The 561,099-nt window shown below is 32.5% G+C and overlaps 79 protein-coding genes, 2 non-coding genes and 1 pseudogene across 124 annotated transcripts; 42 read left to right on the top strand and 40 right to left on the bottom strand.

Moving 5' to 3' along the window:
• Positions 1-10,890: 10,890 nt before the first annotated feature.
• LOC127259890 (uncharacterized) lies at positions 10,891-14,517 on the top strand. Of its 3 annotated transcripts, XM_051287505.1 has the most exons (8): positions 10,891-11,153; positions 11,246-11,336; positions 11,764-12,522; positions 12,602-12,664; positions 12,740-12,927; positions 13,029-13,120; positions 13,222-13,335; positions 14,415-14,517. In XM_051287505.1, exons 1-7 carry the CDS (start codon positions 11,088-11,090, stop codon positions 13,301-13,303), a joined length of 1,341 nt encoding a protein of 446 aa, XP_051143462.1. In that variant the 5' UTR covers positions 10,891-11,087; the 3' UTR covers positions 13,304-13,335; positions 14,415-14,517. The 3 variants fall into 3 exon arrangements, with proteins under 3 accessions (XP_051143462.1, XP_051143463.1, XP_051143461.1); XM_051287506.1 differs by lacking the exon at positions 14,415-14,517 and having other exon boundaries at positions 11,773-12,522; positions 13,222-13,659; XM_051287504.1 differs by lacking the exon at positions 14,415-14,517 and having other exon boundaries at positions 13,222-13,659.
• A 3,305-nt stretch (positions 14,518-17,822) lies between these two features.
• LOC127259700 (probable LRR receptor-like serine/threonine-protein kinase IRK) lies at positions 17,823-23,433 on the bottom strand. Its single transcript, XM_051287231.1, has 3 exons — positions 21,164-23,433; positions 18,984-20,794; positions 17,823-18,231 (listed from the first exon to the last, which is right to left on the bottom strand). Exons 1-2 carry the CDS (start codon positions 22,624-22,626, stop codon positions 19,339-19,341), a joined length of 2,919 nt encoding a protein of 972 aa, XP_051143188.1. The 5' UTR covers positions 22,627-23,433; the 3' UTR covers positions 17,823-18,231; positions 18,984-19,338.
• Positions 23,434-31,493: 8,060 nt separating this feature from the next.
• On the bottom strand, positions 31,494-31,565 carry TRNAH-GUG (transfer RNA histidin (anticodon GUG)). Its single transcript has one exon. It is a non-coding gene; the product is annotated as a tRNA-His (tRNA).
• A 965-nt stretch (positions 31,566-32,530) lies between these two features.
• Positions 32,531-35,423, top strand: LOC127259644 (glycerol-3-phosphate dehydrogenase [NAD(+)] 2, chloroplastic). The gene is made up of 9 exons (XM_051287117.1): positions 32,531-32,910; positions 33,554-33,690; positions 33,849-33,954; positions 34,081-34,282; positions 34,368-34,455; positions 34,547-34,694; positions 34,839-34,988; positions 35,054-35,203; positions 35,279-35,423. The coding sequence occupies exons 1-9, from the start codon at positions 32,554-32,556 to the stop codon at positions 35,291-35,293; spliced, it is 1,353 nt and encodes a 450-aa protein (XP_051143074.1). The 5' UTR covers positions 32,531-32,553; the 3' UTR covers positions 35,294-35,423.
• A 42-nt stretch (positions 35,424-35,465) lies between these two features.
• LOC127259643 (uncharacterized) lies at positions 35,466-40,342 on the bottom strand. The gene is made up of 6 exons (XM_051287115.1): positions 40,169-40,342; positions 39,730-40,092; positions 37,221-38,154; positions 36,582-36,677; positions 36,118-36,254; positions 35,466-35,974 (listed from the first exon to the last, which is right to left on the bottom strand). The coding sequence occupies exons 2-6, from the start codon at positions 39,990-39,992 to the stop codon at positions 35,800-35,802; spliced, it is 1,605 nt and encodes a 534-aa protein (XP_051143072.1). The 5' UTR covers positions 39,993-40,092; positions 40,169-40,342; the 3' UTR covers positions 35,466-35,799.
• An 801-nt stretch (positions 40,343-41,143) lies between these two features.
• On the bottom strand, positions 41,144-55,035 carry LOC127259878 (uncharacterized). Of its 2 annotated transcripts, none has more exons than XM_051287488.1 (21): positions 54,751-55,035; positions 52,507-52,605; positions 51,542-51,693; positions 51,106-51,178; positions 49,580-49,702; positions 48,625-48,733; positions 47,818-47,897; positions 47,565-47,646; positions 46,549-46,688; positions 46,364-46,474; positions 46,146-46,262; positions 45,940-46,029; positions 45,136-45,189; positions 44,926-45,000; positions 44,767-44,842; positions 44,471-44,570; positions 43,838-43,907; positions 43,178-43,251; positions 42,661-42,767; positions 41,901-42,155; positions 41,144-41,735 (listed from the first exon to the last, which is right to left on the bottom strand). In XM_051287488.1, exons 1-21 carry the CDS (start codon positions 54,874-54,876, stop codon positions 41,449-41,451), a joined length of 2,400 nt encoding a protein of 799 aa, XP_051143445.1. In that variant the 5' UTR covers positions 54,877-55,035; the 3' UTR covers positions 41,144-41,448. The 2 variants fall into 2 exon arrangements, with proteins under 2 accessions (XP_051143445.1, XP_051143446.1); XM_051287489.1 differs by having other exon boundaries at positions 51,542-51,688; positions 54,751-54,891.
• A 3,906-nt stretch (positions 55,036-58,941) lies between these two features.
• Positions 58,942-65,601, top strand: LOC127259993 (WRKY transcription factor 55). Its single transcript, XM_051287613.1, has 3 exons — positions 58,942-59,372; positions 60,636-60,767; positions 65,157-65,601. The coding sequence occupies exons 1-3, from the start codon at positions 58,984-58,986 to the stop codon at positions 65,599-65,601; spliced, it is 966 nt and encodes a 321-aa protein (XP_051143570.1). The 5' UTR covers positions 58,942-58,983.
• A 5,579-nt stretch (positions 65,602-71,180) lies between these two features.
• LOC127260198 (WRKY DNA-binding transcription factor 70-like) lies at positions 71,181-73,396 on the bottom strand. Its single transcript, XM_051287909.1, has 3 exons — positions 72,970-73,396; positions 72,123-72,224; positions 71,181-71,891 (listed from the first exon to the last, which is right to left on the bottom strand). Exons 1-3 carry the CDS (start codon positions 73,287-73,289, stop codon positions 71,363-71,365), a joined length of 951 nt encoding a protein of 316 aa, XP_051143866.1. The 5' UTR covers positions 73,290-73,396; the 3' UTR covers positions 71,181-71,362.
• An 8,976-nt stretch (positions 73,397-82,372) lies between these two features.
• On the top strand, positions 82,373-87,692 carry LOC127260030 (rhodanese-like domain-containing protein 7). Of its 2 annotated transcripts, XM_051287668.1 has the most exons (7): positions 82,373-82,783; positions 83,316-83,567; positions 83,669-83,767; positions 84,208-84,453; positions 84,550-84,915; positions 85,869-86,100; positions 87,269-87,692. In XM_051287668.1, the coding sequence occupies exons 1-6, from the start codon at positions 82,409-82,411 to the stop codon at positions 85,932-85,934; spliced, it is 1,404 nt and encodes a 467-aa protein (XP_051143625.1). In that variant the 5' UTR covers positions 82,373-82,408; the 3' UTR covers positions 85,935-86,100; positions 87,269-87,692. The 2 variants fall into 2 exon arrangements, with proteins under 2 accessions (XP_051143625.1, XP_051143626.1); XM_051287669.1 differs by lacking the exons at positions 85,869-86,100; positions 87,269-87,692 and having other exon boundaries at positions 84,550-85,028.
• Positions 87,693-88,330: 638 nt separating this feature from the next.
• Positions 88,331-100,114, bottom strand: LOC127260028 (uncharacterized). 3 transcript variants are annotated; one of them, XM_051287664.1, is made up of 20 exons: positions 99,729-100,114; positions 98,778-99,589; positions 98,476-98,682; positions 98,206-98,267; positions 97,410-97,908; positions 96,553-96,753; positions 95,694-95,949; positions 95,210-95,450; positions 94,924-95,093; positions 94,308-94,826; positions 93,815-93,969; positions 92,639-92,855; positions 92,349-92,555; positions 91,923-92,039; positions 91,365-91,607; positions 91,041-91,227; positions 90,175-90,371; positions 89,926-90,077; positions 89,567-89,840; positions 88,332-89,130 (listed from the first exon to the last, which is right to left on the bottom strand). In XM_051287664.1, exons 2-20 carry the CDS (start codon positions 99,578-99,580, stop codon positions 88,861-88,863), a joined length of 4,977 nt encoding a protein of 1,658 aa, XP_051143621.1. In that variant the 5' UTR covers positions 99,581-99,589; positions 99,729-100,114; the 3' UTR covers positions 88,332-88,860. The 3 variants fall into 3 exon arrangements, with proteins under 3 accessions (XP_051143622.1, XP_051143621.1, XP_051143623.1); XM_051287666.1 differs by lacking the exon at positions 99,729-100,114 and having other exon boundaries at positions 88,333-89,130; positions 98,778-99,214; positions 99,315-99,440; XM_051287665.1 differs by having other exon boundaries at positions 88,331-89,130; positions 98,778-100,114.
• A 209-nt stretch (positions 100,115-100,323) lies between these two features.
• On the bottom strand, positions 100,324-103,569 carry LOC127260029 (protein ENHANCED DISEASE RESISTANCE 4-like). The gene is made up of 3 exons (XM_051287667.1): positions 103,106-103,569; positions 102,690-102,834; positions 100,324-102,598 (listed from the first exon to the last, which is right to left on the bottom strand). The coding sequence occupies exons 2-3, from the start codon at positions 102,808-102,810 to the stop codon at positions 100,566-100,568; spliced, it is 2,154 nt and encodes a 717-aa protein (XP_051143624.1). The 5' UTR covers positions 102,811-102,834; positions 103,106-103,569; the 3' UTR covers positions 100,324-100,565.
• A 14,665-nt stretch (positions 103,570-118,234) lies between these two features.
• On the top strand, positions 118,235-121,397 carry LOC127260080 (uncharacterized). The gene is made up of 8 exons (XM_051287741.1): positions 118,235-119,130; positions 119,559-119,635; positions 119,722-119,890; positions 120,108-120,196; positions 120,288-120,452; positions 120,542-120,619; positions 120,702-120,805; positions 121,002-121,397. Exons 1-8 carry the CDS (start codon positions 118,581-118,583, stop codon positions 121,105-121,107), a joined length of 1,338 nt encoding a protein of 445 aa, XP_051143698.1. The 5' UTR covers positions 118,235-118,580; the 3' UTR covers positions 121,108-121,397.
• Positions 121,398-137,553: 16,156 nt separating this feature from the next.
• On the top strand, positions 137,554-146,462 carry LOC127259640 (uncharacterized). Of its 3 annotated transcripts, none has more exons than XM_051287112.1 (7): positions 137,554-137,830; positions 140,397-140,477; positions 143,673-144,162; positions 144,335-144,674; positions 144,745-144,843; positions 144,933-145,053; positions 145,142-145,556. In XM_051287112.1, the coding sequence occupies exons 2-7, from the start codon at positions 140,429-140,431 to the stop codon at positions 145,354-145,356; spliced, it is 1,314 nt and encodes a 437-aa protein (XP_051143069.1). In that variant the 5' UTR covers positions 137,554-137,830; positions 140,397-140,428; the 3' UTR covers positions 145,357-145,556. The 3 variants fall into 3 exon arrangements, with proteins under 3 accessions (XP_051143069.1, XP_051143068.1, XP_051143067.1); XM_051287111.1 differs by lacking the exons at positions 137,554-137,830; positions 140,397-140,477 and adding exons at positions 142,671-143,174; positions 146,312-146,462 and having other exon boundaries at positions 145,142-145,357; XM_051287110.1 differs by lacking the exons at positions 137,554-137,830; positions 140,397-140,477 and adding an exon at positions 142,676-143,174.
• On the bottom strand, positions 144,319-146,929 carry LOC127259641 (uncharacterized N-acetyltransferase ycf52). Its single transcript, XM_051287113.1, has 6 exons — positions 146,456-146,929; positions 146,260-146,318; positions 146,120-146,176; positions 145,830-145,982; positions 145,178-145,345; positions 144,319-144,465 (listed from the first exon to the last, which is right to left on the bottom strand). The coding sequence occupies exons 1-4, from the start codon at positions 146,927-146,929 to the stop codon at positions 145,853-145,855; spliced, it is 720 nt and encodes a 239-aa protein (XP_051143070.1). The 3' UTR covers positions 144,319-144,465; positions 145,178-145,345; positions 145,830-145,852.
• Positions 146,930-150,007: 3,078 nt separating this feature from the next.
• Positions 150,008-154,314, top strand: LOC127259892 (uncharacterized). Of its 3 annotated transcripts, none has more exons than XM_051287509.1 (9): positions 150,008-150,279; positions 150,447-150,672; positions 152,105-152,252; positions 152,351-152,501; positions 152,579-152,704; positions 152,796-152,876; positions 153,095-153,296; positions 153,377-153,647; positions 153,748-154,314. In XM_051287509.1, the coding sequence occupies exons 2-9, from the start codon at positions 150,475-150,477 to the stop codon at positions 154,011-154,013; spliced, it is 1,443 nt and encodes a 480-aa protein (XP_051143466.1). In that variant the 5' UTR covers positions 150,008-150,279; positions 150,447-150,474; the 3' UTR covers positions 154,014-154,314. The 3 variants fall into 3 exon arrangements, with proteins under 3 accessions (XP_051143466.1, XP_051143465.1, XP_051143467.1); XM_051287508.1 differs by having other exon boundaries at positions 150,008-150,328; XM_051287510.1 differs by having other exon boundaries at positions 150,009-150,328; positions 153,104-153,296.
• A 4,809-nt stretch (positions 154,315-159,123) lies between these two features.
• Positions 159,124-164,091, top strand: LOC127259935 (uncharacterized; annotated as a pseudogene).
• Positions 164,092-165,316: 1,225 nt separating this feature from the next.
• Positions 165,317-165,967, top strand: LOC127259496 (dirigent protein 22-like). The gene has a single exon (XM_051286862.1). The coding sequence runs from the start codon at positions 165,317-165,319 to the stop codon at positions 165,965-165,967; it is 651 nt and encodes a 216-aa protein (XP_051142819.1).
• Positions 165,968-167,268: 1,301 nt separating this feature from the next.
• LOC127259939 (dirigent protein 21-like) lies at positions 167,269-168,026 on the top strand. The gene has a single exon (XM_051287557.1). It carries the CDS (start codon positions 167,304-167,306, stop codon positions 167,892-167,894), a length of 591 nt encoding a protein of 196 aa, XP_051143514.1. The 5' UTR covers positions 167,269-167,303; the 3' UTR covers positions 167,895-168,026.
• A 514-nt stretch (positions 168,027-168,540) lies between these two features.
• Positions 168,541-171,000, bottom strand: LOC127259938 (ATP synthase subunit delta', mitochondrial). The gene is made up of 2 exons (XM_051287556.1): positions 170,674-171,000; positions 168,541-169,169 (listed from the first exon to the last, which is right to left on the bottom strand). Exons 1-2 carry the CDS (start codon positions 170,938-170,940, stop codon positions 168,825-168,827), a joined length of 612 nt encoding a protein of 203 aa, XP_051143513.1. The 5' UTR covers positions 170,941-171,000; the 3' UTR covers positions 168,541-168,824.
• A 161-nt stretch (positions 171,001-171,161) lies between these two features.
• On the top strand, positions 171,162-173,430 carry LOC127259936 (pentatricopeptide repeat-containing protein At1g02060, chloroplastic). Its single transcript, XM_051287554.1, has one exon. It carries the CDS (start codon positions 171,235-171,237, stop codon positions 173,389-173,391), a length of 2,157 nt encoding a protein of 718 aa, XP_051143511.1. The 5' UTR covers positions 171,162-171,234; the 3' UTR covers positions 173,392-173,430.
• Positions 173,431-173,560: 130 nt separating this feature from the next.
• On the bottom strand, positions 173,561-175,751 carry LOC127259937 (superoxide dismutase [Fe], chloroplastic-like). Its single transcript, XM_051287555.1, has 9 exons — positions 175,511-175,751; positions 175,376-175,419; positions 175,069-175,143; positions 174,662-174,850; positions 174,297-174,468; positions 174,073-174,191; positions 173,934-173,960; positions 173,807-173,830; positions 173,561-173,713 (listed from the first exon to the last, which is right to left on the bottom strand). The coding sequence occupies exons 1-9, from the start codon at positions 175,575-175,577 to the stop codon at positions 173,615-173,617; spliced, it is 816 nt and encodes a 271-aa protein (XP_051143512.1). The 5' UTR covers positions 175,578-175,751; the 3' UTR covers positions 173,561-173,614.
• Positions 175,752-178,951: 3,200 nt separating this feature from the next.
• LOC127259495 (uncharacterized) lies at positions 178,952-179,846 on the top strand. Its single transcript, XM_051286861.1, has 2 exons — positions 178,952-179,254; positions 179,343-179,846. The coding sequence occupies exons 1-2, from the start codon at positions 178,952-178,954 to the stop codon at positions 179,844-179,846; spliced, it is 807 nt and encodes a 268-aa protein (XP_051142818.1).
• Positions 179,847-181,598: 1,752 nt separating this feature from the next.
• LOC127259494 (uncharacterized) lies at positions 181,599-182,417 on the top strand. The gene has a single exon (XM_051286860.1). The coding sequence runs from the start codon at positions 181,599-181,601 to the stop codon at positions 182,415-182,417; it is 819 nt and encodes a 272-aa protein (XP_051142817.1).
• Positions 182,418-182,439: 22 nt separating this feature from the next.
• LOC127259517 (probable pterin-4-alpha-carbinolamine dehydratase, chloroplastic) lies at positions 182,440-183,509 on the bottom strand. The gene is made up of 3 exons (XM_051286895.1): positions 183,021-183,509; positions 182,713-182,908; positions 182,440-182,635 (listed from the first exon to the last, which is right to left on the bottom strand). The coding sequence occupies exons 1-3, from the start codon at positions 183,492-183,494 to the stop codon at positions 182,544-182,546; spliced, it is 762 nt and encodes a 253-aa protein (XP_051142852.1). The 5' UTR covers positions 183,495-183,509; the 3' UTR covers positions 182,440-182,543.
• Positions 183,510-184,646: 1,137 nt separating this feature from the next.
• LOC127259493 (uncharacterized) lies at positions 184,647-185,616 on the top strand. Its single transcript, XM_051286859.1, has 2 exons — positions 184,647-185,393; positions 185,478-185,616. The coding sequence occupies exons 1-2, from the start codon at positions 184,647-184,649 to the stop codon at positions 185,583-185,585; spliced, it is 855 nt and encodes a 284-aa protein (XP_051142816.1). The 3' UTR covers positions 185,586-185,616.
• A 35-nt stretch (positions 185,617-185,651) lies between these two features.
• On the bottom strand, positions 185,652-188,653 carry LOC127259514 (metacaspase-1). The gene is made up of 5 exons (XM_051286890.1): positions 188,143-188,653; positions 186,550-186,880; positions 186,320-186,440; positions 186,017-186,226; positions 185,652-185,919 (listed from the first exon to the last, which is right to left on the bottom strand). The coding sequence occupies exons 1-5, from the start codon at positions 188,540-188,542 to the stop codon at positions 185,860-185,862; spliced, it is 1,122 nt and encodes a 373-aa protein (XP_051142847.1). The 5' UTR covers positions 188,543-188,653; the 3' UTR covers positions 185,652-185,859.
• Positions 188,654-192,594: 3,941 nt separating this feature from the next.
• LOC127259492 (pectinesterase 1-like) lies at positions 192,595-193,934 on the bottom strand. Its single transcript, XM_051286858.1, has 4 exons — positions 193,446-193,934; positions 193,158-193,364; positions 192,842-193,083; positions 192,595-192,772 (listed from the first exon to the last, which is right to left on the bottom strand). Exons 1-4 carry the CDS (start codon positions 193,932-193,934, stop codon positions 192,595-192,597), a joined length of 1,116 nt encoding a protein of 371 aa, XP_051142815.1.
• Positions 193,935-196,623: 2,689 nt separating this feature from the next.
• Positions 196,624-197,963, top strand: LOC127259491 (pectinesterase 1-like). The gene is made up of 4 exons (XM_051286856.1): positions 196,624-197,112; positions 197,194-197,400; positions 197,475-197,716; positions 197,786-197,963. Exons 1-4 carry the CDS (start codon positions 196,624-196,626, stop codon positions 197,961-197,963), a joined length of 1,116 nt encoding a protein of 371 aa, XP_051142813.1.
• Positions 197,964-204,005: 6,042 nt separating this feature from the next.
• Positions 204,006-206,471, top strand: LOC127259490 (histone-lysine N-methyltransferase, H3 lysine-9 specific SUVH5-like). The gene has a single exon (XM_051286855.1). It carries the CDS (start codon positions 204,006-204,008, stop codon positions 206,469-206,471), a length of 2,466 nt encoding a protein of 821 aa, XP_051142812.1.
• Positions 206,472-211,336: 4,865 nt separating this feature from the next.
• LOC127259489 (histone-lysine N-methyltransferase, H3 lysine-9 specific SUVH5-like) lies at positions 211,337-213,823 on the top strand. The gene has a single exon (XM_051286854.1). The coding sequence runs from the start codon at positions 211,337-211,339 to the stop codon at positions 213,821-213,823; it is 2,487 nt and encodes an 828-aa protein (XP_051142811.1).
• A 1,022-nt stretch (positions 213,824-214,845) lies between these two features.
• LOC127259516 (histidine biosynthesis bifunctional protein hisIE, chloroplastic-like) lies at positions 214,846-223,461 on the bottom strand. 3 transcript variants are annotated; one of them, XM_051286893.1, is made up of 6 exons: positions 223,248-223,461; positions 218,475-218,686; positions 216,878-217,123; positions 216,696-216,791; positions 216,443-216,594; positions 214,846-216,270 (listed from the first exon to the last, which is right to left on the bottom strand). In XM_051286893.1, exons 2-6 carry the CDS (start codon positions 218,625-218,627, stop codon positions 216,063-216,065), a joined length of 855 nt encoding a protein of 284 aa, XP_051142850.1. In that variant the 5' UTR covers positions 218,628-218,686; positions 223,248-223,461; the 3' UTR covers positions 214,846-216,062. The 3 variants fall into 3 exon arrangements, with proteins under 3 accessions (XP_051142850.1, XP_051142849.1, XP_051142851.1); XM_051286892.1 differs by having other exon boundaries at positions 218,475-218,627; XM_051286894.1 differs by lacking the exon at positions 223,248-223,461 and having other exon boundaries at positions 216,878-217,103; positions 218,475-218,620.
• Positions 219,174-221,651, bottom strand: LOC127259487 (histone-lysine N-methyltransferase, H3 lysine-9 specific SUVH5-like). Its single transcript, XM_051286852.1, has 4 exons — positions 221,586-221,651; positions 221,399-221,512; positions 221,091-221,284; positions 219,174-221,047 (listed from the first exon to the last, which is right to left on the bottom strand). The coding sequence occupies exons 1-4, from the start codon at positions 221,649-221,651 to the stop codon at positions 219,649-219,651; spliced, it is 1,773 nt and encodes a 590-aa protein (XP_051142809.1). The 3' UTR covers positions 219,174-219,648.
• Positions 223,462-224,261: 800 nt separating the features above from the next.
• Positions 224,262-225,754, bottom strand: LOC127259519 (stellacyanin-like). Its single transcript, XM_051286898.1, has 2 exons — positions 225,346-225,754; positions 224,262-224,679 (listed from the first exon to the last, which is right to left on the bottom strand). Exons 1-2 carry the CDS (start codon positions 225,509-225,511, stop codon positions 224,300-224,302), a joined length of 546 nt encoding a protein of 181 aa, XP_051142855.1. The 5' UTR covers positions 225,512-225,754; the 3' UTR covers positions 224,262-224,299.
• A 123-nt stretch (positions 225,755-225,877) lies between these two features.
• LOC127259521 (protein mago nashi homolog) lies at positions 225,878-228,647 on the bottom strand. Its single transcript, XM_051286900.1, has 3 exons — positions 228,261-228,647; positions 227,990-228,166; positions 225,878-226,177 (listed from the first exon to the last, which is right to left on the bottom strand). Exons 1-3 carry the CDS (start codon positions 228,477-228,479, stop codon positions 226,118-226,120), a joined length of 456 nt encoding a protein of 151 aa, XP_051142857.1. The 5' UTR covers positions 228,480-228,647; the 3' UTR covers positions 225,878-226,117.
• A 2,120-nt stretch (positions 228,648-230,767) lies between these two features.
• On the top strand, positions 230,768-232,511 carry LOC127259515 (flavanone 3-dioxygenase 3-like). Its single transcript, XM_051286891.1, has 3 exons — positions 230,768-231,357; positions 231,463-231,707; positions 231,777-232,511. Exons 1-3 carry the CDS (start codon positions 231,133-231,135, stop codon positions 232,348-232,350), a joined length of 1,044 nt encoding a protein of 347 aa, XP_051142848.1. The 5' UTR covers positions 230,768-231,132; the 3' UTR covers positions 232,351-232,511.
• Positions 232,512-232,660: 149 nt separating this feature from the next.
• Positions 232,661-233,832, top strand: LOC127259522 (uncharacterized). Its single transcript, XM_051286901.1, has 2 exons — positions 232,661-233,088; positions 233,395-233,832. The coding sequence occupies exons 1-2, from the start codon at positions 232,836-232,838 to the stop codon at positions 233,565-233,567; spliced, it is 426 nt and encodes a 141-aa protein (XP_051142858.1). The 5' UTR covers positions 232,661-232,835; the 3' UTR covers positions 233,568-233,832.
• A 919-nt stretch (positions 233,833-234,751) lies between these two features.
• LOC127259518 (ras-related protein RABD2a) lies at positions 234,752-238,439 on the top strand. Its single transcript, XM_051286897.1, has 8 exons — positions 234,752-234,940; positions 235,819-235,891; positions 236,239-236,286; positions 236,363-236,410; positions 237,438-237,509; positions 237,584-237,739; positions 237,815-237,918; positions 238,001-238,439. Exons 1-8 carry the CDS (start codon positions 234,927-234,929, stop codon positions 238,092-238,094), a joined length of 609 nt encoding a protein of 202 aa, XP_051142854.1. The 5' UTR covers positions 234,752-234,926; the 3' UTR covers positions 238,095-238,439.
• Positions 238,440-239,109: 670 nt separating this feature from the next.
• LOC127259520 (transcription factor MYBS2-like) lies at positions 239,110-240,530 on the bottom strand. Its single transcript, XM_051286899.1, has 2 exons — positions 240,230-240,530; positions 239,110-239,422 (listed from the first exon to the last, which is right to left on the bottom strand). The coding sequence occupies exons 1-2, from the start codon at positions 240,486-240,488 to the stop codon at positions 239,220-239,222; spliced, it is 462 nt and encodes a 153-aa protein (XP_051142856.1). The 5' UTR covers positions 240,489-240,530; the 3' UTR covers positions 239,110-239,219.
• A 5,257-nt stretch (positions 240,531-245,787) lies between these two features.
• LOC127260098 (transcription factor MYBS2-like) lies at positions 245,788-246,991 on the bottom strand. Its single transcript, XM_051287775.1, has 2 exons — positions 246,779-246,991; positions 245,788-246,070 (listed from the first exon to the last, which is right to left on the bottom strand). The coding sequence occupies exons 1-2, from the start codon at positions 246,987-246,989 to the stop codon at positions 245,862-245,864; spliced, it is 420 nt and encodes a 139-aa protein (XP_051143732.1). The 5' UTR covers positions 246,990-246,991; the 3' UTR covers positions 245,788-245,861.
• A 4,425-nt stretch (positions 246,992-251,416) lies between these two features.
• LOC127260200 (oleosin L-like) lies at positions 251,417-252,096 on the bottom strand. Its single transcript, XM_051287911.1, has one exon. The coding sequence runs from the start codon at positions 252,039-252,041 to the stop codon at positions 251,613-251,615; it is 429 nt and encodes a 142-aa protein (XP_051143868.1). The 5' UTR covers positions 252,042-252,096; the 3' UTR covers positions 251,417-251,612.
• A 3,532-nt stretch (positions 252,097-255,628) lies between these two features.
• Positions 255,629-257,992, bottom strand: LOC127259865 (probable aminotransferase ACS12). The gene is made up of 4 exons (XM_051287476.1): positions 257,452-257,992; positions 257,223-257,357; positions 256,714-256,874; positions 255,629-256,543 (listed from the first exon to the last, which is right to left on the bottom strand). Exons 1-4 carry the CDS (start codon positions 257,872-257,874, stop codon positions 255,688-255,690), a joined length of 1,575 nt encoding a protein of 524 aa, XP_051143433.1. The 5' UTR covers positions 257,875-257,992; the 3' UTR covers positions 255,629-255,687.
• Positions 257,993-260,448: 2,456 nt separating this feature from the next.
• LOC127259779 (uncharacterized) lies at positions 260,449-261,625 on the bottom strand. The gene is made up of 2 exons (XM_051287366.1): positions 261,299-261,625; positions 260,449-260,779 (listed from the first exon to the last, which is right to left on the bottom strand). The coding sequence occupies exons 1-2, from the start codon at positions 261,510-261,512 to the stop codon at positions 260,646-260,648; spliced, it is 348 nt and encodes a 115-aa protein (XP_051143323.1). The 5' UTR covers positions 261,513-261,625; the 3' UTR covers positions 260,449-260,645.
• A 2,443-nt stretch (positions 261,626-264,068) lies between these two features.
• Positions 264,069-266,510, top strand: LOC127259601 (putative kinase-like protein TMKL1). The gene is made up of 2 exons (XM_051287027.1): positions 264,069-264,944; positions 265,569-266,510. The coding sequence occupies exons 1-2, from the start codon at positions 264,452-264,454 to the stop codon at positions 266,159-266,161; spliced, it is 1,086 nt and encodes a 361-aa protein (XP_051142984.1). The 5' UTR covers positions 264,069-264,451; the 3' UTR covers positions 266,162-266,510.
• A 252-nt stretch (positions 266,511-266,762) lies between these two features.
• LOC127259600 (U-box domain-containing protein 35-like) lies at positions 266,763-271,111 on the bottom strand. 4 transcript variants are annotated; one of them, XM_051287024.1, is made up of 11 exons: positions 270,891-271,111; positions 270,723-270,780; positions 270,253-270,601; positions 269,558-269,679; positions 269,352-269,473; positions 269,061-269,266; positions 268,697-268,968; positions 268,512-268,613; positions 268,007-268,435; positions 267,177-267,926; positions 266,763-267,099 (listed from the first exon to the last, which is right to left on the bottom strand). In XM_051287024.1, the coding sequence occupies exons 3-11, from the start codon at positions 270,455-270,457 to the stop codon at positions 266,899-266,901; spliced, it is 2,409 nt and encodes an 802-aa protein (XP_051142981.1). In that variant the 5' UTR covers positions 270,458-270,601; positions 270,723-270,780; positions 270,891-271,111; the 3' UTR covers positions 266,763-266,898. The 4 variants fall into 4 exon arrangements, with proteins under 4 accessions (XP_051142981.1, XP_051142980.1, XP_051142979.1 ...); XM_051287023.1 differs by having other exon boundaries at positions 270,253-270,507; XM_051287022.1 differs by having other exon boundaries at positions 270,253-270,493.
• A 3,441-nt stretch (positions 271,112-274,552) lies between these two features.
• On the bottom strand, positions 274,553-279,910 carry LOC127259990 (ceramide kinase). The gene is made up of 12 exons (XM_051287610.1): positions 279,427-279,910; positions 278,302-278,463; positions 278,038-278,205; positions 277,830-277,922; positions 277,673-277,765; positions 277,350-277,575; positions 277,171-277,255; positions 276,927-277,076; positions 276,613-276,714; positions 276,112-276,486; positions 275,932-275,998; positions 274,553-275,096 (listed from the first exon to the last, which is right to left on the bottom strand). Exons 1-12 carry the CDS (start codon positions 279,601-279,603, stop codon positions 274,959-274,961), a joined length of 1,836 nt encoding a protein of 611 aa, XP_051143567.1. The 5' UTR covers positions 279,604-279,910; the 3' UTR covers positions 274,553-274,958.
• A 1,367-nt stretch (positions 279,911-281,277) lies between these two features.
• LOC127259406 (hexose carrier protein HEX6-like) lies at positions 281,278-329,713 on the bottom strand. Of its 2 annotated transcripts, XM_051286725.1 has the most exons (4): positions 329,699-329,713; positions 286,576-286,696; positions 285,837-286,159; positions 281,278-282,622 (listed from the first exon to the last, which is right to left on the bottom strand). In XM_051286725.1, the coding sequence occupies exons 2-4, from the start codon at positions 286,682-286,684 to the stop codon at positions 281,528-281,530; spliced, it is 1,527 nt and encodes a 508-aa protein (XP_051142682.1). In that variant the 5' UTR covers positions 286,685-286,696; positions 329,699-329,713; the 3' UTR covers positions 281,278-281,527. The 2 variants fall into 2 exon arrangements, with proteins under 2 accessions (XP_051142682.1, XP_051142681.1); XM_051286724.1 differs by lacking the exon at positions 329,699-329,713 and having other exon boundaries at positions 286,576-286,758.
• On the top strand, positions 301,103-305,241 carry LOC127259404 (hexose carrier protein HEX6-like). Its single transcript, XM_051286722.1, has 3 exons — positions 301,103-301,321; positions 301,438-301,763; positions 303,981-305,241. The coding sequence occupies exons 1-3, from the start codon at positions 301,123-301,125 to the stop codon at positions 305,079-305,081; spliced, it is 1,626 nt and encodes a 541-aa protein (XP_051142679.1). The 5' UTR covers positions 301,103-301,122; the 3' UTR covers positions 305,082-305,241.
• LOC127259405 (hexose carrier protein HEX6-like) lies at positions 312,021-314,158 on the top strand. Its single transcript, XM_051286723.1, has 3 exons — positions 312,021-312,241; positions 312,362-312,687; positions 312,776-314,158. The coding sequence occupies exons 1-3, from the start codon at positions 312,106-312,108 to the stop codon at positions 313,865-313,867; spliced, it is 1,554 nt and encodes a 517-aa protein (XP_051142680.1). The 5' UTR covers positions 312,021-312,105; the 3' UTR covers positions 313,868-314,158.
• A 13,309-nt stretch (positions 329,714-343,022) lies between the features above and the next one.
• LOC127260169 (hexose carrier protein HEX6-like) lies at positions 343,023-345,311 on the bottom strand. The gene is made up of 3 exons (XM_051287866.1): positions 345,128-345,311; positions 344,533-344,855; positions 343,023-344,151 (listed from the first exon to the last, which is right to left on the bottom strand). The coding sequence occupies exons 1-3, from the start codon at positions 345,255-345,257 to the stop codon at positions 343,087-343,089; spliced, it is 1,518 nt and encodes a 505-aa protein (XP_051143823.1). The 5' UTR covers positions 345,258-345,311; the 3' UTR covers positions 343,023-343,086.
• Positions 345,312-353,281: 7,970 nt separating this feature from the next.
• Positions 353,282-356,730, top strand: LOC127259485 (protein DYAD). Its single transcript, XM_051286850.1, has 9 exons — positions 353,282-353,455; positions 353,553-353,966; positions 354,027-354,376; positions 354,513-354,896; positions 354,986-355,045; positions 355,153-355,294; positions 355,385-355,438; positions 355,796-356,452; positions 356,530-356,730. The coding sequence occupies exons 1-9, from the start codon at positions 353,282-353,284 to the stop codon at positions 356,728-356,730; spliced, it is 2,436 nt and encodes an 811-aa protein (XP_051142807.1).
• Positions 356,731-356,984: 254 nt separating this feature from the next.
• LOC127259260 (8-amino-7-oxononanoate synthase) lies at positions 356,985-360,046 on the bottom strand. Its single transcript, XM_051286466.1, has 11 exons — positions 359,740-360,046; positions 359,322-359,474; positions 359,076-359,179; positions 358,442-358,677; positions 358,310-358,351; positions 358,152-358,239; positions 357,935-358,068; positions 357,756-357,844; positions 357,532-357,682; positions 357,392-357,460; positions 356,985-357,276 (listed from the first exon to the last, which is right to left on the bottom strand). Exons 1-11 carry the CDS (start codon positions 359,981-359,983, stop codon positions 357,162-357,164), a joined length of 1,425 nt encoding a protein of 474 aa, XP_051142423.1. The 5' UTR covers positions 359,984-360,046; the 3' UTR covers positions 356,985-357,161.
• Positions 360,047-360,257: 211 nt separating this feature from the next.
• LOC127259285 (uncharacterized) lies at positions 360,258-363,765 on the top strand. Of its 3 annotated transcripts, none has more exons than XM_051286503.1 (10): positions 360,258-360,276; positions 360,390-360,499; positions 360,601-360,656; positions 360,738-360,786; positions 361,971-362,010; positions 362,192-362,310; positions 362,403-362,463; positions 362,961-363,043; positions 363,131-363,304; positions 363,382-363,765. In XM_051286503.1, the coding sequence occupies exons 2-10, from the start codon at positions 360,470-360,472 to the stop codon at positions 363,547-363,549; spliced, it is 780 nt and encodes a 259-aa protein (XP_051142460.1). In that variant the 5' UTR covers positions 360,258-360,276; positions 360,390-360,469; the 3' UTR covers positions 363,550-363,765. The 3 variants fall into 3 exon arrangements, with proteins under 3 accessions (XP_051142460.1, XP_051142459.1, XP_051142461.1); XM_051286502.1 differs by having other exon boundaries at positions 360,269-360,288; XM_051286504.1 differs by lacking the exon at positions 360,258-360,276 and having other exon boundaries at positions 360,295-360,499; positions 362,195-362,310.
• Positions 363,766-364,987: 1,222 nt separating this feature from the next.
• LOC127260123 (structural maintenance of chromosomes protein 6B) lies at positions 364,988-377,467 on the top strand. The gene is made up of 28 exons (XM_051287801.1): positions 364,988-365,263; positions 365,371-365,476; positions 366,295-366,428; positions 367,009-367,064; positions 368,799-368,885; positions 369,094-369,414; positions 369,782-369,901; positions 370,363-370,497; positions 370,916-370,992; positions 371,097-371,172; positions 371,501-371,575; positions 371,820-371,924; positions 372,275-372,444; positions 372,549-372,651; positions 372,955-373,067; positions 373,566-373,770; positions 374,163-374,294; positions 374,455-374,569; positions 374,655-374,740; positions 374,824-374,919; positions 375,194-375,330; positions 375,415-375,517; positions 375,900-375,979; positions 376,067-376,145; positions 376,282-376,339; positions 376,611-376,708; positions 376,902-376,996; positions 377,157-377,467. Exons 1-28 carry the CDS (start codon positions 365,104-365,106, stop codon positions 377,212-377,214), a joined length of 3,180 nt encoding a protein of 1,059 aa, XP_051143758.1. The 5' UTR covers positions 364,988-365,103; the 3' UTR covers positions 377,215-377,467.
• Positions 377,468-378,207: 740 nt separating this feature from the next.
• LOC127259802 (F-box protein At5g51370-like) lies at positions 378,208-380,976 on the top strand. Its single transcript, XM_051287413.1, has 2 exons — positions 378,208-379,669; positions 380,531-380,976. Exons 1-2 carry the CDS (start codon positions 378,426-378,428, stop codon positions 380,823-380,825), a joined length of 1,539 nt encoding a protein of 512 aa, XP_051143370.1. The 5' UTR covers positions 378,208-378,425; the 3' UTR covers positions 380,826-380,976.
• Positions 380,977-382,316: 1,340 nt separating this feature from the next.
• On the top strand, positions 382,317-388,524 carry LOC127260068 (uncharacterized). 8 transcript variants are annotated; one of them, XM_051287727.1, is made up of 16 exons: positions 382,317-382,577; positions 382,691-382,774; positions 382,854-382,927; positions 383,033-383,066; positions 383,886-383,944; positions 384,100-384,214; positions 384,336-384,373; positions 384,573-384,670; positions 384,959-385,014; positions 386,056-386,323; positions 386,437-386,552; positions 386,996-387,049; positions 387,253-387,318; positions 387,539-387,613; positions 387,702-387,764; positions 388,243-388,524. In XM_051287727.1, exons 1-16 carry the CDS (start codon positions 382,431-382,433, stop codon positions 388,279-388,281), a joined length of 1,386 nt encoding a protein of 461 aa, XP_051143684.1. In that variant the 5' UTR covers positions 382,317-382,430; the 3' UTR covers positions 388,282-388,524. The 8 variants fall into 8 exon arrangements, 5 of the variants coding, with proteins under 5 accessions (XP_051143684.1, XP_051143682.1, XP_051143683.1 ...); XM_051287725.1 differs by having other exon boundaries at positions 388,233-388,524; XR_007840627.1 differs by having other exon boundaries at positions 382,318-382,577; positions 387,702-387,855.
• Positions 388,522-389,865, bottom strand: LOC127260070 (NADPH-dependent aldo-keto reductase, chloroplastic). Its single transcript, XM_051287730.1, has 4 exons — positions 389,709-389,865; positions 389,382-389,557; positions 388,857-389,280; positions 388,522-388,778 (listed from the first exon to the last, which is right to left on the bottom strand). The coding sequence occupies exons 1-4, from the start codon at positions 389,826-389,828 to the stop codon at positions 388,551-388,553; spliced, it is 948 nt and encodes a 315-aa protein (XP_051143687.1). The 5' UTR covers positions 389,829-389,865; the 3' UTR covers positions 388,522-388,550.
• A 5,183-nt stretch (positions 389,866-395,048) lies between these two features.
• LOC127259702 (structural maintenance of chromosomes protein 2-1-like) lies at positions 395,049-401,727 on the bottom strand. Its single transcript, XM_051287234.1, has 20 exons — positions 401,255-401,727; positions 400,178-400,858; positions 399,915-400,058; positions 399,546-399,836; positions 399,274-399,459; positions 399,017-399,181; positions 398,872-398,931; positions 398,524-398,586; positions 398,277-398,368; positions 398,064-398,160; positions 397,821-397,937; positions 397,506-397,724; positions 396,881-397,021; positions 396,622-396,789; positions 396,371-396,555; positions 396,167-396,260; positions 396,003-396,091; positions 395,696-395,921; positions 395,526-395,600; positions 395,049-395,441 (listed from the first exon to the last, which is right to left on the bottom strand). Exons 1-20 carry the CDS (start codon positions 401,570-401,572, stop codon positions 395,334-395,336), a joined length of 3,519 nt encoding a protein of 1,172 aa, XP_051143191.1. The 5' UTR covers positions 401,573-401,727; the 3' UTR covers positions 395,049-395,333.
• A 628-nt stretch (positions 401,728-402,355) lies between these two features.
• On the bottom strand, positions 402,356-405,239 carry LOC127259705 (cell number regulator 6-like). 2 transcript variants are annotated; one of them, XM_051287240.1, is made up of 5 exons: positions 405,002-405,239; positions 404,754-404,876; positions 403,970-404,084; positions 402,856-403,124; positions 402,356-402,766 (listed from the first exon to the last, which is right to left on the bottom strand). In XM_051287240.1, exons 2-5 carry the CDS (start codon positions 404,862-404,864, stop codon positions 402,539-402,541), a joined length of 723 nt encoding a protein of 240 aa, XP_051143197.1. In that variant the 5' UTR covers positions 404,865-404,876; positions 405,002-405,239; the 3' UTR covers positions 402,356-402,538. The 2 variants fall into 2 exon arrangements, with proteins under 2 accessions (XP_051143197.1, XP_051143196.1); XM_051287239.1 differs by having other exon boundaries at positions 404,998-405,238.
• Positions 405,240-406,934: 1,695 nt separating this feature from the next.
• LOC127259703 (receptor-like serine/threonine-protein kinase ALE2) lies at positions 406,935-412,206 on the top strand. 3 transcript variants are annotated; one of them, XM_051287236.1, is made up of 9 exons: positions 406,935-407,435; positions 408,084-408,188; positions 408,256-408,357; positions 408,607-408,975; positions 409,053-409,319; positions 409,699-410,088; positions 410,172-410,412; positions 410,952-411,655; positions 411,966-412,206. In XM_051287236.1, the coding sequence occupies exons 1-8, from the start codon at positions 407,384-407,386 to the stop codon at positions 411,652-411,654; spliced, it is 2,229 nt and encodes a 742-aa protein (XP_051143193.1). In that variant the 5' UTR covers positions 406,935-407,383; the 3' UTR covers position 411,655; positions 411,966-412,206. The 3 variants fall into 3 exon arrangements, with proteins under 3 accessions (XP_051143193.1, XP_051143194.1, XP_051143192.1); XM_051287237.1 differs by lacking the exon at positions 411,966-412,206 and having other exon boundaries at positions 408,262-408,357; positions 410,952-411,876; XM_051287235.1 differs by lacking the exon at positions 411,966-412,206 and having other exon boundaries at positions 410,952-411,876.
• A 699-nt stretch (positions 412,207-412,905) lies between these two features.
• Positions 412,906-423,322, top strand: LOC127259701 (myosin-6-like). Its single transcript, XM_051287232.1, has 38 exons — positions 412,906-413,385; positions 414,017-414,145; positions 414,304-414,447; positions 414,520-414,665; positions 414,764-414,920; positions 415,234-415,292; positions 415,379-415,538; positions 415,633-415,782; positions 415,858-415,994; positions 416,080-416,226; positions 416,323-416,424; positions 416,774-416,831; positions 416,912-417,013; positions 417,331-417,368; positions 417,459-417,585; positions 417,677-417,847; positions 417,929-418,060; positions 418,149-418,258; positions 418,336-418,396; positions 418,556-418,733; positions 418,817-419,022; positions 419,096-419,215; positions 419,339-419,437; positions 419,526-419,738; positions 419,828-419,967; positions 420,065-420,209; positions 420,302-420,379; positions 420,473-420,643; positions 420,789-420,935; positions 421,049-421,240; positions 421,652-421,780; positions 421,860-421,930; positions 422,047-422,146; positions 422,245-422,301; positions 422,388-422,444; positions 422,533-422,613; positions 422,705-422,787; positions 422,918-423,322. Exons 1-38 carry the CDS (start codon positions 413,383-413,385, stop codon positions 423,030-423,032), a joined length of 4,515 nt encoding a protein of 1,504 aa, XP_051143189.1. The 5' UTR covers positions 412,906-413,382; the 3' UTR covers positions 423,033-423,322.
• Positions 423,323-425,306: 1,984 nt separating this feature from the next.
• Positions 425,307-427,993, top strand: LOC127259704 (probable indole-3-pyruvate monooxygenase YUCCA9). The gene is made up of 3 exons (XM_051287238.1): positions 425,307-426,089; positions 426,787-427,158; positions 427,460-427,993. The coding sequence occupies exons 1-3, from the start codon at positions 425,436-425,438 to the stop codon at positions 427,682-427,684; spliced, it is 1,251 nt and encodes a 416-aa protein (XP_051143195.1). The 5' UTR covers positions 425,307-425,435; the 3' UTR covers positions 427,685-427,993.
• A 3,397-nt stretch (positions 427,994-431,390) lies between these two features.
• Positions 431,391-434,041, top strand: LOC127259254 (glutaredoxin-C5, chloroplastic-like). 2 transcript variants are annotated; one of them, XM_051286451.1, is made up of 6 exons: positions 431,392-431,658; positions 431,732-432,004; positions 432,091-432,164; positions 433,235-433,309; positions 433,540-433,566; positions 433,672-434,041. In XM_051286451.1, the coding sequence occupies exons 2-6, from the start codon at positions 431,910-431,912 to the stop codon at positions 433,746-433,748; spliced, it is 348 nt and encodes a 115-aa protein (XP_051142408.1). In that variant the 5' UTR covers positions 431,392-431,658; positions 431,732-431,909; the 3' UTR covers positions 433,749-434,041. The 2 variants fall into 2 exon arrangements, with proteins under 2 accessions (XP_051142407.1, XP_051142408.1); XM_051286450.1 differs by having other exon boundaries at positions 431,391-432,004.
• A 6,166-nt stretch (positions 434,042-440,207) lies between these two features.
• LOC127259488 (CLIP-associated protein-like) lies at positions 440,208-449,892 on the top strand. The gene is made up of 21 exons (XM_051286853.1): positions 440,208-440,714; positions 442,231-442,386; positions 442,524-442,586; positions 443,023-443,091; positions 443,259-443,424; positions 443,862-444,023; positions 444,204-444,301; positions 444,709-444,783; positions 444,861-444,929; positions 445,008-445,093; positions 445,173-445,290; positions 445,449-445,547; positions 445,632-445,974; positions 446,176-447,917; positions 448,033-448,131; positions 448,494-448,598; positions 448,687-448,761; positions 448,849-448,917; positions 448,995-449,063; positions 449,186-449,287; positions 449,392-449,892. Exons 1-21 carry the CDS (start codon positions 440,382-440,384, stop codon positions 449,548-449,550), a joined length of 4,257 nt encoding a protein of 1,418 aa, XP_051142810.1. The 5' UTR covers positions 440,208-440,381; the 3' UTR covers positions 449,551-449,892.
• A 5,819-nt stretch (positions 449,893-455,711) lies between these two features.
• On the top strand, positions 455,712-459,666 carry LOC127259590 (transcription factor PIF1). Of its 4 annotated transcripts, none has more exons than XR_007840517.1 (10): positions 455,712-456,325; positions 456,444-456,571; positions 456,677-457,424; positions 458,039-458,137; positions 458,240-458,305; positions 458,442-458,507; positions 458,703-459,041; positions 459,146-459,215; positions 459,329-459,400; positions 459,485-459,666. XR_007840517.1 is itself a non-coding variant. In XM_051287005.1 (9 exons), the coding sequence occupies exons 2-9, from the start codon at positions 456,483-456,485 to the stop codon at positions 459,334-459,336; spliced, it is 1,485 nt and encodes a 494-aa protein (XP_051142962.1). In that variant the 5' UTR covers positions 455,713-456,325; positions 456,444-456,482; the 3' UTR covers positions 459,337-459,666. The 4 variants fall into 4 exon arrangements, 2 of the variants coding, with proteins under 2 accessions (XP_051142962.1, XP_051142961.1); XR_007840516.1 differs by having other exon boundaries at positions 459,146-459,218; XM_051287005.1 differs by having other exon boundaries at positions 455,713-456,325; positions 459,329-459,666.
• Positions 459,667-460,094: 428 nt separating this feature from the next.
• LOC127259589 (sterol 3-beta-glucosyltransferase UGT80A2-like) lies at positions 460,095-466,182 on the bottom strand. 4 transcript variants are annotated; one of them, XM_051287000.1, is made up of 15 exons: positions 466,035-466,182; positions 465,709-465,927; positions 465,359-465,522; positions 464,863-465,102; positions 464,529-464,640; positions 463,878-464,048; positions 463,089-463,152; positions 462,882-462,939; positions 462,606-462,783; positions 462,280-462,410; positions 461,590-461,692; positions 461,409-461,485; positions 460,919-460,966; positions 460,674-460,823; positions 460,095-460,521 (listed from the first exon to the last, which is right to left on the bottom strand). In XM_051287000.1, the coding sequence occupies exons 1-15, from the start codon at positions 466,117-466,119 to the stop codon at positions 460,354-460,356; spliced, it is 1,968 nt and encodes a 655-aa protein (XP_051142957.1). In that variant the 5' UTR covers positions 466,120-466,182; the 3' UTR covers positions 460,095-460,353. The 4 variants fall into 4 exon arrangements, with proteins under 4 accessions (XP_051142957.1, XP_051142958.1, XP_051142959.1 ...); XM_051287001.1 differs by lacking the exon at positions 466,035-466,182 and having other exon boundaries at positions 465,359-465,575; positions 465,709-465,847; XM_051287002.1 differs by lacking the exons at positions 465,709-465,927; positions 466,035-466,182 and having other exon boundaries at positions 464,863-465,085; positions 465,359-465,516.
• Positions 466,183-467,185: 1,003 nt separating this feature from the next.
• LOC127259588 (uncharacterized) lies at positions 467,186-474,083 on the bottom strand. 3 transcript variants are annotated; one of them, XM_051286996.1, is made up of 10 exons: positions 473,937-474,083; positions 473,651-473,750; positions 470,411-473,537; positions 470,245-470,328; positions 469,689-469,841; positions 469,428-469,591; positions 469,205-469,352; positions 468,352-468,474; positions 467,994-468,081; positions 467,186-467,811 (listed from the first exon to the last, which is right to left on the bottom strand). In XM_051286996.1, exons 3-10 carry the CDS (start codon positions 473,300-473,302, stop codon positions 467,609-467,611), a joined length of 3,855 nt encoding a protein of 1,284 aa, XP_051142953.1. In that variant the 5' UTR covers positions 473,303-473,537; positions 473,651-473,750; positions 473,937-474,083; the 3' UTR covers positions 467,186-467,608. The 3 variants fall into 3 exon arrangements, with proteins under 3 accessions (XP_051142953.1, XP_051142955.1, XP_051142954.1); XM_051286998.1 differs by having other exon boundaries at positions 470,411-473,528; XM_051286997.1 differs by having other exon boundaries at positions 470,411-473,750.
• A 1,311-nt stretch (positions 474,084-475,394) lies between these two features.
• On the top strand, positions 475,395-478,391 carry LOC127259591 (uncharacterized). Its single transcript, XM_051287006.1, has 8 exons — positions 475,395-475,617; positions 476,712-476,792; positions 476,886-476,974; positions 477,100-477,174; positions 477,357-477,466; positions 477,552-477,638; positions 477,745-477,873; positions 477,995-478,391. The coding sequence occupies exons 1-8, from the start codon at positions 475,495-475,497 to the stop codon at positions 478,120-478,122; spliced, it is 822 nt and encodes a 273-aa protein (XP_051142963.1). The 5' UTR covers positions 475,395-475,494; the 3' UTR covers positions 478,123-478,391.
• Positions 478,392-479,440: 1,049 nt separating this feature from the next.
• Positions 479,441-482,753, bottom strand: LOC127259592 (vesicle-associated membrane protein 721-like). Its single transcript, XM_051287007.1, has 5 exons — positions 482,463-482,753; positions 481,348-481,489; positions 481,125-481,245; positions 480,764-480,826; positions 479,441-479,856 (listed from the first exon to the last, which is right to left on the bottom strand). Exons 1-5 carry the CDS (start codon positions 482,650-482,652, stop codon positions 479,710-479,712), a joined length of 663 nt encoding a protein of 220 aa, XP_051142964.1. The 5' UTR covers positions 482,653-482,753; the 3' UTR covers positions 479,441-479,709.
• A 166-nt stretch (positions 482,754-482,919) lies between these two features.
• On the bottom strand, positions 482,920-483,004 carry TRNAM-CAU (transfer RNA methionine (anticodon CAU)). Its single transcript is given in 2 exon segments — positions 482,920-482,955; positions 482,967-483,004. It is a non-coding gene; the product is annotated as a tRNA-Met (tRNA).
• A 4,565-nt stretch (positions 483,005-487,569) lies between these two features.
• Positions 487,570-490,518, bottom strand: LOC127259525 (uncharacterized). The gene is made up of 5 exons (XM_051286903.1): positions 490,195-490,518; positions 490,006-490,109; positions 489,186-489,283; positions 488,047-488,205; positions 487,570-487,982 (listed from the first exon to the last, which is right to left on the bottom strand). Exons 1-4 carry the CDS (start codon positions 490,403-490,405, stop codon positions 488,073-488,075), a joined length of 546 nt encoding a protein of 181 aa, XP_051142860.1. The 5' UTR covers positions 490,406-490,518; the 3' UTR covers positions 487,570-487,982; positions 488,047-488,072.
• Positions 490,519-490,529: 11 nt separating this feature from the next.
• On the top strand, positions 490,530-498,437 carry LOC127259523 (RING-H2 finger protein ATL57-like). 3 transcript variants are annotated; one of them, XR_007840509.1, is made up of 3 exons: positions 490,530-490,656; positions 490,998-491,126; positions 498,144-498,437. XR_007840509.1 is itself a non-coding variant. In XM_051286902.1 (2 exons), the coding sequence occupies exon 1, from the start codon at positions 495,423-495,425 to the stop codon at positions 496,338-496,340; it is 918 nt and encodes a 305-aa protein (XP_051142859.1). In that variant the 5' UTR covers positions 494,832-495,422; the 3' UTR covers positions 496,341-496,390; positions 498,144-498,437. The 3 variants fall into 3 exon arrangements, 1 of the variants encoding a protein (XP_051142859.1); XR_007840510.1 differs by lacking the exons at positions 490,998-491,126; positions 498,144-498,437 and adding an exon at positions 490,754-490,991 and having other exon boundaries at positions 490,555-490,656; XM_051286902.1 differs by lacking the exons at positions 490,530-490,656; positions 490,998-491,126 and adding an exon at positions 494,832-496,390.
• Positions 498,438-500,477: 2,040 nt separating this feature from the next.
• Positions 500,478-504,036, top strand: LOC127260017 (zinc finger CCCH domain-containing protein 44-like). The gene is made up of 3 exons (XM_051287649.1): positions 500,478-500,840; positions 501,250-501,310; positions 503,124-504,036. Exons 1-3 carry the CDS (start codon positions 500,759-500,761, stop codon positions 503,893-503,895), a joined length of 915 nt encoding a protein of 304 aa, XP_051143606.1. The 5' UTR covers positions 500,478-500,758; the 3' UTR covers positions 503,896-504,036.
• Positions 504,037-504,775: 739 nt separating this feature from the next.
• Positions 504,776-508,292, top strand: LOC127259912 (uncharacterized). Its single transcript, XM_051287528.1, has 8 exons — positions 504,776-505,191; positions 505,311-505,420; positions 505,503-505,559; positions 505,650-505,949; positions 506,207-506,454; positions 506,913-507,216; positions 507,331-507,607; positions 507,729-508,292. The coding sequence occupies exons 1-8, from the start codon at positions 504,811-504,813 to the stop codon at positions 507,981-507,983; spliced, it is 1,932 nt and encodes a 643-aa protein (XP_051143485.1). The 5' UTR covers positions 504,776-504,810; the 3' UTR covers positions 507,984-508,292.
• Positions 508,293-509,279: 987 nt separating this feature from the next.
• Positions 509,280-513,835, top strand: LOC127259279 (uncharacterized). Of its 3 annotated transcripts, XM_051286491.1 has the most exons (13): positions 509,281-509,713; positions 509,848-509,988; positions 510,670-510,718; positions 510,940-510,957; positions 511,036-511,151; positions 511,395-511,508; positions 511,687-511,737; positions 511,858-511,946; positions 512,054-512,114; positions 512,395-512,472; positions 512,553-512,663; positions 512,762-512,910; positions 513,689-513,835. In XM_051286491.1, the coding sequence occupies exons 1-12, from the start codon at positions 509,594-509,596 to the stop codon at positions 512,888-512,890; spliced, it is 1,077 nt and encodes a 358-aa protein (XP_051142448.1). In that variant the 5' UTR covers positions 509,281-509,593; the 3' UTR covers positions 512,891-512,910; positions 513,689-513,835. The 3 variants fall into 3 exon arrangements, with proteins under 3 accessions (XP_051142449.1, XP_051142448.1, XP_051142447.1); XM_051286490.1 differs by lacking the exon at positions 513,689-513,835 and having other exon boundaries at positions 512,762-513,130; XM_051286492.1 differs by lacking the exons at positions 511,395-511,508; positions 513,689-513,835 and having other exon boundaries at positions 509,280-509,713; positions 512,762-513,130.
• Positions 513,836-513,894: 59 nt separating this feature from the next.
• On the top strand, positions 513,895-516,990 carry LOC127259277 (ETHYLENE INSENSITIVE 3-like 3 protein). Its single transcript, XM_051286487.1, has 3 exons — positions 513,895-514,038; positions 514,496-516,497; positions 516,601-516,990. Exons 1-2 carry the CDS (start codon positions 514,004-514,006, stop codon positions 516,468-516,470), a joined length of 2,010 nt encoding a protein of 669 aa, XP_051142444.1. The 5' UTR covers positions 513,895-514,003; the 3' UTR covers positions 516,471-516,497; positions 516,601-516,990.
• A 4,321-nt stretch (positions 516,991-521,311) lies between these two features.
• Positions 521,312-523,257, bottom strand: LOC127259484 (histone H3.2-like; the record flags this gene model as incomplete). Its single annotated transcript, XM_051286848.1, has 2 exons — positions 521,312-521,985; positions 522,813-523,257. Coding segments are annotated over 2 exons (690 nt in total), but the record flags the coding sequence as incomplete, so codon positions are not given.
• LOC127259278 (uncharacterized) lies at positions 523,147-526,595 on the bottom strand. Of its 2 annotated transcripts, XM_051286489.1 has the most exons (7): positions 525,852-526,595; positions 525,344-525,520; positions 525,118-525,261; positions 524,464-524,583; positions 524,280-524,366; positions 524,162-524,195; positions 523,976-524,089 (listed from the first exon to the last, which is right to left on the bottom strand). In XM_051286489.1, exons 1-6 carry the CDS (start codon positions 526,233-526,235, stop codon positions 524,163-524,165), a joined length of 945 nt encoding a protein of 314 aa, XP_051142446.1. In that variant the 5' UTR covers positions 526,236-526,595; the 3' UTR covers positions 523,976-524,089; position 524,162. The 2 variants fall into 2 exon arrangements, with proteins under 2 accessions (XP_051142445.1, XP_051142446.1); XM_051286488.1 differs by lacking the exon at positions 524,162-524,195 and having other exon boundaries at positions 523,147-524,089.
• A 762-nt stretch (positions 526,596-527,357) lies between these two features.
• LOC127259222 (zinc finger A20 and AN1 domain-containing stress-associated protein 5-like) lies at positions 527,358-528,203 on the bottom strand. The gene has a single exon (XM_051286395.1). It carries the CDS (start codon positions 528,033-528,035, stop codon positions 527,604-527,606), a length of 432 nt encoding a protein of 143 aa, XP_051142352.1. The 5' UTR covers positions 528,036-528,203; the 3' UTR covers positions 527,358-527,603.
• Positions 528,204-530,310: 2,107 nt separating this feature from the next.
• Positions 530,311-532,207, bottom strand: LOC127260128 (zinc finger A20 and AN1 domain-containing stress-associated protein 8-like). 2 transcript variants are annotated; one of them, XM_051287808.1, is made up of 2 exons: positions 531,984-532,207; positions 530,311-531,125 (listed from the first exon to the last, which is right to left on the bottom strand). In XM_051287808.1, the coding sequence occupies exon 2, from the start codon at positions 531,102-531,104 to the stop codon at positions 530,589-530,591; it is 516 nt and encodes a 171-aa protein (XP_051143765.1). In that variant the 5' UTR covers positions 531,105-531,125; positions 531,984-532,207; the 3' UTR covers positions 530,311-530,588. The 2 variants fall into 2 exon arrangements, with proteins under 2 accessions (XP_051143765.1, XP_051143766.1); XM_051287809.1 differs by having other exon boundaries at positions 530,311-531,120.
• A 928-nt stretch (positions 532,208-533,135) lies between these two features.
• LOC127259347 (ADP,ATP carrier protein, mitochondrial) lies at positions 533,136-536,061 on the top strand. The gene is made up of 4 exons (XM_051286625.1): positions 533,136-533,303; positions 534,337-534,843; positions 535,039-535,410; positions 535,517-536,061. The coding sequence occupies exons 2-4, from the start codon at positions 534,358-534,360 to the stop codon at positions 535,811-535,813; spliced, it is 1,155 nt and encodes a 384-aa protein (XP_051142582.1). The 5' UTR covers positions 533,136-533,303; positions 534,337-534,357; the 3' UTR covers positions 535,814-536,061.
• A 1,151-nt stretch (positions 536,062-537,212) lies between these two features.
• Positions 537,213-541,003, bottom strand: LOC127259346 (uncharacterized). Its single transcript, XM_051286624.1, has 6 exons — positions 540,832-541,003; positions 540,583-540,722; positions 539,476-539,828; positions 539,203-539,299; positions 538,832-539,119; positions 537,213-538,460 (listed from the first exon to the last, which is right to left on the bottom strand). The coding sequence occupies exons 1-6, from the start codon at positions 540,974-540,976 to the stop codon at positions 537,492-537,494; spliced, it is 1,992 nt and encodes a 663-aa protein (XP_051142581.1). The 5' UTR covers positions 540,977-541,003; the 3' UTR covers positions 537,213-537,491.
• A 12,395-nt stretch (positions 541,004-553,398) lies between these two features.
• LOC127259297 (5-epi-aristolochene synthase-like) lies at positions 553,399-557,343 on the top strand. Its single transcript, XM_051286528.1, has 6 exons — positions 553,399-553,727; positions 554,508-554,993; positions 555,539-555,938; positions 556,016-556,243; positions 556,331-556,739; positions 556,810-557,343. The coding sequence occupies exons 1-6, from the start codon at positions 553,637-553,639 to the stop codon at positions 557,134-557,136; spliced, it is 1,941 nt and encodes a 646-aa protein (XP_051142485.1). The 5' UTR covers positions 553,399-553,636; the 3' UTR covers positions 557,137-557,343.
• The last annotated feature ends 3,756 nt before the right edge of the window (positions 557,344-561,099 follow it).

Here is a 561,099-nt window from a genome sequence, read left to right as displayed (position 1 = left end):
AGTGCTACCCGACCAATCCAGAGACTAACTGGTCGCCGGACCGAACGATTTATTGGTCGCCCCATCAAGCGACCAACATCTGATTTCCCCATACGATTCAATGGTCGCCCCAACCAGGCGACCGCCATCGGGTCTCTTGCCCGACCACGTATCGTCCGTCTCATTCTTCTTCGCCCGACTTCACTTGGTCCGAACTTCGTATCACGTCCTGACCTCAATGCCCGACCTGCTTCTTAGCCCGACATCATTTGGGCCGACCTCCGCATCAGCCGCCCTCCGTCTTTGACCAACTTTAATTGGTCCGACCATGGACCAACCAAATGTGGTCCCGACCACGGACCAACCGACCGGCTCTATTTGCCTTATCTCTTTAGAAGGACAGACTGTCCTCTGGACAGATCTCCGCATCTGTCCGTACCTCTTCCTTGCCCGACCTTTCTCTTGACCAACCTTCGCGTCTGCCCGACTTCGTCTTTCACCCGATCTACGGTTTACCCGACTTGGGTACACCTTTTTTCAGACTCCGCCCGACCTTTCTTCCTTCCCGATCCTTGCATCTGTCCGATTGCACCCGACTTCTGGGTCATTTAACTTATATCCAGACCCGTCCAGAATCCCACTGCCATTATTTATTATTATTATTTTTTTGTGCGTAACAACATGCCTCCTCCTCAAGGCTCCTAAGCGTCACTTCCAGTGATGTTTAGGAGTTAGTAGGCCGTCATCCGAGGCCACATCAACCTCGGATCCGACCTTCATCTTTCAATGCTACGTTGGACCCGACCTCCATTTATTGCAGTCTGGCGGTTGCCTGCGCGTCGGTCGATTTTGCACTACCATCTCTTCAGCATCTCCCCCCTGACGGAAGTCATGATTATTTTCTGTAAAAAAGGATTCTAACCTTCTTGCCGTGGATGCTAAACTGGCCAGATCTTGAAAGTCGTGGGCTGTCAGGGCCTCGCGAAGTCTGGTATGCATGTTCCTGACCACCAAATTGGTCATTTCGCTTTCATTGATCATCGTAGGACATCGTCCCTTCATCAATCGCATCCTCTCTATGAATTGGTAGCCGGTCTCTTCCGGCATCTGCGTGATCTCCAGAAGGTCTGTCAGTGAGACTGTCGGCAGAGGATTAAAGAACCTTGCATGAAAATCTGCCTCTAAATCTTCCCAAGTTTGCAACTGTCCAGGCGGCAGACTGGCATACCAAGAAAAAGTTGTTCTTGTGAGCGACAACCCAAACAATTGTAACTTGTGAAACGGATTGTTGCCTACTTCTCCCAATTGAGCCGTGAAGCGACCCACATGCTCAATGGTAGAGGCTCCGTCTTCTCCCGAAAAAGAATAGAAGTCTGGTGGCCTATAATTTCTCGGGAGAGGATGATCGTTAATGATCCTTTCTGGAAATGGCCTCTGGTAAACCGGCCAACCGGCCTGTTCACCGTTTGCGGATTCATTCCGAAATGCACCCGCAGAACTTGAGCAATATCCTCCGGATCTACTCTGGGTGGAATATGGTCGAACACTGGAATGTGATCGTGAGTCTGACCTCCCAATCTTTCTTCTCTGGAGAAGGCTGGTTCGGCTGGGATGGGATTATGAGTCTGTCCCCCCAACCTATCTTCCCTTACGATATTCGGCTGCACATTTTCAACCATTGGTCCCAAAGGAACATTATCAGGGAACATTAGAGGAGTCTTCCCCCTATCTGTTCGGTTGACAGTTGTGGCACTTGGAAATGTACTATCAACATATGATGGTTCTGCAAACGTTGATCCTGAGAAAGTCGCCTGAAAACGAGAAGGTGACACGGCTGGAAGCATGTTTGGATACAGGGTGAATCTGGAGAATGCCTGATCCAACATGTTTTGCATTAGATTTTGTTGTTCACGCAACATGTTCTGCATAAACACAGTTTGCTGATTGTTCATTTGTTGAACATAAGACAACCAATCGGTAGGTGGTGGGGAAATCTCCCTTGGATTTGGCATGACTGGTGGTGAAATATTCTCTCCCACTGGTGCTGATGATGATTGAGGTTGTGTGCCTGCCATATTGATCTTTCTGATGATTCGGCCAGACCTCAGTTGTATGGCATTTTGTGTTGATGTAGGATCAGCAATCTTGTCTTACTCCCACTGTGGTCGCCAATTTGTTGATGTATTTTTTCAACAAAAATAAAGTAAAATTCAAAGATATAGAAAATATCCTTAAACTTGATTAATTAGTGCCTGAGATTAGGAATCTCTAAACACTGTATGGTACAGAAAATAAATTGGAAAATAAAAGACTGAAATTTAAAGTGGTGATCCCCAAATCTGACTTTGCTTTGTTGAAGTTGATTGAAGATGCCTTTTCAGAATAAATCTGAATCCTTAAATAGCCTTTGAAGAAAACGGTTTGAACCGCCGTCTGATCGGTTACAGCAACCGCTGTCAACCGACCATCAAATTCTCCTCAATTGACACGTGTTACAACTTCCTTCAACCTCCCCAAACCTCTCACGCCTTAAACCGTCCCAGAAATGCCATTCGCCCGACCTAAGTGCTACCCGACCAATCCAGAGACTAACTGGTCGCCGGACCGAACGATTTATTGGTCGCCCCATCAAGCGACCAACATCTGATTTCCCCATACGATTCAATGGTCGCCCCAACCAGGCGACCGCCATCGGGTCTCTTGCCCGACCACGTATCGTCCGTCTCATTCTTCTTCGCCCGACTTCACTTGGTCCGAACTTCGTATCACGTCCTGACCTCAATGCCCGACCTGCTTCTTCGCCCGACATCATTTGGGCCGACCTCCGCATCAGCCGCCCTCCGTCTTTGACCGACTTTAATTGGTCCGACCATGGACCAACCAAATGTGGTCCCGACCACGGACCAACCGACCGGCTCTATTTGCCTTATCTCTTTAGAAGGACAGACTGTCCTCTGGACAGATCTCTGCATCTGTCCGTACCTCTTCCTTGCCCGACCTTTCTCTTGACCAACCTTCGCGTCTGCCCGACTTCGTCTTTCACCCGATCTACGGTTTACCCGACTTGGGTACACCTTTTTTCAGACTCCGCCCGACCTTTCTTCCTTCCCGATCCTTGCATCTGTCCGATTGCACCCGACTTCTGGGTCATTTAACTTATATCCAGACTCGTCCAGAATCCCACTGCCATTATTTATTATTATTATTTTTTTGTGCGTAACAAAATGGGATGGTTTTTTTAAAAAAATATATTACTCAACAAATAAATATCATTATATATTAAAAAAAAAAACTAAAAAATTCAATAAAAGTCAAACAATTCAAACCGCTTAAAATTATAATACTAAAAAAATAAATATTTTTAACTTTTGAACATTTTTAAAAATATATAATAAAAAATTAAAAATTTAATATGATGTTTAAAATATGTATTGAATATGATAATTTAAATATATATATATACATATATATATATTAGTGATAAATTACGTTAAAAACTTTTAAAAATATATTGGTAAAAATATTTTAATGTATACTTGTAGATGTACATTAAATATGTAATAAATGTGACATTTGTACAAATGTATTAAACGATATTCATTGAGTGTTCCGCCATGTGAGGAGCACATGCAAGGCCGAAAAATATGGAATTTGTTTGAATTTGGTATTTGGTTGTGTTTGTTTTGGGGTTTAGATTTTGAGTTGGAATTTGAATGGTAAAAATTTTGAATTTGAATAGTTGTACGATGCTGTTGAATGTAAAATTGATTTTCAATATAATATATAAAATAAAAAATAGGTGTTTGATTTGATGTTTTTAGGGGAAAAAAATAAAATGAATAATGTATTTGAGGGAAAATTCCCCAAACAAACACACGAAGAAAGTTTCGCATTGAATTGAATTTTAACACTTAAAAAATAAGAGTACACTATAGCAAGATTTTTTAAGAAGTTCATCTAAAAATTAGATCTATTCTCAACAATGGAAGGAATTCTAAATTAAAATTTTATTTCCTCAATCTTGTTTGTTTTTCAGTTGAGTTAAAATACATTTTTCCTCTCGTGAACGATGATAAACCACTCTAGCATTGTGGGGCTTGGGCTTGAATTAGATGAAAAGTTTGATTATAATTAGGAGGTGGATGATGGTTGATTTAATAATTAATCATGTTATTAAATATTTAAATAAGTAGTCCTATATATATAACTATAGCAAAGGGTGTGACCTTACACTTCAAATTTCTGGCTTTTTTAAGTTTATAAATTATTTTTTTTATTTATAAATTTTTTTAGGAGAAAAAAGTACAGGTAGTTTTTGTCTTAAAATTAGCGTTTAACAGTTTTATCATAATGGACAGTGAGTGGTTTTATATTTAAATTTTTAAAACAAATAAAAAGATCACCGGAGACAAATTTGCAATGAAAAAATAAAAAAAAAAAGAAGATCACAATATATACAAATCTACACTGCTTAAGAACAAGATCACAGTAAATATATCTCATTTGTTTTTCCTCTCTAATCTCTTATTTTTTTATTTTTATTTTTTTTACTCACTAAAGATACTGCCGCCGTCATCACCGATCAATTTTATATTATTTGAGTTTTTATCTCTAATCTCTTTTTTTTTTTCTATTCACTAAATTATTTTTTCCTCGTTATTTTTTTATGCAATATAGATTTTGTATATGGTGAATTTCTAAAGAGAATATGAGATCCACCAGTGCCAGAAGATACTGTCGGGGTCTTCACCAATCACTTTTATCTCTTTGTTTTTTTTTTTTTTTTTTTGTTCACTAAATTATTTTTTGGCAAAATAGTATAAAATTCCCCGTGGTTTCACAAAGTTGCTGAAAACCTCCCTGGTTTTAAAACTCCAAAAAACCTACTTGTGGTTTGTAAAACATTGTACACTCGCCCTTCCCCTCTAAATTCTACTAACAGACGTTAAATTCTATCATAATGACTGTTATACTCTTTTCTCTCTCTTACTTTTTTTTCTTCCCTTTTCTCCCACGCGCCCACTCCCATCTTTTCTTTCTTCCTTTCTCTTCTTATTTTTATGTGATTTTCTTTCAGAAGATTTGTGAAAAAATCGTCGGCGGAAGTATTAACCCGTTGTCTGTTTGCCGAGGAAGGAAGTTGCTGAGAATCGCCACCGCTACCGGTCGCCGGAATGGGCTGAAGTTGTTTGCCAGTCAGTCAATTTGTGGAAAATATTTTTCTTTCTTATGGGTCTTAATTGTTTAAGTTCCTTCTTCTCCTTTCCCAATTTTTCTTCACACTCCCATAGTCACACCAGATTCTTTCTCTTATTTCTTTTCCCCAATTTTCTTTCTCAATTCTTCTTCACCCGCAGCCGCACGCACCAGGTATTTTTTCCGCAATTTTTTCCTTTCTTCTTCTTCTTCCCAATATTTTTTTTCCTTCTTCTACTTCTTCTTCCCTAATTCTTCTTCAGGCAGCCAGCTGCACCAAGTTCTTCTCCAATTATGAATTATTTGCTCCTAAAATTTAACCTAAAAAATATCTGCAAGAATGGAGAAAGAAACATAAATTAACACTGTTTCTCTGCACATTAGATATAAATATGAGAGAAGATTGAAAAATCACAATTCTCTATTGATTTTACTAAGTTATGTGTGCCTTCACTTTTTTGTGAATATCGGTTGAGAACGTGATCTATTCGTTTCAATTTTTTTTATTCTTTGAATTGAATATATTATAAAAAGAAGACATTGGGGAAGAACTAAGCTGTATTGAATTTTAGGTGAGAGAAAAATGCATATAATAAAGTCATAGGGTCATTTTAGTAACTTCACGTACAAAATTATCATTTTCTGGACCAAAATTCGCATTTAAGGCGCGTAACATACACTCTCCGTTAAGTTCTAACGGAGGAGGGTTTTTCTGCAACGTTTTACAAACCACAAGTAGGTTTTTTGGAGTTTTAAAACCAATGGGGTTTTCAACAACTTTGTGAAACCACGGGGGATTTTATGCTATTTTGCCTTATTTTTTTGGCTATTTTTTATACAGTATAGATTTCGTATATGGTGAACGTCGCCGTCGTTTTTCTGTCTAATCTCTTACTTCTTTTATTCTTCTTTTTCTATTCACTAAATTATTTTTTTTTTGGCTATTTTTTGCCGTCGATTTCACCAATCAATATTATATTTATTTGAGTTTTTATTTTTCTCTAATCTCTTAGTTTTTTTTTTTTTTCTATTTACTAAATTATATTTTCTTAACTATTTTTTTATGTAGATGCTTTCAATTGTAGTTATAAATATTGATAGTTTGATATTATAATTTTATTTTATCTATATCTTTATAAGAGCTTTTATTTTTAGTATCTACTTTGAATAGATAATTTACTATGTATTTTTATAGTTAATATGATCAATTTTTCTTTTGCAAGTTTTTTTAGATAAATTATTAACAATAAAATTATAATTATAAAATAATTTATTTTTATGTATTTTTAATTAAAATATATATATATTTTTATTTATTTCAAATATTTATAAAATTAAATAAAAATAATATAACAATTAAATTTTTTTTATAATAATCTCTTGCATAGCACGGGTTTAAATGCTAGTTGTTATCTATGTAATATAATTATCTAATTAATTACTTATCAGCACATGTGTTGAATTTTTTTAGGGAAAAAATCAATTTTGGTCATAATATAACCAAAATTTAGGAATTTTGTCCCAATATAAAATACTTATTAATTTTAGTCTCATTATATATAATTTCAATCAATTTTGGTCCATGTTGAAACGTGACTTGGATTTAGCGGTCTACCCGACCTGAAACCAAAGCGAAATGGTTGTTTCAATTGGCAGGGTTCCTTTTTGGTTTATCCTAATTAATAACAAATAGGCTTAGGGTGTAGAGTGTTTTGAGGTGCTTATAAATAGATAGCAATGGTTCCTAGTCGTATGACATGACTGTAACTCTCTCTGAATCAGTATAATAAAATCTCTCTGGTTCCTGCCCGTGGACGTAGGTTGACACATCGTCACTGAACCACGTAAAACATCTGTGTTCTTTATTTGTTTTTTTTTTCTCATTTTCTCATAACAATCTCATTATAAACAATTTCAATCAATTTTGGTCTCACGTCAACAATTTCCGTTAGTTTTTTTACGGTGGGACCAAAATTGATTGAAACTGTTTATAATGAGACCAAAATTAATTGAAATGGTTTATAATTAGACTAAAATTGATGAGTTTTTTATATTTGGACCAAAAGTGATAAATTTTGATTATATTGGGACCAAAATTAATTTTTTTTCCCAATTTTTTAATTCAGCACTCGGTTATAATTACTTGAAGATAATGATGTCCACACATCTGAAAGTACAAATTCTGTAGAACTGTGTTGAATTTGATTTGGCGGATGGAACGGTCGCAAACACCCAGCGTCACGATCAAGTTGGCTAAGGGCAAATTTACCAAGGTGTTAATATACTTAGACTCTACTTTTGGGCTAATAATTGAGTTTTGGGACTTTGTCATCGAGTGAAGCCTTGATTCACTTTCATCACTTCGAAATTGGTTCATGTAAACCCTTTTTGATCTGAGGAGTTTCGAGAGGAAGATAACAATGCACATAGTTTATTCACTTATATTAATAAGCAAAACTTAAGTATGTGTTTGATTCTTGGGGAGGAAAGAAAGTCTTATCTTAAAATGCAAATAAACGAAAAATGGAATAGGCGAAACGGGAGAAGATAAAATGTTATAAACCCAATACAAAAATTTGATTACATATTATTTCACGAAACATCCCTTGAACCCTCTCTTTGCAGCACAAGTGGCATATTTATTTGTAATTTTGTTTTTAGTTTTACACCATTCAATTTATTTTTATTACAAAACTTACCTCCAATATCTATAATTTATACATATTAATATTAAAAATCATATTTAATAATTTTTTTTATCTATAGATAAAAGAGTAAAAAAAATAAAAAAAAATGATAACATATCATCGTAAAAAGTGATCGAGTTGATGCAGTATATTGGTTGACACCGTATGATCGTCATGATCATCGATTTGAATCTTTTCAACACATTTTTGGTCGAACCTACCACAGAAAACTTAGTGCGGCTTTTTTTATGACATATATTGTAAACTATTACGTTTAATCCATTTATTTGTTCAATACAAATTCGAAAAGTAACTAATATAATTTTCATGTTTGAAAGGATAGTCACATTACATAGTAATTGATAGGGCAACAATGACTTCTTGTGACCTAACATGTGACTTAAATTTTAGGGTCCCCCAATTACATATATATTGTCCTAAGACAATACAATACAACACAAAGACAAGACGAGAGGTTTGTATGTATGTATGTTGGGTTGTTCCTTGGAGGAAATAAATGTGTTGCTTTTCTATTTATTATCAATTACTACTTCACTACAAAATTGTACATTTCAATTATTTAAATGTCTACAATAGTTTGTAAATAAATATTTAATAGTATAATATTATATACAATTATATTTTATTTTTATAACGTAGGAATCCGCAGCTGCTACTCGATAAGTGGGTAAATAAGCAAGTCACACTAAACGAACCATGTGTGGCAGATGAACCGGAAGACATTGGCGGTTTTAATCCATTACCTCATAGTCACAAGTTCACTCTCTACGGCACCAGACCATCCCTCAAGAGACTACAATAATATATATATATATATATATGGATAATCCATTTTTTTCTTTGTCTCATTACCGGATGTTTTTATCATTTTAATACAACAACTGGAGGTTGTATTAAAATAGTTTTGTAAGTAAATTTTTTTTTGCACATTTAGTCATCCGGCGCCAGAAATGTCTACGTGGCATGCTGGATGACACGTGTTCGCCAGATTATTGCCGCCTGACGGGGACTAAAAGTGCAAAAATTTCTCAGTTACGGAACTATTTTAAAACATCCTATAATTAAGATATTAAAATAATAAATAGGTCCAATTACGAAAAAAAAAAAATAGTTTATTCTATATACACTTGTGTATTTGGTTTATAGATTTGGAAAGGAAAATATAATGAATAATATGAATCTAATCTGAAAGTACGTTCTTTTAGAATTTTATTATATCTCTTAGTGTACTTTTTAATTTTAATTGCAGTTACTTTGAAAATGACAATCAGTTTATAGTAAAAAATTAAAATTAAAATCGAAAACTTAGAGCCAAAGTTTCTTGGTGTGTTTGTTTGGGGGTTTCGATTTTGAGTTGGGATTTAAATAGTAAAAATTTTGAATTTGAATAGTTGTATGATGTAAGGGGTGAGAATTTGAATTTTTTCATTCAGTACCCAATCCCTCCCGTTATATAAGGGGTGAGGATTGCATGCTGAATAAAAAAATTTAGTACCCATGCTGAGCACTTAAAATTTGATAATGAAAAATTATGTTAATTATTTTAATTAATCATATAAATTAAAATAATTAATTTTAAGTGCTCAGCATGGGTGCTGAATTTTTCATTTAGCACCCAATCCCTCTCGTTTTATAAGGGAAGAGGATTGGGTGCTGAATTGAGCACTTAAAATTTGATGATGTAGAATTGTGTTAATTATTTTAATTAATCATATAAATTAATATAATTAATTTTAAGTGCTCAGCATGGGTGCTGAATTTTTTCATTCAGCACCCAATCCCTCCCGTTATATAAGGGGTGAGGATTGCGGGTTGAATGAAAAAATTTAGCACTCATGCTGAACACTTAAAATTTGATGATGAAGAATTATGTTAATTATTTTAATTAATCATATAAATTAAAATAATTAATTTTAAGTGCTCAGCATGGGTATATGTTATCAGTGATAACCTAGTATGATTTGTATTCTCGGCGAACCTATTTTGCAAGGTATTAGATCAGTTATGGGTTTATCCATGCGAATTCCTGCCTCATAAAAAGAAATCAAAATTCCAAATTTAACAAAAAATACACATGATTTTCAAAAATATGAATATATTATATAATATTTATTATTTTTATATTTTTATGCATATCTCACAGAAAAGAACATACCAATTTTCTTTTCGGAAATATCTTAATGAGTCAATGCTGCATTATTTGTTTTCTTTATTTGTTTGAATAAGTATTAAATTTGGTTATTATTTAAATTTTGATAGTAACTAATATTAAGTAGGTTATATAATGTATTTTAATTATTATAATTTCTATATAAAAAAATTGTTTCTTAAAAAAAAAAGAAAAAGAAAAGAAAAAAACTACAGCTGGTTTTAAAGCCTCAACTTTTTAGGGATCATTAGAAACAATACTGATTTTGAAAAAGTTATAAATTCTCATTCGTGAAAATTGAGAGATAGAAACATGATCATTTATTTTCCTCGATGGAGAAAACTATCAATAGATGAAATTTACAAAAAGTCTCAGTCTATTTCAAAAATAAATATTTATTTATTTTTTTAATAAAATTTTTTAAAAAATTATATTTTAATAATAATTGGTGATAATTTCATTAATTTACACAGTAAAAATAATAAAATGGTATTTAACAAATGAACGAATTATTATAAATGATTGAAAAATTAGAATGTGTTTCTTTTATCTTCAAATTTAAAATTTTACTATTTAAACTCATTTTTTAAAATAAAGATATTTTTTTATTACAAAACATTTTATTATAAATTATTTTAATGTAAAATTTAAATCAAAATTTTCCAAATCAAATAAAAAAATATCCAGTAAAAATAAAATAAAATAGTGGTCCACTATATAATTAAGAAGAACCTCCAAATCTTCCCAAAACCCCACTTTTTATTTATATTTTTATTTTATTAAAAATGCTGATCGGGGCGGGGCGCTTCATGCGCCCGTTGCGGATGCCCTAACGCGCTCCTCCTGCGATTCAAATTTGTATTCCTTTGTTCAAATCTGCGATTCAAATTCTTCCTTATTCAAACTTCCGCCATTGACTCCTCTAATTGTCTTTTTGTTCTAAACCAGTTCTTTTCTTTCACAAGGTTGATTGGATATAGAGTTTTGTACGCAGTCTTAGAGCTCGCAATTTTGCGTCGAATCTCCGCGCTTTTTTTTTTTTTAAATTAGCGTCAATGGGCGGTGACAATGAAGGTTGTGTTGAGAATCAATTCTTCATTGGACTTAGATCTGAATCGAAGGTTCCGTTTTTGAGCTTTTGAAATAATTACTTATTTTTGTTATGAATGTCGAAGTTTCGTTTCATGTTTTTTTTTTTTTTTTCGTGATGCAGAAAAGAGGAATATCAGATGTGGAAGAAACATCCGACTGCACTAAAGAGAGAGTGAAAACTCGCGACCTTGAATCAGTTTTTCGATCCGAGGGTACAATTTTTTTACCTCTTCCTGAAATTTCACTGTTTCATCTGATTTTTTATAAAATTGCATATGTTTCGAAGATGACGGTTTGTAAGATTAAGGTTTAACTTTGTATCTTTGAATTATTCGAAAATTTCTAACTACATTATGGATGTTTTCTTTTGTACTTTTACTCTTGTTTTGTATTCTGTGCGAAAATAGTACTTTGATACCGATTGTTTTGAAAGGAAAATTGATGTTTGAATGGTGAAAAACCAAAAATAAGAAAACTCTGATGAACAAACACTACATCTTAGTTGGATAAATATGTTTGTTAAGAAGTTCTTCAATTTTGCTTGTAAGGAACATTCTTAGAATTCTTTCGAAAATAAGTAGAATAGTATCGAAAATTGTCATTAAGAGGATAGCATTTTAAAATTTGAATCTGTTGTAGCTGAAACAGAACGACGAGGCTGCAGTGTGGCGCATTCCGATGATTCGGGAGTGCTCGATCTCAACGTAGACAGTGTCAAGAAAGCCAAGGGGCTGAATTTGGATCTAAACGCCGAAGATACATCCAGTTCAATCAACGATCCGTTCGATCCTGAATATTCGAAATGTGGAAAAGAGTCTATGAGAGTTTGGAAAGGTTTGAAACAGAACAACTACATGTCTACGCCGTATAGAGCTGTTCCTGCGCCGGTGCCTAAGCCGCGCGTTCGTAAGAAATCGAACAACGATTTGACGACGAAGAGGAAGATAGAGCTTGCGAAGAAAGAACAGGTCGACAGATTCGCGCGAGTCGCTGCTCCGAGCGGTTTGCTCAACGGGCTGAATCCCGGAATCATTAACCATGTGAGGAACAGCAAGCAAGTCCACGCGATCATCGAAGCTTTAGTGAGGTCCGAGCGAAATGAAAATCAAGTTTTTGGAAGCAAGAAAATGAATTCGATTGAAGAACAGGGGAATGCGCATGGTAATAATCAGACGAGCAATAATCCCGTGTTCTCGAAATCGGTTTGTACAAGTGAGGCTGTAACGGGAGGCGAGGTCGCGTTTCGAAGATTGCCGACGCGATGGAGCACGAGATACGTCGATGATGATAAGCTCGCGCTAAAACTTTCGTCGTCGGTAGCTGATGCGTCGGACGATACTTGTTTGTCGAACGATGGATCGACCGACCTCGGATCGGTGACTTCACTCTCTGTCAAAGGTTCGAGAAATATACTTGTGTATATATATACATATAAAAAAAAATAAGTATTTGATTTGATATTTTATAAAAATTTCAGCGGCCAATGTAGCGTCGCAATGGCTGGAACTTCTGAGTCAAGACATACAAGGCTGTCTTGCAGGTGACGAGCTTTCGTTGTGTCTGAAAGTATTTCATCTTTTTGCGATACTTACATTTTGTCATTCTTTTCTTGCAGCGCTACGAAGGAGTAAGAAGAGAGTTCGAGATGTTATTATAACAGAACTGCCCCTTCTAATTTCGAGGGAATTTCCGGAGAAGGATTCTTGTACAGTAAAACAATCGAATGCTGAAGCTCATCACGTTCGATGGCGAATGATCTTCGCGCAGATGGACAAAGCACTTTCCGAAGAAGAGAGTTATCTGGTAAGAAGTCTTCTCTGCAGTCTTACAATATCGATGATATAGAAAACACGGCGCGCGCTGCTGTCTGAAATTTTACTGATTTTTCGACAAATCTGGATCAGGAAAATTGGCTGAGCCAAGTGAAGGAAATGCAGGTGCATTGTGAGAAGGGATTATACATAAGCAGTTTGCATAATTCGACAGCCCCAATCAGGTTTAGGATAAATTTCTGTGTGTTCTTTTTTCGCCGATATATGTTGTCTGAAAATGAGTCGGGAAATCAAGACAGCCTTTGTTGCATGCTTTGTTGCACAGATCGACAGATGACACAGCCGTGAGGGCTGCAGCTGCGTCCATATATTCGACTTGTAACTTCTTGTTGTCGAAGCCGAGATAGAGCTGAGCCAAGTCGAGCCAAGCTGAGCTGAGGTATGGTGCAGCCAGCCGATCAATCGATTGGCTGTTCTTACATATTCTTGACTAGTGATTAATTTATTGCAGTGACTTTAGAGGTAAAAAAAGACAGATTTATGACATTACATTAGTTGTAGTGTCTCCGGCATGAGAGCTGATTGATTGTTGTTAGAGAAAACAGTTTTAGCAATTTTCTTTTAAGTTTATTGGCCTAACCTAATTGATTGTAAAATTAGGTTCCGCAAGATAAGTCACATTAACTGAATTATATGTGTTTGGTTTTTGCTGTTTAGTATTATGATTTTAAAGTAACAATTTACTATTAAACATTGTGTAAATTTTTAATAAGAATATATATTGCTTTCTCTGTACTTATGTATCTACCTGTTTGTTAGAGTATGAAAATTAAAAAAGATACTAATTTTGCACCATCTTTTGTGTCTTGTGCATGATAGATATGAAATTTTACAAGGTAGAATGAAAATTTCATAGGATTACAAAATTTGAAATAAAGTAAATGAGTGTAAAAAATAAGTTGGTCATCGATGACAATTGTATAAATAGATAAAAATTTATAAAAGAAAGATACTCTCGATGCATGAATTCTTTAATCGTACTTTAAATTTTATATTTTTTAATTTTTACTATATTAATTAGCTATTTTAATGTTAATATTTTGTATTACATAATAATTATGTTTATTTAAGCTTTCTTGATTATTTAATAATTATAATCTTTTTAAATTTTTATATCTACAATAAATAGAATAATTCACGTGGGAGGGATGTAATATTGTTTTACTAAATATGATATGATCATATTTTTTTGGTAGACAAATTGAAATGGTAAAATAAAGACATTTTTACAAGAAAGAATGAGTGATTTTTTATTAGTACTGTAATTAAGATTTGAATTTATAGATTAACTAACCAATTTGCAATTAAGTTGGTGCAAAACAAACACTCTTCGATGTTATATGCATTTAGGTAACAAATATTGTCTCTTCGAACAATCATTTAAAGTCTTGTTCAAAAGTTGATATTGTTTTAGATAAATTTATACATATTTAATATAATATCACATCAAATTTACAGATGATGGTACCAACCATAGGGCCACCCGATGCTGCAGAGACATTTGCTCGATTGATAGCTTAAGCCTTAGCTATTCAAAATATTGTTTCTCAACACATCTTGCTGAAAGCACTATAACTAACAACTAACTAGTGGTGATCAATCACACTTGACACCGTCTTCAACACTTTTCACGATCAAGTGCAATAATAGCCAAAGGAAAAACTCATTTTCTTACAAGCAAGTAGGCAAAACCAAATCCGGCTTCTCTTGTGTATGATGTTTGGATTGTAATTTCATCTCAATTAGTTTACGAGGAGCTTTCATTTTCATCTCAATAGCAAACAATTTGTGGGCAAGCTTGAAAGAAAAAATTTGAATAGTCTAATGTCTCACTCATATTTCAACTTAAGTAGTCACTCAGCTCTTTTGAATAAGATAATTATTTTTCTTTTACAATCCATGTAACTAAATTATAAGAGTTACGAGAGAAATGACTGACTGTTGATCCCAACGTAGAGTATATATGTGAAAACATATGTAATTGGTGACTTAAACACAATGCTATTGGGCAAGATGAATAGTGATTTAATGACCTCTCTCAATTATACATATAATGTAGCAAGAGGCTAAATATGACATATGGAATCTCTGTCAACTATGAGTAAATTCTATTTAGTATTGAAAAACAACGGGAAATTCATATTTCACTTGAACATAATTCTATAGGGAATGCGAAGGACATTAGCCATAAACGGTTTGACAAGTGAAATTAAGTACTTCCTCCGTCCCATAATAAAGTATCCATTTTTCCATTTTAGTTTGTCCCATAACAAAGTATTCATTTCTTTTTTTAGTAATTGTACTATCTACCTAACGTTAAAAATACCCTTACAACTTACAATATATTACACAAATGTCATTAATTTTAATCATTTCTATTTTATTCTTACTACATCCGCATATAATACTAATATTTCTAAAACTACGTGCAAAAAGCAAAGAGATATCTAATTATGAGACAGATGAAGTATTTAAATATTGCATGAGACACAACAAAAAACTTACTTGTAACTCAACAGTTTTTAAATTGATAGAAAAAACAAAAAAATAGTGTCAAGAAGAAGAAATGTGATGTTGCTGCTAGTGTGGATAAGAAAGAGCCAGCAAAGTCGTAGGTTCATAGGTTCAAACACCTGACGTCTCAGGTCATCTGTTAGTTCGACTAATGTGAGTTACTTGTCGGACCTGGTTTGCAGAGTATTAAATTTGATTGGGGGTTTACTCAATGCGCACTTTCGGGTAGCGACTGCGGGTTCCCATGTTATTAAAAAAAAAAAAAAAAAAGAGAGAGAGAGCCAGCAAATATCCGAGGTAAAGATTCTGAGCTTATTATTTTATTTTTTTTATTGGGATTATCTTTTATTTATTTTTTCTCTTAATTATAATATAAAATTTGAGATTTTCTATTTATTTACTTCACATTATACTATTAACAGTAGAATTGCAATATCATTTAATGATCCTGATTATACTCTTCAATATTTTTTGTAAAGTATTTTTAAGATTACAAACTAGTATTTCTTATTATATAAATTGTTCACTATGTCTATCAAACATATAGTTAATTGTTTACTATGTCTATCAAACATATAGTTATATTGGTTGATTGTGAATATAGTATGGATATTTTTAAAAGTATGAGTAAGGGTTAATGAGGTGCGAGAAAATTTTTGATAAATTGAGTGTGTAAGTAGTTATGACATTTTTATTTATAAATATAACGTGTAAAAATATAAATTAAAGAGTGTGTAAAAATAATTTACTATAAATAAAAAATAAATATCTTTTATAGGAAAAGGAAAAAAACAAATAAACAAACATCAATTTTGTGCAACCGATGGAATAGTATTTTCCAATAAAAAATAAAAGATGGAAAAAAATATACGGTCCAAAAATCCGACTTAAATGACACCAATAATTTGTACCTGAGCCTTAAAATTAGGCACAAAAAATTGGACTGGGCCAGGCCTGTTTGGCTATAAACCATGTCAGGTCTCAGATTGTGAAAATTGATTGTACTAGTCCAACCCAAAAATAAATAAATATAAATATGTTATAAATATATATTAATAAATACTGATATATTAAAATTAAGATTTAATTATATTTAATATTCAAAATTCAAAATTCCTATATATATATATATATATATTTAGAAGATTGGAAGAAAACTATTAATAAGAATTTTTTATTTATATTTATATTTTTAATTATCAATACACATACGATTTATTCTATTTGTATTTATTTATATTTATATAATTTAGTTTTAATAAAAAAATCATACAAAATATAGCTATATAAATACAAAACAAAACTTTAATAAGCTATAATTAAATATATAAAAAAAATTAGGTCAACTTGACCGCCACAGTTTGAAACAAGACCATATCCAAGCTTGGGTTTCACTTTCAGCACACAAAATCAAATATGGCCCAGTCAAAAGCAATTTCTCGGCCCAGATGAAGCCCAATTAATGGCAAAGATCAAACCCAAGTTTGAATTTAGCCATACAGGCCCAATCTTGAAAGGCCCAATACTGAGTGAAATTGGAATTGACAAGAACAAATTAATTGTACGTACAAATCTTTTTTTCTAAATGGGATTGATTATTCTTTTTCTATCAAAAGTAAAAAGTTCAAATCTTGAAAGAAAATGTGATGTCAATCTCAATACAGACCATCATTTATGGGCTCTCCTCTTCAAAACCCCACCCTACCCCACCCCACTCCAAGAAAGTGCTTCTTCCACTATAGCTTTTTAGGCAGGCCATTGTAATTTGTAAACCAACACAACACACATGCAGAGAGTTATTCCAGTTCCATGGAAAGCAAAAAACACAGCTAATAATAAAAAGAAAAAGGAACCAAATGTAGTGGGAAAGTGAGCTCACAAATCAACCTATCATAATCCTAAGACAACCTTTCTCTTGCTTTTTGAGTGCTGCTTAATGTTCCTCTGGTTAATCCTTTTTCCATTTTCAATATATTGTTTTGAGTTTCTTAATTCATTGGTTGATGTGATCATCATTCCCCATCACTAATTTAAAATCATAATAATAATGATACGAACTAAAAAAAGGTATCCTAATGAGTATGCTTCTATACTAATGGCATTCTTAAAAGAAAAGTGATGAAACAGCTCGAGAACAATAAGGATTGGAAATAAGTGATTCTCAACTAGTGGGCAATCTATTTTTTGAAGTTAAAATATTTTTATATTTAATATTAAAAATGAGGGTCTAATCAAATCCACTCTAGTTGTGCATAATAATGATTTCTTCAAACTAACAATTAAAACATAAATAAGGGCTAAGCTACAAAGGCACACCAAATATTTGGTACATGATATGATTTATTTCAAGAAAGGAACCATTCTATTCAGGCATCATTTCTGTACATCATGCAAGAATCAAATTTGACAACAAAATAAGTGTGTTTTTTAAATTAGTGGATTTTCTGCTGACAAGTGCAACAGAGTGACATGATTGTATTGGCCAACCATGGCTGCACTGCACCACAGCATATTCAAATATGGTTGATAAAGCTAACCTATATAGTATATGGAAAAGCACAAATAAATTAAACCAAGCTACAATTAATATACCATGTGCAAGGGTGATGCATGGAAATGCCAATTAGTGTTTTATTTATTTTATTGGCCTTTAATTGTGCCTTAATTGCATCTGTGTTGGTGACACAATGACTGACTGACAGCTCATTGTGCTTAGCTTTTCACATGCTCCTTAGTATCTTCCACACAAATGATCAAAACCCTACATCATAAATGCCCTCTGATTATTGGTATAATTTATTGCATGCCAAGAAAAAATAAGTAATAGAAAAAAAAGGATACTTTAATAAATTTTGTGGGGTCTTTTTTAGTATTATTATTGTGATGGATAGTTTCTATAATCTCCAAGCAAGAACTACAAAAGAGGGGACAAATGGATGGAATGAATCTTCAGAGATGAGTGTAAGACTGGGAGTAAACAACAAAAGGATACTATACACTAATGGAACAAAAATAGTCAAGAGTTGCAGAGAGATATGCATACAACAAACAGAAGAGTTTCAACCAAGAAAAAGACAGCAAGAAGCAGAAATGGAACCATGTGAATTTCAGCAAATAGGTAAGAAAGGAACAAAAAATGCATTTAAACAAATAGTGTGGTTATGTTATGAGAGAAGATGAAACCTAAAGACATGGGGGGCAGCCACATAATTCAAAGGGATTAAAAGATTAATATCCTGATTAATTAGTATAGATTAATCACACTGACTGACAGCTTCCATCTTCTGCCATTACTGTCTTTTTTTGCTTTATGGGCCTTTTTTTATTCCCACTACTTTCACTTTCTTTCTTTTATTATATACACAACTCAGATTACTTGCTTGGAAGTGGGAACCAAGAATCTTGAAAAACCCCTCAAGACAGAGACTAGCAAGTTCACTTTTTTGACTTAACCTAATAGTAATAATGTATTTGATCCATGAAAGATAGCATATCCATATTCTATGTTCTTACCTAAATAGTAAATACCAAGTTTGCCCCCATTCCAAATAGCAGTAAGTAATAGGAGGCAAGAATCAGCATTTGATGTTAAGAACAAGGTCCTGAATTAAGCCGGTGAAAAAGAATCCAGAAACCAAGTGTGACATGACATGGAGAAGAACTAAACTGCATAAACTTAACAACTAGTGCACCAAAAATCACGTTATGAAAAACACAAAAGGAAGGAAAACAGGAAACTGAGAGAGACAAAGAATTCAAAAGAGCCTAAATGTGACTTCTCCTTACATAGAAGTAATGAAATCAGTTACCGGATTCTTGTTCGCCGGATCAGCCATTGCTACTGCAAGATCCAAGTTCCTAATGGTGGTTAACTGGAATCTCCCAATTCGTCTTGGCTTTCAGAAGGGCATCGTATCAGCTCCAATATGTTAATTACTTCCGCCATGTCGGGCCTGCTTGAAGGCACCTGGGATGTGCAGATCAAGCCTAGTTTCATCATTGGAATTGCCTCCTCGGCAGGGAATTTTCCTTGCAGCTGACTATCAACGCAGTCTTCAACTTTTCCTTCTTCGAGTGCTCCCCGAACCATGTCGCAGAGAACCACAACATCATCCTCCATGTACTCAACAGGCCTCTTCCCAGTGACTATCTCCAAGACCAAGACACCAAAGCCATAAACATCGCATTTCTCAGTTATCTTGACTGTTTTGCATGCAAATTCAGGTGCCATGTAACCAAGAGCACTCTGAATCTTGCTGCTCAGCACATACCTATCCAACATCGGCAGCAGCCTAGCTAAACCATAATCAGCAACTTTAGGTTCACCAGAGCCGTCAAGCAATATATTGCTTGATTTCAAGTTGTAGTGAATCACATTCATTTGGTGTAAATGAGCTAAGCCTTTTGCAGCCCCAACGACAATATTAAATCTTTCATTCCAAGACAGATAGGTTCCATCAGATCCCTCATGAAGATGCTTGTACAAATTTCCACCTGAAACGAATTCGTAAATGAGAAGCTGCAATGAGGGGGTCCAGTAATATCCATCAAGTGCCACAAGATTGGCATGACGAACTTTTGCCAATTTTTTTACTTCCCTTTCAAAATCTTCCTGGGACTTGACTAGGCTAGATACAGTTAGCTTCTTAATGGCAACAAACCGTCCGTCTCTCAGCATAGTCCGATAGACAGCACCAAATCCCCCACATCCAAGTTCACAATCTTTATTGAGAAGGGCATGTGCACCAGTGCTAAAATCGGCATCACCTGAAAACATGACAAGCTTCCCAGAGTTCCCATCTGTAGATGGTGAGTGGCTGAAGTCATCACCGCCAGAAAAAGCGAGAGCCACAGCGGATCGAGAAGAGGCAGACCGTACGCGAAGATTGAGCACGGTGATAGCTATTACACCAATGACAATAGCAGCAGCAGCACCGATAGCAATCAGGGCAGAGATACTGAGGATTCTCTTCCCACGACCAAATGCTTCAGGTGCAGTTCCCGGCACAGTATCAGTAGTGTTTGGATTAAGAACAATTGGTTTGGGAAGAACTGTGGGGCAACTTCTATTGACTGCAGCCCCGCAAAGAGAGGGATTATCTGATACAGACGATGGATCAATGGTGTTGAAAAAGCTACCAGCAGGGAGTTCACCTTCTATCTGGTTGTGTGAAATATTGAATGACTTGAGGCTTACAAGATTCGCAAGCTGCTTAGGTAGGGCTCCTGTCAGTTTGTTGAAAGAGAAATCGACGCTTTGTAGGTTAGGGAGTTTTCCGAGGGAGGACGGGATGGGACCAGTTATTTCATTATGACTGAGGTACCTGCCAGATTCAATCAAAGAGAGAGAGAGAATACCCGGTCAGAATTCGACTTGACAAATATCATGCAAGTTTCCATACAATCAGTTTGCCGCATCCAAACATTTATGACACAAGAGGAAGAAATACTCACACTCAATCTCATAACTCACTTACATTGTAGCAACCAACCAGTCAGTTTATTTCATGGAGAACATCATTAGAAATGCAAAAAGTTAGAAACCTACGCTAGTCAAGCGTAACATGAAAGGCAAGTATCTTTCATTAAACAGTAAATTGAAATACCCAAACCAACTATACGATTAATCAACAAGATCTCAAAGAAAATAAATTTATGGCATATGAAATTTCAAAAACAAGCAAATAGCTTACAAGAATCTAAGTGAAGCACAGTTTCCAATCGATAGAGGAATGCTGCCAGCCAAAGAGTTCTTTTGCAGCCTCAGTTCATCGAGGGATGTGAGTCCTTCAATGTCTGAAGGAATACTTCCATTCAGCCGATTTTCACTCAAGTCGAGAATATTTAAAAATTTCAAGTGTCCAATACTAGGAGGAATGCTGCCAACAAAAGAGTTCATAGCCAGACTCAGAAACCGCAAGCTGCCAAAAGCTCCAACGGCATTTGGAATTGCACCAGATAGCTTATTCTGGGAAATATCCAAAATCACAAGGTTTTTCTGAGAGCTCACTGTTGATGAGGCTAAAGCATCGTCAATGCTACCACTTAATCCATTCCCAGAAAACAAGACTTGCTGTAAACCAAGTCTGAACACCCAAGAAGGAATATTTCCTGTTAGAGAATTATGACTAATGTCAACAGCCATTAGATTCAGGCAGTTGCTCATAGATTCAGGCAAGTTTCCCGTGAGCCCATTCTTGGATGTATTGAGAATCCTCAACGACTGAAGCTTCCCCAAGGAATCTGGGAGTTGACCTGTGAAATTGTTATCAGAAAGATCAAGAGTCTTAAGGCTTCTCATGTCACCAATCCACGTGGGCACCCCAGACGTGAACCAGTTTCCACCTAAACATAGATCATTGCACAAAGAAAGCCTCTGCATTGTGCTTGGAATCTCACCAGAAAGCAAATTTTGACTCATATCAATTGATCTCAGCAACAAACAATTACCAATTCCATCAGGAACCTCACCAGTAAACTTATTGTTTCTCAAACTGATTACCCTCAAATTGTTCAAAACTTCAATACCCTTTGGAATTGCACCATCTAACATATTATCAGACAAATCAAGTGATCTAATCCCAGTCATCGACCAAATTCCCAAGGGCAATGGACCAGAGAACTGATTACCAGAGAAATTAAGGGAAGTAAGAGTGGAGCACGAACCTAGACTCTCCGGAATTGGGCCTGAAAACTTGTTTCTAGCCAAGGAAATAGATCTCAACGCTCCACATTGGGAAAAGAAATCACTTGGAATTGACCCAGATAAGGCATTCTCACTCAAGTCAAGAACTCTTAGATCAGGCAGCTGACCAAGGCTGAGGCTTAAACTTCCCGTCAGATTATTTTTGGCAAATGAAAGCTTCTGCAGAAACTGCAATCGAAGAAGACCTCTGCCTAGTTTCCCTGAAAGGCCAAAGCCATCAAGAGTAAGGTCTGTTACTCGATTGGATCTAGGGTTGCATTTCACCCCTACCCAACCGTCACACGGACTGTCATCATCTTCGTTCCATGAACTCAATTTCCCATCAGGGTCACGAACATCGGCTTTGAACACGATCAAACCCAGAATATCATCATTCAAAGAAGGGCTCAAGGATTTCACCAAGAATGGAGACAAACAAATGAACAAGAAAACAGCAAGTACACTTCTCATTTTCAGGATATCAGTAAAATGCAGACGAACTAAGACATTAAATGGTTTTAAACGAATCCAACAGAGATTTCCCCTCCTGATAATAGACACCAAAATAAACCCACCAAACAAGCTTCCCTAATTTTGAGAGGAAACACAATGAAGTCCAAGAACTGAAGAATGGCGAGCAAAAGACTAACAATTCCTAAATCCTTCCTCCAAAAGTCTGCAGAAACACAACACACACATAATGTTTGCTTAAATACGACGCCACGACTTTTTTGCTCGTAACGGCTAGAAATTGCGACCAGGAAACGGCCACCAGCAAAAACCACAGAAAAAAACCACTATAGAAAAACCCTAGCAGTCTACCACACCCAATCCGGCAACCACATTAGCAAACGACGCCGGCTAAACACCCACCAACACAATGCACAGCGGCATTCTTCAAAGTCGAAAGCACAACTCGAGGGAAAACGAAAAAAAGAAAAAGGCCAAATTTCCGGAAAGAGCAGACGATTAAAGCGATTAAAGCAAGGAAAACGCAGAGTAAGAATCTGAAAAACAAAACAGTCGCTTCACGAGCTCAAATGCGACAAACAGGATTCACAAGAATCGCTTCCCCGAAACGAGCCTACCCGAAGAAACGAGCGCTGCAGAACAATCCGGCGTGAAATGCGGGAAGTGACGAAGATTCCGGCGACCGGGAGTCGGTGCAGAACATTTAATGCGCCTTCACACTCACTCCCAATACTTTAATTCCAACGGAGAGAGAGAGAGAGAGAGAGAAAGAGACAGAGAAAGAGAAAAAAGAGAGAGAAGAGACGACGGACATTTATCAACGGGAAAAAGAGGGGGAACGAAGAAAAGGGAGAGAGGGTTTTGTTTGGGTGTGGCCGGTTCTAACATAACACGACACGTGTCTTACTCTCATAGGATCTCACAAATCCGACGTGTCAGACAGTTGTCGCCGGGGGCGCACGGGACTTGCTTCTCCACAAATTTGGACATGAAATGGTTTTTTATACATTGTATTTTTAAATAATTTTGTATATATATTATCCCATAATTTATTTAATAGCAGTTTTAGGAAAAATTATTAGAATGGTAATGGTAAATCATTGGGTATAAGAAAAATAGGAAAGTAATTAAGAAATACTTTTATATATATATAGAAATAAATGAAAGTAGGTGGGGTGGGTGGTGACAGACAGGCAGGCAGTGTGTAATAAATCACAGCGGGTTGCCTTTAAAGCTTTTGCCTCACTCAACTCGCCAATTCATTCTAATTAAAGGCACCCCCACCCCACCCCCGCCATAAATGCATTTCATCTGCTTGTTTGGATTTTTTTATTTCTAGCATGTATATTTCTTTAGCAAAATTACTATTTCAACTTTGTAATTTTTTTTTAAAAAAAATACTATTTTCGTCGGATAAATATAATCTTAATTGAATTTGATATGAAATTTAAAAAATATTGATATTATATTAGTAGTTAGTAAAAAATATGAATAAAATTTTTTTTGCTTTTGCATGGTGTATCAGAGTAAAAAGTAATGACAACTGTATAATAAAAATAAAAAAAATAGGGATACTTTTATAGTGTCATGATTATTTACGGAAATAAGACTATTATTTTGGGACGGACAAAAATGGTAAACAAGATTATTGTATTGGGACGGAGGGAATACTTCTCTAATGGTCACATTTACGTTTTGCATCATTGTACTTAATATTAAAAAAAAACTTTATATTTGAATAATTTGTTTTACATATGTTTTCTATACTAGTTAAAGTATTTTTGTAATTTTTTAATAATTTGTTAAAGTATTTGAATAATTTGTTAATTTCTACTATTTTTTATATAATAATTGATATTCAAAGAACAACACATACAAAATAAATGAAACCCTTAGAGTTGGACAAAAGTAATATATTTTTTCTTTTAACAAAACATTTCATCAAACATTACTTTTATATTAAATTCAAATTCAATTTTTTCCAAACTCATCAAAAAAAACACATCATTATATTATTTATTCAAGCATTTAAATTTATAGTTATTTTTTTATAGTAAAAAGATTTCACTTTTTTTTTAACTATAAAAAAAATTCAATTTTTATTATTATTTTTTTTAAAATTCGTACTCGGTGAAATGAATGTGATTTTAGAGAACGGAAAGGGTACAATATTTAAATAGAGAGACTAAAAGATAATAGTAATATTTTAATATAAAAAAATAAATAGAAAAAATAAAATAAAAATATTATTAAAATTTATTAAAATGTTAGTAATATACTAATATAAAAAAGAGTGATAAATTAATTATTATTTATTAAAATAAAATAAAAGGTAAACTGTTTTTTTGTCCCATAACTAGACCCTTTTATCGTTTTAGTCTCGTAAGTGGAGCATGTCGCAAACTAGTCCCATAAATGAAAAATTTTCGCTATTTTAGTCCTCCGGCGCCGGAGATGCCCGCGTGGCTCGTCGGAGAGATGACGTTTCCACCCTGACGGACATGTGAATTTTAATTTTTTTTTTATTTTTAAAATTTTTTTAAAACTTATTTTTAATTTATTTTAAATTTTATTTTTGTTTTTTCTATTTTTTTTATTTGATCCAATTTTAAAAAAATTGAAAAAATTAAAAGAAATGAAAAAAAAAAAAGTTCACGTGTCCGCCAGGTGTCGCTGACCTAGTGGGACACCTGGCGGACACGTCACCTCCGGCGAGCCACGCGGGCGTCTCCAGCACCGGATGACTAAAACAGCGAAAATTTTTTACTTATGAGACTAGTTTACGACATGCTCCACTTACAGGATTAAAATGATAAATAGGTCCAGTTACGGGATTAAAAAAATAATTTACCTATAAAAAAAAAATAAAACTGTAAATATATATAATTATTTATTATATATGAATTATGTATAACTTTAATGGATAAGTAAAAAATGTGCAATAATTTTTTGTATTTATTACTTTGTTACTATGTATGTTAAAGATTATTAGTACTTCATTTGCCCTATAACAAATTTAATAATTGTTACTATGTATGTCTTATAATAAATAATATATTTTTATATTTGGTAAAGTTTACTAATTTAATATATATTTAACAAATATAAATAAATTTAATTAATTATTTTCTCTCAATAAACAAATATTTTTATCAATAATTAAAACTCTCATTCTTTTATAAAATTATTTTATATTAATCATAAATAAATAAATATACTTTTTTATTTATTTGTATTATATAAATATTTTTATAATCTATTATAAAAATCTTATAAATGAAATGTAGGAAGTAAATTTATGTTATATATAATTTTATTATCATAATATCATAATTGAATGTAATATAGGAGAATAATAAAATATTTTAATATATTTCTAATTATTTACGTTATAATTAAATCATTAAATCATTAATCAAATATTCTTTTATTTCAAAAATATTAATAAAATTAAACTTTAAACCATGTTTTTAACTGATAATCTAACATAGGATCATCATAAAACATCAAAATCCAATCAAATGCATCCTAATATTCCCGCTACAATATTCAGGTGAAACAATGATATATTAATATTGGCGTGTTCATCCAAAAATATATATATATATTTGAAAAATAGTAATTCCTATCTTTTAAGTAGGTTTAATTATTGTTTTTTTTTAATTCAATTTTTTTTTAAAAAAAAAATTGGCACGTGAGATAAGGTAGACACACCGTTGTCATTGTGTCACCTGCCGAAGACAGTGCGAGTATCATATGACAATTTTTCGACACTAATTTGACAATAAATTAAAAAAAAATATTTGGGCCAATCGGAAAAATTGAAAAAAAATAAAAATAAAAATAAAACACACTTGATTATAAAGCTGTTAATGATTCGAGCTGACTCGAGTCAAATTTTAAGTGTTCGTTAACGTTCGCGAACAAAGCTCATGTTCGTTCGTTAAGCTTTCAAACTCGTTCGTAGTGTTCGAGCTCAGCTAATTAATAATTTTTGTTGTTTGAGCTCGTGTTCAACTTGATTAAGTTCGTTCGAGCTCGTTTGTCTTATTTTTTTAAAATTATATATAAATTATAAAAGAAATTTTAAAATTATTTTATTTATATATTTTAAATTAATATTTTATTTATTTATAAATTATAATTATATATATAATATTTATAATAAATATATTATTTCAACGAACGTTCGTGAACAAAGCTCGGGCTCGTTTGATAACTAGACGAGCCTGTTTTTGTTGTTCGGCTCGACTCGTTAACGTTCGCGAACGAGCTTTAATCGAGCCGAGTTCACGAACGACTCGATTCGTTTAACAGCTCTACTTGATGAGAACATTTCTTATTTGAATTGATCGAACAATTCCCTTTGAAGAATTTTAAGAGACTTGCGACCGAATCGGAGCTTTTGCCAAAATATTTCTCAAGCCCGTCGGCATTGCCATTGAAGTCCACCTTACCGGGATTTATTTTGCACCCGAATCTCCGGTCCAATCTCCAGCAATTAAGTGTCGTCATCTATGACGCAATGGAGCTTTCTTCCGGTAAGGAGGCGCATCACTGCCCAATATTTATTTATTTTAGCTTATGATTTTTTTCGTCATTTTGTTGGTTTTTATTTGTATTTGTAATTTGTGACATCACATGATTCTCTTTGTCATTGTCCCTTTAAATGTACTTTGTAATATCACAGTTTTACAACAGTCGAAGTGAGTTTTTTTTTTTTTTTTTTTATATTATTATTGTATGGAAGTAATAATTTTCAAATACCAACTCTTCAATATGTAGGGAGAGAAGGGTATGCTCTTACATGCGGTGGAGACAATGATTTTTGGGTTGAATTTTTCTATTTTTAGAGATGGGGTGTTTATGATCATTGTCGATGATGAAATACTTAGATAGTGTGCAATAGAACATGTAGGAAGACAATGTGATGATTTTGTTATATTTGTCCGAGCAAAAGATGATCTAGATGGTTGTAATTACTATTTTTTTTTATGGTAATAATAAATATGTAATTAGTCCTGCAATAGGTCATAGTCACGATGCTTTGTTTGCGGATTATGGAGATGACTTTTTTTAGGGGAGCTTTGATGAGGCTGATGTAGAATTGAAAACGATGAAAAAACCAATATTAGGTGTAAAAAAAAAAAAGATGATAAAGGGATATGAGACGGGATGAGAAAGTCAAACTAGACGAACATGTATGACAGGAGACCTGAGGCGTTGGGGATTTGAATACAAGTCCAATCTCTACGCCACCAGGTTATCTCTAATCCCGTATGTTGCTTTTTTTAGCAGAACAAGATAAACTTGGGGACTTGATTTACAATTTTGGTTAAGATGGATATGAAAATTGAGAATAAAAAAAATTTATTTTATGTCTGAAATAAAATGTGTACAAATAATTTTATATAGGATTTGTAGTCATTAAAAATATTATTTATTGTCGAAATATTGTTATGTTTTCTATATAATATATTACAAATTGATATTAAATAATTATGCAGCAAATTTTAATAGATTTCGACATGAATTTAGTTTTTAAATAAATATATGATTATACTCCCTTCGTCCCATGTATTATGGGCCTATTATTGTAGATACGAGAATTTAGGTAAAGTGTGATTAGTAAGTAATTAAGAAGTGTATTAGTAAAAATAATTATCGTATAATAAAAATAATTGTGAATTAAGATTAAGATAACTAAATAGTTTAGTAAAGATTAAAAAAATTATAAAATTTAAAATTTAAAATGAGATTAAAGTGTATAATTATATTTTCAAAAAAGAAATGAACAAATTATGTATGACGGACGAAAATAAAAAGGACAAATTATGTGGGAGGGAGTATGTTTTAATAAAATAAAATTAAATCCAAATCAATATTATATATTTTGGTACAAAAAAAAAAAAATTCATTTTAGAGATATAAAATTATAGGTGCGTGCTTCCATAAAATATAAAAATAAAAAATTATTTACGAATAATATTATAATAAAGTACAATATATACATAATATATATTCTATTTACTCAATAAGTGAATAATTTAATATAAAATATATTTTTTTATACTAAAGATACATATATTGTGTAAATAATATATTTATTAATTATTTATTAATTATATAGTAAATTTTAAAATCTAGACGGTTTTAGTAAAATGGAGGAAGTATATTATTTTATATTTTATTTCAATGCAACAGTGTTGTTTGCTATTTTTGTCTATTTCAATATAATAATTTTGTTTATTAATTTTGTTCATTTCAAAACAATAGTTTTATTTTCATAAATACTCGTCTTATCATAAAATTATTCATATTTTTTTCATTATTATTATACAAATGTCACTGTTTTTTATCTTAATACACTCATACGAGCAAAAAAATTTTTTTACATATACTTTCTACAAACTATCAATATATCAATATTCCTAAGATATAGTTTTGAACGAGAGAGTATATTAAAAAAATCTAATAATAAAAATTACGATATAGACATAGAAAACGCATCCAAACACATCGTAGCTTTCGAGAGCGGGCAGCTTGTGGTAGGTCTACGTGGTCCACCATCCCTGCTCCGTCCAATCTTATAAGTCAAAGTTGGGGTCTCAATTCTGAACCAAAATTATATATAATTAAAAAAGAAGAAGAAATTATTCGACTTAATAATAATTTTCAGATTAAAAATACAGTATTTTAAGTTTTTTTTTTTTTTTTTTATAATCATAGTAATAATAATAATAATAAATCAAGTCAATTAAATATAGAACAAAATTAATTAAATTATTTTTCGATTTTATTTAATATAAAATATAAAAATCAGGTCAACAAATAATGTAATATTCTAACTCACTTGGATTTTGACATGATTGATATAATCTTAATTAATAATTTATGGCTGTGTTTGTCTGCCAATTTCGATTTTGAATTGAGATTTGAATAGTAAAACATTAGAATTTGAATAGTTGTATGATGCGATATAATTATGTATTAATATGATGTTTTGAATGTAAAATTAATTTTTAGTATAATATAAAAAACGAAAAATAGGTGTTTTGATTTGATATTTTTTAGAAGAAAAATTTATGTGAATAATAAAAATTCATACAATCCTTCAAACAAACACACCCTATGTGTACTCGTCAAATTTTACATTTGATTTTACTATTTTATTTTTTTCAATAACATCAAATTAAATATTTATTTTTTATTTATTATATTAAACTAAAATTTAATTTTATATTTAAAATATTATATAAATATATATATTTATATTAGATTAAATAATTATTTTAATTCAAAATTTATATTCAAAACAAAAAAATTTAAAATCAAAATCCTACAAATAAAGACACTTTCAAAACGATATAACTAATGTGTATCCCAATGCACAATCTTAATAACTATTTATATTTTAAATTATATTTCCTCTCTTATCTAAATATATGTTAACTTTATTACTCAATTTCAATAAAACACTTCAATATTGGAGAATACAATTACATTACATATCAAGTATCTAATTAAATGATTCGTCAGTCCCACCTATCATGTTTATATTGTCCCATCTATCATGTTTACATTGTCGTTTCTGTCCGTCTCATATTTCATGTCATTTTCATTTTTTGGAAAATAATTATACACTTTAATCTCATTTTAAATTTTTTAATCTTTTTAAAATTTTAATTAAACTAATTTAATTATCTTAACATTAATCTATAATTATTTATATTATAGGATAATTATTTTCACTAATATATTCTTAATTATCTACTAATTATACTTATCGTAAATTCATATATTTACAGTGATCCAGACATCCAATGTGAGACAGATAAAATATATCATGTTTTTATTATTCCGCCAAACTTAGTTGTTTGGTTCTCTGTAGGTACGAATTCTAGACCTGACTATAATTAGTAAAATAATTATATTAAAATTATAATAATTAATTTATTTAATTAAGATTTAAAAATATAAATTATGAAATTTAGAATTCGATTAAAGTGTATGATTTTGTTTTTTATTTCCAAAAAATAAAAGTAACAATTACCAAATTATTTCATTAAAAGTAATAATATATTAATACCAAAATACCCTCAATTTTTACTTAAAGTACGAATATACTATTACATACACAATTACTTTATACATAAAGACAAAGAATAAAAATGTCAAAATCTTTTACAAACTTCTTTATTAACTAATAAAATATTATTATTTCTTAATCTACTGCAATCCCCCAAAACATCCCTTTAAAATGACAGAGGAGTATTAGTTTTGAATAAAAAAAAAATGTTTTGCATAATTTAATTTAACACATAAATGTTTCACATAATAGATAAAATACAAAAGATTTTGTATATTTTTATTAAGACGTAATAATAAATAACATACAAAGAGTGTGTTTACTTGTGAGGTTTTGATTTTGAATAGTAAAATTTTTAATTAAAATAGTTGTTTGATGTGATATAAATATGTATTGATGTAATGTTTTGAATGTAAAATTAGATTTTAGTTTAATAAAATAAATAAAAATTTAGTATTTGATTTGATATTTTTAAAGAAAAAAAAAAGTTAAAATAATAAAATCAGAAAAAAAATTTTACAAGTAATCACACCCAAAGTATTTTGCATATTTTTATTATAATGCAAAAAAATGATATAATTTAACCTAAAAATTAAAATAAAAAACTTGATGTTTTTTTTAATAAATAATTAACCATTATATTTTAAAAATTCACAAAAAGAAGAAAAAGAGCAACCTCAAGTCAAAAATAAAAATTATTAGATGCTCAAACTGCAAACTACACATCCAAAGACAAAATCCAGGTAATCCAACGGCAGGAAAATTGTAAAAATTAAAATGTGGCTGCTGGGATTCGAGCCCAGGTCTCCACGGCCACAACGTGGAATTCTTACCACTAAACTACAGCCACTGTTTATGTCATATAATTCAATTAAATTATAAATAGAAAATAAAATCAAACTGAGTTTCATATGCACGTGGTTATTTGATTTTATTGATTTATTTGATTTGGACAATAAAAATTGTTCTGTTCATAATAAGCATTTACATAAAAAAAAAAAAAAAAAAACAAATACTGCATTTATCTCAAATTAATTTATTCATTTTATCAATTTGGTTCATTCAAAATTAATTCTACTTTAAAATAATTAAAAGAATATTACAGTTTACATATTATTATAAAATGTTATTACCGTAATTTATCTAATTTTAAATATAACTATTTATATTTCTTATCTCTTATATTTATAAAATGCTAATATTATAATCGAATCAGAATTTAGCTAAAGCATCACGGTAAATAGTAGCTGCAAATTTCCAAATTATCAAAAATATTGAAAAAAAATACTTATATTAAAAAATAGTTTAAAAAGTGGTAATTTTAACTATTCAAATTTTATGTTCAAAATATTATATATTTAAAGAAAATACTCACGTCTCGTTGGAAGGGTGACGTTTGTTTTTTGCAAGTAGATTTTTAAATATTAATATTATATTGAATTGTAGTAAAAAGGATAAAAATATCCTATTAGTACGGTGTAATATAAAAATAGTAGTATTTGTGTAATATTTGTAAATTGAAAAGGTATTTATTATATTAACTAGCTAGTACAAATTAAGAAATGATAACTTTTTCGTTGGACAAGAAAGTATCAAAAATTCCAAATTCAATATAAAAAAAAAAATCCACAAATTGACACACACCTACAATTAATATTTATAAGAATAAATAAAATGCAATATACAGGTCAGATAATAGAAACATAAAATAGTCTGATCTCCTGACACGTGTCCGGATGTTATTGGACAAAGTTCACCAGTAATAAAATGTTAATTTTTATCTATTTCATTTATTTTTATTCTTTTTCCGTTTCAGCGAGCTTGAAGAAGGTTCGGCCATGGCCGCTTCGCTGTTGGAGGCGCCGTTTTCCGGCAATCACTCGTCGTTCGGAGCTAATCACTTCTCCTTTAAACTTCAAACTACGAAGCCTGTTAACTATTTCATCCCTCCGGTACGTTCTCCAACTTCCGCATATCCTATATGGCTATGCGCCGCCGGAGATATTGGAGACCAAATACCACGGCAGCTGCATTCTCCGCCGAGTACGGAGAAGAGTTCTGAAGAATTTAGCGTTGCAATTGAGAGAATCATAGACCGGAGGAAGGCGGTGCGCGTGGCTTGGGAAAAGCTGGTCCGGTGGTCTCGTTCGTGGCGGTCCAGGGCAAAGACTGACGTTCTCGAACGCACTAAGAAGGTCTCCGATTCTCTCGCATTACTTTTCCTCGTTAATTGCTTCTCGCTTCTTCAATATTGATTCACAACAAGTAATGTTGTCGATTGAGCCACAAATTCGATTAATCCTTTCTTCATTTCAAAGCTACTGTTAATTTCCTTCAAATTTCACTTGCCGCTTTAATTATATTCTCTATAATGTTGTTGCAAGTCAATCCATGAATGCACTTAATCATTTTGATAATTAGGTCATGAATCATACGGATCTTATTGTCATTATCTAATTTGAAGTTCGTCATGTTTGGGGATCCAATATATATGTATATAGATGGATTTGAACAAAGTTTAGCATATTTTCAGTATCATTAAATCTGAAATTCGATTAATCGTGTCTTCATTTCAAAACTACAGTTAATTTCCTTCAAATTTCACTAGCCGCTTTAATTATCTTCTCTATAATGCTGTTGCAAGTCAATCCATGAATGCACTTAATCATTTTGATAATTAGGTATCATGTTTGGGGATCCAATGGATACCAAGGTAGATAGATAGAGAGATGGATTTGAACAAAATTTACCATGTTTTCAGTATCACTAAATCTGCTTTCATAGCAAAGCAGCATTTTCTGGCTTGTTATTGAAGAAATCCACTGTATGTGTACTTAGGTTGCACTACTTGGAGGTGGATCTTTTGGCACAGCTATGGCGGCTCATGTCGCCAGTAGAAAATCACAGCTAGAAGTTACTGTCCTCGTTCGCGATCCTAAAATCTGTCAATCAATCAACGAAAGCCATTTCAATTGGTAAATCAAATAGCATTTTCTTTTCAATCCATTTTGTCATCTAACATCAAGATACATAGTCATGTTGAAGCTACATTGATCTTGAAGTAGAATCCTTATTATTACAACTTTTTGTGCATCTTCTCTAACCAAACATCTATGTTTTCAATTTATTCCAGTAAGTATTTTCCAGAACAAAAGCTTCCGGAAAATGTCATTGCAACAACAGATCCTAAAGTTGCTCTACAAGGTGCAGACTTCTGCTTCCATGCTGTGCCAGTGCAGGTGCCAAATTGCTTTACCTTAGCCATATTGTACATTGATTTTGTTATTCAATATAATGGTACACCTTAAACTACAACTCAATTTCGTCCCTAACCCTATCGCCCTTAACGACTAAATTTGTTGCAGTTCAGTGCTTCATTCCTCGAGGGCATCGCTGAACATGTTGATTCAAGCTTGCCCTTCATTTCTCTGAGCAAAGGTCTGGAGCTTAATACATTGAGAACCATGTCTCAGATAATCCCCCGAGCGCTAAAGAATCCTCGCCAGCCGTACGTTGTTCTGTCTGGACCTTCATTTGCACTGGAGCTGATGAACAAATTGCCAACAGGTCATTCTGCAACACCTAAATACAGAGACTGCCCCTGATTATATAACTTCCAAATTAACTCGAATACTGCTTCTTATATGTGCAGCAATGGTGGTGGCATCTAAAGACAAAAAATTGGCCAATGCTGTCCAGCAACTTCTTGCCTCTAGGAACATGAGAATCAGCACATCAAGGTTGTACTTATAGAGGAGATACAGCCTTGTCCTTTGCATCTATTTTTAATAATCAGTTAGATTTTAATTTATTTTTTATTATGTGCTACAGTGATGTTACAGGGGTTGAAATTGCAGGTGCTCTCAAGAATGTACTTGCCATAGCTGCTGGAATTGTGGAAGGCCTAAATCTTGGAAATAATTCCATGGCAGCTCTTGTTGCCCAAGGTTGCTCTGAAATAAGATGGCTGGCCACAAAGGTGAGTTTTTACCTCATAGAAATAGTATAGGTTAGGTTTAACATGTGCTGAAATCGACAGTAGTATTATATTTTTATTTATTTATATTATATTAATATAAACAATGTGTTGTTTGTCGTTTAACAATTGTTTTATCGTAATCAGATGGGTGCCAAATCAACGACATTGACGGGGCTGTCCGGAACAGGGGACATAATGCTCACTTGTTTCGTGAACCTTTCAAGAAACCGAACAGTCGGGGTTCGTCTGGGATCTGGAGAAAAACTCGACAACATTCTCGATTCCATGAACCAGGTGTGTCTACATTATATTTTATACTTGGCGCCAAAATCAACATAATGAAGTTGCGCGGCGTTCAGGTGGCCGAGGGGGTGTCCACTGCCGGTGCGGTGATCGCACTGGCACAGAAATACAAGGTTAAAATGCCGGTCTTGACTGCAGTTGCTCGGATCATCGACAACGAACTTACCCCAACAAAAGCTGTAAATGAACTAATGAATCTCCCACAGGTTCGATTTCATCGCACCATCGAAACTCTCTTTTCCTGACATCTACAACTATAAACACTAAATGCTATTCTGTAGGTTGAAGAAGTTTAGCAAGCAATACCTCTTATCATACGACGAAAGCTGTGTCGCAAAACGGGTACATTCTCCCACCTGAAATTCTTCGTAATTTCAGTTCCTTCCGCGCTTAGATTTTGAGTTGATTTAGATTACAATACCTACGACATAAAAACATAGTCGTTGGCTAGGTTAGTAGACGAGACCTGTTAGCGAACAGGGGAATAGATAATCAATCCCCCGAATAGCAGATGTTATTCTCATCGGGAATTAGCTCGAAACGAATTCCCTTCAGGACAAAATATACAAAACATTCAAGAGCTAAGCAAGATTTGTTCATTATGTTGACCATAAAGTTTAAAAGACACCATAACGGCACGAGAAACTGTCGAAACAGTTCACCGTAGCCAAGTAGGCTCTAACGCCAAGGCAGAGTTGATTTTTCTGCTCCAGGATCGTACGATATACGATTTCTGTTAGTTTAGATTCTAAGTAGAGTAGGAGAGGCGAAAACTTAGGTATATGCGCAAGATGCACGTATATCATTCTCTTTTGTCCTCTTCGAGATCTTCCGTCAGCCCAAACACATGATCGGATGCAAGTGATGCTTTCCGGTCTTTCCTTTCCACTTTCGACGCCAAGTCCCCGGCCACTAACACTCCTGTCCCCGTAAGGGATATGCCCTCTTCTTCGTCCTCTCCAGTTTCATAAGCATACCTAGCCGATCGGACACAATATTCAAGTCAATTGGAACATGGACAAATACATACTTCATATGCTATGTAGTTGACAAGACTTATTGAAACAAACTAGTTTCGAGAATGGAAGAAAAGAGAAGAATTGAGTAGTCTAGAAGTTACCTGGTGGGGTTATGTGAAGGAGCTAAGAGAATGCATATAACCACCAACAACATGAAGGCGAGCAAAGTCCAGAAAGCCGGTATGATCCAGGCTCTTCGCCACAGCTCGCTTAGGGGATCGCTGGCATTGAAGTATAACTAAACAAGCAAAATATAGAGTCGTCATGAGTTTATTAAACTGATACCGTAGAATAAGTAGGATCAAAATATATTAATAGATGCTACGAAAGAATGAAGAGTAACATATAATTTAAAATTTCGGAAATGCATTCTGTTGCGGCCTAATCATATTATATACGCGTGTGTGAGTGCACGAGTGTGCTTTGTCATATTGTTCCATCCTTTTTCAAATTCTACCACTTTTTTAGTTGGTGCCGTTCGAGATTCTACTAAGTAAGAAGTTGTTGATTAAGCGGTATTTTACATATGGAGATGCCATTTCGTTAAGCAAAGGCAAGAAAGTACCTCGTAGCCGATCCAAGCAACTGAGAGTAGCACCGACACAGCCAAAGTATTGGTGAACTTTCGGTAGAGCTCAAGTTTGGCCATGCTTCTTCGTATCTGCACGTGGATGAAAAATCAAGGGTATTTTCTTCCCGCATAAAACTTCGGATCCAAACTACTATTCAAACCAAAATAAAAAACTGTTCACCAAATAAACACACCCGAAAGCTTTCCATAGTTATATCAAGAAGATAATTTGGGAACAAACACACCGGATATTTTATAGTTTTTTTTTTTTTCAACTAGGATAGGAGAATTCTCAAGGTTCCACACCAAGAAAATGAACTAAGATACATACAAATAAAAGAAAGTCCATACAGAAAAACAATGAACCACAAAATTACGTATGCACGCCCATTCATGTATATAATAATAATAGTAGAAACCTTTGGGAGTAGGAGACATTGAAAACGACAGAAATCCCTTGAGGAATTACGACCCTATTGGCAAATTCGATCAATCCTCAACAATTTATAGGACTTCAAAACCTTTTAAATATCCATTCACATATATAACTAACTACATATATATATATATATATTTATAAAATGAAATAAGATAAAAGATCGGTGTACAAAAAGAAGGGTATCGAGAAATTACCTGAAGCTTCTCCAGAGTCTTGGATAACGACGAGAAAATCCAAACAATAAAGCAGGCATCCAAAAGGGCAACCGGTAGAACCAAAAATAGCCTCGTTTTTCCTGCAAAGTCATTAATATTCCCCAAATGCTCGACAAGCTCCAGAGCTTCTGAAGCCACAAAATATACAACCCCGAGAAGAATTACTTTTGAGGTTATCCCTCCAAGGGTGGGCCGCATTACACCATAACCCATCGAAACCACGAGGATAAGAAGACGAGAAACCGTCTTCTTTATAGCAGTGAAGGTAACCGCCCACAACGTAATATTGATCGGCCTGCTCCCCGTGGCATTGAGATTTGCATACTCAAAGTACCAGAGAGCCATTTCGCACATTCCCAGAGAAATCACGGCCGTAATTTGGTAGTGAAGCTGAATTATATCTTTCCAGTGCTGTACGAACCGTAGAAACCATAGAAGACCGAGAATAAGGTACGCCAGAGACATCAAGCCGTAAAATGTCATCATTGGCGACATCTTCCCTGGTAGATAACCGTCCGGATTTCTCCAGACAGTTCTTCCGCTGATGGTCGTGCCCTTCAGCTCCGGGTCGCAGAGCACGAAATAGAGATAGTACATTCCGGTTTTGTTTATTTCAATAGTTTGAAGTGACATAGTCGCCACTTCGCTGTCCCCCTCGAACGGTGTCTCTACCCTTCTCGGCCACCCGGGGTTGTTGGGATCTTCGTTGATGATGACCTTACCCACCTTGCAGAAACCCTCCTTGGCGAGGTCGGGGTTGCAGCATATTGCGTTGAAGTTTTGATAAACATGCCCGATTTTGTTACTGTCTTTGACCTCGAATATTATGGCCTCGACCACTCCTGTACTTTGATGCATTTTGTTCTGCCTCACAGCAATATCTTTTGGTCTCCTAAATACGACAGACTCGAACCTACACAAAAAAACAGACCATACAGAGGAATAGTTACTCATTTTTTAACCATAGAAGATTGGAATAAATTTTGATTTCCTAAATACGATGGACTCAAACCTAAAAGAAAAACGGCCATACAGAGCAATAGTTGCGCATTTTTTAACCATAGAAGATTTGAATAAATTTTAATCTCCTAAATACGATGGACTCAAACCTAAAAGAAAAACGGCCATACAGAGCAATAGTTGCGCATTTTTTAACCATAGAAGATTTGAATAAATTTTAATCTCCTAAATACGATGGACTCAAACCTACAAGAAAAACAGCCATACAGAGCAATAGTTACTCATTTTTTAACCATAGAAGATTGAATAAATTTTGATCTACTAAATACGATGGACTAACCTACAAGAAAAACGGCCATACAGAGCAATAGTTACGCATTTTTTAACCACGTAAACAGAACTTATAGTGCAATAGTTACGTCATTTTCACCACAGAAGATTTAAATAAATTCCTTAAAGCCCATGAAATGCTTAAAAACTGATTTTATGGTGCAGTGATTTCATTACTCTAAGTGAATGTTGTAAAAATCCTCACTCACTTAGTCGAATACCTAATATATGTAGCCAAAATGTACATGTAAATGTGTTTCAGAAATCTGAGATGCATCATTACCGAATATAGATTTCTTATGTATTTTCACACTCACAGTCACACATCTGTCGTTTCAATTTAAATAACAGCAAGAAAGAGATTCCCTCGGCTACCTCTCCTAATAGTCGAATTTCTTGGTGTTAAATCGGTAAAAGATATATTCGGCTATTAGCTAAAAGTACCTAATAAATACAATTCTGATTCACTAAAGGAACTTCTGCATGACATCAATGAATACAGAATCCATAAATTCTAGTCGAATCAAATGCATTGATTTCAAAATAACTACTCAAAAGAATCTAAGCTATGTGACTAATACAAAAAAATTCTCGAAACAAAAATGAATCGTCCATTGAATGCAGCAAAAGCTTCGAAGCAGAAAAAAACTGCAGAAGGACAACCAAAAACCACAGCACAAATTGTCGTTTTGCTCGGGTTTCAACACCAAAACTAAATATCCCCTGCACATGTATATGATCGTATTCTTATATCAGCCGCTCCCGTCACTTAATTCACTCTCCTTATTCGCTATGCGACAGAGTTACACTTATTGAACATCTCTAATATCCCATCAAAAGTCCTCAATTCACTTCATTTCCAATCCTCATTTTAAAACCATAACTATTTTCACACAGAATTCAAATTGGTGAATGTACATTTGTTGAATTCAATCATTTACAGAACAAAACAAAAAGCTCATCACATACAAACCCAAAATGAACTTTTAACCCCTTTTATAGGAACATCTAAAACAAGAATTTTCAAGAAATGGAAATTTTACATCACTATTGTAAAATTACCTTTCCACAGAAACAACAAATCAAATAACCAAATCTTCAGAAAGAGAAATTGAACATAGATTCAAACAGATGATCGATGAGAATCAAAAATAAAAAAAAAACCCTAAGAACGAGATAACAGCGAATTCGAATTCACCTGATGAAGGATTTTCCATTGAGCGGTTTGCTGTTGTCGTCGCTCGCCGGAGTCTTCGCAGGTTCGAGAATCTTCGAAGCGTAGAGGCCTTCGCTACCGCCATGGAAGAACAGAGAATTGATGCGTGGAATGAAGCCTTCGTTCTTGTACTCGTGGATCGAAGCTTTCACGCCATTTTCCCCCGACGAGAACACCACCAGCAACACCGCGACGAAAATGGTTAGGCTTTTCCGATCACATTCGATCGCTCCTCCAAACAGCATCTCCCTTTCTCCAACTCTGGATCACCAAAATTTGTGAATGTACATGAACAAATCGGTCCTCGAACGCCGAATTCGGTCGAAACGGAAGGAAGACAAAGATCTGCGCGGAGCAACAATTGGTTGGATTTCTTCGTAAGTTACATAGAATTGGCCCTCTCGTCGTAGTGTGTACTTACTGGTGGCTGGCTGGCTACCTTAAGCAACGGCCATCAAATTGTTGATGTTAATGATCGATGTGTGTTCCCAAATCTTGATTGTAGTTTTTCTAATTAGGGTTTAATTTGATGCCATAGGACTATTAACCCTAATTGCTTCAAGCTCACATCACTTTAGCAAATGTAGAAATTCGACTATACGAAAATGATAATGTGTGTATATATTTTTATCAAATTGGGATTTTGTCCTAATGCAAAACTGAATTCTGTAATTGGCATCTTCAGATGGAACAAGTTCCATTAATTTGATGAATTTAAAATTTAATTTTATGTTTTCTTCACTTGCAACTAATATTATAAATATTAACTTATATGTGTGTCTGTTTTTTTGGGTTGGATATTTGAATAGTAAAATATTAAATTTAAATAATTGTTTGATATTATATAAATCGATATACTAAATATAAGTGTATTAATGTAAAAAGTAATATAATAATAATAAAAAAAGTAAAAGTAATTTATAATAATATGGTTAACTTAAGACAGACAAAAATAAATTATTATATTGAGATAGAGAGTAGTATAATATTAAAAAAAATTATTTAATTTAATATATTTTTAACTTTTTTTATAAAAATAAATATTGACAATATAAAAAAATAATATTTTATATCGAACATAAAAATATATTAAAAATTTGTCTATGAAAAAAGAAGTTTAGGCAAACAAACCTATAAGTTTTCACTTAAAAAAACATATTTTGATCACTTTGGCTATTGGTTCAAATTAGCATATAATCAAATATATTTTATAAAGAAAATAACATGTATTAATATAATATATAACATATAACCATCTATAAAAATAAAAATTTGATTTTTACACTGTTATATATACTTCTGTTATTAAAATACTAATACTAATATTATTTTCTTTAACAAAATATAGACATTAATCGCACTCCCAACAACTATTTTTATCTAGAAAACATCAAAATTAAGACACCAAACAAAAAAATCAACATACTCGGAGTGTAAGGAGTCGGCAAAATTACAAAACTCTTTTCTTCTTGTTCTTCCTTTCAAATACAAAAGAATGATTAATTTTTAAGAAGTAAAAACACACACATATATATATATATAAATACGTATATATATATTTTCTCTCTAGATAGAGAACACACAACACAAAATTATCAAGAGGCACAAAACTATTCCAACACAACTTTTGAATAATTAATGATATGAGGAAGAGAGAGAGAGACTGACATACACTGCAGCAAAATATCGAGTTCCTTCGTCTCATGATGTTCTGTTTATCCTTTGAGCACCCAATCTTGGGGCCGCGGATTTGGTTCCTCGGCCTCGTCCACCCAAAACAGGCCTGTGCCCGGTTGTTGTCGGTGGAGGAGCTGCAATGGAAGCCCAGAGATCATCGTCTGCTGCGCCACTAGATTTCAGATTCAAAGACTTGGATGAAGATTTCCGAGCAGGAGCAGCTACTGCGCCCCAGGGATCATCATCATCATCATCCACTGCCTGGCTGGATTTTGCACTCGAGGGTCTTGAAATAGATTTCGGAAAAGGATCTGCAACCACATCAAATAAATCATCATCATCGTCATCTATAACTTGTCTTTAGTGTGAATTGGAAGCACGAACCAATTATTTCGGATATTAGAGGAAATTGTATCGTCCCATCACGGCAAATTTTAGGAACCGGTGATTGAGTGATGAATCAATGTTAGTGTTACCTTGTGGTTTTGGAGTTGAGACGGGACGCTTTTGAGCTGCTTGAATATTTGCAAGAGCAGCAGGCGTTGCTGCTTCCTCTAGCGGCTCCATGTCATCCCAACCATCTTTGTCACTCTCCAGCTCTCCGTGAATGCCGTTGTCGAGATCTCCCCATCCATCAGTTGACGAAGGCGATGGTGGTGCAGGATGGTCCCTGAGATCAGCCAAATCTGTTCGAGAATTTACATGGGCTAGCGTTGTATCTGTGCTGTCCACTGCAACATCAAAATAGGGGAAATATCAGTAGGACTGAAAAGGCCTGAACAAATGATCTAAGAAAATAGTATTTGTTAAATTGATGTCCAGCAAGTAGGATTGGACACAGTCCAGTTATTCGCAAATGCCAAGGTACTTGGTATTCGAACCGAAATTTTCGATTAATTGCAGTATTGGCAAAAAACTCGAACCAAATAGAATCTAAAAACAAATACATTATAAATAAATGAAATTCCAATTAATTAACTAAACCGAATATAATATAATTAATAATATAAATATATTTTATTTGGTTAACCTAAAAAATATAAAAAATCAAAACCGAACTGAACCGCATAATCATCAAATACGGAGTAGTTGTATTCGAACCAAATTTGCTCAGTTAATCAAAAATTCAGTTCGGTTCAACGGTTTGACGGTTTGATTTGGATTTTTTGTCCACCCTAGCCTGCAAGTGCAAAAATCTACAGGAAAGACAAAGACATATGGAGGAGAGAAGAATACCGGTGCTGGCATAGATCGAAGATGCAGGAGGTTCGCTTGTGCTTGACGAGGTGACATTACTCTGTTCGGAATGTTTACCTTTCAAAGTCAACGAACTCATTGCCCATCTGCATAATGATCATGAAAGTGTCAAGAGAATTATATTCACCGATAAGTACACATGTCCCTATTTGGTTTGAAGGCAAAAGTTCTACTCTCCATTAAGTGCAATTTGTACAGGTTTAAGAAGCTGCCTGGAAGCTGGGCGAAAAGGAAACAAATGGGTGGCGGTTTCCAAAAGGCAGTTAGCAGTAACATCATGTTTGCTTCTAATCACCGATCATTTAACCAATATCAGAGTACCACTAAAGCGAAGAACAAACTTAAGTACTAAAGAGTTTCACTCTAGATGATTTATAAGGGTGTAAAAAGTCATCAAGCAGTAGCTGAAATGCAAAATGAGAATGCATTTATTACCTAACACCACTCCAAATTTTTGGTACTCAAAAGGGAAAATTCAAGTTTACAGTCCACATACCCTAATAAACTTGTATTTCCAGGTATAGATGAGAATCCTGTATTGGCTACATCTGTGGCATACCCGGTGGTTGTCTATAAAGAAGCAGATAAGATTGTCAATCTCAAATAGAAACATATGATAAAAGACGGAGAGGAAACAGTCACGTCAAAGTACCCTGCAGTACTGTCAGAAGTACTTAAGATAACAAAATACAAGGTGATCATGCACCCAATAAAGGGAAAACAAAATAATACAGGATTTAACGAAATGCAGATGGTGGTCCTTTCAAGATACTCCATCAAAAGGTAGAAAGCCAAAATACAGGATATTAACAAAAAGACACAGGGATAGATAAATTAAATGTGATTATTACAGAAATCTGCTGGAAGAGTTTTGAAAAGACATTCTTGGTTTACCCCTGAAAATGTTCGTCTGAATAATCCTAATGTAGACTTAATGTAAAACAACAAAATATCTCATGGCTCATGGATCAGATTAAATAGGTGGACATCATACATCAACAAAATTACACTGTTGAAAATTTTGTGGATAGCATACACAATATAAATTGGTTCATGATCAAACAAACTATTTTAAGAAAATGAAACACGAATGTAGCATATGCCAACGCCAAGCATGCTATTTCCAGTTTAAAGAGAAAAAGGATTATTCACATACCTTATCATTGTAATGTCTCACTAATTGCAAAAATTGTTCAACAGCTTGGAATGCTTTTGATCGAACATCACTGCACAAAATAGAGTGATTGAATGACCTAAAATGAAATGCCTAACAGAGCTAATTCCTGCTGAATGAAACAGGTAATAAACGTACAGATAGAGATGAAGGAAGTAGATATACGGTATATGGTGGAGATGATTACTGGGATAAGACACTACTAAGGTAAAGAAAGAGAAAGAAGAATGCCTCATATGTCAGCCTGACTAAGCCACACAATATCAAGCATTTATTATGGACGGCAGCCATAATTTTGACAGATATAATAAAATTATAAGCATTTTGATGTAAAAATTCTGAAAGCAATACGATTACAAATTACGATCACATATATATATATATATATATTTAAGAGTTATAAAATGAAAACAACCATTTTGAACAAATTTGGAAGACCTGTAATAGTAGGTTATGTTACTTTTATCATCTATTCATAGTGTACGAAGAGCAACTATGGTATTTGCATGCACACATTAACTTTCAGCAGGCCATATCAGCAAAAGTGAATAGTCTACATAAAGTATGGTATAATGGTATATTAGATGACCATCAATTAAAAGAAGAAAAAAGTACCTGTCAGGATCAATTGTCAGGACAACAACATTTGGTAAAATTCGAGTGGCAATCTCAGTGGCATCATAGTAAGAACTAGTAGCAGACAATGCCATAAGACCTAAACAAAACAAAAGTAAGCAGCATTATTGGACAGTAGGAAGTGTGGGTAAGGAAGAAGCTTGATTGCTTGAAGTTACAGAATGACTAATTCTTGAAGAAATTTTTTAGTAGAGAGTAGCCCCAGCAAAAGAATATACACCTCAAAGAGTTCTCTTGATAAAAGGATAAAAAGCAATACGATAAGTAACTATTACCTGCGCCTCGGGCAGGAGAGAATGTATCTCGCAGAGCACGGACTGTGAATGCATTTATGAGAACTCTTTTCCTTGTCTGTAGCAGTAATTTCTTAATATCAATATCACCACAGAATATTTACTCTAATACAAATTGGACAGATAAAATTTTGAACTGACCCCTTCATTTAAGTGACCAGCAATATTACCAAGCAATATTGTAGTATTTGTGCGAATTGCTGGTTCTTCATCAACCTTGACATAGAATTGGAGTAGGCATTAGAAACCTTCTGAACACTATAGTTGTAGTATAGGAATAGAGGTGAATTTTGGAGAAATCACAGCAAATTCAATCTATAACTTTTTGCCAAATGCAAATTAACTGCATACCTGAAGCTTTGAAAGGAATTTCAGAAGTGACCCTGATAGAGTTCGCTGAGAGAGCTGCACCAAAATTATACATCAATAAACTTTAAACAGCAAGTATAATAAAAATTAATGAAGAACAAAACTAGACCTATTTTTTAGGGTATCATCTACAATATCATGCATCACACATTTCTGATTTATTCAGAGTCTGATTTCATTGCCATATAGAGACTGTATATTCAAATGCATAATCAATTACGGTATATGTAAGCCCCTGAGCCTCACACAGCAAGCCAGGGGCCTTTGTGATTGAAAACTACACATAAAAATCAAACTAGATGCCTAAGTCCTTTTACATATGCTTTGTCCTTACTCATACCCATCTGGACACTTCTTAGATCCACCCATCTTGAAACTACTCCAAATCAAACAAGCTTAAATTGAAGTTGTTACGGGAGGGATCTCAAGAAGGAAGTGCTTTATTGATACTCAATAGTCAGTCATATCAATCATTTTCTTAAGTGTCCCCTAAGTATTACAATACAATAGATACACCAAGCATTTGATCTAGCATAACTTTATAGATTGATAGCGTGAAATAATTAATATAGTGCTAAACAAAGTATGTCAACTGTTAGGGCCAGATAGTAAGGCACCAATTAATAAGGAATACAGGGAAGCATAGCATTTATAACATTCTAAACTGTGGCAAGAAACATCATTTCACTTAAACCAACCTACCAGTAGATAACTTGAGCACCATAACCGAATTTGAAATCAAGTACTCAAAAAATATCAAAGTTCAATATTAAAGGGTGAAATTACCTTAGGAGCCAGGATTAGCATAGATTTCAAAGTCAGCTCCCGTAGAGAAGCAGACATGTCGGAAAACCCATTAGCAACATGAGGGTAAACCTAGTACACAACAGTAAATTTATTTAATTTCCTAATATTCAATTTAACATGTTGGATACTAGCTAAATCATTATACTGGGCATAGAGAATCAACTAATAATGACTCTATATCATACTTGCTCGTCTACAATTTGTGTAGGTAATGCCTCGCCATACTGATCAATGTGCTGAAGAAGAGCAACACGGATAGCTCGATCATTGGATGTAAAAAGTTTGACAATTGTTGGCAATACCTAAAAAAGAAAAAGTATACTATATTATATTCATTACCAAATTGTACAGCATTACTGACCAACATGATACCAAAAGTAGGATACATTTAAACAACACTAACCTTAAGAGAATACTCTTCTGGTGATAGCCAAGACCCCATTTTCAACAATGCAGTCAAAGCAGGTGCAGAGGCTGAACCAAATTCTAAGGAAGACGCTAATAATGGAAGCAGCTGAAATAGAACCCTAAATTTAAGTAGAAACAAGGGAAAGACTCCAGCATAAAACATTGGACATTCAGACATACCTTCTTCAGAACTATCTGGCGAGGAAGCTGTTCGGCAAGGTTTGGAAGCTTACGGAAAAAAGTATCCTTTTCCACACTGTCCTTCAAATTAAGAATTTCCATAAAGTGTATGGTCTCTACCAACTTATTCTGAAAATATTCTGTCATTGCACCAGAAACAAATTTTAGCCCATCAAATTATTCTGAAATTTATTCATAAAACATGTAGTGAAATTCTTTCATAGCCAACTGTGAGAAAAAAAAAATAAAAAATATAAATCAATTAGGAATGATATTCCTTAATGAATAAATAGACCAGAAAAAGGAGAAGTGGAGTCTCGGCTGTTGCTTGGATTAGGCGTGCATTAGTTTGTTTTACCTGTCTTTAGTTATGTTTTAAGTGAGCTTAGATTTTGTTATGTTTTGGATTATTCTTGGACGGACATAAGTTATTTTGGGTTTAATTTATTTTACCAAGTAGAATTTAGTAGAGATATTTAAAGAGGAGTTATAATTTAGCCCAGAGGCTATTGGCAAACAGTAGATATTGTTTGATTTATCTTATTCATTTTGTTCTATTAATTGGTCCAACTTGTTGGATTCCAATCTCATTGTCCAACAGGAGAGCGACTAGATAAACTCGAGGCTAATCAATACGAGATGAGGGAGAATATGAAGACATCTAACATCCAACTGACAAATCTTGGAGATGAATTCCAAAAAGTGATTTTGAAACCCTCTTGATCGCAGCAATCGGCAACAAGCCATTGTGAAGGTTAGCGCTACAGTGGTACACCACATTTCTTTTTCCCCCAGAGAACAAAAGGGTTAAATCCTATTTTACTTTTTTATCTAGGCACAAATAAAAGAGCAAGCACTGTCATAGGACTTAGCCCTAAACTAGTGCACCCACAAACAAAACAACATGAATATGAAAATTATAGAGAAATAATATACCACCATGTGCAGACTGTACATAAATCATAGTTATGTAGACCACACAGAATATCAAACCTATTTCAGAAATCAGGACTGACCACTATTCTCCAGAAGCTTTGATGGATTCAACCTGCGAGAAGGCATAGAGCTTAAGAGACGCTGATAATCTTGAAGTAAAGACTGCGAGACAAGAAAAAAATTCATCAAATCAAACAGAAATAAAGAAACTGCTTTGTTAAAAGCATCACACACATGCGCATATATTAGATGCATCCAGTAGTAAACTAAATTTCTAACCGGGATTTGAAGCAAAACCTGAGACAAGTTGTACAAAAGAATAAACATTCTCACCTTAGGTATGCCAGCAGTATTTCGCAATTCCTCTGTTCTACTCAATTTCATGCCAGAGAAGATTTCATAAATTAGGCAGCCTACCAATTGCCACAAGAAAAAGAATGAACAGAAATTCAGAAAGAATATAAAACAGGACTGTATTAAGGTAAATAATGTTAAGCTTACAAGGGAAAAAATAAAAATAAAAAATAAATAAAAGAAAGCAACCAGACAACCAAAAGAAAACCATGAAAATAACAGAAAGAGAAGAAAAAATAGCTCCAGAATATTAAACAGATTTGTCACAAGTTCAGAGAGGCTGGGGAAAAAGAAGTAGAAAGGGACAATTCAAAATCTGAGTAAGATAATTCAAGAAAGGCGAGGTAGTGCAATCAAGGCAGAGACAAAGCACTTGCTACACTACAAATGAAAATTACAAAGTAACTTGTGCAGAAAATTCATTTGGCTTCGGCATTGGTTAGGATTGCTGAAAAACATAACCTACAAGGAAGCCTTACATTTTATATTATACAGCATGCTTCTTGACGGGAAAAGAGAATAATATAACCAATAAAATATATGAGAATCCACTAGCAGTCAAGTCACCATGTATTATTCAATAAGAATTCAGCAATGCAGGACTGTCTTCAAATTACGTTTCTCATAAATGAATATATAGCACATAATATAACATTTCATCACAACCCTTGGTCCAGAAAGATTATCCAGCTTCAACAATCAGCCTATCAGAATCTCATAAATCATCAGATACACCCAAATCATTGGAATAGACAATGCTTATTGAAGTCTGAAAAACATACTTACCCAAGCCCCAAGAATCGATGGCCCAAGGTGGAGACTTTCTGATAACTGACCAGTCAGATTTAGACATCTCCATCGGTTTGTATTGTGAACCAATAAGCCACTCATATTGCTGTATTGAACATCATAACGATGAAAAATATTAAATACAGACCTACTAACTCGATAAAGGGCAGCACAAGTACCAGTAACTTATATTCCATAAAAGAACTAGATGAAAAGAGGGTCTAGAGTAGCTTATCTTGGACAGGTATTTTGTTAGATTGTAACTTTCATCAGGAAGAAAGTTTTATCTAGATGTATAGACACCGAATATGTGCCCTCAAATGATCAGGTTGCAAGCATATTGACAAACAGATAAAGGCGCTTAGAGGTCCTACATCTGAGTTCATACGTAATAAGCTTGGATCGTATGATTTATACGCTCGAACTTGAGGGGAAGGGGGGGGGGGTGTTAGTTAGCTCGTTGTTTATGATTGCTTTACATCTGAGTTCATACTTATATATAGTGTTTTGTAACTTGATTTTTTCTAGAGAGAATACAATAAACTTCTACATATTTTAATGGTGTATTTTCCTTTTTCGATTAAGAAAACCTCAAGAGATTAACTAAGAACCTGGATTCTGTTTTAAAAATATGAGAAGATTAGGTAGAGAAGGGAGAACATAGAGTTTCAGATTTTCTAATTTTAAATATTTTGATAAAAAGATCCAAAACAAACATCTCGACATGTAGGTTCATGCTTTCCTTTATAGAAAGGATCTTCACTTCATAAAAATACTAATGGCCAATTCAATTATTGTAAGGAAGAAGGAAACAAAAGAATAGCAAGTTCTTCATGTCAATTTTGAAATCTAACCAACATTATTAAATTTTCTTCCATATGCAGAGAAAATTTAATTAGTCTGACAATCCAATGAAAAGAAAATTCAGAAGATGGCCTAGCCAAGAACTCACAAGCATCGGTCCAGTTGAAGCTTCATTATTACCATCAAACTCAGATAAAACATCAAATGCGTGGAGTTTCCAGTCCAAGGTTTGAGTTACAACAACACTAGCCATACAAACATTACCATGAACCTGCATTAATCAACATAGAAAATATCATTGTCATCTGTGTTGAATCAGGAATTGAAAGATCTGAGTGCCACCAAAATATTTTCTCATTAGCGTAAAGACAGCAGGTTCAGTAGGAGTTGAGGCAATTAAGTTAATATCCTCTAGAGATAAATTTATGAAGCAAATATTTATTCAAAAGAAATTTAAACGGAGGGAAGAGATATACAGGGCTTTCTTTGTACAGGATACTCTCCCTGTCCTAAGCATAACAACCGATTCCTATTTTCAACTTTTAGATTATTCTAAACACTAACCTAAGGCATTTCATTTACTTAGAACATACTAATTAAATCCAATGAGCTTACCCTAGTATTATTTTTCATAACAATCGCACCCTTTTAAAAATAGCCATATTGTTAAGTCAGATGGCAGGAAACCACCAGAAGAGACATCCAAAGGCAATGATGGCGGTGGGAAACAGTTGCAGCAATAGTAGTGTCTTTCACCAATGATAGCAGGGTGAAGTAGTGGCAGTAAGGCTCTTATTCAAGGGTGGGGGCCAGTGGTGCCAGCATTCCTGCTGGCAAGTGGTGGTCAGATCTGATTGCAGTAGCAGAAGGGCATGTTCTCTTTCTTGGATCTTCCGCGGAGTCTTTGTGGTATGTGAACCATTTGACCCTGCCAATGGGGTGGGCAGATCTGGGCAGCATCACCAGCAGATCTGTGCAAGGGTTAATCCTCTTGTAAGGTGTGCAGAATTCATGGGGACAGGTGATCGGTTCCACCTTTGATTAGAAGGTTGAAGCGGGTGTTGGCCGGGGAATTGAGAAGGTTTGTGGTTAGGAAACAGACAGATGTGGCAAGGGGTTCAGTGCAGGCATACAAGTTTGTCCAATTTACTTAAAGGCTAGGCAGCTAATGGGGCAGTCAGGCAAGATGGTGCGGGATTAGTTACAGATGCAGAGGCAATCCGGGGGGGGAGTGGACAGGGCAGAGGCAAAATTGCTCAGAGGGCCACCAATATAGTGTCAAACATCTTGTTGATCCACTCACATGTCACCTAAAAGTTGAACTATTATACAGCAGATGCAGATCCAACAAACAGAAATCCTACATACATGGACCAGTATTCCTATAGGACAAGAGGAAATTCTTGTACATGGATCCAGCAAGTAGCAAAGCAAATATTTATATGAAAGTAATTAAGAGAAATGAAAGTTATACAAGAATTTCCTCTTGTCCTAAGGAATACTGGGATAGTATTCTATCCCAAGCGTAAAGGCTGATTCATAATTTCAAATTTGGAATAACGGTAACCATACATTTATAACAAACAAGTTAACACTAACAGAGCTTAGCCCTGATATTATTTTACCTAACAGGCAATGTCGTGGATAACTTGACAATTAGAGTTAGATGCATACCAATTTACAATCATTATTCAAGAAGCTCACAGCTTTAGCTATTCGGTGCAGTCCCCATGCGTAATATTCATCCCTAACAAAAGAAACAAATGAAAGTTATGGTCCAGCTCTAGAAAACAAGATATGATCCACGTTAGATCCCACAGAGTATATAACTTTCATTTATATATGTGGTGACTTCATGTGGAACATGATCTACAGCACAAATAAAAAAAAAATGTTACTTAAAGTCACTAATTACAACTCTTAAGATGGAGGAACAATGATGAAAACTCATCCAACTTACTATAGAGTGCTGGAAATATTATTAGCATACAAACCCAATAATAGCACCATATGCATAAATGATATACATTGTAAAAGTGAGAAATAGAAAAGTAAGACAACAACACACTCAAAGCTTGAATTCAAAAATCATGAGACTCAGTAATTGCACCTTTGGCCGCCTTCCAAACCCAGTTCCTTAATCTTTTCAGAAAGTGGCATGACTGGTTCAGTGACTACGTAGATGGTAACCTTCGTACTAGAACCATCCAAAGTTTCTGCCTCTGTACTATGCAGAAATGACAAAATATTCGGATGCCTGACCTGATAGAAGATGAACATAACTTTCAACATAGTAGAGAATAGTTACAATCAAAACCAATGTTTCAATGGGCTTTATTACAACTACAAGAAAAGAGGTATGATGTGGAAAAGAAGATGAGAAAACTGAACAATAATATGTGCTATACTAGAAACAGCAGTTAGGAATTAGCATTGCCTTCTCTTTCACAGAGGTACTTTAATTCTAGCTCAATCCCTCAGCAGTTAAGAAAACGGCAAAGGAAATGAAAATTCACAATCACTACCATAAAGAGAGGTAAATACTAATTCTTCATGTATATTAGCCATTACGAAAATCATTGTGTTATATGTCAAAGGGCCAAATTGCAACACATTATTCAGTTGTAGTCAATTTGAATGTGTTTATGGACTATCATATAGCTAAGAGAAAAGCTAGAGCAAATTCAGCTTCACATGCTTCAATTCCACCTGTATGTAAGTATGTCCTTGTTTATCTTTCAGGCACTTGGGGAGAGATCATAAGCTTGGAACATTTTTTTCCATAACGCACATCCTCTACTAGCAACATAATTTCTTCTTTGAGGATTCATATGAGTAGCAATAACATGTGTGATATGTCAATGTACCCACGGTTGATAGTGGTGCATGATGTACCATTGTTCACGAGCCATGATGCACAGTGAGATGTGCACCTTGTTGAAGCAAGGTACAAACAATATAATAGATACAACAAATTCATATCTTATTAATTTTCAGAAAAAATTCAAAACAACTCCAATAATGATCAGTACCACTAAACGTCCATCATTCACACTGTTTCCATCAAAAGCTCACCGTTCGAAGGCGTTTGACACCATTACGACCAGCCACTAAATGCCCATCATTTGCATTGTTTCCTGAAAGAGAAAATATAGAGACAGGAGACCCATCTTCCTGTTGAATTTGAAAGAAAAGACCAAGATTAGAGATTTTATCCATGAAAGTTGACAGTAAAACTGTGTTAATTCAAATAGACCAAGATAATCCAAACAAGAAAAATGTTCTTAGACTTCCAAACAAAAAAGAGTGTAAAATATACACCACCAGAGCAACATTATTAACCATGTTTACAGCATGGGATGCAAAATCAAACTCCTATATGAAGCAAAAGAATATTGATAATATAAAAAGAACGTGAAATTTGTTCAACCTATCAATCATCCTTGTTCACTTTTTCTTTTTTCTGATTCTCATGTCAATCTGTTATCTTCTCAGATTTAATTTTGCCTTTGTCTCAAATAAGCACAATTCATAGTGTAATAGGCCAATATACCCAATGGTGAAAATTACATGGCAAAATATTCCACTCAAATAACTTTTATGTTTGGTTCGATGTGAATTGCAAACATTGTTGCATTTATGGTAACTTTTTTTTTTCTAATCCAAAAAACATCATATCATAGTATTTAATTTTCATTCCAAATGGGACATCAAATGCCTATTTATATCACATGAAACTCATTTAAATTAAATTTTTTACCATTCTCGAAACACAACCAAACCAACTCCTTGGCTTAACTCTGATAGCATCTTGAAAATTGTCCAGGTTAGTATGCTCTAAAATCAGTAAACCTCTAATAATTTTCAATTATCTGATTAGTCATGCTAAAATACAAAGTGCACAGTGGCACGAACTTCACACGTCAGGCATCTTGCCATCAAAACCTGCCAGGCTTCTTCAGGTAAGTAAAATAATTACTAAACAATGCATAAGAACATTAGATAACTATAAATAAAGACACTTGATCTGCCTTTTTTTTTTCAGAGCGTAACTACAGAAAATTCCATTAATGAAAAAAAAGAAGAGTACAACAATACATAGTATCAGTAAGACCAACAAAGCAATCCAGAGAAACTAAACGAAAATTTTTGAACTTCTAGATAATATTAGAAAGATTTTACTGGTAAGCACGTGCTGCAAAACCTATCAATCTGGCAGGATTGATTAGTGATGCAGCCAACTACAAACAACAACCAGTTGAATCCATACTGCAACAGTACCAACAGAATCTATTTATACAATTCAGGTACATGCACCATCATGATTGGGACTACAGATGAAAATATTACAAACAAACCATCAACGTGGAACCCATGCAGGTGATGGCGTCCCCAATATGTTTCAGACAAGAGAATCATTTCCTTCATATCTTCCAAATTTTGGTTTTAAGACCAGTGATGTAATAGAAACATAAATTGGCTAGAATTAGTTTGAAAATTAATATTGCCTCCTCTATTCAAAATTTCTCCCTTTTCAACTCTTTTGTTTTTATTAATGTAGCTCTCTTTTGTCCCATAATGTGATATCACCATAGCGGCTAAATTACATTATCATGCGTACAGGCTCAAAATTCATGAAGAATTTCATTTTATTTTTTCTTCTCTTTATTAGACTCTATTCACCAAACCACTTTTCTGGATCACCATATATATGTTGACCATTTAAGTTATCTTTAATAATTTCAATACATAATTACATTGAACTATATTCATGGTCTTACAGTTCTACAATTTGCACACTTCCTATTTGCATAAGAACTGCATTTTCTGCATCGAGCGTACAGAAAAAAATGAGTAAAAAAATCACTCAACTCAGCAATGCCTTCTAGTAGCAAAAATTGCATTAGGAACTAGAAGTGAAATACAATGCAAATACGGAAAGAAAACGTAAAATGCTGCAATAAACAGTGTTATAGGAGCTCTTTCAGTTCCTACAAACCAAGAATTGATTCTATATTAGGAATTTTGTCCCTTCCAATATAAGATAAAGCAGAGTACAGAAATCTCCACCACAACTAAATGCATTTGAGATTTCACAACACTACATCTTACACAGGCATCATATTCCGCAATTTTAATTCAATCTTTTTCATCGTTTCCAATTCCACCACACCAAAATATCTATTCCCTCGCAATAAAGAACACAGCAAACACCCCAATCAGCAAAAACAGCAAATACAATACAGTCAAAACCAATCTAATTGAACACAACTCCAACAACTACAGACAATGCAAGCGAAGTACGAATGGAGGGATAACCTTGGAGGTTCCGCGGTAGTGCACCCAGGAACCCCATGCTGAGGAGTACGGCTCCCCAATATTATACGGCAGATCCTTGAGGCCTGTACCGGATCCGCCAACCACCTCCTTCAAGAATCTCAGCATATTCGATCACGGCCCGGCCCGAACAAGGATTGGGGGAGGAAAATTCGATCTGGCCTGAATGAACTGGTGATTTCCCGGAAGGGAAGGGACCGTCCGCCGTGCCGTGGGGTGTACTGATAGCCTACGAAACAGCGGATTGATTTCTATTATTGTGTTATTTTAATTTTTAAATAAAATGTAATTAGATTTAGATCCTTAATTCTATGTGAAGGTGCACTGTAGTTTCCGGCTAAGGCCATCATCAATTCACTCATTTTATTTACCCAGCTTTAATTTAAAAAATGCAGTTACATTTTTAATCCATAATTCTATTTTTATTAAAAAAATTATTTTTCAAATATTCTATCTTTTATATTTATAATTAATATTATTTATAAAAAAATAAAATATATAATATAAAAAATACAATATATATATATACAAATCCAACCCCTACACCACCAAGCCATTCCTTGTGGAGCTATTGTATAGTGATTATTGGTTATTGATGGTGTGGTTATATATATATATACACATATGAATGTCTCACTTGCAGTGGTTGTTTTCGTCAGTTAAACTTGAGTTTGGTGAATTTTAAAATTTAAAATTCTAATAATATATTTATAAAGGAAAGTAAATTTAAAATTAGTATTATAATATTTTTTTATTTTTTTTCTATTACATTTGATATAATAATTAATATTTAAATATTAATTTGCAAAACATATATGGGTAGATTTCAACGACATTTAGATTTTGGTAATAACGGAGGCATCGTCATATGGGGAATATTTAAGCGAGAGCTTAAAGAACTTTTGTACCAGTCGATGCCGAGGAGAAGGCGTGGAGCAAGATCCGTCGATTGGAGCATCAAGATGGTCATCTAAAAGAATATGTCGAAAAATTTGCTAACTTGTTGTTGAAGGCGTCAAGCATGTCGAAAGAAATGGCCCTTGTCAATTTTCTGAAGGGCTTGAAGCCATGGGTGAGGGTGAGGATCAAGGAGAAGATCCTGTCGGGTGCCAACGAAGCAATGAAGTACGCACGACAGCTGATTGAAATGGAACAATAGAAGTCGAACAGGAGACATGATCCCGAAGAAATCCTCCTCGAAATTCCTCAACCTGGTGATGTCGAGATTGCTAAAGGTTTGGCCAGGGGCGGATGTACGTGGGTCAAGGGGGCCTCCAGTCCCCCCTCCCCTCAGCCCACTCCACCTCCTTATAATTTTTAATTTTTAATTTATAATATATAATATAAAAAATAATAAATAAATTAAAAAATTGTAAAAAATTGATAGAATATTTATGTGAAAATTTAAATTTTGAATAATAAAAAAATTATATCATAATAATTTTTTAATAATATAAATATAGATATGAACAAAAAAGTAATAAATAATAATTAAAAAAAATCTTCAAAATTTTTTTAACCAAATACATAGGAAATGATATTTTTAACAGTTTTTTTAATAAATATTTTTTATTATTTATCAATTTCATATAATACAAAATTCATCAATGTAGATTGATATTTTGCAAGATTTTTTCGAAATATGATAACTTCATTATAAAATTATTGGATAACAAATAGATGATGATCATTTCAAAATTTTAAAAATTAACCCCTCTTTCACCCTGGTCTGGTTCCGCCTCTAGGTTTGGCTAAGGCGAAGGCCGAGGGGATGAGGAAGACAGTGCCGATGTATGACGGATGCTTTATTTGCGAGAATAAAGATTATTACGCGCGAGATTGTCCTATGCGAGGATGTCTGTAAACTATGTGCGCGATGGGAAGAGTCTTGACGACTCTTTGTTAATAATTGAGCCAGGTCGAACTCAGGGCATTCAATATAGTAAAAATGAAGAGTGTTATTTTATGTATTTAAGGTGTATTCTTCGATATTTTTGTTTTGAATTTTTTTTAAAAAAAAATTAAAATAGTAGTTTTAAGAGAAGATAAAAAAAATTAAAACAGAAATAAAAATCCAAGAAAACACATTATAAATTGTCTTTTTGTTTGTAAAGTATTAAATATAATGAAAAACACATTATACATTGGATTTGTTTTTTATTTTATTTAGATAACGATAATTTATAAAAATTTGTTGCATCGTAGAAAAAGTGCAATCAAGTTTAAAGTTAAACGAAACCTAGGATTGCATCCAAATACCACAAATTGAAGGAGTCAAATTGGAACAAAGGAGGACAATTAGCAAGAAGGTTCGAATCCTCACTAACCATGCACTTTCCATAATTATAATAATAATAATAATAATAATAATTAGATTGCTCTATTTTATTAATTGATTTGATTTTTGTGAACCAAAAATCACTCTCTCAAATAATAATAATAATAATAATAATAATAACAACTGATGTATAGATGCATGCCCAGAAAGTTCCAAGAAAGCAAAATATACCTAAATCACAATCAAATTCCAGAATCCATTTCAGCTGGTCCAATCTTGAATCCACCCCACCAAGTCCATCATTCTACCCCAACTCCCACACCAAAAAAAAAATTAAAATTTAATAATAATTATATAATAATAACAATAACGACAACATAAATCTCTTCTAGTTTGAAGTGATTTAAACTTTAAACTAATAGACACCATTCTTATGATTTTGATTTGCTTTTGTTTTTCATTTGATTAGTTTTTGCTTAAATAATAAGTTTATGTGATATTATATATATATATAAAACATCACACGTTTTTATTACACAAGAAACATAATGTGTGTAATAAGAACGTAAGATGTTTTGTTTATAATTATAAATATGTTTTATAAAAGGATGTCATGCTTTAAAATTAATAATTTATTATATTAATATATACAATGTGTTGTATACAGTAATAATTTATGCTGTTAGACAACACATGTTGTTGCAGCTATATAAATTTATTGAAAATGGTATAATTTTAGCTTAAAACCAACAAATAAACAATTTATTGTTGGTTTGAAACCAACAACAAATCCAAAAACAGTTTGAATTTGTTCATTTTGCATTTTTTTATGAATATATTTTTGTGTTAGATATAAAAAATTGTATTTTTAATATAAATACTTTGTATTGAATTACTAACTTTTACGAATAGATAAAATATATATTTTATATTTGTAATTTAAGTAAAAATTAATGATATTTTGTATTAATTTATGATTATTTTTTATAAGATAAGAAATAAATACTTTGAAATGAGACAGACGAAATAGTGAAAATGGTAAAAATGGTATTTTAAATTGGAACGAACAAAAATAGTATTATATATAATGTGTTAATGTGTATATATTATATACTCTATCCGTCTCTTAACCATCTATTTCTTTTTTAGTAACTGTACTAACATTAAAATATTCTTATAACTTACAATATATTACACAAATGTCATTACATTTATATTTATTTTAGTCTTTTTCTACTTTATTCATATCACACCCTAATATAATACTAATATTCCTAAAATTTATAGAATAATATTTATAAGGGATAAAACAAACCCTTTATTCCTCGTATTATTAGCACCAATCATACATTTTCAGTCAAAAAACATCGCATCAAATACATTTTTTTTTCTCATAAAATATCAAATCAAATATATATATATATATATATATATTTTCAAACTTTCAAATTTTCAAAAACCCCTTATCTAATCAAACCCTAATATAGTACTACTAGTAAAATTATAAATTTACTGAGTCTATATGTTTACCGGAGAAGAGGAAAATGGCAGTGGTCAAAATTCAATGAGATGCGGTGTGCCAAGTCTTGTGGTGGACTTCCCATTCCCATTCCCTTGTAATAATAATGAATGAAAATCGATCTCTTCTTCTTACATCAAAAATTAATTAACACATACATACATACATATACATATACAGTGACCAATGACTTAGTCAAATAAAATATTTCGAAAACTTCCTTCTTCCACTCAACGTGTTCAACATATCATACTTTCCCTAAAATCCCTACTTTGAACATCACCATCACCATTCCTTAATCATCACTAATTCCGAAATATATATATACACGTATACATACACATATGTTTGTTGTGCCTTAACAAGAAGACATTATTAAACTTATTATTGATTAACAATCAGGTAACAGTTAGTTAATATGGATGATAACCAGCAACTGGTCTACATGCTCTACCATGGCTGCACCCTCGCCAAGGACCTCGAAAACCGTCTCCGGACGACTCCGAATCCCGACGGCATCGCCGACGCCCTCGTCGCGTCCTGCGACGAGATCTTGGCCGTGTTCGCCAGCTGTAAGGAGAGGCTGCAGCGCCGCGTTCACGAGCATTGGGTTCAAGACTTGTTTAAAAGCCCGGCCCCCGGTGTGACCCGGCCGGGGAAGTCGAAAGGCTTGTTGCAAGAAGGGTTCCTGCCGTCGCCCCAATTGGGGTTGATGGTCGGCGGCGGTAGCAGCGAGACGGCGCATGGGGTGGCGATATTGGACGCACCGGATTCTACCAGAACTGCTGCACCGAGGCCGAGAAGGAGGTAAGAAATTGAAACACAATTAAGGATATATATATTATATATAATTTTTTTTTTTTTCATCTTTTTAGAATTAAAACATATATAATTTTTTGTGTAAAATATCATATTGAACTTATTGTTATACCAAAAAGCACAACAAATAGCTCGTCTAGCTACGTAAATTACGTCATTAGCAGTCGAATCAGCACCGTGTTGTCTCTGTTTTCGAATATTGGCTTTATCATATTTTTTTATCCAAAGATTCAAAAATTCTTAAAGAAAGATAAAATCAATATAAAGGCAAATTTTTACAAATAGGTTTTTCTAATGAGAAATTAAGAATAGACGCATTTACTCATAGAAAATGGCATCAATCTCCCATTGTGTATTGGTACTTATCGAGTATAGAATAAATCTGCTTCTCGTTGTTTCTACGATTAGAATTCTTCCATTATTACGAACAGAAGTTAATAAAGATAGTATAATAATATATATATATATATATAAATAAATTTATAACAAACATGTAAAATAGAATTGATAAATCATAATCTGCACCCTAATGGAAATATTCGTCGTTATTGCTAATAATTAATGTTGCAGCATTAGTTATTCTGCATGATATATTATTGTTATTATTATTTATTGGAAAATATATCAAGTTTAATAAGCTCGAAATTTGATTATATTTTAGTCGTGAAATTAAAAATCTTGCAACTTCGAAATGAATTTGGGTCATCTTTTGCTTCCATAAATTTAGAGTACATGAATTTTAATTTTTTTTAAAAATATATTTTTAACTTATCTTTATATTATGATCCATTTTTTAAATTTCAAGTCCATTCCTTAATGTTATGCCATTTTAAATACAGTCTTAATTTTAAGAATTACATTATTTTAAATCGTATTTTTATATTTTCAAACAATGGTGTAACAAAATTCTAAACCCTAATAAAGTTTTTTTTTTTTTTTTTAAATTTCTTATCTCAAATGTTTTGCTACCAAATGCCAAAAATATGTAACTCCAAAATTTGTTTAAGGGTTCGTATATAATTTAATAGCAATAAAATGAAATATGATATATATTAAAATATAATATCATAGCTCAATTATAAAGGCATGCACATACGTACTATTAGATTAAGCATATAGATTGAATTAAATGAACAATATAATACATATTATCTATTATTATTTAATATATATATATATATATGTAAGACTATATATACTTCAAATCCATAATTATGCTTAATTAACTAAAATTTTCGATTCATCGTATAGAAACAACAACGACGAAAAAGAAGTGAAGCTAATCCCAGCCCCTCAAATGGGAAATTTGGATCTTCCACCCGACGATGGTCACACATGGCGAAAATACGGACAAAAGGAGATTCTAGGATCGATATATCCGAGGTATGTAACTTTATTTTTATAAAATATAGCTATCTTCACTTTTTTTTCTAATTTTTTATTTTGCAATCTTTACTACTCCCTCCGTCTCGTAACAAAGTATTCATTTTATCATTTTAGTCCGTCTCATAACAAAGTATCTATTTACTTTTTTTTAATAACTGTACTATCTACCTAACATTACAAATAACCTTACAACTTATAATATATTACACAAATGTCATTACTTTTATATCACACATTCTAATAAGGTTATTTTAGTCATTTCTACTTTATTCCTACTATATCCCAATATAATACTAATATTTCTAAAACTACGTGCAAAAAGTAAATGAATATTTACTTATGGGACGGAGGGGGTGTATTTTATAAAACTTTTTTAACTTATAAAACATCACATTTAATTTACCTTTTAAATAATAATAAAAAAGAACAAATAAACACATTGTCATTCTTAACATTAATGAATACATTATTATATATTTCATTCGAAATCTTGTTAGATACAATGGAATAATAGTGCATTGCAAAATTAAGCACATATTTGATATCTCGTATTTTGTATATATATATATATATATATATCTTGTTTTGTTATGGTTTGAAATTGATTTAAAATAAAGTATTTAGTTTATATTTTAGGTTTTGATATTAGATTTAACGATAGCAAATAATATATCTTTATCGAAAATTGTACAAAATGAATAATATTTTTCAGTCATTTGAAATCACAAAAAAATACAATACTTTGACATGGAACCAGGGGTTGGTTTGTTTTGTGTTTTGATTTGATTTGAATATTTTATTATTTTTTTGTTTTTAATATGAAATATCGAAAATTATGTAGGTAATATAAAAATAATAAATATACGTAATATAATAATTTTTTGGAAAAAAATATATCAGATTTTTTACAAAAATAACACACCCATTTATTCTATATTTTTTATTATTGATTTTCTTATTGAATTCTACCTACCTACGATATAGGAGTATATAATAATAATAATAATAATAATAATAATAATAATAATAATAATAATAATCAATTTAAAGTGGTCTACATAAAATTAAATTAAATGGCTAAGTCCAAATAATAATAATAATACTAATAAATTAATAATCAATTTACAGTGGTCTCCATAAAATTAAATTAAATGGCTAAGTCCAATTAATGACCGGAAAGTGTCAATGGCATGGTGTGGTCTTTCTAGACCACGTTGAATTCAAAGCCCAAAGTCGGGTTTCAAACAAACGCGATTTTTCTATAATTAGGTGTAGTTGTACGAAAAAGCGTGTTTGAACTTTCAATTTCAATTTCAATCATAAGGAGAATGATGAAGAAAGAAGACTATTTAAGGTTTTTGAAACAACGGTATAACTTGACCTTCTATTTCCATAGTGACTCACTAATGTTTATTATAATTAAATTTAGTTATTATATTATTTTTATTTAATTTTATAAATATTCAAAATAAATCAAAATATCTGTATATAAATATATTTAATTAAAAAAATATATATGTAAAATAATTATATAATCTAATATATTTATATTTTACTATTTTAGTGGTTGTATTTTTTTATGAAGTGTTTTATAAAACTGAAAATTACTCTTTAAACCCTAATATGAGAAAAAATCATATAAAAAGATGTAAAATTTCAATTTATATTCAATTTTATACAAATTCTAAATTATTTTTTCGAGGTGATCCACATAATCTATCAAACATTATTTATAATAAATATTTTGCATAAAATCACTTAAATATAATAAAAAATTAATAAATTAATATACAATAGATATATAAATCATAGTATCAAACTATCAATATTAATAACTACAAAAATCTATAATTACAACTTTCAAAAATAATTATCTAATTTTAAATTTGAAATAAACGAAAAAATATAAATTATATGTAAAAATATTTTTTGTTTAGAAAAATTATGTAAAATAAAATTATCCTACCAAATTAGCATTTATAGTTGAAGTTTGCAATTGAAAATATCAACAACAATTATCCAATTTTTTTTTTTATTTGAAATTAAATTATATATAAAATTACTATAGTTTTTTTTATTGAAAAATAACCACTTAAAAAATTTAAAAATTAACTAAAATTATTTTAAATGGTCCAAATATATAATTAAATATATTATACATGATATATAAAAATAAACAGAAAAAAAAATTATATAAAATTACAAAAAAAAATAATTTTTTTATAGTTTTATAATAAATTATATCAAGCTGATTTCATTAATAACATCAAAATTATAATTTTAAACCAATTTAAAATAAATACATAAATATATATATAAAATCATTCAAAAATTTTTAATTAATATATCTTCCTAACAAATATAAAACTATCTAAAAAATATCTAAAAATATCTAAAATTTGTCCGTAGATAACAACCTTTGCACAATATTATAAGGTGTGTTTGTTTGAAGGATTTTGGTGGATTTCCACTATTCATCCAATTTTTTTCCCCCAAAAACATCAAATCAAACACCTATTTTTCATTTTTTATATTATACTAAAAATCAATTTTACATTCAAAACATCACATCAAACCCTATTTATATCACATCATACAACTATTCAAATTCAAAATTTTTACTATTCAAATTCCAACTCAAAATCCAAACCTCCAAACAAACACAAATTATAATTTTATCATATTCATATTTTTAAATTTTTTCCTTTTTTTGTAATGGACAAAAAATAACAAGAAAAAATCAATTAAATACAACCATATGAAAGATAAATTATTAAAAAAGAAATAATTTTATAATTATTTATTTAAAAAAAATTATTCACATTGAAATTATCTTCAAATTGCAACTGAGTGCTCCTATGAATAATTTTCAATGTCTATGTTGCACTCTTTATCCGAAAAAAATAGAATTAACTTCATGAATACAAAATTGTTAGATAGCAAAGGACAAAAACAAAAAATTGAAATTATAGTAAAAGTTTGAAGACAGTTTAGAAGCAAATGTAATCTAAACAAACAAAATACTAAATAAATAAATTATAACAGATAAATCGAATTCAAAATTTCAACTCAAATGAATAACTTCGTCTATCCAAAAGTAGCATTCTCCAACTACGGTAGTAAATTTCATAATTCTATATATATAAAAATAAATAAATAAATAAAAGAAAAGATAATTAAAACGAATGAGAATAAAATAGAAAAATAAAAAATAAAAAATGAATGAAAAAAAATCAATTTCAAAAATAGATTAAAAAAAGGAAATGCTATATATATTAACAAAAAATTCAAATTTTCACTAACTCACTTAAAGAAAACTGAATAAAACTCTATGTTACTAATCTACTTAAAAATAACTATGAAAACTGTAAAAAATTTAAAAATTAAAAATTAAAAAAAAAAACTTCAAAATTTTGTCAAATACCCTAGTGCTATAGTTATATATATAGGATAGGATTACAATTATATATATATATATATGTGTGTTTTTCTAAATAAAATTATTAAAAAATATTTACACTTTCTTATCTACTAAAAATATATACTCTCTAAATCATACAAATTCATTTCTCACCTTTTTTTTTTTTTTTGTCATCAAAATTTATTTTTATTTTTTTAGTAAATTTTTTATTTACCAAAAAAATTAAAAAAAAAAATTATTTTTATCTATTTTATTAAAAATTTATACCCGGTCAAATAAATACATAATTAGACGAAGGAGTACTATTTTATTATTCTTTATTATGGAACGAAAAACACACCCAAAACCCGTGTCCAAATTTTTATTTTATTGGAACTCGTGTCCAAAATTTAAACACGTATTTTGGTGACGAAAAGATTATTGATTAATAAAATTTGAGTACATATTTTAAAATTGATAAAATGTTAAGTATTTGAATTGATATTTTGTATAAATTTAAAGTACTAATATTTTAATTAAAAAATAAATATTTGATAATGTATTTTTTTAATAAGCTATTTCTGTGAATAATAATTATCAAATTGTGGTATTCTTAATTTACATTTGCTCTTTCACTTTTATATAATTTTCATTAAAAAGTCATATTTTTAATAAAAATATATTTTCTTTCATAAAATATTTAAAAATAATAAAATTTACATTATCCTAACAACATTAAGTTTTTTTTTAAAAAAAAATCAAGTATTTATATTTTTATAATAAATTAAATCAATGATACCATCTTTTTTCCATGCACGAGCTTGAATCATTGGTTCATACATAATTACAAAGATCAAATAAACAATAATAATAATAATAATAATAATAATAATAATAATAATAATAATAATAATAATAAAATTCCACATTTATTATTATTATTTTTTTTTAAAAAAAAAAACTAAATTAATACGTGGACCCTGCAGGAGCTACTACAGGTGCACGCACCAGAAATTCTACGGGTGCCCGGCCAAGAAGCTGGTCCAGCGACTGGACCAGGACCCGCGCACCTTCAAGGTCACGTATCGCGGGTCCCACACGTGCCACATGTCCGCCACCGCCCCTTCCGCCGGCGTTCCGGCGGCGGATTCACTTCCGCCGCCGATGTCCACCTCCGCCGCCTCCCTAATGCAGGCGGCGTCGATCCCGCTCAACTTCCCTGCACCTCCGACCACCCACTGGCTCTCGATGCAGAACGTCGCCGATCTCGGCGGCGCCGGAGGTCCTGGACCCTCCGCCTCGAGGGCGGCGGCGGAGATGCCAGTGGCGGACATGGCGGACGTGATGTTCAACTCCGGGAGCAGCAGCAGCAATAGCATGGACCTCATATTTTCCTCTGAAAAGTGGGATTACGAAGAAAAAAAAGATTAATTAATTAATTAATCATGTATTAAGATTTAATCAAAAGCCATAATTAACCTCAATTTAATTTGTGTAGGAACACTATTAAAAAAAAAAAAATCTTTTTAAAAGTATAAGTTGATCTTGAATTGTGAAACTTTTTGTAACTTTTTTGTCCTTTTATTTTATTAATTCAGTTCACATATTGGATGTGTTCTTTTTGTATTTTCATTTTTGTTGTATTTTAGGTGAAATGGTTCCAATTTAATATTAATAAAGATAAATTTACTTTTATATCTTTATTAATAGTGTGTAACATTATTAAAAATAAATAAATACTTTATTTTGAAACAGATAAAAAAAAAAAAAACTTTATTACATATTGGAAGTAATATAAAAAATAACTGTATTTTAATTGAACTGGTATCAATATATATTAAAAATTGTATTTTAATTGAACTGGTATCAATATATATTAAAAATTTTGAAAATGAATATTGAAAACTAATGGAACTTTTGTGAATTATATTGGGTTTCTTCATATATTGGTTTTAATTTTAGGATTTTTAATAAATATTATTAAAAAATACTATATATTTCACATATTAACACAATATAATACTCCCTCCGTCCCAAAAGAATTGTCTTGTTTTTCCATTTTCGTTCGTCTCAAAACAATAGTCCTGTTTCCTTATTTAGTAATCGTGGTCCCCACTTTATAATAAAATTATTCGTACTTTTTAAAACTACCCCTGATTATTACTCTAATCTATTTTTTAAAATCCTTTAAAAAGTAAGGACATTTTTATCTTAATTTCCAACGCTTCTTCTAGGAGGAGTATATATTATTTATTTTTTTAAAAAAATAAACAGTCCAATATAAAATATTATTTTATATTTTGAAAGTAATTCCGTAAAAAAATATAAAATTCAGCAAACCCAGAATCTATGGCTGGATTCCCATCGAGTGAGTGATTAATTTATTTGCAAAGAAGACAAGTACGTAGCTATGCTCTTGGCATCATGTTTATTTGTCATTTTCTTAGATTTAATTTTGCCTAAAGCCTCACCTACCACCACATTATTATTATTATTACTCAGAAGGGCTCGTGTGTATAATTAGAGTCTGCACTATTCTTCTTTATATTTAAAAACAGCATGAAACTCCGTCTTGTTTTAATAAAATATTGCATTTTTGGAAGTTTTGATAATATTTCTTCCGTTCAATTAGAAAGTACTTTCTCCGTCCTATAACTAGATATCTATTTATTTTTTATACATATTTTTAAAAATATTAGTATTATATTGGGATGTAGTATGAATAAAGTAAAAATGACTAAAATAATGTGTGATATAAAGACAATGACATTTGTGTAATATATTGTAAGTTGTAAGTGTATTTGTAATGTTAGGTAGATAGTACAATTACTAAAAAAAAATGAAATAGATATTTTGTTATAAGACGGACTAAAATGAAAAATAGATACTTTGCTATGGGACGGGGGGAGTATATATATTTTTATTTTGAGAAGTCCAATTACAAAGTAAACATTTCATTAAATACTTCGTTTTTTTTTCTACAAATACATTTACTTTACATCACATCATTATTTTTATACGAAAAAATAAGGACAAAAATATTATTATACTATTTTTAACTATCCACTATAATTAAAATACTGTTATTTCTTAAACACCGCGCCAAAAATAAATATTTACTTTATATATGAGTCTTTATTCTGTCTTGGACTGTTAATTTTGCACATTAGATGATTATTGACGTTGGAAAAACAAAATAAATTATTTTCATTTGGAAAACTAAACACTTATTTTGTGTTTGTGTGGGAGATTTTATAAAATTTTTACAATTTTTTTTTTTAAAAAAAAAACTAAAAATATTATATTCAACATCTATTTGTCCACGTTGCCGTTTCTATCCGTCCCACGTACCATGTCACTTTCCATTTTTGGAAAATGATTACACTTTAAACTCATTTTAAACTTTTTAATTTTTCTTTTTAAAAATTTTAATTAAACTAATTAGTTATCTTAATATTAATTTATAATTATTTATATTATAAGATAATTATTTTCACTAATACATTCTTAATTATCTATTAATTACACCATCCTAAAATACCGTGTCTACAATGTAGCAGATACGGTACGTGGAACGGAGATAGTATTACTTTGTTTGTACTTTGCAAGAACATAAATGTCAAACTATTTTATTATTTATTAATTCATTATAAAAAAAAAAAAAAAAAACAAATGACCCCTTAAAAATGAGACAGAAAAAATATTATGTATAAAATAATAATATAATTTTTTAGGGACATAAAACTGGTAGAAAATAGAAAAGAAATTAAAATTATATATATAAACAAATAATTGAAAGTAAAAACACACCTTTTTCAGAAAAAAAAAAAAAAAAAAAAAAAGAAAACTATGTATAAAAACAAAGAAGCACTACATTCATTGTATAAATGCTCTTTCAATTTTATTTCCGAATCCACCTTCAGACCACTAAATCTTGTTTTAGTGGATATCCCTCACATATATTATAATCTCTGTGTCCGGCTCTAAATGTTTCATTTACTTTTATGTGTATACTTTTGAATATTAATGATTATATCAAAACGTAATGCAAATTAAAAAAAAAAATTGCAGATATATTTTCATTAGTGTCTTATAATATTAATAGAAACACATTTGTATTAAAAAAAAATTATACAAATATAAAGATATTTTTAATATTAAGTACAATGACATAAAAAATATGTAATGTGCTCTATGTGTGGACAAGTTGTAGAGGTCATTAGCTTCAATTAAGTTTACATTTACATATATTATCTTTCTCTATAAATCTATGCAGTGTGAACATAATAGCAATAATAATTAGGAATGTGGACAAACATTTCCCATCACTGTCGAATGTTTATATTTATTATTTATTACTGCCCTCGCTCACAATCTATTGATCTATTTTTCTATTTGAAACATTTAACAATTATTATTTTATTTTTTTTTAAATACAAATTTTACATTTTTATCCTATATTCATTTATTATTTTTAATTTATACCATACAATTAAGAATAAATTTATCAATTTATGACAAAAAGGCAATCACCTAAAAAACCGTGTAAATATAGTTTAGGACAATATAAATTAGACAGAGGAGTATTATATTTTTAAAATAAATCATTATTGAAATACATGTAAAAACTTATTTTGAATATAATATTTTTTTAAAAAATGAATTTGAGTAATAAAACTAGAAAAAAAAATTATAAAACAAACCTAATTAAATCTATTTTTAAACTATTGGAATATATGTATATAATAATAATAATTATTATTATTATTAATTATTATTATTATTATTATCATTATCATTATTTAAACTAAGTCATAAATTATCATTTTTACGGGTTTGTATGTATATCTTTATATATATATATATATTATATATATTCAAGTGGGATTATGAATAAATGGAGTGTGAACATATATATATATATATATTATATTAATTCCAATAGTTGGTATACCAAATTAAATATATATATATATATTTTATGTATTCTGAGTAAATTTTTGATCAAATTCAATAATTTACAAGTTAGATTTAAAAGGCAAATCACACTGGACAAACAAGGTGAACTATTGTAATAAAAGTGCTATAAGTTAGAAATTTTATTATATATGAACTAAAAATTAAGTCAATGACCATTTTGATTAGGGACTAATGTTTTAAATAGTAGTATAATTTAATAAATTAATTACAATAGTTATAATATTATTTTATTATTTTTTAATTGTATCCAACTTATATAAATATATTTGTCAATAATTTATTTTAAAATAAAATATAAAAAATAAAAAATACAAGTTCTCAATTTATTTTAAATACGTTCCTGCACTTTCCGACAGCTGGACTCATATAATAATTCTACACATAGCGTTGACCAAGTTATGTTTGTTTCACAATTGAAGTGTAAATTGATATTATAATCTTAGCTTTATTTCTTTTTTTACTATTGTTATTTCGACTATTTTTTTAAAACTTATTTACTAAACTTAAAATGTCATATTCTAGTCTTAATATTGGTTGTGACACAAATATAGTACTCCTTCCGTCCCAAACATTCTGCAATATTTTTTTTTTTATCTTAAACATTCTGTAACATTTCCAAAATAGGAAATAATTAATCTCTACTTCACACTTTATCCCCTCACATCGTCCAAATAAAAAATAAAATATATATTTCTCTCTCCATTACATCACCTAATTTCTAAATTATCCTACTTAATACTACTGACCTAAAAACCTGTGCCAAAAATAAATATTGCCCTTTGTTTAGGACGGAGGGATATTAAACTATATGCAATTTCTATTGACTGTTTATTCATAATTTTTAGTGTGTATGTATTTTATTTTTGAAAAAAAAAAGTAGGAAACTAATACAGAAACAAAAGAAGCAGCAAAATAATAATAATAATAATAATAATAATGTGAAAGAGGGAAATGAAAAAATAATAATAAAAAATTAGATGCAACACTTTTTAATTTAAAGTAAATAAAAATAATATTTAATAAAATTATTTAAAATAATAGTAATAAAATAAGTATAATGATATTTTTAGAGCAAATAGAATATAGAAGGAAATTAAAAAGTAAAATAATGAATATTTAGGTAATTTTATATAGCTATAAGCTTTGTTTACCTTACCAATTTGTACTCAGCGTTATTTGTATTTTAAAAAATATTAGATCAAATATATTTTATTAATATAATATTAAATCAGATATTTATTTTTTACTTTTATATAATAATAATAATAATAATAATAATAATATAAAGAGTTGTATGTATGGATAACATGGGTACCGAAGAATCTGAGCGGGTGTACTGGTCCAATTCATTGCATCAGTCCCCACTTTATATAATACTATTGTCAATCATACACACATCAAGTGGCATTTAATGATTTTTTTATTTTATTTTTTTACGTGAGAATCCAAATGAACAATAATGTGTGACAAAAAAAAATTCGTAGACGTGGTCGAGAATTTAAATATATGACCTCATAATTACAAATTTATATGAATATTATTTTTTAAATATAATATTAAAATATTTAATATAATATTTTGTAAGAAAAAATAAAGACTAAATGATAAAGAAGTGAATTTGAAGATGAATTCAAAAATTCAGCAAATGTGTTGATGTGTTAATTTCATAGTTAATTATGTCACTAAATATTTAATTATTAATTATATAATATAATTATACAATTAAGTGTTGAATTAAAATAATTCAGTACTTGATCCACTTTCAAAAATAATACCTTCTCACTCTCATAGATATGGAAATTTTTTTTAAAAAAAGTATAATTAGTAAGTAGCGAAAAAAACAATATTAGTAAAAATAATTATAAATTAAAATTAAAATAATTAAATAATTTAATTTAATTTAATTAAAAAATTATAAATTATGAAATTTAAAATGCGATTAAAACGTATTATTATATTTTTTAAAAAATTAATTTAATAACTGTGGAAAGAAAAAATAAATAATGAATAGTTCGTAACCAAAAGCAAAATATAAAGAGACAGAACCTTTATTATTACAGAAACAACTCCATGTACACGAGACAACCCTAGAAATCGAATCAAACCCTCATCTCCAATACATATATATATAAATATATATGTATATATACACTAATACATATGTATATATGTAATCTCTCTCCCTCTCTCTCTCTCTATATATATATATATATCATCCAATTATGTCATCGCCATCAAAGTATATGAAACTGCTGTACAAATCTCCAATAGGATCGACCTCGCCATATTCAATCCCACACAAGCTCGTCGAATTGCCGGAGCAGCTCGGCCACTCCGGCGGGTAATCCTCCGGCGCCGGCAGCTCCGAGATCTCCCGCCACGGATAGTCATTGTCGTCGTCGTGAATCGATCTCATTTCGTCGGAGAAGCTGCAGGCAGGCTCTAATAATTCTTTCGATTTTTCTTCGACGACGAAAACGTCGGATCGACAGCTGTCCAGACTAGAATCTTCCTCGGCTTGGAAACTAATGAGCTTGCCGTAACGAGGACGAGGATTATTTATAATGTCCAATGGATTAATGAAATCGTCGGATATTGATGAAACCCTAATTTGGCTGCTGCAGGTGTGGTGATTGAAATATGTTGTTTTGTATGTGATAGGGTTTTCCTCTGTTATCTGCACTTGCTTGATTGCCTTGCACCCACCCTCCTCGTACTTGTGGGTACACCTGTAATAGCACCTGGTACAACCACCCAATGCACCCAATTAATTAACCAACATATCATCACCATATATATATATAAATATTTATATAAAAAATTATAAAAATATTTTTTATGTTAAGTACACTGACACAAAAGGTAACCACAGAGGTTGACGGGTGGAGTAATATTTTATTTTATTTTATATTTGATAAGATTTAAAAAATATATATATTTAATTTATGTAGGTGTATGAGTATGTATATTACCTTGGATATTTTGAGTTCAAGATTATTTTTTGGCCATATTTTCTCCAGGCGTATCCATCTTCTGTAGTTGGGGATTCCTTAACCCATGATTCCGAGCTCTTTCTGCACAACAATACATACATGTTTATTTTGCAATATTAAATTTGCGTGTATATATAATCAATAGCCAAATATATAACACAAAGAAAAAAAAAAATTATATATATATATATATATAATTTGGTTGCAAGTGGTTGAAGAGATGATAATTTATAGTAATTCATTACCGAAGGCTTTAAGTTATTGATTTTTAAGTTACAATAAATTAGGTTATTAGTTAATTAATTAGTTCTGATTGCAAATTTGTACCTGCCTGCATAAAGGTAAAAAAGGCTAAAGAAAACCCTTTTCTACTTTGTTTTTATGCTTCAACTTGCTTTCCTACACACACACAGATATATATATATAGATTTAGAGAGAGAGAGAGAGAGAGAGAGAGAGAGAGAGAGATCTAGAGAGAGGGTGTTTGTGTGTGGATAAATTGAATCTCCTCCACAACTGATGCTCAGTAGTTCTGTATATTTACTTTGATTTGCAAATGCATGTATGCGTTCAATCCACAAATAATAATAATAATAATAATAATAATATTCGTATATTAAGTACACAAACTTCTTTATTTTATTTTATTCATAAATTTGTTGAGAGATTTTAAGGAAGATCTAATGGAATCGATCATCAAATTCAAAACAATCAGAAGAATTCAAATCACATTAATTAATTAAATTTCACAGAAACAATTATACAGTACGTAAATATACGTATACATACATAATGTGTATATATAGAGAGAGAGAGAGAGACTGACCGCCGCTTGTAGCAGCCCCTTCGATCTTTGACCGCAAGCTTCTTCCGCTTGCCGTCCTCCGCCGGGGAGGAGGAGGAGGAGGAGGAGCCGCCGGAGTCAACGGCGGCGAGGTGCGCCGCGTCGTCGGAGCAGGAGTTGAGCTCAGAGAGAACGGAATTGAACGAATTGAGGATCTGAACGGAGAGTTCCTTGGCGGAAATGAGTCGGCTAGGGTTTTGAATTAGGGTTTTCAGGCGGACGGCGATATCCTTCCCCTTCCGAAGCTCGGCAATCACTCTCCGCCTCTTTCCATGGGGAATTCCGCCGCCGAAGGCTGCCATTCCGTCGCGCTGGTGGTGGTGGAATCCGGCCAGCCGGCGAGATCTGAGCAGAGAGGATTTTCGCTGTTGTTCCCTTTTTATTAGGGAATTTAAGAATGGAAGTGAGGAAAGAGAGAGGTAATTGTGTTGGGAAAATGTGACCAGGGGATGGGTTAAGACGGGAGTGCGACGACGTCATGCGTATGACGTCATTCAGTGGCGTTAGGGATGTTGGGATGTCGAGGTGTCGGGAGCGGATGGACTCTTTAGATCTTGGCCGTTGATTTATTGTCTTAGAGAGATGGGCGGTGCGGATCTTCTGGGACTGGAAATGGTTCTTGGAGTTTCTGGGAAGCTGTGGTCCTGATTTCTAGACGTGCATTCCAAGTTGATTTATTTATTGGTTTTCTACGGAATAAATACAGGTTGCGTTTGAATATAATTTAAACTTGTTCTTTTTTTTCTTTTTTTTTTCTTTTTTAATTTAAACATTTTAGTTTTCGATATATTTTTTTTATGTGATTTATAAAAATTTATATCAATAATATAAAAAATACGAGTAATATTTAATATTAAATATTAACTTTTTATAAAAGAATAAAATATATATACTCTCTCCATTCCGTGATAAGAATATTTTTTTTTTTACATAAATTTTTTAATATTAATATTATATTAGTTTGTAATACGAAATGCATAAATAATCTAATTAATATTATATAATATAAAAATAATGATATTTATATGATATATTATAAGTTGTAACGGTATTTATAATATTAAATATGTAATATCATTACTAAATTAAAAATTATATTTTTGTTTTAAAACGGATAAAAATAAAAAATAATACATTTCTATGAGACCGAGAGAGCAATTCAACATACCCATGTTACTATCACCAAAAATATATATATATATTTTATAATAGCAAAAATTGTATCTTAAATTTTTATAAAAATTTTTATTTTTTATTTTTTTATATTTGAATAAAAATATTAAAATCAGCACTTTCACTAATTAATAAAATTTTATTTTTTAAAAATTTATTATAAAAAAGTAAATATATACATGTGATTTGAACATAAAAAAATATATATTAAGAATTGTATCAAAATAATTGATTAGGAAACAAATTCATAAATTTTATATAAAAAATAAATAAATAAAATATAAATATTTATTTATAATTAACATAAATTAATCTACAAATAAATAAAAAGGTACCAATATATATGAATATATTTGTTTATTGAAAAATAAAATAAAAATATAAAATTTTGAATATATTTTATATGATGAAATATTTTAAAAAATAAATAAATAATAAATTGAGAATATAGTACTCCTTCCGTCTCAAACACTTTGCAATATTTTCTTTTTTATTTGTCCCAAACTCATTACAATATTTCTAAATTTAGAAATAATTAATACTCTCTCCGTCCCAAACACTGCACAACATTTTCTTTTTGATATGTCCCAAACACATTGCAATATTTCCAAAATAGAAAATAATTAATTATACCTAATCTCTATCCCACACTTTATCCCCTCACATTATCCAAATAAAAAAATAAAATATATATTTTTCTCTCCATCACATCATCTAATTTCTAAATTATTATACTTAATACTATCCATCTAAAAACTCGTGCCAAAAATAAATGTTGCACCTTGTTTGGGACGGAGGAAGTAATATTTATATACATATATTAATATACATTTCACTTTATCTCATTACATCACTCAAATAAAAAAATAAATAATCATTTCTCTCCTCAATCACATAACTTAATATCCAAATTATCTCAAATTACCATACTTAATACTCCATACCTAAATTTCCGTGCCAAACACAAATGTTGCACGATGTTTGGAAATGAGGAGTACCAACTATAGGTCGAGAAGCCAACTCTAATATTTATAGAATAAAAATTTTATGCAACATTTATTTTTGTTTTTATTTTTTTTAAAAAAAAGTATCAACATATTTATACTTTGTAAAGCAACTTGCAAATTTTGGTACCAAACAGGTGCACAATTACAATATTCTAATGTGTGCATGTGACCCTATCGCGGAGTCTCATAAATGCCCCATCTACATATTTTTTTTAATTTATGACCTCTATAAATTATAAAATATTTACCCCATCTCTATATTATTATTATTATTATAAATTGTAAAATATATTATCATTTCATATATATATATATATATATAATATGGAGTATTCAAATATTCATTTTTAAAACACATTTTTATTTGATATTTACAATACAAAGATAGTTTAATTTATAAATTATTTATCAAATACAAAACACTCCTGTGTTGTGTTTGATATTATTCAAAATTTTCCCTACTTTTATATAAATATTTTATACATTCATATTTCATACGTTTATTTAAATATTTAAGTACTCCACATTTTAGTATTTTTTAACTCTCTACATATATTGGCTCTGTTCACTTAGCGTTTTTTAATAAATTGATTTTGAGTGTGTGGTATGAAAAACTGTATTTAAAATATAAAATATATTATTTTAAATTAAATATTTGATTTTATTTTTTATTTTTTACTTTTTGTAATAAGTGTTAAATTTATTTTTTGTGTATAATATAGATAATTATGTAATAAATACAAAATATTAATTTTGGGGAATCGCAATTTCAAAAACTGCTGGACGAAGAGACTCACTATTTTTATAAATCAGATATTAGTTAAAAAGAAAAATTAACTCAACTTTCAATTTAAAATTTAACCGGTAACTAAACGTTTATATTTTCTTATTGTATTTTTTATTTTTTACATAGAATTTAATAATATTACCTTTTATTTTTTACTTAGAATTTAATAATATTACCTTATTTGTCACTGAAATTTATGTTTTTTTTTTTTTCATAAAAATAAGTTATTTGAAAAAGAATCAAACTATCTTTCGTACTTTTATTTTTTTAAATATTAAAAAGCAAAAGTTAACAAAAATATGGGTTTGTCCATTTTTTATTTTTCGATAGATATAAGAAATTGTATCGATAATATAAAAATAATATTTTGTATTGAATTGTTAATTTTTTTAATGGATAAATGATATCTTATATATTGTATTAATATATGTGTATACTATTATATTTTCTAATAGTACCTACGTCTGACTCTAAGGGTCATATTTATTTATTTTTTTTGATTTTTTTAATATTAATTATTATATCAAAATCTAATACAAATCAAAGAAAAATGACAAAAATACTTTTATTAGTGTCTTTTAATATTAATATAATAATATTTGTCCAAAAATTTTACAAATATAAAAAAAAAAATTAATGTTAAATACAAGGGATGACAATTCGGGTGACCTGGTTTTTTCGTGTTGCCCCCGTCCAACCTGACCCGATTACAAACTGTGTTGGACTAACACGACCCGGTATTTTTCTCTTAAAATGTTAAATCATTTTGTTTATTTTTTTTTTAGGTTTAAATTAATTTAGAATAAAATATAGAATTGACCCACAGCCAAACTTATATAAACCAATAATTTAATGTTCAAGCCATGCTTTAATTTTTGTTTTTATTTCAAACATTAATATATATATATATAAATTTATTAAAATTTAAATATTGATTGTAAAAATTAGGTCGAGCCAAGCTCGGCCCGACTTTCATGAGCCCGGACATGGCCTGAAAAAATTCGAGCCTATTTTTTGAGACTCAAGCACGATTTTTTCATGTCGTGCTCGGATTATACTTTTCAGAATGTGATTATTTTTGTCACGTTTAAATACAATAATGCAAAAAGTAAATACAATTCTTAAAAACGGACAGCGAAAATAATATTTATAAAGAATGGTTTCATTATAAAAAAAACTACCTGAACAAACTCATAATATACTCACGATAAAACTCATGATAAAAAATTGATAAAAAAAAATCAGCATGGTAATGCTTTATCCAAATAATGGGTTAACATTAAATATTGTCTATACCAAAATTTTATTTATATTATTTGGTATTCGTGTGTTTGTTTTTACAAAATAGTTTTAAAAATATTTTTATATATGTAGCATAAAAATTTGTATACGTAGTATTAAAATAATAAATATATATAATATATTAATTTTTTTTTAAAGAAACACTTCACTTCATTTTCAAAAAGAACACGCTTACCCAATATAACAAATTAATTATAAAAATTATTTAATTGTAAAAATATCTGATTTATAATCTAGGGAGATTCCGTTGGAGTTGGACTGTCCTTTTAGAACTTAGCATATGCACTGGTTATTTTATTCGGAGCATTATTTTTTAAATACAATTTAATTTAATCATATAAATTGGTGGGTTTGTCAACTCAATCAAGTTTTTTTTTTTTAAATAGTTTATTTTTTAATATATATAACATTTATATATATATATATATATTTATAAAATCAATACTTTAATAAAAATATATTATTTTTGATAGGATAAACTGTTTTTTTAAGTCCCATAATTGGACCCTTTATTATTTTAGTCCCGTAAGTGGAGCATGTCGCAAACTAGTCCCATAAGTGAATTTTTCGTTGTTTTAGTCCTCCGGCACCGGAGACACCCGCGTGGCTCGCCGGAGGTGACGTGTCCGCCAGGTGTCCCGCCAGGTCAGCGACACCTGGCGGACACGTGGATTTATTTATTTATTTTCAATTTTTTTTAAAAAATTAAATCAAATTAAAAATTTAAAATATATAAATAAAATTTAAAATAAATTTAAAATAAGTTTTAAAAAAAATTAAAAATAAAAAATAAATAAAAAAATCCAGGTGGCGCTGACCTGGCGTACGCGTCACTTCCGGCGAGCCATGCGGGCGTCTCCGGCACCGGAGGACTAAAACAGCGAAAATTTTTGACTTATGGGACTAATTTGCGACAGGCTCCACTTACGAGACTAAAATGATAAGGGATCCAGTTACGGGACTAAAAAACAGTTTACCATTTTTTATAATATCGACACGATGCAAAATAGAGTGAATTTGTTGTTTCTATAAAAATTTTCCAAAAAATTAATATGTTACACACATTTATTATTTTTATTTTATCTACATAACTTTTTATACTTCCATGAAAAATATATCTCAAACCAAATATTAAACAATCAAACCCATACTTTCCCCAAGAAACCTATTTATTTACTTTTTTCTAAAAAAAATCTATATTATGAATTTATTCATTCAACCTATTTTTAAATAATACAATTCCTTATAAATATTATTAAAAAATATATAATATATAAATTTTAATATAATATATTTTTTATTTATTTAAAAAATGAATAATTTAATATAAAATATTTATTTTTATTCACCCAAAAATATGTTAAGTAAATAAACACATATTGTATTTTTTAAAAAAATATTAATTAACGAATTTTGTTTTTTGTGTGTGCAAGAACTTACTCGTACTAATTTTTTTTTGTATAAAAATAATTAAATAAAAAAATAAAGAAAAATTTGTATAATTTGATATTTGGATAAATCCAAATTCATTTGGGGCCCAAAATAATATTCAGTTATTAAAATGAATGGTTAAATTTGACCCAAAAAAAGGTATCTTTGACTGAATTAAAATAATATTGAGTTGCAAATAATTATATGTGCAAGTGTCTTACTAGTTTGACCAGAGTATGCTTGAATTTTTTTATTTTTTCAATATAAATAAATTCTTGATTTTTTAATTGAATAAAATAATACTCTCTCCGTCCCACATATTTTGTTCATATTGCCGTTTTTGTTCGTCCTAAGTTCCATGTAACTTTTCTTTTTTGAAAAATAATTACACGCTTTAATCTCATTTTAAATTTTTTAATTCATTTTTTTATTAATTTTAATTAAACTAATTAGTTATGTTAATCTTAATTTATAATTATTTATATTATAGAATAATTATTTCACTAATATATTCTTAATTATCTATTAATTACATCACTCATAAAATACCGTGTCTACAGTGTAGCAGACACGGTATATGGAACGGAGGGAGTACTTCCTTTGTTTAATGTATCCGGTATTTTCTTTCTTTCTTTTTTTTTTTTTTTGAGTTGTTTCAGTAATATTTTCTTAAATAGGAAATATTAACTTCATAATACATTGTATTCCCTCCATCCAATTTTTATTGTTTCAAAATATATTTGTACGGTTTTTTAGGTGATTGTCTTTTGTTATGAATTGACAAATTTGTTATTAATTGTATGATAGAGATTAAAAGTAATAAATAAATGAAGGATAAAAATTTAAAATTTGTGTTTAAAAATGAAATAGGACAATAGTTGTTCGACGTCCCAAATAAGAAAGTAGGACATTAGTTTTTCGACAGATAAAGTATATTACTCCCTCCATCCCATTTAAAAGGTTACCATTCTATTTTTTTACATCCCAAAATAAAGTTACCATTTCATAATTTAATAATTGTACTGTCTACCTAACATAATAAATATCATTTCAACTTACATTATATTACATAAATGTCATTACTTTTATATTACACCATACTAATAGAAGTATTTTTGTCTTTTTTACTACAATCCAATATAATACTAATATTAAAAAATTTATATGCAAAAAACAAATATAACTCTTCCAATGGAACAAAGGGAGTATATCATTACATTATCCAAATAGAAAAATAATAATAATAATAATAAATACATATTTCTCTCATTTCCAAATTATAATATTTAACACTATTTATCTAAATTCTTAAGTTGAAAACTAAATATATCACCTTATATAGGATGGAGGAAATATTTTATATTTTATAAGAAAAAAAATAATACTACTATTTTTTCTTGAAAATTATATTTGTTAGATAAAGTATTTTTACCATTTATATTATAAAATATTATATTAAAATACCTATAGTGGAATAATTATGTTAAATTTTTATTGTCCGTTATATAATTTATTTATAATAAAAAAAATTTATTCGCTAACAATATTATTATTTTTATTTTAATAAATTATAATTAATTTATTACTATTTTTTCTATTTACTCCTAATATTCTATTAACTTATTAATAATTTTTTTTGTAATACCTTCCACTTTATTTTTTTTACTTATTGAAATTACTTTAAATGCTATCATTTATCAGTCTTCATCGTATTCGTATAATGTTGGATAAAGGGCTTGGACGAAGAAAGTATAATTTAAACTAACACTTAAAATTAAACCTAAACGTGATTAGATAATAATTTTGAATGTTTTAGAATTTTGGAAATAATTAAAAATTATATTTAATGTGATATTTTATAATATATATCTGATTTAATATTTTTTTAAATAATTTACTACTCCCTCCTTCCAACATATTTAGTTACACTTCATTTTTAATTTATAAAAAAAGTGTAACTAAATATGACAGACGGATGAAATATTAAACTATCAAAATTATGTATTCTATTCGTCTCGCATAAAGTATTCATTCTTTTCATTTTTGTCTCTTTTAGATATTTTTTTTTATTTTTATTTTAAAAATAATTAATCACTTTAATTACATTTTCTAAATTTCATCATTTATATATTTTTTTAATTTTGATTAACTTATTTAATTATGTTAACTTCAATTCTAATTTATATTATAAAATAAGTAATTTTAATAATATACTTTTAAATTATTTTAGTAATTATATTTTTCTTAAATTTTCAAATTGTGTATATACAGTAATATAGATATTTTTATTGGAACGAAGAAAGTAATATATATGTAAATAAAATTTGTATTTTATATGCACAAAATTTTAAGTATTTGTGTTCGTTTATTAATATTCCCGAACAAAGTTCATATTTGTTCGTTAAGCGCTCAAGCTCATTTGTATTGTTTGAACTCAATTTGTTAAGAAATTTTATTATTCGAGCTTGTGTTTGTATTCGATTCGAATAAGCTTGTTCAAATTTGCTCGAGCTAATTTGAATAAGTATGATATTTTATTTTTTAAATTCATATATATATTATTTTTCAATTAATAAATTTATATATTTATTTTTACCAGAATGGTTGAAAACAAGACTTAGGCTTGTTCAATAACAAAATAAATTTATTTATATTGCTCGACTCAACTCATTTATATTTATAAATGATCTTAAATCGAATTGAATCAAATTCATGAACATTTGATTTGCTTAATAGCTTTAATCACATCTATAAGTAATTTTGGGCATAATTCACCTCCCACTTACAATTATTAGGTTATATTTTGTGGGTTTTAGCACAGATTTTTAGTATTCAAATTATTTTTTCTTCAAAAATATCATATCAAATCATTTTTATTTTTATTTTATATACTATAAATTTATTTTACATTCAAAATATAGCATCAACCTCTATTTATATCATATTAAACAGCTATTTAAATTCAATTTTTTATTATTTAAATATCCAAATTTAAAAACTAAAATCTACCGACAAACACACCCTTTGATTTTTCACAGTATACTCTACTAGGAGGATCAAATGTCATAAAATACGTCATTATTTCATTTGTTTGACCATTTGCCAATGTTGAAACAAAATGCATCCGTGGTCTAAATTATCTATAAAAAATTTAATATTTTTTTTTCGTATTTCGACTCAAATATATATTTATTTGTTTAATATAATTGATATTGTATACTATGGTTATTATATATAATATAATAACATCAATATATAAAAACTAATCTACATTTAAAAAAAAATAAATCATTTTATCATTTTAATTTATTTATTTAAATATATATTTTTTAAATAAAAATATTTTCATTTAGATTTTGTAACTAAATATTAATTTTGTACAAAAATATACTATATTTTATGTATATTTTAATTTAACATAAAATACTATACATAATAAATAAAATATTGAATATTTTATGCCATTTTCCAAAAACCAAATGAATTCGGGTGTATTTTTTCGAGAGATTGAATTTTAAATATATTATTCATCTCATCTTTTTTTTTTAAAATATTAAATAAAATACTTATTTTTTATTTTTTATATTATATAAAAAATTAATTTATATTTAAAATATCACAACAAATTAATATATATATATATATATATATATTTTTTTTTGACTAAAACAAATGTATAGCCCATTTTAACAAAGAAGAAAAGAACGTGTGTAACGAAGGAATGGTTTCTATGCAGGCCAGCCCTCTTCCTCTTCTCTGCCGCAGGTTACGGACGCTATCCTCTCCTACCTGCCCGCGTAACCCTAGCCCCTTCGTCGCCGCCGTTCTGCGTCCTATTATGACCAAGCCCGCCGCGGAACTCCCCTCCTCAAATTCCTCCAAGTTCCCCCTTTTTGCGGACTCCTCGCCGTCCAATTTAAGCTCCCGAGATCTTTCACTCTGCAGGTGCTTCGCTGCCAGCGGCGCCATTGATGGCATTGGATCAGATTCTAACAATTTGGAGTGTACGTTGGTGGTTGTTTCGTTTTACAAGTTCGCTGATTTTCCGGACCACGCTGATTTGCGGAAACCCTTGAAAGAGCTTTGCGAGCGGCTGGTAGATTCTCTGCTTCACTTTTTCTTTGTAGAAATTTGTTTTTTCATTTATCTTATCCAATACTGTCGTTGGATTTGATTTGATTTGATTGGTTTGTGTCTTTGAGAAGGAAGTGATGGGCGATTGAACTAATTTCGGATTGATTGTCTTAGTGTGGTGCTTAGTAAACGAGAAAAGGAGCTCCCTAGTATAATTTTTGTATCGATTTTTAAGAAATGTTAGGTAAATTTCCAATTTGATTTACAGAGCATCGAAAATTAGATATGTCTCAGAATTTTGAATCTTGTTTGTGCCAAGGCCTTTCAATTGGGCATTTTGCTTTAGCTTGTTGTGGTTTATAGAACAGTCACTACTTACTGTGAAAAATTGATCTGCTGTTGAGGTTGAATAGCTTAGTGTCCTTAGAGATGTATTGTCGAATGTTCGTCGAATCCAATGACTTTCGATCATAATATGCTGATTCATTCTCTGTTGTGTGCATTTTTGAGTTTCTTGTGATGTGATTCATGACTCACTGAGCTGATGCCCTCAGCGTGTTTCAGGGGGGATTATTCTTGCTCGAGAAGGAATAAATGGAAGTATATGTGGAACCCGTGATTGTGTGGAAGAAGTGCTCTCTTTTATACAAGCGGATGACCGGTTAAAAGGGCTCAGACGGATTGAGTCGCCAGTTAGTCCCGAGGAAGAAGCTATTCATCATGGACATATGAGTGGCTCTCCTCTATCTGCAGGTGAAGATGCACCATTCCGATGGGATCATGTGAGGGTCAAGTTGAAAAAGGAGGTAACCTTGCTGTAGAGAGAAGTCAGTCGAATGTTATACCTTCGTTCAATTTAGAATTTTGATTCAAAAATGCTGTGCGTCTGTTGGAAATTTGTTTGCAGATAGTGACACTAGGGATGCCCTCGGTGTCGCCAATCGAAAGAGTTGGGAAGTATGTCAGTCCCAAGGAATGGAATGAATTGATCAGCGATCCAGATACGGTAATAGTTTCATCTCAATTCTGCTAGTAAAAATAATGCTGTATTATTTGAAAACTGTAATAGATGTTTTGCTTGCAACTTTGTCGTTTTCCATTAAGAGAACCTCTTAAGATGCCGCCTAGGATTAATTCTTAGGCTACTTATCGATGACTATAGAAACCATACACATTAATTAAGATACAAAACAGGCTGAAATAATCTGTCCTTTCAATTTGTTCATTAGCACGATATGATAACTTTTTCGATTTCTTGAATGCATATGCTAAAGACCATTGTTTGTTTACTTTATATAAAATGTTCTTTAGGGTGTGTTATTTTGGAGATTGGATTTTGGGTTGAGATTTGAATAGTAAAAATTTTGAATATGAATAGCATCGGGTTTTTGAAAACCAACACTGCATGTATTGAAGGAATTTCTTTCGTAATTTATTTTCCTTCAGGTTGTGGTAGATGTACGAAATGACTACGAAACCAGAATCGGGAAATTTAAGGGAGCAGTCGATCCATGTACAACAGCATTCCGGGAGTTCCCATCATGGGTGGATGACCAATTCAAACTCAATGAGCCCCCCGAAGATCAACAAACCGAAAAGGAAAACAAGACCCCCCGAGTGGCAATGTATTGTACCGGCGGAATCAGGTGTGAGAAAGCTACAAGCTTTCTCTTAAACAAAGGCTTCAAAGAAGTGAGATTTCGACCCACACGCCACCATTGATCTTTTTCCATAACCGTGCTACTCTTCATCGATTCTTAACTTGGTTTAATCGATATCATCCGGCAGGTTTATCATCTTCAAGGTGGGATATTGAAATACCTCGAAGAAGTTCCCAAGGGGGAAAGCCTTTGGGAGGGGGAGTGCTTTGTGTTCGACAAGAGAGTCTCGGTCGAGCACGGGCTCGTTCAGGGGACTTACAAGCTTTGCTACGGATGCAAGAAACCCGTCAGCGACGCGGACATGGAATTGCCGGAATTTGAGTATGGAGTGTCTTGTCCGTATTGCTACTCCACAAAATCGGAAGAAGAGAAAGAGCGGGCAAGAGCCCGGCAAGAACAGTTTGAGCGATGGGGCGTCATCGGCGGCCCCGATAAAGGCCGGAAGCCGACGAAAGCGCCGGAAAATGAACGTCCGGTTGTAGCTGCCAAGCAGGTACCCAGCTGAGTACGTACTGCCCTTTTCCGGCGTTTTTTTTTTTCACTGAATTTGTATTATCTGAGAAATAAATTTATTTTTTTTGTGGCAGCTGAGTTTCGATGGCTTGAGTTTCTTTATTGCTTTTTTTTTTTTTTTTTTTTTAGTTTCTTTATTGCTTATCGATACTGAGATTCGCAAAATATGATATATACTGTTATAATTATAAATTTAAATTAAAATATCATTTCAAATTATTGAATTTTCACTCAAATAAATAGGGGTGGACAAAAAAATCAAACTGAAATGAGAAATTTAGTTAAGCTAGCAAAATTAGGTTAGAATACAAATACTTTATATATGATATTTGGTCAGTTCGATTTGATTTTGATTTTTGATTTTTTTGTTGATCGAATTGAATATATTTATATTATTATATTTTAAAATTTATATTAATAATTATATTTGGTTCGATCTCAATGCGAATATTTGAAATATTTGGAAATATTTTTATTTAATTAAAATTATTTTTTTTATATATATATTTTTTTAATTTCGATTCATTTAAATTATTTACAAATATTTTCGGTTAATCAAAATTTTTGATTCAGATACAATTAATACGAATATATTTATATTATTATATTTTAAAATTTATATTAATAATTATATTTGGTTCGATCTCAATTCGAATATTTGAAATATTTTTATATAATTAATTTTTTTATATATATATTTTTAATTTCAATTCGGTTTGAATTATTTGCAAATATTTCCGATTAACGATTTCAGATATTTATTCAACGATTTGAATATCAAATATCTACATATTTGCAAATAATCCAACCGTTTCACCTCCGAATAAACTAACTAGTTTGATGACCTCCAACCGTCGGTTTAAAACCGGTTAGACATGTCTATACGAGGGTAAAACGGTAAAATAATATAGTCCTTTATTATTCTATATGAAGCGGAAGGGCAGAAAAGCAAGCGTTTGTTGTCGCCGTTCCCATTTTGACTACCGCGTTGATTCCTAAATCGATCAATCTAGGGTTTACTTCTCCATCGATAATGGCCGTTCCCGCCGGAACATCGGGTCTCTTCAAGTTTCTACGCCCTGGCATCCGTCTTCAGCCAACGGACGTACAGGCCGCCGCTCTCTGGGGGGTCGCCGCCGGCTCCAGTGCTCTCTATCTCATCCAGGTAGCTGAAATTCGCATGTATTTATTATTTATTTATTTATTTATTAATCTGGATCTGTAATTGGTAGTGCTTGATTTTGAGTAATGTTATGGTATCTGTTATCCATGTAGAGCTTGATATTTGTCATTTTTTTATTTGTCATGTTTTCAAAAAATCGGAATGGATCTTGTTTTGCATTCGCCATGCAGATTCTTCTTCGGGATCCAATGAGATTCTCTCTTATGATTCTGAATTATACGATATTACGCACATAGGTAGCATGAAATATTCCTGTGTAGCACGGGAGTAGAAGAAACCTTCTTTTGGTAAATCGAGATCTATTGTTTAACCTACTAGAACCTGTTCTACTCAGGCTAAGCTAGGAAAAACTTCATTGTTTTGCAGTTTATGTTAAAAAGCTTAAACTGATTCAAATTTTTTATTGAGACATAGTAGGAAATGCAATAGGAGTGCAAGCCCAATGTCATTTGAAATTATGAGTGAAGATGATATAATAGGTTCATGTCAAGGATCTTGTCCTTTGTTGTTCATTGAGGGACATTTTCTGTTTTTTTGCTCTACCTTGCACAAATTTATATGTTGCTACCTTTGGGAACACTTCTTCGACCACAATTGCTGAAACTTGATACCAAGAATGATCAAATGTATAATTTGATTCTTTTGATTGCTTTAGTCCTTATTTTAACATATCTGGTCTCCTACTATTTATGTTTGCAATGCATTACTAGAGTTTAGATGGTCAAATGTTTTTTAAGGTGTTCAATATGATGTGTTTCTTATGCACCTAGGTTGTTGTGACTTGTATTTGCATTGTATCAAAGGCTTATTGTTTCCAACCATTGTTCCAGCAATTTTAAGTTTAAGCATTACTGATATTTCTAGAATTTTCGATGATTTGCAATAATATATCAAAGTAAGATGCTGATTAAATCTAAGATACGTAACTTTCCAGCTTGCCTGATTTAAACCGAGATTCTCAAGTTTGGAATTTCAGTTGTATGGGAGTGTAGTTTACTTCTTGCTTGCATCTTCTATGCATATCACACTGAGTATTGATATTTGTGTGGAAACTGATAGCTGAAAATTAATGGTTCGTTCTTATTGGCAGTGATTATTCTTTGGCAGTATAATCTGTTTTAAATCTGGTTTTCTTTGTTGTTGGATGCAGCCTTTTGATTGGCTGAAAAAGACCCTCTTTGAAAAATCTGAACCCGAAGAGAAGTGAAAGGAGATGCAAATCTTGCTGGTAATTTATTTACCCTTTCATGTAGCCAGTGTTCAACTCTTCAGCTGGATCATTGAATAAGAATTTTATTTTCCTTCAATCATTCTTGAAAGTTGCACGTATTGCTGCTGTATCTACTCAATAAAATCTGGAAACAAGTTCGTTTTTACCTTTCCCCTTTTTTCCTTTCCCAATATTTGCTAGCGCTTGCAGTTTTGAATACATTTTCTATGTGAAGTGCTGTAGTCATAGCATAAAGTAATTTACAGCACTTGAAGATCTCTATTTCTACATTTTAATATTTGTATCTGGAATCATATCATGTTTCCGAATAGAGAATCCTATCATTTCTTCCAGAATTTTACTACACTAGTGTTGGTTAGCAATTGGGGTTCATTGATTTGCATATAATGGATAAAATATTGTGATTTATGATTATTCCGGACATGAACAATTATCTAGGGAGTGTTGGTGATGGTATTTGCTCATCTGGCCGTTTCTTGAACTTGTCTTTGCTGATTTCACTATTATTGTTTCTCTAGTATTGCTCTCTGCTCCCTTTAATAGATCATGAATTTCATAATTTCCATGTTGAATGGTTATTATATAAAGGGTGTATTCGTCCAATAATTTTTTGATAATATAGTGTTTTTATGAATATTTATAATTGATTGTGACATAAAGTAAGGGTGTTTCAGAAAGTATATCAATTAGTTAATGAAGGGAAAATTTTTTGATAGATTTGAGTGGATAAGTAGTTGTGCTATTTTTTTAAAAAAATAAATGTACTGTTGAAAAACATTAATTAAAGAGTGTGGAAAAACTATTTGCTATAAATCAGACGGCACTATTTACGGCCATTATTTATTTAATCCTCAAATCAAAGAATTTATGGCCATTATTTATTTATTTGAATGACGTGGGAATCTGCAGCGGCCATTATTTATTTAATCCTCAAACCAAAGAATTTACGGTCATTATTTATTTATTTATTTGAATGACATGGAAATCTGTAGCCGTTATCCGAAAGTGCGCACTGGATAAATCTCCAGCTGAACTTAATACCATGTTGGGCAGGTGACTTGAGGCGTCGGGGTTTGAAATAACAATCATATCCTTAGATGGATGCTACAATCCAGTCTAAATAGCAATAGTGCTATTAATATTATCAATATATCAACAGATATAATTTCAATTAATTAATTAGCAACTGAGTTTACATTGAAACATAAAACCTCGTCAATAACCACAATTATAACCACAATTTAAATCACTTGAAAGTAGTTTATATATATACAAACACATATAATAATATTCTAGAAAAAATAAAATGTACAGAACTATCCAAATTAGCCCCTAAATCCTAATGGCTAAAAACATAACATACAATATGAATGAAGAATGATGTCTTGTGTCTTCTTCTTCTTCTTCTTCTCCTTCCATTGGCAACTTGGAAACTTCCATAGCCACCATTCACGAAACCTTAATCAGCCAATGGATTGCTAACAACTGTCCATCTCCGTCGTCCCGTTCTGCTAGCTCCCGTCGACGTTGATTTCCCGTTCCGTTAATCTTCGCTGAGCAGCGATCGCCGCTGCAACAGAAGGCGGCAGATCCCTCAGGCTTCCTCCGGCAGGATCATGGTCATCCTCAGCAGCTGCCGGTGGGCCGACTCTGAATAAGGACTCAACATCGTGGAGTGTCAAGCACGGCTGATCTTGGTTCTTCCGGTTCCCGCTGATGAACGAGCTCGTGTCCCGGCTCTTGTTCATTTTATATATGCTTTCTTCGACCGTGTCCTTCACCTGCCGATCAATCCACAATACCGAGCATGAGCTTATATGAGTCGAACCCGAGACATTATCCAAATTTATTCTCATTTTTATTTTCTTTTTTGTTATTATAGTTTAAATTTACTTTCGTTTTCCTTTTTTCTAAAAAAAAGATGCTTGTTCCGTTGTGTAAATTTATGTCAATTTGATAGGACTCGAATTTTAAGAAAAATAAGTAAAAATAGAAATTTTTTCCTTTTATGGTAAAGAAAAGGTCGAAAAAATTGTATTTTTAATTAAAAAATAAAACGAGAATAAATTTGGATGACAAAATAATAATAATAAGTTTGAATGACAGAGGGAATATCAATTTTTCTATTATTTTTACTATAAAATGAAAGTTTTTATTTTTACTCTCGTGCCCGATCAAATAAGAATAAAATTCGACGACGGAAGAAGTACTACTTACTATGAAACGATGAACCAGCGTCTTCTGCTCCTGCCCGATCCGGTGCACCCTCCCGACTGCCTGCGCTTCGGCCGCCGGATTCAGCAGCGGCTCGAGTAGAATCACGTGCTGTGCTTCGAGAAGATTCAGCCCGTTCGCTCCATGTTGTATTAAGAGGAGCAGCACTCGAGGCGTGGAATTCGATTCCGGTTTATCTCCGGGGTCGGGATCCCTCTTTCGATCTTTACAGTTGCTCTTCTGCCCCTTGAATTGGCTTATGGCAATTTGCGATTTCCTACGGATGAAAAAATCATTGATCTTCGCACTTTCATGTAATAGTCTACGGCATTAAACCGATATTTTTTTTTCCAAGAAAGTACCTTCCGCCTTTCATCCTGACATAGCTTATGCCGTTGGCAGCGAAGGCGTGCTGTAAGACATCAAGAACGTCGTTCCAGCTTGAGAAAACGAGAATTTTCGACTTGGGATCGGTCGAGCTGATCCATAGAATTCTTCTTGTAACAGCTTCGATCTTTTTTTGATATGGAATCGCAATAAGGCTCCAGTGTCCAGGAGAAACAAAAATGAAAACGAATGCAAGAATTAATGAAAGAATCGGGTGTGTTTACCTTTGTACTATAAGAACCGTGAACGGTCATTGAAGCTTCAGTTTTGTCGTGAGCTCCGTAGGAATCGTTTTGTCTGTCATCGGCTAGCGCAATGTTTCTGAAATCACTGGCTCGCCGGCATGTCGGGCATAAGATCCTATGGCTATCGTGAAGCTTTCCGGGCGGAATCAACCTCCTTTCCGTCATTGCAAATAAACCTGCAACAATCTCATCGCATGTATTTCAAAAATATAAACATAATACTTTTAAGGATCTCATTTACTTTTTTGCGTATTGATTTTTAAATATTAATTCAAAACATAAATACAAATTAAAAAAAATATATTTACAAAATACAAAAAATAAATATGACCTCAGAAGCAGACCTAGGGAGTACAATAAATAATATGACAACTACAATTTATGTCAATATAATATATAGCATAGGTCAATAGTCGATGCACACTAATATTGATCTCAGCATATATATTTCTATACAGCAGAGTTTATAATATAATCGGACATGTATGTACTGTATTATTTGAAAACATATGTTGTCTGCCAGTAGTTCATGTATTGAACGGGATAATGATTTGTTCCAATCATCACGATAACCGGTCTCCTATAAGCACTATTAGACGTGCACAAGAACCAAATAACACAACAAACGCCGTTCTTACTACTACGATAATACTACAAGAACTCAAATCGTATATGAATTTTCGACTGTCATCAGCAAGCAATCAAAATGTTTCCTAAAAAAAATAAGATCTTAAAATGTGTAAGACATTTAAAATAAGTTCTAGCTTGAAAACCGAAGAGCAAGGTATAGCTTCATTAACAATATGCATCGAACAATAAAATGCCGAGGACTGAAGAAAACTTACATTTACAGCAAGTGACATGTCCGCACTGAAAAACCATTTTCTGATTGCCGATTTGCTCCTGACAAACAGGGCACGACACTGTATCGAGTCCGGATAAACCTCTGTTTGCAGATACAACTGACTCTTCGGATACAGCCAAAGTGTCGAAGCCGTCTGATTTCAGTTTTTGATTGGACTGCACCAAACCCTGCCAAAAGATACATAAGCAGCTGGTCGACAATTGACTTTTTCATTATATTGTACTTCCGGAAAATATGTATATCTGCAGATATATATGCACGCCGAATAATAACCAAAGCTTAGATTAAATTTATGTTAAACCACCTTCAAATAGCGAAGCTGTCCCTTTATACGCGATAATGAATCCAAAGCCAGAAACTTCTCGCTAGAATTTTCGACATCAGCGATATCCAACTCTTCTGGACTCAAAGCATCGACAGATGTATCATCCTCGTCTTCTCTAAGGCGCAATCTTGACGTTGCCATCTTAATTTCATCATGAGCACGTAAAACTTGCGCTTGAGCAATTGCCAGAGACCTTGCCAGGCTGTACTCTTTGCGCATTGCCTATGCAACAGATTTTAGGAAGATTAGACACACAAAAAAGATTCCTTCCCGAACTAAAATCAGTTGTCTGCACTGCAAGAAAACAATTGATATCCGAAAACGACAGACATTCTGAAAAAAATGTTCTCTCTAAATTGGAGCATGTACGGACACTGTGTCTTGTGCAGCTTAAGCATCGAACTGTTTTGTCATAAATGCACCGAATTAAAATTTCTGGCGTCGATCTAACTCCCAATTACAGCACCATGAAGATGATAAAATAGCATGAAATAAGGGCATCATGCAAGTGCAGGAAAAACAAAGTGCCTGACATACTTCAAGAAGGTCGAGATGCTTTCTGGCAGCCAAAATCGTGTCCTTTTCAAGAAGCCCTCTGGAGTTGCTTCTGATTATTGTCAGCACTATCTCCAAATCAGACGGCGACTTTGAGACCTGAAAGACAATTTCATAAGAGTTTGCTGAACATATTTGTTACATTTCCACAATGATGAAATTAAGGCTCAGCGTCGAACTTTTGTTTAATTTTCATGTCCGTACATTGCATCGTGGGAATACATTCAAAAGGAGTGAAAGAAGAATGTTCATGCTTTTGAATAAACCTCCATAAGATGCATATATATATATATATATAAACTTCATTCAGCAGCATCACTACAAGCGGATAATAAAGCAAAACTTTCTAATAATATTCGACAAATCACTCAAATATAAGAACAGTAAACAAGGTTTTAAAAATGGTACCGTCACTTTCTCCCCTGCGTCCCTCTTCTTTCCGTCATCTTTGTCATCAGAAGCTGATGCACTCGAATTTTTGTCCCCTCGTGATAGATTCCAATAGAACTGATTCAGTGCAGATTTCCTCTTTTGCAGGTTCACCGCCTCTTCTACAGAAGTAATCATCTCTCCATTGTTGCTTTTGTTAAGACGAAAGAGCCTAGCTTCGTAAACCTGATAGAAGAGTTTTTTCTCAAGAAATTTCCACGATGCATGAACCACATATTTGTTGGCTAAAAGAAACTACAGATTCAAACCTGAAATATTTCGTCCAACTCACAATGGGTGCATGCAGGACCGTCAAAATTAGAATTGCAGTTTTTGCAATATCTAACGAGCATGATATCCTCCTCCCTTGGATTTTCCATTGTCTGATCAATTTCCATAAGTCTATCAAGTAGAGTTTTTCTTGAATCTTGCAGAGCATCCAATCCAGTTTGAACGTAGTACTTCAGCATCGTGATAGTCCTAAAGCTGAATGATTACAGCATAAGATATAGATATTGTTATCAAATTCAATCTGCAGTGAAGCTAGAAAGGTCTAACAATCAAAATTTTTACATTAAAACAAAACAATTTAATCAACTAAACATATAAAACCAGTGCAATACTTTGTTTAGTTTTATGCCCAAGACGAACGAGAGATTTTGTTCTGATGTGCTGTTAGACAAGTCGCGTGTACACAAGAATTTGTAAAATAGTGTAACACTGGTAAATTAATGATTAGAGTTGCTAAATATGGTGATATTCTGAAGTCAAGCAATAAGCAAATACATATAGGAATTGGTGGTGAAGTCGTAACTAACAGAATGCAGGATAACACAACACGAAAAGGATAGTACAAATCTAAATCAATCCACTTCCTTAACATTTTGCTTATTTTGAACCTTCTTGAGAAACAGTGAAGTGGCCTACTTTGGAAAATTTGTAGAAATATCAAAAAGGCATTTCTTAGTCTCATAACCATGAAAAATATCTAGATAACTATACATATAAAAACAACCTATAGCTAGATACTAATCTAGATGAGGAAAGAACTCAACAGGAAGGTCAAGAATGAATATACAAACAAAAGAAAAGAATAAAAATAAAAATAAAAAAATTCACAGCTTTCCATAGGAGAGTCGAAGCTAGAAAATGCAGAGTGCATATGCGTGTGTGCTTTTTTCTAATCATTCTCTACCTCTTTAAATTTTTGTTAACTAAGATTTAGTTTGAAATAGCGGCTGAAATTTATCTAATGAAGCCTTTTAAATTTGAAAACAAATAATTGGTTTCTTTAACATCCTTTTAGAGCACTATCCCAAATGACCACCAACGTCAGTAGCATGCCCTTCAGCTTCGCATCAGCCCCAAAACACTAGCACGCAGCTTCTTATCACTAACCTGGCAATAAAAGTAATCCAAAACAGGATGGAAAAATTATCACTCACTTGGCAGGAATTCTCGATTTCTTATTCAGATTCCCAGAAAGAGCTTCTCCAATTTTCTGTATTAGCAAACTAGATGAATCCTTATCTTGCTCAATGTGATGGAGGGCATCCAACCACCAAGTGGCATTCTGATTTTTCCTTCTTATATCACAGACCTTCAAAGTGGGAGGGAGAAAGGGAATCTATCAGTGATGTGATAAACGAATAGTATGTAGAACATAAATCCCCTAACTAAGGAACTTAAAATGAACCTTGAAACAAAATTTATTTAGCATGAAATACTACTGTATGTATGGATGCAGAACAATTCTCCCGAGGGTCTATTGTAGATATTTTCTCAACTACATCATTTATGAGAAAATAGCTACAACAGATACTAAAAACTGAAAATATGCCATGTTCACTGCAATATCACATTCAGCAAAAACAGTATGCAGTTACACGTAGAATGATATTTTTAAGCATTATTTAAAATAGCTTGGAACTCATAGACCTGGTCAAATGATTTTCTGAACTCTTGTTGAGCTGCAGATAACTTCGTAGTAAATACTGACAAAAACTTCTGCTTAAGATCTTCACATGCCAACCTCAGGCTTTCGATATATCTTAAGCATGCCGAAGAATTAGGTGAATTATTAGAAGGTGGTATATCCACGCTGGGAGCATCCCCAATTATATCTCCACTTTTCATAGCATGATTGTCACTTCCATCCATATCACGAGCTTCCGGGAGTATTTTCTCATCAGAGCTTCCAGAAACAAACTTACATTGAAAACTCCTCTCTGTGCTTGGCAATGCTTCAGCAAGGTTATGATGAATGTGGATGTTTAACAGAGGATCTAAGCGAAAGTCATCAGAGTGCTCTTCGACTAAATTCAGTGCCTCTTTATACATCATGGCAGCTTGAGGGAAGTCTTGTTTTATAATAGCTATCCCTGCAAGTCCATTCAAAGCAACAACTAATTTCCTGAGGGCATCCTCACCTTCTATCTTTGTCTTGCCAATTAGAACCTGCAGAGAAATTATTTTCATTAAAAGACAACAGTAAATATTATATTGGGCAAAGCCCTTGGTCGAAATGATAAATTTGTACTCACACTAAACCCACCGACAATATCTCCTCCATTGTCATGGGAGATTTCTGCAGTGAACGTAGACCAGAACTTCCCACTTGAGGATGACAACAGGCTTGACGAAGTTTTAGGAGTGAGTTGAACAGCTTTGCAGCCTCCACATTGGTGATATAAGGTTCGAATGAAGTATCAGATATCTTGGAATCTGGTTAAGATATCAAAATCCGAATTATTCGAAACATGGAAGGATGGAACATTGATTTTACAGCATTTAGCTAACAAGTTCATGAAATATGTGATAGAATATAAGGTTACTGAAACCTGCTGCATCTTTTCTTTGGATGTTATCCTTGAAGTTTTTTATTACTTCCCGGGCGTCATCCACACAAGTTTCATGCTGCCTCTGGTAGAAGTGTTGTTCAATGGGTGAGAGAGAAAGCCAAGAGACACATTCCTCCTGAGGAGGAAGCTGTAGTTCATCCCAAATATGCCCCTTTGACGAGCGCCACATAAGTTGTTTAAAAAAATTATGCGTGAAAGCCACAGCCCCCGCATCTCCCTTCTACAAGTGGACAAATAAAAAGTGACAGCGTGAAATCACCACTTTGCAACAGTCATAACACTACAGCTACAAGAAACAATCATTGAAATCCAAAATATTTGGAGAAGTTGGCGCACGATAATGCTGCACTCTATTTCATGGAAAGTGCATCACATAGTGTGGATTTACTTGGCATGATTAGGAATCATTTAAATCAACATCAACACTACGCTATGGTGAATTGACATTCCTATATCTCCATACCTCATATGGGTTTGAAATAACATCAGACCACCATCTAAAGACATCAAAAGGACTTGCTTGAAGAAATTTCAAAAGTCCGTAGAGGTCATCAAGCTTTCGCTGTATGGGAGTCCCTGTTATACACCAACGATGTTTTGCATGCAGACGTAAAGCCAATTCTGTTGCTGCAGCAGCATTCCCTTCCACCATTTGAGCTTCATCCAAGCATAGCCTCCACCATAAAACTCTGGTTAGAAGAGTTGGGACTACTGGGTATCTGTAATACAAACACAGTTAACATTGGAGCAATGATGATGCTGAATACTGAAGCCCACGAACTTGACTAGAGGAATGAGTGGTTAATTTCAGTCATAAAAGATCAAGAAGAAGAAATGTTATTGAAAGACTTGGGATGGTTTTGTGAAAACGTTGGATCGGGTGATCCTAGAAAAGTGCTTATTTCCTGAAGTAAATGTATATATAACGATTACTCAATCAATATCCCCTTGAATAGCTCCAACAAACAAAGCAACTGCAGATAAATGAACTGTTTTTGGGAGGGAAAAAATGAAGAAGAAAACTAGTAAAGAAAGCAAACCAATTGTCAGTTGTCTTACTGTCCCAGATCTCGTGACTTGTACTAGATTAAATGGCTTCTCTTGATGTGAAATTAAAGAATCATCTATCTTATTACCCTATTGAAATGCTTCTCTTTTTCCCTTCAACAGAAACTATCATTGAAGAAGTGCATCACAGCGATCAAATTGAATGATAGAATATATACATATATATGGTGCAACACATTTTCGTAAGGATACAGTTAATGGAGAAACTATATTTACCCAAGAGAAAAGTCCTTGAGGATGCAGAAGAATATTACCTCTTTCTGTATCTCATAAAGCGTCGATCCCCTTCATGCCTTTCAGAATCATGAGGCAAATCCTCTTTAAGCACTTCGTAAGTCGTCAAGACAATATCAGCACTAAGAAGTTCATTGATATCAACGACAGGTTCGTCAGAAAATGAAGTGTGTCTAACCCCTCCATAAATGCAGATTCTCAAAGAGCCAGGATTTGTGTGACTGGTAAGACAACAGAAGACAATTGGGTAGAAAATAACCAAATAGGAAACTCATTCTAGAAAGAATAACCAAAGTAACTAATATATTCAGTATAGGTCATTTATGTTTCATCTGAATTATCGAGTTGTACTAGAACGGGAGACACATTAGGACATGGTATGAAGTATAAGTGAAAGAACAAATCATTGACTCTCTTTCATACAAAATAATGAGTGTGCATATTATGATATTAATACAAGCAGTCAGAATTTATCAAGGGAAGGAAGATCAAATACAATCAACAAGAAAATGCCAATTCAATCCAATCATATATCTGATTTCATATATGTGCATACAGAAAAATATCTATTTGACAAGTAATCATTTCAAAATTTGCGCTTATGAAATGATATTAGAATTTTGGGCACTACAAACTCAATGTAAATCAAGGTGTAGGTTCAGTGCTCTTAACTAGATTGAGGCATTAGCAGATGTGAATTCAAATCCATAGAATATGATTGGGACTTCAATGCACTTCAAAACCTTCAATTTGGGGCATATAGTGTGTATTGAGATGGATTGATAATTCATGAACTATGGACTACCGTGAAACTTTTTCTAAATCCAAATACAGCATAAATATATTCTCAGGGGAACAATGCCAAATAAAATTTTACCGGAGAATTTCGGAATGCCACTGGAGCAATATGGGAGTTGGGCAAATGATAAGTGTTGCACCTGTAGCAATCGGTGCTTCTGTTGCCTGCATCAGAGCTAAGCATGTTTGACATATATACTCTCCATCCATCTCAACTACCTCTGTATCTCTCTTTCTTTTTCTTGTTTTCCTTGAGTTCCCAACCGACGGATCCTTCAAGCTTCCCCCTCCAGTGGCTTCCCCTGATTTTGAAGATTTTCTTTTTGCAGAATAACCAACACAGTCTGCATGTTGCCAAGCATCGCAAAAGTCACACTGCACCCACAGACCTTTATATCTGTAGCTTTCATTAACAGCACCACATACGCACTCCACCCGCTCCCTTTTGAGTCTTCTCAAGCTGTTGTTTTGAAAGCTTTGCACTGACTTATCAGAACCAGCAGCCACTTTAGGAGATGGCATCCGATGAGAGAATACACATGATAGCAGTTCTATGGTTTTCCCCAGGCCCATTTCATCTATATATATTGTAATCATCAATTCAAAAGAAGCAGCCACAGAGATAGATAATGTTGACTTCCAACAGGATACAAAGGTTTAGTAGAATTGAAACACACTGGCATATAATTCAGTTGCATATTTTAAATCACAATGTAAAACCAAAACAAAATTAAGGGGGTGATCCTTTTGGTGTAGTGTAACATTTCTTAGCAACAAATCAAATATTTGTGAATTCAAAATAGGGTTACACAATATTGAAGTGAATATGTATGACGACATAATTGAAATAATTGAACTTAAGAATAATAACGTACCGGCAAGAATTCCGCCAAAAACATATGATGAGCAACTACTGGGACGCAATGAAACATTTCCACTGGAGCATCACAATGTGAAATTTCTCTATCAGATGTGTTATTCCGATAAATAATTACAGAAATGGAAAGATTCACATTTTTGTCAGGCACATCGCGAAAAATCCAAAAGAAACCACACAGTTAGCTTTTAAGCTTACGATAATAAGTGAATTTCTAAATCACATTCTGACTTAGATGATAGCAGAAAACACTGAAGAGAAAACATACCTAAAAGGATTGTAAAAAACTCGTCTAGAGGAGTCGATCAAATCTAGAGGCATACACAGAGGAGAAGCAATCTGATTTGTTTCATATCCTGTTAAATGATCAAGATCACCTTTCTCCCGTTGTACCATCCAGTAAGCTGCACGGCGCTGATATGGCCGCAGTTGAGGAAGCAAATCAGGAAGATAATCGTCCAGCATTGGTGCCTCCCTGTTGTAAAAAGTCGATAGCACGAGTCTCAATAAAAGCAATCACAGAATCCAAAGCACTATAAGTGGAAAGTTCGATCTTCCATGAATACTCACTTGGATGGCTTAATAGCTTCATAAAAGCTCGAAACATCAAATCTCGCTTGTTTACTCAATGCAGAGGAATCGTCATCTGCTACAACAGGAACATCAGCATCCATCTTTTTCGCATCATAACATCCATATCTAGCTTCTGAAGTCAGAACTTCAGGCCGCAGCCATGCCATAACATTCATCATACTTCTTTTCCACAGCTGCCTCGTATTCTCGAGTAATGACTCGGATTCATCAAACACACTTTCCATAATCTCCACTCTGATACGAATGGATGGCATGGAGTGCGATAACTCAATTCCTAAGATCGGCCTAACACTCAAGTGCTTCAAACTACATAAATGAACCAGACCGGTGAGTCCTTCGCCCGGTCCATCAACAACTCCAGACACCATCACTACATCCCTATCCCTTTCCTCTACTGTCTTCTTCATCACAAACTGCAAACATGTATTGTTCTCAGACAAAACCGGCCAATGCCCTAATTTCATTCGATCAAGATGCCCGTTTACATCATTTAACTCAAACCTCAAACAATACCTCGAATCATTGTAAAATTCCTCAGTCAGCTTATATCCATCGAACTCCTGGCTCACATTCAAGTTCATCAAAACAATTTCTGATACATCGCTATGCTCCTTCCCTAGCCAGCTAGATTTGTCAATTTGGACAAAATATGGTTCCTCTGTCTTGCCAATCCCATCCTTTTCAGGATCTCCATCTTTGCTGTTAGATTCCACTTCAGAAGAACAGCGCTCAATTACTCTCCCTGACCTACGCGGCCGATATTGCTTCTTTCTCGCCATCACTACACACTATCCAACCACCAGGTTTCAGTTCAGCAGGAAATTCAGAGAATTGTGATTCCAATTCATAAATGTTTACGCATATCTTTAATTAATGTGCTTCTAGAACCGAATGCGGGAATTGTGAACCGAAGAAATCGGGATTTACCTCGACTGTAACCTGATAAGGGTTTGTTAATTCATATTCCCATTCACAGCGGCGCAGAAGTGACGAGACAATCACCGCGGCCACTTTCCGACGCAGCGTGCAATCCCTCCGCCTTCTACACAAGTTTGAGAAATTATGCCTCTGCGATTTGCTGCCGATTTATACGTTTTTCAAGGCCATCTACCCGCAGGTTGGTCGCTAAATCCGTGTGGGCCGCAATTTTTAGTTTCCCCTAAATTCTAAAACTTCTTTTTGGGTGTTATATATAGCCTCTGATTTGGACCAGTTGACCCATTGGAATTTACTCTTCTCCGACGTTCACACCCGCCGGAGGAGGCCGCCGTTGCCGGCCTGATCATCGGAGTCGGTGCTCAGATTTTCGCAGTTCAGTCTCTCTTTAAATTGTAAAATACCCCCAAAGCTCAAAATTTTATCATCGATTTATGGCATTTTTAATGACGACAACTGGTGATTGTAAATAAAGAATCTTGAAATGATAATCACATTGGATATTAAACAAAGCATTCAGTGCTGAAGTTTTTGCAAGATTGGTGATTGATGAGCAGTGCAGAATCTTCTGTTGATTTGGGAAGAGTGATTGAGCAGTGAAGAATTTATTCAAAAACCAAATTGAAAAAAAAAAAACTGATACAAACAAAAGTATATCTACGCTCTAAGTTGTAAGAATTAAGACAGCAAATGTAGAAACATTCGTGTGCATCTATCCATGACCAAATGTAGAAATTTGAAGACGACATTAGAAGGGAATCTGCAGCTGTTCATGTCCGGTTTTTCAGTTATCCTCTTAGAGATGACCGTTGCTTTTGTCTTTCTGGTTCACTTGTTCATCACATGGCTCGGCGACGAATATCCCATTAGCTGATGAAGCGGGGAGTTTGACATCGGGAGCACCTCTTCAATCTCCGACGTCCGAGAAGGCCCGACGATTTCGACAGCTTTCGTCCCTACCGCCACGCTCCGATCCTCCGTCGCAACAGATTTCATCTTTCGATTATCAACAGGCGTTATCGAAGAACTCGTCGAAGACATCCTCCCATTGTAAGGACTTCTCCTGACTTGTTTACCCGTAGACGAAACAACCGAAACCTCGCCTTCTGTCGAGCAGCTTCTCCCCTGCGATCGCTCGTTGTCAGAATACGACGAAGCTTCGACCTGTTGGTAAGAACTCGAATGAGACATCTGTTCGAGGTTTCTCGATTCAGCAGCATTGTCGATGTAGTTATCGACGACACTCGGAGGAGGTGCAGACACATTCTTCGGAACGTACGGGACCAATCGAGTCCCTTTCACGAGCGAAAACTTCAGAATCTTCCTACAAGCATTGCACTTCATCTGTCGACATTTTCTCTCGAACAGAAGAAAGTCGTCGGGAACCTGCAACAATTCGAAACAACGGTAACAAGCGACGAACGGAGCGCCACCGGCTACAGGCAGGAGATGTTTCTTCGCCACATTGTACTTCTCTTTAAACCGCAGCCGTTTGATCTCATTCGATCTATGAATGCCCGAATTCGCCGTTTCCCCGCCCCAAAGCGAAAGTTCGGAGCTCGTGTAGTGCTGCGGGCTCGACAAACTCGCGACGACGTTACGATCGCAGCACCTGTTTCGACAGGGCAGCTGCGCCGAGTAGAGCCAGTCTTGCGGATGGCAATGCAAGCACGAGCAGCCGTGTCGGTGTCTGTAATGCACAGCTTCGCCCGAAAACGCCGGTCTCGATACGCTGCACCTGTCGCCACAGCCCTGTCGATGATCGTGCCGTAAGTGATGGTTGAGACCCGAATACGTTTCCCATAAATATTCGTAGGGCAACGGACTAAACTTTTCCTCGATAGCTCCCGCCGGAAACCTTCGATGAACTTTCGGGAAATGTATCCTGTTGAGCTGATCCTTCAGCTCGTGTACTCTTCTCAAAAGGTTCATTTTTTCCGCTTCTGAGTACGAATTTTTCTCCGACGAATTGAAACCGGGTCGAGGCGGGAGTGAACTGCGCCGACAACCGGAAATGCCGCCTTGCATCGCTCGATGTAAAGAATTTGTTGCACAATAATTCCTCTCCGGTTCACGGCTCGCCGGACGAACTCTAGACGGAACATGTCGCCGGATTTGATCATCAGTTCCATCGTACGAAGACTCGCTCCCGTCGTAGGCATAATACCCGTTGAGCGGCGAATCATTCGCTGCGGATTCGTATTTGAACTTGGGGTCGGAGCTACGGTCAGCAACTGACGAACTCCCCGCCGTGTCGATGGAGCTGATTCTTCCATAATTACGATCCGGAGGCTCTTCGTCGTCGGGGCAGGTAAGGTAATACGAATCAAGGCTTTCGTTCAGCGATCTTTGCGACAAAACGACAGCGTTATCGGAATTTCGATTCGCATTCTTTGCGTCCCTCTCGACATTCGGCTTGTCGTCTTCCATGACAACAAGCTCGGAATCATTGTTTTGTGGCGATTCGATTTCCTCCTCATCTTCGAGCTCCGGAAGATTCTGAATTTCGTCGTCATGTTCTGCCGGCGAATGTGTCAGCTCGCCGGAGCTCGGGACTTCATTGGACCCAAATCGGCTTGACTCAATACTCTCGTCGCCGGACTTGCTGACGTGTCCTCCCGAATTATCGACAATGGACGAACCATCCTGTTTCGAAGATTCTGGAACTTCGACAGAGATGTCCTCCTTAATCCCGTCGTCATTACAACCTATGCTGCATTGATCCGGCGAAGATTCCACCGACGGCGGCCTGGTCGAGCCGTCATTCGACGTTGCAGCGCTGTCCTGTTGGGTTCTCGCCGTGGAATAAGCTTCTTGCGCCGGCGATTCGCCGGCGGTCGTCTCCCTTTTTCGATTCTTGGCTGCACATTGAGGGATTCTTTTTTGTAAGAAAACATGGTACGGAATCGAATTGTTTTATTGAATTGGATCGAAACTGGATAGTGTTCTTACCTTGGAGGACAGTGCCGCAGCCGCCGCACCGATACAGGGAAACTTCCGGCAGCTCCGCGAGAACTTCCCGGCAGCCGGGGCATCGGACGAGTCGAACTGCGGTGCTCGATTGAGTGGCCATGTCTGAATCGGAATTGACCTAATTCTGTACAGTACAGAGACATATATGAATAGCATCAGAGCTGAAGAAAGAATTTCTAATTTAATTCACAAATACGAAATTGGTTGTATTGGATGGATCTTTGGAGCTTAAAATCATAAGAAAAATGAAACAAAACAGAAGAAGATGCAGAAATCAAACAATATAAATATATATATATATATAAATTGTTGCATAGTGTGAGATCCAAAGGGAACAGAAGAACTGCAGATCCAACAAAGGAGGAATCTCAATCACAGAATGCAAAAACCCTTACCTTAAACAAATCGAAATCCGAAGAATTCCTCAGAAACCCATTTTCGCAAACCCCCAAATTCAAGGGGAGAGAGAGAGAGAGAGAGAGAGAGAGAGGGAGCAGATGTTTTCTAAAAAAAAAAAGAAATGAAGTATGGAAGGTGTTAAGAAATGGGGAAACAAAAAGGGTTGTATGAACATGGGTTCCGTTTTACACCAAGAAAAGAAAGACAACCCACCTTCTAGACTTTGTCCTTTCTCTCTCCTAACTTCTATCTGTCTGGTTTCTCTCTCTCTATGTATATGTGGTCAGTCAGTGGTAATGATGCAAAAAAGTCTTCCTGCCGTGTTTAAGAAGCTTATTCCAATTCTTGAAGTGGAATTCTTGGGTCGTGCCCTCTGTGACTCCACCCCACAATTTCTCTAATTTCTAATTTCGAATATTGTTTGTTGACTCTGTATCCTTCTTCTTCTCCTTCTCCGCGTTGATTTCATATGTATTCGGATCGGATCGGATCGGGTCGAGACACGGTTAACTTAACCATTTTGGGGTATTTATTTCCATGGCGCCTCTCCAACGTGGTCCCGGACCTCCACAAAAGTCTGATCTCATCTGGACTCACAAAGTCAAAGCATCTATTTGTGTATATATAAAGAATGATGATTTTTATTATTTAATTTTGTGAGTGTGGTGGGTGTGTGGGTTGTTGAGATGCAGACAGACAGCAAAGCTTGCTCGAATTCGATCGGATCAAATGAAGGAGGTATGTGCGTGTAATGTATTGTCAGTTTTTTTTTTTTACCTAATCCATAGGGAATTTGGAAGGTGCCGAACGATTATAAAAATAAAATAAATAATACTCCTTCTCTTCCTTCATAAACTATTATTTACTTTTTTATTTGGGATATTTAATAATTATTGTTTTATTTTTTTTTAAATATAAATTTTATATTTTTATTCTCCATTTATTTATTACTTTTAATGTCTCCCATACAATTAAGGACAAATTTGTTAATTTATAATAAAAAAAACAATCTTAACCAATTGTATAAATATACTCTAGACAATAGAAATTGGACAGAAAAACTAATACAGTGCAACATCAGTTTTATGGAGTACTAATATAGCTAGGTTGTGTTGTATGTGTAATTTGTCAAATTGGATTAACTGTTGAATTAATGAATTCTCCTTTTTTGAATTTCATCAACATCATTAATTAATTAAATTATTTATTTAATTAAAATAAATAAATTTAAATTAGCTGTGGAAATTTATAGGGTCTGTTTCTTTGGGTTGTTTGCACAGTTTTTTTCCCGAGCGCTTCTCCCCCTTCCCTCGACATTAGCTGTAGAAATGGCAGCAAAAAGCTGCCACTTTATTTATTTTTTTAATTATTTTTTAAAATATTATATTTATTTAATATTTATAATAATTATACGGTAAAAAAATATATACAATATATATATTATTTTGTAGATAATAAGATTTTTTATAATACAAATAAATAAAAATTTAAATATATATATATATGTTGAGTATAATATAATTCATAATCAAATCATACAATATAAATTTTGTCAATTAAATTTAATATATATTTATATTATTTTATTCATTATCCATCAAATCAATACACGTCAAAACTTCCAAAATCCCAACCAAACTCAAATACATAAGAAACGACAAAATTCAAACACATCCCAAAATTCAAATAAAAACCAAATTCAAACCCCCTAAAGAAACACACCCTATATCAGTTTATATTGAATTTTTTACTATATCAACATTTGATCCGAAGGCAAAATGCGTGTATACATGTATCACAAACAAACAACTCAAAAAGATCTATTCAAAAATTTTACTTTTATCTTTCTTATAAATTAAATAAATATTTTTATTTATATTTAATTTTATGTATTTTTTATAAAATTAATTTATGTTAATTATAAATATATTTTTAATTTATTTGTATTATATGAAATTTTATTTTCTATAAAATTTATATTACATATATTTTTTAGAGATAATTTTTTTTAATATTTAAATACATATTCTAATTTTATATATATAATTAAATTTATTTCAAAATTACAAATATTATTAATCATATAAAAATAATAAAATAATATACTAATTCATTATTATTAATTAATAATTAATTAAATACTATTACAATAACCGTGTCCACTGCAAAAAATGTGAATTATGCCAGAAGGAACTGAGAATATATAATACTAGTATAACTTTATTTATTCACCGAAAAATTAATATTTCAATCCAAAATTATTATTTTTATGTTATTAATATATTTTGTCGTACTTAAAAATAAGAAAAATATTGCATAAAACTCTCTCTCCGTTAGTACTTAACGGCGATTGAAATTCACGTATTCAAATACATTATAGTACAATAATAGTAACGTATATTGTATTGTTCGGTTGTGCTCACCTTAACACGTAAAGTACTAACGGTCGTGCTTTTTTTTTATAAACAGTTGCACTTCGAGTGCGTGAATTGCAAGCGCCGTTAAATTTTAATAAAGATAGTTGATTATGCAATATTTTGGAAATCACGAATAGATAATATGGAATTTTAGAACTATAGGAGTTTTTAGTAAATTCTGAAAATTACATGAGATTTATAATTCTTCCGTCCCAAATATAATGCAACATTTGTTTCCGAAATAAAAATTTAGGTGGATAATATAAAATAGAATAATTTGGAGAATTAAGTAATACTCGCTCCGTCCCACATAATTTATCCATATTATTTATTTTCGTTTGTCCCACGTTATTTGTTCATTTCTTTTTGTGAAAATATGATTATCCACTTTAATCACATTTTAAGTTTTAATTTTTATAATTTTTTAAATCTTAATTAAATTATTTATTTATCTTAATTTTAATTTATAATTATTTTTACTAAATAATAATTATTTATACTAATATACTTATTAATACCTACTAATTATATTTTAATTCTCGTATATACTGTAATACATCCAAAATATATGGAACGGACGGAGTATGATAAAGAGAGAAGAATGTATATATTTTAATGATGTTATGGGACGAAGTTTGAAGTATGAATTGCATATATTTTAATTATTTTTTATTTTAAAAATATTGTAAATTTTATCTACGTATGATTCGAGCGTTGCCGGAGGGCCCTACCAGAAAACCTTCAAAAAAAGTGCCACGTGTCGATCGCGGGCGAGTGGATCACAGCTCATACATACAGCTGAGCTGATGGTGGTTTGGCTTATAAACATTTTAATAAATGCTGGTCTGGGCCCCACCTCACTGTTGGCGGCTCGCCGAGCCATTACGATCTTCCGGCCCACATCAATCAATGCGCTAGCCGCCCAAGCCTGCAGGAGCCGCTGAGTAGTGTCGGCATCGGCTCATGATAACTGCATCCAATTGTTATTGAACACGTGGCGGAATGACGCATTCCGCCACGTCACTGTGACGTTGGTTGCAAGCATTTATGCCGTGCTTATCCCTAATCCATTATCTAAGATTTTCCAACCGTTCATTTTGTATATATACCTCCTACCTAAGTTCAGAATTATTCATTTATTTCACGGAATTTAATAAATACTTAATAAAATTAGATACTTCTGTCATTATTGAAATAATTGTTCAAATATTCGAACGTCAATTTTAGTAAAAAGTATATAATAATTGTTTTTATTTTATTTTTTATTAAAAAAAACACGAAAATATTTTTTTCGATAATTCAAAATATATACTCTTTTCTTCTACCAATAAAAGTTACATTAATTTTGTATGTTCACCTAATAATTTTAGATTTAACGATTTCTATAAATGTTAGTTAAAAAATATAATATACATATATTAATACAATATATATAATATAAATTTTATTTAATTATTAAAAAATCAAAGATTCAATATAAAAAAATATTTTTATATTACAACACAAATTGTAATTTTGACTTAGATAGCAATTGGATATAACTTTTACATAAAAACAAATGTTAGGACTGAGTTCAACACTAGTATAATGTTGTCCGGGTCACGAGGTAAGTCCACCACCACAATCAATGCCCAATGCCACCCAATCCACTTTACCATCTAACCAGACTCTTCGCTTTGGGCTAAATCTGCACGGATTTGTTTTTCCTGATACTAGTGGAGTTCACTTGGACTTATAAGGTGTGTAATTTTCTTCACAACTTCCAATGTGACACTTGAATAATAATAATAAAAGAATTGCGTGTTTGATTTGTACTTTGTAGAATTTTCTTATATATATATAAGTGAAATTATTTATAAGATAATTGTTACGCACAAATAATAATAATAATAATCATAATAATAATAATAATAATAATAGCTGGATTTTAAAGGAAGTTAAAACACGAAGTCGGGCGGAAAAGAAGAAAATCTGCACTCAGGTCGGTTGGTCCGGTCGGTTGTTCCGTAGTCGGATAAGCAGGTCGGTTGGTCCACGGTTGGTTGGTCTGCGGTCGGATAGGCAGGTCGGAAGGTCTGTAGTTAGATGAGATGATTTGCAATCATTTGGTTCGCAGTCGGTTGGTCCGCCATCGGTTAAGTCGGCCAATACGGAGTTTGGACCAAGCAAAGGTCTGTTAATCAGTTGCCTAATTAAGTGAACAGTAGTTCGGTCGCTTGGTTGGAGAGACCATTGAATCGTCTGGAGAAATCAGATGTTGGTCGCTTGTTGGGGCGACCATTGAATTGTCTGTAGAGATCAGATGCTGGTTGCTTGATGGGGCGACCAATAAATCGTTTGGTCTAGTGACCAGTTAGTCTCTGGAATGGTCGGTCGACCTAGTTGAGTTCTGGAACTGGTGGCAGCGTTTGGCGGGACGGTTAAAGACACGTGTCAATAAAAGAGAAATTAGTGGACGGTTGCTGTAACCAACCAGGCGACGGTTCTGAAACGTTTTCTTGAAGGAATATTTAAGGATGTGGATTTTTTATCTTCAATTATCTTCAATCGACATCAAATTCAAGAGAATTGTTTTTTGGGATCACCACTTTATTTTCATTTTTCAGTATGTAGTTTTATTTTTCTATTTTATTTATGTATCCTACAGTGTTTAGAGATTCCTAATATCAGGCACTAATTATATCAAATTCGAAAGTAATTTCCTATTTTCAAATTTTACTTTTTATTGTTGAAAAAATACATCAGCAATAATATTTTATGAAAAATAGTTGAATAAAAGAAAATTACAAAAAAAATGTGAAGCATACTAGAATTTATCATAAATTAAAGTTAAGATAAGATTTACCGCGTTGAAATAAGTGAGAAGATGAAGCAAATAAATCCAACTTGATTCAATTAGTATAATAGCATTCATATCAATAAATTAAGTAAAGATATTGTGTTCTTCAAATCTATATAGGCAAAAATTCTAAGATTCTTCTATTGTTATTTTTTTTAAATGAGATATGAAATAGTAATTGTTGTCGCATCTAGATTTAAAATCACAACATTAATATATTATATCTTATTATTAATTAACATAATTACTCAAATAATAATTAAACAAATTTTTGTACATAGAAGTCCACACTTATTAAATTCATTTTAAGCTCAACAAATTTATAAATAGATCACGTTTAAGATTTAATCCGATAGCTCTAATAATTTACATTTAATCAAATAATTTAATCTTTAATTCAGCAAAACAAAATAATAATAAAACTTTAAAATCGAAAAGAATAATAGTATAAAAGAAAACGTATTAAACACATGTATGAATTTCTAAGTGTAAATTTAAGTTTAACTAGTCTTTAATAATATAATATTACTATAATTTATTGCAACTTGAAATTTTCATAAGGGACAAAGATTTCCTTTTCATCCATCTAGAACTAATGAAATAAATTTTCCTTCGAGCAGGATTTCAAACTTCTGACCAATTAAATGTATTATTATTATTATTATTATTATTATTATTATTATTATTATTATTATTATTATTATTATTATCTGCCTTATTGAAATTTATTTATTTATTTATTTTTTTTAAAAAAAAAATCGATGTCAAGTTTTTAATCTATTAGGTAATAAGTTTTTAATCTATTGGGTAATAATAGTCTATTTTTTATAAAATTATACTTGACATATGCATGCGAAGTTAATGCTTATTTGAACGGGATACAAATTCAATAAATATAATATTATACCCACTCCTCCGTTTTGAACTATAGTCTTAACTGAGTAAGGTACGATATTTAAGAAATATTGATATTATATCGGTAGTTGATAAAAAGTACAGATAAAAGACTTTTTGCCCCTATGAGTGTATTAGTATAAAAAGTAGTGGCAATTATGTAATAAAAATGACAAAGTAGGGGTAATTTTATGGTGATATGGTTATTTATGAAAATAAAATTATTGTTTTGGAACGAAAAAAAATGATAAGCTAGACTATTGTATTGGGACGGAGGGAGTATTAGTTAATCGTTATATAAAATAAAGATATTTCAAGTTATATGAAATAAAATTTTTAAAATATATATGTATATATATATACTAAAACATTATAGCATTTGTTTGATTTTGACTATAAAACAAAATTGATATTATTCAATCCATATTAAACTACTACTTAACAAAAACTTAAATAAAAAATCCAATATTAAACCAAAACCAAACACACCATAAAACCATATTTTAAACTTATATTAGTAATAAGTTTGTGTGATTGTATTTTCACTATTTATCTTAAATAATTTGTTTTTTTTTTTAAATATCAAATTATATTTATTTCCAATATATAATATTCAAAATTTTAAAATAAAATAAATTAAATTTTAATTTCCACGTTTTTAATTGAATCATTCATTTTTAATTTAATTAATAATTATTTTTGCAAAAAAAAAAAAATATACCCTCCGTCCCTGCTAATATGTGACATTTAAATTAGGCACAAAATTTCAAATATTGTATAATTAGTGAGTAATTAAAAAATATATTAGCCACGGATCGTACGTGTCAGCAGCAACGAAGATACATCAACTCATAAAACATAAAAACAAGCGAACTTTTTGCACATAGAATCCTATTTTTAGAACATAAAAAAATAGTGTTTGAAAATGATAATAGACGTATTTAAATGACAAAAAATTAGAGTGTATTCTTTTAGTTTTTTTTTTTTATCCCATAAACATACATTAGGGTGCGTTTGTTTGGAAATTTGAATTTTGAGTTGGGATTTGTATAGTAAAATTTTTAAATTGAAATAGTTATATGAGATGATATAAATAAGTGTTGATATGATGTTTCGAATATAAAAATAATTTTTAGCATAAAATAAAAAAAAATAAAAAATACATATTTGATATGATGTTTTTTAAGAAAAAAAATTTAGATGAATACGGGGGAAAATCTAAATCCCCCGAACAAACACACCGTAAGAAGTTTTAGACAAACTCATTATAATTGAGGGTGTGTTTCTTTAGGTGCGTTTGAGGAAATTTGGGTTTAAGTTTAATTTTTACTCACTTCGTCCGATAAAAATAATATTATTTTTTATTTCTGTCCGTCCCAAAATAAGAGTATCATTTTCTAATTTAGTAACTATACTATATACCTAATATAATAAATATTATTACAATTTACAATATATTACACAAATGTCATCACTTTTATAACACATCATACTAATAGGGGCATTTTCATCTTTTTTACTACAAACTAATACAATGCTAATATTTAAAAATTTATGTGCAAAAAGAAAACGGTGCTCAAGTATTTGATTTTAAAATGGGTTTAAGTTTTTGTGTTTGTGTTTGAGTTTGGGAAGTTTTGATATCTATTGATTTGATGAGTAATTAATATTTATTTCGTCCCACCTATCATGTCCAGATTGATAATTAATATTTTGAACATTAAATAAAATATTACTCCATACGTCCCACATACCGTGTCTGCTACACTGTAGACACGGTATTTTATGAGGGGTGTAATTAGTAGATAATTAAGAATATAATAGTGAAAATAATTATCTTATAATATAAATAATTATAAATTAATATTAAGATAACTAATTAGTTTAATTAAAATTTTTTAAAAAATAAATTAAAAAGTTTAAAATGAGATTAAAGTGTGTAATCATTTTCCAAAAAAAAAAGTGACATGGTACGTGGGACGAACAGAAACGGCAACGTGGACATGGTATGTGGGACAGTGGGAGTATTTTTTAATTTTTTTATATATTTATTAATATATCTAAATTAAAAATATTGTTTATAAACTGGGCTGGATTAGACACCGTCCGACTTACATGGGCTCAAACATGGCCCAGTTCTCAAATGTACCAAGGGTGTGTTTGTTTGGGGGATTTGATTTATACTATTCATTCAATTTTTTTCTCCCAAAAACATCAAATCAAACACCTATTTTTCATTTTTTATATTATACTAAAAATCAATTTTACATTCAAAACATCACATCAACGCCTATCTATATCACATCATACAACTATTCAAATTCAAAATTTTTACTATTCAAATCTCAACTCAAAATCCAAACACCCAAACAAACACACCCTTGAATAACATCAATAATATCTATTGGGCCTATAGATGCACACATATTATCAGTCCATTTTTCCTCTCTAATTTGTTGGTTTTGTGTATATATATTATTTAACATACGTTTTGGAATTTCTTTTGATTTTTTTTGGTTTTTTTAGATTTAAATTGGTTTGGAATAAAATTTCAAAATGATGTTTCGATGTCCTCTCTTCCAACTTAATATATCAATTTTATTATTTTTGTTTGTTTCATTCAAAATTATTTATTTATTATTATCACAAAAGTAATTCATATACAAATATCAAAATACTTTGACTTTTATAAAAATATTAATTTCTTTTTGTACTCCCTTCGTTCCAGATACTGTGTCTGCTATACTGTAGACACGGTATTTTAGGAGATGTGTAATTAGTAGATAATTAAGAATGTATTAAATGAAAATAATTATCCTATAATATAAATAATTATAAATTAATATTAAAATAACTAATTAGTTTAATTACAATTTAAAAAAAATAAAAATTTAAAAAAAAATTAAAGTGTGTAATCATTTTCCAAAAAAAAGAAAGTGACATGGTATGTGGGACGGACAGAAACAGCAACGTGGACATAGTATTTGAGACGGAGGGAGTACTTGCAAGGACAAAAATATCAATATCATATTTGCTTTCCAAATAAAAATCTTACATGTACTAACCAATAAATACTACTCCTTTCGTTCCAAAAAATTGTCCAGTTTACTGTAGACACGAGAATTTAGAAAAAATATACTTTATAAGTAATTAAGAAATAAAATATATTAGTATAATAATTATAAATTAATATTAAGATGATTACATAATTTAATTAATATTAAAAATTTATAAATTATAATATTTAAAATATGATTTGTATTATTTTTTAAAAATAAAAATAATAAATTATGTGAGACAAATAAAAATAAAAAAAATATATAAATATTTTATATGAAAAATGCGGGAGTATTACTTTTCATAAAAGAAAAATGTTTAACTTGAATCTGAATAGAGGGGGATATGATGTCAAATATTCTATTAAAATTAAATTAAAAGTATATATTGAAGTATGTTCAAGAATTATACTATAATAAAAATACATTGGATATTTGTTTGTAAAATGTTTTGATTTGAACTATATATATATATTTTTTTATGAAATATAGAGAATTATATAAATAATATAAAATAATATTTTATATTGAATATTATTTTTTATATAATAATAAAAAAATATATATATATTATTCAATAACAAATTATACAATATTTTGAAAGTTCTAATAAATTTTGAGAATAATAAAGCTATATTCTTTTAGCATTAAAAGGTTTTCTTATTATTAATTAATAAAAAAAAGGTAAAATTGTTATTGAAAATTGTGATGTTTGAATGAATTATTTTTTTTTTTATATAAAAAAAATATAGCAATAAAATAGATGTATTAAAAAAAATAATATTATATATATTATTTTTATATTTAATATAAAAAAATATCTCTTTAAAATAATTTTTTATAAGTTATGTAAAAATTGAAAGAACAAACTATATATATATATACAAAAAGATATTTCATATAATATTTTTTTTAAAAATTGACATTTGATGTAGTATTTCTATTTTAAAAGTATTATTAATGGATAGTATAATCATATATACGTAAAAATAGTATACTATTTTAAATCAAATCCGTCGTATTTCTTTATTATTATTATTATTATTATTATTAATTCTTCCATTTTGGATATAATGGAGACACAAAAATTCAAGTGTAATATAATTAGTAAACATTAAAAATATATTAGTAAATTTAATTATAAAATAATACAAATAATTATATATTAAAATTACGATAACTAATTAATTTAATTAAAATTTTAAACAATCATAAATTATAAAATTTAAAATGTAATTAAAACGTGTAATTATTTTCTATAAAAAATGAAATGAAACATGGAACAAACAGAAACAAAAAAATACTTCATCCGTCTCAATATAATAGTCTTGTTTACTATTTTTGTCAGTCACAAAACAATAGCCTCATTTTCATAAATAGTCATATCACTATAAAATTATCTCTATTTTTTCATTATTATTACACAATTGCCACTATTTTTTACACTAAATATATTTATAAGGGCAAAAAGACCATTTATTCTTATTTTTTACCAACTACCAATATAATATCAATATTATTTAAATTCTATGTCAAATACAATAATAATATATTTTTGGGACGGAGAAAGTATGATATTATATTTATGACGAATGAGTATTATTTATTATACTGGTGTTTTAACTTTTTCCTAACGAAATCCATTTAACTCAAAATAGTTCTGTGATGGCCTTTCTATGACTCCTCTTTTTTGACATCCCAATAATTTTGTTTAATTTGCATTTAAATTTGAATTTTGATATAAACTTATCTTTTATGTGATATTTTATTTAGAGTATAATACTCATTCTGTCCCAATATAATAGTCTTGTTTACCATTTTTGTTCGTACTAAAACAATAGTTTCATTTCCATAAATACACATATCACCATAACATTACCGCTACTTTTTCATTATTATTACACAAATGCCACTACTTTTTATACTAATACTCTCACAATAGCAAAAAAAAAAATTTACTCATTTTTTATCAACTATCAATATAATATCAATATTCATTAAATTTCGTGTCCAACTTAAATAAGACTAAAATTAATTTTAGGACAGATGAAGTATATATTTTTATAATGAATAGGGTAGATTTTGATTTAATTACAGACTTCTAATTTAAATACCAAGAAGATCACATTTATAATTGGACCATGCAGTGAAACTCTTCTCAAGTATTTTTTTTTTCCACATTATTTCTCTTTTCTCTTTCTCTCTCTTACATTTCTTTCTTTTCTTTTTCAATGTAATCTATTTTATAAGTCACCTTAAATGATATGATAGATTTTAAAAACAAAAAAATAAAAAAAAAAAATTTAAATTTTGACATGTCAACTATAGAGACGTTTTTAGGTAAGAAGTCCCGTGGATTTAATTACAAGAGTATGCTAACTATTTTATATCAATTCACTTTAAAATTAATAAGAATTTAACACAAGAGTCTAATTACAATATATTGTCTTAAACAAAATATGACATCATGACTTTATTTACTTTTATTTACTTTTAACCCTCCTCTCCCTCTAAAAAATTTACTACTATATGTTACGAGAAAAAGAAAAAGAAAGCAAATAAAGAACACAGAGGTTTTACGTGGTTGGGTGACGGTGTGTCAACCTACGTCCACGGGCAGGAACCGGAGAGATTTTATTGTACTGATTCAGAGATTTACAATTATGTCATCCGACTAATAACTATAGCCGTCTATTTATAAGCACCCCAAAACATCCTAAATCCTAAGCCTATTAGTTATTAATTAGGATAAGCTCAAAAGGAACCCTGCCAATTAAAACAGCCATTTCGCTTTAATTTCGAGTCGGATAGACTGCTAAATCTAAGTCACGTTTCAACACTGTATAAATTTTACAGTATATATATTTATAAAAATATACTATTGCTTTCTCCGAAAAAAAAACATACTCCCTCCGTCCCATTGAAAAGTTATTATTTTCTATTTTCGTCTGTCCCAAAACAAGATTATTGTTTCCTAATTTAGTAATTGTACTACCTACTTAACATAATAAATGTCCTTTCAACTTACAATATATTACACAAATGCCATTACTTTTATATTACACCATACTAATAGGGGTATTTTTGTCTTTTTCACTACAATCCAATATAATACTAATATTCAAAAATCTACATGCAAAAAGCAAACGTCACCCTTCCAACGGGACGTAAGGAGTATATAAATTACTAATAGTATCTAAAATCTATGTATGTGGCAAGTAAGATTTAAAGACGGCAGTATTTGAATCCATAATATCATGGTTACAAGTCTACCCCATACTACCATATGTTCTCGCGGTCACAAGTCCACCTTCACACTACCTCGTCATTCTTTACGAAATTATACAAATGTCATTATTTTTTACACAAATATAATTCAAATAAACAAAAAAAAATACGTGACTATACCAATGTCATTATTTTTAAACAAGTATATTCATACAAAATAAATAAATATTCATAATTTATATGAGCTACAAATATAACATCAATATTACTTAACTTTTATATCCAAAATAAATTTATTTATTCTTTTGGAACGGAAGGATTATTCATATATTTTTTATTTTTTATTTTTTTGTAAAACCAACCCAATGATATATGAGCAAGCATGAAATGAAAACAAATAGAAATTATCATATCCCACCCCAAGAATGTTTCAAATTTCAACTGGGTCAGGTCAATGCTGTCATTAATATTATATGGTTAAATTATTACAATACGCCCACTTGACTTTGGGTTGTCTTGTTTTTGTAATCCCTAAGTTTAATTTTTATTATTATTGTTTTATGTAAAATAATATTTAAATTTAATGTACTATAAAGAAATCGAATATATTTCTATTAAGAATTACCAAAATTATCTAGTAAAAATAATAATAATTATACGCTCTTTTGATTTACCCAAAAAAAGTCAACGGATTTAGCCAACCTCAATTATTATTATTTTTTTCTAGAAATAAAATCAAGCAATATCTGGTCAAGATTCCCTATTCAAACATATTTTAAACATATATATAATCGACCATTTCTTAAAATTTTTTTTTTATTATTAATTTTTATGGAGTTAGCGACCTAATCCATTTATAAACTTGTAGTCCTCTCCTCTCATAGGCACTCCGTGGAGCCCAACTCCCTAACGGATCTACCACCGTTAGTTTTGCACATCAACGGTCAGGATTCGCAGGATGGTGCTCTCATGTCTATTTGGTATTGTAAGTTGTTTGTTTGTTTGTTTATTTTTTGCCAGTTGGTTGGAGAAAATAATAATTTTTAAAAAAATAATAAAACAAAATAAATTATTATGGATAATTGGAAAACACGCTTTTGTGGGCTCCACCTCGAATCGGGTGATTATTATTTTGGTATAATTCGATCTTATTTAAAAAATTTATGTATTATGTATGTTTCTTCTTAAGGGGGTGTTTGTTTTGGGAAATTGGATTTTAAATTTATTATTTATTTTATTTTATTTTTTCAAAAATATCAAATCAAACATCTATTTTTTATTTTTTATATTATATCAAAAATTAATTTTACATTTAAAACATCACATCAACACCTATTTATATCACATCATATAACTATTCAAATTCAAAATTTTACTATTCAAATCTCAACTCAAAATCCAAACCCCCAAACAAACACATCCTAAATAGTCATGTTTATATGGGTATGTTTCTTTAGATGAGTTTGAAAAAAAAATTGATTTTAATTTTGTATTAAAATAATGTATAATATGATGTTCTGTGAGAAGAAAAATAATTTTTTTTAGAAAAAAAGCAAAGCCTAAATAATAAAAATCGGGAGTTTGAGGTAAAAGAAACATACCTATATATTTGATTTTGGCTTCATAAATTCTAGAAGAATTTCCCTCATTATTAAAAATTAGGTGTACGTTATTTTACACAAAATTTTTCAAACAATTTTCCAATATCAATATAATACTTTCATTTTTAAAAAATATTTTTACACTAATATAATATAATATTAATAATTCTTAATTCTCGTACTCATTTTAAATGTTTCTATTATTTTAAAATAGAGAAAGTACTAAGTTTTGGTTTAGATTATTTTAAATGTGACAATAACTATTTAGGTTTTATATAGTTTTTTATAAAAAGTATTCACTTTGTCTCGATTAAAGGTATTTTTTTTATGACTTTTGTTTGTTCTATTAAAAGTATCAAATATTTTATTATAGCAAAAATAATCATAATTAATACTCCTACTAAAATATTTTAATTTTTACATAAATTACGAATATACAATTATAAATATACATAGAGTACAAAAAAAATTAAAATCTTCTTAAACAATTTAACTAACAAAAAAATATTATTATTTTTAATTTACTCCAAAATAATAATTAAATTAATGATATAAAAAAAATATTAAAATGATAGTTTCAAAATATACTACTCTATCAGTTTTTAATTATATGTCCAAACATGTGGATACATATTTTGAGAATGAATAATAATTGATATATATATATATATATATTCTTTTATAATAATAAATCAATTTTCTTCTCAAATATATGGATACATATTTTGACAATGTATAAAAAGTTATTTTTACATTTTATAATTAAAAAGTAAAAAAAAAAAAACAATATAATCTTGTACTAAAAATAAAAATAATTTTTTTAACATCCAATATAAATTTGAACGACATGAAAAACATTAAATATTAAAAATTGATTAAAAAAAAAAAAGAAGAGAAAGACAATACACAATACACAGATAGTGCAATAATACAAAGAAGAGAAATATATTTTTGTGAAAAGCAAAGTCGCTAAAACCTATATGAAGTATTTACAGAAAAGCAGAAATGCGACTTTAGGTCATTAATGAAAAGAAACGAGGCGTTAGTCACACGTTTTATATTGTTCTGTAGTTGGGCAAAAATGTATTACTATTATTATTGGTGAACGGAAAAAAGGAGCAGCAGTTCCTTTATTACCGTTGAATAATGAATGGGATTGATTGTGTTCTGAATCTTCCTTCCTCTGATTACCCATTATTGCCTCCCTCTCTCGTCTTCTCCCCCAGATGATTCTTCCACTGCTTCAATCCTCCCTTTTGCAGAATCCTTAGCCAGTCGTCGATTGGTGCGATTTCTGCGTGTTATAGGTCCGACTGTTGTTGATACTACTTCATTCTGAGTGTGCTGACTTCGTGTTCGTCAAGGAATCTGCTACCGGGGGTTTGATTTGAGGGGTTTGGGAGGTTTTTTGTTCGAATCTGGGGTTTTGGTTCTTTATGGAGACGTCGAGTTCTGACACTTCGAGTTTGGATTCTTCTGCGCCTTCGTCGCCAAGCAATGGGGTGGGAGCAGCCAGAATCCTGCAGTTGCGTGCCATACGGTTCTTGCAGTCTCCAATTTCGTCGTTACTTGAGTATTCTGGTCTGTTCCGTGTGGGGCAGGGCGGTTATTCGTACTCGGAAGCCCGGCCGCTCAATCCCGATGGTTCGAGTTCTAATTCCAGTGTTAGTGGTCAAAACCCTAGCGATTCAGGGCGTGGTGATGGTGTTGATGAAATTGGAAATACTAATTCGGCTAGTGGTAGAAATAATGGCGAGGTTTCGATTCGGATTATGGGGGAGGAGGATAGGGTTAGGGTTGGGAATAATGTTGGGAGTGGCGTGAATGGCGATGCGCCTGATGATGTTAATGGCAGCACTAGCAGCGACGGAAGGGAAACGTCATCGCATCAGAGATACGATATACAGCAGGCTGCGCGGTGGATTGAGCAGATTCTTCCATTTTCGCTGCTGTTGCTTGTTGTATTTATTCGTCAGCACTTGCAAGGTATCTGTGTGGTATTTTTGTTGGATTTTGATTGCTTTTAATTTGTGATTCTTTGTTCAAAGCATGATCGTGATGTCTGTTGAGTTTTTTTTCGTTGAAGATGAACTTCAGGCATTTGGTTGAATTTGTCGTGTTGATCTCCTTTTATCTAAACATTAAGCTAACTCGATCGACATTTCTATACAATCGGGAGGTTTTCTTTGATTGCTTTTATTTGTCATTCTTTAATCAATGGATAATGGTGAAACTGTCTGAGGTTTTTTCGTTGAAGATAAACTTCAGGCATTTGGCTAAATTTGTCATGTTGATCTCCTTTAATCGAAACACTAAGCAAACTTGAACGACATTTCTATAAATTTGAAATGTTTCTTTGTGTTGTCTTATGAGTTATAACAATTCTGTATTGCCATCTTCAAATTGGTGTTCAGGATTTGTTGTTATCATTTATTCCACCGCGATCTTGTTCAAATCCAACGACATTCTTCGGAAGCAAACTGCTCTCAAGGTGCCGTTCTGTTCCATTGTCTTCAGTTTTCATGAAAAGGGCAAAAAAGCAAAACTAATAAGGTCTAAGAAAATGGCTGTTTGCAGGGAGAAAGGAAGACTTCTGTATTAGTTGGATATTCTCTTTTATTCGTGCTGCATATATTCGGCATCTATTGGTGGCATCATAGCGATGATCTTGTATTTCCACTTCTCATGGTTCCTCCGAAGGCAATTCCACCGTTTTGGCATGCAATATTTATCGTCTTGGTAAATGGTATGGATTCGACCATTTTATCACTTTTGTTCGTTGGTCCTATTTTTAGAAAAGAAAATAGATTTTGCAATCGAATTATTTATAGTTTGGACATCTGTAACCAATGGATGGATTGTATTGGCATAATAATGCTTCGCAAACTGTAGCAGCAGATCACTGCGACAGTGAATTAGGATTTTTAGATTTTAGATTCAGCATTGTAATTTTGATTATGCAGATACATTGGCGCGGCAAGCAGCAATGATCCTGAAGTTGGTTTTGTTAATGTATTATAAGAATGGCAGAGGGCACAATTTTCGTCGACAGGTAACATAATTCTTGATCTTTTTTACATGATCTACCCATGTTAAACTTTAATGACTTGTAATCGAACATTGGTAATTTTTTTATTGTTCAGGGTCAGATGTTGACTCTGGTTGAGTATGCCCTGCTTCTGTACCGCGCGCTTCTACCAACGCCAGTATGGTATCGATTCTTCTTGAACAAAGAATACGGAAGTCTTTTTTCATCACTGACGACAGGATTGTATTTAACATTCAAATTAACATCAATTGTCGAGAAGGTACGCCTACTAACAGCTTACCTTTTTACCTCCATTCAATCTGTAAAATCAAGTATGACAAAAACTGACGAATATCTTGGGTTCTTCAGGTCCGATCACTTTTCGCTGCCTTGAAGGCTCTATCCAGAAAGGATGTGAATTACGGGTCTTATGCAACATCAGAGCAGGTCCCATATTTCTCACCATACCTAGCATTTTAATTCTTCAACCATTAGAATGATCGAGCGATCAATTGATTCAACTCTTTAGGTAAATGCTGCCGGAGATCTTTGCGCTATTTGCCAGGAGAAGATGCACTCGCCGATTATATTGCGCTGCAAGCATATTTTCTGCGAAGATTGTGTGTCTGAATGGTTCGTTTTCATCTTAATTGACACATTTCGCTATCCTAGTCGATTTGTGATGCTAATTTTTGCTGAATTCAGCTCTTAAATGAAGTTTCATGTTAAGTTTTGCCCCTTGCGACGTTTTGTTAGCTATAAATTTTCGAATAGCTTCTTTTATCTCTAATTCGAACTCAATGATCTGATGCTCGACAATTTTATTCAGGTTCGAGAGAGAGAGAACTTGCCCGTTATGCCGGGCTTTGGTGAGGCCTCCGGATCTTCAATCGTATGCAGACGGATCTACGAGTCTTCTCTTCCAGCTGTTTTAGTCGTCAAGCTGATGCTCGGCTGCGGTAGGATCATCATCGATCATCTCCCGAAACTAACTCGGACAATCATCCGACGGCGAGGATTCATGGTCATACATACACAAGGTACTTGAATGAATATGGCGTGTCGATTATTGTGAAAATTTTTACATGAATTGAAGAGAGTAAGGAATGGCCATATAGTATCTCTTTTGTCTACATGAATTGAAGATTGAAGATAAGCTACAATCTGTATGTATTTGAATATATATATATATATCTCAATATATAATATTCTCCCTCTTTCTATACTATCAAAATTTCCCTTTTTTAATTTTTTATTTTTTAAATTTCTCGTAAGAGATGACTTGGATGTAGGGGTTAGATTTGCGATCGTGTAGCGACTACGGTTTTTACGACATCTCGAAAAAAAAAAAATTCCTCTTTTTTATTTTGGGGGTAAGTAACCGTCCCGTGAGTGTTCATGTCTTCAAATTTAGGATGTCTTTTTAAATTTTATTTACCCCACAAAGTTCGTCTAATAAAATTTTATTTTGCCTGAGCGCACTAAATATGTAGCATTTTGTGAGTTATTCCGTCTATAAAAAAAATGATAATAATCAATGTTTTTGTCTCTGATATGATTAAATTACTTTTACTGTGCTTAAAAATTTATAATAATTGTTTGTGTATATGAGTTTGTTTTATTGTGGTTTTGTTCAAAAAATTTACCATTGTGTCAGTTCTTAATAAAAACACTTTATATTATTTTTTTAAAAAATATTAATATATTATTTAAATTTAAATTTCAATAACATGAATCATAATTTTGTTGTGTTTTATTTGTTTGATTTGTTTAAATAATATTTCGATAAGATTGCTATTCAAATATTATTAATTTTGATTGTATTTATTTGTTGGGTTTTAGTTTTGAATAGAATTGAAATAATTGTATAAGATGATATAAATATATTGACGTGACGATTAAAATGTAAAATTAAATTTTAGTTTAATATAATAAATAAAAATTAGGTATTTTATTTGATATTTTTTCATTGTTGATATTTTTTTTTGGTATGTTTAAAATATCATGCAATATGCTTAAAATATGAAATGATTAATTATACTTAATTTATATTTTATATTCTATTTTATCATATTATTCAAATAAAAAATAATAATAATATATATATATTTTTCCATTACATCGTCTAAATTTAATTATTTTATTTAATACTATTAATTTAAAAAGTTAAAATAGTAAAATTTGGTTTACTAATGGAGACCATAATTTTGTTGGGCTTACTAATGTAGACAATAACTTTGTTGTGCTTCGAGCTCTTATATTTATTTTTTTATAACGTGGGAATTTGTTGTGTCTATTTAAAAGTATGCATTGGGTAAATTTTCGGTCGAACATAATATTCTATAAATTAGGCCCGACAAAACAAATTATACTAGGCGGCAGATGGACTAGAGGTGATGGAGTTTGAACCCTTATTTCAAGCTCTTGTTAATATTATGAAAATTGAGTTTGGTTGATTGTAGTTTAAGATTAATATTTTAATTTAAATAATATTTTATAAATAAATAGATATTTTTTTTATTAAAAATAAAAATATATAATTTGAATTTGAAACACAAATTAAACACATGTGTTGCATTGTTAATTGTATACTACCTCTGTCCGGCTCTAAGGTCTCATTTATATTTTTTTTTGTTAATTTTTGAATATTAATTATTATATCAAAATATAGTACAAATTATGAAAAAATTAAAAAAAATACTTCTAATGTCTTATAATACTAATAGAATGACATTTGTACGAAAAAATTATACAGAAATAATGATATTTTCAATGTCATGTACAATAACCCTTGAAAGGAGACGGAGGGAGTATTTTTTAGGACACGTTTGGTTGGTTGTCTAGCTGTGTTTTAAAATATTTTTGTTAGAAGTTATTTTAAAATAATAGCAAAAATTTTAAATAAAAAAAAAATATGTAATACTGATATAATTTTAGTTCTGTTGTATTAAAATAATTCTATATGTAATTTGTTGGGGCTAATTGGAATTTTTGTTATTGAAATATTGCTATGTAAGCTGATGTAACAGTTAACCTATATAACCACATGACAATTATGGTTGTTATCTATACTGTTTATTTATTTTTATAATAAATAAATGATTTAGATTAGTAGGGGTATGATTGTATGTAACACCAATTTTTTTGTATATTTATATAAAAAATCTAAACTTGCATTAATATTTTAGTATTAGAAATTATTCATATGATACCATATCAATGCATATTAAATATTCATTCTGACCATCTTAACTGACATACTTTTATTTTTATTTGTTTTATACTAATATGATTTTTTTTATTTAGGGTAAAACTTACTTAAATCAAAACACAATTAATAAATATAAATTATTTTAATTAACTATATAATATCTAACATTATATGTAATGTAAAATTTATTTAAAATTTGTTTATTTTTATTTCTCTTCAAAAAATAAATATTGTTATTTATATTTAAAATTTCAATATTATTAATTAAATAAAAAATAATATTATAATTCATTATTATTAACTAGTTAAATATTATTATCTTAAATATCGTATGAATGATAAAAAGATTCAATTAAACCATAAAGAAACACAAGTATAAGATTATTTTAATATATTTTTTCAATTAAAGAATCAAAATAATAAAAGATGGGCAAAGATATTCATCTCTGTTTTTAACTATTTATTTAATAAATGTAGTTGAAAATAAAGTAAAAGTGAAAAAAATTTCAAAAAATAAATACAGTGTTTGATTTATTATTATTATTATTACATTCCTTGTCAATTCACTTGTATAGGGTTTAAATAACACTGGTTTCAATTAATGAAGTAAAATTATTTGATTTTATATTGTATTTTGTTTGATATTAATTTGAATTTAAAATTAATTAATATTTTTTATAAAATAATATTATATTCTTTATCAAAAATATATTAAAAAAAAAAAGCGATGATTTAAGTTTGAAAAAGAAAACACTTTAAGTTGTATAATTATTGAAAGTAATATTTTATATAAAAAATTATTATTATGTTTTTATAAAAATTTTACATATTGAATTTTAGCAAAAAATTAAAATAAAATTATATTTGCATAATATTTTAGATAAATATATATATATATTTTTTGTTATAAATTGACAATTTTATTATTTTGGTAAGTTAGAGAATAGAGATAACATACTCAAATAAAAATGATATAAATGAACGATAAAAATAAATCTTTTGTATAAGAAATGAAATAAGATAATAATTATTGGATATTCCAAATATGAAATTAGGATATTAATTTGTAAAAAGAAAATATATATACTCCATTCATTTAATTTCAAAGCATTATTTTTATTATTTTTTTCCGTCCCATAAATATTTATTTTTTATTTTAGAAAAAATAATTATATACTAATATTAAATATCTTTTAATTTTTATTTAAATTACAAATTTACCATTATATATACAATTATTTTATATTAAAAAATTTAAAAGACAAAAATGTCAAAACCTCTTAAATCACTTAGACTAATAAAATATTACTATTATTTTAATTTCCTACAAAATCCCAAAAAATTTCTTTTGAATGAACAAAAAAATATATATTATATTATATTTTATTTATTAAAAAAATAAAAAAGTCAATACAAAACATTAATTTTATAGTATTACAAACACAATTATATATTTACATACAAAGTAAAGATTCATTTTTTTTTTTTATGATATTAATAAATAATAGTAATTTAATTATAATAGATAGTTAAAAATACTGTAATGATATTTTTATTTTTATTTTTTTAATATAAAAATAATAATATGATTTAAAATAAAAATATTTATAAAAAAATAAGATATTTAATAAAACATTTTCTTTGCAATTAGATATTTTAAAATAAAAATATATATAATAAAAATATATATACTTTTTAATCTGCTCTAAATATAAAAAATATATTCATATAATAAAATAAAATGAAGACACAAAAAAGTCGCAAAATTAGTTCTTTTGACTTGAATAACCATAAGAAAAAAATAATAATAAATAAAAAAATAGCGACAATGTCGGTGGGGGGAGTGGATAGTTGGTAGTGAAGGCCAAAACGGTAAATTTACATAGAGATTGAGAGCAATAAGCAAAGCGATCAAGTTGGGGGCATAATCGTAATCCTACATTACATACTGCAACACAGAACAGTACCCTGCCTGCCTGCCTGCCAACACGTAACGACACGCCCGACGGCCGACGCGGCAGCGCCACTCCACTACTCCGCCGTCCTCAGCCCGACTCTGCTCTGCTGCCTGCTTCATTCCCACTAATCCACAACCGTCAAGAAATCACATCAATGGCGCCCACCGACTCTCAAACCCCGCTTCCTCTTTTTTTTGGTAGTTCCCACTCTCAAAATCAACAGATCTTCGCCTGTCCCAGTCCTTGTCCGCTCCTCTCCTGGGACGCCATCAATGACTGGTCAAACCTCTTCTCTCTCTCTCTAAATAATTGGTGGAACGCGTTAAGAATTCTGCTGCATTTAACTGTAATTTTGCCCCTAGTTCAGATAGATTTTCACTTTTAATTTTGGGGTTTCTGCAGGCGCAGGGGGAATTAGGAATTGGGGGCATCGATGTAATGGGGAAAGAAAGAAACAGCGGTACACACATAGCCATGTGGGTGTGTGTGTGTGTGTGTGTGTGGAGGTGGTTGGAGTCGCTATCTCTTCTCTGATTCTCATGAGGAAAGTGACCCGACGACGTCTCTTCTTTCTACCTCCCTCGGATTTATTTACTTCGTTAATTCATTCATTGCTTCTCTACTCACTTTCCTCCCTTTTCTGCGTTTTTTTCATCTCTAATTCTATGCATATTATAATCTTAATTATATTTTTTTTATATACATGATTAGATGATCGCATCTGCCAATTTTAATGAGCTGTTCTTGCTCGCACATCAATGGTGGAATTAGGGTTTCTAGTTCCTGCGCAAAATCCATCCCCTCTCCTCTATTTTATTGCAAAAAACACATAATCGGATAACCATTACTGATTATTTCTAATTTCCCCTTTTTCTCACCCCAAACATATATATCTATAGATTCATATGTATATATATATTATCCCTCTGTCATCTGTTCTTATATCAGCAGCTTTATGGGTTTCTTTTTCGGAAAAAGAAAATAATACAAGGACACCTTTTTTTTTTTTTTAAAACAAAAAATCTGCCTGACTGAATTCATTCTTTATGATTATGGCAACATAAATTCCCTTTCCCTCTGTGCATTCAAGATTTAATTTATGCTGGATTTCGATTTCGTTCTGATTCTGGGCTGCGATGTAGTATTATATTCTTCTCAATCAAGATTAATAGTATTTGTGCTAGGGTTTCATTACAACCTAGATTTCTCCATCTCGGTAAATGATAGCGCCACGTATTTGTTTCTTATCGCAATATTTCGTGGCAGCCTTTCGAGATTTTTTGCCAGTTTGATCGGAACCGTGTTGTCCGGAAGGGAATAATCGACTAAATTAAGTTTCGTACTTGGATAATTGATCTTTTCTGTCGGTTCCTAATTATTCGTTAAAATTTCAGGGCTTTCTTCAAAAAATTCTACAGATCGATGCAGGATGCTTCTTGTTCTTGCCTTTAGGTTCACTAATCTCCCCAGGAAGGTAATCCGCCATACTTACTAACCATTACAACATTTGCAACAGTTATGTGTACCTACTCTTTAAGGTTTGAATTTGGGTTTGAAGTTTAGTAAAAATTTGAATTGAAATTTGATAGTGATATAAATAAATGTGGAAATATTTGAAATAGCCTTGGATGATGTGTGATATAAATAGATGTTCGAGTGTGATATGATCTTTTGAACTATTTTCTTTTTTTTTTCTGTTTGTTTATTTATATTAAATGTAAAATGAGTGTTTTATCCTATGATTTTGATGAATAGTACTTAGACCAAAGCAAAACCTCAAATAAACAGACATGTAATGTTTTCCCTTGGAGATTTTTGAATTAGTATTGCTCAATTATTTGATATATGTATATATAAAGTATGTTGTGATTTAATATTTATCAATCGGCAATGTTGTTTTAATCTCACATGCTGATTGATTCTCCGAGAAAATATTGGATTCTCGACGGTTTGTTAGCTTTTATAATATAATTAGTATCATTATGTGTGTTGTTTCTGACTTGATCCTAAAAGATTATGTCAAAATCTTCTTCCTTTTTCTTTTTTCTTTTTTTTTTTTCCTGAAAATAAAAGAAGATTTGAGTGGATTGAATTTGGGGTTATCTGATTAATGGGAAACAAGAACAATTTATATTTCAATTGTTTACATTGCAATTGCATTGAGGAAATGGTGTAAACGAGCTTCCTTCAGCCCATCATGGATGAGAAATGGAGCTGAATTACCTGCCGACTCATTCATTCAACCACACTATAGAATTCAATGAGTCGATACTATTTTGATTGAGTGAATGAAGCGGGAGGTAGTTTCTTGTTCCTCTCCATCTATGCTTGGACTGAAGGGAGCTCCTTTACATGAAAGGGTCTGTTCGGTTTGTGTTTTCTGTTTGCACACTAATTTGATTTAATATTTTTTTAGAGTAAATATCATATTTTTCTTGGGTACGGTAGGGGTTACATAGCAACGAAATAGAAAAAAAAAAAAAAGTTTGTTAAAAGAACAAAGTTTTTATTTTTTGAATAAATAGGTGGTGGTGGAATTGGAATACAAAATCTCTTCTTGACTCTGATACTATGTTAGAATGCTACATTTAAAACTTTAAACTTGTGTGTCCTATAGGCTATACATACATGTATATATATTATCTTCTATATCTAAATACTCCGAGATGCTTATTCATTGAGTTAATCTGCAAGAACTTTTAGCTTGTTGTTTCATCTTTCGTCTCATTAGATTTTTGTCATGCCAAATCATGCTGGTATAGTTCTTTTTTCTTGTTAATTGTTGTCAAATGATCATGACTGTTGATGAGCTTTGTTATTTCGTAAGTTTGGTTAGTTCGACAAAAATAACACAGAAAGCACCAATCGAGGTTCAACTTCAATAATTTGCACAGTTTCATTTACTAAGCTTCACATGTTTATTGATATTTCTTTCACCATCACCAAAGTGCGGAATCGGCCTCAGTATCCTCCCTGAATCAATTCGACTACGGTATGTGCATTTTTACCTCTTTATATTAAATTAACTGCAGTTTAGGACACAAATTAACTGGTGATGTCTTAAGATTACTATGAAAGCTTGGTTTGTTGGTTGATGCCCTGTTTTAGGAAATGGTGACTGCATTTTATTTATTTATATATTTATTTATTTGGTTGGTTTGATTAGTTAAAGAACCCTCACCCTGATACATCTGGTACTATTTTATAAAAACATATCTGGATAAATCTATGTGATGATTTTAGGTTGGTTATGGATGAAATGATTTTGCATGGTAGGGTGAAGTGGTCCCTGTGGTTTTTCTTTTCTTGCATTATAAAAATGATGGTCATAAAGGGGGCATTTAGAATCTTGTGCAGTACCTTTGGCAATAATCAATCCTCTCTTATTTTGGTGGTCCTTTCCTCATCAAGATTTCTTGTTAAATTTAGTATCAATATTTATTTATGTGCATGGACCACCTATATTCTTGATGTAATGTGTAATGTAGCCCTAAATTTTAGGGTTTCCATTGCCATTTGGGGATTTAGGGTTCTTTTTTTGTTTTGGTTGGTGGTGTTCTATCCTTCTAATTTGTGGGTGCTTTAGGTTTTGATGAATGTGATGACACAAGTTGTCATTGTCATCATTTGTGTGTGTGTGTGTATATATATATATATATATTCGATAATGAAAACTTGTAGCAGCTATTTTTCGATTGCACATCTCTCGTAAATTCTCGGAAAGTAAACTTTTCAGTCGGGTTATATTGTAGCGAATAAGTAACTTATTTTGATTTAGGTTTTGTTAAAATGTTTCTTGAAACTGCAAAGATAATGTTATTTTTGGTATTCTCTTCTTTTATGAATTGTGTCAAAGATAAATTTGTGTTAATACAAATTTTTTAGTAATTATACGATGATTTTGGTTTATTTGAAGATGATTTTAAAATGATTTTTTTTTTTTTTCCTTTTCCTTCTGTTGCATTCTCTTTTTCTTTATATATAATTACTAGTATTTTGCTATGTAAATATATTTTTTGTGTTAAATCGATAATATATTATGTTAAGCATTGTTCATGACTCCGTTTTAGGCTATGTTCTAAGGTGATTATATTCACCATCTTATTTAAACTGTTTAAGATATATATATATATAATTTAATTAAAATATTTTTTTATAATTAAAAACTATCAAATTTTAATATTTTAAAAACTAATTCCTAAATAATAGTAGTGATAAATAAATATTTTTTAATAATCGTAATTGTATATAGCTTCAAAATTTTTAATAAAAAATTTAAACTAATTTTAATTTATAATTTTAAAAATAAAATAAAGATATTTAAAAGAAAAAAGTGTAATACTAATGCTATCAATAATATATTACAGTTATTTTTTTATATTTTAACTATAAATTTTTTAATCATCCCTTAATAATAAAATTATTGGGATGTATTTGTTTTGTCTCTTAAGTGAGGTATGTGAAATTATGTAGGTAATATAAAAATAGAAAGTATGTAATATATTAATTTTTGAAGGATAAACATTGAAATTTTTTTATGTTTCATGATATAACTCTTTTTTATAAAATATATATTTAATTTTTTTTAAAATTATAAATATAAATCAAAATTACTGTAAAGAAACTACGAAATTTTTAAAATATATATAATTACGATTATTAAAGTATATTAGTATATTATTGTTGTTGTTATTTTGTAATTATTTTTAAAATTATTAAATGATTTAAATTGTATTTGGTATAATATTTTGTAATAAAAATAATTTATTTTATTGAAAATGGTGTGAATTTTAGTATTATTGATTTGTGTTTAAAAAACAAATTTAACCTACCCTAAAAAAGTTGATGATTTTATTTATATTTTAAAATAATTATAAAAACATTTTAGTTAAATTTATGTATATATAAAAAGGAAGACGATGAATATGACCATATGTTAGAACATGATGGTCTTGTTTAAACACCGTCATATTACATGGCCTTGTTCAAATAGGTGTTTAGGAATTGAGTTTATGTTAATTAGGATTTTAAATTGTTATTTCTGTGATGTAATTTATAGTATTTTAATTGTATTGATTTTTTTTACTTATCAGATGTAATAATTATAATAATTTTATTTGTTATTTTAATGTAATGGTGTGTTTTTTTTTTTTTTTTTTTTTTTTTTGTAAAATTTTCAATATTTATACTATTAATTTTTTTTTTAAAAAATATCAAATTAATATTTTTTTATAATATATTTTTATTTAAATAGTTGTTTGATATAATATTTTGAATTTAAATTAATTTTAATAGTATAATGTAAAAAAATAGAGATTTCATGTAATATATTTTTTTTTTTTAAATGAGAAATAGTGAATTTTTTTTGAGAAAAATCCAACAAATCACAAGTTTTTAATGTATATTTTAAATAATTACACCAAATAAATTGTTCAAATACAAAAATTATTTACCTCAAAATTAATTAATATTTATTTTATCTATAAAATATTAAATAAATAAAAATAGTTTTGCTTCATTACAATTATCATATTAACTAAAATTAAAGAATAATTAATTTATAATATATATTTTTAATAAATTTGTTCAAAAGAAAGTAGCATAAATAATATTTTGTATAATAATTTATATTCTCTCTGCTCGGCTTAAATCTAATTATTTGTTTTTTTATATAAATTTGAGTATATTAGTATTTTATAGACAATAGCAATAAAAAATAAAATGATAATTTTACTTTCAAGACCTGTTATTTTTTAATGACATTGTTTTTAATATTGTGTAAAATACAGATATAATTTATTAAAGTAAAAAGTACCATTATTATAAAAATGAAATAAAATTATATATTGAAATTGGATATATTTAAATGATAAAATAATTACATGGCGGAGGAAGAAAATATATTTTTGTTTAACCGCCAGAAATTTTATAATAAATATATAGAAAAAGTCTCATCCTAAATAAATAGAATTGTATTATATTGGGTCACAAGGCCCAGTTAGTAGGCCCAGTAGAGTATAGCAGCCTTAGTAATTTGTACTACAGTACTATTTTATTTTTACAGGGGCAATTTATTTTATTAATTCCGTTGATAAAATAATTGTGTTCACGTGACAGAAACTTTTTACACACGCTCCCGTGAATGTTACTCAAAAAAATATAGTATGTTCGTCCCATAATCAGGTATAAATTTATTTTTTCATATAATTTTAAAGATATTAGTATTATATTGAGATGTAGGAAGAATAAAGTGAAAATGATTTAAATAACCTTATTAGTATGGTGTGATATAAAGATAATAATACTTGTATAATATATTGTAAGTTGTAAGGGTATTTGTAATGTTAGGTAAATAGTACAGTTATTAAAAAAATGGATAATTTATTATGAGACGAACTAAAATGAAAAAATTGATACTTTGTTATGGGACAGAGGGAGTATAATACATACATAATAGTTCTACTGTTCAACGTGGTTTGGGTAATGTATTTTTTCAACAATAAAAAGTAAAATCCAAAAATAGGAAAATACCTTCGAATTTGATATAATTAGTGCCTGAGATTAGTAATCTCTGAACACTGTAGAATACATGAATAAAATATGAAAAATAAAATTAAAGACTGAAAAATAAAGTGGTGATCCCCAAAGGCAATTCTTTTGAATTTGATGTCGATTGAAGATGATTGAAGATAAAAAAATCCGCATCCTTAAATATTCATTCAAGAAAATGTTTCAAAACCGTCGCCGGCAACTGCCATCAACCGCCCACAATGAAACGTTTTGAAAAGTCGTATGGGCGGTTACGGCAACCGTCCACAAGGTCCTTCTCTGTCGACACGTGTCTTACACCGTCTCGCCAAACGCTTCTACTAATTCGAGAACTTAACTGGCCAGACCGACCATTCCAGAGACTAACTGGTCACTAGACCAAACGACTTATTGGTCGCCCCATCAAACGACCAACATCTGATCTCTCCAGACGATTCAATGGTCGCCCCAACCAAGCGACTTGTTGGTCCGACCGCATACCTTCCGACTTGTTGTTCCAGCCGCAAACCTTCCAACCTGTAGACCATCCGACCTGCAGACTTTCCGACATATGGATCATTCGACCTGCTAACCAAACGACCTGCCCATCCGACCGTGGACCTTCCGATCTGTCTATCCGACCGAAGACCAACTGACCTGCTTATCCGACTGCGGACCAACCGACCGAGGACCAATCGACTTGCCTATCCGACCGCGGACCTTCCGACCTGCCGATCCGACCGAGGACCAACCGACCTGCCTATCCGACCGCGGACCTTCCGATCTGCCGATCCGACCGAGGACCAACCGACCTGAGCGCAAATTTTTCTCCTTTTCCACCCGACTTCGTGTCTAACTTTCTTTAAAATCCTGCTATCCTTATTTTTATTATTATATTATTTTTTTGTGCGTAACAACTTGCCTCCTTCGCAAGACTCCTAAACGTCATTTCTCATGATGTTTAGGAGTTAGCAGGCCGTCATCCGAGGCCACGTCAGCCTCAGATCCGACCTCCATATTTCGATGCTACGTTGGACCCGTCCTCCATTTATCGCGGACTGGTGCTGGCCTCCACGTTGGTCGATCTTGCACTACAATTTCTTCAGCACCTCTCCCTGACAGAAGTCGTGATCGTTTTCTCTGAAAAAAGATTCTAACCTCCCTGCCTTGGATGCTAAACTGACCAGATCTTGAACGTCGTGGGCCGTTAAAGCCTCCCGCAGTTGTGTATGCATATTTCGGACCACCAAATTGGTCATCTCGCTCTCCTCAATGATTGTCGGGCAACATCCCTTTATTAATCGCATCCGCTCTATGAATTGGTAGGCGGTCTCCTCCGGCATTTGCCTGATCTCCAGAAGGTCTGTTAGTGAGATTGTTGGAAGAGCAATAAAGAACCTTGCATGAAAGGTCGCTTTCAAACCTTCCCATGTTTGTATTTGTCCAGGTGGTAGATCGACAAACTACGAAAAAGCTGTTCTGGTAAGAGACAAACCAAATAGTTGCAGTTTATAAAAAAGATTATTACCGACCTCTCCTAACTGTACTGTGAACCGACCAACATGCTCTATGGTGGAGGATCCGTCTTCTCCTGAGAAAACATGAAAGTCTGGCGGTCGATAATTTCTCGGGAGAGGATACTCATTGATGATTCTTTTTGGAAATGACCTTTGATATGCCGGTCGGTTCACCGTTTGCGGGTTCATTCCGAAATACACCTGCAACACTTGAGCGATATCCTCTGAATCTATCCTGGGTGGAAAATCTTCCCTACAGAAGGCTGGCTCGGTTGGGATGAGATTATGAATCTGATCTCCCAATCTTTCTTTTCTGGGGACGGTTGGCTCGTCTGGGATGGGATTATGAGCCTGTCCTCCCAATCTCTCTTCCCTTACGATATTCGGCTGAGTATTATCAACTATTGGTCCTAAAGGAACATTATCTGGGAAAGTTAGAGGAGTCTTCCCCATATCTGTTCGGTTGAAAGTTGTGACGCTTGGAAACGTACTATCAACGTATGTTGGCCCTGCAAACGTTGATCCTGCAAAGGTTGCCTGAAAGCGAGAAGGTGACAAGACTGGAGGCATGTTTGAATGTAGGGTGAATCTGGAGAACGCCTGATCCAACATGTTCTGCATTAGATTTTGTTGTTCACGCAACATGTTCTGCATAACCAAAGTTTGCTGATTGTTCAATTGTTGAACATAAGACAACCAATCGGTAGGTGGTTGGGGAATCTCACCTGAATTTGGCATGACAAGTGGTGAAATATTTTCTCCCACCGGTGCTGATGTTGATTGAGGTTGTGAGCCTGCCATATTGATTTTTCTGATGATTCGGCCAGACCTCAGTCGTATGAAATTCTCTGTTGACGTAGGATCAGCAATCTTGCCTTTCTCCCACTGTGGTCGCCAAATTGTTGATGTATTTTTTCAACAATAAAATTAAAATCCGAAAATAGAAAAATATCTTCGAATTTGATATAATTAGTGCCTGGATATTAGTAATCTCTGAACACTGTAGAATACATAAATAAAATAGGAAAAATAAAACTAATGATTGGAAAATAAAGTGGTGATCCCTAAAGGCAATTTTTTTGAATTTGTTTTCGATTGAAGATGATTGAAGATAAAAAAATCCGCATCGTTAAATATTCCTTCAAGAAAATGTTTCAGAACCGTCGCCAACAACCGCCGTCAACCGCCCACAATGAAACGTTTTGAAACGTCGTCTGGGCGGTTACGGCAACCGTCCACAAGGTCATCCTCTGTCGACACGTGTCTTACACCGTCTCGCCAAACGCTTCTACTAATTCCAGAACTTAACTGGCCCGACCGACCATTTCAGAGACTAACTGGTCACTAGACCAAACGACTTATTGGTCGCCCCATCAAGCGACCAACATCTGATCTCTCCAGACGATTCAATGGTCGCCCCAACCAAGCGACTTGTTGGTCCGCCGCAGACCTTCCGACTTGTTGTTCCAGCCGCAAACCTTCCGACCTGTAGACCATCCGACCTGCAGACTTTCCGACCTATGGATCATCCGACCCGCTAACCAAACGACCTGCCAATCCGACCGCGGATCTTTCAATCTGTCTATCCGACCGAGGACCAACCGACCTGCTTATCCGACTGCAGCCCAACCGACCGAGGACCAACCGATCTGCCTATCCGACCGCGGACCTTCCGACCTGCCGATTCGACCAAGGACCAACCGACCTGAGCGCAAATTTTTTTCGTTTTCCACCTGACTTCGTGTCTAACTTTTTTTAAGATCTTGCTATCTTTATTTTTATTATTATTATTATTGTTTTTGTGCGTAACAATTATTTTATTATTTTAAAAATAAAATTAATATATGTGATTAAAAATATTATATATTTAAATATTTTAAATATTATATTTGAATAAATATATAATATTAATATTAATATTATTTTGTAAAAAATAAAATTTTATATGACATAATTAAATAAATAATATTTTTATTTATCTATGATTTACCTTAACCACATTTTTTAAAACAAAAAAATAGAGAATTGCAAATATAAATAAATATATTTGCTTATTGAGAAAAAAATATATAAATAAAAAAATTTTGAGTAAAATTGAAGAAATAAATAAAAATAAAAAGGTTTTGACTTTTGAGTGTGAAAGAAAAAATAGATAGAAATAAAAAGATTTGAATGAGTTATAGATAGTAAAATATTACAAATTTAATTAAATTAATTTATAACTATTAGGTATATTTAATATTGATAAATTTATTAAAAACATAAATGAGTCAACAGTTAAAAAGCATACATAAATGAAAAATATGTCCATTATCTATCAGGGACAAAAAATATACTTTGTCCGTCCCATAAATATAGTCTTAATTGGGTTGAATACGAGATTTAAGAAATATTGATATTATATTAGTAGTTGATAAAAAAGTATGGATAAAAGACTTTTTTGCCTTTGTGGGTGTATTAGTGTAAAAAGTAGTGGCTATTGTGTAGTAAAAATGAAAAAGTAGAGTTAGTTTGGTAATATAATTATTTATAGAAAAATAAGACTATTGTTTTGTGACAAACATAGATAATAAATAAAATTATTGTATTGAGACGGAGAGTATATTATATCAATTTATAAAAAATCAATAATTTAATATAAATATTACTGTATTTTTATATTATATATCTACTGTTAAAAGAACGCTTAAACCTAAAAATAGAATGTGAACATGTTAAATTTTTATTTATTTATTGTGAATATATATATATATATTTATATATATAAATTCCACCATAATTAAAATGGCCGCAGTATGTAACTGATTGAGTAGATGACATAAAAAATATACATGAAAATTTGGTCAAACATTTAAAAATTATTTTATCTTGTATACAACTGGGCCACTGGACATGTAAAAACTAAGTATTATTATAAAGTAAAAGGAATATTTTTACACGTTATGAACACAAATTGAAGAATTATTTTTCTTGGTTATTACTCCCTCCGTCCCAGATACCATGTCTATGTTGTCGTTTCTGTCCGTCCCACATACCATGTCACTTTATTTTTTTTTAAATGATTACACACTTTAATCTCATTTTAATTTTTTTTTTTAATTTTATTTTTTTTAATTTATATTAAACTAATTAGTTATCTAATCTTAATTTATAATTATTTATATTATACGATAATTATTTTCACTAATATATTCTTAATTATCTACTAATTACACCCCTCCTAAAATACCGTGTCTACAGTGTAGCAGAGACACGGTATCTGGGACGGAGGGAGTAATTTATTTCGCATGTGAGAAGTAATTTTGATTTTTTATAAGATTTTTTTACTCGTTTAATATATATATTTTAAAATTATCAAATCAAATAATTATTTTTTATTTTAAAATTATATAGTAAAAATCAATTTTATATTCAAGACTATCACGTCAAATAACTATTAAAACTCAAATTTTTACTATTCAAAAATCCAAATCTACAGACAAATAAGTCTTTGTTTGAAAATTTGGGTCTTAAATTGGCTGTTTGAACTGTATATTTTTAAATCTAAACTTCGGTGTGATACCGCTATTTATTAATATGATATTTTAAATATAACATTATTTTTTAATATAATATAAAAAATAAAAACTGTATATATAATTTGATATTTTTAGAAGCAAAAAATTTAGAAATACTATAAATATTGTAGAACACCCCAAACAAATACAACCTTAAGGTGTGGTTTTCTTTAACATTTGGATTTTATATCACATTACCTTAGGCTGTTGTTTTTATTTAAGATTTGGATTTTCGTATTAGGTGGAAAGTCACGTCGATTTATCTCACATTACTTATCGTTGGATTTTATTTATTTTTTCAATTATCAAATTAAATATTTAAATTTTTTCTCATTTAATATATTATACAAATATTCAAATATTTATTTAAAAATCATATAAAATATTATTTCAAGTTCAAGTTCTTAGTATTCATGAACACCACGTCCAAAATCAAACCATAGAGAAAAAATATAATACTCTTATCAAATTGCTACTTTTGCAAGATAACTCCCTCTCCCTCCTTCCCCCCTCCCCCCCTCTCTCTCTCTCTCTATATATATATATTTATTTATTTAAATAAAATATCTTAAATTAATAATATATATAGTTATATATATATATGTGTATATAACATCAAAACTATTAAATGAATGAAGCCACAACATCCTTTGTCTGAGATGAAACATAAAGAGATGAGGAGAAATTCTTCCGTAACCAATCTTCTCATCAAAGTTTGGTGAGTAATTATTTATCCGATCGGTTTGATTTTTAGAGGGGCTATCAATCTTTGTGTGTTATACGATCTCAACGGTGGAGATTGAATTTTAACGGCTGATTTTAAAGTTATTGAATCAAGAATGGAGTTTGCCAAGATCGATATCGAGCGAACACACCATCGTTGACAGGTTTGATCACATTTAAATTAAATCTTTTAGTTATTTTGAAAATTTTTTGTGATGGGATTTGAGGTTTTATAGGTTTTTCATACTCTAGATTTGTAGTTTGTAGGATTGATTGCTTCTTCTTCCCATAAATGATTGCACTCATAATTCAAGAATCTTGTAATTTGATTCATTGTGTTCTTTGTGTTTTTTGATTCTTGCCTTTGCAATCACACTTGATATTCCTCTCTCTCTAGACATATATAGATATATATATATATATTGTCTTTTTTTTTTTCAAAATTTTAAAATGTAGCTGTTGAATGTGATTCTCATCTTTTTCTATGATTCTTTGTTAGTTTTTGGAGGAATTTATTCAAATTTCTATTCATCAATTATTTTTCAATAAAATAATTTCTCATAAATATTATTAAAAAAATACAAATATATACACACATCAATATAATATGTATATCATCTACTCATAAAAAGTAGACTATTCAATACAAAAATATTTTTTTATATTACAAACACAATTCTCGTACCACACACAAAAAATCATTTTATGCTGAATGAACTGAATTTTCTTTCCTATTGTTTGAATTTAGTTTAAATTTGATTTTTTTTTTCACTTTTGTTTTTAAGTATTCTTCGTGTCATCTAAATATATACTCCCTCCGTCCCATATAATATGTGTGTATTACTATAGACACGAGAATTTAGGTAAAGTATAATTAGTAAGTAACTAGGAAGTGTATCAGTAAAAATAATTATTATTTAGTAAAAATAATTATAGATTAATATTAAGATAACAAAATAGTTTAATTAAGATTAAAAAAAATTAAATTTTAAATTTTAAAATATGATTAAAATGTATAATTAATTTTCCAAAAAAGGAAAGGACAAATTACGTGGGACGGACGAAAATAGAAAATAGAAACAATTATGTGGAACGGAGTGAGTATTTATTTTTTCTTGTTATCTAAAAATATTAACCTACAAGTTTATTTTCTTAAGTAAAAAAAATTTATATTATATTATTTCTATTTTTACTATAAAAATTAAAAAGTAAAATAATAATACTAAAAAGTACACACCATATTAAAATTCATATCCAAAATTTTTGAGCCTATATATATATTTTTTTATAACAAAATAATATTATTTTAATATAATATTATGTAAAAAATAGTAATATTTTCGTATAAAACATCGTATAAACTAAATAGTAATAATAATTTTTATTTGGGCCAAAGCCGAATAAATTCATTATGAATCTTGAAGTTTGAAATTAACATGACTAGACATACCTAAAACTTGATAATGAAAATGTATTGTTCTAAAAAGTATTGCCTTAAAAATAATCAAGAGTGATATTCACCCAATATTATATATAAAAATAAAATAAAATAATATTATAGAAAAAAAAAAAAAAAAAAAAACTGTTTAAACTTAGAGATAACCATATTTTGTTATAAGAAAATTTTAAAATGTCAAATTATTTTATATAAATAAGTTTTTTATTTAGTAGTTTTAATTAGGAATATATATATATATGAATAATAGGAGATTGAAATCAAATACTCCCTATGTCCTATAACAAAGTATCTATTTTTTTTTTTATTAACTATACTATCTATCTAACATTATAAATACTCTTACAATTTACAATATATTACACAAATGTCACTATCTTTATATCACACAATACTAATAAGATTATTTTAGTCATTTCTACTTTATTCTCACTATATATCTCAATATAATATTAATATTTTTAAAATTATGTGAAAAAACAAACGGACGTATAGTTATAAGATGGAGGGAGTATTGAAAACCTTTTTATCATTTCCTGCTATATATATATATATATATATACATAATAGTTACACACCATTTTTGAATATTGATATTTGGCACATTGAAATTCAAAATTGTTTTTTAATCGTAACCAAAGCAAAGTCAAACTTTGATCTGTTTGCATGCTACGTACATATATAGCCCACATTTTTATTATGAAAATTAAATTTAAAAGTGTGTTTGTGTTTTTCAATGTGTTTTTCAAAGTATTTTGTAAATTTTAAAGAATACCGAAAATTGTAAAATGTGAGAAAATAGAAAATTAAATACTTCCGTGTGTTTGTTCGGGGGTTTGAAATTTGAGTTGAGATTTGAATAGTAAAAATTCTGAATTTGAATAGTTGTACGATGTGATATAAATAGGTGTTGATGTGATGTTTTGAATATAAAATTGATTTTTAGTATAATATAAAAAAATAAAAAATAGGTGTTTGATTTGATATTTTTGAAAAAAAAAAAAAAGAGATAGAATAATGAAAATCTAATCCAATCCCCTTAATAAAAATTTAAATTAATTTTAAATTACAACCAAATAAACTAATTAAACAGATGCGATATATCAACTTGAAAACTATATCAATATATATATATATAAAGGTAATTCTTAAGCTATTTCATAGTGTGATTAAATAATCAATAATGGCATTCTATTAATTTGTTAGACCTGTGGGTTATATATATATATGATTGTTTGATAATAATATATTTACATATCTGAAATTTTGTGCAGGATTATAATAATAATAATAATATAATTCATAAATGGGAGCAACCTCTTTCATGTGGAGTTTTTTCGCAGCTTTCTCCCAAGGTACCTTCTTTATTATTATTATTATTATTATTATTATCATCATCATTTATTTGTATAGTGTGTTTAATTGGTGATTTATTTTATTTAAATAATAGTTTTTTTTTTTTTTTTTTTATGTAATACTCCCTCGGTCCCATATACCATGTCCATTTTGCCGTTTCTGTTCGTTTCACATATCATGTTACTTTCATTTTTTGGAAAATAATTATACATTTTAATCTCATTTTAAACTTTTTAATTTTATTTTTTTAAATTTTAGTTAAACTAATTAGTTATTTTAATCTTAATTTATAATTATTTATATTATAGGATAATTATTTTTACTAATACATTTCTAATTATCTACTAATTACATATCTCCTACAACACCGTATCTATAATGTACCAGACAGTGTATGTGGGACGGAGGGAGTATTTTATAAGAATAAATAATACTAATGTACTTTGTTAGGAAATATTCCGGTGTGGCTTTTTAGGATAGTTTGAAAAAAAATTGAGTTTAAGTTTAATTTTTATTTGAATTTAAAGATAGGTTGGATATTATGTGTTTCTTTTAGGTTTAGTTTTAATTTTGAAAATTTTGATATATATTGATTTGATAGCTAATAAATACAATAATATATATATTAAATTTAAAATTTTAAAATTAATAATGATATAATTTAATTATAAATGTATATTGTATCAATATATATTTCTACATATATTATTTATTTGTATTAAAAAAAATTATTTTTTATAAAATAATATATATTATATATATTTTATTAAATTATAATATAAATAAATATTAAATAATTATAATTAGAGAATCCTGTGCACCGTGGTGCAGGGAACACTCGAACTTTAAAAAAAATATTTGAGAAAACTACATGTTAGACCGAAGTAAATTGGATGAGTTCGATGTCAATATCCAAATCTATAGTCTCGTGTGAGCTCATCTTCAATCCTTCACTCTATTTTTTAATATTTATTTATATTATAATTTAATAAAATTAGATTTTTATATTACTTTTCAACAGTAAAATTATATAATGCAGTGGATTGGAGATGATCTGAAGAACCACACCTGAAAATTGTAGAATAACCAAAGTGAATATAATTGTCAATAAAGCAGTTTTCTATTAATTTTTCTTTCAAATTTTATGCTATTAGTTCAGTTCATCTAAAAATACTGAGGGAATATATTCAAACACATAATATTTACAAATAGCATAAGATTTGAAAAAAAAAAAAACTAATAAAAACACGTTATATTTAAACATAAAATATTATTTTTTACTTTCTCATTCCAGCTAGAAAGTATACATATTTTTATTTTGGAACGTCCAATTACAAAGTAAACATTTCATTAAATACCTCACTTTTTTCCACAAATACTCTTACTTTAAATCACGTTATTACTTTTACACCAAAAAATAAGCGCAAAAAATGTCATTTTATTACTTTTAACTACCCACTAAAATTAAAATACTATTATTTCTTAAACACCGCGCCAAAAGTAAATGTTTAGTTTGTGTGTGGACGGAGAGAGTATATTACTAACTCAATTTTCTATACATACACAAAAAAAATAAAATAAAATTAATTCATCTAAAAATATTGTGTTTTCAACTAATATTTTTTTATTATTATTTCTTGTTATTACATAATACCAAAAATTTTCAATAAAAATGTATTTTAATATTTATTTTCACTTCTATCACCACAAATAAATTATTATTTTAAATATAAAATAAAAACATAAAATACAAATACAAATACATTTGTTATTTTAGTACAAAACTTTTAATATACTTTTTTTTAAAATTACTCCCTCCGTCCCATATAACATGGAAGTATTACCGTAGACACAGGAATTTAGGTAAAATATAATTAGTAAGTAATTAAGAAGTGTATTAGTAAAAATAATTATTATTTAGTAAAAATAATTATAGATTAAGATTAAGACAAGTAATAGTTTAATTAAAATTAAAAAAATTATAAAATTTAAAATGCGATTAAAGTGCATAATTAAATTTCTAAAAATAGAAAATACAAGTTATGTGGGACCGACGAAAATAAAAAATATGGACAAATTATGTGGGACGGAGGGAGTAATATATTATACAAACTCATTATTTTTATATAATCTATTTAATTTTATATATTTCACATTAAATTAGGACTTTATTTATCGATTATTGAAATGCGACTTTAGTAATGAAAACACGGACGAAGAAAGAACATAAGGGAAAGTCGTGTTTAGCCTCCGGCAATTCCAACGACTCATGTTTTCGGGAAGTCACGACTGTAGTCTTTACAGTCCAATGATTTGCTGAAAACTGCGAGGTTGTTAACGCCATAACTGCGGAGCATTTCCAGTGAGCTCATTCCATTGATTATCCAGGCAATTCTGCCGTTTTTGCCCGGGAATTTGCCGAATCTGCGTGTGTTTTGGAGTGGTGAGGTTTTTATAAATGAGTATTTGTGTTTGCCATGGCAATCGACTCCTATTTGTTCCCGTCGTACTTCCGAAACCACTTGTATTTTCGCAAAATCGAAATCTTGTAGCTCAATTGAGCGTTGAGGATGCCGCGAAACGGAATCCGTCTCGGTTTTCTGGTTCAATTTTTTCTGTTGAACGCTCTGGGAAACATGAATTTCTAGTTAGAGCTGCTGCTTCTTCTCCTTCTGCTCCCCTCGATGGAGACTCTGGTAATGCTTTTACGGCTTCGCAAGAGCACGAGGTCTTTGTTTTGTATGTGAGCTTTGTTATATATATATATATATATATTGTATTGCTTTTAGCTCTCTGCATTTGATGCAGATTATTGTGAGTTTTTGCTTGTGAGGAAGTTTAGTGGTTTTGTTGATTGATGATTGCAAGGCTGAATTTGATCTCTTATAATTATTGATCAGTGCTGAATAATTGGACAGGTTGAACAATTAGTTCATCAGATTTCGATTTCATATGTGGTTACTTGGTGTGATTCATTTCATGTAGTTCTTCGTTAACTAGTAGCTAAGTTGAATTTAGCACACATACATCAGTTCATTATCTGTTTGCTTCGATGCATAGTTAGCTAACTGTAGACTATCGAAAACAAAACTGAGAAGTCATATCATTGTTGTTTTCTTTTTAAATTTACTGCTAGAAAGCCTTAAGACTATCGAATATCTTATTTGTGGATGTTTGTTTACCTGGAATTCTAGAGGAGCTACAGGGAGCTAGGCCGGAGACAAAAACTAAAAGAATAGCCGGCACAGATCAGGAAGAAATTGAAGATCCGGTCCTTCTATCCGATCCCGATAGTTGTTTTTGTGAGTTCAATGGGGTGAAAATCCACCACAAGATTTTCGACTCAGAATCATCAGCTCTGGATAGTGTGAAACAAGGATCAGCATCAAAATGCACTGAGCCTACCAAAAGGATCAATTATCCTATGATTCTATTACATGGCTTTGGAGCCTCTCTCTTTTCGTGGCACCGAGTGATGAAACCCTTAGCTCGGATCACTGGCTCAAAAGTTCTTGCATTTGATAGACCAGCCTTTGGATTGACATCAAGGGTAGATGCAATCAACCATTCATTTGATGGTAAAAAGGACTCCAGACCCTTGAATCCATACTCGATGCCGTTCTCTATACAGGCTACGCATTACTTCATCAACACCTTAGCTGCTGAAAAGGCTATCCTCGTGGGGTATGTTTCTGTTCTTGTCGTAATCTTAAATTTCCCGCGTGTCTTTTCTTCTGTAAATTAACGATCGTTAGTAGTTTCATATTCAACCTTTTATGGCATATATTGTAATTGTGCTTGTACCAAATAGCATATCTATAAGAATGTAAATACTAATACCAATGAAGATTTTCAGACACTCAGCTGGTGCCCTTGTAGCAGTAAATGCGTATTTCCACGCCCCCGAACGTGTAGCAGCTCTGATCCTTGTTTGCCCTGCAATTTTCGCTCCGTTTCCTTGGCAGAAAACTGTCAAAAAGGAGCAAACTGGAGGCAACAGTGAGATACAAGAGAATGATTCATATTCAACTACCAGTGGGAATCTGTTTTCCATATTATGCAGCCTATTGTTAAAGATGGTTAAGTATGTCGCACAGGCTATAGTAAATACGGTGAAAGGCATGGCTAATGTGATCGATTCCCTTTACAAGAAAGTTTTATCCAATATCCTGCGGTCTGCAATTGGTGTTACACTGGTATGATTCTTATTCTGTAATAGACTTGAATTGGTAGTATTATAACAGACTTTGATGTGGTTTGATTCAGATAAGGATGTTCATTGATAGATGTGGCGTGTCCATCATTCGCTCTGCGTGGTACAATTCTAACCAGTTTTCAGATTATATATTACAAGGCTACACCAAGGCAAGCTCTTGATTATGCTTTTCTCTGAGATGCTCGAAAGCTATTCGTTCTCTAAAGTGTAACAAAGTTCGGTTATTCACAATTTGCAGCCGCTAAAAATCAAGGGCTGGGACAAGGCTCTATTGGAATTCACAGTGGCTACACTAACAGATTCTGACTCTCAAGCAAAACCATCTATAACAGAACGTCTGAACGAAATTTCTTGCCCGGGTAAAACATTTTTATCATAGATCACTAGCATTGTGTTTTAAGGTGCAGGCTTTGGTTTTGATAACTGTTGTTTGCTTAATGAGCACAGTTTTGATTGTAACTGGTGATACCGATCGAATAGTACCTGCTTGGAACTCTCAAAGACTTTCGCAAGCCATTCCGGGATCTTCCTTTGTAGAAATCAAGAAATGTGGCCACTTGCCCCAGGAAGAAAAGCCTGAAGAGTTCTTGTCGAGTATTGATAAATTCTTGCGAGCAGCGTTTGGTGTCTCGGAAGAGCCACTCCTCCAACCTGCAACTTAAGGTTCATTTCACTTCATGTAATGTTATTATTTGTGATAAAACACATGCTGATTAGGTTATCAGAATCGAATGAGTTAAAAGGGCTCTTGTATGCCGGCTAGAACTAACAACTTCATTTGCTTAACGATGTAAATTCCCGGCATGATGTAACATGGCTTGTTCCCAATTTATACAGATTTTTTGCTATGAAGAATACACAACATGCCTCCTGCTTTTTACAAGTTTGTCAAAACTAGAATATTTAAATCCAATTCCGAAAGTAGAAAGTAACAATCCTTGAGGAGGAACTGTAAATACAAAGTATGAACTGATAGCACATTATAGTAGTCAAAACAACGTATACTATAACTAATCTCAGCGCACAATGTAAATTAACACAGCACACATATCAACTAGAACATACAGCGCATGCTAACAATCTATACAACATGTGCCGTAATATGTTTATGTACTGTGTAGTGTCTTAAGCTTACATATTTTCCCTTAGAGGGGGAGCTTATAGTTGCTTCTTATTAGCACGTATCATCTTCTCGTCCTCGGGACAACCTTTCACAGAGCGCGTATACATCATTGTTATGGATCCCATACCATCATTGTCCTCAAATCCGCATTTACTAAAAAATAACCTGTAAACAACATGACAGTGGCGTAGCGATTCAATGATCATATACCGACAATATCTATGTATTAATGGATCATTTGACTACTGTAGAAGTGCTTATATAGTATTGCATTGACAGATAGGAAATTTGGAAAGAATTACCGTTGTTTCTCAGTGCAGAGTGCCGAAATGTCATATATGTCTCTGTGAGTGAGAATTCTGCAATAGAATGTTTCGAAACACCCTTGAATTTGTGTATTTGAACCAATTCATTGTTAGATAATGGATTTCTTCCAGCATACCTTAGAATTCTGTTCACAATTTTCTTGCCAATTCCTCTTCCTTGTAATGCAGGATGAACCTGCAAAAAAAATTGCGACACAGTGAGATCAATTCAAATTCTCCACGAACTTCAATTTCCGAAGAATTGATTGAATAGCAAAGCTTCAGATTCAATGAGGTCTATAGCGAAGACTAAGCAGGGTTGTGTGGATTGACTATGACATCGTAGATCGAAGCAGTCAATCCTAAATCAGAAACCGCTCGGCCGAAGCCTATGAGCCATCCGTTTTCTGGATTCACAGGCGTTACTCTTCTTATCCAATCTCCACCGATGCCGACGGAATTTCCTGATTTCGATGCTGTAGAAGGTTGGGGAGCTAGGAACTCAGGCTTGGTGAACACCGAAACGACGACGGAGCTGTGAGAAAGTGCAGTTTGGAGCTTGAGAATGTCGACCGGATCCACCCTGCCGTCGGAATCGACGGTAGGGTAACGGTGGCAGGAGTGATTGCAGATGGCGTAGAGGTCTCGGAGGTGGTGCAGATTCACGTGCTTTACGTTCGTGGATATGAATAACGGCGGCGCAATGGTTGTAGGTTTGATTTGAGCGGCGATTTTGGACAGCGACGGCACGGAGCGGCGGAATTCGTAGGGAATGTAACTCCCGCCGACGGCGGTCGCAACTGCCATTTTCCTTCCCTTTCCTTTCAAGGTTAGGCTGTTTCAGACTTTCAGTTTTAAATAACAATCATTGTTTTAGAGGTTTTTTTTAATTAAGACTGTCCTCAGTGCCATAAGTACGGGTTCATTTTATATATTTGTCTATTTTAAAATAAAATATTATTTTCTAAGCTGATAGGCCTACAATCCATACTAACTCGCAAATAAGCGAGATGTTTGCGGGTTAATTCGAAATAAGCGGGATGTTTGCGGGTTAATCCGAGGCGAGGTGGATCAAAATTTTATCAGCTCAATCTAATTTATCAGTGGATGGCAAGCTAAGCGGGCTAGTTTACTGCTTTTTTAAAAATATTAAAATAATATTAATGTTATAAATATTTTCGTAATTAATATTTAAAAATAATGAAAAAATAGTTTTATTATAGAATTTAAATAATAAATATTTTAAAATAAATAGCAAATATAAAAATTTTCAATTTTAAATATTATTAGTTGGTGTATTTAAAAAAATTAATAATAAGAAATACTTCATTTTAAAAATAAATCATAAGTAATTTTATAAATTTGTAAAATTATGAAATTATAAAATAGAAGACGAAAAAAACAAATTATGAAAAATCTAAACAAACAACAGTGACATGGATAACAGAAGAAAAACGTGTACAATATTGATAATTTATTTAAGCTAATGATAATATAAATTTTATCTTATTCGTCTTAACTTAAAAAAAAAAAAAAATCAGTAGATTAAAAATAATCATATATTATTTATTAAAGTGTACAAGATGATTTTGATATTTTTTTGTACGTTATTCATAAATTAATGGTATATATGTAATTTACATAAAATTAAAATATATTATGATATTAATATTTGATTAGTTTTATATAATTTTTTAGTGTGATCAAAAAATACTTTTTAGTTAGTCATGTGAGTACTAATTATTATATTTAATTGGCCCGCGGGCTAACCCGCCCCACTGCGGGCTAACCCACCCTCAACCCGCAGCCCACACGAGTTGGCTCATTTAGATCCGCATTTTAACATGTTTAAGAAATTACAACCTAATCCTCCTTAAAAGTAAGGCGAGACGGGCCACACCGACGAGCTCAATCCATTTTGACGGCTCAAATAATAAATATACTTCAACTTACAATATTTTATATAAATATTATTACATTTATATTATACAATATTAATAAAGATAATTTCATTTTTTTTTTTACTTACAACTCAATATAATATTAATATTAAAAATTCTATGTGAAAAAGTAAACACTGTTTTTTATATGGGACGGAGTGAGTATTATACTTCACACTCGTTATGTCATGTGTGATCACAATTGATAAAAGAAGTTTTGAGAGGATGTATGTATTTATACTATATGTTATATAATTAATTAAATTATTTTATATTCGTTGACGACAATATTTTATGAATTTATAGACATTACACGGTATTACTACATATGCGCACACAACAGTTATGTAACACATCACATATTAACAAACAACACATATATTTATTATACAAAACATATGCTATGTATAATAAAATTGTATGTTGTTTGTCTGTAATATGGTTAATGATCATTATCATATTAAGAGAGTATATTATTATAAAATAAAAGTAATGTTAATAAATATTTATTTTCTATTTTAGAGAAAATAATTATATTAATACTAAATAGTCTTTAATTTTTATTTAAGTTACACGTACAATTACTTTGTGCGAAAAGTCAAATGGTAAAAATGTCAACATTTTTTTTTTATAAAAAATAACAAATTGTGTGAGATAGACGAAAATATAAATAGTAGACAAATTAAATGAGACTTGATATTTTTAGTTTTTTAATTATTTATTACACTATCATTATTAAATATATCAATATGATTTTAAAATTTGTATTTACTTATTTTAACTTAATATTTAATTTAATTGATTATTACATTTATTATGCTAATTATTATTTTTTTTATATAAAAATCATAATAATATTATCATGATATTCTAAAAGTGTGTTTACTTTGAATGATTATATTATACTACCTCGATTATTTCAATGGATTATATAATCAATGAACTAATTTATATAAATTTTACTTTACGTGATTAAAGATTAGATAAAATTATAATATGTTATTTTGTTTAATTATATGGTATAATTATTTTTTCTTATCCAAAATACTCTTAATAATATTGTTATAAATTATTGTAATATAATTTATTATATATATTTTTTCTTTCTAATTATAGCAATATACGTATATAACAATATTGAAATTTCATTGAAATATTGTCACGGCATAATATATATAATTTGATATATTTATTATTTATTAAATATATTTAATCTTGTACTCAAAATTATATATTAAATTTTAATAACATATTATATAGCATTTTTATCACTTTATATTATTGATTAAAAATTTATAATATATATAACTTATATTTCAAATAAAATCAAAATATATTAAACAAAAAAAGATTATTATTATATTTATATAAATGTTTCTAAGTGTTTAAAAAAAAGAGTAATTTAAATAATTTAGTTAGTAGATTGTACTAATAATCTTATAATTGTAATTGTGATTGTAATATCTAACTAACATAATAAATATCATTCCAATTTACACTATATTACACAAATATAATTATTTTTATATTACACAGTATTTTCATCTTTTACTACCATTTATTACAATATTAATATTAAAAAATTTCGGTGAAAAAAAAAAGGAAATGACAAACACCGGAACGGAGGGAGTATATCAATTAAATTACTATTATGCCGAAAAAAATGTATGGATACATATAAAATTTAATCAATACATCAATTAAACTATTATGCTGAAAAATTATTATTGAAAATAATATAAAAATAAAAGGAAAAAAAAAACTCAAATAAAATCCAATATTATTAGTATAAATTTACTCCTATATTTTGTTAAAATTATGATTATAAGTTGATATAAAAAGAAAATTTCAGGCCACCAAATCATTTATTTATTTGTTTAAAATGTAGTTTGGAAAATATTGAAAGAAACAGTAATCAGATTATAAGAGCAGCAATAAATTGGAAGGCCAAAACGACCATAGAGACAGCGTTCGTGATTTGCTTTGTTTGTGGATAGGAAATTATAACTCTCTCAGCTGCTGCTGCCTTGTCGATTGTATCGATTTTGAACTCCAAAATCCATCTCAGACTTCGACCTGAACCCACATTCAAATCCAACAACTTTTTTCCCTCTTCCTTCTCCCTCCCCGGGAGGAATTGAGTGATTGATTTTAGTTGTGGGAACGAATTTGTGTGTGAGCAGGCGTAAAAGAAGAAACCCTGGAGAAGAAGTGTGGGTTGGTGTTCGAATTTACTCAGCGATTGAAGATCATTGCTAATTTTTGGGTTTGTGGGTGTTTGGATTTTGGGTTCTATTGGCCTGTTTGTGATGGGTAGAATTCAGGGGAAGAGTTACTCCTTTTGGCGTGTTATATATCATGTATTTGTGTGATTTTGTGTTTAGGGTTTGGATTTGAGGTTCGGAATCGGATATGGATGGGCGGCGAATATCGGCGAGTCCGAGGCCATGCTGCGGGCGACGAGTGGTGGCGAAGAAGCGGCCCCGCGGCGGGATGGATGGGTTTGTCAACAGCGTGAAGAAGCTTCAGCGAAGGGAGATATCCTCCAAGCGCGACCGCGCTTTCAGCATGAGCGATGCTCAGGAGCGCTTTCGCAACATTCATCTGCAGGTTCGTCTTTCAAATTTGAACCCTTTTTGTTGAATTGTTTGTGGATTTGGACAATTGAGATGGTTAGGGTTTTGTTTGCTTCTGATGATAATTAGGGCTTGATGATTAAATGTTCACTAACTCAGGAATTTGATCCCGTTTTGGCTTAAGCTTTGAGATTTGTGTGGAGCTTGGAAGTGTAGATCGATTTTGAAACTTATGAGCATCCCTAGGGTTTGAGTTTACAGTGATTGGAGAAGATGAAGGTTGCTATTGAAATGTTTGTATGTTAGCTTGATTTCAGAAATCAAATTTGGAGCATCCTCCAGTTAATAAATCGTTTTTTTTTTTTTTTTTTTTTGTGGCTGTCTGTCGGTGTTGTGTTTGATCAGGAAGCTGAGATTCATTTGTTAGCTATGGTGGGTTAGATTCCTCTGTTTTACTTTTCCAAATGGTGATTGAATCATGTTATAGCTTGAAGTATAGATCTTGTGGATTTCGATACAGTTAAAAAAAAAGTAACAGTTGTGTAGTTGCATCTTTTGCAGAATTTTGAATGCCATTTTTGTCGATTTTTTAGCAGAAAAGGCTTCTCAAATTGATTAGGAATTTGATTTCATGAAGGATTAAACGATCTTTTGTCTGTTTCTGCTTTTATTTCGGTTTCTGCATTTAAGGGCAAATCTTTTTGACAGTCTTCTTTATTTTTTTCTTATCCGCTATATTGATTGAGACATGGTATATCGACATATGCCTAACCATAATGAAGCTTGTGGGTGCCAGCTTGATATGGGTTATAACCTTTTAACGCCACAGTTTTTAGGCACGGCCATTTTTGGAAAAAAGAAAACAGAACTGTTAAATTAGGAAGACATATGGTTGTTTTAATTCATTAATGTCGCACCAATTTTAGAGGTGTATGCGGTTGGGTTTAATTGCATACATCAGTGGCGATATTAAAAAGTTAATCCTTATGTTCTTACTCCTGTTTATAAGTTTTACTATGAGAGCAGCTATAGATAGCTCAAGTTTTTTTCAAGAACCTTGTTTAGAAAGATATTAAAATGCTTTTATAGCCATTTACACACGTGTACAAAGTTATTGGAGTTCACGGTTTTTTTTTATTTTTTATTTTTTTTTATTTTAATCGTTTATTTCTAACTGCTTGAATGAGAATTTGATCGATATCCACACTTATATTGGTGTGTGGTTTTCCGCAGGGTTTGGGTGTCTCTGTAACTGTGTATCTATTATTTGTATCCACTGCTCGGTATATAATGAAGCTTCTTAAATTTCTTGTTGTGAAGCCTCCTTTTTGGATTACTAAGTCGACTTATTTGGTTTTTTTGCTTAAGGAAAAATCAGCTTCGGGCCTTTTGGCTATCAAAAAGATCCAATATTTGTGATGACTGTTTGTTTTTGTTTTTCTAGCTCATGTTTATCTTCGGTGCAGGAGGAATATGATACGCATGATCCGAAGGGGTATGCTTATTTGTCATTGCCATTTCTTAAGAAGAGATCCAAAATTATTGAGATAGTCGCTGCCCGTGATATTGTCTTTGCCCTTGCACAATCTGGTGTATGTGCAGCATTTAGCCGAGGTGCAGCAATGCTAAGTGGAAATTGATCATTTTCCTTTTTTTAACCATTGATTCATGGTTGGAAGTAGCCTTTCATATAATTAATTTTCTATATGCAGATACTAACTCGAGGATATGCTTCTTGAATATTTGCCCTGATGAAGTCATTCGAAGTTTATTTTACAACAAGAATAATGATTCGCTCATTACAGTTTCAGTATATGCATCGGACAATTTTAGTTCCTTAAAATGCAGAACGACAAGGATTGAGTATGGAAATTCTGTCTGTTATGTCAATATGGTTTCTTAATGCTCGTGTATCTCATTTCCAAACTAAACCTTTTTAGATACATAAGGAGGGGTCAACCTGATGCGGGCTTCCCCTTGTTCGAGTCTGAATCGTTGAAGTGGCCTGGTTTTGTGGAATTCGACGATGTTAATGGGAAGGTTCTTACTTATTCGGCGCAAGATAGGTAAATAAGAACTTTTTCTGCATAATCTATTTCTGATGCTCAGAATTTGATCGTGTTTGCTGATTTTCCTTGTTCCCCGATTTCTTTTCAGCATATACAAGGTCTTCGACTTGAAAAACTATACAATGTTGTATTCAATTTCAGACACGAATGTTCAAGAAATCAAAATCAGGTGTGTTACATTTTAAGAAATGTGTTGAAATAAAAAATGGTCGCTGTCTCTTTATATTGTGAATAATATTAGATGTGTTGAAATCGATCGGTTTGAACTAAAAGCTTCATAGGCATTTCTAGAATTTCTAGCATTAGGATATGGATATGCCCTTTTGTATTTTGCTCGTTAACGACATTTAAATATTAATTTCAGTTGCCTGATTTAGCTTTGGTAAGTGGTAACAGCCCAGGAATTATGCTACTGATATTTACGAAAACACAAGGCGGCGTTCCTTTAAAGATACTTTCGATCGAGGACGGGACTGTTTTGAAATCTTTCCACCACCTTCTTCACCGAAACAAGAAGGTGGATTTCATCGAACAGTTCAACGAGAAGCTTCTTGTCAAGCAAGAGAACGAGAATCTCCAAATTGTCGACGTAAGTCCTCTTTTTTTTTTTTTAGCATTTCCACGATGCTCATTCGTTACATTTACAATCTGTGCAACTGTCTTTTTTAGGTCCGCAACGACGACATAACAGAAGTGAGTCGAACCGAATTCATGACCCCTTCGGCGTTCATATTCCTGTACGAAAACCAACTGTTTCTGACATTCAGAAACCGAACCGTCGCCGTCTGGAACTTCCGAGGGGAGCTCGTGACATCGTTCGAGGACCATCTTCTATGGCATCCCGACTGCAACACCAACAACATATACATCACGAGCGATCAGGACCTCATCATCTCTTACTGCAAGGCTGATACTGACGAGCCGTTATCCGACGCAAACGGTAAGCCTCTTTGGAGACATTATACTTCTATTATCTGAACTGAATCGACAAAACTACAGAGTCTGACAACGGCGCTGTTTTTTACGATCTCCTTTTTCAGCCGGATCGATCAACATCAGCAATATCTTGACGGGGAAGTGCCTGGCGAAGATAAAAGTGAGCAACAGCGTACCCCTGAACGAGTGCAACTGCGGGGCGAGCTGTGGCGGCAGAAAGTGCAACTCGAGGAAGCGAATCTGGGCTTCGAGAATCAGGAGCACAGTGGCTGAGGCACTGGAGGACATCACTGCGCTCTTCTACGATGAAGACCGTAATGAAATCTATACGGGGAATCGGTATGGCCTTGTCCATGTCTGGTCCAGCTAAAGGTACCTTTCCTTTACCCACCCACCCCACCCCTTGGGATGAAAAACAAACAATTGAATGAACGAACTTGTGAAGCGGGAGGTTGTTAGATTTGGCATTGGCTTTTTTCGCCATTGTCGTCGTTGGATAGCTTCGGAGAACACAATGGGGGTGAGAGGATGGTTGGTTGGTGTAGAGATTTAGGAGAAGAAGAAGACCTTTGTTTGTTTGTTTGTATGTTGTTTGTTTCTATACATTTGAGAGTCCTGTGTTTGTTTGTTTTGTTTGTTATGTCGAGAAGAATGAATATTTGTTATTTACAGTTCTTCTTGCATTGTTGCCTGCATCATCATCATCATCAACTCTCTCTCTGTCTGTGTGTGTCCATGATCATCAGGGTCTGATTGATTTTTTTAATATATATATATATATATATTTATATAGTTGAGAGAGATTATTATGGCTGAAAATGGGATCCAAAGGTGAGAGAAAGCAGAATTTGTGAATGATGGATATGGATATGGTCCCTCCCAGTCCCTACCTTCTTCCTTATTGTCGTCAACATGTAATAATAATGGAGTAATATTTAGCAGTGTGTCTCTGAATTATTGATTGATTGGTTTTGTGTCGTCGTGTTTGTTTTGGGACACTGAAATTGAAACCAATTTTTTTTTTTTTTTTTAAATTTTATGACGTGGGAACCCGCAGTCGTGATCTTTACTCAAATTCAAATATACGTGTCCGAAAATGGCAGGTTGGACCTGAAGGGTCGGGGGTTTAAAGCCATGACCTTACGTCCCTACACCACCAGACCATCCCTTACGGGACAAAAGAGTATTATATTTTATTCTGTAAGGTGTTGTCAATTCAGTGCTAATTTTTAGTGTAAGTTCAATGATCTTTGAAAAATTTCTAAAATACTAATGAACCTTTGTAAATATAAAAGATTGTAAAATTAAATAATAGGAGTATACTTTTTATATGTAATTACCAATATTTAAAAAGTCGATAACACTATTTAATTACCCTTTTAGATAATTGATTGTTTAATCCATTATCATTATTTTATTATAATCGTTGTTGTCTCCATTCTCTATCATGATGATACTTGAATCTTTTAATTGCTCAAATTATCTATCTTTAATTATTATTACATTATTTGGTTTATATGTACTTACTTTATTTATCAACGGGGACTTTGAAAAAATGAATTATATTGAATATTATTTTTTTTAAAAAAATATATATATATATAGGGCTTGTTGTTTAGTGTTTTGTTTTCAATTTTTTATTTTTTATTTTTATGTGAAATTTTAAAAGTTATATTATAATATAAAAATATAATATTTATATTGAACGGTGATTTTTCGTGAAAAATAAAATATATATATTAAAAATCAACCATATATTATATTAATTTACTAACTACTGAAACCTTAATTATATATAAATAATTCAATCATATGCTTATTAATGTTACTTTACACTTTTGTATTTTATTTAATATTAATTAATGATTTGCCTTTCCAAATACTTTTTTTTTTTTTCACTTTCCAAATACTTTTGTATAATTAAATTGATGACATTGATTATTAACATTAATCTAAATATTTTATCATTGTTATATTTTAAATAAACACCAAAATCTATTTTCTATTATAATAAAGCTAATCCACTCGTAAATATTAAAATATCTTTTCTAACTTAATTAAAAATATGTTATCAACACGTCCAACATGAGATGACCTGGTGGTGTAGATGTTGGACTTGTGACTGTGAACGTAATTGTATATGTAATGATATAATAATAATTTAATTAAAAGTTAATATATTTTTGTATTAATGTATGATTACTTCTATTAAAATATAAAAATAATATTTTTGAGCTATATATAAAAATAAAATAAAATGTTGTATATATAAAAAAAATACTATATACCATTTTGATATTTTAGTATTTAGTCGATAATTTAATATATTAATAATAAAATTATTATTTTTAATATTTTCTTAAATTATAAAATAATTTTAATTTCAGTATGAAACGGTATATATCGATACTGTACGAGTAATTCGATATACTCCCTCCGTTTCATTGAAAGGTTACCATTTTCCATTTTCGTCCGTTCCAAAACAAGATTACTATTTCCTAATTAAGTAATTGTACTACCTACTTCACATAATAAATACCCTTTCAACTTACAATATATTACACAAATGTCGTTACTTTTATATTACACCATACTAATAGGAGTATTTTTGTCTTTTTTTTACTACAATCCAATATAATACTAATATTCAAAAATCTACGCGCAAAAAGCAAACACCACCCTTGTTGCGGGACGGAGGGAGTATTGATTTTTTGATACAGAATTGACATTTTTTAAAACATATCCGAAGAATTCAGTACTGGTATGGTCCGATAATTTCAGTAAATAGCACCAAATCATTGTTAATTAGAATAATTATTTGATGTATTAAATTTGAAATTGATTTTTAATGTAATAATAATAAAATAAAATAAAAAAAAAAACTTTACATTCTATATTTTTAGAGACAAAATTTAGTAAATAATAAATTCGAATTGAAAATTATGGCCTAAAATTTCTATTCAATCCATGTGTCACTTAAACGACCCTATCTTATGTAACACGTTTTTTATTAACTTATTTATCAATCAAAGTGGCGCTTATCTAAAGGCCAGTAGTTGTTTTACCTTTTTTATTTTTTATATAATCAAAAGTTATTTTTTTATTTAATATAAAAAATAATACTTTATTCGTCCCAAAACTATAGTATTAATATGAGTTGTATTTGACATGAGATTTGAGAAATATTGATATTATATTGGCAGTGGATAAAAAATACGAGTAAAAAAGTACGAGTAAAAGACTTTTTTGCCCTGATGAATGTATTAGTATAAAAAGTAGTGGCAACTGTGTAATAATAATGAAAAAGTTAAGGATAGTTTTACAGTGATATATGATTATTTATGGAAATGAGACTATTGTTTTAAAATAAACAAAAATGATAAACATGACTATTTGTATTAAAACGGAGGGATAAATACTGTACTATTTTATCTTTTTATTATTTTCAAATCTTAAGATTAAATTCAGATCCAACCCTTGAAACATACACAAATTTATGTTTATGTACTTCCCGTATAATTATAAAATTCAGGTCAAATTCAAAATCAAACTATTAATAAATTTTAAATTATCTATATTTTGAAAATTCAAAATATAGCTTACTTTACATTACTTTTTACTACTTTCAATTATTTTTTTTATTTTTCTTATTATAAAAAAACAAAAATACACATCACAATAAAATTTGCGTCCAAATAAAATCAGTTTATTTGTTTTTATATATATTTTTGGTAAACTAGATAATACATATATAGTATTTTTAGTAAAAATGCACGAAATATTTTATATATTTTATTTAATATTTGCGTGTTAAATTAAAATATGCAAAATATCTTAAATAGTATCTTTTAAATAAAATAAATAAATAATAGTATCTTTTAAATAAAATAAAATAAATAAATAGATAATCGATCAATTTTTTATTTTTATAATTTTGATAAATATAAGATATCAATTTGTCTTAAAAAATAAAATAAAAAATCAATCAATTGTCATTTATTTATTTTATTAAAAAAATGACTAGTTAATATATTTATCTATTTGAATTATCTAAAACTTGCATAAATAAATTTATATTTACACTCACATATCAGTTTTGAATTAATAAAATATTTTGTGCATACTTTAATTTACCATAAGGATCAACAAATAAAAAACTAGTTATTTTAGTGCATTTTTACTAAATTACAATAATTTAATTTATCTTATATATATATATTATTATTCACAAGCAATAATATAATTTTGATTTAACCAAAATTTTCTGAAAACAGTAAATGAAAACAACATGAGGAAAGAATTCGCCAAACGGTGTAACTGTTGAGTGGATGTGCAGAGTAACAATCACCGAATTGCAGAACCGTTAAACCAAATTGAATCGAATTGATTTTTCGGTTAATCGAACAAATTCGGTTCGAATACAAATATTGCATATTTGATATTTGTTCGGTTCGGTTTCGGTTTTTGATATTTTTTTTCGGTTCGGTTAACCGAACCGAATATATTTATATATTTATGTTATTATATTTTAAAATATATATTAATAATTATATTCGATTCAGTTTCAATTCGGTTACGGTTCGGATATTTGAAAAATTTGCAAATATTTTGATTTAATTAGAATTTTAATTATTTTTTAATATATTATTTTTTAATTTCGGTTTGATTTGAATCGAATTATATGCAAATATTTTCGGTTAACAGAAATTTTTGGTTCGAATACGATTCACGATTTCAGATATTTATTCGGTTCGATTCGGTTATCAAATACTTGCATATTTACAAATATTCAAACTATGTCCATCCCTAACTAAGACATTCCAAAAATCCAATCTTCATCGAAACCCTCTCACGTCTTTTTTATACTAAAATTTAGGCTACCTTTTATAAAATAAACATAATGAAAAAATTAAATATTTAATATAACATTTTATATTAAAAAATATATAATATTCACTCGGTTCCATACACGTTTGATTTTGGATAATATAATGAAAAAGAAAAATGTATTGATGATTTTGGATAATAAAATGAAAAAGAAAAATGTATTGATGTAATAGAATAAAGTGTAAAGTAGAAATTAAATAGATTTAATTATTTTTTATTTTAAAAATATTGTAAACAAATAAAAAAAAAATGTTATAAGGTATTTATATATATTTTAAAAATTGATATTGATAAATAATAATTGATGTATTTTTGTATAAAGATTTTTGGGTTTGTATTTTTGTTTTGATATAATTATGTTAATGTAAATAAATATAAATTTAAGATATTTATAGTACTTGGATTGAACTTATTAAAAAATTTATATTTTATGTTTATAAAAATGAAAATGATATAATAAATAAATTTTGAATGAATTAGAGAGAACATTATTTAATGAAAAAAATTAGTAATATTAATAAATACTAATATAAACATGACACATCTATCTCTGGTCTGTAATTGAGAGAAATAAATACATAGTAATAAAAGTCGAGTTATATGTGCGTGTGCTTTTAGTCTCTGCTTTGCCGAGGTGTTGTAGTGTACAGTTGCTCTCCACACACTCAAGCACCTCCCTTTATTTTCTCTCTCTACGCGCTTCTGCTCTCTACAGCTCAGACCTCAGCTACAGTTTACGTGAGTGCTCTTCATCTCTGTCGCGAATCTGTTGATTTTAAGCTTTAGATTAATAGCTGTTTGTGTGCTGGGTCGCTCTGTGTTGGTGAGATGTAAAATCTGGGGTGGGTTGAAATGCTGCTCAGATTGAAGATAGTTTTTTGTTGATTCGTCTGTTTTTAGCTTGTCGGTGGATTTGCTACTGATTTTCTCCACCTTTGGAAGCTAGATCTGATTTTGGAAGTTTTTATTTTAGGATATTCTGGGCACAATCAAATTGAATTTGCTGATTGAGGTTTCGATATATGTGGGTGTTCTAATCTTAGTTTCTGTTGAATCTTAGGTCCATTCTCGAGCAAAATCGTGTTTAGTTTGCAAAATGTTGGATTAGATTCGGATTATTCTCTATATTGAGTTTAGTTTTCTCACATTATCGTTGTTCTTGCTTTTCTGTTTGCTAAATCTGAAGGGGATTCTGAATTATACTTGCAAATAAGGCTATTGTTCTGATTCTACTGCCTGTTTTTGGACGAGTAGTAGTGTCTGGAGATTGTTATTGAAGATGGAAGTAGCAGTTGATGACAATGCTCCTCTTGATTACATCGAGTTCGACGTTTTTCCAAGCGAAAACAGGTTGTATTTCATGCTGAATTAAGCTTGTCCCTATATGCAATGCATTTACTGTATTGCCTCTGTGTTATTCTCTATTGTATGTTTATATTTCCATCGCTTGAATTGAAAATTTTCAATGTTCTGGGCTCAGTTGAATTCCTAAAATTTTCTTCTGTTCTGTTACCAGTGTTTAAAAACTTTGCTTGTCATTGCACTTAGATCTTGGTGATTTGTTGTTTATTAATTCGATTGTTTTGGTGCTTCGAAAGGTATGATGCCATTGTGTATTGTGCAAACAAGAAAGAGAAAGTGGCATCTGGTCTTTTGGAGTATCTGTCACTACATTCAGCTGAAATCAAAGACTTACAGTCCAAGGGATCTGATGCCGAGTATAGAATCTTCCCTTCGGAAATGGCAAATGACAACAAATGGTTTACAAAAGCTACATTGAAAAGGTTTTTGTACATTCTGCATTCTTGTATTTGTTGGGGATCACATTTTGCTCTTAATTACCCGAAGTATGTTCAGGTTTCTGCATATAATTGGTTTGACAAACATACATGAGGTCACCGATTCCTTAAGAACCGAGATATCTCAGCTGGAGGAAGCCCGAAGATTTCACCTTTCTCTAAATCCGAAGGTAATGTTCGTTATGTTCCAACTCAAAATTTTTGTTTCATCTGATTTCTACGGCTAATATAACAGCTTCCGTAATTTCCGAACTCTCAATTATCTCAATGTATTTTCTACAGGCTGATGGCACTGATGCTTCCAAGTAATGTTTCTCCCTCGACTATTTTTAACTGTTTAAAACAGCATATATATCCGTGCTTTAGATATGGCTGGTTTCTTACAGGAACGAGCTGCTGCGAGCCATGGACTCTAGGCTTGGTGTATTGAGAGAAGAATTAACGGCTGCCCTCGACCAAGCTGCTGGTTTTAGATATTCCCCGGTGGAGGTGACCGATATAGAGAAATTGTTTCAGCACATTGAATCGGATTCCTTTAGGTAACATTGATGCATGTCTCGTACAAAAGTATCATGATGAATTTTCACTTCCGTTATAGTCGTAATTAGTTGTATACATTGGTTCCAGCGAAACACTGCACAAGCATATAGAACTTAGACAAGAAAGTGATGATTCTTTGTCGAAAGAGGGGAAAACACAGACCAGTGAATCGTTTTCTTCTGAGACACCAGTAAGATATGGCGTATCACCAGCAAAACTTGCTCAAATAGAGAGGACAGAAAGTGATGAGTGCTCTCTCTCTAGTGAGGACGAGCTGCCATCCACAGAAAGAAGTCGAACTCTTATAAGATCTGCCTCGCCTCGGAGATCAGCATCTCCGATGCGGAGGGTGCAGATTGGACGGTCAGGATCGCGACGAGCTACTGCAATAACAATCAAGAGTTTGAGTTTCGTTCCAGCCAGAGAGAGGTCATTTCTGCCAAAAGATCCTGATGCAAGTGACAGTGATGAAGAAGGATCTCGGCGACCACCTAGACAATCCGAGAGTAATGTTAGGATCAGCGTACAAGACGCAATAAATCTTTTCGAGAGCAAACAAAGGGATCAAAAGCCATCTGATATCCAGAAGACAAGGTCCACATTGAATGCAGCATCGGTTGGAGCAGCGACCAAATCTGTGTTACGAAGATGGAGCAGCAGCGTGGGTGAGAAGTCTTCCCATTGTCTGAATGATGCTTCCCCGGAGGATTCAGCAGCCGAGATTCAGAATACAATAGAAAATACCGAAGCTGAGTGCCAGCCTGATGCTACATCAGAAGAATGTCCTACTGAGCCCCGTAGATCTGATGCCAAATCGAATTCACCCGAAGAACAACGAGACTTCAGTCCAGAAGTGCAAGAGCAGACTCTTCTGATCGAATCAGCTGAAGCAAATGAGAAATTAGCCGCCTCAGCTGAAGCAAATGAGAAATTAGCCGCCTCAGCTGAGTGGAGCCGGAGAAAGGAAGCAGAGTTAAGTGAGCTACTGCTGAAGATGATGGAGACTAAGCCAGTTAAAAGGCAGGCTGCCGCGCCATCTACCAACAAAAGACAAAGCTTGCCATCGGAGCAGAGAGGCATTTCCTATAATCAGTACAAAGAGAAAAGAGATGAGAAGCTTCGGGGAGAAGCTGCAAGGAAAGGAGCAGTGAAAGACAAACAGTTCAAAGCAGGGCAAAAGGTTCTCGATGCGAAGAAGTCACAACCAGCCCCAGAAAAGACAAATGATGCCGGCAAGAAACAAAATGTGAAAAGGGTGCAGAAACCACAAAAGGGTGTAGCTGAACCAGCAAATCCAAAATCCGAAAGCCCAAAGCTTGGTGTTGTCAAGAAAGCCTCTCCAAAACCGGCTTCTTTGCCTGCCACAAGGAAATCTTGGCCATCAATGTCGTCACCCAGAGTTCCAGGGTCATCACCTGCTACAGCCCCTCCTGAACCGTCTCGTACTGGTGCAGTGCCGGCTCGTAGAAGATCACAACCAACACAACCAGTTGCTCGGTCCAGCACTAAAGAAGAGAAACCTCAGTCAATGAGATCAAATACAATTGATACCAAGAACCGGTTGGCTAATACGGCTGAGAAAAAGCAGCAATCTGTGACGAAGCCTAAGAAGACTACAACCAGAAACAAAGTTCATTCTGGCTCCGAAGAAATTGCTTCTGCAGCGAAAACAGGATTAAATAGCAAGGCTGCCAAGAAGAGCAGTGTAGTTCCGCTGGAATCAAAGCCTTTCCTCCGGAAAGGTTCCAGAACTATCTCCAACGTAAATTCATCAGTGAAGAAAAAATTGCCTTCCTCAGGTCAGGAGCTGTTGAGGACATCTGAAGATCTATCTAAAGATGCAGGAATTGTCGAAGTTTCTAACTCTTCTGATCGGGTGGTTCAGAATGACGAGAGGGAAGTCGGAGAAGCGCACACAGCTGAGGAATGCAACACTGTAGTAAGAAGCCCCGAGGATCCTGAAGTCGAGGAGAAATGTATTCAGGTTGATTGCCCAAATGATGGTAGTTTTGACATGGCAGTGGAGCCTGAATTAAAAGGTGAGGATGAAGTGGAATCCGCCATCTCACCTACAGCTTGGATCGAAATAGAGGAGCAAGATCAGCCGGTCGCCTCCGGAGACCATAATCGCCAAATGGTTGGTTCTCCGGCGTATGCAGCCCCGGCTGGAGTCTCGAATCTTCGGGTTCGCCATTCTCTGTCACAAATGCTTCTCGAAGAGAGCAATGAACCGGATGTCGTCGACTGGGGTAATGCCGAAAATCCTCCCCAAATCGTCTATCATAAAGATGCCCCTAAAGGGTTGAAGAGGCTACTGAAATTCGCCCGTAAGACCAAGACTGATGCAAGTTCAGTCGGCTGGTCGAGCCCGTCTGTCTTTTCCGAAGGAGAGGATGATCCCGAGGATTCTAAGGTTTCCACTAAGCGAAGTGGCGAGAATTTACTGAGGAAAGCGACCCTGCATTCGAAGAACAATGGGCACCAGAAGCATTCCAAAGACTACGAACATTCTGGTACAACTCCTGTGCTAAAGTGTATATAGTTTCCTTGAATATGCTGATTTAATCGCACGACACATTGTCTTGTTCGATGAGTTTGCACTATTTCTTTTTGTTTCAGCTCAAGCAAGTGCAGGCAACTTCGATTCACCAAGTTTATTCCAGCAGATGCACGAAAGCCATGTCTCGGCTTCGGTGACCACAACAAAAGGTAAACTGCATTACACACCAAAATCCTTTCCTTTCCATTCTTTCGTTTAAACTGCGTATTAATGTCATCTAGGATTCGACCCTTTCTTTCAGCTTCAAGGTCATTCTTCTCTCTTTCAGCATTTAAAGGCAACAGCAAGTAGACGAGGGATGTGCTGGATTTGGAACGATGGCTGCCCCCACCTGTACACATACATAGCTTGCGACGGTGCATTTTGTTCGAAGCTTCTGCCAGGTACTTTTTCGGTTTTTTTTTTTTTTTTTTTTCATGCTTCTTACTGACTGTACTGCAGCAGACAGGGGGGTGGATAGTATAATGGAATCTGTAGAAATAGTCTGATTGTTAACAGGGTAGAATGTTTTAGCAATGGCTGCTGCCTATTTGATCAGTTTGGTCGATTGTTTTCTTGTTGTGTTCTTCTGTTTGTACTCGAAGCATGTAACTGCTCTCGATTGTTGGTGCATTCTTCGTCCTGTCTCATTGCTTAGTATAGTGTATTATGTTATGCTGGAAGATTTTGTGCTTGGTTTAGGTTTGAAATATGAGTTTTTTTTTTTTTTTTATTTAAATAGTACTTTGCCGTGAGAAAATTAATTTATTTTTATGTCGAATTGTCATAGATGAATAGTGAGTGAGCCGTTACAGGTTTTGTAGGAAACAAGCAAAATTGATGTTGGCGTTGAATATTGTCCCATGTTGGTTAATACGTGGGAACTCCTTACTATATAAGAGAAGACCACTCCACTTATCACCAATTGGTTCTTTCGTAATTGTTGGAAAGATCAAATGAGCTTTCACTCAACACGGAGACATATATTATAGCTAAGAAATAAAGCCTAATACATACAATTAATTATTAGTATTAAAACTATTATTGTTATGTAATAAGATTATCCCATGGATCACTTGTCCACAAATAAATCATATTTTATATCCCTACATACATAGTGTGTTATTTAATTATACATACACACACACTGAGTGTATGGGACAAGGAGGTGAATACTACTCTCCTTACAACCAATTGGTTTTAAGTTGGAATTTCGGATTCCCATCGTAACAGGCTAGTACATATGGAACCGTGGTTATAAAGGGGATAGGACATGACATTATTATGCACTTTCTCCGTTCCAAACACCGTGCAACATTTTCTTTTTATATGTCCCAGACACTCTGCAATATTTTCAAAACAGGAAATAATTAATTATACGTAATCTCTAATCCACACTTTATCTCCCTCACATTATCCAAATAAAAAAATAAAATATATATTTCTCTCTATCACATCACCTATTTTTAACCGCCTATTAGTGCCAAAAATAAATGTTGTATTTCGGAGGGAGGGAGTATATTGATGTGCCGCAGTTACTTGACAAAACTAATTAATCTAATCACCTACACCCCTTGCCTTGCTTTGCGCGTGCATATATATAAATTAATTAATATAATAGCTCCCAACTTATTATTTTGTTTTATTTATGTTTTTTTGTATAACATTCACTGTACATTTTGTTTTTTCTCGTCATAAAAGATATTTTGTTATACAATACACTATATATATTTTTGACTATAAAAAAAAAAAAACCAATTACTAAAATTCACATGAAAATTGTGTCCAAAGGTGCGAATATATTTTTACGAGTACAATTGTGTTATAAACCATCACCTATAAATACCACTCTACATTGCATCAAATGAATATACAATCCACAAATAATTAAATAAAATTACAGCAGCAATGGCGAAAAAAGTAGACACCATTACTTATCACATAACAGTAGTTTCTTCAATCATCTTCATCCTATCCTTCTTACGGCAAACCTCCGCCGCAACCCTGCCGGAAATCACCCAAAAATACGACCGCCACTTCGCCGCCGTCATCAACCACCGGAAAACCACTCTCACCAAGCTCCAGGTCTACATCCAGGCCTACTTCGCCGGCGCCGCCGAGAACCAGACGGTCTTCCAGGTGACGGAGGCCGAGATCTCCCCCGCATCGCCGGCGAGCTTCGGGCAGGTCCTGGTGATCGACAACCCGCTGACGGCGGCGCCGGATCCCCTGTCGGAATCCCTCGGCAGCTACCAGGGGATGAACGGCTTCTCCGACCTCCGACAGACGGCGGCGAACATGAACATGAATATGATCTTCCCCGGCGAGAAGTACGGCGGGAGCACCATCACCATATTCGGGAGGCAGCCGATCGACGAGGAGGTTAGGGTTTTGACGGTGGTCGCCGGCACCGGAGTTTTCAGGTTCGCCGAGGGGATAGCGCTGGCGTCGACTGTTTCGGTGGATAATGTTACAAAAGTTGGGATATATACGTACGTCTTGTATGTCGTTACTCCGGCGCCGGCGGGTGTGATGGAGTCGACGACGGCGTCGTTTTGATGTGTACGGTCAGGGTCGGTGCGTGCGTGTGCCGGGCACGTGATGTGTTAATCTTGTTGGGAATTAATAAGGTTGTGTTGTGAGTTGTGAGAGTGAGTGTATTCATGTTTGGCTGTAAGAATTGTTCGCAGATTTTGAAGAGTTTGTTTATTACCAGTGGTTTAAATTGATTTTAAATAAATTATTTTTGTTTAATAATGTTTTAATATTATATTTTATTACTCCAATATATATATATATATATTTTTATTAAGAATGATTAAATTGAACAGTCATGTTTTTATTTAAAATAAAAAATAAACACTCTAATAAATGTTTTGTTATGATACAATTATCCCGAATTTCTGAAAGAAAAACATACGAAGCATCAAAAACAATAAATAATAATAATAATAATAATAATAATAATAATAATCAATCTGGACTTGTTCATTTAATTATGCTCTAATACCCACACGGATATAGACCCGTTTTTATTTTTTATTTTTGTTTTGTATCTAGATAAATATTACTCCATTAAAAATGGACTGTACATACATAATTATATACAAAATATAATATATAAGTCAATTTACTATTTTTACAAATTTTTGTATTATCACACAAAAGTATTTCTTTTCAAGAGCAATTTATATATAAATATTAATATAGCTTTTAACTTTTACTAAATTATTTGCTTCTTTTATATTTATATGCGCAAGAATGTCAAAATTATTTTTCACGTATTCACTAATTAATAACATATTTTTTTTCTTAATTTATTATAAATAAAAATTTATTTTGAATCGAAATCGAGATAATAATTCATTTAATTTTGTTCACTCTATTATTAATTAAGGCTCTGATTAGATATAACTTCTAAGTTTTGAAAGTAAATACTCTCTTTATTCAAACTTAATGTATTTTTTTTTATAATAGATTAAAAAATAATACTCCTTTCTTTCAATTTAAAAGATATATATTTATTTTTGGTGTAAATTTTTAAAAATAATACAGTACTAGTTTTAATTGCAATTAATATGTTAAAAATAGTGTAAAAATAAATTTATAAAAAAGTAATAAAAAAAATAGAATATTTATATGGTCTGAAAAACACAAAAAAAACATAAATAAGTAATGCAGGTGCCCTGGCCCTGCGACACACGAGCTCACTATGAGACAAACATCTCTAAATCTAATTCATCCTCCCTTGCTTTCCACGCCTCTATCTAACTAATTTGAATCAATTTTCTTGAACAAAAATAAATAAATAAATAAAAACAAAAACAAACGCATCCTCTATAAATAACAGAGTAAGAGTTATGGTTAAAGCTGAAGAATCCAAGTACAAACTGCAATGGCGAAATCAATCCTCCCTAAAGTCGCCATTTTCTCAGTCTTCACAATCACAGCAATTCTGGTGGCGACGGCAACCGCCGGCCGCCAAGAAGAAAGCCCGATAAGGCTGCCGGAGAAGAAGTTCTCGAAGCTCCAATTCTACGTCCACGACTACGTGAGCGGTCCGAACCAGTCCGTCTACGACGTGGCCGAGTCGACCGTCACGGGGAGCTCCGGCACCTGGTTCGGCCGGGTTCAGGTGGCGGACCACCTCCTGACGGTCGGACCGGAGCCGGAGTCGGAGAGAGTGGGTCGCGTCCAGGGGATACACGTGAACGCGGACCTCCACGTGGCGGCGATTGGAGTGAACTGGAACTTCCACTTCGACGACGGCGAGGGAAGCACGGTGACGGTGGTGGGGAGGCTGGTGGCGTTCGCAGCGGAGGGGGAGCTGTCGATCGTCGGCGGGACGGGTAAGTATCTGATGGCGCGTGGGGTGGCGCTGAAGAGGACGCTGAAAATGGATCCGGCGACGTACAACAGTGTGATGCAGTACACTTTGTATGTCTACTCGTCGTCGCCGGCGGCGTTGGGCCGCCGCCGGGACTGATCTGATCAGATCCGGTCGCCGGCGGGGGGTGTTTTAGGGTTTTTGTGTTGATTAATGAATAAGCTCTTTGAGGCAATTAATTAATTGATGGAGTTTTATTGTATCGTTAATTCGTTTCAATCTATTTTACTATTTCCTCGCTCCACTCAAAAATTTATTATATATTTTTCATATTTATATTTCATTTTCTTCCAACAAATATTCGTTTATAGATTACAAATGGATCATCTGTCGACAAAGGAATCATGAACCCTTTACAATTATATAAAGGTATTATAATTCTTACACAAAAAATTGTACATTAAGAAAATAAAATTACAACAAAACAAACAAGCTCAAGCAAAAGCTTGACAGACTTCCCAGTCATTCTATTGACAATTGATAGGAAATAATATAGTACTATATATTTAAATAGATTTTACAAATCTAATAACATCAAAACAATTTATTTGAATTTCAACAAATTTCAAAGTTAGCCCTTCATTTCTTATTAAATTCTTCATTTGCTAGATCAACCTAACGAGCCAAACAAAATTTATCCAACAATGTATAAGCAATTAGGGTTCTAACATTTCACATTAAAAATAAATCAACACACACACACATATATATATATATATATAAGATGAGGTTATTAGTATAAAAATAAATGCTCCAAAGTTGAATTTTCATACAAAAACATGTAGAAGAAAGCTTATGTTTTCCAAGAGACATTGATTTTGCACCTAACCACAACATCGTCGACAAAAAGTGTTGGACATAATATTTATTTGAGAAATCCTTTTCGCAAGAGGACAGGATTCTCTCAGATATTCATTCGAAACAAACTGATAATCATCTTCAGCAAAAGGAATCAACTCATGCAGCAAGATTAATAAAAAAGAAAAAAGCATTAAGAGATTGAAGACTCCCCTTTATTAGGCTGCAAATTTACCCCGCAAGAGCAGCAGTAAGTGCGCTGTGTACATCTACACCAATTTGTGCTTCGGCTTTCTCCTGATCAGTTGTTGCCGAGCTGAGCTTCTGTTGGAAATCTGCAAGGCCTTTCTGGGCCAGAGCTGGGTCGATATGGTCCAGTGGTGTTGCCTCGATAGCTACTATGTCAGCAATGGAGTTTGCATGGACAAAAGCAAACCCGCTGCTAATGAAGTATTTGGTCACATCGTTGCCATCATGGACAGATAAAACCCCAGGTTTTAGCTCGGCAATTGTGGCTACGTGGCCAGGCAAAACACCCATTTGACCAGTAGTTGCAGGGACTATGACCATATCAACCTGAGACAATATAAATGCATATGCATTGATCATTATTAGAAGGGTCAGTGGAATTAGAAACATTTCATGTTTCCATGGTCCACTCAAACTGCATAGGTTTTGGTTCACCGTGACAAACAATTAATCAATCCTCACATCGCCAAAACACTCACCATTCATGATAGTATTCATGAGATTGAAGCTAAAATTAAGACATAGAAAAGGTACACATGAAATTCAGGACTGTAGTTACTTGGGTGAGGGGGGGGGGGGGGGTGTGTTCAATCTTGTTAAATGCTTTCCCAATGTAATCTGAACTTCTTGGTAAAAATAATGTACCTAATATCATTCAAATCTAACAATTAAGCTACCCAAACAAATAAATACCTTATAAATGAATCTTCTCCACCATAAACACAAGTAATTTTTGTTAACAACCACTATCAACGGTTGGTACTTTAAAATTTTGGAATGTGTAAGATAATTTGAGAGCTGAACAATAACGTAACAATTAGGTTAAGTTGCTTACATGTCAAATGCTTAGATACATTTCTATGACCAAGAACAGTTAAATACTTTGTTTGACTAAAAATGAAACAAAGTTTTCAGATAATATAATGCAGGTGTTTCTCAGTGCTTAGGTAAAATGGCCTTTACACTATGTACCTTAAGATGCTCAGAGAACCTTACAAGGCGTGATTTTGAAGTCTTTAGGCTTCGAAACAATTCCATTAATACGTTCCTACCCATTAGGAATAAAACCTCATCCCTAGGCAAACGAATTTATTATTACGAAAACAACAGAAATTCTAGCATGCAGTAAGGCATCGCACTTGGTGATAATAAATGTATAAATTAAAGATCAATATCAGGAAAATCAATTCAAGAGCAAAAACTCTCCTTCGGGAAAGGAATGCAACTTCACCTCAAATCTAATACATGATAAAGCCCAAAGAAATGGCGTTAAAATGTAGATCTTTTTTTTTTTAAAAGTAACACTATTTATTGTATCGATGAAGAACAGAACAATCACGAATCCCTAATTTTACAAAAAATAAAAAAAAAAGTTTTACTACTGATAACGAATACTTATAAAATCTTAGAAATGCAAATGAGGAAGAATTCTATTTGATGAATAAAATGCAGGAAAGAAAAAAAGTAACAGGGTAATCGGAGAATAGCCATGAGATAAGTCCTAAAATCCGATTCAATTGCGAAGGCATATTCCTAAGACAGCACTTATGTGCGACTATACACAACTCTCATCATACAATTATCCAAAATACAGTGATAATTACCAAAAAACCGGTAAACCTAATTCCATAGAATCAAATTGTCAAAACAAATTCATCTCAAAACACAGAGGCATCCTCGAGCAGCTAACACCAATCAAACAATTAACGTAATTCCTTTAATTAATCACTATAAATCCGGTACGAATCTAAAATGATAACGAAAGAGCATCCTGTATCAACAAGATCGAAAAATTACCGAATGAAATAACCTTATGCACCAGAAAATTTACCTCTTTTGCAGACAAAGCAGACTCATAAGGAAGAACAAGATTCACAGTAAGCTTCGAGGGAATAGTGGATGGCGTCGGAGGCCGGGGAGCCATGTAAGCCGAAGGTGTTTTCGGAGGGTCCATATTGGGCATCGCTTTCTTCCAAGTTTCAATGAATTTCGAATCCCCGATCTCCTCCGCAGGGAGATCAGTGGACAATTGGCGGCTCCACCTCGTGGAGGCGGCAGAAGCTCGGCTGAGGAGGAATCGTGCACCGTGTCGCAACATTTTCACAATCGATGGTTAGCTCCGCCTGAGTGTTTGGGGAAAATGAAAGATCTGAGACGGCGACAATGAGACTATATTTCCTCCTTAATGGGCCTCCCTAATTTGGGCCTTCCCAGGCCCAAAAATACTGAGCCTTAACAAAACGTCTAAATCGCATTTCACAGTAAATCACGCCTTTTTTCTTCAAATTAAACGTCAGATTTGGAAAAACGATTTATAAAGCCAATACTGCACCGGACCAGCGACGGCGCTCGGCGGAACTCCGGCGGCGTAACAGAACTTCCGTCGCCATCCATGGCTCCGGCGATCTCTTCTCCTCTCCGAAACACGAAATTGCCGCCAAATTTCAGATTACCGACAAAACTCAGCCACGTATTCTCCAATCCACCGGCAGCAACCGCCACCGCCGCTGTCGCTACGACGGAAGAGGACGTCGATTCTGCAAATCAGAAATCCAAAAAATCACAGAAAGCTCAAGCCATGGCTAGACTCATCAACGCGCAGCCTTGGTCATCTCAATTGGAGGCTCGACTCTCCTTCCAAACTCCAATTTCCCAAACAACCTTCTTCCAAACTCTCCGCCGCATAAAAACTCCATTGAAAGCCCTCCGTTTCTTCAACTGGACACGAGATTCGGGTTTTATCCACAACCATCACTCTTACTTCATGATGTTGGAAATTCTGGGGAAGGCACGAAACCTAAACACTGCTCGAAATTTCCTGCTGTCCATACCCAAAAAATCCGACTTCACTGTCCCCCTGACTGACAAATTCTTCAACACCTTAATCCGTAGCTATGGCGACGCAGGGCTTTTCCAGGAATCGATTAAGGTGTTCAAGGCCATGAAATCGATGGGGATTTCACCTTCCGTTGTTACATTCAACAGTTTGTTTACAATTCTGTTTAGAAGGGGAAAGGTAGGAATGGTCTATGAGGTGTTCGACGAAATGCTCAGGACGTTTGGAGTGAAGCCTGATTTGTACACTTTCAGCATTTTGATCAGAGGGTTCTGCAAGAACTCCATGGTTGATGAAGCCTTTAGAATGTTCAAAGAAATGGAGAGTTTCGACTGCCGGCCGGACGTCGTAACGTACAGCACCATCGTTGACGGATTGTGCCAAGCCGGGAAGGCGAATATAGCCCGGAATGTGGTGGCCGCAATGCGAAATAAGGGCGACGCTTTGAGGCCGAATGTCGTCACTTACACTACTTTGATTCGAGGGTATTGCGAGCGCCGCGAGATCGACGAGGCGATTGATGTGTTCAGTGAGATGATTGGCGACGGGATCAAGCCGAATGGGATTACGATTAACACGATTATAAAAGGACTTTGCGAAACCCGAAGATTGGATACGATGAAGGAGATTTTGAATGAATGCGAGGGAGGATTTGTTCCCGACGCTTGCACATTCAACACGGTGATGAATGCGCATTGCGACAACGGGAATCTGGACGAGGCGTTGAAGGGTTTCAAGAAGATGAAGGAGCTTAGTGTCAAACGGGACTCGGCGACATATAGTGTTCTGATCCGCGCTTTGTGTAAGAACGGGAGGTTCGACGAGGCGGAGCAGCTGCTTGACGAGCTGTTCGAGGAGGAAATTCTGTTGCGCGACGGCGATCGCACTCCTCTCGTGGCGGCGTACAATCCAATTTTCGAGTACTTATGCGCGAATAGGAAAACAAAGAAAGCCGAGAGAGTGTTCCGGCAGTTAATGAAGCGAGGGACACAGGATCCCAACGCCTTCGAAACTCTGATCTCGGGGCATTGCAGAGAAGGAACATTCGAGCGCGGCTATAACCTCTTGGTCCTGATGCTGCGGAGATACTTTACACCTCATGTTACGATCTACGAGTCTTTAATCGCGGGCCTCTTACAGATGCACGAAGCAGGCCTAGCGTTCGACGCTCTGCTGAAAATGGTGAAAAGCTCGTATCGACCGAGAACATCTCTATTCCACCGTGTTCTCATGTCGCTCATCGAAAAGGGCTCTCCTCGAGAATCGATGGGCTTGATGATGTTGTTGCTGGAGAAGGAGATTCGACCAAACATGAATCTCTCAACCGACACTGTTCGACTGCTATTCAGAAGCGGGTTGCGCGACAAGGCGTTTCAGCTCGTCACAAGTCTTTATAAGCAGGGTTACATTGTGAATATGAGCGAACTGATTCCCATCCTTTGCCGGGAGGGGAAGTCATCGGAGGCATGTGGGCTGGTGATGATCAGTTTAGCGAATCGCCAGGAGATCGACACGGGAATCTACGACATGGTTTTAAGCAGCCTTTGCAAGTCACACAAGTTAGAAGAAGCATTTAAGCTCTACTATGAGCTCTTGGAGAGAGGAATTCGACAGCCTTTGACTTGCTTGGAGCAGCTGAGGAATGCACTTGAAGCTCAAGGAAAGGCGAAGGAAGCCGAGTTTGTTCGTAATCGAATTCTAAACTTCTCATAGTTCTGGAGGCCATCTTGTGTGTTGTTTTCTGTAGAGATTTTTACAACAGAAATTGACAAGGGAATTGCGTTATTGAATCATAATTACGAATACAAAATCGATGCTGGTAGAAAATTCTTACGAATACGAAGAATGTTAAGCGCACTTAGAGTAGGAACTCTTTGATTACCGGCACTAGTGTCTGAAATTTTTGATCTAGTATTGGCGCAATGTACCTACTGGGCTAGGTGGGTTGAGCCTTAGCAGCTTCGAGCCGAGAGCTTGCTTTATCCCAGGAGATGAGGTTTTCAAAGAAGGTAGCTATATAGTCCGGGCGACGATTCTGGATTAAATGACATGGGAAATCTGGTGATAATTAGCTAACAATGTAGAATAGAGAAGCATGCCGAAAAGCTTAATATGGAAGCAGGCGAACCTGGAAGTCGAGGTAGTAAGCGTGCTGTAGGAACAGGCATAAAATGTTAGAAGACAATTTCATGTGATCACAATGAAATTATCATTAGGAATGAGAGGAGGAGAAGGCCGGGGATTCATTTTCTTACCTCCCAAACATCTATAGTCATCAGCGGCTGCAACAATTGACGATGCGAAACAGTTAAAAGGGAATCGAGATTTGTTGTAACAAGAAAGAAGCTTCATAGGACCACAAATAAGGAAAACACATAAATCGAATGTACTCACAGAATAGCCCCAGACAAGAGGGTTTATGGCATTTGGGCTCTTCAACAATGCAAGCTTTTGGTCATCCTCGGATGGGCGGGGATTCACAGCGTTTCCTACATTAAGCTTATTGGTTTTGTCTGCACAAAAAGACAGCGCCGCTATCACCTGGTCTTATCTTCATCTCTAAACAGTTACACTGTGCGTGGCTAATAAAATCGAAGGTATGTAGTTGCATTGCTTACAGACGAGCCACGCCCAACCAGAACCGAATTGCGTTGCTGCAGCTGCCTTGAATTCACTGATGAACGCATCGAATGAGCCGAAGTCTCTATTGATCAATTCCAGGAGTTCGCCTGATGGTTGGCCTCCTCCGTCTGGTTTCATGGATTCCCAGAAGAAGTCGTGATTCCACACCTAGGTAACAGAAGAAAGCAGCTTTGTTCATCGTTTCCTTGCAAGCGAGTGAGGTAGAAAGCGAATGACAGATTCGTTGGAGATGAGTATCAACAGACAAGTTTTAAATTATAACAAGTGACAATCGACTCTTTGAAAACTGAGAAAATACACAAATCACATATCGAGAATTGGAAAGTCTTCTCGAGAATACCTGTGCAGCATTGTTGAAGGGAGGGAGGAAATCACCCTTGTTATAGGTAGCAAGAATGATTTCCTCTAATGACTTTGTATCAAGTTCCGTATCAACTATTTGCTTGTTGAGGTTATCGACATAAGCTCGGTGATGCTTCCCCCAATGGAATTCAAAAGTTTGACGACTCATATGAGGTTCTAAAGCATCCTAAATACTCAGCAGAGGCAAGTTACCGACAATGTAGAGAAATCATATACACAATTTACCATAAGAATTGATAATCCTAACAGGAAACAGATCCTACTGATTCAACCATTGTCTTGTAATTGCATTAGCTTACTACTGAAAATCAACACATTCATCATTAATATCATCATCTCCGCATATCAATGAACTCATGCAGCAAATGTGAAAGGCAGTCTTACAAGTGGATAAGGGGGAGGCTTTAGATCGATTTTTGCTGTAATTACACCTCTTGAAGCTTTCTTAGCTTTCCTATTCTGTAACATAAAAAATAACCTGATTGAATTATTATACTATGAAGAAGAAGGCAAATACTGAATTGTGCTAATTCTGAACTCCGTGATGAAAAGGTGTGTCGATTACAGCTCTGTTTGGTCGTTTTGTCGAACACCTCAACAGCACTCAACCAAAACGGATCAATATACATATATATTTATATACTTGAAGAAATACCGATAAGGTGAACATATATTATACGCAGATTCTCACATCAAATTTTCTCCAGTTTAAGCCTCGAGTTGTTCCAGAAAATCCTGCAACAAAATTATACATTTCACGAAGAGGAATTCCAATCCAAAACGCTTTTAATGAGTAATTTGCTGCAGTACACGACGGAAAAAACACCTTGAGAGGAGGAGAAGAAGCCACATTTCAACGGAGTGGAAAACGCCACCGGAGCAGACGCCGCCATGGATACGCAGTCACCAGCCGGGAATCTAGCACGAGGGAAACACGTGATCCTCTGTACGCTTGAGTCGTGTGTCTTTGGCAAGTCTATTCAATTTATACTACTATTAGTTAGCAGAAATTTCTACTTTGACCCCTAAACTATATGCCGCTGTTGATTCTACTCCTGAAATTATCAAATAGGACTCGCAATGTTAATAGAGTGAGGGCAAAGGCCAAAGTGTAATATTTCGTGGGGTTGTTGAGGGGGTTAAAGTGATAAAAAGATATAAAAGGAGGGGTAAATTGAATATGATGAAAATATTAAAATATGGGTTATGTAGTTGGATGTTTGTACTGCGAGCATAACAATTTGTACTGCACTAAACAGTGTAGTACGATAATGTTTGGACAAATTGTGAACACAAACGAAATGATATTTGCATAAAATGTGTTACAGATCGTATGGGATGAGGTTTTATTTATTTATTTATTTTGAGCCTACATCTTAAAAAAAATATATATTGATGTAATTTTTTAACAATAAAAATAGAAAGTAAAATTCAAAAATAGAAATTATCTTCGAATTTGATAAAATAAATGTATGAGATTAAGAATTTCTAAATACAGTACAATATATAAGCAAACTAGAAAAATAAATACTTGAAAAGTAAATGATGATCCCCAAAAGCAATTCACTTGAATTTGTCTATTGAAGATGGTTTTTCAGAACATACTCAAATCCTTAAATAACCCTTTAAAGAAACAGTTTGAACCGTCGTCTAGTCAGTTATAGCAACCGCTATCAACCGCCCACTAATTCCTCACGTGTCTTAACCGTCTCGCCAACCGCTCCTGCCAATCACAGGACTTAACTGCCTCGACCGACCGCCTCTGAACACCTTTTCAAACGGATTATAAATCACCATCCGACTGAGAAATCGTCTGGACCATCCACTAATTGAACCTACCGAATAACCCAACGATTGACCAACCGACCAATCCAGATACTAAATGGTCGCTAGACCAAATAACTCATAGGTCGCCCAATCAAGCGACCACCATCTGGTCCGTTCAATCGGCTGAACAACCATTCGTCAAGACGATTCATTGGTCGCTCCAATCAGACGACCACCATCAAGTCCTTTTAATCGGTTGAACAACCATTCATCCAGACGATTCATTGGTCGCCCAATCAAGCGACCACCATCTAGTTCCTTCACTCGGCTGAACAACTATTCGTTTAGACGATTCATTGGTCGGCCAATCAAGCGACTGAAATACTGTCTGATCAAATGACCGGCCAATCGATCAGGCTATTAACAGACCGCCTAATTAAACGACCAACTAATAGACCTTTCTTTTGACCGACCTCCATATCGGCCGTCTCACCCTTCTTCGCCCGACTTCCTCTTGCGACCGACCTCCGTATCGGCCGTCTCATCCTTCTTCTCCCGACTTCCTCTTTCGACCCTATCTTGTCCGACCTCCGTGCCCGACCTTATCTTGTCCGACCTCCGTGTCTGACCTTATCTTGTCCAACCTCCGTGCCCAACCTTATCTTGTCCGACCTCCGTGCCCGACTTTATCTTGTCCGACCTCCTTGTCTGCCGAATCACCTTTCCTTGCCCGACTTCTTTTTTTTGACGGACTTCCGTATTAGGCCCATTGGACTATACATCAATCTAATTTATAAGTCCAATACATTATTATTATTATTATATTTGTACTCAACAATATCCATTCATATGTTATGTGTGCGCTGATTATAGAAATTAACAAGATGTCTATTTTAATAGTAAAAATTTTGAATTATAATAGTTGTATAATGTCATATAAATAGGCGTTGATACGATGTTTTGAATGTAAAATTAAATTTTTTAGAATAATATAGAAAAATAAAAAATAGATGTTTGATTTAATATTTTTGGGGAAAAAAAATTTGATGAATTAGTAGAATTTATGTAAAATCCAACAAACGAAAATAACCATTGTGTTGTGGTTTTTAATTTGTTGGATTTTCCAATCTTATCCAATCATTCAAATCCTTCGGATTTATGCTCATTTCTTGCTAGATTTTCATCAGGTCTTCCTAAACTGCTTCTCGACCTCTTTGCATTTACAAATACAAGGGTTTGTTTAATTTTGATATGAAATTGAACTTTTTATTTGAATTTTTGATCTTGATGTATTGTTTTGAAAAAAAAGAAGACATTTTTATAAAAAAATCATATGGATTAAATAAAGTTGAAATATAAATCAGACACACAAGTTTGCTATGAAACTTATATTATTATTTTTAATTATGCTAATTTTTTATTACATCCGATGTTTAGATTTTGCTGCGGTTTAAAAATAAAAGAATAAATCTGTTCATTGGTATATAAAAAATAGAATTTCACTTTCAGTTCTTTTAATACTATTTTTCAAAGATAATAATTGTTGATATATATTTAGAAACAATATATTATATTTATGATAATTATCTTATTTAAGAAATTTGTAGGATTTTTGTCTTATTTAAATAGTTTATATATCACTATAACTATAAATATGTACGTAATCTTATGATTGAATAGAGAATTTCACTTTCACATTCTAACATAAAAAAATAAAAAATAAAATATGTACGATAATCTTATTTTTTATATTTTTTTTTGAGTCCTGTTTCCAACTCTAACGGTATTGAGAGTTCTGCTTCTGACTCTGATCCAGTGGATGGCATCAATCTTGGCGAATTCAGATTTATACGTGGAAGATCTCGGCTGTATCTTTTTCGGTCACTTCTGATAAATTCAAGTTTGTTCGATCATATCTTGAATTTGAAAAGAAGTGTTAACAATAATAATAAATACAAAATATTTTATAAAAAATAAAGAAGTCAAAATACTCATTATAATAAATAAAAAATTAAATATTCAATTTAAAATAACATATTTTATATTTTTAATATAATTTTCTATATCACACACCAAAAATTATTTTATTAAAAGAAATGCTGCGAACACTGTTAAGTGTTATGAACATTTTTGAGTTGTATTGAATTTTAAAAATTTATGAAAAATAATTATTAAATGCCACATTTTATTCAGAAAAATATGAATTAAATATAATATTTTGAGTCATAAACTTTTCTTTAATTGCTGCATTGCTATTATTTTAGATTTAAAAAAATCCCACATATATAAATATAATGGATTTTGAATAATTAAAATTCAAATAATAACTGTAAGTAACGAACCAAATTGATTGATCGACATGACGATTCTCCCAAACAAAGAAGAAGAAGAAAAAGAACCTCCTCCAATGGCTGCCACCGTTTCCTTCTCTATTTATTCACTCCTCCTCCGCCGCCATTCTCCATCTCCGCCACACCTGTAACCTTCTTCACCAGCAACAATGGCAGACAACAACAGTCAAAGTCAGAATAAGCAGGAGGAAGTTCCTTCTGCAGATGCACAAAACTCGCCGCCGGCGATAATGGAGGAAACTAATAATAATAATAAGCAGAAGGAAGTTGCTACGGAAGACGTAGAACCTCCGGCCGGCGGCGCAACCAGTGACAGGCCGTCGCAGGTGCAGCAAATACTGAACAGGGCGGCGCCGTACGTGCAGCCGTTCTCGTTTACGTCACTCCTGACGTCAGCCATGGCGGAGTCTGCCTCCGACGAGCGAAATCTCGAGGAGATGATCTCACTCCACGTAACGCCGTTATAACGCCGTCAAATGTCGCCGGCGATGCTTATGAAGAAATTAACTGACGGTGTTTAATTAATTTTGAATTGTGCAGGAAGAGAAGCTGAGGGAGGAAGCCGCCGCCGCCGCCGCCGCGGCGCCGCCGCAGGAGGCGGGAAGCAGCAGCAGCCCCCGCACGGCGGAGGAGAGGGCGGCGAAGAGGCTGAAGGAGAAGGAGGAGGAGCTGTCGGAAGTTATGGCGAAGAAGGCGGAGCTGGAGAGTCAGGCGGAGGAGATGATGGCGGAGGCGGGGAGGCTGGCGGCGAGGATGAGGTACATTGAGCAGGAATTGTTGTACCTTAGAGGGGAGGCGCAGCCGGCGGCGGAGGCGGAGGCGCTGGCGTGGCGGGAGGCCGATGCGATGATGAGGTGGCTGCGTACGGACTGCTGGATTTGCAACCAGGGTAGGGTGGCGACGGTGGTGCTGCTGCCGTGCTACCACGTGGCGGTCTGTACGGACTGTGAACCGGCGGCGAAGTCCTGCCCGGTTTGCGGCGCGGCGAAAGTCCGCGGCGTTGAAATTAATCGCGGGAGCAGCAGTCAGCGCCCTCACCAATAAATTAATTAATTAGGGTCTATTAGATTATTAGTTAATTAAATATTGATCTGTTTATGGTAATGATATTATGTAATAATATGGAACAATAAATTAATAGAGTTGATCGATTACTCACTACAAAAAAATTAGTATATTTGTAACGGAATTTCGTTCATAAAGCTCACATAGCTAACGTAATTCCATCTCTAATTCCGTCTCTAATATCATTAGTAACAGAAAAAGTGAATTTAGTAACCAAAAAATCTCATTACAAAATTGATAATTTCTTGTAGTGACTGTGACTGCACAATGTTGTCACATTTATGTGTGTTTTAATTTTGTGTAAAATAATAAATAGGTGAAATAGAAATGAAAATTCGATCTGTTTTCATTCTTTAACAGCAAAAAGAAGAATAAAGTGAACTCACTCTCACGTTATCAATCAACATTTCTACATATACACTGAGGATTGAAGATCTTTTTCTTTCTTTTAATCAAATTTATATTTTACTATAAAATAAAATATTTTTCATAATTTTATGTTGGATAATATTATTGGTTAGACGATAAAATAACATATATAATAAATCATCTGTAGAAGCATTAGGATCGGCAATTCAAATGGTCTCTTATGAAGTCTCTATTGATTTTATTCTTATTATATCATCGCTAAGCACTTTTTCTAACCCCATCGACGTGTTTTTAAAACATAATTTATTCATGCAGTAATAAAATACAAATGAATCTGTCTTAGAAAATAAAAACTGAAATATAAAAAATGTTTGGGATGACAGTTTTGGTGGATATTACTTTACCATACTAGACAAAAAAAATGAAACCAAATTTGGATTGTGACCACCCAATAATTGGCAATCGTAAAATGAAACGATTCTCAAAAGAAAACTTAAACAAAAGTTTAAAATTCAGATAATCTCCTAGTTTATTAATATTTGGACTTCCGATTCCTTTTTTTACTATATAATATATAATCATAGAAATTCTTTAAATATATATATATATATATATATATATATAATGATTTTTATCGAATACAATACATTCAAATGAAACGAAAAGTCAAAAGAAATAATGAAAACAAACTCCAAAATAATATACAAGATCTCATCTAATATTATTTCATTATCATCCAAGTTTATTTTTATATTTCTTTTGGACTTGATATAAAAATTATTCTAATTTTCTTTTAGTAAAAAAATTATATTGTTTTCTATAGTTTTTTATTATAAAAAATAAAATGTACATAAATAAATGATGAGAGGATATTCTATATATGTTAAATATTTTGCATAGTATCTCCCCAATTTCTTAAATTCAAGCTCCCTATATATATTTTATTTTCCGAACATAGGACTATGGATCTTGTATTACAAATTAATTTTTCTACTATTTAGTTATATTCTCCAATAAAATATCAAGTAACCTTTTTCTATTTAAACAAAAAATAATAATAAAAAAAAATCAAAATCAAACTTAAATTCAAAATCAAACACAAACCAAACAAATCTTTAACCCTATTATTTGTTAAGTTTTTGGATTAACCGTTGCATATATATTTAATTAAAAGACACAGATTCGTTTTTAGCAGTTGAGTTATAAATCGTTGTGTTATAAATTAATTTAAATCTTAAAAATCAACTAATTGGATCGACACGACGATTCTCCCCAAAACAGGCATCTGTTGATACTAACCAGAGAACCCTTTCCCTCTCTATTTATTCACTCCTCCGCCGCCGGCAACCTCCACCGCCGGCAATGAACCACCACACCACCATCACCCATAACAATCAAATTCATCAGCGTAAACAGAAGCAAGTTGCAGAAGACTCGCCGCCACCGGCGATGGCAGAGACTAACAACAATAACTATAATCTGAAGGAAGTTGCTACCGACGACTCCCCGGCCACCGCCGGCGACTCCAGTGTCAGGCCGCCGCCGCAGCAAATACCAAACATCGCTGCGCCGTCGCCGCTCTCCTTCACTGCCTTCTTGATCTCCGGCATTGAAGCCGACCGGAATTTCGAGCAATTGTTTATATATCATGTAACACTAATTCAACACAATCAAACGTCGCCTTCGACTAAAGTCGAAAAACTGACGAAGAACATTCACGGTTTCATGCAGGAAGAGAGGCTAATGCAGGAAGCGGGAATCGCGGCCGCGGCCAAAAGGCTGAAGGAGAAAGAAATCGAATTATCGTACAACAGGGCGAGGGCAAAGAAGGCGGAGGTGGAGAGGAAGGCGGAGGAGCTCCTAACAGAGGCGACGAAGCTGGCGGCGAAGAAGGTGTACTTAGAGAAGGAAATGTTGCACCTCAGGGCGGATTTGCAACAAGCTGCAGCCGCCCGGCGGCAGGCAGAGGCGGCGGCGCGGGAGCAAGCAGAGTCGTTGAAACGGAGGGTGAGGATCGACTGCCGGAGGTGTAATCGGGTGGGAGTGGCAACGCTGCAGGTGATGCCGTGCTGCCACATTTCCGTCTGCCGGCAGTGCGAACCGACGACGAGGTTTTGCCCGATTTGCCGGACGTGGAAAACCGGCGCCGTTGAAGCTCCTCTGTATAGCCCCGACGACTAATTTCCGAAATTGCTACTAGATATGATGTAAAAATAATAATAATAACAATGAACTATTACTGCACACTTGTTCTCTTTCAATCAAACGAAAAAACTTAAATTACCTTAGGAATGATTTTTTCTTCATCTAAGCCCAAACTCTCAATCTAGGTTGAAGATCTGATACTTTTATGGTATCAATCTTTGCAGCAACGATGAAGTCATTGATACTCAACCCGCCTGCATCATCATCAACATTAATTAAATTCCAGCAAAACATCCATAGATTTTAAGCTTAAGCTTGAACTTAAACTTACCAATGGCAGAAGTCCACAATTCAGCTGTAACTTGATTGGATTCATCTTCCAAACGAACTGTGGGAAGATGACCAGTTGATTCAACACACTTGTTTATCCGATTGATTAGCTCTTCCCCACATTTGACATCTCTCACTTTCCACAAACCCTTCAGCTTCAAACACCCTTCTTCATCCACAAGTCTCCAACCAACAACCTTTAACCAACAACAATTTTCACAAAATCAATCAATCATAAGAAGATGGAAATTAAATTAATAGGAATCACACATCAATCATAAAAAATTAAAAATTAAAAATTTAAAATACCTTGAGCAATAGCTTTTTAGCTTCATCCTCCGACAATGGCTGCTGAATCTCAGAAACGGGAACGCAGTCTCGTTGCGCCAACGACAAGGCCGAAGAAGTCGGAATCAAAATCTTGTGCTCGGTGTCGACGTTTCCCTGTACTTTCTCAGCAAAATTGCTCTCCAATTCGGCTGGGAAAGGGTCCCGAGCTCCAAAATCGCCGAGCAAATCAGGGGCCGAAGCTCGAACTTTCACCAAATTACGAGACCGGATGAAGGGCAACAAGTTGTTTCTAGGCTTCTTCTTCTGTATCAGAGGAGCTTTAGAGAGAGACATAAGGGAACAAGACGAAACGTGTGGCGCCAACGCCATGGTTGCAGGGAGGAGGAAACACCAAAGCTGCTGTGAGTTTGAGCCTTCCTGTATGGGTATGGCTGTGGATGGATAAACCGGTTCTGTTATATCGATTTTAACGAACGGTTCAGAGCCACCCATTGCTTTTCGATGGATGAATCCTGGCCGTTGATGAGTACAGTGGCTTTTGGGCCTGAGAACTTAATGACTAGATATAGAATTAGTGCATAATAAGAATCTGAATCTTGTGAGTGAATCTGAATTAAACGCAGAAATGTGTAGTTAGTGCTAGAGGTGAGGTTTACCTATTTTGTTTTGGAATAAAACGGAATATATTGTTAAAGTAAAAGTAGAATCTTGATAATTAATATCTTGTCACGTTTATATTTACTATACTAGTAAAAATGAAAAAAATATACTCTCATTTACTCATTTATCTTAAGAATTTTTTTATATACATCTTCGTCGGTAGTATATTATTTATGTTAACATAATTAATAATATATGATATAACTACATACTAACATATGCTAAAATTAATTTGAAATAATTATATAAATACATTTACATTTTCATTTCCGTGTGTTCCACTTGTCATTTTTATTTTATTAAAAAGAATTATATAATTATACACTTTAATTTTATTTTAAATTATTAAATTTATAATTTTTTTAAATTTTAATTAGACTAATAAATTATTTTAATCTTGATATATAATTATTTTTATTATATAATTATTTACTAATATACTTTTAATTATTTACTAATTATATTGTACAAAATTTTGGTCTCTATAGTCGAGCAAAGAGGACATGATATTGGATTCGGAGAAAGTACTTAATGCGTTAGTATTAAATAAAAATAAAAACACACTATGTTTGTCTATTTTATATGTTCTTATTTGCATTGTTGATAGCTTTTGATAAGTTATACACATACCGACTAAAATTATACTCTTATTAAATTTTTCCAAATGTATATAGGTGATTGAATTGCATAATTTATTTGTAAACCTTTGCTTGTTTACTTGTATTTCTTAAAATTGTTTCTACTTAGATTAAATTTATTTTAAAAATTACTACTATGAAAATTTAATTTTTTATTTAAAATATTTTTAAGACACCAAATAATTAATTCAAGTTAAATTTGAAATTCAAGATATTACCTTTTCGAAAATGTGTTCTTCGTCTTCTCCACCAGGCACCAACCAACGTAGCGTTTCGCTAAGGATCGGCTGGATTGATCGGCCATAAATCATTCTCCCCTGGTCAATTCTTCCACTTCGATGTGTAAATGGCGGACGGTAATGATAGGAACGATCTTACCATGGATATTCCGTCATTCTCATCTCCATCAACGCCGTCTCCGTCGATTCCGCTCCAGGTATGCGGCTCTCTCACCGGCGACACCGTTCAAGTCCAAGGCGACACCGGCGAGCTGCAATTCTCCGTCCAATTCAACATCCATAGAAAGGACCACCGTTCGTCCGCCACCGTCAACAACTTTTCGAAGACAAACATTCCCGTAGTTGAAAGCGCACGCGATTCCTCCGACACCTTCAACCAACTTCCAAACACGAACATTCCAGAACCTGAAAACGCCGGTGGCGCCGTCGAATCCGCGCCGTGTTCTTCGCACCGGACTCCACCTTGTACTCGCGAGACCTTGATTTACAACGACGAAGCAATTTCTGAGAACGAAGAAACTTCACAGGTAAACAAGGTGATTACGAGGCTGCGGAGCGGCGCTTTGACTCCGGTGAGGTACTATCCAGCCAGGCAGCAGCGCAGCGCTTCCGCTAGCACGTCGGAGAAGAGGAGAGCGAGAGCGGAGACGAAACGAAAGGCAGCTGAGAGCACAGGCAGAAGTCATGACGTGTTCGCCAAAATGCTCCGGCGCCGGAGCCTGCCTGTACGGCCGTGCAACGCCTACGCGTACTTCCTGATCGGCAACTGGCGCGCAGTTGAGCGCGCCTCATTTGAAGAAACAAGCCGGCGATTGAGCAACAAGTGGATCAGACTCACCAAAGATAAGAAGAAGGTACGGAGCACTTACAGAGAATTTCTTCAACTGAGTTGCAGGATTGAAATTCTTCTTCACACAGACTCGATTGCATTCTGGCAGGAGTACGAAGACATGGCGTCGAAGGACAATGAACGGTACAGGAAACAATGCATGCTGCTGAAGAACGCTATCGAACAAGAGCAAAACACATCTTCCAGAGCTTGCTAAGATATGTGTTATGAAATACATACATTCATGGGGTTTTTATATGAAATATTTACATACTAACAGAAGTAGAAGAATAGCACGCTTTCTATTCCATATTTCCGTTCATAGGCAAACCAACTGAATACGTACGACGACGCGATAGATAATAAATACACAGACATGTCAAGACTTTATAAGCATAAAAACTAAACAAGCTTCAACGAAAGACTAAAACTACGAAAAAAGAAACAAGGCCAAAGTAGTTTGAATTTTTCGTACTCTGACGGCACGCAACTCACAGTGAAAACGGCTTTGTATAGACATCAAATATTTCATTGGATGTAAGCTGTGGTTCCTGCAAAGCAAATGAAAACATTACCGAGTGAAAAGATATATCACAATTCGAATCCTTATCTTATTAATATACGACACTATTTGGATGAAATTGATACCTGTTTCAGACCAGCACCGGAAGTGCTACCACCCGTCAAAAGCATGGTGATAAGTGTGGTCACGGCGCCCCCTCCGATGTCTGCATCAGTCCTGCGGATGGTAGACCTCATTGCATTCAGAACACTTCCGTAGGTTGTTCCTTGTCCTCTTTCTATTGCTTGAATGAAAGCATAGGTCATGGCACCTGTTGAAGTAACCTGGGACAGAGCCTGTTCCATGTTTAAGCAATTACGCCGGTTAGAAATGGATTAATGCAACAATTTGCTCAATCAGGAAATATGGTGCCAAGGTGCAAAAATTACAGCTGTATCAGCAGAAGTTTGATGATCGTCACAGCCACTGAAGGATATCGCCTCTCCCCCATTTGTGCCTTTCCATGCCCCGGATCGAGGACGATGATCCTCCCATATATATCGCCCAGTTCTGCATAGACACGTAATAAAATCAAACATTAAAGCATCATGCATATCAAGGCTTATTATCTGCAGGACTTGATCCAAATCAAATGCTTAATTTTTAAAATGAATCAAACCTGTCCATTCTGCAAAGATATGGCAAATCAAGCACTGTGCCACTGTGGCAGGCATCTACAAGGGCGTGAAGCTTGACTCCCCTGGGAAGAGGCCTGACTAGTGTTCCGTTAATTTCATCATCGACAATCATTCCCTGTGTCTCAAAATCTAGAGGACATATTGTCTCATCATATCCATCAACTTCATCTCCTGAGTAGCTCCTCTGCTGTGAACCGTGTCCGGAATAGTGAAAAAGCAGCGAGTCGCCTGGCTGGCAGCCTTGCAAAAGCCAAAACATAGCCATCCTAATGTTCTGCTTGGTTGGGATTCTGTATGGATCAGTTTCTTCTTCTGTAAAGACACTTCCACAGAAGGATTTAATTATAATGAGGAACTTATTAAACATAGCTTAATTGCATTAAAATATGCTTCTTTCTATACAGAACCAAAATCCTTGCACCTTCTCCAAACAAACATATTTTCTTCATAGAGATTCACAGCATAAAGTAAGTTGGAGTTGAAAGAAATTAATACACTCTTCATTCAAGACTAAGAATTTTTGTTTATTGTCATTGTCGATGCAATGTGCATATCTTCTCTGTTGTTAGATTCTTTTTACCCTTTCAACTGTAACTCATACAACTGAAGTGAAAACTACCATAAGATTCCTTACTTTTTGGCCTAAACTTAAGGACCTCATCTTAAATTTGCTATCAAAAGTTAAATCAATTCGGCATATTCACTCCCTCAGGGTGGATAATTATCAAAACTTAAATCCCCCCGACATCGACATGTAATCAAATCTAGTAACAATTTTCAATCATTTCTGGTTTCTTCTGAATCTTTCTAAGGATGTCATCCATTTTTTAGATCTCAATAATCCATGATTTGAAGACAGCACATCAGATAATTTCATTTACTATAAAAGCAAAGATTCCCTATGTTCTGACTATCACAAACAGGCAAATATACATTTTCAACATAAGACACGTGAATGGTAATTAGAAGAGCCTTTAGAATCCAGGAAAGTTCAGGATGAATATGATTTGTGCATTAGGAAAACAAGTTGCTTCCAACCAATAACTTTTCTTTAGCTTAAACAATTCAACAAACCTTCCAATAATGTTACTCGTTGAAAAATTCAACATAGACAACTGTAGCTACTGCTTACAGAAACTATTGGTGCTTATTTTCTGCTAAAAAGTTGGGGAAGACAGCAACGATAAACCAAAAGGTTTGGGGCTTTCCACCAATATGAATCAGAGAAAAAGACACAAAGAAGAGCAAGGAACAAACGAGTTCAATCAAACGGAATTAAAATCATACTTCAAGCTCTCAAAATTCAATTAAGACTTCATACAATGTTAGAGATGAATTAACATATATCCTTTCTTCATATATTAAGAATCACCACACACTATTTGCATTCCAACAACTCCGAAATCATTCCTAGTTACTCCTTGATCAATTCATAAACCCAACTTGTACATCTAAAAAATTTAATTATAATCCAGATCACGATCCGTCAGAAAGAAATCAAATCCGGAAATTAAAAATTAGTAATGGAAATTTAAAAAATCAATCTACGGAAGGAATCGAAGAGAATCAATTACCAGTGAGCATGAGAATTGAAGACTCGGGGAACTTAAACCGATTGATTAGCATATACTTCATACACTTTGCATCATTAATGCATCCTTTCAGCTCATGCCTCGAGTACCTATACGAGATCCCCACAATCACCGCCTTCTTCCGCCCGTGTGGCGATGGCGGAGGTCCTGGAGGCGCGTGATTGTACGGCGAAGGAGGCTGCTGCTGCGGAGGGTAATATCCGTTGGCGGAGGACGAACTAGATGGCTGGTAGGGCTGTGGCGCAGGGGCAGGCGGCGGCGGTCCGTGTCGGGGATCCGCTACTCGCGTAACCGCCTGGCAAATAGCGCAGCGGATGGAGGTGGCGCCGGGCGGCAGCTGGAGAGGCGTCCGGCAGTTGGAGCAGTTTACTAGCATCAACATTTCACCGGCGATCGGACGGATCGATTGCGAATCGACGGAGATTTAAATGCGAAGACAAAGTCTATTGCATCAATTAGACGATAAGGAAATGAAGTTAATGACTAATACGATGCATACGCGCATATATACATATATGTATGTATATATATATATACACATAAATTTATTAAGAAGTAGAAGCTTCCTATTGGTTAGGTTTTTAAGTCTACTTTAAATACAAAAAAATAAATTAATATAAATATCTACTAATATTAGGGTGTCTTCGTTTGGAGATTGGATTTTAAATTTACTGTTCTTTCTCATATATTTTTTTCTAAAAAAATATCAAATCAAACATCTATTTTTTATTTTTATATTATACTACAATTAATTTTACATTCAAAATATCACATCAACACCTATTTATATCACATTATACAACTATTCAAATTCAAAATTTTTATTATTCAAATCTTAACTCAAAATTCAAACCCCACCCTTGATATATAGGTTTGTTAAGATTGTTCTTCGAATCAAAATTTTTAATTTATACATACGATTTTTAATGTTTTTTTTTTTATATATAAATATTACTTTATTTGTCATTGAATTCTATATTCATACAAAAATGATTGTATAATTTTGTATTTGAAAAAATAAAATGTTTTTTTATATTCATACATCCCTAAAATACAATTGAAACAAAAAATTAATTTAAAAACTCAAATCAATACAAATTAAAGGAAATATATGGTTTTTGTGTATATATATATATATATAATATCAAAATAAAATATTAAGAGTATCTTTAAATATTAATTATTATATTAATATGTAGCCAAATAAAAAAAATGATAAAAATATCTCTATTAATCTCTTATAATACAAATACAGTGACATTTATGAAATACATTATACAAATATAATAATATTTTTAACGATAAGTATAATGACGGAAAAGACAAATATTATCCTTTTTATAAGACGAAGATGTACTAGTTTTGCTAATATTACTTTGAGTATAACTTATATGTATCTTAACATGTTTTTTGCATCATACTTTCTAAAATTTTATCATTTTATATATTTATTAAATAGTTTTGTTCAAAACGTCTAATGTTTTATTCTCACAAAAGACTACTGCCTTCGTTTTAAAGTAATAGTCTCATTTTGTCATTTTCGTCCGTTCTTAAATAATAGTCTCATTTTTATTTTTAGTAACTAGTTTTTCACTTTTTTACAAAACTATCTCTATTTTTTCATAATAATTATTTAAAATAGAGACTTTTTTAATCTTTTAAAAATACTTTTACACATACTATTAGTATAATACTATTATTCTTTAATTCTCGTGTCCATCTCGAATGTCCGGACGGAGGGAGTATAAATTTATAAGTCAAAAATATTCCAATCGATTATTTTCAATAAAAATTGTATCGTTAATATATATTTAAAAAACATATATTACATTCGTCCTACAATGGGTGTCGTGGTCACTGTATACACCGGAATTTAGGATAAGTATAATTAGTAGATAATTAAGAATATATTAGTAAAAATAATTAATTTATAATATAAATTATTATAAATTAAGATTAAGATAACTAATTAGTTTAATTTAAATTTTAAATTAGAAAATTTAAAAGAAAATTAAAATGGGTAATCATTTTCCAAAAAATGAAAGTAACATGAGATGTGAGACGAACAAAAACGGCAGCATGAACATGTAAGTGGGACGAAGGGAGTATTATTTAAGAACTTCGACGAATAAATTGAACATGATTTAGAAAACAAAACTATATTTGACAAACCAAATATACATGGCCGCCACAATTTAGAAACCTTGGAAGAAAAAATGTACAGGTTTGGAGCCAAACTCATATAAACATTGTATATAAATAATATTGAGGACCACTTGTAATGACAAATAAATATTAAACATGTCAAAATCAAGTTACAAAAAGAAAATAACATTTTACAATTTTAAGTTTCTATTTCTATCTTTTATAAAAATATATATTTTTTTTAACTTTTGTCATTTATATAAATGTGATTTTTATTTTTTTATTTTTTGTATATTTTGTATAAAATCAAATACATGATACATAGTTAAAGTTATTTATTAATATATAATTTTAAAAATATTAAAAATGAGCATGCTTGTATTGAAAATAATAAAATTGTATACTACATTACACATACTTATTATTTTTATATTATCTATAAAAAAATTTATACTTTACATAAAAATATTTCTTCACATTATTTCACAAAACAGACGTACCATCATTTTTCTTAATACCTATATGATTCTAAAAAAGAACACTAACAAATACATATATACTACTATCTTCGTCCGACTCTAATAATCACATTTACTCTTTACGTGTTGAAATTTGAATATTAATTATTATATCAAAATATAGTACAAATTAATGAAAAATGACAAAAATCGTCAGTGTACTTAATATGAAAAATGTCATTCTATTAATATTATAAGACACTAATAGAAGTATTATTGTCATTTTTTCTTAATTTATATTATATTTTGATAAATAAATAATATTTAAATATCAACACGTAAAAAAATAAATGTATCCCATAAAGCTGAACGTAGGTAATATAATATATATAATATATATATATATATATACTACATTCACTTAAAAAATTAATGATTCAATATCAACTATTCATCTGCTCACTTTATAAATATAATATACATTTATTTTTTGTACGAAATTTACTAAATATTATATTTTAATAATAATTGATGATAGTTTTCTATATCAAAACTAATTTATGCAATGGATTTATACTTATTAAAAAAATTGATACTTTTTGTTTGAACATAAAAAAAAAATAACAAAATATATATTTATCAAGTGAATTTTAAAAATATTATTTTTATATTAATAATACGAAAGATACAAGATACATACATTAAAAAACACAAAAGTAAATACACATTATATGTTCAGCATACATTTTTTTATTATTAAATGTGGCCTTATGAGCCAATAATATTTTAAAGTATATATTCTTGAAAAGAAATATATTTATAGATAATTATGAAGTAGATCTAAAATAAATAATATACTCTCTATAAATCATTTAGATTGGTTATTAACATTCAAATCATTTCACTCCCACACTCAAACGAAAAGGTAACAATCATTTATAAATTTCGTGACACAATCAAAAGCCCAAAAATGTTCCCAATCTCTCCACAATATTCAACAAAGGTATATACAAAGAAAAATAAATAAATAAATAAATAAATAAAAAGGTTTTCCCCAAATTTCAAATGATTCCCTCATTAAGTGCATATATTTTGGGGAATTTTAATACACATTAACTTTATTAAATATATAATATATTCCAAATTCCACTCAACGTGGCATGTAACTAAATCCACTATGTAGAATAAAATTTCATTTTAGTTATCTGCTAATATTATGCTTTTAATTTTATATTGTTTTTGATAGAAGATATATTAATTTTTATCATAATTTTTTTAAAAAAGAAAAATTAATAATAGATTTAAGTTTTCAAGTACTAACAATAAAAATTCATAATAAATTCTTAAATACTAAAATAATGCAAATCTAAGTATTTAATGTAATACTTATTTCATAGAGAATAAACTTATATCATCTCATTTGATACTTTTTACATAATAATAAATACTTTGTATTTTAATAGTTGGTGATATTTTTTATACTTGAAAGATTATTTTAGGAATTCATTTCCACAATACTAGATCATTTTTTACGGGACACTAAATTTCATTTTCTTAATTGATTCAATAGTTTTTTTAGCAAACTATAGAATATTAAGAATAAAACAATTATTACAAGCTTGATATTATATAATAAGGGAATCCGATGGATCAAGCGGGCAAGTGATATCGATCATATGTATCTCTTCCATGCTAACTAAGGAACATATTTCTACATATCCAATGTGTGTATATATACATACAACAAATGAAGAAACTTCCTATGAATATATATATACATATATATATATATAGTTTCAAGTCTAATTAGATATATGTGTATGTATGTATATTAACGGGCGGCGGGCAGCTGTACGGTGGCGGGAGGGAGGAGCCAGGTGGCGGCCTCAATGTAAGAGAGGCTGAGGAACTGGTTGCAGTCCGATTCGGTCATCTTCTTACAGAATGTGACGCGGCTGTTGAGGGCCGCGCCGGGGCCTCTGTTGTTGAATTCTCCGAAGTACACAGTTCTGCGTGTCATTAATTAGTTAATTAATCAATCGACCAATTAATATATATATATACATATAGGGACGGACCCGTTAGTTTCGGGCTGTCTGTTGTTGGACCATCCCTCGGGGATGACGACGTCGCTCATGTCGCAGAAGGCGAATATGACGCGAGAGTAGTCGAACCAGGACCTGCCCAGGTAGGCCGTGCCCCCGCTGCCCGTGATGGAGCAGTGGGCGAACACGTACCCGCTGCCTTCGTCGGGCTTCGACCGAGAGTGCGCCGTGATGATCGCCATTTTGTCCCCTGGGATCACGTGGATCTCCGAATTCTGCAAATTCAATGATTGAATCAGAATCGATTAATTAATTAATTAACTACGAATAGGAATAGGAGGGATTTAACCAGGTAGAGCGATTGGCCGGCGCCGAATATGAAATCGACGGTGCCCTCGATGTAGCAGTCCTTGAAGAAATGCCTGCCCTTGTCGTCGAGGAGGGTGTCCTGAAATCCATGGAATCTACAATTGTAGAAGGAGGCGTAGTCCCCCGATATATCCATCGCCACCGCCTGCGCATCCTTCATCTTCCCGTCGGGCCTCGGGGCCGTGTTCTTCATTCAAACCAATCAAAAATCAAGAAACTACAAAAATGGCCGACCATATATATACATAGATTTAGGGTTTGTACGTACGACGACTTTGATATTGACGGCGCTGAAGTAGTCCGATTCGACGATCAAGGTGCCGCTGTCGGTGGTGCCGTACTTGAGGGCGGTGCCGTCGTATATCAAGGTGGGCATGTTGATGGGGTCGCCGTGGAGCGTGACGAAGGGCTTGAGCCGGTCGATCTTGACCTTCTCGGTGTAGTTGCCGGGGCCGATGCAGACGATTACCCGATTCTGGTTGTTGGTGGGGATGCTGTTAATGGCCTCGGTCAGGGTCTTGAACTGCCCCGTCCCGTCCGCCCTGACCGTGATGATCTTCGCGCGCTTCTCGGCGCTCGCCACCATCGTGTGGAGGGCCACTTTGCGCGTGCTGAACATCCCAACCTCTTTCGCGAACCACGCCGCCAATTGCGCCTTGTCGGACGGAATCAGGACCGTCGACCGCGCCGCCGGAAGGAAAACCAGAACCGCCATTAGCAGCGCCATGTGGTAAGAAGAAGAAGAAGAAGAAGACATCTTTAATTTTCTACTCTATCGATTTTTCTATATCTATATTTTATTTCCTATTATTTATACTTTATTATTATTATTATTTATTCAAGTTCTAGCTACTTATTATTGACTATGGTTCACGACAGACAGATAAATGATATATATATATATATATGAATATGGAATGCAGGAGGGAGGGATGGAGCGCGGTTATAGAAAAGGAGTGGTATTTACAGATATGCCTAAGATTAGCTTTTCATACTTTTATTGAAAATACTATTACATTAAAGCCGGTCAAATTTAAATTAATTCAATTCGGTTGAGTTATATTGAATTGTTAATTTTTTTTTTTTGAATAAATACAATATATATATATATATATTATGTTAATATATGTGTATATTGTATTTTTTATAATAATCTTTAGGAATAGTGTCACACAAAAATATTAAGTAAACAAATCTATGCATGAATTAAAAATAAAATATCATATTTATCCAAACAAGTTCGAACGAGCCCAAACAAGCTTATCTGAGCTGAATACAAGCTCAAACAATAATATTGTTTAACGAATCAAATTCAAACAATACAAATAAATTCGAATGCTTAACAAACAGACAAAAATTTCGTTCGGAAACATTATCAAACAAATACAAATACTTACAAAACAATTTGTTTGATTCTGCTCGTTAACAACTTAGTATTTACATACATATTACTATGGAAAAAAAAAGACATAGGATAACAAGAACAATGACTATCAGCACTTTGGCCTGCCGGAAACTATCAGCATTTTACATTAGAAGACATCACCAAATTATAAAAACAAAAACAAAGAAAACACAAACAACCAACAAACATTATGCTGATCATTCACCTCCTTGATCATAGGACATGTTTTGTAGTCCTTTCACTTGATATCCTATGTTGTTCCTTCACAGGACATTCGTGCAAATAAGATAACAACAAGAATATGAAACTGAAATTTTTTTTTCTTTGTTAGAATATGAAATTGATTTTTTTTTTTTAAAAAATAATAAACTAAAATTCTTTATTTCAATTATAAGAATTTGTACATATTTATAATGACGTACAAATCATCTGAATAATGCAAAAATCTTATAAATCTCTTAAATAAGATAACTATTATAAATATAATATATATATTTTAAATATAATTTAATACTGTCAAAGGTTGAGAGGACGAGTAGAGAAACTATGGCAAACAATGGCTTGTGGACGGGGCGGCTTTCACAAGTTTCATGTCATCGGCATCGAGGGATGAACTAGTTTAGGGTATTAGTAACGGAAATAACATTGGAATTTTGAGGTTATAATCAATTTGGATCTTTCATGTGTAAATTGATGTTTTTCTGTATCAATCTTGTATTTTCGCAATCGAATCGCAATCATAATAATTGAAATTTGGTTCAATTAAATTGAATTACAAATAAGATTTATATATATAAATATATTTTGCCACCTATGGCCGGAAAATGAGCCACTAGGTGTTCACTTTAGCTCGAGTATGAACACATCAACTTCAATGTGGCAACATAGTAGCACGTATCACTACGTGTAATTTTTTGTTGCCGGAAGACAAGAATAAGAACGGTGATTTAATTATTGTCATTAAATCAAATATCTTGCAAATAATGTTTAAAAGTGATAAAAAGGCCTTAATTATAGATCACGTTACAATTTTGCAAAAAAAGAAAACACTATCTTTTAAACACAAGGTGAAAAGATTGGCTATTGGGATTCAAACAATGTTTGGTACCTAAAATTTTATTCGCATAAATATATCCTCTAATAGGTGGTATAATAAATTTGTATGTATATATATTTTAGTGATGTCGGAATTCGAAGTTGCTATTTTTTAAATATGTACTAATCAAATGTAATAGTTTGTAAACTATGTTAGACAAATCTTGTATAACAGATGATATAAAAAAAAAGTATTGAATGTAACATGTGTATACAGTTTATTGAATATATATGAAAGTTTGGCAAGATTCAATAATTTTTTAAATATCAACTAAACTAATTTGAAAATTACATTATTTCAAAAAAATTAATTCGTTAATATTTAGATGGTTGTTAAGTTTTGACAATATTTTTCTTTTTTATTTGTCTCAAACATCTTTCAACATTTATAAAATAAAAAATAATTAAATATATTTAATTTCTACTTTATTTTTATTCCATTACATCACTTTAATAAATATACATTTTTTTCTTTTATCCTATCACTTAATTTCCAAATACTCTTATGTAAAATTACACATCTAAATTTTCACGTCGGAAACAAATGCGTGGGATAGAAATAGTTTATTTTTTATTGAAAATTGTCTCCGAAATACTTTAATATATATATTTTTTCATACTCAACCATATAATGGAGAGGGAGTACGTATGTATAGGCAATACTACTTCCATAACGACTACCACAAATTTCACCACTAAAATTTCCTATTTTTCACTATCTCTACGCTCCATCAGATCTCTTCATTTCCCAAATTTCAACCCTTCTCTCTATAAGTATACACACAGATCGCGTGTTGAATCATAGTCAATAATTATTATTAGAATTGGAATAAAGAAAATAAAAACAATAAGAAATAAAACATAAATATAGAAGAAATAAGAATAGAAATAGAAAAATAGATACATAATACTGAAAAAATAAAAAAATTAAAAAAATTAAAGAAAGATGTCTTCTTCTTCTTCTTCTTCTTACCACATGGCGCTGCTAATGGCGGTTCTGGTTTTCCTTCCGGCGGCGCGGTCGACGGTCCTGATTCCGTCCGACAAGGCGCAATTGGCGGCGTGGTTCGCGAAAGAGGTTGGGATGTTCAGCACGCGCAAAGTGGCCCTCCACACGATGGTGGCGAGCGCCGAGAAGCGCGCGAAGATCATCACGGTCAGGGCGGACGGGACGGGGCAGTTCAAGACCCTGACCGAGGCCATTAACAGCATCCCCACCAACAACCAGAATCGGGTAATCGTCTGCATCGGCCCCGGCAACTACACCGAGAAGGTCAAGATCGACCGGCTCAAGCCCTTCGTCACGCTCCACGGCGACCCCATCAACATGCCCACCTTGATATACGACGGCACCGCCCTCAAGTACGGCACCACCGACAGCGGCACCTTGATCGTCGAATCGGACTACTTCAGCGCCGTCAATATCAAAGTCGTCGTACGTACAAACCCTAAATCTATGTATATATATGGTCGGCCATTTTTGTAGTTTCTTGATTTTTGATTGGTTTGAATGAAGAACACGGCCCCGAGGCCCGACGGGAAGATGAAGGATGCGCAGGCGGTGGCGATGGATATATCGGGGGACTACGCCTCCTTCTACAATTGTAGATTCCATGGATTTCAGGACACCCTCCTCGACGACAAGGGCAGGCATTTCTTCAAGGACTGCTACATCGAGGGCACCGTCGATTTCATATTCGGCGCCGGCCAATCGCTCTACCTGGTTAAATCCCTCCTATTCCTATTCGTAGTTAATTAATTAATTAATCGATTCTGATTCAATCATTGAATTTGCAGAATTCGGAGATCCACGTGATCCCAGGGGACAAAATGGCGATCATCACGGCGCACTCTCGGTCGAAGCCCGACGAAGGCAGCGGGTACGTGTTCGCCCACTGCTCCATCACGGGCAGCGGGGGCACGGCCTACCTGGGCAGGTCCTGGTTCGACTACTCTCGCGTCATATTCGCCTTCTGCGACATGAGCGACGTCGTCATCCCCGAGGGATGGTCCAACAACAGACAGCCCGAAACTAACGGGTCCGTCCCTATATGTATATATATATATTAATTGGTCGATTGATTAATTAACTAATTAATGACACGCAGAACTGTGTACTTCGGAGAATTCAACAACAGAGGCCCCGGCGCGGCCCTCAACAGCCGCGTCACATTCTGTAAGAAGATGACCGAATCGGACTGCAACCAGTTCCTCAGCCTCTCTTACATTGAGGCCGCCACCTGGCTCCTCCCTCCCGCCACCGTACAGCTGCCCGCCGCCCGTTAATCTGCACTAGGACTAGTACTATTACTCATATGTATAGTGTTCTTTAATTGTAATATATATAATGTGTAGATAGATAGATCCCATACGTGTAGCTTTTAGGTTTAAAGTTTTTGATACATATATTATATATATATGAATGATCATGTATGTATATATATATATATATGTGATGTTTCTTAATGAATGAGTTTGTAATTTTGGTATGAATTTATGATCATCCACATTTGGATTGAATTTCATTGTTTATTTACTTTTTTTTGATAAATTAAAAACTTATATATCAGGTTTGTTAGCCCACCAATTTATTGTTGATACAATTCTTAATAATACTCTGCCGATTAAAAAAAAAAAAAACGTTATTTGAAATTTTGTAGTAAATTAAAAAATAATAATATTTTATTGATCGTGTAAAAGATTTTGATATTTTTATTTTTGTTTTTACTTTATATATAAAATTGTATTTATAATGATATTTTTGTAATTTAGGTAAAAAAAATTTAAAAAGATAGAAAATGAATACTTTTGAGCGACAGTAAAAAAAAAATACTTGGATGAAGTACAAAATACTATATATATACATGCATTTACATCATATAAATAATATATATTATTTTATATAAAATTCAATTTAAAATATTATTTTTATATTATCGATGCAATTCTCTATATCTCACTTAAAAAAAAAAAATTTAAACTAAAATACAAACTAAACAAACTCACGCTCAATCTCTAATATTAGGTTAATCACCAGACCCACCTTTAATGAGACGGGTTTGAGTTTGAAAAAATCATTCCGGGTAAATTGTGGATTTTATATTTTAAATCTTTTTTTTTTCATTAAAGTTAAAAGTTTTAATTTTGAAAATTTATGTAATGGTTTTTTTTTTTAATATGCGAGTTTTTATTTTAAATTATAATTATTGAAACATAATTTTTTTTATACAATTGCATATGAAATCTAAAAAACAGATGATTCTTTACCCTCCACATTTAGGATATAGACACAAATATTCCTTGAGAACACTAAGTGACTATTGAACCAATTATTTGCATAACTATTACAAGAACTTTTGTAAAAAGAAAAAGAAATAAATAAAAAAAGAACTTTTGTAAAAAGAAAAAAAATAAAAAATGGAAGGTCGATATCCGACGGACTTTCATCAAGGTAGCTAAAAATATTCGTGGAAGTAACTAATTTCAATCGCATATGTTTAGCCAAGATTAATCAAGATATAAGTTTGCTATGATGGTTATTTCTAAATATGCATTTAGTTCTATTAGAAAATTGATTAATCCTTTTCGTAATAGGTTTAATTCCTCTTTCTGGTAAACTCCCGGACGAGTCTAATACTCTGCAAACTAGGCTCGACAGACAAGTCACATTAGACGAATCATGTATGGCAGGCGACCTGAGGTGTATTAATGTATTTTATTTATTTTTTTTTTGAGGTATTAATGTATGTTCATTGCTTGGAGTGAAGCTAAAAGTGAGTATTTATTTTTATTATTTTAATTTATATTATATAATATATATTAATTACTTGCAAGTGTCGACAATTGAACACAATTTATCCTCTTATAATGCTGGATAAAAATGAAGATTTTAAAGCTGAAAGGTGTTAAATTGATATATATTATTTTTTGGATTATATATATGCATTTTAATACTTATGTTACACGTATTGTTTTATAAACTAATACTCCATTGTTGATTTTTTTTTTTGAAATTTAACTTCTTTTTTTTTTTTTTTTTATGTTCTATGTTTATTTTTTATTATAATGTTATATTGTAAATAAATTTTTATATATTTTAAGTAAAAAAAATTGTTAGGTTGGTCCCAAACTTTTTTTAATATTATTTTTAATAATATGGAAATCCGCAGTCGCTATCTTCGGTTGCGCTCTGGCTCTGAGTAAACCCTCAATCAAATATAATAGTATGCAAATTAGATCCAATAAAACAAGTTACACTAGACAAACAATATGTGACAAACTGCTAGTCCTGAACCTTTTTATTATTATTATTATTTTTATAACGTAAAACCTGCGGCACTACCCTTGGATACACTCTCGATAAATCTTTGGCCGAACATAATAATTTGCAAATTGGTCAAACAATAGCCCCAAACCTTATTGGTTCAAGACAGGGTGAGACAGGTTTTGAGACTTGCAGAAAATAAAAATACTCATTTAGGACTATACATTTGTGATGGTTAGATATCATTACATGATGTGATTATTAAAATATCTAGGGTGTGTTTCTTTTATAGAGGTTTGCGGAAATTTGAGTTTGGGTTTGATCTTTATTTAAATTTTAGGATGAATTTTAATTTTGATGTTTCTTTTGTGTTTAGGTTTGATTGAGGTTTGAGGAGTTTTGATGTGTACTGATTTGATGAATAATAAATAAAATAATATAAATGTGTATTAAATTTATATTGTATAATGTTGGGATATGAAGCCTGATTATATCCTAAAATCTAGGGATATGATTTGGATATTATATTTTAGATTTTAGAGATATAATTTGGATATTATTGTCAAAGGCTTATGCTATAAATATCCATGTATTCTCACTTTAACATGTGCCTGCGTACTTGATAGTAAAATTCCTGGCTTGGCAGCGCCCCCAGACGTAGATCATCGTGATCGAACTGGGTTACCAAATTCTTGTGTTCTTTTGTCTTTGTTGTCTCATCTTGATTTCCTGGAAATTTCCGTAACAAGTGGTATCAGAGCCTAGTTCGTTGATAGGGTGGATTGAGAGGAATCGGGCGTTGGATCGTTGTGGGAATCCCTTGTGACCTGCGGAGGTGCCTTGTGTCGAAAGTCTCCTGGCGGTGTTGGGTCGGTCCCGACTGGTAGGTCAGGCAGCGAGTCCCTTTGTGATAGGCGGTGCAAGGTTGGTAGGGAAGGATAAGGGTTTCGGCAAACGCAGCGGAATATCCGATGTGCTCTCATATCAAGTGAACCTTAGGTTTGTTTGTGGGAGTCAAGATTGGTGATCGTCGTGTTGTCAAGGTATTCGATGGTATGAACTTCGATTTCTGAAATATGCAGATAGAAGATTACATGTATGGTAAAGATCTAGATGCGGTATTGAAGGAGAAATTCGAAGACATGGATGAAGCCGAATACAAGAAGATCGACAGGAAGACGATGAGTGCGGTTCGACTAACCCTTTAGGAGAATGTCTCAATTTAGATTTGAGGCAAAAGGAAAGGGTGAAAATCAAGAATGGTCAAAGTTGAAGCCGAAGAATAAGGACAAGGAAGATGCAAGTCGGGTGGTATATTGGAACTGCAAGGGGCACTTGAAACGACAGTGCAGGGCGCCGGAGAAGGATCAGGGTTCAGCAAACGCAACGGAGGAGATATCCGATGCGCTGATTCTGAGCGTCAGCAGTCCAATGGAGTCATGGATTTTGGTCGAGCGTCATTCCACTCATGCAGTGATTCGAGAATCATGAAATCCTATACCACAGGTAATTTTGGTGTTGTCTATTTTGGAGATAGATGAGACACTGAAATTTGTAGGTAAAGGAATGATTCGAATCAGAACAATATGAAGCCTGATTATATCCTAAAATCTAGGGATATGATTTGGATATTATATTTTAGATTTTAGAGATATAATTTGGATATTATTGTCAAAGGCTTATGCTATAAATATCCATGTATTCTCACTTTAACATGTGCCTGCGTACTTGATAGTAAAATTCCTGACTTGGCAGCGCCCCTAGACGTAGATCATCGTGATCGAACTGGGTTACCAAATTCTTGTGTTCTTTTGTCTTTATTGTCTTCCGTAACATATAATTTGGTTTTGAATTTATATTATACCTAATATATATATTTAAATTTTTATTTACTCGTATTATAAAAAATTTTATTCTCTACAAAACGACATATATATATTGTATACATTTTTTTACCCTATAATTATTATAAATATTAAATAAATATAATATTTGAAAAAAAAAATTATATTAAAAAAAAAAACAATGCAGCTTTTGCTGCCATTTGAAGCAAATGTCGTGCTTGGGAAAACTTGGTTTGGAAGCAGTAGGTCCTAAATATATATAATAAAATATATATTGACGTATATTATATTTTGGATTTCACCCGTTTGGAAGGGTGTACGCGCAAGAAATAGGCCAATTGCGCGGCTCCGTTTGTTTTTTACACGTAAATTTTTTAATATTAGTATAATATTAGATTGTAGTAAAAAAGACAAAAATACTCTGTTAGTATCGTTTAATATAAAAGTAATAATATTTGTGTAATATATTGTAAGTTGAAAGGGTATTTATTATGTTAAGTAGGTAGTACAATTATTAAATTAGGAAATAGTAAGTATGAACGAAAATGAAAAATAGTAACTTTTAAATAAGACGGAGAGAGTATATTAATTTAAATCGATTTGAAAATTCAAAATATATATGAAAAAAAATAATAATAATTATAACCAATTTGAAAATTTAAACTAAAATTTAAATTTCAGTTTAAATGGAATTAAATGTTGGAATTTCAGATATTTTATTCACCCCTAAATTTAGCTATATATCTACCCATTCTTCATGTGAGGTTTCTTCGTGAATCTTTTCATCTCTCTTCCCAGCTGATTTTAGTGGTTGTTGCTGTTTGGAATGTTGGTCTGAGCTGTCATGGAGGCCATGGTTATCCACCGAAGGATGTTGGAGCCAAAGCCTTATTGCCACCGCCACCGGAGAAGACACCGGATATTGTCGCCAGAATTGGATGATGCCAGAAAAAGAATTGATACCGATCTCTTCACCGCATTGAAACACCTCAAATTTGAAATGTCTAAACTTATTAGAGATGATGAAAGAGAATCGAGGCTAAGCTTGAGAGCCAAGTTTCAAGGACCGACATAAAGCAAATGTCTAGTTCAAAGCATTGCTAAATGACGGGATACAAATAATTATATTTACCATTTAATTTGTTTATTTCTCATTTACTGGAATTCGATTTTGGAAAAAAAATCAAAATAAAAAAATAATAATTATAAATATTCAATTTCTAAAATGAAATAGTACTTGTTAGCCTTTGATTTCTTGAATTCTCATAAAACTAAAATTCCAACATACTAATCCCATCTATGTACTGATTAACTAAATCAAACCAAATTCTAAAAATAAATGAGTAATTAATTCAAAGAAAATGTAATTAAATACAAAAAATCTATACGTTCATTAATATATAAAAGGATAAATAAATAAACTTTAGAAACACACATATATATATATATTGATAATATATAACTGTGTATAAATAAAAATTATTGGGATATCATATCATATAGGACTGATTCAAGAATTTGAATATAAATAGGCCTCCCTCTCACCCCAAGTTTTACTACTCATAAAATACATACATACAATACAATCAACAGATTCTTGGTTCAACCAGGTTTGCTTTCTAACGTCTTCTTCCTCATTCTCCATTGTTTCTCTCTCAATTAATCTCCAAATTTCACGTAAATCTGGGCTTTGTAAACTTGGATTACTTGACTTTACTGCTGTTCTTGGTCGACTAGGGATTATTGGTTTCGATTTTGGTAGATGATATGTGCCCTTTCTTGGTGTATCTTGTTATGGGTTTTGGGTGATTTGATGCGTTCTGCATTCAAATTTTGTAAATCAAAAACAAGAATTTGGATGTAATATTTCTTAGGGGGAAAGATATTTTCATAGTGCGGAATATACTTATAAAATCTATTATAAGAAAACATGAAATCTAATTTGAAAAAATCTTTAAAAATACTTGGGTTATGTTATTCAATACTAATTTTATACAAGTTCTAAAGAATCTTTAGTTATTAATCGTTACATGCAATTTTATTTAATTCTCTTCTAAAAATTATTTGTTTTCCATAAACTTAAAAAATATACTGTATATTAATATTTGATTTATATCACTAATAAACTGATAAGAAGAAATGACCTGGTAAATCAACACCATACCATACTAAGACTGAACCTTTTCTTTGTCGGTTTCAGTTTTGATTTCAACTGTTCCCATGGAGTCAAGGAAGCATGGGTCTGAAAGCAAGAGTTGTAGCACTCCAGGATCCCCTCCTAAGTTCAAGCGCCAGAAGGTTGAAGCAGTTCGAGAATTCCCGGAAAACTGTGGAACCCGGAAGGGGTTAGAAGGTCTGCACAAGAGCGTTGTGACCAACCCTGCCACCGAAGCTACTGAAGGAGAAGACGGGAACAACACATTGAATGTGGCTGCCATATCGGCTGTGCCATTCCGAAGTGTTCCTGCGATTAGTGTGCAAAGGCACTCTGAAAACATAAATCCTGCAAGAAATGATGGTGATGGATTGAAGTTGGCTAATGGCAATGAGATTGGTGCCAAAAATAAGTTCCGGGAGGATCATCTTCAAATTCTGGAACATCTTGATGCCAGGATAGCGGATGCTAAAGAATTTATAAGTTTGTTTGACATGAAGTACGGGGAATCTGAAGAACTCGAAAGAAGTCCCTCAAACAGTTCTTGGAAGCTGGAAAAAGGTAATTCCAGCAATGAAACAAAGCCGGCAGTGGTGAAGACTCTGAATGGAGTAGAAGCAGGGGGAGACATAAATGTTGCTGCTGAATGCAACACAACACCGAGCTTAGAAAGTAGTCTTTCGCGAAAAATGGTGGAAGTTGAGGCTAGGTTCCCTCGGGGAAAACAAGTAGAGAAAGCTTCGACACTGGGAAACATATCAGAAAATAAGGTGAAGAAGGTTATGGCACGGAGCTCGGCTATGTTAGAATCTATAAAAGTTGAATTTACGAAGGGAGAATCATCCGGAACTAAACTTGATAAGCAACATCCTGAGAATGGTTTAATATCTTCAGATCAAAGTGTCTATTTAGGAGATGATGGGCAAGATAAGTCATTGGCCAAGTTCACAAGAGGTGCCAAGACTACTAAAAGTTACTCCAATATTCATGCGTCTAAAAGCACCATGAAGCGGGAAGAGCTAATTAATCTAACTCCTGTGAAGCATGATGATCCTCAAGGATACGCAGTGAAGAATGTTCTAAAGTTGTTCGAAGAGACGTACAATCGGCTGCTGGAAAAGAAATCCAAGGAAAGAAAACAAGGGAAAAAATGTAAGCATACTCACGACGATGCAGCCAAATATCTGAAAGAACAGGGAATGTGCTTGTCTCACGAGAAACCTTTTGGTCATATACCCGGTGTGGAAGTTGGTGATGTGTTCATATTCAGGGCAGAACTTGCGGTCATTGGCCTTCATTGCCACTTGATGGAGGGCATAGATTACATTGCGCTTGACGGGAAAATCTATGCTACAAGTATTGTGAATTCGGGGCGCTATACAAATGAGGTTAAATCAAGTGATGTTTTGGTGTACTCAGGGCAAGGTGGGAATCCACAGTTCACTCATAATGTTGTTGATCAAAAGCCTGAGAGGGGCAATCTAGCGCTGATAAATAGCACGGAAGTTGGATATCCCATACGAGTCACTACTAAAAGAGACAAGTGGAAAGAACTGAAGGCTCTGGGTATGAGGCAGAAGGACAATACCATATATATTTACGATGGACTATACACTATACATAGATGGTGGCAAGAGAGGGATGGATATGGCAAGAATGTGTTCAAATTTGAATTACATAGAATACTAAACCAACCGAGAACACGTCAAGGCAAAGCCAAATCAATGAAACAAGTGATGCAAAATGAAGTTTGCGTTATAGATGATATATCGTACGGGAAAGAGAAGTTGCCAATATGTGCAAGGAATGGTGTGGATAATGATCGGCCACGATTTTTCACTTACATAACCAACATTATGCATTCCTCTTGGTACAAATGCATTCAGCCTATTGGTTGTGACTGTGTTGGTGGCTGCTCGGATTCTCATCCATGCCCTTGTCTTTCCAAAAATGGAGGTGAAATCCCATTCAACAAGAACGGTATGATTGTCAAAGCTAGGCCAATTGTGCATGAGTGTGGCCCGTCTTGCAAATGCCCCCCTACTTGTATGAATAGAGTCACCCAACATGGTTCTAAATATCGATTCGAGGTATTTAAGACCAAAACTCGAGGTTGGGGGTTGAGGTCAAAAAGTTTCATATCATCCGGAAGTTTTATATGCGAATACGTTGGGGAATTGCTACGAGACAAGGAAGCTGAACGAAGAATTGGTAATGATGAATATCTATTTGATATTGGTGTTGGTCGCGGTGAAGATGGATTCACTATTGATGGTGCCAAGTTTGGGAATGTCGCGAGATTTATCAACCACAGTTGTTCCCCTAACTTGTACGCTCAAGATGTTCTTTATGATCACGTTGACAAGAGAATGCCACATATTATGTTCTTTGCATCCAAGAACATCCCTCCTCTAACAGAACTTTGTTATGATTACAATTATAAGCAGGACTCGGTTTGTGATCATAACGGAAAGATCAAGGCAAAAGATTGCCTTTGCGGCTCAAGACAATGCACCGGAAGGATGTATTAGAAGTCATAGTTTTCTACCTTAGTTCTTGTGGTTCTCTAAGGATTACCAAAATCCTTGAAGTGCATCATCATGAAGCTTTCAAAGAGGGAGACCAAAAGGGATGCACTAAAATGTAACTATACTTTTTGTGAGATGCACTTTTGTATCAGCTTGGACCCAAAATGGTTCAGCTGTTGTATCAATGACCTACAGCTGTTACCATCATATCGGAATGCTATAAACATTGCTTGGGGCCTTTAAGAACTATCACAAGCATGAATAGGAATACATAAGTTTGTTCATTCTTTTCTGCACAATTGGATTTTACATTGGAACATGTAAGAGTAGAAGTGCAAAGGCAAGTTGAGTTCTTGTAGAAATTATCACAACCAAAATGTGGTTTTGGTCCAGAACCATTAGGGCCAGCCTAATTCTAAGTATTCAGTGCCTAGTTGGAAGCTTAAACCATTTAGATGTAAAAACAAATAGGGTCTCTAAGAATCCATTGTCAGATCAAGCATGATCAAAATGAGATTTATTATATTCTGATTGATCAGAATGATATGCTAGATGTCATAAATGCCTTGCACAAATCAGAATAGGAATACATCATGGTGGGTATAAAAATTAAGTTTATGTAACAACAGAATGCTGCTGCAAGTGAATTCAAATCATATCAATCCAACAGGAAAATGCAGGGAAATTGAAACAAATTATCAACATGAATGAATTGAAACGAACCCAATTTCACAATTGTAGAACAATTGAACCAAAAGACCTAAACCCTAATTTGAGAAAAGAGAGAATCAAAAGCTAACCTGAATGTACCCGACTTCCGCATCGGTAACTTTCGGCACCTCAGAAACAGCCACCCGCTGTCCCGCACCTGGACAGAGGCCGTAACTCAATTAATAATAAAAACTATAGTTTGAATTATTTTTGCACCAAAATTACAGTAAATCGTAAATTTTTTGTACTGCTCTCTCATCCATTTTTAAAGTATACATTTACTTTCCATGTAAATTTTAAAAATCAATCTATCAAACAAAATAAAATTAGGTAATTGATAGAAAGAAAATAAACGAAAAGATAACTTTATTTTTGGAGAGAAAATTTGTATAACAAAGGTACAAGGGAAAGACAATATTTATAGGTTTTTTCTATTCAAAACTAATTAGAAAAGAAACTTTCTTAATTATAACTTCAAAGAAAAATAAATAACTATAATTAAAAATCTACCATAATTAAGACTTCGCAAATTAAGAAATCTTTAACTACAGTGTTATTATATTTTAGAAAATCATAAATATGATACTTTCTTTTATCCTATTAATTTATATAATTTGGTGGTTACAAAAACTAAAAATAATAACATTTTAATATTAATACGAAATAGGTAAAAAATAGAATGAATTTATTATTAAAAGATTTGATAGAAAAAATAATAGAAGTGTTATCCTTAAAAAAAAATATATTATTTGTACTTATGAAAATAAGCGGAAGAAAAAACAACACAATTCTTCAATCCAAGCGAATGCCCAAATCCAAGTTGACGAGCACAGGCGAAATAATACTTCCTCCGTCCAATTTCTATTGTCCTAAAGTATATTTGCACGATTATTTAGGTGATTGTCTTTTTGTAATGAATAGATAAATTTGCCCATAATGTATGATAAAGATTAAAAATAATAAATGAATTAAAGGTAAAAATGTAATATTTGTGTTTAAAAAAAGAAAATAGTTCGACGCCCCAAATAGGAAAGTAGGATATTAGTTTGTAGAAAGAGGGAGTATATGAAGTAAAATAATTTTTGAATAATAATAAGATACGAAGAAAATAAAATTAGATTAGATTGAATTAGAGATAGTATATATATATATATATATATATGGGTTTAGCAGTTTGTAAGAGGGCATAAGCATAGATCATATTTTACTTTCAATTTCATGCCTTTCCTATTTCTTTCATTGCTTTCCTTTTCCTTTTTCTTTTCTTTCTGTACCGTTGCTTCTTATTTCTTTTATTTATTTTTTATTTTTTGCTTTCTTTTATTTCTTACTTTCTTTTCCTTTTTTATTTATTTATTTATTATTATTTTTGCGATAACAGTTCAACATCTTTTCCATAGGAAGTTGGAGAACTCACCCGATTTTCGATCGACAACAAGAGTAACTAGAAAAAATAGTAACAAATTGATTATTATTTGTTAAATTAAAGGTAATAATATCGTAGGTAGTAAAATCTATTGTTTATTATACATAGATTGTGTATAAATTTAGCTGACAGATTAAAAAAGATAGAATAACATAGTTTTGACGGACAAAAAGAGTAATACAAATAATTATATTTTACCATTTAATTCGTCTATTTTTCGTTTACCAAAATTCGATTAAAAAAAAAAAATCAAATCAAATATTCAGTTTCTAAAAATAAATACTTATTAACCTTTGATTTCTTGAATTCCCTTGAAACTAAAATTCCAACATATTACAATCCCTGTAGGCCTGTACTCATCAACTAAATCAAAACAAAATTTAAAAACAAATAAATAAATTATTCAAAGAAAATATAATCAAATACAAAATATATACACATTCACTAATATATAAAAGGATAAATAAATTTAGAAATATATATATATATATATATTAGTAATTCAAACTTTCAAATTATATATAATATCATCAAATTGATAATAATATATAAAAGGGTATAGATAAAATTTAATTGTGAAAGTGAATCCCTAATCTGTTGGGATATGATATGATTAGGATGAACTGATTCAAGAATTTGAATCCCTATCTATAAATAGGCCTCCCTCCCTCCCTCTCTCTCGTATTTAATTTTCTTGACACCCAAGAAATCTTACAACTTATTAATCAAGAAAGAGATTCTTGGTTCAACCCAGGTTTGATTTCTAATGTCCTTCTTCCTCATTATGTTTCTTTCGTAATTTCATTACTTTCGCATTCCACTTTCCTTTTCTTTCTTTTTTTTTTTTTTGGTGCTTGTGTTTATGTTTTGGTTGCGACCATGAGTGTGGATAGTTCGATGGATCGATCCGGGGGTTTGGTTTGGATTTATGAATGATAAAAATTTTGAATTTGAATAGTTGTTTGATGTCATATAGAGATGATTAAAATGAATTTGTAGTATAATATAAAAAAAAATATAATTATTTATTTGATATTTGTTAAGGAAAATAAAATATGAATAATAAAAGTCTCTGTTAAGACCCACAAAATAACACAACCTAAGAGTAGTTATTATTGATTTCGATATTGATAGATGGAAGATGTGCCCTTTTTTCTTGGTATGGAACGATGTTTCTTTTTATTTCTTGGATTATCTTATGTATGTGGTTTGGGTGATTCGATGTGTTTTGTATGTAATTTTGTAAATCGAAACCAAGAATTTAGATGTTATATTTTTTGGAGAGGTGGAATTAAATCACTATAAAATGTATTATCAAAATATGAGGATATTTAATTTGAAATAATCTTTAAAAATACTGAAATATTTCATTCATATTTTTAAAAATCTTTTAAATATACTTTAGAGGTATATTCAATTATGATTTTGAATTATTATGTTGAATTTTTAAAATCCAGATGTATTCGATCTAAATTTTTAAAGATGTTTTAAAATTTGTAGGAAGCAAATTTGAACTTACAGTTACTTGGCAATAGGAGATTATTCCTATCCATATTTATTTTTATTTCATTGTCATTTTACATTAAAATTATTAACTTAATAATAAATATACACTCATAATAAAATTATGCTAAAATTTTTGTATTTTTATTTAATTATTTGAATTTTTTTATCTATGAATGTGTTTCATATAAATTTCATACCAATTATATAAATCAATAAAAATTATTCTACAATGTTATGAAATCGGTATAAATACCTAAAACAGTAAACAATCTAAATAAGCTATAAAAATCCATTTAAATCAATATCAAACTTTGAGTAGATTATGTGGATTAATCCAAACTTCTTAAAATTCAATAAAGTCTAAAATGAATACACACACTCGTACTGTATACTAATTTTAAAGTAGTTCTAAAAAAATCTTTAGTTATTCAACCTTACATGGAATTTTGTGTGTTAACATAATAATTGTCATCTTTAAATTTTTATATATTAGAAATAATACAAAAAATATATTTGAATTATTTTGCGTAGCAATTGACACCTATACAAATTTATATATCATAAATAATAACAAAATTTATTTACATTTATAATAACAAATTAGAACTGTTTAAATAGTTTGAATTGCAATTTACTGTTTGAAATTGTTGTTTTGATTTGTTGAAGTGTCAAATTGAGATTTGAACTTTTTAAATTGCGGTTTAAAATTGTCGATTTTGATTTTTCAAAAGGTAAAGTAGAATTGAACCTTTTTAAGTCATGATTTTGGTTTGTATTTGTCAATTTTGTTTTTGATTTGGACAATTCCTATTCAAAAACCATATGTTCCAATTTGCACTGCCGATTTATATATATATATATATATATATACACATATATGTTAGAAATATATGTTTTTGGTAACAAATTATATACATAATAATTTATTTTTTTTTTTTTTTTGAAATCTATGAAGATTCATACAAATCCATGTAATTTTAAAAATACAAACAAATTAAATAAAATCTCAATTTAGTATAGCCCCCAAAATACATATCTGGGTATGGGAATCCCACACATGTCTTTTCCCCTCATGGAAGGGTTCTATGTTTGATTCTAAAGTTGGAGTTGCAGTTCTTTAGAATGACTTACTGTTATTCTGTTTAGATTTGTGTTGAGTTTTATTTATTTATTTTTTGATGGCCATAGGAGGAAGTAAATCTTGTACTCAAGTATCACGACCTTAATGGCCGGATCAAATGTTCTCATGGAGTCAAGGAAGCATAGGTCTGGAAGCGGGAGTTGTAGCACTCCAAGATCCCCTCCTAAGTTCAAACGCCGGAAGGTTGAAGCAGTTCGAGATTTCCCGGCAAATTGTGGAACTCGTAAGGAGTTAGAAGGTCTGCACAAGAGCTTTGTGACCAACACTGCCACCAAAGCTACTGGAGGAGAAGACGGGAACAACACATTGAATGTGGCTGCCATATCGGCTGTGCCATTGAAAAGTGTTCCTGTGATCAGTGTGCAAAGTCACTCGGAAACCATAAATCCTGCACGAAATGATGGTGAGGGATTGAATTTGGCTAATGGCAATGAGATTGGTGCCCAAAATACGTTTGGGGAGGATCAACTTCAAATTCTGGAACGTCTTGATGCCAGGATAGCGGATGCTAAAGAATTTATAAGTTTGTTTGACATGAAGTACAGGAAATCTGAAGAACTTGAAAGAAGTCCCTCAAACAGTTCTTGGAAGCTGGAAAAAGGTCATTCCAGCAATGAAACAAAGCTGGCAGTGGTGAAGACTCTGAATCGAGTAGAAGCAAGGGGAGACATAAATGTTGCTGCTGAATGCAATACAACACCGAGCTTAGAAAGCAGTCTTTTGCGAAAAATGGTGGAAGTTGAGGCTAGGTTCCCCCGGGGAAAACAAGTAGAGAAAGCTTTGACACTAGGATACATACCAGAAAATGAGGTGGAGAAAGTTAAGGCACGGAGCTCAGCTATGTTAGAACCTAAAGGAGTCGAATTATCGAAGGGAGAATCATCTGGAACTGAACATGATAAGCAACATCCTGAGAATGGTTTGATATCTTCAGCTCAAAGTTTCTCTTTAGGAGATGATAGCCAAGACAAGTCATTGGCCAAGTTCACAAGAGGTGTCAAGAATACTAAAAGTTATTCCAACATTCATGTGTCTAAAAGCACCATGAAGCAGGAAGAACTAATTAATCTAACTCCTGTGAAGCATGATGATCCTCAAGGATACGCAGTGAAGAATGTTCTAAAGTTGTTCGAAGAGACGTACAATCAGCTGTTGGAGAAGAAATCTGAGGAAAGAAAAGAAGGAAAAAAATGTAAGCATACTCACAAAGATGCAGCCAAATATCTGAAAGATCAGGGAATGTGTTTTTCTCCTAACAAACCTTTTGGTCATATACCCGGGGTGGAAGTTGGTGATGTGTTCATATTCAGGGCAGAACTTGCGGTCATTGGCCTTCATTGCCACTTGATGGAGGGCATAGATTACATTGCGCTTGACGGGAAAATCTATGCTACAAGTATTGTGAATTCGGGGCGCTATACAAATGAGGTCAAATCAAGAGATGTTTTGGTGTACTCAGGGCAAGGCGGGAATCCGCATTTCAGTCATAATCTTGTTGATCAAAAACCTGAGAGGGGCAATCTAGCGTTGATAAATAGCATGGAAGTTGGATATCCCATACGAGTCACTACTAAAAGAGACAAGTGGAAAGAATTGAAGGCTTTGGGTATGAAGAAGACGGACAATACCATATATATTTACGATGGAGTATACACTATACATAGATGGTGGCAAGAGAGGGATGGATATGGCAAGAATGTGTTCAAATTTGAATTACATAGAATACTAAACCAACCGAGAACTCATCAAGGCAAAGCGAAATCAATGAAACAAGTGATGCCAAATGAAGTTTGTGTTATAAATGATATATCGTACGGGAAAGAGAAGTTTCCAATATGTGCAAGGAATGGTGTGGATAATGATCGGCCACGATCTTACACTTACATAACCAACATTATGTATTCCTCTTGGTACAAATGCATTCAACCTATTGGTTGTGATTGTGTTGGTGGTTGCTCGGATTCTCATCCATGCACTTGTGTTTCCAAAAATGGAGGTGAAATCCCGTTCAACAAGAACGGTATGATTGTCAAAGCTAGGCCTATCGTGCATGAGTGTGGCCCATCTTGCAAATGCCCTCCTACTTGTATGAATAGAGTCACCCAACATGGTCCTAAATATCAATTCGAGGTATTTAAGACCAAAACTCGAGGTTGGGGTGTGAGGTCAAAAAGTTTCATATCATCCGGAAGATTTATATGCGAATACATTGGGGAATTGCTACGAGACAAGGAAGCCGAACAAAGAATTGGTAATGATGAATATCTATTTGATATTGGAGTTGGTTGCGGTGATGATGGATTTACTATTGATGGTGCCAAGTTTGGGAATGTCGGGAGATTTATCAACCACAGTTGCTCCCCTAACTTGTACGCTCAAGATGTTCTTTATGATCACGGTGACAAGCGAATGCCACATATTATGTTCTTTGCATCGAAGAACATCCTTCCTCTAACGGAACTTTGCTATGATTACAATTATAAGATAGGTTCGGTTTGTGATCATAATGGAAAGATCAAGGCGAAAGATTGCCATTGCGGTTCAAGACAATGCACCGGAAGGATGTATTAGAAGACATAGTTCAACCTTCAGTTCTTGTGGTTCTCTAAGGATTACCAAAATCCTTGAAGTGCATCTTCATGAAGCTTTCACTAAAATGTTACTATACTTTTACTTAGTTACTTAGTATATATACCCTGTTGAGGGCTAAACCTTGGAGCCAAAATGGTTCGCTTCCTTTTGAACATTTTGAAGTGTTCATTACAGCTTTTGAGGATTTGTTATATTGTTTGTGAGATGTATCAGCTTGGATCCAAAATGGTTCATCTTTCGATTGTATGTCTAGGAGAGTGCCTTTTATCCTTGTTTTCCATATAACTATTCTCACTAACAAATATTTTTGCCTCATGACTATCTTTTACTTTATCTATCAAGGAGTGCCTTCGATCCTTGCCTCCACTAGTTAATATGATGTTACAAAATGTTCGATCACGAAAACACATACTTGGATACTATCAACTTCGATGACCTACAGCTGTTACTACTACTACTATAGTACTATGTTTTCTAGGGGTCCCCTTACCCATCGATCATCATATTGGATCGCTGTAAACATTGGATGGGGCTTTTAAGAACTATCACAAGCATGAATTTGAATACATGAAGTTTGCTTGTGTTTTCTGAACAATTAGATTTTATAATGGAACATGTAAGAGTAAAAGTACAAAGGCAAGGTGAATGCATGTAGAAATTGTCACAACCAAAATGTGGTTTTGGTCCGCAACCATTAGGGCCAACCTAAATCTAGTATTCAGTGCCTAGTTGAAAGCTTAATAGCATTTAGATATAATAACAAATAGGGTCTCTAAGAATTCATTGTCAGATCAAACAAAAGATTAAGAACAAAATGAGATTTATCCTAATCTAATTGGTCAGAATGACATGCTAGATATCATAAATGCCTCGTACTGAATCAAGAGAGGAGTGTATCATGGGCTAATTTGCACAAACTTCTCGTTCATATGGTGGATCTAAAAATTAAGTTTATGTAACAACAAAATGATTTTCATGCTGCAAGTGAATAAAAGTCATCAGATCAAAACTTGCAACAAATTGCTAGGGATATCGATTCAACCAAAATCGAAAGCAAAGCTATCGATCCAACAGAAAAATGCCAGGAAATCGAAACGAATTATCACATGAAAGAAACAACTGGAAAATATAGGCTTGAATTGAAACGAACCCGATTCCACGATTGTAGAACAATTGAACCAAGAGACCTAAACCCTAATTCCCAAATTTGAGAGAATAAAAAGGAATCAAAAAGCCAACCTAAATGTACTTCCGTATCGGTAACTCTGGGCACCTCTGGAATGCCAACTCGGCTCCCGATAAACAGCCCACCCGCCGTCCGGCAACTGGACCGAGGCCGTAGAACATCGCCGCCCAGTCCAAACTTGGCGATGCAATGACGGGAAAGGTAGCGAGAGAAATTGGAGTGATTGGGAACGAGAATTTAGGGAAGGAAAGGAAAATCTGAAGGAAGAGGCTTCTGATTTCAGGAGCATATCTTCAGTCCTGTCAAATCCAAGATCATACTTACATACTATGTTCTTTTATCTTGTGTTTTTTGCTTACATTTTTTCTTATATAAGCATCTTTTTACCGACTCCAGGGTACTCCATAATAATAATAATAATACTGTGCCTTCATAAAAGTCTACAACAATTCAATATTCTTGAATTTGGCCTCAAAGATTCGGTGTACACTGTAATGACAAATAGCATTGCACCATAAATAAAGTCAAATATTACTGATATTACAATCGACTAATATAATAAAGTCAAATATTACTGATATTACAATCAACTAATATAATTTACTTTCATCATATTTGCATTTATTATAAAAATTTATTTAGACCAAGTGATATGATGTTAATATGTGACAAATCATATTACTAAGCAATCATGCTTCCGAGAGTTGTAAGTATTTACATATATATATATATATATATATATGGAATGTGTTCCTCCATAAGTTTTTCCATATGTTTGTTGGTTAGGACCATATAAGATATATAATTTATCCAATAACAAATAACCTTTTGTATCTTGCAGATGATTTATTTGAATAAGGTAATTAATTAATCTATCATCAATCATCTATTCTCATCGATCATTCAAAATCATCATATGTAATTTGATCATTCATTCTTCAATTAATTCTTTAATTCATTGATACCTTCGACGTTGCGGTGGTTTCCCCGGTATATTACGTGATGTTCACCACTCTTAACAATCATCTGGCATTAATTTACCTTCGATTTACGGCTATGCTTTTCTTCAACGCCTGATTGCGAAAACCTGTGTCTCAGAATTTCAATAGCATCTTCAACTTTAACTCCTCTCCGAGCCAGTAAAACCATAGCATGATACAGCACATCAGCCATCTCCGAGGCAGTCCTCGACTGGTCCTCATTCTCCTCTAGTGTCCGGCACAGCTCATCTGCCTCTTCCCTATAGAGATACGCCAAAGTTTACGCGCAGTAAGTTATGAATATTTAGATAAAACAGTTCATTACTCTTCTAAAAAATGCCAAATTTACATCTATAATAACAAGCTTCGAATATGGCAATAGCCAAAAGCTCAATTTGAAAAGGTAGCATGTATTTATGGAGTAAGGCGAACCTAATTTTTGAGCAGAGTAACTTGTCATCAAGCAATAAGCGTTTCGTCCAGGATGGCTTGGCATCCGTGCTTTCCGTCAATTCTTCTTTGCGTTTGGAAATTGTACGTTCTAGTGAGTACAGAGTCGTCAATGCAAGTTTACTTTCACCGACCTAGCAAGAAGAAACAAGACTCTCATATACTTTTTGCGAGGACAGGAAGCTTCGGTTTTGAATGATGAGTTGATGGGAGAATTAAGGAACCTTTATGATACCTGCGGGTTGTTTAGGACATCGTTGACCGAGGTGTAGTAGCACGTCTGCTCTCCAGTGTGACAAGTCGGGCCATCTGGCTTCCCAAGATAAATGATCTGAAACGTGTACACATTTGTTGTTCTACGTAAGTATGAGAAAGTTACATCAACCATTGATCTACGAAGGAAGGTTTAATACTTACAGAATCACGATCACAATCAAGAAAGATATCGCAAATATTGATGAAATTAGATGAGGTTTCTCCCTTGGTCCACAAAGTTGATCGTGACCTGCTATAGAATGTTGCCTTTCTCGAGGAAATGGTTCTCAAAAGAGCCTCTCTATTGACGAAACCTTGCATTAGCACATCTCCTGTATCAACATTTTGGGCTATTGCCACAGCCAAGCCTTTGTCGTCCCATTTGATACTATCCAAGAGGGGATTAGCCTGTATTAATTGGTTATATGACAGGAACTCAATAAATCCATAATTTGCACCATGTTACTACGCCATTCATGTCCCCAAAGGATCGTGCTTCATGCCAAGAAATACATCATGCCATAATAGAGGAACATTTTGAACAGAAGCCAAATATGGTTTTTAGACCAAATTGATATTTTCACAGGTTTCTACGTAAACGAAATTCCATGGTCGTTGAAGTTATGCAATTATAATGATAACACCGAGTACTTTGTCACCTTGAACAGAATGTGCATAGAACTTCTTAGAACGTGGTGCTTAGATGTAGCTCAAGTAATCATCAAGATTAGGGCTTTGTTTTACATATATTTTGAAATCACTTTTAGTCCTATTCATCAACAATAAACTTTTAAAAAACAAAATGTCACATCAAATACCGATTTTCATTTACATTATTACATCAAAAACTTATTTTCTATACAAAACATCACATCCAATACTTATTTACGTCACATCAAAAGCCTATTTTAAATCTAACATTCTAACATCCTCAAAACTCCGAAACACTTTCAAAATATATCTGAACTCATCGATTACTGAGGAGCAACAAACACTTCATTTGCTATCGCAAACACTCAACAATCTCCCCAACCAGACAAGCTGTAAACACCTGCCTTTTGAAATGTGAAATAAAGTGCCAATGACAGATAATAATTGAAATAAACACCTCCAAAAAACACCAAATCTCTAAAGCTTTTTATTCCACTAAAGTAATCATAGTATAATAATTGAACATTTCCAACATAAGCCATTTATGGTGTTTAAGTAAAGAGTGTGACTATTTTCACAGGTTTCAACACAAATGATACTGCTTATCCGGATAAAGTTTATGCAATCATAATGATAACACCAAGGGAGCTTGTCAACTTGAAGAAAAGGTGCACGGAATGGAACTTCTTAAAATGTGATACTTAGATGTAGCTCAAGTAATCATCAAGATTAGATTACTGAGGGACTACAAGTATTCATTTATTATCCCAGACACTCAACGGTCTCCGCAACCAGACCAACGGTAGACACCTGCCTTGTCTGGTTTAACATCTCAAAAGCACTAAGACGAAGGACCCAAACAAAAAAAAAAGGAACTAAATAACTAAACACAACCCAATCCTTGAAGCTTTTATTTCTACTGAAGCAATCAAACCATCAAAAATATTCAACAATCTATTTGAATAATTTAATTTTCTACATTGCTTCAGTGGAGCCAAATTTCTGAGCATAGATAATTCAAACATAAAAACGAAGCAAGAACTTGGAGCAATTGTAAAAAGAACTAGGGCATTATCAATTAAAATAGAAACAGGGGTAAAGATATTACCTTAGTCTCTAAATGCAAACTTAAATCCGAGGCCTTCAGGCAAGCTTGTATAGGAGAGACATGGCACCCTATTCTCAAAGGCGAGCTAACACTGCCGCATTTTGACGAAAGCTTGCGAAACGGCGCCCAGTGATTACTATACGGAGTTGTCATCTATTATCACCCATATGAAAACAATGAATATTCAGAATGAAAACAGGAAATCCTCCCTTCTGCAATTGCATCCACAGCGACCAAAAAATAAAAGAAAAACTTAAAAATCAATAGTGCAAAATCAATATATAGAGTTTGAAGAGATTGCCAGTAAATTTGAACAATTACATTAGAAAATTAGAATAACGAAAAACCTTAATTCCACAACATTATTTACAACTCATGGATCGGGCAAACTCATCAAGAAGTACCAAAATCAAAAGGAAAGCTAAATTACAATTCAAGACTATGAATTACTTGTTCGTTGGCTAGCTCATTCACTTCATGATCAACGCTTGCATTCCATTGTCAAGAATTGTTGCGGGCAGCAGCAACTGTGTTATATCATGGACAGACAAAAACAATCTATTTTGTACTCAATTTTTTCCATTTTAACTTTTACTCTTTTTTGCCTTCTTTTTTCTCAATTAATATCCATATATTTTGATTAAAGGTTTTCTTATTTTTTTTTCAATTTATTTTAATTTTCGTCTTATTTTAATTTTAATTATCAATTTATTTTTATTTTTAGTTTTTTATATTTTAAACCATTGTGTGCAAGATATTTTTCTTGAATAGGATGATATTCCATCACAGTTTCAACCGGCTCATACGAGGATTGTGATGGATTGAAGTTGGCTAATGGCAATGAGATTGGTGCCAAAAATAAGTTCCGGGAGCATCAACTTAAATTTTGGGACATCTTGATGCCAGGATGGCGGATGCTAAAGAATTTATAGATCTGTTTGACATAAAGTACGGGAAATATGAAGAACTCAAAAGAAGAGATCAAGTTCTCTCACACAGTTCTTGTAAGTTGGAAAAGGGTAATTACAGCAATGAAACAAAGCTTGCAGCGCTGAAAACTCTGAATCGTGTAGAAGCAGGGGGAAACATGATTGTTGCTGCTGAATGCAAGATGCACTTCAAGTATTTTGGTAATCCTCAGAGAACCACAAGAACTAAGGTTGAACTATGACTTCTAATACATCCTATCGGTGCGTTGTCTTGAACCGCAATGGCAATCTTTCGCCTTGATCTTTCCGTTATGTTCACAAACCGAGTCCTTATTATTGTAATCATAACAAAGTTCCATTAGAGGAGGGATGTTCTTGGATGCAAAGAACATATTATGTGGCATTCTCTTGTCACCGTGATCATAAAGAACATCTTGAGCGTACAAGTTAGGGGAGCAACTGTGGTTGATAAATCTCGCGACATTCCCAAACTTGACACCATCAACAGTAAATCCATCATCACCGCGACCAACACCAATATCAAATAGATATTCATCATTACCAATTCTTCGTTCAGCTTCCTTGTCTTGTAGCAATTCCCCAACGTATTCACATATAGAACTTCCGGCTGATATGAAGCTTTTTGACCTCAAACCCCAACCTCGAGTTTTGGTCTTAAATACCTCGAACCGATATCTAAGGCCATGTTGGGTGACTCTATTCATACAAGTAGGGGGGCATGTGCAAGACGGGCCACACTCATGCACAATAGGTCTAGCTTTGACAATCATATTGTTCTTGTTGAATGGGATTTCACCTCCATTTTTGGAAACACAAGTGCATGGATGAGAATCCGAGCAGCCACCAACACAATCACAACCAATAGGCTGAATGCATTTGTACCAAGAGGAATACATAATGTTGGTTATGTAAGTGAAAGATCGTGGCCGATCATTATCCACACCATTCCTTGCGCATATTGGCAACTTCTTTTTCCCGTACGATATATCATTTATAATGCAAACTTCATTTGGCATCACTTGTTTCATTGATTTCGCTTTGCCTTGGCGAGTTCTCGGTTGGTTTAGTATTCTATGTAATGCAAATTTGAACACTTTCTTGCCATATTGATCCCTCTGTTGCCAACATCTATGTATAGTGTATAGTCCATCATGAACATATATGGTATTGTCCTTCTTCCTCATACCCAAAACCTTCAATTCTTTCCACTTGTCTCTTTTAGTAGTGAGTAGTATGGGATATCCAATTTCCATGCTATTTATCAGCGCTAGATTGCCCTTCTCAGGTTTTTGATAAACAAGTTTATGAGTGAAATGTGGATTCCCACCTTGCCCTGAGTACACCAAAACATCACTTGATTTAACCTCATTTGTATAGCACCCCGAATTCACAATACTTGTAGCGTAGATTTTCCCATCGAGCGCAATGTAATCTATGCCCTCCATCAAGTGGCAATGAAGGCCAACGACCACAAGTTCTGCCCTGAATATGAACACATCACCAACTTCTACACCAGGTATATGACCAAAAGGTTTCTCGTGAGACAAGCACATTCCCTGTTCTTTCAGATATTTGGCTGCATCTTTGTGAGTATGCTTACATTTTTTTTCCTTCTTTTCTTGCCTTCAATTTCTTTTCCAGCAGCTGATTGTGCGTCTCTTCGAACAGCTTTAGAACATTCTTCACTGCGTATCCTTGAGGATCATCACGCTTCACAGGAGTTAGATTAATTAGTTCTTCCCGCTTCTTGGTGCATTTAAACACATGAATATTGGAATAACTTTTAGTAGTCTTTGAACCTTTCGTGAACTTGGCCAATGACTTGTCTTGCCTATCATCTCCTAAAGAGAAACTTTTGACCTAAAGATTTTAAACCATTCTCAGGATGTTGCTTATCACATTTAGTTGCAGATGATTCTCCCTCCTTAATTCGACTCCTATCAATTCGAACATGGCCGAGCTCCATGCCCTAACCTTCTTCACCTTATTTTCTAATATGTTTCCCAGTGTTGAAGCTTTATCTCCTTGTTTTGCCCGGGTACCTGGCTTCAACTTCCACCATTTTTCGCAAAAGACTTCTTTATGAAGCTTTCAAAGATGGAGACCAAAAGGTGTGCATTAAAATGCTACTTAGTTTCACTTAGTCACTTAGTATATATACCTTGTTGAGGGCTAAACCTTGGAGCCAAAATGGTTCGCTTCCTTTTGAACATCTTGAAGTGTTCATTACAGCTTTAAGGATTTCTTGTATTGTTTGTGAGATGCACTTTTGTATCAGCTTGGACCCAAAATGGCTCAGCTTTCGATCTTATGTCTTGGGGAGTGCCTTTGATCCTTGGTTTTTAAATAACTATTCTTACTAACAAATCTTTTTGCCTCATCACTATTTTCTACTATGTCTCGAGGATTGCATTCGATCCTTGCCTCACAATATGCTTTATTTCAGTTTTCCCCCATTGCCCTTTAAAACTCATTTCCCTTTAATTCAATTAGTTGGTTTGACTAGTTGGATATATTAGCTATTTTTATTACAGTATTTTTTGTACATTCCCCGCATTAAGGCCTACTCGACGAAAGGAGACAACCCCGAAACTTCAATATTCCTTTGACATTACCAAGTCTTTCCACATGAAGAAGGGCTAACCATAAAGAACAAATCATTTTGTTTGGTTGTAGTTCTAAATTGATTTGAAATGGAAATAATATTTTGATGTGATGTTATATGAGAGAAAATAGTGTATGTCTATTAAAAATGGTATATGTTAATTACTAATTAATTTGTTATTTCCTTAAGCTTGTAATTTAAGTAACTTTATTCTACTTTATTCATTATTAATATACTTGTTGTGTCCGACATAAAAAGCTACTTTGTGCCCTTTATGCAGTTAGTTACAAAGATGCATATTACCCAAAAAAAAAACAATCCTACCAATCGCGTATGCATTAGATGCCAATTAACCCTGAGTTGACATGGTACAAAATGTTTCAATCACGAGAGCATTCACTTGGATACTATCAACATCAATGACCGACAGCTGTTACAACTACCACTAGTATGTTTTCTAGGGAGCCTTACCCATCATATTGGATCGCTATAAACATTGGATGGGGCCTTTAACAACTATCACAATCATGAATTGGAATACATGAAGTTTGCTCTTGTTTTCTGAACAATTAGATTTTATAGTGGAACATGTAAGAGTAGAAGTACAAAGGCAAGGTGAATGCTTGTAGAAATTGTTACAACCAAAATGTGGTTTTGGTCTGCAACCATTAGGGCCAATCTAAATCTAGTATTCAGTGCCTAGTTGAAAGCTTAATCCCATTTAGATGTAATAACAAATAGGGTCTCTAAGAATCCATTGTCAGATCAAGCAAAAGATTAAGATCAAAATGAGATTTATCATATTCTAATTGGTCAGAATGATATGCTAGATGTCATAAATGCCTAGTACCGAATCAAATAGGAATATATCTTGCGCTAATTTGCATAAAATATTGGCTATTCCTATGGTGGATCTAAAAAAATTAAGTTTATGTAAAAACAGAATGATGCTGCAAGTGAATGCAAATCAGATTAAAACAAGCAATCAAATTGCAAGGGATATCGGTTCAACCAAAACTGAAAGCAATGGCTATCAATCCAACAGGAAAATGCAAGGAAATTGAAACAAATTATCATATGAAAGAGACAAGTTGAAAGTAAGGGCATGAATTGAACGAACCCGACTCCACCATTGTAAACAATTGGACCAAAAGACCTAAACCCCAATTCCCAAATTTGAGAGGAAAAAAAGAGAGAGAGAGAGAATCAATAGCTAACCTGAATGTACCCGATTTCCGTATCGGTAACTCTCGGCACCTCTGGAATGCCAACTCGACTACCCAGAAACAGCCCACCCGCCGTCCGGCACCTGAAACAAACCGACCGCCGCCCAGTCCAAACCTGGCGATCCAAAGACAGGAAAGGTAGCGAGAGGGAACGGAGAATTTAGGGATGGAAAGGATTGGGAACTGAGAATTTAAAGGTAGCCTTCCTTAATTAAGAAAATGTAATGATATATATATATATATATATATATCTATATATATATATTAAATTAAATTAGTAATAATATAATTTGAGTATTAATTTGTATTAATTATAAATAGATATTTTCTTTTTATTAATTTATTTGTATTATATAAAATGCTAGAGGACGAAATTTAGGTTGGCGTTCTCGTGAATTTTATCACACATTTTTATTGTACATTATATTATAAATTTATTTCAAATTTAAAATATCACATAAATATATATTTATATCATTTTAAATAATTATATTCAATTTTTTACTATTAAAAATCTAAACCCAAAATTTCAAACCCACAAACACACCATTACAATATTTTTGTAAATATGTAAAATATATTTTATCAACAAAATAAAAAAAAAAAAAAGACAAGATAATATTCTATTCGTCCCAAAACAATAATTCGATTTTGTCATTTTTATCCGTTACAAAATAATAGTCTCATTTTCATTTTTAATAACTACCTTTTCAACTTTTTATAAAACTATCTTTATTTTTAACAATAATCAGAGCATTTTGATTTTTTTAAAATATTTTTACATTTATTATCAATATAATATTATTATTCTTTAATTTTCGTGTCCATCTTAAATATCCGTAGTGTTTTTAAAACAAATGAAGTAATATAGTTAAGGATATTTATCATTTTAAGCTATTTAAAAAGTTTTCATTCCATTATTTGCTCTACTTTTTTATTTATTAATTTGTTAATAAATTTTCTATAATATCTTCATTTTCACTCTAAAACTTTGCAAGACAAAGAGATAAATAATTAGGGAAAAAGATATATTGCATATTGTATTCACATCAGCATCGACGAGGCCACAAACGCCCCGAACATCACACGGACCAGACTGTCCGTACTAACACGGCCGGAAGCAGCAGAATTTTCAGGGCCATTGGCTTTGGAGGTTCCCGGCGGCGGGAGACCGCCGCCAGGCTGAGCCTCTGGAGCGCCAGCTGGCGACTCGACCAGACTCCCTCGGACAACATTAACATGAAGCTTCATTCCCGCCAGACAGTGCAGTCGATTGCCGCAGACAAAGTAACGGTCACCCGGTCCCGTCAGGGCAACCGTCGTGTTCCCGTTATTGCTCGATAGCAGTGCATCGGTCACGTTGCATCCCTTGTATTTCTCCTCCGTAACCTCGCTCACCGAATGGTATTGAGAATATTGGAACACTAGCAAGGAAAATACAGAAGGATCAGGCGCATGTCGAAACCCTGAAGAATTCTGAAAACACAATCAAGGTTCTATCTAGAGCATCGATTCATATCATATTGAATATTTTAAACAGGTTAAATAACTCAATCCTAATCCGCCTCTTTCGTGTTAACCCGTATTCATAATTAAGTCAAAATCCTGTATTCAAATTCAATTATTTTTTGTCATGTTGTTTTGTTATGTTGTTTTTGTTAGTTCTAGGGTAATATCTCCAATAAATTAAGTTGAATTATTTAAAATTGAACTTAAATTTTAAATTATACTCTTTCTGTCGGCGTCTAAGGGTTATATTTACCTTTTACGTTTTTTATCTAATAATTAATATTCAAATATCGCAACAAAAAGTAAATAAAACCCTAAGAGCTAGACAGAAATAGTATTTTGCGTATATTAATATTATATAAAAGGATTGTCGTGTCAGATTCGAGTTGAGAGCCTCAACCCTAACATGAACGCAAACCGTTTATTATCGTGCCAATTTTTTGTCAACCCATATACATAATCGGGTTGAAATCTTGACTCAAATTTAATTATTTCGTATCGAATTGTCATTTCGTATTAGTTTTTGTCGACTCTAGTTTTGTCGTCCAATGGAAAGTAAAATCCTTTGAGATGGAACTTACAGAGGGTGTCGCCGACAGAGAATGTCTTGTCCTTGGACCAAGAATCGAGATCGGTGCTGATGTCCCAGCCGGAATTGTCGCCTACTGTGTGAACTGTTGCCCTGCAAAGATAAGCACAGGACAACACCAAAAATGCAGACAGCAATACATAAACTAGATTTGCCATTTTCGGACTGGCAGCAAACAGGCAAAGTTCATGGCCCTTATATCCCCAAGAATCGATATGGATGTTTCGAGCTGTTGGTTGTAATTAGATCGCCAAACGTTAAAAAAGTTATCAAAGAAAGACAGGGCAGTTGTCTCTCTCTCTAGATATATAAATCTATCTTTCTCCCTCTATATATATATATATATATATATAACAAGTTTGGCAGGGAGTTGAGCAGAAGTAACCCAATAATTTGACTTTAGAAACTAGTCTGCCAACAAAATCTGTTTTGCTTCTATTTGAAACCGAAATCACGGGGTATTCACAACAGTACTTAAATCAAAATTCAAATCTAACATTCAAGTTTCAACCCAAAACCAAACAAACAAGGACAATCATAATTCAATTTCAAACAGTATATATCTGAACTTCGGGATGTCAAACAATAGGATCGCATGTGTCATTTGAAACACAACATAACCAGGGTATCGACAAAAGTACAGTAGTAGCATCACTATTCAGAACATTCTGAATTAAAACACCAGAAAATGATCAATAAAAGAAAGATGCATGAAAGCAATGATATCAGACTGCTCATCTTTCTATAGCACAGAGATCCAATCTTCATATGGGTTTGATCTTGAAGTGCAGCGAGATCAGAGAGAAAACAAGGCATTTCAGATCCTGCATCAACAAAATACATGGCTAGCTTATTTTTGCAAAATATGAGAAAAAAAAAAATCCTCATATTTGGAAGCAGCACAAAGAAAAAACATCATAAATCGAATATATGAGAGGGAGGCAATTTTCATAGGAGTTGAATGTAAGTCTGCTTTTCAGGGTGTAAGTATTTATGTAGGAACTATGTATTGCACGGTACAATTAGCTCGATTCAAGTACAATGTGGCAGTACAAGAAAATTCAGATTATATAACATGACAATAAATACCTAGTCGTAACCCCTAACATTATCATGGTGAGAAACTTGCAGTATTGCACAAGAACGTGTGAAAATCCCATTATTTGTGCATCATCTTTATTTGATTGTAACCGATGGAAAACACAAATCAAAATTTGCAACAAACCCATAATCCTCCAAAGCTTACCTCTTTCTATTATATACAGGCAAACATTCAATCTAAATTACTCAACCATTGGGGTTTTTGAAAGGTTTTACTATTCCAAAAAGTTTTTCCCCCAAAAACATATCAAATACCTATTTTTTATTTATTATATTAGATTTTAGTGTAAAAAAATCACATCAAACAACTATTTCAATTCAAAATTGTACTATTTAAAACCTAAAGCCAAAACCCACAAACAAACACACCTTTAAATACTACCCATCCCGTCTCCCTACACATCATGTGATCATTACACAGTTATGTAGTTATCATAGCCTACAAGATTGTAATAAGTGCATAATAAAAAATAAATCTGCGAATACATACATACATATATATATACATATTTCTTTTCCCTTAAAAAATGTAACTGGCAACCGAATATGATCTTAAGAAAACTAGACAGCCACACTGCTCAAAGAAATCTTCGTCCTTGTCTAGTTATTAATGATGAACCCTCAATTACATATTTAGTCTTCTATATATTTCTTCATTTTCTCACAGTACCAGAACAATCTCGAAGCTTCTAGTCATAGAGCATGTCTCAGCACTCAATAGGTAAAACAAAGCCTCAAATATTTCCATATCCTTCATAGCATATGAATATCTTATATAATTTTACATTTTATCTCCTACAATCACACATTCAAGAGACTGTCTCCAATCACTTCTAGCAAAACTAATCGACAACCATAATAGTTACATTGAAGGGCATAAGATAACATTATAAATTTATAATTCCACAATGAGGCTCATTGAGATTCCAAGCATAAGTTTATTCCTTCCAAGCAGATTGGATTTAAGTCTGAATGGTTTCGATTACACACAAAAACATATATATACACACATATCCTGACATTCCAATACCAATTTAACATTCAAGAGACTGTCTCCTATCACTTCTAGCAAAACTAATCGACAACCACAATCAGGCTCATTGAGATTCCAAGCATAAATTTATTCCATCCAAGCAGATTGGATTCAAGACTGAATGGTTTCAATTACACAAAAAAACATTTATACACACACATATCCTAATATTCCAATACCAATTTAACATTCAAGAGACTGTCTCCTATCACTTCTAGCAAAACTAATCGACAACCATAATAGTTACATTGAAGGGGATAAAATAACATTACAAATTTATAATTCCACAATCAGGCTCATTGAGATTTCAAGCATAAGTTCTTTCCTTCCAAACAGATTGAATTCAAGTCTGAATAGTTTCGATTGCACACAAAAACATATATATACACACATATCCTGACATTTCAATACAAATTTAACATCAATCACATTCCCTACCAAAGAAAAACTTTTACTATACAAGATGTTGATGTAACAGGGAAAATAATAATCAAAGACATACCTGAACAAGATAATAAAAGATTCTCAAACCCTCGGGGTCTTTGCTAGTCTGAACATCCATAAGAGAGCCAATCTTCGATGTAGTGAAGGAAATGTGTTCGTTCCCCATCACAATCTCCAGCTCCTGCCTTCCGACCCGGTCGGGTTCCGGCCAGTTGTTATCATCTTCCTTCATTATCTGCAACGCAAAAAGCCCTAATAAACTCTTCCCGTACAAAACGCGAACCCTAACTGTACAAAAATGGAGGATAACAATCAAAGACAACGCTTGCCTCAGAATCGGCGACAATTCGACGGCACTCCTTGAGGACAGCGGGGGTGAGATAGACCTCCTTCCGAATCATGGTGTCGTTCTTGTAATTCGAATTGTTCGCGTATCTTAGCTTCCCGTCGGGTCGGAACTCGAATTCCAAGAACTCGTGGCCGAACTTCCCCTTGTGCCCCACGTAGTACCGCAGGTAGAACTCGTCAACGTTCTCTCCGTCCGCCATGGCCAATGCTGCAAGGACAAATCAATTCAATTCCCCTATTTGTCCCTAAGACGTGTAGTTGGGAGATGGAGAAGAGGAAGGAGGGTATCGATGAAGACGAAGAGGAGATCGATGAAGATGAAACGCGGACGAAGACGAAGGCGGCGCAGAGAAGGGCTTTGGATTAGGGCTTTTTATATAATTATTTATTTACTTATATATAAATTTTAAAATATTCTTTTAGAGCATTTTGTACATGTCATTTTAAAGTATTATTTTTATATTTGAAAAAAAATTAATAATTATATACTTAATACCAAATTTTTTTTAAAAATTTTATTTAAATTATAAATATATGAATAAAAATGTCAAAAATTATACACATTTCTATTAGTTAATATTATTATTTTTTAATCGTTTAAAGCTACTTTACTAAGTTCATATAACAAAATATATTTTCCAAAATAATAATATTATTTTCTCATTTTCGTCCGTCTTAAAACAATAGCCTTACTTTTTAGTAACCAACTCCCTGTTTTATTTTACAAAATTATCTCAATTTTTTAATAATAATTACATAAAATAAGTATTTGATTTTTTAAAATCACTTTTACACCCAGTGTCAATAATATTACTTAATTTTTCCCTATGACTATTCTTTTGAGACGTAATAAAATATTTGATATACTCTTCAGTAGCATATATTATGCGTCATATTTATTTATAAAAAGTTATCAATTGAATACCAAATACTTTAGCCTTTCATTTAAGTTGGATAATTTTTAAAAATATAAATATTATATTTCTTTCGTTCGTCTTTAAAGTAAAATTTATTTTTGTGTAATTGCATTGAATATTAAAAATATTTTTATATTTATATAATATTTTTTTACAAAAGTTTTTCTCTATTAATATTATAAGACAATAATAGAGTATTTTTGAATTTTTTAAATTTATATTACGTTTTAAATTTATATTTAATATTTAAATATCAATTCGAAAAAATATAAATATTATATTTCCTTCACTCGTCTTTAAAGTAATTTTTTTTTGTGTAGTTATACTTAATATTAAAAATATATTTATATTTATATAATATTTTTTTTACAAAAGTTCTTTTATTAATATTATAAGACAATAATTGAATGTTTTTTAATTTTTTTAATTTGTATTATATTTTAATATAATAATTAATATTAAAATATTAATATTAAAAAAAAAAACAACAACAACGTTAGATTCTAACATCAAATATAAATATATATTGTAAATTCATATTTCATATATGAAGTTCAATAATATCATATATTATATTAATATAAATATTATACAATTAATCTATATTTTATATTCCCTCTGTCCATTGAAATGTTACAATTTTCTATTTTCGTCTGTCCAAAAACAATTATCATTTTAGTAATTGTATTATCTACCAAGCATGATAAATACTCTTTCAACTTACACATTACTTTTATATTACACCAGTATATTGTTATTTTTTTTACTATAATTCAATATAATACTAATATTTAAAAATTTATCTGAAAAAATAAATATCACAATTTCAATGTGACGGAGGGAGTATATTAAGAGTCAATATTTAAGCTTTGAGAATTAGCATTTACATATTGTCTTCCCATCATTTTAAATATAAAATTTTATATTCAAACTTTTATAAAAATTAAAATCAAATTATAAAAAGCACACTAGTCAATAGTAAAAAAAACTTTGCAGTGCCAAATTTTTTTTAATACATAATAATTTAAAACTAAATTTTTACTTTTATTTTTTTTAAAAAAAAACCAATTATAATTTCGATTTATTTTTCTCAAAATATATCTTAATATTTTGAATATTTAAACTATTTTTTTAATATTTAAATAGAATATTTATAATTATAATATTTTCATTAAAATAATTAAAGCCAAACACCCTCGTCCCTACTAGCTACGCCACTGCTCACGCAATGCCCGACTGACTATAAGTAAAGCATGTCAATCTGGATAACATTAAAAACAACTTACTACAATTACAAACAACAACTAAATCAAAAAAAAAAAAAAAAAAAAAAAAAAAAAAAAAAAAAACAACTAAATCGATCGATCCATCAATGGAAGTTGGAAATTAAGAAATGACAACGATGATGACGATGATCATAATCAACCAGTAGTAGTACACTACTGTGTGTCATACTTAGCCAATCCTCTTGCACCAACTCCCCCTTTTCGGAATCCCCGATAAAAGGTTCGATTTGTCGGATACCATCGTCGAATGAATCTGGACCAGGTCGAAGAACCCGTGTGGCCAGAAACATTGCAACTGCGTATTATCGATCAGTAATGCCAAGTTGCCGTTTATTTAATCCATTCGTCGTCAGCACGCCGAAACTTCCCACTCGCACACTTGTTCTCGCTTTCGGACACTATATACATGTTCGGACACACATTCTATATATAGTAGCCTCAAGATCGTTCATGAATCTGAAGAAGATTAATATATATATGTATGTGTATATATATATAATTCTTAATTTGTCATGTTTTTTTTGTAGATACAAGAATGTAGTGTAAATTTTGCTCACTACACACCCTCGTGCATTGAACTTGCAGCGTATAAATACAGAGCCTCCTCTGTTGCCAATGTTCATTCTAATATTTTCTTTAAAGCGAGAATCATGGATGTGTCTGAATTTAAACATTTGAATAGGAATAACGATGTTTCGGAGGTGTCCAAGGTGCCTTTGGATGTGTCTGAATTTAAACATTTGGATAAGAATAATGATGTTTCGGAGGTGTCCAAGGTGCCTTTGATTGACTTCAAGGGAATGTGTCATCCTGTGCGTAGAACTGTTATTGTTGAAGAGATTGTGCGTGCTTGCACCAGTAATGGCTTCTTTCAAGTAAGTTAAAATTTTAAGTTAATGATGTTGATTGTTACAATGTATGTTATTTTAAACTGCATACTCAAAGAGTAGCGGCTGTTGTATATAAAAAAAAAAAAATAGGTGATCAACCATGGCGTCCCGCAGGGGACGCTGGACGGGGCGTTGTCTGTGGCGGCGAGCTTCTTCGAGCTACCGTACAACGACAAAGCGAAGTTCATGTCGAGCGACGTCCACAATCCGGTCCGGTTCGGGACAACCCTCGGAATCGACCGGCGGGTCCCTTTCCGGCGAGTCTTCCTCAAGCACTACGCCCACCCCCTCCGGGATTGGGTCGGGCTCTGGCCCGACACCCCCTCTGATTACAGGTATCTTCACATTTATACTCATAGAATCAGAAAAAAAAAATCGTCATTTTTTATTCGACGGCTATATAGGGAGAAAATGGGCGAATACGTCGTCGAAGTTCAAAAGCTAGCTCGGACGATAATGGCGGCGCTAACGGAAGGCCTCGGGCTCGGGGGCTCGTATCTGAGCACCGAGCTCGACGACGGGATGCAAGTGATGGCCATTAATTGCTACCCGCCGTGCCCGCAGCCGGCGCTGGGTCTGCCGCCGCACTCTGACTACAGCTGTCTGACGATCGTCCTGCAGGACTCGTCGGGGCTGCAAATCCTCGACTCATCAGACATGTCGTGGAAGACAGTCCCGATGATCCCCGGCGCCCTCCAGGTGAACGTCGGGGATCACCTCGAGGTCGTCAGCAACGGGCGCTACAAAAGCGTCGCCCATAAGGTCACCATTAATAGCGATGACTCGCCGCGCCTTTCGCTCGCCAGCCTCCACAGCCTCGGCATGGACGTAAAAGTCGAGGCTGCCCGGGAACTGGTCGACGCTGAAAATCCCGAAAAGTATCGGCGGAGCAGTTTCCGCGACTTCTTGAACTTCATTTCGGAGAACGACATCGGCGAAGGCTGTAGCTTTCTCAACACGCTTAAAATTCGCATGTAGTCGACGTTTTTTGCTCGGCCGGATTCACTGTTTCAGACAGTGAAGACAGCGGCGACTTATCGTTTTCGATCTTGGTCGTTGTTTTCGAAAGGGCCTGTCTTGATCGGGTCCGGTTCATGTACGAGGGGGATTGCTAATTATCTATGTATCTGTTATGACAAATCTTTATCTTTATCTTATCCAAAGCTGCGAAAAAAGGGGAAAGAAAACAGCTAAATATAGAAACCTTTTAACATGTGTAAGAACAACCTTAAAAACAGCTAATCTCTGGCTCTCCCAACGCCTCTATTTATATCAACGCTTAGCGTATATGCAACGGGAGCATCTAAATTCACGACACGTACTCGTCGCAATCGATCCGCATCGATCCCTCAACATCGTCTTGTCGTCGTGTTTATTAGGCCTTGACATAAAAACTTGATCACAATCCTACAATTGAAGTTCTAACAAGCCTTGTCCCTGTTGTCTTTCTTGAGTTATCGAAAATGCATCGTTCAGCCAGCACGAGCCGCGTAATAGATGACCATTACAGTTACTACACGATGTCCCCGTCATCAAAAGTCCCGACAGCCTTAAGAGCTCTGTCGGGGGAGTCTTTCGAGCTCCCCTCGTACGAGCCCCAATCCGATCCAGCCAAGAAGGAAAAAGCGCGCGCCAAATTCGCCGAGAAGGCTGTCCATTTGATTCCTCTAGTTCTTCTCCTTTGCGGATTTATTCTATGGCTCTTCTCCAATCCAAGTAAAAACAAAAAAACCTCCTTACACGAAACAACTTTTCAACGTACAGCTGAAATTAAATCATGTGCTATATAAGTTATTATCATATGTTCTCAGTAATTTATGTTATATAAACATGGATCTTAAGCTGAGATTAATTATAGCATATGTGGAAAGAATTATTACTATATGCGCTGATTAAGGCTAAGCAGATTCTAATCAGCACCCTAACTGGCCCTATATATATATATACATTATGTTCGTGTCTGAATTGTGCTCAACAACAATGGGGGCGACGAATCCGATAATCTTGTATCTGTGCATGCAGATATTAGCGCCGGAGGCGACGTGGCAATAGGAGAGAAGGTTAAGGGAATGGCGATCGACGGTGATCTGGACAGCCACGGCCATCGCCATCTGCCGGCGCATATGGGCGATATCGACAAGGAGAAGCTTGGAGATGCTGTAATAACAGCCAAGTTTCCTCGGATTAGATCGTGATTTTGGGATGGATTATCAGTAGAAGCAGCAAGAGCAGTAGTTTTTATTGCAATTAAGAAATGGATTTATTTCATTTGGCAAACTTGTTCTTGCAGAGGTCTTTTTTTGTGTGTAGTAATACGATGGAAATAGAGACATGAGGTAAAATAGGTAAGAAAACTATGGGAAATGTGTGTTTTGATGTATGTTTGTGTTTAAATTTTAGGTTAGAACAAAGTATATTATGTATCTTTGTACCTTCTGTAAATCCCACACTTCTAATAGTTATTGTCGAACATAATACCCTGCAAACCAGGCCCGACGGAAAAGTCACACTAGGCGAACTATGGGAGGTAGGTGACTTGAGGCGTTGGGGATTTGAACCCATGACGTCACGGTGACTTAATTTTTTATTTTTATCATATTATACATTAGTTAGAGGAGAAAATCTAACAGCAGACTAATGAAATTCTGGCCAAAAGTTGGAACTTAATTTTTATAACTTGAGTAGGAAATTTCAAGCTATTATACTGAAAAATTAATAAAAGTATCAATTTTTAATGAATTTTAAAAAAATTTATGCGTGATTGAAATGAATTATTGCATTGTGGGTGACTTTTTTGGTGACATGGTCATCGATTGAGGACTTAAACCTGATCTCATGGTCATGGTTCACGGCACGTTGTAAATATTTTTAAAAATATTAAACTTTGATAATTTTTTATATATTTAAAATAATTTAAAATATTTTAATTGAATTAAAATATATTTATTAAACAAATTTAAATATAGTCATAATTAAATATCCGCCTCTTAACCAAATACAATTGTATTGACTGTTTATAAAGTTTATTTTTAGTCATCCAAATAAGGTCGTATTCAATCTAATACGACTTTATTTAGTTCGTGACAAAAATTGATAAAATTTTCAATAAAATTAAAACTAATTATTATAATTCATAATGTGATCAAAACAACTTTTTTCCTAAATTAAATTATCATATAATGTATATCTAATTCATTTTGGTTGAGCTTCCATATCCTTGCCGATCTGATGTACAATTTATTGCCATCTCTATCTGTGAGATGATAATGGCAAACATTTTTATGGGTACAAAGTGTAATTAGTAAAAGTTGGAGGGCGTCTGCCGCAATCGTGCGCTGTCGGTACCCTGCCTATAAATCACACGCAGCGGCATTTTCAGCCATTATTTCATCTCCCGATTGTATTTATATTTCTCGTTGATTTCTCACGCCAAACCTCCAAACTCCGATCCGGTCAACCCCTCCGGCGTTGTTCCTTCTTGCGAGCGTCCGTCGTCCTTCGGAAGGAGAGTATCCCCGCCCCGCCCTCAGTTCGTCGAATCACTGCCTGCAATCATGAATCCGGAATAGTATATTTCTTATCACTTTTGAGATTTATTACGGCATATGGAGTGGCTGGGCATGATTTTTGTTGTGTTAATTGCATTTTGTTGTGTGTGATATTGGATTTGATTAGATCCAATTAGGATTGGACTGGAATCTGTGTGATTATTCAATTTCGTTCAGTTTTCGGCTGGATGATTTTAGATCCGAGGAATTTTCCCTTTTTAGAGCCAAAATCGTTCCTTTTATTTAGTGACGAGGATCCTTTTTTGTGAATTTGATTATAATTCGTATATATGCATATTTTTCATGCGCCGCCTGAATAGTTAAATCTATAGAATTTGAATAATCCATTTCTTATTCAAGAAATCTGTTTTTGATGAGGGTTAGTGTTCGGGGTTTGATCACTTGAACCACTAATTTTCGTGAGAACTGCACCTTATTAGGCTGCTTTTGTTTTTCGGCTCTACTTAATGTCTAGCTTACTAGTTTCTGTTATGAGTATATATCCATTTAATGAATTGTGTTCGATAAGTTATTACTATATATACACAGACAGATAAACAGACATTACCTGAGATGGTCGAGCTAATTGCAAATTGAGTTTAAAGCCTTCTAAGTTATTAGTATGGAAAACTATATTTAACTACCATTCCTTCTTTTGTACTGGTAATAATCACGACCTTGTTGTTATGAACTAAAGAAAATTGCCTCCTGGAAAAGTAAGTATTACCTTCTATCACACCAGATGCATCATCTCCTCGTCTCAGGCCTAGGTTCAAAACAGTATTGTGATCCTGCAGAATGTTAGGGTGGAGATTAATTCCATGTGCTTTAGCTATCTTGAGTGATATAATTTGACCTAGCTGATAACTTATTTTTGTATGTACTGTATATTTTTCAGTGACTACTTGTTCAAGCTGCTTCTGATTGGAGATTCGGGTGTTGGCAAGTCATGTCTTCTTCTCAGATTTGCTGTAAGTTTTTCATGTAAAAAGATAATGGATATCGGCTGTGTTAGTCGTCGTTGTTTAGCTGGTTCATCCTCTATCAATATAATCATATCTGATAGTATTGAATTTTTGTTTATTTATGTTTTGGTAAAGCAATTGTTAGTATTTAGGTGCCTTGCCACTAAAATAAAAATACAGTAGCAATATTCATTCTTCTCAATTCACACTAGTTGCCTAAGCAGTTAAAGAGGATGAATCATAATTAGTATACTTACTCTTGGTAAATAATTCATTGTCCATTTTGTCTTCAATATGTAATTTAATGTTGAATTTGTGAAGTTACTGACCTTGCTTCTGATAATTGCTTACAGGATGATTCATACATAGATAGTTACATCAGCACAATTGGTGTTGACTTTGTAAGGGCCTGATCTAATTGAATGGCAACATTTCCTACCGCAACCACTGTTCTAATGATCTTTTTAATGTAAACAGAAAATTCGAACTGTGGAACAGGATGGAAAAACTATAAAGCTTCAGATTGTAAGTTCCTTAGCTTGATACTACATATTCTTTGGGAGTTCTAATTGTACCATGTTATCCTGTGGAATCATTGTTGCCATTTTGTGATCTTTTACCTGTTGGTATTTTGGAGATAAACTTAACACTCCCTCTCTTAACTAAGGGTGTGTTTGTTTGGGGATTTGGATTTTGAGTTGGGATTTAAATAGTAAAAATTTTGAATTTGAATAGTTGTATGATGTGATATAAATAGGTGTTGATGTGATGTTTTGAATGTAAAATTGATTTTTAGTATAATATAAAAAATAAAAAATAGGTGTTTGATTTGATGTTTTTGGGGGAAAAAAATTGGATGAATAGTGTATTTAAAATCCAATCTCCCAAACAAACACACTCTAAATATATTCCTGTTTTCTCTCTCTCTTTTTTTTGTTCAAATATATATATATATATATACACATTTTCTATTTATAACAAAAAAAATTTATACACCCTTTCGTTTATTCTTCAACATTACGCTTACTTACAAATAAGCACAATCATTTATACAGAGTTTATCCAAATTTTCTCTCACTTCATTAATTCATTTACATACTTCTCAAAATATTCATATTTTGTCTCAATCAATCAATATTACTATATTCATTAAAACTCGAAGCAGCTCAAGCGAGAATATATTTTGTGGAGGGAGGGAGTATGTTATAAACTTTTGAAGGACATTTGTGCATGCCCTAGATAAAGCTTCTGGGGTTAATTTTTACACCTTTAAAAATTGGGGAGACCAATAGATGTGTTGATTCTGGTAAAGAATCTTTTATTTTTTGACAGAAATGTGTTCGACTAATTTCTTGTATTGTATTTCCGTCCTTTTTTTCATGTCGTGTGACTTATTAATATGATTCTTGATGTTCGTTTGGCTTGTTTTCAGTTTAGTCACTATTGGTTTGAGTCTGTCTAGTTTTTGGCATGCTTGGTTTGTTTGCCCCAATGGTTATATCTGATGAAATGTACTTGTTTCATGTTTCTTATTTCCTTTCTTTACTTGCAGTGGGACACTGCAGGACAAGAACGTTTCAGGACCATAACTAGCAGTTACTACCGTGGCGCACATGGCATTATAGTCAGTTTCCTTCCTTTTGTGCCTCTTGAATATTCCAAATACATGGTCAACTTCAACTTCTTGTGTCCTGGCAGATCGTATATGATGTAACCGATCAAGAGAGCTTCAACAATGTGAAGCAATGGTTAAATGAAATTGATCGTTATGCGAGCGAAAGCGTGAACAAGCTTCTAGTGGGAAACAAGAGTGATCTTGCTGAGAATAGAGCTGTGCCATATGAAACCGCAAAGGTAGAAATTTTCTAATCCACAGGTTAAAAAAAAAAGAAAATTACACATCATGAACGCATTTTACTGCAAAAACAGGCATTTGCTGATGAAATTGGCATTCCTTTCATGGAGACCAGTGCGAAAAATGCCACAAACGTCGAACAGGCTTTCATGGCCATGTCAGCTGATATTAAGAAAAGGTTCACCTTTGTCTTCTTGAGTTAGCTTCTTATGTCTTTTGTATTTATTACTAATACATAGATTTTCTCGACTAAAATGCAGAATGGCTAGTCAGCCTGCTTCAAGTAATGCGAAGCCACCAACTGTGCAGATTCGCGGACAACCTGTTGCCCAGAAGAGTGGCTGCTGCTCTTAGCTGTCGACTGCCATCAGTTCTGTGAGTTAAGGTGTCTTCTCTTCCACCATACACACACTCTGGTGAAGCATTCTACGTCAACGTCTTTTTTATATTAGCCCAATTCTTTCTACTACATTTGATCCTCTCTTCTAAGTTTGGTGTACAAATTACAACAGACTGACTGCTTATCCAAGTAGTGTTTGGTTGTTATTTTGCCTTTTATCTTCTGTGTTCCTTAGTGCTTGTCAAAAAAAAAAAAGAAAGAAAAGGAAAACGTTACACATTTTGTGGAAAAAGGGAATCATGTCGTGTGCTTTGTTTAAATTGGTATATTTTTGGAATAAATTGGTTTACTTTTGATTCTGTTTTGAGTTTGAGATGGAAGTTTTGTTATTTATGAACCTTCTCTTTGGTTAGGACTGCAGAAAGTGGTTTTCCAGAGTTCTTAATATAAGTTTAATAAATTATTATTTCCCATGAGCACCCCCACTTTTGTTATTTATTTATTTATTTTTTAATTATATGTATATTATATAAAATTTTATTGTTTGTATAATGATATATATTTGTTTAAATATTATTTTCAAATAAATAATATAATATTTATGTTTAGAATTATTAATTTTTTATAAGTAGATATTTATATGTTATGTATTGTGTTAATGTATGTATATTATATTTTTTTAGTAATATTTAAAAAAAAAAATTATTTTATCCAAAAATGTTTAGTGAACAAAAAGAGTTTCGATAACATTTTATTTTCAAATACAATTATTAGGTATAACAACCAGAACAAATTTTTTTCCTATTCAACAAAATAATAATAATAATAATAATAATGGTGATGGAGTATTAACAAAACCACTTTACAATGATAATAATGTTGTTTTTTTTGCTGGCTACTAGTTAGACCACCGTCCGTAATATATATATATATATATATATATTTTCAATTCAACAATAAAAGAATACGTATATATTTATAATTATATTAAATTATCATAATTTTTTATATTTAATATAAAAATGCATCTATTCAAAAAAATAAGGTGTGAATAAAGCTAAATTCCCGATACAAATGCTTGAAATATGGAATCAGACATATACTTGAAATTACATTTGGAATATCCGATACCAAATGTTTCATTTATTGCTAACAACATCGAATACACTGTGTCTTTTCTTATTAGTTTTCGCCAACCAAATGAAGTATTTTTGAGCGTGACTTGCTACTTGAGCTGCGCTTCTTGATGGCACATACTTCGCCGATATCTCCTTCCAAGAACCCTTTCCTAGCTTTTCAAGACCCTCCAAGAATGATCTATGCTCGTCGTTCAACCATAGCTCTAAAAAGTGCGACAATAATGCATATAATTTATTTTAGTAAGTTCAAATTAATGTAACCTTGTTCATCAAATGAATTAGTATAACTCGCTAAACGATGCTTTCTTCTATATCATTTTTTTTTTTTTTTTTTTGATATCGAATTAGAACAATCGAAATTATTACTAGCTAAGAAATATTATCCGCATTTGAAATCCGTTTAGTGATAATTTGATTGTCGCGCAATGCTACAAATATTTGATGATCAAATTTGAATGTTTGTAAAGCTTTAGAGATTAATGTTAATGGTGAACTTAATTAATTGACTCCATAATAAAACAGTTAGTAAAAAATTATAATAAAATGCAAATAGTACAAACAATAGAGTTAGGTATCATGTTTTTTAATTGTAATTGTTTACTTTTAAAGTGTTGTCTATTAATTTCATTAAATGTGTATTTGAGTCAACTTAATATTTATTGTTCCAACTAAGCCTTAAATCGACATCGTTTAACTAATCAATAATGTTTTCAGTTTCATATAACAAATCTGCTAATTTATAACCAAAAAAAAAAATAAAAATAAAAATAAAAATCATTAGTAACGGAAACAATCTATCCAGTAATATCGGAGTGTATATTTTTATTTTTAACTTGTTTTGTATAGTTATTTTTTTTTTGAAAAAAAAAATGGTAAAATAGTAAGTTTTCGTTTAGAAAATAAACGTTGGATTTATATATTTTGGAGAAAAAATAAGATAGCGAAAATAAAAATATAAAATAACACAATCTATCAATCGAATTCAATTTCAAAATAAAGAAAGCACAAACCTTTCTTCTTTTTGCGACGCAATTTGAAAGAGTCGTGAAGTGTCGCGTTCCTTGAATTTTCATGCCTTCTAGAAGCTTCCAAACTTCGAAGATTCGGAGTTTTCTTAGTCTTGGATTCGACATCATCGCTTTCTAACGTGCATATTCGGACACCAAATAAAGTGATTCCGGTCATTGCAGAAGACATATCAACACCGTGATGGCCGGATTGGGAAGGCTTTGGTAAGTCCTCTCCGGCCATATTCGCCAATAAATACATAAGTATTTGATATGAAATCGAAGATTTATATGTAATAATAAACTTATTTTTTCGACTATCGCCCTCTATATATATATATATATATACACACACATTTTGTTGATAGAGATAGCAAAGGAGTCAAATGTATTAAAAACATTTACAACATGACACCAAATTTACTTTAATGATAGGGGATACATTTACTTTAAATGTGCTTACATATTGAACTTTTATTTAGGGTTAAAGTTCAGATTTTTTGTTCTGATTTTTGTCAAATTCAAATCGATACAAAAATTCAATTTTTTTTTTTTTTTTTTTTTTTTTAAATCAATCTGATCTGAACCAAAAATTTGAAATCCGAATCAAACCGAAAAATTCGAACAAATCTGAAATTCTAATTTTTTTTTATTATCTTTTTAAATGTCAAATTTTATTATAGATTTTTATAATTGTTTTATAATATTAAATATAGATAATAAATAGAAATAAGTATATTAAAATATAACTAATAATTTTGAGTTTTTATTTTTATTAAAACATTAAATATATTATAAAAAAACTACATGAAAATATTATATTTCGTTTCGAGTTGGTTAAATTTTTAGTATACTGATCTGAACCGAAAACCAAAATTTATAAAAATTTTAATCCAAACCGATCTGAAAAATCCGAATCAAATTTTAAATTTCGGTTTGGTTCGAATCGAATTTTTAGATTTGAATATTTTGCTCACTTCTACTTTTATTATCTCTTATTAATATTGGAATATATATTTAATAAATTTAATATATATGATTTAAATAATTTAGAATATATATTTAAATATTTTAAAAATTATATCTTAATAAAAAATATATACAATATGAATATTATTTCTACAGAGGATAAAATTTCCTATAATATAAGTAAATAAAAAATACCATTAATTTTTTTTATAGTTAACATAAACTACTTGTATAAAAGACGTAAAGTTTTAAATGTACATTAAATATTTATTTTTTGAGAAGAGATAAAAAATAAAAAGGGTTTTGAGTGAGTCTACATATGTATGATATTATATGTTATATAGTTAATTAAGTTGATTTATATTTGTTAAGTATGTTTCGATTTAATAAATTTACCCAAAATAATGTATCAATTGTTATGGATGGACAAAATTGAAAGAAGTGTCAATTAAGATGGAGTGGAGAGAGTATTTTTATCAAAATTCATATAATGCAACAATTTTATTTGTAATTATCATTTAATTTTACAATTCTTCTAAAATATTTTCTAACTAATATCTATTATACATCTATTATCTCACAAAAAGAATTTAAAATATGCATTACTAACTTTTTTGTAGAAAAAATATACTCCTTTCGTCCCGGTGCAAGGTTGCTATTTGCTTTTTGTACGTATATTTTTTAATATTAGTATTATAATGAATTGTAGTGTAAAAGACGAAAATACCCTATTAGTATTGTGCAATATAAAAGTAATGACATTTGTATAATATAGTATAAGTTAAAAGGGTATTTATTATGTTAGGTAAGTAATACAATTACTAAACTAGGAAATGATAACTTTGTTTTGGGACGAATCAAAATAAAAAATGACAACCTTTTAATGGAACAGAGGAAGTACATCTTTTAATCAAAATACAACTATCATTTTTTTTTTAAGTATATATAGATTTTTTATTCATTACAGATACTCTCACATTTATACTTACTTACGTCAATACATTTATACATCACTAGAAATAAAATAGTACTCCCTCCGTCCTGCTACGGATGACTCAATTTCTTTTTTGGTACGTCCCACAAAAGATGATTCATTTCCATTTTTAATAAGTTTATCAATCTTAAATATACTTAACTCACTCAAAACCCCTTTATTTCTATATCTCTCTTCAATTAACAAATATTTTTATCTACATTTAAAACTCCTCATTTTTTTATAAAACTAATTTATGGTGATGATAAATAAATAATATATATTTTTATTGTCTACAAAATAATATTAAAAAAATACTTAAAATACCAACAACACTACATATATACAAAATAATAAAATATTATCTTAACTTATTATTAATAACTTAATAACTTACACTACCTAAAAATACCGTATCCCTAACAAAATACTCAATCTTTCGCGGATGGAGTATTTATATAACAAAGCTATTAGAAAACCGTCATTTAAATACAATATTCATTAAACTTTATACAAAATAAATGTATATTTTTTAAGTGGAGGAATGAAGTAGAAATTATAATAGTACGAAGGCTACTACTATCATTAAAAATTTTAAAATATATATATAAATATTCAATACATGTTTAATTCAAAATACAATGTGAAATCGTTGTTTTTTTTATCTTTTTATTTTTTATTTTGATAACGTGGGAATCCGCGGCCGCAACCCGAAAATGCGCATTAGGTAAACCCCCGACCGAACCTAACTCATTTTGCCAGCTTAATTAACATCCTCTGAAACCACATTTGATAAACCAAATTTTGTTAAATTTTTAAACACCTTACTACTAAAATAAATGCATTGCAACAACCTACTAAAATTAACTAAAATTTTATTCAACCAAGATAATTAATGCAACCAAAATATGAATAAATTGAACTGTCTTTAAATATTCAAAAATAAAAGTGTAAATAAAATTTTTTTTTTTTTTAATTATGGAGAATATTCAAAAATACTGTGTTTGTTTTTAGGTGCTGTGTTTAAATGGGAGTACTATTTTTATTTTTTATTTTTAACATTTATAATATTTTTCATACATGTAAATTATTATTAAAAAAATGAAAAAGATTTTGACATCTTCATTATTTTAAATTAGAAAAGTTGGACTTCTCCCTTTTTTATCAATACCATAACCATATATATTATACAAATAAATGTAAGGATATAGTATATAATATGTGTTACTCCATCCGTCCCAAAAATACAGTTTTATTGTATTTGACACAAGATTTAAAAAATATTAATATTATATTGGTGGTTAGTGAAAAGTATGGATAAATAACTTTTTTGCCCTTATGAATATATTAGTGTAAAAAGTAGTGATAATTGTGTAATAATAATAAAAAAGTAGGGATAGTTTTACGGTGATGTAATTATTTATTGAAATAAGACTATTGTTTTGGGATGAACAAAAATGATAAATAAGACTATTGTATTTAGATGGAGTGAGTATATTTTAATATTATCTATCTATGTCCGATTATAAGGATCATATTTATTTTTTACGTGTTGATTTTTTAATATTAATTATTATATGTAAACGTAGTACAAATAAAGGGAAAAAACAAAAATACTTCAATTAGTGTCTTATAATACTATTGTAATAATATTTATACAAAAAATTATACAAGTATAAGAATATTTTTAATATTAAATACAACGACACATGATGTAAATGTAAACCTTATTGACGGAGGGATGATGTATTATTATATCTTTTAAAAAAATTCGAATATTTAATCAGATTTTAGGTATAAATTTTCAATACAAATATCTAACCCGATTTTTTATTGGGTACCCGATATCCAATTTTTATATTTTTTAAAAATACTGACCCAGTTAAACCGAACCCGACCGGAACTACCTGACTTGAACACCACCCTACCTATATATTGTAATGTACTCTCTTGAAATTTTGCGTTTCAATTTTTAAAAAATATATATTTTATTGATATTATATAAAATTTTATAATAATACCACATATATATATATGAATATATATTTTATTAAAATATAATATCCAAAATATTTTCATATATGTATTTTAAAGTATTTTTTAATGAAATAGTAAGTATATAACACCGTATTCTAAGCACCATCTACAAATCTCATTCCAAATGAAGTTAATGTATAACATACAATAGATACATATAATAATAAAAGTCAATAAAAACATACAAAATATTATTCTTTGTTTATTTATAAAATTTTGGTAAATTTTCACTATGCATAAAAAAGATTCTCCATGAAAATATTAAATAATATAAATTTTTTTATATTAGATAAAAATTAATTTTATATTCAAAATATTATACCAATATTTAATCATATTAAGTTAAACAACTATTTCACATAATACTTTCATAATTTCTTATATCTTAAAATAGAACACCTAGAATTAGAAGTATTAAATAAACACATGACTTATATATATACTTTGGTATTTATTTTCATTTTATTGCAATAACACATTAATCCATGTCGAAAATATAACAATCATATTATTCATATAGGTATGCATTATAACTTCTCTCTGTCCATGTTAAATGTATTTATTTTACTATTTTAGTTTGTCTATAATATATTTATTATTTTTTTAAAAATTGTATTTTTTTTAATAAAAAATATTTTATACACTTTACACAATATTATTAAAAATATAAATGAGTTGGTAAACATATTTATCATTCTATTGTACTATTACCTATAAACTACTACTAATATTCTAAAATTTACGTAAAAAAAATTAAACAGTTACATTCGTGGCCGGACGAATGGAGTATTTGGTTTGTTCTTTTGTGATTTCAAACTAAAATTAATACTCCTTCCGTCCCATAATAAAATATCCATTTTTTTATTTTAGTCCGTCCCATAACAAAATGTCAATTTCCTTTTTTCTTTTTTTTTTTTATTAGTAATTATACTATCTACCTAACATTACAAATACCCTTACAACTTACAATATATTACACAAATGTCATTACCTTTATATCACACATATTAATAATGTTATTTTAGTCATTTCTATTTTATTCCTACTATATTTCAATATAATACTCCCTCCGTCCAATTTCTATTGTCCTAAAGTATATTTGCACGATTTTTTAGGTGATTGTTTTTTTTTTGTTATAAATTGACAAATTTGCCCTTCATTATATGGTAGAGATTAAAAGTAAAAATGAATAAATGATAAAAATGTAAAATTTATGTTAAAAAAGAAAATAAGACAATAGTTATTGGACATCACAAATAGAAAAGTAGGACATTAGTTTGTGGACGGAGGGAATATTAATATTTCTAAAACTACGTGCAAAAAATAAATGGATATTTATTTTTGGGACGGAAGGAGTACTATATATTATGTACTTTGTTTAATAAAAATACATTATTTTTTTCTTACAAAATATCACATTATTTAAACAAAAACTTTAATCAACACGTCGTTTCAAATCAATTTCAAACTACAACTAAATAATATATAATTCAAAACATACATATATCACACACATATTTATAACACTAATGCTTTAATTAGAAATTAATCGAACCAAAACATAATTTTTATTAGGAGTAATTCTCGATAAATATTGTCAAAATATAGAGTTCTGACCCTCCAATTTCATGTCGATAAGCAATTTCAAACATGTCCTCACACACCTTCGCTAACAATGTCGAAAATACTGCGCCTTTGCTTATTAACTCTCCCCAACCAAATGAAGTATTTTTGCGCATGGCTAGCTACTTGGGTAGCACTTCTTGATGGCACATACTTTGCCGCTATTCCTTTCCAACGACCCTTTCCGAGCTTTTCCAACCCCTCCAAGAATGCCCTGTGCTCATCCTCGGACCATGATTTTGCTATCACATGAAAATAATAAAATCACGATGTAAGGGTTTTGTCTTCATCAAAAGAATGTATAAAATTATCATAAAGTTGAATAATTATTTAGAGAACAATTTAATTTCCATGAATATAAATAATTTCTTAAATAAAAATTGTTTTGCTTATGTCTTTGAAATTTGAATCTCTTTGTAAAATTTTTAAAAAATAGGGTTTTAATATTTTTTTTTTGAAAATTTTACGGTTTTTTAATAAAAACAACCTATTTCTTCTCATAAAACTTCCCAACAAAAATATTAGTCAAGTAAACATTCAAAACCCAAAATATAAATCCAATAGCCAACTCAATCATGTTTTTTAATTTCAATTATATCGAATCAACACGAATCCAAATTTACTTCAAGAAGAACACGAGATTTATAATGAAGAACCATGATTATTACACAAATCTATTTAAAAAAATAACTCCATTTATTGGATTATAAATTTCACATAAATATCATGTACAAATACTTAGAAAAATGAATTCTAAAATAAAGAAAGATATGTATTTTAGTATAAATATATAGGATATCATATATATTAAAAAAAAAGTGCAAATTAATTTCTATTCCATCTTTGTAAACAAATATAAAGTTTCCATGCTATCATTTTGATAGATTGCAATAAAATTTTACATAAATTACTTTATGCATTTATTCTAAAAGAATGAATTAAAATAACACCTTTGTTCCTTTCACGGGGAAAAATTGGATTTGCAACGCCGTTATTGTTATTGATGCATTGGTGTATCCCTGAGTTTTGGAGACTTTGAGTGTCATTGGTAACGTACTTATCAGCGTCATCTACTACCGCACAAATTGAGAAGCCGAACAATTTGATTTTGGCCACCTTAGGCACCTCGGAAGACTTGCCGCGTAAACCCTCATTAGCCATCTTCGTCTATAGCAAAAAAAAAAAAAAAAAAAAAAAAAAAAAATCGAAGAATTTTTATGGCGGTCGATTTCTCCAACAGAAGTTTGCCGATAGGGATGCCAGACGGGACTTTAAATACACGAAGAGTGCGTCCAAATCGACAGTAGTTAATTTAAAATTGAATTTTTTTTTATTTAATTTTTTTAAATAGTATATTTATTATATGATGTTTTGTAAAATAAAAAATTATATTTTTATTGAGAATCGGTCATTTGTCTTGTTTTAAAATTGTTATACATTCGTTTGTATTTTTTTTCCCTAAAAAATTTATATACTATCTTGGTCTCACTTGAAAGTACCTTTTTAGAATTTTATAATAAATTAAAAAATAATATCCCCTCCGTCTGACTTTAAGAATCTTATTTACCTTTTGCGTCATTGTAGTTAACAATTAAAATATTTTTATATTTGTATAATTTTTTGCACAGATGTCATTATAATAGTATTATAAGGTACTAATAGAATTATATATGTTATTTTTCTCTTGATTTGTAGCACGTTTTCATATAATAATTAATATTCAAAGATCAATAAGCAAAAAGTAAATGAGACCCAGTTGGACGAATGTAGTAGTATTTTAGTTGTCAATGAAAGTATGTAAGAAATTTGATATTTTTATCCTTTAACTTTATGCATAAATTATTATTGTTTGTAATTTAAGTAAAAAATTAAGAATATTTTAGTATTAGTGTAATTATTTTACTAAAATAAAAAAACAAGAAGATAATTTTGAACAATAAAGACAAGAAAATAGCAAAAATAGTATTTGAAATTGAGACGAATGAAATTTATATCCTTTTATATATAATATTCTTATTAATTTTTATTTTTTTTATAAAAATATAATATTTCCTCGGTTTCTAATTTTTTGCTCGTTTAGTTGGGTACGAACATTATTAAATAATAATATTTTAATATAAAAATGAGATAAATAAAAATAAATAAAAATATTAAAAATTAGTAGGATAAATAAAAAAAAATGACAAATTAATTATTATTTATTAAAAAATAAATAAAATTATAAATGAACAAAAAATATTTATTATAATAAATTATATATAAATTTAACAAACTATTAAAAGAAAAAGGATGACATAATTAGTTTGGTAGGAGAGATTATTTAATACTACTATACATATATTTATTTAATTAAATAGTTGACTCAAGTGTAATTGGTACCAAAAGGAGAAGATGGCGGATGAGATTTAAGATATTTAATGAAACACCAAAACAACGTTTGTTGCCTTTATTAATGTTGTGTTGCCACAATAAAGAAGTAGGTGAGTTTTATGTATTAAATATAACTACATGTACTGTATTTCAAATATTTTATATTATTTTAAATTTTAAATATATTATTTACTCTGTCTCGTAACAAAGTATCCATTTCCGTTTTTAATAACTATACTATCTATCTAACATTACAAATACCCTTACAACTTACAATATATTACACAAATGTCATTACCTTTATATCACACCATACTAAAAAGGTTATTTTAATCATTTTTATTTTATTCCTACTATGTCCCAATATAATACTAATATTTCTAAAACTACGTGCAAAAAGCAAATGAATATTTAATTCCAGAACGAAGGGAGTATTTATTTATGCATTCTTTTTATGTTTATTTTATTTTTTTAATGAATATATATTTTTTTAATGCATAATTTATATGTTATTGCATAACTTTTATATAAATATTATTATTATTATTATTATTTTACGAATAGAGAGAATATATATTATCTATAATTATACTCCTCCCTTTTATTTTAAAGAGCATTTGCATTTTTATACTCCCACTGTCTCAATCACCCTGTAACATTTTTAAAATAGAAAATAATTAATCATATTTAATCTCTATCCCACATTTTATCCTGACGTCATCCAAATACAAAAATAAAATATACATTTTACTCTCTGTCACATCACGTAATTTCTAAATTATCCTATTTAATACTACCCACCTAAAAACTCGTGTCAAACGCAAATATTGCACCTTGTTTGAGACGGAGAAAGTAGTAAATAAAAAAAATAATATTTTATTAGTTAATAAAAGTGTATAAGATAGTTTGTCATTTTTACTCTTATAAAATATAAATAAAATATTTGGTATTTGTATATAAAATATTTTTACCCTTTTGAGTAGGATAAATAAAATTGATAAAAAAAATACTTTCAATTTAGATGAAAAATATATATTATATCTTTTTAATAATTTTCAAACATAAAGTAAAAATAAAATAAATCTTATAAACTTTGAAATCAAATAACGATTAGATAATCAACACACGGTACCAATAAAAACAATGCATATTATGTTTGATAAAATTGTGTGGTTGTTATATTTTTTTATTACATTATACTGAAATTAGATATAGATTGTATTATATTTGATAATAATATCTGATAATAACATGTGTTGTCCGTTTCATGTATTAACATAATACGATTGTAATCCCGTAAGGGAAGACCTAGTGGTGTGAGGATAGATTCATGACCGTGAGATTATGAATTTAAGCCCTCAACGTCTCCAGGTCACATATCACACATGATTCGTTTAGTGTAATTTATTTTATCAAATATAATTTACATGATATTAGGTTCAACTTGAGATTTACTCTGTCTTCACTTTGGTAGCGGCTGTGAGTTTCCCAAGTGTAACAACATAATTTATAGTTGATTTTAACACAATTTATAATAAAATAATAACTAAATTACTTTGGGCTCTACTCATTATACGAATTAACATTTTTAAGTAATGCTTCCTTAAATTATTGGATGAATATTTATAGTCTGCTTTTTTTGGATAAATTATGTTTTTTATTTTTTATTTTTTATTTACAACAAAGTCCATCTTCCCAGCACGTAGAGAGCATTATAATCATTTGATCCTCATGACTCATGCATCGCGTAATAAACAATAAAACGGATGGACTCCAGTAAGGGCTATGATGTGTGAATCAACTTGTGACAGTAAAAAATGGGCTAATGACAATAATAAAAAAAAAGGGCTGATAGTATGAAAATAAATTTGTGATCATAAAATTATGAATTCAAACTCCTGGTCGCTTCTTCATTTCCAAGTCACTTGTCATAGTCATACTTAACTTGTCGGACTTATGAGGTGAACTCGAGACCGTAAAAATTATAGTCATACTTAGCTTGTCGGACTTCTGAGGTGAATTCGTGACCGTAAAAATTATAGGCATACTTAGCTTGTCGGACTTCTGAGATGAACTCGTGACCGTAAAAATTATAGTCATACTTAGCTTTCGGACTTCTGAGGTGAACTCGTGACCGTAAAAATTATAGTCATATTTAGCTTGTCGGACTTCTGAGGTGAACTCGTGACCATAAAATTATATAATTTAGAATAAACCCGTGACAGTAAAAATGGTGTAAAAATAGACTCGTAACCGTGAAAATCTTATGTTCAATTTTTGATAATGTGAGGATGAATCCGTAACATAGATTCATATGACCGTAAAATTATATGTTTAAACCCCGAAATTTGACATTACCTGACTTATTTTTTTCAAGAATTTGTCAAATACATAATTCCCCCTCACATGACTTATTTTTTGAAAGCAAACAATCTCGCGCATGTCCACGTAGACTAGACATGAAAATTTAAAAAATATATAATTAATAAATAATTAAAAATATATTAATAAAATAATTATAAATTAAAGCAACTAATTAAAATTTAAAATAAAATAAAATTATATAATTTTTTTTTAAAAAAAAGTGAAAAAATAAATGAAATGAGTAAAGTAAAAACGTAGACATGTCAGGGGCAGGAGAGAATACTTTTTTTAGTGTCCAAATTTATATTTATTTATTTTTAAACTGTCACCAAAAGTTTCTCAAAAAATTATATTTATTTATTTTTAAGTTAGTCACCAAAAGTTTCTCAATTTTCTTTCTAATGAAAAAAATATTACTTTTTTTATATTAATATCAAAATAAAAATTATTAGTAAGACATTTTTATTAAAGCGTCATTTCCAAATAATTGAATACTAATTTACATATTATAGCTGCCCAGTATAACAAAGCCTTTCGTTTTTTTTTTTTTCTTTATAGCAGAAAAACCCGCAATCGCTACCCGAAAACACACACGGATTGATAAATCTCTGATCAAATCTAATACCCTGCACAACCAAACGAAAAAATCACACTAGACGAAGAGGCGGAGATTTGAACGATGACAAGTCCAAACTCTACACCACCGAAGCCTTTTGTATTCAATCTTTTATTAAATACTTTGGCGATTCGTGATAATTTATGTAAAATTTCTCACGAAGTACCATGTAAATGTAAAAATCTGAATACTCTGTTGCATGCATCATATTCCGATGATAACTTTCGAATAAAGAAGATAATAAAATTTACTATTTTATTTCCATTTCCATAACTTCTTATTCAATTCCGACATCGATCATAACATCAAAACCACAAATATACATATATATATATATAATACTACATACATATACATACATACGTGTATGTATATTTAAAGCCAGAGAGTACAGATAGAAAGGCTATGAAGAAGAAGCATAATTAATTAATTAATTAAGTGCCTGGAATGTTCTGCTCTGCCCTCTCCTTCATCTCACGCGCCTTCGTCGCAAGTTTCGTACGCGCCGTCTCCAGCTGATCCGCCCCCGGCGGATGTTTCCCAGTCAGGTACCTGTAAATCCACGACATCACGCCCACCGCCGCCGCGCCGAACCCGCCGGACGCCACGAACCCCGCGCAGAGCAGGAACAACGCTCCCGCCGCCGGCACCAGCACCGGGCTGAAGATCACCAGCAGCGGCGTCGCTATTGTCAGCGCGATCACCGTCCCCGCCAGAGTAAGCCCCGACAGGACCAGCAGCGAACCGCCGGCGGTCACCGCCGTCGCCGCCTTTACCACCTGGTGGCTCACCGGCTGCTGCTGCTGCTGGGGGTACGAGTATGGTCTTCCCGACTGTTGGTACTGACCGTAGTGCTCCGCCATTTTCGTTCGATTTTGGGAATTTTTGAGGGGTGTTGATTTTGAAATTAGAGTTTAGGTGAAAATTGGCGATAAATAGAGGAGGGAGGAGAGAGGACACGTGGCGAGGGTCAGGTGTGACGTGTCGGAGAGGTGGGCATGCAAAGGCCGCATGGAGTTGAGAACCGATGGTTTTAGACACGTGTATTTACGTCGTGTCTGAATATGAAGTCACGGCTCGGCGTAGGGGTGATGATTGATTAGGGTCGGTAAAAAGGATATTGAAATACCGCATGTATCATAAGTTTTAGCATTACTATATATCGATTCAAATACTAATTTAGACACGGTTTTGTTTATTATTTTTCTTATTTTAAAATAATAATTTTATATTTATAAATAATTATATTATTATAAAATTATTTTATTTTTATTATATAATTATCATTCGCTTTTATACTAATACATTTACAATAGCAAGAGTTTTTTATTTATATTTTCTATCCACTACTAATATAATATTTATCCAATCCAACTAAGACTACAGTTATAGTTATAAGATGGATGTAGTATATTATTTGGATATATACTGATAATATAGAATTTTTATTACAATATGCAAAATGTACTGTGTTGATTTGTACACAAAATATAAAAATAGCATATATTTTTATTACGGGAAGGATTACTGTGAGCAGTGTGTTGGTTTTTCAAAACAACACATGCAAAATATAGAAATAACACATGTTTTTATTACATACAATAAATATTGTTTGTAATAAAAATGTGATGTGTAAAATCATATTAGATCTTGTTAGTTTATGAATTGTGTTTGTATTATATTAATATAAATAATATATTCTCACTAATAGAACTATATGTTGTTTATTGTTATATTGAGTATTGTTTGTTACATTCAGCATTATAACCGTAGTTTTTTATTATACACAACATATTATCTGTGTAATAAAAATATGTATTGTTTGCCTATAATTACAACATATATTGTTTAAAAGTATGTCAATAATAATATCATATATTGACATATTGTTTATTCACACAGTGCTGAATTTTAATTTCAGTAATTTCAACACTGTTACATACGGTGTAATATAATTTTTGTTTAAATAAAAAATAAAATCAATAGAACATTTCAACCGAACAAATAGCCAGAATTAGGGTTTTTTTTCTTTTTGAAAACCCGCAGCTACTGCCCAAAATACGTACCGAGTAAACCCTCGAACCTAATAGTAGGTTATCCGAGGCGTCAGAAAGTTTAAACCTATGACTTCATGGTCACACGTCCAACTCCTGCACCACAAGACCATCCCCTTACAAGACGACGGGCGTAGAGTTTGTTCACATGGAGAAGCGACGAGTCAATGAGTTAACAAAAGCCTTGCCACCAATAAAACTTGCAACGAGCCAACAAACAAGCATTCCAGTTGCCTGTGGTGTAACAAAAATAATTGAGCTGATTTGACAACACAAGCCAAAGAACAAAGGCATAATATTGCGATGCTTTCGGGGAAACGAAAACACAAGGTGTGGATGGACGAAACAATTAAGTCATGAGTGCCAAAATATCAATGAAGCTTAAACAGCAGTGAAGACACAAAACCAGCTAATAATGGACCCCATCATATAACAATATGGAGCTGAGTGTTTTTGGAGGCAAAAAACACAAAATGGATTCAAACATCAAATAAGGACTGAACTTCTAGAAGGTAAAAGCACAACAGCAATCCGATAAAGCCGGCATTTCTTTTAAATACACCTACTTGCACCCTTTGAAATTTGAAGACACACTGGAAGATAACATTATAAATTTGAAGACACACTGGAAGATAACATTATAGCAAGGTAAAACCTTAACGTAGCTCATATTTTCTTCTGAATTGAATGGATTGTCATTTGACAGCTTCGCATATACTATGCATAAAATAGATTGCCAATAAAACATATGAGCTAGAAACATGGTTTTGACTGTCATATTTACCATTTTAAGATGATGCCCAACCGGAAAAGGAGGTCTGAATGCATCTGTAACAAGATGACACAAAATAGAGACCTGTCTGAATGAACCTGTAACAAAATACATTCAAAGATCAAAGTTTAGAAGATCAATCGTTATATTGGACGACCAATTTACTTCATTGCTGATGCTCGTGGAGTCGGGTTTTATTCAATTCTTCAAAAGTGTAACATTTTCTAAAGAGATGATTTCAAACATCTGATAGACAAAGTGCTTAGGAAGAATCCAAATAGTAAGTTCAAAGGGGATGCTTTGGTCCAGAACGTCTCGTTAAAGGAACACAAGAAAAGTTCATAATGGATCACATTCATACAGACAAGAAGCTCAATGAAATCAAAATAAACCGAAAATTGGAAGGACATATCAATATAATGAAGCAAAGTTAAGCTAAGCACCAATCCTCCATTCTTCCGATACTCAGAATATATCTACCAATTGATAACAAACCAAACCATAATCACAATGGCAAATGTCTGTACTTTTCCAAATTATAATAGTATAAATTCCCAGCTATGACTCTCTCATTGGGAATCAATCAAAGACTGCAAGATATGTACCTTGAATGCGACGCTTTCTTCGATCCTTCTTGTTTTAAGACTGCCGTCGTTACCACTAAACGACGAAGCCAGGAGCGAATATGAAATGGAATCCTAAGCCAATCTTCCGAGACCCTAAAAACAATCTTAAATAAAGTAAACACATTATCAAGGCAAAAGGCATTATGATTTCACTCAAGACATTCCATGTTTGGTTAAGACAAGAATCCAATGACAGAAAGATAATATACAAAGACGCATAGTGTGAAGGATCACCCAGGGAGCCACCTTGACAAAGTGTCCACACTTGCACCAACTTACGTGCAAAAATCATGGTGTCTTGCAAGAAAAGCTGGCTATCCTACTCCGGGATTTCAACAAACCAAATGACATATCATGACACACAGGAACACAGAGAGACAGTCCATTCTTATAGGGATACAAACCTGGGATGCGCAAGAAAGACTGTAAACTGAGCACAACAGGAACAAATAACACTAGCTTCACAACATCAGCACATATACAGAAAGTGAAGCACCAGTAATGATGGCAAAAACGATGCCCTAGCCCTGCAAACATCAAAGTCTAGTGAGCTTGGTTGCACAGAAATGTACTAAGTTCAGAAAGCAGATAACAAATGTACAAGGGAATGGCCACGGCCAACACTCATAACTGCTGACAATGATACGCCAAAGGCGTTGCTCATGAAAATGCATAACAAACATTGATAATTAATAATCCATTCATAGCCCATTCTTTGCCTCAGGTTCGTTCACAAGTAAATGTCTAAACACAAGAAAATTGAACAACTATCCTTTTACAAAACATCATTTGCAACACTTGGAACTTATTTACCTTACGGAACATGTATCTTTTGCGTGGAAGCGCTTTGTGACAAATGCCTTGCCTCACTCTGTCTCTCGAACTGGCAATGGCATCTGCACATCGCCTGTAAGGTGGTAGAGACAATTGATCTAAAACTAAGTTACAGAAAAAAATCTACATGTAAGAATTGAACTCTCAAACAGAAAGCTCCCACATTTCAACCATGGTAAAATATCTAGCCAATAAGGATCGATAAACACAAGTTTGAAATGTATTATACAGATGGTTTAAAACTTTTGACAACTCTACGTATTCGTTCTATGACTACAGGAATGTCCTTTTCACTTAAGGTTGTAAAACAGAATCTGAACCATCCGGGTTCAATACAATGACAGGCTGAACCGGGAGTAACATTAATCTTGGCTTCATTTAATAGCTTATCCCATAACTCAAGCTCCCTTTTATCACTGTACGTACTCATTAGGCTGCTCATATTGACCCAGCAATATAACCCCCCACTGCTTTTTGCACATTCCAAACCAAGTTCTCTCAATCCTGCAACAAATAAATCATACATCATGCGTAGTCTCTGTCGGTTTATCTTGATGTAGTCTAGTGTGAACTGTTTATCTGAAAGCATTGATATGAGAAGCTGCTGGGTGGGTGTTGAAACGGAAGAAAATCTAGTCAATTTCCTTGCTGCAGCCAACACATTTTCATTATATGTATATATAGCCCCAACTCTAAATCCAGGAATGGAGAAATCTTTAGACAATCCGTATATAATGTGAACCCTATCTTTGTCGATGTCCTCTAGGTCAACTATCTCTGCCATGCTTACAAATTCTTCATCCCCGTATGTCGATCCTGCAAAGATTTCATCTGATATGATGTGGATGTTCCTTGTTTTGGCAAAATCTAGGAGATCATACATCATGTCCCGATTCAGTATGTTCCCGACAGGGTTAGATGGATTAGATATGAGAATCCCACGGACTTTTTGACCCCTTTTCCTTGCCTGATTAAATGCTTGTTCCAGAGCCAGCTTATTTAAGGTAAAGTTATCACAATGTCGACAATGAACAGGGATTAGCTCAACACCAGCTCTCCATTTTATATCTCTATCAAATCTGCATTAATTCATTAGCGTTATTATTATTCATATTATTAATATAGAAACTAGAAAATAGCATAAGAGCCATACATAACAAAAGAGGGAGTTAAAAAGTTTTGCATACAACACACTGCATACAATAGAGAATATTGCTATAATGAATGAAATTACAAAAATTTATGGTACCCGGGGTAGTATGGTGCAGGGACAAGGAAAGCGTTTCCTTGATCAGCCAGGCAAAAACTAAGTATCTCAACAGCAGGAGTTGCACCGGAAGTCAATACCAACCTTGAAGGATCAAAGGGTACTGTTCTTCCCATTACTTCAGTCATGAAATCAGCCATTGCCTGTGACATTAGTATGAAGCATATTATATTATGAAATTGCACCGCAGAAAATCAAAAATGAAAATTCAGCCAGCCCTCAACAAAGTACTAGGAATATTCCCGCTATCCAATTCAAGAATATTTCCAAGCCTTAGCAAAGCCATGGCATAACCTAAATCACTACTTCGAAAAATTTAACATTTAAGAGCATTGCATTAGAATATGAAATGAGAACAATATATTCATCATCTCCTCAACTTTACAAGTATTATCTTCATATTTGTATTCTCGCAGCCAAAGTGAGACACCAATTCTCAGGTAAAACCAGAAATCAACTAAAATTATCAAGGAAATGATCAGCCTCATTACCACTTTGAACGCCATTAATCCATCCATAGGCTGGTAGGCAGCAAGCCTGGTGAGCCCTAGAGCATCGGAGCCTACTCCTAACATCGAACCAGTCAAATTTCTCGAAAGCCATGCTTCAATTATATCCAACGACAACTTCAAAGCAGAATCAACAAATTCAAATTAGTGCTCATTTAAAAAATTCACAACGAACCAAAAAGCAATTAGCAAATCACGCAGCCTCACTCACCCTATTCTCCGCTAACCCGAGCTGGATTACGCCCTCCGGATTCGCAGCTTCATCGTAGGGATCCTCTCGCAACCGATCGAGCCCAATGTAGTACGGCGAGTCATTCGGCTTCGCGACGGGGCTAGCCCGGGCCGACACGTGAGCCCGCACCGTGGAGCCACGCGCCAACAAATTAGCACGCGAAGACGAACGCTGCAAATCGGGGAGGTTCGCCGCCGACGCCGAGCGCTGCCGGGGCTGCGAACGGTGTCGTTTCAGGTAAAACTGCAGGAAATAGAAGAGCGCGCAAGGAATCAGCGAGCCGAGGATCAGGCCGCCCCTGCCTTGAACTACCCCCTGCAAAGGCACTATGAGTCTCATGCCGGTTCTGCTCGGGGTTCGATTCGGTGATTCCTTCCGCTCAGGACTCTGGCTTCGGGTCATGTGAGTCACCGGACGCGACGGCGGCGATTAGGATCGGCGTCGGAGGCGGCGGCGGAGGTTGCGAGAAGGCGTGTGAAGTCTGAGGTGGGGATTTTTTCGGTGAGCCAAAAGATGGGGATTCTGCTTCTGGTTTTGGAATCTTTTGCTCCCCAGGTGAAATGACGGGAATGCCCTTCACCTTTGTCTGTGACGTATTTTGGGGCAAGGGTACGATGGACATTGCACTGTACACTTTGTTTGGTTTACTCAAACAACTACGTAATAGGAACGTTTTTTTGTTTTTTTTTTTTAATTTAAATTATTGAATTTTGTTTAGTTGGAAATGCTTTAGAGTGTTTTGTGGACTCGTACGGCTTAGATATGATCGATCGTAAAAGACAAAATTCAATTTCCATTTATAAGAAATTTTTATATTATTTAATAAAGTGTTTAGATAAATATATTTTTTACAATATATTTGTTTATCTTACCATTTTTTACTATACAATTTTTATTGTGAGTGTGTGGTGTGAGAAGAGTGCTTATGAAAAGTACGTTTTATTTATTAGTATTATTATTATTATATATATTATACAAAATTATAAAAATATCCGTATATGTATCATATTTATTACATTGAAAAAAGGCGATATGTTGCGATGTCAGTACCCACCCTAACGGCTAATTATTTCATACTATCAGATGCCAATTTGTGGGTGGTAGGTGACCATGCCTTGTTTGGTTCCAAGTGTTTAAGTATTAGTAGAATTTACTAAAAAAGAATTACTCCATCAGTCCGCAACGTTTACTTTTAATGCGGTATTTAAAAAATAATAGTACTCTCTCCGTTCCATAATAAAATATCTATTTTTCTATTTTAGTCCGTCTCGTAACAAAATATATATTTTCTTTTTAATAACTGTACCTAACATTACAAATACCCTTACAACTTACAATATATTATACAAATGTTATTCCCTTTATATCACACATACTAATAAAGTTATTTTCATCATTTCGACTTTATTCCTACTATATCTAAATATAATATTAATATTTTTAAAACTACGTGCAAAAAACAAATGAATATTTAGTTATGGAACGGTGGGAGTATTTTAATTACAATGAGTAATTAAAATTAGTGTAATGACATTTTTGCCCTTTTTTTTGTGTAAAAGTAATGATGTGATGTAAAATAAAGGTATTTGTGAAAAAAAAAAATAAGGTAATTAATAAATATTTACTTTGTAACTGAACGTCCCAAAATAAAAATATGTATACTTTTTAGCTGGACGGAGTGTATAATTTTATTAAATCACTAGATAAGTGAGTTTGGCAAACTTATGGTTTGTTTAGATAGGTTTTTATTTTTGTTTTTGTTTTTTTTTTTTTTAAGTTTGGAAAAAATAAAAAGTTAAGTATTTGATTTGATATTTTGTGAAAAAAAAAATACATTTGATGTAATATTTTTTGGAAAATAAATAGTATCAAATAAGTAAAAATGTGTTGTATAAATAGAGTCTTAATCTTTTTATAATTTTACCATGTTTAAATGTGGGGTGCAGTTACTGTTTATATTTTATGAAGTATGACATATTAACATATCCTTTATACTAAAATCAATACTACTTCTCCGTCCTAATACAATACTCAATACTCTTGTTTATCATTTTTGTCTGTCCCAAAATAATAGTCTTATTTCTATAAATAACAATATCACCATAAAACTATCCCTACTTTTTCATTTTTATTACACAATTGCCACTATTTTTTACACTAATACACTCACAAGGGCAAAAAAAAAAAAAAGTCTTTTATCCATACTTTTTATCAACTACCAATATAATATTAATATTCCTTAAATCTCGTACTCAATCCCAATTAAGACTATAGTTCTGAAACGAAGAGAGTATATGATAACTTTAAATTATTACTTCCTCTGTCCCAATACAATAGTTTTATTTACCATTTTTGTCCGTCTCAAAACAATAGTCTCATTTTCATAAATAACCATATCACCGTAAAACTATCCCTACTTTTTCATTATTATTACACAATTGTCACTACTTTTTACACTAATATACTCACAAGGGCAAAAAAGTCATTTAACCTTACTTTTTACCCACTACCAAATTTAATTCAAAACATAAAACCAACTCCAAAACCCACAGATTTATTTCTAAGAAATTCTATCCTTATTTTACTATTTCAACTTTCTTTTCCCTCCAAAAACATTAATTCAAACACTCAATTTTTATTTATTTTATTAAACTAAAATCTAATTTTATATTCAAAACAGCACATCAATACATATTTATATCACATCAAACAACTATTTCAATTCAAAACTTTGCAACTCAAAATCAAAACCTCACAAGTAACACACACCCGATTCCTTTATAAACTTTCAATATTCACTCGATTTTTCGGATGTAGAAAGATGCCAAACCCCTTGCACACTTGAACTAACAAATAAAGTGCACTATTATTTCTTAATTTACTACAAAAACTCCAAAAAGCCTCTTTGAAAAGGGACTGAGAAAGTACTATTTTGTTTAATATATAATGCGACAAAATCACTTAAAGATGGCAAAACGCAACCAATAAAGCATATAAAGATAGCTTAAGAATTCTATCCAAGTGTGTCATCATGTTTTGTTACAACCCGATCTAAACTAGGATCTCAAAGTTCCAATCTTTGAATTTCAATAACCAAAATTTGATTGATATGGAAAGACCACAAGATGTCATGTAAACAGAGCAATGAAGAGAAATAGTCTTTACCAATTAAACTATACATTGTGCTTCTTTCTGATTTTACCTTTGCCATGACCCTTCCTTCGGGCGATCTTGATCTTCTTTTTCATCTTCTTACCCATGGGCTTCAACAATCTTGCATGCTGACTGCCATCAGCCATCTCCACATCTGCTCACCAGCAAAATCGACATTGATTTTACAAACAGCTTGGAAAATTAAAAATATGCATTTGGCATCATATTATAGTTAAGTTTCTCATGTATATGTTAGTCATTTTCCTCGAAAACTCTCGAATGTATCAGTACTTCTGGAAATATCCTCTCTATCTCTAACCAAAGCATTGGAAATCAAATCATAACACAATTACATTCAGATCATAGACCACATATTATACACAATCAATGTAAGATTTTTACATTTGATCCTAGTTGTTTACTTCCATAATCTCATTGCTATGTTATACGATAAATGCCTAAAGAGGAACAAATCAATTTAACATATTTCTGTTCATGAATTTTCCGGAACTAAATTACTCCTCAAAATCCTACAAATTCCTAATGGAAATAAGTAAATCAACCGTATAAATTTCTGTTATTCAACACAGGAATCATATAAACAATCTCCACACTGTGCACGAACCAAAACTCAGGCAGAAAGTGAAACCAAAAGAGAAATTATAAACCATACCCATGCCGTCGGTTTTAGGCAAAGAACCAGCAGCCTCATCGGCGGTCTCCATGGCGGCGAAGGGGCTGGGCTTGACTGGAAGTTTAGGGGCGGCGAGAGCGGCCTCCAGGGCGGTTTGCTTGGCCGCCTCTTTCTTCTCGTAAATTGGCTCAACCATTTCTCTCCTTATCGCCCTCAACCTCTTCTCCCGCTTTGATCTCATTGATTTCGCCATGGCTCGTCAATATCTTCTCCTTCAATTCGATAACTACAAGGAAGAAGGATTCGCCGACCACAGAGCTTCGCTAGGGTTCTTAATTAGGGTTTTGAAATCGGGTCTGGTTTCTGGTTCTACTACTAATAATAAAAATATTAAAAAATACTCTTAAAAAGGGCTTTATTAATATTGGGCTAATGTTATTTGGGCTTTCATTTCAAACCCAGTTTATTTGGGCCTAAGGTTTGAGTTTATTTGAATTGGGTCTCAATTTAAATCTAACACTGTTACATTTATACGATTTTTAATAAAAATATAAAAGTACTTTTTTTGTGGATTTAAATTTTTTAATAATAAAATATCGAATTTAAATAATTGTTTGATAATATTATAAATTTAAAATAAATTTATAGTATGATATTAAAAAAAAAATTATTTAATTTAATCAAATTTTTTTAAAAAAATAAATAATGAAAATTTCGGTAAATTTCACAAAAAATACAATCATCGTATTTTTGTTTTAATAACCAAAATTATACTAGATTATTTAAATAAAAAATTCAAACGCAAACTAAATTCAAATTTTGTATCTTTTTAAGTTTAAAAAATGTTTAATGTTTATTTTATTTATTTTTATATTATTACAGTTTTTCAACACAAAAAATATATATATATATATATATAAGTGTCGGTCACACGAGCTGATGTAACATCACTGAATCTTAATGCCTTGCTTCCATAAGCTTTTTTTTTTTTTTGTTTGGAAGTCACGTCCATTTTGGTAGATACTATAAAAAGGATTTATTTATTTATTATTTTCGGTAATCTTTTAATATAAATGAATTTAGTAATTTACGAAGAAAAAAAAATGTATTTCTATATGGAATTAAAGATTAAATATTAAAAACATTAAAAAAATTATTTCATCCGTCCCAATATAAGAGTCTTGTTTACCATTTTTGTACGTCCAAAAATAATAGTCTCATTTTCATAAATAACTATATCACCGTAAGGCTATCCCTACTTTTTCATTATTATTATTATACAATAGTCACTACTTTGTACACTAATATACTCACAAGGGAATTTTTTCCTTTCTTTCTACTGACTACTAATATAATATCAATATTTCTTAAATCTCATGTCTAACACAACAAGAATATACTTTTGGGACGGAATGAGTATTTGTCAACCAAACAAATTCAAATAAAGTACCGTTCAACCAAAAAGAAGTTATCATTGTCTCTTAAGATTGATATTTGAATATTAATTATTATATTAATATATAGTATAAATAAAAAAAAATGACAAAAATATATTTATTACAATATTTATTGATTAAATTATTCAAATATAAGTAATATTTTTAATATCTAAGTAAATGACACAAAAGATAAATGACAATCTTACACTGAACGGAAAAATATATTTTTAGTTTGAGTTTTTTTTTTTTTTTTAAAACATTAGATATAATATTTTGTGATTAGAAAAATACATTTTTATAAATACTTGTAATGGTCCTATAGTAAATAAACTGAAATTAAATTTCAAAATGACATATCTAAAATATTTTATAATACTACATTAAAGACTTTTAGTTCACATACAAAATATTAAAATTATTTTCATTTTCAAACTATCAAAAAAAAAAAAAAAAAAAAAAACTACAACACAATACATTAATTTCAACATGCTTTAAATAATTTATACTTAGAGTCAAACTAAAATCAAACCGAATTAATTAAGAAAATTCAAATACATACCCAATTTTCTTTTTTTAAAAAAATAAAAATATAAAAGTTTCCAACGGGAATGATATAAAAAAATAAAAATAAAATACTAGTAATAATTTGATAAAAAAAAAAAGTATTTCAAGCAACAATATACTTCTTCTGTCATCCAAATTTATTTTTATTTATTTTTTCATTCAAATTTATTTTTGTTTTTTTTTACTTAAAAAAGTAAAAAAATTTATTTCTCCATATTTTTCTTAAAATTCGTATCCGATCAAATGAGCACACGATTGGACGTTCTATGACGGAGGAAGTACTTGTTATTCAATTTAGTTGCTCTATATATCTAACTTCCAACTGCAATAGGTTCACTGTCCCTCTCAAATTTAATGCCTTCCTAAACTATAATTGAATTTTTTTATTTATTTATAGGATAGAACACAAATATTAATATTGCATTGATGCCATCTATCTGCATTCATTCAGAATTTCACCAATTAATTTTGCATGTGTCACAAAATAAATTCCCCAAATTATACAATCCACATTTATTTAATTTATATTTAATAAGTAATTAGGCCAGAAATGGATCACAAATAAGAATAAAATCAAACATATATTCTACATTTTATTTGATTGTCTCAATTAGGTTCCCATTTTTATTTTTATATATATTTTTTAATATTATATATTAAATAAATAAATAAATGCTTCTAATTTGTCGTCACTTATTTAAATTTAAATCGATAACGTCAAAATTAAAAATAAATAAAATTTTACAATATTTTAAATTTAGAAATTGCAATAAAAAAATAAGACTATTTTAACCCCAAAACTTCTCTCTCCAACCAACGGAACAGTCTGTCTTCTCTGCACGTCTTTCTCTCTCTATCCTCTCTCTCTCTCTCTCTCTCTCTCACAGAGACACACAGTCGGATTTGTCTGCAAATTGATTTGCAAACTGATCGGCATTCCCCAAGCAATCAGTTAATTGGTGTATTGTATTCATCAATTTCGAGAACACAGAAGGTGCCGTTCCATTAGCAGTGAGAGAGCTCCATTTTCAGATTCTGCTTCTCCATTTTCGGAGGAAGATCTGTTGCTGGCAATTTCTGTTTCAATTTTGAGCTGCTTCTCTACTATCGGATTTTTCAGCTTCAATCGTTGAAGGAAACGACGAGATCGCGATACATCGATAATTCCTTTGTTTTTGATGCGAGAGAGATGGAGCACAAGCACAAGCTCATACTGGTCATATGTTTGCCATCAATATCAACCCTACTACTTCTATTGCTGTTAGCCTTTTGCCTCGTGCGGAGGATGAGGGCGGAAGGTTCTAGAGACGCCGAAACTGCATTCCAGTGCAAGGAAAGAGATTTGGCGGCAAACGCGTCGGAGGATTTGATCTGGTTCCGAGGCGGTGAACATCTTACGGCGCAGGAAATCCTGGATGCTCCTGGTGAAGTGATTGGGAAATCCAGCTATGGAACGCTTTACAGAGCCTGTTTGGTCAAATCAAATTCGCTCACATTGCTTAGATTCCTTAGGCCTACCTGCACACTGAGGGTTAAGGAGGTCCTGCCAATTGCAGAGTTTTTGGGTTCTGTTAGGCACCCAAATTTGGTGCCTCTTAATGCATTTTATGCAGGCTCGAGAGGGGAGAAGCTTATGGTTCATCCATTTTATGCTGCTGGAAATTTGGCTCAGTTCATCAGAGGTAAATAAGGCTCTTATAATTTTACTTGTTATTGCTATCAAATTTAATCTCATAGTAGAAGAAATGGATTGGCTCTTATGAGTTTACTTGTTATTGCTATCAAATTTAATCTTATTGTCATTGTGGAAGAAATGGATTCAACTTAGTGAACAGCTGATATGATTCTGTGTAGAGTTGAATGATCTTAATTCAAATTGTTCTTTATTCTGAAGTACAGACAGATTGGTATAATCTTGAAAGTGTTGTTGGTTTAAATTCCATCATGCTTCAATGAATTTCTTGGTTTAGTTTAAGTGTTGATCTTTCGACGGCTGTTCCCCGAAAAGTTTCAATTGATCTCTTGCTTGCAATGGAATTCTTAATATCTTTTTGTCAGCGATCCGAATTTAATGTTTCTACTTTGATGGATAGTTGATCTCTTTAATGCTGCCATTGTGATGCTGTACATTGAACTTTCATTAATGTTATATACAGCATTATTGTAATTTTCCGGGAAGTATTGAATCTATTGGTACGTCGTAAATAAATTGCCTTACACCGTTGCATTGAGTGATGTCTTTTTTCACCTTTCTTGTTGGTTTTCGAAGATATCTAAGCTTCCATTCATGGCGTGTTCATTGGCAGATGATAATGGTGCTGCTCGGAAATGGCCGATCATATGCAGGATTTCCACCGGCATTGCCAGAGGACTTTTCCATCTACACACATCAAATGAGAAGCCCATTATCCATGGCAACCTTAAGTCGAAAAACATACTCCTGGATCATCATTGCAACCCATATGTGTCGGATTTTGGGCTGCATCTTCTTCTGAGTCCTGCTGCAGGGCAACAAATGCTCGAAAGGTCTGCATCCGAGGGGTATAAAGCTCCGGAATTGATTAAGCTGAAAGATGCCTGTGAAGCTAGTGATATTTACAGCTTAGGAGTAATCCTTCTAGAGTTGCTGACCGGAAAACCAGCGATCGATGAAAACCCTACGCCTGATCAAGATTTTTATCTGCCGAGTGTCTTGAGAAGTGCGATTATTGATGATCGAATCTCTGACTTGTATCATCCCAACATCCTTCAGAACCTAAGCAATGATCAGAGGGTAGTCACTGAAGATGGGATTCTCAAATATTTTCAACTGGCAATGGCTTGTTGCTCTCCCTCCCGACCCCTTCGACCTGACATTAAGCAAATTCTCGACAAGCTTGAGGAAATCGGGAAGTGTTGAAACCCTGGCCCCTAAGGTTATGTTTCGACTTCTTTGCAGTTCTTGTCGTGGACTAACATACATTCTCCCGCGATGAATGTTTTGGCCGAGAATTTATCTTCATGACCCTTGGCAGCATCAGAAAGAGACTCCGATTGACTTGCAGACGAAGGTTTAACAACAAAATAGTCGCGAAAGATGATCATATGCAGATATTTTTTTTGATGTGAAGAAATTAGAGTGATCGGACTTTTGAATTTGTTGTTTATTGAATGAGATAATGAATAGCATTGTTGTTAGGAAACTCGTCGTCGTCGACAGAATTTGAAACGTATTATTAGTGTTAATTACAGAGTCATTGGCAGCTCTAGATCTTCAGTGCGTGAGGATGCTTTGCTAAATCACCCCGGAATTATTTTCGCGACCATCGCGGAAGAATGAAGATTAGAACATCAAAGGTATCCATTCATTTTCAACTATTTTATTTCGCAGCTTCGGTATTCATAGATTTGAGCAAATTTATAGGATCGCATGAAGAGAAAGAGCCCGACATTTTCTACATTTTTGTTTACTGGCATTAGATTGTTTCTGGTAGTTTAGCTCGATATCGAGACTAGGACTTCGGAAGAATGCTTATAGAAAAGACTAATTTAGAACAAATTCGGAAAAACATATCATCTCACACAAGAAAGGTAGGTTCTATACAGTTGGAATGATCTAAGACATAAAATTTCTACAGACAAATGTTGTCGAATATATCAGAATCGAGCTTCGGCTTCATACTTACCCGACTTCCATTCCATGATTGCAGAAAGAAGCGTGTAGTTCGGAACCAAGTACTTGTGCGGCAACGGCGATTCTGTCATCGGAGACGTATCGTTCGCCTCGAGCCACGACTCGATCCCCTTCCGGTCGTACGTGTAGCCATCCCCAGCAACGCACGGATCCTCCATTACGCCCTGCAACACGTAAGCTCTACTTATTTTCGATTCATAAGACAAATCATCGACTCATTTACGCGATAAAAAAAAGTTACCTTGAGAATAGGGCACAAGAAGTGTTTCGGAGGCGGGGGCATAGCCTCAGCAGCCGAGTCCCGAGCTTCCTCGGCGAAGTCTTTCATCCTCTCCAACAATGGAAAGACTTGTTCCTCTAACTCAGGCCTATCGATTCTCCTAAGTTCAGTGCACTGCAGCGCAACGAGTGCTAATTCTCTGGTTTCCTCGACAGGCCAAGCGCCGGCCTCGGGATCCAGCACCTCCGCGAAACGCCCCTTGCTTATCGCTACTTCGACTTTATGAGCTAGCGCGATCGCCTGCTTCCCCGTCAGCAGTTGCAGAACAACCATCCCGAAGGCATAGACATCAGACTTGGGAGAAACAACTCCGGTTCTTTGATACTCGGGATCGATGTAGTACATTGTGCCCACCGGCGCGGTGTCCTTGTACGCGGCGGATAACGAAAGAGCGTCCCTGTTCACCATTGTCGAGAGCCCAACGTCCCCTATTTTGCTCACGTAGTTTCGATCGAGGAGTATGTTCGCCGGCTTCAGGTCGCGGTGTATGATTGCTCTCGGCTTTGTGCTGTGCAGGAACACGAGGGCCGATGCTACTTCCCAGGCGATCCGGAAACGATCGTGCCATAACAGCGGTCGCCTGGGTTTCTTCATCAGTATGTCTTCGAGGCTGCCGTTCTCCATGAACTCGTACACGAGGCAGCTCCGCTCCGGGCAGGCGCCGAGAAGAATCATCAAGTGAGGGTGTCGAATTCGGCTCAATATCTCCAACTGTGAAAACGACGATTTCGAACACGAAACAGAGCTTAAGAACATCGAATCAATGCTATTATCAGAGAGAATGGACGTACCTCTTGCTGAAATTGCTTATCTCTGGTAGCTTCCGTCGAGTGAAGAACCTTCACGGCCGCGGTCGTGTGCAGAAAGCTGCATTTATACACGGCGCCATACGCGCCCATCCCGATTTTGAGATCGTCGGAGAAGGATGAAGTCGCGGACTCGATTTCTTCCCACGTGAATTGTCGATACAGATTGAAGCCGCCGGTCAAGGTAGATTCGAGCTTCTCCTTCTCTTTGGTTTCGTGTAACGCTCTTATCTCCGCTTCTTTCCTTTCTGCAGCTTCTCTCTCGACGCAGTCCTTGATGAGCTCGGCTTCTCTTATCGCAGCTTCGTATCTTTCTTTAACCTTTCGCGCAAACTCTTTCGCTTCTTCTTCCTTGATACTTATCTGTTTTAGATTAGCGTCCTCTTGTAGACGACGTTTCTGAAGTTCGCTTAACTGGCAGAGCAGAAGGTGTTTTAGTCGAAAGAACTCGTCGTATACGTGCAAATGAACATTAGATGCGAAAACGAACCTTCCTAGAAGCATCGGTGGCCTCGGTTTGAGCCATGGCGTACATTCCTCGAATATGTCTCAGCTCAGTCCTCAATCGTTCGACCTCAAAGTCGACGTTCACCTGCATAAACGAATGCTGTCGTCGAGACTCGAGCTAAATAAACCAAAATCAATACGAAGTCGTATGATCTTCGACTAGATTACCTGATTCTCGGAAGAGATATCCGATGTCGAGGCTTGATCCCACAACAAACTATCTCTTGCTGCTAAGCTCGCGAGGCTCGGGGCCATGGTAGTCCCGTCAATTGCATTGAAGCCACTGATAGGTAAGTCTTTCAAAGGGACAACTCCGCCCGAAGGCATTCGTTTATGAAGAAGCGACTGATTTATCGCGGAGAGAGCTTGGAAGCGCTGCGCCGGCAGCGAAGACGAACGATAATTAGAATAGGATCCTACCGAGCCCTGATCCGTCCAATCTGAAGACACAAGAAGGGAAATGAGTTATTACAGTTTTTTTTTTTTTTTTTTACGACGAGGAAACGAACACTTATTACATAAGATACGAGACCTGTTCGCGAGCTCAAACTATTGTTTGTGTAATTATCGGTGGACGTGCTGCTCGTCTCGCTGGCGTCGTCTTCTTCTTCTTCAATGAATCTTTCGTTTGGTTCTGAATTTGCAGGACGTATCGACGACAGCTTCCCCTTAGAAACAGCGTACACAGTACAAAACATCGGACAGCCTTCCGTTATCATCGATGACAGCTTTGGCGTCCTTAACATGATAACTTTTGATCGCTAAAATGCAATACATTTGATACACGAAGAACACAGCGTGATTAATATGTTTTGTAAATTACCTGGAGAAGATATTACGGGAGGAAGTCGCGATGACAAGTTTAGCGATCTTATTTCGCTGTATATCCCCAGCTATAGCTTCTACGACGTCGTCTGATTCGATCTGCACGATTTCTACTTGCACCTGCGAGAAGGTAGAGCTGATAAGAACCTCACGAGACGACGAAAAATATAATCTTCCAAGAAATCCATCGGTATAATATCTAACCTTTCTTTGGGAACACATTTTTTTGTAGGGAAGAAGCTTTTCCTTCGCTTGCCACTCGAGTTCCTTTCGAAATGCCTTCACCACATCTTCCCGAACTTGCGAAACGGGAATAAAGTTACCCACTGGAACGACCAAAACAGCATGTAACATATCCAACAAATCTAAAAAATGCCTCAAAATTTCAACTTAAAAGTTGTTAGATGATATAAATGACCGACTAACCTAAACGTTTTAGCTGTTAGGATACGATATCATTTAATTATTTATCTACAAACATGGGTCAACCAACAAGAGTAATTTCATCGATTAAAGTCATGAGTTCATCGCCGAAAGCCCAATTCAACCAAGTCGAGGATCAAACCATCCTAACAATGTACTAACACAAAGATCATTCGATGCTTTTTTTTCTTTCTAAACACACACAAATGATTTCTTCACAGCATCATCATTCACAAATACATAAGTTTTTCATTCATTACTGAAAGGCCAATCCAATCAAGTCGAGGAGCATCGAGTATCAAACCATCTGATCAATGTGCTAAACCAATTTTCAAACACAAGAAACACAAAGATCGATGATTTCTTTTTTCTAAACACACAAATAACTTCTTCACAGCATCATCATCATTCAACAAACATATCTTAACTAAATCTAAATCAATCCATGCCATGAAAAACTGTAGCAAACAACTTACTAGGAGTCGGAATTCGCGAAATCACCGGGCGAACATGCAGTATCTTGAAGTAGACTTGTCCTTCAGGAACAAACTTCTCCAAAGCCCACTTGACAACATATTTGCTCTTACTGCTTCCACTTATTGCCAGAGCTACTACAGACTCTGCTAATGCTGCATTATTCACATCGAATCCTTCCATTTTCCTAATCTCCTTTTCCCCCATTTTTGCAGCTAATCTCAAACTCAACGATCCGCCAAACTTCAAATCCAAAACTAAAAACTCAGATTCAATAAATCGTGAAGATGGTAACAAACTTCATAGACTCTGTTTGTACACGTTTTCCATATCCAGATAACTTCCAAAATACTTCACCAAATCAAATGTAAAATTTAAATCACAACAGAGCCTGACTTTCAGATAAACCCTAAATCGAAAAACTCAACAAATCTAACACATAAAAAGCAACACGAAACGCTGCAATTCTCACCAAATTGAAGAACCACAATCCTTTCGCTTCCTCTAACGCGAAATTTCCCCGAATCCACCTGAATTTCACGAACGGAGCTCAGAACCGTCGCGTAAATTACGAAGGAAATACAAAACACGACAAATTCATTTTGCCAACAGAATTCAAAAATAGAGAGTGGTTGGTTACCAGTTTTTATGATACACATGGCCACAAATTATATCGCGCCAGCTCGCGCAACAAAGGCTGCCGTAGAACAGTAGGACATCCACCACCCCCACCGACCTCCGCCGCGATCAGGATTCAATTACCGCTGCATTTATGACAATGATGCATCAAAATTGAAGATCCACAGCAGCAGCAGCAGCAGCGCTGGCGAAAAGTCTGGCGTTGAATGTATGTGAAAAGGAATTGGCAGTATCCGTTCACTTGCTCTTTATTTATTTATTATTATTTTTTTTTATTTGTCACTTTCATTTTGGGCGTGTTTGTTTGGATTTAAATTTTCAGATGAGTTGAGATTTAAATAATAAACATTTTAAATTAAAATACTTCGTTCTGAAATAAATAAATATTGATATAATATTTTAAATTTAAAATTATTTTTTAAAATAATATTAAAAATAAAAAATAAATATTTAATTTGATATTCGTAAAAAAAAAAATTAAATCAACATTAGAATTTTATCAAAATCCTTTAAACTAATACACCCAAATATATTTATTTATTTCTGCGTTGTATGAATAGAATTTTTCAACTATTTGGCTGACGTGGCAATGCCGTGGTCAAAAGTAAACATATTGGGGACCACTCGAAGTTAATTTTTTAGTGACGAATAGTTTGTTTGGATTATATTATTATATTTTGAATATCTTTGGATGTTTTCTGGTATATTACATTTAAATATTTTCCTGAAATATAATTTTAATTAATAATGTTTTTTTAAATATAGTAAATTATATTTATTAATAAAATATTACAAATAAAAATAGAAAAATATGAGCGAACTTACTATTTATTACTCCCTCCATTAGGGTAAAGTATTTATTTATTTATTTATTTATTTATTGTATTTTATCGTCGTATTCATGTTTCAAATTTCGGAGTGTTAGAGAGATCATGTAAATTTTGATTCTATTAGAGAAGAGTGTTTGTTTGGGGTATAGATTTTGAATTGGGATTTGAATAGTAAAAATTTTCAATTTAAATAGTTGTACGATGTGATATAAACAGATGTTGATGATTTGAACGTAAAAGTGATTTTTAGTATAATATAAAAAATAAAAAATAGGTGTTTGATGATATTTTTTTAGAAAAAAAATGGAATGAATAATATATTTAAAATCCAATTTAAAAAAAAACACACCCCTAGGGGCTGATATAATTAATAATTAATTATTTAATGTGATTATACAATTAATTAAGTATTTAATACCATTACATGATATAATTAATAATTATTTATTTAATACCATGATTAAGGGCTGAATTAAAATATGGTGTTAAATTTTTTAATTCAACATTTGATCCTCCTCCTTTGAAATTTATGATAGAGTTGAATTTTTGTATTTTACTTCCTCCGTCTCCACATAATTTATTCATATTTTTTATTTTCGTCTCTTCTATAAAATTATTTTTTTCTTTCTTTTGAAAATATAATTATACACTTTAATCGCATTTTAAATTTTATAACTTTTTTAATCTTAATTAAACTATTTAGTTATCTCAATCTTAATCTATAACTATTTTTACTATACAATAATTATTTTCACTAACATACTTCTTAATTACTTACTAATTATATTTTACTTAAATTCCAGTGCCTACAATAATGAGCTCATATTACATGGTACGGAGGGAGTATCAGGTTTGTAGATTTGATTTTGGTTTAGAAAATTTTGATGTATATTAATTTGATAATTAATAGATATAATAATATAAATATGCATTAAATTAAATTATAAAATTAATAATAATATAATTTAAATATTAATTTATACTTCCTCCATCATGCAAATGTGTGTTCATTTGACCGGATACAAGTTTTAATAAAAGTGAGTAATAATGGTTATTTTTTCCTTTTATAATAAAAAATACAGTATAAAAATATAATAATTTTTTATTTAAAAAGAAAACAAGAATATTTTTCAATGACAACTAAAAAGAAAAGTGAACATAGATTTGAAGGATGGAGAAAGTATTAATCATAATAATTATTTATATTAGTATATTAAATTTTATTGAGCTCAATTGAGCTACCCCAAAGTCGAGCTCGAGCTCAGTTTGTTAATAGATAAAATAATTTTCAAACTCAAGCTCTAGTCGAGCTGCTAATGGATCAAACTTGGCTCGCGAACTATTCTTCCAAACCCATAAAATTAATCCTATTTCTTTTAGCTATTATACTAACTTAATTCAATTTTATTTGAACATACCTAACATTTAATAATTTATAGTAGTATTAAGATTTTGATTATATTTTATTAAATTACTAATACATATATATTAAGATTTATTTGGTAATTAGATTTGGATTTTAAATTATAATTTTTATTTTTAATGTCATATAAATAAATATTGATAAAATATTTTGAATGTTAATAGTTGTTTATGTTATATAAAAATAAAAATAAATATTTAATTTGATATTTTGATAAGAAAAAAAAAAAAAACTTTATATGCCAGCAAAAATTAGCCAATTTGGAGTTGGTGCAGAAATTAGGAAAAATAAATTGTTGGGGTGCAAACCAAGTCCCATGTTGGAAATGGTGAATAAAATTATACATTCTTATAAGTTCCAAGTAAACTCTACTGGTATGAGACCCAAAGCGGACAGTCCCAACAGTGTATTTTATATTACAGGTTTGTTACTTTTTTTATTATTTTAAATAAAATAATAATTAAATTTTATACTATTATAAAAGAATTACTAAATTTTTACTGAAAATGATAAAACAATATAATAAAAAATAAAAAAAAAAAGTAACAAAGAAAAAAAACCTAATCAAATGTCAAAAATAATAAAGCATGGAAGACACCTATATAAATATTTCAAAAAAAAAAATTATATTCAAACAACAATATATAATACAAATAAATCAAGACCCTCATGAATTTTTCGAGGGCCTAATTTGCAGGGTATTACGTTCGGCTGGAAATTTACCCAGTACTCACTTTTGGATAGCTCTGCGGGTTCCACGTCATTAAAAAAAATGCAAACCCATGGCTCTTTATATATATATATATTATTTATAAAAGTTTAGTATATTTTTATTGTATTTAGTTTGTTTTTGTATTAATGCCTAAATAGTGACTAGATGTAATGTTTTTTGATAAAAAAAATTGTATATTTTTTAAAACCACAACAATTATTTAGTAAAAAACGAAAAAAAAAATCAAAGAAAATGGAAGAAACACACCAACAACCTTCAAATTTGTACCATTATATAGTGTTAATTTATAAAATATTATAATATATAATATACACACGGAAATAACAATTGATAACAAATTAATAAAATTAGAAAAATAAAAAATTGTGTAACAAAGTGAAACAAGCAAGGAAGGAATATTACAGAGCGATCAGCGATAGCAACATTTGTGTGTATATCCAATTCGGAGATGTCGATGTTAGAGACTGTTAGTATTAATTAATTGACTCAGTCTAAGTCGTCGTGCCTTAGGCAGCCACGGGCCCCCCTGTCACAATTCCCACCCCCACCCCATTAATATTCAATGTAATGCTACCCAATTACGAATAATAATAAAAGATTTTATTTATTTTTTTAAGAAAAGACCTGTGGAATAAAATCTGACTACTGGCAAAATCAGATTCCAAACAAACAAAACGCACGTGAAAATTGGGTTTTATTGGGCCCAATCTGGGCTTCAGAAAATCGGCCCAATATTTAAGAACAAGCTACTAAAATTTCTTCCAGACTAAAAATACATACATATTACATACGACAAATACATATAAAACAGGAAATCCGTCGAACAAATTTGCAAGATCAGCTGTTCAACATTCCACGGCACATACTATAAACAGGTGTAATTAAAAGCTTACGCATTTGTAGTTCGCCGGCCGTCTCCGGGGCGGCGACAAGATCGACGATTTTCGGCCACAACAACAACCACATTTATTACCTGTTTCGAACCCGGCCATAAAATACATGTAAGAGGAGAATCGAATTACGTACAGTTAGTTCCCGAATCGTATGTTTACGACTACATTGTCGGATCGAGCTGTTTTGCTACTACTCCTGGGGACCCGTTGCGAACACACTGACGAGGCCACGGAAAACTTGCGCCGATAGCCGATGGGCTCGGAAAAGCTCGCCATCCACATTCCACACGCCTTCCTCTCCAATCGACATGAATGTGAACGCAGGTGTCTGCGCAACAAGTAGAGCTGTTAAACAAGCCGAGCAAGCTCGACTCGAACTTGTTAACGGTATAAGCTCGCCTCGTTAAGAATTCGAACTAAAATAGTGGCTCGAGCTCAAGCTTGGCTCAAATTCGAGCTTGAACTCGACTCGAACTCGAGCTCCGCATAAATTTTATACATATTCTATATAATTTTTAATATATAAATTAAATATATTAAATTTTATTCATATTTTTTTATAATAAAATATTCAAATTTTATTAATAAATATAAATTTTTATATAAAAATTATATATACTATAACGAGCTCAACAGAGCTACTCGCAAGCCGAGCTCAAGTTTGGCTCGTTTATAAAAAAGAATAATTTTCGAGCCCGAGCTCGGCTCGTTTATCTCTATACGAGCCGAGTCAAACTTGGCTTGCAAGCTACTCGATTCGTTTAACCGCTCTAGCAACAAGCAATACATATATATAGGGCATAGATCAACTACTAATTTAATCAAGTCAACATAGTACTGATTTGACCGGATCAACATATGCTAACCAATATATATTTATACCTATCTCAATATATTTATAATACAACATATATTATATTATAACTTCGCATATGCTATTTATAATACGATATATGCTGAAATATGTATAAACATATGTTAGTCACCACTGTATCACTACTATAGCATATGTTAATTCGGTCAAATCATTACCATGCTGACTTGGCCGAATTAGCACAGGATTTGCAGCCATATATATATATATATATATATACACATACATATTTAAGTATCGATCAATATGCATAAAAGGAGGGATAAATATTCGAAAACAGCGATACGACCTTATGGTGTTCGACAAAGTTGAAGTCGAGGGGGTCCCCGCCTCTCCTCGCGAGCTGAATAAGGTGCCTGCACGGGCAATTGCATCGAGATAATGAGAAAAAGTTTAGAAGCACCCACGAGATTGACGTCGATGTCGAATACAAATCTATTTATAAATCACAAGGATAGAGAGGTATTACCATAAATAAAATGGATGAGGGCAGTCTTTAACTAATATCAAGTGCAAGTACCCGTCGGAGAGATGAGCATCGGCGACAAGGCCATCGGGCGCCTTTTCATTCCGGCAAGATATTACGGCAGCGCCGACGCTCAGGAAACGCCCTTTTGTCCTAGACCATTTCCGTCCTTGCAAATTCCCCGCCGTGCTTGGGGTTCCAACCGCTGCTGTCCTGTCGGACTTTGCACTACACACCTCACAGTTAGCTCGACAGCTCACACGATCGGGTTTTCTTGGAAGGCACCATCTGCTGGTTATCTGCTCATCGATGTCAAGGCCCGAGCTACTTTGACCCATCGATTCGGATTCCAGATAATTCACCTCTGCCTCGTACGACCTTGATTGTATGTTAAAGAAAACAAAAACGAAAACGAACTCTTTTTAAAAAGATAAAAAAATATGTGGACAACTTCCGAAAGATCTATTCCAATCAATCTACTAATGAAGGCAACTAATTGCGTACTTGTGTTTAAGGAAAACCTTCGTCCCGGCATAGTCGTATCGCTTAGGTCCCATCCAACGATACTTCTCACTTTCTGTAATGACATCTCCATAGAAACCATACCTGAGAAATACGTTGAGATCGATGATAAAAGCAAACAACAAAAAATAAGACAAGTTTCCACGAAAAAGAGAATAAAACATAACTGGCTACAGACGATTGTCGTGGAAAATTTTAAAAGACAGCACAAAATCTTCACAATTTTATTCAACAGGGTTTCGACGCCAAATGAATAATGTAAATCATGAGCTCATTGACTATAGGCATAAAAATACCCAGCAAAAGAGGCTGCATAGCGTACAGAGGATTCTTCTTTCGATCCTCGTTTCTTTCTCCATCGTACAAGTTGAGCGATATCAAGCTGCACCTTTTTCCCAAGGATGATATGCAAAGCTGACGTTACTGGGTCTCGAGCTCCGGTCGTACTGTAAAAAATTTATAAGTGTAAGAAGTTACGCCAACAAAAATATATACACAGCCATGGCAAGAATGGTTCAAAGATGGAAATGGTGAAGATACCAAATTGCAATTGCATCGGTAGATCCGGCTGGGATAATGCCAAATCGAAACTTCTCATTTGGGAAAGAAAACTCGAGACCTTCTTCTGCATTAAACAAAAGCGAAATAATTAAATACGAAGCAGAAACACAATGTAGGTAGAAACTTCGACTAAAATCCACAATCATCCATGAACATACCAGAAATAGGAGATTTTGGATCAATGTTCTCAGAGCCCGTGAGAAGTGGAGATTCATCTTCATTATGATTCTGAGATTCCAGATTGCTTCTCTCACCATCCTTAGGTGAAGCATTTTTGTCACGTTCAACCGAGTGCATCGGATTCTCAGGAGCCGGCGGGTACGGAGCTTTATGCCTCGACAAGAGAATACCATTAAGAATTTCACTGAAGAATCCATCGCCGCCCTTGTAAAACAAAATTAACAAAACAATCATAAACACAGGGAAAAAGAGAATCGGCATTTATAGCAAGAACCTTAAGATGCAAAAGGATACAACTTACTACAGCTATGACGCCATCGTACGATGCAAGATCCCTATTTGTAATCGAAGTCAATGTATCACGAGCATGTCCAGCCCTCTCCGTTACTATTACCTGTCGGTAGAAATATGTGAAACCGATTCCGAATTTTCTATATTCAAATACTAAACAAATTTACCTTCGTATTGACTTTGGACTGAGTAAACAACGGAGCAACCGATTCCCATACTTTGCATCCGTGTCCTTTCCCACTCTTTGGGTGAACAAAAACCTAAATAATGACAAAGTTAAGCCGAAAGAGAAAATGAGAAATCGACAAAAGACAACTCTTCTGCAAACCATCATTCTCGCATTAAGTCATGATGCAGTGAACTTCTAGAACATACCAGAAGGTTCTTGGGCCGTTCAGCTCCTTCACTGAGAGCAGAATTAATCCGATTAACCCAAGTCTTGCAAGTCTCCAAGTCCTTATGACCGAAAGTGTATACTGATGGGATCCAAAGGGATGATTGGCTCTTTGATTTCCCGACAGCATGCACTGTAAACCGATACATCTACAGAAGAAAATTACAAACACTGGTTCAAAAAATCATAAGTCGTACAACAAAACATTACGGGTTTTGGAGGTAAACTGAGTTGAAGTGTATGACCTCATAAGAATGTGCTAAAAGAGACCGATCGCCACTGCCAATAGAAGACTCGTGTATCAAACCCCATCCAATGAAGTTAACAGCAGAGATGTCGGAAAAATTGACCTCCGCATCACTATTTGCTACAAGTTTCAATCCCAAGCAATGCACCCTTTCTTCTCCCTGATACGGCAGCAATGAAAATTCCAGAGCTAATATCTATGTAGGCGAGTGTATACGACTTGCGAAAATGATTGAACATATGATAAACAATGTATCATATTCAACATATCCAAACTTCAATAAGGTGCTGATTATTGTTGGGGATTTACATTCTAATCGACTAATATAGTTTGAAATTTATGCAAAGGTGAGAGATGATATCCGAAACTATTACAATCTTCGCTAATCATAAATTCTATGCATAGGTGAGGAGCCTGTCCCATTGTTTTTTCTTTCTTTCTTCCTTTCACACTCACATTTGCATTACATCCATTCCATCGAATGAACTTAACTTAAATCTAGTACCTCAAATCGAACAAATCGAAGTAAAATTCTAGAAAAGGCATTTTAGTTTGGATGAACATTCTTCTCCAAATCAAATGTAAGAATTCGAATCCCCATATAACTTGTCTAAATATCAAAGTTCATTAAAACCTAAAGAGAATACACACAATATCATCTCTATCATTGAACTCTAAATGCATCTAACAAGCCCAAAAGGCAAAAACCGAACAAACTTAAAGCAAATGGTTTACTTTATCCTGTTAACTTTGCAAAAGCAGTTACAAACTTATGATTCCTTAATTTTCATACTACACTCAGACACATGAAACTAATTAAATTCTGACATTTTTCAATGTGCAAACGATCACTTTCATAATGCAATGAAGTTTAAGAAGCAGAATACAATCTAAACGAGTCCAAAGCTAAAATTTCTTCAATAAAGGGACAGATTATAGAAACTATTTCCATCTCAACTAATTTCACAAACCAGAAAGAAAAACTCGTTAACTTTCCATAACCTAAAATTTAGAGAATATCTCAATAACAAAAAGGGGATCCAATTAGCCCTAATTAAGAAAAACAACTACGAGGCTACATATTGAATAATCACTTTGAATGGATTCAAAAGGAATTACTTACATTAGGGAAAGAGTCAACCAATCTCCAAGACAAACCGTGCGAATTGTGCGTGAGAACAACCTCTCCAACGCGATCGAGGACAAAATTGCAGCTGAAAACAGAGCCCTTGTGCCTGTCGGAAAATGGTGAATTTGGTGCAGCATGATCGCGCATCGCTCCATTCTCGATCCTATCCATCCTAATTCCTAATTGTGCGATGAATCCAAACCCTAAATTTCATCAAGGTCGATCGGACGCCATTTCTGAATCAGATCGAGTTGCCCAGCATTTCTTCTTTTCTATTTTCTTTCTATCAAAATTAATCAAACCATCGGAGACGCCATTGTGGAATTAGAGCAGACGTTTTGGATGGAAATCGGAGGTTTTGGAGGTCGGATTTCGCTCAAGATAGATTTTTTTTCCTAAATCATTTTATCCATTGGTCTTCGCGAATTATTCAGCCGTTTTCCCTGATTTTTTTCCGTGTCATCAAATAACTCGAAATACCTCTCGACGATTTAGGGTGCCTATGGGAATTCGCGGATTTTTCTCTGTTTGGAATTATTTTTTATTAATATTTAAATTATAATATATACTCTATATAGTATTTAAATATGAACTTAATTTTTTTTTATATAAATAGAAAATTAATATATTAAAACAATTTTATCTAATAAAATAATTAAATTAATAAATAATTGATCAGTTTTATATTTTATAATTTTATATATATATATAAATTTCCACAATAAAAAAATACTTATTTTTCAATCAAATTTTTTTGTTCCAAGTATAAACATACTCTATTTCTGCGACCCATAGAAATACAGTGTGTTACCATTAGAAATATGAAATTTATTACGAAAAAAGTTAAGTACGATCTACAAGAACTATATTGGGTGAGTCTTTTTATACAAAATTTTTCAACATGTTTGAAAAACAAAAAAAAAAAAAAAAAAATTAATGCTTTCTCTGCCCGAAATTATTATATCTTTTATTTTTTGTATATTTTATTCAAAATTATATATTTTTATTTCTTATTTTAATAAAACTAATTATATACTAATACTAAAATATTTTTAATTTTTATTTAAATTAAAAATATAACATTAACCATACATAAAGTTAAATAATAAAATTGTCAAAATTTGTATATATTTTTACTGACCAATAAATAACTATTATTTTTTAATTTACTACAAAATCTAAAACAAATATTTGAATTGAATCGAAAGAAGTATATTATCCATTAATTATTTTTACATTATCCAGGTGCAAAAATAAAACTCTCCAATCTCCAATACAACTACATAAATCTAGTTTTGTTTCTCCAATCAAGCATCATTTCTAACACCATTTATGGTGTTAGCTACAGTATAATACCAAAAAAGCACTGTAGCAATGTCATTTTTTTGTATTAGTGTAAATTTCTTTTAATTTTTTTTTTATATTAACTCTTTGATTTATTTTTTATTTTTTAATATTTTTAAAAAATAATACTCCTTTAGTCCTGAAATTAAGTATTTATTTTCTTTTTACACGTAGTTTTAAAAATATTAGTATTATATTGGAATATAGTATGAATAAAGTGGAAGTAACTAAAATAATCTAATTTATTAGTATATGTGATATAAAGGTAATGACATTTGTGTAATATATTGTAAGTTGTAAGGATATTTGTAATGTTAGATAAAAAGTACAGTTACTAAAAAAGAAAATGAATACTTTGTTAAGAGGAACTAAAATGGAAAAATAGATACTTTGTTATGGGACGGATGAAATATTAATTGTAGATATAAAAAGTGGCTTAAAATAAGATATAAAATAAAATATTTGAAAAATATTCGTTTGGAGTAAAAAAAAAATTGAGAGTTAAAATAAAAGTATTATAACAATAGCATTTTTAAAGTTAAAACTACATAAATAAAATTCATGGTCGAAAATAGCCTAAATTAATTATACATTTTTTTTATTATACAAACGCCGCATACAACGAGATCAAACTTAAAACCCAATGACACACTTCATTAACAAATTATCCACATTATTAAATTAATAATTAAAGCAAAATATCAAACATCCATAATTAATTACCACCATTAACCCACGCACCGACAACGAATCAGAACCCTTCAACATCACCACCGCCGGCGGCGGCGGCGGCGCCGGCGTCTTCAACCACAAACCTCCGCCAGAACCAGTGCTCCCGCCAAATCCTCTCCATCTTCTCGATCGGCACGTCCTTCGTCTCCGGCAAGAACATGTACACAAACGCCGTCATCACCGCCACCCACGCCGCGAAAAAAAAGAATATTCCGGCCTTCATGTGGCAGAGCATCGCCAGAAACGTCTGCGCCGACGCGAAAGTGAACACGAACCCCGTCGCCACGCTGATGCTCTGCGCCGCCGACCGGACTTCCAACGGGAATATCTCGCTGGTCACCAGCCACGCCAGCGGGCCCCACGAGATCCCGAACCCCGCCACGTAGACGGCCACGAGGACCAGCACCGCCACGCCGTACCCGCGGCTCAGCGCGCCGGCGTCCCCGAGCTTAGCCGCCATCACGGCTCCGACCGCCACGTGCGTCACGAGCATCAGGACCCCGCCGGCGTGGAACAGCGCCCGCCGCCCGACCCGGTCGACCATCGCCAGCGAGATCAGGGTCGTCGGACTCCCGACGAGGGAGATAATCACCCCCGCCAGGAGCGAGTCGCTCACGCCGGAGCCGACGGCGCTGAACAGCTGCGGGATGTAGAACGCGACGGCGTTGATCCCGTTGAGCTGCTGGAAGAACGGAATTGCGACGGACATGACAAGCTGCGGTCGGTATTTACGTTCGAGGATTGTACGGAACGGGTTTTTGGTCAGGGATTTGGAGGCGCGGCCGGCGGCGGCGAGGTCGTCGAGCTCGGCTTGGACGTCGTCGGAGCCGCGGATTTTTTGGAGCATTTTTTTGGCGGTTTCGTGGTCGCAGCCGCGCTGGAGGAGGCTGTTGGGGGTTTCCGGCAGGAATAGGCCGCCGGCGGTGAGGATCAGGGCCGGCGCCGCGGCGGCGGCCAGCGAGAGGCGCCAGCCCCAGCCGGCGAGGATCTTCTCGGTGGCATAGTTGACGACGAAAGCCAACAAGCCGCCGATGTTGATGCACATTTGGAAGCCGGAGTTGAATGCTCCTCTGTATTTCGGCGGCGCCATTTCCGACAGGTAGAGAGGAGCCGACTGCAAAAAGTTTTTGTCTTTAGGGTTTGTTCGATTATGTTACCGCCCTCCATGCAATTCAATTTCATTGATTTTATATTTTTTATTTTATTTTTAAATTATATTGTTTTATAAGTTTCTCTAAAAATAAAATATACTAATATTTAGATTTTAAGGTGGTGTTATTATGTGGCTTTTAAATACGTTTTTACTATTCAAATTCTTTTTTTCTTATAATATATTACCTCATATAATTTTTATTCTTATTTTTTATATTAGAGTACAAATTTATTTTAAATTTAAAATATCACGTGTCAGACAATTATTCAAATTCATCTTTTTACTATTTAAAAATTCAAATCCAAAAATAAACACACCCTAAAACACGGTGTTCAAATAACTATTTTACTTAAATATATATATATATATATATATCAAAACACAGACAATGAATAAAGATATACTATCTTGCATTTAGACTAACAAAAATGACTAGTATTTATCTTATGATCAAGGGAGCAATAGAAATTATATCACCCAAATAACATTACAGGTCCTCGAAAGTAATAATAATTTATCCATCCGCTCAAATTTATTTTTATTTTTAGTTTGTTAGCTAAATTTACTTTTTTACTAACTGTGGTAAAATAAACAAATCACCCTTTAACTTTTATACTACGTTCGTCCGACTCCAAAAGTCACATTTATTTTTTTGCGTGATGATTTTTTAATATTAATTATTATATAAAAATATAATACAAATTTAAAAAAAATTAAATAATTATTTATATTAATGCCTTATAATAATATTATAATGATATTTATGTAAAAAAAATATATAAATAAAATAATATTTTTAATGTCAACAAGTCTTTACAATAAATATTACTATTATTTTTATTATATTATTTCATTTATTTTTTAATTTCTAATTAAAATTTCAAAAATATCGACATTTATTCTTTTATTTTTATTATTTTTTAATAAAATATTATTATTATTATTTTAATTTCTATGTTGGACACAAATGAGCGCAGTTTAACAGTAATAAATCTACTGTTTCTAAAACACAAACCAATCACAACTAGGGTTTGTTTCTTTACCCAAAATTCTTCGACCCATTTTTTCAAAAAAAATAAAAATATAATATATATATATATTCATTATTTTTATATTATCTTTACAATTTTCAGTACCTTACCTTAAAAAAATAAATAAATAAATAAATAATTCAAAGCAATGCATAAAACAAATTAACACACCCTTGAGTTTTCCTATGGTCACTGTGTTTTAATTTTAAGTAATACTAGCTCATCTAAAAAACATTTGTTATCATGTTACATACAATTTATAAAATAAATTGAAAATAAATAAAAAATAATAATAGTATTTTAATTATAGTGGGTAGTTAAAAGTAATGTAATTATATTTTTGCTCTTGTTTTTTTTTTTTTTTTTTTATAAAAGTAATTATGTAATGTAAAGTAAGGGTATTTGTAAAAAAAAAAAATGAAGTTTTAATGAAATATTTACTTTGTAATTGGACGTCCCAAAATAAAAATATGTATATTTTCTAACTGGACGAAGGAAGTATTATTTTTTATATTATCATCGCACTTTTCATGTCTTAAATAAATAATAAAAATAAAAAAACCCTAAAGTAAAATAAATAAATAAATAAACCCCTGTATTTAAAATATTATATTCAACAGCTTCATATATATATATATAGTATATGAATTTTAATACTTTCTATCTCAATATAATAGTCTTGTTTACCATTTTTGTCCGTCTCAAAACAATAGTCTCGTTTCCATAAATAATCATATCACCATAAAATTATTCATACTTTTTCATTATTATTACACCATTGTCACTGTTTTTTACACCAATATGTTCACAAGGGACTAAAAGTCATTTATCCATATTTTTTATCAACCACCAATATAATATTAATATTTTTTAAATCTCGTGTCCAATACAATAAGTATATAGTTTTGGGACGGATGAGTTATATTCAACAACTTGATTAATAGACTCTGCTGATTTAAAATTAAATTATTAAAAGTAGCTGCTTGTCTTATTCATTATCCTCATCTCCTAAAAAAGCCAAATATGATACAAAAGTGCAAAATTATGTAATTATATATTATCTCATAAATGAATTAATGGTATGCTTACTCAGTTTGCAAAAGAAATTTAGAGCCGTGACATTATGAACCAAACTACCTACAATTCAATTAACTAAAAAAAAAAAATAATAATAATAATAATAATAATAATAAAAACAATAAGTACAAATATGTATAGTTCTAAAAAGATAAAAAAATATAAGTTTTGGTTTTGTGATACAATTCCCAATATATAAAAAATATATTCTATAACAAAAAATATTACTTTTTATATTAACAATATAATTCCTTATAATTTATATGTATATATATAATATTTCAACTTAAAACACTAAACAAACAAATAATCTATTTACTTCAAGATTTTTTAGATAAAAAAAAAATAATGTACAATTTGTAAGATTCATAACATATACTCTCTTCATTCCATAACAAAGTATCTATTTTTTTCCATTTTATTCTGTCCCACAACAAAGTATTCATTTTCTTTTTTAGTAACTGTACTATCTACCTAACATTACAAATACCCTTACAACTTACAATATATTACACAAATGTCATTACATTTATATCACACATACTAATAAGGTTATTTTAGTCATTTTTACTTTATTCCTACTATATCCCAATATAATACTAATATTTCAAAAACTACGTACAAAAAGCAAACGGATATTTAGTTTCGGGACGGAGGGAGTATATATATATATTTCATCTTAACAAAATATCATGTCCAACCAACTACTTAAATAAATAAAAAATTACAAAATAAATACATATAAACACATTTTTTAGTGAAAATATTGAATGATCAATATAAATTATGTCATAATTCAATAAAAAAAATGTTAAAATCATGTTTTTTTTAACTAAAGGAAGGTAAATTTATACAAAATATTTTTCACATGTACTATACTCTCTTGTATATAATCAATATATCAATTTTCTAAATATTATTTATCTTTCATTTACAATTACTCTTATTTTCTTTATAATTTAACCCTTATCTTTTAAAATACATTGTAATCAATATATTTTCACAAGTAATTTAACAAACATAAAATACTAATATTTTTTAATTTGCGCACTATTTAAACAATATACCTGATTAATAAAACCAATGGCGAATCCTTGAAGAATACGTCCAATCATCAACATGTACAAATTGTACGCCGCGCTACCCAAGCAAGCGCCGATAATAAATGAAACTCCTCCGATGAGGAGTGAAGCCTTACGCCCGAGCGCCTTAGTCACCGGAGAAGCCAAGAACGAGGAAATTAAGCCCGAAATAAAGATGGATGATCCGAACAACGTTAAAATTTGGCTATCGAATTTGCAGTAGTTGCTTGTCGTCACATCTTCTTCCATGTTCGCATAAATTCTCGGGAAGAACTTCTTCAGAAATGGCTTCATCGTCATAACTCCGCCTCAAAAAAAAAAAAAAAAATTGTAAGTTTAGCTTCAAATCTTGAAACCCTAATTCTCAACTATATAATTTGATAGCTTTTCATGCATGCAAAATTTTAATATTTACTACTATCATTTTAATATTTTGTTAAATATATTTACTATATATGCAATCTCTATTATCTTTTATTAATTTTTTATTTAGAAAATATTATATATAACTTCTATTTAAACACAAATCAAACAAACCCTAAATTTCAAATAACGAAGGAATTAATTATTTCATGCCTAACCAATATGTATGTATATATTGTGATGGTCTCTGCAAATTGATTTATTTCTATTTTTTTAAAATTAATTAAGAGAAAGGGAATTTATATTAAATTATACATAAATATATATTTATAAATTATTAATTAATTAAATTAAGATTTACCAGTGACAGTCGAAGCATAGCCAAATATCATTCCACCAAATGCTGCAACAATTGAAGACAGCAACACAAACCATGTAATTTTTCCATTATAATATTCCCCAGCAGCCATCAAAATTTTATTATTATTATTTTTTTTCTGTATGATCACTTCAATGCACCAAATAAATAGGAATATTCATTGAGGAAGAAGATATATATATATATATATATATGTATACACATAATAGTAGAAATATTACATAATAATGGTGAAGCCAAAAAATACTTTGATATAAAAAAATTAGTGGCGGTATATGTTTACTTTAACTTTAATAATAACTTCTTCTTTTTTAATGGATCAATCAACACAAATATGTCGACAATTTTTAGTGTACTTTAAAAAAAAAAAAAATTAAATATTTCTTCCTTTTCTGATGTAACAAATCAATTTTTTATTATATATATATATATATATAAATCTTGTTTTATTGATTGATGAAGAAAAAAAAAAAACAGCTTTACTATTAAATCTTTATGTAAAGGAAAAACCAACGACTTTAATTATATGTACCTTTTTTAACCTGAAACAATTATGTGTCCATTTACAAACCTTTCAATATGATAACGACAAGAAAAAGAAAATATATTCCTAAATAGTATAGGAAAGTGTTTTTACTTGTGAGGTTTTAGTTTTGGGTTTTGATTTTGAATAGTAAAATTTTGAATTGAAATAGTTGTTTGATGTGATATAAATATGTATTGATGTGACGAATGTAAAAGTAAATTTCAGTGTAATAAAATAAATAAAAATTGGGTGTTTGATTTGATATTTTTGGAGGAAAAAAAAATAAATTTGAATAGTAAAATCAGGTGTAAAACTTAACAAGTAAACACATCCTATGGGGTTTTTATAGTATTGACATATTCATTATTTTAGTTTTGTTATTGAAGTTTGTATAAAAATCTTCTTATCGGTGAATTTTTTAGTACAATTGGTTCTTCGGCGTTGGAGATTTACATGTGACACCCGTATGCTGGAGCACACGTATCAGCCAAGTAGGCACCAGTTGATGGACACGTGATTTTTTTTATTTTTTTTGCTGATTGTTTTTTTTAAAAAATAAAAATTAAGCAAAAAAAAAAATTCATGTGCCCGCTAAGTAGTGCTTACCTGACGGACATATGTGCTCCGTCGTGTTAAGCGAGTGTCACGTGCACATTTCCAGTGCCTGGATCAATTGTGCAAAAAAATATATATTTTTTCAAAACAATTTATATATATAAATGTTTCAATTATAAAATTAAAATTGTTAAGGAAATTCCCAATAAATCAAAATGAGATAACAAAGACGAAAAAACACAAGAATTTGGTAATCCAGTTAGATCACGATCACTACCACAAAAATGATAATTTGTCTCGAATGATTGTCTCGGATTAAAACCCCGAGAAAATCTTGTGTCTCGGAACCTTTATTCGAGACAAATTAGCGTCTCAACAATGATCCAAGATATTATTGGGACAATTTGTCTCAATCATAACCTCCAAAATTATTTTGTGACAATATATTCTTGCATATTTGTCTCAAAATACCACTGAGAGTAGAAAATATCTCGAAATAAGTCACAAATATATTTCGAAAGTTTAAATTGTCTCGAAATAAGTTGTAAAAAGTATTATGAGTATATGGATTGTTAGAAATTATCCTGAAATAAGCTATGCAAATAATTCCGAGGGTTGAATTATCTCGAAATAAGTCGCGAAAAATATTTCGAGAGTATAAATTGTCTCAAAATGTGTCATAAAAATAATCCGAAAGTAAACGTTATCTCAAAATGAGGCACGAAATAAATTCTGAGGGTATAATTATCTCGAAAAAGTCACGAGAAATATTTCAAGAGTATGAATTTTCTCGAAATGTGTCAGAAAAATAATCCGAGAATAAATGTTATCTAAAAATGAGTCACGAAATAAATTATGAGGGTAAAAATTATCTCAAAATAAATTACACAAATATTCCGAGAGTTTGAATTGTCTCGATATAAGTCATGAAAAATATTCTGAGAATATGAGTTATCTCGAAATAAGTCATGAAAAATACTCCAAAAATATGAATTGTCTCGAATCAAGTCGCACACTATGTTTTGAAAATTGAATTGTCTTGAAATAAATTACATAAAATATTTTGACAATTTGAATTGTCTCAAAATAATTTTTTTTTAAACGATAAATAATCTCAACACGACTCACAAATTATATTCCGAATGTGGTCCCAAAAGATATTTTAGTCCCGTAAGTGGAGCATGTCGCAAATTAATCCTATAAGTGAAAAAATTTCTTTGTTTTAATCCTCCAGCGTTGGAGACGTCCGCGTTGCTCGCTGGAGGCTACGTGTCTGCTAGGTCAGCGACACTTGGCAGACACGTGGATTTTATTATTTTTTATTTCATTTTTTTCATTTTTTTAAAATTTATTATTAATTTTATTTGTCTTTTTTAATTTTTTTTATTTGATTCAATTGAAAAAAAAAAAATTAAAAAATAAAATAAAATTCACGTGTCCGCGAGGTGTCACTGACCTGGCGGGACACCTGGCGTACATGTGGCTTCCGGCGAGCCACGCGGGCGTCTCCAGCGCCGAAGAACTAAAACAACGAAAATTTTTCACTTATGGGACTAGTTTAGACAGACTTCACTTACGGAACTAAAATGATAAGGGGTCCAGTTACGACTTAAAAAATAGTTGACCCTAAAAATAAATTATGTTCTATTTAATTAACTAAAATAATTAAGCTTACAAAGTTTATAATATTTATGTATAACTTAATATATATATAAAATCGAATTGAAGAATAAATATCAAACTTATATATCAAATTTAACTTAAAATATAGTCAATTATTTATATTAATAATATACTATTAGAAACAATAAATACTATAAATTATTATCAATTAAATCCATTTATCTATAATAAAAAAAAAAAAACCAAAATATAATAAAAACACAAATAAATATAAAAATAAAAATATAATAATTGTGAGCTGGATTTTTCCCACTAATTTATTTTTAAATTTTACTCCACCCTTCCACTTTCTCTCACCCACATTCATATTTACTCACCCTACTTAATTTTCATCTGCAATAGCAATAAATTTATTTATATGTCCGCATTTCTTTTTTAAGTGAATTAGATATGCTCTTTCAATTTGAATTTGATAATTTGTTTAGGTGGGTGCTATTTTTACGAATATTTGTTTGAAGTATTCAATTAGCTTTCCTAATTAGTTAGATATTCATGTTTATCTTATTTGGATATGAATTTGTATAATTTTATTGTAACTTTTTTAATTCATACTTCTAAGAACATAATTGGTTGGAAATAGGCTTTTTTTTTTTTTTTTTTTGTAAACGATTCTGATAAAGCTTGAATGGATTTGAATGCATTATTGCTGATTTGAGGATACATATTCATCAATTTGTGTTCTTGCATTTGTTTGCTTTCTTTCACTACTATGTGTGTCAAGATAAGGGTGAATGCTCCCTACCTTAGTGGATGTTTGCTTCACAATTACTGAGAATTCTCGAAACTGATCCGAATGATGCAAAGATCGAAAACTGGTAATATGATCCATCTGTTTGTGTCTAATGTTCTAAACTGGAATTTCACATTGTAATATTCCGATGTTCATGATTCTTTGTGGCTATCTGTTGTTGTTATTTACTCAGCATCGGAGGATCTTCGCGAAGAGGACATAACCATGAAGAAAAATCAGGCTGAAAAGGTTCATGATTTTGCCAAGTAATTAAGTTCGAGTGCACTAGCATTAATTACCCAAATCAAATGGTGAAGGTGATGATAACCGGCTAATTTTATTATATTGAAAAAAATGTGTAAATTATTTAGAAGTGATGTTATGAGGATTTGTATATAATTTTCTTATTGATCAGTGTATGTATATAGATTAAAAAATTGTTTTCCAAATATTTAATGTGCCCTAATTTGAGACAATATTTATAATATTGATATGCACTAATTTTGGTGGAAATATCACGAGGAATAAACTAATCAAAATAATTAATTTATTTCGGCATTAAATTGTGCAAAGTATAATTTCGGATATTGCTATAATTATTTTGAGATTTAATATAATATTTTTATTCATATATTATCATGATTGTTCGATACTACAACACATAGTGTCGAAAATTATCACAAATATTTAAGATAAAATATAGTCTAAAAAATTATTACGGTCATTCGAGACAAAATATATTCTAAAAAATTATTACAAACATTCAAGATAAAATATAGTATCGAAAATTTTCAGGGCTATTCGAGACAAAATATAGTCTCGAAAATTTCCACGGACATTCAAGACAAACTATAGTCACAAAAATTATCACAAATATTTGAAACAAAATATAGTTTTAGAAATTATCACGGCGGTTTAAGACAAAATATAGTAACGAAGTTCGCAAGTATTTTCGAGGTAATTTATTGTCACGACATTCTCTCGAATAATCTAATGAGACTATTTGTCTCGTCATTCCATGACTTTCCAAATTGTCACGATCAAACCGCCACGGAAAAAATTTCAAGATAATTTCCGAGATTATTTAATTAATTGTCTCGTAACTATATAGATTCCGAGACAATTTTTCAAAGACAATTCAGTACTTTTCTAGTAGTGGATGATCTACGTGTGGGGCGCTGCCAAGCCAGGAATTTTACTATAAACTACGCAGACACATGTTAAAGTGATAGTACATGGATATTTACATGCTAAGCCTATGCCAATAATATCTAAATCATATCCCTAAAAATCTAGAATATAATATTTAAATTATATCCCTAAATTTTATGATATAATCAGATTTCATATCCAAAAAATGATCATTTACGAAATTTGAAAAACATTTATATTAATAATATAACATAAATAAGAAAATAAAATAATTAAAAAGAAAAAGAGAAAAAGGAGGGATTTGAATAGGCGACAACTCGGCAACAGTAGTACTGTACTTATAATGGAAAGACGAAGTGTGGAAATCATTTATGGTTGCCTACTATTTTTGGAACTTTATGAATCAGAGTTCAGGCGTTTTGGCAATTAACTGATAGTTGTTAGCTGATTCAATTAACTGGTTTGACTAGCTGATTTGATTAGTTGTTTGTATTAAAATGTTTGATAAAACAACTGTTTGATATTAGCTGTTTATACGTAAAAATGACAATTGAGGACATTTATATTTTATTCTTGTTTCTAATATATTTAATTATATTCTTTTGAGTTTAGTATGTTTAAAATTTTTTGTTATTAGTTATTGAAAATTGTAAAAATATTATAAAAGTATTTATTTTTATTACAGTTAAATTTAAAAAATAATATATTTGTATTAAAATACATAAATAGTTTTTTTTTTATTGAAAATGATGTAAAATATAAAATAATAAATTTTTCGTGTATATATTTATTATGTTAGTTATCGATTAGTTCATTATATTTATAATTTTCAATAAATTTAATTTATTTTTAGTATAAAATTTATATAATATAATTTTAATAAAAAAATAAATTATTAATATTTATATTTTTTATTTTATGTTGATTTTAATAAATTTATATATTTTACAATTAAAATAATTTTTATATAAAAAATAATTATTTTAAAATTATAAAAGTAAAACTATAACACAATAAAATATTCTAATTTTTAAGGGCATATAAGGAATAAAATTTTTTTTTTACAGAAAAAGCTATTTCAAAAGGCGGGGTAAGTTAGCTTTTCATAAATTAGTTTTTTTGGTCCAAAAAGCTATTCCAAAAAGCTAATTTACTAAACACCTAAATTGACTTTTGACTGATCAAACAGCTAAAATAGCTAAAAGCTTTTCAAAAAGTTATTTGCCAAACATCCCTAAAAAAATAATGTTGTAAGTGAAGTTTCTTTAGCATGATTCAATACCTCAAATATAAATAAAAAAAACACATAAAATATAAATAAACATTAATATAAATTTCATGTTAATATAATAAAGGTAAAATAGTGAAACATATACCCAAACTTATTTAGTTTAATATTTTAATTTCAAAAATAAAATAATTACTTCATTCGCCCCCACTAAAATTATTTTTTATCATTTTATTGACGGCAATCCAACGAATACATGTTTTTTATAGTAAAAATAATATATTAATATTAAAATATTTTAAATATTTATATAAATTACAAATTATAATTACATATAAAATTAATTTATATATAAAGTATAAATAACAAAATATCAAATATTTTATTCACTTTAATTGACCAATAAAATATAATTTTTTTTAAAAAATTTATTGCTCCCTCCATCTTAGATGTAATATCACGGGACACAAAAATTTTAAATAATAATAATTAGTAAATAATTAAAATATATTAGTAAAATTAATTATAAGTATAATATAAATAATTATATATTAAATTAAAAATATGATTAAAGTGTATAATTTTTTTTTTAAATTAAAAAATGATATAAGATGTGAGACAAATGAAGTACAAAAAAAATTAGCAAAACTACACAAAATTTACATGTGGTTTCAATAATTGCATTAAACTCCTTCACAGTTTTATAAACTTTGCGTTTGACCCTCTTGATCTTTTTTATTTAACAATATTTGACCAATACGTACTCAAACTGTGAATGAATTTCAAAATTTTTATTTTTAAATCCTTGAAATTATAAATACATTTATTCATCTTATATTTGATCTCATTGAACAATTAAAAAATTAAAATTAGAAAAAATAACTGTTATCGAGTATATTTATTGTTTTTTAAGGTAAATATATATATATATATATACATATAAATGAATATATTTATAAATTGAGAGGTTTATAAATAAAAATTCTCAAACTTATGCGCAGTTTTTGGCTTTGGATGCATACGTTTAAGAAACTATGAGGAGTCTGAACCTTTGATTCATACGAACAAAGTATTATATCCGTCCAGTCAAAAAGTATACAATTATTTTTTACATATTTTATTTAACATTAAAAATGTCTTTACATTTGTATATACTAACAAAAGTATTTGTTTTTTTTTATTACGTTTTGATATCATAATTAATATTCAAATATCAATAAAAAAAATACTCATATACTTTCTGCTAAATCAAAAAAATATTAAAGTGTCATCTAAAAACGTTGAGTGAACACACCGGTAATGTTTTTGTTTATTATTTTATTTTAATTTTTTTATATAAAAAATTATGATAAATTGTATCGATAATATAATAATAGTATATTAATATTATTTTTATTGAAGTAATAAAATATATAATTTATACATATTTGATATAATATTAATGTAAAAATTACTCATTAAATAAAATTATAGTATTTCCTCAGTCACTCCAATTATATAATTTTTATTTTGAATTCTCCAATTACAAGATAAAATGGTAAATTGTTTTTTGAGTCTTGTATCTAACTTTTTTTTATCATTTTAGGACTTTAAGTGAATTTTGTCCGAAAATAGTCCTGTAAGTAAAAATTTTTCGCTAAAATGGTCCTCCGGTGCCGGATTCGCCACGCTGTTAGCCATTGCTGACGTGGCTAACATGTCATTACCACGTAGATGTCACGTCGAAGGACTATTTTAGCGAAAATTTTTTACATACAAGACTATTTTGAGACAAAATTTATTTAAATATTTTAAAATTGATAAAGGATATAATATACGAGATTAAAAAAATTGTTTACCAAAATATTTTTTAAAAAAAACAAATAATTCACGTGGCATCTACGTGGCAATGACATGTCATCCGCGTCAACGCCACGTCGGCAACGCCAGACCAGCGTAGCGATGCCGGCACCGAAGGACCATTTTAGCAAAAAAATATTTTACTTATAAAACTATTTTAAGACATGGTCCATTTATAATTCTAAAATAATAAAGGGTGTCAAATATGAAACTAAAAAAAATAGTTTACCATTTTTGGAATACTCTACTTATTTTCAACAAATGTCCATACTTTACTTTCACATCATTATTTTACACCAAAAAATTGTAGTCAATTATTTTTTTACAACTTTTAATTACCCATTTCTAATTAAAATAATATTATTATTTAAATTTTGTGTAAAAAATAAATATATTACATTTTCGGCCTGCCCGAACAGGCCTACTACTCAAAATTAATGGGTTCGGGTCAAACAGTATTGGATCGGTCTGATCATATGAGCATACCTTGATTGTACTATTTTAGTGTTTAGAAATATTTAAAAGTTTTATTAATAATTATATAAAACTGTATGAGTGTAATTAAAATGTTTATTTTATTGTTCTTTAAACTTGGTATGAAAAAAATATTTTTATTAAACGTCGTACATGTATAAAAAATAAAAATTATACATATATTTAATTTTTATTTTTATTTTTTATTTATTTTGATGACAAAATATATTTTAAATATTAGTAAAATTTCTTTTTTTCTTTTGACCGCATATGAGATAACCGTCGCGTGAAATTTTTAATTTATATGTTATACTTGAATTAAAATTTAAAATTATATATGAGATACGAAATTTAAACTCGAGTATATAAATTTTTTAATTATCGTAAAATTATTATATATAGTTTATAGTTATAGAATTTTAAAATGAATTGTAAAGTACAAATAATTTAATATTAGATTGTAATTTAATTGTTAATTAATACTCCTATATTATACTTAAATTGAAATTTTAAAATATAAATAATTAAATTTAAAATATATATTTTTTATACTTAATTTAAAATCTTAAAATATAATTAATAAAATTTAAAATAAATAATTTTTTTATAGAAAATGCAATTATATCTTTGTTTATTCTTTTTAACAATTTAAAATCACTTTCAATTATATTACATTCAAATAATATTTTTTTAAAAACAGTTACTGTATAATAATTCATCAAAATACAAAATCGAACAATTTCTGGTTTTTACTTCTATTTCCATTTGTTGGTAAGTTAATTCAAATGTAAGGATGTCAAATGGGGCGGGTTCGGGTCTAAAAAATTTAGTTCAGGGCGGGTTCGGGTCTAAAAAATTTAGTTCAGGGCGGGTTATGGATTTTGAGTTTTAGACCCGTCCCACCCCGAATCCAAACCCGAACCTGGATTTTTTAATAATTATTATAATTTACTTATATTTTTATACAATATAAATTTATTATTTATTTATTTAAAAAAAATAAATAAAAATAGAATTTTAATTCTAAATTAAATTTATCTCGCATTCGTTTCTCTTACAAATTCTCTTTATAGTCAGGATTGCTGCTGACCGCCATCATTACCGATTATCGTCAATACTTGATTTTTCTTATTTTTAAAACTATAATTTTTTTCAACTTTGACGTATACTTCTTTTAGTATTAAATTTTTTTTTAAAAAAAATTATTTTATTCTTTTTTTAACAAAAAAAAAAAAAAGGAAAAACGAGTTTGTTGGGTTGGCCGTGAAACGGGTCCTAGAGTTGGGTTAAATCGGGGCGGGGCGGATCTTAAGCCCTAATATTTTCTAGCCAGACGGATCTCAGGGCGTGCAAAATCTGTTCCGAGTCCGCCCCATTAACATATATATTCAAATGGGCTTTTAGATTACCCCATCAATTATTAATTAATTCATATTATTATTATTATTATTATCCATAAATATTATTAAAAATATATTATATATATACACATTAATACTATATATAAATATTTTATTTGTTTATACAAATTCAACAATTTATGGCAAAATAAATTTTGTTTAGATTAAAAAAAATAAATTTATCCAAAAACACAATGAACACACTCACAATTGTTTATATAAAATATTATATCTAATAATTATTTTATTTTAAATAAAAACAATAGTATTAATAATTTGATAATAGGTTGAGAGAGGGGGGATGAATGCACAATAGAGGATATTGTTTTAAATAGCTTGCTGAAAATTGTTCTTGAACGCACATGGCCCACATCAATATTCTCGAAGTTTTTATATTAATTAATAAAAATTAGTATTACCTTTTTCTTTTCTTTTTTTAATATTACATTTATATACTTTATGTTATTAAATATTAAATTATTATTTTAGAAAAATAAATAAATAAAACTTTCAAAAGATTGTGATCACTAAATCAAAAAATTTACATATGCATTTCAAATCTACTTACAAAAATTATCAATGCAAGATCAAATATTATTTCTAAATTATCAAAAAAAAAAATTTATGTTTGACATAAAAAATAAAAAAAAAAAATCAAATTAAAAGTAATAAGCAAACACACCCTTAAAAAAAATAAATAAATAAATTCTATAAAAAGAGCCATAATAATAATAATAATAATTGGCTGATGCGGTAATTATACAAGTTTTGGAGCATCTTCTACATTTATACTATAATTTCAATTTAATATTTTATTTTTTAAATAACCTCCCTATTTACATTTTTATTATTATGACAAATATCTTTAAATTTATTTATATTAAATTAAAATACAAGAGAAAATTCTTTATGTAAGAAAATTGCTTATCAGTTGTAATTTTAATATAATATATATATTTTTTAAACTCCACATTAAAGTAATTAAATATATATATATATATCTTTCTAAGTATATGGGAAGAGTATTAAATAGATATTTATATCATAAAATTAAAATAATCAAACCCATTATTTAACAACAAATACTGATATTGATACTATATCGGATGCAGAATGATCTTCTCATTTGAAAAGTTCGAATTATTAAAAAAATATAATTATTAATTATTTAATCCGTAAGCGGAAATTCCCAACGAAAATGTTTTTTAGTTTTAAATAGCATTTCCTCCATCAATATTCATTCATCAACATCCTACAATTTTTCCTAACTCTATATGTGCCACCTAGAACATCACTAAGCAATAGAAAAGACTCGTGGACATTCGTGTCGGGTTGAATACTTTGAACAGGTTAAATTGTTCAATCCTAACTCGACTCATTTATTATCATTTCGGGTTCGAATTGACTTGTGTTGACCCGTATACATAACTAAGACAAAATTCTTGATTCAAATTAAATTATTTTTTGTCGTATTATCGTGTTATGTTAGTTTTTATTAGTTTGAGCGTAAATTAGGTTGAATTATCTAAAATTGAACTTAATTTAAATTAATTTATGAGAAAATTATAAAATTATGATTATTTTACATATATAATAAATATATCAATCAATATTAATATATTATAATCGGGTTGTCGTGTCGGGTTCGAATTGAGAGCCTCAACTCTAACTCAACTCGTTTATTATCGTGTTGGGTTCGTGTCAGCCCGTATACATAATCGAATTAAAATCTTTTACCAAAACCCAATTATTTTGCATCGGATAATCGTGTCAGGTCAGTTTTTGTCGATCGTAATCATGATGTCTGTGGTTGAAGTGTTACATAAAGTAAGACCCTTCTTCAATTAGATATGTAAAATAATTTTCCAATTTTGATTCATTATTGATATATGTATGGCCCAAATATTGAGAGTTTTCACTGCTTTGAACCAACATATAGATTTGTCTATCTGAAATAAATTTGTCGGCCTAATGCGACATGCATCATAATAGAATATTGATTGGTGTATATTCAACTTTGAATTTTTTTTATTTTTTAGTTTTTATTTTATTTTATTTTATTTTATTTACTAAATCAGAATAATCGTACATTCCATAATATAAATGAGTAAAATATAGGAGACATAATATAATTTATATTTCCACGATCTTCAATAATATTTGCTACCATAATATACAAATACATTTATTTGATTCTATCATTATATTTAAATAGAAGATAAAAATATGGGCTTCAATAGTTATTACTGTTGGAAAAAATTAATCCGACCTGAATCTGATCCGAAATAATTGAGTTTGGTTAACATTTTTGATCCAATTAATAATTAGATCAAACTCGTTTAATCCATTTAATTAACTGAGTCAGATTTAGGTCCAAAATTTCTACTTGAAAACAACCGGTCAAACTTATTTAATTAATATTATTTGAAATTGAAATTTTTATTTTTTAGATTTTACCGATTCAATTCAAATATTCATGGTCAATTTATAGAAAAATAAAATAAAATTTAAGCTACAATGCTACAAAATTAGGATTAAACAAAACATTAAGTTGGGTACGTTACGTAGTATTTGTTAATTCGACTTTTGAATATCGGTTACATAATATGAATAAATAATTTTTGCTCTAATATGTATGCATATACTATGCATTTGAAAATCTTATTAGTAGAAATTGTAATTTTATAATTTTTAAAATTCTAGACTTAACCAAGTTATACAGGCCATATTCTCCAATTAATAAAAAATCATGTTAAGGTTGCAAATATCAACCAATTTTATTAAATAGGTCAGGTTCACATAAAAAAATTTCTAACCCATTATAGCTAGACCTAGCAATGGGTCGAGTCGTATCGGGTTGAATACTTTAAATGGGTTAAATCGCTTAACCCTAACCCGGCTCGTTTATTATTGTGTCGGGTTCGTGTTGACCCGTTTATTATCGTGTCGGGTTTGTGTTGGATTCGTGTTGACCCGTATACGTAATTAGGTCAAATTCTTTGATTTGAATCCAATTATTTTTGTAGAATTTTCGTGTTATGTTAGTTTTTGTCTGCTCTAATTTAATGTATATAGTGAATTAGTTTAGATTATTTAAAATTGAACTTAATTTAAATTAATACGTGGATTAATTATCAAATTAGAATTATTTTACATATATAATAAATATATAAATTAATATTGATATATTATAATCGGGTTGTCGGGTCGGGTTCGAGTTGAGAGTCTCAACTCTAATCCGACCCGTTTATTATTGTGTTTGATTCATGTCAACTCGTATACATAATCGAGTCAAAATTTTTGTTCCAAATCCAATTATTTCGTATCGGATTATTGTATCGAGTCAGTTTTTACCGACTCTAAATTTATAACTGACCGTAACCCGATTCGTTTGTCAGCGGTAATACTAATAGAGAAGTTTTTAAAGGATAGACATAAATAGAAGATAGAACTTTGCAATGGTTGTGTGAATAAAGGGATGGTAGAACCACCATCTATATTATACACACAATTTTGTTGGCTGAAATTGGCACTTTGTATGACGATTTTTGTCACATAAACAAAAATGGTCGCACCTTAGATCATCTTCTGCCAAATCGCTAAACATGGTACCCAAGCACTACCATGTTGGCATGGGAGTTGCCATGTCGGAAAATATCGCCACATTGTATGACAATTTTGACTAACATACCAACAACGGATGCCATGTTGGCAGATACGCTTAAGAACAACTACAATAATCACACAAAAAAAACTTCAATATGTGTCCAAATTTAAAATAAGGAAAACGGCAAAAAAAAAAAAAAAATTGTTCTGTATGTAAGTCTAATTATTATTTTTGAATATATATATATTTTTTTTTACTTTCATAATTTAGGATATTATATGTACTCCGTGCATTATATTTGTTTTTCGGTGTCGAAAAAATACACGTGACCGTCATGTGCCCCTTCGTGGCATAGCCGACGCACATACATGGACGCCGTTATTGTGTTGTTTTGGTCGTCGGACATGTGATGTAAACTTATTGTTTTTTTACTTTCGCAATTTAAGACATTATGTGTATTTCGAGTATTATTTTGTCATTCGGTGCCGAAAAAATAATTTGTTCTAAGTTTTTTTTTTTTTTTTTTCAAATTAGTCCAATTGGTTATTTGTAATTTAGTCCAATTGAGTCAAATTAAAATTTAAAAAAATATATATAATTTTATTTTTTAAAACACGTCACCTATCTAATGACCCTAGAACAAATTACTTTTTTTTGGAACCAATGGTCAAAAATAATAATTAAAATACACATAATATCCTAAATTGCGAAAAAAAAAAAAAAAAAAGCTGGGCGACAAAACAGCAACAGCAACATCTACTATGCGCGGGTCATGCCACAAAGGCATATGTGACGGTCATGTGCATATTTTCCATATCGAAAGATAAAAATAATATCTGAAATATACATAATATCTCAAATTGCAAAATAAAGAAAAATATTCGAAAATGATAATAATTTTGTATACATATGTAGTACTTTTTGCAATTTTCCCTTTTAAATTGATCAAAATAAAAATAGTACAATAGTAAATAAAATAATTAATAGTATATTTTTAAAAAATAAAACGAAAATAAGAACGAATGCATCGACGGTGCCTCGACTACACGCTCTGAATTGTATGTATTTTTTATCTAGAAGCCATCTAAAAGGCACCTACTGGCTACTGTATATGCTCTAATCTCCACGATACGTGTATTAACAATATATATATATATATTTTCTTAAAGTAATTTTAGTAATAATAGTAAAATAATTGAGCCCATCATTTGATGCCACCTACCATTTTCTAACGTAATATTTTAAATAAATTTATATATTTAATACGATTTTAAAAAAATAAAAAGAAAAATAATTTTCCCGAGCCCCAACCCAAAAAACTGACTTTATACATTTATGCCTGCTCCATTTGGAGATATTTCGTGTTCGTCCCTCCGTACTCCATCCCCAAATCTCAAAATCAAATCATCCATGGCCGCCGACGATACCGACGCTGCTCCACGATACCACACCAGAATCACATGCCTCGTGCTGCTCTCCTGCCTCATGGCGGCCACCGGCGGCCTCCTCTTCGGCTACGACACCGGCGTCACTGGTTGGTTAATTTCTGATTAATTTCCCCCAAATTTAGAAACCGGATTAGGGCTACGAATTGGTCGAGCGATTGGTAGAATTATGAACTGGCGTTTTGTATTTCTGTTGTGTGTGAAGGTGGAGTGACGTCAATGGACGCTTTTCTGAAGAAATTCTTCCCGACGATTTACGCGAGGATGGAAGAGGAATCGGATACCACCAGCAACTACTGCAAATTCGATAGCTTCCTTCTGACGTCCTTCACGGCGTCGATATACGTGTCCGGATTTGTGGCCTCTTTTGTGGCTTCACGCGTGACGCCGATGTACGGGCGGAAGGCGTCGATCCTGGTCGGCGGAATCGCCTTCGTCGCCGGAGCTGTACTTGGAGGAGCCGCCGAGAATATGTTTATGCTGCTTTCCGGTCGGCTCCTGCTCGGCGTCGGAATCGGCTTTGCCAATCAGGTTAGTCCAACAGTGGGTGAGCTTAAATTTTGATTTTGAGACTTAAAAATTAATAGGATAAGATCATTTATTTATTTATTTATTTACGGGAGTAACACAACAAAATTGAAATTAAAATTTAATTAAACAAAATGTAAGTATTTGTTGGTGTTTTTTAATTATGTGTTTTTTCAGGTTTTGTTTGAAAAATATTGTTTTGAATTTTATATTAAAATAATACTCCATCCGTCCATTAAAATTAGCACATTTAGGTCTGGCAAAAATTTAAAAAAAATTAATAATTTATTGAAAAAGTCATAAGTAATTGAAGGTATTTTTGAAAAATTAGTTATGATCGTAATAAAATTAATAATATTTGTTATAAATAAGTGTTGAATGTAGGATAATAATTTAATGTTGATTTTGTCAAAATTAGTAATGAGATTAATTTAACGGACAGACTGAAAAGAAAAGTGATAATAAATTTGGCGAACGGATGGGGTATATGATAAAATATTTTGTAAGTGAAAAACAAAAATTGTACTACTTCCGTTCGATTATAAGAGTCTCATTTTTTGTTTGGGTATTAATTATTGAATATTAATTATTATATCAAAATATAGTGCAAATTAAGAAAAAAATTATAAAATACTTCAATTAGTGTCTTATATATTAATAGAATGATATTTGCAAAAAAATAAAAAAATAATTACAAATATAATAATATTTTCAACATTAATTACGGTAAATGTGAACTTAAAGTGTGAGAGTATGATTTTTTTAGAAAAAAACAGAATTTAATTTTTGGGAAAACTTAGAATAGAAATTCTTCTGGTTAAGTTTGAAAAAATTTGGTTTAATTTTAATATTAAAAAAACAGTGTTAGATAATAAAATTTAGAAAAATTAATAATAATAATAATAATAATAATAAAATAGATCCAATATTGTATATATTTTTATTTAATAGTAGTAGTATTATTTATTGTGAGGAAAAACAATAGAAAAAATGCAAGAAATTAACAATTCGTCGTATCAGTATATATTGTTTTAAAATTGATTTATGATATATTAAAAAGTACACAGACGAAGTAATAAATAAATAAAAGTATACAATCTTTCCTTGTTTTAATAATGTATCGTATAGATTTTGCAGTAAATTAATAAATAATGTTCTCTTTGTCTATTTAATAAGATTATGTTTATATTTTACACATCATTGTTTTTAATATGCATAAATTTTTATACAAATATAACTATATTTGTATTATAAAATATTAATAGATGTATTTTTGTATTTTTCTTTAATTATATTACGTATTGATATAATAATTAATATTTACAAATTAATATGTCAAAAAGCAAATATAAATTTTTTAAGTGGACGAAAAAATTAATATTCTATTAGGTAATTGAAGTGTGTAAAATGAATTTGATATTTTTATCTTTTGTATTTATGTACATGCTGAGATAATATATTTGTAATTTATGTAAAAATTAAAAATATTTTAATATTAATATGTCATTATTTTTACAATATTAAAAAAATTCTCTTTAGATATGGTATAAAAAAATAATAAAAAGTAACATAATAAAAATTTAAGAGATGTTATGATGGTGATAGGTGAAAATCAATTATTGATGTGATTTAGTTTTAGATAAAATATTGTATTTTTTTATTAGAAAAGGCGACAGATGAATAATATTAATTTTTGTTTGAAATATTAAAAGAATAAACATAGTTTGATAGTAGTATATATTGAATTTATTATTATTATTTTATGATATTAGAATTCTCAGTCGCTATTCTTTCGATGAATTTTGGATAAATTTACAATCGAATTTAATCATATTAAACAAATCATGTATAAAATCGAAAAAGTTTGGACTTTGCTACCATTATATTACACTAATACAAATTTTGTTTTCTTACTTTATATTGCTGTGCTACCTGCTTGTATTCAAACTGTTGTCACACCAGTTGAATATTTTTTATCAGCCTATTATTTTCAAAAATAATATTAAACATATTTTTATATAAAATATAATATTAAAAACTATTTTGATTTATAAATATAAAAATAAGTAAATATTTTTGGGGAACAGATTATATTAGCATAAATTTCTCCTTTTTTATAGTTTCTAAATTATTTTTCAATTTTCTGAGTAACATAACACCACTATTTTACAGTTTTCTCTTTACTTTTTTATTTTTGATTCCTCTATGTATGTTTGGCAGTCAGTTCCGCTGTACCTCTCAGAAATGGCGCCACCAAAATACAGAGGCGCTTTAAACATAAGCTTCCAAGTCTTCGTATCTTTCGGCTGCGGCGTAGCCTTCTTGATCAACTGCGCCACCGTCACCGCCGCCGGAGACTGGGGGTGGCGGATATCGCTCGCCACCGCCACATTCCCGGCCCTAATCCTAGCCGTCGGAGCGATATTCCTGCCGGAGACGCCGAACAGCCTAATCCACCGCGGCCGCGACATTGACGAAGTCGAAACGCTACTACGAAAAATCCGCGGCGCCGACGACGTCCGGGCGGAATTATCCGATCTCGTTGCGGCCAGCCGGAACGCCGCCGCCGTGAAACGGCCGTTCAAGAGAATACTCGAGCGGCGATACCGTCCGCACCTCGTGATGTCGGTGGCGATCCCGTTTTTCCAGCAGATGACGGGGATCAACGTGATCACGTTCTACGCGCCGATTCTCTTCCGCACGATCGGGTACGGCGAGAGCGCCGCGCTGGTCGCGACGGTCATGATCTCGGTGATCGGGACGAGCATGACCGCGCTGTCGTGCCTGATCGTCGACCGGCTGGGGCGGCGGACGATATTCCACATCGGCGGCATTACGATGCTCGTCACGCAGGTCGCGATCGGGGCGATCATGGCAGCCGAGTTAGGGGACTACGGCGAGCCGAGCCGGGGCTCGACGACGGTTATTCTCGTCTTGATTTACGCGTACGTCGCGAGCTTCGGGTTCTCGTGGGGCCCGCTCGGGTGGCTCGTGTCGAGCGAGATTTACCCGCTCGAGATTCGGTCGGCGGCGCAGAGCATATCGGTCGGTACGAATTTCTTCATGAGCTTCGTCGTCGGGCAGACGTTTCTCGCGATGTTGTGCCGGCTTAAGGCGGCGACGTTCTTTTTTTACGGCGGGTGGGTGGCGGTGATGACGGTGTTCGTGTGGCAGCTGTTGCCGGAGACGAAGAATATTCCGATCGAGAAGATGAATGCGGTGTGGAAGAAACATAGTGTGTGGGGGAGGTTTGTGAACGATGGCGGCTGCGAGGAAAGCAGCGAAGAAGACGGCCGTATTGAAGAGCCGCTTCTTCGCTAAAAGATGGTAGAGTTATATATACCCTACCACGAATACAAGATTTGTAATTTGATATAAATGTATTTAGAATCGATTTATGTGTGTATAATTAGTATATTGTTAATAATGGAATTAGAGGTTATTAAATAAAATTGATAAGTTCAAATTGATTAATATAAATATTTGTTGTTATTATTGTAATAATTAAAAGAAAAAAAAAGAAGTCACAAATAATCAGACAAGTAATTCATTTAATACCATCGTGTTTAATCCGACTCAACTGTCCGATCAGCATTGATAATCGCGATATTAGTATAGTCTTTTCAAATTACAACATGTTAGATAGTTTTTTAAGTTTTTTTTTTTTTTTTTTTTTTTTAAGATTAATTTTGATAAAAAAATTTGAATGGGACCAAAAATAAAAAATTTAAATTTGAATGCGGCTACAAATTATTTTTGCTCTTTCGTTTGGGCTATTTCCGTTACAAGATTCAGATACATTCTCATGATTTAAGTTTTTATTTAGATATTTTTTCATTTGGGCTATTTATGTATTTTTGTAATGTCAAAATAGAGTAGGTAAAAAATAAATTAATAGATTATACACCCTTCATTTCAACTCATTTTTATATTTTAGGTGAAGTGTATTAGTAAAAATAATTATAAATTAAAATTAAGTTAACTAAATAATTTAATGAAAAATAAAAAATATAAATTATAAATTTTTAAAATTTAATTAAAATGTATAATTATATATATATTTTTTAAAAAGACAATTTATATGGAATGGAGGGATATGAAAAGAATGAAAAAATAAAATGAAAGAGAGGGAGTAATAAATTTATTAAATAGTTCAAAAAAAATGAGATAAAAAAAAAATATGACAATTTATTTTATTACTATTTGTTAAAGTGAGATTGAAAGTAATAAAATTGTAGATTGAAAGTTGGTTATTAAATAAATTATGCATAATTTTAGTAAATAATAAAAAAAAAAAAATGAATAGTGACATCATTATCTCGGGCGAAAAAATTAGTATTTTCATGTAATCTTTTTTTAAAAAAAAAATACTATATTTTTATTGAAATGTGTCCTTAATAAATAATACTCTGATTAATTTTAATTTAGAATTAAAAAATACAAAATTATTATTTTCTCTGTCTCGGCTATAGTGTCTCATTTACTCTAGACACAACAATTTAAGATGAGTATAATTAATAAATAATTAATAATTTATTAGTTAAAATAATTATTGTATAATAAAAATAATTTTAAATTAAAATTAATATAACTAATTAATGTAATTAGAATTTTAAAAATTATAAATTATAAATTTTAAAATAAAATTAAAACGTATAATTATTTTTTAAAAAAAAAATAAAAATAACATAATAAATGAGACGTAAGAAATATTATTATATCTCATGCATTGCCCAAATAATATATTACTCCCTCCGTCCCGTTGCAAGGTTGCCATTGATTTTTTGCATTTTGATCTTTGGATATTAATTATTATATTAAGACGTAGTACAAAACGAGAAAAAAAAAACAATAATATGTTTATTAGTCTCTTATAATACCAATACAATAACACTTTTACGGTAAATTATTCAAATATAAAAATATTTGTAATGTCAAATATAATGACGCAAAAAGAAAATGACAACTTTACTTCGGGACAGAGTATCATACGTCAATATAAAAATATAGTACTATATATAAATAGAACAACGTGGAGCCTCATTAGTCACTACTGTACATTTAATTATTTTAATTATAAAAACAATGACTGCAAAGTTTTATTTTAAAAAATAAAGTTGTCTAATAATAATTAAATAAATAGTGTGGGGTATTAACTACTACTTATAGTAAACAATAATTAATAAAATAGTACCTCCGTCCTAGATACCGTGTATATTATATTATACATAAGGTATTTTAGGAGGAGTATAATTAGTAGATAATTAAGAATGTATTAATAAAAATAATTATCCTATAATATAAATAATTATAAATTAAGATTAAGATAACTAATTAATTTAATTAAAATTTAAAAATTTAAAATGAGATTAAAGTGTATAATCATTTTCCAAAAAATGAAAGTAACATAGTACGTGAGACGGACAGAAACGACAACGTGGAGATGATATTTAGGACGGAGAGAATAATATTTAACATAATCAATAAATGCACCATTAATAAATAATTAATATATGTAATATTGCCAGAGTAAAACAGATTTAATCACTTATTTAGATCTGTTGTCTGACAATCAGAAAATTCATATCTAAATTAAAAATACTTTGGAATGACAATTTATGATCTCTAAAAATAATTTGCCATTTCAGAGAAATATATATATAATATTATTTTTTATAAAATTATTAAAAAATATTTATTTTAATTTTAATTTTTTAATACATCACTTTAAATTTTTAAAAATAAATTTCCGTCAAGTAGCGCTTATTTGACGGATACATGTCATTCGGCATGCCACACTTGCATCTTCGGCATCGTAGGACCCAATATGTTAAAAAAAAATTATTTAGAGTGTGTTTGTTTGGGGGTTTAGATTTTGAATTGAAATTTGAATAGTTGTATGATGTGATATAAATAAGTGTTTGATGTGATATTTTGAATATAAAATTAATTTTTAGTAAAACATAAAAAAATAAAAAATATGTATTTAATTTGATGTTTTTGGGGAAAAAATGAAATAAATAATGTATTTAAAATATAATCTTCCAAACAAACACACCCTAAACTGGACTATTTTAATACAGACTCAGTTACAAAATTAAAATTATAGAATAAAATTAATGATGAAACTACAAAAAATAATTTACCCTAAAACAATATAAGACAATATTAATAGATGGACATAAGAGTATAAAAATTAGGAAGTCAGACACATTTATGATATATATTTAAAATAAATGGGCAATAAATATTATGAAAAATATAGTATAGATTTAAATTTATTTCTTTGATAATTTTTTTCTTTTAACTCTCAAATTTTATATCTTTTATTATATATGTTATTCAATTTAATATTAATATTAATTTTTTAAAAAAATTTAGTATCATAAATTTTAATTTATAAATGTAGTTACAAAATATAATAACGTTATTATATTGCGTATTTCACACTTAAAAATATTTATTTTTTATTAGAGTAAAAATAATCATATAATAACACCGAAATATTTTAAATTTTTACATAAATTACAAATATACCATCAAATAAATAATTAAATTATACTCTTTTCGTCCGTTTCTAAGGTCTCATTTACCTTTTGTGATATTATACTTAACATTAAAAATATCCTTACATTTGTATAATTTTTTTTACAAATGTCCTTCTATTAGTATTATAAGACACTAATGAGAGTATTTCTTTTCAAATTTTTCTTAATTTGTATTACGTTTTTATATAACAATTAATATTCAAAGATCTAACACGTAAAAAGTAAATGAAATCCTTAGAGCCGGACGAAAGTAGTATATAAAGTATAAGAAGCAAAAATTCAAAACCATTTACATACTTTCACTGGTTAATAAAATATCATTATTTTTTGATCTACTACAAAAATTCAAAATGATTTATTGGAGTGGGATGGACATAGAGATGTTAAAAAAGCTGTGCCAGCTCGAGTATTGGTTGTTAACGATACATGCTCGGATCGACTCTTTATAAATTCAAACTAAAATAGTGATTCAAACTTGACCCGTTAAGATCAAATTCAAGTTTGAGCTCGGCTCCTAAAGGTTGAACTCGAGCTCAAATTTGAGTTTAATTTGAATTTTATACATATTTTATATATTTTTAATATCTAGATTAAATCTATCTAATTTTATTTATAATTTATTACGAAAAAATATTCAAAATTTACTAATAAATATAATTTTATATAAAATTTATATATATTATACTCCCCCGTCCCGAAACTATAGTTTTGGTTGTGTTGGGCACGAGGGTGAAAAGTATAGGTAAAAGACATTTTTGCCCTTGTGAGTGTATTAGTGTAAAAGGTACTGACAATTGTGTAATAATAATGAAATATTAAAGAGTAGTTATACAGTGATATGATTATAGAAATAAGACTATTATTTTGGGACGGACAAAAATAGTAAATAAGACTGTTGTATTGGGACGGAGGGAATATTAATATATAAATAACATAAATACATTATCACATACGAGCTCAATTAAATTATTTATGAACCGAGCTAAAGTTTATCTTTATAAACAAATCAAATTGAGCTATTAATGAGCCAATCAAAACTATTACTATTGAATCTCTACATAATTTTAATATATATATAATTCGGGCATGGTTCAGCTGATTTGATTGGATCAACGCATATCATATACGTGAGCAACATATATTTATATATATTTTAAACATATTTATAATATAATATATATTGTACTATATATAAATATATATTGATCATCTTATAACATATATTGATCCAATCAAATCAATACAAAATCAGCAACTATATAAATCTGTACTTAAAAATCAAATAAGTATCTTAGATTTAAATAAAAAGTTAAAGTCAAATTAAATCAAGTAAAAAAAAAAATATATATTTTTATATTAATATATTATTATTTTTATTAATATTTATATCTAACTTTCTAAGTAAATAATAAAAGTACTAATATTATTCTTTCAAATAAATAAAAGCACTAAAAAAGCATCAACCACGTGGAAAGTCTGAAATTGGTTTGTCACTATGCATTATGATTGAGCTGCTACAGAGTAATATTAAATTCCATTTAATCAGAACCGTACCATTTTTATAATAATACTTTTATTTAAAATTTCAAGGCTATGATTTAAATGTGACTATTATTAGTGGTGGACAAAAAAAATCGAACTGAACTGAACCGAATTGAATATTTGGTTGATCGAACAAATTCGATTCGAATACAAATATTGCATATTTGATATTTGCTCGATTTGGTTCGATTTCGATTTTGATATTTTTTAGATTTGATTAATCGAACTGAATATATTTATTTATTTATGTTATTATATTTTAAATTTTATATTAAAAATTATATTCGGTTCAATCACGGTTCGGATATTTGAAATATTTGTAAATAATTTGATTTAATTAGAATTTAAATTATTTTTTAAGATATTATTTTTTAATTTCAATTCAATTCGAATTATTTGCAAATATTGCAAATATTTTCAGTTAACCGAAAATTCGATTAACCGAAATTTTTGGTTCGGATACAGTTGAATATTTGTTCGATTCGATTCGAATATCAAATATCTGCATATTTGCAAATATCCAAACTGTGCCCACCCCTAACTATTATTACTCATATTTACTATCAATACCCAATTTTGGAGTGATATATTAGTAAATAATTAATAAATATAATTATATTACATATAAATTGTTATAAATTAAAATTCAATTTTAAAAAATAAAAAATAATTAAAATAATAATTTATTTTTTAAAATAAAAGAAGTCAGAAGAAAGGCAAATTAACACAAGAAGAAAGAGCATTCTAAAAGGTTGTTTTTTTTCTTTAAAGCAGAAAAAAGTGTAGACAGAACTTAACCACCACATTATATTATTTAAATATTTTAAAAATATTACTCTTTCCGTCTTTTAATAATTTATCTATTTATTTATTTTGATGTATCTCATAATAAAATATATATTTTTTTTTAGTAATTGTTGTAACTGTCTAACATTACAAATACCATTCCGATTTACAATATATTACACAAATGTCATAACCTTTGTATCATATAATACTAATAGGGTTAATTTAATCTTTTTACATTTATTTCTACTCTATCCCAATATAATACTAATATTTTTAAAACTCTATGTAAAAAATATAGATATGGGACGGAGGGAGTATTATTTTTATAGAATTCTTTTGCCGAAATAAAAATGCATTAGTTCGTAACGACAATATTTTTTATTTTTATTTTTTAAATAAAAATAGGACAACAGTGCAAAAAAAAAAGAAGAAAAGATACACACTTTCAGTGTATCCATTTACATTTTTACTATTAATGTCACGTTTCACATGTTACTTTATGTATACATAATTATATAATAAATATAACTCTTATATAGGTTTTGTTCACATTGAGTTTTTAGGTTCATATATCATATATTTTTATAAATATTATTTGAAATATATGATATACAAATGTTAACCCAATATATTAAATATATATTTTTTCCTTTAATTCAAATGAATTCATTTTTTTTTAATAAAAGTACTTTTTATTTTAATAAAAAATAACATTTCACTTTAGACAATATTATAAACAATATCACAAAAATAACAAAATTTAAGGGCAATATTATTATTATTTTTATCTTTTTCTATTATTATTTATAAAATACTACTTTAATATACTCCATTCCACCTACAAAAGTTAAATGAAATATAAGACAAAATATATTTTATCTGCTCACAGAAATTAATTTTTAATATTAAATATTATATTTATATTATCGATATAATTATGATATTTTATATAAATTTAAATTCATTTAAAACTTAGGGTTTCTTTATTCCGCCAAAAATACTAGATTCGTATTATTTGCATTTTACCTTTTTGAAAAAATATATATATTTTTTTTGATAAAATATCTTATTATACTTTATACATTATTTTAATGCTAAAAGTAAACCAAAATTTTGTCAAACTCAAAAATAAATAATAATAAATGAAAAAAAAATACACCCGGAATGAAAGAATCATATATTCATTTTTTTTAAAAAAAATATAATATTTTTAAAAAATATATTTTTTTGAAAAGAGCCATGTGCCATTAATATTTTATGTATTTTATTAAAATTAATTTTTATATAAAACAAGTCAGATATCTTTTAAATCAAAATAATTTTCTTAAACATTTATATTAATTTATATTTATATATATCGCACATTGTTTTCGTGCCACACTTTATTTCTTATTACCACCATTCCTCGCCCATTAACCCCATTGACCATATCTGTTTCATCTTCTTCCTCCTTCAACCCCTCTTCTATGGCTGCCGCCGTCGTCGTCGCCGGATCCGACGCCTCCCTTGAGTACCCCGGCCGAATCACGTGGCTTGTCGTCCTCTCCTGCCTCATGGCCGCCACCGGCGGCCTCCTCTTTGGCTACGATACCGGCGTCACCGGTCAGATCTCTCTCTCTCTCTCTCTCTATATATATATATATATACGTATCTATACACACACACATAGGTGTACGTGCGTGTGCGTGTGCGTGTGGCGTTTAATTTGATTTCCCGGCGCAGGCGGAGTGACGTCGATGGAGGCTTTCCTGAAGAAATTCTTCCCGGAGATTTACACCAGGATGGCGGAGGAGGCCGACACCACCAGCAACTACTGCCAGTTCGACAGCCTCCTGCTGACGTCATTCACGGCGTCGATATACCTCTCCGGCCTCGTCGCCAGCTTCTTCGCCGGCCGCGTCACGCCGGCGTACGGACGGCGAGCCTCAATCATCATCGGCGGCGTAGCCTTTCTCGCCGGCGCCGCTGTCGGCGGCGCCGCCGACAACCTACTCATGCTCCTCTCCGGCCGCCTTCTCCTCGGCGTCGGCATCGGCTTCACCAATCAGGTCCGTCCGCCGGCGATTCATTTAATTATTATTTTTATTACTATTACCCCGCACGTGCCTGATCTGAACCCCCCACGTGCGCCGGCAGTCGGTCCCTCTGTACCTATCGGAAATGGCGCCGCCGCAGTACAGAGGCGCTTTCAACTACAGCTTCCAATTCTGCGTGTCCTTCGGAAGCGCCGCTGCTTTTCTGATCAATTGCGCCACCAACACGGTGGCCGGAGATTTAGGCTGGCGGATCTCCCTCGCTGCCGCAGCATTTCCGGCGCTGATCCTAACCATCGGCGCGATTTTCCTATCGGAGACGCCCAACAACCTCATCCAACGGGGGGCGGACGTTGGGCGCGCCGAAACCCTCTTGCGCCGAATCCGCGGCACCGACGATGTGCGCGCGGAATTAGACGATCTCGTCGCGGCAAGCCGCAACACGGCCGCGATTAAACGGCCGTGGAAGCGAATTTTTAAACGGAAGTATCGGCCGCAGCTCGTGATGTCTGTAGCGATACCGTTTTTTCAACAGATGACAGGGATCAACGTGATCACGTTCTACTCACCGATACTCTTCCGCACGATCGGATATGGCGAGAGCGCGTCTCTCGTCTCGACGGTGATGATCTCTGTTGTCGGGGTGACCGTGATGATCGTCTCGTCCCTAATCGTCGACAAATTTGGCCGGCGGATAATTTTCAAAATCGGAGGGATCGCGATGTTCGCCACGCAAGTATCGATCGGCGCCGTAATGGCGGCGAAATTAGGGGATCACGGCGAGTTGAGCCGGGGGTATAGCGCGGTTCTTCTCGTGTTAATTTACGTATACGTCGCCGGGTTCGGGTTCTCGTGGGGCCCGCTCGGGTGGCTCGTGTCGAGCGAGATTTTCCCGCTCGAGATACGGTCGGCGGCGCAAAGCATATCGGTGGCGGTGAATTTCTTCACGAGTTTCCTCGTCGGGCAAACGTTTCTCGCGATGTTGTGTCGGATGAAGGCCGGGACGTTTTTCTTCTACGCCGCGTGGGTCGCTGTTATGACGGCGTTCGTGTGGTTGTTTTTACCGGAGACGAAGAATATTCCGATCGAGAAGATGGAGATGGTGTGGAAGAAGCATCCGATCTGGAAGCGAGTGGTTTGCGACGGCCGCGACGGAAAAGACGACGGAGAAATAGAAGATCCATTTCTCCGGTGAAAGAGGTTTGTTGTGAACTCATGGGAACGTTATTAATTGAATTTATTTTCATGTAAATTTGATGTTATATTTATATGTAATTTTATTTAAAAAAATAAATTAATTAATTGTTACACAATTAGATAGGTACAATTTTTTTTTTTACCATTTTTGTAACATTGTTTTGTTAAGTCACGGAGTTCACTAATGTGGACGTCCGAATCTTGTCTGGATTTGTTGTAATTGACGTCGACCGTTATACACGACGTCTGTTCTCAACCTGGAATTTCAAATGCTTTATTTACTTGCGAATTTATTTTATTTTATTGTTTGTATCTTATCTTATTATATTCAGTAACTTTTTATTTAAAAAATAATAAAAACGTTTAATGAGAAGAACTGTAAAATAATCTTGATGTAATGTGCGTTGTTTGGGTTTTTTTTATATATTTTTTTAGTTGAAGATTTGTTCATTTTGTGTTTTGGAGGGATGTATATTTTATATTAGGCATAGAAAATTATTTTATTAATATAAAAAATAATATTGCGTTGAATTATTAATTTTTTAAAAATAAATAAAATATTTTTTAGGAATAAATAAAATATATATAATATATATTGTCTAATATGTGTATATATATTGTTATTTTTAATAATATTATTTATTGAGAATCGTACTGGTATACGATACAATATACTGTAAATTTTACTTATATGAGAGAGCTTCGTACTGATATCGCATCGAATTATTTAGTATACTGGAAATTACTATATAAAAGTTTTCATAGTAATACCGTTTTGACTTTTCAAAGCAATATTAATGATTACTTTTTTTTTAACATAAAAAATTGATATTTTGAAGTGGAATAAAAGAATATTTTGAATTGAAACAGACAAAATATAACTCCATTCACATGTTTTGTTGATATATAATTATGTTAGTCTAAAATTTGACTATTAATTATATGTTATCTTTGAAAAATGAATGTATTGAATTCATAATTTGGTGTTGTCTACTTTGTTTGCATATCTATGTTTACTATGTGTTTAATATATATTTCTGTGCAATAATTATGTGGTAAGTTGCATGCATAAAGACGATTATGTTAATATGTTCTTTACTGTTGTTTAAGCTATTTAAAGTAACCATGATGGTCGCTTAGAAACGAGAGGAAGATTGTTCACCTTAATTAAGATCTGGACCGACCTGAACCTGAACTAGTTTTGTTTGATCCTGACCCGATTCAATCTTAAAGTCACCCAATTCTTGACTTAGATCAATTCTTCTATGCTTCTCGCGCCCATATCGACGCCATGAAGATTATTTGTTCCTTCCTCTGTGGTCTTGTTCAAATAGATTCTTTCGGATTCTTTGTTCTTAGGTTGATAAGGTATGGTTATTCCTGATCTTGTGAGTTTTTATCTAATTTATTGATTGTTTTTATTTTCACAGTTTTATGTAAAATTATATTAATTCTTTATATAAAATATTATATTAAAATTTTCGAATGAATACATATTTTTTGTTAAGTACAAAAAATCGTACTAGTAATATAAAAATAATATTTTGTTTTAAATTATATATTTTTTAAGAATGAATAAAGTATATATATATATTATAAATTTATAATATTTATGAAAAATCGTACCATCGAAAATTTTTAGAGTGAACAAACTAAAACAAATCTTGTTTATTTGATTTTTCCAAAGAATCATTTTAGTTTTTTGCTATTCAATATACATGGTCTTTGACAAAAATTTACTCTATTAGTCTCGACTAATTATTCTATTTTATTTGGACATAAAAACTAATAAACTGTAGCAGGTGTAAAAAAGAGGATTGAGGGACATCAATTCCTCCAAACCCAAAATTTATTTAATTTTTTACTATAAAAATATTTTTATAATATAATTATCCTAATTTACCTTCAAAATAATAGAGTTATAATTTTATTATGTCTTTATTTATTTTTTTTCATCCATTACTACTGTAACAAAATAAATTTAAAAAATATAGTATCAAATTAATAAAAGTATATAGATCGACGGTCATCCCCAAAATTTGAGAGTTGGTTCTGCCATTGGTAACAAATAATTTTATTTTAATATAAAAATATAATAAGTAAAATATAAAATGAGAATATTATATTAAATTTATTAAATAATTGATAAAAAAATGATTCGATGATTAAAAAACATTATAAATTAATTATTATTTATTAAAATAATAATAAATAATAATATTGTTTATAAAATAATATTTAATTTTAAAATTTAAATTCAAAATTCAAATTCAGAGTAAAATAAATAGAAACGTCACTCAACCCTACGTATTTATATCAACAACCTTACCCTACGCATTCATATTATATTTTTCTTATTCATATTTATTTATTTAAAGTATTGTGTCGTGTGCTAAATTTCGTGATGTCTGATATTCCAAGTGGCCAACAACCGTTGGATGTGTTTCGTAATATTATTATTATTATTTTAAATAAAATTATTATTTAACATAATATATTTTTAAAAATAATTACTCAAGATATATATATTATTGATTTTACTTTTCAATTTTTATTTTTTATTTTTCATAAACCAAACATCCAGATTCCTTTAATTTGGTTTGGAAAAAATTGTTTTAAATTTATATTTAAATAATATTTGGTGAGATTTTTTTTTTTTTTTAAGAAAAAAAAATACTCCTTCCATTCCAAAGTATTTATTTTTTTTTTATATTTGTCTGTCCGATAACAGAATATCTATTCATCCTTTTTTTTTTTAAAGTAAACTTACTATCTACCTAATATTAAAAATATACTTACAACTTCCAATATATTATACAAATACCATTACATTTATATCTGTTACGTATGAAAATTATAATTAGGTTAAAAAACCCAAGTTACAAGAAGCACATGGGCCAATGATTGGGTTGGTTGGATTGATCGAGGGGTAATGTGAGAAAATTTGGTGAAATAGAGATGTTTCTAAGTTCCGCAGGTCGGAAAGTCCGCAAGACGGAAGGTCCGCAAGTCGGAAGGTCCACAGGTCGGAAAGTCAGCAAGACGGAAGGTCCGCAGGTCGGAAGGTCCACAGGTCGGAAAGTCCGTAGGTCGGAAAATCCACAAGACGGAAGGTCCGCAGGTCGAGTGGTCCACAGGACGGATGGTCCGCAAGTCGGAATCGCAGGTCGGGTGGTCCGCAGGTTGGAAAGTCTGCGGGTCGGTTGGTCTATAAGTCGGGAGGTTTGCGGCTGGACCAAACAAGTTGGATGGTCTATTAGTCGGGAGGTATGCGGCTGGACCAACAAGTCGGATGGTCTGCAAATCGGGAGGTATGCGGCTGGACCAAACAAGTCGGGTGGTCTGCAAGTCGGGAGGTTTGCAGTCGGACCAACAAGGTGGAACTTTGCGGTCGGGCCAAAAGGGCGGAAGGTCTGCGGTCGGTTTAGAGAGTTGGATACTGTTGCTAGAGAGCGAGAATGACACTTCGGTCGGTTGAGGGCACGTGTCAGCAGGAGAAGGCTTAGCAGACGGTTGAAAAAGAAGCGTTGTAACCGTTCGGACGACGGTTTTCAGTACCTTTTCTCAAGGAATATTTAAGGATTTGGATTTTTCTAGAAAAGGCATCTTCAATCATCTTCAAACGACATCTTCAAACGACGACAAAGTCAAGAGATTCGGGGATCACCACTTTAAATTTCCAGTATTTTAATTTCCAGTTTATTTTCTGTGTACCGTACAGTGTTTAGTGATTTCTAATCTCAGACACTAATTAATCAAATTTGAGGATATTACCGTATCTTTGAATCTTACTTTTTGTTTGTTGAAAAAATACATCAACAATATCACATAATACTAATAAGGTTATTTTAATCATTTTTACTTTATTCCTACTATATCTCAATATAATACTAATATTTTTAAAACTCCATGCAAAAAATAAATTGATACATAATTATAGGACTGACGGAGTATATATTACAAAAAAATAAATTTTAAATAATAAAATTTTAAAAATACCAGAGTAAAAAACACACATGAGGTTTGTTTTGGGTTGATTTAGTTTTGATTTTTTTTTGTTTTAAAATCTTATTTTAATTTTTTATGAAAATATTATATAATCACTTCGCTTCAAAGAATTACATTTACTTTTTTGCGTCATATATTAGTATTATAAAATACTAATTGAAGTATTTTTGTAATTTCTTTTAATTTGTATTATATTTTGATATAATAATTAATATTCAAATATGAATATGCAAAAAGTAAATGAAATTTTTAAAGCCGAACAAAGATAATATTTTTTATGTTTATTATGCAAACTAAAATAGAAAAATTAATTTAAATTACAGACCAAATACGTACAGCTTTTGTTTATTTGTTTTTTTCATAAATATATGTAGCTAGGTTTGTTTTTTTATAATTTGAAATTAAAATCAATACAATTTATTTAATATAAATATATTATTTTTTCTTAAAATATCATATTAAAAAATATTATTAAATAAAATTTTAAATCAACACTTAGTTTTAAATCAACCTCCAACCATAAACAAAACAAAGCTTTAATATTCAAATAAAATTTTGTGAAATAAACAGTATTTGATCAATAATTGTGGTACATATATTATTATATTCATATTTTTTGTTGACGTGTCGTGTTGTACTCAACAATTATTGAGCATGGGATTTGTATTTATTTTATTTTATTATTTGTTTTATTCATTTTGGCTGATTATATCTATAAATAGATATTAATTTTATTATATTAATAAAAAATTTCAAGTTTTTGTAAATTAATTTTAACATATATAAGATTATAAGGTTTTGAGGTTTGCAGTGTTTTGGGCTTGTGGTCGTTAAGTTTTGGATTTGGATTTAAATTTTGAATATTAAAATTTTAAATTAAAATAATTATTTAATTTGATATAAATATATATTGACGTAATATTTTAAATATAAATTTATACTTTAATATAATATAATAAATAAAAATATGTATTAATTTAATAATTTTTATAGAAAAATTGAAATACTAAAATTCAACTCAAAATCCCGCAAACAAAAATTGAATTATAAAATTTATTTGATACATTATTAAATAAAAATATACCATATAATGTTTGGCTCAATTATATAATACCTTTTATATTATAGTAAAAATATATAAAATATTTTATATTTTATTTATTGCAGAAACTCTCTAGTATTTAATAAAAATATATACTCTTTCTTCGTTTCAGTACAATAGTTTTATTTATCATTTTTGTCCGTTCCAAAACAATAATCTTATTTCTATAAATAATCATATCACCGTAAACTATCCATATTTTTTATTTTTATTACACAATTGCACTGGTTTTTACACTAATACACTCACAAGGGCAAAAAAATATCTTATCTATACTTTTTACCAACTACCAATATAATATCAATATTCTTTAAATCTCGTGTCGAACCCAATTAAGACTATAGTTTTGGAACGGAAAGAGTACAAAATACCATTTTCATCCAAAGATATGTTGACTGTAAACATACATCTGATTATACATGTTTAACACAAATAATAATATTTTTTATTTGTATAAAATTTACACAATTAAATATACATTTACAACTAAACATTATATTCGAACGAAAAGAATGTTTTATATATACTTTAATTTTAAAAAAAATAGAATTTTATACAATAAATAAAATATGAAATAACTGAATTATTATTATTTTTTTAAAAAAAAAACAATGAAAATTGAAAATGAGAAAACAACCAAACAATAAAAATATGGCCAAAGCCCATTAGAACATTACGGCCCAAATACTATTAATAGCTATTGGTCTCTTTACTTTCCTCGGCCCATTTGTGAAAGGAATAGTAATTTTTATGGATAAACTTGCATCTTTATTGATTAATAATTTATTTATTAATTCACAAGTGGTTATTTTATTTATTTGACTTAATTCAAATTTTTATTCAAATCCCACTTTGATCAAGGGCCTTTGAATACGACGTTTGGAGTCTATGCAATAATTCAATAAATAAACATTGAATAAAATAAAATAAAATAATATAGTGGGTAACAAGTACTTCTCAAATAATAAGAGTGGTCGAGATCGTATAATTAATTTTAGTATGATGTGACAATTAAATAGATATGAATTTTTATTTATTTATTTTTAAGATGGAATATACTCGCCATTTTGATGTTTTTTAAGTAAATTAAAAAATTATTAATATTTTATTGAGTTTGTTTGGAAGTTTGGATTTTGAGTTGTGATTTAAACGGTAAGCATTTTGAATTGGAATAATTGTATGATTGTGATATAAATAAATATTGATGTGATATATTGAATATAAAATTAATTATTTTTTTATATTATAAAAAATAATAAATAAATATTTAATTTGATATTTTTGAAAAAAAAAATTAGTGTGAATAGTGGAAATATTTCAAGATGTTCTAATGGTGTGTTTGTTCTGGGGTTTGAATTTTGAGTTGAGATTTGAATAGTATAAATTTTGAATTGGAATAGTTATATGATATAATATAAATAGATGTTGAGGCGGTATGTAAAATTAATTTTTAGTATAATATAAAAATTAAAAAATAATTTTTTGATTTGATTTTTTTGGACAAAAAAAAAATTGATGAATAATGAAAATCTAGGAAAATTCTCCAAACAAATTTTTTTGTCCACTTCTAGAATCATTCTTTTGGGCGGTCGTGGAACTGGGCCGGTCGAATCGATGGGCCAGGGAGCTGTTGGATCAGGAATTGCTTGCTTTATATTGGGTCGGCACTATACTGTTATATTTTGGTGGATTATAGTAATTTAATAAATATTACTCCCTCAAACTTATTATTATTTATCCGTTTGCTTTTGACATTTGTGTAATATATTGTAAGTTGTAAGAGTATTTGTAACGTTAAGTAAATAACACAGTTACGGACGAAGAGAGTATTTTCTTCCTCATCCAATTGTGTGTTCATTTAAGATGTTACGAATTTTAAAAAAATTAGATAAAAATAAAAATTTACTTTCTATGATTAAAAAAATAGAAAAAATGATATTTTTTTTTTTTTAAAAAAAGAAGATGAAAATAAATTTATATGACCAAAAAAAAAGTGATAATAAATTTAGATAAGAGGAGTATATTTTAACGGTAGTTGAGATATTTTTGTACATAAGGACTATTTTACTTTTATGAGAGTAATTGTAATATGTAAAAAGGTAATTCTTACGAAGAAGAAAAGCTAAATATTTTTATTTGGATAATAGAATACAGACTAAATTGCACAAAATTTATCTGTAATTTTATAAAATTGCGTCAAAAATTTTCTATACTTCTAAAATTGCATCCAACTCTCTCGTGTTTCATAATCTCTATTTTAAAAATCATTATAAATATAATTAAATATAGAGTCTTCAATTGATCATTAATATTCCCAAATACTAATCATTACAGAGTTGATTCTTGAAATAGGATCATATATTCAAATTCGAAGCAATATTTTTAGTAGTGTAATTTAAAATGGTATGAGATTCTTTGGAATAGTTATATTACTGTACACTTTATATTTAAATAAATTTACATTTATAGTGCCATAGTGGTTGTCATTGTATTTTTTTACTTTTTTTTTTTTTTTCAATTAACATTTTTGTTTAAATATTAATTTTATGTATTTCTCATTTCCCGTGACAGATTACTCATTTTTCGTGGTATGACTATTTTATATTTTTAGTAAATTTATTTATTTTAAATGTATTACATCCTAATTGATACAATTTTTTTTTTGTCTGATTTGTGACCGTGTATATCTTTATATTTTGGGTAAAATCTACTAATATCAAAACACACTTAATAAATATTCTCTTTCTCCCGCATGATTTATTTTCTTTTTTTGTATGTTACACGTAAGATGACTTATTTATATTATTAGTAAATTTATTCATTTTAAACATATTTAACAAATATAAATCAATTTAATTAAATTTCTAATTTTTTACCCATGAAACTCACCCAAAACTCATTTATTTTTATACATCTTTTCAATAAACAAATATTTTTATCTATATTTAAAACTCTTCATTTTTTTATAAGATTAATTTTAAGTTAATTATAAATAAATAAATAAATATTTTATTTATTTGTATTATTTTCTCTCCGAAGCTTTTACTGGATGGTTTAGCGGTGTGGGAAGTGAACTTATAACCTACCTGCGGGGACTTTTGAATTAAGACGAAAGAAGTATAAAATTTTATTATCTACAAAATTTTATCAATAATAGTATATATTTTATTGAGATATAATGTTAAAAATATTTAAAATACCAACGATATCGTATCTCTAACCAAACGGTCATCTGACGCGGAATGGAAGGAATATAAATTAATTTAATTAGATACATAAAATATAAAATTATATATCATATAGGACTCACCCAGAATATTTTTATTTTTATCTATTTCCTAAAAAAACAAAACTTTTTATCTATATTTTAAAACTTCATATCCTTAACAAAATTTTAAAAATTAATTATATTAATTATAAATAAATAAATATATTTTTTATTATAAAAAATTTTATTATCTATAAACTAATATTCATATTGAATATATTTTTTAATTCAAAATATTTTTAAAATATTTAAATATATATTCTAAATTTTTTTAAATATATATATTAAATTTAATTTAAAATTATCAGTATTATTAATTTCATAAAAAATAATAAAATATATTATTAATTAATTAACTATTATTATCTTTAATACTATGTCATTAATAAAAAGATCCATTAAATTGGAACGAATGGAGAATTTAGTTATTATTTGAATATTTATTTATTATAATTATCTTTACCATTATCATATAATATTATTAAATATCATTTTCTTTAATCAATAATTGAATCTCCATAAATATATAAAACTGTTTTTTGCAATGTTCTTGTTTGTACAATAAAATATTTATTTTCTTATCTTTGCATCTGCTTCAATTAAAACAACTTTACAGACCAAAATGAGTTTTATTTATTTATTTATTATTATTATTATTTTTCCAAGCCCAGGCCCAATGGGCTTTGGCGGTGCAGGAATGATTCACTTGACAACTACATCTGTGTATATGTTCAGAGTTTGAATTTATGAGTTTTAGATTTGAATGATGAAAAATTTGAATGATAAAAAATTTGATGCTATATAAATAAATATTAATATAATATTTAGAATATAAATTTAAATTTTATTATGAACAAATAGTGTTATTAATTTTAGGGAAATAGTATTTTACAATTTTTATGTTAATTATTGAAAATTACGAAATTGTTATTAAGATATACTCTCTCAGTTTCAAAAGAGTTGTCTTGTTTTTTTTATTTTTGTCTGTTCTAAAAAAATTGTTTCGTTTCCTTATTTAGTAATTGTGGTCTCCACTTTATAACAAAATTATTCCTACTTTTTCAAACTACTCTTAATTATTGCTCAACTTACTTTTTTTAAAAAAGCAAGGATATTTTAATATTTTACATTCTACTTTATATCTACTTTTAATTAAATACTATAATTATTTAATTCCCGTGCAACAACCAATAAGACCCTCTTTCGGGACGAAGATAGTATATTTTTTTTTATATATTTATATAGAAATAATATTTTTTTTGGAACCTGGCATAATGTTTTATATAATATTTTATGAAAGTGAACAAACTATATATATTTCAATATAGAATTGAGTATGTTTAATTTAATATTTTTTTTCCTAAATTTTAACTATTCAATTCTCATAAATTTTTAATAAAAAAATATTTATATTTTTTATAAATAAGATATTATACTAAAATATTATTTAAACAAAATTATATGCAGATTTTTTATTATTATTATTTTTTAATACACAAGTATCTCAAAAAGAGTTTGAAAATAAAAATTGCATTGGTGTATGAATTTGACATGCTCTCTCTTTTCTTTTTCTTTTTTTTTTTTTTTTAAAGTTTGATTATTTTATGCAACTCATATTACAATTATATATTAGTATTTTTTTTTTAAAATTTTTATAAAGTACTCCATCTGACTCAAAGTAGAATCTTTATTTTTCATTTTAGTTTATTAATTCAAAATTTCTCTCTCTCTTTTTTTTTTTTTTTTTTTTTTTTTTAAATAAAAGCAACTCTCAACTAATATCAAAATATTTTTGTTTTTTTATTTTTTATATTATTTTCAAAGATAAAATAGATATTATATTAATTTATTATATTATATATCTATAAAATACTTCTTTAATCTGTATGTAAAAGTTAAAATGAAAAATTTACCAGTGAATGGAGAAAGTACCATATTACATTCTTCGAACTATAAAATTTTAGAAAATAAAAAAAAGGAAAAAGAAAAACCCCTCCAATAAACACATGTATTTTAGTTTGATCATAGAAATTAATTGTCTAATAGTTACTGTGTTTGTTTAGTGACATTGTTTGAAGAGATATTTTTCATGTAAATTATAAAAATTACGTAATTAATATAAAAATAATAAATGCACGTAATATATTAACTTTTTCTTTGAAAAATATGTTTTTAGAGAATTGTGAAACTGAATTATTAAATTAAATAGTAGTATAAGAAACTTCTTATTTATGTCTATAATATAATGTCATATTGTAATACTTCAAGGATGAAATCATTAAAATAAATAAATAAATAAAATTTATAGAATTAACAAGATATTTTGAAAATTAATGAATTATAAATATTAATTAATTCAATTTTATAAATATGAAATTATATATAAGCATAAAATTACAAGATAAAGCATCTTATTCTCTTTAAATGTATGTCACTATATATATATATATATATACAGAAGACTCGTGAACAATAATTGATCATATAAATGATCTGGTTCCACGATAATTATACCCATCTATTTTTATCACATACTTTGTTACATATTACTATAATTACTGTACTTATCTTATTTGAGATATTCATAAATTCTTAACTTAATTAAATAATACTCATACACGATACAATAAATATGAATAATTTTCTACAATTAAAATAAAAAAAAATTTAATTTTATATTTCAACATACATCATTTCAGTGCCTGCTCGAGGGTCTGGATTTTGAGTTGGAATTTAAATAATAAAAAATTAGAATTAATTTTTAGTATAATATAAAATAACAAAATTGATAAGAATTGGGAAAATCTCACAAAATCCTTCAAAATACCACTTTAGAAAAAAATGACAACAAAAAGATATCACTATGTGTTTATTCAACAACATTTTTTGATATGTTTTTTTTTTTTAATTATAAAAATGGAAAATAATAATTTATTTATTTATTTAATTCCATTCAATAAAATATAATTTAGGGATAATATATTTCAATCTTCTCCCTCGTATTATGAATATTTTGCAAATATATCTCAAGAATCTCTTAAAAATCTCCATATGAACAATAATATATTATGAAATCTTTTCATTTCAAACATTTACCAAAAATTTTCAAAGTGAAACTATTTATTGATATTGATTTGAAAAATTCAGCACCTATAATATATATAAACAACACTTATTTTTATTACACACAACATATGTTGTATTAGATAAAGGTACTTGGTGTTTGTTCAGAATTATATATGTACTGTATAAGAGTAGGTCATATGATGAAATCAACTATTGTGTGTTGTATGCAACTATAGCATATATTGTTAGTTCCTGTGCTATATTTATATTATACTAATATAAAAGATGTACTGCCAAAAGTAATATGGTGTGTTATTTGTTATAAGATCGTGTGTGTTGTTAAACACAATGCTGTAAAATTCAACACTGTAACTATCGCCTTATAATTTATATTTCTAAGTCTCCTAAATAAATTGATATACTTATACACATTCAAAACTCTAAGTTTTATAATACTCATCTATGTTAATAATTTCTATAAATATATTTTTATTTGTATTATAGAAATACTTACCAATATATAAAATATAAATTAGATATATAGCTCATTACTTGGCGGACACGTCATCTCCGGCGAGCCACGCGGACGTCTCCGGCGCCGGAGGACTAAAACAACGAAAATTTTTTATTTATGGGACTAGTTTGCGACAGGCTCCACTAATATGACTAAAATGATAAGGGAGTTCAGTTACGGAACTAAAAAAATAGTTTACCATGTGATATATTAAGACACCATATGTTTTTATCAATTGTAGATATATTATATTTATATTATATTAACATATATTTATATTATCATTTTTTATATCATATGCTCTTTGTTTATATTTTGTATGATGTCGGGTATTGTACTGAGTCAGAACAGTAACTAAAATGTACTACTTAGTAGTATATTATTAAGTACTTACTTAATTAGCATAATTATATAAATACTTATTTTATTCTTCAAATTTATATCGATTTTCTATTTTTACTGTCCATATAAAATATACACTTTTTATTTAATAAAAAATAATTTATATTTTAATTTATACACTTCAATACAATTATTTACAAAGATGCCATCACTACCTCACATTTAATTTATCAATTTTTTTTCTTATTTTATTAATTCATTCATATACTTTCCAAAGTAATTTTATTTTATATCGTAATAAATTAATACAATACTATATTTATTAAAAAATTTATTCGCTCAAATGAGCACAAAAAGAGTACTTGTTTATATTAAATATTTCACCCGTTTCACCGAAAATATCATTTTTATTTCGTATATTCAAAATATTTAGTTTTATTATAATAAAAATAGTTATATATAATATCAAAATACTTTTAATTTTATATAAATCACAAATATATTATTACATGTACAATTAATATATATATAAATACAAAAATTTTATAATTCTTTTATACACTTCTACTAATCGATAAAATATTAATATTATCAAAAAAATTCGAAACAATACATTAAATTGGAACCATGAAAATATAATAATTTTACTGTCTATATTAAAATTAAAAATTAATTTACAAAATACTTAAATACATATTTTAATTATATTAATTGCATTGTAATAATAACTAAATAAATATCATCCAACCAAAATTTGAACTTTGTCATTTTTCAACCAAAAAGAATTAATTGTTTAGTGTAAAGAGAAAGAAAGCAATGGTGCCTAATTAACCGACACTAATTCTACTGAATAAAGATATTCACACTAACCTACTCCCAAAGTAATTTTAAGTTTTAATAAAATTAAAAAATATTTAATATATTATATAAATTTTATCATAGGATAAACAGTTTTTTTAATCCCGTAACTGGATCCCTTATCATTTTAGTCTCGTAAGTGGAGTCTGTCGCAAACTAGTTCCATAAGTGAAAATTTTTCGCAGTTTTAGTCATCCGGCGCCGGAGACGCCCGCGTGGCTCGCCGGAGGTGACGACCTGGCGGACACGTGGATTATTATTTTTTTAATTTATTTTTAATTTTATATATTTATTTTTTATTTGATCCAATTAAAAAAAATAAAAAAATTAAAAAAAAAATTCACGTGTCCGCCGGCGGACACGTCACCTTCGGCGAGCCACGCGGGCATCTTTGGCGCCGGAGGATTAAAACAGCAAAAAATTTTCACTTATAAGACTAGTTTGCGACAGGCTCCACTTACGAGACTAAAATGATAAGGGGTCCAGTTACGGGACTAAAAAAACAGTTTATCCTTTATTATATTAGAAAACAAATAATATGCAATTTATAAGTTTATATATATCAAATACTCCCTCCGTCCACTTACAGTGTTTACATTTACTTTTGACGCGGTGTTTAAAAAATAATAGTATTTTAATTATAGTGAGTAGTTAAAAGTAGTGTAATGACATTTTTACCTTTACTTTCTTTTTTTTTTTTTATGTAGAAGTAACGATGTGATGTAAAGTAAGGATATTTGTGGAAAAAAATAGGATATCTAATGAAATGTTAACTTTGTAATTGAACATCCCAAAATAGAAATATATAAACATTGTAAGTGGACGGATTGAGTATTATTTAAAATATAAATAATCAATAAATGATCATTTATTTTACTTGCACTAGTTGTTTCAGACACCATAAATAAGAATATATTAATTTGTAATTAATTATAATCAGTAAGTTCACCCGCAGTAGAATAATTTTTCATAAATATTATTAAAAGAATATAAATATATTCATATTAATATAATATATATTATCCAATCATAAAATAACAACTATTCTAACATAAAATATTATTTTCAAATTAGGGTAAACATTTTATTTATTTATTCATAACATGTTTAAGCAAATTTGTTCCAATTCTGACTTTTCAACGTTATAATAAAGCAAACTCGATCTTAAAGAATTTAATAATACCATAAATAACTATTTAAAAATTATTATTATTATTTATTTATGTAGAAATAAATATATATATATATATATATATCGAAGTAGGCAGATGAAGCAAATCTCAAAATATGCTAAATAGCATAGGGATTGTTTGGTTGTGGTTTAAATTGTTTTAAAATGAAGTTTTGATTTGAATTTTTTAGAACAATAGTTTAATGTGAAATTTTAGATATAAAAAAATTAATATATTTTTATTAAAAATAATATAAGGTGAATGTTGGGTGCAAACCCAAGTCCCACGTCGAAAGTTGCGAAGAAAATTCGACACCTTATAAGTTCCAAGTGAACTCCGCTAGTACGAGGCCTTTTGGAGAATATCCAAAAACAAATTCGTACGGGTTCAGCCCAAAGCGGACAATATCATACTTAGTGTTGAGTTGACCCAGTCGCAACGAGTGAATATTGTGATTTATGTTTGAAATTGTAATAAAAAATAAAATAAAATCCGAATGATTGAAAAATCTAAAACATATCTTAAAAGGTTTCACATTCTCTAATGAATATTGTGATTTATGTTTGAAATTGTAATAAAAAATAAAATAAAATCCGAATGATTGAAAAATCTAAAACATATCTTAAAAGGTTTCACATTCTCACATCTCTTACTACAACCACAAATTAATTATAAGTTATTTAATGGAAAGAGAACAATTTATAATGCCTAAACTACCCTAAGACGACTGAATAAAGGTATTTGTCACATTAACTAAGCCAATCCCAGCTAATTACAATTAACAATGTGATTAATAAAATATACTATTTGATATTTATTATATTATAAATCAAAATTAAAAAGAATTTCATATATATATATATATATATATTGCTTTCCATCTCATATGTTCCATTGGTAAATGAATAGAGAAATATTCCATCTAATTTAACAATAGCAACATTAGGGTGTGCCTCCTTTTGATTTGTTCTTGTTATGATGTTTTTTTATTTGAATAAATTATTTTTTTTTAAAAGGTAAAATTGCTTATAACTTCATTGTGGTTTCAAAATTCAGCGTAAAATCTCCATGTACTTTAAAAATTGCATGGTATTCCCTTATACTTTAAAAAACGTTGCATGAAACCCCACCACCATGAAACTTTCCTCGTGTGATAAGAAGATGATTTCCTATCTATATGCTTTGCATGGCAGGGGGTTTTATGCAATATTTTTGAAAGTATAAGTGAGTGTCATGCAATTTTTTAAAATAAAATGGGGATATATGCTGAGTTTCGAAACCACAAAGTGGTTTCATGCAATATTTTTTAAAGTATAAGGGGACGTCATGCAATTTTTAAAGTAGAGGGTGAATTTACGCTGAGTTTCGAAACCACGAGAGAGTTATGGACAATTTTGCCTTTTTTACAAAATAAAAAATATATATATACATATACATATATATATATATAGCTGACCTAACTATTACTTTAAATCTCTAATAATGAAAATTGCAATTTTTTATTTTATTTTTTTGGTAGAAATGATCATCCGGCAATGAAAACAATACGGTGTCAAACGGTCTGGTTCATCAATACTGATTTTACGTTTATTTGTGTAATATGTCAATTTCGATGACAGATGATTATCTCTGTAGAAAAAAAGAAAAAGAGAAAAAAAAAGTTCTGAGATAATTTTTCTACTGGATTACCAGAGCCCTAAAGTGATAATGAGTAGATGCGAAACTAAAAAAGGAAAAAAGAAAAAAAAAAACAAAACTGTTTACTTTTTTTATTTTGATATTTCTTTAGATAAAATTTGTTCCCGAAAAAAATATACTCATAAGTAGAATATAAATTTTAGTAATAAATACGGAGTATAATCTATTATATAAAAATGTGTTCACTTTCTTTTCTAAATCAACATATTTTTACGTTACGAATATAGTATTATATTTAATTGGCATTGACATAGAATAGAGATATTTTGAAAATTATATTGATGAATTAATAATATGAAAAACAATATTAAATAAAATGAGTGTGTAAATGATTCCGACATATTTATAAAATTAGTGTTGAGATTAATAATAGTCTAAAAAAATATTTGCTATAACTAATATATATATATATAGATATATTTGTTGACAAAAAAAATTATAAATTTAGCGGACAAAAAGACTACTATTTAACATCCAATTTTATTTATTTATTAAAAAAATGAAAAGAAATTTATATTCCTAAAGTAATGTTTTTTATTAATAAATAAGTAATACTCCAAATATATTTCAGCTATCTGACTACAAATGTGCCGTAGAACTCGTAGCTGTCAAATGTATTAGATCTCATCAGAGCTCTAAAATTAAATATTTTAGCGGTTATTCAACTGTACGTTCATTTGATTGGATATAAATTTTTAAAAAATTAAATAAAAATAATTTTTTTATAAAAAAAAACAAAGTAGAAAAATAGCATATTATTATTATTATTAGAAATAAAAATAAATTTAAATTTAAATAACAATCAATAAAAATTAAAATAAATTTAGATGAGAAATGAAATATGATCGAACGAAAATAAGTAAACTGCACCCACAAAATAAAAAACACTCAATCTAAGAATTAATATTCATTTGAAAATAAAATATAAAAATATCACATTTTACAAGACCCAACCTCTATAAAAAAAAAATTAAATTCAACACTCAAAACGTTACTAACAAGCGAAGCCATTATTTTTATCTAATAATAATATTATACTCCCGCTGGAATAAATGAACCATTTATTTCCGGCATGTGATTTAAATAATATAAATTAATAAGTTGTTTAATAATTAAATTATAATATTATTTTATATATGAAGAGTATTGTTACTATTTTAAAAATATGAAATAACATATATGATTAAAAAAAATTTAGAATATGTGTTTAAAATATTTTTAGTATTATATATCAATAAAATATATACAAAATGAATATTATTTTATATATAATAAAAAATTATAAATACAAATAAATAATATAATATATCTATTTATTTATAATTAATTTAAAATAGTATTATGAAAAAATGAAAATTTTTAAATATAAATAAAAATATTTATTTATTACGAAGATATATAAAAGTAAAGATATTTTAAGTGAATTCTATATTTAAGAGTTTAAAATTTTAATTAAATTAATTTATTTTTTGTTAAGTATATTTAAAATAAATAAATTTACTCGTGTTACGATGTATTTTAAGGACATACTCTCCATAAAATATGTTGGTCAAAAAAATACAAATTGTTATTAAAAATGCGGAACGGATCTAAACTTTTATTAAGAAAATCGAACAAAACTTTAACTCGTTTTGGCTAGGCTCAGCCCCTAACCACTCGAAGCACAACATATACACATACACACTCGAATCGCGACTAACACAAGCACACCGGCCACAACACCACGACTCACAACCACAAAACCCCCACAGAAAAGTAGAAGGCATACAGGAAACAGAAACCACAAGCCTACAGTTGAACGAGCCCCTTTCGGCTACGAACAACACAAACAGGGGGAAACCAGTGCCAAAGGAACTCCACAGAAACAGGAGGAAAGGCACTACACAACAACCGCCGTGAACCACCGTCGGACAGGAGAGCGAAAGAAAGGTCGAGAGAGAGAGAGGCTAGAGAGGGTGAGCTTCTAGAGAGAGAGTGAGTAATGTATCGAAAAAATAATGGCGCCTCTCTCACCCCAGGTATATATATATATATACAGGTAAGATCGGATGGACGGATAGGATCAAAACCCTAGATCGGACGGCCAGGGGCGTGGCTTTAAAAAGACGCGGATCCTAGTCGGGTCGGATCAGGACGTGGGTCAAGGTCGGGAGGCATAAGGTCAGACAGTCGGTATGTATTCGGATGGTCCAAGTCGGGACGAAGTCGGGACGATCCAAGCCAGGACGAAGTCGGGTTGATCCAAGCCAGGACGAAGTCGGGCGGACGGACGAAGTCGGGCGGACGGACGAAGTCGGGACGATCCAAGCCAGGACGAAGTCGGGTTGATCCAAGCCAGGACGAAGTCGTGCGGACGGTCCAAGTCGGACTAAGTCGGGATGTAGTCGAGCGGTCGGTGAAGTCGGGACCGGTTGCTAAGTCGGGACGAAACCGGGCGGTCAGTGAAGTCGGGACATGGGCCAGGCCCGAATGTGCTCGGGCTGCGAAACGAGTGTGTATTTGTGTATCTATTTTTGGGGTGGACCATAAGGACAAAAAATCCAACAAATCCTCCACCTGACTTTTGGTCCGAATGGTCGGGGAACATCATCGCCCTTTTTATTTTATTTCATTTTATATTACCTTATACCTGCAACAAAGATACATAATGTTAGTGAAAGAACATTAAATTAGCCTACCAACTACACTAAGTAGTATAAGGCTAATCAAAAGTATCACAATGTATATATCTCATACAAGATACGAATTTACTTGCAGGCAAAACCTTAGTACCCATATCAGCTGGGTTATATTCAGATGGGATCTTCTCTAATTTTACTATATCTTTAGATACTATATCACGAATGAAATGAAAACGTACATCAATGTGTTTAGTTCTATCATGAAACACAGGATTTTTACACAATTGAATTCCGGACTGGCTATCCGAAAAAACAGTAACAGTATGTTGCAAATAACCAATTTCAGTAGTTAAACCCTTTAACCACAAAGCTTCCTTTAAAGCTTCAGTTATTGCTACATACTCAGATTCAGTTGTAGATAAAGCAACAATATGTTGCAATTGTGATTTCCAGCTAACACTAGTTCCACACAAGGTAAAAATATATGAAGTAGTACTTTTCCTAGTGTCTCTATCATTAGCATAATTTGAATCTACAAAACCCTCTAACTGTATATTTTTAGTATATTTACCAAACACTAAACCAACATTGATTGTACCAGATAAGTATCTAAACACCCCCTTTAAAGCATGCCAATGTTCTAAACCAGGATTCGACATATACCTACTTAAACAACTAATTACATAGGCTAAATCAGGCCTAGTGCTAACCATTAAGTACATTATGGAACCTATTGCATTAGAGTATGGCACATGCTTCATATATTCACAATCAGACTCAGATTTTGGACACTGGTCCCTACTTAACACAAAATTAGAAGCCATTGGAACAGATACAGATTTTGCATCACACATGGAAAATTTTTTTAATAATTTTCGAAATATAGGAGGATTGATTTAAAAACAGTTTGAAATTTTTTCTATCTCTAATAATTGTCATGCCTAATATCACCTTGGCATCTCCCAACAATTTCATGTCAAAATTATCACACAAACACTTAATCACATTATCAATCAGCTTTATACATGGACTTAGAATCAACATATCATCCACATAAATGAGAAGAAAAATAGGTTGGTTTTTAACAGTTTTAAAATATAAACAATAATCAAATTTGCTTTTAGTAAACTCAAGATTTTTCATACAATTATCAAATTTGATATTCCATTGTCTAGGTGACTGTTTTAAACCATACAAAGACTTGTTTAACAAACAAACATGATTATTTTTATTTTTATCAATAAAACCTTCAGGTTGTTTCATATAAATCTTCTCATCTAATTCACCATGTAAAAAAGCAGTTTTAACATCTAATTGCTTTAATTCCCAATCATAAAAGGCAACTAAAGCTAACATGATTCTAACAGTGGTAAATTTGACAACAGGGGCAAAAATTTCATTATAATCTATTCCCTCCTTTTGAGTAAAACCTTTGGCTACTAATCTTGCTTTAAACCTAATTCCACTATCTTCTTGTTTAACCTTATAAATCCATTTACAATCAACAAGAGAACAATTAGGTGGTTTAGGGACTAGACTCCAAGTTTTATTATTATATAAAGAATCCATTTCTTCTTTCATAGCTTTTAACCAATCTATTTTATTTTCAGAATTTATGGCCTCCCTAAAGGTCTTAGGTTCACTACCATCTAAATTCTCAAACACACTAAAAGCTAATGAAGTTAAATCAAAATCACCAAACCTACTAGGTAATCTAGGGACTCTCCTATCCCTATCTCTAGTTAATTGATAATTCTCTAGTTCATTTTGATCATTTCTATCAAAATCAGAATTATTATTATTCTCAACAAAATTATCAATCTCAGGCACATTCATTTCAGAATTATTTTCAGGAGTAATTTCATTATGAATATCAGATAGATTATCATTATTTTCATCATTTCTAATATCAACAGAATTATGCTCCACCTCGTTTGGTGTACTAATTGAATCTACATTTTCAACATTTGATTCAGATTTATCCCTCACAGATTTTTCAACATTTAAGCATGGCATTTCATTTTCATTAAACACAACATCTCTACTAATAATGGCCTTAAAACCGGGCCTAGATCTTAACCAAAGTCTATACCCCTTTACTCCCTCCGGGTACCCTAGAAAAACACACTTTTCAACTCTAGGATCTAATTTGTCATTATTAGTACGTATAAAGGCAGAACACCCAAAAACCCTAATGTTCGAAAAATCAACATTTTTACCGGTCCACTTAAATTCAGGACACAAACCATTTAATGGAATCGAAGGTGATCTATTTATTATGTAAGCTGCCGTAATAACAGCTTCACCCCAAAATTTCTTGGATAAACCGGAAGAAGCCAAAAGGCTTCGAACTCTCTCTAAGAGAGTTCGGTTCATCCTCTCAGCCACCCCATTTTGTTGGGGTGTGTAGGGGACAGTTTTATGCTTTTTAATACCATTTTCTTGACAAAATATATCAAACCAAGAATTACAGAATTCTAAGCCATTATCAGTCCTAAGACATTTTATTTTCTTTTCAGTTTGATTTTCAATTTTAACTTTCCAATTTTTGAAAGTTTCAAACACATCAGATTTGTTTTTTAACAGAAAAACCCATACTTTTCTTGAAAAATCGTCTATAATGGACAAAAAATACCTAGACCCTCCTTGTGTGGGCTCACTTGCTGGGCCCCACACATCAGCATGTAAATAGTCTAAAATTTGTTTTGAAAAATTTCGGTTATTATTATTAGGGGGTTGGGGAAATTGCACTTTGTGGTGTTTACCATAAACACAGTTATCACAGAAAGCAACAGGTTCAAATTTTACATTTCCAAAACAGCCAGTTTTATGTAAAATTTCTAGACCTCTATTACTTAAGTGTCCTAGTCGTTTATGCCACAATTCACTATTCTCTAAAACAGAATTTACAGAATTTACAGGCACATTTATTGGTTCAGCGCAAGTAACATACAGATTATTACGTTTTTCAGCTTTAAACACGACTAAGGACCCCTTAGTAATTTTCATGCAATTACTCCCCCATTTACCCTCTAATTCTAAATCAGACAAAGCAGCACAAGATAACAAGTTATTTGATAAACCAGGAACATGCCTCACATTATTTAGTTTCAATACAAAACCAATGTTAAATTTTAAATTTACACTTCCTATTCCAAGAACATTGGATACACTGTTGTCAGCCATGGAAACAGTGCAGTTTTCTAAGGTTTTGTATTCACTAAAAATTGATTTTAAAGGAGTCATATGATAAGTACAACCAGAATCTATAAGCCATTCATTTGCACAAATATTCACATTTGAACAGTCGGTCTTAACAGCAAAAACATCATCACACATTTTATCAAGCAATGTCATATTGGCTACTTCACTAGTTTGCTGCTTTTGACTATTGTTACTGCTATTATTACTGTTATTTTTATTTCTTCTAGGGCATTCACGTATAAAATGATTTGGGTCACCACAATTAAAACATCTTCTACCCCCTTTATTAGGAGTTTTAGATCTGTTTTTATTTCTACTTTTAGATCTATTTTTATTATTATTATTTTGGTTTTTGTTACTACCAAAATTATTTTTCTTATTTGATCTAAAAGGTGACCTACCCCTAGCATACATAACTTCACCCTTACTTGACTTGTGAGTTTGTAAATCTAATTCTTTAGATTTTAAACCATTAATAACTACATCTAATGAAATAAAATCTCGCCCATATTTAATAGCTGATTTTACATCAGAGTATGAGTTAGGTATGGCATTCAATAAAACTATAGCACTATAATCATCAATGTTTTTATCACCAGTAAGTTTAATATCTTGTATTAGTTTAGAAAAAACATCCAGATTTTCTTCAATTGATTTTGATAAATCAAGTTTAAAACTGAAAAATTTTTCTAACAAATACATTCTACTTGGTAATGATGTTTGAGTGTATAGTTCATCCAATTTGTTCCATAATGCCAAAGCAGATTCTTGTTTGCCTACTTTTCTAATTACATGATCAGCCAAATGTAAGATTATAGTAGATGAAGCAATTTCATCCAATTCAGCCCTCCTCTCAAGAGGAACTTGAATCGAATGATCAGGCTCCACTGCTTTAATCAACCTTTGAGTTACTAAAATACTTCTCATTTTTTGTTTCCAAATTGCAAAATCCATTTTTCCATCAAAAGGTTGAATACTAAAACCAGAGTGACTCGCCATTTTATTTATATTGAAAAACAGATTTTAATTTCAGACAGATATTACTTAAGTGTTCAGAAAATTATTTTCTAATTTTCACACAAAACAGAAACAAAAAATTGGCAACAGATCACACAGACGAGCAGGAAAAATAATCACAAGATATAACCTAACTATTACAATATACACTCGTGACTATTCAACCGAGGTACTCGAGAATCACTCACTGATGTGAGGATCAGAGTTTAGTAACCTGGTTTCACAATAGCCTTTTACAGATGATTTCGGCGAGAAATTAAATGCAGTAATTAACCATTCACCAAAGCAATAAACCATACACAAAGCAGTAAACCATACACAAAGCAGTAATTGTAAAAGATGGGTTTTAGAGATTACCCTTGAAGCACAGCAACAAAAAATTAATATTCCTACAAAAATAGGAACAGAGAACAACACAAAACGGCCTATTCTCCTTTTTGGAGAATAAGGGTTAGCAATGGTTAATCTCAAGAAACAAAAAAATACTATAAATTTGTTTCTCTTCTAACTAAAAGTTAGAATCACTGAAAAACTAACACCAAAACAGTGTTCTCCACAGATCCGACACAACAATGCAAAAAACAGACTGGCTTACAGATTTTATCACTAATTTTCAACCGAGAAAAGTTTGAATATTAAAGAACTTTTTTTCTTTTAAAAAAAAACTCTTAATATTTTCGAAAAAACTTTTGAGTTAGACTCCACAGTAAAGAGATCCAAACGAATTTTAACAGATCTAAAACCACACAGAGGCAACTATCCTGACTTATACTTTGTTTAACAAAGAAAGTTTGAAAAACAAAACCGTTTTTTAAAAATACAACGGTTTAGTAACAAACTAACTGAAACTTAGCCCAACTAACACAGACTATACAGATCTGAAGCGATTAAGACTATCTATTCACAGATCTCACTCGACCGAGGCTAAAAAGCACAGATCGACTGTTATCTTGGCCGGTTTCAAACAGATCTAAAAGGAAAAGAACCGAACACTGAAAAATAAGTCCGATTCAACCAGATCCTTTCAGATCTACACTATTTACACCAAAACTAACTAAAATCGAGAAGGACAAACGATTTTCTAAAACGAAAAAAGGCACACAAAGCTCTGATACCACTTGTTATTAAAAATGCGGAACGGATCTAAACTTTTATTAAGAAAATCGAACAAAACTTTAACTCGTTTTGGCTAGGCTCAGCCCCTAACCACTCGAAGCACAACATATACACATACACACTCGAATCGCGACTAACACAAGCACACCGGCCACAACACCACGACTCACAACCACAAAACCCCCACAGAAAAGTAAAAGGCATACAGGAAACAGAAACCACAAGCCTACAGTTGAACGAGCCCCTTTCGGCTACGAACAACACAAACAGGGGGAAACCAGTGCCAAAGGAACTCCACAGAAACAGGAGGAAAGGCACTACACAACAACCGCCGTGAACCACCGTCGGACAGGAGAGCGAAAGAAAGGTCGAGAGAGAGAGAGGCTAGAGAGGGTGAGCTTCTAGAGAGAGAGTGAGTAATGTATCGAAAAAATAATGGCGCCTCTCTCACCCCAGGTATATATATATATACAGGTAAGATCGGATGGACGGATAGGATCAAAACCCTAGATCGGACGGCCAGGGGCGTGGCTTTAAAAAGACGCGGATCCTAGTCGGGTCGGATCAGGACGTGGGTCAAGGTCGGGAGGCATAAGGTCAGACAGTCGGTATGTATTCGGATGGTCCAAGTCGGGACGAAGTCGGGACGATCCAAGCCAGGACGAAGTCGGGTTGATCCAAGCCAGGACGAAGTCGGGCGGACGGACGAAGTCGGGCGGACGGACGAAGTCGGGACGATCCAAGCCAGGACGAAGTCGGGTTGATCCAAGCCAGGACGAAGTCGTGCGGACGGTCCAAGTCGGACTAAGTCGGGATGTAGTCGAGCGGTCGGTGAAGTCGGGACCGGTTGCTAAGTCGGGACGAAACCGGGCGGTCAGTGAAGTCGGGACATGGGCCAGGCCCGAATGTGCTCGGGCTGCGAAACGAGTGTGTATTTGTGTATCTATTTTTGGGGTGGACCATAAGGACAAAAAATCCAACACAAATGAAACACGATTCTCCCTTAATATTTTTAATTATTGAAATCTCATTATTGCTCTGAAAATCAAATAAATAAATAAATCAATGGTCTATATATCAATAATTCAATAGTGGACTTTATGCTTATGTAAAGATAAATTAAATTAATAAGAGTGATCAACCTATGCTACAGTACTATATGTAATGAATATATATGTGTGACTAATGTGATTTAAAACATTTATTTAATTATTTAAGTCTCAAAGTGTGACTGCCTTTTTCATGAAATAGAGAATAATTTGATTATTAAATGAGAAAATAATCGATTTGAATTAGTTACTATTTTATTTTAATCAATTTGAGTTTTAAATTGATAAATTATAAGTGGATTTGACACTACACAATATAGTAGCGTGAGAGATTGATACTTTAAGGATGCGTTTGTTTGAGGGTTTAGATTTTGGATTGAAATTTGAATAATAAAAAATAAATTTGAATTTGAATAGTTGTATTATGTGGTATAAATATGTATTGATGTAATGTTTTGAATTTAAAATTGATTTTTAATATAATATAAAAAATAAAAAATATGTGTTTGATTTGATATTTTTTAAGGGGAAATTTTATGTGAAGGATTTGTGTGGATTTCTATAATTTTAAAGGATTTGTTTAAAGGAATGTTTGGGAATCGCCTTTTTGCTTTCTATAATTTTAAAATTTTTTACGCCTTTTGACCTTACATCCAAACAACTTCACCACATTCACACGTGTGTAATCCCATTAAATAGATTGATATACTATTTAACTAATGTTTGTGTTATGCAATTTTTCAACAATAAAAAGTAAAATTCGAAAATAGAGAAATATCTTCGAATTTGATAGATGAGTGCCTGAGATTAGGGATCTCTAAACACTGTAGAATACATAAAATAAAAAAATAAAATAAGAAAAATAAAATAAAAGACTTGAAAATAAAAGTGATGATCTCCAAATCTGACTTTGCTTTGTTGAAGTTTATTGAAGATACCTTTTTTTGAACAGCACCGGATCCTTAAATAACCCTGTTGAAGAAACGGTTCAAACCGCTATCTGGTCGGTTACCATAACCGTTGTTAACCGCCCCAAAAGTTCTCTTCTGTTGACACGTGTGTCAACCGTCTTACTACGTCCGACCTTAAAAAACCGTTCGCCAGTTGCAACTTCCTCAAACCGTTCGCCAGTTGCAACTTCCTCCAACCGCCCCAGAATTGCTCTCTCACCCGACCTGCACATGCTACTTCACTGCCCGACCTCATTACGCCCGACCTTATCTTGTTTCATCTCCACACCAGACCTTACCATACCCGACTTTCAAATTCGGCCTGTTTGCGCCCGACCTTTAAGCTTGGCCCAACCAGGTCCGACCTCATTGTCCGACCTTATCGCACCCGACCTTACTTGGTCCGAATTCTGCAACAACCGACTGTGGTCCCGACCACAGAGCAACCAACTGTGGTCCCGACCACGGATCAACCGACCTCGATCCCGACTGCAGACCAACCACCTGTGGTCCCGACCACAGAGCAACCGACTGTGGTCCTGACCACGGACCAACCGACCTCGGTCCTGACTGCAGACCAACCAACTGTGGTCCCGACCACAGAGCAACCAACCGGCTCTATTTGCCTTATCTCCTTAGATGGACAGACTGTCCTCTTGACAGACCGTCTGTCCATACTTCTTACTTGCACGACCTTCCTCTTGACAGACCTCCCCGTCTCTCTGACTTCTTTTTCCCGACTTCTGGGCCGTTTGGCTTATATCCAGACCCATCCAGAATCCTACTGCCATTATTTATTATTATTATTATTATTATTATTATTATTATTATTATTTGTGCTCAACAGTTTAATTTTAATTTTTTATAATATATTTTTTTTAAAATAATAATAATAATAATATTATTATTATTATTATTATTCCAAGTAAATAAATTCAAAATGTTATGATTATTTGAATTTGCATTTTAACTTAAATAACTAATACTCCTTTCATAGGATCAAAAAGTAATTATGCAATTTTGGCGTGTACTTTAATAAATATTAATCCCTCCGTCCTATGTAATATGAATATATTACTTTAAACACGTGAATTTAGATAAAGTATAATTAGTAAGTAATTAAGAAGTGTATTAGTAAAAATAATTATAAATTAAGATTAAGATAAGTAAATAGTTTAATTAAAATTAAGAAAATTATAAAATTTAAAATTTAAAATACGATTAAAGTACATAATTATATTTCCAAAAATAGAAAAGACAAGTTATGTGGGACGGACGAAAATAGAAAATAGGGACAAATTATGTGGGACAAAGGAGTATATTTTAATAATAATTAGTGATATGTTTTTATGTAAAAAGTTATTTTGCTTTGGAGGTTTAAATTAATGTAATAATATTAATATATATATATATATATATATATTGAACAAACAAATACTTTGTATTAAGACTAAGGAAAATAATAAAACGACCTTTTAAGTGGAATGATGCGTAAATACATATAGTACTACCGTATCCTATTTTTTTGTTATTCTTTCTTATTTAGGATGTAATTTTTTGCAAATTTTTCTACCATGTAAATTTTCTCTTTTATTATTTTAATTGAAATTAATAAAAAATTTATTTTTATTTTTAAAAATAATAATAAAGTAATAGTTAAAAATATATCAAACTTATAGCACTATATGCATGTTGTACAATCTTTTTGGGCATTAGTTAAAATTATACATAGAAATTTTTTATAATAATTTTTTTTTTTATTTAAAATTTAGGTTGTGTTTAGATATGTTTTGAAAATATTTAAAATTTAGAAATTTTGAGAGCAGTAAAAAATAAAAAAAAAAATTAATATAATATTCTAATTGAATAATAAATACTTATTTTAGAATATATTACTGATAAATGATATCATACATATATTATAAAGATTTTCTTTTTAAAATAATCATATTTAAAATAGTGATTGCAAGCTTCTTATTTTTTATTTTTATATTACAGGTTTTATTATTATTATTATTATTATTATTATTATTATTTTAGATGAAATATGCTTTTATTGAAAAGCTACAAAATAGAATTCTTTACAATTGCAAAATTGTTTTTCTTAATTCTCTTTACATAGATTTTTAAAAAAATTAACACTATTCAATATATATATATATATTATATCAAATATTGGTTTATAAAAATTACACAAAATGTTTATTTTTTTATTATTATTTTTATGAAACTCAATTTTCTAAAATTTTTAGAGTTTTGAAGTTTGTATGAAAATAATAATAATAATAAAAAAATTAATACTATTTTATAAACATAAATATTTTAATAAATAAACAATAATATCATAATCTCAAACTAATATATGTGATACTTAGGAGTTGGATCGGTGTTAGATTAATTTTATAGATGAGCCGAAGCTGGCTATTCGAGATTAAATAAAAATTAAATTGATTGATTAATTATTCATGTAATTAATATTCAATTTATTTTTTATTTTTTATTTTCTTTTACGAAAGTCATCTTTTAAATTATGCCTATGTGAAAACAAAAAGATGATATATAGGACAGTCTACAATTCTGATACCTCATATTCCAGGATAAGGCGTAACATATATCATGCCACCATTATATATAATTATCAATTGGTATTGGTGCTACTTCTGATTATTCATTGGAATCCAATTCCAACTGAAAACGACAATTCATCAATTTTCAAAGCACTTGTTTGTTTGTTTATTGCTTGAAATTAATTTGAATTTTTGTTTAAATAATATTTTAATGTGATATTTTGTAAGAAAAAATAATACTACCCCCGTTCACCGCGTCATTGTTTTTAACATTAAAAATATCCTTATATTTGTATAATTAATGTTTTGTATAAATATCGTTACATTAGTGTTATAAGACACCAATAAATAGTATCGATTTTGATTTGAAATACTAAAAAAGACATTCCGATTGATTTGAAATTGTCTAAAATGAATAGTATTAATTTTGATTTAAATATTATAATTATATTCAAAAAATTTCTAAAACTTTTCGATACATGGTAATTCTTTTAAAAAAATAACACACAACTCAATTTGGCTAAAACAACGACGGACAACACTCGATTCAACAACAAAAGCTTAAACAAATTTGGAAGACAGAAACACAACAATTCTTCCATTTTTAACACATTATTCTTCCAACCAAACACGTCGTCAAATCGAATTTCCTTCGTAAAAACTGCCTAAACTTTACCATTTTCTTCGTCACTTCCGACGAATCGCTTCCAAAAAAAATGTTCCCGCCAAATCCGTTCCATCTTTTCTATCGGAATCCCTTTGGTCTCCGGGAGCATAAAGTACACAAAAACCGACATCACGAACACCCACACTGCAAAAAAGAAAAAAATCCCCGACTTCAAGTGGCACAACATCGCCAAAAACAATTGCGCGATGATGAATGTCATCGAGAGGTTCACGGCCACGACGATGCTCTGGCCCGCGGACCGGACCTCCAACGGGAATATCTCGCTCGGCACGACCCAGCCCAACGGGCCCCAGGAAAGCCCAAAGCCCAAAATGTAGATACAAATTAAAACCAAGACTGCCATCGCGTACCCCTTCTCCATCACATTATGATCGCCTAATTTTCCGGCCATTATGCCGCCGATGAGAATCAATGAGACGAACATTTGCACCCCTCCGACGTGGAATAGGGGCCGTCGCCCCACCCGGTCCACCAACACCACCGTGATCAGCGTGAAAGTCGACCCGACCAATCCGATCACAGTCGTCGACAAGAGCGAGGATTGCTCGCCCGACCCGAGGGTCAGGAACAATATCGGCGCGTAAAACGACGTCACGTTTATGCCAGTGATCTGCTGGAAAAACGGCATCGCCACTGACATCACGAGCTGCGGACGGTACTTCCGCCGCATTAGGTTCTTGAAGGGATGCTTGACGGCCTTCGAGGCCTGGCTCGCCTCGACGAGGTCGTCGAGCTCGGCTTGGACGTCATCCGTGCCGCGGATCCGCTCCAACGTCTTCCTCGCCTTCTCCGGATTGTTGTCGTGGTGGATGATGCTGTTGGGCGTGTCCGGCAAGAACATCGCCCCGATGCCGAGGAATGCGCCGGGCACAAACGCCATCGCCACCGAAATACGCCAACCCCATCCGGCGCGGATTTTTTCCGTGCCGTAGTTGATCATCGTGGCGGCGTTGTAGCCGATGCTGACGCATACTTGGAACGCCACGTTGAACGCTCCCCTGTACTTCGACGGCGCCATTTCTGACAAGTAGAGAGGCACGGACTGCAAAAATATTATGCTAAAATTAGTCACTATTTGTTTAGTCATAAACTAAATTTATGTCTATTTTATTTATTCGTAATTTTATTATCCTTATTTTAATAAAAATAAGCAATTTGTCATTTTTTTTCTTTAATCTATCACCTTTTTACTAATTCTTTAATGAATTTCTATAATACTTTCGATTTACTTTTCACTAAAGTTATATACTATTATTTTTAAATTTTACTAGCTGATTGGTATTTCTATAATACTTTTAATTTACTTTTTACTAAAATTAAAATACTATTATTTTTAAATTTTACTAGGTGATTGGTATTTCTATAATATTTTAAATTTATTTTTTACTAAAATTAAAATATTATTATTTTTTAATTTTACTACCTGATTGGTAAAACCGAGGCCGACGCCGAGCAAAATACGGCCGAGGAGGAGCATGTAAATATTGACGGAGACGCCGCCGATGGCGGCGCCGGCCATGTAAGCGAAGCCACCGACGACGATGGAGACCTTCCGGCCGTAGTCGCGGGTGACGACGGCGGCGAGGAAGGAGGAGATGAGGCCGGAGATGTAGAGGGAGGAAGTGAAAGATGTAAGAAGTTGGCTATCGAATTTGCAATAGTTACTTATGTTTGTGTCCTCTTTCATCTTCTTGTAAACTCCTCCGAAGAATTTCTTCAAAAATGGCTCCATCGAACTCACTCCACCTTCATCAACATAATCGTTTCTTACAATTAATCATCGAATCAAATACTACAAAAGTAATTAAGCTGTGGATTTTACTGCATGTTTTTACTATTAGATTCTTTTTTTTAAAAAAAAAATTTATTTTACATTAAAAATATCACATCACCTCTATTTATACAGCATCAAATAACTATACAAATTTAACTTTTTGCTATTAAAAAATTAAAATCCAAAAACTAAAACCCACAAAAATGTTTTTTATTTATTTATTTTTTATTGTAGAATTTGGAACCTGTGACGCCGACGTCGTAGCCGAAAATGATGCCACCGGAGGCCGCGATAATGCAGGAAAGAAGGAGGTAGAGAGTGACCCTGCCGGCGTAATCCCGGCCGTCGGATTTGATGGCGACGGCGACCGCCATGGGATTATTATGTAATTATTGTTATTATGATGGGGTTAATTGTAATTTTGGGGGTGTTGTAAGAAAAGGGGTTGTGGAGAAGGTTGAATTTATAGGGGAAGAATAATGTTGATGGTGTGGGGCGGGGTGGGTGGGGTGGGGTAGCAGAGTTCTATGGTAATTCAAAGTGGGAAATGGGAATATAGCACATGTTCTTCTCTAAACCTTTTTTTAATTTAATTAGTATTATTCTTTTTGTGTCTTATTATTATTATTATTATTATTATATTCTCTCCTTCCGAGTTAAAGTGTTCATGTTACTTTAGACACGAAAATTTAAATAAAATATAATTAGTAAATAATTAGTACGTGTATTAGTAAAAACAATTATTATATAATAAAAATATTATAAAGTAAAACTAAAATGACTAAATAGTTTTAAAAAATTATAAATTATAAAATTTAAAATGTAATTAGAGCGTACAGTTGTATTTTCAAAAAAAAATGACAAATTATACGAGACAAACAAATTTTGATATATTTTTTTTTGTTATTATTATTATTATATAAAACACAATCTATATATTTATACAAAATATATACTACATAATATATATTCCATCAACTTAAAAAATAGCAATTCAATACAATTATTTTTACATCCTTATAATTCAATATATTTATTATAATAACACTCAATAAATTTGTAAAATCAAACATAAGTAATAAAAGTATTTTTTTATTTTTTCATCAATACAATAATTTTTATATATTAAATATTACTATTGTTTTTAAAATTTTATATAACAAGCAAACGTGGATTTGTTTGGAGATTTGAATCTTGAATATTTGAATAATAAAAATTTTGAATTTAAATATTTATATAATTTAATATAAATATATATTGTATAGTATTTTGAATGTAATATTAATTTTTAATATAATATAAAAATAAAAAATAAATATTTAATTTAAAAAAAGTATGCCAACCGAACACACGCGCGTATGTGTATATATTTAAGTACACAACTTAGAAGTGTATTTCTTTAAAAATATATATATATTTTTTCGTAAAATATTTTATCAAATACTCCAAAGTTGTATGTGGAGTATAAAATTTTATTAGTGAAAAAAAAAATAAAAAATTGATATGTATATTTTTTAAAAATTAAATAATAGAGAGATGGTAATTATGAATTACTCCCTCAATCCAATTTTCTATTGTCCTAAAGTATATTTGCACGATTTTTTAGATGATTGTCTTTTTATTATGAATGGACAAATTTGTCCTTAATTATATGGTAGATATTAAAAGTAATAAATAATGAAGGGTAAAAATGTAAAATGTCATTTAAAAAAAAAAATAAGACAATAGTTGTTGGACGTCCCAAATAAAAAAATAGGACACTAATTTGTTAACGGACTATCCGTTAAAACTTATTTTAAGAAATTTGGTGACACGTGTACGTTTTTGACCGACCGACCTACTTTCAACTCAAAGTATCTCACCATTACCGTAATTGATCAGCCCACTAACCTTAGTCAATCATATTTCAATCATTGCATTATTTTTTAGAGGATATATTTGACTATTTGATTTAATTAATAAATTGCATAATTTAATAGAATAAATGTTTGATATTGATTATTTATATATAAATAACTATTGATAGTATTTATATTTTATTTTATAAAATATTTAATTTTTTTTTTTGTTTCGAATAGAATTTCTGTTTTTAATTATTAAAATTATAAAAATATTATAAAATATTTATTTTTATTAATTTTCTCTATATTTAATTTATTACATACTTTATAATATGAAAAAATATGCACGAAATTCTCATTTCGTCTTTAATTAATTGAACGGTTAATCTACACCTGTTTGTCTGTGTATTACAAAAGAGGACAAAGAAAAATACTAAAAATGTAAATACTTTTGTAGGTGTGAATAATTTGTTTGAAACAAACTATTTGTCATTTTTAATTATTAATGTTAAAGAAAAATATCAAAAATTTAATTTTATCATCAAAAGTTGAAGAATATTTATGTCTTTCTATAAAATATTTAAATGTACTCATTTTATAATGCACGCACAAAAAATATGTTGATTGAATGTTCTGTTAATTATAAACGAAATGAGAATTTTTATATTTTTTATACTTTTTTTTATTCCAATTTAAACTATTATTTTTTACCATTTTCGTTTGTGTCACTTCAAGATATCACATTCTATTTTAGAATAATCTAATACTAACGTACTCTTAATTTTTACTTTAATTACAAACATACAATTACATATACAATTACTTTATATATAAAGTCAAAAGGTAAAAATAAAAAAATATAAAAATAAAAAATAAAAAACTCTTACACATTTTTACTATCTAATAAAATAATATTATCTTTTAATTTAATATAGAACTCCAAAAGACATCGATGAATGGAAATAGAGGGAGTATTATCATTGTTATATATATATATATATGCAATAAACTAAATATAAGAAATTTTGTTCGAAAAACATAAATATGTAAATATAAATGAATATAGAGTTTGTTCGGGATTTTTGGGTGGAACGACCTCATAATATTTAATTTGAAAAAATATAATATATACATTAAAATAATATATAATGTATATTATCCACTCAACAAATTAATTATTCAATAAAATATTATATTATAAATATAATTTGAAATACGTCAATAACAAAACACAAAATGAACAAATCCAATGCGGTAGTGTTTTTATTTTATTTTATTAGTTTTTTCGAATGTTAGTTTCATTTTTTTTTTAATTTAAATAATAATTTGAATAATTTTATAAAATATAAATAATATATTTTTATAAAGGCTCATACTTAATTTTCAAGCATAAAACATCACATTTAAAAATTATTTTATTAAAAGAATAAAAATAAAACACAGTGAACCAATTTCTGTTTAAAAATTATTTTCTTGAATCAGTAAATAAATTCAGCAAGGATTCATCCTTATCATATCAAGAATCCAATTTCTGTTTAATTAATATCATAAAGGATTTGTTTGGTTTTAATTTGAAACTTGAATTTTAATTTTAATTTAAATAATATTGTAATATTATATTTTATATATATATATAAAAATGTATTTTTATTGAATATTATATTACTAAATAATGATGATTTGATTTTGAAATTATGTCAAATCTCCTATACTTCTAAAACTGCATCAAATATCCTCGTATTTTCATTAACTTTGCGTATAACTCTCTTGGTGGTCCTTATTTAACGCTATTTGACCTAAATGCGCCCAAATTGCGAATAAATTTTAGAATCTTAATTTATAAACATCTAAAATTTAACATATGTTCATTTTTTATTATATTTACCCTAAAAAAATAATAAATATACTAAAAAATAATTTTTTTTTTCAGGTTTTAAAAATTTATTTTTACTGTATTTTTATATTAAATATAAGAAAAATAAATATATTTGTAATTTAATGGGTATAGAAATTTAAATTCTAAAATTTATTCGCAGTTTGGGCGCATTTAGGTCAAATACCGTTAAATAAAGACCGTTGAGGGGATTAGACGCAGAGTTTATGAAACTACGAGGAAGTTTGACGCAATTTTAGAAGTATAAAAAATTTTGCGCAATTTCGTGAAATCATATCTGGATTTTGTGCAATTTAATCTAAAATAAATAATCATGTTTGTTTTTATTTTATGCTCTTTATCTTTTAAGTATTTTGAATCTTTCTGATGAAGTTTCTTTCTATCTATCTATCTATATATATATATATATATATATATATAAATGAAATTAACTATATCCAATTGTAGGAAAGCTTCTCTTTACCCTTTATTCATCCGTCACCTTCTTACAAATATAATACTTCCTCCCTTTTTTTAATCGTAATTTTAAAAATATTAGTATTATATTGGGATATAATAGAAATAAAGTAAAAATGATTAAAATAATATTGTTAGTATGTGTGATATAAATGTATGATATTTGTAATGTTAGGTAGATAGTTACTAAAAAAAAAAGAAATAGATACTTTGTTATAGAACGGACTAAAATAAAAAAATAAATACTTTATTATGAAATGGAGAGAGTACTTATAATATAATAATAAGTATATTAGGGTCTGTTTTTTTCTTTTTTCTTTTTTTTAAAAAAATTACTATTTGAATTTTATATTCTCCAAAATATCTATATCTATATATATATATCTATTTAATAAATTATTGTATTAAATATTATCTAAATAAAAAATTTATTTAAAAAACACATGCACACTGAAACACACCACTTGTATTCTCTATCTCTTTCTTTGTATGTATCCATAACCTCATTTCTAATAAATGTAATTTAATTAAAAAATATTCCATTATATATATATATAATGCATTTTATGTTAAATATATTTTTAATTGGAGAATTTTGATTGAATTTATTAGAGTTAATTTTGATTTTAAAGAAACATTAGGTAGTAAACAAATTATATCCTATTAATTAATTATATTCTCGTCCCAAAATTATAGTTTTAATTGGGTTGGGCACGAGATTTAAAAAATATTGATATTACATTGGTAGTTGGTAAAAAGTATATATAAAAGAATTTTTTTTGTTCTTGTGAGTGTATTAGTGTAAAAAACAGTGGCAAATGTGTAATAAAAATAAAAAAATATGAGTATTTTTTTGGTGATATAATTATTTATGGAAATAATACTATTATTTTGGGATGGACAAAAATAGTAAACAAGACTATTGTACTGGGACGGAGGGAGTATTATGTTAATACTTATTTTTCTCTACTTATATATATATATATATATATTTGGTAGAATTATATGTATTTATTAAATTGGAAAATAAGGTCAATAAAGTTGAAAGTAATTGAGTGTATGTTTTATGTGTTTTGTTTTTGAGTTTTGACCTGTATGTGTTTGATTGTGGACTTTATATTTGGATTTGGATTTGGATGTTTGAATATTTGTTTAAGCGTGATATAAATAAATATTGATTTAATATTTTAAATATAAAATTATTTTTTAATATAATATAAAATATAATTGTTTGATTTGTTATTTTTAAAATGAAAAAAGTAAAATGAATAGTTAAAATATTGTGAAAATTCTACAAATAAACACAATTTATGTTATATATAAAACATAATTAATATTAAAAAATAATAATTTATATTGAATTATTAATTTTTTTATTTTTATTTTTATGAATTGATAGAATATATATATACATATTATATACTTTATATGAGTGTAGTTATTGTTATTTTAGTAATATTCATTGAAAATATTGTCATAAAAAATATTGAGTGATATATTCATTTATTCAAATAAGCCAGGCTACTTACGATGCGTTTGTTTGCTCGGTTATATTTTTAATAGTAAGATTCTAAAATAAAATAGTAATTGTTTAATATGATATAAATATATTGATAGTAATATTTAAATGTAAAATTATTTTTTTAAATAATATAAAAGAAATTTAAAAAAACATATGCTTGACCTAAATATTTTTGAGAAAAAAAAATTATAAATATTGTAAAATCCTATGATCAAACATGGCCATAAAGTTATGGGCCTTTATTAACAGATGCAGAAAAGCCCAGGCCCAAATATATTTGTAGATTTTTTTTCCCTTTGTGTTTTGAACTTTACTTAGTAAATACTTCTTCCGTCCCACGTCTCATGTCCATCTTTCCATTTCCACCCGTCTCATTTTTTTTGTCACTTTTGTTTTTGGAAAAGAGTTATATATTTTAATCTTATTTTTAAAAAATATAATTTATAATTTTTTTAATTTTAATTATAATAATCCGTTATATTAATCTTAATCTATAATTATTTTTATTATATGATAATTATTTTCATTAATACATTTTCAATTATTTACTAATTATACTCCTCCTAAATTATCGTGTCTACAGTAGAGCGGACAAAATATCCGGGACGGAGGGAGTATTTAATTCTATAGTAATACAACAACAATAATTCCGGAGCTACTTGTTAATCAGTACTAATTTGATTAAATTAATATATTAACTTGAAGTAATAATATTTCATTACAAGACAAATAACATATATTCAACACGTAACCATTTTCAAACAAACAAAAAACATCAAAATAATTTCAAAATATATCTAAGCAAATACAAAGTAATTAACCTACAATATACATACATATATATATATAGACATGACATTTGCTTTTTATTTTAGATTATACTCCCTCTGTTCACAAATTAATATCGTCCAACAACTATTATCCTATTTCCTTTTTTAAATACAAATTTTACATTTTTACCCTTCATTCATTTATTACTTTTAATCTCTGTCATACAATTAAGAACAAATTTGTCAATTTATAAAAAAAAAAAAAAAAATCACCTAAAAAAACAGTGCAAATATACTTTAGAATAATAGAAATTGGACGGAGGAAGTATTATTCATTTTATACAAATTGATCTTAGATCATTCACATGTCTTTCTTTCAAAAATAAATAAATAAACAAAAGACTATATATTGTTGGGATTGATAAATTCAAATTCAAAATTTACCACACACGAAATTATAATTTGTTCCTTTGCATAGGAACAAAGTAAAATCATATGAAAATTAGAAATTGCAATTTGGTTCAATAAATAAACAAAATTTTATTGAGAGATGAAATAGTTAAATATATATATATATATAATATGTTAAGGGTATGAGATCTACCCACTAGAAAGAAAATGTATGATTAATTACTTCTTCTTTTTAATTTTTTTTTTATCAATTTTTTATTAAGTAATCCTATAAAAAAATATTTTTTCTAAAATATTACAGTCAATTACTATTTATATTAAAAAATCAAAACTAGAGTTCGAAATCAAACTAATACAAAATGAAACCATATGTATGTATATATATATATATATAAATAGATATAAGATGGAGGCAAGTTTACCCTTTTCCTGGAAACCCTAATTTCTTGCTTGATTCTTCAGCAAATCTGAATTCTCTCTCCGATCCTGCATTGTTGCATCAAGCAAACTCCAGTGTTTGCTCTAATTTCTTCCACAATTGAAGTTCTACGTGGTTCAATTTTGGTCCTGCATGATTTCAGATTGTGGGTGACATATGGAAACCTGCTACGGAAATTCAATACAGGTTGTAAGTTGTAACACACACTCACTCTCTCTCTCTCTCTCTCTCTCTTCCTGCTGTCAATTCTGACGCATGGTTTTGCATCAGAAACCGCTTTTCCGTCTGTTATTTTTGTCTCGAGCAGTTAGATAATGGTACAATTATTTCACGCGCCATTAGGCTACATTTCTTGGTTGCCAAAAAGAAATGGCGAAATCACTAACCTGATATACACATCCCCACGCGGGCGGCAGCTTCATTCTGTTTGATTTGTGCGTGTCTTTGCTCGCAAGACGCATGCATATATGATCATGGTGGAGCATAAACCCTATATATCATGATATATATATAGAGAGTATTCGTGCATCGTACGTACTTGTTTGTGGGGAATTTGGGAGACTCAGAAACCCTAGCTATTATGAGGTTTTGACATACTGTATATATATATATTTGTGTTTGTGCTGCGAGACATAGATGCAGATGCATTTAATGCTATATACGCATTAGTATGAACCCTAGTTCTGCGAATACATGAACAATCAGTTCGTGTTTGAGCATAAATAGCATCTCTTGCATATTCCGAAAAAGAAGGCAAAAAGGTACCGATCTTTTGATGCAGGTAACAGAGCAGTGCTACCAAAAAGGGGCGGAGCAAGACAGCAGCACCGCTCCGGCGTCTCCGCCACTTATAGGCCCACTGACCAACGCCGTACCACTTCCTCTTTCATCTCACCACCGCAGTACTCTCTTGCTTGAAGGTACCATATATATATATATATACATATATCATACATACGTGCTTTCACCCTCACGTATTCCCACCTTGTTTTCTGCTCACCACAACTGCAAGTTATCAATTCCAAGCTATCGTAGAAGAAGTTAGTTTTCTACTGATCTGAAAAAATGTGCGCCGAAACTGATGATCTCTCGTTTTCCTATCAAGATGCAGCGGACAACGATGGAGATAATAGATCCGCCATTGAAGACAAAATCAAATCTGGTTTTCTCTACGAGATCGATCATATACAGCTACCCCCAAGAACCCCAGTCCAACTCAAGTCAATCCGAGTTGCTATGGTAAGAAATGTGCACCGATTAATCAAGATAGTCGACATAACTTGTGGTTCAAGCTATTTTATACTATATTGCTTTAATCAGTGATTCTGGATTTTAGGTTTGCGAGAAAACGGAGACGAATGTATCAGTAAGGTATCCAAGCATGGAATCACTAAGAGCATTTTTCAACTACAGCACAAGGGAAACACACCCAGCTTTGGACAAGAAGTTCGTGATGGCGCCGGAGCTCGCAGCTAAAGTTCTTGTAAGAATGGTTCCAGCGGAGGTATTCTCTGAGAAGAAGAGCCAAGAAGTCTTCTGGCTGATTAGCTGTTCAGCTTTTTCGGATAAGGTTAATGTTGCAGATAACAAGGGTAAGTGTTTATCAGAGCTGAAGGGGAGTGGGATGCTAAGGTGGGGTGTGAGAAGGCAGGTGAAGTATCTTGGTAGGCATAATAAGGAGGGTGAGGATGATTGTGTACATGGCCACAACTCTTTTTCAAGTTTGGTTAATAAAGCTGAGGATACTCATGTTAATCATGGAGGTTCTGATATTAGTGGGCTGAATGCTACTGGTAATAATGGAAACGAGAATAATAATGAGAAGGATGAGGGTGGAGAAGATGATGAGTGGAATGAGGAAGATGATGATCAGGAGAATGAGGGAGGGGAAGAGGAGGAAGAAGAAGAGGAGGAAGAAGAGGAAGGAGAGGAAGAATCAGAAGAAGAGGATGGAAATAAGTCTAAAAAAGGTAACAAGAATTTGAAACGAAAGAGATACACATTTAGAAACAAGGGTGTGAAGAAGCCAAAGAATGAAAAAGTTGAGATCAAGAAAAAGCCTAAGCAGAAGAAGTATTCAGTCAAGAAGAACAAGGGAAAATCAAGATTCAAGGAAGCACTTGTATTAAGAGATCCAAAAGATCGTTGGTCTGCTGAAAGGTATACATACATACATACATACATATATAATTATATAAATACACACAAGAAAATTTTATTAAATTAATTAGTTGTTAATAGCTTTAGTTTTCATTGCTTGTTGTTGAGATAATTGAGCATGTATTAATTCATACAGGTACAAGCTTGCTGAGGAGAATCTTTTGAGGGTAATGAAAGCTAAAAATGCGACGGCCAAGAAACCGATTCTAAGGCCTCAATTGAGATCAGAAGCAAGGAAAAGTATTGGTGACACAGGGCTACTTGATCATCTTCTTAAGCATATGGCTGGGAAGCTTGCACCTGGTGGGGAAGAGAGGTTTAGGCGGCGGCACAACCCGGATGGAGCAATGGAGTATTGGCTAGAGAGTGCTGATCTTGTGAACATCAGGAGGGAAGCTGGGGTCACTGACCCTTACTGGGTACCCCCACCTGGTTGGAAACCTGGAGATCCTCCAACTCAGGATCCTAATTGTGCTAAAGAATTGAAGCTTTTAAAGGATGACATTTCCAAAATAAAAAGGTGTGTACATAAGAGATTTGGTATATTTGGGATTTGTTATATACAAGTGTAACAATTCTTGTGATAATGTTGATTTGTTTTGTGACTAGGGATTTGGAGCTGTTGGTAACAAAGGTGGAGTTGGAAGAAAACATTAGGAAATTAAGGAGGTGATTTATATACAAGGATACAGAATTTGACCTTTTTATTGTCTTCATGTTAGAAATAAATTGTTATAAATATTATTTTACGTGAGGACTATTTCATGCACATGCAGTGAACTTGAAAATTTTGCATCCAAAAGGAGGAAAGAAATGAATCAAGAAATGGAGTCAGCATCTAACCAATCTGCTCAGCAGGTGGCTGCTTCATTGATGAAGCCCCAAAAGAGTGATTTTGACAATGCACCAGTTTCACTGGTAGTTATTTCAAACACATTAAATAATATTTCAGTTATTTGATCACTCACACAGTGCTATAAACTGTTATTATCACCACTCTTCTTCCAGGAAGACTGCAAGAAACAATTGATGGGCATAGCAGATTGTTTGAAACAAATAGAGGTACCAACAATTGCCGTTAGTTCTCATTAAAAGCTCGGGTGCATGCATGATTATGTTTTGAATTAAATGAACTTGCATAGATTTGTCACAATTTTGAGACACTAAAATAGGAAAGATGAAATCACCATGTTGTTGACTTATTAAATCTGTCTATTTGTGGATCCTAGATATAAGATTCAAATCTCCATTTCCCAATATAATATACATTTGCCCTAGCAATGATAATAAACATATTTGACTGTGGGAGTGTACTGACGATGATCTCTTTCAATTTTAATGAGCATTAATAGTACTATGTGTTATATTATATATATATAACTGAAATGCATAACATGAATATATCAAAAACTGGAACAGGAAAAGAGGGGAAAGGCAAGACCCAAATTAGAAGAAAGAGCAACAAAAGAGGACTACACATTAATGGTGGCAACAGAGACACAAGTAAAAAGCAAAGAACAACAGCAGGTACAAACATTAATGGCGGCAAGGGAAGAACCATTATTCATACCTGGCAAAGATCAGACCACCACCACTGCCCAAACTGAAGCACCACCTCCAAAAGCAGCAGCAGAAACCAAAAAGATCATGGCCACAGCACCATCACCACCAGCAACAGCTGAGGAAAAAGCAGCCAAGATACAAAGGCTGAAGAGTGGGTTCAGAATCTGTAAACCCCAGGGGACTTTCCTCTGGCCTAACATGGTCAAAGACAACAACAACAACAGCAGCAACAACTCAAGTTCTGGCAAGATCATGTCCCCCCAAGTTCTTGTCCAAGTTGAAGTCCCAACCCCACCCTCAGTTTCTTCCTCCACTGCTTTAGCTCCACCCCAGCTGCCTTACAACAACCACCACCCTGCCTCCATTGTCAAGCCACTGGCTGAGAAACGCCCAGTTACAGTCTCCATACCTAAAGTCCAAAATGACATGGATGGCCCAAGTCATTGTACAACTACCAACTCAATGAATCTGATCACTACCACCACAATCAATCCCAATGCTGTGGCTCTGGTGGTGAGTATGAATAATGTGGATTGGCTTTAAAAATTCAAAAGGGTTCTTGTAATGTTTGCTGTTTGTGTGCACTGCAGACCAATTTGTCACCTCCTGCAAATACAGAGCCATGGCAGAACTCAACTAACAGGCCAAGAAATGGAGCAGCAGACAATGATCCAAAGGAATGCAACACATGCTGCGGATCCTCAGAAACAAACTTGTCTTCTGAAGTTGGTAACTGGCTGGCACTATCTTCTTTCAAATCTTCTTCTGCTGATGAATCTAACCATGGTTGAATATCTTCATGCTGAATCAGTAGTGGTATCTAAATAGTTGTGACTTTGGTAATTTGCATGGGTTTTTAGTAGGACAAAACTATTAGGCCTTGAATGAATCTAATCAATGCCTGACTTGTCCTGATCCTGAACACCATTGACATCATGCAATGTAGTAAAGTATAGTTAACTATGATGGAAGCCTTAAACTAGGTGTTTTGAGGAATGCCCATGTCTTGAAATTATGAGTAGATGATGATCATAGACATTGGATATGGATATGGATATTATCTTTTAATTTCTCTACTTCCCCACTTAAATAGAAATGATTGGTTGTAATGACATATGATCCAATCTCTCCTATCTATGAGAAATATGTACTCTTACTAGTACTAAGTTTCAATTTGCCACTTGATCACACATAAAGTAAGAAGAACTGATAATAGAGAAAGCTAAAGCTTAGAATAACAGGTTGTGCTGTCCTGAAAATTGATGCATTGTGACAGTGCATCTTTGAGCTTTATCAAATCATCCTTTGTATGTGCTGCACTCAGAGTTACCCTCAACCTGAAAGCAGCATAACCCATAAAAAAAAAAAAAAAAAAAAAACCATAAAAGATTAATCCTTCCCTTTTACGGCAAATATCGTATGGATATTCCAAGAGAGCAAAAGTTCGACAACCTGCAGGAGTTGGGGGGTACCGTAGGAGGTCTTATTGCAGTTATATGAAACCCTGATCTTAAAAGATGCCTGTTTAAACAATGAAGATATGAGTTTAGTAAACAATGTAATGATCGGGAGAGAAAAAGTGGGTGACTAACCGGCTAGCTTGAAGGGCTTTGTCCTCGCTCCCGACAACAAGCGAAATGATGTGGCTTTCGACAGGGATGCCAGTTAAGGCATGGAATTCTTGCATCCGTTGGGAAAGAGCTTCCCTACGCCACGACTCTTTCTTCGCCACAACTACGGCAGCTGCATAGACGAGCCAATGTCAGGAAACGTAAGGGAAAAACATTGGAAGTATAGAGAATTCCGAAAATCGAACCATATGATGCAGCGGCGACAGGCACTGGAGTTGAAGTTGAAAATATAAAAGCCCGGCCCCGGGATTGAATTAGTAGCTTCCATTTCTTGCTGTCGTTCACACAAATCAGAAAGGCGAAAATTTATGTCATGTTCGGTAATTCGGCGTATGATCCAATGATATCAGTTGAGTGAATTTGCCTGCATGCAATGAAACCGCCATGGCAACCCGCCGCTTTACTCAATGTTCCGATACAGATGTCGACATCCTTTTCGCAGTCGAACTTTTCCGCGGCACCTCCGCCGTTTCTTCCACAGACAAAAGTTGCATGAGCCTAAAGATTATGTAAAAAAGAAACGAAGCAAGATGAGTTCTATATGCAGTATATTTAGGAAAAATGGTTTAACGGAAACTCACATCATCGATTACAAACAGAAACCCGTGTTTCTTACGGAGCTTTGCAAGTCCGGTCATGGGTGCAAAGTCGCCGTCCATGCTGAACAGGCTGGCAAAATAGATCGATGTCAACAAAAATTGAGCCGTAAGAACGATTGAAATTTAGTATAGCGGCGAACCTGTCGGTTATTACAACTTTTTTCCTCATCGTGCAGCTTGACCTGTTAAAAGTTCAAACAAACAGTGCAAGGATCAATATATAGTAGGGAAAATATCGAGTCAACAAAATGTATAGCAAATAAGTAGCCTACAGCAGTTCATCGAGATGACGCATATCACAGTGCCTATAGATGAAAGTTACGGCATTTCCTTGTCTCTCAGCAAGACGGATGCCGTCAATTATTGAAGCATGGTTCAAGGCATCGGAAAATATGGCGACTTTGTCGTCTTTTGAACGCTTTCCAAGAGATATGAGGGAAGCAATATTTCCAATTGTTGTCATAAAGGCCATGTTTGCTGAAAAACCTGTCGGACAAAGAAGGCATTCCTAACATTTAATGTTAGAATGATGACGATTCAGTTTGATAAATAAGATTCGAGTAAGGTAAAACATATTTTTTTCTAAATAATTTAGATCAATCCAGAAAACATAACATAATGAAATTAAGAGTTTATTTTACATTGGGGCAAAAATGTATGTCCAATTACTTTCTTTAAACTAGAGAAATTAAATTCGTCGCAGATGAAAAGGTAAAAGCATTAGTCTTCGGCTCTGTTCTCTTTTGAGTGTTTTTTTTTTTTTTGTTCTCCAATTCCGAATAAAAACAAACCAATTTTCAATGTAAAATATCTCATGCAAAAAAAATTTCACCCAAAAATCAAAAAACACAAACACACGAAAAAACACCAAAAGAATTAGTGAATTATCTATAATAGAAGTGATACCTCCTTCCTTTTCAACTCAGCCAACGACGATTCCAGTAACCTATGGAAACTTGTGTACCCACAGATCAAAGCAGAGCCTCTCAAACCCATGCCGTGCTCGAGAGCTGTCTGCAAAATCAATACATAGTGAGTGTATTCATATATATATATATATATGTATGTATGTATGTATGTATGTATGTATGTATATTCTCTATAGGTATGTATATTTCACTAAAATCTTTGAAAGTTAAAAGCCAACTAAACATGCCTTGCTAGCTGCATTGCTGACCGTTGGATGTGAACTCAGTCCTAAGTAATCATTTCCAGAGAAGATGATCAACTTCCTCAGCTTTCCATCCTCTGAATCTGCTTCACCATCACTTCTTCCATTATTAAACATGGCATCATTGTCATCACCTGAAAATTGCCAAAACATGTCATCAAACAACGATGATTGACTTTCCAATGTCTTCCTTATTTTTTTTCTGCAAATTAGGGCTAATCCTCATAGCAGGTAGTTAAACAAACAAGCATAAAAAGACACATTATCAAAGGATCATGATCCAATTCCTCAATCAAAGCCTCTCAATATCATTATCAACCCTAATTCCTACAAGATCAAACCTTCTTCACTATTTCACTACTTAACTCCAACACTATCAATACAGTGAATCGAGCGTACCTGAACTGGGGACATCGTCCAGCCATCTTTGGAATGTGCACTCAGAAATGTTAGCTTCAACAGATGCCCTATCCCATCCGTTCGGACCGTCAAATAATTGAAACGAATCCCCGACTGAGGCGGATTGATCGGAAACTCCACTGCCGAGATGGATTGGCCTGAGGGAACGCAATAGCTTGAGCAATTCGAGCTTCGACAGCGCTTTCTCTACCAATTCGTCCCACTGGCTACCATTTTCCTCCATTGTCTCGAACAATGGGAAGAATTTTAGCAGACGGAGGAGGCGTCACGCATACTTGCAGAGCTCTCAGTTGTGAATCCTACTCCAATAGGAGATCCTTAAACCCCGGACCAAATGAATCTGCACCGTTCATTTCTGAACCCCACCATCCGACGGTGTAGATCTTTTCGGTGTTGTGGTCCAGGACTTTTTATAATTATTTTAGAATTCCAATGTCTTTAAATTTATATATTTTTAAGAGTAGGTTAAAGTTCTTCTCTGGTTCAGTGGTGGAATCAGTTCTGAGTTCTAATCGGGTTAGGTTTGGGGTTCGAACCCTAATTTTGTCTCTTTTCTTTTCTTTTCTGTTTTTACTTCGTCTTCTTCGTGATCTTCTTGAATTCCGGAAGCTATCTGCTGCAATTTTCAGGCTGGATGTTCTTGAGCTTTGCTGGATTTCATCTTGCGCGCGTCGAGCAGCGTTAATTTGAGGGTGATTTTGCGGATTCTATGGATCCAGATCCGCCTGCTCCGAGGAAGGTTCGCATTTGATATTTGGTTTGCTTTGCCGCCATTTCATTTTCATTTCGGTCGGAGTCGCTAATTTTCCGATTTCTCTGTCGAATTTCCGGATTTCTCAGAGGAGATTCCAGCCGAAACCCCCTCCCGCAAATCGGAAGCCTACCGTGACCTTAGTGTACTCGCTGGAAACTCGATTGCTCGTTTATTGCGTTGTGTGCATAACTTATTAACTTCCGGAATTGACGTAAATTTGCAGTGGTCGTGATGCTGGGGATGGTGCCGGCGGAGAAACTCCACAGTCGCTCGTACGTCTCTCTCTCTCTCTCTCTCTCTCTCTCTCTCTCTCTCTCACTCACTCACTCACTCACTCACATACACACGCGCGCGCACAACGCATACAGTAAGTGAGAATTTGTGTGTATGTATATATATATTATATATCGACAGATGCGAGTTTGGGATCTGTGATTTACAGGAACTTGTTTGTTTGCCTTTTTCGTTTCCTTATCTTGAAGAGGCAGAATTGGAATTTAGAAGTTTGGGCTTGTTAGCATGTTCCTTTACATGTTTCACTCTCTAATAGGTCCTTTAACTTTTTATTTAATGGTGGATAGTTTTATTTTTTTTTATTATTCTAACTAGTAGTAATATTCTTGGACCATGTTGCCTGATTTATAATCACAAGTGATATTTAATTATTGGTGTCTTCTATTTTTATTTTTTTTTAATATAATGATTTCTTGATTTGTTTTGTGTGTTTCTTTTTGATTGGATTTGAATTTTATTTTTTATTTAAATTTGATATTAAAATAATATATAATGAAATGAAAGTTTTTTTATAAAAAAAATAGAATTGAAATAGTAGAAAAAATAGGGTTTGATATTTAAAGAAACACCACTACATGGCCTCGTTTAATTTGAACAAAATAATAATGGCTCCGTTCAAGCAGCTTTTTTTTTTTTTTTTTTTGGATCAAATGATTTTGGTGCAGGGTAAGGAGAGAATTGTGTATATAACTTTAGATTGAATAATTGACTTTTTTTTTTTTTAAAAAAAAAAAAATGTAAATATTATCTCCGTCCAGCTTCAAAATCTCATTTACTTTTTGTTGATATTATTATATCAAATGTATTAAAAAAAAATTGCAAAATACTACATTAGTGTTTTATAATAAATTATAAGTTAAGTACAATGAAAAAAGTAAAAGATAAATGTGATCTTAAAAGATAAAGATGGAACATACATTAGATAGGATATTTTCTAAAAGAAATTGAAATATTGATATATATATATATATAATTAAAAAGGTTCCTGCTGGATAGAAGTTTTTTATATTTCAGAAATTTGTTTGTGTTCTAAGACTATATAATTAATTATGCAATTTATTATAAATTTGAATTTTTAGATAAGAAGATCATAGGTCATTTTCTTAAGCATATCATATAGGATGTTTCAGCTGTCTTACAATAGAGTTTTTTGAATGTGTAGGAGACTCTAATGAGGAGAAGATCAGTACTGGAGAAGAAGTGTAATCTCTTCACTCCATTTCTATTGTTTCTATACAAATATAATCATTACCGAAAAATCGAAAACCTCGAGCATCGATCCACTATCATACTTCGCTCGTAATTAAAGGCTATAATTCGATGCTACATTGGGTAGGAAGAATTTGTGCATTGTGTTAATCATTGTGTTAATCATTCGATCAGCAGACGCGAAGAAGAATGCAGCCAAGCCTGAAGAACCCGCCCTCGACAGCACCAAAAGCCCGGATGTTTCGATGGCAGATCCTTCCGGAAGTAAAAAGAAAGAATACAAGGAGCCTTGGGTAATAACATATGGCTTTCTTCCTTGTGTCGTCTCATAGTCGAAGAAAATGCCGCAGCTTGATCATTGTTTATGCTTTTTTCACCTTTGCAGGATTACAATGGGAATTATCCGGTAACCTTGCCGTGGAGGATTCCTCCTGCCGGAGATCCAGGTACTACTCGTGTCGTAGAAATTGTTGGAAAATAGTTTTTTTTTACGAAGTCTGAGATATGGTTGGCGAAATTCGAAAACACAAATCAGAGAGTATCTGGGGAAAAGATTTTTCGAGGTCTAGGGTGTGTTTGTTTGGAGGTTTAAATTTTGAATTGAAATTTGAATAGTAAAAATTTTGAATTTGAATTGTTGTATGATGCGATATAAATAGACGTTGATTTGAATGTATAATTGATTTTTAGAATAATATAAAAAATAAAAAATAAATGTTTGATGCGATATTGAGGAGAATATATATATATAGTTTTTTAATTCACTTTGGGGAATATTCACTTCAAGGAAACCGCTAGGATTTAAGCTGGGATTTGATTTCACATCTATCTGATTTTTTGTTTTCGAATTTCGCCCATCTCACAATTCGCTAAAACTATTTTCCAACAGAAATGAAATCAAATAGATGAGATATTGGATACATATCAACCCCTGTTCTTGCAGAAATTCTCGACGAAGAGGAATTCGGCGAACCTAAGGAATACGACGAAACTGCTATCCCCGACGCAGTTGAACTCGGTTTGACGGTTCGTCTACTATTCTCTATCCAAGAATCGTCTTTACCGGATGCTATAAATTATAATTCACCTTCAGTAAATTCTTCCTCTTTACAGGACCAAGAAAATCAACCAAAGATGTTCTTCTTCCAATTTCCTCCCCAACTTCCAAATTATAATTCACCTTCCAGCAATGAGTCGGGGAAATCCGAACCCGGAGGGTACATGGGGAAAATGCTGGTGCACAAAAGCGGCGCCGTGAAATTGAAGTTGGGAGACGTTGTGTTCGATGTGAGCCGTAGTTTCGAAAACGGTACACCCGATCCGAGCTCGTTTTGTAATAATCGGGTTGTTGTTGTGGGCTGCAGGTTGGTCCCGGTATGGACCGTTCGTGTGCCGAGAACGTCGTTGCTGTGGACTTCGACGGCGGGGAGATGTGTGAGGTCGGGGTGCTGGAGAAACACGCCGTCGTTTCGGCCGATATCGATCGATTGCTGGAGGAAGAAGAATTGAAAATGAGGAGAAGAGGAAAGTAGGTATGTTATGGCTGGCTTACATCTTGCACATATGTTGGATATATGATATCTGGAAAATTAACCAAGTAACTAAGTAGCATTCAGTGATTGAGATCATTGTTAAGTAAGTAAGCCTAGTTATGGGAGAATTTAACGTTTAGGTTGTAGAAAAGGAACAAGAACTTGATGTTTTGATGAATATAAGACTGTTTGCTATATGACATGTTGGCTGTCATTTTTTACTCACTTCTTTCCGATTCAAGGCACATTTTATTTTTTAATAAATTAAAAAATAATACTCCATAAATACAATATTAATTGAGTTGGACACGAGATTTAATAAATATTGATATTATATTGATAGTCGGTAAAAAATATGAATAAAATACTTTTTTAACTTGTGAGTATAATAGTCTAAAAAGTAACGATAATGTTTTGGGACGGACAAAAATGATATTATGTGTATTAGTTTAAAAAATAGTGACAATATCTTGGGACGGACAAAAATGATATTATTGTATTAGGATGGAGTGGGTAATACTTTATTGACCGATAAAAGTGTGTAAGATATTTTTATGATGAAAATAGTATATTCTATTATAAAATATTTTTGATATTTTTGTTGATGAAAATAGTATATATATATATCTATATTGAGTTGGAACAGAGGCAATAGTATTTTATTTTAAATTTTTTTTATAACGTGGTATAGTAATATTTTATTTTATTTTATAACGTGGAATCCACAACAGCTATTTATCTTGTGTGCATTCAGTAAATTTTCAATCGAATCTAATAGCATACAAATTAAGTCTGATAAGTATTGCTAGACAAATCATATATATATCATATTTTGCCGATGAGTTATTATTATTATTATTTTTTTATGTATAGGTGCATTGTAAACTCATCATATCATAAGATTGAATTGACTGAATTTGAACTCCATTCTTAGGCTTCAACCCTACCTTTCGGGTGATCAAAATTGTTCATTCAAAATTTATTCACAGAGATTCATACTCTCATTTCTTTGTTGTTCATCAATATGATATATGTAAAAAATCTATTTATTCCCAAAATTATATACAAAATACATTCAAGATTCTGTTTTACAATTTTTTGCAAATAAATGTTCTCCAAGTGTCAAAGTGAACATGTTAAGAGAGTGACCATCTATAAACAATTTTAAGAAAATATATTTATCAAGAAAATACAAAGAACACACCCATTATATACATTATTCTTTTATAATATTTATCGATATTTGTGTATATAACATAAAGGCAAAAACCGTCCTGGGAACCAATCCAAAATAATTCGATCCATGGGCCGAATTGGGCTAACTTGTTATTTATTTGGCCCGACTGGGGAACTTGAACCAATTTATGTTTTTTTTTTTTTAAATGGTGAGGCGCTTGATTGGTGGTGGGTATATATTAAGGTTCTTTAACACAGGAAAACGTAGCCTCAGCAAGAGTAGGTTCCCGCCATTAGGAGTGGCGTAGTGTGAACGGGGGATCCGACTCCGACTCTAAAACCCCAAAAAGGCTGTCTTTACTGGTGGCGACTATACCGATGGAGGATCCCATTCCCGGCGCCGTCCCCGCCAGCCAGCCCACCCGCCACCTCCAGGCCGGGATAATCTCCAGAGTCCGTGTAGAAAATTTCATGTGCCATAGCAATCTGGAAATCGAGCTAGGAGATTGGGTTAATTTCATCACCGGTCAGAATGGAAGTAGGTTTTCTCGCTCTAATATGTTGCCTCTTCCTTCTGGACTAGGTTATGTTGTAATTTTGTTTTAGTTTTGAGTTTTGTTGGGGATTTATTTTATTGTTTCGAAGGTGGGAAGAGCGCCATACTAACGGCGCTCTGCGTCGCATTCGGGAGTCGAGCTCGTGGAACGCAGAGGGCGAATACGATTAAGGATTTTATCAAGACGGGCTGCAGGTTTTTTGCTTTTTTTGCTAGAATTTGATGATTCTTCTTGCGTGGTGATTTTATCTAAGTTTAATTTTTATTTTATTTTTATTGCAGATAGTTTTAATTTTTTAATTGCTTAGAATAACAAGTAGCACTTCAATGGGACACAGAAAAGCAGATGTTACTGATAAATTCAATCTTATTGGTTATAAATACCCTCTTTCGATGACCCCATACTGTCCAAGCAACATGTATAAGCTTATTGCACATGTTCATTTCTTGACTTGTGGTATTTAAAGGTGTGTTTGTTTGTGGATTTGGATTTTTGGGTTTGGATTTTTGAATAGTAAAAAATTGAATTTGAATAGGTGTTTGATGTGATATAAATAGATATTGATGTGATATTTTGAATGTTATAGTATAATATAAGAAAAGAAAAATAATTGTTTGATTTGATATTTTTGGAGTGAATAAAGAATCTGAATAGGTAAAACCCACAAAAGAATACAACCTAAGTGTCAAATGGAATAAGTTTTCACAAGCCTACATTTTCAGATTTCTACACTAATGTTTTTGTTTTCCGGTCCAATGTTGTGTGCATACATATACAGCTTTCTTGTTTTAGCTGATGTTTAGGACAGGAAATGAACCACACGATTGCTCAGTTTATTTGAATCGAAAGTTAAACAACTGATCATTTGCATGGGTTTAATTTTCTGGTCATGCATATTTTACTTGCCATTATACTAGATATAAAATTGTTATTTTGAAAGTTACACTATGCTTGTTTTTTTTTTTTACCTCCAATTATCCAGCTAATATCACCTATCTTTGCTCATGTGTAGCTACACACTAGTTCAAGTTGAGATCAAAAATCAAGGGGAGGATGCTTTCAGACCAGAAATATATGGAGACAAAATAATGGTGGAGCGCAGAATTTCGGAAGCATCTAGTTCCATCACATTGAAAAATAGTCAAGGTCTTTAAGCTGATTTAATCGCAAATGCTTCATTATGTATTATCCGAAAAGCAATAATATTTTTATTTTTAATACATTATATTAGCATTAAATCATATTTTTTACACAAGAATATTTTGACCAGGAAATCAGGTGTTCTTCTTTTGGTCCCTAATTATCCCATAATTAAATTATGCTTTAAGTTTGCAATGTCATGAAGTTTCTTTTCGTAGCAACAAATATAATAGTGCAACTGCATATATATTGGTGCAAGGGATACTCACAACTCTCAGCTGGTTGTCTTTTAATAAATATTTAGATCGCAATTGTTGTATATTTTTCAATTTGAAATTTAGAATAATCTAGTTAGAATTAGAGAGGGAATTTGCTAACTTTTTCAGCAGTGATTTGTTTGATTTCAATTTATCAATCTTCAGAATACAACAAAATCATGTCTCACCTTCCAAAGTTGGTTGGACTTGTCTGGGAAGTTTTTCTCTATAAATTTAGTGGTCAACAAATTAAATGAAATACATTTAATGTTGAGATGTTCTTCCCTTTTTAACACATAACTTCTGATTTCTTGCTAATTGATATCCAGGTAAAAGGGTAGGTACCAAGAGAGAGGATCTGCGTGAGATCATCGAATACTTTAATGTAAGTATTTTTAGCCCAGAGAAATAGACTTAGCACTTCCTTGTGAAATGCTCTATGGATACCCCCCCTTGTTATGTTTGATCCTTGGTTGGACATTGAATTGACTTTGTTTATGTCACCCAATCAAAAATTCAAGCATTACTTCGTGGAGAAAACTAGTTTTATTTGATTTCTTTATTTTGTAGTGCCAAAGTATGGCAAACTGGTCAAAAGATATTCATGGTACATACAAGGCAATTGTTTTTGTAACTGGTGTGTATGTTATATTTAGTGATATTTTTTCATAAACAATGTATAGCTTTGTGATGAAATTAATTTTCCTTGATACCATTCTTCTATTATTAGTGAAGTTTTGTGACTTATAAATCTTACGTATTTTGTGTTTGCTATATTCTCGAAGTTGTATTTTTTCTTTTTGAAAGAAAAAGATGTATGTAATAAGAATCCATAATATGGTGTACTAAGGGATGCTATAGAGAACATATAGCAACACAATAATCTAACATAGAAAAGACAAGGCGTTGAGCGATAAAAGGGTTAAGACTCAATAGTGCTAAGAAAGGGAATCTTAGATCATAGCAACAAAATCCACTCCGATAGAGGCTCCATGTTCTGCTAGGAAGACAATATCTGGATGTTTGGAGATTATATTTATGATCTTAAGTTGAGCTTCCCCGGGGGTACCAACCAAGTGAATTTGTTGAGTCACTTTTAGGAAGGAGACCAACCTGCCCTTGAAAAAGGTAGTCACGAAAGGGGGGATGATTGAGAAGATTCTTGCTTCATTTAATCTGCAATACTAATTGATTTCAACGTCATGAAAATAACATGACCAGAATGATCCTTGATCTCACCCCAAACCAAGGGAATTTGTTCTAGAAGGTGTATGCATTGCTAAGGATTATAATGAGTTTAGTTTTATGGGGAGGGTGATAAAATGGCAGTTTGATGTGAAAAAAACATGGCAAGGTTGTTTCATGTAGAAGCCTAATAAGATACTTGGGCAAGAAACTTTATTTACACTTTGCTGTGAAATTCATAGCTTTGGAGAGTCATGACACATGAGAGTTGGCATTCTTTTTTCTTCTTTTTTTTTTTTTTTTTTTTTTTTTGTTTTCTTTCTTCTTCTTCTTCTTTTTTTTCTTCTCTCATCTCTTTCCTTATATGTCACTGACAACCACCTTGGGACATTAAGGGTGTATTTCTTTAAGGTTTGGATTTGGGTTTGTGGTTTTTAAATAGTAAAAAATTGAATTAAAATATTGTTTGATGTGAATTAAATAGGTGTTTGGTGTGATGAAAAACTGATTTTTTGTGGAATATATTAAATGAAAAACAGGTGTTTAATTGATGTTTTTGGGGAGAAATTTTTTTTTGAGTAGTGCAAGGCCAAAACAATACCTTAAAGGAGCAAACCGTAAGTTTTTACAAGATGAAAGTTCTTTCAATCAGAGTTCTTTGTAAAGCCATAAGCTTTGGATAAAGGCTATTTTGAGCAAAATAGTCTGTGTAGTGACTCCACTTTAATATCTCCAGTAGCTTTCTTATACTCTGCACACTAATTTGACCAATAATAACCATTCTATTGGCCTCTAATTTGGTGGTGATAAATTATCCTTTGTGCATTTGTGCGAGATATTTGTAGAACTGTGTTTCAAACTTTCTCTACTGTGCTAATGATTTGTTTTTCGTTTTTGTGTTTTAAATACTCAGTCTGGTGCTTTTTCTATGTAGATTGATGTAGAAAATCCATGTGTGATAATGAGCCAAGACAAAAGCAGAGAATTTTTGCATTCAGGCAATGCTAAAGATAAGTTCAAGGTAACTATTTCACTTTTTCATTTTCGCTTCATAATTCAAGGTAGTTGAAAACTCAATTTCTTTTGCTTGTCACGTTATTGTTTTTTGTTCCCTTTCTTTCCCCCAGTTATGAATCATTCATGTGATCTTTATTTAAGTTATTACCCTTGATTGAAAGGTTATTTTGTATCACTTCCATTTTACACAGCAAGTAACACTGTATCTGCAGTTCTTTTTCAAGGCAACTCTACTTCAACAAGTTGATGATTTGTTGAAAGGTATTGAGAAGCAACTAAATGAAGCAACTGCCCTGGTTGACCATTTCGAAGAGTCGCTTCGACCAATACTGAAAGAACTTGATGACTTGCAAGAGAAAATCAAAAGCATGGAATTTATGGAGGAGATGACTCAGCAGGTGCAGTCGTTGAGGAAGAAGCTAGCTTGGTCTTGGGTATATGATACTGAGAGACAACTTGAAGAACAGCATAAATTGATTGAAAAACTGAAAGGAAGGATACCCAGCTGTCAGGCAATGATTGATAAACATCACGTATGTTGCTTAATATGGGTTCCATTCGGTTTTAATCTCTTTCATTTCTATGTTTGTATTTCCAGTACGTGAAAGAATTTTGCGAAGCATATTATTGTTTTGCTTAAAATCACTTAAACATGAAAATTATCCAAGAGCAAAGTGAAGTAAGTTTTATAATTACTTTTTAGTTCACATAATTCAATCTTATTCTTAAAGTTTACCTTTTGCCTAACTTTTAGCTGCGAGCACATGATTAGGCAAAGAGGTGTTATCAGTGCACCCAGTGTGCCAGTTCAATTTGTGCTAAACTTTCTTTATTAACCACACACAGAATGATTGCATGGATTTTACTGACTGGGTTAACTCGGAACTTCTTTGTTTGCAGCATAAGATAGAAGAATTGAGTGATCTATTGGCCAAGAAGAAAAGCCAGATATCAATTATGATTGAAAAAACTTCTGAAGTGAGAAGAATGAAGGAGGAGTTGCAGCAAAGTCTTTCCATGGTATGAAACTTGCTGGACATTTTGCATGTCTGTGCTCTATATTAACTTTTCATCTGTACTGAATGCCTGTTCTGGAGAATTGATTAGCCTAATGAGCAAAACTCAGGGTCTTTTTATTTGATTATTATTATTATTATTATTTTCAGTTTTTTACTATTCAATCTTCCGATTTATCTCCAAAAAGATCACATCCAACCAATATTTTACCTCAAAAACATCAAAAGCAAAAAATACAAACATACGGACAAACCCTTAGATTGTATTTTCTGCTTGTTCTTCATTTTTGTTCCCATTTCTCTGCCTAATGAAAAACCTTTGTCAATTGTTGGTGCGTACAGATAGATCTTCTTCAACCTTTTTTAACCTTTTCAAGTTAAATTTGTGCGAACTTGTTTTCCTCTCCTGCTATCTTATGTTTCTGTCTGTTCTTAATATCCTTTTGCCTGACTTTCTTGATCCAGATTATGAAGGAAAAGACTGAACTAGAAGAGGAGAAAGACCGGAGGACTAGGCAAATCCAGAGAAATGTTCAACAACTGAAAGCTCTCGATCAGCAAATTCATGATCTCCATGAGCAGTATATGAAAAATACACAGGCAATCACCTATTTGACACTTCACTTTTATTCACTAGATTTTGCAGTACATATTCTTCTCTTTCTTTGCTGGTTTCGTGAAGCCTCTGAGATATTTCACTTGTTTGAATTTTTAATCAATTGTAGATTTTTGCACCCTATGCACACGCCTTTGATCTCTCCTAGATTAAGTTATTTAATTCATTGTCTGTCACAAAATTTTAGTCATCTTGTTAAGCATTTCAGTTTATCTGTGTCCGAAAAGATAAATATGATTTGTGCTTAAGACTAATACCTGCCACTTGTGTATTTAGATTAGCTTCATTTTATATATTTTCCAGATTGATTGTCATTCATGAAAGCTAGTAAATGACTAAATGTATGGTTTATTTAGTTACTTTTCCTGGCATCAACAATATGTCTCTCATGATTGGCCATAGGCTGAAGAAGATGAGATAGAGGAAAGGCTACAGAGGCTCCAAGCTGAGGTAGATAATGCTGATGCTAACTGTCAGAGGTATCATATCATAATTTTACTGGTTCATGAGATGTGTGCTTTTAAGTTTCTTGTAAATTTTGAGTCAAATGATATTTTGGTTTGAATGAAATTGTAATTTTCAGATTGAAAGAGGAGGAGGATGAAGCAATGCAAAAAGTTGCTATAGTACAGAATCAATTAAAAGAAATTGTCAATCAGGTGTGGCTGATGTATCATAGTATGTAGTTGTGTTGGTTGTGTAATGACAGATGTATATTTTGTGCATCACTACTTATGTGCTTTTCATCCACACGAGCAAAACTATAAAATGATTATAAAAAAAGGGCAGTGATGAAGATTCGATTTCAAATTATGTGCTTCAATTTTTTCTTTTGCCTCATGGTTCATGCTTTTACTAAACAAATTTCTTCTGGATTATGCTTAAGGTCATCTTTTACAATTTATCTTCCTTTTCTAAAACCATTTCTGCTTAATCTTGCATTTTTTATTGTGACTAACTTTGTGTTGATGATAATAATTATTTCAGATAGAAGACTTTGAGAAGAGACATCGTGAAGTATCTTCTCATATTCGTGAGCTCCAGATGCATCAAAGCAATAAGGTCCAAGGGATATTATTTTAAATATTCTCATTCATTTTGTTCTCTTGCTTGCTCCACCGAAAATCTGTTTTTGCTTCCAACACATGCCAATATATATTGTGGAAATGTTCTAGTTTTTGTATTATATAAACTAATTCTGGACACAACACCAGCCAAATGAAATAGCTCTTGATGTTGTATGATCCCTTGCATTTTGTGCACTCTTTACATCATGCTCTGAGATATGCTTGTTACTTGTTTGAAGGTGACTGCATTTGGAGGAAGTCGGGTGACAGCTCTTTTACAGTCCATTGAACGGAATCAACATAGATTTCAAATTCCACCTATTGGTCCCATAGGTGCTCACGTGGTAAAATATTTAAGTTCACCGGTTTGAAATATTTTTGCTTAATCTTTTGAGATCTCTATGTATCACTCTTGGATATTTTAGTCAGGTTTGGGTAAACTGAATCATATTAACGAACAATAAATTTATGTCAAAAAAGTTTTCAACCTATTCGTCAGGGCCCAAAGATTGTTCTTTCTTGGTCTTATAATTCAAATTACCCAAGAGTTCTAGAGCTTGAATCAGACATTAACAAGATATCACTTCTGGTTGTGTGGAATGATCATTTTTGTTTTGCATGCACAAGCGGCTTTTTTATACTTCTACACTGCTTTCTAACATGCTCCAAGCCTTTGTTGTACAATTGATTGCAGAAACTACATAATGGGGACATGTGGTCTATAGCTGTTGAAACTGCAGTTGGCAGGACACTTAATGCTTTCATTGTCACAGATCATAAAGATTCCCGTATTTTAAAAGCATGTGCTCGTGAAGCAAACTATAACCACTTGCAGATTATCATGTATGACTTCTCAAGACCTAGGTAAGTGGTTTGATGGATGCATATGAAGTGAAATAAAATTTCCCAGTATGTGTCCCTTTTTAAATGAGAGAACCTTTTCTAACAATTTTTCATTTTTCTGGTAGAATTAAAATACCAAGTCACATGCTTCCCCAGACTAATCATCCCACTGTATTATCTGTTATGGATTCTGATAACCCAACGGTGCTGAATGTTTTGGTTGATGTGGTAAAGTTCGCAGTTTCTTACTATTCTCTTTATTTAGCTATACCGTTATTGTTTTTGAGTTTTATGTATTAGTGAATTAAGAATTCAGTCTGATTTATACTCTAAGCTTGTGCAATTTGTATTCTAACCTCTACGACATTTCTCACTCTCACCTATAGTCATGTTGAAATACAACAGATATGAACATGGGATAGCAATATTGACTCTGGAAACTTCATCTTACTGATTTTAAATTAGATGTTTTATACCAATGTATTTCCTTCAGTATTATGTTTTCAACTCTATTGACCTGATCTCTTGTAGGCTGGTGCTGAGAGGCAAGTTCTTGTTAAAGACTATGACGTTGGTAAAACAGTTGCCTTTGATCAGAGGATACCAAACATGAGGGAGGTTTACACATCTGATGGGTACAAAATGTAAGATGAAAGCTAAATAGAAGCAGGAGCTGAGCCCCCAGTTCTTCTTTTTCTTTTTTTTTTCGTCTTCTGAAACTATCAATTTAAAATACATCCACTTTTGGGTCCAGGAACTTTTCTGCTTTATTGATCTTATGTTTAAGAACATGTTTGACAGAAATTCAAGTAAAATTTTTCATGTGGCAACTTTTGCTTTATTCTGAAGCTCTTCTCTCTCTGTCATAGTTGATAACAACAATGAATTTTAAATATCCAAGTTGCATGAAAGACCGACTTCAAATATCAATTCTTAGTGTGTGTGCCATGTTCTGCTGTTTCTGTTGAATCTTATTATGTGTTTGCTTGGGTGATGATGAGTTTGCATTATTCCCTCTACTTGTTTTCCTGCCCTTTTGCATACCAATATGTCATGTCTCTGCACTGCTCCATGATAGTTATCTAATTTTCTTAGGACAGTTGATGCTTCAGGTCAATGATCTACTGGGGTTCCTTTTGCAGGTTTTCCCGCAGTTCAGCCCAAACAATTCTGCCCCCAAACAAAAATTTGAGAGCTGGACGTCTTTGTGGCTCATTTGAAAACGAGATTAAACATCTGCAAAGAGATGCATTAGAAGCAAAAGAGAATGTCCAACATGGTCGGGGTCTAAAACGGGGCAAGGAGGAAGAATTGAGAAATCTTCAACAAGAATTGAGCATTATAAAGGTACCATTCATTTCCTCTGGAATTCCTTCTTAATCATATTTATTAGTTTGAATTCTTATTTATTATGATTTCAAGGTAAAACTTTTGATCTGTAGATAATATATGAGCCGGGAAGAGCTGTAAAAGATTAGAAGATATCTGAAATCGTAATAGCATTGTTGTTTGTTGGCATACTATTAATGAAATGTATAAGTGTCGTAGCATATTTGTTTCCTATCTTATATTTGGGGCCATATTAATGCATTGGATGGTTTTTCAATTTGCTTTCGTTCTTTCCTTTTTAAAAGTAAAATAAAATAATAATAAAGCAAGTAAAATATTGACTGCCTATTTGATCTGTCCAAAGGCTTTGCTTGTCAGAACTGATTCATGTTAAATATAACTTCTTTCAGAGAAGGCGCATGGATATGGATCGAAGTTATAGGGCTAAGGAATTTGAGCTGAAAGATGTGAAAAAAATGCATGCATCTGTAGCAACCGCTGCACCTTCGTCAACTGGAGATGAACTTCATCGAGATAGATCTGTCTGTTCCTTGAACTATCATCTCCTATCTAATTTGTACTTATTTTATCTTCCTACTTTGAAAAGTTATTGTACTTAGTATATGCCTGGAAAACTGGTTTATCTAATGGGTTTGTAATGAAATGAATCTCTTCTTGTTCTTATGCTGACATTTTTGCCAGAAACTGCAAGAGGCAATTCAAGTAAAGGAAACTTCATTGGAAAATTTTGAGACGACAGTGAGTGAAGCAGGAAAAAAGATCACAGAGTTAAAAGTGTCCTTGAGAAATTTGGGCGGTATGTAGGTTTGCCTTCAAATGTTACATATGTTGATTTTGTTGACCTGATTCCTTGGATCTCATCTAAATATCTTATAACGCAGAGTCAGCAAAGTCCGAAAATAATGCATTAGCTGAAGCAGAAAAGGAATTGATGATGATAGAGACAGATTTGCGTAACGCAGAAGGGGTGCTCTTCTCTACTTATTTGTTCTCACAAATATTCTTTTTATTGCTGTAAGCTAAAATTTTTCTCACACATTTCCAATTCAGGAGAAGAAACATTATGAGGAATTTATGCACACTCGAGTCCTTACTGACATAAAAAATGCGGAGGCCAGATATCAGCAGCTTGATCACAGTTGTAAGGTAAAAGCTGCATATTCCCCTTTTCAGATGAGCGTATGTTGGCATTGTTAGATGTGTCTTAGTTCTTTATTATCATAAATACTGAGTACTTTTATGGTCTTACCTTACATTAAAGAGTGGACCTGGAGGAGAGTAATATGGAATTCACATATGCTTAACTTCCTGCTTGGTTCTTATGTTCTCTTTCTAATGTTAGTCATAGCCTACGTTATGCAGTTACTTTCACTTTGTATGATTTCAACAAACCTAAGTGTTTGTTTATCACGAAATGTAGGAGAATCGTCAAAAAGCATCCTTTATATGCCCTGAGAGTGAGATTGAGGCTTTAGGAGGCTGTAAGGAGAGCAATCCTGAGCAACTCAGTGCTCGCCTTAGTAGGTTAAGTGAAAGGCTTGAGCGAGAAAGCCAGAGGTAAAAGTTGAAAATTAATTTGCCATATGAAACTGTTTTCTCATTTTTTATTTTTAAAATTTTAAAAGGGAATTTTTTATGCAGATTCCCAGAATCTATTGAAGATCTCAGAATGCTGTACGAGAAAAAAGAGCGTAAGATCTCAAGGAAAAGGCAGATGTATCAAGCTTTTCGGGAAAAAGTGCAAGTGAGTCTAATCATATTCTTACCTTTACTGGTGCATGTTCAAAATTTTCCTTTTCTATCACTGCACAGTGCAGAAACTATAAAAGTATTGTATTGTTTTCAATATTCTATGTTAAATTTTTCTAGCCATAGAAATGTAAGTTTATAGCTGGATAAGCTGTTAATGTCTCAAATCGACACTTGTAAGAAGGAAGCAAGTGTCCTTTTTGTTGGTTGTTTGATATGATTATCTGATTTATTATAATTGTCTTCAACATGTTGAGTCTTGATAGTCGGTGCTTCTACGTTATAATCTGATGTAACTTTTCTTAGGTTTGCTATTCTCGAATTCAATTGCTATTTTCCTAGATGCTAACTTTTTGTTATATTTTACTTTATTTCAGGCATGCGAGACAGCATTGAATTTGAGATGGAACAAATTCCAGAGAAATGCAACTCTTCTGAAACGCCAGTTAACATGGCAGTAGGGACTCCTCTGTTGAGATTTCATTAAATAATAAAGCGACTTTTTTCTTTTCTACTCAATACTAACTGAAACTATATCTCACAGGTTTAATGGCCATTTAAAAAACAAAGGTATCAGCGGTCAAATCAAAGTTGATTATGAAGAGCAGACTCTATCTATAGAGGTAAGTGACTGCATGGTATTAGCATGCTGCCATCATCAAATAGGGTTTACATTGTCTTTTAAATTTTGTGCACAAACTAAGTGCAATGAAACGATTCGATGGCTATGTTTTATCTTGGTAGTTCCTATTTTAACAGGTAAAAATGCCTCAAGATGCATCTAGCAGCACCGTTCGTGACACTAGAGGGCTTTCAGGTCTGCTTAATTTAGTCATTACATATATATACATATAACCAATTGATGCTTTCGGGAGCAACCTTTGAAAATGATGAATGAAATAAAACTAATTTGGAATCCCATTGAAAGGGATTTCGGGCTGTTTTCTCTAATGTTTCCATGACAACTTATTATTTAGAGAATTGAGTAGATTGGTCCATGATTCTACTTTTTGTTATATTGTGGCTTACATGAGTGATATTCTTATTAATAAAGTATGAAACTATTCTTTCATTTGATGTTAGTGCAGGTGGCGAGCGATCATTTTCAACACTATGCTTTGCTCTTGCACTTCACGAGATGACAGAAGCCCCATTCCGTGCAATGGATGAGTTCGATGTATTTATGGTACACATTTTGCAATTTGATCACTTTGTGCATTTAATGCGAGAGCATAAGTACAAGTTCATATTATGAATCCTCACACTAGATCATTCCATTTCGATTGTGTACAAAAGATCTCATAGTGCTGCGAATTTGGTGTCCCTACCTGTTCTTTAATTTCACAATAAAGTTTTCATCGCTTCACATTGTTTTGCAGGATGCTGTTAGCCGGAAAATCAGCCTGGATGCTCTAGTGGATTTCGCGTTGAATCAAGGTTGCCAGTGGATATTTATAACACCTCATGATATCAGGTAACGCTAACACACCAAATTGCCTGCCTCCTAAATAGCACAAAGACATAATGCTGCATAAATAAGAAAAATCCTCATAACTTCATTACATTAAGAGCTCAAATTACAAGTTAGATGGTTTTGTAATGTTATGTTATGTTGTCTAATGGTGGTGATCCAGCATGGTGAAGAACGACGAAAGGATAAAGAAGCAGCAGATGGCTGCGCCGCGGGGGTGACTGCGCATCAGGAGCACACCAGCCCCCCCCATCTTTTGTAGCAAGTGTATGTACATGTATGTATTTTGTGCCTGGAGCAGCACTCTTTTTAACCCCTCTGGTTTTGAGCAATGCAGTATTGGCTTGAAATAGCCATAAAACTTTGTTCTTGAATTCATGTAAATTACTGTTTATTTTATGGGTCAGTGTTTATATATATTAGGAAGGTAAGCACCCCCTCAATGTTTGTTTAGGGGAATTTTGATGCTCCTAAGTAAATGAATTTTTTCTTTCTAATAATTAAATTGGTACTTACGGAGAAAAGCCCAGTTTAGAATCCCGGGACCATGTTTGGGCTTTTCACTATGTTTGGATTTTAAAAAGTAGGTTCAAAAAATTTTGGACCATATCTGACTTGATACACTAATAAGTTGGGCCGTGCTTGGCCCAACTTATTAAAGTATAACTTCGTGGTAAAGTTCTTAACATATATATATATATATATGGTTATGAGTCTCACTCTAAACCGGACCGACGGGCTTGGCATGGTTCGATTTCAAATTTGGTTGTGCTCGGGCTTAGTACCGGGTCATGCTCTGGCTTAGTTACTCAGTCCGGATTGAAATCGAGCCGTGCTTGTACGTTCCATTGCAGATTGGATCGGTCTGGGTTGGCACGAAAAAAACTGGGTCCTGATTGCCACCCCTACCTTCAATGCCATCCAATAAGTCTCATGGGCCACCTTCAAATAAGAGCCCTGATCTATTTTTGAATATCTTCAGTTTGGATTCTCTAGTACAAGTCAAATTGAGATTTATTTAAGCTAAACAATTATTATTAGTAGTGTAACACAAGACTTTGATGATGCCTGCAATTAAACCGTTAACAGAAAAATAATAATTTATTATAATAAAAATGAAATTCAAAAAACCCTCAAATAATTCCAAAAACAATTTCTTTTTGAACACATACAAGTGGTGTTCTTCAACTATCTCAAATCTCTCAGACCCACAACGTAATATAGCCGTTGGAACAGCAACAGCAGCCTATCCAAGGTTTCCACTTACGCTTTCTTCTTCTTCTTCTTCGAATTTCTAACAGGAAGCAGAAACCCTGTTGGGATTGGAAAGAAAGTTGTTGTTGCAGAAAACGAAAAGATTCTAAAACCATTTGCAGAAACTGGTTTGATTTGGAAAGCTCAACAATCTCAAGAACAAGAAGCAGAGCAAACAATGGAGCGGAAATGCCGAACGGTGACGAGTTCGAGTTCGCCGGAGAAGGAGAATCTCAACTCCAATTGGTTGAAAACCAAAAAAGCTTTGAACAACGTCCTCTTCACGATGCGCCTCCAATCTAAAGAATCCAAATCCCTAAATCATCCCCAACGGATGCCTCTCTCCGAATCCCCATTCCAAATCCCCAAATCCAAAACCCTAGACACCACCACCACCACCACCACTCTCCCCGCCGACGACGTAATTAGTCTTCTCTCAGACGAAATCCTGCTCAAAATCCTCTCCAAGCTCCCCAAATCGCAGAGGAATTCCATTTCCCTGGTGTCGAAGCGATGGCTCAATCTGCAAGGCAGCCTGGTGAGGTCAATCAAGCTTTTGGATTGGGATTTTCTGATTAGCGGTAGGCTGTTCCTCAGATTCCCTAATCTGATCCACGTTGATCTGGTAAATGCCTGTTTGATCTCCCCTTTAAATTCAGGCATCTTTTGCACCCACAAGAGTGTCTCTTTCCATGTCGATTCTGAGGTCCTTGAGCTCGGAAAACACAACTTCTTCGACAGTAACTTTGTAATGAATGGCGAAGAAGTCGACAGTGGTTTGAAAACTTTGTCGAAAGCTTGTCCGAATCTTCGAAAACTAGCTGTCATCAACGCTACAGAATTGGGGCTTCTAACTCTTGCAGAAGGCTGCCCTTCATTGCAGGAGCTTGATCTGCTCATGTGCCACGACCGAATGCTGCGCGGGATTGCAGCCTATCGGAATTTGGAGACTTTAAGATTGACGGGCATTGTCGAAGGCTTTTACGAGTCATTGGTTTCGGACATTGGCCTGACCATTTTAGCACAAGGGTGTAAGAATTTGGTAAATCTTGAGTTGAGCGGATGCCGGGGGAGTTATGAGGGGGTTAAGGCAATCGGGCAGTGCTGCCCGATGCTGCAGGAGCTGAGTCTTTGCAACCATAAGATGGAGGACGGGTGGTTGTTGGCGCTCCCGTTTTGCCGGAGTTTGAGGACTTTAAGGTTGGTTTCATGTAAGGGGATAGATGGTAGCGATGAGGTGGAGGATGAGGAGCATTTGGGGTGTTGTCCGGTTGTCGAAAGGCTGTTTTTGAAGAAATGTCAGGTTAGAGATCGGCGGGCTTTGAGGGGGTTGCTTCTTGTTTGTTGTAATGTTAAGGAACTTTCGATGGAGAATTGTTGGGGAATGAATGACGACGTTTTTGGGAGTTGCCGTGCTTTGAGGTATATCTTCTTTATCGTTCTTTGTTGGTTTTCGTCGATATTAAAGTTTGAACTTGGCAAGTACTTGTTTGGTAGATGAGTGATTTTTGTCGGTGTTGATTGATTTACGATCGTTTAATATGGTATCAGAGTTGGGACTAGTCGATTAAATTGAGTTCGAAATTGAAGTTGCGGAGAAGATATATATTTATATACTCCCTTCCTTTTTTTTCTTTTTTTTTTTTTTTTTTTTCGTCAGTTAAATTTTTACCCTTCATTCAATACTTATTTACCGTAAATAGGGGTTTGGATTTTGAATTTGGGATTTGAATAGTAAAATTTTTGAATTGTAATAGTAAAATTTTGAGTTTGGGATTTGAATAGTAAAATTTTTGAATTGTAATAGTAAAATTTTGAGTTTGGGATTTGAATAGTAAAATTTTTGAATTGTAATAGTAAAATTTTGAGTTTGGTATTTGAATATAAAATTAATTTTTATTATAATATAAAAAATAAAAAATAAATGTTTGATTTGATATTTTTATGGAAAAAACAAATTGATGAATGGTGGAAGTTGGGGGAAAATACCCAAACAAATACATCCTTAACTTTATTACATTTTCTTTTCATTTTCTTTAACTACTAACTAAATTTTCAAAATTATTCTAAACTACATTTTTACTTTTTTTTACTTTTTCAATAAAAAATATTCACTGTTTAAAACCCTGTACGGAGGCCAAATGGGCTAAATATTGCAGACGGAAGGAGTAGTTTTTAAACTCGACTACTTAGCTGCGACGATATATATATATACACATTCATGTCTACATTTACGTCGTACTTAAGAATTCATTCGATTTGGTCGTCGTTTATGGTGTGCAGGAGAGTGCGGTCGTTGTCGTTGGAAGGGTGCTCGACGCTGACGACGCACGGGCTCGAGTCGGTGATTGCTGCATGGGGCGATCTTCAGAGTCTGAAAGTGAAGTCGTGCAACAACGTAAAGGACGGTGAAGTGAGCCCGACGCTGTCGGGGGTGTTCTCGTGTCTGAAGGATCTGCAGTGGCAGCCGGAGACGAAAGCGATGGTGTCGGCGAATCTGGACGGCGCCGGGATCAGGAAGAAGGGCAGCAGGCTGTTCAAGAAGGCTTGTGACTGGAAATCCTTGCCTGGTGCGTAGGAAGAAGTAACTTTCTTGATTATGAGTTGTATGAATTTGGTAGTTTTGTTGTTGTTGTTGATTTATGTATGAGGTTTATGTAAAATGTAATGTAATGTAATGTGGAATGTGTTTTTGAGGTTAACACATACAAAAGGTGTGTATTGTTTATTCTACCCTACAAAATAGCCTCTCCCCCATATATTTTGGACATATTCCTTGGATACGAGAATTTAGGGAAAATATAATTAATAGGTAATTAAAAAGTGTATTAGTAGAAATAATTAAGTATAGTTTTATTGGCAGGAACATTAATATTATATTGGCATGCATAAAAAGTAAAAGATAAATGACTTTTTTTGCCCCGTGTAAAATGTAATGACAATTGTGTAATAATAATGAAAAAATAGGAATAGTTTTACGGTGTATGGTTATTTATGGAAATGAGACTTTGTTTTGGGATGGACAAAAATGGTAAACAACACTGTTGTATTGGAACGAACAAAAATGGTAAACAAAATTATTGTATTGAGACGGAAAGAGTATTATTTAGTAAAAATAATTATAGATTAAGATTAAAAGAAGTAAATAGTTTAATTAAAATTAAAAAATTATAAAATTTAAAATGTAATTAAAGTGGATAATCAGATTTAAAAAAAAAAAGAAAGACACAGAAAAATAGAAAATAGAACAAATTATGTGCTACTGGATAATATAAGATTATTTGAGATGTACAAGAAGGGGAAAATTTTGGATTTTGTTTGGCTTTTTTTATATAGATTTTTTTATTATTCATATATATATATATATATTTAAAAACATCAAAATAAATATTTATTTTTAAATATTATATTTCTTTCGTTCTTTTAGTTTTTTAATTTTGATATTTTGGCCTGATCAAATAATTTTTTCATTTTTTTAAGTAAAATATATCTTTCATTTAAATAAAAAGTATTTTTATAATATTTTGTATGGCATTACAAAGAATATTATCAAAAAGCAATTGGTTTAAGAGTTATTTTTTTTTTATCATAATATTTACGTATAATATTTTTTTATTAATTATTTTTATTATAATAATAAATTAATGCATGTGAGTGGGATATACCAATAAAAATTAATATTTTATATTTAAAATTATATTAATATTTATTTATGCTATAATAAATAAATTTTTATTATTCAAAATTTAAATTTAAAATATTAAACAAACACACTCTATAGACAAATTTGATACATTGATATTATTCTTTGCATTTAAAATATTAATACGTATTTTATTTTATTTTATTTCAAATATTATATTATAAGTCAAAGAATAATCAAACAATATCCAGTCTTTTCATATTTAAACATTTTGCTTAATAAAACATTTGTTTGCAAGCCTTCCAAATATAAGTAATTAAACATTACAGGGACTGGTTTGTAAATTGCAATTACATCCCAGATATTCATATTACCATATTTTTATTTCGCTGAACTAACGCTTTTATAAATCGTGGTCAGAAAACCCAGAAAGTGGAAATTGCAAAGAACTGTACGGTGCGGAGAAATCAAAGAAATCATAGAGAGACAAGACAACCTGAGAAGGCAAGGCAAGGGAAGGGAAGGAAGAATATTGCAACAATGCGAAAGGACAAAGGAGTGGCAATCCAAAATCCAGTCGAAGATGGAGACGAAGATGTCAATTCCGATTACCCTAACAAATTCGAACCCATAGTTCCTCTCCCATTCTCCACTCGCAACACTTCTTCCAAATATGATTTCGTCAAGGTTCGTTTCGATTTTGATCCAATACGCAATACTTCATACACTTCCTTTCATTACTCACAAATTTATAATTTCAATCGCTTATTTATGGCTGGATAAATTCTTTACACGACCAGGTGAAAGTCTGGCTGGGCGATAATGCCGATCACTATTACGTTTTCTCCAGATTTTTGCTCAGCAGAATGCTCACCGTCACCAAGGTAAAATAAAATTTTTATTTTTTCATTCTTTAAAATTTTAAAGTTAAATTATTTGGTTTGTACTTGTCCTAATTTGCAGATTCCCAACCATGTGGCCATTAAGATTGCTCTGGAACTTAAGAAGCTACTTGTTGACAATAGCCTTCTGGATGTGTATGTTGTAATAATAGCCAAATTTTATACATAGGTTTCATTATTTTTTTGTTTGTTAGTTTTTAGCTTCTGATTTTTTTTTAATTTTTTTTTTTCATTTTCCAGCTCTCAGTCTGACCTTGAAGCAAACTTATTTAAGGTACGTTCAATCTGCTCTGTTTGGAATTTAAAGTTTTTGTCAAGTTTTGGAATTGCAGATGAATCTTGATGATATGAGGTTTAACCTCTAGTTTTATATATTTGTTACTGAGAAAATTAGACATCAAGGTGTTAAAGACATTAAGGCCTTGTTTGGTTGGAGGAATTTGGGGTAAAAGTATTCCAAATGAATCTATGAATTTCATTAGTTTCACTTGTTAATGTTATGGATTTCAAAATTTTCAAGTTAGCTTTGTATTTTAAATCCACCCCCTTTAGTAATTCAGATACTTACTACAGACAAATAGCGGATTTGAATTATGAACCCCTTCAAATTCGAGATAATTTAAATTCATTCATTTAGAATATACCTCATATCCACATATACACATCCAACCAAACGGCCCAAAAAAATTTGATTGAATTTCTGTAAGATGCTATTTTGATCTTGAATGTAGAACAATGGATGTAAATGAACAATATTGCCCTCGGGTTATTGTCGAAATTTCTTCGGGTGTGTTTGGTTTTAGGTTTGGGAGTGGAGTTTTGGGTTTTTGAATAGTAAAATTTTAAATTGAAATAATTCTTTGATGTAATATAAATAGAAAATAATATGTTGTTTTGAATGTAAAATTATTTATTAATATAATATAAAAAATAATTGTTTGATTTGATATTTTTGAAGAATTTTTTTAATGAATAAACAATTTTTTTAATGTAAAGCATTTTTTTTTCTATAAACAATATATACGTTCGGTTAATTATTTCATTCCTTCGACAAATATGGCTGCTTAATTCCTTTTTTCTTTGCACTCTATAGCTCATGGAGCGACGAGGTTTTGGTGAAGAATATATAAACAGATATAAAATGATGACAAGGTTAGTAGGTTTTTATGTCTTCGATTTATGCTGATATCATGAAAACATTTGATGATATACTTTTAAAAGCTCGAGCTCTTCATTTTAATTTCTAGTTTATTTGATTTAATATCATAACAATATTCTTTTTATCTCAATTTTATTGCCGTTTTTAGGTTTCACCATCAAAGAATTCCTCTGGTTATTCTTGTGTGTGGTACTGCTTGTGTTGGAAAGTCAACTATTGCTACTCAACTTGCCCAAAGATTAAACCTGCCGAATGTTTTGCAGGTTAATATCATTCATTTATTTCTTTCATTTTTTATTTGTTGTTGTTTTATTTTCCATTTGTTAGTTTCATTGGCACTTACAAAAGACTTGTGTTGATTTATTTATATTTGTAATGCCACAGACAGATATGGTGTATGAATTACTGCGGACGGCAACAGAGTATGCAACTGTTTATCTCATAAAGTTTCTATGGCCAATACACTTTGTTGAAATTGTTAATTTTATGTCTGAATAAAGGCTTCTTTGTTTAATTTGAACGAATATATATATTATATAAACACTTCTGTAGTTGTGAAATCTTGTATTTCTGTTGCCGAGTAGTATATTTCATTAGTGATGCACCATTTTTTCATTTCAGTGCTCCATTAACAGCTTCTCCTGTGTGGGCTCGAAATTTTAGCTCATCCGAGGAGTTAATAACTGAATTTTGTAGAGAATGTCGAATTGTTCGTAAAGGTAATGAAAATACTTAAGACTCTTTTTGCCCCCTAATCAAAGTATTTTATGCCCCGTTTGGTTGGATGAATTTGGGTTTGAATGTGGATTTTAAATGAATTGATTTGAAAGACTTCAGATTTGAAATATTTCATAATTAAAACCCATTGTTTGGTTGTATGAAGCATTTGAAATATTAAAAGAGATAATTCATAACCAACTTTGGAGATACCTTTAACCAAAATCCCTACAACCAAACGTGGCCTAATTAAGGATTGCAATAAGTATTCTTCTATTCTTCCAAAACAGGTTTGGGTGGTGATTTGAAGAAAGCAATGAAGGATGGAAAGCCAATTATTATCGAGGTAAATTCCCTGCTCAATTTCATTTTACGTATGTAATGTACTTGTATGGCTTGTCTTTTTCTTCATTATGCTTTCTTACCTATGTATGTAGCGTCCGATTGATGATTATTCTTTAATTACATGGGAATTGTTCTTTAACTATCAATTATTATTATTAGTGAGGATAATCAACATCAGAAAGAAAGATCATTCGATTAATTGTTCCATGCCCCACAGACTTTCAAATGCTGTTTGCTATATGAATTGAAGAGAACTTGTAGTATATTATGGCGTGCTTGTTAATAGGCACCTACTTGAGCAATAGATTTACGACATGTTAACGAAGTCTTGTATGCAGTTCTTGGCTTTGAATGCATATAGAAATTTATTTCGGGAGCAGAATTCCTTAGGGTCCATTTGGTTGGATGTATTTGGACTTTATGGTAGATTTTAAATGAATGGGCTTGAGGGTGTGCTTGTTTTGGGGTTTGAGTCTCTTGACTAGTAAAAAAATGATTTTGAATAATTATTTGATGTGATATAAATAATAAAAAATATATATTCGGATAAAAAATATGAAAAAAGAAAAATATTTGATTTGATGTTTAGGGAATTTCCAAATGAAGCTAATGAATTTGACTGAATTATTTGAAATACTTTTAACCCTATTTTCTCCAACCAAATGGGACCTTAGTGAAGCGTTTGTTTGGAGGTTTGGATTTAGGTTTGAGATTTGAATAGTAAAAATTTTGAATTAGAATAGTTGTATGATGTGATATAAATAGGTATTGATATGATGTTTTGAATGTAAAATTAATTTTTAAGTGTATTATAGAAAATGAAAATTAGGAGTTTGATTTGATGTTTTTGGAGAAAATTTTTTTTGACCAATAGTAAAAATTGAGTGAAGTTTGCTAAGAGAACACACCCTAAAATTATACATTCCTTCAATATAAGCTGGAGGTTATAAATGCATGTAGGTTAGGTGTCTAAGATTTGCTTATTGTCCCGATTATAATCGACCTGCTGATATATCTATACATATATATATATAAACACTAGCAGGGAATATATTTGGATCCTAGTATGTACCTAATGGACGATGACAATAAGTCATCTACTGCCGTACCAGAAAAAGAGGAAGAGAAATCAGGAAAAATTAAAAATGGAGTCTCGCAAGAGAATGACACTCCCGCTCCTAGCGCTAATCAAGAGAAGGAGAATATCGGCACTCTAACGAATGAATCATGGGGCAAAACATGTAATGTTGATACAAGTTCAGGCGCTCAATCGTCTGAGGACATAGGTGGAAGCTTGCCTGTTAGTAAAGGTGAAAGTCTCCTTTCTTAGTGTCCGTACTGCGCTCTCATCGTAGAGAACATTTATTTGTCCTTGGCATGGTTTACATTTCAGCTCTAACTTGAGCTTCCAATGTGCTGACAGATGAATCGGGTACAGGTGCCGAACCTGTAAAAGTTCCTGCAGTCAAGAAAAATAAGTACGGTCCAGAACCCATTATTGTTCCGATAATCCTAAGGATGGCTGAATTTGACCATAAGGTATGTTGAGATTCATTTTATTTTTTTGGTTTAACTTTTGGCGAACTTAGCAAAATACATAGGCACTGCAAAATTGTTTCGATTGAATTAACATTCAATGTTCGAGCTTTCGAAATTGAAAGAAAAAAAAAATGTCTCGCCAGTAGATTTTACCTACTTTTTAGTCCTTACTACCGTGTCATCCAAATCTATTATTACTTTTTTTTTTTGTTGATTTAAAAAATACTACTTTTTCTATTTTTTTTATCCTAAAAAGTAAAAATTTTATCTTCATCTATTTTTTTATCCTAAAAAGTAAAATTTTTTATCTTCATCTATTTTTTAAAAAAAAATTCATGCCCAATCAAATGAGCACACAATTGGATGACGGAGGGAGTACTTTTTATCAATATGACATTGTAATTTGTCCAATTTTAAGTTAACAAGCACGTTGAATTTGACAGGCTTTGCTTGAGGAGTGGCTATCTACTCGTAGCTGTGAAAAGTTCCCCGTAAAGGTCGTACTAAATAAAACAGCAACCACAATCTTTTTCGTCGTCCATAAACTTCATGATGATAATTGTTCCATTAGCTTCACATTTCCGTATTAAATAACCTTAAATTTTTACATTACCTAACTGTACAACGAAAAAAGTATTATCCTCTTATGTTTTTGTATCATTGCCTTATATCTTTACCGGACACGGTTTTATTTTTCCAGGATAAGGATAAATTAATCAGCAACTTGAAAACAATCCAAGACTATCTATGTTCTTTTAAGTCGCAGGTATGTCGACACGACTCTTTATATCTTACAATGTAGTAAATGCTTGAAAAATTTTTTGCTTAGAATGCACGAGTTAATTAGGTTTTATGGAGTCTTTCAAATGCTACGCAATTATGAAATGATCCCAAGGCCGCTGCGCTTTGGTGGTTTTTTTTTTTTTTTCCTATTTTCGTTAATACTATATTTAGGCACCAACGAAGTTTGTCTCATGGCTTTGCAGGGTTATACTGTGGTGAATATATCAGCAACGGCATTTCCGCAGACCTTGGACTGGCTGCATAGTTATCTTCTTCAGGTGATTGATATTCTTGCATCTCCGATCGACTCCTTGCCTAATCATGAATTTATTCTGAGCCTGAATGCTTTTTTACGTGTTCGACCAGTGTATCGAGCATGGCACAACATCTGTTTCCACTGGGGGTGGTGATCCGGCCGCAGGAAACAAGGTCGCTAATTGATCGTTGCTCAGAGCCATTGTACGGCTTTGTTATTTTGCTCAAAGTCGAAACTGACATATCCTCGCTTTTCGAGAAAATTGTAAATAATAATATCTTCTATGTATATTTAATTATCACTTTTGGCCTTTATTTATCTCGCTGAAAAAATATATCCTACACGTTTACAAAAGTCGTCATTTCTATCATTCGGCCGTGCATCATATTCACATGACGGTTGTTCAACGCGCAGCCGGAGGACAAGAAATGACAATTGTTGCAAATGTGTAAGATATATTTTGCCAGCGATATACGTAGAGGATGTTTTTTGCAAGTTTTCCCTCGGTTTTCCCTATAACTTTTATTTCATTATAAGACGATACCAAAATCATTGCAATGTGGAACTCTGAGCAATGGTATCGACTTTTGCGGTAATTTTTTTTTCCCTAGGTTTATATTAACTGATTTTATTTTCTGAAGCTCTCGACAGTCGGCTCGATGCTCTTTGCACGGGATAGAACAGATCTAAGAATTGTTGGTTCTCTACAAAGCAATCAAATATGAAGTTTCGATCAAGCTATGAGCAAAAGGAATTCGACACTACTGCAGAGTCGAGTCTGCGTTGCTCGCCACAGCCAGATACGTATTTTACGTTATTTTTTAGAATGGCCGCGACTAGGACATCTGTAGTTACCAAATCCTATGAGCTTTCTGTAGATATACGGTACTTATATCGTTGCCAAAATCTATAGAAATCATCGTTTTTTATTTACATCGATTTGATTCCCGCATATGTTGTCAAATCTCATCGTCCCATAACTCTTCGATCGTCTTGTAAGGACTCGTCGTTTGATTTACATACACTTCCCCTCTCATTATCTTCCACTCCTCCATCCTTTCGATTTCGTTTACGTCTTTGTTGTCGAGTTTCAGACTGAGCGCTCCGATGTTCTCCTTTAGCCTGTCTTCGTTGAAGCTCTTCACTATCACGCTCGATCCCTTCGACATCCCCCACCTCAGCGCAACCTTAATCGCAACAAAAGTACGGTAATAAGCCTCGACTCGTTGTAGGCGAAACTAGATTTAAGGTTGTTTAGTTCTTACCTGAGCTGGAGTTGCCTTGTGTTTCTGAGCTATCGATCGAATAACCGGGCTTTCAACAACGGCTGTCGAACCCCAGAAATTCCCGGGTCCGCCGATCGGCGAGTAGGCGCTCACGTGAATGTCGTGATCCTTGCAGTAATTCCTCAGCTTTTTTTGCTTCCACATCGGGTGCATTTCGACCTGATTTACAGCCGGCACGACGGATGCGTGATCGAGCAAAGATTCGATCTTTTTGCAAGAAAAATTGCTTGTGCCGATGCCGCGACATAATCCCATCTCGAGGCATCGCTCCATCCCGGCCCACGTCGTCTCCATGTCCAAATTCTCGAACTCGTCTTCCTTAGCGTAAGGGGTCGACACCCACGGCTTCATCCTCACCGGCCAATGCACCAAGTACATGTCGACGTATTCCATCCCAAGGTTCCTATCAACGCAAAACGCAAAATGTTATATGTTTTCGGGCCATATATATAATTTCGATTTTAATTTGTCGAGTTGCGATTAATGATCAATGGTTTCGCTTACATTAGCGTTCGCTTGAGAGCGGAGACGGGGTCGTGGTGATGGCTTCCCCAGAGTTTCGACGTAACGAAAAGGGATTCCCTTTCGACGGCACCTCGGGATATCGAGTCCCGGAGCGCGGCGCCTAAGGCCGGCTCGGAGCCGTAGACTTGAGCCGTGTCGAAATGGTTGTAGCCGAGCTGCAATAGAAGCCGATGTTATCGACATTGTTATTGTCGATCATTTTCTAAATGAGAATGATCGATCGAAAATGGATTAAATAAATAAAAATAATAATAATAATAATAATAATAATTTAATTGAGAAAAAATTGGATAAGAATGATGATACCTTGAGGGCCATTTGGACAGCATTGTGAGTGATATGATAGTCATTTTCGAAGGAGAAAGTTCCCATACCAATTATGGGTATGGTCATTCCATTGTTAAGTCTTGCCATATTGCTCTTCATTCTCTCTCACTCTACTCTCTCTCTCTCTCTCTCTAGTTTGATCTGTGTTTTTTGTAGTTTGATATGCGGGAGTGACAAATAGGGGTGGTATGTATTTATATGTAGTGTTGGGTTGACACTCAAAAGTCAACCTTAAAGACAGGGCAGAACAGGCCAGGACAGGACAGGACAGTGTAAGAAGTTGACAAGAATAAAAGTATTTATTTATTTATTTATTATTGTTGTTGTCACTCCACTCCATGAACGATTAGGTGAGGAAGTGTCACGAAGTCGCTCTGTTTAGACTTTTTTTTTTTTTTTTTTGTTTTTTTTTTAGACTTTGGAATTTTCAAAATTTGAGAAAAAAAATTTAATAATAAAAAATTAGTATTTGATTTGATATTTTACGATGTGATATTTTTTTAAAAAAATAAATAGTAAAATAAAAGATAATTGTGTTAAACAAATCAACTTGTTTGAAAATTAAATAGTGTATCACTTTCGCTCTTCATAAATTAAAGGTTCTGCTTCCTTTCACATTTTTAAATATTATTATTATTATTATAGATATATTTTAATTTTTATATAAAATAATATACTCTGCACTCACAATACAAAAATAAACTCAAAATCAACAAGCACAAATGAATATAGCGATATATTTTAGAGTTTTGAAACTTTTTATAAATAATTAAAAATTTTGAATATGTTTATTTGTAATTTTAAATCAAAATCAATACTATTTCACCACGTATATTTTTAGTAAAAATACATTTTTTTTTTCATAAAATATCACTAATTAGACATCCGATCCGTAATTGCTCCATCCTCCTTTTTTTTTTCTTTTTTTTTTGTTACATATGACATCGCCAATCTCTTAAACAAAAATTTAAATCAAAACTTCATTTCAAATTATTTTCAAACTATAATCAAACAAAAATAATAGTACTCTCTCCATCCCATTGAAATGTTACCATTTTCTATTTTCGTTCGTCCCAAAACATGGTTACTATTTCCTAATTTAGTAATTGTACTACTCATAATAAATACCCTTTCAACTTACAATATATTATACAAATGTCACTATTTTTATATTACACCATACTAATAGGGGTATTTTTGTCCTTTTTACTACAATCCAATATAATACTAATATTAAAAAATCTATGTGCAAAAAGCAAACACCACCCTTCTTGCGGGACGAAGGAAGTAATATTTAATTGATAAATTGTAAATATATACATATTCGAAATGATATTTTTTAAAATATACATTATATAAAAAAAAATGATATTTAAAGTATATTTATAATATAATAGTGTATTTTTATTAAAATTGTAAAAAATAAATAATTTTAATTTAAAATTACAAAAGAACAAACTCAATATGCCATAATACTATATAACAAATTAATTTCAGGGAGCTGAAAAATCTTAGAAATTGGAGCTTAGCTGGAAGTATTTTATTTATTATATTTCTATTTTGAAATTTCTAAAAAAATATGAAAATTATACTACAATGGTGATGAACAAAAACTATAATATAGTAATAAAACATAAAATAAATACTAAGGGTGTGTTTCTTTAGATGGATTTTTTTTTTAAAAAAAAAATAGTTTTAATTTGATATTAAAATAATGCAGGATGAGATATTTTATTAGAAAAAAAAAGTATATTTAAAAAAAAAAAAAACAGAGTCCAAATAAAAAAAATTTGGAGTTTTTGGACAAAAAAAACACCGGAAGTATAATATAGTAATATAAAAAATAAAATAAAATAAAAATGTTGGACAACACAATAAATGCGATACGTGGCGTCTGCTGGTTGCTATTGACTTAAGACGTGTCCGGAAACTATTTAACAGAAAGTCAAGGTGTTGACCTGATTAACTCACACATTTTAAAATAAAAAAAAAAAGTCAAAATGCATTTGGCCAAAAACATTCACTATCAAGATTTGTTGCATGCATACGTACATACATATATATTATACATTTTATTTTATTAAAAATCTCTATCTCTATCTGTATAAGTGTATCTGTGTCTCTCTGACATAAACTGAAAGCATCACTACTCAGCAGTTGAACTAAGTAGGAGACTTTTATATATATATATATATATATATATATTAATATATTAACTACTTTTTTTAATAATAATAATAATAATAATAATAATAATAATAAGTCAATTGGTGGGTGATGCCATGAATCACACACTTTCTTTTATTTATTTATTTATTTTAATCGGTCTCTATTCCATCTCAAAAGAAGCTATTTTCTATTTTTATTTAATTGTTTTAAAATCAGTGTTTTTTTTTTTTAATTAACTAATTGTACTACTTACATTGACATAATAAATATTATTCCCTTTGTCCCGAATAAACGAAAGTCTTTGGAATGTCGTAATAGATTAAAAATAATATTCCCCCCTTCCACATATCATGTCCACATTATCGTTTCTATCCGTCCCACATTCCGTGTCACTTTCCTTTTTTGGAAAATGACACACTTTAATCTCATTTTAAAATTTTAAATTTATATTTTTTTTAATTTTAATTAAACTAATTAGTTATCTTAATGTTAATTTATAATTAATTATATTATAGGTTAATTATTTTCACTAATATATTCTTAATTATCTACTAATTGCACCCCTCCTAAAATACCGTGTCTATAATGTAGCAGACACGATATGTGAGACGGAGGAAGTAGTATTTTAGTATTCAGTAGAAGTACGTAAAAGGTTTTAATAATTTTGCCATTTGATTTTATGTATAAAGTAATTGTATGTGTAATGATATATTTGTAATTTAAGTAAAAGTTAAAATATTTTGGTATTAGTGTATGATTATATTTTCTAAAATAGAAAATAGATACTTTTGATGGACAAACGAAAATAATAAAAAGAATACTCTGAGTTGGAACGAATGAGGTACTGAAAATGTGATTATTTTTATATCACCCAATACACTGTGTTAACAACACACCAAATCTTATAGCATCGTTGAAGTAAAAATTGTTCTAATAAGCAATAAAAAATTCAGACAGCACCAAATATGTTTGTACAGTACTCCCTCCGTCTACTTATAATATTTACTTTGACTTTTGGCGCGGTGTTTAAGAAATAATAATATTTTAATTATAATGAATAGTTAAAAGTAATGTAATAATATTTTTAAATAAATGTAAATATTGTAACTGGACGGAGGGAGTATTATATTGTAAAGTACCATATATATTTTTGTAGAGTATTAATTTTATTTTTTTAAAAAAAAAAAAAAACTAACTGATAACACATAGCTCTTATTTTAAGAACAATGTTATCTGCACTAAAATTGATGCTTTTTGGATATTCACTGTGTATTTTTGGATATAATATTATGTAATAATACATAATTTTAGTTAATATAATTAAAATACAATACATGACAATAGTTCTCAAGATACATCTATCATTGATTTAAATATATTTAAGGTGTGTTTGTTTGAGGGATTTTTCTAAAAATCTACTATTCATCCAATTTTTTTTTCTAAAAATATCAAATCAAACAATTTTTTTTTCGATGTTATGCTAAAAATCAATTTTACATTTAAAATATTATATCAACACCTGTTTATATCATATTATGTAACTATTCCAATTCAAAATTTTAGTATTCAAATCTCAATTCAAAATTCAAAACCCCAAACAAACTTATAAAACAACTTTAAAATATAAACTATGAATTACTTGCCTTTTTTTTGTGTTAGATTATTAATCAGAATACGCATCATTTATATCTCCCGTATTTTTATTTAGAATATTTCACATTCTTGATCAAATTGAATGAAGATTGACTCGCTACTTGTTATTTTGTACAAAAGAGTCCTGCTTAATTCACAAATTCATGAAAAAAAATAAAAATCAGTAGAGATATCTAAAGTAGATGGAAGTTCATAGAGAAAACCTTGATCATAATTTCCAATATTCATACCGATAGCACCATGAAATTTGTGATTAGTCGTAGAACACTGATTTACGAGGCCTAGTTCGATTGTCATAGATTTTTCGAGATATTTTCTTATGTATATATGAGTAATCCATTTTATTAATGCATAAGATTATTGAATACTTGTGATTTATGAAAGTCGCTTAATTATTGGTAAAATATCCTTCATTTCATCTTAATTTAGGGTTTGTTGGTGCGAAATTGTTTTTTTTTTTTTTTTACTAGTATTTAATTTTTCCATAAAAATATTATATCTAACATTCATTTCATTTTTTCAAAATTATATTCATTTACTATTTTACCTAGAAATATCTTTAATTATATATATATATATCTTTATTTTTTTAAAAAAAAAAAGGGTAAACAGAAGCCAGCCATATTATCTTGTTCAATGAATAGATTAGTTGGTAGTTGTCAGTCACCTGAAGTTCTTTGTGGCTAAGCACACTTCAATATAATTAGGTCTTTATGATTAAGACTTGATTACAAACATTAATTATTTATGTATGTACGTCCCAAGTCAATTCAATTATAATAATTATTATAATTATCATCATCAGTAACAAATCACCAACAGAGATTATGGTAATAATAATAATAATAATAAAATGGGCTGACAAAAACATATAATAAATTAAATAAAAATGTCCATCCTCCTGAGTGACACATTGAATTTGATGCACAAACACAACACTCATACACTACTATTTTATTTATGGGGTGATTAAATTATTAAGTACTCTATTCAACAGCTTTTTTGTATGTATGTCTTACTTAAGTCTATTTTATATAAACATATCCACCATAGTTACTAATGCATAAGTAAATTACTTTTCAAATCAGATTTAACTTTTTCTTGGAAAAATAAAATAAAATAAATCAAGATGTAATAACATTTGATATGATAGAAATTACACACCAAGATTTATTGACAATAATAATAATAGTAATTCAGCAACAGTTTATTATTGAATAGGAAGGTGACTGCTCAATATATATACAATTAAAAAAAATAAAATAATGATAATAAAAACAATATTTGGTTCAATACATATTAAATTTATATAATAGAAGGAGAACATATCCAATTGAAAAAAAAAAATAAAAAAAAAAAAATCGAGCATTATGAGCACAAACGAGATGCAAATTTGAAAGCAAACTCAGAATTCATTAAATAAATAGTAAAGCTCACCAATTCAATAAGCATTGTCAAAATAACATTATGCCTTGAAGAGGAAGAGGAAGAGGACTCTGAAACTCACAGCCTACATTGCATAACATATACACATAGTACATACATGGTTTGAGGATAGATTCTCAGATCTTGCAATATAATGTCGGGTTGACCTTCTATTCTCTACTTCAGTCAGAAATAATTTCAGGCAACTTTTTTGTCAAGATAAACACACACTACGTTGTCAGCATCAAATGAAAATGTGCATCGATCAACAGATTAAGATTGATCTGCAAACTCTAATGGCAAAACAGTCGAGGACCAATGATATTATGTACTTACCAGGATCATCCACCCCTGTGTTTACTTTGTTACAGTTCTCTGAACAGTGGAGACGCCGTCGACAAATTTGGTCCGGAAGAGAACATTGGCATTGTTAAACATGCCTTCTTTCAGCGAAACAACGATAAACTGCAAAGGCAAACACCGAACCAATCCATATAAGTTTGGCCAGATAACTTTTTGCAACATGACATGAGTGAGAAACTAACTTACTTGGGAGTGTGGGAAGTGAGTTTTGATCATCCTCCCGATGTTTTGCGTGTGACTCAGATCAAGAGCAGCGTCGACCTGAAACCATTTCATAAACACGACTAAATGCGAATGCTATTACTCGTAGCATGGTTGATTAAAAAATGCACTTCATATATATATGAAGTATATACCTCATCGAGTATATATAGTGGAGCCGGTTTGAAAAGAAGCAGAGCCAAGATTAATGAAAGTGCGAGAAGAGATCGTTGCCCTCCGCTCAACTCGGACAAGGACTGTTTCCAAACACTTCCAAAAGCAACACGGACCTCTAATCCGTCGAGGAAACTGCATCCCTCAGGGGGCTCTAGTTTGGCCATTGTTCCCGGCAAAAGAGTGGAGAATATTGACCCAAAATCTCTGAGTAAAGAAGAAATCCAATAAGGTATGTATGTAATAAGAAAAGGTTGCAACAAAAGATGAGAATCGATATGAACTAACTTGTTGACTTTAGCCCAGGTGCCTTGAAGCGTCTCCTTCTTTTTCTCATCAAGCTCTTCGATAACCAATTTGATTTTTGACTTGTCATTCTACATGAATAGAGATATGCATAAATAACAAATACAGTAGGAATTGGCTAACTCTTGTTTTTCAACAGATCTAACCTCGATAATGTTCTTCTTAGATATCAAGGCACTGTACTCATCTTCAGCCTTCTCAAACATTGCCATGACCTTCTTATTCACTCTTTTCTCGAGACTGTAATGGGAAAACAAGGTCACAATGTGTATTTGGTTTGCAAAAGAAACCTGTTCAAAATCTAGAATGTATTAAATATAAAGCACCAATAAGCATATGTTTATTCTCACCCAGATTGTTGAGCATGAAGTTTCTCATAGTCCGCCATAGCCTTGCGAGGATCGCGGGACTCGAAATCATAATCTGATCCAGCTCTTCCAAAAAGTTGCTTCTCAGATGCAATCCAAGCATGCTTCTCTAGCAATTTTTCAACCTTTAACGAGCATTCTTTCTGATCCATTTCCATTCGTTTGACCTACATCAAAAAGATAAAATTAGCCATCTAAAGAAGCTGATATGGAGTAGAAAACAAGCAAATTACCTCATTCTCCATTCTTTTCCTGTCTAAGTTTGTCTCAATTATTTTTTGCTGGATTCCCTGCTGTTCCTTGACAATGGTAGTGATTTGTGAATCACAGTCCTTGATCTTCTGGCGAGCCACATTGAGCTCAGATTGTGCCTCGTTATGTGCCTTCTGTACTGAAAAAACCTAAACGAAAATGATACAAAGCTCAATTTTGTTTTCTCCAGGAAAGTAATGCTGATTCAGAGCAGTATATGTCATTGTAAAGAAGATGAACCTTTTCTTTCTGAGAATCCACTTCCAGTTCAAGATTATTGATTTGATTCAATAAAGCTGCCAATTGGCTCTCCAATGATTTTTGTTCCTTTTGAGCTGCTTCCAATTCCATAATAAGTCTCTCCCTCTCATTCTCATGCCCCTGTAGATCGCCAGCAATTAAACAAGGATTCCCAAGCTCGTCAATTGACCAAAATCCCGATACATGTAAAGCATAGTAGAAGAGAGAACAATAAATGATATCCTACACTCATACCCATTACAGTTACATCTGAGCTTATAAGACATGTAAAGTAAAGAAGTGGGATGGAAAAATGAACACTTTGGTGTGCAAGACAATAGCTGTATTTGCTCATAGGAATTGCTCCGAAATACAAGCACCAAGATATGCGGAAACAGCATGCTTCAATTGTTACACATTTTTTTCTCCTACTGAAAGAATGTCCTGTGAAATTTGTTACTCACTTCCAATAAATTTTGGTGTCACTTAACCCAATAAGCTAATGTTTCAAGATATTTCCAGCAGAAATCATATTCAGCAATTTCGATAAATTGGATACACAGATAGTATACCATATCAAGCACCAAAACTAGATCTGTGCCTATAGAAAATTACAGAAATATACCTTGAGGTTCTTGGAAGCTGCCTGCATCTCATTTTTTAAAGCCTTAATCTTTTTCTCCAAATCCTTGAGTCTACTTTCCCGGCTTCCTGCATGGTCATGAATTGATTTTTCAAGATGTGACACTTGGGCTAGACATTCTTCATGGAGAAGCTTCTTTTCGTTGATCGCAGATCTTGCTTCACCAAGCTCTTGTTCAATCCTCTTCACCATCTCACTCAGCTATATATATACAACACAAACTTATTGTCACAGCAACAGCACAAATATATGTGTGTACTTTCTAAAAATTGCTGATACAACAGTTAGGCAGCAAACCTTATGATGCTCATTCTGCTTAGCCCTGTTCTCCAAGAGCGAGAGATCATGAGACTTGAGTTCGAACACCTTCTTAAGGTCTCTGAACTTTTGTTGAAGGGGTAGAAGCTCGTTAATCTGATGCCAATAATCAGAAAAAAAGTAAGCATCTTTAAATTATCATTGAAAATTACAAGCATAGATATCCAATGAAGCCTCAATTATTGAAGGACGTGCATATTGAATCCTTTGTGAAGGAATAACCTTAGACTCAATTTCTGAAAGACGTTTCTGATGAAAAGAAATTTTCGATTCAGCCTCTGCCAAAGCATGAAGCTGTCTCAACAAGTCTCCTCCGCCTCTGCAATTACAACTAGAGCTTTAATACATGTGTTTGAAAGAGTGCGCACGAGAGGTGTTGGCAATATATTGAGTGGATTAGTAAATTCATTGAGAGAAGATGCATCTCATTATTACCTGCGACTACCACCAGTCAAAAGTCCACTGGGTTGAAAAATGTCACCTTCTAAAGTTACACTTGGTGTTCTTATTTCTCTGTTGAAGGCAACCTGTCAGACATTACAATTAGATTATGTATGAGTTAGGATAACTCAAAAGGGTTATGATGGAAGTCATTACATTATGGAAATATGAGGGACGGTCAAATGAAGGAAACAAAAAAAAAAGGAAAAAAATCTGTAAACATCTATATAAAAGCATGTACCTCTCTTGCAGCATCAATTGATTTGCAAACAAATGTTGATCCAAACACATATTCCATAGCATTCTGCAAGGTGTGTCTCTTAAGTGAGAAGTTTATAAATGCCATCGTCTCACATTAAAATGAGATGCCGGATCAAGATTAAAATTTAAATCCCAATCTCTTATATGATGGTCTCAAACAGCTCAATGCCATGTCCTAAAATACTAGGGCAGGTAAGAATAGACAAAGGTATCATACTCTTACGGGCTAGTTCCAGGAATAATTGAATTTGTAAGCCAATAAAAGTAATAAAAACATAATAATGAAAACCAAAACTGAAGAATCCAAAATCTTTGAGAAGGAAATTACTTGAAGTTCCTTGTCATATCCAACCAGAGAAAGTGCCACTTCTGCATTGCCTTTGCCAACCTGAAGGTCACAAACCAAAAATCAAACAAAAATAATCAAATACAAAAATGGTAATAAAATAATGTGAGATACAGTGGTTGCAGACCAAATTAACAGCAGCATTTTGAACTCTCTGTGTGGCCGGGTGGCTCTGAATCTTGTTCAGAGGAATGATTGTCACTCTCCTCCGCAGAGAGCCCTTTTGTAGAAGCTTTTTTCCAGTGTCTTCCGAGTCTACAACCACATTAAACAGCTTCCCACCTGCTGCAACCTGCAAAAATTTTCAAGGAGACTTTGTAGCACAACAGAAGACATCCAGATTCAGAATGTAATTGAGGGTTATGAATAATAGGTAATAGTGACCTCCAATGCAACCATTGCAGATTTATCCTTCACTTTAATCAGTTTTGCAACCACACCTTTCACCCTTGACCTGTCAAAATTCTTTTCGGGATCGTTGTAACTGAATTCAACGTTAGATAATTGCGAAGAGAGTATGCGTGCTTCCTCTTTAAACTTCTGCACCATCTCCAACTCAGTTGCTCGATCCTAAGAACATTTGATAGTGAAGTTTTAGTAAAGACACAGGCACCTTTTAACAGGTGATTGAGAAACACAACCAATGAAAAACATACCTTTTGAAGCTCTTCCATGATGTTCTCTTTGTAGGAAAGAGATTCCAAAGAACTTTTAACCTGCTCTACATCTTTCCTTTTGGAATCGAGTTCAGTCTCTAGAGCAGAACCTTTTTCACGGGTCGATATTAATTGAGTTCTTTTCTCTTCCAGTTCTTTCTCACAATGGCTCACTTTTGTTTGTAACTGTTTCAATTCGGTCTCTGCCCTTCCAACAGCTATCTTGGCATCTCCCAGTTGATCTTCAAGGCACTTCTCTTCATTTCCACTGCTCTTACCTGCCACTACCCCCTACAATAAAGCACAAGTTCATAGTGGTGAGATTATTTTCATTATCAAGGTGTCTCAAGATATTATTTAATATTTTACTTGGTACTCCTTCTCATGTTCATCCAAACTCTTTGAGAGCTCCTGAAAGTTTTTCTTAAGATCAGCAGCTCCTTCTTCAGCACTTTTTACTGCAACTGCTGTCTGTTCTGCTGAAAGCTTGGATTCTTCGAGACTCTTCTCAATCTGATCATGTTAGAGGATAAATAAAAAAACCACTGAATGCAATTGAAACTGGAATCTACTAAAATCATTGTTGAAGTGAGTCTATCAAACAGAATGGCGGCAACAGCAAGTCCTTGTACCTTTTTTGCATTCGCTTTCTCAGTTACAAGATTGTCTTCTTGATTTTTAAGCATAGAAGTTTCCTTCACTAGATCACTTGCAAGAGTATCGACTTTATCTGATAACAGTTTAATCTCCCCCCCCATGCTGGCTTCTTTTTCAGCACTTAATTCTGAAACCTGATTCTCCATCTCCTGCACTTTAGCGTGCATTTCTACGACATTAGCATCAATCTCCACAATCCTATTTCGTACTTCTTGAACACTGTTCTCTGCATTATCTCTAATCTTTTCTGCTTGGACATATTCATAAGCAATACAGTATCTCTTAAGCCTGTCCAATTCTGCATTTCCATTGGCCCATTGCATGTACTGCATCCTCTCTTTTCTCAATTTTTCGAGAGCTGGGAGTATTTCCTGGTCGAGAAGCTTGTCTATCTCATCTACCTTGCTCTGCTTCTTTTCAAGTGTTTTTAGAGCAGCCTCTTTCTTTGTTTCATACATTCTTGTCCCTGCAGCTTCTTCGAGCATCGATAAGATCTCAGGAGGTTTCATATTCAACACTTTAGTGATGCGCCCTTGCATTATAAGAAAATGTGGATTATTTACATTTAGCTGCACTGAATGGAAAAGATTCTGAACTCGATTAGGCTGAGCAACGTGTCCATTGATCAAATATTTATTCCTTCCGCCGACTACAATCTGAAAATTGCAACTCAACATTAGAATTGAATTGTGTGAATAAACTTGACTACCAATTCCCATCAAAAACCAGTCAATCTTGATTAACACAAAATGAATGACATGGAACCACTAATACAAGTATCTAATACAAGAATTTGATTGAATTAACATAAAGCTATCATTTTTATGAAGTTTCAAAATTCAGGGCATTCAATAGTATCAAAAATGTTTATTAAACTCCACCAAAACCAAAACATCAGACAGTTAGAGCTTTCCTTATCTCAAACACACAGAAAAAAACCCATTAGGTTTAACATGAACCTTCAAAATACTTCGTCTAATCAGTGCAATGTTTCTTTACACAAAATTGGGGGAAATATTAAAAATTGGCGCGTAGTGTATAATTAAACATGCCTGACGAGTTACTGTGATTTCAGGGCAATCCTCATATCCAAGAGGACTCCGAGTTCGATCTGAATTATCAAAAATGATAGATACAGTGGCTTTGGTGATTCCAGCTTGGCCTTGCTTGTACACCAGCTCCTGCAACTTGGAAGCCCTAACCTGCTGCAGGTTGACAATGCCGAGAACAAAGCAAATCGAATCGAGGATGTTGGATTTGCCGGAGCCATTTAGACCAGTGATGGCGTTGAAGTAAGGATCGAAGCCCGGGACAACCGTCCTCGTTGCGTAGGACTTGAAACCCTCCAAGCAGATTTCCTTGATGTACATCTTCCTTGGTTTGGAGATAAAAATATAAGTATAGAACTGAAAATGGGTAGTGGAGGGTTTTGGAGATCAAAGCCCTGCAAGTGGAAGACGACGGTGTCGGAATTTCGAATGCAGTCGAAAACTTTGAATCATTTCGAGAGGCGGGAAATCTGTTTTTGATTTACTGTTCTTGTTTTGGACTCGTAGAAGCCTAAGGCCCAAATGCACTGCTCCATAAAATACACATTTTCTTGTTTAAGGATTTCTTTTCTTGAAATTAATATAAAATAAAATGTTAGTATTTATTTAACTTTTATTTAAATACCAATATTTTATTAAAAATATAATATTTTCTCCCAAATTTATCTTATGATTAACTTTTATTCAATACTTATTTACAATAAATATCATTTAACTTTATTATATTCTCTTTTCATTTACTTTAATTTTTACTTAAATTTTCAAAAATACCTCCGACTATATTTTCTGAATAAAATAGAGTACTAATTTTTCTTAATTTTCCTACCGAGCTAATTTTAATAGACTAAGGAAACTATATATATATATATATGTGGAACAAACATAAGGAAATCTTTAAGCCTTGATTTTGCCTGTCTTCAGTATTTGATTTAAATTTTAATTTAAATAATATATTTAAATTTTCTGTCTTTTATCTGTCACACATAAGGATAGGCCAGCCTGAATTTTAGGTATGCACTCTGAATAGTAACAATTGTAGTTATTCGTAGTAATAATATAATTTTTTTTAAAAAAAGTACCAGTTTCCTCATTTCACAATGACAATAGCAGTAAAAAGATGTGATATTCTTTCTCCCTAAACACATGCACAGGCATCAAATTTTTTACAAACCTTGATGAAGATTAAACCAAATAAATGAGGTAAAAAATCTCAACTTCCACAGGTAATTCTGCAACAAAATGACATGAAAACTGCTACCTTTTTTCTCAGTTGCCATGGAGTAGCTTCTACAAAGCTTGCATCTCCACAGTAACCCGCTCGTCCCTACTCGCAGAAGCCCGTGCCTGATCATGGCCGTCATTCGCAGCAGTCATTTCTTGGATCGGAGGAGGATTAACCACGGTCATGGGCTCAAAAGCCTCATCTGACAGTCGCCCTCTAAGTTCCCGGTGTTCTTGGCACAGGGCACACCAGTGCAGGCAGCAGTGAACCATGCAGGGATCGCCAGGAGAGTTCTGTAAGAAATACGAACATTATATTTTAACAAAAAAATGACAGCTTTTTCGCTGGTAGAGCCGAGGCTGGTTGGTAAGATTTGCAGTACCTTGAGATGGTATTTCTTCTGCACCATCTGTCGTAGAAGGCCGGTGTATATTCCACACATCCACCAGCTGAAAAACAAGCCCTCGTAAATGAGGCAAGTTGTCCTCGGGTCAATCATGCCGTGTAGCGCAGCTACCACTGCAGCGAAGGTGAGGCCGCCCTCGACAAAAATGGCATGGCAGATGCACGGCCCAGTCCATGGTGTATCTTCTCTCACTTGTTCAACATTGCGGCCGAATAGAACACATGGGCAGAATAGGCCTGTTCTACCTGTTTTTCATATAAAATTTGGAAATACAGGAGATAAATAAACACAACAAAGAGTGAAAAGAGGTGAGAAAAGTGGGATATGAGGAATCAGAGCAGCGCATAATAAGTAACATGCAAAATGTTGTAGGAGTATATATATCCCAGCTATGCCCTTCGTTATGATAACTTTTTAATTTGCCCAAGTGATAAAAGAGGTTTCTTAGAACTAAAGTGCAGTTATAATTTTACAAGCCATCCTTCACACTACTTTGAGGCTCAGTGCTCGTAGATATATTTTGGTAGCGTGAAAATAGCTCATGTAAAATAATGAAATTTCAATGCTCGGAATATGGCCAATGACAATAATTTTACAACTGCAGAAACATACGACAAAAAAAAAAAAAAGGTTTCAACTCTACTCTTCAGACGATGCTGAAAAAGTACAGAGACTCTAAGGGTTTGTTTGTTTTGTATTTTGGTTTGAAGGAAAAAAATGTTACCTCAGGTATAAAGAATTGTGTAGGTATTATAAAATAATAAGGATGTGTAATATATTAATTTTTTGGGAAAATGTGTTGAGAATTTTTGTTTGTAAGATCGCACCCCAACATTTACATCATCTGCAAGTCTTAAATAACAAAATAGTGCAATCATTCCCTGATCACATAACTACCTAAAGAAACTTTATTTTCCACTGAAAAAAGTAACAAGGATATCGAAACTTCTAATGCACATAATACTTGTCATATTTCTAGGTATAACATTTATTATTCGGCAGCGAAATATTAGCTTTATCCACTCAAAGCATATTTAACTTCAAATTCCCGAATTAATTTATTTTTTTGTCAAAACGTGTTCAAACTTACAGCTCTCGGCATCTTGGGCACAGTCAAAAATCCCAGTAGTCCAAGGTTCATCAGCGGGGGCTTGATAGCTTTCTGGCAAAGGCTGGCCACACTCATTGCACTTATGAACATGTAACTGCAGAAAAACCACACATAATTCTAAGCTCAGTTAGACCCAAAGTGCAGCATCGTCACAAATGTTAAACCAACATCTTTACAGGCTCAAAAGATCATGCCATACTTGTACACTCCTCTCTAAAAAACAATTTCAATTTCCCACGAGCATTATATAAACTTTGCAATGTTTCCATAAGTCGGGAATATCTAAAAGCATCAAGCATATATATATATATATCCAATTCTACTCAATATATCTTAGTTCTCTGCTTAGAAAGTTTAGTCACAAGGCCTTAGATGTGGGAACAGAATACAGTAATTAGCCAGAATATCTGCTATTCAGCAGCTATTATCAGCAAGAAACTAACAGTCGAAAATGAGCCTCAAATTTCGCTGTAATAAGAACAGATCAGACATGACGAGATAACCTGGTCTGGATCATATAAAAAAGTTAGCTATTTACATAATATGTGGAGCAAATGCAAGGAATTCAAAATTAACATTCAGATTTATAGAGACACCCCACCCAAGCCGAACTGCAATTAACATCCGATAATCAACCATTGGAATGCATTCCGACTGCGAATTAAGAGACGAAACTAGGAAACAACAGCAGACAATCAAAGGCAATGTAAAATCAATACCAAATCTGCACAAAACTATAACACACACAAGAGGTAGCGATTACCTGAGGAACTTCTATTGGCTGATTAAGCTCGCCGGGATTAATGTCCTCCATCGGCGCTTGTTCTTTAGTCAATTTCACGTAGCTCGACGCGTGATTCATTTCCTCTGCCATTCTTCAGAAGATCTGTATTGAAAAACAACAGCAGGAAAAAAGCAAGCCAAATCAAATCAAATTCCCGATCTCCTCAACCCTAATCGAAGGACAATCATAAACACCAACAAAACAGCACAACAAAGGCACATACTCACAAATCGCAGGAAGTAATGGGCGGGGGTGAGCGCGGACTCAAGTCAACGGACGCCGCCGTGCAGCCTCTGAGCAATGCGATTTCTACAATAGAAGGAAGACTACGCCGGATGTGGAATCGAGTTGGCAGATTTTGTTGTGCCAATCGGAAACCGGCGTTCTCGTCTCGCCCGCGGACGGCGGTCTGCAAACTGTATATTCAGTTCTGTTTTAGGAGAAGTCTCCAATGTCGGTATTGCTGCAAATTTATCTTGTACGGTCTTGCATCTTTTCTAATAATTATACTATTATCTTTTCTTTTTATTTATTTATTATTATTATTTTTTTTTTAACGAAATGGAAACCGCAGCCGCTATCGATAAAATCACACTAGACGAGCACACAGGTGATCTCAAGCGTCCGGGATTTGAAATCGTGACTTTAGGTTTTAAAAATTTATTTTTATGGCTAAATATAAAAAATATATATATATTTATAATTTTAGGAATAACATTCTAAAATTTATTTTCAATTTAAACACATATAAATCAAATATAATTAAATAAGAATTGTCGATGGTTAAATAAGTATAAAATAATAGTGTCATTTAATATTTTATTTTAATAAAATATCATATCAATATCAAATATAATTTTTTATTATTTTCAAAATATTTCAAAATTCTAATGATTTATGTAGCATAGTAATTGGATATGCTATTAAAGATGAAAGGTTAGGATTATTTGGAGTATCGTTATGTCGTAATAATAAAAAGAAAATTGGACATACTTTTCAATATTATAAAAAAATCTATATACACTTATGCAATATACTATTTATACATATACTCTTCGTTAGAATGGTGATTGAATATGAATATCATGTTAATTGTCTCAATCATGATAATATTATACATAATGTATAAAATTGTAACAAACACCGGATGCTATAGATAGCATACTCCGAAATACTATGAGTATGTTTATCTAATAAAAAGAAAGAAAATCAACATGTTTTTCAATATTATAAAAAAATATATATATACACTTACGTAATATAATATATATACACACTTCGGTTATGATAGTGATTGAAGATTTATAAGTACCATGTTGATTACTCTCTTCATCCCGGTGCAAGATTATCATTTACTTTTTGCACGTAATTTTTTGAATATTAGTATTATAATGAATTGTAGTAAAAAAAGACGAAAATACTTTTATTAATATTATGTAATATAAAAGTAATGACATTTGTGTAATATAGTGTAAGTTGGAAGAGTATTTATTATGTTAAATACACAGTACAATTACTAAATTATGAAATGATAACTTTGTTTTGAAACGAACGAAAATAAAAAATGACAACATTTCAACATGACAAAGTGAGTATTTCAATTAGCATATAAAATTTTAACAGATAAAACATATTGTATAAAGTATTAGTATGCGTTGTCAATTTATTATTTAAAATATATTTGCTAATTATACTTAATTAATTTATTTTCTATATTATAATCAAATTATGTGAAAAAAAATAACAATAACAATAATAATGATAATGATAATAATAATAATAATAATATACGGGGTGTTTATTTTGAAAATTTAAATAATAAAAATTTGAATTTAAATAATTATTTGATTTGATATAAAATATTAATTATGTTTTTACCATTTTAAAATTTTTGAATGCTAAGAAATTAGAAATAAATTAAAAAAAATGCACGTGGCAATGAGAAGCAAAGGTTAAAAAAATTGAATTATATAAATTTATTTTGTTAACAGGAAACAATAAACAAAAGACAATTTTTTTTGTGCAGGCAGTGTGGTCTAAATTTCATTTGGTTCGTGATGTACACGCGTCGTATACGCGCGTGCACCAGACACACTTCAATTTTACCCGCAAGACAGTATGCTGACTGGTGGCTCCACCGCCATTAAAGCCTCCCCACCCTCCTCTGCTTTTCTCTCTCACTCTTCCCCCTCTCTCTCTTTACAGTGCCTTCCTCCTCTCAAGATCTTCTCTCGTCTTGCTCTGCTGAGATCCATTTTGGCGCATTTCTCTCCGCCTCGCGTTTGCTCCGCCGCCGCGGCGGCGAATTTTGGTCTGGTCTGGATCTCCGTCGCCCTTCCTGGATCTGAAAATTGTCCGACGAAGGCACCTGCATTGCAGTTTTTGAGCTGGGATTTGGCTTCTTCTACTGTGGTTTGACTTCGAAATTTCACTGTACTGGCGTTGGTTGCGTGAATATCGATATGCGAACTCTGAATTTTTGGGGTGAAGTGGATGCAGCTTGTCGGTGGCGAGAGGCTATTCGGAAACCTAAACAGCTCCGGACTGTGCTCCGAGCTCTCATTGTGGTTTGAGAACAATGTTTGTGAATTGCGCTCCGGAGAGACAATATGCTCCTTCTCATTCTTCTTCCTCTTCTCGGCTTGCTTCATTCTAATATCGGTATTTCCCCCTTTCTTCACCTCAATTTCCTGCAATAGCATATTTTTGCTTGATTTTTAACAAACGTTACGAGAAAGCAAGGGAACTAACTCCATAGAAACCATGCTTGCATAAAAATTCAACATACAGTGAGATTCTGCAATGGAGGAAACTCCGACGTTAAATTTTGTATGCAGTTTGGACTCGCTTGTTGTCTATGAGTTCATTTTCCATATCCTAAAAAATCGAATTATTTTCTGAAGGATTAATGGTGATAAATAATTCGATACTCGACGGTCTCTGTCGTTTTGCTTCGCTGCTATATTGCTATATTGTTTCTCCTTGTCACTTTGTGAAGCCCTAATTTAATTAAAATTTGTAATGCCTGACGTACATACACGATTCCCACTCATTATACTGTTTCTCAAATGTTGATTTACTAGAATAGCTAAATATGTCAATCTGGGAGGTGTCTGGATGGTTTGTTAGCATGTAACTGAGGTTTGGATTCAATATAAATGAAATTTCTTCGAAAAAAGTATGGTCAGTAACTATGTGACTATGAACTCTGCAAATAAAATGTTTGTGAAGTTACATTTAAGTTTTGATTTCATTTTCATAGATTGTTTTTCATGTAACCATATGACACTGGCCTTTTCTTGTTCACAGTGACTGTTACATCGATGAGTGTTTCATTTGATCTATTTATTGCTGTCCGGCGACAACATTTTAAGCACTTATCAGCTGCACCTGCACCATCTCCCGCATCACTGGGTACTGAAAATGATTAATGTCATCTATTTCTGGTTCCTATGTTTTCAAAATTCTAACTCTTTTGTAGTACCAGTTTCTAATCCTACAGGTAGAATCTGGCCTAGGCATCGCCATCACAGCCATGGAATCAGAAGTCATCCAGTTTCGCCCGTCCCTTCAGCTACTCCAGGTCATCATTCAACAAACAATATCTGTCTTTCTCTGTTCCTTAATTTCTAGCTAGCCATGATAATTTGGTGCAATTCCTTTCGAAAACCACTTACTAATACGCTTGTGCTAAGCAAACTGGATAGTGTTCTAAGATTACATATTTGTTGATTTGATGCCTTCTGTGGTATGACAACAAATCCACTTATTTTCTGAACTGGACAACTACTAGATATCCATTGATCTTATGAACTTTTCTGTAATCTGACAGGTTGTGATCAAACTTGCCTCGAGCCACTTACTTCAGCTCCATTTGGTTCGCCATGTGCTTGTGTCTTTCCAATGAGAGTCAGACTTCTCCTAGGAGTATCTGTGTATGCAATATTTCCAGAGGTCACGGAACTGGAGATTGAAGTTGCATCAGGCACATATCTAAAACAAAGTCAAGTGACTATAATTGGTGCCAGTGCTGATAATCAAAACCAGGAAAAAACGGTGGTTGATATTAATTTGGTTCCATTGGAGGAGAAGTTTGACAATACAACTGCTACCCTAACTTATCAAAGATTTTTGCACAAGAAAGTCCCTCTGAACAGGACCCTGTTTGGTGATTATGACGTATTATATATTGCTTACCCAGGTACATTATACTTACTGTATTCTTGTTGTACCATTATGGTTATTTGAATATATATATACTAAAACAATGTCAAACAGGGTTGCCTCCGTCACCACCTTCCGGCATTGTATCTGGAGAGGGTCCTAGTGCAAGTGCTGGGGGTCATCAATACCCTATTACTGCTGATTTTGTGGGCAAAAATCAAAAAATGAACCCTCGAATAGTTTTTGTGATTGCTTTGTCGGCTTTCGTGCTCTTGGTCGTCTGTTTTGCTGCAGTTGCAATCATATTAAACTGCAGGAAGGCAAGAGCACCATCCAATGCTGTTGGCCCAGTGTTTGTACCATCCATGAACAAAAGATCCGGTAAGATTTTACGCTGTGTTTTGAACCTGTCCAGAATGTCGTAGAGGTGAACTTCTCTATATTTTCTGGAAAAAGAAAGTGCAATATAGGAATTAACAATTTGCCAAAGCTGATTGAACAATTCATATGAATGCATTAATTTGCTTGGACTAAATATTTATTCCTTTGAAAAGCTATTCGAAAACTTTATGGAACTTGCTAGAATTCTAGTTAAGTATTTGATATTTTCCTTGTTAAATTTTGTGCTTGTCTATCGACAACTTTGGTTGCTCATGTGCATAAGATGCATGGTTTTTAAATTTAATACATATCTTTATCCCATGTAAGTTTTCATATATTATAATTTTGTAACTCTTTTCTTTGATAACTTTTGTTGCAGGGGTAGGGTCTATGCTATCAAGTAGTCCTGTTAGCTCAACATCACCCTCTCTTGTTTCTGCCATGCCGGCCTCTGTTCTTTCTGTCAAGACATTCGTACTTGCAGAGCTCGAGAAAGCTACTGACAAATTCAGCCCCCAAAAGGTTTTGGGTGAAGGAGGGTTCGGGCGTGTGTATCATGGGATCATGGATAATGGAAATCATGTTGCTGTGAAATTACTAACGAGGGACCATCAAAATGGAGACCGTGAATTCATTGCTGAAATTGAAATGCTAAGCCGGCTGCATCACCGCAACCTGGTAAAATTAATCGGCATATGCATTGAAGAAGGCGTACGCTGCTTGGTCTATGAGCTAGTTCCAAATGGCAGTGTCGAGTCACACTTACATGGTATTGTTTATTTGAGTATTTGTTCTTAACAGTTTGACGTAGTAATACCCCTCTTAGACTCAACCAAGTTGCCGATATTGTAGGCGCTGACAGGACTAAGGGCCCTCTTGATTGGGACGTCCGGTTGAAGATTGCTCTTGGTGCTGCCAGAGGATTAGCTTACCTTCATGAAGATTCCAATCCCCGTGTCATTCATCGAGACTTTAAAGCTAGCAATATTTTGCTAGAAGATGACTTCACACCCAAGGTTTCAGATTTTGGCTTGGCAAGGGAAGCGACCGAGGGAAGTCATCATATATCCACGCGAGTCATGGGAACTTTTGGGTACGTTCGGTTCTTGCAAAAGGACTTTGTTTATACTTATATTCTGTTACCTCTTCTCTTGTCTGTCAATATATCATAAATTTATGGGTGGAATTGCTCATCCTGTAGTTTCGAAATTTACCATAATTTTTTTTTTTTATTTTAAAAATTGCGTAACGGCCCTTATACTTTAGAAAACGTTGTATGAAACTCCACCACCATCAAATTTTTTTGTGAGATGAGAAGATGATTTTTTATTATGAAGTTTCATGTAATATTTTTTAAAGTATAAGGGGTGTTAATGCAATTTTTAAAGTAAAATAGGGATTTACGTTGATTTTCAAAACCACGTAGAGGTTTTATGTAACATTTTTTAAAGTATAAGGGGCGCTGAGCAATTTTTAAAGTAAAGGGACATTTAAGCTGAGTTTCGAAATCCAAGGGAGTTATGAAAAATTTTGCCGAAATTAATGTGACCTGAATTATCTTATTGTTGACATTTGATTTTAACAAAATGAGATCATGTCAAATTTTCTTTTCTTTTGTTGATTGGATTGCAGATACGTTGCTCCCGAATACGCAATGACGGGCCATTTGCTCGTCAAAAGCGATGTCTACAGCTACGGGGTCGTGCTATTGGAGCTTCTCTCCGGTCGGAAGCCCGTCGACATGTCCCAAACTCCAGGGCAAGAAAACCTCGTTACATGGGCACGACCGCTACTCACCAACCGAGAAGGCTTGGAGCAGCTCGCTGACCCTTCTATATCCGGGAGCTACGACTTCGACGACATGGCCAAAGTCGCCGCCATCGCCTCCATGTGCGTCCACCCGGAGGTAACCCACAGGCCATTCATGGGAGAAGTTGTGCAGGCCCTCAAGCTCATCTACAACGACGCCGACGAGACTTGCGGCGACGCTTACAGCCATAAAGACTCCTCCGCTCGGGATTCCGACTTCAAGGGCGACTACGCCCCCTCCGACAGCAGCTGGTGGAACGCCGGCGGCGCCACCCCCCGCCTCACTTACGGCCAGGCCTCCTCGTTCATTACAATGGAGTACAGCTCGGGTCCCCTCGACGGACTCGAAAACAGACTGACCGAGGGTGGTCCTGCCGCTTTGCCGTTAAGACATGGTAATAGATCGGGTCCGCTTCGGACAACCCGGATTGCGGGGCCGATACATCGACTGCAGGGCAGCATGAGCGAGCACAGCGGCCTGCTCTTGAAGCGCGGCGGCGGGAACACGTATGAAGCTTCTTTTTAAGGTATGCTTTCTTCTTTATTAACATGTACAGTAGAAGAAGATGACTGTTTGGCGGTGCTATTGATAAAAATGTGGTCTTTTTTTTTTGGTTTTTGGCTGTTTGGAAAAATTGGTTCGATTTCCTTAATTTTAAGCTGGGGAAGGGAAGAAGAGTAAAGGGTTTTAGTGAGGTTTATTGAGGCACAGGGACTTCTCTAATGGATTGATTTTTTATTTTATTTTTGTTTTTTGTTTTTTTTTTTTAACAAAGGTATGGTAATTTAAATTTCTGAATTAATTTAATAGTAGTTGGTTCTTATGAATATTATCAGAGCCGTCCATCTTAGCCGTCGGTTGTGGCGGTGATATAGGAGAGAGATCTATCCGTCCGTCCATCGTAGATGTCCCTCTCTTTCAATCTGGGCCGTCGGATTTGATTAAGAATCAAGAACGTGCCTATTGTACATACCAACATGTCCACCATTTCCCTCTGTTTTAAGATTTCCACCCTCCAACGCGCCTTTTTCTTTTCCTATAATTAATTAATAAATAACATGTGTCTATATTTTTATTGTTTGCTAATTGCGTTACAAAAAGTTGATGTCATATTCTGTCTAGTCTATTATCGTTTTTTATTTATTTTTAAAAATCAATTGAATTGATCTGTATTTTAATTGAAAAAAAAAAAAAAAATTGAGGCAAGAATGGATAATGTGAAGAAAACGAATTAGAATTGAGAATATGTAGACAAGACAGACAGTTGAATGTAAGTGTCCTTATTTATTGAACGTTGCAATAAGACAAATTGTATTGCGTTCCCATTGTCTTATCATTTTTTTTTTCTTTTAAATTTATTAGATTAAATATTTTATTTGATTGAATATATTGTATAAAAATAAAATTCCACTTAAAACATTGTTATTTATATTGCATTAAGCATTTAATATATAATTCTTGCAACAATTTTTTTTTTTGTTTATAAGAACATACATTTGTAAATTTGATTGTATTTTAAGTCTCGTGGAAGAAATTAATATTTAATCGATGCTTAATTAAGACACACATTTATTATTAGTATTAATTTTTTAAAATTAGAAAGTGAGAAACCCTAACGGCGTTGGCTGGCACACGTAAAACGGGCCCCACTCAAACCTGTCCGTCAACGGCATCGCAACGAGAATCTAGGAAGGGCAATAACGTAATTCCAGTATACACCTTCCGAGTTTTTACAGTACGGCTGCTGTAACGAAATGGAAGACCCAAAACCCCGAATTACGTGGGGACGGAAAATCGAAAGACTGCCGGTGGAAAAAGGAAACCATTAATAAAAAAAAAGGAAAATCTCCAGAATCGTTTACTTAGCAGAATCAATGAAGGGTTTAATTATGTGTTAATCTTTTCTCCTCCATTTTCCTTCCACCATTTTTCAATAAAAAACAAGCAAGCCTCCACGCCGCTCCCATTTTCTGGGCTGTTGAAGGATTTTGTGAAGGGGATTGTTATCTTAATTTTTTGATAAATAATTTTCTTGTAGGAAAAGAATTTTTTGATTGGAGTGATCTGAGATTGGGATTCTCTAGTTTCTTGAAGTGGGAGAACTATTCGTGGATTGATCTGTATTTTTCTGGGGGGTGGAAGTTGTTTGTAATTATTGGATTTGTTTTTCTTCCTCGAGGATTGATCTTTGGGTTCTGAAGGATACAGCTGAAGTTGAATTGAAGATTCTGATCTGATTGGAATTGTTGCAGAATGGTACGGAGGTGGCTTAATTTTTTGCAGATATATTTATATATTTGGTGATCTTGTTATGTTTCTTGAAATCTTTGATTGATCGGTAGTTTGTTTCTCGATTATCTCCTGCTTTTTCATGAATTTTCACTGTATCATGCTCTGTCGCCACTTTGTGTCCTTGTGGAAGCTATCACTATGGCTGCATTTATACTTTTGACATCAATTAAAGAAATTACGTTGGATTGGTTGGATACTTTGATTGCTGATCATGTGAATTCGAAAATTCGACAACTTTCCAATTGATGGTTAACTGAGGACATGCCTTTACTCCCTACATCAAATGTGTTGTGGTTGCTTTCCTGAATTCAATATGTCAGGCATTCATTTTTGTCCTATTCTTGTCCTGAATTCAATACATCCAATGTTTTGTGGTTGCTTTCGGTGTTTGAGTAGAATTTGAGAACGGTTGGTAGTCTAGTTTAATTTTCAAAGAATTGCAACCTATATTTAAGGCATAATCTATGAGTAGGCTTAATTTTTGATTGATATCTGATCAGTAGAATACTTAATTGTTTGCTTACTCTAATTTCCATGGTTAAATTGTGAAGTTTTCACATGGTGAAAATAGTTCAACTTTGTTTAACTTTTGTAGGTTGCTTCAGCCACTTTAGGAGTTGGATCTCTTGTTTGGGTGGAGGATCCTGATGCGGCCTGGTTGGATGGAGAAGTTGTCGAGGTCAATGGCGGAAATGTCAAGGTCCATTGTACATCGGGGAAGACGGTCAGTTTTCTCATAGCAACTCAGAAAATGCCTCTCTACTCTCCACTGCTTAATGCCGTGCTTTTCTGCAAACTATTTCTTTAATGGCTTACATGGCTTCATCCCTGTTGCACACTTTGTTCGATTAGTTGTTCATACTTCATATTGATTCTTGTCAGGTCGTGGTCCCAGCAGCCAATGTATACCCTAAAGATGCCGAAGCTCCGCCTTGTGGGGTTGATGATATGACGAAGCTGGCATACTTGCATGAGCCTGGAGTTCTACACAATTTGAAAACAAGATATGATATAAATGAAATATATGTATGTATGCTTCTGTTATTCCTTTGCCTCTTGGAAAATTATTTTCCTGTCTAATATCGATTGAATTTTCAGACCTATGTAGGAAATATACTGATTGCTGTGAACCCATTTCAAAGATTGCCTCATCTCTACGATAGCCATATGATGGCACAGTATAAAGGAGCAGCTTTTGGTGAGCTGAGTCCGCACCCATTTGCCGTTGCTGATGCTGCATACAGGCATGTGTCGCTTTTAGCTATTGATAAAGCTTCTAACCACGTATATGTATATATATGATTGTGTTTGTTGCGATTAATGAATCATATTGCGGATGCAGACAAATGATAAATGAAGGAATTAGTCAGTCAATTTTAGTGAGTGGTGAGAGTGGAGCGGGTAAAACAGAAAGCACTAAATTGCTTATGCAGTATCTTGCTTACATGGGGGGGCGGTCTGGAGCAGAGGGAAGAAGTGTGGAGCAGCAGGTTCTCGAGGTGATTATTGCTTTCGCTTAAGACTTTGTAATTCCATTCTACTAACAGGAAATTGGTAATGATGATTCATCAGTAGGCATCCGATCTTTTGTCCAATTGAACTTATGACTGATTTGTTAATTCTTTTGTTTTGCTGTTTGTTAAATGGCTACTTTGCCTGATATGTAAGGTTTACACATGATTCTCTAATATCATTTTCTACGTACAACTTAGCACGTGACAGACATCCTTCTCTAAGTGGGTGATACTGATACGGAGACATATTATTTAAGACATTTATATTTAATTCTTCTGACACATTTCTTCATTGCAGTCAAATCCAGTTCTCGAGGCATTTGGTAATGCGAAGACAGTGCGGAATAATAATTCAAGGTAGCATGTTTTTCCTGAATAGTTTAGCCCTGAGAGCTTTATATGTTGAGCCTGTACAACTAATTCACGGGTTATGATAATTGTAGTCGATTCGGTAAATTTGTCGAGCTTCAGTTTGATCAAAAAGGTAGGATATCCGGTGCTGCTATCAGAACGTACTTGTTAGAAAGATCTCGTGTTTGCCAAGTATCCGACCCGGAGAGAAATTACCATTGCTTCTATATGCTCTGCGCTGCACCCCCGGAGGTAATTGCATCATCTGATGATTTGTTTCGCGTAGATAGAAGTAACTTGTCTGTTTTGTATTATGATGAATTTTCTTGCTTCTTTTAATCACCAGGACATAAAAAAATACAAGTTGGGAGATCCAAGAACATTTCATTATCTAAACCAGACAAATTGCTATAAGCTTGATGGAATAGACGATGCTAAAGAGTATAAACAGACTAGGAAGGCAATGGATACTGTGGGAATCAGTGCCAAGGACCAGGTATTAACTTTATCAGTTTTAACACAAAAAACCACTACCTACTCGTACTGATTCTACTTGTTAATCGTGTCCCAGGAGGCAATATTTCGAGTTATTGCTGGAATCCTGCATCTTGGAAATATCGAATTTGTTAAGGGGAAAGAAATCGATTCATCCATGCCAAAAGATGAGAAGTCGTGGTTTCATTTAAGAACAGCAGCTGAACTTTTCATGTACTTGATTATTACATTTTCTTCTCATCTTTCAAATGGGGTAACAAAGTTTTATTTTTTCTCTAAAATCTTGATTGTTTTGTAGGTGTGATGCAAAGGCTTTGGAAGACTCCCTCTGCAAGCGTATCATCGTGACCCGTGACGAAACCATCACCAAAGAGTTGGATCCAGAGGCCGCTGCATCCAGCAGAGATGCTCTGGCCAAAATTGTATATGCAAGATTGTTTGACTGGTGAGGCATCAACTTCTCGGCTGAATAATTTTCCTTGATCCATATCAATCAGTTGATTTGATATCATGGTTGTTGGTAATTTGGTGTTGTTTTCAGGCTCGTGGACAAGATTAATAGTTCAATCGGTCAAGATCCAAATTCAAAATGCTTAATTGGAGTTCTCGATATCTATGGATTTGAGAGTTTCAAGATTAACAGGTGCTTAACTGGTATGCTGTGTTTTCATTGTTGAAATGATTTGTTATGATCAGTTGCCTTAGTGAAGCCAAAGCCAAACAGAGCAAATTTTGATTACCCATATTTTCATTACAATATATTCCTCATTTAAAAAATAAAAATAAAAATTATTGTCTTGTGGGTTTGTTTGTGTGCTGGAGATCAGTTATTTGTTACCATTACTTCATGGCATGTATTGTTAAGGACTATGATGATTAATTCAGACTTTTCAGCAATGTTCATGTACTTATTTTGACCATTTTGGTGAATGAGGTGCGGTTTTTTTTACCTCGACACATCATTCTTAGATTCAAATTATGTTTCTTCACAGTTTTGAACAATTTTGCATCAACTTGACCAACGAGAAGCTTCAGCAGCACTTCAATCAGGTAGCTCGTCAAATCCTTCCACTTTAGCAGTATTTTAAATCCTTTTGTCCGTTCTTATGATCTCCCATTTCTTATTTCAGCACGTTTTCAAAATGGAGCAAGATGAGTATACGAAAGAAGAAATCAACTGGAGCTACATTGAGTTCATTGACAACCAAGACGTTCTAGATCTAATTGAAAAGGTTGTGATTTCAAGCACTTCAATGTCCTCTTCTGTTGTTTCAGTTGTCGGAATGATTATACTTTCTTGAGAAGTGGCTGTTTATTGCATCATTTGGTATGGGGCATCCTGTTATTAGGAATGTGCTGAAATTGAAATGAGACCGTCATTACATGACATGTGTGTCAGCAAAGTTATTTATCAATTTTTTTTTTTAACCTATTTGATTTTGTGCCATCAGCTAAATTTAGTGAAGTTGTTCTACTTCTACATTGTACATTGTTTTGCTTTTCTTTTCGTGAAGCTTGGATTTCTAATATTGCTTTTGAAATTGCTCAGAAACCGGGAGGCATTATTGCACTTCTCGATGAAGCTTGGTATTAATCTCATCCTTATAAAACTAATTCTCCAATCTGATTACTTCCTTCGATTTCAATATTATCATACTGTCATATCTTGCCTTGTAGCATGTTTCCACGGTCAACTCACGAAACATTCGCCCAGAAGCTGTACCAGACGTTCAAGAACCATGAGCGCTTTCGGAAGCCAAAACTAGCCCGTTCTGATTTCACCATTTGCCATTATGCTGGTGATGTAAGTGTTGTTTGTTGTTTTCGACTAATTAATTAAAAAGATATGTGCAAACCAGTTGCTGAATTTACTTACAAAAATTAATGTCGATCAGGTAACATATCATACCGATTTGTTTCTGGACAAAAACAAGGATTATGTCATCGCGGAACACCAGGCACTTTTGTGTGCTTCCAAATGTTCATTTGTTTCGGGTCTGTTTCCGCTGTCAAACGAGGAGTCGTCCAAACAATCTAAATTTTCTTCTATTGGCACAAGGTTTAAGGTACGCCGTTACTTTAGTTCATCAATGCTATCTGGCTTACCTTTCTATTTTCTACGTTGAAGTCTGGGGTATATCTTGCAGCAACAATTGCAAGCCTTGCTAGAAACATTGAGTTCGACGGAGCCTCACTATATTCGTTGTGTGAAGCCAAATAACCTTCTTAAACCGGCTATTTTCGAGAACCATAATGTCCTGCAACAACTTCGCTGTGGGGTAATGTTCTTGTTGTTTTGTTTCTTATGCACTTTAAGACCTTCAACTGATTAGAATCTTCGATTTTTATGCTTGTTGTGCTCCTTAGGGTGTTATGGAAGCAATCAGGATAAGTTGTGCTGGATATCCTACGAAACGACCCTTCTATGAATTTGTTGACCGTTTCGGCATCCTTGCTCCCGAAGTATTAGATTCAAGGTATACTTACCATTTACTCGCCTAAGTATTTCCTAATTATGATTTCGGGCTATTCACTTTTGTTGGATTTATCGTAGTTCGGATGAGGTTACCGTTTGTAAGAATCTTTTGGAGAAAGTTGGGCTCGAAGGGTATCAGGTGATGTGCTGTTTTAAATTGGTCAACAAAATGCATATTTGTATGAATAGCTTTGAATTTGAAGTTGAGAGTAGCATATAGTAATCAAATTATTATTGAGTGTTGAAATTTTACATTTAGTTATAGTGTTTCACTGAACTCGACTAACACTTCTTCCAGATAGGCAAAACAAAAGTGTTTCTGAGGGCTGGTCAGATGGCTGAGCTTGATGCTCGTAGGAGTGAGGTGTTGGGAAGGTCGGCAATTGTCATACAGAGGAAAGTTCGTTCATATATGGCTCGAAAGAGTTTTATATTGCTGCGACGGTCGGTAATATGCATTCAATCAGTGTGCAGAGGTAATCCATTTAGTCTAATATGTTTTAATACTTCCGGAAGCCTTTCACATTTGTTTCTGAAAATGTGTTTTATCGGGTGGCAGGAGAACTTACACGACGTGTTTATGAGTCCATGCGGAGAGAAGCTGCATGTCTCCGGATTCAGACTGATTTGCGAATGTATCTTGCAAGAAAAGCGTACGTCCAGCTCAGCGCATCTGCTCTTTCAATTCAGACAGGAATGCGCGGAATGGCTGCTCGTACAGAGCTTTGCTTCAGACGGCAGACCAAAGCAGCTATTAAGATACAGGTATCATTACCTCACCAAAAAATCATGTTCGTCTCTTGAGAGTTTGACGACTGACCTTAAAAAATGACTGCAGAGTCACTGCCGCCAATTTTTGGCTCGTTCGGAATACTTGAAGCTGAAGAAGGCTGCAATCACTACACAATGCGCGTGGAGGGCTAAAGTTGCTCGTAAAGAACTGCGCAAATTGAAAATGGTCTATTCTCTCTCTCTCTCTCTCTCTCTCTCTCTCTCTCTCTCTCTCTCTCTCTCTCTCTCTTTTCGAATTCGATCAAAGCTATTCAAAACCGGGCTTTTTGTACTATCTTCATAAACACAGGCTGCAAGGGAAACCGGAGCTCTGCAAGCTGCCAAGAATAAACTTGAGAAGCAAGTTGAAGAGCTTACTTGGAGATTACAATTGGAGAAGCGTATGAGAGTAAGTATTATCTAATTAATCCACGCCACCACGACTGATAGAATGATTGTGATCCGTTTTCTTCTTGATCTTATGCATTTCAATGCAGACTGATTTAGAAGAAGCGAAAACACAAGAGACGGCGAAATTGCAAAAAGCCTTACAAGAGGTTCAGCTTGAGTTGAAAGAAACAAAAGACAAGCTGTCGAAGGAAAAGGAAGCTGCCAAGCAGGCGGCCGAGCAAGTTCCTGTAATAAAGGAGGTTCCTGTCCTCGACCAAGAATTACTGGATAGGCTCAATTCCGAAAATGAAAACCTCAAGGTAGTGTAATTTAGAATTGCGAAATTATTTAAAATCTGTTGAAATTATTGTGTAAATGCTGGTTTAATTTTGCTTCTTTATTATTACAGGGCTTGGTTAGCTCTCTTGAAACTAAAATAGCCGAGACAGAGAAGAAGTACAAGGAGACGAGCAAGCTTAGCGAGGAGAGACTGAAGCAGGCTTTGGAGGCTGAGTCGACGATCGTGAAGTTGAAAACCAACATGCACAGGTTTGTTTCATTAACATATCAATTTTCGTCAAGGTTGTTTGTTCTTGCGATTCTATACTTAGTATCGGTGTGTAATTGTGTTTCTTCATATGCATAGGCTGGAAGAAAAGATTTCTGACATGGAAAACGAGAACAAAATTCTCCGGCAGCAGACCTTAATCAATGCTGGCAAAGGAACAATAAATCCTCCAACCAAGGCTTTGGAAAATGGTCATCATGCTAGCGAAGCAATGAGAACTGAGGTACTACTGAGTGAATTGTAATAATTGTCAGATTTTGTGAATTATAATAATTGTTGGGTTTCGGATGTTGACGTTGCATTTGGTTTCTGCAGGAATCCTTCCATACACCTGTCAAAGGTTACGAAACCCCTGATAGCAAACCAAGGAGGCCCCCGACTGACCGTCCACATGTTTGTCTTTCTATGAATCGAGCCATGTTTTGTATCCTTTGTTTGAATTAACAGGGTTTACTGAATGCAAGAGATGTGAATTTTTTGTTGCAGGAAGACGTGGATGCTCTCATTGAATGTGTCAAGAAAGATGTCGGTTTCAGTCAAGGCAAGCCCGTCGCTGCTTTCATGATATACAAGTGCCTATTGCATTGGAAGTCGTTCGAAGCTGAACGAACCAGTGTGTTCGATCGTCTCATTCAGATGATTGGTTCTGCTATCGAGGTAATTTACCGGTTTTAGTACATGGCTGCTTATTGTGATATTGAGATTTGGTATTTCGAAATGGTGCTCGATATTCTTTTTTGGAATCTTTGTGTGCCGAGTAACAAACTACTGTAAAATAATTAAAAGCACGAATTGACTGCAGGATCAAGAGAGTAGTGATCATATGGCCTATTGGTTGTCGAACACCTCGACGCTTCTGTTCTTACTTCAAAAAAGTCTGAAACCTGCCGGCGCAACTCCATCACGTAAACCGCAACAGCCAACGTCCTTATTTGGGAGAATGACTATGGTATTGGAATTCTTAAACCAATCTCGCCTTCTATCTATCTATCTATATATATATATATATTTGGCGTGCCGCTCCGCGCTGCAATATGTTATGCAAGTGAAATTTGTCTTCAGGGTTTTCGTTCTCCTTCTGCCGTCACTGCTGCTGCAGCTGCCGCCGCACTTGAGACAGTGCGCCAAGTTGAAGCCAAATATCCGGCTTTGCTTTTCAAGCAGCAACTCACTGCGTATGTCGAGAAAATATATGGCATTATTCGGGACAGCTTGAAGAAGGAACTCGGAGGGTTGCTTGCTTTATGCATTCAGGTACAGTTGATATGCAAATATATATACATATATACAAGCTTGGGAAAAATTCTGGTTAAAATTGTAATATGCCTTGAATTTAGTTTGTCATTTTGCTGAGCTTATACGGGTCTCGCTGACTGGTTAGCGAGTCGGGGGGGGGGGGTTTCAAGGGGGCGGAGTGGCCCCCGGCCCTTCGATAGGCAGTATTGGGCTTTTGAATTTGTATTGGGCTGAACCCGTCTGATGCATTCTCTTAGTTTATTTAAATAGACGTTGAGATATGAAATCTGTATCTATTCTTAATAAATCTATTCTCCGTTTCTACGTATGGACGTAGTCACGTAAATCTATGTTTTTTTTACATTTTTATTTGTTATTCAATCATTAATCATAATCCGTCACAATATTTACATTTGTGTGTGTACGTAGGCTCCGAGAACCTCCAAGGGAAGCGTTCTGAGATCGGGGCGGTCATTCGGGAAAGACTCTCCGACGAATCATTGGCAGAGCATCATTGACTGCCTCAACTCCCTTCTCACCACACTTAAAGAAAATTTTGTATGCTCTGGATTTGTGCTACATTTATTATGTACATTTATAATGCTTCGGACAATGCTGACCGACGGTGCCTTTTCAGGTTCCTTCGGTTCTCATTCAGAAGATCATCACACAGACTTTTTCATATATCAACGTACAACTCTTTAACAGGTAATCGAGTTTTTCTTTTAATATATATATAAATAATTGTGGTTGATATCGATCGATGTTTCATTTTCCTTGGAGAATAACCAATTTTTTTTCCTTCTCGTGTTTATTTCATTTAGCCTCCTTCTTCGTCGCGAGTGCTGCACATTCAGCAATGGTGAATACGTCAAAGCTGGACTGGCCGAGCTCGAATTATGGTGCTGCCAAGCGAAAGAAGAGGTAATAATAACGCTTACGATGAAAATAATGATAACCTAAAAGTCGCAAAAGCTACGCGCCACTTCTCATTCCGTTCTTGGTTTTATCTCAAATTATAGTATGCTGGCTCGGCTTGGGACGAACTCAAACATATTCGACAAGCTGTTGGATTCTTGGTAAATTTTTTGATTCTACATTATGTTTAAATACCATTTTTATTGTAAAACTTTATGACCTAATCTTTCAATTCTTCCTCCTTCAGGTGATACACCAAAAGTATAGAATATCATACGACGAGATCACCAATGATTTGTGCCCTGTAAGTCACGGCTTCCTCTTTCGCCATTTGTGTTTTTCAACCTTTATCGAATGCAAACTGAAAATGTTTTAACTCGTCGTATCCTTAGATTTTGAGCGTCCAGCAGCTCTACAGAATATGCACTTTATATTGGGACGACAACTACAACACTCGAAGTGTGTCCCCTGAAGTACATCCATCCCTTTCGCCGAACTTTCTTTTTTCTCTTTTTTTCTCGATGTTATATGTTTTTGTATGTAAATCGTAATTTTAAATACCAGGTTATATCGAGCATGCGCGTGCTAATGGCCGAGGACTCAAACAACGCCGTCAGCAGCTCATTTTTGTTGGACGATAATTCCAGGTTATCTTCAATTTATTTACCTGCTTTGCTTATTTATCGATGAATAAAATTGACAATTGTATGTCTGGTGTATGTATGTATTGAATTTTACTTGTTTGGTACATAATAACATGTATATATGCAAATGCAGCATCCCATTCTCTGTCGATGACCTTTCGAGCTCAATCGAAGCCAAGGATTTCTTAGATGTCAAGCCTGCGTCCGACCTCCTCGAGAATCCGGCCTTCCAGTTTTTACATGGCTAAGGCCGACGCCTCTAAAACTAAAACCGCAACCGCGCCCCAAATGGTGTACATTTTATTAATTTTCGATTTTGATTTTGATTTCGATTATATTTAAAGTATTATCATTATTTATATATAAATATATATATATATATACGTTGGTGCTTGTTGATTTTGTATGGGCATCTGTTTTTGATCCTTGCCGTGCCAAATTGGTTGTATTCTTTCAAATTCCCAAGGGGTTGTTTTTGTTTAGTACTGTATTATATATACATAGTGAAAATTGTGAAATATTTGCCTTTCTTTTTCTTTTTTTTTTGTTGTTGTTGTTGTTGTTATGTATGATGACACGACGATGATGTTTTATTAGTGAATAAATAGAATTTAAATCCATAATTTTATGGTCGGTCTGTACTTCCAAGATTTTTAGCGCCTTTTAATATCATTTTATTAGTATTATATATATATATATCTAATGTATTTGTAGAATGCTAGTTGGCATGGAAATGGTTAATTAATTTATATATATATATATGTATATGTATGTATAATTGCATAGGGGGCGGTTGAAATCACTTAGAAGCAAAGATCCAACGCTCATAACTAAATGGTATCACACATGTAATTATTGTTGTTGTTAATAATATAAATATAAAAGATTAATTTAATCAAGTCAAAATAGGGTTTAGGGTACAAATGTAACATAAATTTAACAATAAAGTAGGCATATACACACATACATACATATTTAAGTATGGAGGGGTAAACGCGTTACCTTCAGAAATAGGCAATGCGAAATTGAAGCTCGTGAAAGGACGGACCATGGACCACCATTGAATTTGAATTTGAATTTCATTTGAATTTAATTTGAATTTGAAATTGAATTTAATAAACTCCACCTCCACCTCCGCCTGGATCTGGATATATGTGTATTTTTGGTTGGCGTAAGCGTAAGAGGCAAGAAAGGAATGTACAAATAATTTAATTAAAAAGTGGATTATTATTTTAGCATTTATTACTCTCTCCGTTCCAACAATGTGCAATATTTATTTTTGGCACGAATTTTTAGGTGGTAGTATTAAATAAGATAATTTAGAAATCAGGTGATATGATAGAGAGAGAAATATATATTTTATTTTTTTTATTTTTGATGATGTGAGGGGATAAAACGTGGAGATAGAAATTAAATATAATTAATTATTTTCATATTTTAAAAATATTACATAGTGTATGGACATACCAAAAAAAATATTACAGTATATTTGGAACGGTGGGAGAGTACTATATATATCATCCAAAAGTGGCGCCGCCTGCAAAACACTTGGATTTTACAGCCTGGCCTGGCCTGGCCTGGAGAAAGAGAGTTACACTTGCTTCGTCATCCATACCATAATCATTCCACATGCACATGCAAACTCGTTTCCCATCAAACCACATTTCACACTTAATTTCAAGAATTTTTATGCAAATAATTGTGCTCATGTATATTTCTAAAAAAAAAAAAAAACATACAAATTGAATGCCCATATTGAATCTTTCTAAATAAAAGTATGAATTATCTATTTATTTTTTATATCGATATTCTATAATATATATATATATAATATGCTCTATATAAATATATATGATGTTTTGATGCTCAATATGGTATATATTATGTTTTATATTATGTTGTAAGTTTTTCTAATAGAATCAATTTAAGAATTTAGAAATTAGTGACTAAGAATTCACAAAATATTGATCAAAAGTTTAAAAAGCACACATTTTTAAATATAATACATATTATCTAAATTTCGATCAATATTCTATTGAATGATGTTTTTTGAAAACTTAAACGATATCGCCTGAAAAAATCAATACACTATTAATTTGAACCATGAAAACAAAGAATATACACACATAACTAATTTAATACGATCAAGAACCTCCTTTATCGTCATGCATATCATCATTATCATATAAACCTTCACAGAAAGTGCAAAAGTTTAATGCGATCAAGAATCTCCTTTATCGGCACTTCCTTTACAACTTCATCAATCAAAAACAACAAATTTAATATTATTTTGCCCGTCATGATCAAATGCATTGCTATAAATACAGTATTATATACTCATACTTCCGACCCGACCCGACTCTTTCACAGATCCCACCTCATCAACGGCCTCGATTTATTCTTGGCCCAAACACCCAAAACCATCACATGATCATTTCTCGAATGATGAGCAAATTCTTGAATGTCACGACCAAATTCTTCTATTTAAACCCCCAAAACTTCACCAATCCAATCACAATTAATTCATTCTTCTTCCTACTCAAATTAATTCCAAAAACCCTCAATTTTGTTCTTCCATTTTTCCAAATTCTAACACAATAATTAAGTTAAATACTTCATTTTTAAGTACTTTACTACATTATATATACACAATGTTCGATTTTCCGATCCCTGACATGTCATCTTCCCGGCGGTGCGTCTGGGTAAACGGCCCCGTCATCGTCGGCGCCGGCCCGTCCGGCCTGGCGGTGGCCGCCGGCCTGAGAAGCTCCGCCGTGCCGTTCGTCGTCCTCGAACGCGCCGCCTGCATCGCCTCCCTCTGGCAGAACCGCACCTACGACCGACTCAAGCTCCACCTGCCCAAGCAATTCTGTCAGCTCCCGGGACTCCCGTTCCCGGACCACTACCCGGAGTACCCATCCCGGAAGCAATTCATCTCGTACCTGGACTCCTACTCCCGGCACTTCGACATCCACCCGCACTTCAACGAGCGCGTGGACTCCGCCAAGTACGACGACGGTTGCCGCCTGTGGCGCGTCCGTACCGTCGGCGGCGACGGCGGCGAGGTGGAGTACATCTGCCAGTGGCTGGTGGTGGCCACCGGCGAGAACGCCGAGCGGGTGGTCCCGGAGATCCCAGGACTGGCGGAATTCGGCGGGGAAGTGATCCACGCTTGTGAGTATAAGTGCGGGGAGCGTTTTAAGGGGAAGAAGGTTCTCGTCGTCGGCTGTGGTAATTCCGGGATGGAAGTTTCTCTCGACCTCTGCAACTATGGCGCCAATCCTTCCATGGTCGCCCGGAGCTCGGTAATATATATAATTAATTCATTTTTATTTTATTTATTTAATTTCAATTATTAATTTATTCCTTATACTCCTTCCGTTATGTGTGCATGCTCATTTGAGCAGTAACAAATTTTATGGAAAAGAAAATAGAAATTTTTATCTTTTAAATAAAAAAAATAGAAAAAATGGTATTTTCTTCCAAACATTTTGTAATATTTTTTTTTTTCAAACTCATTGCAATATTTTAAAATTTATAAATAATTAATTATATTCATATATATATATTCATTTCACTTTATCCTCTCGTATTATTCAAATAAAAAATAATTAAATATGCATTTTTCTCTCCAATCACATCACATACTCTTCAAATTATCCCATACTATCCACCTAAATTATCGTACAAAACTCAAATATTGCACAGTATTTAAGATAGAGAACGTATTATTTTTACTAAAAGATAAAAATAATAATAAATTTAAATGACAAAGAAAAAAAAACTGAATGACATAAGAAGTAATTATTAGTATCGCATCATTTTTCCTCTCTATGCTCATTTTATCGTTTTAGTTTTAGTTTGTCTATAAAATTATATATATATTCTTACAAAAAATATATAAAAATAATAGTAGTGTTAAAATACTATGTCTCATATATTTATACATTAAGATAATAATTTAGAAATGTGTGTAATTAATTATAATTTTGTTATGAATAGGTTCATGTATTGCCAAGGGAGATATGGGGAAGATCGACGTTCGAGTTAGCCATGTTGATGCTAAAATGGCTACCTCTATGGCTTGTGGACAAGATTTTGCTGGTTTTGGCTTGGATCATTCTAGGAAATATCGAAAAGCACGGCTTAAAAAGGCCGGCGATTGGCCCCTTGGAACTAAAGAACACGCGAGGAAAGACCCCCGTGTTGGACATCGGAGCCCTCCAAAAGATTAAGTCCAAAGAAATTCGAGTAGTGCCGGCGATCACAAAGTTCCTTTGTGGTACGGTCGAGTTTGTTGATGGCCAAAAGCTTGATATCGATGCTGTTGTTTTGGCCACCGGATACCGTAGCAACGTGCCATACTGGTTGCAGGTGAGAATAATAATTATTAACATTAAAATCAAATAGGCACAGATCTCTTGCTAATTTGATCAAGATCAACATATGTTGTATTATAATACACCATATGTTATGTTATAACATCTCATAGGATACTTTATAACTTAACAAATGATGTAGTATGTATAAATGTATGTTATTTATATTTATATAATATATGTTGATCCGGTTAAATCAGTATGTAATTTATGTCTGAATCAAATATTACTCAACCAAGCCATTTAGTTTAATTTAGTTTGATTTATTTGATCATGCTCATTTTTATTTTATATAGGAAAATGAATTTTTTGCAAAGAATGGGTTCCCGAAAGCCGAATTCCCAAATGCGTGGAAAGGGCAAGACGGGCTATACACGGTCGGGTTCACAAAGAGAGGGCTGGCCGGGGCATCGGTGGATGCCGTGAACGTATCACGAGATATTAGCAATGCATGGAAGGATGACTTGAAGCAAAAAAAGCAAAGAGTATCTCCTCTAAGAAGATCCATTTCTACTTTTTAGAATTATATATATATAGTTAGAAGATCCATTTCGAATTTTTAGCCAAATGGTCTTCCTTTTTTTCTTTTTTTTTTTTTTAAAAAAAATATATATAGAGAGAGAGAGAGGATATCTACACTTGCAAAATTATTTGTAAAATGCAAGTGAGAAGAAGAACATCCGCGAAGCCCCAACTGTTTTTTGAAGATTGGGTGCTTTGTTTACTATGCGGATTAAGATATCTAATTCCTTTTTTTTTTCTTTTTTTTTTTTATGTTTGTTTTACGAAATAATAAAGTTGTAAAATTAGTTATGATCCTATTTTGTCGAATGTCCAATGAAAGATGCCATTTTATGTTTTTAAAATTACTACTCAATTTATATATATATATATATATATAGTGATCACACGAATATAGTGCCTCCCCTTGAATTTGCTGATGATTTGCACATGTTCATTTTCCGGTTACTTCATTAATTACTTTAAAATTTTCATGCAATAAATTAAGGTAGCGTAATTAATAGTTTGATTGCAGCAAAAAGAGTGTGCGATCATGAAATTACTCCACATTACGTGGAAATTGCTTCAGCATGACAAAATATTTATCTTAAATAAATGAACCAATTCCACTATTCACCTTTACGGTCATGAACCAATATTTATCACAAGCGATGACGGATGGTGTGACGTTGGTTTTGTCATCGCGAGGTCATAGGTTCAAACTCCCGACGCCTAAGGTCACTTGCCATACATGATTTGCCTCTATCGAATTTAGTTTTCAGGGGTTTATCTAGTGCAAACATTTGGATTTGACCACACTTTGGGACTGATTTTGATATTTACAAAATAGAAAAATACATATATATTTTTTTTTCATATATATAATTTTCAGTACTAAATTTTTTTGTTGTCTTGGGAATTTAAATTGAAATTATTTATTATACTAATTGTTCCATAATTATCACAAATATGACTATATTTTGTTTTAAATATAAGTTTTTACTCTGTGACAAATAGGTACATATTATGTTATCTACTTTGTACAATTTACAATAAAGATATACTCCTTCCGTCCCAAAAGGTTACCATTTTTCATTTTCGTCCGTCTCAAAACAAAGTTACTATTTTCTAATTTAGTAATTGTACTACCTACTTAACATAATAAATACCCTTTCAACTTACAATATATTACATGTCATTACTTTTATATTACACCATACTAATAGGGGTATTTTTGTCTTTTTTTTTTACTACAATCCAATATAATACTAATATTAAAAAATCTACGTATAAAAAACAAACGTCACACTTCCAACGGGACCGAGAGAGTATTATTTTTTTATAAAATATTATATTAAAATAATATTTAAATAAAACTTTTATCTCAAATCAATTTTAAACCATAAGAAAATAAATTTTGTTAAATATGCAAGAGTGTTTGTTAAAATGTTGAAGTACATGTAAATTTTAATTTAATTTAAAATAATTGAAAATCATGTCCAAACAGCAAACATAAGGGATCGGATCACGTGAATCTGAGTGCACGCGAATTTAAATTGAAATTATTTAATATGCTAATTGTTCCATAATTATAACAAATATGACTATATTTCGTCTGCAATATACTTTTTTACTTCGTAACAAATAGACACATATTATGCTATCTACTTTGTACATTTTACAATAAATATATATTATTTTTTTAATAAAATATTATATTAAAATAATATTTAAATAAAAATTTATCTCAAATCAATTTTATACCATAACAAAATAAATTTTGTAAAACATGCGAGAGTGTTTGTTAAAATATTGGTGTAAATGTAAATTTTATTTGAATTAAAAATAATTTAAAACTATGTCCAAACAGCAAACACAGGGGATCGGATCACGTGAATCTGGGTAACAGTGAATTTAAATTGAAATTATTTATTATGTTATTTATTCCATAATTATCACAAACTATATTTCGTCTTCAACATATGTTTCTACTGCGTAACAAATAGACATATGTTATTTACTTTGTACAATTTAAAGTAAATATATTTTATTTTTATTATAAAATATTATATTAAAATAATATTTAAATAAAATTTTATCTCAAATCAATTTAAAACCCTAACAAAATAAATTTTGTGAAACATGCGAGAGTGTTTGTTAAAATGTTCAAGTACATGTAAATTTTAATTTAATTTATAATAATTTAAAACCATGTCGAAACGGCAACATATGAGATCGGATCAAGTGAATTGGGTGCACGTTAATTTAAATTGAAATTATTTATTATGTTAATTGTTCAATAATTATCACAAATATGACTATATTTCGTCTTCAATATACGTATCTACTCCGTAACAAATAGACACACATTATGTTATCTACTTTGTACAATTTACAATAAATATATATTACTTTTTTATAAAATATTATATTAAAATAATATTTAAATAAAAATTTATCTCAAATCAATTTTAAATCATAACAAAAGAAATTTTTTGAAACATGCTAGAGTGTTTGTAAAAATATTGAAATAAATGTAAATTTTAATTTAATTTAAAATAATTTAAAGTCATGTCCAGAGGACAAAAACAGAGGATCGAATCACTTGAATCTGGGTGCACGTGAATTTAAATTGAAATTATTTATTATGCTAATTGTTCCATAATTATAAAAAATATGACTATATTTCGTCTTGAATATACTTTCTACTCCGTAACAAATAGACACATATTATGTTATCTACTTTGTACAATTTACAATAAATATATATTATTTTTTCTATAAAATATTATATAAAATAATATTTAAATAAAACTTTATCTCAAATCAATTTTAAACCATAACAAACTAAATTTTGTGAAATATGCAAGAGTGTTTGTTAAAATGTTGAAGTGAATATAAATTTTAATTTAATTTAAAATAGTTTAAAACCATGTCCGGCAAACACAAAGGATTGCATTACGGGTGTGTTTGTTTGGGGGTTTGGATTTTGGATTGGGATTTGAATAGTAAAAATTTTGAATTTGAATAGTTGTATGATGTGATATAAATAGAGTTTGATGTGATGTTTTGAATGTAAAATTGATTTTTAGTATAATATAAAAAATGAAAAATAGGTGTTTGATTTGATGTTTTTGGGGGGGAAAAAATTGGATGAATAGTGAAAATCCTCCAAAATCCTTCAAACAAACACACCCTACGTGAATCTGGGTGCACGTTAATTTTAATTGGAATTATTTATTATATTAATTATTATATAATTATCACAAATATAATTATATTTGGTATTTAATATACGTTTCTACTAGGTAACAAATAAACACATATTATCTTATCTACTTTGTACAATTTACAATAAATATTTATTATTTTTTTTATAAAATAATATTTAAATAAAAATTTATCTCAAATAAATTTTAAAACATAAAAAAATAAATTTTGGGAAACATGGTAGAGTGTTTGTTAAATTGTTAAAAATAAATGTAAATTTTAATGTAATTTAAACTAATTTAAAATCATATCCAAAGGACAAAAATAAGAGATAGGATCACGTGAATCTAAGTGAATGTGAATGTGAATTTAAATTAAAATTATTTATTATGTTATTTATTTGATACAATTTACAATAAATATGTATTATTTTTTTATAAAATATTATATTAAAATAATATTTAAATAAAAATTTGCAATTTAGCTTGAGAATTGATCGTCGTATTCCGAATTCGATCGATCTCCGTGAGTTGCGGAGCGAATTAAGCAGTAATTTTTTGTTGGTGATTGAGAACGGACACCGTTGAAATCCGACGCACAGTTACTGCTTCCCAGATGTGGAATGCGCTGAGATTCGCCTTTTAGGCCTACATAGTCGGATTTTTGTATGTTTCTGGGTGGGTGACATCTGGCCGGTTAAGAAAATTGCTGGAAATCGCTGAAAAGCGAGACTGCCAAGTTCGAATCCCGAAAGTTCCCCAACCTCCCGATTGGCGGATCAAAAGTAAAAACCATAAAACCTAGTTTAAGCTTGATTTCTCGATAATGGCGTTATTTGTTGGCTCATCGATTTGCAGACTGCGCTCGGATCCCCCTTCTGTCTACGCTAATTTTATTCGCCCTAGGGATGGAATCGGAATCGGAATTGGAACTGGATTTAAGTTTGGAATCCCCTCATTTTCTCAATCCCTAAATGTTAATTCAGGGAGATTCAATGCATCCTGCAGAACGCCGTTGAGGAATTCGTGTCGGGCCATGTGCTCCGGCTCCTTCGGGTCACGATTGGAGGAGAGCGTGAAGAGGACTGTTGGTGAAAATCCAGTTGTGGTTTATTCAAAAACTTGGTGTTCGTAAGTGTTCATTTTCAGATGAAATGTTCTTCTGTTGTCCATCTAAGTTCCGATTTATGTTTTGTTGTTCGTTGTGTGGCTTGAAGGTACTCTTTGGAGGTGAAGTCTCTGTTCAACAGGCTTGGCGTGGAGCCACTTGTTATTGAATTGGACCAATTGGGTAAGAGCCCTTTAGAGATTTCATGCAAAAGTTTTAATTTGTTGCTATGCTCAGTTAACTGATTTCTGCAATTATGCAATCATGGAACTGCTCTTGTGATTCTTTTGACATTGTACGAATTGTTATAGTAGGGATTATAAATCTTCGATGTGCTTAGAAAGTGACTATTTGCTTGTTAATGTAAAAAATGTTCAAGTTTTCTTGTCTTTGAAGATTTGTTCTATAAGGTTAGAGGGAGTTTGTATTGATCTGTTTTCACATTCAACCATTTCTTTTTTGGGTTTATTGATTTATTCTTCGGCAGCAACACGACATTATGTATCTGTGCTTGATTTCCTCTTGTTTCTGATAGCATAAGTTGCTACCTTTTGGTAAACTGTTGCAAATTGTAGTTCAGAAACTTAAGGGCACATACAGATTATCAGCATTCTTGTTTGTGGTGAAAATCATGGGCTCACTTAGGTGTTTTTGAACCACTTTAAGTGAAAGTGAACTGAAAACATCTGCCAAGTTACCTCTACTTCTTGGAAATTGAAAAGGGAAAAAAAAAAAAAAAAAAAGGAGAAGGAAAAACTTTTGTACAGCCATCATCTAACCACTTAATTTTTCAATCTTTATTTTGTTAATTGAGATGAGTGTTAACAACAAATCCAAAAGTTTACAGCAATTGATAAGCAGATGCTGCTAGTGCCAAGAAGAGTTCACGACTCTCATCTCACCATACCTCCGTGTTAAAAGTTAATCGCTATTCTGCCCATGTAGAAGTTTTACTTTGCAGGCACATAATGGAGTAACTATGAATTAGTCTACAAGTTGGTAATTGCCATGGACAATGAATAACTAGACAAGAAATAATTATATTGACGATGGGGCTTAACCTACCTATGAATTAATTGAGTCGTCTGTTGTGTTGACAATCATGAAGTTTTCAGATTTCACAAAGTGCAATTCAAGATTCTCAATTGAATTAGTTATGGCTTTCTTCTTTACCGCATAAGTTTCTTATAATGTGAAGCGCCCTCGGCTGCACTAGCAAACATTTTGTAAGGAAACTTTGTCTTCTCTTTTAGGTCCTCAAGGACCGCAGCTGCAGAAAACTTTGGAAAGGCTTACCGGACAGCATACAGTTCCTAATGTGTTTGTAGGTAAGAAGATTAGGGCCAAGCACTGCTTTTACCCCAAATGTGATATAAATGCTTATCAAATGTAGTTGAGTCTACTGAAATTTTTGAAATTAAAGACTTGGAAAACCTTCCTTTCCTTTCATACGAGGATACTATCAAACATATTCTCCCGAATGTAGTCTGCTCAAATGTCTTGTGATTATCTTAACCTTTCCAGTTGTTAACGACACAATGTTTGCATTCTCTGACAGGAGGCAAGCATATCGGGGGTTGTACAGGTAACTCTCACAATATGATTATTGTATTCTCCGGTCATCTCAGCATTTTTCAAAGTAGTTTTTGGAACATGAAATATAAACAATAGAATTATGATGGGTGTGCAGATACTGTAAGGCTACACAGGAAAGGTGAACTCAAGCCTTTGCTAACGGAAGCCTGCGCAAAGAAGTCCGAGAGTTAGCTAGCCGGCGACAAGTTGGGGTCCCATCTAATTAACGCTTGTGCTGGTTGCCCTGCCCGAGTAGGTAAATTGGCTACGGATTGAAGTATAAGGATAAGGATGAATTATGTCGCCCATTTGGCTTCTTGAGAATCTTGACTCGGCATGTGAAGTTCTATTCCTGTTCCTGTTCCCACCCTTCGTATGCACCCCATTTTGCATAGACAGGAGTTTCTTGTAAATTATTTGTTTAGGGGAATAATTTTTTGACAAGAACATCTCAAATAAAATAAAAAAACAAACTTATGACCTTACGTGTACCTGCCACATATGGTTAAGCTCGTGTGATTTGTTTTGTTGGACCTACTTTGCAGGTATTAGGTTCAGCCGAGGTTTACTCCATGTATTTTCGGGTAGTGATAGCAGGTTCTAACGTTATTAAAAAAAAAAAAATTTAAATTAACATGTAAACCAAGCTTCTTTTAGACAATAATGTGGAATCTTTGGTACTTATTCTAATTTTTTTAAAAAAATTATTACATTAAATATATATTTTTTAATAAAATATTAGTATTACACAGTAATATTTTACTATGTTTTAATTTTTAACGGAAAAAATAAAAATTAGTCCCAATTGAATAAAAAATTATTAATTTTTTTTTGGTCCGATATAAAAAATTGTCAATTTAAGTCCTATTAGAAACAATTTTAAGCACTTTCGGTCCCATTACTTCAAATTCAACAGAAAGAATGAACGGAACAAAAAGGGGTGACATGGACTAGCGGAGCACCAGACGTGGCAGCTGACTGTACAACACAATCGTGTTCTATTTTATTACTCCGGATGCCGGAGGATGTTTCGAAGGCATGTTTGATGGCGGCGGTTCGGGCGGAGTCCAGCCATTGGAGGAATTTCGGCATTAGGACGGTACAGACTGCGACGCGCTTCCGTACGGGGATGGCGGTGCAAAGCATGGTGTTCTTTTTGGTGATGACGAATTCGAGCTTGTTGTAGATCATGTCGAATTTGGTGAGGTTCATACCGAAGGCACTGCGGAAGTCGGCGTCGGAGAAATTGGAGATATTGATTTGCTCCCACTAGGCATTCGATTGGGACTACAAAGGCCCGGGGCGCGGGAGGTTGCTGAGTCGTCGGAGACGGCGAGTGCCATCGGAGTCGGAGTGAGAGCACTTCGATTTGGGAGAAATGCTGTAATCAATTAAATTAGGATAACCGGTGGTGAAATCGTGGTAACTACTCTCTCCGAAGTCAGTGCAGATCCGATTGCTGTAAAATTCCGTCGAAATTGAAGGTGGTGGAGGAGGAGAATTGGAGTCAACGGTGGTCTTTATCTCGGTGGATTGTCGAAGGCGACCAGCTTGCTCATCAATTCCTGAACGATGATTCTTCTTCTTCTTCGAGGAGCGCAGTCCTCGGGTGCTTTGGTAGCGACGGGGACGCCATGTCCGACGACCGACGGAGTGAAGTCTTGGAGGAAGGAGAAGAAGACCGGGCATTCTTCGGAGAAGGGCAAGGCGAGATTTCCATGGAAGTGCAGCAACGGCGGAGGGCGGCGGTGGGAGGAAGCCGGAATGAAGAGGAGGGTGAATTAGTGGGTCAAGTCAGCATCTACGTGTGCTACGTTGCATCACATCAACATTTTTCGTTGAATTTTCAATGGATTGGACCTAAAGTGATTAAAATTGATTTTAATAGTACTAAAATTGACAATTTTTTTTTTTTTTTTTTAATATTGAAATCAAAATTAATAATTTGTAATTGAATTGGGACTAATTTTGATTTTTTTTCCCAATTTTTAAAAATTTTAGAACCCTCAAAGTTTTACTTTTTATTTTTTATTTTATGTCTAGATGAATTTATTAATGTGATATTTAAAAAAATAATATTATCATTCTTCACTTTTTTTTAAAGCTGTTATCAAAAAATGTTTTTAATTTTTCAAGTAAAAGTTTATTATATTATTATTTTTTTATTATAAAAAAAAAGTACATGTCCGATTAAATGAGAAATAATAAATTGTATCAAAGCATTCAAAATTTTATAAATGAGAATAAATGCATCTCCAATTCAGCACCATCATTCAAAATTTCATAAATGAGCCCATCTCCAACGGACGCCAATGCCAAAATTGCTTTTTTTTTTAAAAAAAAAAATAAATAAATAAAAAATAAAATAAAATTATTTTATATTTTTCTACTTTTTTTTAAAAAAATACTCCTCTATTGTTATTGTATCTATTTTTTTATTTTAGTCCGTCTTATAACAAAGTATCCATTTTCTTTTTTTAGTAACTATACTATCTACCTAACATTACAAATACCCTTATAACTTACAATATATTACACAAATATCATTACCTTTATATCATACATACTAATAAGGTTAGTTTAGTCATTTCTACTTTATTCATGTTATATTCCACTATAATACTAATATTGTTAAAACTACGTGCAAAAAGCAAATTGATATTTATTTATGGGACGGATGGAATATTTTAAATTATAAATATAAAAAATTGTTTAAAATAATAGAAAGAATTGAATATTCGAAGAATATTAGTGAAAAATAGACTTACTATGGAATTGGAATAAAAATATTGTAGCAATTCCATATTTAAAGTTAAAATCGTATAAATGAAATGTATTGATTGAAGATGGCCTAATAGTAATATTTGAAAGTTGGTGTACGCGTGCATCATATGGCAGCTTAACTGTCCGCAAAGTACAAAGACTAATTTGCACTTTACAACCGATTTATTTAATTTAAAATATTGGATGTGTTTACTATAAATTTTCAACTAATATTATTATAAATATAATATATATGCATACCTTCATTATATTTTAAGTATAAATATGGAGTAATAATTTTCATTTGTAATTTAATCAACTATGAGTAAACACAGCAGAGTAAACAGGTCCGACAGCGGAAAGACAAGTGCAGAAATTTCTTTGACATTGTAACCGCAATAAATTCTCTTGCGGATGGAGCTTAGCTTGAAGCCTCCCAATTGATCGCGTGTGTCAATTAGCGAAAACATTGGCTAGGTTATGCTTGGATGTTTTGATTTGGCTTGTGAAATTGTACTTTTGTCTTGTCTCCCTGTTGGTGGTTGATTTTGTTTTTCCTCCGGTGCAGCGCCATATTTTTAAGTAGTTGAGGTGTTTACTGTACTCTGTTATACATAAATTTCGTCCGATCGCTCTCATTTGAAGGTAATTGAGGAAACATGGGGAATCTGATGGAAATCTTTTTATATACTTACTTCATCGAGTTGAATACGCTTCTTTTCGGCTCTTAGTTTAATATTTTTTCGTTAGCTGCTTCAAATGCTTGTTTGATTATGATTCTTTAGCACAATTCGCGGTTGTATAGATCTTTAAGCTAGTACTTGGAATCTCTATTTGCCATTGCTTCAGTAAATCACATCATAACTAGTGGTGCTCTAGCTGAATAGTGGACTTCCTTAAACCTGTAGAGACCTGATTACACTTATGTTCTTATTCTCTGTGCATATAGAACTATTGAACTGCTCAGCCTGCTCGTAATTTTTGAGAGTGTATGATGGATTGAACAGTTCTTTGAAATTGAGTGTCCTTTCTTCAATCTGACTTATTAATAATGATTTGTTATTGTTCATTTCTTGTGATGTATGGCTTAACTGTTACATTTTTCAACTTGAGAAGCAGTCTTTTTGACCGTGAGTGATACATATTTTTATCATGAAAAGTTGGAGATCAATCATGTTAGCCAGCTGTAAAGTTAAGCTAATCCTATTGAGCTGTTGATGATGACATACCCTACTAAAAAAAGAGAAATGATTAGACAACTTTAATACATATATGATGTATATAATCATTAAATGTCTGTTTCACTAGAAGTAAAGTTCTTGAACAAGTATAGTTGTTAGATTGATCGATCCTCATGGTTCTAACAACACTTACATGATGAAAAGTATTATGTAGATTATTGTTGACTTCTAAAAGAGAATACGAGCAACAAATCACTCTTCAGAAGAATATTGTAATGAATGGTTGCAAGTTACACTGTTGATGTATTTGAACCTAATTTCAAGAATAGCCTGATAGTTGTAACTCGTAAGCGACATGTTACCTGATTTGTGATCAGGGCTTGAAGTCTGAAGCATGTTTGGGTATCCTGTACTTAGGAAGAATAATGCGTGTTTGTTTGTGGGTTTGAATTTTTGAATAGTAAAAAGTTGAATTTGAATAATTGTTTGATGTGATATAAATAGATGTTGATTTGATGTTTTTAAAAGAAAAAATAAATCTGAATAGTAAAAATCTTGGTAAAACTCAAAAAAAAGAGCCGTGTTGTTCATCATAAGGCAATTTCGATGAGCTAAATGCTATAGTATAAAACTAGGAGTTTTGCATGATTCACACTGTATGCAGTTTATTTGAATGGAGTTAGAGACAGTGTAAATCAGGCCCGATGGGAAGTCCAACTCCTACACAACCAGACCATCCCTTAAAAGACTGCTAATGATCCTTTTTTGTTTTTTTAGTCATACTTAATCCAATGCTTAGAGTGTGTTTGTTTGGTGGTTTGGATTTTGAGTTGAGATTTGAATAATAAAAATTTTGAATTTGAATAGTTGTATGATGTGATATAAATATGTGTTATTTTATACTACAAATTTATTTTATATTCAAAATATCATATCAATAAATGGGTGGGTTGGCCAACTATTCAAATTAACGTCTTACTATTTAAAAATTTAAACTAAAAAACTAAAACCCACAAACAAACACACCCTTAATCATCTAAACCCACTCCATAAATGAGTGGGTTGGCCAAAAATAAAAGGGTTGGGGCTTCAACCCAACCTCATTTTCTCCCCATTTACGAGGATATCTACAATGTTACTCTAGCGTATTTCATGTATTTTTGTTATTTTGGGGTGTTTTGTGTAATTTTATTTTTTTTTAAAATGATATATAATTTTATTTTTTGGAAAGTGACATATAATTTTCTATTTTTCATCACTTTCAAAAAAGTAATCACTTTCAAAAAAAATAAAATTATATATTATAATTTATTTTTTTTTAAAAGTGATGTATAATTTTATAAATAAAATATAAATTATATATTTTTTTAATAATAATGTAAAAACAAATTAAAATTAGGACGTAATTTATAAATATATAAAGTTATATAAAATAATATAAAAAAATATATATAATAAACAAAAATTAATATATATTAAAGTAAAATTACTATACACTAAAAAAAAAAATCATTTTTGTAACAAAAATTTTTTATCTCTAAATCTACTTTTTTCGTTACTAATGACATTAGAGACGGAATTAGGAATGGAATTACGTTAGCTACGTGAAGATTAGGGACGGAATTCCGTTAGAAATATATTATTTTTTTGTAGTGATAAACCATCAGCAAACTGCTGCAAAAATGCAAAAATAAATAATGGGTTGGAGAAGATTTAGTATTTACCTTCCTTTGTCAATCAAATTTGTACCATAAATAACATATTTTGTTCCACTTCAATATATAGTAGTATTAATTTATTACAGGGCATGTGATGTATGTTTTTATAAAGTAAAATTAAAAAAGGAATGTGCGCTAATTTAGTATAAGTTTACAAATAATATTTATCATCCCTTTTGTTTTTATCCTTCTTCAGCCCACGTATATTGTGTACTTTGTGGGGTAAATTGTAATACATAGTATTATTATAATTATGAATGATAAAATAATTTAATGTTTATTTAATATTATAACAATCATAATAAATAAATAATTAAAGTGTATAAAAATAATATTACTATTTCTTAATCACTTAAAGTAAACATACCTTTATAGTACAATTTCAATTGTATAAATTAAAACACAATTTTTGTTAATTTCTTCGCGGATGCTCAGGTTTACTATTATTTGAAAATGAAAGGTACGTCAAATGTGGAATTTCTTTCTTTTTTTAAACGAAGATTTTGAAATTATTGATTCCTACACTCTTTGCCAGCAATGAAATGCAAACATCTTATTCTTCTGACTTTTGTTATGAACACAAAAGCATTATAAGGGTACATGTTTGTATGTATGCTTAGTTTTAAAATATGTAAATAATTTGACAATATTTAAATCTAAATGTGAGATAATTTGCTAAAATTTCATTATTGTGTATATTTATAAATGAATTATATTATTTTTTTCTTATAAAACATTATATTTTAAATATAAATTCAAATTAATGCTTCATTTTAAATTAAATTAACAGTTAAAGACAGCTCAGGTAGGTCTGAGGGGTTCAGCTCACCGAGCTCTCCATACCATCCAAATTGTGGATTGACACGTGGACGGTAGAGATGCATCCGGCGTTTTAGTCCCGGTGTAGAGTATGATTATTCAATCCCATACACAGTGTAGAAAGCGTGAAATGGACATTTCGATCGAAGCGCAGTAAAATAGCGCGTACATAATTTTATTTCATTTTTATCCGTCTTCCCTTCGATCTAGCGAAAGGAACCAACCCTTGTTTCTCTCTCTTCACTCTCTCGCACCACTCCCACTCTTCGCAGATCCGATCGATCTTCCGGTCGCCGGATCAGAGTTCTGCGGTAATTTCTCTCAATTTTCTGGCCGCCTCCGCCATGGAGGAGGCGCTGGAATCAGTGCGGACCAAGGACACAAAGGAGCGGATGGCTGGGGTCGAGCGACTCTACCAACTACTCGAAGCTTCTAGAAAGGCGTTGTCGCCGTCGGAGGTGACGTCGCTTGTCGATGTTTGCTTGGATCTCTTGAAGGACAACAACTTCCGTGTGTCTCAGGGCGCGTTGCAGGCTCTAGCTTCTGCCGCCGTTCTCTCCGGCGAACACTTCAAGTTGCATTTCAACGCTCTGCTCCCCGCGGTGGTTGAGAGATTGGGTGATGGCAAGCAACCGGTTAGGGATGCTGCTAGGAGGCTGTTACTTACGCTGATGGAGGTATGTCGCTGCATTTATTATGGTCGATTGGCATTTTATCCCGAAATATGGTGTAGATGTAGGGGCGATTTTTGTTTCAGACTTGCTATTCAGTGTTGTGGATGGGTCGTTCCGATTTCGTTTGGTTGTGAGCATTGGTTATAATTTTTTAGTTCCGCGCGTTACATGGCGGTGTGAATTTATTTCATTCGCAATTTGACATTATAGTCTTCATAATCAAAACTCTAGGCTATTTATCTCATTGAATTTCGCATATATTGTTCAACTATAGAGTTCCAAAATATGAAAAGTCTATACAATTTAAAAAAGGTACTTGATAGATCACATTTACTACGATATATGTTTCTTGAAAATAGGCGGTAGTGAGAGTAAGTAAACATTTAAGACTTTCTAGTTTCTACCTCTAGTGTGTGTAAAACGGAGAGTAAAATCATGCTAGTTCATAACACTGTCAATTCGATTTAAGATAAAAATATATTATGTTATGATTTCATATATATATATATAATTATATATATAACTTTGTAATAGTCAATGGATAACCCAGCAATTTTCTCATTATTGAACCACCAGACATTGGGTCGATTAATTATTATTTTCAAAGAATTGGTACTGAATTGTAATATGAAATTTTGGCTTGGTAATTGGTATGTGAAATTTATGGGCAGGGTAATTGATAATAACTTTTTGCTGCAATTCTTCTGTAAACATAAAGCGTAACAAGAATGAGTCTTGTTTAAGTTATGTTGAGAAATCTGGGTACGATAGTTGCAACCAATAGGATGAAGTGTTATAGAATGAAATGTCCATATTGAATGGGACAAAATAATTGTTTTGATCTTGTCTCTACACCAAGATTTGTTATTGGAAAGAGACAGATGTAAACATTGGTTATGAACTGCAGTCTAATTAACAATGCACACTAATTATAAGTTATCTGAATCTCTTTCAAAGAGGTCTTTTACAATTATGATTTGATTCACCTAAATTCTAAGCATTTAGGACAGATGAAAGAGGCTGAAGGAGTAACTATACTTTAAGGAGATTGTACATTGCTGCCCTCTATATCTTTGAGCCTTCCATCACATAGCAGTTGTAATTTTAATCCCATTGAATGTGTGCATTCTCAAATTTTCAATGATTGGAACCAATTCATCATTTGTTCTTCCATTTGAGCATATCTGTAGGGTGGTGCCACTATGCTTGCGCTTCAATGAAGCTTGATAACTATCCTGCTGAAGTCACTCATTTAAAAGTAAATCATTTTAGGTATTTTCTTTGTGGAAACCATTGCCCTGTCTCATTTTTTTCTTATCCAAACCAGAAATAAGAAATATATCTTCTAGAAAGTATTCTACAGGTCTTAGTCTTTTTCCTGGAACATGCTCAAATTTTTTCTAAATATCCAATTATCCATCACTGATCTAATAAGTTAGTTGAATCTGAGTCTATCTCTGGAACATGCTCAAAATTTTTCTTGGACCCCTTGAAATCAAAGATGCTAACTTTACTACAGGTATCTTCACCAACAATAATTGTTGAAAGAACTGGATCGTATGCTTGGACACATAAAAGCTGGAGAGTCCGGGAAGAATTCGCTCGTACTGTCACATCAGCTATTAGCTTGTTTGCATCTACAGAACTACCTCTTCAACGGGCCATTCTTCCGCCTGTATGTTTGTTTCATTTATATTTTACTGTTGCCATTTCACAACTTGGTTTTATTTAGTTGGTGCCTTAGAAACATGATTTCGTAGATGTGATCTTTAAAAGAATAAGGGTCTCATGTGTTAGTTTTTGTATTCTCAGATTTTGGATATGTTGAATGACTCGAATCCAGGTGTGAGGGAAGCGGCTACTTCCTGCATTGAAGTAAGAAAATCCTTGATAAAATAATTTGTCTTCACTTAACATTACTTTAGGTTTTAGTTTTTCACTCATTCTATGTGTACTGCATTAAGAGTTATTAGACGATATCTATAAGGAGGGTGGTGATTAAGGTGGGGAATAATTTTAATTATGATGCCTTTCATACAAAATGGGGTTGTAGATGGATGTTTATTATCGGCTTAGGTTGGTTTGACTGATATTTATCTTTATTAGGACTTCATTGTACATTTTTATTCTTTTTGTTTCTACTGTTTCTCTACATTTATAAAATACTCTCTTACAATGTACAGTGGTCATCGTGTTTATCTCATATTGTTGATACATCCTTGTCACTAATTACTGTAATCTCCTCTAATCAAGAACCGCTTTATCTTTCCAATAGCTTAACAATCTCTGGTTGTCATTTCTTTTTCCTCAGGAAATGTACACTCAGGCGGGCCCTCAGTTTCTTGAAGAGCTGCACCGGCATCATTTACCTACATTATTGGTAGTGTGATCTGTCAGTTATGTGCATTTTAGCCATATTAAGTTCCAATTGAAAAGACGGGAGAATAAAGTGTTGATCATGATCCGCAGATTTAACTTATCCATGATCTTTATGCATCTTAGATAATTCTATATGGTTAACACTTCTGTAAAACATTCATTGTTCAGTTAAAAGATATCAATTCCAGATTAGAAAGAATTCAGCCAAAGGTTCACTCTTCAGATGCTATTGTGAGCAATTACTCAGCCAGTGAGAGCAAGCCTACAGTCATTAATCCGAAGAAAAGCAGCCCCAAGGCCAAAAGCTCCGGACGTGAGGTTTCTTTTTTTGGAGGTTAGTGCCGCTGCTGGATGATAGTGTTGTAGTATATTAATATGGCATTTTTCTTGAATATAGTAGTTGGTCAGTTATCAACCCATATGTATTACTCCCGTCATCCAAATTTATTTTCACTTTCATCTTTTGGTAACAAAATACCACTTTTCTATTTTTTTTTTTAATCCAAAAAAGTTAAAATTTCTATTTTTACCTATTTTTCTTAAAATCGGTGCCTGGTCAAATGAGCACATAATTGGAAGACGGAGAGAGTATATTCTTTATATAAATTAACATGTAGAAGATCATGCTTTAAGGTAGAGTTCTTCTGACGAAGACCAGATACTTGATTGCCTAAAATAAGTGAAAATCTTATTTTCATTGTACTGTTCTAGGTAGATTCAGAATGACAAGTTCACACTTTTGGTATTAACTTATCAATTGGCTTTGAGCAGCGGATAATGACATCACCGAAAGACCTGTTGAACCAATTAAAGTGTATTCAGAGAAAGAACTTGTTAGAGAGTTTGAGAAGATTGCATCCATCCTTGTACCAGATAAAGATTGGTCCGTTCGTATTGCTGCCATGCAGAGAGTTGAAGGTCTTGTTATTGGAGGTTCGATAAAAATTCTGCCACTATTTTGAGAATACTCTATTTTCGAAGGCTGGCCTAATTGTATTGTATATATCATTTTGTGTATCATGTTGGTTTATAGGACTGCACACTTCTATCTATTATTTATTCAGGTTATTGGGATATGAAGCAAAAATAGATATATTTGGTCATATTTTGCAGGTGCAGCAGATTACCCTTGTTTCCGAGGACTTCTCAAGCAGCTGGTTGGGCCTTTGAGCACCCAACTATCTGATCGTCGATCTAGCATTGTGAAGCAGGTTCCGTAGTTATTACATCCTTTCCCCTTTCTGAGAATAGTAGCACTTATAGTTCCAGTCAGATTGGCTTCATGTTCTTGTTTCTATTTTTCAATTTTCATAATATCTTTTCCACTTTTTATAGTTTATATGAAGCTAGAACTTAGTTGATAATATTCATCCTGATGAAGTCACCTTGAGGACAACAAAATATTTGTTTTCAGTAATTTTATGGTTTTCGCCACACTCAAGCACTGTTTTATATAGGTTAAATCCCATTACTACTGGCTACTAGACTAGACAAATAAAAGTGCATCATTATAACCATTTTAACAGTTCCAAAATCAAAGAGACATGAAAATATATTCATTGTTGTATTTTAGCAGAAGTTGGTTTGGTTGTTTTACCTTTCTTGTTGGCATTTATAGGCATGTCATTTGTTATGCTTCTTATCAAAAGATCTCTTGGGGGACTTTGAGGCTTGTGCTGAGTTGTTTATTCCGGTGAGAACAGTTCTTTTTATAGCTTTTGAGTTTCATGCTATTAATATTCTTGTTGCTCACTATCTGCTCAATAATAGGCCCTTTTCAAGCTTGTTGTCATAACAGTCCTTGTAATTGCAGAATCTGCGGATAACTGCATAAAGACAGTAAGATCTTGTTTACCTGTAGCTTCTTCTTTCCTTCCTTTTTGTGCTTTGATGACCTGGACCAATTTTAATTTTCAGATGTTACGAAATTGTAAAGTATCTCGTGTACTTCCTCGGATCGTAGACTGTGCAAAGAATGATCGTAATGCAGTACTACGTGCAAGGTATAATAATTTGATTCCCTATGGTTCATAGCTACTATTCATTTTGCTTATGTCACAACGCTTCTGTTTCTTGAATTAGGTGTTGTGAGTATGCACTTTTAGTCCTCGAACACTGGCCCGATGCCCCTGAAATACAACGCTCTGCTGACCTCTATGAAGACCTTATTAGGTGTTGTGTGGCAGATGCAATGAGTGAAGTATAGATCTTAAGTCCTTCCTTGACTGCACTATTAACTTTTCTCTCTCGTAAATTGACTTGATTGATTTTTTATCTACTTTCTCTGTAACTTTCTCGGTAATTTTTATCTGACTGCACTGTAATAGTATCCTTAGTCTGATATGCTTTACTTACCAGGTGAGATCTACTGCAAGGACTTGTTATAGAATGTTCGCAAAAACATGGCCTGATCGCTCTCGACGCCTTTTCTTATCATTTGATGCTGTTGTTCAAAGGGTACTTGCAATTATAAGCTGTCATGTTGAACTTTGTTAATATGGTTGATGATATCTGCTGAAAAAGTATATAATACTTATTTAGGTAATAAATGACGAAGATGGGGGAATGCATAGAAGGCATGCATCTCCTTCCATTCGTGAAAGAAGTTCAAACATGCCATTCACCGCTCATACATCAGCACCGTCAAATATACCTGGTTATGGGACTTCTGCTATAGTTGCTATGGACAAAACTGCTAGTTTGCCTTCAACCACATCTCTTACTTCTGGAGTATTACTTTCCCAAGCGAAGCCTGCAGTTAAGGGCACAGAACGTAGTTTGGAAAGTGTGTTGCACTCGAGCAAGCAGAAGGTTTCTGCTATAGAAAGTATGCTGAGAGGTTTGGACATGTCTGAGAAGAGCCGATCATCCAGTTTGGACCTAGGTATTTGCTTTTTATTGCTCTGCCATTTGATTCATGAATGACCCCTTTGATTTGTCTGTCTGTCTGGCCTTCATGCTGACTATTAATTCTGCTGCTAGTTATTGTCAATGACTTTTCCCATCATGATATCCTTGTGAACTGTTGATCCTAATTCTCTTGAATCTCATGTGAATGCCTATTTATGTATTGTCCCTAGTGCAGGAGTTGACCCACCATCATCTCGTGATCCGCCATTTCCACTTGCTGTTCCAGCTTCAAACAATCTTAGGAGTTCTTTAGTAGAATCAATGTCTGGTACTAAAGGCAGCAATCACAATGAAGGCTTGGCTCTGTCTGATATCATCTCTCAAATTCAGGCTTCTAAAGAGTCAAATAAAGCCGCCTATCATAATAGCATGGGAAGTGAACTTCTGACAGCACATTCTTCTATCTCAGCCAAGAGGGCTGCTGAGAAGGTTCAGGATAGAGTATTTGTTGAAGACAGTGCTGATTTGAAGGGCTCGAGGCGATATATGAATTCTCACTTTGAGAGGCAATATTTAGATGCACAGTATAGAGATCCTAGTTATAGAGAGTCTCAGAACAATCACGTACCAAATTTTCAGCGTCCTCTTCTACGGAAGAATGCAACTGGACGGATGTCAGCTGGCAGGAGAAGGAGCTTTGATGACAGTCAGTTCTCGCTAGGAGATTTGTCAAGCTATTCTGATAGCCCAGCTTCTCTCGCTGATGCTCTGAGTGAGGGGCTCAGTGCTAGCTCAGATTGGAATGCCCGGGTTGCAGCTTTTAATTATATTCATTCTCTACTACAGCAAGGTCCCAGAGGTATTCAAGAAATAATGCAGAGTTTTGAGAAGGTCATGAAACTGTTTTTCCAGCATTTGGATGACCCTCATCATAAAGTGGCGCAAGCAGCCCTTTCAACACTTTCAGATCTTATTCCCGCTTGCAAGAAGCCATTCGAAAGTTACATGGAGAGGATTTTACCCCATGTTTTCTCTCGGCTTATAGACCCAAAGGAATCAGTGAGGCAACCTTGTTCAACTACATTAGATGCAGTTGGCAAAACGTATGGCACCGATTCTCTTCTACCAGCTATGCTGCGATCCTTGGATGAGCAACGTTCTCCCAAGGCAAAATTGGCTGTCATTGAGTTTGCTATAGGTTCCTTTAACAAGCATACATCAAATTCTGAAGGGTCTGCTAATGGTGGTATCCTTAAGCTGTGGCTTGCAAAACTGACACCACTGGTACATGATAAAAATACGAAGCTGAAAGAAGCAGCCATAACATGCATCATATCTGTTTATACCCATTTTGATGCTTCAGGAGTATTGAATTTCATTCTTAGCCTATCCATTGAAGAACAAAACACATTGAGACGAGCACTGAAACAGTATACTCCACGCATAGAAGTGGACTTGGTGAACTTTTTGCAAAGCAAGAAAGAGAGGCGAGGAAAGTCCTCGTATGATCCATTTGACGTGGTTGGAGCATCCTCGGAAGAGGGGTATATCGGAGCATCAAAGAAGAGCCAATTGTTTGGAAGATATACTTCAGGATCTGTTGACAGTGATAGTGGTAGGAAGTGGAGCCCTCAAGATGTGCCACTTACTGTGGGCGGCTCTATTGGTGATAAAAAAACTGATGATATTCAGGAGAATTTGCATCATCATATGACAGAGACGAACAGTCCTCCAAATTACAGAAGCTTGAAATATACACTTAATAATTCCAGCGATAATCTTGGATCTTGGCAAATCGATAGCAGTGCAAATGTTGAAGTTTCTTCAACAAAAGTGGACGTTGTTAGGGTAAATGGATCGGATAATTCGCAAAAGTCTGCAAACTCGGGGGTTGGCATCGAGTATTCTAGTCTCTCTACTCTGAATTTGAATTCTGCCACAGACAATGGACCCAGCATTCCGCAAATTCTTCATTTGGTGAGTTTTTAATCCTCAAGCATTCCTCATCTGTGAAACCAGAATGATTGCATTACAGAGCTTCAAATTTTGAATATCTTTCATGGTTCCTTGTTTTTTGTTTGCTTATGGGCAGATCTGCAGAGGCATTGAAGAGAGTCCTGAAAACAAGCGTGTTGCACTTCAGCAGTTGGTTGAAATTTCTACATCCAACAATCACTCGGTTTGGAGCAAGGTAAGGGATACGATACTTGGTGTGCAGTTTAAATAATATTCAAGTTAAATTTCTTCTTTGTATTACTATTTTACTTTCTCTATGTTGGGTTGGTTTGCACTCTGCAGTTGAAGGCTGAAAGCAAATTGAGAACTTATGTGTCTATAACTGCAAGCCCTTTATCTGAATTAATTGTAAAGAATTTCACATTTCTGTCTATGAAATGATTTCCAATTCTTCGTGTGGGTAGTTTTGGTTTCACATCTTGTTCGTGTATCTAGCTTCTGTGGTTTGAAGAGAATACGATTCCTTTAGTTTTGTTTGATTTTTCGTGTAATGAAATACTATCATGAACTCTATTACTAAAAGCTAGCATATTTCAGTACTTCAATCAGATTTTGACCGCAGTACTCGAAGTGCTGGATGATTCTGATTCATCAACTCGAGAGATGGCGCTCACACTGATTGCGGAAATGTTGAAGAATCAGGTCTGCTTCTTTATCAGTATACCTGAATTATCCCATCTTCCAATTCCAGTTGACCTCACTATCTTCTTCTGCTGCTACGTTTATGCAGAAGGATTCCATGGAGGATTCTGTTGAGATTGTAATCGAAAAACTTCTTCATGCTACAAAGGACAGTATTCCAAAAGTATATATATAGATAGCCCTTTCTGAAGTTTCTGCAATTAACCTCATTGTTTTCCTCTTATCTTATGGTTTGATCTTTCAAATACAGGTGTCCAGTGAGGCCGAGCATTGCTTAACTATAATATTGTCTCAATACGATCAATTTAGATGCCTTAGTGTAAGTCGTATGCATGATTTATTGCGATGGATATTTTCACTTTCTTATTCCCCCTTGATCCTTCACCGTTGCTGCAGGTTGTTGTTCCATTGCTTGTTAATGAAGACGAGAGAACGCTCGTCACATGCATAAACTGTTTGACAAAGGTATTCTATTTGTCTATAATCTTTTCTTTTGTTTTTTCTTAAATCTGGTGTAGCAGTAGCACAGTGCTTTTGGCTTTTCTATTAGAGAAGGCTATATATAACAAATGTGCTTGTTAATGCAGCTTGTGGGGCGGGTGTCCCAGGAGGAACTAATGGCGCAACTTCCCTCGTTTTTGCCTGCGCTCTTCGATGCATTTGGAAATCAGAGTGCGGACGTTCGTAAGGTGGGTGATAGATCGATCTTCTGCTGTAATTTTTATATAACATAATAATTATATGATGATGAGTTCTGAAATAAGTATTACTTTTGTTTGTGGGGGTGGGGCAGACGGTTGTATTTTGCCTAGTGGACATCTATATAATGCTTGGGAAAGCATTTCTGCCATACTTGGAGGGGCTTAACAGCACACAGCTAAGGCTGGTCACAATCTACGCTAACAGGATCTCTCAGGCCAGGACTGGTGCTCCAATGGACGCCTCCCAATGACAAGAAGAAAAGATTATGTGTGTTTTCAGGTGTGGGTTTTGTTTGTGCCATGCATTTATTATTATTATTGGTAAATCTTGATTATTCATTATTCTTGTGGTGTGCAATGTTTGTAGATTTGTATGAAATTAATGGTCTCTCCCTCCCCCACTTAGGGAAAGGTTTGGTTTGGTGGTGTTGATTCCTGTAATTCTTTTTATGTTTTCTATTGTTGTATTTGATGAAGAAAGAAGCAAAGAGGTAAGTGTGTGTGTGTGTGAGTGAAGGAAACCTTGTGATGTAATGTAACTAATGCTGAAAGAGTTTTTATTCTTAAGTGTTTGTTTGGGTTTTATGGTTCAATGTCATGTAGAAGTAGAATTGTAGTATAGTAGAATTTGGTGTTGGATGGATGGATGAATATGATTGATAAAGAAGTGAGGGATGTGAATTATGAAGGAATCAACCTTTTGGCTTTTACACCCACGGACACATCTCAGAATGCGATGTGGGAGATTCTCTCTATTCACATGTTAATTAAATATTCTCTTCTCTATTAGACTATCCTTGTACTAATAAGAAGCTGCAGTAGAGAAAAATAATGAATTCCATCGGGGCTCAAAGCTTTGCAGCCTAATAACCAAACCAGTTCAGTTGCTAATCTATCTAAGCTATTAGATTGATTAGTACTATCATATTGTGTGTGTTTATTTCACAATCAATGTAATTAATTACCTGTATAAATATACACACACACACACACATATATATATATATATATAGAGAGAGAGAGAGAGAGAGTATAAGAGGAAAAGAAATGTTGAGTATAATAATAGTAATAATAATAATGTAATCAAATCAGAGTGGGCCTGGGCCAGACATGAAAAATGACCTAACTGCTGCTGTAGAGTAGGCCTACAGTTCATGTGCCAACCTAGCAATTATCACGTCTGATTTTTCACAAACATTGCATGTGCACTGTATTTATATAATCATTTATCCTGCATGTATATATATATATATATATATATTAACTATCATATTACATCAATCAATCATATTCTTATTACAATGTTCCAAAACACTAGTTATTACAAACCAAAATAATGCCATCTCAATCGCTGTCGCTCCCCTTTCTGTTCTTGTTCTTGTTGTACTTCTTTACATGATTGATTGTTTTCCTTCTTTCTCTATTCCATACTTTACTTTACACTATTTATGTTCATTCAGCATTAAGTAAATCTTACACATACAGGGCCACACAATTCATAATATATTTTGAAGGTTTTTCTTTTTTTTTTTATAAATAAAAAATTAAATTATTTATTATTACTTATAATAAATAATTTGTCTATATCCTCAAGAGTATTTTTGTATAGTCAGACGTGGAGTTAAAAACTTGCTTATAAGTTTCTTAATAGCAAGTTACCTATTTCCAGAGATTATCTGTTAATTAGAGGCCATCTACAACTACAATTCTCTCTACAACATGCATGCATATGTATACTCGCCAATCCACTTGCCAAGATTGTTAAGCGACCATGAAGTGAAAAGTAGACTTGTTAAACGAGTCAAGTCGAATCGAACAAAATAAATAAGCTCAACGAACAAGTCCGAGCCTTGTTCACAAATATTCACATGTATTCGTTAGAAAACAAATATATAAAATTATATCATACATATGAATTAAATAATAAAATAAAATACCATACATATCCAAACAAGTTCGAATGAGCTCAAACAAACTTGTTCGAGCTGGACACAAATACGAACTTGAATAATAAAATTTATAAGCCATTGAGTTCAAATAATACAAACGAGCTCGAATGTTGACGGACGAACACGAACTTTGTCTGCAAAATTAATGAATGAACACAAACACTTAATAAAATTTTGTTCGATTCGACTCGTTAGCATCACCAAATGAAAAGTGCCAATTAGTGTGTGGACCAAGAATCCCATAAATTGGACAGCCACCCAAAAAAGACCAACTGGAGGGGGAATATTAATAATTACTAACAAAAAGTCCTCCTAGTAACACGGATACGCATACATACATAACCATATTTAAAATTTTACCAATCATCATTTCTATTAGATCTTCAACAAGTTCCAGTGCTGAAGATAGATAGTCTTAAATACAAATTTGGATATGCATGTGATAAGTTCAAACTTTGGTTCGTTCTCTATTATTATTATTTTTTTTTTTCTTTTTAAGAAGTTTATATCTTTAAAGGTTTATATATCTGTAGAAAAACAAATACAAAAAATCTGCGAACTGCATCTGATGAATAAAGCTTTATATGGTTTGTAAATATATATGATAACTATTTGCACAAAGCACCAAACACATACACCCAAAAGGTTCATTACCATGCACGTGCAAAGAATATTACTGCCAACCCATAAGAACAGACAGACACAACCCAACTCAACTCAAGTAGCAATAAAAATTAAAAATAAATATTAAACAAGTCCCGTAAAAGATGATCTAGTGTTGTGGAGATAGACTCGCGACCGTTTTTATTTGCAAAATACTTGACAAACACAAATACTTGTAATTATCAAGATGCTTGGATAAAATTAATTAATTAATTAATTAATACGGTAGTATTCTATAGAGCAATATCTCTCCTTATATATATATATATGTGTGTGTGATTGACAGTTTATACCGTTAATCATTGTTATGTAACTAAACAATTATATATATATATCATGATAGATGATGCAATGATAATTATAATAATAAGAGTATAGTAATTAGAAGAAGATAACAAGTGATTAATTAATTATAATAGCTTAGTGTAATTTGGATGGATCTAACAAAATATTAGTAATTTATCACAAGTTGGCAAACAGTAGTAATGTCCTCATCTAATTTAATAGTATAAAATAAAAGAAAAGAAAATGTAATGGTTCGGAAGTATCACTATCCTAGAAGATTTCAGTTAGTTAATTAATAATAATAATAATAATAATTAAATCATGTTTGTGATGAACTAAAGGTTCGCTTAGATTCGCCGCCGTACATATGACTTGTATTTGAGGCTATTGGAGTATTATATTCTACTAAAAGCATATGGATGGATGGATGGATGGATAGCCTCAGCCTCAGCCTCGCCAGATGTCATGAATTCCTATTATAATAATATATACTCCCTAATTTAACCTACTAATTTTACAATTTTGGCATCGCTACTTCACAAGTATTTATTTATTTATTTTTTATTATAACAGAATAATCTATATATAAAAATTAAAATATTTCTAATTTTTATAAAATAATGTCACAGTCTCACATATTTTTCACCTACCGACAAAACATTATTAGTATTATTTTTAAATATACTAAAGAACAAAAGGGTACATAATTTTTTCTTAACCAAATAGTTTTTTTCTCTTATGTTTCTTTATTTTTTTCGTTAGAATCCTATTCTGAATTTAAAAATATTAATTTTATTAACAAATCGTGATTCTGATTATAAACATATTTTATTTTATTAATCAAAATTCTGATGTATACAAAGTCTTTTTTTTTTTTTTTTTTTTTTTTTTTAGCCTTGATATTTTTTAAGTTAAATGGAGTAAATGTTAATCAAAATGAATTTGTTTGGTTTTGATTTAAAACTATTGTGTTTGTTTTGTGTTTTGATATTTTTTAAATAAGGTATGAAAAACTGTGTAGATAATATATATAAAAAATTATATATAATGTATTAATTTTTTTAAAAAAAATATATTGAAAAATTTTATTAAAAAAACAAAGTTAGACTTTATCCATATAATTTTTTTAATAAAAATATAGTATTTACTATATAAACCAAAAACTCAAACCAAATAAACCCAATGTTTTTTAATGAAATAATAAAGCTAGCCTTAATGTTTTTTAGAAATAAAAAAAGAAAAATTAAATAATAGTAGTAAGATACATTTATATATATATTATATATCTCTATAAACAATTTAACAAACACTACAATTTTATATTCCTCCGTCGACCGTCCCACATAAATAATAGCATATTTTTATTTATAGTTTATACATTATTTTCAAACTTATCTTATTATTAATTTACTTCTATTTTTATTTATCAAAATTAGCTATACATAAATTTTAAAAATTTTCATCTTGGACCATCTCCAACTACAAACTGCGAATAGCTAATTTTGCAAAGGTAATTGGAGAATTATTATACTATTTCCTTCGTACCAAACAATATTTCACTTTTTATTTGTCTTTTTATTTGTCCTAAACATCTTGCAATATTTCTAAGATAAAAAATAATTAAATATATTTCATATTGATCTCGCACTTTATTTCATCAAATCACTCAGATAAATACACTTTTCTCTCTAATAATATTACTTGATTTCCAAATTATCATATTTGATACTAATCTAAATTCTCATGCTGAAAACAAATATTGCACACCTTTGAGACGGAAGAAAATTCTTATGTTGAAAACAAATATTGCACCATCTTTGAAACGAAAGAAGTACTACCCCTGTCATCTACTTATGTACTCAATTTCTTTGCAAAATACAAAAGAATGAGTACAAATTTTGATGAAAGATGGGAGTAATACATTCTTGTACTCTCTCTGTCCCATAAGAAAGATATTATTTTTTATTTTTGTCGGTTCCAAAATAAGGATACTATTTCTTAATTTAGTAACTGTACTTCCTATCTAATATAATAAATATTCTTACAATTTACAATATATTACACAAATGCTATTACTTTTATAATACATCATACTAATAAGAACATTTTTCGTTTTCTATACTGCAAATTAATATAATATTAATATTAAAAAATTTATGTGTATAAAATAAAAGCTGCTCTTGTTGCGAGAGCGGAGGGAGTATACAATTTCTACCTCCTATGTTTCTAACACAATTCACTGTAGTGTATACCCATCCCAACATGTAGGAGTATTTGTTTTGGGGCATGATTTTGACAGTATTTCTAGCCTATGCACTGGCAGTAGCAGTGGTAGGTAGCTAGCTAGCTAGGTATTCAAACAATTCGTACCATACCAGGAGGAACCCAATAATAGAAATTACACGTAAAATAAGTTGGGAGTCAAAAACATTAATGATGGTAGAGGAAATCATAATAACAATAATAAAAGTTTGATGTGACTAGAAAAAGATTCAACTTTTCTTGCTATGATGATTCACATATATCATATTATATTAATATAAAATTAATAACATATAGTATGTCTACGATATCATGTAGAATTGCAGTATAGTACTAGCAGAAATGGCATTTAATAATACAACAATATATATATATATTAACTATTAAGGTCCTTTCGTTTTTCAAGTTATTTAATGGATCTTATTTATAACTGCAGTCAAATATATGAGTTGTCAGATATCACAAGCTAGCAGTCAGCAGTACAAGACGTCCAATATTAGCCAAGAACAGTTCAAAATCGATTGAACTATCCACCCCACTAAACCACACACACATATATATATATATATATATAAACTTCTAAATTGTACAAGTCAAAATACAATACCCAAAAAATTATTCATAATCATCAGGTACGTTTTTTAATGCTTTAATCATTGCCTATATCTGAATCGTACAGATTCTTCTTTACGATCTAATCTCCAAGGTTTAATAGAATATATTTTTCTTAGGCTTTTCTATTAACAGAAATAAATAAGGTTTCAAAGAACTAACTAACTCTATGATTCAATAAAATACTATATATATATTACTTATTGTTCCTTAAAAAGGCCTTGGGATTAACCAATCGCCTTATTCAGATTTCAGAGTAATCGTCCACAGTAATTTCTATCTAACGTAGTTCCAAATCAAAGATTGGAGCTGGAGCTATCGGTTCTGACCAACTTGTGGAATAGAGAATAAAACCCCACAGCCAGCTTCTTCTAGGTGCTATATATATATATATATATATGCTATATTGCCTATTGGTGTTCTTCAGCTCAAGACTAGTTGATTACTATTGTTATTATTTAAGTCGGTTAAATAATAAAACTAGTCATTTATCCAATTCAATTATAAAGAAGATACAGACAACAAATTAAGAGATTCTTGTGGACATAATCAATATTCATGGCTAAATTAAGCAAGCGATAACTAAGCAATGACGCAGTGGATGATTACCCAGAAAAGAAACCAACAAAAAATATAGTATAAAATAAAAGCACGAGGAATAAAAATATAAAACTGGCACCACATAGGAAGGGAAGAAAAAGAGAAGAAATAAACTTGGGGGGAGGGAGAATAGAGAAAGAAATGGTACCGGCCAGTAGTTGATGATAAGTGGATGATTGGTGTGTTGTAAATGAGAAAGGCAGTGGGGACCCTCTGCAAATATTATTATCAATTCTCGTCTTGTTCCCCCTCTCTTTTCTTCTCTTCATCACTGTTAACATATTCCACAATTTGTTCCATCATCAGAGAGTCAGAGAGACAGGGCCTTATCTGCTGCTGCTGCTGCCTGCACAAAGAGCCATTTATCACAACCAACAATCATCGCCATAATTATTATTGTGCATTAACCAAAAGGGGAACCAGAGGGAGAGAGGTGAAAGAAGCCCAGACACAATACCTGCCTGGCCTCCATTGACAGTCTCCTCAAAACTTGCCCGATTTGGAAGTGGAGATCATTTATGGTTCGCTCTACACCACTACAAAAGGAATAAACAGGACAGAGTTTGGAAGAATCTTCTGTGCAGAAGAAGAGGAGTACAGTAAACAGAAGAACGGACGACTGAATTATTGGAGATGCTTTTCCAACTCCATAGAGGTATTGTTGGCTTTTCTTTCTAGTGGTTTGTTTGAGAGGTGAGAAGAAGATGAGATTACTGGTAATTTGATCTGTGATGTGATTTGGGTGATTGGGGTTTTTTTTGGTGTGAATCTAGGGATTTTCGTTTTGGTATGAGTGAATCGCTGATTTGAAGATGAATCACTGTGTTCCGGATTTTGAGATGGAAGACGACTACTCTGGTCCGACTACGTCAGGGTTTTCCAGACACAAGAAACCAGCAACGTAAGCTTTTGCGAAATTATTCTCCCCTTTCTACATACCATGGATGTTCCTGTATGAACAAATTTGTTGATATGAGATTCGTGATTTTTGAATTTTGAATTTTAGAGGTGAAGAAGAGATTATGGAATTACTTTGGCAAAACGGACAAGTAGTAGTTCAGAGCCAAAATCAAAGACCACCAAAGAAGAGTACCTATGGCAGCGAGGCGGCGATTCACGTCGAGAAGGAGATCCGACCAAGCGCCGACGAGCACCAACACTTGTTTATGCAGGAGGATGAGATGGCGTCCTGGCTTCAGTATCCGCTCGATGACTCTTCCTTCGACCGAGATTTGTATGCCGATCTCCTCAATACCACTCCTCCTCCTCCTCCGGTCAGTACGGTTACGCAGCCGAGAACCGTCGGAGAGATCCTCCCTCCGCCGCCCCAACCTTCGTCGATCACCAAGCCAGATAATAGCCCACGCTTGCAGAATTTTGTGCATTTCTCGAGGCTTCCAAGCAGCAGAACAAGGACCGAGCCGATGAACAAGCCATCCGTTACAACAGCCAGAACATCCACGGTGGTCGAATCGAACGAGACGCCGGCGTTGGATCCAATGTCAAGGATTCCTCGCAGCGCCGCCGACAGCAGGCTGATGATGCACGTCAACAGCGGCGCCGCCACAGCCACCACGGCGTTCGCCGGAGATTTAGCGGCAGGTTCGCGTGACGTCACGGTGACGTCCTCCCCCGGCGGATCTGGAGCCAGCTTCATCGTCAGCGGTGAGATGCGCAGACCGCAGCAGAAGCCTCCGGCGGAAGATCGGAAACGAAAATCGAGAGAAACCGACGATAACGACGGCCAGAGCGAGGTAACCATACGAACGCGTGGTTAATTTTTTTTTTTGTCTTCTTATTAAAAATAGTAAAATAAATAAATAAAATAATTACAACAACAATCCAAAAATTACTCTACCGTGCGCCCCCTAGTCTAACATGCGCCGGCCAATTTCACGCCCTTGCGGTGCGCACTGCGGCGCGCGGTAGTGTCGCCGTGCGGCCTGCAGATAGTGGCGCGCCGTTACACGTGGCGAATGCTAATGCAATCGATGTCTGCAGTTGCATTCTTCTTTCGCCACGTGGATGGATTACAGCCGCAAGTGTTCCTGTCTTCCAAAACCTAATACAATTAGGGCATGCATGGCATAGTTTTCAGCGCTGCTGCTGCTGCTGCTGCTGCAGAATCATATAATCATTATCACAATATACATATTCATTGCTACTAATAAATTTGGTCCCCTTCAGCCCTTTGGAGGAGATCGAAGACGACAATGCAATTTTACTACACTACACTACACTAAATAACATATTATATAAACACACAATACAACGTACCTGCATACTATATATAAAATTTATTCTTTAAAAAACCATTATTTTTATGAACTGAATTAATTTATAACTTTATATATACGATGACGTGTAGGACATCGAGTTTGAAGCTAATGAGGGGAAAAAACAAGGCCGTTGCTCAACTTCGGCTAAGAGATCTCGAGCTGCAGAAGTCCACAACTTATCGGAGAGGGTTTGTATATATATATATATATATCATTGAATTTAATCATGTGTTATTTGGGATAAGTTAGTATAGAAATTAAGTATGTTATGTTAATGGTTGATTTTGCAGAGGCGTAGAGATAGGATTAATGAAAAGATGAGAGCTCTGCAAGAACTCATACCTCGTTGTAACAAGGTATGTATCTAATATGATTTAATTATATTATGTTTTTAATTATTTTGAAATATTGTTGTGCATGAAGAGATCGAGTTGAAGTGATGTGATGATTTTTAATTTTGATTTTGCATGTTGTGCAAATTACATCAATCAGTCTGACAAGGCTTCTATGTTGGATGAAGCTATCGAGTACTTGAAGTCGCTTCAGCTTCAAGTGCAGGTACATTCTGTCTCAAAAATTAATTAATTTTGTTAAGAATATATAATATATGGGAATGGTTGTGTTAAAATTTTCAAATCAGTACCTATAATATATACAAACAGCATTTGTTCTTATTACACACAATACATAGCACTGTAGCTGCCGCCATAACCTATATGATTAATTTTTCGTGTATGTATATATATAATGTAGATGATGTCGATGGGGTGTGGGATAGTCCCGATGATGTACCCGGGAATGCAGCAATACATGCCGATGGGAATGGGAATGGGGATGGGATTAAGCATGAACATGGAGATGGGCGGGATGAATAGGCCGCCGCCTATGGTACCATATCCGGGAATGTTGCCTCCCGGTTCGGCAATGCCGCCGCCTCCCGCGGCTCCACGGTTTCCTATGCCGCCTCCGTTCCACATGCCGCCGCCGCCGCCTGTTGTTGATCCCTCCCGGCCCCAACCCGACCCGCCAAGAATGCCCATGCCCAACTTCGTGGATCCATATCAACAATTTCTCAGTCTCCATGCAGCACAGGTATCCACATATATATATACACATTTTTCGTTGTAAATAAATAAATAAATAATATGTATTTCTAATCGTCACTATATCATATATATATATATTCTATGGTGCAGAATCAAGCTGCGGGCGCTAACAAGGTTTGTAGCAGCAAATTAGATCCACCCAACCCTTATAATCAGCAAGGTGGTAAGAAATTAAACCGTGGTGTCTATGTGCGCTAACTTTTATTTAATTTACAGTAATCAAGTTGATGGTTTTATTTTTAATTTTGAGGTAAATGGATTTTTTGCATGCAGGAGGTTGATAGATCGATTTTGACGGTAAACGTACAATTGAATTATGAATTGAAGCAGATACGACGTCGTGAGGTGACAATACAAAGAAAAATGTCAAACGAGTATTATTAGGTATTTTTGACAGGATGCAAACTAAAGCAAGCTCTGATTTTGTAGCTGCTACTGCTGCTGCTGCTGCTGTGTAGTGTGGTCAGCTTAATTAATTATGTCAAGTTGATCGATAATTCATTACACATGTAATAATAACTATCGTGATCTTCGACTGCACTTCACTGTCTACTTGTGTACGTACAAATAGTGATCCATGAAAGTTGAGAGATTAATATTAGTCATCAATGCACTCTGATTGGAAGTACATTTTAGGATAAAATGGATACTGGATAGCTGACAAAAATAAAAACAATCCAAAAATTCGACACAAAAAAAACTATGTTCAGGCTTTAAAAAAAGACTCAAAATTTTTCGGGCCATGTCTAACCGGCCCAATTTAATAAATTAAATATATTTTTAAAAATATTTTTATATAAATAAAAAATAATTATATAACTAAATTAAAAGTATGATCTAATAGTTGAATTTAATGTTATGACTATTGGGTTGTGGGATCAATTCCCACCATAGGCCAGGTCTGTCCTGGCCCGGAAAAAAGCGGACCAGGCCGGGCCGGTGCAAAAAAACCGGGCCAACCCGAAATTGTCACCCCTAGATATTGGTGTCATTCAGTTTTTTATCGCTGGGTTGTGAGTTCACTTTGGATAAATTTAAATTCAAAACACAATTATTTTGATCATGAAGTCAATAGTTGAACACCAAAATCCTAACACTATACAACAACAAATCGGTTTATTCAAAATCTATGAAATGATGATATACACACTCTACCTACATTTATAATAATAAATCCGAAACCCAAATCGAACAACAGACCTATACTTGCTCACTCAGTTAAGCTATAAATTAACCACAATTGAACAAAATAACTCATGCTTGCAATGCAACCATATGGTAGTGATCTATACATACCTCTATGAACAGCCAAAGCATCTCCGGATGGAGAAAATAGTCGATGGGGTAGGTTCTGCGTCCAGTTCAATTTTCTTGCGCGGGAAGTGTTTAAAGAATGCCTTCACAGCTCCTGTAACCCCATCTTCATTTTCCATGGCCTTTGCTAGTTCAATTGCGCGCTCCTTTACCTGCGTGTATTATAGTTAATAAAGTTTTGCTTTCAAAGATTTAAACCTGAATGAATTATCCTGCTTACATATTTTGATAATTCTTTTGTTTAGATCAAACAAATCAAGGCAAACTTGTGGGTGAATGTAATGGAAGTATCTGCTGTAAGTACCTTAGGTTCTAACATACACTTAATGGCGTCGACCAACTTTGGGAGTGCAAACTCATCAACCGGGATTGGAGGGGGACCTACACCTCTGGCATGGACTCTGTCTCCCCAGAAGGGTTGATCACCAAAGAATGGGACGACGGTTGTTGGGCACTGTCTCCCCCAAAAAATAGATAAAATTAAAGCAGTTGGGAATACGCTGGAATGAGGAAGTGAACATGAGGCCATTTTATGTTTATTGTCATTACCGCAGCTTTGAGACCAGCAGCCGTCGTTCCAGCACCTCCATGGTGTACCTGAAAGCACGTTGAGCAGCAAATAAGGCTCACCACAAGATGCTCACAACAATTCCCAAGCAATGAGAGGTTCCAGAAGTTTCATTAGCTTGAATAAGATGTCTAGTTAGCAGAATCGGCCATCCCGAATTTCCACACTCAGATGATTTTATAAAATCATAATTTGCATTTAAAGCGGCAGCACTACATATGAAGTTTTACATGCTGGATATTATTTATATAAGTTGAAAAATAATATCTGGCCTCAACCAAAATTTTACCCCAGAATCATGATCGAGTAGATGACAAATAAAAGAAAGGAAATCATGCAGCAGCAGAGAACTATCAAAAAAAAAAAGTGGACTTATTAAATAGAAACACCAGTGTGTATGAATTCACAAATAACCTTCACAAGATAAATATTAGAAAGCTTGAATCAAAAGGCTGGACTTAGAAAACTCACCACTGCAGCACATTGCAAGAAAAGCCAGTCATGGGGGCAGTTATCCAGCAAATATACAAAGTCCTTTTCTCCTGCTACTGAGAACAGGTATTCAATCTTGGATTAATCAAAATGCAAGGACACATGGAATTGAAAGTAATGATTCATTAGAGAAAAAATCAACCATAAAAAGGAAACTCACAGTTGCCCAGGCCACCCCAGCCTTTGTTTATAATTCCTCTCTGTTCAGTTATTTCTAATGCTTTCACAATTGTTTGTGTCATTTTTTCAGGCTCCTGAATGGGCTGAGAGACAATACAAATATCATAAAATAAAGCAAGCTGGAAAAATTAATGTTTTCAAGGTATAAAGAAACTAGGACATATAAATATGAGATAGCTTGTTTGTGTCTTTCAAACTATTTATGCACTATGCAAACTACAGTAACTTATTTTTCTCCCCAGAAAACATCGCACAGACACTTATTTCCATTTAAAATATAACATGGAAAAACTTATTTTATATTCAACACTTCATATCAAACTCCTATTTTTCATTGAATCAAAATCATGTCAAACACCAATTTTCTAAGTTTGTACTAATGCCAAAAAATATACAAAAATACCAAATCACAAACAAGCAGATCCGTAGTCATTGAAAAGACCTACTTGTAGATCTTGCTTGCCACACATGATTCACCTAGTTTCTGCAAACTATTAGGTTCGATAAACGAAGCATTCATTTGGGGGAATTCTCTATATCAATTGTCAAATAACAAAACTCAACACTTCCTATTTCTCTCTCTATTTGTATTCAATAATAATTATACAAAACAGATATTCAATTAAACAAAGCAATTGCTGTCAAATTATAAACAAGATAGTATACTCACAAGACTGCCAAACCCAAAATAGATAGGCTGTGAGCCAGACTTAAGCCAGTTAGCTAGTGACTCAGGTGGCTCATAATTTGTTGCAAGATCCAGAAAGCAAAATCCCACAACATCAACCTTGGGTCCCCAATCTGCATGGTGAGATTGCCATTTACTCAATCAGAAACGATAAGCAAAGATAAACTGTGCATGGGACTGAATATAAGCTCATGAGGAGTTGTGAAAGATATGGACAGACAAAAATCATGTTTAACTACATGTAGTTTATTCACTTTGCACAATCATCACATTAACCAACAATTGGTCTTGTTTGAGAGAAAGAGCACCTTTGGGCTTAGGAACAAGGTGCGGACTCCAAATGTATCCATGTGGAATGTCTGACTCAGATCCATGTGACCCACTCAAATATGTGACTGGCCGCAGCTTCAACTTTTTCTTCCTTAGATCATTTATCATATCTCTTATTCCAAGCCAGATGAATGAATCAACGATCTGATACGACAACTGCAAGGGCATTCAAGGAAAAGCTGTTATATATGACTGAATAATAATATTACTTAACAAAAGAAGAAATACAAAATAAACTGATCAAGAAGACATACTCTATATCCAACAGACTGCTTAACACGAGACAATGGATGGGGAAATTCACTAGTAGGTCTGGCCCAAAACACACTTGGTTAGGAGGCAAGAGATTATTTACGCATGGAAGAAATTTGTGAAAAGACCAACCAGAGTTTGGTTTCTTTGCTGAACCAAAAAGAACAAAAATGATTTCCAGGGCTCAAAATGATTCAGACAAGACTTACGTCCATGGCATTGTGAAAAATATATGAATTGGTATTTTGAGAGCCTCAGCAATATGTGTGTGCCCTGCAGTGAACACCACGTTAGTGCATAGAAATACATATATGATTTAACCACTAATCAGTAAGCTGATGCAAAAACATCTGCAAAAGTTCGCTAGAACTTAATCATCTAATTAAGCCAATGTTTGGAGCATGTCTACCACTAACATGTGATGCCATTTGGTTCTTCAGTGAAATTGCAGCAATTCCTCAGTTAATAATGACGCAAGTCATTCATTAAACTGTAAGAATGGGTTTTGGGATTAGGAAAATTTTTCTATTGAAAATAGGTTTTGATGTGAGGTTTTTAATGGAAAATAATTGTTTGATGCGTTGTTTTAATAGAATAATGGGTTTGGTTAATTGTGTTTTTGGAAGTATTTTAGTGTTTTGGGTTGTCTTGGATATAGAAAAAATTTGAATAGGAAATAAACGTTGAATATGATGTTTCAAATGAACAACAAATGTTCGGATGAGATATTTTGAATAGAGAACAAGTTGTTCTTTTTTATGTAAAAATTTAAATGAAAATAGGAATGAAAACACAAAGGAAAACACCCTTAAACTCTGGTAGCATTTTCAAAATTTATATGCACTTAGACTCTAGAAGGGGAGGAAATTCTATACCGGGAACAATCTTCACAAGAAACTGTACAACTATGGAACGTTGTATTACAAACTTGGGAAAGCATAAGAATGAATGAAGATGCAAAAAAAATAAATATATACATATATGTGTGTAAATCTAACCATATGCAGGTGGATTTGCAATAATAGCATCTGCTTTGAATGGAATTCCAGTGTCCATATCAGGCTCTTTGCATGCTGGAAGTAATGAATATATAATGTCCTTTATTTGATTTCTTTGTACAGGTATTTCTGAAGGCCCTGAGGGCAAAAACCCTTTGTTTTTTACCATGTCTGCAGAAAATGAAGTTTTGAGAAGTTATTATTTGTGCATCTTGTCAGGTAAAACAAATGGTTGAATACTTCCTAATATATCTGCCTGCACACATAATAAAAACAAAGATCTTTAGGTGCAGTTTAGTTCAGGCATAAGATTTATGTTTAAGCTGTAAAGCCATATAGTTCGACAAAGAAACAGTTTCAAAAATTGTTTTTATAAAAATGTTCTTGATTGGTGCATAGTGAGATGTCCGAATGTACGTGAAGATCAAATAAATGATTTTAGACATACAGATCAACCCCAATCTTGAGTATATAAAACATGTGGGTATGCTCAGGGAGATGAGTTTTAGATAGATTTTTTAAGGCTTGCATGATCTTCAATGGTTTAGATTTGATCAATGGCCACAAGGACAAAAGCGGTAGTTCAACTATATCATAGTAGAGTGAACACAATGAGCTCCAAAAAAAAAAAGTAGGGTACTAGAAACATACACTCAGCAAGAACTTTTGGATCTCCCCCAAGAGGATAAAATTCCAATCCAGATGTCAATACAAACTCTTTGAAATTGGAATGAGTGGCCAATCTAACACGATGGCCATAATCCTGCATCCAATCATCTTCATCAACGACTTCAAGGAACCCAAGATCAACTTTTGGAAATAAATAATTAAGAAAATCCTTACAATTATTTTAATGCTATCATTACAAGAAAATTGCTCTTTGTACAATTGTACCTCCACTTTTGTCTTTAACAACTCAATCTAGTGATCGTAATACTTTTCTATACTATCAATGCTGCATCTGAGTTAGAATTTCTTCAAATACCTGTAGTCGCTTCCCAATCGCAACAAATGGTTGCACATCTCCACGAGTTCCAACTATAAGCATTACAATTTGCAATGGAGGGATGTGCTTGAGCTCTGCCATGTCAAGGTGCTCTTCATCAGCTTTAGTATATATGTTCTCCTGATGAACCCCATGAGCACGAGGTGCAACATCTCCTGGAATTTCAAATTCTACAGTTCCATCATCTTTCACTGTAGCTATTCTGTTCAACAATTGGAGCTGCAGTGTTTTTAATATTTAACAAAGATCCATGCATGATGGCCACACAAAAATTAGCAATAAAATCATTCCTCACACAGCAGGGACATATGTATTGCATGTCCACCTGAACACAGATATAATCATTTAATAATTAGTTCAATCAAGTGCAAAACTTTTCAGATTAGTATTTCAAGATCCTACCAAGAATTACCAAGAGTCATCCACAGCTTATCGTATATGAAACAATATTTAAGATTTTAAAAAGGATCTTTACCTTTTGTTGCACCGGAATGCGATCATCAAATATCTGCAAAGCCTCTTCGGCAAGTATATTGCTATCCCTTCGCCGCTCTATGTTTGATTTTTCTGACTCCAACTGCTCATTCGACACTTCAGGTAGCATAGAATTTAGTCGAATATATATCTCCTGTGCGCTCCCTTTCAAAATTAATCACAACCAATTCCGTATTTAACAAATCCATCCAATTTACCTAAGATAAGCAAACATAATATGACCAAAATTGTAGCACGAACACATCCGCACTAACAATCATAAACACCTTAAAACAATCTCAAAACTCTCGAACTCATCCACAATTTACAAAGCCAAAACCCCTGTCTTACCGGAAGAGTTGCTTCCAACGCCATCGGAGAGCGAGGGACAAGCGGCGCCACCTGTAGGAGTAGCATCCTGCGTTGTATCAGTTACCTTCTGAGCATGCTCCCCGAACTCGATAGACACTTCGCCAGAGCTCGAGGACGAAATTGAGTCAGCGGCTCTGGCCATCGGCGGCGCAGCCCGCACCTCCGACGGATTCAGAACTTGATCCAGATCTGCAGGCACTTGAAGAAGCAAAAACAGCAGAAACTGAGTAGAATATGGAGAGGAACAGTGGTGGAGAGTGAGAATTGTTGCGCGTTGAGATGAACAGACGGCAGAGAGAGCGTACCGGAAGAGCGGTCACGTCGAAAATAGTGGGGAAACGGAACAGCCGTGCCGGTGCGCAAAATACACTTGTCTCGGCACGCTGGCATTCACCGCCCACGCGTCAACGCCCCGTAACCGTAGTAAAATCTCCGTCACTTTAACGATGATATTTACGCTAGTGGGAAAATAAATAATTGTGACTTACATTTTTAATATAACCATTGTATTTTCCACTGCCCTAAGTTTTCTTTTCTTACATTTATTATATATATATATATTTTTATATTTTTTATTCCACACACACGAACCCGAATTGTAGCCCCCAAAAGAAACTGATTCTTTTGTTACATATATACGTAGAATAATATGAATATATAAGGTATAATTATAGATGAAGTTTTCTCAATATATCATACATATAATACCAAACAAAAAACATTCTCAATCCGTCATTTATAAAAATATTTGAACACAATTTTTATAAAAATAAATACTCATTGACGGTCCGCCTAGATTAAGAAAACATAAATATTTTATTTAAAAAAAAAAATAATTAAATTAATAATTAAAATAAATAAAGAGAAAACATAATAAAAATAAATAAAATAATAATAATTAAATATTAATTTGTTTACTTCACCGTAGAACTAAAAAAATAAGAATAGATTTAGGGATGAATGAAATAATAGTTAGTACTCCCTCCGTCCAAGTATAAATTATACATTTACTTTTGGACGCAGTGTTTAAGAATAATAACATTTTTGCCAAAGTAACTATGTGATCGATGTAAAATAAAAATATTTGTAAAAAAAATTAGGTATTTAATAAAATATTTACTTTGTAATTAAACTTCCCAAAATAAAAATACAGTTAAATGGAGGGAGTATTAATTTGGATTTGTTATTTTTTATAAGTTAGAAAAAAAATTTGATTTTAATTTGATATTAAAATGTACGATAAGATATTCCTGAGAAAAAAAAAATGTCTTTTGAAAATGAACCTAGAGTTTTTTTGTGTAAAAAAACACACCATTTGTCTTTACTAATAAAAGTACAGTACAAAATAATTATAAACTATATTTCTTACATTTATTCCACACACACTCACGATTTATATTATATTATATATTTTGTCTTTATACATAGGCAGTTTTTTCATGTAAGACAACATATATAGTAAATGAAGTAAGAAAATAATAAAATGTGCATGTGAGTAGCTTGTACTCATGTATTGTGATTATTCATTACCACTGTTATCATGAAAAAGAAAAAATGATACATAGAAAAGAGAAACGGCAAAGTGGAGAAGCCTTCAGAATTCAAATTTTGAAGCCATGCAAATGCAGCAGATATATTCTGCATCACGATTTACACCGACAAATCGCATCGCATATTGCAGCAGACAAACCACGCTTTCAATCCCCAAAAAGAACCAAAGAATGATGACTATATATGTATGTAATGGAGGGGAAGGGAGGGGAGGAAGAATACACACAAGAATGGAAAAAGAGACCATACCCCAACAATGAACACGAGGAACACCACAAAACTTCAAGATATAAGATATATTATACGATGACTGTAGTTGATGTGTAGATTATTTGTTAGTTCTGTGTCTCACCGAATTGGATTGACCCTTTGCTTCGATTGCCGTGTGAATAGACCTTAGCCTGTAGGTGATTTCGGTGAAGGAGGGCCTGCCGTCAGGGTCGGCCAACCAGCATTGTTCCATGAGGCTCCTCCACTCCGGATCACATTGTTCTGGAATCTGAGGCCGGAGGGTGTTCTTCACGATTCCTCCTGCATTCGCAAGTTAGAATCGATTCCAGAAATAGGAAACCAAATTCAACATACACTTTCTCAATTCAATTTTAAAGTTCAATTCATAGACACACATAAATTTAGTTTCATTTATATAATAAATGGGCAGTCAATATAGCAAAATATGTTTTTTGTGTCATAGAAAGTTGAAATAAGCTCACCAATGATTGCCCCACAGTGCATGTTTGCATAAGGTTCTTCTCCGGTCAGAATCTCCCACAGGACTATACCAAATGAGAACACGTCAACCTGTCAAAGTCATATTACATGTTAACTAGTTTCAAGTGTTACACAGATTGCCAGTGGGAATACAAGACGTTGGATGTTTTCATGGCTGCTCGAGGAGTAGCATGAAGTTCAAAGAATCTAACCATAGATGCCCATTACACTGTGAGACAGTTTAAGGTTTTATAGATGTTACGAAAATAAAAAGAAACTGTTAAAAACACTTAGAATGGAATAATAAAGGAAAGTAGAAGAAACTCATAGTAGTACAAAACAGCACAGATAGTTCTTTACCTTCTCAGATACCTTAGTGCTGCTTCCATTCAACAATTCTGGTGCCATCCACGGTAGAGTCCCGCGAACACCACCAGATACCAAAGTGTTGCGTTTGATTTTGGATAGTCCAAAATCTCCAACCTGCAAACAATTCCTCAGTCATCAAGAAATGAGTAAATAATCATGTTGCTATGTAGTCCTTGCCTGCAGCAATGTCATTATGAGTTTTCTTTATACATGTTGTTTCCGGCACCACTTACCATGTGGCATCTACTATTTTTATCATGTGTTTTTGCTTATATAACGGTGTTCTTCTCCCATTTACAGCAAAACATATAAAGATCTCAATGGCCTATATGGCTAATTCAGTTACAACTACGGGAAACATAAAAAAAGAATAGGTAGAGGTGTCGATCAGGTAAGTTTGATGGATTCCTAGTTTGAATTTGAATTTGAATTTTGAAATGCATAAAGCTCAAGAAGTATAGATTGATCCACACCTAACCTGATTGTTTCGCAGGTCAATAGAGATTTGGGTTTAACCCAAATTTGACATGAACCCACAAAACTTAATCCAAATTCACAAAGTTTTTAATTAGGTTCGTGTAAAATTTCATATCACGACCGCAATTGCCACCCTTGATGATAAGGTGATTAATTTCTATATGCCAGGTTCCTACATCCTCAAGTCCCAAATAGGGCTGAATAAGCATTAGATCTCTAGGCGTCAAGTATGGTAACTATTGTTGTATTAAGGAAAAGGGGGAAAGCAATCAATGAAATCATGTCAAATTCAAGTGCATAATCTTAAGATTTGTGGTTACTAAATAATTATTCTAAACTTTTGTCACTGTAATTGATCATTAAGTACCTTGCAAATAGGTCGGTGTGGATCTCTTAAATTTACCAACAAATTGTCACATTTCAAATCAAAATGGACAATATTTTTGGAATGCAAATACTCCATGCCAAATGCTGCATCCATTGCAATTATAAGCTTTTTACGCTGATCAAGTATTCTGCATTTGATTTCAGATAGTCAAGCCTCAACCATGATTTGATATTGCAAAATTATAGAAGGGGAACTTATGTACTTGTCCTTTTTAAGTAGAGCATTTCTAAGTGATCCATTTGCCATGAATTCTGTCACAGTAGCCAATGTCCCCCCTACACCATCGGGAACCACCCCATAAAAGGCAACAACATTTGGATGGTGAAGATTTGATAGAATCCGCGCTTCCCGCCAGAAGTCTTTGGTCTGAAAAGGGAATGGGTACGTCATGTGTATGCCAGGTACATCATATGTATGTCAGGTACATAAGATCATTCCAATAAAAGAAGTTGTGAAAACTTACTAATCGTTCTTGCTCTGATGATCTCCCAGAAAAACAAGCTTTCTTAATTCTCTTGATTGCAACATCTGTACCCCTCCATTTTCCATAATAAACAGTTCCATATGTGCCAGATCCCAACTCTCGCAATTCTTCAAGATCGGCATTTTTTATTATCTAGAACCACAATTATAAGATAAGTTGGGAAAATCTAACATTTCCTATCCTAAAATTCAATGGACAGGTTGGTTTGGATTACATGAAGAGAAGCATGGTTTTGGAGTAAAAAATGGAAAGGAGATACAAATGATCCAAACGCTGGGGTGCACAAGTTTCATATTAAAAAGTAGACTATCCATGTTAATAACAGTGCATAAGTATAATCTTCTAAAAAAGGACAGTTAACCCTTGGCCAATTAAGACCCCCTAAAATCTGCATTTGTTTGACAATAAACTTTCTGATATAAATAGAGAAAGACTCAAATTTCTTCTTAATCTGCATATAGGATACCCAACCACATCGGGAAATTGTTTAAGACCTTAGATTGAGCTTCTCTTATAATGAAAAGTGAAGGCATACCTGAAGACCATATAAATCCGCTTCCATTTCAGCTATCATTGCATCACTAAACAATTCTTCTTCATGACTATCAGCATTAACATCCTGCATCAGTAGAAGGGAATCAATTATGTCATGCACATGTTAAGAAGAGATTGTCGGAACAACACAAAGAGAGAGTTATTACCTCAAGATCCTGTGAAGTGTTCTGTGCTTCATCTGCAGGCGATGGTAAAATTTGTGCATTGTCAGCAGCTGGTACATCTGAAAAAGGAATAATAGATGAAAACTCTGTGCCAGATCCAGGCTTCTGTTCACACGGCATGACATGAGTAACCAGTTGCCCATCTCGTGATTTCATCTGTTCATTAAAAGTCCCAGCAAATTCAGGATTCTTGGCCCTCTTTTCTGGAAAATTAGGCAGGTCGACATCTAGCAGTGAAACTTCCCTCTTGGATAAAGTAGCAGAGTTATGCTGATTTTCACTCCCTCTTGCATCATCAACAACACCAGATTGATCCAAATCATTATGCTCCCCAAACCTAAGTTTGTTATGACTAACATCCCTTGAACCTTCAAAAGATTGGCAAATTTCAGCCACAGGTGAAACTACACAATTAGATAGCCCATCAAGGAGATTAGGATAGCTGCTATTATCGTAAGACTCTTCTTGACATCCATGAGTATGATCTGCAACTTCAAAGTTATGGGAGAAGGAAGAACAGCTTTCCAGGACACCCTTTCCTACCACAGTTGAGGTTCTCTCAGCATGAATTTTTTGGGCTTGCTCTAACTCAAGATCATTCAATGGATTTGCATTGACTGATGCCGGAATCACATTCCTGGAAACTTGTGCATCTTGTTTGGGTGAGTTAAGACTCATGGGGGGAAATGCTTCATAGTTGTTAGTTTTCAATCCCATTGCCAACTCATTTGCAACAGCTGACGAATCACTAGCACCAAAAAGATTGCTGCTGCTTAATAGATGATCATTGGCAACAGGTCTATTCCCTGCTGCAACATTTAAATCGCATCCATTTTTATGAGACTGCACCATTGAAATCTGACTTCTAAAATCTGTTTCTGATAGTTGCTCTTTACCAGCAGTATAGCCTATAAGGTCGGTAACTTCAAGTTGGCTTGATGTGGGAAACCCAGAAGAGGGGTTTAGAAATGAAACTTCTGTAGCAGGAACAAGTGGATCCCCATTCGAAACCTTGGTTGGAAGCTGTGTATTAACAAAACCAACATTCTCATGCGGTTCCACTGGTTTTTCTAGTAGGTCAGTAGATAATCTGCACCAAGATGATGGAGGCTTTTCCAATTTTAGTGAAAATGACTGTGAGACTCCTTCATGAGAAGGGAAAGGAGACATCTGTCTCTGACCGTGAAGATTTGGATCAGATGATGCATGAGGAATTCCCTGGTAACAGCCAACGGAATCACCAGATGTGGGCAATATGTCCACCAAATTACCATTTTGGGGAAGAGATACTTCTAAACCAAATGTCCCTTCCATGTTTGCAACCCACTCAGGATGGCTTATCCCAACATTGTCATTTCCCTGCTTCATTGCTTGACTAGGGAAATTCTCCCTGTTCAGAATCAAGGGGTTCATTTCCTGTAGCTGGACAGTATCTTGTTTGGTAACAGGATCATGAGAATTCATCAAATTTACAGCCACATGAGTAGTGGGATCATGAGAAGCAGCGTAGCTGATAGAACCTTCAGGTTGAAGTGGTAAAGCAGAGCTGAGTACCATCAGACCATCGGTACCACCAAATGAAGAGTTGTCTTTGTACATTGTAGTCTTGCCATTATTCACATCTTCTTGCTGAATTGAAACAGAAGTTATTGGGCGAGAACTTATCAACTTCTCAGTGTCATTAAGAATAGCTGCCAGATCAAGGGCACCAGGGGAATCCTTAATTTCAACAGGATGCACAGGAAATGGAAAGATTTTTTCATATCTTGAACTGTTTTCTTCATTAGGCATCGCATGGAACATTTCATCTCCTGAAGGTTGCTCATGTTGGTGGTTAAGTAGGATAGGATCAGTTCCAACGGTACTACAGAGAGCAGTCTCTACAATGCCATTTACAGCAGCAACATACTGATAGTCAGTATTGTTCTGCTGAACAAGACCAGCATCACATGCATTTGATGTTTCAGATTCACTCAAAGGAATCAAAAAAATACGAAGTCGTTGAGAACCCTCAGGATACTCAACTCCATCATACTCATCAATCATATTTTGCAGATCCTCATCCGAAGATACTGATATAAGGGCATCAAGGTCTTCCCCAGGAAGCTGGTATTTAATAGAGTGAGATAGGTTGCACATTCCAGATGTTTTCTTCACCAGTTCTTCCCACGAAACATTCTTTTGGATAGATATTATGCGTGTTTCACCCCCCACATATCTGAGTTTTCCATCACTAGGTCGTGGCAGTATTTTACCGCCAAAACTGCAAAGAACTTTTATCTTCCCAGATAGGGAACCATTAGAACCTCCTAGTGCGGAAGAATATAAAGATCTTGATGAATCAGATTCATTTAATACAGGAACATTGAGTGCTGCTGCAGTCTGATCATTATATGCATCCACTGTCAATATATTGGCTTTGGTTCCATTAGCACCAATCTCCTTATAATGCATGCTTTCGTTACTTGTGTAAACACCATTATCAATTTGTGACATGGATCCTCTGGCTGAAGCAAATTCTGTGATGTCAGAGCCACATTCAGAATCTATTCTCCTCAGACAAAGAATTCGAGCTAACTCCTCGTAAACCATTTGGCCATCCTTAACATCAGAAACTCCAACCTTCTTCTCGTAGTTGGGATTGATACCGTGCACAGAGGCAACAATTCCAGCAGCAGCACACTCCTGCAGAAATTTCATGGAGAACTCCTCTCCAGTCTGAATAGATACATTGTTATCTGCAGTTTTACAGACTTTTCCCACACCTCCAGATTCAAAGTCCAGTGAATCCAACTGAGTCCATTGACCATGGTGACCAGGTGCCTCACCAGTCATGGCTTCAGCTAGATAAATGGAACTATTTGGCTTCCCCATATGTCCTCATCAAATGCAGATCCCTATTCTAAGCTTCATTGCTTGACCCAAAACACCGGCAAACACTTTTGTTCCAGTGGCCAGACTGATTATTAACTCTAACCTAACTGCTCTCAAATACACCCTAAAATTGCACAAAAATCACCAAGTTCGCACTCAAATCCTTACACTCTGCCTTGTTAACTCTTCACTTGCTTCTGTTCTTCATGCTCTACTCAATAATTATCTGTCCCAACTAAAACAATAATCTTTTACTCCAGAGACCAACATAAGAGAAAAAGATTTCACGCCCGCATACCAAATTTAGTAGGAAACACACCAAAATATGCCCAAGGAAGAAGAAAGTACCTAACCATAAACTCCCCAGATATAAGATCAATGATCACTCTCTCTGGCTGACCTTTCTACTCGAGATCATCAACCAGTCGTAAGAATCCGGATAAATTACCTAGAAATTGACCATACCAAATCATGCTGAAAACTGTACGAAATTAAGCTAACACAGCAGAATTTTCAAAAAGAAAAATAAATGAATAAATCAAGCATTTGGCAGACAATCCACCAAATTTCAAAAGTCGTCGCAGTTAATATATAAAAAATTTAAATGGGGTATTAGATTGATCCGTCGGGTTACCTCACTTCTCCAGCTAAGGCCTAACGGTTTCTCGTAAAGAATTCAACTCAATGAAAAGATTATCAACTGGATCGGCGAGGGAACGACCGAAGGACAAAGAGAGAGATGTTTGCACCTGGAGTTCGTTGCCAATGCCTCGGGACAGCGAAGAGCGGTATCATAGTCCAAACGGGGCGGCATCGGATCCGGGTCCAAACCCGGCTCGATTACTCAAATAAAAATTTTAAATTTAAAGTCACACCAAACAAATGAATAATACTCCCTCCGTCCCGCTGGAAGGACGACGATTTGTTTGTAATATATGGTAAGTTGAAAGGGTGACCGTTTGTTTGTAATATATGGTAAATTAAAAATATATTTATTATGTTAAATAGGTAGTATAAATTGTAACATTTTAAATTTTATGATTTATAAATTTTTTATTTTAATTAAATTATTTAATTATTTTAATATTAATTTATAATTATTTTTTTTAGGGAAAAAAATTATTTTTTGTCTCAATATAACTAAAATTCATCAATTTCGCTCTAAATATAAAAAATTTATCAATTTTGGTCTCAATATAACCAAAACTCATGATTTTTTGTCTCAATATAAATATTTTATCAATTTTAGTTTCAATAAAACCAAAACTCATATTTTTTGTCCCAATATAATCAAATATTATTTTTGTGTCCCACCATCAACGAACCGACGAAAAATGTTGACGTAAAAAAAAATCAAACATTATATTTATATCAAAAAAATTGCATAATCTTGCAGGTCCACGTCAGTATTTTTCGTCAATTTGTTGACGGTGAGACCAAAAAATATAAGGTTTGATTATATTGATAAAAAAAAATGATGAGTTTTGGTTATATTTGGATTGATAAAAATTTTATATTGAGACCAACAATGATGAGTTTTAGTTATATTGAGATAAAAAATAATGAATTTTAATTTTATTGAAACAAAATTTTTTTATATTGAGACCAAAGTTTGATCAATTTAGGTTATATCTAAACAAAAATAATTTTTTAAAATAAAAATATATATTTTTCGAAAAACACATCATAGAAATAATAACAACATAAGTTTTTGGGACAATAGAAATAAATTTTTAATTATTTATTAATTATATTAAAATAATATATTAAAAGATATTTTATAAAATAAAAAATATATTTTTTTAAAAAAAATTATTAATATAAATAGTAAATACATAAGATTTTGAAACAAAATAAACAAATTTTTAATTATTTATTAATTATATTTTATCAATTCAACTAGTTTAAAAAAATGGCCTTAGTTGTCACAGAGGGCCCAAACAAGGCCTGCTAAGTCTCTTTTACGTGCTTGTCAATTGTCAGTGTCCAATTTCGGCCCATCAAATTGGGCCCAAAAGCCCAAAAAATACCGACCCTTCCTTCGCATGGTACCTTCTGGAAGCGCATGAGATTTTGCGTCCAGTCTCTGTGCTGGTTCAACTGCTTATTCAAATATATGTATATATTGCTTTGTCCATCCGGCTTCTTCCTCTAGGGTTTTCAGGGTTTTGAAATTCTGCCAAAGGGAAACCATGGATAGGTATCAAAAGGTGGAGAAACCGAAGCCAGAATCGCCGGTTAATGAGAATGAGATTCGCATCACATCTCAGGGTTTAGTTCGTAACTACATCAGCTATGCCACCACTCTGCTTCAGGTACGCACTGCGTTGTATTTTATGTTTTGTATCTCTTGGGGGTTAAATTCTTAATGTTCTGAATCTGTATACGTTTGTACTGTTCGAGAGTATTTGTGTCAAAGTCGCTTGTTGGTATTTGAGTTTTACCTGTCCTTTACCTTAATGGTTGATTTTAATTGCATAATGCAATATAATGCATCTAATGTTCTTGTCATTCTCGAATCTTGGTTTATTTTAATTTGTGTTCAATGTTTTGAGGTTCTTGTTACCTATCTGTCGGTGCTTAAAATTCTGATTTTGTAATTTTGTTTTTATATAAATATTTATATGCTTTAGGAATTGTTTTTGGAAATACGCCATGTATGTCCTACTGGGTGCTTCGCATGTAGTATTTTCTATGTTGTTCTATCATGTTATTTGGAATGTGGATATTTACAAACTCATTATTGTTTTAAGGTGTTTGAGAGGCCACCGAGTGGAATGTTATTGTACTTGCTGTTTTACGTAGCAATTTTTTTGTTAATTGTTAGTGTTGGGTTTCATGATGTACTTCTAGCAATTGCAATGATGTTGTGTTGAATATTCACCAGTAGCAAACATTTAAATCCATTATTTTATTTACCTAGGGTATGGTCTACTTGTTTATGTTTTGGTTATGCTCTGTAAAGACACTTTCTAGAACTTTCTTCACCTTTTGGCCCCCCTCATGTATATGATCTGCGTATGTGTATCTGTTATACTGAGGTAGGGGGCTAGGGGTGGTAGCAGAGAGAGAACAGGTTCTGAACAAGATAATGAGAATTTCTAAAAACATTAGATCGACTGCTAAGGGCTAAATATTTTAGAGCTAGACATAAACAATTCCTTGATGATGCTAGTTTATACTTCTGTTTGGTGCAATTTATGTGTCCATCCATCTTCATTAACCCCACATTTTTACCGTTAATTACATGAAGATTAATCTCATTTTAATTGCCTATGTTGTTATGCAACTCTTTCACTTAGATGGATCTCTTCTGCCAGTTGAGTTCCAGGCGCGGCTCTTTGGTGTTTGTTTTCCTATCTGCTCAAACCTAATGTAACATCCTTTAGACTACTTGTCTTTTCTTCAGGAGAGGCAAGTTAGAGAGATTGTCTTAAAAGCAATGGGCCAGGCAATTAGCAAGACTGTGGCAATTGCAGAGTTCATAAAGGTTCCTGTCTATTTTCTGTGTGCTAGTTCGGCTTCCATGGTTGAATGTATTTTACTTTTTTTGATGGTTTGGATTGCTTTTTGTTTGAAACAGAGAAGAGTTCCTAGATTGTATCAAGATACCGCCATCAGTTCAGTGAGCATAACAGATACCTTTGAACCCATTGAAGAGGGCCTTCAGATGTAATTTTCTATTCCCTCTACCGCGTACTATACTTTTCTCGCACTGTGCATAGCTCCATATACTGCATTATGTGCAAGAACACTGCGATTATTTACTCTTAACATTGCTTTTTATGCATGTACAGTGTGGAGCAGACACGCCATGTCTCAATGATCACAATTACCCTTTCTACTAAAGAACTTAACAAGAATTCACCTGGGTAAGCTCATAATCCTTTATCTTATTAGGGTCTAAGTGCTGTGGTCACAAAACGGTAGCAATCATTCAGTCTGATTAATGAGAACTGTCTTGATGTTGTCTTTTTATTAGTTTGATAAGTTACCCTGATGTTTGTTTTAAACTCGCTCTAACCCGATCAATCTTGTGCTTTGCACAACTCAGGTATCAAGCTCCAGTTAATGTTGGTCAAACTAAACAGCAATACAACTATCAATCACAGCAGCCAATGCAACAGCAACCACCTAGACAAGCACGCGCTGTCTACAACACAGGTAGCAGATGTGGCTGAAGTTTTAGTCTACTATAGCAATTCCCGCATGGAAAAACTGTAAATTGAATGATGTTTTCGATTTTCAGATACATATGGGCGGGGAAGGGGCCGTGGCAGAGGGAGGGGAAGAGGCTGGAACAGGGGTGGTTATGGAAATTACAACTACTACCAAGGTACCCATTCTACCATCAATGTTAAATAAAATTGCATCGACTAAATCTTGTAACTGTGTTATATGTAATAATATTTGAGGTTCTGATTACATGACCCTGTTGGCAGACAATGGGGGGTACTCGGGCGGTTATTCAGGCGGTTATTCAGGTGGTTATTCAGGTGGCTATTCTGGTGGATATTCGAACTGGGGGGGTAGAGGGGGTGGCGGTGGTCGTGGGGGTTGGGGTTATCGCGGTCAGTGCCTGTGCACTTTTCAGCTTTATATAATATATCCAATTCATAAAATACATAAACAGATCCCAATCAATTCCCTGCTCTATGGTAATGAAGTTATTAACATTGTTTTAATATGTAGGGACAGGAGCTGGATATGGTCGAGGCCGAGGTGCTGATGGTGGTGGTGTAGGCGGCAGAGGCTACAGCCGTGGCCGAGGAAGGGTGGGCAACCGGCCAAGGGGCGGCGGCGGCGGGATTCAAGCTTAGTTTGAAGGTTGTTTCTTGCTCTTTGCCTTGGTTTTGGTTTTGGTTTTCAAGTGGTGTTTCAATGTTGATCATCGTCATCGTCATCATCATCATCAAAGTATTATCGGTGTTGGGTTGGGGGCTTATAATAGTGTTGGGGTGATGTGGGCTACAGTGCTGAATCGTGTTTCTTTGCTGCTTTGGTTTTATTTGTAAGCAAGCTTTGGTTTGGTTTTCAGATTTTGTGGGTTTTTGTTTTTTATTAAAGAAGTAAAAAGTTACGGGCAGAATCGAGGCACCCAAATCCAATTACCAATTTCTGTTAGTTAGTATAGAGCTGTGCTGCTCTGGGGTGGGGTGGGGTGGGGGGTATGATTGATTCCACCTTGTCTTGATTTCTTGGTTTTCTTTTATTATAAAGTATTTTTTTTATTTTTTATTTTTATTGGATTTGATATGATTGATTGACGTAAAAATAAGCGCTTTTATATGGTTAAAAATGATTGAATGAATAAGCTTTTGTGTTTGCCACTGATTCCTAAGAGCATCGGCAACAAAAAGTTCAAATTTGGAGTTCTTTATGTTACAACACTACTTTCTTTTACTGCCACATTAGCAGTAAAGTACGTATGTATTTATATTTAAATAATATATTAATATTAGAGAATAAAATTAAATATAATTATATAAAAAAAAAGTTGGCATTTATTGGATATTTCTGCAAGGTATCTAAGAGATGTTCAGAACATTTATGTATATTATTTAATGTTAATCGTGGTGTGGAAGAAGAGAGGGAATCTCCTAAGAGACGATAGCACCATTGCAAGTGCTCCATTTCTATCTCCTGAAATGAAGATTGCTGGACTTGTATATAAGGAATTTCATTCTTGAAACAGTTGAAGTCAAGACTTGTAAGTTTAGGATACGTTTTTTTTAAAAGAAAAGTTTATTTAGTCTTTAACTCAGAAAGATGTATATTCGCTATTTTCTTACATAATATTATGATATTAAATAAAAAAAAATTCAAAATTTCAAATCCAATTAAAAGAAATATGTCCTTTGTCTTACTCGTTCGGGTGGCTGCATTATTATTATTCTTATTAGCACGCACACACATTCACGCATTCCACTGGAATTTGTGAAAGATACATTATTTTAAAAAAAAGTTAAAAGGGTAATTTGGTTATGTTATAATATAATTAAAATATAATTAGTTAACTAATATAACAAATGTCTAGATATTATATGAAAAAAAGAAAAAAGAAAAAAAATAGGAATTTATCATCATTAATATCTAGTCCGATAAAAATTTAAAACATAAAAATAAAAATCCCTGGCATGAGAGAAGGGAAGGGTTAAAATTTCAAATTCCAACTACAATATTAGAACAAACACAGATGCACACAACACTGAAGTCAAGTTGAGTTTTGTTCTAGTTCTAGTTCTAGTGTTCTACCAATATATTCAGGCAAAAACACAACCTATACTCTATACAGAAACTACACTATCTCTTGCAAAAATACAGAATTGAATTTCGGATATCGCAAGTTGCCGAAGAATTTAGGGAGAAATGAAAGCAGCAGATTGGCAGGCAGGCACACACACACATTAATGGCATTTGAATCCATGGCAAACAGATAAAACTATGATAAGGATTATTGCGATGATAATACCAAGAACAATCAGCTTTATCTTCATGTTTTGAAACCACATCTTTCTCCTAATTCTTGTTCCTTGTGTCCTGAAATCCTGTGCCTGTGACCAATGTTCGATAGCAATCAAACATTTCAGCTATGCTGTTGGTTGTAATTTGTAAAAAAGTCGGTGTAGCCAATACCAAAAAGTTCCAGCTTCGTAGTAATGCCACAATAATGAAAAGAAATCCCATGTGAAACACAATAAATACAGCAAGTGAAACTCAACTTAAAAAAAGAAAAAAAAGAAGAAGAAGAAAACAATCAATTTGAGCTCAGTTTATAAAAACTCAAGTTCGAGCATCAAAGTTTGATGCTTGACCCGTGTAATGCTACTCCAACATTATATATATGCTGTTAAGTGTTGACAATTACCAATTAATAACTAAAACTGAAGTACAAATTTCCTTTTTGAGGAAATTAACTGTCTCAATAAATGAGCTTACATTCATTTAAATCTTCGTGTTTCCAACTATGCAATTCAAGTAGCAAATATAAATTTGAACTTGAACTTAAAACAAGGACAAACTCAAATTCAAAGTATGTGCCCAGATAAAATTGTCATTTCAGTATAAACTTAATATATTGTTATTGTCAGTCAAGCTTGAGATCTTGACTCAACTTGATCTCATCATTAGCCCCGGGAAGGAGAAGAAAGGAAACATCTCATACAATACATGGTAATCTAAATGGCATAACACAGAAATATAGATAACAAGGAAATCAAATTAGCTTCCGAAGGTGTGAAAACAATAAAAAAAACCAACAAACAATAAAGTCCATCTATACGGATTAGGACAAATTAATTCAAAGTGCTGCAGTTACGTAAATAGCAATAACAGGGATAGGTTCAAACAACCATGCATGTTTCGGTTAATTTCTGATAATTCTATATAATTTTAATTTAATTTTTTGTATACGACAAGTCAGCATCACATGATAAGCTGAAAATGAGACAATTAACTGACCTGCGAACGAAGATTCTCAGTTTTATCAACCAGAAGTTCAATTTTCTCTCCACGATCAAGAACCTGCAGAATAGAAGGCATATTGGATCCAAAGACAAATCCCAAAAACATCAAAGATACAAAACAAAAGGTGCTACAGAAAGCATACTATATTGACTAACAAAAATAATGGGTTTGTTCTTCAACCAAACTTTTTTTCCAACACGATTCTCAAGATGTAATATATATATTTTATCATTTACAAAAATCAACATTCAACATAAAATATTACTTTTTATATTAAATACACAATTCCCTATACCTCATATAATATATATATATATATATATACACACTAAACAAACAAACCTAATAATTGTACCTTCTCAATGTTTTCCATCATCACCCCTTTAACTTCAGAAACTTGAGCTTTAACCTTAACAAGTTTGTTGATCTCCTCTGGATGATCTACACAATACTGCATTTGCTCCTTCAATTTAGGACTGCATTGTTAAAGTTACACAAAACCAATTTGAGTTTATTCACAAAGAAAATTGTGAATTAGGACACAGTTCAGAAAATTAGGAACTAAAGAAAAATATTACCTGAACTCTCTGTTCAGGCTGTTTGCAACAGCTGTAGCTGCCCTTCCTCCACTATATTTTTGGGTAAACTCTTCCTTGATTCGCTCAAGAAATGCCATGGGAAGCTGTCTTCCAACAGATTCAACAGCAACAACACAATATGCTGTCATTTAGAAATACTATTCATCATTCCACAGAAGAGATTCAAGGATACAACAGGACAATTTAGAGTCAAACAGAGTAAAGTGTCTTGCACTTAAGGATTCAAAAAGAAATGTTTTTCTCACGGTATATTGTGTAAGATAATATTTTGCCGACAAAATTTTCTTATGGTAGCAATACTAAAGAAATCTAATACATTTATATATCTCGTAGCTGTAAACTGGTCTTTCCATACTCCATGAAGGTCATACATTGTCTTATCTTCTTATAAAGTGACCAACCATCTAAATGTACTACATTCTTTGCACGAATACATGATTAGAGACACAATACAGAGAGCTGACTGCTGCCGCACTATTTATTCTGGTTGGTTTTGATGTTCTCATCCCTGCTTGAGACAAAAGTTGAGACACCACACAATTTCACATGCATTTTGCTTCTGTTTTCTTTCTTTTCTTTTCTTTTTTTCGCAATACACCAGACTTCCTCAATTGAAGTGGTTTTTCTACCTACCAAAGATTTGATTGATCTGCATCTGCTAATGCCTTATGCATATATTCTCATAAAAATGCATGCCTAGGTGCCACTATGAAAAAACATGAGACTTTGTTCCAAAGATGCACAGTGATCAATAAGTAGAAATCAATGAGAGCCCTATCCTCTAAGTAGAACTTTAAATTGATGCTTCAATTGCAGATTGCTCGATATTGAAGGAAATTGCATCCTAAAACTTCCAACCGGATTCGAAAACCCCGAAATTAACTCAAGAATGTATTCAAAAGAAAACACTAACAGTCTATGAAGATCTGACTTCCTGACACACCAAAGGAAAAACACTCACGACGTAGATAGTTTCCGATAATCCAAGAACGAGAACATTGATAAGAACGACGGCCAGCATCAATAACAAAGAAACAAAAAGCAGGTGGAAGAAATGAATCATCAAAAAGAAAAACATAGATGACGACGCTTACTGAATCCATCCTCGACGAGGTAATTGAAGGTGTATCCGTCGCAATTGTAAGTGAACTTGTTGTTGGTTGCTGGAAGTTTCTGTAGGCACTGCGAGGCGACACCGGTGAAATTCCCGGTGAAGTCGGTGTAATCGGCGAGGATCACCGTCCCCCGCGCCACGAAGCTGTAGATCAACGATTGCTGGCCCATCTACTTCCCCTCTTCCTCTCTCCGATAAACCCTACTCCACGTCCACGTGCAGAACGTATGTAAAACCGTACAGTACCGAAGGAAAAAAAAAAAAAGAGGTGAAAACGACGGAACGGTGAAAAAACAAAATGCCGTTGGTATTTATATGTGGAAATGAAAATATACTTCCGTTCGGGGTCCACAGAAGCGTGTTTCTGTACCAAAATTGAAATTAAATTAGAAAAAATACATATACCCACACCCGGGTCGGATCCGGAAAAATTTTTATGGGGTGAGAGAGGCTCGAACTCTCGACCTCAGGATAACTCAGAAGCTATGAGACCTACGCGCTAGCCAACTGCGCCACCACCCCTTTGACGAACATTGGGTACAAATATAGTACAAATTTTAAATTTACAGTGGTGCCGGAAAACGATTCTCTTCACCACCGATTTGCTCGAGCGCGGCGCGGTGGTGGTGCGGATATCGCAATTAGGTTGGTGAATTTCGGATTCTGCTGGTATATTTTTTTGCTAATGGCGTTGGATTTTTGGTTCTGTTTGTTACGTCGAAATTAGGTTGGTGAAGCCTTTGTTGGTTTGTTGCGTGGATATATGTATATTATATCTGCGGCTTTTCGTTTGAATTTTGAAGCAGGACCGCTGGCCAGTTCAGTGGTGCTGGAGGTTTTATGCATTTGAGTTTCGCGCTGTTGATATTAGTTTTGGCGGAGATGCATCGTTACTGTTGCATAAATTTGGCTTTCTGGTTGGGTTGTTTGGTTGCGCTGTACAGACGTTCTGCTCGAATTTTCTGCCAACAATGTTGGTTGTCTGGTTGTATTGGTCGTGTTTGAGGGGGAATGGATACTCTCTCTACTTTATTGCAAGATTAACACTAATAATAGAAATTGATCACTGGGGAAATGCATTATAACAAAACAACCTTTCTGTAATTACAAAGTTAAGATCAGGATTTTCAATATATTGGCGTTAGTGATTCACATTTTTGCCCTTGCCTGTTCATGTTCAAGAGTATGCGTAGCTCTGCAAACACCCTGTATGAATTAGGTACATTGTGATGCTCTAACTTGATGAGCCCTAAACATGATTCTGTTGGTATCCTTTATTTTTCATGCTAAAAAGATTTGTTTCTATGATTTTTTTGCAACATCTTGTAGAATTAAGAAGCTAGTTCTAGAACGTTTAGTATAAGGTTTCTCTCCATTGATTCTTTTGTCACAGGAGGTGCATTTATACCTCAGACTCAAGATCTTAGAGCATCTGAAGAACTAATCTACCATTGATTGAGGAACAACTTAAGGATAGGATGTCTTGAAGGATACTGATGAAGATTTGTGGCGATGTTTTCAAAAGCTAGCATTATATTCATGGTATGCCGTGATTACTGCTTAATCTTTGTGCTATATATTTTATACCTATGCTACAATGTTTTTCTTATATTTTTTAATAATTCCTTTTGACTCTACATTTATCCCCTGTGTTAAAATTTAGAGGTTTCATGCAAATGGGCAATTCTGTTTGAATTATTTGCTCGAAAAAGCATTTGTGTGGTGTGTGATCAGAGACACTAGAAAAAGACATGCAATACCTGATAAGTCTTGAAATATAAATAAATAAAGATTACAAAAAACAAAAGTACATTTCAGAAGATAACCCTCCTTCCCTACCCACTTTACTCTTTACACACCATTAATATCTTTACAAATGAAACTTCTTAATGTACATTTTTTTTTTCAGATCTATAATTTCTTAGTGTTCCCAATTTTTATAAAGTGAGGCCTCCAGACTTTTGTTCTTCATGCCTAAGGGTGGGCGTACCTTTAGTTAAAAGTCGGGTAACTTGATCTTTTTTCAAGTTTGGGTCCAAAAATCATTATTTTAAAAGAAAATTCAAGTTGAAAATAGGATCTTTGGATTAGATAAATTATTATCTTTTCCAATGCTAAAATAATCAATTTCTTAACCTAGACATGATCCAAATTATATAATATAATTAATAACTAATGATAATTTCTTCTTCCCACCTAACCCTACCCAAGCTTTTCCTCCTGACTGTGTCTCTTCATGCAAAAATAATTGAATATATGACACTCTTAACTCATAATTTAACAATGAGATTGTGCTGAAAGTGTGGTATATTTAAAACCCAAGATTAGAATCTTGAATATTTGGCTTAATTGTCGTTAAAAAAGTGCTGGGGACACTGACAACAAAAAGAGGAAATAAAAATATGTAGAAAAAGAAATGGGATTGATTGGAGGGGTAGATGAATGGTCATTGTCATATCAATTGTCCCTTTTCTTTTCCTTCATGGGCCTGTAATTGCATATTGTTGCTCTGTTATCATTGGCTAATTATTGCCACTGTTTGTTTTACCAGAAAGAACTTGTTTCTTTGGACAAATTGCTCAATTCAATTCTTGTTAATCTAATCTAATCTAAATTCAATTGCCTGTTCAAATTATCTCCTTTTTTTTTTTTTTTTTGGTGAGGGAAAAGGTGTGTCTGTCTTGCCTGGCCCCTCCCGACCCACTTTTCTGTTTTTCATTGCCCATCTGCTTTATGTGCTTTAATGAAAGCAGCACTGAGGTCATTAGGACAGGTAGCTAACTGTAGGCGTTGATTGAACAAGAAGATGTCTGCATGTCTGTGTTATGTTATGTTAGGAAATTGGCATGGTCGGAAGGAAAAACAATAATGTAAACTGGAAATAAGAAAAAAAACACAACATGAAAGGGAATGGAGACAATAATTTTTCGTGCAGATAATTGATTTTAATCAAGTATGTATTATTAATTTTACGAGACAGAACAAAACAAAGGATTGTGAGTTTGTGTGACCATACATGGAATTTATTTGGCCATTGAATTTTGAGAATTGGCGATACAGAGAATATGATGCCTTTTTGTTTTACTTTTATCAGCTTTCTTTCATAGTTTATACCATATCTATGTATGTGTATACACACTTTACCAAAATAAATAAATCTGTTCCTACTGTTAATTAGATGATTTTTTTATATACTACGTTGTTGAAAGTTATATCTACAGCATCACCACATCATCTATACTAGGAGTTTACATTTTAATTTCATAATTTTTTTATAAAAAAAATTATTTAATTTTCAGTCTCATGTTATTCTCGCCAACTTCTTCACGAATAAGAAATTGCTGTCAATATTCTCTATATTACTCAAAAAAGCTGCCATTGTTGAAATGTCTTTCATTATTGTATATCATCTTCATACCATATTTCAAGAATCTTATTCCTTGGGAAATTGAAACTACACACCATCAAATTCAACCGTATAAACCTACTTTCTCTCTCTCTCTCTCTCTCTCTCTCTAAAAAAAAGTGAAGTCTTGATATGACACTGTCAGCCTTTGAAAATGTATCTACGCATATATTATTATATATACATATATTTCATTCCCTTCTTTTGTACTCCATTAATAAATTCGAAAGGAGAAAAGCATGGGGATTGAGGATCATAAAATGCATAGACACATCTCCCATGTTTAGATATATTGAGAAATCCTCCATAGATTTCAGAGGGCTTTTTTGATCTTTTCTCTTATAGCTTAATTGAGTTGCATGTTGATTTCTATCTCCTTCCCTTAGCTCGTGTGGTTCATGGATATTGATCTTCTGAGGCCTGTTTGGGGGTGCAGCAGGTTTTTTTTCTCCAATTTGCATGGCATTATCATCACTCAATCCCAACTCTAATTCCAAATCCCATCACCATCATCATCATCATCATCACTACAGCTGCTCTTTCTTGATCCTATTCATTCTCTTGATGTTTGTGCCAGTAGCCAGTAGCAGTGATGATATTCTTCCCTCTATTGTTCACAAGACAACCCTCCTTTACCCACCTGCTTCATCTTCAAAGGCTTTTGTTCATCGCCATAGGAAAAACTTGAAGGCCAACTTTGGTAACAGGGTTTTTGAAGAAGGCAAACATGAAGTCCCCAGTGGACCAAATCCTATTTCCAACAGGTAATTTACATATGCATAATATGATGATATTTGTGTGGAAGGGGTGCCCTTTATGGTGTTGTAGCTATGGGGAATTCAAGAAAAGCTAGCAGAAGAAGGTGAAGAAAGTTTTGGGCATTATATTTTTATATATAATGGTTTAGCTGATCCATAATCCATTGTTGTGAGTAAGTTTGTTATGAGTATCATTTCTTGTTTTCGACATCTTCTTTATTGTGAGGGGCTTTGGGTGTTTTTTTTTTTTTTTAGTTATGATCTTGTATATACAGCGAGAGTACCGACAATACTTTTATGTATATGTAATGGCGTTTTATTGATTTCGATATGTTTCTTTTGTTTCTTTAATACATGTTGATGATACACACACTCATTGTGATATTATATAACTGAGAAAAGTTAAAATTATATCACATTTGGCGTAATTCCTTCTTAGGTTGCTTCTCGCCACAAAAATCACATAATTTATTTATTTTTATTTTCATTTGTATATATATTTCTGAAAGTATGTGCTTTTTTTCTTTTTTTTTTCCGAGGCATCTTTTTTCAGGGTTTCCAGTGGGTGGGAGGGTCAAAAGCAGGGAACACTTTCTTTCTATTTAATTCATCATCAAGATAGTTTTATAGACCAAATTCTCATAATCTTTCCTTGATTTATCCACCCAATCCTATCTCTTTATTAAGAACATTAATTAAGAGCTATAGTTAAATAGGAGTTTCGATAAGAATCAAATAAAGTACATCAAAAAGGAAAAATATAAATAATTAAATACTCCATCCGTCCGTCGTTTAAAATTATGTCCATTTGACAGGACACAAGTTTTAAGAAAAATAGATAAAAAAAAAAAATCCTTTAATGGTAAAGAAAAAGTAGAAAAATTAGTATTTTTTTACTAAAAATGAAATCGAGAATAATATAATCATTAGAACTTAATAATTTCATTCATCAGCTGCAACATATAACAGAAAATCATTCCAACAGGACATCATCACTATTTTAGTGCAGCAGGAGAAAAACTCACACCAAAACCTAAGTACATTATTTACTTATTTACATTTCAAAGTTTCTACTTAGCTCCTCAAGCAACAAAAACACAGCATCAATTACCATCTCCAGCATAAATTAATCACCAGAAAAAACATTCCGAATCCTTAATACAGTACATAAAAAAGCTCAGGTGGCATGGAAGACATACCTGGGAGTTGAACAATAAAGGATTCTAGGGTTGGGTTACAATCTTCCAGATAGTCGTCCACCAGCAGGGATCCTATTCCTTCCCTCCCCGATGAACATCCATGTGAATCAATGCCGTGTTACTCTTGAGCAGCAGTGCTGAAAATGGGGACAACTAATTAATCTTATCAGGCGAATAAAAATTGACAGAAGTAAATGTTACCAATGTATTTGGCGCCTTGGAGCATTTTATTCATATGTTTTTGAATCATCAAACTTTGCTTCAGACATTTCAACTTCACAGGTGCTACTTTTGGAGACGGAGTCGTCCTCGGTTCTTAATTGTTTGAGTTTGGCTAACTGTATAGCATGTAGTTCGTACCTGATGATTGTTTGATGAACAATGCATGTTAAATCATATTCACATATAATTGTTCCAAATAAAAGGAAAAAAAAAATGGAAGTCGATAGTGGGATGAAATAATTTTGAGTTGTTACACCAGGAGAAGGGCCACTAGAAATTCCATGGTAAATAGCAGAAAATTTAAACACAACCTTCATTTGGATCTTAGATATTCAGATGGTTGATTAAAGGATTGAAGATAAGGAAGCATTATGATAATATAATGAGAGGTTGGGATGCACATTGCAAATGTATTTAAGATATTTGTTTCTCTTACTGATTTGGTCAAGTTCAATTTTCTAGTTTTGTACGCCGTTCAAAAACTATATGGCTTCCACATTCAGCATTTTAACATTCTTGAGCTATCTGAAACTGTAACAAAATGTGATGGATAATATAAGGAGATGAATCTGATAGAATTATTCAGTCCATCCACAAAAGTGAACATTTACAAAACACTTGCAATTCAACCACCGCAAAATTGTGAATGAACTGAAAGCCCATGTCTTAGGTCTGTCAGCCATACTAAAGCTATCAATAATACAAAATATTCTATAATTTTTTAATTTCCTATTTTAGAGTTAAATTTGCATTATGATTGTGTACAATGTTTTCAGATGACATGGATACTTGCTATGAAATTAAGAGTTTCTATCATAGAAAACTACAATGCCAAAACTTTGTGCAACATTAACTATCAAAGAAGTTGAATCTTGTAATATCTCACTTGCATAAATCAACAGCTGCCTTGCCTAAAAATGGCTAATCTACTTCTCGAGTCAATTAAAATAGTAATAGTTAATTGGTCATACCTATTCTTTTAACTCCATACCTTTCGTACACACTATAACACAGTACTAACCCAATTCCATAATAAGTGCACTTCTCCACATTTGGTAATTGCAAATGGCAAAAGCATTAAAAAAGAGTCTACATAGTCGAAAAGTTAGAGAACTCACCTGGCCACGTAGCTCTCAACAAGTTTAAAATATATCCTCCAAAACTGCCTTTCCTTCAGATAACGGGGGCATAGCTTGAACCGTAGCTGAGCAAGTTCCTGCAAAGAATAACAAAATCTCATTCAAACCAGAGTTCTAATCACTAATTTTGTTGCCGTGATCAAACCAATATGATGTTTGCCCAAGAATAACAAGTTCCTTCAGATAGATGCCGTCATTTAATCTAAAGTTGTACTCACTGCGATGTTTGCCCAAGAATCCCTGTTCCCACCAGATTCATTATCATCTCCTCTAAGGTTAGTGCTAGTCATGTGATCGAGTAATAAATGTTTTACATAACAATATTCAAACAAAAATATATTGATTAGGGATATGCATACATACTAAGGGCCTATCGAATGTGCCCTCCATCCAATCGAACATGAAGGCCGACTATATGCCAAAAAATTGATACTCTATACATAGCTACCTTTGAATTCAGAACCAGAATCCCATAAAAACATCTCTCAGGCTAGCCATTCTCCTTTGTTAGGGTTTATAATTTTCTTGATCAGGTTCTTTATCTCAACCAAATATACACACACACACACATATATATATATATATAGCTATAATATAAGCTGAACTAGCTTATTCAACCTGCATTTCATCTTTGTTTTGCAGATAATCTAAGTATATAGTTCAATTCCAAAGGTAAATCACTTCTTCAGCAAGTTAATGTTCATCTTTCAATTCGAACAAACATCAACATGATTTCCTTACTTTGTTGATCTGTTACGAAATACCAACAAGAGACAGAGAGGGAAGAAGAAATACGAACCTTGACCTTGGAAAGAACAAGCATGGCATGTCTCTCTTGCCAATCGGTCAGATCCTTCCGCAAATTCCCGGAGTTAGCGCCGTCGCAATTATTTCCATCTTCATCTACGGAACAGAGACATCAACCACTACCACACAAGAAACAGCAAGGACAATCATACATCACAACAGTGGCAGCGAAGGCAAATACCTGGAAGAGAGAAGTTCCTGAAGGTCTCAATGGAAAAGGATTTTATAAATTCGATCAATTTGTCGGTTATTCCGTAGAATTTCTCCTCCTCTTCTTCCTGTAATTTACCATTGTAATCTCTTCCATTATCAGAAGCGGCGGCGGAGGACGGCGCGGTGGTGTTTTTGAGCTTGGAAACACTCCGGCGGAGCCACGAATACGCTGCGTCCATCTCCTCTTTCCGCGCACATCCTCCCCCTATGATTAAATCTGGGCCTAATTGGATCTGATTGGGCCCTAGTGGTTTTCAATCTGCATAGAGTATTCTCTCTCTCTGCCACAGCCCACAGCCCTCTTCAATAAATACTTACCTTTCCTCCATTGGCCATTATCTTCCAACTCCAACCGGTGCAGAAAAACTGCAGACAGCAACTCAACTGGAAGCCACGAGCGGAAGGGAAATTCAAATTCAAAACATTGTCTGTAAGTTCCTGGCCTCTATACTGGAAATAGAAAAAGCAATTGGCTTGCTGTGTTTGAAATTTGTTACTGTTCTTCAAAAGTTTTACCGAATCCATAGTTTGTTTCAGTTCAAAATCAAAATTGATGTGTTTTTGGTACCCCGATATGGATCTCAAACTACATCGATCTCTCTAAGTTTGGTTGTGTGTACCAAAGCCAATTCATTGTGATGAGATAAGTATTCTTCCAATGAAATATACGATCCAATGATTTGGAATCTACCATAGATGATTGAAAAAGTCAAATCTAGGTTAAATTGCTGTAATTGTAATTGTTAACAGGCCTGATTCTGATAATTGCAGGGCTGGACTGGACTAAGCACAACTGTTCGTCGGATCCGTTTGATTTGAATTTGGGGATATACCAAGAAATTACTGTGGGGTAAACGGAGATGTTCGTCCATTCCGACTGCTTTTGCTTTACAAGTAAAGGTATTTCTACCTTACCTGTTTGGATTATGATTAATTCACTTCCTAGCACTATGCTAAATTCAGCATCCTATAATTAATCTTCACTCTTAATTTCCAAAAAAAATAAATATTTAAAGTAATTTAATTAGCTTTGTTTAATTAATGGCTAAAATTTAATTCAGTAATACAAAATCAAAAACTATTCCCAGCACATGATCCTAAACGTTTACAGTAGATCAAATTGTTTTTTTTCTCTAACAAATATTGTACTATCAAATATTTAATTTTATATTATTAAAAAAATAAAAAAAAATTGAAACTTCTATCTAAACTAAACCTTCTAAAATGATTTCTTATAAATAAATGATTGTTTATTTGATGATTTTTTATTTATTCTTTTAAATTTAAATAGTAAGTTGGATACCGTGTTTTTGTCGTTGAAATTTTTTGGTAGAAAACTATATTGACCATTTTTATATAAATACTTATTAAACAATTATTTAAATTTAAAATGATACTTCCTCCATTCCCAATATTCCTATTTTTTATTTTTATCATATTTTAAACTTTAAATTTTATAATTTTTTTAATTTGAATTAAATCTTAATCTACTAAATAATAATTATTTTTACTAATACATCTTTTATATACTTATATATTGGACAAAAGGAGTATTATTTAGATTCACACCAAAACCAAAGTCCCAAACGCACCATAGTCTCTCATTATTTATAAGAGGAAGCAACTGAGTCAACAGTTTCAGAATTATCTACGCTAAGTATTTTTTTGAATTTTTTATACTATTTATCTATACTACTCCCTCTGGCAAATGTGTGCTCTCTTGATCAGATACGAATTTTTTAAAAAATGAGTAGTAATAATTATTTTTTTTATAGTAAAAAAAGTATAAAAGTGTAATAAATTTTTACTTTAAAAAAAAACGATAACCGATGACAAAAAAAAAAAAAGTGAGTATAAGTTTAAATAACGGATGACCTAATATGTTGGGAGTAATATTTTTAAAAGTATCGTATCATTTTTTTTTTTTTTATTTTTATAAAATATTAACTTTTCTAAAATGATGGTACAATCACAAAAGTCAAGTACATTGTTTTAGTCTCCTTATCTTGTGGGATTAGACTCCCCAATCCTTACTCGTAGGGTGTGTTCGGTTGTAAGATTTTTACAAAATTTTACTATTCATTCCATTTTTTTTTCCAAAAAATATCAAATCAAACACCTGTTTTTTTATTTTTTATATTATATTAAAAATTAATTTTACATTCAAAACATCACATCAACACCTATTTATATCACATCATACAACTATTCAAATTCAAAATTTTTACTATTCAAATCTCAACTCAAAATTCAAACCCCCAAACAAACACACCTAATGTACCCTAACTTGACTTAAACATCAAAATTTATGTCGCCAAAACTATTGAATTCGTTCAGTAAGGAATAGCCTAGGGACTTGCTTATGTCTCATTTCAATTTAAACATTTTTTTTTTCTTCAATAAATAAATATTTTTATCTATATTTAAAATTTTATATCTTTTATAAAATTAATTTATCTTAATTATAAATAAATATATTTTTTATTTATTTTTATTATATAAAAATTTATTTTCTATTGTTATTTATATTGCATATATTTTAATGAGATATAATATTGAAAATATTTAAATACATATTTCAAATTTATTTTAATTATATATGAATTTTTATTTAAAATTACTAACAATATTACTAATATAAAAATATAATAAAATAGTATTATAATTCATTATTATTAGCTTATTAACCCACGTATCATTTGCCATGGAGGGAGTATTTTATTATTTTTTTTTAAAAAAAAAAATTAGAACTAATAAACTTAGATATATATACATATATATATATAAATTGAATTAATTTTGCTTAAAAAAGAGAGGTAGAAAGAGAACAGTTATGGTACTTTTTAGCAATAGCAAATATACAACACATTTTTTTTAAAAATAAAAATAAAAAATAAATTAATATAACAGATAATTTAAATTAATAGGATAAATTGCATAATACCTACTGCATTTAAGCACAAATACACAAAATTCTTTGGTTTTAAATTAAAATAGGTACAAAACATCGTATTCGTCCCAAGAGTGTAGCAATCACATTTCAATTTATTTTGATTACAAACGCATATTTAATTATACAAAATTTATAAAAATAAAAATCATAAAATCCTTTATAGTCTTATTTAAATAAAATAAATAAATAATCCTTTATTTTTTATAATTTTTTTAATAATAATAATAAATAGCCGTCTAAAAAAACTAATAAAGAAATGGTTGATCAATTATATAATTGTTTATGTTATTTAAAAATGTCATTTAAAATATTTTACCATTTTTAATTTATATAAAAATTGCACAATTAAGTGTAATTTAACCGCCAAACATTAATTTTGGAGGAAGAAAATGTTCTATGCATCAAAATAGATTTTACGAAATAAATAAAATATGAAATATTTTATACAATTTTATTGAAAATAAAAATAATATTATATAATTTACCCTAATTAATATAAGTATTAATTAAACCTTATATTTTAAGGAGTGGGTTGTTTAAATATATTTTTACTTTTGTTTACTTAACGTATTTTTATTCATTTGACACTATTTATTTTTTAAAAAACATCACATCACATAAATTTATTCTGTCACAAAACATCAAATTAAATACTAATTTTTTACTTTTTTTTCTTTTACACTTCCAAAATCCCAAAAACTTCTATCTAAGCAAAACCCTTGTGTTCGAAACTAATAATAATATGTATTATTCTTTCCATTTACGAAAATATATTATGGGTGTGTGTGTTTGAGGATTTGGATTTTGAATTGAGATTTGAATAGTAAAACATTTTGAATTTGAATAGTTGTATGATGTGATATAAATAGGTGTTTGATGTGATGTTTTGAATGTAAAATTGATTTTTAGTATAATGTAAAAAATAAAAAATAGGTATTTGATTTGATGTTTTTTGAGAAAAAAATGGGATGAATAATGTATTTAAAATCCAATATCCAAACAAACACATTGGACACCAATTTATTTATTTATTTATTTGATGACGTGGAAATTCGCAACCGCTACTCGAAAGTGCCTACTGGGTAAACCCGAACCTAATCTCCTGCCTACACCAATTTTGATTGATATAATATTATACTATTTATTACTCCCTTCATCTCATATACCGTGTCTGTACACGGTATTTTAGGATGAGTGTAATTAGTAGATAATTAAGAATGTATTAGTGAAAATAATTATAAGATAACTAATTAGTTTAATTAAAATTAAAAAAATTTAAAATTTAAAATGAGATTAAAGTGTGTAATCATTTTCTAAAAAAGAAAAGTGACATGGTATGTGGGACGGACAGAAACAGACAACGTGGACATTGTATTTGAGGCGGAGGAAGTAATTTATTGTGAAATAAGTAAAAATATTTTTTAAACTCTTAGAAGTGTAATATATTCATAAATCAAGCGGTGCGTATGCAATAAACAAATAAATAAATAAATTTAATATTACATAGCATGATAGTGATATGTAAGTATGAATATATATATATATATCTTTAATATTACATAATATGACAGTAATATGTGAATATGTTTATTTATTTATTTATTATTTCAGAATCTCAATTTTTAAATATATGAAATTACAAATATAATTATTTTTTATATTTAGTCTCATAAGTTTACAAATAAAAATTTTGAAATTTATTTGTAGTTTGGACGAATATAAATAAAATATTATTAAATAAAAATAATCGAAAGAATTAAACATAAAATTTATAAAATTATAAAAAAATTGGACACAATTTAAAAAATATGAAAATTTCACATAATTTTGTAAGATCATGTGTAGATTTTGTGCATAATTTTATTTTATATTTTATATAACATGAAACCGCTATTTTGCGAGTGTCCTAGCTAAATATGTGCGAGCTATGTGAAGTGGAAGTGTGATGTAAGCATAACCGTGAGCATTAAAAGACATGTCATGAATTAATTTTGAACATGCCAACTCATCTCGCGACTACAATTCCATCTTCCTCTAAAAATAAATTGGTAAAAGAATTAAATGCCCCGTCATCTGCACTGCTGTGACTTAACTACAACTACAATAACAATAATAATAATAATAATAATGATCGCCCCCCTCCCAGCGCCCCCCTTTCCCGCAGTAGTTAGTATTTATGTACACAGAAAACGCGCGCGCGTAGGAAATCTCAGTCGAGGACGAACTCACTCGACGCGCACCGCATGACGTCAGCATCGGCGGCACCGCCAACCCTCCCCTCTATGCCGTCGGTCTACACCGCCGTCGCCGCCGCTTCACCGCATCGCCGATCATACAGCTGCTACAACTGCAATTACTCTTTTCATATAACTCCGATTCCGGCGACGGCCGTCGACGCCCCTTCGTCTTTCCGATGCCCTTCCTGCCACCACCGCCACCTCATACCACACCACACAATTGCTCCCGTTCTTCCTACTCCTCCGCCGCCGCCTCCGCCACCGCCCCAGTCTCCGGCTGCAACTCCGCTGCGGAATTCTTCCTACTTTGTTATTTATCACACCGACGACGATGACGATGACGATGACGATGAGTCCGACTCCGATGAGGAATATGAGTCGGATAATTCTCTGTTGTCTTTCGCTACTCCAAGTTTCCATTCATCTACTCCGGCTTTGAAATCATTCGTCGCTTCGCTTCCGATTAAAACTTTTTCCCCAAATGCACCCCCGGCTATTCCGTCGTGCTCAATTTGCATTGAGGATTTCGAGATCAAACTGCCTTCTTCTGCGGTAATCAGCGAATTGCCGTGTGAGCATTATTTTCACAGGGATTGTATTGTTAAATGGCTTCAGAGGAGCAATACTTGTCCCCTGTGCCGGTACAAATTGCCGGTAGAGATTGGCGGCAGAGGTGAGGGCACTTCCCCTGGCACAAGCCAGGCGGAGGTGGAAAACGATGCCGTTCCAGTGTTGGATTTGCCTCCAAGAAGAGGGGCAGCATTAAGTAGGGTTGATGGTGAGCAGAGTGTTGGCTCAAATGCTGCAGTGTTGGGCTCTGGATCTGATAGAGTAGCCCCAGCTAGAAATGGTGGAGAGTTAAGTGGATTGGATATTGATCCGATGCGGGACGAGGATGGTGATATCTTAATGGTTGATGCATGATGTTGTTGTTGATAAGTGCGCATCGATGAGTATTCAATTTTGTTCTTTCGGTATGGGATTGCGACGACGCTCATGGCGTCAATACTTTTAGTTAATTCCGTTATGCTGTTACGATTTTACGGCATTCTGTGTTTTATGTTTTTGTGCGTGAATATGGTATGTGGCATTTAGTGTTAACGATATCCTCGAAATGTGGTTCTAGGATGCAGGCTTGAATATGTTCTAGGTTTGTTGTTGAAAAGGGCAAATCGAATGAGTATTCAATTATGTTCTTGATGTAGGTTTGAATATGTTCTAGGTTTGTTGTTGATAAGTGTGCATCAAATGAGTATTCAATTTTGTTTTTTCGGTATGCCGTTGAGATGCATTTGGCGTCACAACTTTTGGTTAATTCCGTTATGCTGTTGACGATTTCACGACATTCTTTGTTTTATGTTTTTTGTGCATGAATATGGCATGTTGTTTCAGTGTTAGTTATATCCTTGATTTGTGTTTCTAGGATGGAGGTTTGAATATGTTCTAGGTTTGTTGTTGATAAGTGTGCGTCGAATGAGTATTCAATTTTGTCCTTTCGGTATGGCACTGGAAACACTGATGACGTCAAACTTTTAGTTAATTCTGTTATGCTATTGACGATTTCATGACATTCTTTGTTTTTTGTTTTTGTGCGTGAATATGGCATGTGGCATTTAGTGTTAGTTATATCCTCGATTTGTGGTTTAGGATGCAGGTTTGAATATGTTCTAGATTTGTTGTTGATAAGTGTGCATCGAATGAGTATTCAATTTTGTTCTTTTGGTATGCCACTGGGACACTGATGACGTATCTACTTTTAGTTATTTCCGTTATACTATTGACGATTTCACGACATTCTTTGCTTTTTGTTTTTGTGCGGGAATATGGCATGTGGCATTTAGTGTTAGTTATATCCTCGAAATGTGGTTTAGGATGCAGCTTTGAATATGTTTCTAGATTTATTGTTGATGAGTGTGCATCGAATGAGTATTCAATTTTGTTCTTTCGGTATGCCACTGGGACACTGATGACGTCACTACTTTGAGTTAATTTCGTTATGCTATCGACGATTTCAAGACATTCTTTGTTTTTTGTTTTTGTACGTGAATATGGCATGTGGCATTTAGTGTTAGTTATATCCTCGAAACGTGGTTCTAGGATGTGTAGGTTTGAATATGATCGAGGTGGTCATGAAAGAATTTGTTGGGTGACTGTGTTGGTGAGTAATGCTTGATTTGTAAATCATCTTAAACGTAATCTTAAGAAAAAACTAATCATATTATTGTCTGCTAAGCTCTTAGTTGTGAAGAGTTTATATAGGATTCTAACAAAAGAGAACTGGAAATCTTTTTCTTCTGGTATATTTGGAGAGATAGAATTTGTTTGCCATTGAGTTGACTTTCAACGTGATTTATGTGCGTATCTATTATCTTCTTGTCATTAGAAATTTCCTTTTGCACTTTTTATGATCTCCATGCTACTGTCAATATAGTCAGACGATCTTTAGATCCAGATAAACTTATCATTGAAATTGATCTAGGCTTTTAAAACATCTTCTTTACCTACACTGTACACAATGCTACTTCATAAAGTTTTGAAATGTGAATTTTTTGTTTATGAGGATGATAGATTATCACTTAACAATTTTCTAATTGAAAAACCATATTTACACGTGTAGATATATAATTTTGCAGTTTATTGTTTGTTTCACGCCTTCTATTTAAATTCCAATCTCTCCTATATTTGGCGGCAGCCTTGCTTAATTTGATTCAACTACTTGTGTTTCAGGTGGATGTATATAGCCCGGGTATTATTTCTCCCAAGAGCTTATATTATGGATGTGGGCACTCGTGCATGCAGACCGGATGTTTGTTGTATTTGTGAATTGAGCAGTCAGGGATGGAATGCGGATGCTCCAATATATCGGTTGCAAAGAAGTTCGTAGGAGGATTTTTTATTGCGGGATGGTAAACTGAGACAAGAATAAAGAAACTGTGTATACAACTATTTATATTTGTATCTATAATTGGTACCAAGACTGTTTATCTATATAGTAAGAAAGAAAATAAATTCCATTGGTCATTTTCTTCGCAATTTTTGATGCCTTTCGACTTTGAAGTGCGAGCTTTTGTTTTTCAGGTTGGATCAGATGTTGAGCCAAATGATACGCGCATACATTGGGTGTTTAGCTGCTCAGTTTTTTTTTTCATTTTTTTCTTAAATTTGTTTTCTTGAAGTTTGATTTACAGCTCCCTTTTGTCGTTCTATGTTTCTCATGTAGGAGATATGCTTTAATAAGTCTAGAGAATCCTAGGGGATTTTATATCGACATAATATGTCCTTGAGATCTTCGTTTCCTTTCCTACTGCTTGTCGTTTATTATGCAAATGTCATTCTCAGTGGTTATTTTCTCCTATTCATCGTTGTTTATCGCGTGAATGCCATTCGCAGTAGTTATTTGCTCAAGATCGCCGTGTTTCTGTTGTTGTGTTGATGGATTTTCGATCTTTTTGACTCAATGATAGATAAAGCTAATTACTTGTTGTTTTGACTGTCTTGGTACTTCTTGCCCCTTTCTTGTTCCGGCTGTGAGTTCCTTATTTTTCCTATAACATAATTCAAAGTTTGTGGTATTGGATTCATATTTATTTTCAGAACATATATATATTAATATATTTTTTGCAGCATCTGAAGGAAGATGCATGACAACTGAAGTTCACTCCAGGTAAGAAGGAAGTTATATAGTTGGATCTAAAATCGGTATCGCTGTTTAAGCTGGTAGATCATAGCAAGTGCATGCTGTTCTACCAATCCTTGTGGTAAGTGTGGACACTAATTTCTTATATGACTAATGTACTAGGAAGAGTGCATCTTTCATGGCACACAGTATATCTTTTTCATAGAGGAAGACTGTGTCTTCTATTTGTCGAATACAACTAACTAATTGAAGTTCCCATGATTGGTTTCTTCATTCACTCAAGAATATTGCAGGGCAGCTGTATTCGAATCCCTGAATGATATATGAGGCTCGGATATGAATCATCTAATGTGATGAGGTAATTGACTTCTTCCTTTTCTTGATAGTATGATCTGATCTGGGCATAATTGTGTTGTCTGCATCTGACATGTTTGAGTTTGAGTGCTCAAGGCTTGTTTACACTGCACGAAATAGATCTAGTTAGTTATATTTAGTAAGAGACCAGGTTCAGTAAAATTCGCCAGCGAATCATGCGTATTACCTGAAGGGTCGGGGTTTGAATCCATCACCACACGGTTCACGTCCAACCCCACGAAGGTATTTATTTATTTATTATTATTATTATCAACTATTGCATTGCATATATTACTATTTTTTATTTACTGGTTCAATATATATATATTTATAAACATTCAAAATATTTTATGTCTAGTAAGATGTGCGTTCTCCGTTTCCCAACAAACTTGTGTGTTTGCTTGAATTTTTTGTTTTCATTTTAATTTGAATAATAAAATTTTAAATTTTAGTAAACGTTCCATTTGGTATAAATAAATTAATATAAATTTTTAATATAAAATTAATTTTCAGTATAATATCAAAAAAAATTATTTAATATTTTAAATAAAAAAATATGAAAAATAAAAATGATATAAATTAGCAAATCAAACACAGTTTTAATTTTTAATATATTTAATTTATTAAATTATATTTTTATTTTTAAAATTTAAAATAATTACTATTATTAATTATTACATATAAATTATTTTATTTGTAAAATATATATATATTTTTAAAACTAAATCAAATAAAAAAAATAAATATTATTAATTTATTTATATATTAAAACAATAATTAACATAATATTTATAAAAAATATATACAAAAAATTTATTATTTTATATTTTACAAAATTTTAATAAAAAAATATTATATTTTAATAACAATAATTTTTTCAAATTTAAATAATAAAAATAAAAATAAATATTTTATAATATTTTTATAATTTTCAATAATTAATAATAAAAATTTTATTAAATTTCAAATTAAAAAAATAAAATTAAATATTAATACAAATCATTAATTAAATCAGCTTGTGAAACAGCTAATAATTAAAAATTATCATCTAATCGACAAACGCTAGATTAATTCATAGGCCCAATTGACACGGAAAAATCTTAGGCGGTAAATTGTGACTGACATAGGAATGCACGTGAAAAAAAATAATTTATAAAAGACATTTAAATCTCTTTTTTCGTATCCGCGCGTATCTCTCTCTAGGGTTTTATCCCTTCTTTCATTCTTCCTCGCCAAACTAGGTTCTTCCCTCCGATTAGATTCTTAGGCCTCTTTTCTACTTTACGTGGGGATTTTCCACATTCTTTTTTGTTCTTTCTGATTTATTCATCATCGAGGAGTGAAGTTACAAATGGAGTTTGGAGGCGCAAGGAAAAGGGGTATGCCAGCGGGAAGCCTCAATGGGAATGGTGGCTTCAAGAGATCTAAGCAAGGTTCTTTTTTAGCTAAATCTGGGAATTTTGGTTAATTTTAAGTTAAATTTTGCACTTTTTGTTTTCTCTCTGACAGTGTGGAGACTTGAGGCATGTTTTCCTTTGTTTTTGTTCCCCCTACTTTTAAATTCCGGTGAACTTATAATGATTGGGGTCCTGTTCAGCTTGCTGCGTTTAGAATGATTTATCAGCTTAAATTTATTAATATGACGGTTGAAAGTACCCACAAGCTGGAAATGAATAAGATGGGTGCTATGGTTTCCAATCTGTACAAGTAGCTGTAGTGTGTGCGTATTGTTCTGTTAAACTCTAAAATTGTTATTGTGATTAAAATATTTTATAAAAAATGGAGAGATTAATAACTCATATAGGTTGTAACTGAAGAAAGACGTTTAATTCTCTGCAACAGAAATGGAGTACTTTACTTCTGGTATAGGAAGCAAATCGAAGCCATGCACAAAGTTTTTCAGGTTATAATCTTAACCTATCAAAAATAATATTATCGTAAGTGCAGTCTTTGATACATTGGTAATGTTTTTGCAACGAATCCTGATTTTATGCTCTTTTTGATGGATAATAACATTATTTGGACTAATGAATTGGACATTTAAAGTTGTGGCACAGGTTATTCACTTGGTTAATTGGTAATGATGGCTACTGAATGGAAATGGATGAATGCAGTCTTACTGAAATAACTTGCTCAAAGCAATGTAACATCCACTGAACGTAAAGGCTCAATAGTTAAAAGTGTTTTTGTGTTGTATATTTCTCTATTAATAAGATGCAATTAGTTGGAGTCCAGTTGGGATGGTGGTAATTTGGTGTAAATATGGTTTGATCGTTTTATTCTTACTCAATGGGTCGATGGTAATTGTTGAATTAAGTATGGCTGCATCTTGGTTTGACTTGCTGGAAGAAATGTGTTCCAGTCTGACTCAACATCCAATAATTTAATATTCTAGAGATTTCTTGAAGGAACCCTGTTAAGTATGTGCAAGAGGCTTGTAACTATTCAGTTTTCAGTTTTGTCTTTGTTAGCGGTTACAAGAAGTATCTCTTTAATGACTGGTATCTGATTTTGGTTTATGTACTCAGATGAGTTGTGTGCATAATTTGCATTATCTATATCCTCACCAGTTTGGGTAGTTTTAGTCCAGGGTTTCTTGCATGATTATATGATAAATCTTGATCCTGTGTTGTGCTTCTGCTAAAACTGAGGATTTTAAGTTGTGGAATTATGCTGATTGGAAAGTTGCTGGTAGCCTGGTAAGTTGTGTATCTTGGTAGTGGGGTTTTCATACTGTTGGGATGGATGTGATCTATGTTGATGATTTGATGAATAATTAAGCATAAAAAATGTTAGGTGGTGAGAATATGAAAATGTCCTTTCGCGTGTTTGTCTTCTAATGCTCACTGTTGAAGTTGTGTATGTGCAACAGCCTAGAGTAACTCATGAAATTTATTCTTTCAGAAGGTAGGATACAAACACATTACACTAGATGGCCACTATCTGCAGTATTTTTAGGGTGTGTTTGTTTGAGGGTTTGGATTTTGAGTTGAAATTTCAGTAGTAAAATATTTGAATTTGAATAGTTGTATGATGCGATATAAATAGGTGTTGATGCGATGTTTTAAATGTAAAATTGATTTTTAGTATAATATAAAAATGAAAATAAGTGTTTGATTTGATGTTTTTTGAAAGAAAATTTTTGATAAATAGTAGAAGTTTGGGAGAATCTCCCAAACAAACACACCTTAATGTCTTCCAAATATTGTGTTAAATGACTGATAATTGTAACTTTTCAACAATGTACATAATCTTCCTTTGTTCACAAAAGTATGCTAATAGATGGTTGTTTTACTTTCTCGTGATATGAATTATGTTGTTGATCTCCCTTAATGTTTTCATTTCTTTGTGTTGAACATACTCATTCTAGGTTTTGCATATGTGCTTGTTGCTACCTTTCATGCAAAACATTGATATCAATTTGAGAAGCTTCTGTTTTGTAAGTAAACACATTATCGTACCATCTTGCTGCTATTTCTGTTCGACACGTGTTAGAATTGTGTATTGGTGCTAGCTATTCCATTCAAACTGTATTCTTGATCTGTAATTTATCTTGCATCATTTTTTAATAGTCTATTGTCTTGTGACTCTTACGAAAATCTGAGCCATATTTCCATTTCAGCTGTACAATTTTTGTTCGACATTTTCTTAAACCACCATATAGTCACCACCTTAACATCATAATTTCTCGACTAATCCTGCTCAATTGTATGCAGTCCTTCGGGGTGCCCTTTTGGAGAGGGATGTCATTTCTTGCATTACATACCCGGTGGCATCAAGGCAGTCACTCAGATTCTGGGCAACAACCCCGCCATTCCAGCAATCCCGAGAAACCCGGTAGTTCCACCCCCTTTTCCAGACGGCCCAGCCCCAGTTGTGAAAACCCGTTTATGCAACAAGTATAAAACTGCAGAAGGATGCAAGTTTGGCGAGAAATGTCATTTCGCTCATGGCGAGTGGGAGCTTGGCAAGCCAATGGCCCCATCACATGATGACCCCCGAGCAATGGGACAAATGGGCGGCAGATTCACTGGCGGCCGTATGGATCCTACTCCAAACTTCGGTCCAGCAGCAACCTTTGGCGCTTCAGCCACTGCCAAGATCAGCATTGATGCTTCATTGGCCGGGGCCGTAATTGGCAAGGGAGGGGTGAACTCGAAGCAAATCTGCCGTGTAACAGGAGCTAGGCTTTCCATAAGGGATCATGAGGTGGATCCCAACTTAAGGAACATCGAACTGGAGGGTACTTTCGACCAGATAAAGCAGGCTAGCCAAATGGTTCGGGAACTCATCGTGAGTGTCAGTGCAGCTGCAGCCGCCTCGTCAAAACACTCTGGGAACCGCAACAGCAGCCAGCAGCACGAATCGAGCGCGGCCAGCAACTATAAAACGAAACTTTGTGACAACTTCAACAAAGGAGCTTGCACTTTTGGTGAGAGGTGTCACTTTGCACATGGAGCAGAAGAACTCAGGAGGTCAGGGTTATGAAGAGGTAGTAGCTCCTCAGGTAATTAATTAAGTGCATGCGTTCTTATAAATGGATAAATACATGTGACACTAAAATACAATCATTGTGATATTGTATGTCTCTCTACTTATAAATTTGCTTCTAATTTTTGTTTGTAGAAATGTTTTCTAGCTTTTGCTTCTGCTGTGTGTTGATTGTTGTCGTTATGATTAGAAACTTTAAATTCTGGAGTGTATTTTCAAAGTATCTAAAGAAGTCAATAATTTAAATTGAAAGGAAAATTGAAAATCAGTTTAAGCACATATTTTATATAACTAATATAATAAAAATCTTATCTATATATTTATATTCATATTAGTCTATAAAATAATTTTTCTGTCTAATAATTTATTTGTTTCTGCAACCGTGTCTATTTTTCTATTTTCTTTACTAATATAGTTGGGACACTGCAGTCTGAACAAAAGGAATATAAAATATTCATATTTTTTTATTATTTTTCAGTCTCATCTATTTTTTTTAATTTTAAATATAATTTTATATATTAATTATATTTTAAATTTTATAATTTTAATTAAATTATTTAATTATTTTAATGATTTCTTCTATTATTAACAATTTATTTATTTTTTTATTTTCGTAAATTTCGTAAAAAAAAATAAATAAATATACAAATATATGCGACAGATGAAGTAATATATAATTAATTTTATTACATTGTAATTATTTGTACTAAAATACAATTTTTAGTTATTTATTAATTATATTTTATTTAATTATATGTTGATAAAGACTAAAATTTAGTACAACAATATTATATCATACGCTGGAATCGATTTTGTAACCATTCCGAATTTTGTTAGTCCTCCTTACCCCTTAGGCCGATATTTCAGATATAAATAGAAAATGAAAGTAATACTAATAGCTAAATTCGTGAAATGCTTTCTCACGTTACTCCGTCGCTTTCCCGTACCTCCGTCGCGCTCTCCGGCGGAACCACCCGGTTGTTCAGCCGGCCGTCGATAAGGCGAAAATTCCATTTCAACGCGCGTCGCTCTTTCAATTTGCGGAGGCGCCACTTCTCCACGTTTGTGTCGATGGACGGAGGCTTTTCTCCCGCGGCAGCGGCTTCAGTTGGGTCTATTGCTGAAGATTTGAAGAATCGAAGGTTGAACAATGGTAACGGTGCTGATGGAGTTTCCAAAGATGGTAGTTTTTGTCGGGATAAGGTTAAGTTGAAGCTAGAAGAGTTGAAATGGGACCATTCGTTCGTTCGAGAGCTGCCTGGTGATCCTAGAACCGATTTAATTCCACGACAGGTTTTGATTTTGTGTGCTTTGTTGGGTGTTCTTATCGGCAATTAGTGATTTTGAAGTATCTACTGTAAAAACTGAGTTGCTACATGGAGATCAAACGGTGTTCTTATTTATCTTTGCAGGTCTTTCGTTCTTGCTATTCGAGAGTATCTCCAACGGCTGAGGTCGATAACCCTAAACTCGTTGCATATTCAGATTCAGTTGCAGAGTTACTGGACTTGGATCCAGATGAGTAAGCTGTTTTAATGGCTTTATTGCTGAAATGATCTTTCAAAATTAACATGTTCTGTTTCTAATTTGTTGTTGGATATCAGATTTGAACGGCCTGATTTCCCACAGGTCTTTTCTGGGGCTTTACCTTTAGTTGGACAGTGAGTTTATTCCATTGAACCCTATTTTGTTTCGGGCATTTTGCTGCTCTTCGAACAACCTGTAATTGTATTTCCATCCAATTCTTACAGGATGCCTTATGCACAGTGTTATGGAGGACATCAATTTGGGGTGTGGGCTGGCCAGTTGGGAGATGGTAGGGCGATTACCCTCGGAGAAATTCTGAATTCAAAGTCTGAGAGATGGGAGTTGCAGCTCAAGGGGGCTGGAAAGACTCCGTACAGTCGGTTTGCCGATGGTCTTGCTGTCTTACGTAGCAGCATTCGAGAATTCCTCTGTAGTGAGGCTATGCACAGCTTAGGAATCCCGACAACACGTGCTCTTTGTATAGTGACAACTGGAAAATATGTTACTCGTGACATGTTTTATGAGTAAGCTTTTCTAGCCTATTCTAAATTTATACGACACTAGGCAGTTCCAGTTAATGATACCGTAATTGTCGTAAGATATAATGATTCATATGGCCAATTTCTGATCCTGAAGAACTAACTAAATGAGAATGTCTTGTTGTATGTCTGCTGCCATGCTTCCAATAAAATTCTGTCAAATTGATGGTTGCAGTTTTAGATTGAAACTAGCAATGCTTTAGATGTTTCTGAATTTAACACTGTTATTTGTATTCGTGCAGTGGCAATCCAAAGGATGAGCCTGGTGCAATTGTTTGCAGGGTTGCTCCGTCGTTTCTTCGCTTTGGTTCCTACCAGTTACACGCAGCAAGAGGGAATGATGATCGTGGCATAGTTCGCACTTTGGCGGACTATGCGATTAGGCATCATTTTCCCCATTTACAAAATCTCAGCCCAGGTGACAGTTCATCTTGCCTCACAGGTGAAGGAGATGACTCGATTGTGGATTTAAACTCAAACAAGTATGCAGGTCAGTTCAAAATATTTCAAACTGCTTATATGCATAATATGCACCAATAATCATCCACAATTTAAAAATTCATAATAATTTTCCCAAACATCTTCACCTGTGCTACCATTTCATTGCTACAATTCATGGATTCGCTGGTAAAGTGCATGTAACCATGTAAGGGAATACACTTTGTTTGACTTTTCAAGAAATTCTTGTTTTGAAATGCCCAACAAAAAGTGATCCTTGGTTTGAGGAGAATTGAAGTCGGTAATGGTGGCAGTGTTCTTAATCATTACATACATCATCTACAAGTTTTCTACTTCTACTGCTCAACTTCTCCTCTTCTACACTCTTGATTCAATATAACATTTCCTGTTTATAATGTGTTTACATCTATATTGTTGGACCTTTTTCTTCGGAACACTAATTATCAAAATGATTTGCTTGCTTGTGATTGCAATGGTAATAACTACCAGCTTGGGTTGTGGAAGTCGCGGAGACTACTGCTTCACTTGTTGCAAAATGGCAAGGCGTCGGCTTTACCCATGGAGTGTTGAACACAGATAACATGAGTGTGCTGGGACTCACCATCGACTATGGCCCTTTCGGTTTCTTGGACTCTTTCGATCCCAGTTACACTCCAAACACCACTGATCTTCCTCGCAGACGCTATTGCTTTGCCAATCAACCGGATATCGGCTTATGGAATATTGCACAGTTTGCTGCAACATTTACCGGTCAGTTGATTAGTGACAAGGAGGCAAACTATGCAATGGAAAGGTATCTTCGAAAATCCCTCCACCAGTGCTTTTTTTTTTTTTTTTTTTTCCGAATGTGTTCTGTTTTATACTTTAATATTTGCTCTTCTTTTTTCATTTTTCCTTCACTTGTTAGATATGCAACAAAGTTCATGGATGAGTATCAGGCTATAATGACCAGAAAGCTCGGGCTGATGAACTACAACCAGGAGTTGATCAACGAGCTTCTAAAAAACATGGCTCTTGACAAAGTCGACTACACGAATTTCTTCCGCCTCCTTTCAAATGTCAAAGCTGACGATCTTGCCATTCACAAAGACGAGCTATTGTATCCCCTCGAAGCAGTTCTGTTCGACATTGGTAATGAGCGCAAAGAAGCGTGGACTAAATGGATTCAATCCTACATTGAAGAGGTAGGCGATAATTTGGGTTAATACATGTAAAATAAAAGATAAATGTAAAAGTAATTTCTTATAATTTTGCTTTCTTCTAAGTAGACAGACATAATTGTAATGATATTATTCTGTGTTACAGCTTTCTGCAAGCGGCATATCTGATGAAGACAGAAAAATATCGATGGATTCGACGAATCCAAAGTACATCCTCAGGAACTACATATGTCAAGACGCCATTGATGCAGCGGAGGCAGGCAATTTTGAGGAGGTGCGGCAGGTGCTTAAGGTTATGTCAAAACCATACGACGAGCAGCCGGGGATGGAGAGATACGCCCAGTTGCCTCCGGCTTGGGCTCGCCGGCCCGGTGTGTGTATGCTTTCTTGTTCTTCTTGAGTACACACCAACAAAAAACACCTCAGGTACGTATAACTAGTGTAACTATTTGCAAATATTTATTGCACATACAAACATGCATTCATCAATGACCTTAAACACACACACACACACACTAGTATTGAGTTTGATGTAGTGTTTGTAAAATTTGGGGGGTTGGTAATCTTCCAGCCTAGTGCCAGGATCTTTCTTTTTTTTATTTATTTAATAAATAAAGAAATAAATAGTTATGTGTATTCCCTTCTGCCAATGATGTATATAACCGTGCATTGGAGTATTTATGATTAAAATAAATATGGGTTAGTATAATTTGTACTCTTCTAGAGTGCAGTCATGAGCAGTTAGAAGGGACCTTAATCATGCAAATATTCATGTTTTTAAGATATCTCCAAACCATAATTTTATTTTTGCTGGAGCTATAGTATATTTTTCTATTTTTGTTAACTCATTTCTTATGGTACCCTATATTTTTCAAGGTAAAGAATATTCTATTTATAAACGTGTAAAATTTTAATTTTGAATAAGTAAAAATTTGAATTAAAATAGTTATTTGATGTAATATAAAATGAGATATTTATGTAATATAATAAATAAATAATAAATGTTTGATTTGATATTTTTGAAAAAAAAAAATAAATTAGAATCATAAAGTCGTGAAAACCCAAGTAAATAGGCCCTGAATAAATACTCTCTCCGTCCCGTTCTTGTTTACTATTTTTGTTTATCTTAAAAAAAATAATAGTCTCATTTTCATAAATATGAAATTAGTTTTACTTTTTCACCCACTACTTTTTACCTAACAAAAAAGTCTTTTTATCCATACCTTTTATCCACAATAAATCTCATATCAAATACAACTCAAACTATAATTTTGAGACGGAAGGAGTAAAATATTGCATATTTAATTCAATAGTATATTTCTAAGTTTATTTTGGTAGTTGGACGAGAATTCAAACAATATTGTATGTTTATTCTTGTATATTATATTTCTAAGTTTATCTTTTATTTAATGTTATATATTTTCTAATAATTAATGTTATTTTGTATTTATAAATATTATAATAATTTAAATTTAATATAAATAATTTATAATATTTTTATCATAATTAATTAATTATAAATTTGAATAAATATTAAATAAGTAAATAATTTATGATAAATATTAATTACAAAATTATAATATAAAATAAGTTATTTTATAAATAATAAAATCAAAATTAGCAAAAATAAAATAAAATAATAAAAATATAATTTTAAAGCGAACACTGCTAAAGCGATCAAACAAATACAATGTCTGTCGATACGTGAGTAAGGCGGCGTGCTGGAGAATCCCCGCCGATAAACCGCTTGGAATTGGAAGTGATTGCAGCGAGAGATATTCTCGCGCCACGCAAATAAGCAACTGAATAGTTCGTAGTGATTAATTTGGTCTTTTTTGTCAACGAAAACGATGGATTCACTGTTGATGTGGAAAGCCGTAAGAAAAATTGGCAATGAAACGTCAAGCCGTCGCTGCGGAAGACTAATTGTTAACACAATCCAAAATTTATCATTTGTTCATTCTCTTCATCACTACGAATTGAAATTTCAGCAGCTCAATTTAGACGCGAATGGCGCCGCAGCAGATAGCCATACTCGGCGCCGGCATCTTCGTCCGTCATGAATACCTTCCGAGATTGTCCGAGATTTCCGATCTCTTCGTTCTCAAAGCCATCTGGAGTCGTTCTGAGGTAGTAACTCCAACCACCACCAATATATATATTCGGACTACCTTATTCCAGGAGTTTTACCTTGTCCTTGATGAATGATCTGAGATGCTTCCTCTCGGAATTCTCTAATCGTCTCAAATTAATTTTGTTTACAGGAGTCTGCCAGAGGTGCAACTGATATTGCGAAGAAGTCTTTCCAAGAGGTTGAGTGTAAATGGGGCGATGAGGGGCTCAATGAGATCATTCAAGATAATTCCATAGTTGCAGTGCTTGTGGTTCTTGCTCCCCAATTTCAGGCAAGTCGGTCTCTAATATTGAGTGCTTCACTCTTATCAGTACTACATGGATAATAGATTCTATAGCAGCACTATGGAACTGTCCCATCGTTCTGTTTTAGTGGATTCCCCCCTATGAATAATCTCATCAATTTAGTTAATTAGTATCAGGCTTATGTTAAATGTTACTTATTGGACGATTATCTTATGTGGATTGATTATGTGAAGAATCATAATCTATCACGCGCAATCATTCAAACTAAACATGGCCATTGTAGAACATAATAGCTGTATCTACATAGGCTTGGATTCAAATTTTAATTCAGTCTTACTTCTTATTCTAGCTATCCACTATCACCAAGCAAAGAAATGGCAGGTTAGTATTTATCATGTTCTTATGGGACCCATGGGACGAATGTAAATGACTGATGTCGAAGTTACTCCTATGTTTTAGCCGAGTTTTCCATCATTAGTTTTTTTGGGAAATATCAATATACCTCCAATGTCAATGTGGACCAAGCAAAACAGAACTGAAGAGCTGGTCTGATTATCTTTTGGAAGTTTAGCGGAGGAGTGGCTGTATGTTGGAGAGTTCAATGGCTTTTCAAGGAGAAAGTCTCATTTTGAATATAGTTTTAATGTTTTCAAAGAGTTACTGTGGTATTTGCCTATTATGATTTGGGTATCAATGATTTGTTGCAGGTGGATTTGTCATTGAAGATGCTTAAGGCGGGAAAGCATGTTCTTCAAGGTAGTCTAATGTCAACACCCTTTCGGTACTAAAAGCATAAAACTGATGAAATGAGCTTACTTTTCACTTGATACCTTCAAGTTGACAGATCTTTCTCTTCAGTAAACTTTCATTGTTCTGACTTCTGAGTTCCCCGATAGCTATCTAGATTGAAATTATCATCTCTACTAACCTTTTGGTTTGAATGTTTGTACACGTCATTAATGATTCTGGTCATGAAGAGAAACCTGCAGCATGTTGTAAGTAACTTAAGTTTGAATTGTACAAGATTATCTTTTTTCATGGTGTTCCCAGAGTTATCTCTCCCATTTCTACAGCCATTGATGAGGCGGAATCTGCTTTATCAAGCTACAATTCTCTTACCACATCTTCACCTTGTAAACCGATTTGGGCGGTTGCTGAAAACTATCGTTTTGAACCTGCTTTTATGGAGGTGAGTGGTCATTTAACATAGTAGGGTAGTGAAATGAATTACAGTCTCCAATTTATGAAACTGAATGAATCCTACACACGTGCAATTGGGCATTCTGAAAATTTTAATGTGTATAAGAATACAAAAGTTCATCTCATTATTGGAAAAATACTTGTTGAAATGGTTATTTACAATATATTGTCTTTTTTTTTTTTTCCTTTAGCAAATATGGTTAATATGCGTATAACTATCTTTTGCTAACAGTGCACAAAGCTTGCAGCTGATATCAAAGAATTGATTAATTTTCAAATCCTTGTGGAAGTTCCAATGAATAGGCCAAATATGTACACTTCAAGTAAATGGAGACACGACTTTACGGTGAGCATAATTTCCTACGTGCCTCATATCTGGAGAAAAAAAAAAAACTGATATTTTAGTGAAGTAACTTGTTCAAGGATTGAATTGGGTTACTGGTCAATTTCCCTTTTTGGCACTGTTTATACTTGTTGGATTGCATACGTGAAATCTAATGTTGAGGTTTTATTGTTCTATTAAGGGTGGTTACGTTCTTGACATGGGTGTTCATATCGTGGCTGCATTGAGGATGGTGAGCCTCCTTCCAACACTCTTTACGATGAATAATTTGTTCTAGTCCCAATTGTTTAAAAAGTAACATATTATATCTGAGGTTTTAGTTTTTTGTGATTTCAACATTTTGTGAAATCAGATTGCAGGATGTGAGGTTCTTTCTGTGTCGGCCGCAACTTCTCATGTTGATACAACACTGCCTCCACCAGATACCATGTCTTCTGTGATGTGAGTTTCTATTAAAATTTGATCTCGTCTCTTCTACAAATGGAATCAACTTTCATACAAGTTTTATTTTTTATTTTTTATTTTTTGCTCCTCTTGCTGCCTGGAAGACAACTCGAGAATGGTTGTTCAGGAGTCTTTGTACTGGTTGCATCCGCACAAACAATTAAGGTACAATGTGTAATCTTTTCTTGATTGAGAATTGAGATTTCCATTTATATGCTTATCCCATGTATAAAGTCATTCTATAGCTCGAATTATGATAGCAATTCTATCCATGCTATGTGCATTGAGAGTCAAGACTAGTGGCCTTCTTCCTGATATTCCGAAGATTTGAATATGTATCAGAATAGTTATTTATATATAGACTTGATATTACTGTATTTGATTTTCATATGTTGCATCCACATTACATTTAAATCTGTTCTATTTCTCTTATCTCCTCCTGGAGATGCTCTATCGCTTTGTGGGCTTAAATGGGACGTTGCAAATCGAGGTCACACAAGAAGAAGGAAAATATGGAAATTTGGTAAGCAAACTCCCTTTGACTCCCAACAACATTCCTAACACGACAAGCCAAATCGACCAATGCCTGTAATAACTTCACAGGTTAAACTTTTCTTACCGGACGGGCAGACCAAGTCTTCCTTCTACCCTTTCAATGGTGTAACTGAAGAGCTGAAATTTTTTCTCAACAATATTTCAGAAGCCTCCGACAAGGTGTATATTACATGCTTGAAGTTTTTAATTTACTCTTTCAGTTTATTTATACACTCTTTTTAACTTTCAGTCTTTATTTTACTTTGGTGTTCCGACAGAAAGATGGAAGCTTAGAGATGGATCCTCGGATTAGTCTTCTAGAAGGTGCAAGAGATGTTGCCGTTGTGGATGCCATTCTTGAATCTGGGAAGAACAGTGGAGCTCTTGTCAATGTTAAGAGGTTTTAGCTTCGTGTCAAAAATGTTTGGTACGACTAAACTCTTGGAGAATTTATGTCTGTATTTTACCATAATAATATATGTCAAAATAAGATTTGTCGGGTTTGAATTCATGGCGTCACGACTTGCATTGTTTCTAGTTTTGTATCATACTGTCTGTGAGTAGAATTTGGCACGTGTTAAATTCACAGCAGTAGTATATATTATTATTACGATTATTGTTGTTAATTTGATGTATTTTTAATCCAACCATGGTCCTTCAATTTTGTGTACTGTGAATTTTTAAAAGAGGCATAGCTGCGTGATTTTAGTTCAAACAACTTAAAATAAGACTAACAATATGTGGTGTGGATAATGTTAAATAGAAATTTGAATAATATTTTATTATTACTAAGTTTATTGATGGGGTAGAAGGTGTTACTACTGCTCACGTTATTGGTTTGTCACGAAGTATGTTTCTGCACATACATTGTATCCGGACATGTTTTTGTTCGAGGGCTATATTGTAATAACACCGTCCACTCGAACCACTGTCAATTTCTCTTTCTGCGTCATTGTTAACTAATATAGCATTCGATTTTAGTAATTATAATAAATTATAATACCTCTTTTGGTGGAATGAATTTATTGAATAGTTAATTAGTTGAAATATTATATATATTTATTTTTATGTATTATTAGTATTTCTTAAAAATGCATGTATTATTACACTTATTACAAATATATAGTATGTTATAAATATACAGTTTTTAAATATATTTATTATTTATAGCCGCCCACTGACTAATCTCACATTCGTTCATTCAGGCCCCCTCGATTTCGGCGATTTGACCCCATACACCGAACCTCGCTCGAGTCTCTCCTCTCCTGTGATTATCCTGCAGTTGTTGATTTTTTCAACTAGAATCGCATGAACTTGCTTTGGCTATGGTTCCTTCACTCTATGGATTATTGTTAATACAGTGCAGCAATTCATAAAGGTGAAATGTTGCATCCATGCGTGGAGGAATATATTCCTGCTCGGTCTGTACCTTTATTTGCCTTTTCGGTTTTTGGTCGGTCATTGCAAGATCCTACTGATTCTCGATAGGGTTTTCGAACGTCGTGGAAAGTTTATTAGGCATGGTTGTGATGGAGGATGTAGGCGTTGATATCAGGTTTGTTCGTTTCATTTTTCTTCTTCTTTCTTTTTTTATTTTTATTTTTTATTTTGTGGATGGAAGCGATTTTTTGTTATTTACTTGCCTATGTTGGTAAATGTTATTGTCGCTCGTCTTCCGTTGGTGCTATTGGATGGTTGGGTTGGATTGATTACGAGCTTGTATGATGAATCTAGTATTGGTATGATAATGACTTGCGTCTGGTCTATCGATTCATCGAGAATGTTGTATACTTGATTTCGCCCGCCAGGATATTCAAAAACTGTGATGAAACTCTGATTAGCATTCGTAGTTTTACATTCAAGGTTTCCGTGGAAGAGGTTGTTAGTGTTTTTGTGATTAATCATATCAATGTGTTTATTTTTTAACCTGATTCCGATTAGTCATTTTCAAATTTGTTTCTTCAACCTTTTCTGGTAATAATCATTTTTGTTGATCTTAACCAATCCAACAGTTCGGATATTGACGTTTGTGAGATTAGAGGAGATGATAATTTAGAGGAAAAAGATGTTAGTGACGAAGAAATTGAAGCTGAAGAATTAGAGAAGCGCATGTGGAAGGACAGGGTGAAGCTCAAGAGGATCAAGGAAAGAGAGAAGCTCTCTGCAATACAGCAAGCTTCTGAGAGGCAGAAAGCCAAGTCTACTTCCGATCAAGCACGTCGGAAGAAGATGGCTCGAGCACAGGATGGGATTCTGAAGTACATGCTGAAGCTCATGGAAGTTTGCAAGGCTCGAGGGTTTGTGTACGGTATCATTCCCGAGAAGGGTAAGCCAGTCAGTGGTGCATCAGATAATATCAGAGCTTGGTGGAAGGAGAAGGTAAAGTTCGACAAAAATGGACCTGCAGCGATTGCCAAGTATGAGGCTGAATGCCTCTCGAAGGAAAGTGAAAGGGGCGGTACCAAAGGGAATCCACAGAGTGTTCTTCAAGACTTGCAAGATGCTACATTGGGATCGCTTCTGTCCTCATTGATGCAACATTGTGATCCACCTCAGCGGAAATATCCTCTGGAGAAGGGCATCCCGCCACCCTGGTGGCCGACTGGGAATGAGGATTGGTGGACAGGTTTGGGTTTGTTAAAAGGTCAAGCACCGGTGTATAAGAAGCCTCATGATCTGAAGAAGATGTGGAAAGTCGGAGTTCTAACTGCTGTAATCAAGCACATGTCACCTGATATTGCAAAGATAAGGAGACTAATTCGGCAGTCAAAATGTTTACAGGATAAAATGACTGCTAAAGAAAGCTTGATATGGTTAGGTGTTCTAAGCAGGGAGGAAGAGCTGATTCGGCAACTGAGCAGTGATAATGGTTCGTCTAGCATCAGTGAGGCGCCTTCAAAAGCTCGTAAAAGTAAAAAGAGAAATCATGCTGAGAGTGACAGTGATTATGATGTTGATGACATTGATAATGGTTTGGGTTCTGTTTCATCTAAAGATGACAGGAGAAAGCAATTTGCTGATACAGTATCTCCACCTCTGGTTTACGATACACCAAAACTAGTTAAGGACAAAAAGCGCTCGGGAAAGTGCCACAAGAACAAGAAACATGCGAAATCAAGCCCTACTGAGAAACATGCAGTTGCATCTATTGAGGAGCAACCTCACGAAGACACTGGAAATTTGCTGATTGATATAAATGATGAAATTGTGCCGATTGGTGGTTATGTAGCTGATGAAGCCCAAACAGAAACTGCGTCGATGAGGCTTCATGACAATGCTGCACAACCTTGCTTAGTAGAACCTAACTTTGACCTTATATGCTCCTTTCCTCCATTGAACTCAGCTCCTGTTGATGCCGAACACTTGCCTTATCCATTGTCACAAAATGCTGCTGCTGCAGTGCCCCATGGTTCCCATATGATACACGTTCCGCAAGATCCTCTATTACATAATAGGCCCCCGCTTTCTAATGCCCATGAAAAAGCTTCAAGTTCTGCTTTGCATCATATATCCCAAAATAATGTATGGCAGCCTCAATCGGCGGTTTCAATTTTCCCTCATCCTCAGCAATCTCAAACTCCAGGCTTCCAGTATGAACCAACGCATCATGGTTATAAGCCAACAGCTGTTATTGGTTCAAGTCATCAAGGACAGCAGTCTGAGGTGCTCTTCAATGGAATGCAGTATAGACCACCGGAAGATTCAGGACTTGATTTATCAGTGTTGCCTAAAAAGGATGTGCCGATTGCCGGAGGAGGTTTCACACAAATTGTAGATACATTTCCTCATGATGCAATTCGGCCAGTGGATTCGCAGTTTCCTTCTTCTCTTAGTAGTTTGCCTCCTGATATACCGGGATACAGTTCACTTAGCCTTCAATTTGATGGCACGAGCTCGTTAGATACTACCGACTTCGACTTTGTTCTTGACAACAATACACTTGATGAGAGCAACTTTGCTGAACTGATGCAGTACTTCGCATCATGATCTCTGTTGTCTCTTTAGTGGTTGAGGGTACTCACAATCCTTACTATTTATAGTTTCTTCTATAGTTCACTTTTTAACTGTTATCCTTCCGACAATTTTTAATTCTTAATTTATTTTTTTTGTGATACAGAATTGATTGAGGGGATAGGAGAAAGTTCATCTCATTCCACCGGATGATCTTCAAAAGCTTAGCCAAATGTTTCCCAGTCAGCAAGTAATCTATCCCGTGTAATCTGTCTGTTTAGCTGCAAGTTTACTAGCTTTATACTCATTCTTTGGTCAATGGTTGGCCCTAGTTTTGCAAATTTATCCACTTCAGTGCTGTGGCTGTAAATATGATACTTTAGTGGGTTTTTAAGGGAGGTGTTATACAGTGATTCCGAAATCAATACACAGGCTTGTGATTCTCCAGCGTATGGTTCGTATGGTAGAAAGGGACCAGCATTGCTTCCTTATAATTATGAATCTTGTATAACCACAAGATGGCAGGACCTTTATGCTATTTTGTTTGTGATTGTCCTGGATGGATTTATTTGCTGAGCTGCATCATTTGATACTGCAAATTTTACTGATGGCCTTACTGAACCTAGTGCGTGCATCATTTCTTTATTTGCGTAGATACCCAAGATGCATCTTGGTTTATGTTATTCAAAATTTTCCTGAATTTTATGAATTAGGTATGTATAAGAAGTAACACATCAGAGCATGAGTTTGCCTCTGTAATTAGTGATTCAAGATGTCCTGATTTTCACAACATTAAGCTGTAATAATCTTACAAAGTGTTGGGAAAGTATATTTAGTTGAAAGAAAAGATAGGTTTGAGACTAAGATTTTGGTTATCGTGAAATGCTTGTAGATCATGCAGTTTAAGTTCTGTATCTGAGGTTATTGATCTAATTCTTGAATGTTGTAGATCTTGCATATGCCTAACAGCCTTTTCTTTGAAAATCAGTATGTCTTATATTTCTCAGGACAATGTAACATTAAGCAGCGCTAACAATAATTGATAGTATTATTTAGCAGATGGCGATCACAGAAATACCTAAAAAGAACAATATTTGCTTACAGCTTCATCTAGTTTCTAGTGAATGTACAGACAGCAGAAAGAAGTGTCCGCGAGTAGGTAAACATTTCCAGACAGTGAATGAGCATTTTTGAGGCCTGAGGAATATCAATCTATCCATGTCACCAGGAGGCCCTTGAGGTACGTGTTGAATATAAATGACAATAGTCTTAACAATTGCAGTATGCTAAACTGAATCAATCCAGCTGGCTATGCAAGTTCATTTTAGCCTTGGCATCATATACAAGTATTCAAATTTTTTGGATTCTTGTAGATTGTGATTGACAATTGCCATTTTGACAATATTGCTTATGCTACTGTTTTCTATAATTCTTCATACATATATGTATATATTGATTGGAAATCTTTCCACTCGCTTATCGATTAATCGTTTATATTCCAACATCAGCATTTTGGCATTTGCATAATCTTTGATTAAATTACCTATCAAAATAATAACTATGTGAGATCCCATTTGTCTTTCACTTTCAACTGCATCACATCACATCAATCTGTGTTTGCAAAATTTTCCTGCCTGTGGAAAAATCTTTATGATAACAATAATGTCGCACTTGTAATTTGTGTGACGGTGTCAACATGCATTTGTTTATTATGTAAGTTTATATTTATGAAGCAATGAATGTTTGAAATGTTGTCTGTCTGATGTTTTGTTTACCCACATATTCGTAGAGGATGTTAGGCTATAGTTTATTTTCTTGTTTATTTGTTGTCGTAACTTTGAAATAACTAGATGTAATATGTGTAAAACGAATTTATCATGTGTTACATACACTTTACTTCCTATTTATCAGAATAACCAGGTATAATCAGAATGTAAAATTACTTCCAATACCTGACGATATATGTAACAGAATGTATCAAACTTAATTGACTATAAATGTTGTTATTATTCGTTTTTCTTTAATTCCAACTCGATCGATCTTCACGCAGTGTGGTGAGATTCTGTATTTACATTAAAATAAATAAAATAAAAAATAAAAACAAGAAGACAGCAGGAGTGCCACAATGGCAAATCAAATAATTGAACTGTAACTTGTACAACTCCCTCTCCCTCTCCCTCTCCCGACCACCGCCACTTTCCCGGCTTCTTTTCTTATCATTATCATTATTTTATTTGATATTTCAATTATTGGTAAGATTTCTTGACAATTCCTTTAAAATTCTATTGTCCCCCTGTGTTTTAAAATAAAATTATTATTTTAAAAAATATATATATACTAACCTTTCGTGAAGCATTACCCCAATTAGTATCCTTCAAATTTCAATTTCACATTTTTTTACTTTACTTTATATACACACACCCTATCAAATAGCAAAAGAATCTGATTTCAATTTCACATTTTTTTACTATACTTTAACCAACTAACGGTTGTTAGTTTCAGTCGAGCTAAGACAATATTTGAGATGGACCGTCCCACTAAAACAACTGATGGTTGTTTTTATTGTATAAACCACGACCTTCAGTAATTATCGTACATTCCAAAATCTTTTGTTATTATTTTTTTATTTGAAAAGTTTTCAAGATTTTTATTTTTATTTTTTATTTTTTATTTTTTATTATGTTTTTGTTTCTAAGGTATTTTCTTCTTTTATCTATGTAAATGTTATAAATTTGTTCACACGAAAAATTAAGAATAAAATAATTAAATATTTATTAAAACTATATCATCTAAAATATTATGTCAAAAAAAAAATTAAGAATTGCTTATTCATCATTTCAATCACTTAAATAATTATGGTTATGGAACATAATCAAGTAAATACACCTGCCTGTATGCTTAGTATTTTTGTTATATTTCAATACACTAACTAATGAATGAAATAGATAAAAAAATAAAAAAAATAAAAAGATGATGCTACTTTATCATACAAACAGTAGAGTAATATTTTAGTTGGAGCTGACGCCAATTAAACTTATTTAATCCCTTCATTTTAATTGTCGTATGGACCCATGTTTTGCAATGATGACTTTTCTGTTAAGACACATACCTAATTAATTAGTGCAATAATTATATAAAAAGTGATCAATTTAAAAAACACCCTAATTAATCACCTTTTTCAATCATCAAAATTTTGTGATTTAAATTGATGAAGATTTGTAATTACTACAGAAACCGTTAGAATTAGGGCCTCTGACCATGATCCATTTATAGCAACTGTTTTACAGACAAAATATTAAGGGTGTGTTTGTTTGGGAAATTAGATTGGATTTACACTATTCATTCAATTTTTCTTCCCAAAAATATCAAATCAAAACACCTATTTTTTATTTTTTATATTATACTAAAAATCAATTTTGCATTCAAAACATCACATCAACACCTATTTATATCACATCATACAACTATTTAAATTCAAAATTTTTACTATTCAAATTTCAATTCAAAATTCAAACCCCCCAAACAATCACACCCTTTAAATGTACTTTCAATACAAATTTTTCAAATATTTGAAAACATTCAAATAACAGAAAAAACACATCCACAATTAATTGGATGAAAATGACTCTGACTAATACTTCCACCGTCCACAAAACTTATGTTATTATTTATTTATATTTTTGTCATTCATTAAATTTATATATAATTTATTTATAAAATTTTATCCGCCAAAAAATTTATTATTCACTAAATTTATATATTATTATTTTAACGAATAATAATCAATTTGTCACTATATTTTAAAATTATTCTATCACTTTTTTATCAAATTTTTATAAATTCTTTATAAAATATTATTACTCCCCTCGTCCTATAAGAATACCATTTTTTATTTTTGTTCATCCCAAAACAAAAATATTATTTCTTAATTTAGTAATTTTACTATTTTCATAACATTACTTTTATATCACACAATCTAATAAGGGTATTTTGTAATTTTACTATTTACCTGTCATTACTTTCATATCAAACAATCTAATCAAGATATTTTTGTCATTTTCACTATATACCAATATAATACTCCCTCCGTCAACAAACTAATGTCCAACAACTATGGTCCTATTTCCCTTTTTTTTTTTAAACACAAATTTTACATTTTTACCTTCATTCATTTATTACTTTTCATCTCTACCGTATAATTAAGGGCAAATTTGTCAATTCATAAAAATCACCTAAATAACCGTGCAAATATATTTTAGAATACTACTAACATTAAAAAATTTATGTGAAAAAAAAAAATGTTACCAGTTTTATGGACGAGGTAATATTAGTTTTGTATGTCCAACAGAACAACCACAATTTTTGTGAATGGGAGAAGTATTTAACAGTGTTATCTCTCGCTACGCTAGTGAGAAGACTATCAATTGTTTTAATCAAGAAATAAGATAGAATGATAAAAAGGTTTAGCAAGTGGAAGGGAACACTCTGTGTAGTAGACTAGCCTAGCCTATAAGTTGCAATTTTATAATTGTATGAGTAAATAGTAGTGCAGGTCTTATATGTGGGTAGATCTTGAGACAAGATCTAACAAAGAAGATGAACTTTACTTTTAGTCAAACTGAAATATGAATAAATTTTAATTATCACTACACATAGACACGTGACGCATCTAAATATTATCTAAAAATAAACATTTAAATAAACCAAAATAAAAAAAAAAAAAAAAAAAAACATAACTGAACTATAAACAGATATACACATACCATTGAATTTTAGCAGTCCTCCAGTCCAACTCCAAGCTTCATAATCTCCTCCCCACTTGCCCAACTGTATTCTTCAACCAAGATGCCATCGTATTCAAACTGAAATCATTGCAGACACAGAATAAGATCACATGAGAACAAAAATCAGTAGATAAATGAAACCCCTCCCAAGTTGAAGAAGATCATATATACATATATATATATATATATAGGCTTAATTAGTATCAAAATTTGAGTATAGATCAGCAAATGATGAAGGACAGCAAGGGTAGGAAGCAAGGAGGGGCGGCGGCAGGGGCGGCCGCTCCCTGCGCCGGGTGTAAGCTTCTGCGCCGAAGATGCGCACAAACCTGCATGTTTGCTCCATATTTCCCACCGGAGGAGCCTCACAAGTTCGCCAGCGTGCACAAAGTTTTCGGCGCCAGCAATGTCAATAAGATGCTTCAGGTAAGTGATGGCATCTTTTTTATCACAGATCTCGCGTTCATTGCACCATACTTGATTGATAACCACAGGGCAATGGATTCAGGAGTTGCCGGAGCATCAAAGAGGAGACGCCGTTAGCTCAATGGTGTACGAAGCCAATGCTAGAGTAAGAGACCCGGTGTACGGCTGCGTGGGAGCCATTTCATCCTTGCAGCAGCAGGTCGAGGCTCTGCAGGGGCAGCTCGCCGTTGCACAGGCCGAGGTTCTCCACATGCGCACCACTATGCACCATGATAATCCTCCCTTCTGGCAGTGACTTGAATTTTTCATTTTGGAAGCAATATTCAGCTGCCGCGACATACCTGTATAATTACGAGTTTATCAGCATTTTCTGCAAGTGTTATAGCATAATTAATGGAGGAGCTTCTAGTTTGTGAATAAGAACATCATATCAAAAACATGTGCACTCTTAATCTCTGGTTTTTGGACTCTAATCTTCTTGAAATGTTCTGTCAGCTTCTAATAAAAAAATTGTATAATTACCACTAATGAAACACCATAAGCATCATTAGTGTACAAGTTCTTGTATCAATGAGAATTCAAATGAAGCACCATAAGTGGAAAGTCAATAAAAAACACAGACAATAGATTCTGCTGTCAAAATTCAGGTATGGCACTTTGACATCTTGTCTGCTAAAAGGTGTCAATGATATGAAACTGAATCACCTAATTCGATCAACCAGGCTGAAATCATACTAAAGATGTTAAAAGTGAATGATCTTGTAATTAATTGAGACCTGTTTGTTCAAAATCTACACGCTAAATTCAATCACCCTGTAACATTTCAAAATTTCAATAGCATCTCTGCAACAATCAAGGAATTATTAAATTGACTCATGCTTTTTGGCCTTGGTTGAATTTGAATTCAAAAGAGACAAATCAAATACAAGATATATACACTCGGTTCTGATGCCATTTATTAATCTCCCAAATTAATATGCAGAAATTGTCAATTTGTTTGACTAATATCCTATCAATCAATCTTCTAACAGAGAAATGGAATTATCTATCCAACTTCCAATCATCAGCACAAATCAACCAATATCATCATGACTTCAGGTCAAATTTCATTGAGAAAAGTTCAATCACAGAGCGTGATCATCATATGACATTGATTACGTCCTCTCACCTCTAATCCTCCTAGCCAATTGAATATCCTTTGGCATAATTGTAACTCGCTTGGCATGAATGGCGCACAAATTTGTGTCCTCAAAGAGACTGACGAGATACGCCTCCGCCGCTTCCTGAAGCGCCGCCACGGCGGAGCTCTGGAACCGTAGATCAGTTTTGAAATCCTGAGCGATCTCTCTTACAAGCCGCTGAAACGGTAGCTTTCTAATCAGTAATTCAGTGCTCTTCTGATACTTCCGGATCTCGCGAAGCGCTACGGTCCCCGGACGGAACCTGTGGGGCTTTTTGACTCCGCCGGTGGCCGAAGCAGATTTCCTCGCCGCTTTCGTCGCCAGCTGCTTCCGAGGCGCTTTTCCGCCAGTCGATTTCCCTGCTGTTTGCTTCGTGCCCCATGGATCTATGAGTACGATACGGCAGGAACGGCTGCTGAATTCGATGTGAAATTAAAAGTCGGGTTTCTATCATAAAAGATTTGGGAAAATCGAATGAACAGTTTTTGGCGGGATAATGGAGGGTGAGGATCAGATATTGTCACGATCCGAGCCGTCTATTAATTATTTAACATTCCTATAAAGAAATCTGAACCGTTGATTATGCCAACATTATGTGGTCCAGATTCTCTCTGTAGACAACCAATCAATAAATGGGCCTAATTTTCGCCATTTGGATTGGCCCAATAAGCCCAATTAAGTAAAAATACTAGGCTAGTTTTGTCCCATAATCAATGACAAAATTAAAATACTTACAGTAAAATATACAAGCACAAATGTACTAAATTTTCATGACAAATAAATACTATGGCTTCAATAGTTGAAAGAAATGCACATACCATCTGCATTGCTATTCCCTTGACACTACCACTTACTATCATCATCATAGCCATCTCTTCTGTGCAGTTCCTTCCCGGGATCGCGCCGAGGGTAGTTTCCTGGATCGGTTTTCTTCCCCGGGAGAACGTCTTGGTTTCATTGAAGGAACTGAGTTAGGAGTCCTGTTTATAGACTTCTCTTTCAAAGGACTTGTCACAAGGGGTTTGTGGCACTGGCCTGTGGCAGAGGTGGTCTTGAACTGATCACATTTACGACTTGCTGTCGAAGTTTTTCTGTGAGTTTTGAGGGGGTGGTGCATCTGGCTCCTAGGAGAGCTGTCTGAATCAGAAGGGCTGGTTGTATTGTCCATGTCATAAAGGACATTATCTGCCATGTAAGGAAGTTGCCTCACATCTGAATTTGCAGCCGAGCTTTGCGGCTTGCCTACTTGTGTCAAGTTCATCACCTGTGGGCAAGACATGTTTTGATTAATAATAAGAAACAGACTAAAGTTACAACATATTATAGTTACAACTACCTCAGTCCTTACTAACTTGGCTGATGAACAGAGTCTGCAGTTGTGAATAGAAGAAGCTTTGATAGATCAATCATGTAAGGTAAGGGAGGGAGTTGTTAATGTGTAAAGAATTCCCTACCTTTCGTTCGAGAATAACAATGTCCCTCCTTAGTTTGTTGATTATTGCATTTTTCCTTCCAATGGTGTCTTCCAGTTTTGCAATTCTCTGAGAGGGCGCGACGAATTAGAGGTAAGCACCAGAAACATATTACTGTATTCCATTCCATGCTGCTATCTTAGAACAATGAGGGAAAGATTCGCACCTTTGAAACATATATTTCAGATGACCGAATAAAAGCTGACAAATGATTAATGGAAACATCATTGTGCTTGCTGTTCTTCATTGGCATAGTGGCATCATGGTCCATTGCTCCAGTGTCAAACTGCAAGAAATATGCAAATTCAAAGATCAAAGGGATCAGAATTTGCTCACAACAGATTCCTCCACAAGTAATCAAGTTCTGATAATGCAGAGATTTTGGAATACTTAAAGAGATCCTTGATAAGCCCAATGTGATTTTACTTGGCCACAACGTAAAGAATCTCCAAACTATTCAATATAATTATATACTAATGTCCACTACTTTGATCATAACAAGATCAAGGTGTTATTTAAATGAAACATGTTATAAGCAATATTTCCATGGCCACTCTACAATCTGCAGTATTGAGTATTCCTGTTTGTATCTTTGTCTGCAAAACATAGTTCTAACTATTTGTGTGGAAATGCTTTCCACTTTTTACTACGTGTTTACAAAACCCATGATTTGCTCAATAATAGCAACGTTAAAGAAACAATGCTGCTGCACAAAAATATAAGACAATAGGCTTCCAAAGCATGTTAAACCATATAGATCATAGACAAAGACATTGGAAGTCCAATCTAAAAAATGTGTATCATTATCCGACATCTATACCTGATTATCCATCGAAGATGAGATGCTGGGAGAAGAATCTGACCAATAAGATAGGTGGCGCTCCTCTGCTTCAACCATATCGGCAGCTGGTACTCTATATACAAAAACCTTGCCTCTATTCGGTCCTTCTATGGATGTATTTCCCTAATGCACAAAATATTTGTGATTCAATTTTGTGTGCAAACTATTTCTTATGCAAGGGAAATGAGTTTGATGCAGTTCATACCAAATTAGGATCTGATGGTACGGATATGTGATGATGAAAAGGCTCACATTGCCTACTATCCACTGGTTTTTGAGCTGACAAATCAACAGCACTGGCATCTTGAGACTGATTGTTGAAACTACTTACCTGCTGAAACAAACTGTCTATCTTCTGTTGCATGCTTTCAAGTACTTGATCCTGGATACAATTTAAATATGCAAGAATAAATGCATACTGCATGAAACGATTGATCTGTTTTAAAGAGAAAATTTGCTGGAATTACACTATTTTTGTTCAATATCAACGATTTCTACACTTTCCTGACGAATATCTGGTTGCCTTGAGTTTAACTTCTCTGCAATTTTTTTGTTTCAATGTTCTTGAAGGCTTGAAGCAATAATTCAAATGGAATGAGCATACAGAACAACCCTATTGTTCATTTTCTACCAATTCAAAACTAAAAATCAATTTAAACAGTTTCCATTTCATTAGCGGAGAATAAACATCGCATAAAAATTAATCGACTTACCCTAATCTCAACAGAATTCTGCAGGCTCGAAATCTGCTGATGCTTCTTTGAATTAATAGCCGCTGCCGCAACCACAGAGACAATCAAAGCGCGTTGGATGGGGGTCAATATCTCCGAAGCCGTCGCCTCTTGATCGGTAAACAAGATGTGTCGCTCAATTGTCTTCTTAACGGCGGTAGCCTTCTCGGCTCCGATGATCCCTACCTGACGAGACGCCCAAGCCAGCTGCCTCTTTGCTCTCACCGGCTGGTTGCAGCGCGTGGAGCAAATCGAAAGGCGACGCGGAGAAGGCGAAACTGAGGAAGTTAACGGCGTTAGAGAGACAACAGCAGGCGGCAAAGCGGAGCGGAAGGCGGACTCTTGCTCGCCAGCTGATCCTTCCATGATTGAAGCGCAAATAGTAATGTCGATCCAGAATTAAATTGGTTCTGGAACATGCGATGGAAATTCGATCCACTAGGTGGAATTCGAAACTCTCTCTGATTTGAAATTATGGGTATGAGAGGGAAGACGAATCGGCCATGTGAGACAAGACAAAGTCCGTTGGAGCGTAGCTAGCCGTTGGAAGATGAAATTGGTATTTTGAGAAAGGGTAATAGAAGGACTTTTATTTTTCGTAGAGTAATTTAGAGTATTATTTTATCCCCCTTGATTACTAATAAGCATATGTTTATTTGAATAATTAAAATCGTTATTGTCTTCTTCATCAGGCTATTTCTATTTTGAGATGTAAAATATTTTTAATTTTATTTATTTATTTTCTCTTTTAGTTTTATCAACATAATTTATAAAAAAAAAAAAAAAAAAAAAAAAAAAAAGACTATCTAAATTTATATTAAAAACAACAATAACACTTTTCTACACCGGGCTCAGTTTATTTAGACAGGAAATTTTGGAAAATTTGGAAGTTTTGAAAAAAAAAAAAAAAAAACTAATATTTAATTTAATGTTCTATAAAAAAATTGATGAACTAATTTTTTTTAAAAAAAATATTTCTATTGGTGTCTTATAATACTAATATAATGATATTTATAAAAAAAATATATATATAAATATAATAATATTTTTAATGTTAAAATCAATGACGCATTATATTTTTAATATTAAAATCAATGACGCTAAATACAAATGGATAAATTGACTGTGAACGGAGGTACCGTTAAATATTACTAATATTTTATAATTTTTAAAATATAAAAACTCCACTAAGCCTCTTGAATAAACGAACCCTAATTATGTATGCTTGAGGTTTGTCTACTTGATTATTGAGATGACCCATACTTGGGCCTGTCATATTAAATTCTATGTAAATCACTCATTGAATTCCTTTCTCCGCTTTATTTTATTTTATTTTATTTTTATTTTAAAATAAATTCGAGCCTTACTCAACTTGCTCAGCGTTAAAACCGATTTACACCCACTGGGATTACGATTATATTTATAGTAAATATCTGACAGGTCATTACCAAAAAATTAATAACACAAAATAGAACTCAAAAATCAAAATTCAGCTAACCAAACAGTATTTTTCTTAAATTTTGTCGTATAGTATAATCAATCAAAACATCAACCACCGCCCGATCCGGCGCCGTTTTGAACACTGATCTAATTCCACAAATATTGAGTCGAAGCATAAAACAAATTTCCGACGAATTTAATTAAATATAGGAATGACCCCAAAACGCATATTAGCTATAATTATAATAAACCCCTAAAACTTTTGAGTCCGTTCAATTCAATACTGTATCGAATTCAAACCTTGAGCAGCTTCGCCGCTCTCACCACCGGATTTTCCCTCGCGATCGCCTCCCGGCCAGCGGACTTGTAATCGTACCCGCAGTTATGCCGATCCGAATACCTATGCTCCGAGCAGAACACTTCTCCACATCTGCACCGAAATCCGATCAGTCCGATCCGTTTCCTGCAATTCGATCCGGCACACCGCGCAACCTCCCTCGGCCTCTTCCTTCCTCCTACCGGAACCGCCAGATCGGGAGTCTCCGGCCCACCACCAGAGTCCGCGCTCCTGTCGCAAGCCTCGGAAACCGGCAGATCTGAACTCTCCGGCAATCTAGAAGCGAGAATCTGCGGCGGAGGCGCGGTAATCGTCTGCGGCGGCGTGCATAGCGGTAAGTTCCCCGAGACCTTGAGCTCGGTTTCTTCCTTCCTTGAATTTTTCGCCATAGTTTCGGATCCGATAACTCCTCGAGAGATCGGAAAATCAAAAGTGAATTGAAAAAAAAATAATAAAAATGAATCTACACCTGCAACTGCGAGTGCGGTCCCTGTTTATGCTTTCGGAGGAAGGTAGTATTTGTAGGTGTTCGAGAAAAATGGACATGTGAGGCAGGGACGCAGAGGCGGCGCGCTGTGAAATGACGAAAATGCCCTTCTCGTGAGTGGTGGGTGAAACGCGGCGGCTGACGTGGACGTGACCGTGCATTCGGGTTTGATAAGGAGGGTGCTTTCGTCTTCATGCAAAATGTTTATAAATATATAATCGACCGCCTTAGGGACGCGTTTGTTTGGTTCTCTTCATTTAAGGGTGTGTTTGTTTGAAGGATTTTGATAGATTTCCACTATTCATCCAATTTTTTCCCCCCAAAAACATCAAATCAAACACCTATTTTTCATTTTTTATATTATACTAAAAATCAATTTTACATTCAAAACATCACATCAAACCCTATTTATATCATATCATACAACTATTCAAATTCAAAATTTTTACTATTCAAATCCCAACTCAAAATCTAAACCCCCAAACAAACACACCCTAAGTATATATTTATATTCATGCTTTACAATTATTAAGAATATATTATTTCCTTTCGTAACTTATTAATCGAAATTACTATTTATATAAAAAATAAAAAAATTTGAACACACCTTTCTTTCTGTTTTTTGCTCTGCAGTAACATATTTAAATATGTAAATAAAAATAAGATATAAGAAAAAATAATATAAACATTTCTAAAAATAGTTTTCCAAACATGATGGCATATTTCTTCTATTTCTATACAAATTGCAATACAGTTGTTTGCAATAATACGTATATTATAAATTGATATACGTATGCCTCTTATTCATGTGGTATCCACAGTAGGATCTAAAATTTTGAATTTTGTGGATCGATAAATTATATAATTGAATTAAAATAAATAAATAAAAATAATAATTACAAGTGTTCACGACGAGATTTTATATTTTAATATCGGCTTACACTAGCATTTATATTAACTTTCGTAAACACATATTTTTCTAAGATGATAGTTATAATTGAAAATTATCTTTTCAGGTTTGCAGTTGCTATTTTTCTTGTCTCAATAAGTTTTATAAAAAGTTCATTTAAATTCTTCGAATCTCAAGATATTTCATCACATTGAAAATCAGTAATAAAGTTATCTAATAATAATTTAAAAATTATTAATTTTACTTCTGACAATTCTGTAGAATATAATTATATAATTAATTGTAATATTTTTTATTAAAAAAAATAATTGAAATAATAAAAATAAAATATCAATAATTCTTTTGGTGGACCGTTATCACCGCATAGCCTCAAAGTGCATCCGCCCCTGCTATTCGACATAGGCAAAACTAATTTTTATTAATTTAATCAATTCAGACACCGTAATTGACATGTCACTATCGGTTTTGTGTTTTCTAATGAGTGTTAAAATTTGCAGTACATATAAACAGCCATATTTGACTGCATAATTTAAACGAGCAAACATTTTTAAAATATAAATTTATGCTTGATCGTGTTTCAGAAATAATATTAAATCAAATTTAGTATCGCTGTTAAATGTAGATATGACGTCATATTATAATTAAATATATATATCATATGATTAAAATGATATTATTTTAAAATAAAGACAAAAAATTATAAATCATATTTAAAATAGTATATCCGAAAAATGAAATACTTTAACCATGACAAACATTACATCTAATTATATGTTAAAATTAAAAAAAATTAATTCATTTATGTAAAGCACAGCACACAAACTGGAAACATGAATGTTAATTTATGCCCTTTGCACTACATCAACCTTTCGTTCACTGCAAATTATTTTCCCTTAAAAGAGTTCAATGATATATTTTTCAAAATACAGAATAGTGTATATTTTTAATGAATCTCAATGTATATATATAAATAATAATAATAATAAACCCAAACTAAGAAACAGAACAAAAGTTCATTAAAATATGTCATATTCAAACACATATTTAAACTGTCTTTGAAGACATAAATCACACAAAAACTACCTAAACAAGCAATTCCTAATTTCCTAAAATGCCAAATTCGAACTTGATGTTAACAAGAAGACATTTTTCTTCAACTTCTGTAGTTCTAATAACATGAAAGTTCCAATTTAAGACCAAATTATTTCAATTTTCATTGAATTAACTTTTCAAGTAACATATCTCAATTTTTGGAACAAGCACAAGAAGAAACAAACTGCATCAAGGCAAATAGAATAACCACACAATTTACAAGGTACCACCACTCCCAATCACAACATTCTTCCCACCTAAATTGGCACACAAAACACACACAAACCAAAGCCAACACAATTCGAATCATTAAGGCGCGAAAAGAATTCTTCAGGTAATAGTTTTCTAGCTGCAAAGCTTCAAAAGCGTTACAAGATACGTGAAATAAGCAGCAAGTAAACTTACAATGAGCCCCCAAAATGATTCAAAGTGCTTCTCTTTTCGCCTCTTTCTCTAGATTTTGTTAAGCTTCTCCGCCTTCACCACTGGATTGGCTTTTGCTATAGCTTCCTGGGCTGCAGTGTGGTAATCAAAGGGGCAGTCATGTTTATCAGAATAACGATGCGTTCCACAAAAGAGGTTACCACATCGGCATTTGAATCCAGTTAGGCCAACCCTTTTCTTGCAGCTACTGCATCTGTTAGGGCCCTCTTTTTTCTTGGGCTCAACGATCTCTGTAGGGTTTGAAGAGTTAATTGGTTGCACGTCAAGTTCCTTTGCTTCAACTGCTTCAGTTTGCCCATTTGCTGCAACTGCAGATTCATTCTCACTGCAGCTCGATGATGATCCGTTGACAATGGTTTCGATTGAAGATGCAGCAAGCTTGGCTTGTTGTTGCTTCAACATTGCATCCTTGTAACACTTGGAGCACATGTTCATGTTTGAAGGACTGCCGAAGAAGCCACAGTTGTTGATGCACAAGATGGGGGCTTCTGGAGGAGTTTGGCATCCCATATCATTGTGGTCCATCTTGAAGCTTCTTCGGCTGAACTTCAATAATAAAAAGGATGGTGTCAATATTCATAAGATCGTGCAAATACAAAATAGGAAAGCATGACCAGGAAATATAATTCACAGTTTCCAGAATTCATGGATATATTATACAATCATGCCAGGAATATAATAAAACTCCGTGTGTATGTGTGTGCCTGTGTTTGTGCTTCCATGCAAACCAAACATAAAAGAGCTAAGAACCAGTTTTCATAGAAATGTCCATATGTGATAGGACTAAAAGATTTATGAAAAAGGCAGTCCTGGTTGCAAAATGAAGAGTGGAATGATTCAAAAATTACCAGACGATAACAATTTGAATTAGATATAAGATCATACAAAACGAAAACAAGAAACTTGTTATCCCGAAATTGAATCCACAACCAAACAACCAAACAAATCCATCGATACTATGACGTTATGAAATGAGGTTCTTACGGTTCTCAAAGCAATATTGAAAAAATAAAACGACAGGAAAGATCCATAATAGCAATAGCGCATCATCCATAATCCAAGGAGAAAAAGCACAACAAAAAGATACCAAGGCACAGCATCGCCTATTTCCCCAAGCAACACAACCGTCGGGATCATAAAACAAACAACCCTAACAATAGCCAAAAATTTCCCTCTCGGTTAACGAAAAGCATAGCAATTTTTGAATTATAATTTAATACCAACACGAACAACCAATAATCAAACAGCAAAACTCATCAGGCACATCCCTAACATTGAATTCGAAAATCACATCCGAATAATCCAAAGACTACAGATCCAGAGGCAGAGCACACCGAAAAAAATAGCACAACCACGTCGAGAGAGAACACAGAACACACAGAGACAAAGAGAAAAGCAACAAACCGCGTGATTCCCAAGATCAGACAAGGAGGGGAGGCTTTCAGCGATCCTTCACCAAGGCGCAACCGATTCAATACGTGAGCGATGGATCAAAATTGCAGAAGCAAGTGGTCGTGGATCCTTATTTATTCCCTGATTTTGAATACGAGAGAGAAGAAGAAGCCCTTTATTCACGACTCTCCTTCTCCAACGAAAAATATGTTCACAGGTTGGGGAGAGCGTCTACTGGCCGACCCTAATTTGTACTTGAATTTTGAATTTTTTACTTTCCTTTTTTACCCCTCCACTCTTTCCCTAAAAAACAATATGTTAGTGGCATTTCTGCCAATTTACACGTTATTTGTGTTTGTGGCCTAAAATTCTCAAACTCCTGCACAATAAATATGTTCGAACGACATGTTTCGATGGATTCATAGTAATAATATATTTATGTACAATGAATATAAGTTAATTTTTATGTTGTGTTTGTTTGAAATTTTGAATTTTAAGTTGGATTTGAATAGTAAAAATTTTGAATAAAATAATTATAGGATGTAATGTTTTAAATATAAAATTGATTGTTAATACTCCCTCCGTCTTAACATTTGTTTTTTACACGTAAGTTTTTTAATATTAGTATTTATATTATATTATAGTACAAAGACAAAAATAATTTTATTAGTATTGTGTAATATAGGTGGTGGCATTTGTATAATAAATTGTAAGTTTGAAAAGTATTTATTATATTAAATAAGTAGTAGAATTACTAAATTAGGAAATAGTAAGGAGATTGAATTTTATATTTTTTAGAATGAAGAATTGAATTAATAGTGTATTTTGGAAAAAATTCACCAAACAAGTACTCTTAGTATTATTTTAAATTTATTTTATTTTATTTTATTTTAAAAAATCTCATTAAAAATATTCATATTAAATAATTTTAAAAAGCCAACTAATATTTAGAACACAAACGGTAAGAAAATTTTTTATTAATAAAAGCCCACCAAGAGAAGGCCCATTTCTTTCATTCTGGGCTTTCACGAGAGCACTTTCTGAAATGATTTCTAGAAGATTCTTTTCGTTTGGACATAATTGATTTGAACAAATTAATTTACTGTTCACACACCTTCTTTGAAAACTCGTGTTTTTTTTCCCCAGTAAAAGTCTTGTTTGTTAGAAAAGGAAATAAAAAAATTATAAAAAAAAGGTCAGAGTAGGGCAACGACTATATAAATAGCACTCCAACTTCGTCGAAGCAGCCTCTCGCAGTTTTCTCCCCCCACGATTCGGCCAATCTCTTGTTCTTCGGTCTCCCTCCAGAATCTCGAGGCGAGTCCAGTGCAGGTAAGATCCTTGACGGATCTATCTCTACTAGTGAAACTACTCTTTTTTTTTTCTTCTAAACGCTAGTTTTTCAGTTGTGATTTTTATCATCTCGAATGGATTTTGTTGATGTGGCCATGTCATTATCATCGATGTTTTGCTGCTTGATTTATTGCATTTCGTGGTTGCTGCGTTTGTTGATGTTTAGATCTGTGATCTGCTTGTGTGGAAGATCAAACTTTGCAGGTTATGTGAGGTAGTGAGTTGTGTCTGATGTATACGTTTAGATCTGTGTTTTTGTGTGTTGAAAAATATTTCTTGACTTGTGAATCTAGTAGATCTGATGTATGTGATGTTAAATTGTGATGATAATATGTCGCCTGTGTGTTAGACGTTTATCTTGCTATCTTTGTTCGCTAGATCGTTTTTTCTTTTAATTCTCATCTACCTGATGTGTGGTTATCGCGCTCTTTGTCTGTAGATTTTAATCTTTTTTACCTCGACCGATCTGTTGCTTGCGACGCGCGGGTAGTTTGATACTGTGAATTATTGTAGTTTCGATTTTTTGTTAGACACCATACTTGAAGTTTTTTATTATCATTTTGTTGTTGGTTAATAAGAATTCACAGTGAAGAATAAAATTGTTTGTTTTGCGATTTTTCTTAATTTGACTGGATAAGTAGCGGAAAAAAGGTGATTCGAATTTTGACTTGGAAAGTCTGAAAAGCAAGTGTACTGATTAACAAAGTAGCATCTAATCAAATCACATATATTTTTTGGATGATGTGGCGTCTGTGCTACGCATATAGTTCATTGTATGATGATCATCGAATTCTCTCCTAGTATTTGTGAATTTTTTTGAGAATGTTTTCTTCAACAGTATGGAAATTATTGAGATCGAACATGTCCAGTTATTTGTGTATCAACACCATTCAATGTACTGATATTTTATATTTTCTTATTCTTCATACATCTTAATTACTTAAATGTTCATGTTACTTTAAACCTTGAATTTATTGATCTGACCACTCCTATTTCATTTCACATTCCTCAGGAAACATTGTTTTAGTATAGCATGGCGGATCAGCAAGATTTCCCAACTATTGCTCAGAAGGTTGCTAGCCAGCTGCATCTTAGCTCTAGCCTCCCTCAGGGTAGCTTCCACAGGCCGTCAGTGTATCAGAGGAGATTTGCCTATGGAAATTACACAAATGCAGCATTACAGTATCCAGGGACTTGCAAGGCTAGTCAAGATCTTTCATTGATCTCTGCAAATGCTTCTCCTGTGTTCGTCTCTGCTCCTACAGAGAAAGGCCTTGCTGGATTTGCTATTGACTTTCTTATGGGTGGAGTTTCAGCTGCTGTGTCAAAAACAGCTGCTGCCCCCATTGAGCGAGTCAAGCTTTTGATCCAAAATCAGGATGAAATGATTAAAACTGGCAGGCTTTCTGAACCTTACAAGGGAATTGGAGACTGCTTCGGGAGAACTATTAAGGAGGAAGGGTTTGTCTCCTTGTGGAGAGGAAACACTGCCAATGTCATCCGCTACTTCCCCACTCAGGTTTGTTTTCCGAACCTGTGACTTAGTTTTCTTCACAAAAACATTGATGTGACAAGTTTAATTCAAGTGATCAATAGACTTGGTAAAACTTTGAATTGAAGAAGGCAGTAATGAATTAAAAAAAATCAATATTTAGTTTCTCCAACTAACAAGCACATTATTACCTTATTAAAAAATCTTGTTATGTACTTGCAGGCCTTGAACTTTGCATTCAAGGATTACTTCAAGAGGCTCTTCAACTTCAAGAAAGACCGTGATGGCTACTGGAAATGGTTTGCAGGAAATCTTGCATCAGGTGGTGCTGCTGGTGCTTCCTCACTTCTATTTGTCTACTCCTTGGATTATGCTCGTACCCGTCTCGCAAATGATGCCAAGGCTGCCAAAAAGGGCGGTGAGAGGCAATTCAATGGTCTCATTGATGTATACAGAAAGACACTGAAATCCGATGGCATTGCTGGACTCTACCGTGGGTTCAACATCTCATGCGTTGGTATTATTGTCTACCGTGGCTTGTACTTTGGAATGTACGATTCCTTGAAGCCTGTGGTCCTAACCGGATCCTTGCAGGTACACACCAATGCCTATAACTTCATTTCATATTTTATTTCCCTTAGTTAACAATATTTATTAAAATCTTGTTCTAAAACATACGGGTTTTCGTTTAATTTTTCAGGATAGCTTCTTTGCTAGCTTTGCCCTCGGTTGGCTCATCACCAACGGGGCCGGGCTCGCCTCGTACCCAATTGACACAGTTCGTAGAAGAATGATGATGACATCTGGGGAAGCAGTGAAGTACAAGAGCTCGTTCGATGCTTTTTCTCAAATCCTGAAAAACGAGGGTGCTAAATCTTTGTTCAAGGGTGCTGGTGCCAATATTCTTCGTGCCATAGCAGGTGCTGGTGTGCTGGCCGGGTACGACAAGCTTCAGCTGATTGTTTTCGGTAAGAAATATGGATCTGGCGGGGCTTAAGTAAGTAAGCTTTGCCCCCCATATTATTCTTGTTTTTATCCTTCCCTTTCATAGATGGCGATGAAAAATCTCTAATCATTAGTTTTTGCGGATTTTATCGAAAGGCTAAAACCCTGAGGTTAATCGGAATGATGATGGTAATAATTTAATTTGAGGGATTGAAACTCAAACGATGATGTTATTTTTCCCTTTAAGGGGATAATGTTTTTGTTGGTGATAAGGTGAAATTATGAATATTATTATTGCTATTGTTGATGCTGCAGTTATTTTATTTTGAATTGGTTTTGATACAAGAGCATTGATGCTTCTGTGGATTAATTACCAGTGGTTGCTCTCGGTCAGTTTAAGCAGTATTTAGTTCAGCAACCTATTGGTTGAGCAATGCGTTTATAATTAAGGTGGTGATTCGAACTCGGTGGCTTTAAGCCCCAGCTTAGGGAATCTTATGCATAAATTACTGACATTATTTTGTATCTTATTCGAAAGTATTTTACTCCTCGTTCAATTTCTATTGTCCTAAAGTATATTTTGTACGGTTTTTTAGGTGATTGTCTTTTTGTTATGAATCGACAAATTTGTCTCCTTAATTGTATGGTAGAGATAAAAAGTAATAAATGAACGAAGTGTAAAAATATAAAATTTGTGTTTAAAAAAGAAAATAGGACAATAGTTGTTGGATTTTTTTAAATAGAAAAGTAGGATATTAGTTTGTGGAGGGAGTATAATATAACAAGTAATCTATATATAAATATAAAATATTTGTTTTATTTTTACTCAAAATAAAAATGTCAATTATTTAGTAACATAATTAAAAGTTATTAGTCCTTTTAAGTAAAATTAAATAAAGCTAAATAATATTAATTCTAAAAAATTTTATATTATTTTTTAGGCTTTAGAAGTACTGCAATTTAGCCTATTTTTTATTAATGCTATCTTAATATTAATTTTTTCAGGGATATTTTAGAAAAAATAAATAATTTTATATAATCTATAAAAATAAATCTTACATTATCTTATCTTATAACTAATATAATACATTAAAAAAATATTAGGCATTATAAGTTGATTCGACAAAATAACATTCATATAAAATTAATATGCAATTTACAAGCTTACAAAAAAAATTAATTTTTGAGAATCAGCTTTCTATCTCAAAAAACAAGTAAAATTCGAATTGTTAATGACCCACCCAAGCCAAAGTCTCAAACAGTATTTTAATAAAAAAATAATTTTTGAGGAGGAGCTCTTTATCTGAAAAAACAAGTCAATTGGAATTATCTATCATTAATGAGCCAAGCTCAAGCTATACAGTTCATTAACAGCTAGCTCTAAAACCAATCAATACTAATGCAGCCTAGCCTCATAGGATAGGACTCAAAACTCACAAAATCACCAACCATAATGACAAGTGCATTTCATACCATCAAATAGTTTTGCCGCAAGGTATAAATAAAACAACTCATGATCATGTCTAACAAGAAAAGCAGCAGAATCGAGCTACTGTGTCCCACAATTTTTTGTTACACAAAACATTAGTAAATACTATAATTTCAGTTAACTTATAAATCCAGAAAAGACCAAAGATTGCACGTACCTAAGGTCCCGCGAATGCGAATGCGAATACTCTCATCAATCGCAAGTAAGATATGTAATGTGTACTTCAGCTAACCTTTCAACATCAGTTTCGAGATTTCTTCCTGGATTTAGATGAACCCTTGGTTTGTGTTGTGCTTGTGTTCTGAACATTTCCTTTGGAGCTCGTCGCTTGGTTCGATTTTGAAGTATTGCCACTGTCAGCCGACTCTTTCGCAACTGCTCCCTGAGAACCCCGGATTTGAGCAGCTCTTTTATCCTTTCTCTTAGGCCTGTAGCTGGATCTTTCTCGCTTTGGTAGCCATCTTTCTGGATCGGGAGGAGGACCTGGATTAGCTGGATCGAACCCTTTTGGATACCTTGGCTTTCTCTTTCTCTTCTTCTTTGTTTTCTCCTTGTTCTTCGGTTCATACATTTCGGGTATGCTCACATTCTCAATTTGCTTTGCGCCAGATGTCTTTTCAAGGCTCTCTATATTGATTCCTTTCAGTCCGGGCAACGGCTTGAGCTGTTTTTCGTAAGATTCAGCTTTTTCAACATTTGTATGAGCAGTGGTCTGAATTAGCCCTACCAAAGCCTCGATGCTTCCATGGCTTTTCACAAGGTTTTCGTAAAGACGAGCAGCCTCATCCTTCTTTCCATGGCGGAGCTTAAATGCAGCAGCCTCTTGCATGATGATATTGAGCTTGTTGTCTTCGGTCATGGCATGGGACCACCATTGTATTGCTGAATCAAACACGGAGCTAGCACCATCTATGTCCCCGGCGCGCTCTTTGAGGGAGACAACAGTGGCGACAGTTGCGGGCTTATGTTGAATTTCTGGAATTTTTAGCAGTGAGTCGGCTGCTACTTGTGCGTGGCCTGCAGCTGCAGCAACTTGAGCCCTTGCGAGGAAGATGACCTTAGAGTTTTCAGGGAACTTGCTTGCATACTGCAGTAAGAGTTCTTCGGCTTTGTTGGCTTTGTTCTCCCTTACATGAACAGCAGCTAGTAGGAGCACCGGTAGAATACTGTTTGGAAACATACCCGGAAGTGCAGACCCAAGTTCTCTGGCCTGCAATTCAATTACCATTTAGCTGTGTATTAAGACTATTAATAGAAACGAGCTATGCATTCTCTTTAAAGGCAGACAATTGTAAATCAAACCAAAGAAACTTTTGTTAACTAAACAAGAATGTCGAACTAACTGACAAGGTAGTTTAAATTTGACATTTTTCAACAACAAAAATGGGAATTTCAGTTCATCGCCTTTCTTCCTTTATACCAAACACATTGCATCCAAGATCAAGAAATAGTCACACTTGATGCTGCCTACTAGCATACTTTAGTCTCAAGGAGTACTCAAAACTCTGACTTAATAAATTTTTATACAAGAAAGTAATGTATGAAAAGCAGAAAAGGGAAGCACGATCTCAAAATTATTACCTGATCTAACTTATTAGAGTGAAGAAGCAATAGCAAACGGTTAACATATATGGCTTCCTTTTGCTTCTGTGAGAGTTTCAGGTTGAGAACCCCGGAAAGCTGGAAGGTGGAAGGTCCTTCACCTTTCTCTATAAGTTTATCAAGTTTTCTTAAGCCATCAGACACATCCTTGGGTCCCTTTAATGCAATGAGGTTGCATATTGACACGGCAAGGGATGATTCATCGGCAAGAGATTTCTTGATAATATTGGTGTACTGTACAAAGGCTTCTTCATGGTTGCCAAGGATCTGTAGAAATTATAAAATCCAATTATTTCTTTGTCTCCAAAGCAGTATGAGAAACATAAATGAAACTGTAGAAACATAGTTACCTTCTGAACATAAGCTAACTGCACAACTATAGGGGCCAATTCAATTTCGATGTCATCATCAGCTAAATTTTCTTCCATTAGTGTCTCTTGACCAATTCTGTGGAAAAGAGATAAAAGTAAAATCCCAGGTTCAAGCAAAAGTTTCGACAGAAAATCTTAATTGTGTGTGAGATCCTCAACTTATGTGGTTTCTTCAAAAATGATACATAAGAGCAAAGGATAATGGATCCAAATCAAAACTGACAATTATAAGTTTCTTAAATCACACATTACCTTCGCGCCGACAGCAATAGTTGCTCTGCATCTTTAAACATTTGTCTTTCGATCAATGAGCACGCAACATTATATGCCAGCTCAAAACTGCTGGTTGGTTTAACTCTGAAAGAATCCATTACCCGTTGCACTTCTGAAGCCCTCCCAGCAGAAACCAGGGCAGCAACATAATTGATTTCTAAAGTCTCTATCTTGGACTTCTGAAGTTTTTGATATATGCTAATGCAATCATCCATTTTTCCCAATCGATACAAAATCTGCGACTGCAGTAACATGTTTGCAGTGTTCTCTTCTTTCCCTTTCAAGGACTCCAATGCTTCATCTAACTTGTTTTTTCGATACAAACAGTATGCCTGTTAAGAAACAGAAAAAAGACAAAACGGTTGGGATTATGCCTAATTCAGACCAACAATAAATGAACTTAAATAAAGAGTTCTGCAAAGAAAAAAAAATGAAATATCTCGTCAGCTAATTTGGGCCGTGAAGAAGTGCTCAACTGTCGATTGGTTTCAAAAGAATCAAATAAAGAAATTACGACTAGAGTTGACAAGGTACAAAGGAATATTTCCTGTCTTCTACAGAGCAAAATTATGACAATAAACCCAAATCTCAAACAAAAACTCATTTGTTATCAAAACTCTTGTGGTGAAGTGCATCTAAATACTGTCTATTAAGGATTACAAATGTTCCCCAACAGCAACAATTAAATACATAACAGCAAAAGGCAAGAAAGTATGTTCTCTCTAAAAACTTAAATTTAATCGAGGCTCAACACCCCCATAGGAAATGTTTATTTCAATACCATTCTTGAAGTGTGTCATACAGAAAGTGAGGTATAGTTCTCAAAACCCTAAACATTAAACTTCTATTAGTTATGTCTTTCAGAATTCACATTCAATCCCAAGCCTATCCATCCATTATATATAAGCTAGGAATTCAAAGATCTAATAATATATTTTCACTGCCCAAAAAGCAAGAAGTGATAAACAGTTCAATTATGGGTAACACCATTTTCTTGCCCCCTATTGTAGTCCACATTGCACAAAGGATGGGAAAGCCGAAATACCAAAACAGGATAACCTTTTAGAACTAAAATCTAAAACTTACACGAAAGAAGCTGAAATCAATGGATGATTTCTTCGAGAACTCCTGAATTGCCGACAAAGCTTCATCGATGTTATCGTTTTTAATCAAAGCTACAACTTTGCATCTAATCGCATCTTCATCTCCAGGGGCAGTCTTAAGAACTGAAGACCAGCAAACAACACGAAATTATTCCAAATATAAGCGATCGAAATACATTAAAGTAACACATTTCAAACTTAAACGAACAACAAGTCCTTAAATTCCACATACCTTGATCTGAAACTTTGACAGCTTGATCAAATTCGGACCGCTGGATATGGCGATTGAGCGATGTGAATAGATCTTCGATTGCCACCGCCGGTGTAGCCGCCGCCGACGCAGCGGCCTTCGACTTGTCTTTCGCCTTGGGGGCCATTACCAGACGATTCACGGAAAGAAATGTGGGCTCACGGAGAAATAGTTATCGATATTGAGATGAGAGATTGAATCAATTTTGGGCCATTGAATCAATTTTGGGCCTGGGCTTTCTTTGGACGATAAAGATATATATATATATGGCTTCGGTTTCTTTGAGCACTTTGGAAATTCTCACTGTTCAAAGATTCTCATTATTCATGTTCTTCATATTGAATCAAACGTTTATTTTTTATTTTTATATTATATTAAAAATTAATTTTATATTTAAAACATTTACATTACATTATATCACTATTTCAATTCAAACTCAAAATCCAAACCGTCGATTGTGACAATTAATTAATTATCTATAGATATTATTATAATAAATCATAGTACTACTAATAGGGCTCAACTATGCAGATGGGCTTTCCAACCCAGAAGAGGGCCTCCCTCCATCATTATATAGCTCATCTCTTTCTCCATCCCCTGCAGCTACTCTTACCCCTGCCCATTTAGGTGCGTTTATTCGGGGATTCTTTTAAAAATTTATTATTAATTTTTTTTTTTAAAAAAAAAATAAAATTAAATATTTATTTTGTTAAATTATCTTAAAATTTTATTTTACATTTAAAATATTATATCAACGCTTAATTCAAAATTTTTTCTACTCGAATCCAAAACAAACACACCCTTGAGTGCATCTCCGACCAATTGTAAAAATGAAAAAATTCTCCATATTTGAAGCAAAATCACTCCGCCATTTCTTCCTTCATTTTTTTTAGGAATCTAAGGTGTTCCTAGCGATTCCTCCAAAAATGGATGAGAGTGTTTTTTTTTTAATTATTTTTTTGGTCTTTAATATTAACTATTTTATATATTTTGTATTATTTTATAAATTATAAATTAGATATAAAAATTTATATTACAATATATATGTTATTATTAAAATATTAAATAATACATCATCTGTCTCACTTAATTTGTCAATTCTTTTTATATTTTTGTCCCTCTCATATAATTTGTCTTTCATTCTTTAGAAATATAATTATACATTTTAATCACATTTTAAAATTCATAATTTATAATTTTTAAATTTTAATTAAACTATTTAGGCATCTTAATTTTAATCTATAATTATTTTATTAAATCATATTTATTTTTACTAATATATTTTTTAATTAATTACTAATTGCACATTACCTAAAACTATTATAAAATTATATTATATTATAATTAAGAAGAAAAAAATAGCATTGGAGTTAATATGTAAACAATGAGTAAAAGTTTCTTAATTTTATAAAATAAGGAGTGTATATGGATATTCTCTTTGTAACAAAAAATAGAGTGGGTTTGAGCAAAATTAAAATTTGAAGAAAAAAAATAGAACATTTGATTGAAGATGACCTTAATTAATTATTGCATACACAGTTTAGGGAATTCGCCGTCACTATTATTCGAGACCGTTTTCGGTAAATTTTCGGGACGAATCTAATAGTTTACAAACTAGGTACAATAACACAAGTCACACTATGCGAACCATGTGTAAGATCTGAAGACCATAACCCATGATCACGAGTTCCCTCACCCTGCCTACCAGACCAATAATAGTATTTTTATTTTTTTATGATGTTGAAACCCGCAGCCGCTATCAAAATTGTACATTTGGTAAACCTACGGTCGAACCTAATGCCCTGGGTAAACTAGGCCCGACATAGAAATCACGCTAAAATAATACTCTCTGTTCCATAGATATAGTTTTAATTGGGTTGCGCCCGAGATTTAAGGAATATTAATATTATATTGGTAGTGAGTAAAAAGTATGGATAAAAGACTTTTTTGTCCTTGTGAGTGTATTAGTGTAAAAAGTAGTGATAATTGTATAATAAAAATAAAAAAGTTGGGGTAGTTTTATGATGATATGATTATTTATGAAAATAAGACTATTGTTTTAGAATAGACAAAAATGGTAAATAAAACTATTGTATTGAAAGGATAGTATTTTGGAATTCCTGAGCGTGCTCAACTAACTTTATTCTAGTGACATAATTATTGTTGAATACTATTAAAAAAATTATATAATATATACATAATTATACACAATATACAATGTCATACATACATATTTTATCAACTTACAAAAGTTCAATAATATAATATAGTAATATATTTCGTATGTTCACTCACAAATTGTAAATATCTATATTTTGGTTATAAAATATACTATTTTTTTATAAATATTTTTATTTTATTATAATATTATTACTTTTATACAAAAAAATATTAAAAAAATTTACTTTTATGCTAATTCAGCAATTTATTATAATTAAAATATTATTTATTTTTAAAACTTTGAGTAAAAGTATATGTATACTTTAAAATTGGACGCAGATGATATTAATTTTATATTACTATCATGATTCTTCCTACCTAATATGAAAATTATTACTATAATTTTGTTAATTATACATAGTAACTTTAAAAAATGAATAATATCAAGTAATTTTTTTTTTATTTAAAATACTTAGTTTGTTTGGTTTTAATTTAAAATTGAATTTTTTATTTAATATTTAATTTAAATAATATTTTGATTTAATAGTTTATATAATAAAATAACAATAAAAAGATCAAAAGTCATACAAATTAAATAATATTAATTTGTATTTGAAATACAAATGATAGCCGCCCTCTATTTTTAATTTTTTTTTTTTTTTTTTATTATAGTTGTGATCCTGTAGCACAATAATAAAGATACATGTGGAATGTAATTAACTAAAAAATTAAATTAATAAGTGCACGTATTACCCGCAATTATTAGTCAACCACAACAACAACAATAATAATATTCATATATATATTTCATCCTAATTAGAGCCGACAAAAACTGACCCGATACGATATTTCGACACGACATCTCGATACGAAATAATTAGATTTGAGTCAAAATTTTCAACCCGATTATGTATACAGGTTGACACGAACCCGACATGATAATAAACGGATCGGGTTAGGGTTGAGACTCTCAACAACTCGATTATAATATATTAATATTGATTAATATATTTATTACATATATAAAAATAATCAAAATTTAATAATTTTTTTATAGATTAATTTAAATTAAGTTCAATTTTAAATAATTCAACCTAATTTACGCTCAAATCAATAAAAACTAACCCAACAAAAACAAAAAAATATTTAATTTGAACCAAAAAATTAGACTTAATTATGTATACAAAAAAATTATTTAATTTGAATCAATAAATTAGACTTAATTATGTATACGAGTCAATAGAAGTCAACCTAAACACGACGTGATAATAAACGGGTCGGGTTATGATTGAGTAATTTAACCCGTTTAAAGTAGTCAACCCGACACAAACCCGACACGAATCGATCCATTACCGGCTCTAATCCTAATTAGAAATAATACGATTGATCGATTGATTGATACCATTCATTATATTTCTTAATAAATAATTTGAATTACTTAGGTGTATCATATCTCATACAACTCAACCTAATAAATTAGCTTTATTATTATTATTAGAATTAGTCAATTAGATTCAGAAAAATGATAAAAAGTTATCTGTTTATTTTTGTGAAATTGTATGAAGGTATATTTTTATATTACGAGAGGTATAGAAAAATTTGTAAATAATATAAAAATAATAAATATACATAATATATTAATTTTTAAAAAAATATATATTTCCTCCGTCCTATTAAAAAAGGTTGTCGTTTACTTTTTATACGTAGATGTTTGAATATTAATATTATATTGAGTTGGAATAAAAAAGACAAAGATATCCCTATTAGTATTGAGTAATATAAAAATAATGACATTTGTGTAATATATTTTAAATTAAAATGATATTTATTATGCTAAATATGCAGTACAATTATTAAATTTAAAAATGGTAATCTTGTTTTGGAATAAATAAAAATAAAAAATAACAATCTTTCAACGAGACATAAGAATTATATTATCATTTTTGCAAAAAGAACACACGCTTGCATTTTACAATACACACGAATATGTTTCTTTAGCAAAATATTTTTCTAAATTTTATTATTTGGACTCTGCATTTTTTTTTTCTCTCACGAAATATTCCATCAAGCATTATTTTCATACCAAATCCAAACTAAATTTTTTCCAAATTCATAAAAAGAAACATTATTTGAAGTTGCTCAATGATTGCAATAAGCTTGTTTGTATTCAATTGACCATTTAGTTTAGTTAACAAGCTTCAATAATGATTGGATTTGATGAGTTGCATATACCTAATTTGTTATACAGATTTATTTATGACAATTGGAGTATTATTTATAGCAATAAATTATGTGAAATGATTTGTTTACTATTTGTTTATGTATTTAATTTTGTCATTACAAAGCTAGTTGGGGATTTTGGGATTGTTTGGTTTTTATTTTAAATTGGTGTTATGATTTAAATTATAACTTAAATAAAATTTTATGTACTAAATATTATGTAATATTTTCTTTTTGATATGTTTTAAATATCTTATAATATTTCTAAAATAAAAAATAAAATTAAATATATTTAATCTCTATCACACATTTTATTTCACCATGTCATCCAAAAATAAATAAATAAATATGCACTTTTTCCTAAAAATTTATATAATACAAATAAATAAATAAAAATATTAATTAATTTTATAAAAAATGTTAAAAGTTTAAAGATGAGAGAGAACAATAAATGAGATTTAAGTTGATCTTACGTAACATATTATATTATATGTTATAAAGTTAATTGAATTGATTTACAACTGTTAAATATATTTTGAACTAATAATTTTTATTAGATATATATATGCACCATTTATTATGAAAAGAACTAAAATAATAATAAAAAGAGTAAACTGTTTTTTTTTTAAGTTCCGTAACTGGACCGCTTATCATTTTAATCCCGTAAGTGGAGTATGTCGCAAATTAATCCCATAAGTGATTTTTTTTTTTGATGTTTTAGTCATCCGGCGGACTAAAACAACTAAAATTTTTCACTTATGGGATTAGTTTGGGACATGCACCACTTACGAGATTAAAGTGATAAAGTGGTCCAATTACGAGACTAAAAAAACAGTTTACCCTAATAAAAGAAATTTCATTTATTAGGAGACTCATTAAAATAAAATTTGTATAATTTGTTATGGACAAATAAAATATATACTCCCTCCATCCCGGATATTTTGTTCGTTACTGTAGACACAGAAATTTAGGGTATAATTAGTAAATAATTAAAAATATATTAGTAAAAATAATTATAGAATAAGATTAAAATAACTAATTACTATAATTAAAATTTAAAAAATTATAAATTAAAAATTTTAAAATAAGATTAAAGTGTATAATTATTTTCAACAAAAGAAAAGTGATAAAATAAGTGGGACGGACGAAAATGGAAATGTGGACATGAGAAGTGAAACGGAGGGAGTATGTATTAACAACTATGTGGATCAAGTATTTTTAAAATTATAATCAATCACATTCTTTAGTTTTAGGGTAAACTGTTTTTTTAGTGTCGTAACTGGACCATTTTATCATTTTAGTCCCGTAAGTGGAGCATGTCGTAAACTAGTCCCATAAGTGAAAAATTTTCGTTGTTTTAGTTCTCCAGTGCCGGAGAGGCCCACATGGCTCGCCGGAAGCCACGTGTCCGCCAGGTCAGCGACACCTAGCGGACACGTGGATTTTATTTTTTTTTTCAATTTGACCAAATAAAAAAATTAAAAAAGGCAAATAAAATTAAAATAATTTTTTTAAAAAATTTAAAAAATAAAATAAAATTCACGTGTCCGCCAAGTGTTGCTGACCTGGCGGACACGTGGCCTCCGGCAAGCCACGCGGGCATTTCTGGCGCCGGAGGACTAAAACAACGAAATTTTTTCACTTATGGGACTAATTTGCGACAGACTTTATTTACGGGACTAAAATGATAAGGGGATTCAATTACTACGGGACTAAAAAACAGTTTACCCTTATTTTTAATATTAGTTTTATTTTTTTAGTTGAATAATAATTTGAATATACATATTTTATTAAATAAAATATTTCATTCGGAGTAAAAAAAAATTTTTGCAGACAAATTTTTTAATATTATTATATTGCTTTGTAATAAAAATGACAACAATTGGTATTGTGTAATATAAAAGTAATGATATTTGTATAATTATTTTAAATTGTAAGTGTAATTATTATGTTAAGTAGGTAATATAATAATTAAATTAAAAAACGAAACTCTTGTTTTGAAACTAACAAAAACATAAAATGATATTTTTCTTATTAGACAGAAAAAATATTATATTTTACAGGAAACCACGAGCCCTATTTAGATAGAGTTTGTTGATTTTTATAAAATTTTAAAAGTAATAAAAGAAATTAAGTCGTGATTTGACATTTTGCAAGATAAAACAAATATATAATTACATATACAATTACTTTATATATAAAGCTAAATGGCTACACCCTTAAGTGAAAAGTACTAAGAATGAGAATAAATTTATTTACAATGTGTTTGGTACACACAATAGAGAACAAAAAGTAACAATATATCATATTAAGAATAATCTGATGGTAGGAAGTGGACTTGTGACCGTCAAATTATAAGTTCAAACCTTTGACACTTTCGAGTCTTGTTGCAATTTATTTATTTTTTTACTATTCAATTTTTTCAATATTCTATAAAAAGTAATATTTTTCAAACAAAATATCACATGCTAATTATTTTTCGAAAAAAAAAAAAAAAAACCCACCAATTAAACAAATTATCAATCATTCTATTCTCTTATCACTATTTTTCAATTTCGATTCCCAAAAAATAATAATAAAAAATACACTTTTTTTTTTTTACAAAAGTAAACAAATAAAAAAAATTAAATACTTATTACAAAAAATCAAATATTCAATTTAAAAATAATATATTTTATGTTTTTGATACAATTTTTCATACCACATATAAAAAAAAATAAAAATCAATCCATCTATTGCGTGAGCCAATTTCTTTGAAAATTTCATCTATATTGATTTGTTTTTAAAAATATATAATTAATTCATTGCATTCTCTTAATAGTATGTTTGTTTGGAGGATTTTGGAAGATTTTCAATGTTCACACAATTTTTCCTCTAAAAATATCAAATTAAATATCTATATATTTTTTTTATATTATACTAAAAATCAATTTACATTCAAAACATCGTATCAATACTTATTTATATCATATCATACGATTATTTCAATTCAAATTTTTTACTATTCAAATCTCAATCTAAATTTCAAACTATCAAACAAAAACACGGATTAATATTCACTTTATTTTCTTCAGTCTCATGAGACTTAATACACCATCTTCTATATATTGATTTATCTAAATTATATCGTATCTGACAATTGAATTTTTTATTTTATCAAATAAAAAAAAAATCACTTATAATTGTATTATTTAATATCATTTTCTTCTAATTCTATGTACCAAAAAATCACCTATAATTGTATTATTTATTATCATTTTCTTCTAATTCTATGTACCCAAATGCACAATTAATAAGACAATGGGTTTGTTTGGTCTGTGCTCTAAAATACTTTTTTTTTTTTTTTTTTTTTTTAATAAGAATAAAAAGTTTTTTTTTTTTTTTTGTAATATCAAAATATTTTAATAATTTAAATACACGATCAAGATATTTATTAATGACTTATTAATAAAAGTAATGCATTTTTTTTTTGTCGAGAATAAAAAATAAGAATATGAATATTAAAAGTAATATTGACTATGATAACTACACATGATAATAATATTTGATATATATCTCAATTGCTTTTTCAAAAATATTAATATATCACATATAGAATATTGGAGAGATCTGTTCTTTTTTTTTAAAAAAAAAATTATATATTTTTTCAAAAATATTAATATATCACACACGTACATTTATTATTTTTATATTTCTAACAATTCTCTATATTTTACATAAAAAGTACATATTCAAATTATCTTACAAAACAAATACACAATTGAAAGTTTTTTTTTTCTATTTAATTTTTATAGTTTTTTTTTTTATAAAAATAAATTTGTTCATTCTACAAAGTTCTTTTTTATTATTATTTAATTTTTATAATTTTTGTTATAATGAAAATTATTTTATTTCATAAAATATTGTATTTAAATTACTAGTCGAATAAAATAAATAAAAAAGTACTAACTAAATAGATGAATATTTATTTGCTAAAACATATTCGATTCAATATAATTTTGTTATTAATTCTTTTGCCCCTTGACACATCTTTATTATATTTTAAAGTAAATTTTTTATTTTATCAAGCAGAAAAATAAAAAAAATTAATTATATGTTGAATTTTCTCTCTTAATTTAATTTTCTACTACTTCATTGTCTATACCAAATATACTGTCACATTAAACCTCCCCTGAAAAATATAGGAATACTTTTGAATTATAGAGGTAATATTTAATTAATCACAAACTTTCTATATATAATTAATTTACAGAAATTATAATTTATATATATATATATATCTTTTTCCTGATCGTGAATTTGACCAGCTTCAAAATCGGATCACATCCTATACTATGTATACATACATCAAGAGATCTGAACCGTTCAATTAGCATCCATCGTGAATTAAATTCAAATCAACGGTTGATATTAAATGAAAGGTAAAATAGGTAGTAGAAATAATACTGTATTGTAATGACAGCATTGACACTATTTTTTAAAAATGGGAAGGCGAAATAACTGTCTATTGTATTTTAGGAGTATATTTTAAAATTAAAATCAAATCAAATCAAATCAAATCAGTTAAGAAAATGGGTTTTTGTCGGTAGATTCGACAGGTTGTACTGCAACAACCGTAATGAAATTGTATCATTTTTGTATTTTATTTTATTTTATTTAGATAATCTTTTCCACAAATAAAGTATCACTTTTGTATTGTATCCCCCAATTATCATTGTGTCAGGCCCATTCGTATATTTCTAATTATTTATTTATTTATTTATTTATATTTTGATCGATCTCGTAACTAAATATTCTCTCCGTCTCGTTTACTTTTGCACGTAAATTTTTTAATATTAGTATTATAATGAGTTATAGTGAAAAAGACGAAAATGCCCATATTACTATTGTGTAATATAAAAGTAATGACATTTGTGTAATATAGTGTAAGTTGAAAGGGTATTTATTGTGTTAGGTAGGTAGTACAATTACTAAATTAGGAAATGGTAACCTTGTTTTGAGACAGACGAAAATAGAAAATGACAACTTTTCAATGGGACAGAGGAAGTATCAATTTTTTTTCCAGTAACTATACTATATACTTAACATTACATATACCCGTCTAATTTACAATATATTACACAAACGTCATTACTTTTATATCATACATTACTAATAAGGGTAGTTAAGTTTTTTTATTTTATTTTTACTACATCCTAATATAATATTAATATTTCTAAAATTTTGTGTAAAAAGTTAACGGATAGATACAAATGAGACGGAGGGAGTACAAAATTTATTCCTTCTCTCTTTTACAAATTTATTAAAAAAAATTTAACAAAAAATTTTAAAATAATATTTTAATATTTTTTGTAGGAGAAAATTTGAAGTTTTACAATAGATTTGGTAATTTAATTTTTTGATTAAATATATTGAAGTTAAATTATATATAAGGTTCCATAAGTTGTAATAGTGTATACATACATGACAAATAGTAAATATAAATTTAAATAATAGAATGAGATTTTTTTAATAAAGATGGTATAAATATATATTTGTAAATAAACTAAAATGATAAAACAAACATACTTTTTTTTTCTAGAAAAGAATATATTTTAATGAAAATTGATGGGTATGTTTGTTTAGTATTTAGTAATAAAATATATTTTTGTATTGAATTATTAATTTTAATGAAAGAATAAATTATACTCCCTCCGTCCATAAACTAATATCCTACTTTTTTATTTGGGACGTCCAATAACTATTGTTTTATTTTTTTTTTAAACACAAATTTTATATTTTTACAATTTATTCATTTATTACTTTTAATCTCTACCATATAATTATGAGCAAATTTGTCAATTCATAACAAAAAAATAATAACCTAAAAAACCGTACTTTAGCACAATAGAAATTGGACGGAGGAAATAGTAAATATTATATATACTAAGAATTATGTCACAATTTTTTTTTTTTATTTTTTTTTATCATATTTATGTAGGAGTGATGAATACTTCAAATATTTATATATATTTCTATTTTTGTTTAAAAAAATTAAAAAATGACATTATATATTTTACCAGGTATACTGACATTCATTATATATAATATAAAAATAATATTTTATGTTGGATTCTAATTTTTTTTAAGAGAATAATAATTGTGTCGAGAAAAATCTTGTTGGACAGGTTTTTTTGTTTTTATTATTTGATCAATTGGTTCGGTTCGATTCAAAATCGAGTTTATAAATTTTGATTTTGATTCCAATATGATTCTTATTTATTTTTATTTTTATTAATCGAAAAAATTGAACTTTTAAAAAAATAAAAATGATATATTAATAAATAATATATACAATATTACTTTTGAGTGTTTGTATTTGATCATATATTTAAGCAATATATTAATTCTCCCATTCTTATTCAAACTTATGCCCAATTTTTTTTTCATTAATTTTTTTTTCTTTTTATATTTTAAATTACAATTTGTTCTTTATTATAAATGAATATAAAATTATATTTATCCATTTTTTTTAATATTCATGCCGCCCTGATATTTTACATGACGTACGGAGTATATAAATATAGATTCGGTTTGTTTGGTTTGATTTTGTAAAATTTTAATTTCGTTTCAATTTTAATTATTATAAATAAAAAATCATCAAAATTCAAGGTTTCAGTTTGGTTCGAATCGAATCCACATCCCCAAGTGCAGTATTTTTTGGACAACGCAATTTGTTATTACCATGTTTGTTGTGTAGTGTGTGAATTTGTGCTGAGAATTAATATTCATACTTATAGTCATTATTTTATTTTATTTTTAGAAAAGTAAAATTACGGTTGTAGATATTTTCTATCATTTTCTTGGTTGTGTTTGTGGGGATTTTTAAGAATGTTTTACTGTTGGATTAATATTATTCTTTTGAAAATATAAAAAAAATTATTATTTTTTTTATCATTTTAAATTCAAACTAAAACTATTCATCATATTTTCATAAAAATATATCAAAAAAAAAAAATTAAATCAATATTTTATTTCAAATCATTATACTCTGTCCATCCCATAACTAAGTATTTATTTGCTTTTTGTACGTAGCTTTAAAAATATTAGTACTTCCTTCGTCCCAAACACCCTGCAATATTTTCTTTTTGGTATGTTCCAAACACCCTGCAATATTTCCAAAATATGAAATAATTAATTATACTCTATCCAACTAGATAGTATACATGTTTCTATTTTGGGACGTCCAATTACAAAGTAAACATTTCATTAAATACCTCACTTTTTTCACAAATACCCTTACTTTACATCACATCATTATTTTTACATCAAAAAGTAAGGGCAAAAATGACATTACACTACTTTCAACTATCCTCTATAATTAAAATACTATTATTCCTTAAACACCGCGCCAAAAGTAAATGTATACTTTGTGTGTGGACAGAGGGAGTACTTAATTTCTATCCCACACTTTATCCCCTCACATCATCCAAATAAAAAAATAAAATATATATTTCTCTCTCCATCACATCACCTAATTTCTAAATTATTCTACCTAATACTACCCACCTAAAAACTCGTGCCAAAAGTAAATATTGCACCTTGTTTGGGACGGAGGGAATATTATATTGAGATTTAGTATGAAGAAAATAGAAATGACTAAAATATCCTTATTAGTATGTGTGATATAAAAGTAATATTATTTGAGTAATATATTGTAAGTTGTAAATTATTTGTAATGTTACATAAATAATATAATTACTTAAAAAAAAATATATGAGACAAACTAAAATGAAAATATAAATACTTTGTTGTCTAGACTGAAAAAGTATATAATACTACAACGGTTTAAATTTAAAATATAAATGGGAAAACACACCCGTACCTAGCTAATATAAAAAATTTGAAGTGACCCATCCATTGGCCATGCGTAATCATTCACATCAATTATTATTTATATTTGGAAATAAAATTTTTTATTGGTCCCTTAAAAGTCGGATCACAACATATGATTAATTATCTGTTCCACATTAAATATAAATTAATCATTTTAACTTATACTGTTTATAATAGTAGTATTACTGATCAGTCAACACTGACCATACGACTACTTAAAAAAATTATATAAGTATTATACGAGTAATAATTAAGTAATACTCCCAGATGCAGATCGATCAGGTACTCTTGTCTTTGTCTTCTCTGGTCTCGTCTACTCTTCCTCAGTCCTTACCCAAATTAATCTCAACATTATTTCAGGCGGGGCAAAAATAGGCAAATCTCATTATTACGCACCTCTATAAATATGGATCCGACGAGGTCTTGCGTTCGATACCCGACCGCATTAATACTTACACATATACTGTGAGATTATAAGCATATATAGTCGTCGTCTTCATTCCTCCATATATATATATATTTATATATATATATGGCTTCTATTTTTGTGTCTCCTCCGATAGCAGCTGCTTCCACTCCTCCCATGGCCGCCGCCTGTCGCCGCCGCTCCAAATCAGCTCCAGGTAACATTACACTAATACATAAATACATATATATATATATATAGGAATTAAGTAGTTTGTAATTAAGTTAGTATGATCTCGTAAATATGTGTTAAGAAAGGATCCGGACTTAAACACTGTCTATAGAGCTGGCAACGAGTTGTATCGGATTGAATACTTTAAACGGGTTAAATGATTCAACTCTAATTCGACCCGTTTATTATCGTGTTCGAGTTCATATTGAATTGTATTGATCCGTATACATAATTAAGCTGAAATCTTTAATTTAAATTCAATTATTTTTTGTCACATTGTTGTGTTATGTTAGTTTTTGTTGTTTCTAATGTAACGTGTACGCACACTAAATTAGATAGTTGTTGTGTCGGATTCAAGTTGAGAGCCTTGACCCTAACCTGACCCGTTTATCATCGTATTGGGTTCATGTCAACCCGTATATATTATCGGATTGAAATTCTTGACCCAGACTCATTTACTTCGTGTTGGATTCATGTCGAATCAGTTTTTGCCATCGTGTCAACCCGTACATATTATCGGGTTGAAATTCTTGACCCAAACCCATTTAATTCATGTCGTGTCAGGTTTTGCTATTTTTTATTCTGTTATATAATGTTAAAAAGGAATTTGAACTTTTAACCTAAAACCAATTGATAATAGGTGAAGTTGCATTCACTCTTTTAAGCCAAATGAGAAATTCTACATTTTTTTTAAAAAAAAATTAGGGATATATTAAACAAGATAGAGATGATATAATGAACTAATTCAGACAAATAATGATATCAGATCAACAACGTCAAAATCATCGACATTGTTTGAGGTTCAGAAGCTGCACGAAGAAGCCATACTTATTACCATCCACCAGTTGGGCTATTTCGCGGGGAGTTGAAGCTGCACAAGTACAGATAGACGAAGAAGAAGAAGAAGAAGAGAGGCAGTCGAAGCCCCACTCCATTGACATGTGGGGTAATGTTTTGCTTTCTCCAGACAACCAGGTCGAGGTCTACGATGAAGAACTGGATGCAATGAAGGAGGAGGTTAGGGCAATGGTGGTCGACAAGGCTGCCAAACCAGAAGACAAGATGATCCTCATCGACACCCTCACCCGCCTCGGAGTCGCATATTACTTTGAGGAAGAAATTCAGGACCAGATTGGATCCATCTTCGACTACTACTTCTTACCTCATCGTCATCATCATCACGATCTCGATCTCTTCACTACTGCTCTCCATTTCCGATTGTTCAGGCTGCATGGCTTCAAGGTTCCTTCAAGTAAGTCTATCTTTCTAACACCATTTCCAATCAAATTTTCTATTTTTATCAAATTTTCGTTTTAAATTTTTCTCTAAATTTTAACTCCACTCTAATTCACTTTATTTTTTCTTTAAGAAAATATTCTACGTATATTCTTTATTTTTAAACAATTACATAATATTTATTTATTTAAATATTAATTTTGAAAATATTTTGTGTCTAATATAATGTTCATTTATTTTAAAAAATTGTAATATGAATAATTATATCTAATTCATAATTAATAAAATAATACAAAATATATAAAAAAAAGATTAAAATACTAAATATATAAAAATAAAAAAAATTAAAGGACCAAAAGAAAAAAAGAAAAAAAAAATTTATACTCCAAATTTGTAACTCTGAATATGGAGGATTCTTTAAATAGAGGAAAGAATAATTTCGATTGGAGCAATTTTGTTCCAATTATGGAAAATTTCTCTATAATTGGAGACTTATGGAGTTGGTCTAATTGGACCAATTCAATTAATCCTAATTAATTAATTAATGAAATTGGTTTGCAGGTGTTTTCGAGAAATTTAAGAATAGCGACGGGACATTCAAGGAAGGTCTAGGAAAGGACGTGGAGGGTTTGGTGAGTCTGTACGAAGCAACCCACGTGAGGTTTCGTCAGGACCACATTTTAGAGGACGCTAGGGTTTTCGCAATCCGACATTTAAAACAGGCTCTGCAGCAGCACGGCGGCGGCGGCAATGGCGGATCATGGCATCCTAGTCTTAGAGACAAGGTGGCGCTGGCTCTAGACAAGCCCACCCACCGGACACTTCCTAGATTAGAGACACGTCATTACATCCCCATCTACGACAAGCAGCCATCCAAGAACGAACTCCTCGCCAGGTTCGCCAGGCTGGATTTCAACTCCTTGCAGAACCTCCACAAACAAGAGATCAATCAAATCATCGAGTAAGTCTATCTACCGACCGCCATTACTGAATTGGTATTACATAAATGTCGAAATTAATTGACATAAAACAAATCAGGTGGTGGAAGGGTTTGGACATCGCGAGCTGGGCAAAATTAGGTTACTTCAGAGACAGGCCTGTGGAAGGGTATCTATGGGGTGCAGGCAACCTCGTCTCCCGCGATTCCTTCTCCAGAATGTGCGGCGCCAAAGGCTTATTACTCATCATCCTCATGAACGATACCTTCGACAATTACGCCACAGCTGACGAAGCTAAAAAGTTGCACCAGATGATGCGAAATCCAACGTGAGTACTACTCAAAAGAATATTCTCTGTCTAATCTAGTATTTAATTATGTATCGATGAAATAAAGAATCTTTGGATTGGGGTTAGGTGGGATATTTCGAAACTTGACAACGATGAAGGGCTGCAACTTCCAGATTACATGCGAGCGACGCTTAGGGCAATTTGGAGTACTTTTGATGACGTGGATAGAGTGGTGAAATCGGAGCATGTAAGAAGGGGATACGATGCGGTGGAGTATGGTCGGGAAGCGTTTAGAAAGCTTTCAGATTTTTATCAGAAGAGGAACAGCTGGTACGTGGGGGAAGAGACGCCTACGTTTCTGAAGGTCACCATGGACGGACTGTACGATTCCGGCAACCATGGAACCGTCGCTGCTTACGTCATGGGGATGGAGAATGCCAACGAGGATCACTTCAAATGGGTCATGAGCGGCCCGCCCGGATTGGAGGCCACGGGTCTCTACACCCGGTACATGAACGACTTCGCCACCTACACCGTAAGTGAATTTGAATTTGAATTTGGATTTGAGTTTGAGTTTGAATTTGAATTTGAGTTTGGTGGTGCAGCGGGAGCACAGGGCGGGGGAGCCGTACACGTCGATAGACTGCTACATGAGGGAGTATCAGGTGACGAAGGAGGAGGCGGTGGCGAAGCTGAATTGGCTGGCGGAGGACGCGTGGATGGCGATGAACTGGGAGTGGACGTGTCTGTCGAGTGGGGGGGTTAGGGGGGTCATGAAGCCGGGGGTCAACTACGCGCGGAATGCGTTCGTGAACTACCATAAAGGTGCGGATGGACTTTCCAACCCGGAAAAGGGGCTCAGTCGTGACGTGGCAGATCTCTTTTTCCAACCCCTACCCCCACCCCCACCTCCACCCCCCTCCCATAATTAATTAATTAATTGATGCATAGCGTGTCTCTGTCTGTGTGCCTTGTTTTAGTATTTAATGTTTAATTTGTTTGTCCTTTAGTGTAATTCCTTTCCTTTCTTTTCTTTTCTTTTCTTCTTGGGACTCAAACTCAAAACTCAATCATCATCGCCATCGTGTATCAATCAAATACGACATATTTCATGTGTGCATTTTTTTTGGTTTGGTTTGGGAAAATTTTATTTGCATTTGATATCAAATAATATTTGATAAATATTTTATGAAAAAAATACTCCATTTGTTCCGGTCTAAGGTTATCGTTTACTTCTTGTACGTATAATTTTTAATATTAGTATTATAATTGATTGTAGTGAAAACAACTAAAATACCTCTATTAATATTGTTTAATATAAAAGTAATGATATAGCGTGAGTTGAAAAGGTATTTATTATGTTAAATAGGCAGTACAATTACTAAATTAAAAAATAATTGTTTTGTAATTGATAAAAATGAGAAATGACAACATTTCAATGCTAACACGTATTAAATTTTTTTGCATTAGATAAAGAGAGTTTCGTGAGTATTATATGAATATTTATAACTTCTTATATTCACTAATAAACTTTTTATTTAACTTATTTAACATTTGCATGGCGATTAAAATAAATTAGTATTTTACAGATATATATTATAATAAAATGTGCGCAAAACACCCTCAAGTTATTAAATTTGATCAAATTTTACCTAGAACATACCCAAAAGGAACAAATGTAGTCATGGGCGGATGCAGTCTTAAGCAAAGTGAGTCAATTGACCCACCATAAAAATTAAAATAAAATAATATTAATTATCACTAAAATTATGAATACACCCCTAAGTATTAGTTCTATTTTTATTTTTATAAATCAATGACACGGTTGCTTGCAGTATTCTACAATACCTACCAAATGAATTATTGATATACAAGGTGGGTTGGAGGCCAAATGTTGGAACTTATAAAAAATTGCACCCTAAATTCAGAATCTACCGTGTTAAAATAATTGAGATAAAAATAAAGTAAATTAGATCTAACCTTATTCCTCCGCATAGTAGAATTCAGATCTGCAAAATTAATAGAGGGTTTTGTTTCTGCTGTTACTCACACGATGGGATATGAACGTAATGGTTGTTGCGTCTAGACCTGCATAACAACCCTATTTATATATCCCTTATTATTAATTGGTCTCATCACCCAATTAATAAATTATCGGGTTTCTGCACATAGAAGACCCGCACTTACTAAATATATCTAAGCACAATAAATTTAGAGATCACTTAATTTAGGCTTAATACGACTGATAGCCCTAATAGTTACATTTAACTCACAATTGGATTTATAATCCAACACCAAAAGCTTAGGGTTTGTTGGGTTTGATGTCGAATTTGGATGTGGAAGTTTGGTTGTGTGAAATTTGTTTAGTTGATGCTTATTTATGATATACTCTATTGGAAAATAAGGTTTGATCAAATTTGTTCGAACACTTTAAAAATGGCTAACTCCCTGAAGCATGATAAATTCAACACAATGTCAATGAAATAAATACAGGGCCACCAAAACTAATACTCCATCCGTCATGAAATTAAATATTCATTTACTTTTTGCACATAGTTTTAGAAATATTAGTATTATATTGGGATATAGTAGGAATAAAGTAGAAATGACTAAAATAACCTTATTAGTATGTGTGATATAAATGTAATAGCATTTGTGTAATATATTGTAAGTTGTATGGGTATTTGTAATGTTAGGTAGATAGTACGGTTACTAAAAAAGGAAATAGATACTTTGTTATGGGGCAGACTAAAATGAAAAAATGGATACTTTATTATGGGACAGAGGGGGTATATGTTGATCTTATTTGGTTATAAACCAATATACATATGAAGGGATATCAATTTAAGAGTAAATTCACTGTAATTTGATTGTATAAAACTACCGAATACTCTTTCAACCCATTTCCTCTCTAACAGCTCACGTTGCAAATGCCGCATAAGTAATTGACCGTTATTAGACATTAATAACACCACCAACTTACAACTAGTTAATAATAATGCAGCTCAAGAGATGATCATTAGTTTCGATTGGATCTCAATAAACTCCTTCATCAGGTGACTTTTATGGCAGAGTTTGAGTGATAAACACAAATTTAGAATATGAAGAATGAATGAGACAAATGTGGAGCTCGAATATGTTCTTTTTTTCTAAAATCAATCTCTCAAATATACACACTGATCAACATTGTTTTCCAAGGTTGATTAATCAGCCACAATATTGACCATGAAAATCAATCCATATTAATTTTCTTTTGCACTAAAATGATATAGAGTATTTCTCTACATGTTTAACAATAATTTGACTTACGCCAACCATTTAATTTGTCTCTTATATGCATCTAAATCGATGAGACAAATTGTCTCTATAGCTGATGTATGTGCCTTATTACCACAAGATAAAGACTTTTGTTGTTTTTGTGTTCTAGCTATAATTGAATTTTTTTTGTCTCGGTAAAATTAGCTTATTTAGATTTGACATGAAAATTTAAAAAAATAAATATATTATTAAAAAATGATAAAAATAAATGAGCTTATTTTTTAAAATTTAGTTAGAGATTTAAAAAAATAAAGAGAAAAAATATAATAAAAATAGTAATATTTGTTGTAAAAAATATTAGATAAATGATAAAAAGTTAAAAGTTGATTTGTTAACTTTACCAAAATTAATAATCAAATAAATTTAGTTGACAAGCTAAAAAAAAAGGGGAAAATTAATTTAAGGCATTAAAAAAGCAATATATATAATTAAATAAATCAAAATATATATCTTTTCAAGATTTTTAAAAATATTTAAATAAAATATGAATATTATTTGTAAAGATTAAAATTTTTTATAATATAAATATATTTAAGTATATATATACATAATTAATATATATTATTTTTTATTAAAAAATGAAGGAAAAGTAAAAGGTAAAAAAATGAAAAAAAATAAAAGCAAAAAAAAAAAAAAAACCGACAATACCTTTAAATATATTAATTATTTAAACTAAATTAAACTAACAATAATCCAAAATATACCATACACGTATCAAATATATATATCTATATAATGGTTGGTAGTAACCCCTTTTAGTTAAGGGGTTGCAAAATATCCGAAATCCGAAAATTCAATCCGAATTAAACTGAAATTTAAAATTTGATTCGGATTTTAGGGTTGGATCTGATTGAATTTTTAAAAAATTTTGGATTTTCGGTTCGGATCGGATCGGTATACTTAAAATTCAAACCAATCCGAAATTCGAAATATAACGTTTTAATATTTTTTTTATCATACATATTTAATATTTTATTAGAAAATATTATATTTTAATATAAAAAACTCAAATTTATTAATTATATTTTAATATATTTAATTTTTATATATTATATATATATTTAATATTATAAAATAATAATAAAATATAAAACAAATTAAAAAATTTAAAAAATTAATAAAAATATTTAGAATTTCGGATTTTTCGAATTTCGATCAAAGCTGATTTTTATCATGTTTACTAGCTATAATAACACATAAAATATAATAAATATTAATATATAAAAATAGAAGAAATAAAATATCGTTGTGTAGAGTGTGAATAAGCATTGGAAGTTCTATTTTATATATGAGTTGTGTTAATAAATATTGTTGGTTGGAATCAATTGTAATATGTCATAGATGAACTATTGTCATACGTTATTAGTTTAAAACTTGTATTTATATTATATAAATATATACTTGATATTATTTTATTTTATTTTTTTACAACGTGAGAATCCGTAACTGCTATCCGAAAGTAAGCAATGGCTAAACTTTCAGCCGAACTTAATACCCTGCAAACCATGTCTGACGAAAAAGTTACACTAGACGAACCACGTGTGGCAAGTGACCTGAGGCGTCACGTCAAAGTATAT

This window comes from Andrographis paniculata, unplaced genomic scaffold (genome assembly GCF_009805555.1).
Source record: "Andrographis paniculata isolate CXL003 unplaced genomic scaffold, ASM980555v1 Contig60END, whole genome shotgun sequence".
NCBI classification, from domain to species: Eukaryota; Viridiplantae; Streptophyta; class Magnoliopsida; order Lamiales; family Acanthaceae; genus Andrographis; species Andrographis paniculata.
Note: the sequence above shows the minus strand (reverse complement) of the source record. Positions and strands in the feature narration are given on the sequence as shown.

Coding starts and splice junctions, on each gene's coding strand:
- LOC127259890 (XM_051287505.1), top strand. CDS start 11,088: ATGGGCGGTGACAATGAAGGTTGTGTTGAGAATCAATTCTTCATTGGA. Junction 12,928..13,028: donor CCGAAGAAGAGAGTTATCTG/GTAAGAAGTCTT, acceptor AATCTGGATCAG/GAAAATTGGCTGAGCCAAGT. Junction 13,121..13,221: donor AATTCGACAGCCCCAATCAG/GTTTAGGATAAA, acceptor TTTGTTGCACAG/ATCGACAGATGACACAGCCG.
- LOC127259700 (XM_051287231.1), bottom strand. CDS start 22,626: ATGAGAAGTGTACTTGCTGTTTTCTTGTTCATTTGTTTGTCTCCATTC. Junction 20,795..21,163: donor TGTGCTTCACTTAGATTCTT/GTAAGCTATTTG, acceptor TGAATCTGGCAG/GTACCTCAGTCATAATGAAA.
- LOC127259644 (XM_051287117.1), top strand. CDS start 32,554: ATGGCCGCTTCGCTGTTGGAGGCGCCGTTTTCCGGCAATCACTCGTCG. Junction 32,911..33,553: donor TTCTCGAACGCACTAAGAAG/GTCTCCGATTCT, acceptor ATGTGTACTTAG/GTTGCACTACTTGGAGGTGG. Junction 33,955..34,080: donor TCCATGCTGTGCCAGTGCAG/GTGCCAAATTGC, acceptor AATTTGTTGCAG/TTCAGTGCTTCATTCCTCGA.
- LOC127259643 (XM_051287115.1), bottom strand. CDS start 39,992: ATGCTGTTTGGAGGAGCGATCGAATGTGATCGGAAAAGCCTAACCATT. Junction 38,155..39,729: donor AATGGAAAATCCTTCATCAG/GTGAATTCGAAT, acceptor TTTTTTGTGTAG/GTTCGAGTCTGTCGTATTTA. Junction 36,255..36,581: donor TTGCTTGGATCGGCTACGAG/GTACTTTCTTGC, acceptor TTGCTTGTTTAG/TTATACTTCAATGCCAGCGA.
- LOC127259878 (XM_051287488.1), bottom strand. CDS start 54,876: ATGCTGAGATTCTTGAAGGAGGTGGTTGGCGGATCCGGTACAGGCCTC. Junction 48,734..49,579: donor CTTCAACTGGACCGATGCTT/GTGAGTTCTTGG, acceptor TGTTCAATACAG/CAATATGAGTGGCTTATTGG. Junction 43,908..44,470: donor CTGACAATTGATCCTGACAG/GTACTTTTTTCT, acceptor TATTTTGTGCAG/TGATGTTCGATCAAAAGCAT.
- LOC127259993 (XM_051287613.1), top strand. CDS start 58,984: ATGGATGATAACCAGCAACTGGTCTACATGCTCTACCATGGCTGCACC. Junction 59,373..60,635: donor GCACCGAGGCCGAGAAGGAG/GTAAGAAATTGA, acceptor TTCATCGTATAG/AAACAACAACGACGAAAAAG. Junction 60,768..65,156: donor CTAGGATCGATATATCCGAG/GTATGTAACTTT, acceptor TGGACCCTGCAG/GAGCTACTACAGGTGCACGC.
- LOC127260198 (XM_051287909.1), bottom strand. CDS start 73,289: ATGGCAGCCTTCGGCGGCGGAATTCCCCATGGAAAGAGGCGGAGAGTG. Junction 72,225..72,969: donor AGGGGCTGCTACAAGCGGCG/GTCAGTCTCTCT, acceptor ATTGTTGTGCAG/AAAGAGCTCGGAATCATGGG. Junction 71,892..72,122: donor TTGAACTCAAAATATCCAAG/GTAATATACATA, acceptor TGGTTGTACCAG/GTGCTATTACAGGTGTACCC.
- LOC127260030 (XM_051287668.1), top strand. CDS start 82,409: ATGGTTTCTATGCAGGCCAGCCCTCTTCCTCTTCTCTGCCGCAGGTTA. Junction 82,784..83,315: donor AAGAGCTTTGCGAGCGGCTG/GTAGATTCTCTG, acceptor TGATGCCCTCAG/CGTGTTTCAGGGGGGATTAT. Junction 83,768..84,207: donor TGATCAGCGATCCAGATACG/GTAATAGTTTCA, acceptor ATTTTCCTTCAG/GTTGTGGTAGATGTACGAAA.
- LOC127260028 (XM_051287665.1), bottom strand. CDS start 99,580: ATGGCGAGAAAGAAGCAATATCGGCCGCGTAGGTCAGGGAGAGTAATT. Junction 96,754..97,409: donor TGGCATTCCGAAATTCTCCG/GTAAAATTTTAT, acceptor TTGTCTTACCAG/TCACACAAATCCTGGCTCTT. Junction 93,970..94,307: donor TCAGAAAATCATTTGACCAG/GTCTATGAGTTC, acceptor CCCACTTTGAAG/GTCTGTGATATAAGAAGGAA.
- LOC127260029 (XM_051287667.1), bottom strand. CDS start 102,810: ATGGCCACTCAATCGAGCACCGCAGTTCGACTCGTCCGATGCCCCGGC. Junction 102,599..102,689: donor CTGCGGCACTGTCCTCCAAG/GTAAGAACACTA, acceptor CTCAATGTGCAG/CCAAGAATCGAAAAAGGGAG.
- LOC127260080 (XM_051287741.1), top strand. CDS start 118,581: ATGGAGACGTCGAGTTCTGACACTTCGAGTTTGGATTCTTCTGCGCCT. Junction 119,131..119,558: donor TATTCGTCAGCACTTGCAAG/GTATCTGTGTGG, acceptor ATTGGTGTTCAG/GATTTGTTGTTATCATTTAT. Junction 120,620..120,701: donor CTTATGCAACATCAGAGCAG/GTCCCATATTTC, acceptor TCAACTCTTTAG/GTAAATGCTGCCGGAGATCT.
- LOC127259640 (XM_051287111.1), top strand. CDS start 142,937: ATGAGTATTTGTGTTTGCCATGGCAATCGACTCCTATTTGTTCCCGTC. Junction 143,175..143,672: donor TCCCCTCGATGGAGACTCTG/GTAATGCTTTTA, acceptor CTGGAATTCTAG/AGGAGCTACAGGGAGCTAGG. Junction 144,675..144,744: donor CTGCAATTGGTGTTACACTG/GTATGATTCTTA, acceptor GGTTTGATTCAG/ATAAGGATGTTCATTGATAG.
- LOC127259641 (XM_051287113.1), bottom strand. CDS start 146,929: ATGGCAGTTGCGACCGCCGTCGGCGGGAGTTACATTCCCTACGAATTC. Junction 146,319..146,455: donor CTTCGATCTACGATGTCATA/GTCAATCCACAC, acceptor TTTTTTTTGCAG/GTTCATCCTGCATTACAAGG. Junction 146,177..146,259: donor ATTGTGAACAGAATTCTAAG/GTATGCTGGAAG, acceptor ATTCTATTGCAG/AATTCTCACTCACAGAGACA.
- LOC127259892 (XM_051287509.1), top strand. CDS start 150,475: ATGGATGGGCGGCGAATATCGGCGAGTCCGAGGCCATGCTGCGGGCGA. Junction 152,253..152,350: donor ATGTGCAGCATTTAGCCGAG/GTGCAGCAATGC, acceptor TTCTATATGCAG/ATACTAACTCGAGGATATGC. Junction 153,648..153,747: donor GCCGTTATCCGACGCAAACG/GTAAGCCTCTTT, acceptor CTCCTTTTTCAG/CCGGATCGATCAACATCAGC.
- LOC127259496 (XM_051286862.1), top strand. CDS start 165,317: ATGGCGAAAAAAGTAGACACCATTACTTATCACATAACAGTAGTTTCT.
- LOC127259939 (XM_051287557.1), top strand. CDS start 167,304: ATGGCGAAATCAATCCTCCCTAAAGTCGCCATTTTCTCAGTCTTCACA.
- LOC127259938 (XM_051287556.1), bottom strand. CDS start 170,940: ATGTTGCGACACGGTGCACGATTCCTCCTCAGCCGAGCTTCTGCCGCC. Junction 169,170..170,673: donor CTGCTTTGTCTGCAAAAGAG/GTAAATTTTCTG, acceptor ATATTGTCTCAG/GTTGATATGGTCATAGTCCC.
- LOC127259936 (XM_051287554.1), top strand. CDS start 171,235: ATGGCTCCGGCGATCTCTTCTCCTCTCCGAAACACGAAATTGCCGCCA.
- LOC127259937 (XM_051287555.1), bottom strand. CDS start 175,577: ATGGCGGCGTCTGCTCCGGTGGCGTTTTCCACTCCGTTGAAATGTGGC. Junction 174,192..174,296: donor TGGTTGGGCGTGGCTCGTCT/GTAAGCAATGCA, acceptor CTTTTTGTGCAG/ACAAAACCAATAAGCTTAAT. Junction 173,714..173,806: donor CTTACTACCTCGACTTCCAG/GTTCGCCTGCTT, acceptor CATTTAATCCAG/AATCGTCGCCCGGACTATAT.
- LOC127259495 (XM_051286861.1), top strand. CDS start 178,952: ATGGCAGACAACAACAGTCAAAGTCAGAATAAGCAGGAGGAAGTTCCT. Junction 179,255..179,342: donor AGGAGATGATCTCACTCCAC/GTAACGCCGTTA, acceptor TGAATTGTGCAG/GAAGAGAAGCTGAGGGAGGA.
- LOC127259494 (XM_051286860.1), top strand. CDS start 181,599: ATGAACCACCACACCACCATCACCCATAACAATCAAATTCATCAGCGT.
- LOC127259517 (XM_051286895.1), bottom strand. CDS start 183,494: ATGGGTGGCTCTGAACCGTTCGTTAAAATCGATATAACAGAACCGGTT. Junction 182,909..183,020: donor CTAAAAAGCTATTGCTCAAG/GTATTTTAAATT, acceptor TGTTGGTTAAAG/GTTGTTGGTTGGAGACTTGT. Junction 182,636..182,712: donor ATTGTGGACTTCTGCCATTG/GTAAGTTTAAGT, acceptor ATGATGATGCAG/GCGGGTTGAGTATCAATGAC.
- LOC127259493 (XM_051286859.1), top strand. CDS start 184,647: ATGGCGGACGGTAATGATAGGAACGATCTTACCATGGATATTCCGTCA. Junction 185,394..185,477: donor TCACCAAAGATAAGAAGAAG/GTACGGAGCACT, acceptor GCATTCTGGCAG/GAGTACGAAGACATGGCGTC.
- LOC127259514 (XM_051286890.1), bottom strand. CDS start 188,542: ATGTTGATGCTAGTAAACTGCTCCAACTGCCGGACGCCTCTCCAGCTG. Junction 186,227..186,319: donor AAACTTCTGCTGATACAGCT/GTAATTTTTGCA, acceptor AACATGGAACAG/GCTCTGTCCCAGGTTACTTC. Junction 185,920..186,016: donor CCGGTGCTGGTCTGAAACAG/GTATCAATTTCA, acceptor TTTGCTTTGCAG/GAACCACAGCTTACATCCAA.
- LOC127259492 (XM_051286858.1), bottom strand. CDS start 193,934: ATGTCTTCTTCTTCTTCTTCTTCTTACCACATGGCGCTGCTAATGGCG. Junction 193,084..193,157: donor CCGGCCAATCGCTCTACCTG/GTTAAATCCCTC, acceptor TTGAATTTGCAG/AATTCGGAGATCCACGTGAT. Junction 192,773..192,841: donor AGACAGCCCGAAACTAACGG/GTCCGTCCCTAT, acceptor AATGACACGCAG/AACTGTGTACTTCGGAGAAT.
- LOC127259491 (XM_051286856.1), top strand. CDS start 196,624: ATGTCTTCTTCTTCTTCTTCTTCTTACCACATGGCGCTGCTAATGGCG. Junction 197,401..197,474: donor CCGGCCAATCGCTCTACCTG/GTTAAATCCCTC, acceptor TTGAATTTGCAG/AATTCGGAGATCCACGTGAT. Junction 197,717..197,785: donor AGACAGCCCGAAACTAACGG/GTCCGTCCCTAT, acceptor AATGACACGCAG/AACTGTGTACTTCGGAGAAT.
- LOC127259490 (XM_051286855.1), top strand. CDS start 204,006: ATGGAGTCAAGGAAGCATGGGTCTGAAAGCAAGAGTTGTAGCACTCCA.
- LOC127259489 (XM_051286854.1), top strand. CDS start 211,337: ATGGCCGGATCAAATGTTCTCATGGAGTCAAGGAAGCATAGGTCTGGA.
- LOC127259516 (XM_051286893.1), bottom strand. CDS start 218,627: ATGACAACTCCGTATAGTAATCACTGGGCGCCGTTTCGCAAGCTTTCG. Junction 217,124..218,474: donor GTTTGCATTTAGAGACTAAG/GTAATATCTTTA, acceptor CAATTAATACAG/GCTAATCCCCTCTTGGATAG. Junction 216,792..216,877: donor TTGATTGTGATCGTGATTCT/GTAAGTATTAAA, acceptor TACACGTTTCAG/ATCATTTATCTTGGGAAGCC.
- LOC127259487 (XM_051286852.1), bottom strand. CDS start 221,651: ATGAACACTTCAAGATGTTCAAAAGGAAGCGAACCATTTTGGCTCCAA. Junction 221,513..221,585: donor AAGGTTTAGCCCTCAACAAG/GTATATATACTA, acceptor CATCTTTGAAAG/CTTCATAAAGAAGTCTTTTG. Junction 221,285..221,398: donor TAGAAAATAAGGTGAAGAAG/GTTAGGGCATGG, acceptor TAAAATCTTTAG/GTCAAAAGTTTCTCTTTAGG.
- LOC127259519 (XM_051286898.1), bottom strand. CDS start 225,511: ATGGCAAATCTAGTTTATGTATTGCTGTCTGCATTTTTGGTGTTGTCC. Junction 224,680..225,345: donor CTCTGTCGGCGACACCCTCT/GTAAGTTCCATC, acceptor TTTCCTTGCTAG/TGTTCCAATATTCTCAATAC.
- LOC127259521 (XM_051286900.1), bottom strand. CDS start 228,479: ATGGCGGACGGAGAGAACGTTGACGAGTTCTACCTGCGGTACTACGTG. Junction 228,167..228,260: donor GAATTGTCGCCGATTCTGAG/GCAAGCGTTGTC, acceptor TTTGCGTTGCAG/ATAATGAAGGAAGATGATAA. Junction 226,178..227,989: donor TCTTTTATTATCTTGTTCAG/GTATGTCTTTGA, acceptor TTGTTGATGCAG/GATCTGAAATGCCTTGTTTT.
- LOC127259515 (XM_051286891.1), top strand. CDS start 231,133: ATGGATGTGTCTGAATTTAAACATTTGAATAGGAATAACGATGTTTCG. Junction 231,358..231,462: donor CCAGTAATGGCTTCTTTCAA/GTAAGTTAAAAT, acceptor AAAAAAAAATAG/GTGATCAACCATGGCGTCCC. Junction 231,708..231,776: donor GACACCCCCTCTGATTACAG/GTATCTTCACAT, acceptor ACGGCTATATAG/GGAGAAAATGGGCGAATACG.
- LOC127259522 (XM_051286901.1), top strand. CDS start 232,836: ATGCATCGTTCAGCCAGCACGAGCCGCGTAATAGATGACCATTACAGT. Junction 233,089..233,394: donor ATGGCTCTTCTCCAATCCAA/GTAAAAACAAAA, acceptor CTGTGCATGCAG/ATATTAGCGCCGGAGGCGAC.
- LOC127259518 (XM_051286897.1), top strand. Junction 237,510..237,583: donor GTGGCGCACATGGCATTATA/GTCAGTTTCCTT, acceptor GTGTCCTGGCAG/ATCGTATATGATGTAACCGA. Junction 237,919..238,000: donor TCAGCTGATATTAAGAAAAG/GTTCACCTTTGT, acceptor ACTAAAATGCAG/AATGGCTAGTCAGCCTGCTT.
- LOC127259520 (XM_051286899.1), bottom strand. CDS start 240,488: ATGTATTTATTGGCGAATATGGCCGGAGAGGACTTACCAAAGCCTTCC. Junction 239,423..240,229: donor GCGTCGCAAAAAGAAGAAAG/GTTTGTGCTTTC, acceptor CGCACTTTTTAG/AGCTATGGTTGAACGACGAG.
- LOC127260098 (XM_051287775.1), bottom strand. CDS start 246,989: ATGGCTAATGAGGGTTTACGCGGCAAGTCTTCCGAGGTGCCTAAGGTG. Junction 246,071..246,778: donor TCCCCGTGAAAGGAACAAAG/GTGTTATTTTAA, acceptor TTCATGTGATAG/CAAAATCATGGTCCGAGGAT.
- LOC127260200 (XM_051287911.1), bottom strand. CDS start 252,041: ATGGCGGAGCACTACGGTCAGTACCAACAGTCGGGAAGACCATACTCG.
- LOC127259865 (XM_051287476.1), bottom strand. CDS start 257,874: ATGACCCGAAGCCAGAGTCCTGAGCGGAAGGAATCACCGAATCGAACC. Junction 257,358..257,451: donor TCGGGTTAGCGGAGAATAGG/GTGAGTGAGGCT, acceptor TCTGCTTTGAAG/TTGTCGTTGGATATAATTGA. Junction 256,544..256,713: donor CCTGCACCATACTACCCCGG/GTACCATAAATT, acceptor GAATTAATGCAG/ATTTGATAGAGATATAAAAT.
- LOC127259779 (XM_051287366.1), bottom strand. CDS start 261,512: ATGGCGAAATCAATGAGATCAAAGCGGGAGAAGAGGTTGAGGGCGATA. Junction 260,780..261,298: donor GCCTAAAACCGACGGCATGG/GTATGGTTTATA, acceptor GCTGGTGAGCAG/ATGTGGAGATGGCTGATGGC.
- LOC127259601 (XM_051287027.1), top strand. CDS start 264,452: ATGGAGCACAAGCACAAGCTCATACTGGTCATATGTTTGCCATCAATA. Junction 264,945..265,568: donor TTTGGCTCAGTTCATCAGAG/GTAAATAAGGCT, acceptor GTTCATTGGCAG/ATGATAATGGTGCTGCTCGG.
- LOC127259600 (XM_051287024.1), bottom strand. CDS start 270,457: ATGGGGGAAAAGGAGATTAGGAAAATGGAAGGATTCGATGTGAATAAT. Junction 269,267..269,351: donor TCCCGTAATATCTTCTCCAG/GTAATTTACAAA, acceptor TATCATGTTAAG/GACGCCAAAGCTGTCATCGA. Junction 268,969..269,060: donor TAGTTTGAGCTCGCGAACAG/GTCTCGTATCTT, acceptor TTGTGTCTTCAG/ATTGGACGGATCAGGGCTCG.
- LOC127259990 (XM_051287610.1), bottom strand. CDS start 279,603: ATGGATAGGATCGAGAATGGAGCGATGCGCGATCATGCTGCACCAAAT. Junction 278,464..279,426: donor TGGTTGACTCTTTCCCTAAT/GTAAGTAATTCC, acceptor CTGCCGTATCAG/GGAGAAGAAAGGGTGCATTG. Junction 275,999..276,111: donor CCTCATCCATTTTATTTATG/GTAATACCTCTC, acceptor TTGCCCGTGCAG/GCACCTTATTCAGCTCGCGA.
- LOC127259406 (XM_051286725.1), bottom strand. CDS start 286,684: ATGGCTGCTGGGGAATATTATAATGGAAAAATTACATGGTTTGTGTTG. Junction 286,160..286,575: donor CTATGCTTCGACTGTCACTG/GTAAATCTTAAT, acceptor TTTTTTTTTGAG/GCGGAGTTATGACGATGAAG. Junction 282,623..285,836: donor CCATTGGTTTTATTAATCAG/GTATATTGTTTA, acceptor AACTTTTTGCAG/TCGGCTCCTCTCTACCTGTC.
- LOC127259404 (XM_051286722.1), top strand. CDS start 301,123: ATGCCTGCTCCATTTGGAGATATTTCGTGTTCGTCCCTCCGTACTCCA. Junction 301,322..301,437: donor CTACGACACCGGCGTCACTG/GTTGGTTAATTT, acceptor TTGTGTGTGAAG/GTGGAGTGACGTCAATGGAC. Junction 301,764..303,980: donor GAATCGGCTTTGCCAATCAG/GTTAGTCCAACA, acceptor TATGTTTGGCAG/TCAGTTCCGCTGTACCTCTC.
- LOC127259405 (XM_051286723.1), top strand. CDS start 312,106: ATGGCTGCCGCCGTCGTCGTCGCCGGATCCGACGCCTCCCTTGAGTAC. Junction 312,242..312,361: donor CTACGATACCGGCGTCACCG/GTCAGATCTCTC, acceptor TTCCCGGCGCAG/GCGGAGTGACGTCGATGGAG. Junction 312,688..312,775: donor GCATCGGCTTCACCAATCAG/GTCCGTCCGCCG, acceptor GTGCGCCGGCAG/TCGGTCCCTCTGTACCTATC.
- LOC127260169 (XM_051287866.1), bottom strand. CDS start 345,257: ATGGCGGTCGCCGTCGCCATCAAATCCGACGGCCGGGATTACGCCGGC. Junction 344,856..345,127: donor CTACGACGTCGGCGTCACAG/GTTCCAAATTCT, acceptor ATGTTGATGAAG/GTGGAGTGAGTTCGATGGAG. Junction 344,152..344,532: donor GCCTCGGTTTTACCAATCAG/GTAGTAAAATTA, acceptor ATATTTTTGCAG/TCCGTGCCTCTCTACTTGTC.
- LOC127259485 (XM_051286850.1), top strand. CDS start 353,282: ATGTGCGCCGAAACTGATGATCTCTCGTTTTCCTATCAAGATGCAGCG. Junction 353,456..353,552: donor AGTCAATCCGAGTTGCTATG/GTAAGAAATGTG, acceptor TCTGGATTTTAG/GTTTGCGAGAAAACGGAGAC. Junction 355,439..355,795: donor ATTGTTTGAAACAAATAGAG/GTACCAACAATT, acceptor AAACTGGAACAG/GAAAAGAGGGGAAAGGCAAG.
- LOC127259260 (XM_051286466.1), bottom strand. CDS start 359,983: ATGGAGGAAAATGGTAGCCAGTGGGACGAATTGGTAGAGAAAGCGCTG. Junction 357,845..357,934: donor GGCGGTTTCATTGCATGCAG/GCAAATTCACTC, acceptor TGTGAACGACAG/CAAGAAATGGAAGCTACTAA. Junction 357,461..357,531: donor AAAGCCCTTCAAGCTAGCCG/GTTAGTCACCCA, acceptor TTGTTTAAACAG/GCATCTTTTAAGATCAGGGT.
- LOC127259285 (XM_051286503.1), top strand. CDS start 360,470: ATGGATCCAGATCCGCCTGCTCCGAGGAAG. Junction 362,311..362,402: donor AAGAATACAAGGAGCCTTGG/GTAATAACATAT, acceptor TCACCTTTGCAG/GATTACAATGGGAATTATCC. Junction 363,044..363,130: donor CAGTTGAACTCGGTTTGACG/GTTCGTCTACTA, acceptor TCCTCTTTACAG/GACCAAGAAAATCAACCAAA.
- LOC127260123 (XM_051287801.1), top strand. CDS start 365,104: ATGGAGGATCCCATTCCCGGCGCCGTCCCCGCCAGCCAGCCCACCCGC. Junction 367,065..368,798: donor AGATCATCGAATACTTTAAT/GTAAGTATTTTT, acceptor TTTTCTATGTAG/ATTGATGTAGAAAATCCATG. Junction 370,993..371,096: donor GCTGATGCTAACTGTCAGAG/GTATCATATCAT, acceptor TGTAATTTTCAG/ATTGAAAGAGGAGGAGGATG.
- LOC127259802 (XM_051287413.1), top strand. CDS start 378,426: ATGGAGCGGAAATGCCGAACGGTGACGAGTTCGAGTTCGCCGGAGAAG. Junction 379,670..380,530: donor GGGAGTTGCCGTGCTTTGAG/GTATATCTTCTT, acceptor TATGGTGTGCAG/GAGAGTGCGGTCGTTGTCGT.
- LOC127260068 (XM_051287725.1), top strand. CDS start 382,431: ATGCGAAAGGACAAAGGAGTGGCAATCCAAAATCCAGTCGAAGATGGA. Junction 382,928..383,032: donor GACAATAGCCTTCTGGATGT/GTATGTTGTAAT, acceptor TTCATTTTCCAG/CTCTCAGTCTGACCTTGAAG. Junction 384,374..384,572: donor TTACTGCGGACGGCAACAGA/GTATGCAACTGT, acceptor TTTTCATTTCAG/TGCTCCATTAACAGCTTCTC.
- LOC127260070 (XM_051287730.1), bottom strand. CDS start 389,828: ATGAAGAGCAATATGGCAAGACTTAACAATGGAATGACCATACCCATA. Junction 389,558..389,708: donor CTGTCCAAATGGCCCTCAAG/GTATCATCATTC, acceptor CTTCTATTGCAG/CTCGGCTACAACCATTTCGA. Junction 389,281..389,381: donor GCTCTCAAGCGAACGCTAAT/GTAAGCGAAACC, acceptor TTGCGTTGATAG/GAACCTTGGGATGGAATACG.
- LOC127259702 (XM_051287234.1), bottom strand. CDS start 401,572: ATGTACATCAAGGAAATCTGCTTGGAGGGTTTCAAGTCCTACGCAACG. Junction 398,369..398,523: donor CAATTGATGCTGCAAGAGAG/GTACATGCTTTT, acceptor AATGTCTGACAG/GTTGCCTTCAACAGAGAAAT. Junction 395,922..396,002: donor ACCTGGGCTAAAGTCAACAA/GTTAGTTCATAT, acceptor TTCTTTACTCAG/AGATTTTGGGTCAATATTCT.
- LOC127259705 (XM_051287240.1), bottom strand. CDS start 404,864: ATGGCAGAGGAAATGAATCACGCGTCGAGCTACGTGAAATTGACTAAA. Junction 403,125..403,969: donor TGCCCAAGATGCCGAGAGCT/GTAAGTTTGAAC, acceptor TATGAAAAACAG/GTAGAACAGGCCTATTCTGC. Junction 402,767..402,855: donor AGAAGAAATACCATCTCAAG/GTACTGCAAATC, acceptor TATTTCTTACAG/AACTCTCCTGGCGATCCCTG.
- LOC127259703 (XM_051287236.1), top strand. CDS start 407,384: ATGCTCCTTCTCATTCTTCTTCCTCTTCTCGGCTTGCTTCATTCTAAT. Junction 410,089..410,171: donor TGTCGAGTCACACTTACATG/GTATTGTTTATT, acceptor CCGATATTGTAG/GCGCTGACAGGACTAAGGGC. Junction 410,413..410,951: donor CGAGTCATGGGAACTTTTGG/GTACGTTCGGTT, acceptor ATTGGATTGCAG/ATACGTTGCTCCCGAATACG.
- LOC127259701 (XM_051287232.1), top strand. Junction 417,848..417,928: donor CTATTGGCACAAGGTTTAAG/GTACGCCGTTAC, acceptor TATATCTTGCAG/CAACAATTGCAAGCCTTGCT. Junction 418,061..418,148: donor TGCAACAACTTCGCTGTGGG/GTAATGTTCTTG, acceptor TGTGCTCCTTAG/GGTGTTATGGAAGCAATCAG.
- LOC127259704 (XM_051287238.1), top strand. CDS start 425,436: ATGTTCGATTTTCCGATCCCTGACATGTCATCTTCCCGGCGGTGCGTC. Junction 426,090..426,786: donor CCATGGTCGCCCGGAGCTCG/GTAATATATATA, acceptor TGTTATGAATAG/GTTCATGTATTGCCAAGGGA. Junction 427,159..427,459: donor ACGTGCCATACTGGTTGCAG/GTGAGAATAATA, acceptor TATTTTATATAG/GAAAATGAATTTTTTGCAAA.
- LOC127259254 (XM_051286450.1), top strand. CDS start 431,700: ATGGCGTTATTTGTTGGCTCATCGATTTGCAGACTGCGCTCGGATCCC. Junction 432,005..432,090: donor TATTCAAAAACTTGGTGTTC/GTAAGTGTTCAT, acceptor TGTGGCTTGAAG/GTACTCTTTGGAGGTGAAGT. Junction 433,567..433,671: donor GCATATCGGGGGTTGTACAG/GTAACTCTCACA, acceptor ATGGGTGTGCAG/ATACTGTAAGGCTACACAGG.
- LOC127259488 (XM_051286853.1), top strand. CDS start 440,382: ATGGAGGAGGCGCTGGAATCAGTGCGGACCAAGGACACAAAGGAGCGG. Junction 443,425..443,861: donor TGAGGTTTCTTTTTTTGGAG/GTTAGTGCCGCT, acceptor GGCTTTGAGCAG/CGGATAATGACATCACCGAA. Junction 445,975..446,175: donor ATCATCCAGTTTGGACCTAG/GTATTTGCTTTT, acceptor TCCCTAGTGCAG/GAGTTGACCCACCATCATCT.
- LOC127259590 (XM_051287004.1), top strand. CDS start 456,483: ATGAATCACTGTGTTCCGGATTTTGAGATGGAAGACGACTACTCTGGT. Junction 458,138..458,239: donor TCCACAACTTATCGGAGAGG/GTTTGTATATAT, acceptor TTGATTTTGCAG/AGGCGTAGAGATAGGATTAA. Junction 459,042..459,145: donor TCAGTCTCCATGCAGCACAG/GTATCCACATAT, acceptor TCTATGGTGCAG/AATCAAGCTGCGGGCGCTAA.
- LOC127259589 (XM_051287000.1), bottom strand. CDS start 466,119: ATGCCAGCGTGCCGAGACAAGTGTATTTTGCGCACCGGCACGGCTGTT. Junction 462,940..463,088: donor TTTTTCACAATGCCATGGAC/GTAAGTCTTGTC, acceptor GTTTTGGGCCAG/ACCTACTAGTGAATTTCCCC. Junction 461,486..461,589: donor CTGGGGTGGCCTGGGCAACT/GTGAGTTTCCTT, acceptor ACCTGTTCTCAG/TAGCAGGAGAAAAGGACTTT.
- LOC127259588 (XM_051286997.1), bottom strand. CDS start 473,302: ATGGGGAAGCCAAATAGTTCCATTTATCTAGCTGAAGCCATGACTGGT. Junction 469,592..469,688: donor CATCAGAGCAAGAACGATTA/GTAAGTTTTCAC, acceptor TTCCCTTTTCAG/ACCAAAGACTTCTGGCGGGA. Junction 467,812..467,993: donor GCACTGTGGGGCAATCATTG/GTGAGCTTATTT, acceptor TTGCGAATGCAG/GAGGAATCGTGAAGAACACC.
- LOC127259591 (XM_051287006.1), top strand. CDS start 475,495: ATGGATAGGTATCAAAAGGTGGAGAAACCGAAGCCAGAATCGCCGGTT. Junction 476,793..476,885: donor CAATTGCAGAGTTCATAAAG/GTTCCTGTCTAT, acceptor TGTTTGAAACAG/AGAAGAGTTCCTAGATTGTA. Junction 477,874..477,994: donor TGGGGGTTGGGGTTATCGCG/GTCAGTGCCTGT, acceptor TTTAATATGTAG/GGACAGGAGCTGGATATGGT.
- LOC127259592 (XM_051287007.1), bottom strand. CDS start 482,652: ATGGGCCAGCAATCGTTGATCTACAGCTTCGTGGCGCGGGGGACGGTG. Junction 481,490..482,462: donor CCTCGTCGAGGATGGATTCA/GTAAGCGTCGTC, acceptor TCTAAATGACAG/CATATTGTGTTGTTGCTGTT. Junction 479,857..480,763: donor CTGAGAATCTTCGTTCGCAG/GTCAGTTAATTG, acceptor CATTGGTCACAG/GCACAGGATTTCAGGACACA.
- LOC127259525 (XM_051286903.1), bottom strand. CDS start 490,405: ATGGACGCAGCGTATTCGTGGCTCCGCCGGAGTGTTTCCAAGCTCAAA. Junction 489,284..490,005: donor TTGTTCTTTCCAAGGTCAAG/GTTCGTATTTCT, acceptor TATTCTTTGCAG/GAACTTGCTCAGCTACGGTT. Junction 488,206..489,185: donor GTTGAGAGCTACGTGGCCAG/GTGAGTTCTCTA, acceptor AACAATCATCAG/GTACGAACTACATGCTATAC.
- LOC127259523 (XM_051286902.1), top strand. CDS start 495,423: ATGACGTCAGCATCGGCGGCACCGCCAACCCTCCCCTCTATGCCGTCG.
- LOC127260017 (XM_051287649.1), top strand. CDS start 500,759: ATGGAGTTTGGAGGCGCAAGGAAAAGGGGTATGCCAGCGGGAAGCCTC. Junction 500,841..501,249: donor CTTCAAGAGATCTAAGCAAG/GTTCTTTTTTAG, acceptor TCTCTGCAACAG/AAATGGAGTACTTTACTTCT. Junction 501,311..503,123: donor CCATGCACAAAGTTTTTCAG/GTTATAATCTTA, acceptor AATTGTATGCAG/TCCTTCGGGGTGCCCTTTTG.
- LOC127259912 (XM_051287528.1), top strand. CDS start 504,811: ATGCTTTCTCACGTTACTCCGTCGCTTTCCCGTACCTCCGTCGCGCTC. Junction 505,421..505,502: donor CTGGACTTGGATCCAGATGA/GTAAGCTGTTTT, acceptor GTTGGATATCAG/ATTTGAACGGCCTGATTTCC. Junction 505,950..506,206: donor ACTCGTGACATGTTTTATGA/GTAAGCTTTTCT, acceptor GTATTCGTGCAG/TGGCAATCCAAAGGATGAGC.
- LOC127259279 (XM_051286491.1), top strand. CDS start 509,594: ATGGCGCCGCAGCAGATAGCCATACTCGGCGCCGGCATCTTCGTCCGT. Junction 509,714..509,847: donor CCATCTGGAGTCGTTCTGAG/GTAGTAACTCCA, acceptor TTTTGTTTACAG/GAGTCTGCCAGAGGTGCAAC. Junction 512,664..512,761: donor TTTCAGAAGCCTCCGACAAG/GTGTATATTACA, acceptor GTGTTCCGACAG/AAAGATGGAAGCTTAGAGAT.
- LOC127259277 (XM_051286487.1), top strand. CDS start 514,004: ATGGTTGTGATGGAGGATGTAGGCGTTGATATCAG. Junction 514,039..514,495: donor GATGTAGGCGTTGATATCAG/GTTTGTTCGTTT, acceptor CCAATCCAACAG/TTCGGATATTGACGTTTGTG.
- LOC127259278 (XM_051286488.1), bottom strand. CDS start 526,235: ATGGAAGGATCAGCTGGCGAGCAAGAGTCCGCCTTCCGCTCCGCTTTG. Junction 524,584..525,117: donor CATCTTCGATGGATAATCAG/GTATAGATGTCG, acceptor TATTTCTTGCAG/TTTGACACTGGAGCAATGGA. Junction 524,367..524,463: donor CTGAAATATATGTTTCAAAG/GTGCGAATCTTT, acceptor GCGCCCTCTCAG/AGAATTGCAAAACTGGAAGA.
- LOC127259222 (XM_051286395.1), bottom strand. CDS start 528,035: ATGGCGAAAAATTCAAGGAAGGAAGAAACCGAGCTCAAGGTCTCGGGG.
- LOC127260128 (XM_051287808.1), bottom strand. CDS start 531,104: ATGGACCACAATGATATGGGATGCCAAACTCCTCCAGAAGCCCCCATC.
- LOC127259347 (XM_051286625.1), top strand. CDS start 534,358: ATGGCGGATCAGCAAGATTTCCCAACTATTGCTCAGAAGGTTGCTAGC. Junction 534,844..535,038: donor TCCGCTACTTCCCCACTCAG/GTTTGTTTTCCG, acceptor ATGTACTTGCAG/GCCTTGAACTTTGCATTCAA. Junction 535,411..535,516: donor TCCTAACCGGATCCTTGCAG/GTACACACCAAT, acceptor TTAATTTTTCAG/GATAGCTTCTTTGCTAGCTT.
- LOC127259346 (XM_051286624.1), bottom strand. CDS start 540,976: ATGGCCCCCAAGGCGAAAGACAAGTCGAAGGCCGCTGCGTCGGCGGCG. Junction 540,723..540,831: donor TGTCAAAGTTTCAGATCAAG/GTATGTGGAATT, acceptor GCTGGTCTTCAG/TTCTTAAGACTGCCCCTGGA. Junction 539,120..539,202: donor AGTTAGCTTATGTTCAGAAG/GTAACTATGTTT, acceptor TAATTTCTACAG/ATCCTTGGCAACCATGAAGA.
- LOC127259297 (XM_051286528.1), top strand. CDS start 553,637: ATGGCTTCTATTTTTGTGTCTCCTCCGATAGCAGCTGCTTCCACTCCT. Junction 556,244..556,330: donor CAGATGATGCGAAATCCAAC/GTGAGTACTACT, acceptor GATTGGGGTTAG/GTGGGATATTTCGAAACTTG. Junction 556,740..556,809: donor ACGACTTCGCCACCTACACC/GTAAGTGAATTT, acceptor TTGGTGGTGCAG/CGGGAGCACAGGGCGGGGGA.